The sequence below is a fragment of the Oryctolagus cuniculus genome, chromosome 2 (assembly GCF_964237555.1).
Source record: "Oryctolagus cuniculus chromosome 2, mOryCun1.1, whole genome shotgun sequence".
Lineage (NCBI taxonomy): Eukaryota > Metazoa > Chordata > Mammalia > Lagomorpha > Leporidae > Oryctolagus > Oryctolagus cuniculus.
Window position 1 is genome coordinate 65419665 of NC_091433.1, and position 484834 is coordinate 65904498.

At 45.5% G+C, this 484834-nt stretch overlaps 3 protein-coding genes, 1 long non-coding RNA gene and 3 pseudogenes across 18 annotated transcripts in view; 5 read left to right on the forward strand and 2 right to left on the reverse strand.

Moving 5' to 3' along the window:
- Window positions 1–4441, forward strand: part of LOC138848478 (uncharacterized) — a 22939-nt gene extending 18498 nt beyond the window's left edge. The window contains exon 2 of the long non-coding RNA XR_011386304.1: window positions 1–4441. This exon is cut by the window's left edge and continues 5232 nt beyond it. This is a non-coding gene — a long non-coding RNA (uncharacterized lncRNA).
- Window positions 4442–26002: 21561 nt separating this feature from the next.
- On the reverse strand, window positions 26003–47096 carry RWDD4 (RWD domain containing 4). Of its 4 annotated transcripts, XM_002709490.5 has the most exons (8): window positions 46743–47096; window positions 43262–43342; window positions 36526–36635; window positions 36289–36436; window positions 35294–35411; window positions 33057–33106; window positions 32924–32926; window positions 26003–27808 (listed from the first exon to the last, which is right to left on the reverse strand). In XM_002709490.5, the coding sequence occupies exons 1-8, from the start codon at window positions 46764–46766 to the stop codon at window positions 27776–27778; spliced, it is 567 nt and encodes a 188-aa protein (XP_002709536.3). In that variant the 5' UTR covers window positions 46767–47096; the 3' UTR covers window positions 26003–27775. The 4 variants fall into 4 exon arrangements, 3 of the variants coding, with proteins under 3 accessions (XP_002709536.3, XP_051688676.1, XP_069924431.1); XR_007914189.2 differs by having other exon boundaries at window positions 32924–33106; XM_051832716.2 differs by lacking the exon at window positions 32924–32926.
- Window positions 47097–47252: 156 nt separating this feature from the next.
- Window positions 47253–103576, forward strand: TRAPPC11 (trafficking protein particle complex subunit 11). Its single transcript, XM_002709491.5, has 30 exons — window positions 47253–47392; window positions 49390–49614; window positions 54120–54289; window positions 55280–55350; window positions 57566–57680; window positions 63945–64044; window positions 64835–64908; window positions 66522–66618; window positions 69236–69369; window positions 70011–70158; window positions 74021–74114; window positions 77779–77858; window positions 77962–78040; window positions 78122–78176; window positions 78480–78625; window positions 78867–78928; window positions 79038–79170; window positions 81359–81489; window positions 84701–84856; window positions 86245–86432; window positions 86551–86699; window positions 86879–87000; window positions 87787–87906; window positions 89792–89857; window positions 89973–90129; window positions 94034–94145; window positions 97014–97105; window positions 98877–99010; window positions 100685–100852; window positions 102802–103576. The coding sequence occupies exons 2-30, from the start codon at window positions 49411–49413 to the stop codon at window positions 102844–102846; spliced, it is 3402 nt and encodes a 1133-aa protein (XP_002709537.1). The 5' UTR covers window positions 47253–47392; window positions 49390–49410; the 3' UTR covers window positions 102847–103576.
- Window positions 85171–85289, reverse strand: LOC127490378 (U2 spliceosomal RNA; annotated as a pseudogene).
- On the forward strand, window positions 94486–97007 carry LOC108176390 (small ribosomal subunit protein uS14-like; annotated as a pseudogene).
- Window positions 98351–98443, forward strand: LOC127490416 (U6 spliceosomal RNA; annotated as a pseudogene).
- A 10246-nt stretch (window positions 103577–113822) lies between the features above and the next one.
- STOX2 (storkhead box 2) lies at window positions 113823–423959 on the forward strand. 12 transcript variants are annotated; one of them, XM_051832732.2, is made up of 5 exons: window positions 172215–173066; window positions 401149–401301; window positions 410208–412473; window positions 412617–412665; window positions 417570–423959. In XM_051832732.2, the coding sequence occupies exons 1-4, from the start codon at window positions 172715–172717 to the stop codon at window positions 412621–412623; spliced, it is 2778 nt and encodes a 925-aa protein (XP_051688692.1). In that variant the 5' UTR covers window positions 172215–172714; the 3' UTR covers window positions 412624–412665; window positions 417570–423959. The 12 variants fall into 12 exon arrangements, with proteins under 12 accessions (XP_051688710.1, XP_051688692.1, XP_051688686.1 ...); XM_070068329.1 differs by lacking the exon at window positions 172215–173066 and adding an exon at window positions 235490–239217; XM_070068327.1 differs by lacking the exon at window positions 172215–173066 and adding an exon at window positions 308258–309235.
- Window positions 423960–484834: the final 60875 nt, after the last annotated feature.

Consider the following 484834-nt stretch of genomic DNA (forward strand, 5'->3'; position numbering starts at 1 on the left):
AAACGAGGCAAAACAGAACATGGTTTTCTAAAATATCTGATTTTCTTTCACTACTTCCTTTTCATCTCTATTTAAAAATGTTTGAATGTAATTGAGAGGCAGAGAGAGAGAGAGAGAGAGAAAGAGAGAGAGAGAGAGAGAGGATCCTGTTTTCTCGTTTACTTCTCAACTGCCTGCAACAGCTAGCCAGGAGCCAGGAACTCAATCCAGGTCTCTCATGTGGGTGGCAGGAACCAGTTACGTGAGCCGTCAGCACTGCCTCCCAGGGTGTGCATGAGCAGGAAGCTGGAGTAGGAGTCAGAGCTGGGTTTGAACCCAAGTACTCTGATATGGGACCAGGTGTCTCACCTGCTCAGCTAAATGCCTACTCCCTTTTTATCATTATTAAAAGTTATGTAGGCATTATTAATGTTATCAATCTAGTCCTAATTATTCATGCTTTAAGTGACTTACGTTTTCTTCAACAGACATTTATGGAAATGCCATGGCACATCGTGCTGGCTGCTGAGATACAGAAGTGAGGAAGAAACTTAATGCTAATAATGCTTTTTAATCTTATAAATCTGTATGAATTTCTTCCTAACTCCTTCACTGTCTTCTCCAGTCCCTGGATGATAGGTTAAATCATTCGTGATTAATGCAATTTACTTTGTACGTAAATTTTTTGAATTATTCATTTTCATTTTATTTGAAAGGCAGAGAGACAGAGAAACAGATGGAGAGAGATCTTTCACCACTGGTTCACTCCCAAAGGCCCCTAACAGCCAGGGCTGGGCTGGGCTGAAGCCAGAAGGAGCCAGGAACTCTATCTGGATCTCCCTTGTGGGTGGCAGGTACCAAGCACTTGAGCCATCACCTGTTGCCTCCGAGGGTGCACATTAGCAGGAAGCTGGATTGGAAGCAGAGGAGCTGGGACTCAGACCAAGCACTCTAATAAGGGATGTGGATGTCCAAACAGCGACCTAACAGCTATGCCAAACATACACCCCTGTATTTAAATTTTAAAATAAAAACCTCTAAATATCTTATCTCTGAGCTTCAAACCTATCATTACGGGCAAGAGTGTGAAGCTTAAAAGCAGACTTGGGCACGTGACGTAAACTTTTTGGACTCAGTTTCCTTATACATACAAATAAGATGATGAGAATAGTAAGAACACTTCATGTAGGATTGTTGGAAATAATAAATGAGCTGACATTCATAAAGTGCTTACACTAGTACTTGAAATAGAAAGTATAAAATAAAGCTTAGACATTATTTTAACTTACTTATGAATTTACTGAGCATCTATTGTGTATCTTCTATCCCTATAAGCAAACACACAAAGATTTTATAATTTGCTAAGGCTTACATACCCCTTTCTCATTTTTTTCAATAGAAATTTCTGAAAGGTCAATCTTTTTGTAGTTGTCACCTCTGCTTCCTCCTCACTGGTCTGCACCTAACCCCTGTACGCTGGGGTGCAGTGCTGAAGCCACCACTTGGGGCAACTGCATTCCATCTCGAAGTGCCTGGGTTCAAGCCCCGCCTCTGCTCCTGATTCTAGCTTCCTGCTAATCCACAGCCTGGGAAGCAGCAAGTGTCAACTCAAGTACTTGATGTGGAGGTCACTGGGCCCCAGGACAATGAGAAAGCCCCCAGCAATAAGGAAGTCACTGAGGAAAAATCCCTAGCAATAAGTGATGGAAAAGTCCCTAGCCAGTGGCAATCTGCATCAGATATGTATCTCCCAGGTTCTGACCCACGTGGGGCAGTTAGCTAATACCCGGCCTTCTCTCCCACTACTCCCCCGCAGTGTATTTTAAAAATCTGACTCTGCTTATTCTCCGTGTTTCTGTGGCTGGTTGACTTCTTCTCACAGTCTGCAACAGCGGCCTCTGTTGGTTGCTTCCTGGGTACTTGGGTTCCTTCCACTCTCATGGGAGTGCTGGACTGAGTTCCAAGTACCCCGGTTTCAGCCTGGCCCAGCCATGGCTGTTGCAGGCATTTGGGAGGTGTACTAGGGAATGGAACCTCTCTCTCTCTCTCCTTCTTTCAAACAGATTTTATATATATAAATCTTCTGAGGATCCTGACCTGTCCCCTCAAGGATCTACATTCCTGAAAATCACTAAATATCTCCAAAGTCTGAGAAGACATTTCTGTGGCTGTCCTTCTTGAAGTCTTGAAGGTGTTTGACCACTGGCATGTACTGTTCTTGGGTTTCTTTTCCAGTATGGTGGTGGCAAAGTTTTTCTACCTCTTTTTTCCCATCCTTTGTCCTTTCTTTTGTCCCAAGAATAAGCATTCCCCAAAGTTCTGTATTCAATAGCTTCTCTTACTTCTGTATCTGCTTCCTTGGAGGAAATCATCCACTTATTTTCTCTTTCTTTCTTTCTTTCTCTCTCTCTCTTTCTTTCTTTCTTCCTTTCATTTATTTATTTATTTGAAAGACAGTTACAGAGAGAAAGGGACATACAGAGAGATCTTCCATCTGCTGGTTCACTCCCCAATTGGCTGCATCAGCCAGGGCTGGGCCTCACTGAAGCCAGGAAACAGGCTATTCATTTAGGTCTCCCACATGGGTGCAAGGGTCCAAGGACTTGGGCCATCTTCCTCTGCTTTCCCAGGTGCATTAGCAGGGAGCTGCATCAGAGGTGGAGCAGCCGGGACCGAAACCAGTGTCCATATGGGATACCGGAACTGCAGGCAGCAACTTTACCCACCATGTCATGGCACTAGCCCAAGATCATTCATTTTCTTTCTTTCTTTTTTTTTTTTTTTTTTTTTTGACAGGCAGAGTGGACAGTGAGAGAGAGACAGACAGAGAGAAAGGTCTTCCTTTTTGCCATTGGTTCACCCTCCTATGGCCACCGCGGCTGGTGCGCTGCGGCCGGTGCACCGTGCTGATCTGATGGCAGGAGCCAGGTACTTATCTTGGTCTCCCATGGGGTGCAGGACCCAAGTACTCGGGCCATCCTCCACTGCACTCCCGGGCCACAGCAGAGAGCTGGCCTGGAAGAGGGGCAACCGGGACAGAATCCGGCGCCCCGACCGGGACTAGAACCCGGTGTGCCGGCACCACAAGGCAGAGGATTAGCCTAGTGAGCCGTGGCGCCGGCCTCGAACCACAGCAATTCTAAACTATGGCTTTCAATGAGAAATACACACACACATTTCCAATTCAGAAATTGATGAGTAATTTTGGCAAACATACTGAACTAAATTATGCTCCTCATTGCTGGCAAAATGTCAGTACTTAATTACAGAATTGTGACTCAAGTCCAAATGCTTCAGGGCAGAGTTCACTGGGTTTCATTAAAGCCCTTGAGTTCAAGGGCACATGTGCCTTGCTTCCTCCCAGGTCATTACTCAGCTGTCACTGACTCTGGGGTAAAATAGGCTGACTCATGAAACTGACAGTGACACACAGGTAAGCAGTAAATTCAGACACGCCCACACAGGAGAATCAGGTTGCAGGAAGGCTCATCCCGACACACCCACCAGTCTCCCCTTTGCAGCCATTGCACATGGCAGTCTTGTTGGCGAGGACTCACCGTTTCCCTTCCCTGGAAGCACACATTTTTATTCAGAAGAAATGTAAAGTTTAGAGGTTGCTGAAAAAAAAAATCAATCTTCGCTTTCTCCCAGGAAAGAGAAAAATTAGGGAGCTTTGATATTTTCTTCTTACAATAAAAACAACAAAAAATAAACAAGCCTCCTTTGTTCTTGGGGACTCTGAAGGCTGAGGCCTGGGGTCGGGGCTCCAGCGGTGATGGGGATGTGTCAGCGTCAGGACACGGAGGCACGTACAGGGATGTGTCATCGTCAGGACACGGAGGCATGCACACGCCGCATGGCATCCGGCCGTTCCCACATGATAGCTCCCAGGCAATAACCACAGACGCCCCACAGCATGTCCTCCCCACCTGCCGGACTGCAGGACTCCCAGCCTCATTCCAGACCTGCGGAACAATGGAGGAAGGGCCGGGAGGAAGGGTGGGCCTCGCCGTCAGTTTTGTGTCACCGAGGCTTGGAATTTGGTTAAACAGCAGTCTAGATGCTGCTGTAAAGGTAGTTGTAGATGGAATTAGCACCGAGATGGGTCAGACTGAGGAGCGCAGATCACCCTCCCTGATGTGAGCGGGGACTCCAAGACAAGCGCTGTCCTGGGACGGAGGGGGAGTCCTGCCGCCACCTGTCTTTGCACTCAGCCTACAGCATCAGCCCTTGCCTGGGTCTCCGCCTGCTGGCCCACTCTGCGGCCTGTGCACTCGCCAGCCCCCACTGTGGTGTGGGCCAACGTCTTCACGTTGAGTGCTTAACACATGTCCAGACGCGTCTGATTGGTCCTGGGTCTCCGGGAAGCCTAACACACGGAGGGCCATCAGGGCTGATGCCCTGCTTCCTGTCTCAGTGGCCTGCACACACTCTTTGGGCTACACCATGACACCTGCTTTCCCCCAGCCCAGATGCTCACACGGCTGCCTTTATTTCCTGCACCCACCCTTGATGCGGGGAGTCTGCAGTGTCTTCTCCCTTCTGCTGGGCCCTGTGCCATGTGAGGATGTGGGTGGTTCTCACAGGCGCTGCCATACACCCGTTGCCCCTTTGACCCCTTTGGGACGCTGTGCCGCGCAGTCACCATCCTCACGCTGAAGAGGTAGAGTAACAGAGAGAGGTCTTCTATCCGTTGGTTCACTCCCCAAATGGCCCCAGTGGCTGGAGCTGAGCCAGTCCGAAGCCAGGAGCCGGGAGCTTCTTCTGGGTCTCCCACGTGGGAGTAGGGGCCCAAGCACTTGGGCCATCTTTCAGTGCTTCCCAATCATAATAGAGAGCTGGGTGGGAAGAAAAGCAGCCAGAACTAGAACCCACATGGGATGCTGGAGCCTCAGGGGGAGGCTTAGCCCACTAGGCCTGTGATGGCCCCCAGTAAATAAATCTTAAAAACAAAAGAGATGAGTTTATTTTGGTTCCCGGATAGAGCTCCTGGCTTCGGTCTGGCCCAGCCCTGGCCATTGTGGCCATATGGAGAGTGAACCGGTAGAGAGAAGATTACTCTCTCTCTCTCTGTTTCTTCCTCTCTGTAACTTTGCCTTTCAAATAAATAAATATTTTTTTTAAAAAGTATTTATTTTTACTTGAATTTCAGAGTTATAGAGAGAGAGATAGAGGGAGAGAAAGAAATGACAAGGGCCCAAGCACTTGGGCTGTCTTCAGCTGCTCTCCCAGGCACATTAGCAGGGAGCTGGACTAGAAATGGAGCAGCTGGGATTTGAAACAGCACTCATATGGGATGCCAGTGTTGCAGGTGGCAGCATAAATCACTGTGCCACAACACTCAGCCCCTAAACTTATCTTTTCTTTCCATTTCCCACGAATGTTTTGAAGTGCCCTTGTATTCAGATAGATTATTTTTCTGAGACACAGCTGTTAAGACTATGGTGTGAATTCTGAGCATCAAGTTATTTCCTGAACTCTCATACAGACTTTCTGTGGCATGTTTTAGTTCTAATCTTTGATATTCTAATCCTGATGTTAAGTTCACCATCATTTGGAAACTTAAACATCGGATTCTTTATCAGCATCCTAGGGAGGCACACATTTAATTAAAAAACATTGGGGAAGACATTTCTTTAATAATAGATTAGTTTGTTATTAATGGCTTGTGCGTACTGTGGCTCTAACCTTCAGGAATGAATGCTTTCCCCTCTTTTCTGTAGAATCCTCACATTTCCATTAGCTCCTCTTGGTATTCGAGCAACTTTTCTTTGGAAGGTGACAATCCATGCCGTTACCTCACTACCTGAAAGCTTGCCCTTGAAAATGCATACAGTGTGCTCTGTGGATGATGCAGTGTTGCTTGTACCTCCTCTTTCTAGATCCCCAAATCCAGTGAGAGTGATAGACAGTGCACTTCTTCAAAGAACAAATCTGGGCTGTCACTGTGGTGTAGTAGGCTTAGTCTCCTCTGTGGTATGGTTTGTCTCCTGGCTGCTCCTCTTCTGATCCAGCTCTCTGCTGTGGCCTGGGAAAGCAGTAGAAGATGGCCCAAGTGCTTGGGCCCCTGCACCATGTGGGAGACCCAGAAGAAGCTCCTGGCTCCTGGCTTCAGATCGGCACAGCTCTGGCCGTTGCGGCCAACTGGGGAGTGAAACAGCAGATGGAAGATCTCCCTGTTCCTCCCTCTGTAACTCTACCTCAAATTAATGAATAAAAATCTTAAAAAAAAATTCACAATAGAGCTGGAAAAGATGAAAGGTGCCATTAGTGACTCAGAATTTGGCTGGGGAGGAGATTCTTGCTCTATGGATAGCAGATGGCACCAGAATGATAAAGAAACCAAGGCAGAGTTATCCCACCCAATGTGGGCAGGTGAGAAGTGGCCTGACATGCAATAGGCTGTCCTCTCAAAAGCAGCCCCAGAGCAAGTCCTGGCTTAGGATCAACAGTAACCAGCTAGGGCCGACACTGTGGTGCAGCGGGTAAAGTCGCTGTCTGTGGTGCTGGCATCCTATATGGGCGCCGGTTCGAGTCCCAGCTGCTAAACTTCCAATCCAGCTCTCTGCTATGGCCTGGAAAAGCAGTGGAAGATGGCCCAAGTCCTTGGGCCCCTGCACCTGTGTGGGAGACCTGGAAGAAGCTCCTGGCTCCTGCCTTCAGACTTGCGTAGCTCCGGCCATTACAGCCATCTGGGGAGTGAACCAGTGGATGGAAGACCTCTCTTTCACTCTTTGTCTCTGTCTCTGCCTCTGCCTCTCAAATAAATTAATTAAAAAAACAAACAAACAGTAACCAGCTTGGACAGATTTTGTGGAGCAGGTCTTGAGTCTAAAATTTGCAGGTAGGTCAGGCGGGCTGGAGTGTCAGGGAGGGCTTCTGTGCTGCAGTCTGGAGGCAGAAATCCTCCTCCTTCAGATTTCAACTGACCGGGCGAAGCCTGCCCACCTGTGGAGCGCAAATCCACCTAAGTCCACTGATTGTAAATGTGAATCACCTCTAGAAAACACTCCATAGTGACGTCTGCATTAGAGTGTGACTAAACGACCGTGCGCCATAAACTCGACAACTCGCCGCATGAAAGGAACCATCACAAAAACCATCTCGATTTTTGTTTTAAAGATTTATTTTATTTATTTGAAAGGGAGAGTGACAGAGCCAGAGCCAGAGAGAATCCACTGGTAACTTCCCAAATGGTCATAATAGCCAGTGGTTGGGCCAGGCGGAAGCCAGGAGCCAGGAACCCCATCTGGGTCTCCCACGTGGGTGGCAAGGGTTCCAAGCACTTGGACCCTCTTCAGCTGCCTTTCCAGGCACATTAGCCTGGAGCTGGGTGGGAGGCAGAACAGCTGGCAATGTGGTATGGGATCTGGTGTCAGATGGCAGCTTAACCTGCTGTGCCACAATGCAGGCCTGTGATCTCTATTTTGAAAGGAACATTGATTTTCTTTGGCGATTGTTTCCAGAAACTTTTCTTAATTTTTCCTTAACAGTGGCTAACTAGCAACTAATGAACTCTTAGCAGATTATAAAAGTTTGCATACAAATCTTATTAGAGAATTGATTTGCATGTGTTAGAAAACATTTATCAGATTATTTTGGATCAATTTGAATTTTCTGCATTCCTTTCTCTGTGATTGTATATTGGATTTCCATTGATGATTTCTCTGGATGTCAGCATTTGGGAGAAAATCTAGATTACTTCTTTTTTTATTTATTTTTTTTATTTTTATTTCTTGACAGGCAGAGTAGACAGTGTGAGAGAGAGAGACAGAGAGAAAGGTCTTCCTTTGCCGTTGGTTCACCCTCCAATGGCCGCTGTGGCCGGCGCACCGCGCTGATCTGATGGCAGGAGCCAGGTACTTCTGGTCTCCCATGTGGGTGCAGGGCCCAAGCACTTGGGCCATCCTCCACTGCACTCCCTGGCCACAGCAGAGAGCTGGCCTGGAAGAGGGGCAACCGGGACAGAATCCGGCACCCCGACCGGGACTAGAACCTGGTGTGCCAGCGCCGCAAGGCGGAGGATTAGCCTAGTGAGCCGCAGCGCCAGCCTAGATTACTTCTTATTAAAAATGTGCCTTTGAAAGGGCTTGGGCAAACAGCTGTGAGTCTCTGGGGATGGGCTGGAGCTCCTGAGCAGAGCTGTCTCGGATGCAGCTTCCACGGCTCGGCACTCTGTGGAGGACACTGGGGTTGGGTAAGTTGGACTGAACAGAATCTGAACTCCAAGAAGACTCAGGTCTCCCACCCCACCCACGCTTGCTTCCCTTTATACAGAACAAGCATGAACGTGGCCTTGCCAGCCCAGACAGAACGTCTTCCTGGGCATCACAAAGCCCAAGGGCCGGGACAGCTGTTCAAGGAGTTCGCCTGGTGCAGGGCCTGTTGCCAGCACCTGCTGACCTTGTGGGAGGCTGCACTTGGGCACAGCCCCTCCCTCTGGGGGAAAGGAAGGCCCTGGCCCCATTTAGGTCGTTGCCAGGCAACCCCAGTCTCCAAGATCAGAGAGACCTATTAGTTTTTCCGCAAAGTATACAATTTATCCATGAAGTGTGTCTTCTGTACAATTTACATTGTTGAAGGAGTATAAATTAGGACACTTCTTTTTCCTGTTTTGTTTGTTTGTTTGTTTGTTTGCTTGTTTCCCTCTTTCTCACTACTGCCTACAGATACCACTTTCTTGAAAAATTTTTAAATGATCTGTCCATACAGTTCCTGTAAGAAAGAACACAGGAATATAAATATCCCATAAGTGGATACTGTGAAGATATGGGCAAAAATTTGGTGTAGCCTCAATGGTGCACTGGTGATTTGGAATCACCAGTTTAAGTGATGCAATAAATATTCTACATTCAAGTAAATATGTTTACATCATCTGAGTTCAATAATTCCACAAAACTTTTAATTGCTTAATTGCTTAGGGCTACAGTTCATTATTTTTCCCCTAGTAAATTTTATTTTATAAATCTTTATTTATTTTCACTTTTTATTTGAAAGGCAGGGAGACAGAGGTTTTCCACTGGTTCATTCCCCAAATGTCTGCAACAGCCAGGATTGGACCAGGCTAAAACCAGAAGCCCAAAACTCCATGCAGATCCCCACATAGGTTGCAAAGACCCAGGTACTTGGGCCATCATTTCTGCTGCCCAGAGGGTTTAACACAGTGCTGGATCAGAAGTGAAGGAGCCAAGACTCGAACCAGGAACTCCAAAATGGATGTCTCTGACTCAAGCAGTGACTTGACCACTGCACTGAACGCCCAGCCTGCCTCTCCTGTATTTTAATCCATCCTCTGTCAATGTCACAGAAAACTTTCTTGCTAGATCTGTGTGTCCAGCAAGGTAGCCACTAGTCACATGTGGTCACATAAATTAAAATTAAAATGAACTAGTGTAAATTAAGTTCTCAGTCATACTAGCCATATTTTAAGTGTTCAACAGCCACATGTGGTTAGTGGTTACCTTACTAGATAACCGACCATACAACACTTCCATCATCACAGGAAATTATATTGGACAGTGTGGCTACATTTTGGCAGGAAACAAAGTCTTGAATTGTCTGATGTCCAAGTCCCATCAAAAGACTGTGTAAGAAAAGCCGTGTTCATAGGAGAGTGGGGGAAGGGTGCCCGTGGCTGAGATTTCTTTGAGTTTTAGCCTCGAACAGCAAGACCATTATCAGTATTTCTGGATTACAGATTGATGGCTCTCTACAGAACTGCTTTCACTGACTCACATCTTAATTATAAATAACTTAATAGTGGGGACTGCTGCTGTGGTGCAGCAGGTTAAGCTACACCAGTTCCAGTCCTGGCTGCTCCTCTTCTGATCCAGCTCCCTGCTAATGTGCCTTGGAGAGCAGTGGAAGATGGCCCAAGTGTGTGGGCTCCTGCCCAATGTGGGAGACCCGGAGGAAGCTCCCTAGCTTCTGGCTTCGTCCTGGCCGTTGAGGTCATTTGGGGAGTGAACCAGCAGATGGAAGATCTCTCTCTCTGCAACTCTGACTTTGAAATAAATAAATAAATGAATCTTAAAAAAAAAAGAAAAAGAAATCTGCCTAGAAATAAATTTGTGAATATTGTTTTGCCAGAACACAGTGAATTACTCAAGTATAATAGGGATCTGTCAAAGTGATATATGTGTCCCTTTGATGAGATATTCCCTGGTCACATCTAGGAGGAACTGGGCAGAAAAGCAATAATGATTAAACGGATTGTAGAATTAATCCACCATTTGGGGCTGGTGCTATGGCACAGCGGGTTAAAGCCCTGGCCTGAAGTGCCGGCATCCCACATGGGCACCAGTTCAAGTCCCAGCTGCTCCACTTCCGATCCAGCTCTCTGCTATGGCCTGGGAAAGCAGTAGAAGATGGCCCAAGTCCTTGGGCCCCTGCACCTGTGTGGGAGACCTGGAAGAAGCTCCTGGCTTCTGGTTTTGGATCGGCTCAGCTCCGATCGTTGCAGAAAATTGGGGAGTGAACCATTTGATGGAAGACCTCTTTCTCACTCTCTGCCTCTCTCTCTCTGTGTAACTCTGACTTCCTAATAAATAAATAAATGTTTTTTTTTTTTTTTTTTAAAAAAGGCTTTGGATCGGCTGCTTGGGGAGTGAACCAGCGGATGGAAGACCTCTCTCTCTCACTTTGCCTCTCTGTAACTCTGCCTTTCAAATAAATAAATAGATCTTTAAAAAAAGGATCAGCAATATAAACTCGTGTATGAAAGTTAGAGATGAAATAAGACATTTACATGATATCAAAGATTTTCCTTATAAATATTTAGGTTACAAAAGTAACTTTATGGTGGAGAAACCTGGCAAATGCTACTTTAGCCTAGAGTTTGATGCTAACATCACCAGTAATGGGAAGACTTGCTGTCCTGTGCCTCAGATGGAACACGCTGATACCACAACACCACTTCTGAGATATCCCTGCCAAAAATACATAACCTGGTTCACACCATGAGGAAACATTGGACAAACTAAAATGGAGGGACTTTCTAAAACTGGCCCGTACTATCCAAAGATATCAAGGTCTCATAAGACAAAGAAAAACTCAGGAAGTATTCTAGATTAAACACGAAAGAGACAGGATAACAAAGTACAAGACCGATCCTAGATAAGATCCTTGAGCAGAAAACAATGTTTCTAAGCTGCTTCCTTTCAAACTTTTGCCTCTCATTGGTTGGAGAAAAATGGTAAAATCTGACAAGGTCTATACAGAAGGAAATAGTACAGTATTGATGTTAGTTTACTGATTTGGATCATTGTACTACTGTTGTATTAGGGAATGTTCTTTTTTTTAGAGGATACATACTGGAAATATTTAGCAGTAAGGGGGTATGTCTCCAATTGTGGTTCTGAAATATGTAAATATGTATGTACAAACGAGAGAGAGAGAAATGTGGTGGACAGACACAGAAACTTAGAGAGGGGAATGATAAATATGTAGTAAAATATAACAAATGAAACATGTGGGGAATCTGGATGAAGAATATGAAGGACTTCTTTGTCCTATGTTTCCAAATTTTCTCTAAGTCTGAAATTACTTCAAAATGAAAATTAATAAAAGAAATGACATTATAAAATCTATTACTCTCATTACTATATTTTTTGTGGAAATCTCATACATTCCTGTTGTGAAATTTAATATGAACAAATTCTCAGAGTTAAAAGATATACAAGCTATGATTTTCCCCAAACTTCTCTTTTTGCCTATTAGAAATGTGTAACTATTTCCCTTCCTTCAGAAAGTTCAAAGCTAAATTTCTGACTAGTTATAGTGACTACAGAGAACCCAGCCCTGGACGTTGTGACCGTTGTGGGGGGTGAACCAGTAGTCAGAAGATCTCTCTCTCTGTGTCACTCTGCCTTTCAAATAAATCTTTAAAAAATACAATCATAGCCGGCGCCGTGGCTCACTAGGCTAATCCTCCACCTTGCGGCGCCGGCACACCGGGTTCTAGTCCCGGTTGGGGCGCCGGATTCTGTCCCGGTTGCCCCTCTTCCAGGCCAGCTCTCTGCTATGGCCAGGGAGTGCAGTGGAGGATGGCCCAGGTGCTTGGGCCCTGCACCCCATGGGAGACCAGGAAAAGCACCTGGCTCCTGGCTCCTGCCATCGCCGGCTGCAGCGGCGGCCATTGGAGGGTGATTCAACGGCAAAGGAAGACCTTTCTCTCTCTGTCTCTCTCTCACTGTCCACTCTGCCTGTAAAAAAAAAAAAAAAAAAAAAAAAAAAAAATACAATCATAGTCTTTCTTTAAACCAAAATAAAATGTTGGGATAGTTATCCACCCTCCCTTAGGGAAGAAAGACTGATAAAGATGCACACACACTTACATGTAAGGGTACTTCCGTAAGAATTTCATGGAAATCCCTGCTACTGCCAAGAGAGTGGGCTCTTCCTGTCATTCTAGCTCATAAAACCCTTTGTTTCCTTCAGACAGTTTACCATAAGCTGTACTAATAAGCAAATGTATTCATACTTCACTTTCTTCATTTTAAATTTTTTATTCATTTATTTTCATCTTATTTGAAAGGCAGAGAAACAGAGGTCTTCCACTGGCAGGTTCATTCCCTCAATGCTTGCAACAGCCAGGGCTGGATCAAGCCAGAACCATGAGCATGGCAGAGAATCAAGCATCTGAGCCATCATCTGCTCTCTCTGAGTGTGCAGTAGCAGGAAGCGGGACTGAATGCGGAGGAGCTGGAACTCCAATCAGGCATCACAATACGGCCCGTGGGTGTCCCTGGTGGCAGCCTAACCACTTTGCCCCCTTTACCTAACTTTCAACTTTATAGAAACTTGTACAGATCAAAACAAAGGAGTCTGAGAAGCAAGGAAATTAACGTCATGAACAGAGGGGAGCATAGTCACAGTCACAGGGCGCAACTTGTGAATTTTCTTGTGTTATCAATCAAAGTCCTGCGTCCCGGAAGCCCCTTGTTAGCTTCACCACTACCTGGTTTAGCTTTGCTTTGGGGTCATTTCTGGTATCTTCAGACACCTTTGTGCAAATCAGGAAAAGAGGACACCCTCCTTTTCTGGCAGGCCAGTGAGGAAAACATCTTTCCCTCTTGTGTGCCAGGCGTCTCAGGCCTGGGCACATGGCTCTGTGGTTTGTGCATGCCATGGACTTTAGCTCCTACATGAGGCCCTTGTGCAGTTACAAACCCACATGGGGACCCTGCTTTGCTGGGCTCACAAACTCATGGCCAGGGGCTGAATCTAGCTTGTGGCCATCAAAATACAGATTTGTGTGTATGTGTGTGTGGGGGGGCTATAATAGTCTACCTTCCAGCCTCCGTGGCAAACAAACACAGGCTGGAGCAAAACAGTGGCCACGCACTTTGAACTTCACTATGCGCCCCCCATCCCCCACCCCCATGGCTCCCAACTGTCGCTGACTGGGAAGCGGAAGCTGAGTACAAGTTGCCATTTTTTAGTACTTTGTGTTGCTCTTTTTCCTAAAGCCAGTCTGCTTTATTCCCTTTTGTGACTGCCCAGCCCCCTGTAGGATTTAGGCGTTCACTCTTTGCTACAATCCACCTCTTCTTTGATCACAAGGTGACAGCAGCAAGTTCAAACCTTATAGCTCCTAGGCTTGCAGCCAAAGAGCAGGAGCATCTTCTTCAGCACCCTGCCCATTTCGCTGCATACCATCGGCTGTGGCCTGGGCCAGACAGAATCTCACAACAGCACACAGATGTTGCATTCCTGCTCTTGCATCTGTTTGCAAGCTCACATTTGCTCATCTTTAGGGGTACGGTGGCCTGGGGAAAGATAATGCATTTACTGTGCTTGTGGTTGGATTCCAGGGAGAGCAAGGCTCCCGGGAAGGCACTGATCTTCAGGAAGGTGAGGAAACCAGAACCTGCATGACTATTTCAGGTTAGGGGAGGGGAGAGGCGAGATAAGGAAGAGCAAAACTGTGCATGGGTGAGGAAGAACGAGCTGCTTTGGTATTCCTGAAGACTTTGCTGGCTGTGTCTTTCCTCTTTTATACATAGGCTGATGCTTTTTGTGATGCATGTCTTCTATAAGCTGTCAGCCAGAAACATTTGCTGAAATAAAGGCCATCTGTTCTGACTGCCGAATGCCAAGTTGTAGGAATCATCCAAGGAATACAAAACAAAAAAAAAAAAAATGAATTTAATTCCAAAGAAGCCAGACTTGACTTGGGGCTCTCGGAGACTTTGCTAGCCGTTGACCTTCAGTGGATGTCCAGAAGCAAGGACAGCATTCCACTGTTCGCAGTATAGTACAGCCTTCTCTCGGGTACGGTCAGAAGCCAACATGTCTCTTTTGACTCAGGGAAGACACTTGTTAGCACTGCACAGGGAGCAGTGAGTGAAGTGAAATGGCAGGTGTTCGGAGGCCAAAAAACACCCTCAGACAGGCTAGGTAAAACAGAGAAGAGGAATTGCGTTTCCCACCTCTCCGCAGTGTGGCTCCTGCCCTGTGCCCCTTCTCTGCACATAGATACTTGAAAGCCCTTGCACGTAGGCCATTTCCCCGTGGGCCATGGGTGATGGTATGCCTCTGACCTGTCCAGGTGGACAGTGTCTTTCTGATGACACTTTTTTGGCCTCTGAACTGAGGATGGGTGAGAGGTCAAGCAAACATGAACCTGCTTGGAAGGGCTTTTGAGGAGATTGTAGAGGATGCTTGTGTGCTGAAGGGAACGAGCCAGTGGGTGGAAACTGCTGTGGGGGGAGAGACAAAGAGGGAACTGCACACATCCCTGAGAGCCTTCCAGGCAGAGGGCTTTAGAGTGCAGGTAAGGACGTGGGCGCCATGAGCAGAGGATTTTACACCACGCATCAGGGAATGGCAGTGACTGGGGCCAGGACGCTAACTATGGTGGTGGGAAAGGAAGCGACTTTAATCAATTAGCTTTCCTCCCAACACAGAGTGACATTTAATCCAGGGCATTGTGAGTTTTCATGGGCAGAGGGACGTGGAACTTAGGATGTGGTTGAGAGGGGTAGGTAAGACGATGGGGACAGAGTTGGAACTCTGCTGTTTCACAATGGCGTGTGGTCTCTGAATATCTGTTGTGCAGAGAAGGGGGACAGGGCAGAGGCCACATGAGGAGAGGTGGAAAATACAGTTCCTGTTGTCTGCTTTATTCAGCCTGTCTATGGCAGTGCTGCAAGTTCTGAGTTAAGGACCAGAATCTTTTACTTAGGTGACCACAGGTTGCCTATTCTTGATCTTAACTGTAAATGTTTGAATAAACCAATGAAGGTCAACAAAGAATAGTTCCCACCAGGCAGAGGAGTTAAGAAAATGTCCAGGGAAGCCGTGCTGGGCCAGTGGCCGAAGGGACTGGGATAAGAGTCCATGGAACCAGATTTAGAAGTAGCTTCAAAGTGTCTGCTTTGCAGTCAGACCTAGACCCATGGTCTAAGTGTGGGGACGCCTGGTAGGACCTTCCTGTCACTCTGGGTTTCTTTCAATAAGAAATAAAGCCAATGAACATGGAAAAGGAAAATGTGTCAAAGTGTGAAATTTAGGCAGAAGAGGAAATTGTAAACTATCAGCTGCTTCAGAATCATGTGTCTTTTTTGGCTTACTTTGAGCAATCATAGGTGGTGCAGAAATGGAGTGTGCTTTTGTTTGTAATCACTGACTCAACACTGTAGGAAAGCAGGCGTCCTGCCTTAGGGCATAACATGGTTAGAATGGCTCAGAGGTACAGCTCAAGCGGGAAAAGAGCATACAGCAAATTCATCAAACAAACAGGGGGCTTCAAAAAATGCATGGTTCTTCTCTATGCTGAAAAAATAAAAACTTAAAGTAAGATTCCATTTGTGGACAATGACGAGTAATAGGGTTTTGTTGTTTTCTCAGTCTCGGACTGACGCTCCAGGGCTCTCTCCCTGCTAGATGGACTTGTGGCAGGGGTAAAGCTCTCTGAAATCCTACAGCTGGCTGATCCGTTAGACTTCACCCAGGTTGACTTTCTGCCATCTTTGACACATTCTAAGCACTGTTCTGGTTAAATACAAAGCCTTTAATCTTAGCCCACTGAAACACCCACAAACATTGAAGTCCAATATCAATTTGGGATTTAGAAATCTCCCTCCCTTCCTTCCTTCCTTCCTTCCTTCCTTCCTTCCTTCCTTCCTTCCTTCCTTCCTTCCTCCCTCCCTCCCTCCCTCCCTCCCTTCTTCTAAATAGACTTCATAGGGGGCTAGCTTTGTGTCCTAGTGGGTAAAGTCACTGCGTGTGATGTTGGCATCCCATACGGGAGTCAGTTTGTGACCTGGCTGCTCCACTTCTGACCCAGCTCCTTGCTAATGGCCTGGGAAAGCAGTGGAAGATGGCCCAAGTGTTTGAGCCCCTGCATCTACATGGGAGACCCAAAAGAAGGTCCTGGCTCCTCGCTTTGGCCTGGACCAGTTCTGGCTGTTGTGGCCATATAAGGTGTGAGCCAGCAGATCAAAGATCCCTCTTTCTCTCTATATTTCTTTCAAATAAAAACAAATAAATCTTTAAAAAAATAGAACTCACAGATTTTGTATCAGAACCCAGCAGATAAGTAAGCAAGCATTCATTCTAAAACAAGCTGGAAATGTCTCACAACACAGCATCTACTCTAAGAACTCTATCGCACTCTTCACTTAAAAAGGATACTGCTGAACACCTACAAAATTGCATTTACCTTCACTAACGGATTGTGAACCGGACTGAAAAACACAGGTTTAGAAAATGCTTCCCTCTATTTTAGTTATCTGTGTAGCAGAATGATATCCAAGATTTTACAAGGTGGAACACATTTGATATTCATATTGCAGTACATCTGATCTGAAGCACAAAGGTGACAAATGTTATTTACATATTAAACAGGAAGTAGCACTCATTGCCTTCTCTGTAGCCATCAGCATACGAGGCCGTTGACGGACATTTTTCCAATCTTCTGAACAGCCTGGAATTTAGGGTCAAAAGAAGAGACCCAACCTCCGAGCGCAGGGCAGGAGGTAACAGGACTCCCAAGGAGATGACAAAGCAAGCGAGCAGACAGACTAGCTGTGCTGCTCACTGCTGACGCCCAGACTCAGGGAACCAGAGAGGGCAGCTGACCCTCCTCAGTGCAGTGACAGACAGCAGCTCAGGGCGGCACAGCCACTTGCCTTGACCCTGAGTCCCGTGGGATGGACCAGATGGCAGCTCTATGGACAATAAGGTCACAGCCAGGGAACCTTTTCTGGCAAGCAGTGACACGCCAGGCTCCCTCCCTGTGGGTGTGGGCCGTGTAGTCACGTGGTAGTGCTGTGACTGGCTGCACAAGGGCTTGGGTCAGAGGACAAGCAGGCTTTGCGGCTTGGTGTACTCAGCAGGGACCACAGGGGCTTCCCCAACTTACAGCTGAGGCCTCTAAGGCGAGAGCCATTGTTCTCCTAAATTCACACAAGTGATGTGGCAGGGCATAGGTTCAAAAACAACTGACGTAATCCGACCGCAATCCGACGCAAATGCTCTTTTCTCTCTACCACACATCATTGAACCTGGGGCCTTTCACCTGGGATATCTCTAAACATACTGATAATTACATGGTAAATAATGACATCCAACACTATCCTTGCACATGGATCACATCACATAGGCAAGCACAGAAGTGGGAACAATCCTGGAAGTGGAATTTCTGGGTAATGGCATTTGTTAATTTTGATAGATATTGTGGATCTGCCCTTCATAAAAGTTGCATTAACTTACACACAAAACAGTAAGAGAGGACCTGTTTCCTTACACCTTCTGAGATAATATTATTCAGTCTTCACCAATTTCATAGGAGAAAAAGGAAATCTCACCGCATTTTACTATCTCTCATTATGAGGGTGAACCTCTTTTACGATTAAAATTTTTCTGAAAAACTTGATTTATTTGAAAGGCAGAGAGAGAGAGAGAGAGAGAGAGAGATTTTCTCATCCACATGTTCACTCCTTAGATGTCTACAATAGCTAGGGCTGGGCCAGGCTGAAACCAGGAGCAAGGAACTTAATCCGAGTCTCATAGGGATGGCAGGAACCCAGCCACCTGAGCCATCATCTGCTGCCTCCCAGGGTGTGCATTAGCAGGAAGCTGGAATTGGGAGCAGAGCTGGGACATGAACCCAGGTACTCCTACATGGGATACAGTGTCCCAAGCAGTGTCTCAACTGCTAGGCCAAATGCTTGCCCCTCATTCAACATTTCCTTAACAACAGTTAAGATACCACTTGGGACACACATCCCATACCAGAGTGCCTGGGTTTTCATCCCAGCCTCGGGCTCCATTCCAGCTTCCTGCTGGTGTATATCCTGGGAGAGAACAGGAGATGGCTAAGTACTTGGGTCTCTGCCACCCATATGGGAGATTGAGGGCTGCTACTTGGCTTCATCTTGGCCCAGCCAGGGCTGTCTTAGGTATCTGGGGAAAGAGCCAGTGGATGGAAGAACTTTCTCACTCTTTCTCACATAAAATGAAAATAAATTAAAACAATTTTAAAAAGCAAAATTTTTTTGTATCCCCAGAAGTTACCATGATATCAAGTGTGAGATAAGAACAATTTTCTTTTACCTCTAGATTATCCAGGTGTCCAATACCATTTATGTAAGAAACTATATTTTCGGGGCCAGCACCATGGCTCACTTGGTTAATCCTCCACCTGCGGCGCTGGCATCCCATATGGGCGCTGGGTTCTAGTCCCGGTTGCTCCTCTTCCAGTCCAGCTCTCTGCTGTGGCCCGGGAAGGCAGTGGAGGATGGCCCAAGTGCTTGGGTCCCTGCACCTGCATAGGAGACCAGGAGGAAGCACCTGGCTCCTGGCTTCAGATCGGTACAGTGCTGGCTGTGGCGGCCATTTGGGGAGTGAACTAATGGAAGGAAGACCTTTCTCTCTGTCTCTCTCTCTCACTGTCTGTAACTCTGTCAAATAATAATAATAAAAAAAACTATATTTTCTCCAGAAATATCTGTTAAATTCCAATAGACATTTAGGTCTCTTTCTGGACTCTACCCTATATCACTGATCTGAGCAGGTGCCAACATCAAATCAGTTTATTTCCTGTTGCTTGAAATAAGCTTTACTGACAGAACTCATTTCATCGTCCTACTTTTTCAATATTTTTTTCTGCCTAATCTGGCACGCTTGTTTTTGCTTAGGAAGTTTGGAATCAGCTTTTCTTAAAAAAAAAAAAAAAATCTGGCTGCAGTTTCACTGGAATTATCTTAATGTTATAGGAGAATTTAAGGGAAATTAGTATCTCTATGAGTTTATGTTTTTAATGACTCAGGCCAAAAACACAGGAGTCATCTCTGATGCCCCTCTCCCTCACACCCTTCATGCAATCCATTAGCAAATCCGGTCACCAGGTCCCCAGATTTCTGTCCAGAAGCTGACCCTTGTACACCTCCTCCGCCTCCCCTCAAAGTTGGGCCTTCGTCACATTTTGGCCACTTCCTCAATGGCTTCCTACTGGCCTCCCTGCCTTGCCTCTTGCTCGAGTCTGTTCTCAACAAGAACTTACAAGAAGGAAGTGTGCAGAGGTGAGTCAGATAACATCACTCCGCTGCTCACACGCATGATTGGCGGCGAGAGTGTCCCATGCAGAGCAAACAGCCAGAGCGGAGGCCCCAAGGCAGGGACAAGGTCACAGACACAGCCTTAGACACAGGCCAGGGAGGAAAGTAGTCATGTATGTGGGATGGAAACTGACATAGGAGGGGGTGTGTGTGCCAGGGGAGGTGGTCTCAGTACAGAAAAGCCTGCAGTTACTTGGCTATTTTTTTTAAAGATTTATTTATTTATTTGAAAGTCAGAGTTACACTGAGAGAGGAGATGTGAGAGAGAGAGAGAGAGAGACAGAGAGAGAGAGAGAGGTCTTCCATCTGTTGGTTTACTTCCCAATTGGCCGCAACGGCTGGAGCTGTGCTGATCAGGAGCCAGGAGCCAGGAGTTTCTTCCAGGTCTCCCACGCAGGCACAGGAGCCCAAGTCCTTGGGCCATCTTCTACTGCTTTCCCAGGCCCTAGCAGAGCTGGATTGGAAGTGGAGCAGCTGGGTCTTAAACTGGCACCCATATGGGATGCCGGCGCTTCAGGCCAGGGCGTTAACCTGCTGCGCCACAGTGCGGGCTCCAGTTACTTGGCTTCTATCATGCATGACTTTGATAAATGTCTTAATAAGGAATTTAAAAATGCTGACACACAAAAGAAAAATATGGAAACACTGACCAGATGGTACTTGTCAGCCTTGTGTGGGAGTTATGCTTGTTAGCAGAAGGAGGGATGTTCTTATGACCCAAATCCCATGATCCCTTAACAACCAGGAAGGTTTTAAACGACGTAACTAATGTTCATCAATTTAAAATTTAATCTTTGAGCTGTTTCTGGAAGGTAAGGAATATTGCGTTAGTGTATCCAGCACTTATCCCTAACACTGCGGACTGAAAACCTGTACATGTAGTGATCTTCGGAAAAAGAACAGAACAAAAAAAAGGTTTCAAGTTTTCCACTTTCATTTTTTTTAGATAATATCCAGCATTTATCAAGTACTGGGTAGAAATGTGGTAAAAGTCTGGTTTCAAGAATACAAAACATGGGGCCAGCGCTGTGGTTAGTAGATTAAGCCTCCACCTGTGGTGCCAGCATCCTCTGTGGGCACCGGTACAAGTCCTGGCTGCACCATTCTAATCCAGCTCTCTGCTGATAACCTGGGAAAGCAGTGGAAGATGGCCCAAGTCCTTGGAACTTTGGACCCATGTGGGAGACCCAGAGGAAGCTCCTGGGTCCTGGCTTCAGATTGGCCCAGCTCCGGCTGCTGTGTCCATTTGGAGAGTGAACCAGCAGATAGAAGATCTCTCTCTCTCTGTAACTCTACCTCTCGAATAACTAAATCTTAGAAGAAGAAGAAGAAGAAAGAAGAAAGAAGAAAGAAGAAAGAAGAAAGAAGAAAGAAGAAAGAAGAAGAAGAAGAAGAAGAAGAAGAAAGAAAGAAAGAAAGAAAGAAAGAAAGAAAGAAAGAAAGAAAGAAAGAAAGAAAGAAAGAAAGAAAGAAAGAAAGAAAGAAAAATACAGACTGTAGAAAAGAGGTCAGCATTGAAGTGCTTGCTTCCATGGAAAAAGCCTGAGAGATGTGAAGACCTCCCCAGACTCTGGTGCCCAACCTTACTAGCTCCTTTAATAAGAGATCCCAGTGACTCAGCACCTTCTGTCTGCTGAAAAAACAACCACAAGGGGGCAGGTATTGTGGCACCGCCAGTATCTGCCCTATGATCAGGGGGGTTCGAGGCCCAGCCGCTCCACTTCCCATCCAGCTCCCTGCTAATGTGCCTGAGACAGCAGCAGCAGATGACCCAAGTGCTTGGGCCCCTGCCCCACCGTGGGAGAAGGTGATGGAGTTCCAGGCTCCTGGCATTGGCCTGGCCTAGCCCTTTCCATTGTGGCCATTTGGGGAGTGAACCAGCAGATGGAAGATCTGTCTTTTCAACTCTGCCTTTAAATATATAAAATAAATCTAACAAACAAAACAAAAACAAAAACCCAAAACAACAATTAAAAAACCCAAATACATGGTTTTCAGCTGTGCCTTGCAGCAGGGACAGGAAGACCCATCCCTGGGCAGGCATAAGGAGAATCTTTAGCCTCTCGGAATTCCTCCAAGGAGACTCCACATCCGCACTAAACAAAAGCCTTTTCTTACCTGTCAGTAGCCTACACATTGTCACATTAAAACTTGTAAGGCTCACTTCTAATCACCTATTTATGAAGTAAAACATCTCTGATTTGCATCCTCCCTTCCCATGAAGTTTCCTCCTTTTCCAAGCTACATTCTGTGCACTGAACATTGAAACTGTAGCTTAAAACATCAAGTTTCCCCAAAGGACAAGTCTCCCTGGCAGGCCCAGAAAAGGACACAGCATAGTTCCAGAAGGCCATAGAGAGACGTGTGAGATCACTGAAAATCTCCCAGATGCCAACAATAACAAACAGAAAATGGGCAGGGGCAGGAGTGCTTCCTGTCTGTTTTATCGCTGCCATCAGCCTATTGCAATTTATTTTGGAAACCAGATTTACACAGGAAACTCAGCAAGTGATTTTTCCTTTAGAAATGGTGGGAAAATTAACCTGTTTTTCTTATTTTTGTTTTTCATCAGCAAGAAATTAAAACTATAATGATTATTTGTCTCTATTCAGGCAAAACTTCTTAAAATGTTCTTTTTGGGGGCTGGCGCTGTGGCGTAGTGGGTAAAGCTGCCACCTGCAGTGCCAGCATCCCATGTGGGCGCCGGTTCAAGTCCTGGCTGATTCATTTCCAATCCAGCTCTCTGCTATGGCCTGGGATAGCAGCAGAAGATGGCCCAAGTCCTTGGCACCTGCATGGGAGACCCGGAAGAGGCTCCTGGCTCCTGGCTTCAGATAGACCCAGCTCTAGTCATTGAGGCCATCTGGGGAGTGAACCAGTGGATGGAAGACCTTTTTCTCTCTCTGCCTCTGCCTCTCTGTAACTCTGCCTTTCAAATAAATCAATAAATCTTAAAAAAAAAAATCATCAAGCAAGTGCTTTCATTATTCCAAATTCAGTCATTCAAGATCCCACTCTAATTAAACATTTGCTCCTCTTCTTAAAATGAGTGTGCGGATGTAGCTGTACTTAACTGGTCTTCAGATAATGCAGTATCAGTGATAAAAGTTCTTAACACTTTAAAGGTCTACTTTGTTTTTAAAAATTAAGTCTTCATATAAAAGTTGTTCCACCTTTTGTTTTTTTCTGATCAGTGGCTTTCAAACTTGTTCATCACTACTCAGTTCTTTTAAAGATTTATTTATCTGAAAGGCAGAGTGACAGAAAGGGAGAGAGATCTTCCACCCACTGGTTCACTCCCTAAATGGCCACAAAGGTCAGGGCTGGTCCAGGCTAAAGCTAAGAGTCAGGAACTCCCAGCTTGCTCTCCCACCTGGTTGGTAAGGGCCCGAGTACTGGAGCCATTATCTGCTGCCTTCCCAGGAACATTAGCAGGGTGCTGGAAGCGGAGTAGCTGGGGCTTGAACCCCGATGCTCCATATGGGTGCACAATTGTGGCTGTCACAAGTGACAGCTTAACAGGCCATAGCACAACAGTTCCATGACCCAGTACATATATATATATATATATACACACACACACACACACACACACACACACACATACACACTCACACACACACATATAAGCAAGTTTTTCACATGAAAAAAATTCCAATAGGTAGTGTGTGCTGGTATTTTTTGTTCAACTCTGTTCTCTTCTACTACATTAAAAATGCTAGTAAAGGGGCCGGCGCCGTGGCGCACTAGGTTAATGCTTTGCCTGTGGTGCCAGCATTCCATATGACTCCAGTTCTAGTCCCGGCTGCTCCCCTTCCAATCCAGCTCTCTGCTATGGCCTGGGAAAGTAGTAGATGGCCCAAGTGCTTCAATTCCTACACCCGAATGGGAGACCCAGAAGCTCCTGGCTCCTGGCTTTCGATCGGCACAACTCTGGTTGTTGCAGCCATTTGGCGAGTGAACCAGCGGATGGAAGACCTTTCTCTCTCTCTCTCTCCTTCTTACTGTCTGTAACTCTGCCTCTCAAATAAATAAATAAAATCTTAAAAAATGCTAGTAAAAATTTTCAATTTTCCAATGGATTGCAAAGTGTGGTTTGAAAAACACTTTAGGTCACATATTATTTTCTCCTGTCACATAACTGTTTGGAATCATACACTACTTAAATCCCTCTTGTTCTGTGTGGAATATTTAATGGTAAGAAACAAAACTAAATAAGCTTTACTGTTATTATATAGCGCTATTTTTAATTTATTATTTTAAAGTTTTATTTAAGGAGGATGAAAGGAAGAGGAAAGGGAGGGAACGAGCTAGGGAGGGAGCTCAGAGGAAGAAAGTATCTGCTCTTAGAACTACAAATCACATTGAATTTGTGAAAAATTAATTAAAAATTAAAATAAAAATTTAACTAACAAAAACTTTGTTATTTTCATTTTATTTGAAAGAGAGGAGGAAAGAAATATGAGCTCCACAGGGCCGGCTATGTGGCACAGTGGGTGAGGCCACTGTTTGCAATCCTGGTATCCCATATGGCACCAGTTCAAGTCCCGACTGCTCTACTTCCTATCCAGCTCCCTGGTAATGTGCCTGGGAAAGCAACAGAGGATGGCCCAAGTGCCTGGGCTCCTATACCCATGTGGAAGACCTGGAAGAAGCTCCTGGCTCCTGGCTTTGGTCCAGCCCAGCCCAAGCCATTACAGCCACCTGGGGAGTGAACCAGAGGATGGAAGGTCTGTCTCCCTTTCTCTCTGTAACTCTGCCTTTCAAATAAATCTAAAAAGAAAAAAGAAAGTAATATGAGTTTCTGTCAGTTGGTTCACCCCCCCCAAATGCCTCCAACAGATCCAGGGCTGTGCCAGGCTAACCCAGAGGCCTGGAACTCAATCTGGGTCTCACACGTGGGTGGCAGGGACCCAACTACTTGAGGGATCACCTGCTGTCTCCTAGGTCACACTTAAGCAGAGAAAGACGGAAGCATAGCTGGAACTCAGACACAGGCATTCTGATTTGGAACGTGGGCCTCGCAAGAAGTGTCTTAACCACTGCACCAGTAGCCTGCCCCTGAATTCATTCTTTCTGAAGTGACCACGTTCAGCGCTTGGGAAACACTGGCCGCAACCTCATCACTGCTCTCTTCTGAAGCAAGGTCTAAGATTTACATACTCGTGGTACCAAGAAGTGCCTGGCAAAGGTTTGAATCCCCCAACTAATCTACACTGTGGTGGCCTGTAATGAAATGAGATGGATGACTGAGGTGCTACTGCTGCATGAGGAAACCAAATGCAGGTGTAGTACCAATTTCATTCCATGGGATATTTATACACTTCAGACTTGCCAGAGAACTCTGCAAGCAAATACCTGTCACCTGTAACTTTAATTTCAATTATGCTTTTCATTGGAAAAGTGTTTCATTTACTTTTACTTGTTTGAAAGGCAAAGACACAGAAACAGACAAGCACAGGCACAGACTTCTCATTTCCTGGTTCACTCAGCAAATAGGAACAGCAGGCTTGGGCCAGGCTGAAGCCAGGCGCCCAGAGCTCCAATCAGGGTCTCCTATGTGGGTGGCAAGGGACTCACCTACTTGAGCCATCACCAAGCAAGCCATTGCACCAGCAAGAAGGTGCAATCCGGAGTGGAGCCACACGCAAATCCAGGCATTCCAACCTCTGTGCCGAATGCCAGCCCATTTTTTTTTCCCTTTTATAAATGTATTTTTAGGCCATTTTTCAGTTTGAGAGGCTCTCTTTTGTTCTTTTATAAATTTGGTGATTTTTAATAGGTCTGTTTTCCAATTTCCTCTTATTTAAAATACTTTAGTCAGTATATTACTCCCTATAGTTCTTTTTTTTCAGCAGGCTCTCATACTGCCTTACTCCCATGTGTTGTATGATTTTTTTTTTTTCTACATTCCAGGAACTGAATTGGCGCTTTCTTCCAGAGCAGATCTGTGTTAGTTTCTATCAGTTGCCTAGAGCCACTACACATTCGTAGCACTTAAATCTGGGTTACTTTTATTGGCCTTTTTTTTAAGATCATTCATACAGGCAGGAATTTGGGCTGAAATCTAACACTGAGGTTATTTAGGGACACACTTTTCAGGAGAGTTTATGGTATGTGTATATGTATACATAGGCTCATACTTCACCCCTCTATCCAGACAGGGCCCTCACTGGGGAATGGGTCTCAGCCTTGCATATGCTGTCTGTGTGGACTTCATCTCCCATCTCTGAGCCCCTGAAGCTGTAAAGCTGTCATTAACCTCCAGGTTGTACCTTTTATTTAGTTTGTTAGGCTCTGGGTACTCTTTTGTGTGAGCTGATATGAAGAACACTTTTTTAATCCAACATTTTGAATAGTTTCTAAGTAGGAGGGTGTATTGTGTACCAAATATGGCTATGCAGATTTATAAAATCAACATTTTTCTATGGTGATTTGAAATAAAACATGTAGAAAAATCACGGTAATGCAGACTTTATTGCTTATTATGTCATTCCACACAATTTTAAGTAAACAGACTTTGAGAAAATATACTGGGAATATCAGACAGATGATGGCAGTATTGATGAGAAGGCTCAAGTGTCTTACAGAAGGTAATAAGAGGCACCACTGCCACCACCACCCCAGAAATCTGTACATTTCATATAAAAAGTGTAAAAATAGTTCATTGGCATTTAACTAGCATTACTCTTTGTAATCTACGAACAACGATAAGCCTGATCAGTTTTGGGATCTTTAGAGCAAAACAAAGTATTTTCTTCCATGAGCAGATGTTTCTTCAAAATAGTAAACAAACAAATCAACACAACAAGAACTACATATGTACAACCCCAACAAAAATTGGCATATACCAGTGGTCCTGAATTTCAACATTTTGCTCTATATTAATCAAGAAAGAAAATGTGATTCAGCTTTTGAAAATGCGATTAAACTCCTTCACTATAATTCTTTATAATTCAAATGATTTGACTGAAGTGAAAACTAACCCAGTGAAAACCATGGGTACAACTCAAACCTGCTCTCACACTAAGGTAACTTCTTTTTGCACAGTTAGATGTTTATTAAAAAACTCTCACTCAAGTTGCACAAGTATAGTAACTTGAAGAACTAACATCTGTCCTTCCAGACAAAGCAGTAGGTCTAAGTGTTCTTAAAGCTGGGGAGTATAAACTAAATCACACGTCAACATCAGTAACTTTTTCTGGTGAAACAGTAATAGTTTCCTCTATTCAAGATTTAAAAACAAATCAAGTGTATATGATAGCTTAGCTTCTGAAAGGCTTCTTTGTATTAAAAAGATGCTCAGGTTGAAAAATGTATGTGGATACTTGGAAAGATCCTGAAAGGAAATAAGACTTGAAATGTGGTTCCATGTTGAACCATCTGGAAGGATTCAGTTATCCAAGGACTAAAAACACAAAACAGTAGATAAATATGAATTTACTGAGCTCATTGTCTCCAACAACACAAAAATTAAACATTAAGGCATTTTTTCACTCTCATCCTGATATATGCCGCAAAGAGAAATCTTTTAAATAAGAGCTAACACTTACTACACGAATGCTTTCAAATGTATTTGGCGGATTTGTTTTTATATTCTCCTAATCCATTTATCACTGAAAGCTCTCATGATCAAATATTGTGACACAAATCAAGATAAAAATATAAAGATACTAATTTATTAAAGGGTCACACTTGAGAAATAAAAACGAACTATGAAGAGTACCCATGTGTAAAATTCAAATACTGGTATTTAAACTTCTCTGAGGCAATGTGTGCTTCAGTAATTAAACAAAAGCAGAGATAAAGACTTTATTCTAGAACCCCAGCAACACGGGGCACACTATGGAATAACTGGACTCAGTACTCCGCTGTATGGGGGTGACAGTTTGAAAAAGGCTTTGTTCGCCTTTAAAAACTATCACATCTACTGGAATAAGATCATATAAATTAACAACGATTATTATTCCCTATTGACCAGTTATAAAGCTCAACACAGTTCATAAAGTATACTAACAATTAACATTTTCACCTTTTATTAAGGCAAGTTTGTGAAAACAATACAACCAGATCTCTTCATGAACTTTCCACTTAAAACATTTTTTATGTAAGAAACTTACAAAAAAACTGTGCTTTATAAAAAGCCACCTCAATACCAGAAAATAGTAATGAAAGATTTTCAACCCAGTTTACTGTCTAAACGATGTGTTTACTTCTCAAATCCCAAGTTGTTATTCATCATCTTTAGAGCCAGTTTTGCTTAACTATGAAAAAAGAGAAAACAAATATTCAACAAGTGATTGTGTTATTTCCACTCAATATCAAAATTAAGTAAACAACAGGCAGCAAGGTTTGAGTAACTTACACCATCTATAGCTTATTTTCAACTTCAAGCTTACCTACTTCAAGTAGGTTTTAGAAAATACAATGTCAATGAAAATATAACCTCAACAGAACAGAAAGGAAAAAAAAATCTCCTGAAATATTCCATGAAGTAAACTGGAGGGGCCAGGGTTGTGACACAGCAGGTTAAGTCACGACTTGGCAATGCTTAGTTCAAGTCCTAGCCTCTCTGCTTCCCATCCAGCTCCCTGTTAATGCACCAGAGAAGGCAGCGAGTGATGGCTGAACTGCTTGAGCCCTGCCACCCAGGTGGAGACCCGAATGGAGTCTTTAGCTCTGGCTGCGGCCAGGCCCAGACCTGTGACAATTTGGGAAGTGAACCAGCAGATGAAAAACCTGTTTTTCTTTCTGTTGCTCTGCCTTTCAAATAAATAAAATAAATCTTAAAAAAAAAAAATAGAAATATAAAAGCTTAAACAAAAGAAACTGGGAGAAAGAATATAAAAATAGAAGATGCCACTTATAAAATGAATGACATGGGGTGGCCATTGTGATGTAGCAGGTAAAGCTGTACCTGCAACACTGGCAACCCATCTGGGTACCAGTTCATGTCCCAGCTGCTCCATGTCTGATCCAGCTCCCTCCTAATGTACCTGGGAAAGCAGGGGAAGATGGCTCAAGTGCTTGGGTCCCTGCCACCCACATGGGAGACCCAGAAGAAGTTCCTGGCTCCTGGCTTTAGCTTGGCCTGTCCCTGGCCATTGCAGCCATCTGGGGAGTGAACCAGCAGATGGAGAATCTCTCTCTGTAACTCTTTCAAATAAATAAATAAACCTTAAAAAAAAAAAAAAAAAAGAATGACACTCTTCCATTTTTGTTTTGTATTGCAGATAATACATTTTAAAAAATTTCAAATTCTGATTAAAAACACAATATATGATTTACTATTTTAATCAAATAAACTCTTACAGTTTTGAAAACACAATAAAAAAAATCTTAAATTTATCTTTTGATGATAATCTTTGGCAGGAGCTAGCAAATGTGGGTGGAGGAAAAATAAGTATCCAATGGTACTAAAGCACTTCTGATCAGAATAACCACTTAGACAGATGTTTGGCCTAGTTGTCAAGATGCTGGTTAGGTGGCCGGTGTTGTGTAGTGGGTAAAGCCACTGCCTGTGGCTTTACACTTCATCCCATGGCTTTACACTGCATCCCATATGGGCACCAGTTCTAGTCCTGGTTGCTCCACTTCCAATCCATCTCCCTGCTAATGGCCTAGAAAGGCAGTGGAAGATGGCCCAAGTGTTTGGGTCCCTGCCACCCATGTGGGAGACCTGGAGGAAGAAGCTCCTGGCTCCTGGCTTCAGTTTGGCCCAGCCCTGGCCATTGCAGCCATCTGGACAACGAATCAGCAGATGGAAGACCTCTGTTTCTCCCTCTTTCTCTATAACTCTGACTTTCAAGTAAACAAATCTTAAAAAAAAAAAAAAAAAAAAAAAAAAAAGATGCTGCTTAAGACACCCATGTCCCACATCAGAGCACCTGGGTTCAGCATCTGGCTCTGCTCCCACCTCTAGCTTCTTGCTAACACAGACTCCTAGAAGTAGCAGTGACAACCTGAGCAGTGGAGGAGACCTGGATTGAGTTCTTAGCATTAGCTTTAGCCCAACCTAGTCCCAGCTACTGTGAGCATTCTGGGAGAGTGGACCAGCAGTTGGGTGGTCTCTGCCATTCAAATAAATAAACAAACTCCACTGTATCTAACAACCTCAAGAGTTCCAGGGAATGTGGGAAGCTACAAAAAGCAGAAACTACTAAGGGTAGTGACTTTTAAACTTTTTGTCCCGAGGACTTCTTTACACTCTCAAAATTTGAGGACCCTTAGATTTTTTTTTTTTTTTTTTTTTTTTTTTTTTTTGACAGGCAGAGTGGATAGTGAGAGAGAGAGACAGAGAGAAAGGTCTTCCTTTTGCCGTTGGTTCACCCTCCAATGGCCGCCACGGCTGGCGCGCTGCGGCTGGCGCACCGTGCTGATCCGATGGCAGGAGCCAGGTGCTTCTCCTGGTCTCCCATGCGGGTGCAGGGCCCAAGCACCTGGGCCATCCTCCACTGCCTTCCCGGGCCACAGTAGAGAGCTGGCCTGGAAGAGGGGAAACCGGGAAAGAATCCAGCGCCCCGACAGGGACTAGAACCCGGTGTGCCGGCGCCACTAGGTGGAGGATTAGCCTATTGAGCCGCAGCGCCGGCCCCTTAGAACTTTTTAAATGAGGTTATACCTATTGCACTTGAAATTAAAACTGAGAATTTAAATTTACATAAAAACAATAAACACATTATATGATAACCTAATAATATTTTTAAAGGAAAAATACTATATTTTCTAATAAGAACAAAAAAAGTGAAAAGTGGTGCTGCTTTTATATTTTTGTAAGACAGCTGGATTCTCACAAATTGCTTCAACGGTAAAGCCAGCATATTGGAAAGTGGCACAGAAGTGCTAGGAACCACCTGAGTTAATAATGCACACATTTAGTTCATAAACCTACTACCTTATACATTCTGGAGAACATAAGCACACACTCTACTGCATCACACACCCACAGCCTCTGGACACACCATGCACACTCAAGGCAAAGCCAATGGAAAAGGCAAACAGCATGATTATGATGTAAATGGTTGACTTTGCATAATCCCTGAGGGGGTACAGGAGCACACTTGAAAACCACTGGCTCAGGGTAATCAACTCAGGACAAACTGTCTATGCAGTGACCTCCTTCAAAATACCTTCTGCCATCTCCCAAGATTACTGGCTTATTTGAATTTCATTAAAAATTTTTTTATCTGAAACTCCATATTTATATTAACAAGGACTCTTAAAAATCACCAGAAAACTTCTCCAGATAGGGAAAGGAGTACTGTCACCGCTTCTAGATCTTACTTTCAGTTGAGATCCGCTGCACATACTCTGTCCCACAAAATGGCTCGTTCTAAACACAGAGCATTTTGAGGAGAGGATGGACTTCACTGGCGAGTTACACGCAGGTGTACCCAGCACAACGTGAAGTACCCATCGGGCATCAGTGGAGAGGGGCTCAGGTCAATGAGAAACTTCCTGTACAGGGTCAGCCAACTGCCCAGCACAGGGGAACAAATACTGTATTTCTGTACTCCAACTGCAGCTCATGGCTCCTTACTCCCACTTCCTGTTTTCAAATTGGATTCCAGATGTACAGAAATTATTTTAAACAATTTCTACAGAAATGCATCCCATGAACCAAATAGCTGACTTTAAAATACATCTTTTTTTAAAAAGATTTATTTATTTATTTGAAAGGAAAAGTTTATTTATTTATATTATATAATATAACATCATATATTGTTTATAATATATTGTTTATATATTATGTATTGTATAATATTATACATTATTTATAATATTTATTTATTTTTTATTTATTTGAAAGGAAAAGTTTCAGAGAGTGGAGGAAAGACAGAGAGATTTTCATCTGCTGGTTCACTTCTTAAATGGCCACTATAGCCAGACTGAAGCCAGGAGTCCAGAGCTTTTTCTGGGTCTCCTACATGGGTGCAGGGACCCAAGCACTTGGGCCATCTTCTGCTGCTTTCCCAGGTGCATTAGCAGGGAGCTAGACTGGAAGTGGAGCAGCTGGTTCTTGATCTGGCACCCATATGGGCTGCTGGCAGCTGCTATGCCACAATGCTGGCCCCTAAAATATATTTTATTTATTTACTGAAAGGCAACCTTTAAGAATACACTGCTAATAAATTACCCATTACTGTAGGTCCTCACTAGAATCCTAATTTTTAACTAGCTATAGATCACATTAAACACTTTCAGCAGATGTGGCACTAACTGGCTTACAAAAGTTTTTTTGTGAAGCACTATAAAGAGAATTAACTTATTGTGTTAAGTATCTCATTAATATATCTGAAACTACAGATAATGCAAGAAAAATATGAGAGAAGTTGGCAGAAAAATACAAAATGGAAAGTAAACAATTTCAAACAACAAAAGTGGTAAACTTTCTTTGCAATGACAAACAACAACATTAAGATCTAGCCTTAGGCCGGCGCCGTGGCTCACTAGGCTAATCCTCCGCCTTGCGGCACCAGCACACCGGGTTCTAGTCCCGGTCGGGGCGCCGGATTCTGTCCCGGTTGCCCCTCTTCCAGGCCAGCTCTCTGCTATGGCTCGGAAGTGCAGTGGAGGATGGACCAAGTGCTTAGGCCTTGTACCCCATGGGAGACCAGGAGAAGCACCTGGCTCCTGCCTTTGGATCAGCGTGATGCGCCGGCCGCAGCGTGCCGGCCACAGTGGCTATTGGAGAATGAACCAACAGCAAAAGGAAGACCTTTCTGTCTCTCTCTCTCTCACTGTCCACTCTGCCTGTCAAAAATAAATAAATAAATAAATAAGATCTATCCTTAAAGAAAAAGCTTATAGTTTCTCCTAAGAAATTAGAGCATTCTATTCCATGACTGGCTTTCTTCAGTTTCTATATTATTGGTAACTGAGAGTCATATTTGAGCATGTCCATTCTTTTTTTTTTTTTAAGATTTTATTTATTTATTTGAGAGAGAGAGCCACAGACAGTGAGAGGGAGAGACAGAGAAAGGTCCTCTGCCCGCTGGCCCACTCCCCAGGTGGCCACAATGGCCAAAGCCAGGAGCCAGGTGCCTCCTTCCGGTCTCCCATGTGGGTGCAGGGGCGCAAGGACTCAGGCCATCCTCCACCACTTTCTCAGGCCACAGCAGAGAGCTGGATTGGAAGAGCAGCAGCTGGGACCAGACCCGGTACCCATATGGGACGCTGGCGCTGCAGGTGGAGGATTAACCCACTGCACCACAGCGCTGGCCCCGAGCAAGTCCATTCTTAAGATGTATTTACATAAAGTCAGATTTTATTGTAGTTACAAGTGACTTCTTAAGATTTCCCATTATTTACAAAAAGCAAACCTAGAACTAGGAGGGTAGGAAAGAGAGGTCTGTGAAGGATATGGCACAACTACTTACATGCTGAGCGGGAAGGAGGAAGCAGACGTGCCGGTGAATCCCAAACGTGGCAGGGGAAACGGAAAACACAAATCTCATTATTTGACGGCAGTCACGTAACAATTTTGAAGACTCGAACACAGACTTTACATACCTTCACGACATCAACCCAGTTCCAGCCCCGAGGGAGTTCCCCTTTGTGGTCTACAGGATGAAAATTCAGAATGTGATTTCTAGTACCAGTTAGTTTAAAATTAATTTCCTAATAGACAGGATTTAATATGCTACTGCACACAATGAATAGGCTAAACATTTAAACATGTCACTCATTTGGAAAGAGAATTGATCATCACTGTGAACTGAACACATTGTTCTCATGAAAATACTTCCAAAGTAGGTGAGGTAAACCCCCTTTTATATTTATCCTTCTTCCATTTGAGAGAAAGCCTTTTATCCACCTGAAACTATGGAGGTTGGTGGGCAATGCCAGAAAAAAGAGCTAATCAATTTATCAGATCCATGCATGTGCACAATTCTACTGCTTTACATAAAGTGACTGCTTTTTCAAATAAAAAATTGTGTTGGCTCACTATTTTATGAGTTAGCATTTTATACCATGAGGCTAGGTTCAAGATAGGAGGCCTTATAAAAAAGTCTTTGGTGGCCGGTGCCACAGCTCACTAGGCTAATTCTCTGCCTGTGGCGCCGGCACCCCGGGTTCTAGTCCTGGTTGGGGCGCCGGATTCTGTCCTGGTTGCTCCTCTTCCAGTCCAGCTCTCTGCTGTGGCCCGGGAGTGCAGTGGAGGATGGCCCAAGTGCTTGGGCCCTGCACCCGCATGGGAGACCAGGAGGAAGCACCTGCCTCCTGGCTTCAGATTGGTGCAGCACGCTGGCTGTAGCGCGCTGGCCGTAGCAGCCATTTGGAGGGTGAACTAACAGAAGGAAGACCTTTCTCTCTGTCTCTCTCTCTCTCTCACTGTCTAACTCTGCCCATCACAAAGAAGGAAGACCTTTCTCTCTGTCTCTCTCTCTCTCTCTCACTAACTGCCCATCACAAAAAAAAAAAAAAAAAAAAAAAAAAAAAAGTCTTTGGCTTCAAGACTAAAGGGTGGTCCAGATAAATTAGATGTTCATTGCTGTGCTCTGATAAAATGCTCATTATCTGGGGGTAGCAGGTGAAGCCACTGCTTACACTGCCAGGATTTATCAGAGCTCTGGTTCAAGTCCCGGCTGCTCTGTTTCTGAATCAGCTCTCTACGAATGAACCTCAGTAAACAGCAGATGACGGCTCCCTGACACCCATGTGGGAGACTTGGATGGAGTTCCTGGCTCTTAGCTTCAGCCTGGCCCTGCCCTGGCCATTGTGGCCATTTGGAGAGTGAACCAGAGGACTGAGGATCTGTCTCTCCCTCTCTGACACTCTGCCATTCAAAGTTTAAAAAAAAATCATTATTTAAGCAAACATTCTTTTAAAAAGGCTTTAAATCCATTGAGGAATGCTTCAAACTAGCTCACAAGAATTTATCTAAAAGTTCAAAGTCTGCAAATGTTTTCACTCTTTATTAAGAATATTCTAAATTAGGGGCAAGCGCTATGGAACATCAGGCTAATGCCTGCAGTGCCAGCATCCCATATGGACAGCAATTCCAGTCCCAGCTGCTCCACTTCTGATCAAGCTCCCTGCTAATGTGCCTGGGAGAGCAGCGGAAGACGGCCTAAGTGCTTGGGCTTCTGCACCCACATGGGAGACCTGGATGAAGCTCCTGCTCCTGGTTTTGGTCTGGCCCAGCTCTGATTGTTGTAGCCATTTGGGGAGTGAACCAGCAAGAAGACTTCTCTCTCTGCTTCTGCCTCTGCCTCTCTGTAACTCTACCTTTCAAATAAATAAGTAATTCTTAAAGAGGAATATTCTAATAATAGCTTAATAAATATACACTTTTTTAAAATTCTTCAATTTAAAATGATTTACTTCCTTTGTATACTATATATGTCTCATTTTATGAAATCTTCAAAAAATCCGCATTCAAAATAAGCACATTATAATAATTTTACAGAAAGGGAAACTAAAACTAACCCTACGATTATTACAGGAGAGAAACAAGATTATTACATGTTAGTGGGTCCCAGCAGAATACACGTTTTTGTGTCCTACGCTAATGTTCTTCCGTATTAAAACTCACTGGAGTTACTGTGCCCCTTAGTTACCATTTTTTCAAATAGTTACTCCTTGTGATGAAGTAAATATTTTCAATATACATTTGTGACCCAAGAGATCCCTGTTCCAAATGTTTGAAGAATAAAGAGAATTAGTCTATATTTATAAAGTATACATAGCACACTAAAAAGCAATACATTTGTGTGTGTTATAAAAGAAAAAAAAATAACACAAACCTGTTTTATCTGCCAGCTTACGTTTCTGGGCTTTTGAAAGTTGTTCTTTTTTATCTTTTTTCTTACTTGATGGGGCTGTATTAGGAGTTTCAACTGAGATGATATTGCTTATGGATGTCTAGAAAAAAAGAAATAACACTTAGACTCATGCCTTAAAACCTATTAAGTTACACATACAAATATAGCTAAATTCTGAAATGGGTTGTTAATTTTTAGATTTGTGAATAAAAGAATATTATACTTTTATTGTTATTCATTAATTAAAAGTGCCCTTAACACTTTACTGGTTTCATTCTTCTAAAAGCTGACATCAAAGGAATTTAGTATAATAACTAGTATTATACTAGTGTGACTGTCATAACTAGAACCCTGAGAAAGAGGATGAGAGGTTCCAAGGTAGTTTTGTAACTTAACTTGCTATTATTTGGACATTTAAACACATCTCCAGAAAAACTGCCTGTATCTACCTATCTTGGTTTATCTTGGTTCCCTGAAGAAAACATTTAAAACATTTAGTTTTGTGTTTGCTTATGAGATGGCAAGTGCTGCTGCAAATGGTTCCAGGTCCTGTTCAATAAAGGCTTCCAAAGTCGTAACACCTTCAAACTGAACTTTGGCAGCACCACTTAAAACAAAGTAAGCCTCATGGAAAAGCAATCCCACACATATTTTAGCACTATTTAAGAAATCTTTTAGATAGCCAAGCTTTCTGAGGAGACTAAGTAAATTCAAACAATGTCTCTGTTTTGGTAGGTACCAAAAGTATCCCCCTCATTAATAAAAGGTAAAAGTCTAGAGAACATAATTTCATCTTCTGGTTAAATAAGAAATCTAAAATGCGTTGTTCTTATTTAACTCAGCAACTCTCATTTAAAATCTAACACCAAGTTTCTTCCCAATTTTCAAAAAAAAAAAAATTTAGTGATTAAAATTAATTACCAGCAGAGGAAGGCCCAACTGGCAGAAGAATCTGGCAAAAAATAACCCATACTCACTGCAGAATTAATGGGATGATGGTTCTCCATGAACTGCTCTTTATTGTCCTTGGCATATTCAAACAATGTATAAGTCATGGCGGTGCCAAGATTAACTTCTACTGCTTCCTGTAACTTGGCTAATATACTCTGCTTTACAGCTGATGATCTACAACACACAACAAACATTTTTTGCTAAGAAAAAGTAAAATACAGAGTAAAATGGAAAAAAAAAGGTGAAGAAGAAACACTACTTACATGGTGTTGTTAAAAAAAGCATTCATAGATATAATTGGAGGTGTCTGGGGATAGGTTTCTGTCCAGGAAATCTCTATTAAGAAGGCTTTGGGATCGCCATTTTCACCTATCTGAAGAAAAGGGAAATATTAGGCTTGTGGAGAGTGACAAAAAGACAGGGCAGTAACATATCTTTAAAAACATTCATGCTCAGGTCGAAACACAACACGTTGAGAAGTCAGTGGAGACTGAGCAGGGGGAAGGGAGTCCAATTTCTGATCTAGTCTGCCTCACAACTTTCCTATACCCACAGCCCCCTCTGCAACCAGCCCATCAGCTTTTCCTGCACCAAGGCTACATCTTATCTTTGTTTTCACCAAAGTTTTCTGAGGATGAAGACAAGACATCACCCATGGGGGACAGGAGGAGAATGTTCAATAATAATAACCTACACAAATGAAACATCTCATCTTTAAGTTTTCCAAGTGCTACATCACAAAAGGTATTAAGAACAATTAAACAGGCTGGCTTTGTGGTACAGTGGGTTAAGCTGACGGTTGGGACACTGCATCCGAACAGCTGGTTTGACACAGCTGCTGCACTCCTGACCCAGCTCACTGATAATGGACCTGGGACCCTGCCACCCATGTGGGAGTCTCAGATGGAGTTCTGTGCTCCTGGCTTTGGCTTGGCCCAGATCAGGCTGTGTGGGCATTTGGGGAGGTGAACCAGATGGAAGATCTCTCCCTCTCTGTTGCTCTGCTTTTCAAATAAATAAATAAATCTTAAAAATAACAACAACTATAAAACCAAGTAAACTGGTGTGCCTTCCAGAAAATGAAATGTGAAATTAAGAGATAAAGGAGCAGGCAGTGAGACACGCTACCTGCAGCCCAGGGCAGGTGTCTTTGCCATGTTCCAAGAAGTGTTTTTTGGGTCAATTGAACTAGACTCATACAAAACCATATTCACCATCTCTCTCTTTAAAAAAGATTTATTTATTTGAAAGGCAGTGTTACAGAGAGAGAGAGAGAGATAGACACAGAAAGAGAGCTCTTCCATCCACTGGCTCACTCCCCAAATGGCTGCAAAGGCTGGGGCTGGGTTAGGCTGAAGCCAGGAACCAGGAGCTTCATCTGGGTCTCCCATGTGGGTAGAGAGGCCCAAGGACCTGGGCCACTTTCCACTGCTTTCCAAGGCACATTAGCAGGGAGCTGGATTGGAAATAGAGCAACTGGTACTAGAACTGGCAGCCTTATGGGATGCTGGCATTGCAGGCAGCAGCTTCACCTACTATGCCAAGACTGCAGCCTCTTGTCATTTTTTGAATGAGGTTAGACAACTCCAGGATCAGGACGAACAGGGTTGAAATGTCTGGCTCAGCACTGGATTGTGGAAATCCTGGTGGTTATTTCTCCTTGGCCCTGTAGCTTCCATACTCTTACTACTTCTTTTTTTTTCTTTTTCTTTCTTTTTTTTTTTTTTTGGACAGGCAGAGGGACAGTGAGAGAGAGAGACAGAGAGAAAGGTCTTCCTTTGCCATTGGTTCACCCTCCAATGGCCGCCGTGGCCGGCGCGCTGCGGCTGGCGCACCGCGCTGCTCCAATGGCAGGAGCCAGGTACTTATCCTGGTCTCCCATGGGGTGCAGGGCCCAAGGACTTGGGCCATCCTCCACTGCACTCCCTGGCCACAGCAGAGCTGGCCTGGAAGAGGGGCAACCGGGACAGAATCTGGTGCCCCGACCGGGACTAGAACCCGGTGTGCCGGTGCCGCAAGGCGGAGGATTAGCCTAGTGAGCCGCGGCGCCGGCCTTACTATTTCTTTTTATACTATGCATTTTTAATGCTCCAGTTCATTTTGTCTAACAGAATAAAAGCCGTCCAGCTCTAGCTGGTCATGAGGCAGGGCTTCCAATATATCTTGTTGGATGATGTGACCAGCCCTCTGGACTGCACAAGACAATCCCCTTAATCAAGTGTTCAAACGAAGTATCACCAATGATGATTTTTTTTTAAAGATTTATTTATTTATTTGAAAGTCAGCGTTACAGAGAGAGAGGAGAGGCAAAGAGAGAGAGAGGTCTTCCATCCATTGGTTCACTCCCAATTGGCTGCAATGGTCAGAGCTGCGTGATCTGAAGCCAGGAGCCAGGAGCTTCCTCCAGGTCTCCCACACAGAGTTCAGGGGCCCAGGGACTTGGGCCATCTCCCTCTGCTTTCTCAGGCCATAGCAGAGAGCCAGATCAGAAGTGGAGCAGCCAGGACTCAAACCAGTACCCATATGAGATGCTGGCACTGCAGGTGGCGGCTTTACCCGCTACACCACAGCCTCAGCCCCCAGTGATGATTCTAGAAGATATTATGTACTCTCTGTATAAGTGTCCATTTCATGTAGGTGCTGTGGTAGTACATACATCACCTATGTGGTATTCTTTTTTTTTTTTTTTTTTTTTTTTTTTTGACAGGCAGAGTGGACAGTGAGAGAGAAAGACAGAGAAAAAGGTCTTCCTTTGCTGTTGGTTCACCCTCCAATGGCCACCGCGGCTGGTGCGCTGCGGCCGGCGCACCGCACTGATCCGATGGCAGGAGCCAGGTGCTTCTCCTGGTCTCCCATGGAGTGCAGGACCCAAGTACTTGGGCCATCCTCCTATGTGGTATTCTTATCAAAAATACTTAATTTTAATCTTTATTTTTAAAAGATTTATTTGAAGGGGAGAATGGCAGAGAGATGCGTCTTCATCTGCTCATTCATCCTCAAATGGCCACAATGGCCAGGAGTGGGCCAAGCTGAAGTAAGGAGGTCAGAGCTCCATTTGGGTATTACAAGTGGGCAGCAGGGGCCAGGTACTTGGGTCATCTGTTTTCCCAGGTGCATTAGCAGGGAGCTGGATCAAACTAGTGCTCCAATATGAAATGCTGGCATCACAGGGGCAGCTTAGCTCACTGTACCGCAACCCTGGCTCCTTAATTTGAATCTTTGTCTTTTTTTAAGATTTAATTTATTTTTTTGAGAGGTAAAGTTACGGACAGAGAGTGGGAAAGACACAGAGAAAGATCTTCCATCGCTAGTTCATTCCCCAAGTGGCAGCAACACTCCTCAGGAGAGGAGTAGCCAGGACATGACCTGGCACCCACATGCAATGCTGGTGCCGCAGTTGGAGGCTTAGCCTACTGTGCCACAGTGCTCCAGCCCCTTAATTAAATCTTAACAGAGGAAAACATCAGTCCATATCTGGGAACATTACATAACAAAACTGGCCTGTTTTCTTTTTGTCATAAATGCGTCAAGAGAAGAAGGCTGGGAGCTCTTTGGTGTTAGAGTAGAATAAACAATGACAACGAAATGTTGGGGCTGGCGCTGTGGCGCAGATTGTTAATGCCCTGGCCTGAAGTGCTGGCATCCCATATGGGCGCTGGTTTGAGACCTGGCTGCTCCACTTCTGATCCAGCTCTCTATTATGGCCTGGGAAAGCAGTAGAAGATGGCCCAAGTCCTTGGGCCCCTGCACCCACGTGGGAGACCCAGAAGAAGCTCCTGGCTCTTGGCTTTGGATCGGTGCAGATCTGGCCGTTGCAGCCAATTGGGGAGTAAACCATTGGATGGAAGACCTCTCTTTCTCTCTGCCTCTCCTCTCTCTGTGTAACTCTGACTTTCAAATAAATAAATAAATCTTAAAAAAAAACAAAAACAAGACAACAAAATGCAATGCGTGATCCTTAAATGGGTTGTGGATTTATGGGTTAGGGATAATGTCTATTAAAGGATACTTTAGAGGGGCTGGCATTGTGGTGCAACAGGATAAGCTGCCACCTGTGATGTCGGCATCCCATATGAGTGCTCTTTTGAGTTCCCTCTGTTCTACTTTTTCTACTTTTTTTTTAAGATTTTTATTTATTTAGTTGAAAATCAGAGTTACACAGAGAGAGGAGAGGCAGAGAGAGAGAGAGGTCTTCAATCTGTCTCTCCCTCTCTCTCTTTTACTTTCTTTTTTTTTTTTCTAAAAAAAGATTTATTTATTTATTTATTTGAAAGAGTTACAGAGAGGAGTGAGGCAGAGAAAGAGAAAGGTCTTCCATTGGCTGGTTCACTTCCCAAAAGGCCGCAATGGCTGGGGCTGTGCCAGGCCAGATTCAGGAGCTGGGAGCTTCTTCTGGATCTTCCATGTGGGTGTAGTGGCCCAAACACTTGGGCCATCCTCTACTGCTTTCCCAGGTGCACCAGCAGGGAGCTGGATAGTAAGTGGAGTAGCTGAGACTTGAACCAGCACCCATTTGAGATGCCAGCACTGACAGCAGTGGCTTTACCTGCTCCACCATAGCACTGGCCCCATGACTTTAAATAAACAAATTAAAAAAAAAACCTATAAATGGGGAATGGTTAATTCTACTTCAAAGTCAGGGCAGAGACAAGAGTCATGAGCCAAATATGCCACAGAAGAAGCTTGATTAGCCCTTAAAGGAAAAGCAGAATGAATAATGGCTGAGAGGTGAGGAAAAGAGCTAATGTATGTCCAAAGGGAGAATGCAGGGTACTTAAAAAAATAACAGGAATGCATTTATTTTTTATTTATTTTATTTTTAAATTTTTAAAAATTTTTTGACAGGCAGAGTGGACAGTGAGAGAGACAGAGACAGAGAGAAAGGTCTTCCTTTGCCGTTGGTTCACCCTCCAATGGCCGCCGCGACCGGTGTGCTGTGGCCAGCGCACCGCGCTGATCCAAAGGCAGGAGCCAGGTACTTCTCCTGGTCTCCCATGCGGGTGCAGGGCCCAAGCACCTGGGCCATCCTCCACTGCACTCCCTGGCCACAGCAGAGCTGGCCTGGAAGGGGGGCAACCGGGACAGAATCTGACGCCCCGACCGGGACTAGAACCCGGTGTGCTGGCGCTACAGGCGGAGGATTAGCCTATTGAGCCGCGGCGCTGGCCAGGAATGCATTTAATAACTCATTTGGTCTAATGGACGCCAGCAGCTGGGAAAGCTTGGATGGACAGTTCAAAACAGAGAAGGCCTTCAGGTGTCAGGATAAGCAATCCAGTCCTTCTTGGGGCAAGCAGAAACCACAGAGACACTTTATAAAACAAGACAACTGGATGACTCCTGTGGTGTCTCCGTGAGTGAGCTAGCAGTCTGTCAGAGCCTGAACGATGGAGTGTAATGGGGAAGCCAAAGAAAGAACAAAGAGCAGGAAGTCAGTCAGAAGCCTACTGCTCTATTCTGCAGCACGGGGACTAGGGCTGACTGGGGCACGGGCAGAGCGAGCTCTACTCCGTGTTCTTTGTCATCACACTGTCCCCTCATCTCATGTTTCTTTCCTCTGAAATTCACCCTATAGCTACATCAGAGTGTCCAGTGCACAGTGCACATACATGTCCTAGAGGACTCTGTAGAAGCGTGCTCAATTACACCACTGTTGTTAACAGAACCATTTAGAAAGTATATGAATACTCTCAACCTCATCTTTGCTAGGAGAAAGTGGCAGTGACGGGCAAAGTCTGGGGAGGCAGCTGGAGTCAATGAGAAGGGCCTTGGACTTAACTCCATTGTTAACTTTGACCATGAAAAGTCCCTTAGTTGTTCTACGTATGGAGATACTGTAAAGATATTGCTGAGCTTTTACGGGAATTTAGAAGAGTTGAACAGGGATAGAATCCAAAATAAGTTAACTGCAAACAGTTTATTTCCTGTGACAATTTCCACTAAGTCATATTTAAGGGTCATTCTCGGCTGGTGCCGCGGCTCACTAGGCCAATCCTCCACCTAGTGGCGCCGGTACACCGGGTTCTAGTCCCGGTCGGGGCGCCGGATTCTTTCCTGGTTGCCCCCCTTCCAGGCCAGCTCTCTGCTGTGGCCAGGGAGTGCAGTGGAGGATGGCCCAGGTGCTTGGGCCCTGCACCCCATGGGAGACCAGGAAAAGCACCTGGCTCCTGGCTCCTGCCATCGGATCAGCGCGGTGCGCCGGCCACAGCGCGCCAGCCGTGGCGGCCATTGGAGGGTGAACCAACGGCAAAAAGGAAGACCTTTCTCTCTGTCTCTCTCTCACTATCCACTCTGCCTGTCAAAAAAAAAAAAAAAAAAAAAAAAGGATCATTATCATTCTCATATAATTTAAATGATGACAATATTTATAACAATGAACCTTTCACAAAAATACTTTTTCATTACATCACTACTTATAATCATCTGGATACATCATTTGACATACGGTTTGTGTTATTTATTTACAAAGTAAAATATTGATACTGTTATGTTGAAGACAGAGTTAAAAGGAATTCTCTTTTTAAAGAAAATCTACATTTCACATAAGTAAAAAAAATTCACATGTGTTTAGTATATAGATTTAATAAAATATCAACTTTTTTTGATCATGTCACAGGGTGCTGAAAAGAACACTAGACTTGGAACCCAGACCTGGATTTTAATTCTGATAATTCTCAGTAACAGCTATGTAAGGTAAGGAAAACAGGACTAACTAGGAGGTAAAAATCATATAATTTCCAAAGTTTCTTCCATTTCTAACACTTTATGATTCTGTTACAATAAAAACAAGTATCTCTTGGTTTTTAAAACATTTCTGAATTAAGTTTTCAAATGTTAAAAATAGTAAGTCATGGTTGATGAGTTTCATTTAAATGCTTCAGAAAATATAAAGGTAGAATACAATTCAACCACTAAGCTTAAAAACCAAAATCAGCATTTTCAGTAACCTTTAGTTTTTTCTAGCGAACTGGTAAGGTTCCTACTCATGACATGTCTTACCCTGTATTGAAATGAAACTGGACTTAATTCCCGGAAACTTTCATCTCCTTCATAAATAGAACGTAAAGCTTCTAGTTCCATCTGAAAGAAATGAAACCATTAATTTTTTTTAGTAGTAGAAGCAGATTAGAAATAGAGGATCTTTAGTTACTGACTTAAGACCACTCAACTATGTGGAACTCGGCTAACTTATAGGGAATGATATTCTCAATTATGCATGTGTAACACCCACATTACAATTATGCTATAGATACTTGTTTTAAAACTATGTGTCAGGTCCTCCTAAGTGTTTTACGCTACATCATCTTATGTAATTCTAACATCCATCCTGGGAAGATCTTATTACCTTATTTTTTCCTTCCTACCAGGGAGGAAAACAAGATTCAATTTAAAGCCACTCCAGAGCATGGGTTTATTATCACTCTGCTGAAGAGTAATAGCCTGGGGTGGAAAGAGCACTAAACCTGGAGATAAGAAATACGAAGCACGGCCGGCGCCACGGCTCACTAGGCTAATCCTCCGCCTTGCGGCGCCGGCACACCGGGTTCTAGTCCCGGTTGGGGCGCCGGATTCTGTCCCGGTTGCCCCTCTTCCAGGCCAGCTCTCTGCTGTGGCCAGGGAGTGCAGTGGAGGATGGCCCAGGTGCTTGGGCCCTGCACCCCATGGGAGACCAGGAAAAGCACCTGGCTCTTGGCTCCTGCCATCGGATCAGCGCGGTGTGCCGGCCGCAGTGCACCGGCCGCGGCAGCCATTGGAGGGTGAACCAACGGCAAAGGAAGACCTTTCTCTCTGTCTCTCTCTCTCACTGTCCACTCTGCCTGTCAAAAAATTAAAAAAAAAAAATACGAAGCACAAGAACTTCCTATTACATAAATTACTATATTTGTAATCTCTCTAATGAGATGATTTAAAACTTAAAAAAAATTGTACAAAAAAACTAGGGGCCGGTGCGCTGTGGCATAATAGTTTAAGCATTTGCCTGTGGCACTGGCATCCCATATGGGCGCTGGTTCGAGTCCCTGCTATTCTACTTCTGCTCCAGCTCACTGCTAATGGCTTGAGAGAGCAGTGGAAGATGGCCCAATTACTTGGGCCCCTGCACCTGCATGGGAAACCCAGAAGAAGCTCCTGGCATCTGGCTTAGGATCCGTGCAGCTCCCTTTGGGGATGAACCTTCCATCCCTTTTGGGGATGGAAGACCTCTCTCTCTGTCTGTAACTATGCCTCTGAAGTGAATAAGTAAATCTTAAAAAAAAAAAAAAAGAAAACTTAAAGAGAAAGGTTGGTAAGGATCTACTCAAGATAGGAGAAAGGACTGCAACACAAAACGTATCTAGCAACTTTGCTGGGGAGTGTTTCTTAGAATACAGTGGTCTTACAAATGACTTGGTCTTGTGGAAGGGGGAAAAAAGCGAAATCACCTTCGAGAAGCTATGACATAGAATGGCCCTTGTCTATACTGTTGACGAACAGTTCTTTTAGTTTTTTAAATTTCATTCTTTCTTTTTCTTCTCGGACTTAAGAGGAGAGGGAGGAGGAAGCAGGGGAGAGTGGGTGGGAGGGCAGGTACAGTGGGAAAATTACTATGTTCCTAATGTTGTATTTATGATATACATACAAATAATAATAATATAAAGATTGAGTCTCAAGCACCATTTGACCACGGACAATTCTCTGAGAAGACTGCCCTCGTGTACATGTTCTGGTTTTCAAAAAGGTGTAACCATGAATTCTACAGAGTAAAGATGGCGACCTTGTGACATGGACACAAGTTTAGAATTGATTTTTTAAGAAATGGTGGGAGAACAAAGAGTAGTCCCTAAAACCTAGCCAATATATGAAATGAGGGCATATGTAAATAATCCTTCTCAGAGATGGTACTTCTGATTCAGAGACCAGCAGGAAACAGTCTACACAGATTTTAGCAAAGCTCCACAAGTTTCTCTTGTTACCTTTACAAAGAAAAATATAGAAATTCAAACTGGATTCAGGAACAACTAAGAAGATTAGACTGTTATAAACAACTGACTCAAAATACAGCTACTCCTTAATGACTGGAACAGGAATATAAACAAAAGGCAGGTTCAATGATGGGACAGTGCATCACGCTGGCGGCAGAATTAAGAACTCAAAATGTCCTTAAAAAACATGCTCGTGATGCAATTAAACAGCATTAAGTAGAAGAAATTATGTTTACATTCTTAGATACACAAATAGAGAAAGACAAATTATTTTATAAAAAGCACTTAAACGGTTTAGTTGACAGTGAACGTTACTGAATGTAACTGTAGAAAAGGCGTTTTGCAACAATTTGACAACAGGACATAAGCTTAGAACCTGCCGGCTGACAGGATTCCAGGATGGTAAAGGAACTGAAATAATGGGCTTAGGAATAAAAGCTAAGGGAACAATTTTGCCAAGAAAAGGACATTGGGCAGGAAACTGTCTTCAAAGATCTGAAAATCAGTCACATGGAAGAGTGGAAATGGAGATTCGGGGCCCCACCGCAGAAATTCTGACTCAAACGGAGTGGGGTGCAGTGCAGGTTGTTTATTTAACAATCACTCAAATGGTTCCAACTTGGAGAAACCTTCCCCTTCATGTATGCTCTGTGCATTGCTGGAAGACAAAGCTAGTAATGCCTTGGCTGAGAGACTCCCGTAGCAAAACTGCTTTGAAGGAATTCAGGTGTCAACTTGCTTGTTGAACTTTGGGTCTTAATTTAAAGCTAATTTCTGATCCACAGATGCTATCACTTCTATCGTGTGGAAGTGCTAATTAAAGCAATACCTGACAAGTGTATTAGCGAATGCACAGGAGGCTTGGGGTCTGGTTGCAATCCTAGCACAGCCTCACGGCGCGGTCCGGGGGCCACTCACTGCGCCTTACCCATCACAAAGGTAGAAGGTGCCCCCAGAGGTGACCTGGCGCGTCCCTCCAACGTGTCAAAACAGAATTTTAAAGAGAAAATACGTGCGCACGAAGCATACAATTCTGATGGCACGCCGTATACTCAAGATTCGGCATCCATCTGCCAACACGGAAAAATGATTTCATAAAACAATTTGGACAGAAACCAGAGACACGCGGGTCATTATTTTTCTCCACTAGGAGACTTAACTAAGTTAACTCTCTACCAGTCAAGAGTTTTTAGGACTTAGAGGTGACCAGATTCCAGGCCAGCTCAGGGCACAAGCTCTGAACACCACGCGGGAGTCAAGGAGACAACTGGGTCATGGACCAAGGACAGTCACCCTGGTCATCAAGGAAATCTGCGGAGACCCCCGGGTGAGCAAATATGAAAGACGGCAGGGAGTGGGCAGGCAGAGGCGGGCCCCCACCCTTTCACGCACGCCTGTCCTCTCTCGCACCGCACCGGCCAGGCTCGGAGGGCGCGCGGGGCGCAGGGCACGTGCGGGCCCCGGGCTGTGGCTGCGCGCCTGCGCGGGAACACGGGCGTCCAGCCTCGGGTGGGGCTCACCTCTTGGTCCTCGTTGGCACTCATCGCGCCAGTCGCGGGGCTCTCCCGGGCTGCTGGCGTTCACAACGAAGAGGGCACAAGTGCACTGGCCCCCGAGGCCGGGGCGTCCCCCTTCCGCGCCTCGGCTGCGGGGCCACGCACCCTTCGCAGCCGAAGACCAGAGTCACGCACGCCGCGAGGCTCTCGGCAGCGTCCAGGCGCCGACCACAGGGGCCCGGCTGTGCTCCGGGAGCCGGAGGCCGCCGTGGGTGAGGCGACCCGGAGTCTGAGGAGAGGCTGCGGGGCGGTACCGGCGGAGGCTCCGCCCCCCTCTTCCCCCTCGTTTTTCCCATTGGCTCCTTCCATCTCCGCCCCCGACTCTTTCTCTCGTTGGACTTGGAGAGCTTCCTTCGCGTTGTGGAGAGCGGCGTCCGACTCCAGGGCGGCGATTGGTGTAGGACGCTGTCACTCACGTCCAGAAAGTGCTTCCTGTGCCAGAGGAGGTGGGGACCGGGAGGTCCGGCCTGCTGGAGCCTGCGGCGGGGCCGCGGCCATAGGGACGGGTCCGGACGTTTTGTGGCCTCTCGGCCTGCTTCCTGTCATTCCTGTCATCTTCTCCCGCCTGGCGGCGATCGGCCACGGCTGCTGCGGGTCCGGGGCGTGCGGCCTGGGTGAGTCCGGGCCCAGAGACCCATGGGGCCAGGCGAGGCCGCCGAGGAAGAGCTAGCTCTTAACAGCACTGGTTTTGGGGCCTGCGTTTCCCTAAGTGTGAGGGTGCAGTCCTGGCATTTCTCTTCCAGCCCCTCCCAAAAGACGCACCCATTTCCAGGACGCCCCCCGCGCCTCCCACTTAACGGGGTGGGGTGATAGAAGAGGAAGATGCCTTTTGTGCAAGATTCTTTCTCCAGCTTCCTTCATTGGAGCTATCTGGGGCAGAATTCTGTGACCACGGGGATGGAATCTAAGCCTCAGTTGAGTTTGTGCTCCACATCCTCACCATCGACTTTTTTTTTTTTTTTTTAAATAACCATTTGGCCTCAAACTGAGTTCATTCCTCCTTTGCTCATTTTGTAGTTGCGATTGGTGTAGGACATCATCTCTGAATCTCGTTGTTAGTAGACGTTAGTCTTACCCCCTGAACTCCAGTTCGTTATAGTAAAGCCGCATTATTATAATTACTTGTCATGCTGCCTGACAGATTGCTTCCCTTGCACTCGGTGGTGTCCACCCAGAATGCTCACTTGTACCCCTGTACCTCCTTCCACGTCATGGTTTGATCTGTGGCTCCGTTGGCTTCCTTCAGGAAATCTGAAAATTTCTCTTCCTCAGCTTTCCTCGTGGAAGCATTCAGTGTATATCTCTCTTTACCTTCATGTTTCCAGCCTTTGCTGGAGAATAAGCATGCATATTTAACTGCCCAAATTTTTAAAGTTGAGTATGGCAAAGCTTTAGGTGCAGGTTTTTTTTTTTTTTTTTTTTTTTGAAAGGCAGAGTGGACAGTGAGAGGGAGAGACAGAGAGAAAGGTCTTCCTTTTGCCATTGGTTCACCCTCCAATGGCCGCCGCGGCCGGCGCACTGCGCTGATCCGATGGCAGGAGCCAGGTGCTTCTCCTGGTCTCCCATGGGGTGCAGGGCCCAAGCACCTGGGCCATCCTCCACTGCACTCCCTGGCCACAGCAGAGGGCTGGCCTGGAAGAGGGGCAACTGGGACAGAATCCGGCGCCCCGACCGGGACTAGAACCTGGTGTGCCGGCGCCGCAAGGCGGAGGATTAGCCTAGTGAGCCGCGGCGCCGGCCTAGGTGCAGTTTTTTGTTTTTTGTTTTTTGTTTTTTTTTTTTTTTTTTGACAGGCAGAGTGGACAGTGAGAGAGAGAGAGAGAGAGAAAGGTCTTCCTTTGCCGTTGGTTCACCCTCCAATGGCCGCCGCGGCCGGCACGCTGCGGCCGGCGCACCGCGCTGATCCGATGGCAGAAGCCAGGAGCCAGGTGCTTTTCCTGGTCTCCCATGGGGTGCAGGGCCCAAGCACCTGGGCCATCCTCCACTGCACTCCCTGGACACAGCAGAGGGCTGGCCTGGAAGAGGGGCAACCGGGACAGAATCCGGCGCCCCGACCAGGACTAGAACCCGGTGTGCCGGCGCCGCTAGGCGGAGGATTAGCCTAGTGAGCCGCGGCGCCGGCCCTAGGTGCAGTTTTTATACAGTACATTTGGGACAGATTTGCCAGTTGACAGCTGTCCATCTTGCACAGTAACCATGTGTGGCTGTTGAGCATCTGAAATAAGCTAGTCCAGATTGAAATATTGTGTGGATAAAATACACACCAAAATGTGAAGACTTAGTGTAGTACAAAGAAAGTAAAATATCTGATTGATAACTTTTATGTTGTTGATATGATAATATCTGGGACCTACTGAGAGTGTTATTGAAATGAATTCACCTGTTTCTTTTTAATATGACTGGTAGAAAATGTAAAATCATTTATGTGGTTTGTATGTTCTTGTTACGTAGCTACAGCACTGATTTAAAGTTCTGTAAGTGATTTCTAGTTCCCTTACTTCCAGCTTGCTCAAAGCTTTTTGCCTTTTTGTAATTTTTTCAGTGGCGGTCCATATATTAGAAATAGATCTGAAAGAATTGCTTATGAATGTGTTTTCATTTGTATTTTCAGCTTTTTCATGACAACCTGACCATGAGCCCCACACAGTGGGACTTCCCTGTGGAATTATGCTGCCGGCCTATGGCCTTTGTTACCCTTACGGGCCTGGATGTCGTGTATAATGCTGTACATAGAGCTGTCTGGGATGCCTTCTGTGCCAATCGGAGAGCTGACCGAGTACCAATTTCTTTCAAGGTGCTCCCAGGTGACCATGAGTATCCCAAATGTAGACCCAAGGTAATGACATTATGATTTCATGGGTTCACTCTTTCTCTGTGTATGTATGTCTTTTTGTGTTACTGTTGTCTGTGCTGGAAACCTGAGTTTATCAAGACAATGGTTGTACTTGTATAGAAAGAAAACTTTGGGGCCGCCATTGTGGTGTAGTGGATAAAGCTGATACCTGCAATGAAGGCATCCCAAATAGGCACTGGCTTATTGTCCCCACTACTCCACTTCCAATCCAGCGCCCTGGTAAAGAGCCTGGGAGGGCAGCTGAAGATTGCCCAAGTGCTTGGGCTTCTGCCACCCATGTGGGAGACTGGAAGGAAGCTCCTGGCTCTTGGCTTTGGCTTGGCCTAGCCCTGGCCATTGCAACCATCTGGACATCTCTCTCTGTCTTTCCTTCTGTCTCTGTAACTCTGACTTTCAAATAAATAAGTAAGTAAGTAAATAAATAAATAAATAAATCTTCAAAAAAGAAAAGAAAACCATAGACATGTTCATGTATGTTTAATAAAATGTTTAAAAAAGATTTGTTTATGGGGTTGGTGCTGTGGCTTAGTGGGTAAAGCCGCCGCTTGCAGTGCCGGCATCCCATATGGGTGCTGGTTCAAGTCCGGGCTGCCCCACTTCCAATTCAGCTCTCTGCTATGACCTGGGAAAGCAGTGGAAGATGGCCCAAGTCCTTGGGCCCCTGCACCCATGTGGGAGACCCAGAGGAAGCTCCTGGCTCCTGGCTTCGGATTAGCATAGCTCCGGCTGTTGTGACCGACTGAGGAGTGAACCAACAGATGGAAGACCTCTCTCTCTCTCTGCCTTTTCTTAAAAAGGTTTGTTTATTTATTTGAAAGGCAGAGTTACAGAGAGAGGAGAGAGAGAGAGATGTTCCATGTCGTTCGCTTCCCACATGGCTGCAATGGCCTGGGTTGGGCCATACCAAAACCAGGAGGCAGGAGCTTCATCTGGGTTTCTAACATGGATGACAAGAGTCCGAGCACTTACGCTATCTTCAGCTGCTTTCCCAGGTGCATTAGCAGGGGGCCTGATCGGAAGTAGAGCAGCCAGAATGTGAACTGGCACCCGCATGGGATGTGGCATTGCAGGGGCAGCCTAATCTGCTACATTACAACGCTGGCCCCAACAATTATCTTTTTAAAACCCAGCTGAATAATTACTTTATGTACCTTTCTATCCTATGAGTCTTGCTTTTCCCCACATCTCCATATATTGAGCAAAATCTTTAAAAGGAAGATCTCACATTTCCCTTTCTTTGTTATCAATATCAGTATAGAATCCATAGTCTTTACAGTTTGTTTCAATGTCATATTTTTTTAGAAAACTTTTATTTAATAAATATAAATTTTCAAAGTACAACTTTTGGGTTATAGCGTTTTTTTCCCCCCATAACCACTCTCCCACCCACAAACCATCCGATCTCATTCTTCATTAAGATTCATTTTTAATGATCTTTATATACAGAAGATCAACTTAGTATATACTAAGTAAAGATTTCAACAGATTGCACCCACACAGACATACAAAGTACAAAGTACTGTTTGCATACTAGTTTTACCATTAATTCGCATAGTACAACACATTAAGGACAGAGATCCTACATGGGGAGTAAGTGCACAGTGACTCCTGCTGTTGATTTAACAATTCAGTGTCATATGTTTTTGAGTGCTTTATTTGTATTAGGTGCCTGGAACCATGCAACAAGCTGGTGATAGGAGTACAAATTCAATCAGACATGCCTGATGTCCTTGGGAGTAGTACATAAACTAGAGCAGTTTACTCAAGAGGGAATGAGGAATGTCATTAAGTTCAAAACTGATTTGTTTGTCTTTTATGTTTGTTAAAATTTTACTTAAAAATTAAGAAAAGAAAATTTGGCTACTTATCTGCATAACAGAAACATTGCCAATGTTATACTAAAACATGTACTTTTGAATTAATTTCTCTTTTTTTTTTTGCCAGAAATCTTTAAGGTATACAAACTTCATGCATTTCATAAATACAACTTTAGGAACATGGTGATTCTTCCCACTGTACCTGCCTTCCCACTGGCACTCCCACTCTTCTTCCTCCTCCCGCTAGCCTATTTCCAGTCTTATTTTTTACTAAGATCTATTTTCAATTAACTTTATACACATAGGATTAACTCTATACTAAGTAAAGAGTTCAACAAATAATATGAAAAAAAAAAAAAACCAGACTGTTCCTCAACAGTTTCATGATTTCTCTTTTGATTTCTTCTATGATCCACTTCTCATTCAAAAGCAAGTTGTTCAGTCTCCATGTGTTTGCATATATTCTAGAGATTCTTGAATTGTTGATTTCCAGCTTCATTCCATTGTAGTCAGAGAAGATGTATGGTGTGATATAGATGTTTTTGAATTTTCTGAGACTTGCTTTGTGGCCTGGCATGTGGTCTATCCTAGACAAAGTTCCATGTACTGGTGAGAAGAATGCATTCTGCAACTGTAGGATGAAAAGTTCTGTAGATATCCATTGGGTCCATTTGGTCTGTAGTGTCAATTAGCTCTGTTGTTTGCTTGCTGATTTTCTGTCTGGTTGATCTGTCCATTGCTGAAAGTGGGATATCGAAGTCCCCCATTACTATCTCATGGGAGTCTATGTCTCCTTTTAGATCCAATAACATTTCTTTTAAATAGCCAGGTGTCCTGTAATTAGGTGCATGTATGTTTGTTATAGTCACATCTTCCTGTTGAATTGATTCTATAATCATTACATAGTGTGTTTCTTTGTCTCTTTTAACAGTTTCTGTGTTAAAATCTATTTTGTCTGATATTAGGATGGCTACGCCAGCTCTTTTTTTTTTTTTTTTTTTTTTTTTTTTTTTTTTTTTGACAGGCAGAGTTAGAGACAGAGAGAAAGGTCTTCCTTTTTCCGTTGGTTCACCCCCCAAATGGCTGCTATGGCCGGTGTGCTATGCCAATCCAAAGCCAGGAGCCAGGTGCTTCCTCCTGGTCTCCCATGCGGGTGCAGGGCCCAAGCACTTGGGCCATCCTCCACTGCCTTCCCAGGCCACAGCAGAGAGCTGGCCTGGAAGAGGAGCAACCGGGACAGAATCTGGCACCCCAGCCAGGACTAAACCTGGGGTGCCAGCGCCACAGGTGGAGGATTAGCGAAGTGAGCTGCGGTGCCGGCCTACTCCAGCTCTTTATTGGTTTACATTAGCATGGAAAATCTTTTTTCATCCTTTCACTTTCAGTCTACATGAACAACATAGTAGAGACTCAAGTCTACCTTAGAAAAAGAATAATTGGGGCCAGTGCTGTGGCGTAGCAGGTAAAGCCACCGCCTGCAGGGCTGGCATGCCGTATGGAGGCTGGTTTGAGTCCTGGCCACTCCGCTTTCCTTCCAGCTCTCTACTATGGCCTGGGAAAGCAGTGAAAGATAGCCCAAGTCCTTGGGCCCCTGTACCCACGTGGGAGACCCAGAAGAAGCTCCTGGTTCCTGACGTTGTGGCCATTTGGGGAGTGAACCAGTGGATGGAAGACCTCTCTCTCTCTCTTTGCCTCTGCCTCTGCCTCTCTGTAACTTTGTCTTTTAAATAAATAATTCTTTTTAAAAAAAGAAAAAGAATAATTGTATGATGATAGTACTAATAATAGCAACTAATACATATATGATGCGTGGAATTTACTACCTTAAACAGTTTGTGTGTATTGATACATGACCTTATGAAATTGGTTTGAAAGGTAACAAGATGCATTGACCAAGATTATAAGCCCTCCTCACTGTAAAATAACCATTTTGTTTTTTTTCTCGAGAGCAGTGTTTCTGATAGAGTTGTCTCTGAACCTTGAATATATAATCATCACCTGAACTGTTTTTTAACAATGTAGAAGTGGTCTCTTGAGGAAAGCACTGGGAAGTTAGGATACAAATAGGATTTGACTATTAGCTGATTATTTTCCTTATATGTTTGAGAGCCACACACACTGGAGACACCATCTCATTTAACCAGCCCTAGAAACTGTTAGCTCTTTGAAATCTCATAGTTGTTATGGAAGTAATAGCACCCCGGTCTGTCTTTTTTTTTTTTTTTTTTTTTTTAGATTTATTTATTTAAAGGCAGAGTTACAGAGAAAGAGGAAAATAGAGAGATCTTCTATCCACTGGTTCCTCCCCAAGTGGCTACAATAGCCAGAGCTGAGCCAGATTGAAATCAGGAGCCAGGAACTCCATCCTGATCTCCTACATGGGTGGCAGGGCTCTAAGTAGAAGTAGGATTTACCTGGAAACAGATGGATGCTTTTTTACTAGGTATTTGGGAACCTTGATTTGGTAATTTTTCTTTAAATGGGGAATGTAGTGGCTCTAGGATTAAGATCCTACTTCCAGCCCTTGAAATCCTACTTCCTTGTAAGCCTGAGTTTCCTCATTTTAAAAATGGGTGGTGTGTATGTTGAATAAAATGCATATCAAGTGGCTGGCACTCTATAACAGATGGTTTCTGCTACTTTAACTCTGACTCGTGCTGCTGCTTGCAGAGAACTTCATATGAATGGTACATTCCTAAAGGGATCTTGAAGACTGGCTGGATGAATAAGCATCTGAATCTGGTGCCCGCCCTGGTGGTTGTGTTCTATGAGCTGGACTGGGATGAACCACAGTGGAAAGAAAAGCAGTCCGAGTGTGCTACCAGAGTGGAGATCGTCAGGTACCGTCAGCGTTTCCTAGCTTGCCTGTGTTAGCTTGAGCATGTCTCGTATTTTGCAGCGTGTGTTGAAGGCAGCTGAGTGCTGTTTAGACTTACAGTGGTCACTTTGGGGATTGCTGCCCTCCAGTGAAACTTGCTCAATTCATAACAAGTAGCATAAATATTAACTGATTATAATGCCAGGATTTGTGCAGAAATTTAGAGGGCAAATATAGTTTGGATTTCCGGTTTTGTTTTTGCATTAATGATCCTTGTTAGAGTGCTACTAATTTAGTCATTAGTCCCATAAAACAATTTTGCATTATCACTATTTCAGTTTTAAAATTATGGGTGCTTTTGAAAGAGTACTCTGTAATGTATCACTGTAAAGAAGTAAAGTAGCATTATAATTCTTTTTTTTTTTTTTTTTAGTTTTTTGACAGAGTGGACAGTGAGAGAGAGAGACAGAGAGAAAGGTCTTCCTTTGCCATTGGTTCACCCTCCAATGACCGCTGCGGCCGGCGTGCTGCAGCCGGCGCACCGTGCTGATCCGATGGCAGGAGCCAGGTGCTTCTCCTGGTCTCCCATGGGGTGCAGGGCCCAAGCACTTGGGCCATCCTCCACTGCACTCCCTGGCCACAGCAGAGAGCTGGCCTGGAAGAGGGGCGACCGGGACTAGAACCCGGTATGCCGGCGCCACTAGGTGGAGGATTAGCCTAGTGAGCCGTGGCACCGGCCATTATAATTCTTACATGAAAGTGTATATTAAACTTTTACTTTAAGAGCAGATTTTTAAAATAAGGATTTAGAAATTTGATTCAAAAATATACTTTTAAGATTTAAAACATTGTGACATGTATATTCTTTATGTGCAGGAAGTGATTGTTTCTGGTTTGGTGTTTTTAGTTGAAGTTTATCTTCAACTGAATTATGAAGCTCGTATTTTATGTAAAACCTTGGATACATTTAGTTAACAAAAGTTTTTAAGTTAATTTTATTTTTCCATTGCAGGCAAAGTTTACAAGGCAGAAACACAAAAGTTGCAGTGGTTCTGATTCAGAAGAAAACCCCTTTGCCTCCAGGTATCAAAAGATGAGTTAATTAATTGCTTTGTACCTCTTTTATTACCATGAGGCAGCTTTTTTTCCTTAATGTTTAAAACTTTTATGCATTCAGTTATGGAGCGAATAATTTAGCTCTTTAAATTACCAATAATGCCTGAATACATGCTCATTATAAAAAATTTAAAATAGTCGTGGTTACAGATCTTCCCAAGTCCTATTCTTCCAGTCCACTTACCTCCCCATATAGACATATATCACCTGACAAAACAGTTCATTCACTTGATTTTTTTAAAGATTTATTTATTTATTTATTTGAAAATCAGAGTTACACAGAGAGAGGAGAGGCAGAGAGAGAGAGAGAGAGAGAGAGAGGTCTTCCATCTGATGGTTCACTCCCCAATTGGCCACAATGGCTGGAGCTGCGCCAATCTGAAGCCAGGAGCCAGTAGCTTCTTCCAGGTCTCCCACGTGGGTGCAGGGGCCCAGGGACTTGGGCCATCTTCTACTGCTTTCTCAGGCCATAGCAGAGAGCTGGATCAGAAGTGGAGTGGCCAGGCCTTGAACCGGCACCCATATGGGATGCCAGCGCTCAAGCCAGGGCGTTAACCTGCTGCGCTGCAGGGTCTTAGTAGACCCGAACGAGGATGGACTGGGTCCGAAGAAAGGTAAGTGCGCCGCTTGCCTGTTCCCCAGCTTCCCGATCCTGGAGACAGTCAGACGCAGCGGGGAATCAAGTCAAGCAAGCAAGAACTCGGTTTATTGCACGTGTAGCAAAGCCTTTTAAAGCACAAGACCGCAGGATTACTGGGGCAGGGCATAAGGACCAACCAATTACTTAAAAGGTCATTTTATGGGGTAACTTTTTACAGGACCAGCCATATGTCTGTACACTCATCATCAGTTGTCACCTCCCCTGATGCTGTACGGCCAGTCAGCTTTGGTGGTAAATGACTTTGGGTACTGCCCACCTTACTTCCTTTGGGCGCCATCTTTGAATTGCCACGCGTGCCTAATTTCCCTGCAGGCGCCATCTTTGAATTGCCTCTTGTGCCTAATTTCCCCACACTGCACCACAGCGCCGGCCCCCAATCACTTGATTTTTAAAAAGGAATGTTAGGTCCTTGCCTGATACCTATTTGAAATAACCTTCCTTATGCAGAGAAAAATGCTATAGGATTTGTAATTTTCTTTGGGGAAACATCTTTGTTTCAAATGTATTTTCCTTCTGCCTGTGTAGATTGTTGTAGGCCAAAATATCTTTTTTTTTTAGTTCTGTGTTGAAATTTGCAGCATCCTAAATGTTTTTGGGAAATTCTTTTGTGAATTACTACTCATGTTTAGTTATGTTAGTTTTTTTCTTTCTTTTTTTATTTGACAGGTAGAGTTATAGACAGTGAGAGAGACAGGGAGAAAGGTCTTCCTTGCATTGGTTCAATCCCCAAATGGCCACTATGGCTGGCGCTGAGCCAGTCCGAAGCCAAAGCCAGGAGCCAGGTGCTTCCTCCTGGTCTCCCATGCGGGTGCAGGGCCCAAGCACTTGGGCCATCCTCCACTGCACTCCTGGGCCACAGCAGAAAGCTGGACTGGAAGAGGAACAACCAGGACTAGAACCCAGTGCCCATATGGGATGCTAGTGCTGCAGGTGGAGAATTAACCAAGTGAGCCACGGCGCCAGCCCCTTTCTTTTCTTAAAGATTTATGTATTTATTTGCAAGTCAGACTTACAGAGAAAGAGACAGAGAGAGAAGGAGAGAGAGAAAGATCTTTCATCTACTGTTTCACTTCCCAGATGGCTGCAACAACTAGGCCTAGGTCCAGCTGAAGCCAGGAGCCAGGAGCTTCATCCTGGTCTTCCATGTGGCTGCAGGGGCCCAAGCACTTGGGCCATCATCTGCTGCTTTCCCAGGCGCATTAGCAGGGAGCTGGATCACAAGTGGAGTAGCTGGGGATTAAAACTGGCACCCGTATGGAATGGCAGCATCCCAGGCAGCAGCTTTACCTGCAATGCCACAATGCCAGCCCCTAGTTATGTTTTTGTGACATAATAGCATGGGGTAGCTGTTGGTGTTACTTGGCCCGCAATGTTTCCTAATACTGGTCCAAACAGCCCAGGAGTCATATCGGCATGATGAAAGGGGTTTGAGTTTTTATTCCTAGTTCCAGATTTGGGAACGTATTCATGTAGAAAAATCCATGACATTTCTCTCTTTGTCTTTCCTGTGCTCATCAACAGGGGAAGATGTCGTTGCTTCAGAAAGGGCTGCAGCTTTGTGCAACGCGTGTGAACTCTCAGGGAAGTCTCTGTTTGTCCTGCCCCACACTGACCACCTTGTGGGTTATATTATACGGTAAGTAAAGGTTCTCTGACGTGCTTCTTAGATTGTTCATTAACAAGTGAGAAATTGGTAACTTAGACTCCTTCAACTGAAAAACAAAACTTCTCTGTCTCTCCCTCTTTGTCTCTGTAGTTCTGCCTTTCAAATAAATAAAAAGACAAAACATGTTCAGGAGCAACATTCAGGTGTTACAGTGGATAAAGGGTAAAGATAAATGTCCCTTTTGGTAACTCTTTACCTGTCTTCAATTCTAGGTGGTAGCTGCCATCAACAACTTAAATTTCCTTCCAGAAATCCTCTTTTTGTGTGTGTGTATAGGAACATGTTTATAAAAATAAATAAACACAAAGACATAAATGTGTAACACAAAATGATCTTCCACTTGACCATGGGTGCAACAGCCAGAGCTGGGCCTATCCAAAGCCAGGAGCTAGGAGCTTCTTCTGGGTCTTCCACATGGGTGCAGGGAACCAAGAACTTGGGCCATCCTCCATTGCTTTCTCAGGCCATTAACAGGGAGCAGGATCAGAAATGGAACAGCCAGAACTCAAACTGGTGCCCATATGGGATGCTGGCACCGCAGGCAGGTGCTTAGCCTACAGAGGAGATACAGCTGCAACCGGAGACAAAGAAAAGCAGACCCCCTCCCCCAACACAAACCTTGAAGAGTGACTGCTCTAGTGAAACAGCTTCCCACTGTTATCTTGTCTCGGGGGGAAGATGTCCTCAGTTCTGCTTCTGTAAACTCCAGTCATAAATCTGTCCCTGGTATCTTTTTCAAACATACCAGACCCACCAACCATTGGAAGTGTGGTGCTAAGTCTCGTAGCTGCAATTTAAACCCACCAGCTAAGGTATGATGCTGATGAATTTATAAATATTGTAAAAAACTTGAGTTTGATGCTTAGTTCTCAGAAAATGATTCCAGCCTGGCCCGCTGGTATTAATAAACTACTTGGATCCTCCACTGTCTCTGATGCCTGTTTGAACGAAGCGAATTTTCCCACCCCAGGTTTCTGTAACAAGCCTACTGTGTCACAGTGCTGGCTGCCCCCCTCCCCATGAACTTTATGAAATGCCTTTAAGTCTGTACCTGTTGAGTCTGACACAGTTTTTTGTTTTGTTCCAAATATTTCCACCCAAGCTGGGCTGAATCCACAAACACAGAACTCACGGATAACTGTGGAGATGCCTGGTAGCACAGGCAGGCTGCTGTCTTTACCAGAGAGGCTCATCCCAGCCTCACACCTGGCCTTTGCCCCCCCCCCCCCCCCCGCCCAGGCTCTGATGATTCTTATTTATTTATTTATTTATTTATTTTGACAGGCAGAGTGGACAGTGAGAGAGAGAGACAGAGAGAAAGGTCTTCCTTTGCCATTGGTTCATCCTCCAATGGCCGCCGCGGCTGGTGCGCTGCGGCTGGTGCACCGCGCTGATCTGAAGGCAGGAGCCAGGTACTTATTCTGGTCTCCCATGGGGTGCAGGGCCCAAGCACTTGGGCCATCCTCCACTGCACTCCCTGGCCACAGCAGAGAGCTGGCCTGCAAGAGGGGCAACCGGGACAGAATCCGGCGCCCCGACCGGGACTAGAACCCAGTGTGCTGGTGCCGCAAGGCAGAGGATTAGCCTAGTGAGCCACGGTGCTGGCCGATGATTCATTCTTGCGCTTTTGCACTGCAGGACCTCCTGTTGATGCTGCTGCTTCTTGTCAGGGTGCTTTCACACTGGCTCCTGTCTGCCGGCTCCCCCTTTCGAGGCTGGCTGGCTGGCTGGCTTGCTTGCTTGCTTGCTTGCTTTCTTTCTTTCTTTCTTTCCTTCCTTCTTTCCTTCTTTCTTTCGATGTATTTATTTATTTGAAAGTCAGAGTTATACAGAGAGAGGAGAGGCAGAGAGGGAGAGGTCTTCCATCCGCTGGCTCACTCCCCGATTGGCCGCAATGGCTGGAGCTGCGCTGATCCGAAGTCAGGAGCCAGAAACCTCCTCCGGGTCTCCCACGCGGGCGCAGGGACCCAAGCACTTGGGCCATCCTCCACTGCTTTCCCAGGCCATAGCAGAGAACTGGATCGGAAATGGAGCAGCTGGGAGTAGAACCGGGCGCCCATATGTGATGCCGGTGCTTCAGGCCAGGGCGTTAACCCGCTGCGCCACAGCCCCGGCCCCGGGGGCTTTCTCTTACTCAGCTTTCAAGGCTCAGTTCCCAGGAAGCCTTCTTTAGAAGGCCATGACCTCCATCCTGTGCCTTAACTGACAAGCCTTAACCAGGGCAGTTTTACCCTCCAGGGAACATTTCATTATGCCTAAAGACATTTATGGTGGCATCAGAAGTGGAGCTGCTATGTTGGCATCTTGTGGGGATGGGCCAGAGATGTTGCTACACATTCTAAAGTGCACAGCACAGCTGTGCTCAACAAAGAGTTAGCTAGTCCAAAATGTGGGTGCTGTTAGGTTGAGATCCTTACCATAACAATTCGTGCTCCCGAACTCCTTGGCTTGCAAATTTAATGCTCCTGTAGATAGAAGAGAAACAGAAGTGGCTTCTGCCCTTCACTATTTATGGGGAATGGAAATAATGAAGCTAATAAAACATTTTGAGGCATACTGTGTCATAATGATTGATGGGAAAAGTAAGTGCTCTGGGTCTAGGGCCTCCACAATGTGGATATAAGCACAGGGAATGCATAAGACAGTTAATTAAAAATGAAGGGAGATATTAGGTCCTTTATTATTTTTTTAAAGATTTTTATTTATTTGAAAGAGTTACACAAAGAGAGAAGGAGACGCAGAAAGAGAGAGAGCGAGCGAGCAAGCGAGATGTCTTATATCTGCTGGTTCATTCCCTAATTGGTTGCAGTGGCTAGAGCTGTGCTGATCCGAAGCCAGGAGGCAGGAGCTTTTTCTGGGTCTCCCATGCGGGTGCAGGGGCCCAAGGACCTGGGCCATTTTCCACTGTTTTCCTAGGCCATAGCAGAGAGCTGGATCGGAAGTGGAGCAGCTGGGACTCGAACTGGCACCCATATGAGATGCCAGCACTGCAAAGCAGTGGCTTTTCCCGTTACACCACATCACCGACTCTGGGTCCTTTGTTCATAGTTACATTTTATCTAAGAGAAATAGCAAAGCTGAATGTCGGGAAGTCTTTGTATTCACTGATTGGGAGAAGAGTAGCAAAGTTGTTGGTGCCACCTCTCCATGTGCTTTCAGAGCATTTTGATGTGTTAAGTGTATATGTTATGGTAGATCAGAGATGCGATCACTTTCTTAAATGTGAAAGTGTTGGAATATTTGTAAGACTTCTATAATGTGTTGGGGGATGATTGTGAAAATCTTTATTGCAGAGGTTCACTAATCATTTCAAGACAAAATTCTTTTTATAAAAAAATATTTATTTACTTGAAAGGCAGAAAGAGAGAGACAGAGACAGACAGCAAGAGAGAGAGATCTTCAATGCACTGTTTCACTCCACAAATGGTTGCAACAACAAGGGCCAAAGCCAGGAGCTGGGAACTCCATCCAGGTCTCCCATGTGGGTGCAGGGGCCCTAATACTTGGGCTGTCTTCTGCTGCTTTTCCAGGCATATTAGCAAGGGGCTGGATTGGAAATGGAGCACTATGGGACACTGTTGTTGGCAGGCAGTGGCTTAAAATTGCACCACAGCACCAGCCCCTTAAGGCAAAATTCTTGAGAGTTCTCAAGCTTGATGAGTTCATCATTTTTCTTTTATGAAAAGATAAACATTGTACATTTTCAGACATTTCCTCTCTCATGTCATGTCTATCAACATCATGCTGACAAACATTTAAGAAAGAGCACTATGGGCTAGTCCTGTGGATTAGTAGGTTAAGCCTCCGCCCAGCACCCCATATGAGCACTGGTTTGAGTCTTGGCTGCTCCACTTCTGATCCAGCTCCCTGCTAATATGCCTGGGAAAGCAGTGGAAATGGCCCAGGTCCGTGGGCCCCTGCACCTGCGTGGGAGACCCAGAAGACATTCCTGGCTCCCTGCTTCAGGTCAGCTCAGCTCTGGCCATTGCAACTATTTGGGTAGTGAATCAGTTGACTGAGGATGTCTCTTTGCCTTTTCCTTTCTCTCTGTAACTCTGCTTCTCAAATAAATAAATAAATATTGCATACTTTGCCTTTCAAAACAAAGGTGACATTTTACTAATGAGTAAAACAGCACTTTTCAGAGGAATGTTGGGTTATTGAGAGAATGTGCTAAGAAATGACTGGTAATGTTTCATCATGTTTTTTTTTTTTTCTGAGATTTGTTTAAATATGTAGTCTATATAAGTATGTGTTGTTATCGTTGTTATGATCATCTGCACTCAAAAACATTAGAGACAGTTTTTAACTAATTTAAAACTAATTCAAAGAGTTTCAATGGGTCTGAACTTGTTTGTTGAAAATACAAAGAATAAGGAGTTCCTCCTTTTGTCCTTGAGGTTGTATTAATATTTTTGCCTGTTACGTAGCTTCCAAAATTCAAAGGAAAGTCTCTTTCCTTTTATTTATTTTTTATTTTAAAGATTTATTTTATTGAGGCGACTCTGTGGCTTAGCAGTTGGGTCCACTCCCTGCAGTACAGGCATCCCACATGGGCACCTGTTCGATTCCTGGCTACTGCACTTCAACCCAGCTCTCTGCTGTGATCTGGGAGAGCAGTAGAAGATGGCCCAAATGCTTGGGCTCCTGCATCCACGTGGGAGACTTAGAGGAGGCTCCAGGCTCCTGGCTTCTGATCGGCCAAGCTTCGGCCTTTGCAGCCGTTTGGGGAATGAACTGGCGGATGGAGGACCTCTCTTTCTCTCTCTGCCTCTGCCTCTCTGTAACTCTTTCAAATAAATAATTAAATATTTTTTAAAAGATTTTATTTATTTATTTGACAAGTAGAGTTATAGTGAGAGGGAGAGACAGAGAGAAAGGTCTTCCATTTGCTACCCAAATGGCCACAACGGCCGGAGCTGGGCCAATCCGAAGCCAGGAGCCAGGAGCTGCTTCCAGGTCTCCCAGTGTGGGTGCAATGGTGTAAGCACTTAGACCATTTTCCACTGCTTCTCCAGGCTGTCCTGGGGAGCTGGAGGAGCAGCTGGGACACGAATTGGCACCCATATTGGATGCCAGCACCATAGGCAGAGCTTTTAGCATACTACGTCACAGCAGTGGCCCTGTGGCCCTGTTTGTTTATTTATTTTTTAAGTATCTGATTTTTAAAAATTTTGACATGCATTCTGTTTTTTTTTTTTTTTTTGTCATGTTTTTCTTAAATGTGTCTAAACCCCTTGAATGTAGTCGCACACTCTTGTTTGAATCTGAGGAGGAGAAGCCTTATCTGACTATGAATCAGCTTTCTTTATGTCCTCGTAGGTCCTGCTGACGTGCGCTTCTACAGAAGACAGTCCGAGTTGTTTACACATTTCTCGTTAGGTTTTCTCTGTTCCTGTTAACTGCAAAGTTTGACTTCTGAATGAAACAGGATTTAATCATACATATGTTATTTTCATGCGACTTGTCAGCTTTCATTTTCAGTTCCTTCCACATTAGTTTTCTTATCCTGTTAAGCCCTAAATGTTAAAAGTCACAAAAGAATAGTGAAATCTAATTGAGTATTGGATATTTGTTTTTCAGACTTGATATAAAATGGTGAAGGTAAAAGTAGTTTTAGAGGTTACCTAATTCTTATGAATTAGAAAAAGTTGTTTTAATCAGTTGTTTTGTAAATAATTTTAAATGGCTTTTGGATAGACTTATTTTTAAACTTTCAACCTAGAATAGTTAAAACTTGCTCTACTTTTTGTGTTAATCATGCAGCAAAATAGCCATTATCTATCAGGATATTAATTTCAGGTCTCAAAAAATATGATTCTTAAAAAGCAACCTGGCAGGCCGGCGCCGCAGCTCACTAGGCTAATCCTCCACCTAGCGGCGCCGGCACACCGGGTACTAGTCTCGGTCAGGGTGCCGGATTCTTTCCCGGTTGCCCCTCTTCCAGTCCATCTCTCTGTTGTGGCCCGGGAAGGCAGTGGAGGATGGCCCAAGTCCTTGGGCCCTGCACCCCATGGGAGACCAGGAGAGGCACCTGGCTCCTGGCTTTGGATCAGCGCGGTGCACCGGCCGCAGCGTGCCAGCCATGGCGGCCATTGGAGGGTGAACCAATGGCAAAGGAAGACCTTTCTCTCTGTCTCTCTCTCTCTCTCACTATCCACTCTGCCTGTCCAAAAAAAAAAAGCAACCTGGCTTAAAATAACTTTACTATTTGAATGTTGTTTTTATTTACAGATTAGAAAATGCTTTTTATGAACATGCACAGACTTACTACTATACTGAGATCAGAAGAGTGAAATCTCATAAAGAATTTCTGAATAAAACAACCCATCAGGTACTTGTTTTCTTGTTTTATTTGTTTTTATTTAAAAGAGAAAAGAGACAAAGATCTTCCATTCACTGGTTCACTTTCCAAATGCCTGCAACAGCTAGGGCTGGCCAGGCTGAAGCCAGGAGCTGGGAACTCCATCTGGGCCTCTCAGAAGTACTTGAGGACCCAAGTATTCGAGTCATCACTGGACATTCCCAGGTTGCATATTAGCAGGAAGCTGGACTTGGAGGCAGAGCTGGGGCTTGAACCTATTCGCTCAGAAATGGGTTGTAATTGTCACAAGCAATGTCCTAACCACTAGGGTAAATGTCCAGTACACCCTCTTAAATTTCTTAAACATAGATTTTTATTGCTTTCTTAACTATATCCTTGTTTATTGGAATAATTATTTTTTTAAATAGTCATTTTATTTTTTATTTGAGAGAGGGAGAGAGGTAGAGAGGGAGATTTCCCATTAGCTGGTTCATTCCCCAAATGCCCGCAGTGGCCAGTTCAAAGCTGGGAGCCAAGAACTCAATCCAGGTCTCCCATGTAGGTGAAAGGGACGCAACTACTTGAGCTATCACCTGCTGCCTGCCAGGGTGTGCATTAGCAGAAAACTGGAATTGGGAGTGGAGCTGGAATTCAAAACCAGACACGCTGATAGGAGACATAGGCAATTGTTGGTATAATTCTTGAGCTCTAATTTTGAATATTTTCTGTCATGCTTTTAAAATGTCTCTCCTAGATACACATAATTTTCATTTCTCAAGAATATATGTATAATAATAGTGATTTTTTTCATTTTTTTCAGCTTTTATTTGTTAGACATCAGTTCAAAATAGCTTTCTTCAGTGAACTGAAGCAAGACACACAAAATGCTCTGAAGTAAGTTTCAGATGAAACTTCCTTTTCCTTATATTAGCAATAACATTAACGGAAATTTCTGAATTTTGGTCAGTCAAAATTTAATTAATTTAAGATGATTATGTTGGTAAGTTTCAGATATTTAAGATTTACTTTAGTTTGTCTAGAGATGAATGCAACATAATATTTTGGGATTTTTAAAAAATTACTATTTTATTTTTGAAAGTAAATTCCATGGTGTCATAAAGCTTTCTGTTCTTACTAAATGAACTTTCATGATCTAAACAAGTATAAAAATTTTCCTCATCTCGACTATTTCTTATTTGTGTATTTAATAAAAACCTTTGTGTTAGGAGACTGATTTCTAAAGTGTAATATACATTATACATTATCTGAGCCCTGTTATGAATTTTTTAAAGTTTATAGTGCATTCATTCAATGGAATTATGACTTCATTTTTAATTAAAAAATTTTTTTTCAGTTTATAATGCCTAATCAAGTAGCATCTTTTTCAATTTAAAAGCTTTACCAAGTTGTAGATGTGTTGGCAGTGGTTAAGCATTTTATTCCTTTATTTTAAGCCCAGTTAATAAGACATGATCTCTTTGTAGCTTTAACTCTAGTTTTGAAGACTAGCAGTGGTGGTGTGACAAGGGAATAAAAAAAAGAAAAACTCAATGATTTAACTTAAAGAGGAGGAGAAAAATAGAAGTAAATAAGAATAATTTTGTTATTTATAGGAAAATTCTAGAAATCTCTTGGTTATTGTTGAGGTGCTAAGCAACAAATTGTGTTCTCTGAATCTCAGTGACTTTACACAATTATAACTGGCTTCAGTGTAGTTCATTTTTATGGATGATGTTAGAAAACTTAAATATCATACTCTCTGTCTCTCTCACTGTCCACTCTGCCTGTCAAAAAATAAAAATTAAAAAATTAAAAAAAAAGAAAACTTAAATTTCAAATAAAAATAGAAATAATTCTGGGAAAAAAATTAACAGATTTTTTTCTGAAGGAGAAGCCTGTTTTGAGATTTTTTCTTTCTTAAGGTCCCGATTCCTAGCAGACCCTCCTTTCTCACTTCCCCCGTCCTCTCTTTCATCACCAGCCACCCGAAGGGCATGTCCTTCCTCTCCAGTCTCTGCCTTAGACTGGTCATAGCCACTTAAACTTGTGGAAGTCCTTGGAGTTAAAAAGTTGATCTATGTTCTGTTTTGATAGCATCTTTGCTAATATAATTTCTGTTTTGTTTTGTTTCTTGAGAAACTTGTAATGGTACTTCAAAAAAAACCCTTATTTTTTTAACCAAATGGCAATTTTTCAATATAATTGACAGTTATCTGATTTCTTTCAGTTTTCAACCACTTATTGACAGATGTGATGACAAAGAATCATGCACAATACCAGGGTTGTGTTCTTTGTTGAAAGTCTTTGATTGCTCCCACCTCTGTTACTCAACACTAGATTATTTTTCAGGAAACTGGAGATGGATATGTATATGTTATCATTGAGCTATTGAGTGCTAACCAATGTTAATATTGTCTTTGAAATTTTGTGTAACTTTTTATTGTTAGGAATCTTTTCCTAAAATTAATTTATATTATAAATAATCACTCTTCCCATGTTGATACTAGGAATTACAGGACTGCCTATAATCTTATACACGAATTAAGAGCCCATGAAACTAATATTCTGGAAATCAAGACCATGGCAGGATTTATAAACTACAAGGTAATCATTCTAGTTCCAAATAAATAGAATTTGTTTTTAAATATTTAATTTTCCTTTGAAAATTTGGAAACCAAAGTCAATTTCTTGCTCTGAAAAATTTGTATTTAACTCATTGCATCCTTATCCCGAGAGAGGCCTTGGTGCTTAGTAACCTAATTGTAATTGTTGGGTTTTGAGTTTGTGGGTTCTAGAGTTGGAGTAGGAAGAGTTTTTTGGGTTTTGTTAAGTGAAAACAGAGGGAATGAGAAGAAAGCTGCCTGTGTTGTTGAATTTTCAACGATGTAACATGTTAGAATTATGTAAAACTTCTTTCATTCAATAGCACAACCATAGAAAAGGTGTGTGTATTCATCTTAGAAGAAATGTTTATATCTGTTGTTTGAGCATTTTAGGATTGTATGTCATAGAATTAGAAGTCCCCAGAAAGTGAAGGCTGTTTGTTTAGCTTTTAATTTTTCACACTCATTTTTATTTTTTAAGATTTTATTTATTAGAAAGGTGAAATGACAGAGAGGGAGGGAGAAACAGAGAGAGAGATTTTCCATCTGCTGGATCATTCCCCAAATCCCACAACAGCCAGGGTAAAGCAAGGCCGAAACCATGAGCCAGAAACTCTATCTGGCTTTCTTTCATGGGTGACAGGAACGAAGCATTTGGTCCATTATCTTGCACGTTAGCAGTAAGATGGATTGGAAACGTGAAGTAGACCAGACTTGAACCAGGCACTCCAATGTGCCACACTTATCTTTTATTGTTTAAAGATGTCTTGCACTGGGTTGGTGATATGTGGACAGATAGATCCTTTATTTCACCATTGGTATGAGTATGAATTGTTACAGCTTTTGTAGAGAGAGTATTTTGCAATGACTGAACACATTTAAAATAAATTTTGCCTTTGACTTAGCAATTCAATTTTTGGTCATTTATCTGACATATATTCTAAAACTTGCAAAGCACATGTATATAGATATTTATCACAACTTCTCCGCACCCCCCCGCAAAGAAATATTTTATTTAAGGAATACAAACTTCATGCATTTCCTAAGTACAACTTTAGGAATATAGTGATTCTTCCCACCATACCCTCCTTCTCATCCATACTCCCACTGCTCATCCTCCTCCCTCTCCCATTCCCAGTCCTATTCTCCACTAAGATCCATTTTTGATTAACTTTATACACAGAAGACCAACTCTCTGCTAAGTAAAGAGTTCAAGATTTGCACAGAAAAACAAAACAAAACAAAAAGCAAAAAACTGTACTCCAGTTGAGACAATGGCTGTTCAAAGTATCACAACTTCTTTTTTCTTTTTCTTTCTTTTTTTTTTTTTTTTTTTTTTTTGACAGGCAGAGTTAGACAGTGAGAGAGAGAGAGAGAGAGAGAGAAAGGTCTTCCTTTTTCCGTTGGTTCACCCTCCAAGTGGCCGCTACAGCTGGTGCGTTGCAGCTGGTGTGCTGCGCCAATCCAAAGCTAGGAGCCTGGTGCTTCCTCCTGGTCTCCACTGCACTCCCAGGCCACAGCAGAGAGCTGGACTGAAAGAGGAGCAACCAGGGCAGAATCCAGCGCCCCGACCGGGACTAGAACCCAGGGTGCTGACAACTTCTAATAGGAAAAGATTGGAAACAGTCCAGCAATAAGTGATTGGTTGTATAAATTATAACTGAAAACAGTGGGATGTTATACAGTTAGAAATAATGAGACTGCTCTATATATTGTTATGGAATGATATCCAAGATAACATTGCTAGGTGAAAAAAGTAAGGCACAAGGCAGCATACTTAGTGTGATGATGTTTTTATAAAAATAGTACCAGCTTATCTATAAATGCACACACCTACTTGTTTATGTGTAAGATGTATCAAAAAGCACAAGCCAGAAACTCTGGAAAGAGAACTTAGATGACTGAGGTAGAGGGAGGGATGAGAGACTTATTTTCCACATATTCTTTTGTACCTGAAAAATAAACTTGAAAATGCTAACAATCATATGGAAATACATTTATACTTTGTTTCTGTTTTGCCTGTTAGCCCAAATACATGTAGGAGGTACTTGAAAAATTTATGCAAAGTGGATTTTAAAAATATTTCTTTTGGTGCAAAACAACTTTGAAATTCCTACATAGTTTTTTCACAATGTACATTTTCCATGAATTTTTTGAGGACCCCTGGTAAATTACTACTGTTTTGAAATAACATCCCTGATAAAAGATTTTTGAAAATTTCTAGAATCCTTGATTGGTATGGAGGAAACTGTATTTTAATTTTGCTACAAAAATCTTTAGCTTTCTAAAAATTCTAAAACTGAAAGTTAATCATTTTCTTCTCATTTACCTTTTGGAAACTTCAGCTATAATTTTAAAAATTCCATCCTATTTTATTTGAAGGGCTTTTTTGAGATATTGAATAAATTCAGTGCAAATACTAAATTATTTCATTTCTCAACGGGGCATAACTTGTGGTTTTAGTGTAAACCATTTGGGTGGAGAAAATCAATTCCGTTGAGAAGAACTTTGGAGAAGGAAATTGTGTAATCTTTTAAGTTATTCTCAGACTTTCCATATTTTTGAATGAATATGCATTTTGACTTTCTAAATTTTGTGATTGGTTTGACCTTTTGCAGATCTGTAGGCTGTGTTTTCAACACAACACCCCGCTAGATGCCATCGCGCAGTTCCGAAAGCATGTCGACCTGTGCAAGAAGAAGATTGGAAGTGCGGACTTGGCTTTCGAGCACGCTGCGTGGATGTCCAAGCAGTATGTTTTCATTTGTGCTTTTAGAATAGTTTTTAAAGTAATATGTGGGATTTGGAGGAGTGCAGTTAGCACGGACTTTGCTTCTGACTGGACTAAATATCATGCCAGTAGATGGGTTTTAATGATACACGGCATAAATATGTTCCCAGTAATAGTTCATGTTGATTCTTAGAGTTCATTAATGGAAATCAGTTAATTGATGGCACTTTGTCATTCAACATCTGTTTATTGAATTTCTACCTTGTGCCTAGATCCTGAAAATGTAGTAGTAAACAAAACAAAATTCCTGCTGTCAAGGAGTTTACAGTTGGAGATTGATGCTGAAAAGCTGCTGAAATGAACTTGTTCCTAGAAACTTGGATGTGTTTGAGTGATGAGAACTACATTGAGATCTAGTTTGATGGTATTTCTATGAAGACTTGTTAGCTCTGAAGAGATGGTTTGAATATGGATGTTACTTGGATCTATAACCTACAGTTAGCATGTATCAAAATTTACAAAGAAATTATGACAGTTATTAACTGTTAACAGCATTATTTTTATGCAGTCTGCTGAAGTTAACGGTTCTCAGGATGAATAATTACTTGAAATAAACATTTTCTTTTCATTCTTTTTTATTTCTTTTTTTTTTTTTCTTTAAGATTCCAGGCCTTTGGAGACTTATTTGATGAAGCTATTAAGTTAGGGCTAACAGCAATTCAAACTCAGAATCCTGGTTTCTATTACCAGCAGGCAGCATACTATGCTCAGGAGCGGAAGCAGCTGGCAAAAACCCTCTGTAACCATGAAGTAAGTCACGGATTTCCTGTTATGTAGCATTTAGGGAACATACTCGTCTTCTCTTCCAAGAAGCCAGGACCTATTGGTATTGATGATTTTTTCTCAGTCTTTGCCTATCATGTTTTTATCTCTTATAGTTTCAGGAATCCTATTTGAACACTAGATTTTCACTCGTAAGCAAAAGCTGAGGAAAGGTTTTTTTTTTGAAGAACTAACCTATGATTGGCCATAAGTTCATGATTTTTGATAGTCTTTATATGTTTGTTTATTTATTTGAAAGGCAGAGTGACAGAGACAGAGAGATATCGTCCATCTATTAGTTCTCTCCACAAATGGATGCAACAGGCCGGGCTGGGCCACGCTGAAGCCAGGAGCAAGAAACTCCATCCAGGTCTCCCTTGTGGATGACAGGAACACATCAGCCATCATCTGCTGCTTCCCAGGGCAGGGAGCTGGATCAGAAGCACAGTAGCTATGACTCCAGCTGGCTCCAGTATGGGATGTGAAGGGCCCAAATGGCAGCTTAACTCTCTGCATCACGCCTGCCCTGAATAAATGAAAGAGACAAAATTAATATGAAAATCACAGTCATTGTCACACTATAAACCCCTTGTTTTGTTTCTGTGATCACTGCTGTAGGATTTGGAGGAGACTAGGAGAATGTATTCTTGTTTGACTCATCTGAGAGGAGAACTTTTGACTTCATCTCTTCTTGAAAATGTCCTCTCTGGAATACCTGGGATTCTGTTTGAGTCTACTTTTTTTTTTTTTTTTTTTTTTTTGACAGGCAGAGTGGACAGTGAGAGAGAGAGACAGAGAGAAAGGTCTTCCTTTTCTGTTGGTTCACCCCCCCAATGGCTGCTGCGGCCGGCGCACCGCGCTGATCCGATGGCAGGAGCCAGGTACTTATCCTGGTCTCCCATGGGGTGCAGGGCCCAAGGACTTGGACCATCCTCCACTGTACTCCCTGGCCACAGCAGAGAGCTGGCCTGGAAGAGGGGCAACCGGGACAGAATCCGGCGCCCCGACTGGGACTAGAACCCGGTGTGCTGGCGCCGCAAGGCAGAGGATTAGCCTAGTGAGCCGTGGCGCCGGCCAAGTCTACTTTCTTAAACTTGATATTTCATGTTGCTTTTCTCTTAAAATCACGCATGTATTTTAAGGAAAAATTGTATTTTAGGGATTCTAAGGCAGAGAGTAGATCGTAAGAAATAGTGCCAAGATTTGTTTATAAAGTTATTCTCATAGATTTATTAGTTGTAATGTAAACTAGAAATAAAATGAACAACTATAGGGAATTTGTTAAAATATAGAAGATCAGGTAGTCTTAAAAATAATGTTTTGGAATAACATTTAATGATAGATGAAAGTGCAGAATATATTTAAATGAAAACAACAGGTTGAAAAATTACTTCAATCAGTAACAAATATTTTCGCACTAACTGTGAAAGAATAATAATGTATTCTCAGTAGTAGAAGTAGGTTTACAAGTAATTTTATTTTGTCCTTTACCTTTTGAGTATGTTCTACATGTTTCTGTAATGTAATTATATTACATTTTGGTTTCAGAGGGAAAAAGTCATAAAGAAGAAAAGTAAAGTAGTGTAAATCTGTCACTCATGGGACTGAAAGTATCCTCTGTTCTCTTACCAGGATTTAATATGGAAATTAAAAAAGGGAACCTATGGAATAAATATCAAACATATCAAACATAGTCTGTTTGCTATAGTTTACTATAGCAAAGATAAAAAGCTGTGTTAGTTATTATTTGTCAAAATCAGACTGATTTGGGTTTGTCTTGGCTTAGTGGTTGAGACACCTGTGTCCTGTATCCTAATACCGTGGTTGTAGTGTCCTTTCCTGATTCCAGCTTCCTGCTAATGCAGATCCTGGGAGACATGTGAAAGGCCAGGATTGAGTTCTTGGCTCCTGGCTTCAGCCTGGCCCAGCCTGGGGGGCTGTTACAGGCATTTGGGGGAATGAAGCAGCAGATGGGGGCTCTCTATGTCTTTATGTCTCTACTCTCAAATAAAGACAATTCTTTTAAAAGATATATTTATTGGGGCCAGCGCTGTGGTGCAGCGGGTTAATGCCCTGGCCTGAAGTGCCGGCATCCCATGTGGACACTGGTTCGAGACCCAGCTGCTCCACTTCCGATCCAGCTCTCTGCTATAGCCTGGGAAAGCGATGGAGGATGGCCCATGTCCTTGGGCCCCTGCACCCATGTGGGAGACCCGGAGCAAGTTCCTTGCTCCTGGCTTTAGATCGGCACAGCTCCTGCCGTTGCGGCCAATTGGGGAGTAAACCAATGGCTGGAAGACCTCTCCCTTTCTCTCTGCCTCTCCTTTCTCTGTGTAACTCTGCCTTTCAAGTAAATAAAAAAGCTTATTTATTTACTTGAAAGGCAGAGTTACAGAGTTACAGAGAGAGGGGGAGAAAGGGAGCGAGATCTTCCGTCTGCTTATTCACTCCCCAAATGGCTGTAATGGCCGGAGTCGGGCTCATCCGAAGCTAGGAGCCAGGTGGTTCTTCTGGGTCTACCAATGCTGGTGCAGGGGCCCAAGCACTTGGGCCGTCTTCCACTGCTTTCCCAGACCATTAGCACGGAGCTGGATCAGAAGTGGAGCAGCTGGAACTCGAACTGGCGCTCATATAGGATGCCTACGCCACAGATGGCAACTTAACCCACTACGCCATAGTGCCAGCCTCTCAAATGAAATTTTTTTAAAAAAATCAAACTGATCTATTCAGTTTTTATAAGATTAACCAAGCATTGGGGCCAGCACTGTGGTGTAGTATGTTAAACCTCTGCCTGTGGCACTGGCATCTCATATGGGTACCGGTTCAAGTTCCGGCTGCTTCACTTCCAATCCAGCTGCGTGCTACTGTGCCTCAGAAAGCAATAGAAGATGGTCTAAGCACTTGAGCCCCTGTACCCATGTGGGAGAAGCTCCTGGCTCCTGGCTTTGGGTTGGCCCAGCTCTGGCCATTGTGGCCATCTGTGGAATGAACCAGTAGATGGAAGACCTCTCTCTCTGTAATTCTGTATCTCAAATAAATAAATAAAATCTTTTTTAGAAAAGGATTAACTAAATATTAAACATTTTAGTTTATTTTTGCTAAAATATACTTTTGAAATATTCTGTGGCTGGTGCTGTGGCATAGCGGATAAAGCCAGTTCAAGTCGTGGCTGCTCCACTTCTGATACAGCTCTCTGCTATGGCCTGGGAAAGCAGTAGAAGATGCCCAGGTCACTGGGCCCCTGCGCTCATGTGGGAGACCGGGAAGAAACTCCTGGCTCCTGGCTTCAGATCGACACATCTCTGGCCATTGCCGCCTACTGGGGAATGAACCAGCAGATGGAAGACCTCTCTCTCTGTGTAACTCTGACTTTCAAATAAATAAATAAATAAATCTTTTTTTTTTTTTAAAGAAATACTCCAAAGTAGGTATTTTTTATTTATTTTCTTTGAGAGAGACAAATAGGCAAACAGCTGTCATTGTCTCATTCATTCCCCAGATATCCACAATAGCTAAGACTAGGCCTGGCCAAAGCTGGGAGCTGAGAACTCAGTCTAGGTCTCCCACATGGGTGGCAGGGACCCAGTTACTTGAGCCATCACCACTACCTCCCAGGGGTCTCCATTAGCAGAAAGCTGGAGTCAGAACTCGAGTCAAGTATCAGACCTAGGTATTCTGATGTGAGATGTGGGTGTCAACTGCTGGGCTAAACCCTGCTCCAAGACTTTGATATTTGAATGTATTTGGTGTTTGTATTTATGAAAGTTTTTTATTAAGCCAAATGTTGGGCAAGAGTTGGTTTGTGATGGGTTACATAAACTCTTACTTAGATTTGTGTTTTAATTTACAGGCTTCTGTAATGTATCCCAATCCTGATCCCTTAGAAACACAAACAGGCGTTCTTGATTTTTATGGACAAAGATCATGGCGACAAGGAATACTAAGTAAATAATTTTTCCTTCCCCACTTTTCTTTCAACTTTAAAAAGTGAAGATAGCTATCATGATTTCCTAGATTTCATGCAGCCAGTGAAAAAATGATGCTATATAAAAATGTGTGATCTTAAAATATTCTTATAGGATTTGTAGTTCTTAGTTTTTTTAATGTTTTATTTGTACTACCACATCTTAGAATAACTTATAATTTAAAATGTTGATATAATATGAATATTTATAAGTAAAAGCATTTGGACATCTTTTGTCTTAAGAGACACAATTAATAAGCCACTGTTTATTTAAATATTTTATGTCTAGTTAACTTTAATGGTTTATTTGATATTTAAAAACATTAACTTATATCACTTTGTTTTTAAAAATGTTTTTATTTATTTGAAAGAGTGATAGAGAGAAAGATATCTTCCATTCCTTGGTTCACACCCCAACTATGTGCAACAGCCAGGGCTGAGGCTGGCTGAAGCCAGGATCCAGGAACTCCATCTGGGTTTCACAGGGATTTAAGTGCTTAAGGCATCATCTCCTGCTATCCAGGCATATTAGCAGGGAACTGGACCTGAAGGGGAGTAGCGGTACCATAATGCCCACTCCAACTGGTATAACTTTAAAAACAATTTCTCTGCATCTTTATGTTTCTACTTTCATTCTTTTTTAAAAAAAACATGCATTTTTTTTATTTGAAAGAGTTACAGAGAGAGGTCGAGACAGAGAGAGAGGTCTTCCATCCTCTGGTTTACTCCCCAAATGGCCGCAATGGCCAGAGCTGCGCCGATCCAAAGCCAGGAGCCAGGAGCTTCCTCCGGGTTTCCATGTGGGAGCAGGGGCCCAGTGACTTGGGCCATCTTCTACTGCTTTCCCAGGCCATAGCAGAGAGCTGGATCGGAAGTGGAGAAGTCTGGACTTGAACGGCGCCCATATGGGATGCTGGCGCTTCAGGCCACGGCTTTAACCCACTGTGCCACAGCGCCAGCCCCCTCTACTTTCATTATTTTTAAAAATGTGATTAAAAAAATTTTAATGGACACGTAATTATACATTTTCATGGGAATCCATGTGATATTTCAGCACATGTATACACTGTGGAATATCCAGTCAGGATAAATTTTTTTTTGCTTCTTTATTTAAAGATTTATTTATTTATTTATTTATTTGAAAGAGTTAGAGAAGGAGAGGCACAGAGAGAGAGAGAGGGAGAGAGAGGTCTTCCATTCGATGGTTCACTCCCCAATTGGCTGCAACAGCTGGAGCTGCGCTGATCTGAAGCCAGGAACCAGGAGCTTCTTCCGGGTCTCCCATGCGGGTGCAGGGGCCCAAGGACTTGGGCCATCTTCTACTGCTTTCTCAGGCCATAGCAGAGAGCTGGATTGGAAGTGGAGCAGCCGGGACTGGAACCGGCGCCCATATGGGATGCCAGCACTGCAGGTGGCAGCTTAACCCACTATGTCACAGCACCGGCCCCAAGTCAGGATAAACTTATCTATGTCTCCTCAAACATTCATCATTTCTTTGTGATATAAACATTTAAAAATCTTTCTTCTAATTTTTTTCAAAAGAAATACGCAGTACATTATCACTCTCTATAGTCACCACACTGTGCATTAGAACACCAGGACTTCTTACTCCTGTCTTGCTGCTGTAACTTAACTTGATTAATAACCTTTCCCATTCCTCTGTCTCCCCTAGTCTCTCTAGCTTCTCCTAAACACCATTGTGTTCTCAACTTCTATGAGATTGACATTTTTTATATTCCATATGTGAATGAGATCATTCCTGTGCTTGGCTCATTTCACTTAACAAAGTGACCTCCCATCTTATCATGATAGTGAAATGACAAGTTTCTTTTTGTGGCTGTATAGTATTCCATCAGTTGTATATACCACATTTTCCTTATCCATTTATCAGTTGGTGGGCACTGAGGTTGTTTCCATTTCTGGGCTACTCTGAATAGTGCTTCAGTAAACATGGACATGCAGCTGTCCTTCTGATAGAGTGACTACTTCCCGTGGCTATGTACTCAGTAGTGGGAAGACTGGATCATATGGTAGTTCTATTTGTAGTTTTTTGAGGAACCTCTATACTATTTTCCACAGTGGTTGTACTAATTTACATTCCTACCAACAATGGGAAAGAGCTCCCTTTTCTCCACATCCTTATCAACACTTGTTCTCTTTTGTGTTTTTTATAATATTCAGTCTTAATGGAGTGAGGTGATGTCTCATTGTGGTTTTGATTTGAACTTCCATCATGATTAATGATGCTGAGCATTTTCTCATGTACCTGTTGGCCATCTGTATGTCTTCCTTTGAGAAGTGTCTGTTTAAATCTATTGCCAATTTTTAATGGAATCATTTGTGTTTTTTTTGTTTATTAGTGTGCTACTGTTGAGTTGTTTGAGTTCCTTATATATTCTGGTTATTGACCCACTGCCAGATATGTAGGTTGCAGATATTTTCTCCCATTTTGTAGGTTATCTCTTCAATCTGTCATTTCCTTTGCTATGTAGAAGATCTATAGTTTTATGAAATCTCATTTGTCTATTGTTGCTTTTATTTCCGGTGCTTTAGGGGTGTGATCTAGAAAAATCCTTGCCCATCCCATTGTCCTGAAGTAGTTCCTCCATGTTTTTGTCTAGCTTTACCATTTTTTTTCCCTGTTCTATAAATAATTTAATTTGAGAAATATCTGTGACAATTAAAATTTAAATGATAAGAAATTATATATAATCTTTAGAGAGTTTTTTCTGTATAGAGAATATTGATACTACTCTTTATCCAGATGTTGATACTATTAGTTAAAAATCATTGAGAGGGGCTGGCACTGTGGCGTAGCAGGTAAGGCCGCCACCTGCTGTGCTGGCATCCCATATGGGCATCGGTTCTAGTCCCAGCTGCTCTACTTCTGATCCAGCTCTCTGCTGTGGCCTGGGAAAGCAGTAGAAGATTGCCCAAGTCCTTAGGCCTCTGCACCCGTGTAGGAGACCCAGAAGAAGCTCCTGGCTCCTGACTTCAGATTGGTGCAGCTCCGGCCATTGTGGCCAGTTGGGGAGTGAACCAGCAGATAGAAGTCCTCTCTCTCTCTCTCTGCCTCTCCTTCTCTCTGTCTGTAACTCTGACTTTCAAATAAATAAGCAAGTCTTAAAAAAAAAAAAAATCATTGAGGAGCTGGCATTGTAGTGTATGTAGCTGGCTATACCACTTCTAATCCAACTCCTGCTAATTGCCTGGGAAAAGCAGTGGAAGATGCCCCATGTGTTTGGGCCCCTGCTGCCCATGTAGGAGACCTGGAAGAATTTCCTGGCTTCTGGCTGTTGTGGCCATGTGGGGAGTGAACCAGATGATTGGAAGATCTCTCTCTTTTTCCCTGTCTGTAACTCTAACTTTCAAATTAAATAAAAACAAGAAAAGAAACAACTCCTCATTTGTTAAAAAAAAAAAAAAAATCATTGAACTCAGTAGTGTTCTCTTCAGTCAGAGGTCACAGAGAAGTTTCCATGTTAATAAAGCTGTTTCTTAGAATCTTTAAGATTCTAGAATGTTAAGAATCTTAACTGCACCCTGTTAAAGTAAAGGATTCAAGAAGCATACGCATGCAGTATTCACATGAAGACTTTTGTTAGATGAACTGCCTAAAATGGGTTGTGTCTTGTCTTATACAGGTTTTGATCTTTCTGATCCTGAGAAAGAGAAGGCTGGAGTTCTTGCCATTCAGCTGAAGGAGAGAAGTGTTGTTCACTCTGTAAGTTGTTTTGTTCCTTCGATATAAGCCAGTTTTTATAGTATTTTAGGAAAATGCAAGATTTTTCCTACTGAAATGTTTCATACGTTGTCGTTTCTAATAGGAAATAATAATAAGCCTTCTGAGCAATGCTGTCGCACAATTCAAGAAGTATAAGTGCCCTAGAATGAAAAGTCATCTAAGTATGTATCCATAGAGTGTCACAATGTTATGCAACTTTGAGTAATTTTAAGTTCTCCTCATAAATCTTTTTTCCTTTATAGTGGTCCAAATGGGAGAAGAATATTATTATGCAAAGGATTATACCAAAGCTTTGAAGTGAGTCCTATTTACTGTTTTTTTTTCTTTTCAAGTATTCAGATTGCAGTGAAATTGGAATAGAAATTTATACTGAAGGATTTATTATTTCTATTTAGCTGTCTCTGTGCAGTTTTTCTCAGGTGCCATCTGTTGTCACCATATTTTTCAAAGTGTTAGGAAACTTCATTTTTAGCTAACTGTTAAAACTATCTCAATAAGATTTTCTTTATTGATAAATGAGGACATTTCATCTTGTCCAAGAATTCTTTGAACTCTTTTTTGTGCAGCTGTTTTAGTCTGGCTCACGTTTCGTCCTTTTAGGTTGCTGGATTATGTGATGTGTGATTATCGGAGTGAGGGCTGGTGGACTCTCCTCACATCGATATTGACCACAGCTCTGAAGTGCTCCTACCTCATGGCCCAACTGAAGGATTATATCACTTACTCCCTGGAACTTCTTGGAAGAGGTAACTATGATCGCTCAGAAAAACCTCAATCCATAAAATCATTCAGCATTCCTTAAGCGTTTAAAAATTTAAAGAATAATTTAGTTTCACATAATTAACAGTAGTTTTGCTGTGTGTGAATCACCAGGCTTGGTCATCTTAGAGGAGGTGTTTATGCTTAAATATTTTTAAAGCTTTACATGAAGGTGGTAGTCTTACTTGCTTTCTGGTTCTCACTCTTTTCCTTCCTTCTTCGTATTAGCTTCAACTCTGAAAGATGACCAGAAATCTAGGATAGAGAAGAACCTCATAAACGTTTTAATGGTAGGTTGGAATTCTTTATGTAAAATGTGTTGTAGAACTCCGTACATGCATATGTATGTAAATTCTTTGTTTCAACTTGTTGAATGGACGCTTTTCTCCGTTGGTGCAGAATGAAAGTCCCGATCCTGAACCCGACTGTGATGTCTTAGCTGTGAAAACTGCTCAGAAGTTGTGGGCGGACCGAGTTTCTCTTGTTGGCAGCAATGTTTTCACAATAGGAGTACAGGATTTTGTACCATTTGGTAGGTTACCAGCATCTGCAGTGTTATTTCAGAGAATTCATCCTTATTTCTATGAACTTAATAGATGCAGAATAATAATCTGAAATCCTAAGTACTCTAAAATTTGAACTTTTGACCTCTGACTTTATGCCATAAATGGAATAGTCTACAAAATTTTTAAAAATAATTTTGGACTGGCATTGTGGCATAGTAGGTTAAACCTCTACCTGCAGTGTCGGCATCCCATATGGGTGCCAGTTTAAGTCCTGGCTGCTCCACTTCCAATCCAGCTCCCTGCTAATGGCCTGGGAGAGCAGTGGAAGATGGCCCAAATGCTTGGGCCCCTGCATCTATGTGGGATACCTGGAAGAAGCTCCAGGCTCCTGGCTCCAGAGCAGCCAAACTTCAGCTGTTGCGGCCATCTGAGGAGTAAGCCAGTGGATGGAAGACCTCTGTCTCTTTCTCTCTCTCTCTGTAACTCTGTCTCTCAAATAAAAATAAATACAATTTTAAAAATACTATTTATTATATAAAATTACTCAGGCTGTATTTTTTTAAAGATTTATTTATTTATTATTTGAAAGGCAGCATTACAGAAAGGCAGAGGCAAAGAGAGAGATCTTCCATCCACTGGTTCACTCCCTAAATGGCCACAATGGCTGGATCTGGGCCAGTCCAAAGCCAGAAGCCAGGAGCTTCTTCTAGGTCTCCCATATGGATACAAGGGCCCAAGGACTTGAGCCGTCTTCTACTGCTTTCTCAGGCCATACCAGAGCTGAATCGGAAGTAGAGCAGCCAGGACTCGAACCAGCGCCCATATGGGATGCCGGCACTCCAGAGAGCAGCTTTACCCGCCATGCCACAGCCCTGGCCTTGAGGCTATATGTTTAAGGTGTATATGAAACATAAATAACTTTTGTGTTTAGACTTGGATTTCATCCTACAGGATTTCTCACTCATTTATATATGCATATATTCCAAAACCCAAAATATCCAGAATCTGAAACACCCCAGCCTATATAATCATTTTATAGATAAACTATGTTTTTTCCCCCTTAGTGAAATAAAGATAATCAAGAACTTAAAAACCTGATTTATGTCTTAAAACATATTTTGTACAGGTGTTTGAAACATACTTGAAAAGATTTTCATTTAAAAGATTTATGCTTTAATGTATAGGCTGGTATTTTCTTTTTTTCTTTTTTTTTTTTTTTTGTGACAGGCAGAGTGGATAGTGAGAGAGAGAGACAGAGAGAAAGGTCTTCCTTTGCCGTTGGTTCACCCTCCAATGGCCGCCGCGGCCGGCGCGCTGCAGCCGGCGCACCGCGCTGATCCGATGGCAGGAGCCAGGAGCCAGGTGCTTTTCCTGGTCTCCCATGGGGTGCAGGGCCCAAGCACCTGGGCCATCCTCCACTGCACTCCCTGGCCACAGCAGAGGGCTGGCCTGGAAGAGGGGCAACCGGGACAGAATCCGGCACCCCGACCGGGACTAGAACCCGGTGTGCCGGCGCCGCTAGGTGGAGGATTAGCCTAGTGAGCCGCGGCGCCGGCCTAGGCTGGTATTTTCAAATAAGTTAATAAAAATGTTTTTTTCCTTTGAAATCTTAACATTGGTATTTCAGAGGCAGCTATTTTCTTTAAATAAATATTTTACTTATTTATTTGAGAGGTAGAATTACAGAGAGTGAGAGGGAGAGACAGGGAGAAAGGTTTTCCATCACTCGTTCACTCCCCAAATGGCTACAACAGCCGGAACTGGGCCAGTTCGAAGCCAGAGCCAGGAGCTGATTCTGGGTCTCCCACTTGGGTACAAGGAGCCCACGCACTTGGACCATCTTTGGCTGCTTTCCCATGCCATAGCAGAGAGCTGGATTGGAAGAGGAGCTGCCGGGACACGAACCAGCACCTGTATGAGATGCTGGTACCACAAGTGGAGGCTTAGCCTACTACACCACAGAACCAGCTCCTAGTCAGGTATATTTTTAAAATTAAAGATGATTTTGAAACTTGAAAGCTATAATTTATTTGTTTTATTTATTTTTCTTAGTGAACCACATTTGTGTCTTTGAAATGCCTCAATACAGAAGTCAGTAAGAATGGCCAGAGTGGATGTGTCTTTTCTGAAGAGTAAATGTGGTTCACAGAATAGTGTGTGTGAATGTTGAGTATCTGGTAGTGTATAAATCAGCTCTTTTCTGTTTTGTTTCAGTACAATGCAAAGCCAAGTTCCATGCCCCAAGTTTTCATGTTGATGTACCTGTTCAGTTTGATATTTACCTGAAAGCTGATTGTCCACACCCCATTAGGTTCTCCAAGCTCTGTGTCAGCTTTAATAATCAGGTAATGATACCTTTTAATGTGTTTTTACTGTGTTTGTATTTTATTCTCTCTTGTGTTAAACTAGGTAAAATGAGTTTAGTGAATTTTACATCTTACTGGTTTCATAGTAACAAATTTGGGTGAGGTCTCTCTAAATGCATTTACAGTTCTAAATTTCTATACTAGCAATTTAAGTTTTATACTTTTCTTTTTGTTTCCATTGTATGCTTATGAAATCTAAGCATTCTGTGTATATATTTTTTATAGTCTATAACTAAGATATATTAAAAATGAGTGTCATCAAGTTTTCAATATCGTTTACTTTATATTCTAGTTTATCATTAGCTTTTGATTATAGAATGCTTTTATTTTTGAGAAATTGGAATATCAATTAATATAAATTCAAAAGTAAATATATAAATGTGTGAGCTTCCAATTCCATTTTCCTAGATGTCCTCTCTGTTAACTTTCTTGAATAGTCTAGACATGGCACATGTGTAAAAGAGCAACTTCTTTTCTGCCAAATGGAATTATACCATATTTTTTGAATTTGAACATTTCTAAAATATGATATAGCATGGTCAATTGCTTGTTTACATTCCAACTTTTTCAGTTATAATCTCATTTAATAGATAATCACCTTTTGATCACCCAGGAAGTATATTGAGCCTTTAACACACAATCATTTATTCCCAATTACAATATTCTTAGCATTCTGAGCCTGAGGGAGTTTGGCCTATCAGCCCATTGAAAATGTGAGTGTTTTGAGGGTAAGGGCCAGGATTGACTCACAGATCGCCCGAGTAGGTCGTGAAGACTAAATGGTGTAGGGTGGACTAGCAGTGTAGTGGCAGTAGGCATATCAAAGGAAAGAGGAGGTGAAGATACATTAAGGTAGGTATAAAAAGATGGGAGAGGGAGAAGATGTTTGGCAATGAGAAAACACTGTGTGGAAGCAGGAGTGCACTTTCTGTGTTTATGGGTCAGTGCAGACAAAGGCCTCACAGAAGCAGAGGGCTTGTTAATGATGGTTATTGGTACGTGAGATCGGATGACTTGAAGGAACCTTGAAAAATTAAGAGCAATGGGCCGATAAATAGAAATTTTAAAAGATTTACTTATTTATTTATCTTATCCATGTTGTATGTGTCACTTTATTGTATGGTCATAAAGACGCGGTGTTACCTGTTTTAATAGGATTTGATTCAGAGGAACTGAGAAATGTCCCTGCAGTAGAAATGCTGAGGTCAAACTGGATTGCCTGAAGGACTGGCACGTTTTACTTGATTTCAGACCCTTGCTCAAGGATCCTTTGTGAATTAGCTTAAAAACTTTAAAGCTAGAATATGAAATTTCTATTTCCCAAACTTTTCTCTAGTAGCAAAATAGAGGGAAGAATTGATGTCATGGAAACCAGTTAGAGACTTTTATATTAATCCAACTACAAAAAGTCAGGATTTGTGGGATACCTGGGCTGAGTTCTAAGTTCCTGGCTTGGCTATGTGGGGCATTTGGAGAGTGAACTTGTAGGAGATCTGTCAATCTCTCTGCCTTTCGAATAAAATAAAGATAAAAATCTTAAAAAATTGAAAAGATACAAGAGGCATTTTAAAATAGATAAATCTGGAGTGCTGAGTGTATAAAGAGGATAAAGAATGGGCATGCGGGCCGGTGCCGCAGCTCTGACACCCCAGGTTCTAGTCCCAGTTGGGGCGCCGGATTCTGTCCCGCTTGCTCCTCTTCCAGTCCAGCTCTCTGCTGTGGCCCAGGAGTGCAGTGGAGGATGGCCCAAGTGCTTGGGCCCTGCACCTGCATGGGAGACCAGGAGGAAGCACCTGCTCCTGGGTTGGGATCGGCACAGCGCTCCAGCTATGGCGGCCATTTGGGGGGTGAACCAACGGAAGACCTTTCTCTCTGTCTCTCTCTCTTATTATCTAACTCTGCCTGTCAAAAAAAAAAAAAAAAAAAAAAAAAAAAAAAAAGAATGGGCATCCGGTGAATAAAGGACAGGAGACGTGCACGTGCCGTGTCCTCTGCTTGGATTGTCTTGCTCTCCTTTCTCCACTTAATCAGTTCTTTCTCATGGACCTTCCCTGACCCACCAAGGCTGATTCGCCTGGCTCCCGGAGCCCTGTACAGCACAAGTCACAGCCGTGGTTCACCATTGTGTGTATTGTTTGGTAAATTGCATGTTGTTCTTAACTAGAATCTAAGTGTGGAATGGGAAGGTTAGTACAGGAACCCTTATTTTGCTTTCCCCTTAGTATCCTACCATTCCATTTCTTTTTCCAACAAACATAAATGACTTCTTCAATCAAAGCTCTAATATGCTAGCATAGACTATAAAGCAGGGTTTTTATTTTTAATAATTAGATTATTTTAAATTCATGGTACAAATCACAAGATAAATGTAGTTTCTTAAATTTTATAAGTATGGAATGGAAATGAAAATTAGAGGAAAAATATGAACTGTGAACTGTGTAAGAGTTTTCTGTGAAGCCATTGGGATAGAAAATGGCTCTTACAGAGATCTTGACACTTATTGAACAGGTGAGAATGGTGATTCCATAGACAAAAACCTGACGATGTCTCTGTTTATTTGTCTGTGTGGAATATGCTGTCCTGGGAGCATAGATGGACATTCATCTTGGGCATGCTGAGTTTAGGTGGTACTAGATTTATCTTTGGGACAGTTGTGATATAAACAAGTATTTAAGGCAATCAGACAGAATTGGATTGTTTTTATGAAAGACATATTAGCACAAATGTGCAGAATATATAGATACTAATAAACTTTCCAGTGAAGTGAACATAAAGGGAAAATAGAAGAATTAAAAGAAAGCCAAGGACTGAAACTTTTGGAACCTATGAGTTGAAGGAAAAAAGGGCCTTAGAGGGAAAAACAGGAAACAGTGAAGGAAGGTGAGAAACACATGTTTCAGTGTCACAGAGGCAAAGTTAAAGGAAACTCGCCAAGAAAAGGAGATGATGATAGCACCTTTCTTTCTCTCTCTACAAAAGGCTTTTCAGAAGTCGATTGTGTACAGTTAACTTGCTCTTTTCTTGGGGTAGAAATGAATAAATGTGTCTCCATTTGGCATAAAAATACTTCCTTTTACTAGTTACCCTACATAATGCTTTGGTGTTGGTGGAGTTAAAACTAAATGAGCTCCAAATCACTTGGCATTTAGTGTTAGCAAAACATCTCATCTGACGTTTGTATCTCTTTCAGGAGTACAACCAGTTCTGTGTGATAGAAGAAGCATCTAAGGCAAGTGAAGTTTTAGAAAATCTGACTCAAGGAAAGATGTGCTTAGTTCCTGGAAAAACAAGAAAATTGTTATTTAAGTTTGTTGCAAAAACTGAAGATGTGGGAAAGAAAATTGAGGTTAGTGGTGACATTTGTTTAAAAGCATTTTTAATATGTTTGTGTCAGAAAATTTCAAATAATGTAGAAATTTATTAAATGTAAAAATGAAGCATTTTCACCTGGATTTCCTAAGAGAAACCATTCATAATCGTTGGGTAGATTTCCTTCCACACATTTTTCTGTAACATATTTATGGTTAATTCTTTTCCAATTAAAAAATTACCAATGTACTCTATTTGGTATGCTACAACTGGCTTTTTTCACTTAGCATGTATATTAGACATTGTTTTCTGTTAGTACATAAGAACAATCTTATTTTTGCTTTCAGTTAAGGAGGTTTAAATATATATAACAGCAAATATATTTTGTATAATATATAACTTAGACTGAATATCTTTTTGATGTTTTAGCATTGTTACACTTGATCTTAGCCAAAAGGCCAAGAAGCGATTTTTAGCATTGCTAACTGCATTTTTTAAAAGAGAAAATGTAAAAGATTGATTTAATTGAAATATCTTTTGGAAATATATGATGAAAATAAGATATTTATTCAGCGTAAACTCTGGAGCTAAGCTGTGTGGGTTTAAATTCTGACTCTGCAGAGTTACTAGCTTGTGATGCTGAGCAGTCACTTACCCTCTTTGTGTCTCAGTGTATCCATCCGGAGATTGTGGATAACACAGCCTATTTGCTAGGGTCTCAGGAGGATTCAATCAGTTAATGTAAATTGCTTGGGATAGTGATGAGACCGTAGTCAACACTCATTACCTATTTTCCATGACTTGAATGGGAAGTTAGCTACTCAAAACTTGTATTGCTGAGAGTGCACAAGGTTGTACTACACATATTCCCGTAACAATTTCTATGAAACTGTTGGTTTTGTTATTAACCAGTATCCAGAGGTTTTTGCTTAGTCATTAAAAAAAACTTTCATGATTTTGATTAAACCCTTAAGTACATATTTTCTTTGTTCTGTGCTGAGTAAGCCTACAGACATGAATCATAATTAATAATCCTGTTGTGAAGGGTTTACTTGAATGAACATTTGTTTCTCAATAAACTGTTTCATTGCTGATAGTATAGGTGTTTGCAGGAAGAATATTTGTGGGGCTAGAGGTTAGGTGGTAAGCATATTAACGGTCATCAAAATATTTCATTCAGCACCTGTTATGTCTTATGCTGTGCCAGATAGTTACAGGCATGCTATACGGTCAGTCTCCTAGGAAGTCAGGTCACGATCTCTGTTTTAAAGATGAAACAGGTGAAACCCAGTGCAGAGTTCAAGGCTCCAGGCTGTGTTCTGCCCTCTGTTACCTGGTGGGTCTCCAAAGGGACCCCTTCACCTGCTGAGAGGGGATGGTGACAAGCAAGAATGAATGGTGATTCTGTCAGTCCTGTGTCTTTAGATTACCTCGGTGGATCTGGTTCTGGGCAACGAGACGGGAAGATGTGTGGTTTTAAACTGGCAGGGAGGAGGAGGAGACGCCGCCTCGTCCCAAGAAGCCCTGCAGGCGGCAAGATCTTTCAGAAGACGGCCCAAGCTCCCCGACCGCGAGGTGCCCTGGGACTGCATCGTGATTCAGGCAAGCACCATGTAAGTCCCCACGCTGCCAGCCTGTGAAAGGTCGCCCTCTCATTTCTTTTCCTCGTTCCTTTCACTTACTTGTATTTTTTTCTAGACTCAAGGACTCACTTAAGGTTTCTTTTTCAAGGATCATCTCCAGAGTTCCAAACATTTCTGTACGTCTCCGACACGAGCCTCCTGCCCTGGCCAATGAGATGTACTGTTTGGTTGTGACTGTTCAGTCCCATGAAAAGACCCAAATCAGAGATGTGAAGCTCACTGCTGGGTTAAAGCCAGGTGAGCACTTGTTTTTGTTTTTAATATTTGTATTAATCCAACATAAAATAAGCATCCGTGGTGTCCGCGACAGAACGTTTGTTTAAAAGATGCTATGACATGGTGCTCTGCACGTAGTGTTGATTATTAGGGTGTTTGAATCCCCTGTATTTTAAAAACACCAACATTGACACTTTTAGGACAGGATGCCAACTTAACTCAGAAAACTCACATGACTCTTCATGGAACTGAGCTATGCGACGAGTCCTACCCAGCCTTACTCACTGACGTTGCTGTCGGAGACTTGCATCCAGGCGAACAGGTGAAGTGGGCCTGCTAGGATTGGAGAGGAGGTGGATTAATTTGAAGTTTTAAATATACAGTCAGGGGCTGGTGCTATGGCTCAGCGGATTAAAGTCCTGGCCTGCAGTGCCGGTATCCCATGTGGACGCCAGTTCGAGTCCCAGGTGCTCCACTTATGATCCAGCTCCCTGCTTATGCACCAGAGGGTGGCCAAAACCTTTGGGCCCCTGCATCCATGTGGGAGACCTGGAAGAAGCTTCTGGCCCCTGGCTTCTATGGGCTCAGCTCTGGCCATTGTAGCCATTTGAGTGGTGAACCAGCAGGTGGAAGACCTCTCTCTTTCTACCTCTCTCTGTAACGCTCTTTTAAATAAATAAAATCTTTTTAAAAAATTTTAAAAAACATTAAAAAAATATATATAGTCAGTTTTAGGCAATTTCAGAGCATTTCTATAGCTAATCCTGGCACTAAAAAGGTGATTTAACTAACGAACATAGCATCTGCATTTTACCTCTTTAGATGTATAAAATGTCTTAAACAATTTTTATATAAGGAATTTTAGAGTGAATGACCCTAATTGGGAGAATTAGAGGTCTTTAAAATAACCATGATTTGTAACTTAGTGCAGTAATCTCTAAGTCAACTTTAATTTCCAAACCAAATATAAAAAATTCCTTGGAAGTTGAAAATGATTTAGAAAAAAAGTAGACACAGTACATTTTAAACAGTGGGACCATTATCCTGGAATATGTATCAGGAGGAGGTCTGTAATGTTAGGTAAATTCTAACACTTGTTTTGTTACAGCTGGAAAAAACGTTGTATGTTCGCTGTGGAACAGTGGGTTCAAGAATGTTTCTTGTCTATGTTTCTTATCTAATCAATACAACAGTTGAAGAAAAAGAAATTGTTTGCAAGTGTCACAAGGTACTGTTTTCCTAACTCCTTCACAAAGCATCACGTGTGGATCATTCCCCTATTTTGCGTTATTTAAGTTTACATGTGAAATAAGGAGTTTATAGTATGTGACAAATTTTAACTAAGCATCTGTTGATTTTTTTAATCATTTATATTGAGATTAGTTTACACTGGCATTCATTGTTCATATATTAAGATAGAAAATTGACTGTGATAGCTTTCCATATGGGAGTCATCATGTTCTAGATCTCAGGCAAATCACACATTCAACAAAATCTGTAAGTTGGCTTGTATGAGGAAGGTTTGAGAGGGAAAGAGATTCCCTTTTTGAAATATCTTTTCTGTTACTTGTGAAAATTGTTTTTTGAGAGGTGCATGTAGAAAGGGGGTGAAAATAGGAGCTATCCCAGCTGTAGGCCAGCAACTCAAAGGCAGCTGCCGTGAGTGCATTGCTGTAGTTCTGATTAGTCTCTTTTACATATAGAGGTGGGGGGGGATAATCTTGTTATATAGATTTAACCATATAGGATACAGTGCTTATATCCTCTTTCAGTAATGGAAAATGATGATATTTAATATCTTCTGGATTTCAGCGGTGTAATTGGGATTTGGGTCCTTAGCCCATAGAGTAAAAGGTTTATCAGTTTGGGAATTTGTAGTTTGATTATGGCATAGCATCTGGTCCATGGGCTATGGATAAGTTGCTGGGTGAGAAAATCATCCCAAATGAGTTAGCAGGATTTCCCAGTTGGGAGGGAAGAAGACATGTACTAGACTGTCAGAAATTATATCTAGCCCAGTGTAATCTCACAGAGCCATAGATGGTGTGTTAGAAGATAAATGTGCGAGTTTCAGCACTTAATGTGCATTATCTTATTTAATTCTTATAATTATCTATGAAGATAATAAAACCAAGATTTGAAGAGACCATATGACTTTCCCAGAGTCATACCTGTATGCCCAGGATCACACAGCTCATAGGGATGTGTCCAGCTAGGAGTAGAATCCAGATCAACCTAATTGTAACTAAAGGATTCCTACCAACAGAGTGGGTTCTTCTGAAAGATATAATATCCCATTGTCTTCCAAACAGACTCTTTTAGGAAGGAAGTGTATTGCGTTTGTTAAGAGTAGGGCTCCAGGGTCAGATTCTGCCTTTGTCACTTTCTGGCGATGTGACCTGCTTATCTTAAAGTGGCAGTCATTACATTATCTGTTTTTGTTGAGTGGTTATGGATCTTACCACGGGCATGGGGAAGGGGGGTGTTCAAAAAGTTCATGAAAAACAAAACAAACAAAAAAAAAGTTCATCAAAAAGCTGTATATGGATTTCAAAAATACTTTACAACAAACTTAATTTAGCTTTAATTCCATTTTCTACCAACTGTTTTGAAGTACTGTGATGCATACTACATGGATAGTGATTCTAACGACACCTGTGATCATACATTCTTCTTATTTTAGTTATCTTGAGTCAGGGTGTGGTGTAAAGTCCTTGGACAAAAGGAAGACCCAGATTCTAGGCATTACACCACTAGCTTTGTGGCCTTGGGCGAGGTCTTGCATTGCTCTTAGATCTCCTTACTCTTCTGTGAAGTGAGAAGGATGCTTGCCCTCCCACTTCACTAAATCCTGAGGTCATGTCTAAGAAAGTGCTTTGCTGCAGGGATTGTTATAAAACCATAAGACCATTTACTTGAAATAGTGGTCAGGTTTCTCTATAGAGATTGTTACAGATAGCATCTAAGAAAAAGCCTGCTCCTTCCTCACATATAGCTGTGACTATTTATTGATCAGTTATAGATTTGTGTTTTTTGGCCTTCTGTTTTTAAAACTTTATTTGTATGAGAAGATTTAGAAAAGCCATGAAATGCTCCTTTGAATTTCCTTGCAGGATGAAACGGTAACAATAGAAACTGTCTTTCCATTTGACGTCGCAGTGAAATTTGTTTCCACAAAGGTATGCTTCTGTGACATGTATATGTGCTGGAAATCATATGGGTTAAAGAAATTGACTGAAAAGAATAAAATGGGTGACTGATTCCTGACCCACCTTCTGTCTTCGTTTGTGCCAGTTTGAGCACCTGGAAAGGGTCTATGCTGACATCCCCTTTCTGCTGATGACCGACCTCTTAAGTGCCTCGCCCTGGGCCCTCACGATCGTATCCAGTGAGCTGCAGCTGGCTCCTGCCATGACGGCCGTGGATCAACTGGAGTCTCAGCTGGACAAAGGTGAGACCCCGAGTGTGTGCCAGCTTGGGAGCCAGTGCAGTGGCAGGCCTTTTGCTGAGGGAACTTGAGACTTTTACAGGTACTCACAGAAGCATATACATTTAAATTAAGATAGACTTAGTGGCATTTACCATTTGTTTTAGTATACCTTATTTTAAAAGATTAGATGTTTTTCTACTCTAAGGAAGTTATACTTTAAAAATGGACGTGAGGGGGGCCTTGTCCCATATTGGAGTGCCCAAGTTCAAGTCCCAGTTCTGCTTCTGGTTTCAGCTTCCTTCTAATGTGTGTCCTGGGAGGTCGTGGTGATAGCTCAACTGCGTGGGTCCCTTGCCACCCATGTGGGAGAACTGTGTTGAGTTCCAGGCGCTTGGACTTGGCCTGGCCCAGCCCTTGCTGCGAGGGATTTGGGAAGTGAACCAGTGAATGGAACAGCTCTCCCTGAGTCTTTCAAATGAAATGAAAATAAAATTTTTAAATGGAGAAAAAAGTACTTGAAAATAAAATAAGAATATTTTTATATGTGCATTTCTTAAAGGTTGCTGTTTCTTAAATTGATGTAATGTTTACTGTTTATAACTTAAAATGGGAGAACATGATTTTTAGGAAACTGAAAAATATAAAAGAGTACAAGATAAAATTTTCAGGTCACCTAACCAAAGCATCTTCAAAGATGGATTCAAACCCATGATGATGCCTTTCTGGCTCAGTGCACTTTGAGCTGATATGCTTCTTGAGTGTTAGAGTGAATAAAAATTAAATGTTAACTCAAGAAGTAGTATGCTCAGCTGTATTATAGGAATAAATTGTATGAGGGGTGAATTGATATATTCTTAAAACCAAAAATATACAAATTGCTTTATTTTCCTGATTTATTGTCTATCTGCTATTTTATTTCAGTGTTTAAGTATTCAGACTAGTTAATGTACAATACAGACTAAAATTAGATAGGCAGTTATCAGAATTATAGTGTATTTTGGCAATATCTGTCAATAAATAATTAGTAAATATTTATTGAATGCTTCTCTCCAGGGGAGCAGGTGAGATCCTCAAGAAGACATCAAAAAGATCAATTGGTCTCCGTACCCATGTTGATGGGTTTTAGAAAATTTATCTTTTATTTTATTTTATTTTAAAGATTTATTTATTTGAAACATAGAGTTAGAGAGAGGGAGACAGAGACAAAGAGATCTTGTATCTGTTGGTTCACTCTCCAAGTGGCCACAACATCCAGGGCTGTGCCAGGCTAAAGCCAGGAGCTTTGTCTGGGTCTCCCACTTGGGTGCAGGGGCCCAAGCACATGAGCCATCTTCTGCTTTTCCAGGTTATAGCTGGATCAGAAGAGAAGCAGCTGGGAATCGAACCGGCACCCATATGGGATGTCGGCACTGCAGACAGCAGCTTAACCTACTGCACCACAGCACCGGTCCCCATTCTTCATTTTCACAACCAACAGTGTAGCACTTCTATTCAGAAATTAATCCGCTTATTATTAAATATTGTGATCATTTTTAGTTAACTTCTTAGAATTAGGGAGGCAGTTAGTGGAATTTAATATGAGTATTTTAGGGGCCAGTGCTGTGGTGTAATGATAAAGTCGCCACCTGCAGTGCTGGCATCTCCTATGGGCGCCAGTTTGAGTCCTGGCTGCTCCACTTCCGATCCAGGCCTTGGAAAGCAGTGGAAGATGGCCCAAGTCCTTGGGCCCCTGCACCTGTGTGGGAGACCTGGAAGAAGCTCCTGGCTCATTGCACCTGGCTTTGGATCAGCTTAGTTCCAGCCGTTGCAGCCAACTGGGGAGTGAACCAGCAAGTAGAAGACCTCTCTCTCTCTTTCTCTCGCTCTCTCTCTCTGCTTCTGCCTCTCTATAACTCAGCCTTTCAAATAAAAAATAAATCTTTTAAAAAATATGAATAGTTTAGATTTTTTAAAAAAGCAACCTCAAGAAGTTTGAATTCATGCATTTTTTATTAATGGGCTACAATGTATCATTTCTTATTCCTTAAAATTACTTGAAAGTACTGAAATAAAAGTTGACCTTTTTTCCCTTTCACTGCCGATTTCTACTTACAATCAGAATTCCATTAGTCTATTGCAACCTTCACTGGAAAGTAATAACCTAACGTTTAGGGACTTTGTTGTTATTTCATAATTTCACTCAGAGATTTGTTAAACTTAGCATTAGTTAGACACTGTTGCTTGCATTTAAATGAGTGACATTGCAGTCTGTGAAGTGCTGAAAGGTAGAGAAGATTTGATTTAGATGAGTGCATATCTTGTCCTCAGGGAATTTACTGTAAAATTGGCAAGAGGAATGCATCCTGCACAAAGAGGTCAGGAGCTATGTTGGGCATTACTCAGGCAATATGCAATATATTTTCATTTGGATATCACTAATATGTGTGTGTGGGTTTTTTTTTAAGATTTATTTATATATTTGAGAGGCCAAGTTATAGACACAGAGAGGGAGGGAGAGAAAAAGAGAGAGAGAGAGAAGTCTTCCCTCCGCTGGTTCACTCTCCAAGTGACCACTATGGCTGGAGCTGAGCCAATTCAAAGCCAGGAGCCAGGAGCTTCTTCCAGGTCTCTCATGTGGGTGCAAGGGCCCAAGGACTTGGGCCATTTTCCACTGCTTTCCCAGGCCATAGCAGAGAGCTGGATCGGAAGTGGAGTAGCTGGGACTTGAACTGGCACCCATGTGGGATGCTGCTGCCACAGACAGAGGCTTAGCCTATAAGGCTACAGTGCCAGCCCCATTATGTGTGTATTTTTTCAGAGAGAACCAGAATTTTCTGGAAGAGCATTTTGAATACTTTAAGAGTGTCTAAAGTGGCCAGCGCCATGGCTTATTTGGCTAATCCTCTGCCTGCAGCGCCAGCACCCCAGGTTCTGGTACTGGTTGGGGTGCCAGGTACTGGTCCTGGTAGCTCCTCTTCCAGTCCAGCTCTCTGCTGTGGCCCAGGAGGGCAGTGGAGGATGGCCCAAGTGCTTGGGCCCTGCACCCGCATGGGAGACAGGGAGGAAGCACCCGGCTCCTGGCTTTGGATTGGTGCAGCGCCAGCTATGGTGGCCATTAGGGGAGTGAACCAACGGAAAGAAGACCTTTCTCTCTCTGTTTCTCTCTCACTGTCTATAACTCTCTGTCTCTCTCTCTCTCACTAACTCTGCCTATCAAAAAAAATTTAAAAAAAGTGTCTAAAGCTTGTTTTCTTTCTGTACTCTGAAATTCTTCCTTTGGAGACATGAAAAATAATCACCATCAGCTATTATTCTGTGTCCAAACTTCTTTCCTTATTGGTTCGAATAGGACTTTGTCACAGACCTCCAGGTGCCTCACTGGCTTTTTTTTTTTTTTTTTTTTTTTTTTTTTTTTTTTGACAGGCAGAGTGGACAGTGAGAGAGAGAGACAGAGAGAAAGGTCTTCCTTTGCTGTTGGTTCACCCTCCAATGGCCGCCGTGGCTGGTGTGCTGCGGCTGGCGCACCACGCTGATTCGATGGCAGGAGCCAGGTACTTCTCCTGGTCTCCCATGGGGTGCAGGGCCCAAGCACTTGGGCCATCCTCCACTGCACTCCCGGGCCACAGCAGAGAGCTGGCCTAGAAGGGGGGCAACTGGGACAGACTCCGGCGCCCCGACCGGGACTAGAACCCGGCGGAGGATTAGCCTATTGAGCCGCGGCGCTGGCCCTGGCTTTTATCATAATGTGTATTGATATATTAACAAAAGCACTGGATTTTGTGATTCTGAGAAAGTGATTTAATATTCCTAAGCCTTAGTTTCTAGATCTCCTTAAATATATAATATAGTTTGTAAGTACTCCTTCTTTGTTGTATTGCTTGGATGTGAAACTCCCCTTTCACAAAGGAAGCCATTGCATGAGGATTATAAAGATTCCTTCTTGTAGTTGTCTTACAGACTGGAGAGAGTGCTAGTGAATGCTTTTGTCTTCGGTGCCCATCTGTTGGACATGTTGAAGGTGGAGTAGCAACTGGACATTACATTGTCTCCTGGAAGAGGTAGAAGTTACATCAATTCTCTCTCTCCTTCAGTGTCTTTGCTATTCTAATTTCCTTATTCTTTGTCCTTGTCATTTAATATTTGATAACTTCTATCATTCTGAAGAGCAGAATAGAAGTCTCAAGGGTATATCTGACAATTTATCCAAAACATAAAGACTAAAAATGATAATTAAACTTTAATTTCACTTAGCACAATTGGTGACTTATATGCTAAATTTTAGCCAAATTATATCTGAAGATAAGACCATTGAAAAATAGCAGATAAAAAAATCCTCACTTGTAATTAATAAATTTGCCTACATAGAAAACACAAGGAAATTAACAAATTATTAGAAGTATGAAGTTTAGCAAGGTTACTAGATATAATATCAGTATACAAAAATCAGCTGCATTTTTGTATATCAGTTATGAGTTTCTAAACTATACTTTTAAAATGGATACTATTTATGTAGCAACAAGGTATCTAGGAATATATTTAATAAAAGGTGAACATTACCTTTATGGAGAAAATTATAAAGCTTAAAGACATTACAGGAAGACCTAAATTAATCTTGGATAAGATTAATATTTAAAAATGTTCTGCAGATTTAATGTAGTTCCTTTAATTTTGCAAAAGATTTGTTTTATTTTTATATAACCTAGTGGTGTTTTTAAAGATTTATTTATTTGTTTGAAAGTTAGAATTACAGAGGGAGAGAAGAAGAGTCAGAGGTTTTCCATCTGCTGGTTCACTCCCCAAATGGCCACAATGGTCAGAGCTGGGCCAGTCCAAAGCCAGAAGCCAGGCATTTCTTCCAGGTATCCTGTGTGGTGCAGGGACCCAAGCACTTGGGCCATCCTCTGCTGCTTTCCCAGGCATATTAGCAGGGAGCTGGATCAGAAGTGGAGCAGCTGGGACTTGAATGGGCACCTATATGGGATGCCAGGACTGTGGACAGCAATTTAACCACCACAGCACCAGCCCCAGTCTGGTAGTGTTGATTATAAAATTTACATAGAAAGCAAAAAGTCAGAAATGGTCAGGATACTCCAGAGGAAGAACTGAATAGTAATATTTGCACTTCTAGAGTCTTAAGACTGACTGTAAAGCTACAGTAGTTAATACTATAGTACTGGCTCAGCAATATATACCAGTGGAACAGAAGAGTGTCTAGAAATAGATCCATAGATGCACACAAATATGGAAATCATATTTTACAGAGGTAGCATTGCAGATCAGTGGAGCAAGGATGAATTTTAGTCATTGGTGGTAAACAGTTGACTATTCTTTGGGGACAGAATTGGATCATACACTACATATGAAAATTAACTCCAGGTACATTAAAGTTCTAATTGTAAGAAATAAAAATCTACTTCTAATATAATATATGGGAGAATTACTCTATGACACCAGAATAAGCAAGAGTTTATTTAGGCACAAAGATATAAGCCACAAAAATTGGTGAATTTGATTTCTTTTTTTTTTTTTTTAATTATTTTATTTATTTGAAAGAGTTACAGAGAGAGGTAGAGCCAGAAAGAGAGAGGTCTTCTATTCATTGGTTCACTCCCCAAATGACCACAACGGCCAGAGCTGAGCTGATCTGAAGCCAGGAGCCAGGAGCTTCTTCCAGGTCTCCCATGCGGGTGCAGGAACCCATGGACTTGGGCCATCTTCCACTGCGTTCCCAGGCCATAGCAGAGAGCTGGATTGGAAAAGAAGCAGTGGGGACAGGAACTGGTACCCATATGGGTTGCTGGCAATGCAGGCTGGGGCATTAACCCACTGAGCCACAGCGCCGGCCCCTGAATTTGATTTCTTAAAATTAAGTTTTCTGGGGCCGGTGCTGTGGCGCAGTGGGTTAAAGCCCTGGCCTGAAGCACTGGCATCCCATATGGGCGCTGATTCGAGACCTGGCTGCTCTACTTCCTGTCCAGCTCTCTGCTATGGCCCGGGAAAGAAGTAGAAGATGGCCCAAGTCCTTGGGCCCCTGTACCCGTGTGGGAGACCGGGAAGAAGCTCCTGGCTCCTGGCTTCGGATCGGCACAGCTCCAGCCATTGCAGCCATCTGGGGAGTGAACCATCAGAAGGAAGACCTCTCTCTCTCTCTCTGCCTCTCCTCTCTCTGTGTAACTCTGATTTTCAAATAAATAAATAAATAAATCTTTAAAAAAAATTAAGTTTTCGAATTCACTAAAAAGTACCATAAAGATAGTGAAATGACAAAATAGAATCTTGGAAGAGATATTTGCAAAACTGACAAAAGGATAGAGTCAGTTTCCGTGACATGAAAGTCTTGGCCTTTTGCCTCATTGCACTGAAAGCAAGGTGGGTCACCAGCAGCGCTGCTGGAGCCAATGCGGAAATTCAGCCAGGGTTCCCACTGTTGCCGCGTCTGCTCGAACCGGCACAGTCTGATCCAGAAATACGGCCTTAGCATGCACTGCCAGTAAGCAAAGGATATGGGCTTCTGTAAGTTGGACTAAGTCATTTTACTGGAATGAATGACTCCTCCAAGACACCAACGCTGTATAAAATCATGCTAGCTCTTTGTACATAAAATAAGGAACTTTTTTTTTTTTTTTTTAAAGAAAAGTCTTGTACCAAAACCCTGTATAGTCTGATACAACTTCTGAATTCATCACTCACTGGTAAAAATAGAAAGCAGCATGGGTTACACCATTTGTCAATCAGAAATACTTCTAACAAAAGTGAGGTTTTAAAGCTCTTCCTTCATGAAATACTTCTATTAATAAAGCTTTGGGAAAGGAATGAATAATTTATATTTCTTTTGAAACTAGTTTGTGAATGTACATGTTCCTGTTTTTGATTTATTAATTTCTTACATCAAATGTGAGTTTAAGAGATGACCTTTTCTGCCATAGGACCTCGGCCATGGAAAACATCCCCGTCATCAGCACTGTCATCACTCTACCCCATGTGATTGTAGAAAATATCCCTCTCCATGTGAACGCAGGTAGCAGGAATTCAAATTTTACTTGATAACAATGATCTAAAAATAATACTTTTTAGCTTCTTAAGATTTCAGTTTTCTAATTATTATGCAGAATTTCCAATGTTTATAAAATCATATTATGGCCAGTTTTGTTTCATCCGTACCCCTATAAACTCCCTTTTATTCCCATTATTTTGAAACAAGTCCTAGGGAGTATTCCATCCATTAATATTTTGGTTTCCCTTTTAAAATATCAACTATTGTTTAAACATAATTATAAGACCATTATCACAATTTAAAATATTAGCAATAGGTTTCTTAATATCAGATTCCAATACTGAAGTTGTTCTAGCTGACCATGAATGTTTTTCAGCTTACTTGAGGTCTAAATGCTGAATATACTGAGTTGCCAGATAACTCTCATACACTATCCCTCTGTAACCTGTAGATAGGCTGACTGACTCTCCCCACATCCTTTTCTCTCTATTCTTGACTCTCTCAGCCCCTCTTTCAATGCTGCTTCCTCCAGCACTCTACCCTCTGCCAGCATCTCTCTCTGCTCCTCTCTTCCTTGCTCTTTATTTGTTGAAGAGACCAAGTCGTTTGTTCTGTAGAGCTTCGCACAGCCTAAGTTTTGCTGATTGCATGGTGTCATTTTAAAAATCTTCATGTATCGCCGGCGCCGAAGCTCAACAGGCTAATCCTCCGCCTAGCGGCGCCAGCACACTGGGTTCTAGTTCCACTTGGGGTGCCAGATTCTGTCCCGGTTGCCCCTCTTCCAGGCCAGCTCTCTGCTGTGGCCCGGGAGTGCAGTGGAGGATGGCCCAAGTGCTTGGGCCCTGCACCCCATGGGAGACCAGGAGGAAGCACCTGGCTCCTGCCTTCAGATCAGCGTGGTGCGCCCGCCGCAGCGGCCATTGGAGGGTGAACCAACGGCAAAGGAAGACCTTTCTCTCTGTCTCTCTGTCTCTGTCTCTCTCTCTCTCACTCTCTCACTGTCCACTCTGTCTGTCAAAAAAAAAAAAAAAAGAAAAAGAAAAAGAAAAAAATCTTTATGTATCCATAGTTTGTAAACTTGGTCACATTCAGGTTCAGATTTTTGTCAAGAATACTTCATAGCTAATAATGGTATGTGTTCCCATCAGAAGGCATGACTATCCTTTGTTCCTTCTTTCTTTACTAAAATGCTTTCATCCAAAGAAGCTTCCCTTTATCAACTGTGTGATTACTCTCATGTCTATAATAATTCTGTAGAAATAATATGTAGTGCTTACTTAAGCAGCACGAATGATTCAGAGAAGATTAGCATGGCCCCTGCACAAGGATGAAACATAAATTCATGACACATTCATATTTTTGCATCTCAGGAAGAATATAATGGTAGTATTGCAGAAGACACACAAACCAAACAACGGTGTCTATCTAGTGAATGAATGACTGAATGAAAATTCTACTGACAATTTCACTGAAATACAACTTTTACTTATTCTAGCATAAGAAGCAGTATTGATATTTTGGGAAATCGTTTATAGACTTTCAATTATTCCTAAAATATAATTCAATTCCTGATAACCAAGACCTTAAGTCATTTTTAGAAGAAGATTTATTTTCTTTGTTTTATCATAATCCTGTACCTGTTACCCAATCAAAGAATTTCCTTATCTGGCAAGAATATAATAATATCATAAATCTAAATAATACTGTGTCTGTAGAGTGGGGCATATTTACAAAAGAAATCCATAAGTAGTGAGCTGTTTTTGTTAACCAAGAGGAATCTGATAACTTTCTCTAGATCTGCCATCATTTGGGCGTGTCAGAGAATCATTGCCTGTCAAGTATCACCTTCAGAATAAGACCAACCTGGTTCAAGATGTGGAAATTTCTGTGGAACCCAGTGATGCCTTCATGTTCTCAGGTCTCAAGCAGGTACCGGTCATGTGTCGGTGTGTTGCTGATACAGGGTCATCATAGGACCAGGAAAGGTTGTACACTGAATTTTTATAGATGATCAGTGCTGACTCTGTTCCCAGTTGTTTTGGTAATAGTAGATTTTTAAGCACCTTTAAAGGCACAATTGGAGGAGCAAGTGCATCTTAACACTCAGAAGTGTCTGTCCTGACTTAGCTGTGTTCTGAATGCTGTGTTTTTGTTGTTAAATGCAGAATAGAATTGTACATGAAATATACTTTATGTCCATCTACTGTTTTACGTTTATGTTATATTAAATACAGTGCCAGCTGTAATTGATTGGTATGTCTGGCATATATTACCCTTCACACATCATGAACATACATACACTCATTTCTCCCCTTTCTTGAGTGTCCTGATCCTTTCCAGATATGACTGATAAATAGGTAGGAAATATAAATATGCCAAAATAATATCAGTGTGTTCTTTTCCACAGTACTGTTGAAGACATTGCAGCATCTTCTTTCCCTTCAAAGTTACTTACCTTAACACAAAGACAAAATTCCTAAAATACCAGAAACAACTAGTTTGTCTTCTGTTCACATAAATTATCTACAAACAGACATTTTTCTTTAAATTGTCCTATAACATTGTGAACATAAAATCTGTCTAGGGCCGGCGCCGCGGCTCACTAGGCTAATCCTCCGCCTAGCGGCGCCGGCACACCGGGTTCTAGTCCCGGTCGGGGCGCCGGATTCTGTCCCGGTTGCCCCTCTTCCAGGCCAGCCCTCTGCTGTGGCCAGGGAGTGCAGTGGAGGATGGCCCAGGTGCTTGGGCCCTGCACCCCATGGGAGACCAGGAAAAGCACCTGGCTCCTGGCTCCTGCCATCGGATCAGCGCGGTGCGCCGGCCGCAGCGCGCCTACCGCGGCGGCCATTGGAGGGTGAACGAACGGCAAAGGAAGACCTTTCTCTCTGTCTCTCTCTCTCACTGTCCACTCTGCCTGTAAAAAAAAAAAAAAAAAAAAAAAAAAAAAAAAATCTGTCTGGACTAAGACACAAGAAATACTAACCTGAATAGTATTCTTCTTCTTCTTCTTTTTTTTTTTTTGACAGGCAGAGTGGACAGAGAGAAAGGTCTTCCTTTGCCATTGGTTCACCTTCCAATGGCCGCTGCGGCCGGCGCACCACGCAGATCCGATGGCAGGAGCCAGGTACTTATCCTGGTCTCCCATGGGGTGCAGGGCCCAAGCACTTGGGCCATCCTCCACTGCACTCCCTGGCCACAGCAGAGAGCTGGCCTGGAAGAGGGGCAACCGGGACAGAATCCGGCGCCCCGACTGGGACTAGAACCCAGTGTGCCAGCGCCGCAAGGCGGAGGATTAGCCTAGTGAGCCGCGGCGCCGGCCAGTAGTATTCTTCTTGAGCACATATAACTTGCCTTTTAGATGTTCATAGAAACAGAAATCTTGCATTATTTTAAATATGTTTCCTCTCTACCTCATCCTAATCTCATACTAATTCAGCCCTACATTTTGCAGTCTATCTGGGTGATGCAATAGGAGACCAAGTGAATATTCCACCAGAAGCATTTAAGAGTCCAATCTTTTGTAAATAATTGAGGAATAACAACATATAGATATTGTATATGTGTGTATTTGGTTGACTTTCTCTATAACTTTTTACGATTTAGATTCGATTACGTATCCTACCTGGCACCGAGCAGGAAATGTTATATAATTTCTATCCTTTGATGGCTGGATACCAGCAACTGCCATCTCTCAACATTAACCTACTTCGATTTCCTAACTTCACAAATCAGCTGCTGAGGCGTTTTATACCTACCAGTATTTTTGTAAAGGTAAGGCTTAGAAATCTTGGCCTTTTTAAATTCTCTGTCTTTAAACTTGTAAACTTTATTGAGCAGTGTTTTGAGACTAAGAGTTATAGTTTTTTCACTTTTACATGAATTTGGCAATATTGCTGTTCCTTTCCATAAGGTTACTATTATCTTACAGATTTTAACTTCAGAGATTTTTATTTAATATTTATATAGACATATAAATATTAACATATATAAAATATAAATGCATATAAACATGTAAATATTAAATATATGTTATATGTAAATATTAAATATATTGTATGTAATATTAAATGTTAATATATGTTTATATAATATATATTATATGATAATATATGAATATATAATATATTGATATTTTACATGATGATTGTATAAATAATAAATATATAATAATATAATAAAATATATAATAATAATCATTATATAATTAATGATTTATCCTTACAGTATCCTTGAACATGTTTCCCCTGGATTGGTAGGCAAGTGTGTTTTTAAATTGTAGTTTGTTTGTAACTAGTTTTCAGTCAAAATGGATTAACTTTCTAAGTATACTTAAACTTCCCCAATTCTCTCTGACTATGCAGTACTAGATTTGGCTTCCTTCTGAAAATAATCATTAAGACTATTAATATTTGAATTAGTTAAAGCCAAATTCAAAAATTACTTGATTATGCTAGCCACACATCAGGTACTCAGTCGCTATTGTGACTAGTGGTTACCACATTGGACAGCACTCTCTGGAGCAAGATTGGTTCAGTATTTTTTTTAATAAAATAATTCCATTTGCTGATTGCACAATGTACTCATTTTCTGCCCCTGCATGTGAAGTGCCATCTGGCAAGGATTTAGCCAGGCTCAGTGTTTATTTCTAAGACTGAGCAACCACTCTCAGCACTAAAAAATTAAGTGAAGAATAAAAGGCTGGGCACTTTTTATTTTGCTCATTGTGTTTCTGCCTTGAATGCCAGAGACCTTTACTTACATGAACGTATTTATGTATACACACATCTACATGCACCCACATACGTGTTCATATGATAGCAGCAGAACTGAAAGCAGGAATGAGCTCTTCACTGCCCCGGGAAGTCCCTCAGGAATCATTCTGCTTCAAGTGTCACAAGTGGCTTTGGTTGTGTAGTTGTATCACCATGCTGACATTTCTGGATCACCATCTCTCATGTTGTCCCCACAGAAATCTATTGGGTAGCAGTGTAATAAAATAGAATAATTGGCACAAATTGTATTCTTTGAGCTACTAGATAGCTCTCTGGAATATTGCTCACCTGTTGGAAATCTTACAGCTAAAAAGTTAGGACCCCTCTTTTTGACCTTACCTTTTCTGCTAGGATATTGTGAATGTTTTCAGGCAGCAACCTTAGGGAAAGGAAATTTCTATCTGCTGCTTCTCTCCTTGTAATTCACATTGTTAGACAATCTAGTTTATTGCACATCATCCTTTATCCAATGGGAAACTGGGAGACCTTAAATCCCCAAAAAGAGCTTGTCTGTGAGCCCAGGCTTTTTGGCTTGCTTCAGCTGGAGACATAGGGAGGACCCCGATCAGGAAAGAATAAAATTACCGGTAATGCGGGAATGGCCAGCAGGTTGTGTTTCATGCGCCATCCGTGATGGCTTGGCAGCATCTGCTAGCGCACAAGGTTAAGAGAGCATTGGCTGAAGTGCATTCAGTGGGCAGAGGTCCATGGTCAGCTGGTGATGCCCGCCATTGTGTTAGCAGGAGGAAGGGCTGTGCAGTGACTGGCTGGGGCCCAGGTTCCTGGGAAGAGAGAAGTGGGGTAAAGGAAGTGATGGTTTTCATTTTGATACTGGTGCCCATCTATGCATTCTTTTTGTTAGTTGTACCAATTTCAGAATCCTCAGAACAGTAGAGCTTTCGCTGTCATTACCACGGGTTGAACCTGTTTTGTTTTTCCTCCTTGAAGCCGCAGGGCCGCCTCGTGGATGACACTTCCATCGCTGCTGCGTGATGTTCCAGACAGGCTGTGGCCCTACTTCCCGACGGCTGGGCAGACCTCACGGCTGTGTCATTGTGAACTGTAGCTTTGATCATGGTAAAAAAATAACCTTTTCTATTTTTTAATGGATGTTACAGCATCTATTTGGAGGAATTCGTGCTAAACATATTAGGAAAACCTATCCTCTCTTATAGTTTCACTAATAAATATTTGAAATCTGTCAGTGCGACGTGAAAACGTGTCAGACCATTGTTGCTGTTGACTGTTGAACATTGATTTGTGAATTGTAAATTCTTTATAAGTGAGAGATTTGCATGTACAGTGTCCCTGGAAAAGGAGGCATCTTGAAAGTGTAAAATGGAAAAAAAATAAAAAAGAAAGAAAGTGCACAAAAGACTGTGCCCAGAAAAGTTCTCCATCTCCAGTGAGTCTCTGTGAGAGGCAGGGTTCATATTTCTGAAGGACATGAAAGGATTATGTGCATAATCTCCCATAAACTAACAGTTTTCAGAAAGATGCTGGATCTAAGTAGGAGCTTTTAGTTCAGTTGTGCTGTTTCAAAAGAACTATTTAAAACTTTTAAAAATTCATGTAAATAAAAATCAAAGGGTAAAATTTTTCTTTGTTAAAATATTTTAATAATTTAAAACTACCTGATCTCCTGGAAAATTCTACTATCTAAAAAGCAGCAATGTTGTAAAAACAGGAAGTGCTGATGTAAATAAATACATTCTCTTTCAAAGATGCTTGGGAATCTCTTTCATTTATCTTGAGGTCGTCTGATGTCAATGTCACGCACAAGCTTTTACTGAGAGCGCCGGTGTGAGAGTAGAGAGCACAGGGTTGGACACTGGGAAGTCTGTGTTGAAGTGGCTCGGCTAACGCTGGCTGAGCCTGGTGATGGAATAGGCTGTCTCGGGAATTCCCAGTTATGGCACAGCTTTTTAGGTCACAGCCATGAGAACATGCCTATGGAGTCTGACTGTCCAGGGTCAAGTCCAACCTCAGCCGCTTATTGGCTGGGTGACCTTGTTCAAGTTGCTTGCCCTCTGTGTATCTCATGTTTCTCATGTTTAAGATGTGATGATAATACCAACGCCATAGGCTTGTTATGAGGTAATACAGAGTAATACGACAAGAGCTTGGAACGCTGCCCAACCCGAAGATAGTGCTCCGCCAGTGCCAACTATGTTGCTCCTCTTACTATGTTATGTTATCATAATTTGTTGATAGCATTTACATAATACACTCCCTAAGTGAAGACATACATGTATAAACACAAGTGTGTGTATGTATATGTAAATACATAAAACTGTAAACAAAAGTTTTGTGAAATACATTCTCCACACTCTTATAAAAATATCCCTTGTTATAACCTGCTAAAGTGATTTCAGGACATTCTAATGGGATGTAATCTGCATTGAAAAAATTGCAAAGATCTTCAACTGACAAAAATCTTTCATGTCCTTTGCATTCTAAGATGTTTTGATGTAGCGCTTACATAATAGAGATCTCAGTGGTGCCAACACTGCCATTGTGAACATGAAGTATGTGTTTGAACAACTGGGTCGCTGACATACACTTTAATTAACATTGATGCCAGTGCCATCTGTGTAACTGTGTATGCTACTGTAAATATATCACATATATGGTTCCATATTTTGTTTCTTGATCTTTTGTAGAGTTGGCAGTAATATTTCCCAATCAAGAATTCTTTCAAATAGTACATTCTACTGTCAATACTGTGAATATATCCTACATACCAATTCTGAAACTGAAAATTTTCATTCAGTTCTAAATCATGACCTACCCTGGGTTCAAAAAACAAAAGCATTATGTTGTAGTTGGTTAAGCCTCTGCCTGTGGTGCCAGCATCCTATATGGATACCATTTCGGGTCCTGGCTGCTCCATGTGCTAATGGCCTGGGAAAGCAGTGGAAGACGGCCCAAGTGCTGGGGCCCTATATCCAAGCAGGCCCAGCTCCAGCCGTTGCAGCCATGTGAACCAGCAGATGGAAAACTCCTCCCTATCTCTCCCTATCTTTCTTTCCCTAACTCTGCCTCTCAAATAAATAAATCTTTAAAAAAAAATCCAGACCATCAGGAGGTACTGACTGGCAAAAGTTCTGAGTGCCAAGAAGGACCGAGGGTGTGTCTCTCACTGCCTGTGTGCCATTGGCTGGGACTTGTGTGTGTCCTGAGAGAATACTGACTGCTTGTCTTCATCCTATGTCACTGGTTCTCTGTGTTGCTCTCTACACACCATGCAGGACTACACACTTTCAGCTAAAGCGTAGGGGGAGGGATGAGTAAAAGTTTGAACGTACGCACCAGCGGGTAACCCCAGAGGACGGTGAGGAGCAAGATTGGGGAGTCGGGGGTGAGTTCTTGATTTCCTTAATTTTGTATTTTTGTGATCCTAAAAGATTAACTTGCAACTTTGATCTTTTCGATTCAGTTTTTGTCAGAAGGGCTTAGGTTCCTTGTCCTTGAGTTCTGCTAAGAGCAAAGGGATTTTATGGGGCAGGACTCTGAAGTTTTTAGAATGTCTTTCTTGTCACTTGAAGGAAGGTGCCTGTTTTTCTTTTAATGAAGTCATTTCTTTCATGGCTCATGTTATTTCTGCCCAGAATATAAAGAGCCTTCCAACTGATATTCTCCCTGATAATTGCTGTTAAGAATTCTGTGTTCTAATTTCCACATTGGCATGACAATGGGAAAAGGGAGTGCTTTTAAGGAAAAATCACAGCAAATGGAAAAACTAAGCCCACTTTTTTTTTTCTTTTTTAAAGACTTACTTATTTAGAAGTCAGAGTTACAGAAAGAGAGAGGGGAGAGACAGAGAGAGAGCTATCTTCCATCCACTGGCTCACTCCACAATGGCCAGTGCTGGGCCGAGCTGTAGGTAGGAGCCAGGAGTTTCATGCTGGTCTCCCACATGGGTGGCTGGGCCCCAAATACTTGCGCCATCTTCCACTGCTTTTCCCAGGACATTATCAGGGAGTTAGTTGGATTGGAAATGGAGCAGCCAGGGCATAAACCAGTTCCCACATGGGAGGCCAGCATTGCAGGGGGTGGCTTTACCTGCTGTGCCACAATGCTGGCCCTGAGCCCACCTTCATAATAGAGAGGATCTATGCAGTCCTAGCAGTTGCTTTTCTGAAACTCCCCCTCTTGACCTTAAAACCCAGGAAGGCCCCTCAGAGTGTCCCAACTCTTTGTTAAGAAATGGCTTAAAGATGAGTTGTATTTAAGGGTAGCATAAATAGATAGTAGTGACATGCATGAGCGGTATGTGCAGCATCAGTGATTGCAGAGGGTTTCAGTGGAAAAGTGAGACCAGGTACAATTACCTTGTCCCTTCCATGTTTTTCATGCCACATGAATTGAACCCACAGTATGAAAACCTCTGGCTATCACATTATGAATGAATGCTAAGTAGGGACCATTGACCTTGTGCATTAAGTTATATAAGAAAACAAATTCAGACTTTTACTCTCCCAATATTCTCGAACACCTTTTTCACACCTGTGGGTTTGCTTTGCGACATGTTTAGCCAATGTTTATGGACCATCCTTTACGAGCTCCATGGCTGGTCTGTACACTTCGTTTTACAAAGCGAACTATGCTATTCTCAGAAGCATCTGAACAACTCCGTAAAGTTCGCTAAATCATGTTTTCATGAAAAGCAAAAGAAATTCGTAGCTTAATTATATTCAGGTTCTCCTGAAACATCGAATTTGGGAGAAACTTTCCCTTCCACTCAATTTACTTATGCCTGAGAACAAAGGAGCGAAGACTCACGAGGCCTATTGTTTCTGCTTCCTGAAGCATGTTTTACAGAGAGGGAAGCAGAACCAGAGTTGAAACTGCCAAGTACCCTTGCACATCAGGGTGTATAAACCATGCACATTATACTCTCAAAAGTACAACTTTTTGATTATAGCGGTTCTTCCCCCTATAACTACCCTCCCACCTGCAAACCATCCCATCTCCTACTCCCTCTTCCATTCCATTCCATTCTTCATTAAGATTCATTTTTAATTAGCTTTATATAAAGAAGATCAACTCTATACTGAGTAAAGATTTCAACAGTTTGCATCCACAGACACACAAAGTATAAAGTACTGTTAGAAGATTGGTTTTACTGTTAATTCTCATAGTACAACACATTAAGGACAGAGGTTCTACGTGGGGAGCAAGTGCACAGCAACTTGTTGATTTAACAATTGACACTCTTATTTATGACGTCAGTAATCATCCGAGGCTCTTGTCATGAGCTGCCAAGGCTATGGAAGCCTCTTGAGTTCACAAACTCTGACCTTATTTAGACAAGGCCATAATCAAAGTGGAAGTTCTCTTCCCTTCAGAGAAAGGTACCTCTTTCTTTGATGGCCCAGGGCAATTTTTTAAGCTGTTTTCTTCCTAGTCATTGAAAGAATGCAAAAGTATTCATAGCAACCTTGAAGTTGATTTTTAATTTGTAGAATGCACTTTATCTAAAATGTGTCAGTGTGCATGGCAAATGGGAACTTATAAATAGTATCTTTGTTAGATTGGTTGAGATTTCTAAACCATGTTTTCTTTCCCGAATGCTGACATTCTTTGAGATGGATATGTTTTTATCTCATTTAATAGTTATAAAAGCCCAGTGTGGTATGGGTGTCCTTATTGTGCCTCTTCTAGAGCTGTGGAAACTGAGGCACAGAGAGATTAACTTCTCCAGTTCTGGTTATCTATTGCTACAGAGCAAATTATCCTATTGCTTAATGGTTTAAAACAACTGTTATTATCTTTTGTGGTTTCGTTGGGTCAGGAATTATTTGGAAAGGGCTTGGTTGGGCAGTTCTGGCTTGGGATCACTTGTGCAGCTGTGGTCAGACAGCTGGAGTTAGGGTAGTGGGATTGTGAGCTCTCCAGGGAAGGGAAGCAGCTGGGGGCCAACAGGCATCTTTCCATGTCAAGGGCTCCTTCACAGAGCGCCAATTCCAGTACAGTCTCATAGCTGCACTGCTTATGTGGCAGCACAGAGCTCCAGTGTGAATGGAACCAGCAAGCTGAGTGCTGCACTTCCTTTTCAGACCGTTCCTCGAACATCACGTCTTGCCACCTCCAGAGATTCAAAGGGAGCCAGTATATGAGGGTACTGCAGAAAGTTCCTGGAGAGGCCAGCACTGTGGTGTAGTGGGTTAAGGTGCCTCTTGCAACACCCGCATCCTGTATCAGAATGCTTATGCTAGGCCCAGCTGCTCCGCTTCTGATCCAGCTCCCTGCTTAAGTGCCTGGGAAGACAGTAGAAGATGGCCCAAGTACCTGGGCCCTGCACCCATGTGGGAGACCCAGATAAGGTTCCTAACTTCTGGTCCAGACCTGGCATTTGTGGGCATTTGTAGAGTGAACTACCAGAGGGAAATCAGTCCCTCAGTCACTCTGCCTTTCAAATAAATAATAAATAAATAATCTTGAAAAAAAAAAGTTCCTAGAAAAATGGAATCAACAGATACTTATTCTGGTATAAAAAAACTTGAAAATCCATGCATAATTTTGTTTAAAAGACTTTATTTATTTGAAAGAGTTACAGTGAGGGAAGGAGAGACAGAGAAAGAGAGGTCTTCGGTCTGCTGGTTCACTCCTCAAATAGCCAGAAGGGCCAGGACTGGGCCAGACTGAAGCCAGGAGCCAGGAGTTTCTTCTGGGTCTCCCATGTGGGTGCAGGGCCCAAGACCCTCGACCGTCCTCTGCTGCCATTCCCAGGCCGGGAGCAGAGAGCCGGATTGGAAGCTGAGCAGCCAGGACAGGAACTGGCACCCATCAAACTTTATGAAGTACTGTATAAAGTCCCTCATCCCAGGTGTGAGACAGGAGTTATTGTTTCATCTATCTCTGGAAAACAGCATGCCATTCCCAGTGACTCAGCATGAGGTGGTGGAGCTGGGCTCCAGGCACTCAGTGTGCAGAGTCTGCATGCCTAACAGCTACACTACACAGCCACCATTCTAGTGCCAGTGCTTACTCCCAAACAAATGAGTCTTTGGCTAAAGATCTGTCTGAGGCCCGAGGCACTCTGCCGTCTGTGAGTTGAGATCTGTACTTAAGTGTTTCTCAGGCAACCTATTGCCTTTAAATACACCTTGAATTGCAAGTATTTATTGTGGGCCTTCTGGGGGCTAGTTTCTGTGCTGATTCTGAAAGCCTTAAAGGAGCCTTAAAGGAGTTCCTATGCCTGAAGACCCGTAGGAGAAACTGCCATGTGAACAAATTCCAATACAATATGATAAATACAACTTCTGTAGTTAGAGGACAGGTGAGCTGATGGCATGTCTGCAGTTGCCTTTAAAACATTTCTAAAAACAAAATCAAACATCAGAAACTAGGTGGGGGAGAAGTGGATCAACCCAGCTGTGAAAAATTGACAATAGTTAAAGAGGGGTGATAGGTACCTGGGAGGACCTGTAGGTACCATTGTGCTCATTACTCTCCTGGATGGGTCTGAACTTTTCCATAAAAAACAAGGCCACAAGGCAGAGAGGAGGACGTGGGAGGTGACTAGCTCTGGAAGAGTGCCAGGTGAGGAAGCAGCGGGGCAGGAGGGCTTGCTGGAAGACTGATGGTGGAGTTGCCTTTTTTGTGTGTTCGTGTGCATGATAAAATTATTCTGTGTTTTGGTTGTATGGGGATGCATTTCAGTCATCCATGAACAGACGATGTGTGTGAGCTGAGCTGCTGAGCTGGGAGGACCTGTAACAGTCTGCAGAATAAGCAGCTCAAGGAAGAGCTCTCCAGGTGATGACAGAGGAGGCTGGCACCCACCCCTGCCAGCACCGTGGCTGCCAACTGCTCTGAACGTAGGCAGACTTGTCCACCGTGGAGTAAAGCTGACCTTGATTTTTCTGCCCTAGAGGTTCGTATTCAGTGATGAGAGAACTAGCGGGGGAGATGAAACTCACTTAAAGCTGCGAGAGTGCTTGCCGCTGACTCCGCTGCCGCCCCTGGAGAGCAGGGTGTTTTCTACCCAAAGTCTAGCATTTGGGGCTGAAGTTTGTCTTCTCTTTGGGTAATGTTCATTGTTTTAGTCAGGTTTTTTGTTACTACAGTGAAATGCCTGAGGCAACTACCTTTACACAGAGAAAAGGTGAGGTTTCTCTTGCTCACAGCTTTGGAAGTTCAAGGCCAAGATCAGGTGGTCCTATTGCATTGGCCTAGAGGAGGGCAGTGGTGAAGCAGGTGCAGAGGAAGGATCGCATGGTGAGCCAGGAAGCAGAGTTGGGGGCTGGGCCCAAACTCAGGCTTTTATAACAACCCTTCTTTTGTTTTTTTGTTTTTGTTTTGACAGGCAGAGTTAGACAGTGAGAAAGAGAGACAGAGAGAAAGGTCTTCCTTTTTCCGTTGGTTCACCCCCAAGTGGCACTACGGCCTGCGCGCTGCACAGATCTGAAGCCAGGAGCCAGGTGCTTCCTCCTGGTTTCCCATGCGGGTGCAGGGCCCAAGCACTTGGGCCACCTCCATTGCACTCCCCGGGCCACAGCAGAGAGCTGGCCTGGAAGAGGAGCAATCGGGACAGAATCCAGCGCCCCAACTGGGACTAGAACCTGGGGTGCCAGTGCCGCAGGCGGAGGATTAGCCTACTGACCTGTGTTGCCGGCCTGTAACAACCCTTCTTGTGAGAACTGATGACTGCACCCAGTGACCTCTGAGCTTTCACCCTCTGAGTACCATTAATTTATGTCTTTGAAGTTTAAAGTATGGCACAAGTTTGAGGGCCACATCAGCACTCATTGAGTTGAAGAATTATACTTTAAAAATATTTGATCTTGGATGATAATTCAGCAACCATTTTCTCAACAGAGGACAGAATTCTACATGCAAATTTACCAGGAAAAAATAAGAAGCTCTCTATTCAAGATGAAATATTGAATTATTTAAATACTGGATGAGAGGAATTCCATGATAGCTTTTGTAAAAAATCAGATAGTTGGGGCTGGCTTTGTGGTATAGAGGCATATGGGTGCCAGTCCAAGTCCCAGCTGCTCCACTTCCCATTCAGCACCCTGCTAATGTGCCTGAGAAACCAGTGGAAGATGGTCCAAGTGCTTGGGCCCCTGCACCCACATGAGAGATCTGGAAGAAGTTCCTGGCTCCTGACTTTGGCCTGGCCCAGCTCTGCCTGTTGTGGCCATCTGGGAGTGAAACAGCAGATGGAAGATCTCTCTGTGTCTCTCCTTTTCTCTCTGTAATTCTGCCTTTTTAAAAATAAATAGATCTTAAATAAAATCAGATAGCTGGTAACTTTTTTATCAGAAGTATTACTGACCATCAGGTAGACTACATCTACAGTGTTTTCTCTACTTCTGATTGCCATCCTTTATTTCTTTTTTTTTTTTTTTTTTTTTTTTTTTTTTTTTTTGACAAACAGAGTGGATAGTGAGAGAGAGAGAGACAGAGAGAAAGGTCTTCCTTTTGCCGTTGGTTCACCCTCCAATGGCCGCCACGGCTGGTGCGCTGCGGCCAGCGTACCACGCTGATCCGAAGGCAGGAGCCAAGTGCTTCTCCTGGTCTCCAATGGGGTGCAGGGCCCAAGCACTTGGGCCATCCTCCACTGCCTTCCCGGGCCACAGCAGAGAGCTGGCCTGGAAGAGGGGCAACTGGGACAGAATCCGGCGCCCCGACCGGGACTAGAACCCAGTGTGCTGGCGCCGCTAGGTGGAGGATTAGCCTATTGAGCTGCAGCACCGGCCGCCATCCTTTATTTCGTTTTTTTATTTTGAAAATATCCAAACATGCTCAAAAGTAGAGACCATAACAAACTTCCATGCTTATATGCTGTTTCATCCATGAATACTTTGCCATTTCCATCTCCCTCTTAAATTTTTTCACTTACTAAAAGGCCTTTTAAAGGCACAGTGCATTATTATATCTAATAATTCCTTAAAACTATCTAATAGACCGCATGTATCCAATGTCGCTGATTAGCTAAGCAGTCTTTTTACAGCTGACGTTTGGATCCAAACAAGGTCATCATTACAATTAATTTTGTCTCAAGTCTTTAAATTTCACTGAATGTAGCACAGTGCCTTTCCTCTTTTTATCCCTCATCACTGACTTGTTGAAGAAATGGACTCGGTTGCCTTGTAAAGTATCCCACATTCTGGCTTTGACTAATTGCTTCCCAGGGTGTTGATGTAACTCTTCTCTGTATCCTGTATTTCCAACGGACCTGGAGTTAACAGCTTGTGCAGATCCAATTCTTTCTCCCTCCCTCCCATCTGTCCTCCTTCTTTCTTCCCTCCCTCTGTGCTGTATTTTTTAGAATATCTCACTAGTGATATATATTATGCTTCTTATCAGCACACATAATAATCTGGTTGTCTCACTTTAAATGATGCTAAGGATGACAGCCTAATCCCTTCATTACAAGGTTCTGTTAAAACATTATCCAACAGTGGCAATTGTCTGAATCAGTTATTTAATTAGAAATTGCAAAATGTAATTTTTAAACTGCTATGCTGCATTTATTTTCTAGAATTCTGTATAGTAACCTTTTTTCATCATCTATTAACCATATTGGTAGGCAGGTGGCTAGTGAGCTAAGGGCTGCCAACACCCAATCCCCATCACCTTGCCTGCTGATTCAGCATGGCTGGAGGCACACCCTCTCCACCATGCAGCGAAGCCTCACTTTCCATCCTGCACCAGACACTGCGACACATAACTGGAGATCACCACTTTCCCGGCAGTCCCACCCCAAACACTGAGTGTCTACATTCAATCAGGGCCTGCCATGAGTACTCACTAGCCCTTATCCTATAAAAGACCCAGCCTGGGTGGGACCAGTTCCATCTCTGAGGGTGCCTGCATCCATGCCCGAGTGTGTACTATCCTTTTGCTTTTCAATAAATCCTGTTTTTCTGCTCATCTCTGTGTTGGGCTTCAGTTGTATTCCTACATGCAGGAAGACAAAAACCTGGACTATATATAGCCGGGGGGCTCTCAGAGCCCAGCTGGGGCTCCAACCACTGTCTATGCAATCACTTCAAAATATGTATTCCACAGGAAAGAAAAATCTTTGTTTTCTAATTTTCAGAGTAGAGTCAGTGCCTTTGCTATTCCTAATGTTGAGACCTTTAATTTTTAGTCTCTCCTCCCCCCCCCCGACTTTTTTTTTTTTTTAATTTGTTGGTTTGAAAAGCAGAGTTACAGAGATCTCCATCCAGTGATTCACTCCCCAAATGGCCACAGGTCTAAACTAGGAGTCAGGAACTTAATCTGGGGTCTCCCAAGTGGGTGGCGGAAGTCCAAGCTCTTGGGCCACCCTCCGCTGCTTTCCTAGGCCATTCGCAGGGAGCTGGATGGGAAGTGGAGCAGCTGGGACTGGAATCAGCGGCCAGATGGGATACCCGTATGGCAGGCAGCTGCTTAACCTGCTAAGCCACGATACCAGCCCTCTGCTATTCTTTAGGAACAGCAATATAAACGAAAAAGCTGGAGGCTTCCCATGATGGTGTGATGGATTTGTGGCATCTTTGCTAACTACTGTGTAAGACTTCCTCCAAATTTAGACCTATGCGCTCCTGTTTCAAAGCTCCTGCTTCGAAAACTAAAATTCACGAGGGCTCTTGTCTCATAAGACCAAAGCAGCGCCCGCAAACACAAACCTTTATCAACCGTGCACTTAGTATTAATGCATGGATATCCCAACTGACCACCTAGAGAAAGTGCCTAAGACCGACCGGGAAGGAAGACTGAATCCTGTTCAATCACTGTATTTTATGTCATTTATTTGACCACAGGCGATCACTGCACCAACAGCACACACCGACTCCGGCCATGTTTTACCATCCGTGTTAATTATTCACTGTCCTCCGAGGGGTCGTCAGCTCGGAGCGTGCCAGGGCGGGCGAGCAAGCGAGCCCCTCCCCAGCGTCTCGCTTTCCCGCGCTCGGGGCAAGCTCCGCCCGCGTCGCCTCCTGGGCGCCGTCCAGCCCCCCGCCGAGCCTGGTCGCGGGAGCGTAACGAAATTTCCAAAGCGGTCAGACTAGCTGGGCGACTTCGGGACAATGAGCCTTTATGTTTCAAGGTAGGAGCCCAACTGTGACGAACCAAAAGGTTTTCTGGTGCTGGGCTGGAAAAAAATAAAACCCGCCGCAAGCTGCCCTTGTTGAGGGCGCCCGCCGCGGGGGACGTGAGGCGAGGCCGGGACCCGCGGCCGCCCGTCCCTGGGACTCGGCCTGGGCGGCGGCTTCTCGCCACCACGCATAGCCACCGTCTGCCCCAGCCCCTCACGCCTAGAGCCCAGCGCAGACGGCGCACAGGTTGCTACCGGCGCACCGGAAGTGACGCGGCGCTCCAGCTGCCTGGCCTTTCGCGAGGAAGAGGGTTTGCGTGGCTCGCCGTGACCGGGCCACGCGGTGGTGCTTCTGTCTGCGCTGGTCCCTCGGCCCGCTTCCCTAACAGCCTCCACTCACTCCTCTGTGCGCCTCACCTCGAAGCCCACTTAAGGGCAGACCCCCGCCTTGCAGAGGAGAGCGCCAGGGCTGAGCCCCGCGAGTGCCTTGCGTGGCCTCCAGCAAACCCGGGTGCCTGCGACATGTCCCCACCAGGAGGCAGGGCGAGTGGCCCGTCCGTCGAGGTCAGGTGCTTCCCAGCCAGGCCTGCCTTCCTCCTGTTCTGTTTGGGTTGGCAGACAGCAGATCGCTGGGTCTGGCTAGGGAGATAAATCCCCTGTGTAAGCAGGACCCTTTCCCCTTGGGAGTCATTTTTTTGGGGGGCGATGCTGGCCCAGGCCTGGTCACAGATATTTAATAACCAGGGAAATGGCCACTGTGTATTGCTGAAGGAAAAGCAAGTGCGTAACAGAATTTATGATCGGGTCGCATTTTGTAAGACAAACCTCTAGGCGTCTTCATCTTTATTACAAGTTCCGGTCCCCCCCAGCTAAGAATTCGAAGTAGAGGCATCCATATGCAGTGAACAAGTGAAAGCAGAGTTTTTTATTTTCTTTTTCTTTAAAAAATGATTTATTTATTTATTTGAAAGTGAGTGTTACAGAGAGAGAGAAGTCCTCCATCCGCTGGATCACTCCCCAATTGGCCTAAATGGCTGGAACTGGGCGGAACCGAAGCCAGGAGCCAGGAGCTTCTTCCTGGTCTCCCACACGGGTGCAGGGGCCCAAAGACTTGGGCCAAATCTTCTACTGCTATCCCAGGCCATAGCTAAGAGCTGGATCAGAAGTGGAGCAGCTGGGACTCGAACCAGAACCCATATGGGATGCTGGCACTGCAGGCAGTGGCTTTACCTGCCACTGTGTCAGTCCCTCCCCCCTTGTTTTGAATAGACAGAGTGAATATATATTAACATGGAGAGATACCCAGTGTGGGAGCGCCAGAGTGGCCTATGAGAACGAGGCAGAGAAAGCCTGAGAAGGGTTGTCAAGGGCAAGAGAGGGCCCCTCCCTCATTATCAGTCTCTCTTATGAGGTGAGCGGTGGTGCCTTATGGAGCAAAGAGTGGTGTCAGCATGCCTGAAGCAAAGGGTTTTTTTGTTTTTATTTTTTTAGAATTATTTTATTTATTTGAAAGAGTTACAGAGAGAGGTAGAGCCAGAGAGGGGTCCTCCATTCTGCTGGTTCACCCCCCCCCCCCCAAATGACGGCAACAACCAGAGCTGAGCTGATCCGAAGCTAATGCCAGGAGCTTCTTCCAGGTCTCCCACATGGGTGCAGGGGCCCAAGGGCTTGGGCCATCTTTGCTTTCCCAGGCCATAGCAGAGAGCTGGATCGGAAGAGGAGCAGCTGGGACTTGAACCAGCGCCTATATGGGATGCTGGCACTGCAGGCTGGGGCTTTAACCCACTACGCTGGCCCCAAAGCAAAGGGTTTTTAATAGTGCCTCCTGTTGCTGTGGATTCGTTCTGAGAGGAGGAGTGTGGTGGGGGCAAGAGGCACGGAATCACCACACAGACCCCGTGAGTTGGGTGAAAGTGGGCCAGAGGCGAGCAGCCCGCAGATTCGTTTATTTCAGTTGGTACAGCGGCTTAAATAGCCAAGGCAGCCAATCCGGTCACGGGGCTGTTTATGCCCTAACCAATCACAGCCTGTTGCCAGGTGGTTTCCCAGGGGGTTTCTGAAGCCACTCCTGAGTAACTGACACTCGCTTGCCAGCGGCCATCTTGGCATGGCCTTCTCATTCCACCACATTTCTCGTTCCACCGCATTGCCTCCTTTTTGTTTATTTTTGAGCAACGAGAGGCATGATTCTTGGCCATACCATTGTTGACCCCATTTCCATGTGGTCTCCATACGTGGCTGTGCCTCTCTTAGGTTGTCCCCCAGGGGATCTTACCCGTCATTGACTAACCAGTGCTCAAAACGGGAGACCATAGGAGTGCTTACTCAGATGGGGGTAGGAATGAGGAACAGTGCTAATCAGGAATGGCATGACAGCACACAGGCTGTGGGCTCTTTGAGTGGCTGAGCAGAGCTAGTGGGGTATAAAGCAGTAGCGGATGTGGCTATGGACAGTTTCTCAGGGTAGGATGATAGGGCAGGTGTGGCTGCTAATAAGGCGGATTCTCAGTCTTGTTCAGCTGGTTCTGGTTGGCTGTCAGTTGCAGGCTTGATGTTTCTGGCTGGTACCCAAATGGGCTGTCCTGCATTCTCTGGAAAGACACCAGCATATCCTCAACTCTTGGTTAGCAGAAGCCTTTCTACGGATGTTGGAATCCAGGGCCTGAATTCTGCAGCCACTTTGACATTAAACGCAAACATGTGGGTGGGATGGGGGTCTAGCGGCTGCCCTGAGAGCCTGGGGTTCCTGAGGACAGCCACAAATGTGGGGATCCTCACTGGGTGCAAATGGGATGCCCTCGTGTGGGTTATTGCCTGGAGGTAATCTAAGTTCATCCCAAGGGTATTTGGGGGGTGGCTGACTAGGCATTGCTACATTGTTTGCTACATTGTCATTTTCACTGTCGGGAGCTCTCTTCCTGAGTCATCAACTGTTGTCTGTGAGGCAGACGCCTGGAGTGTCAGGCTCTTATCACTCACAGATTCACTATGTTTGGTAATCTACGTGAGATTCTGAGAGGGGGGTATCTTTCCCATGCTTGAGTGTTTAAGAGCGGTGCTCCGCACCAACTCTAGCCAAAGGAAAGACACGCACAGCACTGCTGCCATAACAAAGCAAATTCCTAGCACCTCAGCAGCTGATGGCATTCTGCAGGGGGTTCCCTACCTTAGGCGAACAGACAGTGGTGTATCAGAGCGTAAGTATGTCCTGTGCTTAGTGGGGGACTTCCTTGGTTCGTTAGGTCAAGGCCGTATGCCCACACGGTGTCTCCGGAGCGTCACCTCTCTCAGTGAGGGAAGATGACCTGGTTCCAAATTCTGGGATGATCAGTCCCTTATGTGAATTCGCCGTGTGAACTGAAAGTAAAAGGAGGAGCCGAGAAGGGACATAGGCTTCTGGGCGGTGTGTGCCTAACCTGGGGTCACTTAGACCAAGGACAAGGAAAGGGGCGTAGGAGGGGGTTCTGTGCTCACCCTCACAGAACCGAACAACACACAAAACACCAAGGAGCCTCCAAGCTTAACTTCTGTGTGGCTTTCACTGCTCTCATCCTCCCTGTCCCAAATGAGACACAAGTGCATCCTGGGAAGGTGGGCATATCAAATTGATAGGTGAGGGGCTAAAGTTACAATGCAGGGCTGGCAAAAATCCCAGCTCACCAATTTCTGTCTCACCTGGCTTCCCCATATCAAAGCCAAAACAGGCACCACACACGCAAATACCCTAGGGAAAACAACCATAAGTATATACAGCAAACTACTGATTTTGGATTATAGGTGACTTTAATTTTCTTTATTATACTTTCCTGTTCTGAAGTGTTTGCTACAGGAAGCATGTTTTATCTGACAGGAAAGCCTGACTTATTTTTCAAAAGAATATCAGATCACAGTGTTGAGGGCATGGGTATATCCTAATCTCTTTTTTAATAAAGATTTATTTATTTATTTGAAATTCAGGGTTACACACAGAGAAGGAGAGGTAGAGAGAGAGAGAGAGAGAGAGGTCTTCCATCTGCTGGTTCACTCCCCAATTGGCTGCAATGGCCAGAGCTGTGCTGATCCAAAGCCAGGAGCCAGGAGCCTCTTCCGGGTTTCCCATGCAGATGCAGGGGCCCAAGGACTTGGGCCATCCTCTACTGCTTTCCCAGGCCATAGCAGAGAGCTGAATTGGAAGTGGAGCAACCATGACACGAACCGGTGCCCATATGGGATGCCGGCACTGCAGGCAGTGGCCTTACCTGCTACACTACATCCTAATCTGTAATGTGGATTCTTGCCTTTCACAAAGAAGTCTAAGTGGAGAAATTTACATGGGTGGACCAATGGGAATAGGATTTATTTAACAGGGAGAGAGAAAACATACATTCATGCACCAGCATGGGCTGCCCCACACTGAGGAATACCTGTCACCAGTGGACTAGAGGATTTCCCCAGGGCAATGGGGGTGGGGCAGAGAGAAAACCTGTGCAGCACCTCTAACCATCATCCCTAGCCAAAGAAAAAACTCTCCCCATTCCCAGCCTCTTTTATGAGGTAGAGGGTAGTGCTGTTGCATGCATGAAGCCATCTGGGATGTTTATGATATATCCATCAATTTCATGTGGAGCTTAATATCCACATCTCCTCCTCCTTCTTGATCTCCCTGAAGTACAGGGAAGGGGGGCATCTTTGATTGCCAGATAAACAGGTAACATGCAAGGTTATAAGGGTTCCCACTCCTCAGACTTACCCAGATGCCTGCCTATCCACACCACATCAACAGCATTTAATAGGAAGGGAGCCAGTAAATGGGTCCCATGGGTGAACTTGCACTGTTGTGAGCCATGACAGCGACTCAGAATGAAGAATAAGTAAAAGTGGGCCGGCGCCACGGCTCACTAGGCTAATCCTCTGCCTTGCGGCGCCGGCACACCGGGTTCTAGTCCCGGTCGGGGCGCCGGATTCTGTCCCGGTTGCCCCTCTTCCAGGCCAGCTCTCTGCTGTGGCCAGGGAGTGCAGAGGAGGATGGCCCAGGTGCTTGGGCCCTGCACCCCATGGGAGACCAGGATAAGTACCTGGCTCCTGCCATCGGATCAGCGCAGCATGCCGGCTGCGGCGGCCATTGGAGGGTGAACCAACGGCAAAAAGGAAGACCTTTCTCTCTGTCTCTCTCTCTCTCACTGTCCACTCTGCCTGTCCAAAAAACAAAAAACAAACAAACAAAAAAAAAAACAACAAAAAAAGAATAAGTAGAAGCAACATCCCCAGAATGGGGATTGTGATGACTAGTTTATGTCTCTGGCACTGAACTCTGTTCCTGTTTGGAGTTTTCCAGTGAGAAGGTTCAAGAAAAGGTACAAGATCCTATGCATTGAAAAATGTAAGCCCAAAATTCCTTTTGGAAACTTGTGCAAAAACCCTTATAGCATTTTCATTGATGGCAAATGGGAGTTGAGTCACCTGCCAAAAGTCTAAATCACCAGGACAATTGTAGTAGGTATTGGGCCATGGTCCTGAGGGATGTAACTACTCTCCCTCCTCTCCTGTTGTTCTTTTGTTTGCGTCTTCGTGATCCTAATTGGTGAGAAAATGTTATTTCCTGCATCTTGACTCTGGTCTTCTGTGACTAGGTGAAGAGTGGGCAGGAGTGTGCATGGGTTTGTGTGTTGCACAGTTACCTCCACACTGAATCTGTTGCCAGGGGTAGGAAGCTGAGCATGGACAGGAACCATGTGGGTGGTTCTGACAGCATCCTTGCTCCCCAGATGTGAGCTCTCTGTGTCCCAGAAGGTACCTCTAAGAGTTTGTTCTCTTGTTTGTTTGCAGCAAACAATAGCACAAACTTTATTCCCCTATTGCAAACAAGTCACACTCCCGTAAGCGAGTGGGAATCAGCCCCAGGCAGGTGCATCATCGGACTTCTGACTCTACTTTATTTACTCCTTTGAAGCCCTGAAGAAGCATCATCACGGTCACACACCCAGAGTGGCTGCCCTAGGAGCTCTGTGTGAGGAGCTGGTCTGTCCATCACGCTCATGTCTAGGGAGGAATCTCCCATATTTGTTGGAAGGAGGTGCTATTGCGATGCCAGCAGGGCTATACCAGGCTCTACCCACTTGCTGGGCAACTCCTTGATCCTGCTGATCCTGGTCACAGTCACCACCTCCTACTGGCCCCTGCCATGGAGCCAGGGGACTCCCAGGAACTACTTGAGGCCAGCACTCACTCACTCACTATCACTCACTCCTTACTGCCTCTCCTGGCTAGGCTGGAGGCTGCGGGGCTGTGGAAAGCTGCCACTACTGTCTTGGAACAGTGGCTTCCTGGTTGGTACCTGGAGATCCCTCACCAAAAAAGGAGACAAGGGGGGCCGGTGCTGTGGTGCAGCGGATTAAAGCCCTGGCCTGAAGTGCTGGCATCCCATATGAGCACTGGTTTGAGTCCCAGCTGCTCCACTTCTGATCCAGCTCTCTGCTATATATGGCCTGGGAAAGCAGTGGAGGATGGCCCAAGTGCTTGGGCCCCTGGACCCACATGGGAGACCAGGGGGAAGCTCCTGGCTCCTGGCTCCTGGCTTTGGATCAGCACAGCTCCAGCTGTTGCAGCCAGTTGGAGAGTGAACCAGTGGATGGAAGACCTCTCTCCCTGTCTCTGCCTCTCTCTGTAATTCTTTCAAATAAATAAAATAAATCTTAAAAAATAAGAAAGAAAAAGGAGACAAGGAGCTGATTTCTTGTGGGACAGATTTTAGCTGATGGCAGACAAGAATCAGTGGAGGGGCTGGCGCTGTGGTGTAAGCAGGTAAAGCCGCCACCTGAAGTGCCAGCATTCCATATGGGCATTGGTTCAAGTCCTGGCTGCTCCACTTCCAATCCAGCTCTCTGCTATGGCCTGGGAAAGCAGTCGAAGATGGCTCAAGTCCTTGGGCCCCTGCACCCACATGGGAGACCCAGAAGAAGCTCCTGGCTCCTGGCTTCGGATCGGCACAGCTCTGGCCGCTGCAGCCAGTTGGGGAGCAGACAAGCAGATGGAAGACCTCTCTGTCTCTCTTTCTGCCTCTCCTTCTCTGTGTAACTCTGACTTTCAAATTAATAAATAAATAAATCTTAAAAAAAAGATTAAAATCTTTTGCCCCTACAAAGACTTTGTTAAGAGGAGAAAAAACAAGTTATAGGTTGAGTGAGAATGTTTGCAAACTGCAAGTCTGACAAGGACTGGTATGTAAAGTAGATTAAGAATTCTCGGGGCTGGCTCTGTGATGTAGTAGGCTACACTTCCTCCTGTGATGCCAGTATCCCATATGGGTGCTGTTCATGTCCTGGCTGCTCCACTTCTGATCCAGCTCTCTGGTTACAGACAGGGAAAAGCAATGGAAGATTGCCCAAGTGCCAAGTGGGCCTCTGCACCTACATTGGAGACCTGGAAAAAGCTCCTGGCTCCTGGCTTCGGAGCAGCTCAGCTCCAGCTGTTGTGGCCATTTGGGGAGTGAACCAGTGGATAGAAGATCTCTCTCTCTCTCTCTCTCTCTATCTCTCACTTTCCCAGAGCTCTCTGTCTGTAACTCTGCCTCTCAAATAAATAAATAAAATCTTAAAAAAATACTCAAAATTCAATAGTTTGGAGCTGGCGTTGTAGTGTAGCAGATTAAGCTGCTGATTGTGACACCGGCATCCCTTAAGGGCTCCACTTCTGATCCAGCTCCCTGCTAATGCACCTGGAAAAGCAGGGAAAGATGTCCCAAGTGCTTGGGCCCCTGCACCCATGTGGGAGACCTGGAAGAAGCTCCTGGCTCCTGTCTTCAGCCTGGCCCAGCCCATATCCAAATGTGGCCATTTGGATAGTGAACCAGATGATGGAAGCACTCTCTCTCTCTCTCTCTCTCTCTCTCTCTGTAACTCTGAGTTTCAAATAAACCTTTAGAAAAAAAAGTTAAGAAATTCCAATTAGAAAATGGAAAAAAGTTAGGAAGAGATATTTATTGGGCTGGCGCCATGGCTTACTAGGCTAATCCTCCGCCTGCAGCGCCCGCACACCGGGTTCTAGTCCCGGTCGGGGCGCCGGATTCTGTCCCGGTTGCCCCTCTTCCAGGCCAGCTCTCTGCTGTGGCCAGGGAGTGCAGTGGAGGATGGCCCAGGTGCTTGGGCCCTGCACCCCATGGGAGACCAGAAAAAGCACCTGGCTCCTGCCTTCGGATCAGTGTGGTGCCCTGGCCGCAGCGTGCCAGCCGCGGCGGCCATTGGAGGGTGAACCAACGGCAAAGGAAGACCTTTCTCTCTGTCTCTGTCTCTCACTGTCCACTCTGCCTGTCAAAAAAAAAAAAAGATATTTATTTCACTGAACAGGATACGTATATGGCAAGCAGAGCATGAGAAGAGGTTCAACACCATTAACTATCAAAGGAATGCAAATTCAAACTGCAATGTGCCATTGCTACATCCCTATCAGAACAGCTAAAATCAAAAATAGTGGCAACACCAAACATTAGCAAGGATGCAGAGAAACTGAATCCCTAGTACATTGCTGGTGGAAATGTAAATTGGCTCAGCCACCCTGGAAAACAGTTTGGCAATTTATTGTAAATCTAAGCATGTAACTACCATATGACCCAGTTACTGCACTCATGGGACTTTATGTCAGAGAAATGAAAACTATGTTTGAACCAAAATCTGTACACAGTGTTCTATTCATAATATTCAAACACTAACAGCAACCTGGAAGTCCCTCAATAAGTGAATGGTTAAACATATTGTATTGCATCCATCATGCAACAGTCTTCCACAGTAAGAAAGCACAACTTGGATAAAACTCTGGAGACTTACACTGAGGGAAAAATGTCAGCCCCCATAGTTACACATTGCATTAATCTATCTTTATATAGCATTCTTTTATTTATATAACAGTAATCTTTATATAATGTTCCTGAAATGACAAAATTGGAGAAATGAAGAACAGATTTGTTGTTGTCAAACACTGGGCAGTCGATACAGTTATAAAGGGACAATATGATGAGTCTCTGGGGGTGATGAATCTACTGTGTTTAACTGTAGTGGTGGACACACGAACCTACACGGGTGATAAAACTGCCTAGAACTAGGCACACACACACATACACACACGCCCCAGAGTAAAACTGGGAAAATCTGAGCAGATTGGTAGATTTTATCAGTGTTAGTATCCTGTTGTGATCTCCTAGTCTACATTGGTAAGACATTACCACTGGGGAGCACTTTGTAAAATGTTCAAGAGCTCTCTCTACAATGCATGTGAATTTTTAATTATTCTAAAATAAAATGTTTTAATTTAGAAAGTGCACTGCCTTGGGCTAATCAGTGCTCTTAAATCCATAGTCAACATGGGAGAAATTTTACTGACGACGATGGTTTTGGTGGTGGCGGTAGTAATGATGTTAATTACCATTCGCTGAGCTATCATTGTGAGCTCCAAGAGGGCTGAGATCTTGTCTGTATCACTCACTACTGTACCATAGAGACTACAGCTCATTGAACAAATATTTGTTGAATAGTTGGTACTGAGCAAACACCTATTGTAAATAACTGAACAATTCTGCAGGACGCCTATTATTAATCTCATGTCTTGTATGAGAAAACTGGAACTCAAAGAATTTAAGTAATATCCAAAAGCCAAACAATCTGTAACAGTGTCTGTGGTCTTAGTAATTACATCACAGTCTCCCAAATGCGAATGTAGCTTCTAATAAACTAATGTGAATGTCCTTTATTTTAGCAATAATCGCTTTAACTGCCTTGCATCCCTTGACAAACTTCAGGACTGTTCTTCCTTTGGTTTGTATTTATAGTACTGCATCAGCAGGTCTCCTCCCATGCCCCATTGTTCTCTGAGCAGCATCATGACAGATTATTATTAGTGCCACTGTCTATGAGAAAGAGAGAAACAACGTGGTTTTGTGGGTGTTTAGAAAAATTGACCGAAGAAAACATTCTTAAAGCAACACAGGCACTTTGGGAATTTCCATTAATTTCTGAGAATGCACTAGGAATCTTACCCTGAGAGTGTCTATTCTTCAAATTTAAATTGGCCACATAAAAGTCTGCAACTAGGTCTACTGTCAAGCATGAGAGATAGTTTGAATTTACTAAGTTTGGTGATTTGGTGGAAAAAAAAATCTCTTAGAAAATAAACTCCCTTGTTGTAAAAAATAAAACTGAAATGATAGCTTCCAAAAAACGTTCAAAGTCTTTATTATTTGATAAATAGGATTATGAATGATTTCCATTTTTCTCTTTATATTTGTCTACATGTTCTAATTTTTCTACCATGAGTATATATTACTTGTATATATCACATAGTAAGAATGAAAGAAAAGAAATTAAAAGAAGAATTTCAGCCCTTCTGAAATGAGAGAACCAAGGACTGAGTGTTTGTGTTGCCATTTTAGTGGGGGAGAGCAATCCAGAGCAGTGGCAGCGAGGGAAGGAGACGAGGAGCAGGGGGAATCGGAGAGCAGTGCTGAGCGGGGCATGAGCACAGCTGGTCTCTCAGTCGTACGGGAAGGCATCGGAGAAGCCAGGAAACCATGTATCTTGAAAGGGCCCACATGAGGGAAGAGAGAATTTATCCACTGACTCTTTTCTTTTTTTCCTTTTTTTTGGGCAAAGATTAGAATCTTGTGGTTTTTTTTGTTTTGTTTTGTTTTAGATTTATTTGTTTGGTTGAAAGAGTTACACAGTGAGAGAAGGAGAGGGAGAGAGAGAGAGAGGTCCTCCCATCAGCTGGTTCACTCCCCAGTTGGCCACAAAGGCCAGAGCTATGCCGATCCAAAGCCAGGAGCCAGGAGCTTCTTCTGAGTCTCCCACACGGGTGCAGGGGCCCAAGGTGTAAAGGCGTTGGCTTTACGAGCTATGCCACAGCGCTCACCCCAGATTTTAATCTTGATGAGGCACAGTTGATCAAAATTTCCTTTTATGAATTGTATTTTTTTTAGTTTAAAATGTTTATTTTATTTATTTATTTTTTGACAGGCAGAGTTAGACAGTGAGAGAGAGAGTGACAGAAAGAAAGGTCTTCCTTCCATTGGTTCACCCCCCCAAATGGCCGCCATGGCTGGCATGCTGCACCGATCCGAAGCCAGGAACCAGGTGCTTCCTCCTGGTCTCCCATGCAGGTGCAGGGCCCAAGCACTTGGGCCATCCTCCACTGCCGTCCCGGGCCACAGCAGAAAGCTAGACTGGAAGAGGAGCAACCGGGACAGAATCTGGCGCCCCAACCGGGACTAGAACCTGGGGTACGGGCGCCACATGCAGAGGATTAGCCTAGTGAGCTGTGGCGCCGGATTAAAATGTTTCTTTTCACTTTATTTGGAAGACAGAGAGATAGGCAGGCAGGCAGGCAGACACAGAGAGATCTTCCATCTGCTGCTTCACTCCTTAAATGCCCACAATTGCCAGGGCTGTGCCAGGCCAAAGCTAGGAGCCCAGAACTCAATTTCAAGTCTTCTAGGTAGATGGCAGGGACCCAAGTACTTGAGCCATCATCTGCTGCTTCCCAGGATGCACATGGACTTGAACCAGAGGGACTTGAACCAGAAACTGTGACTTGGGATGCAGGTGTCCTAAGCAGTGATCCAAGCCACTGTGACAAACACCCACCAGTGCGAGTCATGCTAAATCTAAGAATTCTTGTGTAGTCCTAAAGCCCAAATATTTTCTCCATTTTTTTGGTAAAATGTTATGATTTTTTGGTTTTGTTTTGTTCTATTGTTACATCTGTGATGCATTTTTATGTGAAACTGCAAAGTAGTTTGCAGGAATCCTTTTACATTTGTTTTAAAATCATAGTTCACACTGATATTTCCAGTTCAGATATAAGGTTATAGGATTTTTACTTAAAAAGAATTAAATTGATTCTCTTTTTAATTTTTTTTTTGATAAATTTATTTGAAAGACAGAGAGAAAGAGATAGATAGATTGATTTACCTTCAAATGCCTACAATGGACAGGGCCGGGCCAGACTGAAGACAGGAGCCTAGAACTCCATCTGGGCTTTCCACGTGGGTGGCAGGGACTTGAGCCATTGTTCTCTGATGTGGGATGTGGGTGTCTTAACTGCTAGTCTTTGCTCACCCCTGGCTGATTTTCTGTCTACCAGTACTCTCTGTTGCTGAGAGAGAGAGGTGTCAATTCTACAACTGTGGATTTGTTCAAGTCTCCCTTAAGTTCTCTCAGTTTTTGCTATTTTAGGAATTTTGAAGCACTCTTGTTATGTGCCTCCATGGCATGTGAACTATGACTTGAGAGATGAGATGCAATTGCAAACATTCCAAAACCAGAGAACATTTCAGGAGACAGTAATAACTACTTCAAAAATATAAAAACTATTTCATAGGCACCCACGAATGAGAGGTATGGCATGGTCCATGAAAGACAGCAAGCATCAGATTGCCAGAGTAGAAGGTAAAGTGGCAGAGAGTTATCAAGGAGTCATAACATTTCCTATATTTTGTTGTGCTAGCCTTTGGCCTGAATTATCCACAGGAATCTAGAAGAGGCAATTGAATTATCTGGATCATTTGCTTTGTGAAAACAACTAGCTTAGATGACTTGGGCTCCAAAGTGTGTCATATGGGCAGAATGGTCAGTAGAGCGTGATTCTGGGGCCAGCCTGCCTGCATCCAATTTCTTCTTCCAACACTCGCTGGCCCAGTGAACTCGAGCAAGTTCTTTCTTTCTCCCTCATTTTTTAAAAAGATGTATTCATTTATTTGAAAGGCAGAGATGCAGAGAGGCAGAGAGAGAGAGAGAGAGAGAGACAGAGAGAAAGAGAGAGAGACAGAGAGAGAGGTCTTTCATCTGCTGGTTCAGTCCCCAAATGGCCACAATAGCTGGAGCTGGGCCAATCTGAAGCCAGGAGCCAGGAGCTTCTTCTGGGTTTCCCATGCTGGTGCAGGGGCCCAGACTTAGGCCATCTTCTACTGCTTTGGAAGTGGAGCAGCAAGGACTGGAACTGGTGTCCATATGGGATGCTGGCGTGGCAAGTGGTGGCTTTACCAGCTAAGCCACAGCACCAGCCCCTCTCCTTCATTTTCTAAGCCAAAACAACAGAGCTTCAAAATGCATGAAGGCCGGTCTAGGCTAATCCTCTACCTGCGGTGCTGGCACCCCAGGTTCTAGTCCCGGTTGGGGCGCTGGTTCTGTCCCAGTTGCTCCTCTTCCAGTCTAGCTCTCTGCTGTGGCCCGGGAGTGCAGTGGAGGATGGCCCAGGTCCTTGAGCCCTGCACCCGCATGGGAGACCAGGAAAAGCACCTGGCTCCTGGCTTCGGATCGGTGCAGCGCGCCAGTCGCAACACGCCGGCCGTAGCGGCCACTTGAGGGGTGAACCAACAGAAAAAGGAAGACCTTTCTGTCTCTCTCTCTCACTGTCTAACTCTGCCTGTCAAAAAAAAAAAAAAAAAAAAAAGGCCTGAAAACTTTCTCATCTGACTGTAATATTTATTATCAGAGGATGGAGTGGGATAGTCCATGAGAAGTGCTTAAAATGGTCTTTGCAAAATGCTCATTACTCAACAAGCAAAATCTATGTACTCCCAAAGCAAATATCTGAGTGAATGAACCAGGCAGAGTAGGACCTTGTATTGCTCTCCTAGGGCTGCCAAGGTTAACTGGATTGCTTTCAACCCTGAAATTGCTTCTCTTACATTCCTGGAAGCTGGAAGTCTGAAGTCAAGGCATCCCAGGGGGGCTCCAGTGGAGCTCCTTCCTCATCTTCGTGGTTGCTGGCAATTCTCAGGGTGCCTTAGCTGTTGGTGACAAAACTGAACTCCCAGTCTCATCTCCACATGGCCCTGTTCCCTTCACCTCTGCTTGCAAATTTCCTCTTCCATAAGGACAGCCGTCACAGGATCAGGAAGGTCTCATCTTCACTTGAATCCATCTGCAATGACCTATTTCTAACTAAGTTTGTATTTACAGGTTCTGTGTCACACACGTCTTCATCCCAGTGCAGATCTCAACTGCTCACATCCCGATGGCAGCTTTTTCTGGAGAGCAAGTTTCTAGAAGTCGCAACATATTTTTCTTCAACCTCTTTAGAAAAAAAAATCCCCAGATTTCTTTTCTGACGTTTTAATTTAGTAAAATCACATATAAAGATTCTAATTGACACTTTTTTGATAGACTTGGGCCATCGGTTGTCCGTTGCAGGGATCTGCGGCTAGAAGTGTTGCTGTGCATGCTGGTCCTTGGTTTGGCACATGGAGCCTGTCGCTTTTCTCTCCTCGTATTGCTGTCTCTGGTGTCTCCTTGCTAGCACGAGTGTTTGTGTCAGTGTAGACATTTTCTCACTTCTGTGAGTTAGAAACCAGAATTCCAAGTTTGCTACAATGGCAATATTTAGACTTAGTCTTTATAACCATCCTAAGAGCTTCCCTGGAATAGAGTTAATGTTTATTCCAAATGTTGCATGTAGCGTCTACAAAAATAAACCAGAATCCTAAAGGCTTACTAACTTGGAAATTATTGAGGAGCCTCAGCTCAATGGAACAATGTTATAGCTCATTTAGGCAGGGATGTTAGTAATTCTCTCTATTGATATTGAGTTACTAGCCCTCATAATTAGGGATCAGTGGCTAACAGTGCAGTGAAGACCATTATCCCTACCCCAGAGTCCTGAGTGCCTCTCCTCATTGCATTGTCCCAGTGATGCTAATTCTTTTCTGTATTGAGTCCTTCCTTTCCCTTTAAGGCAGTAATCACAGCTCCATGCACTTATTCAAAACAAAGTCTTGAAATATATAAGGCTTCATTAATTGATTTCTTTAGAAGGCTTTGCTTCCCTCCAGTTTACGCCACAAAATGCAGACTGCCTGCTTTATAAGTTAGCAGGTGTGGCTAACTGCTTAATGCCGCATTTCTGTCCATCTCTCTAATTCTTTGTCTCTTTCTCTTGAACCCAAGTGCTGCTTTTTCTAATACTTATAATTTCTTCCCTATCGTGAGGCCCTTTTTCTGCTTTCCTGATCCTCACTTATGCATTTGCTGTGTGCTGTACAAGTTGTAGATGAGTGGGGTGTTACTGTATGGGCTTTGCCTGATAATGCCCAGAAGCTCAGTGGCAATGGAATGCGCAGTTCTAATATGTCTGATGCTCGATTCCCAGCTCCATCAACTACGGCCCCTTTTCTGCCAGGATTCAACAAAGGGGAAGTCAGGAGCTTAACCCTCAGGAGGAGAGTCGTCTGTGTCCATGCAGATTCCTCAGGCATTAAAATAAGCGCTCACATACCGGCCCCATTGTGTCCTGCAATCTTTTTCCAAGAGGGGGGGGGCAGTAAACTGTTTTCAGTAATTATATTTTTATTATTTATTTATTTCCTTTCTTTAAGGAATTTTTTTAAACTTTTATTTAATGAATATAAATTTCCAAAGTACAGCTTATAGATTACAATGGCTCCCCCCCATAACTTCCCTCCCACCCGCAACCCTCCCCTTTCCCACTCCCTCTCCCCTTCCATTCACATCAAGATTCATTTTCAATTCTCTTTATATACAGAAGATTGGTTTAGCTTACATTAAGTAAAGATTTCAACTGTTTGCACCCACATAGAAACAGAAAGTGAAAAATACTGTTTGAGTACTAGTTATAGCATTAAATCACAATGTACAGCATATTAAGGACAGAGATCCTACATGAGGAGTAAGTGCACAGTGACTCCTGTTGTTGACTTAACAAATTGACACTCTTGTTTATGGCATCAGTAATCACCCTAGGCTCTTGTCATGAGTGGCCAAAGCTATGGAAGCCTTTTGAGTTCACTGGCTCTTATCATATTTAGACAAGGTCATAGTCAAAGTGGAAGTTCTCTCCTCCCTTCAGAGAAACGTACCTCCTTCTTTGATGACCTGTTCTTTTCTTTAAGGAATTTATTAATACATTAGATTCTCAGGGTCACAGCAAAAGCATAATTACTTAAATACAATCCTCATCATTTCTCATGTTAATGTGATACTAATACAAAGAGAACAGATTCACTGTAGTTCATAAATACAGTTCTAAGTATATAGTGATACTTCCTCCCTCCCTCCTCCTTTGAGTATATTTTCAGACACTTTGATATCAGATCCAGTTTTGCAGGTATTGGCTTGGCTCTGGTAAAACTGTGCTTCTGGTCAAGCCTGACCTTGCAGCTTCCCTGGGATTCCTGCCACTCTTCGAGTCTCTTTCTGCCTAGAACCCCCACTCCAGCTCTCTCCCCCAGTAGTGTCTTATACTCCACAATATCCCATTTCTAAAGGCGTGTACCAAGGGCAGGCATTTAGTGTGGCAGTTAAAGTGCCACATGGATGCCTGCGTTCCAGTTCCAGTCTCAACTCAACTTCCTGTTCCAGCTCCCTGAGAGGAAGCCGTTGATGGCTCAAGTACTCGTGTCCCTGCCACCCGTATGGGAGACCTGATTGAGCTGTTGGCTTTGGGTTTTGACCTGACCTGGTCCTTGGTTGTTTTGGGCATCTGAGGAGTGAACCACTGGATGGAAGCTCTCTGTCTCTGTCTCTCTCTCTCCCACTCCCTTTGTCTTTCAAATAAAATGAAAGTAATGAATAAATAAATAAAGGCCTCTGCCCTGTCCTGTGTCCGGTTTCCCCAGAGTGAGCTAGACACTAACCAGCCAATTTAGAGTTCTGAAATTTTCAAGATGGAAGAACTCTACAAGAAATTAGATTGAGTTAGTTTTGATGAAGAGCAGGATACGAGATACACACACACACACACACACACACACAACATGCACATAGGGTGTACAGGTATACATGCACATACATTCATACACACATATATAAGGGTACTTCAAAAAGCTTATGAAAATGTAGATTATGAAAAAACTATGTATGGACTTCAAAACTGTTTTGCACCAAAATAAACTCACCTTTTAATTCCATTTTTTTCACGAACTGTCTGATGTAGCCTTCCTTGCACAGACACAGTATATGAATAATATAGAACAGAGGTATCTGGGAGATTCTCCCCAGTCACCCCATATCAAAGGCTTACTCCCTCATAAGAACTGCTCTGTAAATGATAAACAGCTGAAATTATCTTATCTCTTTGGTTCACTGAGCTGAAGCGAAGACAGCATATACCAGACGGAGGAGATTAGTGAGCTATTATCTGCCACTGGAATTTTTGCTATGAGAGTTTGCTGTTTATTTATGAGGCTACAAGTCTTTAAAATCTTGGAATTCATTATTTTTTCAATAAAAAATGTTTATTTTGAGATAATTTAGAATGATGCATTTGAAAGAAATGCAGGCAGTACTTTTAATTCAGATAATATTTTCATAATACCTTACATACACAGGTGTATTCAGTATATATTGATGGATGGATAGATTGGTAAAATTACTATTATTTGTGCCTTACAAGAGGCCTTTCGAAACAAATATGTTTAGTAATTATTGCGTAATTATATATATGAGTACCTAAGACAATTGTATGTTCAGAAATTCTAAGAGATGCATATTTTATATACACACATATATGAGGGTACTTTATAAAATTCAGGGAAAATGGAATTAAAAGATAAGTTTATTTTGGTGCAAAACACTTTCGAAATCTATGGATTGCCTTTTCATAACATGCGTTGATCTCTCACAGACAGTAAGTGTTCAGTGCCTCTGTGTTTTGTTTCTTATGCCGTTCTAATTTTTAAGGATTTCTGAAACTTTTACACATACACCATGCATTTAGTACCACTCTGTTTTGCAAATTCTGTTTTGTTAGCAAGTGAACATGATGACATCTAGCTTGTGAACTGCTGGTATATTATTCGTTCACCTGGTCGAGAATCTGAGAAGGAAGCTGAGCAGTGCGTGACTGGGGTGTGGGGTTCTCCTAGGGAACTATCCGCATTTGGAATTTGAAGCGCACTGGGCATTAAAAAGAAACCACCTTAAGGAACTAAAGTTTGGGAACAAGTTAGCCAAGCCCTGGCTCCCTGGAAATTTATTTGATAAGCATTGCATTCATTGACCTTTCTGCAAGAGTTTGTGGGGAAGATGGTTAGCAGTTTCCTTTTTTTCTTTTAATGTGATAAAAATTCCCTCTGCCCACTGAGCACGTACCTTGTGGTGAGAGCAAGTTACTTTTTTGGTGGGTGAGAGAAGTGTTGGAGTGAGGCCTCTGGGGGCATTCCTGATGCTGCCTGCAGCTGTGACAGCGGCGTAAGCGGAAAGCTACAGCAATTTGAATACATATTTTACAAGAGGAGGGCATGGGACAGTGTCCTGGATTCTGTCAGGCGTGCCCAGGGCTCCCTGTCACGCAAGGCACTCTCAGCTTTCTCAGGAGCAGTCACACAATTCCTGTCCACACAAAAAGTAAAGTTCTCCAATTCCGAGGAAGACAGCAGTAAAGTTACACAAAGGCAGAAAAGAAGGAAGGAGGAAGGGAGGAAGGGAGGGAAGGAAGGAAGGAAAGAAAGAAGTCATTCGGCTATGCTGTTTGCTAAGGGTTTAAAGTTTTCTCCTCCATGATCTAATAGAAAAATCTTGGAGCCATGGAAGCAGAGGTTTGTGGTACATGGACCATAGCTTCCAAGGCCATGAGCAGGTTGAACCACAAGGTCAAAGGCAGGACCATGGGTCTTAAATTGCATCTTTGAGAGCATCTGACGTTGGTAGGGAAAGGGCAGTGGGGAGTTTGGCCTGGGCCCTGGGGACCAAGTATGAGATAAAGCAAAGTTGGCAGGTACAAAACCAAGCTGAGATTGTGGAGGAATTCCGTTGTGTTGTTTATCCTTTCTTGTTCAGATCCTATGGAGGGAGAATCTGGTGATAACCAACATCAGGGACAGAAGACGCCCTGAATGCCCCCGAGAGGAACAGAAGGCAGGCGTCTCTTTTGTCTTCTGCATGTGCTGTACTGGGACAGGTCTTTCTCTGTCCTTTCTCTCTGCCTGCTGACAAGTTCTCCACTATGCGCTCCAGTCCTGTTACCTTGGGGTGTCTCTGATCAGGCCTCCGAGTCCACTGACAGTGAGAAGGAAGTGCGAAAGGAACTCCCCTATCAGTTTGGATCTGAGTCTGGTAGAAAAGAGAAGATCTAGGCAAAATGATTCTTTCCTATATTGCCTTATGGTGAGGGTTGATTAGCAAATAAAAATACAGGATAATCTGCTAGATGCTGCAACAGGGACAAGCCCTGGAAATTTGCTATGTGAAAGGACCTTGTCACAGAATACCACATAGTGTGTGATTTCATGCATGAGAAGTGTCCACAGTGGAAGTATTTACAAAGACATAAAATAAACTCGTGGTTGCCCAGCCAGGGTAACAGAACTGGGGACTGGGATGGGGAGTGACAGATTATTGTCACAAGGTTTCTTTTTAGGGGGTGATAAAAATGTTCTAAAATTAGATTGTGGTCATGGTTGAGCTACTCTTTCAATATATGAGCACGTCCCACTTCATGCAGGGACCCATTGTGAGAGCTGTGTGATTAGGTGATGTTGTTGCTATGCAAGCATCATAGAGTATACTTACACCCACTAAGAGGGCTATGGTGTCACTAGCTGGTATACTTTTATGGGACCACTGCCATCTCTATAAACAGTCGTTGACCAACACATTGTTAGATGCCATGCGACTGTGCTGAAACCTATGGAATTGTACACTTAAAGTGATACAGTCTCATGATCTGAATATCTTAATAGAGTTGTTGTTAAAAATACAGGACACCAAGTTAAATCTGAATTTTAGAACAGTCATGAAAAGAAATTTATAACCAATGCAATGCCTGCAACATATTTATACTAAAAACTATTTACTTGAAATTCACATTTGAGTCTATACTGAATAGTTTATTCATCAAACCTACTTAAGATTTTTACTAAATGTCTCAGAAGGCATCAATCCAAAGTGAAAGTCAGAAGAAGTAGTTTATGTGTTGACATTTAAATGAGATATGAGGACCCCTGTGTTCTTGTGTTCTTTCAGTATCAAAATGTTTAACAATTAACCAAGAAAAGAATGTCTTTTTTTTTTTTTAAGACCTGTTGATATATTTTTTGAAGGGCAGAATCACACACGCACACACACACACACAGAGCTCAATCTTCCATCTGCTGGTTTACTCCCCAATGTGAGCAATAGCCAAGCTGAAGCCAGGAGCCTAGAACTCTATGAATTCTCCCACATGGGTGGTAGGGACCCGAGTACTTGGGCCATCTTCACTGTCTTCTGCATTATCAGGAAGATGGATCATTAGCAGAGTAGCTGGGACTTAAACTGGCTCTCTAATGTGGGCATTCTAAACAGCAGATTAACCCGCTGAGCCACAAAGCCTGTCCCAGGAACTTTTTGAGTTAATACTAATCATTGAAACAAAAACAAAAACAGAAAATACCTCTTCTTGTAGTCAAAGCAGAGAAGAAAGAAAATAGTTTTTAAATTCTACTATTAGAATTTATAGAAAAATTATAGAAAATATTTAGAAGTGAGAAGAATTGGATTTTTTAAAATTATTTTTTATTTTATTTTATTTATTTATTTAATTTTTTGACAGGCAGAGTGGACAGTGAGAGAGAGAGACAGAGAGAAAGGTCTTCCTTTTTGCCATTGGTTTACCCTCCAATGGCTGCCATGGCCGGCGCTGATCCGAAGCCAGGAGCCAGGTGCTTCTCCTGGTCTCCCATGGGGTGCAGTGCCCAAGCACTTGGGCCATCCTCCAATGCACTCCCGGGCCATAGAAAATGGCTGGCCTGGAAGAGGGGCAACCGGGACAGAATCCAGCGCCCTGACTGGGACTAGAACCCGGTGTGCCGGCGCCGCAAGGCGGAGGATTAGCCTGTTGAGCCGCGGCGCCGGCCAAGAATTGGATGTTTTGTAAGATTCTTTTAGTCTTTACTTTTTATAAATCTTGCCATTGAATTATAAACATCTTGGGGCAGTTCAAGAGTATGAGTCTTTTAAACATTTTTGACTTGTTTGAGTAAATGAAAAGTTATTATAAGTAACAATGGTCCCACAATGGGATTTACTATAAAGTAAAGATTGTCACAGTTTATGGAGGAAAATGAAGATGTTTTTGAGTAAAGGTGAAATGTGTATATACACAATGGGTGCTTCATAGAAAATTAGAAAATATAGTTAAAACCGAGATCATTTGGATGCAAATAAAATTGAAATCCTTGAATAGTTTTTTCACAATGTACATTTTCTATATATTATGAAAATAATGTTTTTCTCCAAAATAAACTCATAGTTTTAATTCTATTTTTCCATGACCTTTTCAAAACACCTTCATATATACATCTCCCACCCCAACTTGATGTTTTGCGTTTGTTTTAAGGCGATGGCTCAGTTTGAAAATCCTGGTAAGCAGAATTTTATAAAGTTTACTTCTGTGTACAAAGTGATGACACCTCTTCTTTGATATTTAAAAATTTGGCATAAAAATATTACAATGGCATGAATCAATGAAAGATCATTAAGTAATTAACTAGTAGATTGTTCAAAACTACATTCTTAGTATAGTGATGAAAGCAGTTGATATATTTTTCTTATTTTACAAATGGGAATATACAAAATTTAAATTCTCTGAATTGAATAATTTGATCAACTGATTGGTGTTACATGGTTCAGGATTTAAACTTTATGTAAGAAATACCTGTGAGGAAAAAGTTGGTAATTTTTTTAAAAATAAGGAGAATTTAAGAGTCTGAAGAGGGCTGTAGGACCAAATCTGCTTTAAACTAAAAAATTTAGGCTTTTTCTGCAGGAACTCCTGAGGACAATAGTGTTTCTGGGGGCAGGGGCAGGGAGAAAGCTGACGCCCCCAAAGCTGGCGCTGAGTTCAGATGCCTCTGACTGGTCCTCTTTGTCTAGGGCTGACCCACGTGATCTATTGGATTCTGGCCCCAGCTGTGTTAATTGAGACCAAAGTGTAGATGTAGAAGTTCAAACTTTCCCAATGCACAAAGATAGGAAATCTGGGGTCATAGACTGCACTCAGAAACCAGGTGGACCCCATAGCGCTTAGAACGGGGGAGAATGATGCGCTCATTGTGCTCAAGCCAGGGGACCAGCTCCACACAAGCGAGAACAATTGGAGAAAGAGGGAGGTTATTGCGCTTGAATGGCTAAGTGATTTAATTAGACTCTCATTAAAATTCACTGCATTTCACAGCCTTCTGTGGGTAAAAATATTTGACAATTGCAAAAGGTGCACAAGGCTGGGAAAAAATGATCTAAGATGTTGGAATTAGTGTGAGGGTAACTTCATGAGGGCTGGGTCTCTTAGACATGGGTAAGAAAAGAACCAGTTCCTTTTCATTCATTCTTATTCTTATTCTTTATTTTTTTATTTTTTTATTTTTTTTTTGACAGGCAGAGTGGACAGCGAGAGAGAGAGAGAGAGAGACAGAGAGAAAGGTCTTCCTTTTTGCCGTTGGTTCACCCCCCAAGTGGCCGCTGCAGCCGGTGCACCGCGCTGATCTGAAGCCAGGAGCCAGGTGCTTCTCCTGGTCTCCCATGGGGTGCAGGACCCAAGCACTTGGGCCATCCTCCACTGCACTCCCGGGCCACAGCAGAGAGCTGGCCTGGAAGAGGGGCAACCGGGACAGAATCCAGCGCCCCGACCAGTACTAGAACCCGGTGTGCTGGCGCCGCAAGGTAGAGGATTAGCCTAGTGAGCCGTGGCGCCGGCTTCATTCATTCTTAAAGACTGAGTATGGCTGAAGCAGCTATTATTTTGCTGCGTCTTCTGTTCATTCAGCACCAGAAGCTTTGTCTTTGCTATTTCTTTCTCTTTTTAAAAAAATATTTATTTGACAAAGAGACAGTGAGTGAGCAAGAGAGAGCGAGCAAGCACACCGATCTATGCTGATTTACTCCCCAAATGTTTATAAACAGCAGTGTCTTGAGCCAGGTCAAAACCAAGGGCCAGGGAACCCAATCAGTCCCCTCATGTGGGTGGCAGGGACCCATCTACACGAGCCATCCCACATTTCAGGACTCTTGTTCCTTCCCAGTCATTGCTTTAACTTCTGGAAAAGAGATCTTGTAATATTGAGAATTCAACTGGATTGGACGTTGGGTTTTAGAAAACTTGACTCTGGGGACAGGTGCTGTGGTGCAGTGAGGTAATCCGCTGCTTGAAATGCCCACACCTCTTACTGGAGCACAGTTCAAGTCCTGGTTACTCCACTTCCGATCTAGCTCCCTACTCACCGGAGGATGGCTCAGATACTTGAGTTCTTGCCACCTATGTGGGAGTCCCGATAGAATTCCTGGCTTCTGACTTCAGCCTGGCCCAGTCCTAGCTGTTGCGGCCATTTGGGCAGTGAACCAACAGATGGAATCTTTCCCTCTCTCTCTATCGTTCAGCCTTTAGATAGATAGATATAGATAGATACATACGTGTCTAGATAAATAAGTACATAAATATTTGTTTAAAAAAGGAAGAAAACCTGGCTCTGTAGCTACAAACAAATAAGTTGGATCTTTGTTTTGTTTTGCTTTTGTCTTTTCTAGGGGGAGAGGGGTCATTCAGAGAACCAATTTCAGATATCCTAGAACTGGATCAGAGAACACCTTCTCTGGAGCCACTTCGGGGTCTGATTTCCATGCAAGCCAGGGCTATAGGACAGGGGATTTATTTGAGGGATTGGACAGCACACAGCTGTGGGAGATACTGGAGGCCTCTATCCAGACTTTTGCTGCTCCTTCTGGCAAGGAAGACTCTGTGGGTTGTGAAGAGTGTCGTGGGGAAGGAAAGCTGGGTGTGTCAAGGGAGTAGCAAGGACAGACTGACTTGGGAGAACACGCTGGAGCCTGCAGGGCTCTCTGGGACCCATGAGAACAAACAGGATCCTGCGTTTCTATGATACGCGCCGGGTGATGTGTAGGAACTGCAGGTGCACCTGAGCCTGGACTCAGAGACATAAAAGGAAGGGGGAAGCGTTCGCCCAGCCGCTGGCTCTCGCAGCAGGATGTGCCTGCGGGTCAGCGGCATATGTGTAGGCTGGCACTGCCTGCAGAGTCGAAAGGCAGGGCAGAGGCCTGGCTTTTGTCTTCCAGACCTTGTGTCATGTTCTCTTGCTATCCACCCCAACCCAGAAACAGGCAGGGACGAGAGTGCTGGAAATGTAATTCCACCTGAGCTAAGCTGATTCCGGACAAAGTCACCAAACAGCAAACAGTCACTAGTTCCTGTTGTCATGGAGCTCACATTCTAGTGAACATCGGACAATAAATAAATAGTGTGTGTGTGTGTGTTCCTTACAGCAACCTCCTGTGATAAGTACCTTGAACAATGATTTGGGTTTGGTTGTTCCCCACCAAAACTCACATAGAGATCTAATAGCCAGTGTATTGCCAGGTGGGGCACTGTCCTTGTGGAAATGGGTTAGCCATTGCTGGGGTTTGGCCCCCTTTTCTCTCTCTGCGTGCACCCGCTTGTCATTCCACTTTCTGCCATGAGACCCCACTGGAAGCTGAGCAGGTGCAAGCATCATGTCCCTGGACTTCCAGAACCATGAACAGGAATATACCTCTTTCCTTTATATATTTCCCGTCTCAGGCATTCTGCTACAGCAATGGAAAATGGACTAAGGCACTTGTATTATCCCCTTTTTACCAACGAGGAACTTAAGGCAGAAACTGGTCAAGTATTCTGCTCTAGATCCCCTAGCTAAGAACGTGCCAGAGCCTAGCTCAGGGTCAAGGCCGTTTTCAATTAAAGCTCATGGCACTGACTGCTACTCTGCTTATTCTGCCTATGGCATTCCCCCCACACTCAACTTCAAGCTGAACCTTCTGTTCAGTAAAGTCACATGTCTTTCATAGTTTTTTGCATGCATACTCTTGTCCTTTATGTGCTTAACTTACTGATAATTCCCTTGCTAACAAGACATAAAGCTCTTTAAGAGATGATATGAAATATGTATGTGTTTTTCATGTTGGCTGCACTTGCTAAGGGTCTTGTGTATTCAGTTGGCACCTTGTAGCTTCTTGTGTTGCCTCAAGCCTTTGACGGCCAGAGCAAAAAAAAAAAAAAAAAAAAAAAAAAGTACCCACAAGGTATGTGGACCTGTGGCCCAAGTAGTTAGCCTGCACAACATTTTTCTAGCATGCTTCTTGTTACCTTTTTGCAATACGCAGAAGAAAGGGGAGGCAGCCAGAGTTCCTTCAGGGATTCATCTCTGGGCCATTGTCAGGATGATCACATAATCCAGACAAGTCGGGACAAGGGAACAGTTGGGGAAGAGCCAGGGGTCACCGTGCGCTACGGCTGGCCAGACGGCGCTCCTGTTCAGACTTCTCTGAAGGAGGATCGTGCCGAAGGATTACAAGTGAATTCCTGTAGTTTATTCAGCCGGTGGAAGGTAGAAGAGACTCAGAACTTGAGGCCTAGCTCGTGTGTTTTTGTATGACTTTGGAATGAAAAGGCCCTTTGTTGGCTTCCACGCAGGTTTATTTAGCATTGAGCCCACTGAAGGCGGAAGGTGGTGTGTGACACTGACAAGGGGTCCCCACCTGTCTCTCATCTCGTGGGCGTTGGCTGCTGTTGGCGCCCATGGGACAAGAGCAGGGCTTTGTTTTGCGGCTGGGTTTCCTTTTTTGTCTTAACATCATTACAGTTAGATTTGCAGTATTTCCTCAAATATGTAAGGGAAGGGAGTGGCGACTTCCTAAAGGAAAGTATTTGTATTTTTAGACTGAAATACTCTTTCACAAAGCTTTTTTTTTGAAAACACGTACAAAAAGAGCATTCTGAACAGCAGAAAATCTGAAATAATAATTAAGGTAGTTTTGCTTCTTAAATGTATTTTAATCAGAAAGAGATGAGCAATTTTGTTTATTTTAAAAGAAGACCAAAAACAACAACAACAAACAGTGCTTCTGGATTTTAGAGTATCTGCCTGGACTCCATTTTCATCTGAACTCTTTGGCTCATGTGTCAGCAGCTTCCTGGAGAGCTGTGCCCCTCGAAATGATCGGGTCCAGGTCAAAATGCATGGATAATGAACTTGGGAAGAGGGAAGGAGGTGCTTTGTTGTGACAATGCAGATCTCACCATTTGTCATAAGCTTCCTGTGTGGCACAGCTCCAGGGAGCCCCATGGGTCACCTAGTCCCTTGTTTCTTGTGTTGCTGACCGTGTGCCCAGGAATCTGCCTGCTTGTAATGTGGTCAGGTGGGCTGGTCCAGTAACCACCTGGGACGATGGCCTCATTTAACACACGACCAGTCAATGGTCCAAAGAGGCCATGGGTCTCAGACCAGCAGCCAATTTAAAGCAGAACCACTTGGGACTTGATTTAGACAGCATGCTGTCCAAATGTTGGGTATCAACAGGATAGATGAGGCCTCCGTGTGATGCTTTAGGGGTCTCTGGGAAGACAACTCCCACCCCAGTCTCTCTCCACTCCTTTCTTTTTTTTTTTTTTTTTTTTTTTTTTTTTTTTTTTTTGACAGGCAGAGTTAGACAGAGAGAGAGAGAAAAGTCTTCCTTCCTTCCATTGGTTCACCTCCCAAATGACCCCCATGGTCGGTGCACTGCGCCAATCCAAAGCCAGGAGCCAGGTGCTTCCTCCTGGTCTCCCATGCGGATGCAGCTTGGGCCATCCTCCACTGCCCTCCCGGGCCACAGTAGAGAGCTGGACTGGAGGAGGAGCAACTGGGACAGAATCCAGCGCCCCAACCAGGACTAGAACCTGGGGTGCCGGCGCCGCAGGTGGAGGATTAGCCTAGTGAGCCGTAGTGCCGGCCTTATTTATTTATCTTGAAACCCATTTAAGAGGACACACAGCACCTTTACCTCACGGTTGGAGATAAAATGTGAATCCTTCTTAGGAAAGATGTTGTCATAAAAATACCCAAAGCTGGGGCCGGCGCTGTGGTGCAGTGGGTTAGCGCCTGGCCTGAAGCACTGGCATCCCACATGGGCACTGGTTCGAGTCCTGGCTGCTCCACTTCTGATCCAGCTCTCTGCTATGGCCTGGGAAGCAGTAGAAGATGGCCCAAGTTCTTGGGTCCCTGCTCCCACGTGGGAGACCTGGAGGAAGCTCCTGGCTCCTGACTCCTAGCTCCTGGCTTCAGATTGGTGCAGCTCCCGCTGTTGTAGCCAACTAGGGAGTAAACCAACGGATGGAAGACCCCCCCCCCCCCGCTTCTCTTCTCTCTGTGTAACTCTTTAAATAAATAAGTAAATATTTAAAAAAATACCCAAAGGTAAAAAATAAATAAATGAGATTAAAAAAAAATTTTTTTTAAATACCCAAAGCTTTGGCAATGTGACAGAATCTGAGAAGCTTGTCACTGGAGGAAGAGAGAGTGTGAAATTGGGCAGGGCCTGAAGTGTGCCCCTGGATGGAGGGATTGGAAAACCATCCAGAGGATGGGAGTTTTTTTGTCGAATAGTTTTGTTAAGAAAAAAAATCAGACATCTATAAAAATTCAAAGCTCAGTGTCGTAATCATCCGGATCCCTACCATTGGCAGTGGGAAGTTCTGACTTTCCCAGCTGACTAACGCAGCCTGTCCATGGGCACATTGTGTGTGCACGTGTGCAAGTGTGTGCGCGTGTGTGTAGATGAGTGAGCGTGTGTCAGCAGCGGTCTGCGCTCTCCAAAGGCAGGAATGACAGGGTGTGCTGCATGGGGGTTAGAATTTCTCCAGGCCACAGAGGCAGTGCAAGCTGGTAGTCCTCTGACTTCTGGCGTCTCCAGTCCTGCCCTGTCTGTTGTACTACAGAGCTTACTAGTAAATGTAACAATCCATGCCCATCATTTTTCTCATACTGTGAGTGTTCAAGTTGCTTTCATACACTGCCTGCTCTTCACAGTCATTGCTCCCGGAGTTAAGGAAGAGACGTAACTAGGGAGGGGAGGCTGACAGAGGGCGTGGAATGGCCCGAAGGCAGAGGGTTTCCAGGGAGCTGAAGTGCAAAACCGGAGGAGCTGTTTTCAGAGACAAGGCACTTCTAGGAAACAAACAAAGCTGCTACCAGTGAGCCCTCATATCCTATTCTCTCACCCCCAGGCGGGGAACTTCTATTTTTTCTGAGAAAGAGAGAGATCTACCTTCATCTTGTTTACTCTTCAAATGCCCTGAATGACTGGTCTGGGCCGGAGTTCGGACCCAAGGAACTCATCCAGATTTCTCTTGTGAATGGTAGGAACCCAGTTACTCAGCCATCACTGCTGCCTGTCTGCATCTGCTTTGCCAGGAAACTGGAATCAGGAGCCGGGGCTGGGACTTGACCGTAGGCATTCTGATGTGAGACACTGGTGTCTCAACCAGTGTCTTTTTTTTTTTTTTTAAAGATTACTTATTTATTTGAAAAGCAGAGTTTCAGAGGGTAAGGGAGAGCGAGAGCGAGAGAGAGAGAGAGAGAGAAAGAAAGAATCTTCCATCCACTGGTTTACTCCCCAAATCGCCACAATGGCTGGGACTGGGCCAGGTCAAAGCCAGGAGCCTACCGCCTCCCTCTGCTCATGGCTTGTGCACTGCTGCCCTCTTGTTGGAGTGCTCCTCTTCCCCATTTTCAGCTGGTAAGGGGTGGCCTCCAGCCCTATCTGCAGCCCCTGCACCCCTACCCCACCCAGGGTTGCACTTCCTGCTCTGTGTTGTCACTTCCTATTGACTTCCTGGCTTCCCACTGGACCACAGACTTCTCAGGGACTGAAGTTGTCTCTCTTCCGTACTCAGTGCAAAATTTGAAATACATAGTGTGTGTTGAATGAGTGACCAGAGCACTAAACTCACAGAGAGCTGAGCTTTCACTCGGAGTTGTTAAGGTTCAAATGCACACGGAACAACGTGAGGCAGAGTTTGCTTTATTTTGTTTTGGTGTTCGTTTCCCAAGAGTGAGAGCAGGAATTGAGGAAGAGAGGAAGCAGACCTCAATGCACTTAAGACAGAGGCTTAGAAGGGAGCTGGGGGGGACATCTGTAGAGGTAATGACCCAGTGGTAGGGACAGAGTAGGGAATTTTTCTGTGCTGTAGTCAGCATGGGAAGAGGGTGCAAGAGAGCAAGTGGAGGAAAGCACAGGGACCCAGGAAGCAGCCAGTAAGCGGGAACTCCCCGCCCCGCCTGCACAGGCTCTTCTGTATCCAAAGGAGGGGTTTATGTTTCTAGAAGTTGTTTTTTTTTGTTTTTTTGTTTTTTTTTTTTTTTTGACAGGCAGAGTGGACAGTGAGAGAGAGAGACAGAGAGAAAGGTCTTCCTTATGCCATTGGTTCACCCTCCAATGGCTGCTGTGGCCGGCGCACCGCGCTGATCCGATGCTGATCCAGGTGCTTCTCCTGGTCTCCCATGGGGTGCAGGGCCCAAGCACTTGGGCCATCCTCCACTGCACTCCCGGGCCACAGCAGAGAGCTGGCCTGGAAGAGGGGCAACCGGGACAGAATCCGGCGCCCCAACCGGGACTAGAACCAGGTGTACCGGCGCCGCAAGGCGGAGGATTAGCCTAGTGAGCCGCGGCGCCGGCCTCTAGAAGTTTTTAACTGGTGTCTTCCCAATGTCAGCCAAGGATTACCCATCTTGGGCAGGTACGTTCGTTTCTCCTTTCTGCCGCGGGAACAAGTCCAGACTTATCAGTGTCACAACACCTGACCCTGCATGTCCCTTGCACACTGCAGGCACAGAGCTCCTCATAGGTTCGTGAATACACCAGGATTTTTCCTTCCCTTGAGACCATGAGGGCAACCGTGGATCTCCTCTGCCCAGTCTTGTCCAACCTGCAGTGTCTCACTTGCTTTTTGGGACCTGCTCCCCACCCCCCACCAAGGCACGTCTGCCCTAATTTCCATTCATTATGAAGCATTTCTTTTAGTTTCTGGAGTAGGTGATCTTCAAACATTCTAGCCAGATAACTATTTAAATATTTGGAAAACTGTTTAACTCTGTGCAGGTGATCAGAATCCCATTTTAAAAACCATCAGTTTGGGGCCGGCGCTGTGGTGTAGCCTGCGGAGGCAGGCATCCCATATGAGCTCCAGTTCCGGTTCTGGTCCCAGATGCTCCACTTCCCATCCAGCTCTCTGCTATGGCCTGAGAAATCAGTAGAAGATGGCCCAAGTCCTTGGACCCCTGCGTTCGATGGGAGACCCGGAGGAAGCTCCTGGTTCCTGGCTTCAGATTGGCCCAGGTCCAGCCATTGTGGCCATTTGGGGAGTGAACCAGCAGATGGAAGACCTCTCTCTCTCTCTCTCTCTTTTTCTCTCTCTGACTCTGCCTCTCTGTACCTCTGCCTTTCAAATAAATAAACACGTCTTCTTAAAAAATGAAAACCATCAGTTTAATGTAGGCTTACATTTTGATTTCCAGAGGGTTGTGAAATTAATTGCTTAAAATACAGCAATTGGCAGGCCTCTGCCAGGGAAGTCATGTCTTCATGCTTTGTAGCATCTTCATTCTTTCTCACTGAGACCCAACTGTGAGCGGGCATTTGGGAGCAAGGTGGAAATCTAGAAAAGAGGAAAGGACCAAGAGTCTTTGCAACTGGTTGGAGCTTTGTTGGCCCTGGAGAGCAGTGAGGAACAACCTCAACAAGGAAGCGCCGTCTGCAGTGGTGATACTCAAGTACTTAGGAGACTGACAGTAAGGAAGCAATGGAAGTTCAGGCACCAGATGTGGAGTCTGGTGGAGAGGCAGCGGCTCTGTCGAAGGCAGCGGATGAGCCTGGAGATGGCACTGCTGACCAGGAGGAGAATATGCCCAGTCCACGGCCATTAGAATGCTTGAAGCAGCCAAAGGGCAACAACCACGGGCTTAAAAGAGGACAAGGAAGACGGAAGGCAAGCACGCCGTGTGGATGCTGGAAACCGACCTGCTAACACCCCCTCGATAAAGTGGTATAGTGTTCTGAAAAACAAAGCAATGTGTTTTTTAAAAAAATGTATTAACGGAACCCTAAATAGCATTACAATTTGATCTGAATCTTCAGTTCCTTTTAAAAAAGATCATAAGAACAGCTGGTGTCTTGGCACAGTGGGTTAAGCCTCAGTCTGCGATGCTATTCTTTATGGGTGCCGGTTTGAGAGTCCTGGCTGCCCCACTTCCAATCTGGCTGATAATGTGCTGGGAAAGCAGCAGAAGATAGCTCAAGTGCTTGGGCCCCTGCACCCACGTGGGAGACTGGAAGAAGCTCCTGGCTTCTGATTAGGCTATTGCAGCCATTTAGGGAATGAATCAACAGATGGAAGACCTTTCTCTCTGTCTGACTCTCTGTCTGTCTGTAACTCTACCTCTCAAATAAATAAATAAAATATTTTTTAAAAAAAGTAAAATAAATGAGTTAAAGAAAAATAATTAATGTTTCTTGCATATTCCAGTGTAAAAATCTAAACTGAGGTAGAGACCTGCTACAAATGTAGCAAAAATGTAAAAAGTGTTCTTGCTCCCCTAATTAGACCACTTGCTCCTAGAATGGACATAACTGCTTTACATTAAGTGGTTTGTATACTAGTGTTTGTGGAACAAGTGTGTGTGTGTATTTATGTGTGTGGTGATTAGTGTGGCTCTAGCATATGAAGGGCTATCTTGATTTGGGATAACTCAATCAATGTGTCTGATGTTCAACATTATTAATGTATACCTTTTTGGGTCTAATTTTGGAATCACACTTAAAACTCCCTTGTAAATGTTGCTGAACTCAGCAAAATTTAAAGAAAAAAATTGGAAACTGGAGAAGGCAGGAAAATATGAGTGAGAAAGAAGGAACTTGTGGGATGGATTTCTACCAGCTGGGAAATCAAAGGACACGACCAGTTCAATTCCCTTTCATTGGGCCAACAGAGAGCAGGCCTGACTGCCCACCAGCTAGCACAGGGCAGGGCTTAAAGTTCTCAGAATTAAATACATTTTATAAATGGGCCTTCAAGGCCAATTAAGTGGGGCCAGACTTATAACAGCTTCAACCTAAGTGTTTAGCTGAAATCTGAGGTCTGAAATTTGTCTTGTTCTTGGGCTTTTGATAAAGCATGAATAGTTGCCTAGGCAAAGCAAAGCAGCAATAAAGCAATTTTATGTCTCTGGAATTCTTGAGCAGGTGAGTTTGTTCTGCCTGAGGTGAAACTGTTTACAATACACCAGCCTCTATCACTTGTTCTCTTGAGATGCGGGTTTGGAAGGAGCACTGTGCAGAACTGCCACGTCCCAGATTTGTAATAAAGCCTCTCGATGATACAATGCCTGTGTGTGGAAAGTGCCTGGGAAATGTAAATAAAGTGAGAAGGAGCACATACAGGCTTCATGGTCAGATCTCATGCAGGAAAGAGATGCTGGCAAGAGCTTCCTCCTCCTAGAGAAGTGGGGGTGCCGCCAGGTATCTAAAGCACAGAAATCTTGTGCTGTCTTAGATTACCTCAAAGTAGACACCGAGGCTTTGCAAATGTGTCAAGTGGGAAATGTGTCCTAAAGAGAGGTTGTCTAGGTGCACATTTTCTCTACCATAAATGATATAAAACTAGGATGCTAAAGTAAAAAGCAGAATGCACTGATAAATAATTATATGTAAGGTTGTCATTGTAGCAGTCATATTGAGGGCAGATGAGTTGGTGTACAATGAGATTGTGGTCAGTAATCCTAGCACAGAACTGATTTGAAAAAAATGTAGAGTATTTCTGTAATAGGTGAGAATTTTTTTAAAGATTTATTTTATTTATTTGAAAAACAGAGTTACAGAGAGAGGTAGAGACAGAGAGAGAGAGGTCTTCCACCTGCTGGTTCACTCCCCAGTTGGCTGCAACGGCCGGAGCTGCACTGATCCAAAGCCAGGAGCTTCTTCTGGGTCTCCCACGCAGGTGCAGGAGCCCAGGGACTTGGGCCATCTTCCACCGCCATCCCGGGCCATAGCAGATCGGAAGAGGAACAGCCGGGACTAGAACTGGCGCCCATGTGGGATGCCAGTGCTTCAGGCCAGGGCTTTAACCCGCTATGCCACAGTGCCAGCCCCTATAGGTGAGCATTTTAAAAATTAACACCCATCAGCTTTTCCCTGCAAGGGAAGACTCATATTAGGTGAATGTGCTGGGGATCCTGTGGACATACTTCTGCTCAGTCCAGTAAGAGAACACTGGCATGGGGCTTTTACGGCACCAGTGTGAAGGTGCGCAATAATTCTTGGATGATGTGGCTGTTGTCTAGAGTGGATTTCCTGCCCCATTCCGCTTGTGTGTAATCCAGTGGAGGTCTTTTCACAGCCAGTTCCCGTTCTGTTGTCACGTGCCTGAGACCCTCTTGTCCCTGTCCATCTCGGGGACATGTTGTACATCCACTTTCTGTAAAGGCCATTTTGTGGTCACAGAACACTATGTATCTCCAGTTGACAAGATACCCGGTCATCTCCTTCAAGAACGAATTTCTCTAGCTGGCTCCCAAGACCTTTTGTAGGATGGCATCAAAGGTACCTTCTGGACTTGAGTTACACTGAGAACTCGTTAGCTAAGACCTATAAAGTGCCAAGTGCTATGGGTGGATGGGCGAGCAGCTATATAGATCATTAAGACACAGTGCTGGGTGCTTACTGCCCAGTACTACTATGACCTCATCTTCCCTCTGACCCAGCTACATGCTGTGTTCCTGCTTACTTGCCTTCATGTGAAATACCTTGCTCTTTCTGAACTATTGTCTGCACCCCTGAAGACCCAATGTCTGAATCCATTTGGGCTGCTGTATCGAAACACCACAGGCTACTATGATACTTAGTGAAATAAGCCAGTCCTCAAAAGATAGATATGATCCGAGGTAACTAACAATGTACCTAAAATGTAATGTGTTGGAGTGAAATGGACATTTTGAGATTCCATGATTGTTTACAGTCCTTGTCTCTTCTGTTGAGGAACATTGTTTTTTCTTCATACTATTTGTTGAACTCTTTTACTTAGTGTAGGGTTAACTTTACAACCATGAAGTAAACTGAAAATAGATCTTTGTAAAAATTAAGAGTGGGAATAGTAGAGGAAGGAAGACTAAGGGTTGGAGCTTGGGTGGGAAGTATCACTGTGTTCCTAAATCTGTATATATAAAATGCGTGAAACTTGTGTAACTTAAGTAAAATTTTAAAAAATTAAAAAACACACCACAGGATGGGTGCTGATAAATAGCAGATATTGATCTCTCAATGGAGAGATCTGGAGGCTGGGAAGTCCAAGTTTAAAGCATCGGCAGACAGGGTGTCTGCTCATAGACAGAGACTTTCTGTCTGTGTCTCCATGTGATGGACAGGTTGAGGAGTGTCTTGTGGTGCCTTTTTGTAATTTGTAGGGCACTGATCCCATTCATGAGGCTTGTGTGCTCCTGACCTTAGCACCTCCCAAAGGCCCCATCCCCTGATACCGTCACCTTGCGGGCTTGGATTTCAGCCTGTGAATTTTGGGAGGATGTGAACCTTTAGACCACAGCACCAGCACGGCTTTTCTATGTCATACTTCCTCAGGCCACTTTAGTTCTCACTGCTCTTTTGTTCTGAAATTTCCAAGTAACCTCTTCTGCACACAGTTACGGAAGGCCATGTAATCAGCTTTAATTTTTGTTTTGGTTTCACGTAGGTTGGTCTCCCATCCACTCCATAAGCTCTTCTTTCCAGCCAAACCAGTCACTCATTAAACATTTGTTCAGCAGGTGATCATGAAAGACTCCTGTTTAAAATGAAAAAATCAATAACAGTAATGAAAACTTGCTCCTGTATTCATCTTCTTCTCTACTGTAAATTTAGCAGAATCTGGGGAAGGTGAGTTCAGCTCATCAGCTGGTCCCCAAGTCTCTGTAACTTTTCCAGCATTACAAGCTTTAAGTGGTGGGACCAGGATGCAGCCTTGGATTCCTGAGTCCAAGTTCCGGGTTCTTGCCAGCAAGTCTGCACAGTGGTCCCTTGGTATTGGTAGGGGGTTGGTTCCAAATCCCCTGCAGATACCAAAATCTGAGGATGTTCAAGTCCCTTACATAAAATGGCATAATATTCGTGAATAACCTATGCACATCATTTTGTACGCTTTAAATCATCTCTAGATGGCCTAGACTACCTACCACAATGTAAGTGCTATGTAGACAGTTTTATACTGCATTATTCAGAGAATAATGACAAGAAAACAGTCTGTCCCTATTGCACAGACTCATTTTGGGGGAACAAGTTTTTGGTCTGCAGTTGGTTGAATTTGCAGATACAGAGGACTGGCTATAGATCCCTTCAACAGAGATCTGAATTCTTAGTGCCCACCACATTCAGCAGTTGTTAACCACCTACATGGACGTCTACAGTTGATAACATGTTTTATTCCAGCATGTAGGGGTTTGCCAACTTCCCTACTGCTTTTTTCAAATGGGAGAAGACATCAAGTATTTATCCCAGATCTATGATCAAAGAAAGGCTTGCGAGTGGAAGTCCAGAGACAGAGAGGAGAGCTGGGACCTAACCAGGGTGGCATTTTCTTAGGCATTTCCTAAGTCCTGGAGCCAACACCCAGCATTTCCAGAGCCACAAGAGGCACTGCAGTTAGGAGCAGAGACCACGGAGTCTGTCTACCTTGTCTTGGATGCAATTGCCTCCTTCTACAGGCTGTGTGGCCTTGGGCAAGTCACTTACCTTCCTGAGTTTCAGCTTACTCACCTGAGGAAATCTGTCACATTGGAGACCCCCTGCTCAGAAAATTATATTAAGTACTGACAGTAGTACCCGGCTCATGATGAATACTGTCTAGTGTTTGCTAAAACAAAAAGCTTATTAGGGGTTGGGCATTTGGTGCAGTTGTTAAGATACCACTCGGGGGGGCCGGCGCAGTGGCGCACTAAGTTAATCCTCTGCCTGCGGCAGTGGCATCCCATATGGATAGTCCCAGTTGCTCTTCTTCCAGTCCAGCTCTCTGCTATGGCCTGGGATAGCAGTAGAAGATGGCGCAAGTGCTTGGGCCCCTGCACCCGCATAGGAGACCAGGAAGAAGCACCTGGCTCCTAGCTTCAGATCGGTGCAGCTCCGGCCTTTGTGGCCATTTGGGGAGTGAACCAATGGAAGGAAGACCTTTCTCTCTGTCTCTCTCTCTCACTGTCTGTAACTCTACCTTTCAAATAAATAAATAATAAAAATCTTTTAAAAAAAAAAGATGCCACTCAGGATGCCTGCACCTTGTATCAGAGTGCCTGCATGCAAGGCCCAGCTCCACTCCTGATTCCACTGTCCTGCTAATGTGCATCCCAGGGGCAGCAGTGATGCCTCAAGTACTTGTGTCCCTGCCACCTACATGGGAGAGTTACGTTGAGTTCTGGGCTCCAGGCTTTGGCCTGGCCCAGCCCCTGCTATTATGAGTGTGTGGGGGAGTGAACCAGTGGATGGAGTGTTATCTCCATTGGTGTGCACATTTCTCTCTCTCTGCCTTTCAAATAAAAAAATCATTAAAAAATTCCCCAAACTTACTATTTGTGACCTTCATTTTTCATAAGTGGTATACTATGGTATTACAGAATTTGCTATCTTTGAGATATACTCACTGTGATACAAGTAGATCCAGTTTTTTCCTTTTAATTGCTATTTAGCATTCCATGGTTGGATGTGTTTTATTTGGTCATTTAACTACTAATGGATATTTAGATTGTTTATAATTTTTTGACAGACTGAGGATTAACAATCTCAGTATTAAGCCAACTATTTTTATTGCAAATATGCATTCCTAAGCTTTATTTTTTTGCTGTGTAAAGTCACAGATTTAATATTATGTTTGTCATAACTATGTGTTTTAAAATTAAGTGAGAAAAGAATATAAACTTGAGGAACATTGCCACGACACTTTCTTTTTTTTTTTTTTTTTTTGATGGAGTAGAGAGAGACAGAGAGGGAGTTTAGAGAGTGAGAGAGAGACAGAGAGAAAGGTTTTCCTTCTATTGGTTCACTCCCCTAATGGCCACCACAGCCAGCACTGCGCCGATCCGAAGCCAGGAGCAGGGTGCTTCCTCTTGGTCTCCCATGCGGGTGCAGGGACCCAAGCACTTGGGCCATCCTCCACTGCCCTCCCGGGCCACAGCAGAGAGCTGGAAGAGGAGCAACTGGGACTAGAACCTGGGGTGCTGATGCCGCAGGCGGAGGATTAGCCAAGTGAGCCATGGCGCCAGCCAAACTTGAAGAAACATTGCCACAACACTTTTAAAATAGACCTGTATTTTAAACAGACAAGAGATTTTGGAGCTATTTCATTTAGTCACCTCTTGACTGTTCATGCTTTACTGAATCCCTAGCAAAAATATCTTTTTGGAATAGCTTTTTCAGAGTAAATGTACAGCATAATGTCAGGTACAATGTCAAATTCTTTGTTCCCTAGCTTCTATTTTTAAAGTTTTCTTTTTGCTCATATGTTTGTATTTGGTGGTAAATTCCATTTTAGGGACTTAAAACAGATTTTTATAGATATAACACGAGTGCACCTGCACACAAATCTTCACATCACATGGAACAATCCACTGTGTATTTATCTGAACTTCTTTGCATAGGGACAAAAAATGCATCCCATCATGTGTAGTATTACTTATTTACTTTTAAGTTACTTTTCCTAGTGTGGGTACATGGGTTGAGTTTTATTACTAAAGTAACATCTACTCATTTTGAAATAATTCTTAAAATACAGAGCAGGATAATATAAAACGCTAAGCTGAATCTGAGCAGTGCTTCCTAATTGTCGCTCACAATGGCCACTCCTGGTTTTCTTTTTCTTTTTTTTTTTTTTTTTTTTTTGACAGGCAGAGTGGACAGTGAGAGAGAGAGACGGAGAGAAAGGTCTTCCTTTGCCGTTGGTTCACCCTCCAATGGCCGCCACGGCTGGCGCACTGTGGCCGGCGCACCACGCTGATCCGATGGCAGGAGCCAGGTACTTCTCCTGGTCTCCCATAGGGTGCAGGGCCCAAGCACTTGGGCCATCCTCCACTGCACTCCCTGGCCACAGCAGAGAGCTGGCCTGGAAGAGGGGCAACCGGGACAGAATCCGGTGCCCCGACTGGGACTAGAACCGGTGTGCCGGCGCCGCAAGGCGGAGGATTAGCCTAGTGAGCCGCGGCGCGGGCTGGCCACTCCTGTTAACCAATGGATCCTGGCAGCAAACAGATGGTGCCCACAAAGGATGTGATAGAAGAAAGCTTTATGAAGGGAAGCTCTACACAGGAGTGGGCGGGGTGAGAGCACTACCCAGGGACAGTGAAGCGCCTGGGGCAGCAGCTGAGCCTTTGCTCTCTTCCTGGGCCTGGAGGAGCAAAGGGAAGAGGGGTATGGACCCAACAAGGCCAGCGGTTGTAGAAAAGGGCCCTGGACAGGATGGCCTTGGGGCGAGGAACACGGCAACTGCCAGCCCTGGGGCCTGGACAGAAAGAGTTGGAGGAATAAATACCCCATTCTCTCTCCTCCTGGCCTCCCATCTCTTGCCAGCTTCCCTCATCAATCAGCTGGGGTTTTCACCAGTCACAGCCTCAGTGACCAGTTCCCGGTGAGCTCCTGCCTCCCCCCAGTCACATGCGTTTGTGGGGTTTCCTGGCTGCTCTCCTAGGGAAGAGCCAGCCTCCAGGCATTGTGTAGGATGATCCCTTAGGAGAGGAGGGCTGGCAGGGTCATAGGCCCTATCCAGGATGGCACAAAAGAGCCGCGTTGAGCAATAGATGTGGCCTGCAGGGATGTGTTAATAGTTAAGGACTGACTCATCAAATCCAGGTGGTAATCACTTAGATTCCTGGGCCACCACACAGAGGTTTATGAACAGGCGTTCAGCTCATAATTAATGTATGATAAACCGCTGCAGCCTCATTCCTTTCTGGGAATCCGGTGCTGGCACTGGTCTGACCATCTTCTCCTGTGCTCCCCTCCCCCAACTCATACCATGTGGTAATACTAGTATAGACATTAGGAACCTCTGCTTAGCACAGTGGATATGCCAAAAAATTTGGCCACAAGATGCTGGTCTATGCCAAAATTATGAGCAAGTTTGCTTTTATTTTCAATGTACTATTCCTTAATTTTATAAATAGAATTGATTGTGATAGGCTTAAGAGAGTCAGTGGTTTATAAAACGGACCCCACATCACTACAACTGAGTTCTAGGAGTTTGGAGGAGAGCAGAGCATCAGCTGCATTGTAGTAGAAAGTAACATTCTGGTCTCCAGTCTTCTTAGAAAGCTAAATTGAAGCCTGAGCGTGCTAGTCCATTTTTGTGCTGCCGTAACAAAATATCATGGACTGTGTAAATGACCAAAACCAGGAATTTATTAATCCTAGTTTGGGAGGCTGGGAAGTTCAGGATCAAGGCACCAGCAGGTTTTATGTCTGATGGGGCTCCAGTATCCTCGCATGGCAGAAGGGACAGAGGGGAGGGGGGTGAATTCTCTCCATTCAGTGCCTTTACAAGGCCATCTACTATTCACAAGGAGAGGAGCCCTCATGGCCCACTCATCTCTTAAAGGGACCCAAAATAAACAGGAGCTACAAGGCACATATCTAGGTATTCAGCAGATTGAAATCAAACCAACAGGTCATGAAAATACGTCCTGTGAACATACTTTACTTATTGTCTTAATTTTGGTTTGTCTTTATCAGTTTATTGAATATCATTTACACACAACTTAAAGAATTTTGGTAATTGGGGCTGGCACTGTGGCACAGTGGGTTAATGCCCTGGCCTGACGTGCTGGCATCCTGTATGGGAACCGGTTCGAGACCCAGCTACTCCACTTCTGATCCAGCTCTCTGCTGTGGCCTGGGAAAGCAGTAGAAGATGGCCCAAATCCTTGGGCCCCTGCACCCGTGTGGGAGACCAGGAGGAGGCTCCTGGCTCCTGTCTTCGGATTGGTCCAGCTCCTGCCATTGTGGCCATCTGGGGAGTGCACTAGCAGATGGAAGACCTCCCTCTCTCTCTCTGCCTCTCCTCTCTCTGTGTAACTCTGACTTTCAAATAAATAAGTAACTCTTTTTTTTATTTACTTGACAGATAGAGTTATCAGTGAGAGAGAGAGAGACAGAGAGAAAGGTCTTCCTTCCGTTGATTCACCCCCCAATTGGCCACTACGGCCAGAGCTATGCTGATCCGAAGCCAGGAGCCAGGTGCTTCGTCCTGGTCTCCCATGCGGGTGCAGGGCCCAAGTACTTGGACCATCCTCCACTGCCCTCCCGGGCCACAGCAGAGAGCTGGACTGGAAGAGGAGCAACTGGGACTAGAACCCAGCGCCCATATGGGATGCCGGCGCTGCAAGGTGGAGGATTAACCAAGTGAGCCACAGCGCCGGCCCCATAAATAACTCTTACAATAAAAAAAGAATTTTGGTAATTAACAGAGTAGTGCCATCATTCCACAATATAAATAGGACATTCCCATCTCTTACCCACTGGCAGCCATTCCCACTTCACCTCCAGCTGGGGCATGCACTCCTCTATTCTCTGTCTTGGTAAGTTTGCCTTCTCTGAACATTTCATATAAACAGAGCTATAAAATATGTGCCCTTTTGTGCTTGGTTTACTTCACCAGGCATCATGCTTTTGAGATTCTTTCAAAATCTCTTTTTAGCATGTATTAATACCTCATTGCTTTTTGTTGCCAAATAGCATTCCATTTTACACACACACATTTTGTGTTTCATTCATCAGATCACGGACATTGAGGTTGTTTCCTCTTTTTGGCTACTGTGGATAATGCTGCTTTTGACATTGTTTATGAATCTTTACATAGACATGTTTTCTTTTTTCTGTATTATTTATATGAGCTTTATTCACAATCATCCACAACTGGAATCAAGCAAGATGTCTCTCAACAGATAAATGGATAAATGTTGTTCACTATCAAGCTGTAAAAAGACATGGATGAACCCTGAATTTAGGAGGTATGTTTCCGTTTCATCTGTCCTGGATAGACAGATAGAAGCAGCATTGCGGGGCTGTGTGATGCTTTTGTGTTTAACCTTCTGAGAACTTGCTGTTTTCCAATGTGACTGCAACATTTTACATTCCCACTAGCAGTGTAGGAGGGTTCCAATTTCTACATAGCCTTGTCAGCACTTGTTATTGTCTGCCTTTTAAGATTTTAACCATCCAGGTAAGTAAGAAATGGTATCTCATTGTGGTTTTGCCATTTTGTCAATGCATTTCTCTAGTGACTGATGATGTTAAACATCTTTCTATGTGCTTATTGGTCATGTGAATAATTGGGGGGGGATGTCTATTTAAATCATTTGCCTTTTTTTAGGGGCTGGCGCCGTGGCTCACTTGGTTAATCCTCCACCTGTGGCACCGGCATCCCTTATGGGCGCCGGGTTCTATCCCTGTTACTCCTCTTCCAGTCCAGCTCTCTGCTGTGGCCCGGGAGGGCAGTGGAGGATGGCCCAAGTGCTTGGGCCCCTGCACCTGCATGGGAGACCAGGAAGAGGCACCTGGTGCAGCACCGGCTGTAGTGGCCATTCGAGGAGTGAACCAGCGAAAGGAAGACCTTTCTCTCTGTCTGTCTCTCTCACTGTCTATAACTCTACCTGTCAAATAAAAAATAAATAAATAATTTGCCTTTTTTAAAATAAAATTTTTTAAAATTAAATTTTTTTATTTACTTGACAGATAGAGGGTAATTATAAATTCACCCACAAGTATAATAAATTATTCAGAGAGGTCCCTTATATACTTGCTCAATTTCTTCCTATAATAACATATGGATTCTGACATTGATACAATCTATCAATATCATAAAGATTTTCCTCCTTTACTTCTCCTCACTTTGTGTGTATGTGTGTGTCCATGTGGATATTCAGTTCTATGCATATTTATCACCTATATAGGTTTGTGTGCCACAAGATTCAGAACAGCATCATCCCTACACGGATGCTTCTTGTTGACCTTTTGTAACTACAGCACCTACCTTCCCCAGTTCCCTCCACCTCCACCCCACCCCAGCCCAGCCCTATTGTTCTTAACCTCTGGCAACCATGAATCTATTTTCCATGTCTAGGAATTTATCACTTTAGAAATATCATATGAATGGAATCATAGAGTAGGTAACCTTTGGAGATTTGCTTTGTTCACTTAGCATGATTCTCTGGAAATTTATCTAAGCCGTTACAGAAATCATTGCCTAACTCAAGATTTATCTTAGGGTATGGGCATTTGGTGCAACAGTTAAGTTGCCACTTGGAGTGTTTTCATGTCATATTGGAGTATGTGGTTCAAATCTCAGCAATTCTGCTTCTGATTCAGCTTCCTGCTAATGCACAACCTGGAAAGCAGCAGTGATGACTCAGGTACTTGGGACCCTGCCACCCACCTGGGATACCTGGAGAGAGTTCCTGGCTCCTGATCTTAGTCTGGCCCAGTCCTGGCTGTTGTGGGCATTTGGGAAGTGAACCAGTGGATGGAAGATCTCTCTCTCTCTCTCTCTACCTGTCCCTGTCTCTGTGCCTTTCAAATAAAATGAAAATAAATATATATATGTTGCATTCTTGTTTTCCTTTGTGCTTTAAATTCTATGTATTTCCTGTTGACTTGTTTTTCAGTTCACCAGTTGTTTCTTGTATATTTTCTAGACTTTTAAAAAGGTTCATTTTTACCTACTTGAAGGCAGAATGGCAGTGGGGAGGGTGAAGAGAGAGAGAGAGAGAGAGAGATCTTCTATCTGCTGATTCAGATGCCCACAACAACCAGGTTTGGCCAGACTGAAGCCAGGATCCCAGAACTCCATGCAGGTCTCCCACATGGGTGGCAGGGGCCACTTGAGCCATCATCTGCTACCTCTCAGGATGCATTAGCAGAAAGCTGGAATCAATATATTCCTTTTCTTTGGAATACATTGTATTTTTTAACTGAATACTGGACTTTGTCTATAAAATATTAGAAAGCTCGAGGTAATGTTACCTTCTTTTGGAGAAAGTTAACCTTTCTCTTGCCAAGCTGCTGGTGGGGGCTGATCACTGGTGTTCAAAGAGGGACTGAATAGATTCTAGTCTAGGTTGGCGTTTTGGCATAGCTAGTTTACTTTGTTTTATTCCTCTTCTTATGCTGATGAGCTTTAGAAATTTCTACTGAGGACATAGTGTGTACGCTGGGCCTCTGCCTGGCAGCCCATGAAACTAATCTTTGTCCCGTCATTACTACCGGACGGTCAGAGACTGTGCCCTGGGTTTCAGCTGAGCTTTTAATCCTGCTGATCATTCTTAGCTGTCTTGAAGGGAAAACTGTCCACGTTTGAGATCTTTCAATTGTGTCTTTCTAGTTGCCCAAAACTGCCAAAAGTCTACTCATTTCTCTGTCCATCAGAGGCAGCCCTCTGCTTAAGTAAAGATCAGCTTTCTAGCCCCCTTGTTCACATCCAGGATTACCCAGTTTCCTTCTAGAAAAGTGGTTGCAGAAGGTTCCATCGCTGCTTCATGGGTCTCCCCTCTGAAGCTTTATTACCTTTTTCCTTGTTGCCCTAGCAACTATGATGTCTTTTTTTTTTTTTTTTGACAGGCAGAGTTAGACAGTGAGAGAGAGACAGAGAGAGAAAGGTCTTCCTTCCATTGGTTCACCTCCTCCAAATGTCTGCTATGGCTGGCCCGCAGCACCGATCTGAAGCCAGGAGACAGGTGCTTCCTCCTGGTCTCCCATGTGGGTGCAGGACCCAAGCACTTGGGCCATCCTCCACTGCCTCCCCGGGCCACAGCAGAGAGCTGGACTGGAAGAGGAGCAACCGGGACAGAATCCGGCACCCCAACTGGACTAGAACTCAGAGTGCTGGCGCCGCAGGCAGAGGATTAGCCTAGTGAGCCACAGCGCCGGCTGCAACTATGATGTCTTTAACCAATGTTCATATTTTATCTAGTTTTTCTATTTGTTCCTGAGAGAATCATTCATGTGAATTAAGCCACTGCAGCCTACCTGGAAGCATAAGGCAAGCGCTAGAGATGTGGGTATTTTTTAGATTTATTTATTTATTTGAAGGTGAGAATTAAAAAGAAAGAGAGGGAGAGACAGAGCTAGAAATAGAGAGACAGAGAGTGAGACAGAGTGAGAAAGTGAGAGAGAGAGAGAGAATCTTTTATCCACTGGTTCACTTCCCAAATGGCCACAATGGCCAGGACTAGACCAGGCTAAAGCCAGGAACCAGAAACCAGGAGCTTCATCTGGGTACTTCACATGGATGCAGGGGCACAAGTACTTGAGTAATCTTCTGATGCTTTCCCAGGTGCACTAGCAGGAGCTGGATTGGAAATGGAGCAACTGGGACTGAGCTGATGCCCATATGGGATGCTGGTGCTGCAGAGGGTGGCTTAACCTACTGTGCCACAATGCTGGCCACTAGATGTATGTTTTTGATACATATCACTTTAAAGTGCTTTCAGTGAGAATTTTTTTTAAATTTATGTAACTGATCAATTTCATATAATTCAAATGAAAAATTTATGAGCATAATGATACTTCATACCCTACCCTCTCTCCTGCCCATGCCATTCCAGTGGGTAGGAGAAAACATTATCATATATGTCCAACTACTTACCCATCCTCCTTCAAGAAAGTTTTTGATATTTAATATTTAGTATTGTTAAAATAGAAGATCTACATGCAATATTTTCTTGACAATACATGTTTTCCGTTAAAATATGTTGTCTTTATTGTATATACATAATTCTGATATGAAATAGTTTTTAGACATGGAGCACTTATCTGATTAACTTTTCAAATGATATTTATACTTTTTTTAAAATTTATTTGACAGGTAGAGTTATAGACAGTGAGAGAGACAGACAGAGAGAAAGGTCTTCCTTCTGGTGGTTCACCCCCCAAATGGCCGCCACGGCCAATGCTGCGCTGATCCGAAGCCAGGAGCCAGGTGCCTCTTCCTGGTCTCCCATGCGGGTGCAGGGGCCCAAGCACCTGGGCCATCCTCCGCTGCACTCCTGGGCCACAACAGAGAGCTGGACTGGAAGAAGAGCAACCGGGACTAGAATCCAGTACCCATATGGGATGCCAGTGCCACAGGTGGATGATTAACCAAGTGAACCACGGCACCAGCCCCAATAATGATATTTATACTTTTCAAAATATTTAAGCAGTATAAATAGAAAGCATAAAAGTGATGAGCTGAAAAGACATGAAGATTCGCAATAATTATTACAAGTAGTAAACAAGACTTACTGATGTTCCACTTACTGTGCACTTCTCAATTCTCAAGATATTGTCATTAATAGCATACAGGAATGTAAACAAATTAGAAATAAAATTACTTCATTTTTTAAAAAAAGTGGATGTTATATTTTCCATCTAGAATAAATGAGATAAATGTATAGAAGTTAAGGACTTTTTCTTGGATCTCCAGGAAGAACTAACTACATATAATATTTTTCTAAACTCTTTGGTCGGCCACATCTGAAGTCATTCAACATAAAACAGCATAAGAGGCTGGAGCCGCAGCTCAATAGGCTAATCCTCTGCCTTGCAGTGCTGGCACACCGGGTTCTAGTCCTGGTCGGGGCGCCAGATTCTGTCCTGGTTGCTCCTCTTCCAGGCCAGCTCTCTGCTGTGGCCAGGGAGTGCAGTGGAGGATGGCCCAAGTCCTTGGGCCCTGCACCTGCATGGGAGACCAGGAGAAGCACCTGGCTCCTGCCATTGGATCAGCGCGATGCGCCAGCCGCAGCGGCCATTGGAGAGTGAACCAACGGCAAAAGGAAGACCTTTCTTTCTGTCTCTCTCTCACTGTCCACTCTGCCTGTCCAAAAAAAAAAAAAAAAAAATTAAAAAAAAACCAGCATAAGAATCTAATTCTAATTAAATGCCAGATCAAGCTGATTTTGAAATTCTACTTTTCATAAATACAACATGAATTAGACCATTATGCTTTCTCTTCTGAATGACTGTGTTTCTTCCTTTTAAATATTTTGATACTGGCATGTATCAGATAGCAGTTATCTAATTAACATAGAATTTTCCTGAAACTGTCCCTTTTTTAGCTGGATCTTTTATTCCCTTTGGAAACCTGCCATTGCAGTGATCTCATAGGAGGGCGGGCTGCTCACTGGAGAGTGAACACTGTGGGTAGGATGGCAGGGCGCTGGCACATTATAATTCCCACTGCAGGAGACCTCAGGCTGGGAGTTGTAACTTCCTTTTCTGAGGGAGACACAATCAGGGGTAGAACTTGGCAATGACTTCATAAAAAAAAAAAAAAAAAAATCCAGATACTGAGCTGCTGCTGTTCCAGAGAGAAGGAGAAAACATACACAAATTGGGTGGGTTTTACTATGTAGCTTTATTACTAATACCAACTACTGGTGGTTCCACATGCAGAAGCCATGCATTATTGTTTGTGTCCATCTGCACACCTATGGAAATCATGACAACATATGTATTCTAGCAGCAGCTTGCAGGCTCTTTTCCCAAGGCCGCTCTCATGGTGAGCATTCCAGGGAACTGCCCAAATCCTGGCAAGGTACTTGTAAGTCCACCCCTTTCTTTCCCAACTAAGAAAGCTTACCAGTAGCAAAGGCATGAGAGTCAAATGTGTATTGCAGGAACTCTGAATCTATCTTAATTTAAAAGTGATAAAAAGCAATATACCCTAAATTAACACTCTAGTATTAATGACCATTTTCTCATGACATGCTTCTTAGGGCTAGCGCCCCAGCCCTGGTGGATTGGAAGGAGCTGTATGTATTGCATTAACATCAGACGAGAAAGACTGGCCTTTCAAGTGTTAGCCCAATATTACCTGCTGATTGAAGTCGTCTCTCATTCTCGATGTCATCCATTTATAATGAATGCCTCCTTCCTTTTATTCCTCTCCATCCCTTCTGCTCCTCTGTAATGTATAACTGCTTCCACTATTGTGTCAATTAGGCATAATTTTGGTGGTGGTGGGTGGATGGGAATTACTTGTGTATGCCCTCTTACAAACTCTAAGCATTCCTTCCTCATGTCATATTTATCTCTCAATGTTTAGCTCTCAGCACACTGCCTAGAATCCAAAAGTTGTTTGATTTGTGATTGTTGATGAAAGGAAACAAGATTTAGTGACTTCTCTTCGCTCAGAGTTAAAGCCTGAGGCATGCAGGCTAATGATGTGGACATTAGTGTTAGAACACATTTCCATAATTTGGTTTGGCTGGTGGAAACTTTGTTGAAATAAAAATGAGTTTAGAGTGAAATGTGGGTTGGGTTTACAATAATAGACAGGAAAAGAGTAAAACATTTTAATGGAGAAAAGTATTATTCTGGGCTGATTTTGACTTTTAATTGCTGCCATGCATAAGAATTGAATGTGAAAAACTCACTAATGAAAGCATAAGATGAAGAAAAATATATTTTGCACACTGCTCTTTGAAAATCGATTCTGGACCAGGATGAGGTTCTGCCATGCTGACTGAGGCCCCAGGGCAGGTGCAACGTGAAGAATGAAGTGGAGAGGGTTCAGGGCTGGGTGAATGCCAGTGGAGACGTTCGTCAGCAGCATCTCAATGACCATCCAGGGTGAACTGTTACACCAGATGAAACTTTCACTTAGAGTGGAAATAGTAAATTTTGTCCTAAAAATGATGAGTTCTTGAAAAAAAAAAAATGAGGAATCAGAACAGACAGAGCAGCATCTAGGATTACTTTCAGCCATTTTGACAAACTGTCTCAACCAGTCGAAAGTCTTCACTCTAAGGAAGATTAATATAGGATCTTGACTTGGGTAAGAGTCTGTGGTAGGTTGTGGGAAGAAGTGAGGTGCGGGATGTACTTTTAAGTTTTTTCAATATCAAATTTATTGTCAATTACAAGATAGAGTTAATGTCCCCACAGTAACTCATGGATGTGAGGTTACAGTTCACAAGAGGGAAAAAGAGCGGAGGTAGCCTTATACTGTGGTTGTTAAGAGTCCAAACTCTGAAGCCAGAATGCCTGGACTTGAATTCTGGCTTGGTCACTTGGCTGAGGTTCTACACAATTTGTTTCTCTGTGATTCAGTTTCTCATCTGCCAAATTAGGACAACAGTATCTACTCCAGAGGGTTGCCATGTGGGCTAAATGAATGATTACATATAAAGTGCTTAGCATGACACAAAAGAAGCACCTTATAAATGTTACCTATTTTTGTTATTAGTTACCTGGAATAAGCAGTAATAGACATGTAATTCAGGGTGTTAATAATTGATGCTATTCTTTTTAGTTGGTAGGTAAGCATGTTGTCATCCTCATCAAACAAAATCACTAATACCATTTAAGTGATACAACACAAATAAAGGTGGATTATCCTTGAAAGAATCCTTTTAAAGGCTTGTAATTTAAGCAAATGCTCACCCCATGATTGTAGAAGCTCCTTGGAAATTCTGAAGAATTCTCATAGAAAAGTTTTATTGAGTGGCTCAGGCAGATGCCACTGTTTCTGACATATAATTGGTACCCAGAATTATGGACTTATGAGTTGAGATTCATCTACGATACTTGTCTTTTAAAAATAATATAGCAGGGTGTCCTTTGTTCTTTGTAAATATTGACTTTCCCTAGATGCCACAGTGAGCAAGTCATCGAAATATTATTTCCTGCCTGGGTACTTACAAATTATAGTTCCACACGTAGCAAGCACATAGGACAGGAGCAACAGTGTTCCAGTGATCTACCTCTGTGTAACCAATCATGCCAAAACTTGGTGATGGAAAATGACCACTGTTTTATAACACTTATGATTCTGCAGGAATTCGGGCAGGGCACTGTGGGGATGGCTCACTCTTGTAACACTAAGGTGGAGGCTTCAGCTGGGATGGCTTGGATGGCTGGAGACTCTTGAGACAGCTCCACTGATGTTGTCAGTTCTTCTCATGGTGTCTGCTGGGGCTGGAATGTCTCCTTCACTCATGTGTCTGGGGCTGGGCTGGAGTGGCGAGAACAGTGTGGGGCTGGCCAGTGTTGCTCTCTGTCTACACACCCTCTCCTTGTGGCTAGCTGGGCTTCCTCACAACATGATGATCTCAGGGTAGTGGCACTTGTTATAGGCTGGCTAGTTTCCAAGAGGCAGGGGTGGGAGATTCAAGGCTAATAAGATCTGTGCCCAGAATGGTACAGCCCTTAGCTCTAGTCTACTGGCCAAAGAAAGTATAGCACCTGACCAGAATCAAGGACAGGGAGAGTCAGACTCTACATCTTGATGGGGAGTGACAAAAACATGTCATGTAAATAAATGCAAGCTGGAGCTATCACAGCTGCCATCTTGAGAAATTTCTATATGCCACAAACAGAAATTCCAGACTTTGGGCACTTAGGCTGGGATGCCTCTTCCTGAATGAAGATTGTCTGGGCTTCTGCTATAATACTGTGGACAATCAGCAATTGATAAATTTGGATAACAGCAAATTTGGCAAAGCCCACTGTCCCCAGCCACAATGGCAGGCGGTCGACTGTGGGCAAAAGGGAGAACCACTGACAAAGAATTTCCTGCACGATGCTCTTTCATCCTGCACAAAATCCCACTCCTCTTGAACATCCATCTTGATGACACGTTGAGACAACTGAAGCAAATGTTTTTTTTCCCCCAGGGTGTTTGATATGGCTTTGAGAATTTCTTATGTGATTAAATATTCAAGCAGTTCTTCATCGTTGTTGCCACAATTTCTTGTGAATACTGTACCACTGATTTATCATAGTTTTGTAATTCTTTTGGAAGCTGCAGTGGATGGTGAGGATGCATGGGCCTGGGGTCTTAGATAGATGTGGTTCAAATCTTGGCTTTATCAAGTATTAACTGTGACCTTGAGCAAATTACTTAACATCCGAGAACCTCGGTTTTCTTGTTGTACTTGGAATAATTATTCCTCCTTACCGAGTTTTGTAAGAATGAGGCATTTGATAAATGTTGATATTTTCCTTGGAAAATGACCAGGAAATATTAGCGTTACTTAGGTCAATATGCAAGTCTTGGATACTGAACTTAAGGAAGGAAATAATTTCTTGCCAAGCAATGTTTGCCCATTCCTTTATGATGATATATACAAAAGCCTCTCTGAAGGGGATATAATGACAGTATAGTATTTCCAACAACTTTAACAATGTGATCATTGTGGTCTTGGCAGGGTGGGTTCCTTCTCCTCCTTTGGGCTGGAGTAAATGCCTACCTTTCCCCTCAACATCCTATCTACTGCAGATCCTCCCCACATTTCCTCTTGTTACTTAACCTGTTTGACATGTTATAATTACACTTAAGGTTGTTTCTCTACTTGATTATTACTTCCCCTAAACCCATTTACTTTTCCTTAATTGGTCTCTGGTTTGTCCTCATAACAGCAGATTTGAAGAAATGTTCCATTCCTCTCTGTCCTGGCTCTGTGTGACTTCCGCGGTTGGAGACTGGGAGCTGGGAGAGCGTAGCCTGTGGGTGGTGGAGTGGGGAGGGGAAAGGAAAGACCAAGGAAGAATAGAAAGCTGTATATATGGGCAAATGTTGGTCATCTGACAGGCAGTAGAAACAACTGCATGCATGTATGGAGGATATCGTGAGACAACTGAGAACTGAGAACTGAGGATTATTGAAAACAAAAACATGTGGACTTATTTATCCCCAAATATTATTGCCATTCTGCCTACTTTTTGAAAAAAAAAATCCAAAACATGCTTACATACAAAACGTTCTTCGCAATAGATGGCTAAGAGAAGGACCCTGCTCTCACCTCTGCCACAGAGAAGAACCAGAATGATGAAGGAAGGACTGCTTTTCCAGGAGACCAACTGAAGGAAAACTTCAACAAAGAAGTGACAGGAGCTATATCCAGTGGCCGTGGCCCTGCCCTTCTTCTCTGACTGGGGGGACTCCGCCTTGCCAGGAAAAGATAAGAATACTATAGCCAATGAAGATATCCATTGGAAGTAAAGGGCCAATAAAATATTTCCCAGACAAGCAAAGGAATTCTTCACAACAAGAGAATTCGTACCAGAAATCCTGAAGGGAGTCCTACATTAGAAAGAAAAGGTTTCATAACAATAACCATGAAAACACATGACAATACACAATTCACTAACAGAAGACACATGAAAAGAAAGAGGATAGAATCCAGCTTTATTAAGACTTTTTATGACAGGAAGCTACCAAACTATAAATATAAATATAAGAGAAAAAATATAAGACAATCAGTAAGCAATTAAAAAATGATAGTTGATTTTCATGTATCAATATTAACCTTGAATGTGAATGGATTAAATTCCCCAATCTAAAGTTCTAGGTTGACCAAATGGATGAAAATCTAACTGTATGCATACAAGAATGAGTTTCATTTGCCTCAAGATGGATGGAACTGGAGGACATCACGTTGAATGAAATGAGCCCGACATAGAGACACAAATACTGCATGTTCTCCCTCATATGTAGAAACTAACTCAAAACAAAGCAAAACAAAATGAAGCCAACTCAATCTGAACACAGAATGATGATTACCAGAGGCTGGGAGGAGTGTGGGGGGCTACATGGAGTTTGAATAATGGGTACCACCTAAGAGTTTTATTTAAGGGGTAAGTTCCTAACATTACACAGCAGGGTGGAGAGACCACAGGTCACAAAAACCTATATTGTATGGACAAATAGAAGAAAGAGGCTCTAAGCCTCCAGACATAAAGTAATGTCAAAGAAAGGGAAATGTTGATTTTCCTGTTTGATAAGTACACATTGTATACATGTTTTCAGTCTTCACATTGCAGTCCAAAAAATGCACAATTATTGTAATAAAAAGTGTTAAAAGTTTTTAGCACACTGGCACATAGTGAGTAAATCAATAGGTGTCAATGATGTTGAGGTTGATAATAGCAAAGATTATTACAGTAATAAAAACCAAAGAAGTATCTCCTCATCATAATTCCATTGAATTCAACGATGGCCTTTCCTGTTCAGATCAATAGTTTTTCTGATATCTGTGTGCATGTGTGGATGAGGCAAGAACTTGTTACCTATACATGAGAGAGAGCATTTATCTTAGAAGTTACTTTTTTAATTTGTGGCTTTACTGTAACTGTCTTAGGGAAGGGGACATTTTCATGGTTTCCCATAAATGTTACAAGCAGCTTCTTGGACATGCCCTGCCTTCTGATGTTCATACCTTTGTCCAGTCCCCTCCCTTAGAGTGTGGACTTGGCTTTAGTGCCTCACTTCTAGCAAATAAGATGCAGCAGATGTGATGGGATGTCACTTGGAAGATTAGACTCTGATTTCTGTCTTAGGTGATCTGAGTGGAGCCATCTGGCATGTTGTGAGCTACGCTATGGAGAATTTCATGTTGCAAGCAAGAATGGACCTTCAAAGAGTGAGGGGGTGTGGTGTTCAGTACAACAACCCTCAAGGAACTGAATCCTGCCAACAACAATGTGAGTTTAGAGGTGGGTGCACACCCAGTTGAACCTTCAGGTGAGCCTGCAACCCTGGATTGAGCGAAACTTCATGAGAAACCTTGAGCCAGAGACATGCAGTTAGGCTGTGCTTGGATTCCTACCCAATAGGAATGTTGTTTTAAGCTGTTAAGTTTTGTGATAACTTGTTATGTAGCAATAGATGACCTATGTAAATATCAGATGTCATTTATTAAAGAAACACTGTTAAAAAGACCTTTTAGGAAAACTCCAGGAGCTGGTTTGCTAAGTGGAACAGACGGGACAGCATGGAGGTTGAACTATGGAGACCAAATGTCTTGGCTTAGATTCTAATTCTGCCACTTCATTACTGGGAACTCTGGACAGATCATTTATATTCTTTGTGCCTCAGTGTCATTTTCTGCAAAATAATGGAGCTGGTCGTTATATCTGCCTTCAAGGGCTGATGGGAGAATTGAAGACCTGTCTAAACCGTAATCATTGAAGTAAATTATGCTCTGTTATTATCAGGAGGGACTGCTGCCTCATACATGACCACTGGGTCTAGAGAAAGGTAGGACTTGCCCAGACATTTTAGGGCTGACGCCTTACGCTGTGTGTTTGGGAAGGGAGGCTCTCTTCTCTTTGCAGATCCAGGGAGAGGAGAGGGAAAGTTTGAGTCTTTTTTTTTCTTTTTTTTTTTTTTACTTAAAGTCTTCCTTTCTGTTGGTTCACCCCCCAAATGGCCGCTATGGCTGGCGCACTGTGCTGATCCGAAGCCAGGAGCCAGGTGCTTCCTCCTGGTCTCCCATGCAGGTGCAGGGCCCAAGCACTTGGGCCATCCTCCACTGCCTTCCCGGGCCACAGCAGAGAGCAACCGGGACAGAATCCGGCGCCCCAGCCGGGACTAGAACCTGGGGTGCCGGTGCCGCAGGTGGAGGATTAGCCAAGTGAGCCGCAGTACCGGCCAGAAAGTTTGAGTCTTAATTTTGACTAAAGACTTGACTGTGAGACTTTGAGTCTAGATAGAAGTAGCACAACATGGAAAGCCTTGAGCACTCTTTCAAGAAGTAGCTGTTTGTGAACACTGTTCCTTTGAGAATTTTAGAAAATATTTTTTGTTCTGGGAAAACCATACAAATATATCATTTAGCTGTCCAAAGCAAGTGCATCATTAAGATAGGAGATGTTTGAAATGTGGTTCAAAGTGGGGGCAGTAGCATGTTGAGAATGCCCAAAGTGGCCTCTGAGAAAGGCAGTTTCGCATTTATTTTCCTGGGGAACAGGATGTCGCATACTCGCAGATGGTTGCTTGTTCTTGTTGGCATTTTTTTTTTTTTTATTTTTTTGACAGGCTGAGTGGACAGTGAGAGAGAGAGACAGAGAGAAAGGTCTTCCTTTGCCGTTGGTTCACCCTCCAATGGCCGCCGCGGCCGGCGCGCTGCGGCCGGCGCACCGCGCTGATCCGATGGCAGGAGCCAGGAGCCAGGTGCTTTTCCTGGTCTCCCATGGGGTGCAGGGCCCAAGCACCTGGGCCATCCTCCACTGCACTCCCGGGCCACAGCAGAGGGCTGGCCTGGAAGAGGGGCAACCGGGACAGAATCCGGTGCCCCGACCGGGACTAGAACCCGGTGTGCCGGCGCCGCTAGGCGGAGGATTAGCCTAGTGAGCCGCGGCGCCGGCTTTGTTGGCATTTTTGAGTGTCTTTGCTGACGGGAAATGAAGGAATTATTTTTGGTGATATTCTGGCCACAAACAGATCTTCTTTAGGACTGGCTGACCAAGAGGGCACTCAATTTGTGAAGGCTCACATCCTGGAACGAGCTTTGCCCTGGCATCTGGATGCACCCCGGTTTGGAAAAAATTGAGAGATAATTCTGGACAGGATGATGACTTAAGTGCCTTTGAGAGGCTTCAGTCCCTTTAATACCTTTTGAGGGATCAGGGCGAAAAGGAGGCAGTGCACGAGAGCACAAGCGTGGCAGATCGTGCCTTGTTTCTGTGGTTAGCACATTGGTTTGGAAGCACACATGTGGAAGGGGCTGGATCATGAGATGGTCTTTCATAAAGAGTGGTCCTTCGGGAGAGAAAGGCAAGGTCTTCAGTATCCAGAGTGGGGGCGGGGGAGCTTGCCTAGGGGAACCTTGAGGTCCCTTTGCTCTCAGGATTATATACTCTCTAAAAAGTAAGACATGATTGATGCAGCAAAATCTCCACCTAAGATCAGAGCAGCATTAAAAAAATGTGATTCGATGAAGAGAAAAGTGTGGGCATTACAGTGTAGTTGTATTTTGGGTTCTGGAGAATTACAACCTGGGGCAGGGGAGAGCTACATTAAAAATGTATATCCAGGGACCAGCATACTGGCACAGTGGATTAAGTTGCTACCTGTGATCCCATATCAGAGTTCTGAGGCTCGGCTGCTCTACTTCTGATCCTACTCCCTGCTGATGGGCCTGGGAAAGCAGTGGAAGATGCCTTAAGTATTTGGGCCCCTGACACCCGTATGGAAGACCTAGATGGAGTTCCAGGCTCCTGGTTTTAGTCTGGTCCAGCCCTGGCTCTTGCATATATGTGGGAAGTGAACCAATAGATGGAAGATCTCTTTCTCTACCTTTATCTCTCCTTCTGTCACTCTGCCTTTCAAATACATAAAATAAATCTTTTTTATAAAGTCTATCCATGAGTGAATGAGAGGGAAGAAACTAATGTTTTAGTGAGTGCCTGTCAGGTACCAGATACTTTATATATGTTATCTTGTTTTTCAAAACAACTCTTCATTTTATTTTTTTTAAGGATTTATTTATTTATTAGAAAGAGTTACACAGAGAGCAGAAAGGCACAGAGAGAGAGAGAGAGAGAGAGAGAGAGGTCTTCAGTTCCCATGGTTCACTCCCCATTTGGCCGTAACAGCTGGAGCTGTGCTGATCTGAAGCCAAGAGCCAGGAGCTTCTTTCGGGTCTCCCATGTGGGTGCAGGGGCCCAAGGACTTGGCCATCTTCTACTGCTTTCCTAGGCCATAGCGGAGAGCTGGATGGGAAGTGGAGCAGCCAGGTCTCGAACCGACGTCCATATGGGATGCCAGCACTTCAGGCCAGGGCGTTAACCAACTGTGCCATAGGGCCAGCCCCTCTTCACTTTACACATGAGAAATCTGAGGGTCACAGAGGTGACTTCCCTGAAATCATCTATCTGGTAAGTGTATTGAATATCCCTGTCGTTCCCCACACCACCATGCGCTAAGCCACACTGCCCACTGTTGACATCAGGAACAATTCAGGGCATCTATGTTTTTTTTTTTTAATAAATAAATAATTATTTATTTGAAGGGCAGAGTTACAGAGAGGCAGAGAGAGAGAGAGAGATATCTTCTATCTGCTGGTTCACTCTCCAAATGGCTGCTATGGCCGGAACTGAGCCAATCTGAAACCAGGATTGAGAAGCTTCTTCCAGGTTTCCTACAAGGGTGTAGGGGCCCAAGGACCTGGACTATCTACTACTGCTTTCCCAGGCCATGGCAGAGAGCTGGATTAGAAGTGGAGCAGCCGGGACTCGAACCAGAGCCCATATGGGATGCTGGCACTGCAGGCAGCAGCCTTACCTGCTATGCCGCAGCACTGGCCCCAAGGACAGCTATGTTGTAAATGGGAGAAGTTCAGTTTCTTGGGGGCGGGGAGTAGGAATATTCACTGAGTGTACTAAACACAGTGCCTCAGTGGCTTTGAGCAACCGTGTGGCTGAAGGGTCATTGCTAAGTACTGCTCTCTGCTAAGGATCCAAAGCTCCTTGGGAAGATGGCAGTTTCCAGGACTGGAGCAAAATGATCCTGGAACATCTTAATGCGCCAAAAAGTGAGGAAGTGTTCAGAGAACGATGTGGTCACTTCAAAAGGAGACAGCAGCAAGCTTTTAGATGCCCCCATGGGCCAAAATAAATATTGGTAGTTAAGAATTTTAACTTATTGAGTCAACTAAGAATGCATAGTCCATACTGATACAGATAATAAATAGCAGAGAAGGGAAAGCTAATTGTTATGGTGGAACATCAACACATAAATGGAGGATAATGGAATTAGAAGTTAGCAAGAATTATAATAATAGAGTCCAGCTAGAATCAATGGCCAAATTTATAGTTTACTAAAAACTTGAGGGGTAGCAGGATGATTCTTTTTAAAGATTTGCTTTATTTATTCAAAAAGCAGAGATACAGGGCAGTGGAGAAGAGACTGAGGGATTTTCCATCCACTGGTTCACTCCCCAAATGGCTGCAACAGCCAGGGTTGGGCCAGGCCAAAGCCAGAAGCCAGGAGCTTCTCTTGGGTCTCCCATGTGGATGTAGAGGCCCAAGGATTTGGGTCATCCACCTGCTGCTTTCTCAGGCCATTAGCACAGAGCTGGATTGGAAGAGGAGCATCAGGGACATGAACCGGTACCCATATGGGATGCTGGCGCTGCAGGTGGAGGCTTAGCCTACTGTGCGACAACACTGGCCCCTATTTATTTATTTGAAAGTCAGAGTTACAGAGAGAAAGGGAGAGACACAGAGAGACACGTGTCCACAATGGCTAAGGCCAGGCTGGCATTAGGAACTCAGTGCAGGTCTCCCACATGGATGACAGAACTTGATTACTTGAGTTGTCACCACTGCCTCCCACAGTCTGCATTATTAGGGAAATGAAGTCAGGGGGCAGAGCCAGGCATCTACAGGATGTGGCATCTTAACTGGCATATTAACCACTAGGTCAAATGCCCATCCCAGAGAGATATTTAAATAGTTTAGAAAAAAATGTGTGTGTGTGAATGGAGAGAAAAATGTTAACAATTGGGGAACCTGGGTGAAGACATGTTGGGTATTCTTTGTACAATTCTTGCAATTTTTCTGTAAGTGTGAAATTATGCCAAAATGAAAAATTTAAAGAAATAAATGCAAACTGAAAATGTCACAAAGGCAGCACCTTCTCTTCTTCCATTTCTCCAGGCACCACCACTTATCCTTTCCCCAAGGTGTAGGCACTGAGGAAAGAGGGCAAAGAATGGGGCCTGTTAACTGTGCCAGACTGAGGCTCAGTGCTACAGTGCTCAACGCCAAGCGAGAAAATAACAGCTCTCCCCATCTGGTGGGTGCCTGAGAAATCCCGAGGGTGGGATGCGCCGCGCCAGCAGCCTTCCTCATGCAGAACCCGTCCTTGACTTTTTGATGTCTGAAGAGTGCCTGGTGACTGTAATTAATGGTGACACCACCATGTTGATTCCAAATTTTATAATTCAGATTTACCTGTTACCCATTTCCTTGCTTCTTTCCCCGGCCCAGTGGCATGGGCTTAGCAGGATTGAACGCCTCATTTTTCAGATGGAGAAACTCAGGTTCACAGACAGGTTGAAGGTCTCCACCACTTAACACCAGGTCTTAAGACTCAGGCTTGATGACTGTTTCAAAACACTAAAACGCAGGATGCCTGCAGCACCTCCTTCAGTTACTCCTTCCACCCCTAAAGCCTAGACTGGACAATGTTTTTCTAATTCAGTGATTTTCAAAGTGTGGCTTGGGACCATCAGGCAGTAGCAGCGGCAACTGGAATTTATTAGAAAAGCCACCAACCGCAGCACAGTCCCCCGAGACCGGCTGCATCTGAAACTTTGGGGGCGGGACCCTGACACCTGTGCTTTAACAAGTGTTGCGGGTGGTCCCGAGGTTGAGCACTAGGGCTCTGTGTAGGCTCTATGCATTGACTCCTGCTTCTCGCCACAAATCACCTCTCCACCTGTGCGACTGCTATTATCTCGCCATCAAAAAAACAAAACAAAACAAACAAACAAACAAACAAAAAACAAAAAAAACCCGGCAAAACAGAATTCCACACAAACTTCACGAAGTTCGTTCGTTTAATGTCTTCATAAACTGTGGGTGGTGTGGGTAACTCTGGGAATCATTGGATTTCCTTTAGGTAAGGCCCACGACAACGCTGGAGGATGGCGTGTGTGTGTGTGTGTCAGACCATGTTTTTTAAAAAGCCACTTTCAAGTGTGCATTCACCAGGCGGCGAATCCACTTGCTTCGGCGGGAGGTGGGGGCGGGGTGGACCGTGGGGAGGAGCGAGGTTGCAGCTCCGGAATCGGTCGGTCCCCGGCCCCGCTCGCCTCCAGGCCTCCCCAAGACCAGCCACCTGAACGCACACCCCCAGACTCTCCACGCCACCTCGGCTCCCGCCCAGCACCGGACCCTTCGGAATTCCTGGGGCCGAGAGCAGCTAAGGGGATTCCCCGGGCTCCCTACGAACTGCCCGCCCCTCGGCCGCTTCCTCCCGCGTCTCCGCCCCGCGCCGGGGCTGCCGGGCGGCGACGGTGCCGCCGCTGGAAAATGAGCGGTGCCCGGAGGGTGGCCCCGAGCCGCAGGTAACGCGCTCCGGAGCTCGCGGACTCCGCACAGCCCCCGTTCCCTGCGCTGCGTTCCGGGGCTGCACGGGGCTGGTTGGGGCGCAGAAGGGCTGGCCGAGACACGGTCAGCCCGGCTCCGACAAGGAGAGGGGTCCTGACGCTCCCCTCGTGTGGTTCAGCCACGTTCCGGCGGCTCATCCCCGGAGCGGCCGCCTCGGAAGATGGAGAAGTTTCTGCAGATCGCGCCGCACTCTCTGGCCATCGTCCTGGGCCCGGCTGAGGGGCCGGCGCGGGAGAGACCCGGAGCAGCTCAGCCCGCGCCCCCGGCGCAGCCCCGGCAGCTCGCCCGACACCACATCGGCTACGAGATCTTCGCCGACTTCAAAGCCGAGAACATGCAACACTTCTGGAACAAGAAGGTCACGGCCGCCGTGGCCGAGACCTTCTTCCTGGGCTGGATCGACGAGCAGGTCCTGCTGATCCAGGGCAAGGAGGAACACCTGGAGGTGCTGCGCGAAGGCTGGACGCGCCGGGCGCTGAGGCCGCCCGCGGGCTTCCACATCCGCTGCCTGGGTGAGTGCGGCCGCCGCCCGCCCCGTCCAGCCGCGGGACCTGGCCCAGGTGCCGGCTGCCCGCGAGCCGGCGCGCAGGCCCTGCGCCCCTGGGTGCCCGGGCCGGGGGAGGGGCCGGCGGCGTTCCGGGAGCGCGGGCTTGGCAACTTCCTGGCACCTCGGCGCGGGATCTGTACCTCTGCCCACACGCCTCCCGGCTGGCCCGCGGGAACCTCCCCGGCGGCGCGCCCCGGCGGGGCGGTGCCTGGGGCTGGCCAGGTAGGCGGCGCGGGAGGCTCGGCGGCGGGCGCGCAGCTGTGCGGGTCCGTAAGTCTCCAGCTTGTGCGCGGTGTGCGGGGCGCGCGAGGCGGAGGGAGGTGGAGAGGGCGGGGTCCGTGGCACCGCGTGGCCACCTGACCCCTGAGGCGAGACGCGGCCGCGAGCGGCTCAGGTGCGCCGGGGCTCCCCGTGCCAGGGCTGGCGACCCCGGCGCGCGTCCTGGGCGCCCGCGTTGCTGTAGGAGGCAAAGCTGTGGATTTCGTTTTCGGCGCCTTGAGTCTTGTTGGAAGGAAGGAAGGAACCCAGAGAGAGAACAGAGGGAAAAGTGTGATCTCTTCTGTTGACAAAAAGGGAAAATATGTCCAGAGACGGGGGTGGGGGAGGAGCCCAGAGGTGATTCTCGCAGCCGCAGGTCCCCTGTTGCCTGGCTTCGCTGTTTTTTGATTGCACTGCTTAAACGTTTGTCTTAGTCCGGTTTGCATCGCTTTTATGATGTACTTTATAGAGTTTGTGCTTCGGGCCTGGTGACTGAAAGCGGGTATAGTGCATAGTGGTACTTCATGGGACGATTTTAAGGAAGAAGGCGCTCTTTCTGGTCCCCCGCTTGGAAATTCATTGCTGACATTTTGTGAGGAGGTCAAAAGTTCAGGCTCCCAGCGACTGTAAAGCCGCCTGCTTGGCTCCCCTCGGAGGCTGCCTATCTCCGAAGGATCCGCTGCTACCTGCCGATGTGCTTCTATGCATGTGGCAAAATTATAGCAGTTTTATTCTGTTGTGTTTTGTCTGTTTTTGCATAGCAGGGATTTTTTTTTCTTTTTTGCAAAGCTTCCCTTGAATTGCGCAAACAGCTAGTAATAACCTTGTCTGTTGTGGGTTTTGTAAAAACCTGTGCTGCATTTCAAAAGGTGCTTTAATTTCCTCTTTTTCTAACTTTAGCAGAAGCCTCAATTGAGTCCCTGTAATTACGCTGCCGTCCTAAAGGGACCAAGATTATTGCCTCTGGAGACTTGATCTGCTTTTGTACTGTAACATTAGGAAGTAGAAATACGTGTAGTCGTGTTTAGGCATTGTATAGATTGTGCTTCAGAATTTTAATAGCTCTCTTTGGAAACCTGATTTCATGCTTATTTTTTACTTTAGTTTGGAAAATTTCAAACATATACAAAAGTGGTATCATATTAAAATATCTTGAAGCCTCGTGTGCCATTATCCAGCTTCAAAATTAATCAGCCACATGGTCATTCTTATTTCATTAGTACTCCCATCCATCCCTTCCACCACCATTTTGAAATCTCAGGTATAGTTGGAACATAATTTTTTCTTTTTAAAAAATATTAGTTTTTTGTGGGGGGGACTGTGAGAATGAATGAATCTCACCTGCTGATTCACTCCTCAAACTCCCACAACAGTTGGGGATGGGTTGGCTTGAAGCCAGGAACCCATAACTCAATCCAGGTCTCCCACATGGGTGACAGGGACCCAAGTACTTGAGCCATTATCTGCTGACTCCCAGGGTGTGCATTAGCAAGAAGCTGGAATGCAGAGCACAGGCAGGACTTGTATCCAGGCCCTACTATGTGGGATGGTAGCATCCCAAGTGGTATCTTAACCGCAAGACCAAATGCTGGCCCTGGAACATAATTTCATTTCTAAATATCTCAGTGTGTTCAGGTTTTTTTTCTTTTTCTTTTTAAAGATTTATTTTTATTTATTTGAAAGAGTTACAGAGAGAGGAGCCAGAGAGAGTGAGATATCTTCCATCCACTGGTTTACTCCCCAGATGGCTGCAACAGCTAGCACTAGGCCAGGCTGAAGCCAGGAGCCAGGAGCTTCTACCAAGTCTCCCACATGGGTATCAGGGGCCTAAGCACTTGGGCCATCCTCTGCTGTTTTTCCAGGCACATTAGCAGGGAGCTAGATTGGAAGTGGAGCAGCCAGGACATGAACTGACATCCATATGGGATGCTGGTGACACAGGCAGTAGCTTTACCCACTATGTCACAACATTGGCCTGTATTCATTTTAGCAGAATTTATAAGCTCATAAGAGGAAATGATCCATCATATCAAGCAATAAGGAGTATTTTGGCAATTTTCAAAACTTCCAAATTGTGCTGTTGGTTGTTGTCCTGATGTGGGTGGTGGCCTGAGCTGTCTCAAGCTGACTAGCTGCTGCAGGGACCTGCTACTGCTGCTGCGGTCCTCAGCTCAGCACCATCACGGGAAGCAAAGCGACTTCTTAAGGCTGAGGCATCGGGTAAAGGAGCAGGGGTGGCGCTTGCTGGGATCCGGTGGCGGGTTTCTCCTCAGTTGCCCCGGGGTTCACATTCCCTGCTGGAATTCCCACTGTGCTTCAGCAGCGATGGTCCAGTGTAGGACTGTTTGAAAGATCTCATCCGCTGCGGCATTCCTCTGATGGAACCTGTGTCTGCTGCAGCCTTCCTCCTCGTTTTGTTGCCAGGTCTTTTACTGGGCTTTGATCCGAAGTCAGGCAGCCATTGATGACTGGCTCACAGCCTTTTATTCTGAGCCTCAGTACTTGTGATGACAAGTACAAATGCTCAAGAAAAAAAAAATCACAAGGCGATCCCCAGGGGAACTCTACTCTGAAAAGAGGGAGTGACATTATCATAGGAAAATCCTTGAATCTGTCCAGTTTCTATGTGAAAACAGGAATCAATCATTATCTTTGATGCTTTATTACCAGTAGTAAATTTCTTATAGCATCTCTTTGAATTGATATTATCAGGTACTTAATATATATATTTCATCCGTTACATGTGTGCAGTGGCCTGGCTGAGACCAGGAGCCAGGCACTCAATCCAGGTCTCTTATGGGTGTCAGGAGCCCAGTTACCTGAACCGTCACCTGTTGCCTCCTGGAATTCACATTAGCAAGAAGAATCAGGAACCAGAGGTGCATATGAAACCCAGGCACTCCAGGGTGACATGCAGTGTCTCAACTACTACACCAAACACGCACCCCTCTACGACATTCGTGTTTTGTGGTTTTAGCTAATTATTTCATGGGTGTGAAACAGCCGTGGAACCAGACAGGTAGATGAGCACGCAGAAGGCATTATATTCGCACTTGAATTAAATGCATCCATCACCAATAGGCTTCTGAAATAACTGGCAGACAAAGGCCAGTGCTGGTTTTATTATGCTTGTGATGGGTAATGATTACTCAGAAAATCTGGTTGTTTTCCAGGTAGTCTCTTAGATCCCCGTAGAGAGTGGTAATAAAATTGTTCCGTGAGAGTCTCCCAGCGAAGAACGAGGAGGACTGGCTTTGCTCATCTTTCGACTTCCGTTCTCCTGGATGTGTGCTGTTGCCCAGCCAGACGGGGGAGGCTGGCCCAAGAGGAGCAGGGGCGAGGTCTCCAGGCACCCTGTACTGCTGTCTGATTGAGGCAAATCTATGCTCTCACAGCACGATTTGTCAAGAGTTAATATTTCCTTTTGGAACTTGACACGTCATTTTGGTTCCTGAAAATTCCAGAAGTATGTGAGCACACTCGAGAACCTTGGTGGGAGCGCATCATTTTCATACTAGTGATTCTCCACGAACTTTTTGGAGATCTTTCATATGTGTGGATTTCATTTTTTTGTGTGTGTGTCAAAATAAACTTCTCTTAATTCAACTTGTCCATGAACATTCTGAAGTACTCTCGAATGGTTCTAACCAATTGTATAATTTCAGGTGAGGGCTCAACAATAGGGGAATGAGTACCACTGCAGGAAATGAAACAGTGCAAAGAGTCCTTTGATTTTGGAATATTCAAACCTACCATGTAGAAATAACCAACGAAACTATTCTAGTTTGTTCTGAGAAATACTCGATTCTGGACATACAGACTTGATGTCAAGGGCCCTCCCAGACAGTCCATTAGGGTGTGCAGGAAACTGTTTCAAGATTGTGCTGTGTGTTTTGAGTGGATCACATTAAACTCAATCCCATGCATGGTTATCAAGTACTTATGAGCGCCTGGCCCCGGGGTCACTTCCCGGCGGAGGAAGATGGACGAGGCAGGGGTGTTTTGTGGTGGTGGGATTGGGGTGGTGGTGGTGGTGGTTCTGGCAAAAGAAACGGAGAATGTGCTAAGTGCTTGGAAGACTGTTTTCTTTTTTTTATTTTTTATTTTTCTTTCTTTATTTAAATAAATTTTGACAGGCAGAGTTAGACAGTGAGAGAGAGAGAGACAGAGAAAGGTCTTCCTTTTCTGTTGGTTCACCCCGCAAGTGGCCGCCACAGCCAGTGCGTTGCGGCTGGCGCACTGCACTGATCTGAAGCCAGGAGCCAGGTGCTTCTCCTGGTCTCCCATGCGGGTGCAGGGCCCAAGGACTTGGGCCATCCTCCACTGCCCTCCTGGGCCACAGCAGAGAGCTGGCCTGGAAGATGAGCAACCGGGACAGAATCCGGCGCCCCGACCAGGACTAGAACCCAGGTGCCAGCGCCGCAGGCGGAGGATTAGCCTAGTGAGCCGTGGCGCCGGCCAACTGTTTTCTTTTTTGAACAAGCAGCAGTTACCTCTTTCTGGCTTGTGAGCTGGTAACAGAAGCTTGGGGAGGGGAGATGCTGGAGGGAGGCCTTGTGCAGGTGGGGGTGGGGAGCGGGGAGGAATGGGTGCAGAGCAGGGAGCAAGTGCACAGTCTTGCCCTGTTTGGAGACTGCCCGAAGTGTGTGGGAGAGAGTGATGCGATAAGATAATGCAAAGGTAGGCCAGGGGCCAGCCTGAAGCTTTGGGACCCATTGGGGACTTTTTAAGCAGAGAGGGGAGTAACATAATTCGATCTGTGTTTTCAGATTTCCAGGGCCAGTGAGGGTGAGGGATGGGCCTGGGAGGGGATTGGGAACGAACAGCAGTGAAAAGTTAGAGCAGCCGTGGGGAGAATGTTGGGCACTCCAGGAGGGTGCTTGCTGCCTCCCAGCACCCCGAGCCGCCCCAGATTCTGAGCCTCCGGGTTCTGATCCTGCGGAGACGGGGCAGCCTGGTTGAGTCTTAGGGACCTTCCTTGGGCCCTGGATGGGGCCACCTGCCCCTTCCTCCTGGGCTCCTGGCTCGTCCCCACCTGTCCGTTTCCATGGGTTCCCCCAACTCCAGCTTTCAGGAGCGCGGGTCAGTGTCTGCTCTCCAGTGACGTTTTACACTTTCTCACTTGCTAGGCTCAAACATACTGTTTTTAGACTTTACACCAGAACTTGTATTTTACATTACTAAATGGTTTAGAACATGCAAGCATCAAGATTTTCTTCTATTCCAAACTTTTTACCTGTTTTCTCGAAGCGAGTTACTTTCTTAAAGTGGTTTCTCCAAGTAGAAAATGTTCAAGACAGAATTGTTTTAAAAAATTGTATACTGCTGACATATTTGTCTAGGTAAAACCAGATATACCACAGAACTTACTTAAATTGTCTTAAAACTGAATAGTACTCCTAGGCTGATAACTTGAGTTGCTCAGTGATTATTTTAAATGAAATTCCGATGTTTTTGAATTGTGGGCGTTGATTCATTCAGCAGCTGGAGCACCTGGCATTGCCTGGGTTCTCCTGATGTGAAGGACAGTGAGGGACAGTCCCCTGCACCTTTGAGGGCTCTGGGGGGCAGCAGACATGTTAAGAATCCAATGAAGGGGCCGGCGCCGCGGCTCACTAGGCTAATCCTCCGCCTAGCGGCGCCGGCACACCGGGTTCTAGTCCCGGTCGGGGCGCCGGATTCTGTCCCGGTTGCCCCTCTTCCAGGCCAGCCCTCTGCTGTGGCCCGGGAGTGCAGTGGAGGATGGCCCAGGTGCTTGGGCCCTGCACCCCATGGGAGACCAGGAAAAGCACCTGGCTCCTGGCTCCTGCCATCGGATCAGCGCGGTGCGCCGGCCGCAGCACGCTGGCCGCGGCGGCCATTGGAGGGTGAACCAACGGCAAAAGGAAGACCTTTCTCTCTGTCTCTCTCTCTCACTGTCCACTCTGCCTGTCAAAAAAAAAAAAAAAAAAAAAAAAAAAGAATCCAATGAAGGAATAAGAACTTCAGTGTTTTAAGTTCTGTAAAAATTAAAAAGGTGAGAATTTAGGAAATTAGAACAGAGTGATGGGGAGAAATGAGCTAGCTGCTGACACTCATGCATCACTCACTCTTTTTAAGTGCTTTGTTTGTCCTGAAAAATCTTTAAATAGACCTGTTCTATTTTTATATCTTTATCCTACCCATTTTACAAATGCAGACACTGAGGAATAGAGAGATAAATGTATGGTTTGAATATAATTTTTCTCCTTTGAATTAAATTGAGATTTGATTTCCTTTGTGGTAATGGTGGAAATTGGGACTTTATGAAGTGATTTGGCTGTTAAGAAGGACTAATGCAGAGCTGGTGCTGTGGCATAGTAGATCAAGCCACCTAGGACACCAGCATCCTATATGAGCGTTGATTCAAGTCTTACTGCTCCGCTTTCAATCCAGCTCCCTGCTGGTGGCCTGGGAAAGCAGTGGAAAATGGCTCAAGCACTTGGGCCCCTGCACCCACGTGGGCATCCTGGAAGAAGCTCCTGGCTCCTGGCTCCTGGCTTCGAATTGGCTCAGCTCCAACCATTGCAGCCATTTGGAGAGTGAACCAGCAGATGGAAGACCTCTCTCTGTCTTTCTCTCTCTCTCTCTGTAACTCTGCCACTCAAATAAATAAATACATCTTTTAAAAAAAGATTAATGTCTTTCTAGAGGGACTGTGTTAGTTCTCAGACTTTTTTTTTTTAAGATTTATTTTTTATTTGAAAGGCAGAGATATAGAGAGGAGAGGGAGAGAGGGAGAGAGAGAGAGAGAACTTCCATCTGCTGGTTCACTCCCCAAATGGGCACAATGGCTGGGGCTGGGCCAGGCCAAAACCAGGAGCCAGGAGCTTCTTCTGGGTCTTCCACGTGGTTGCAGGGGCCCAAGGACTTGGGCCATCCTCCACTGCTTTCCAAGGCCATTAGCAGGGAGCTGGATCGGAAGTGGATCAGCCTGGACCTGAACTGGCATTTGCGATGCTGGTGTTGCAGGTGGGGACTTAACCTTGTAAGATGGCACCTGCCCCAGGTCTCTCCCTTGCAAGAATAGAATGGTTACCTTCAGAGTGGCTTGTTAAAGCCAAGCTGCCCCTTTTCTTCTGCCATTCACATTCATCTGCTTGTCCATTCCTTTTTATTTTCAAGTGATTTTTTTTTTGACAGAGTGGACAGTGAGAGAGAGAGAGAGAGAGACAGAGAGAAAGGTCTTCCTTTGCCGTTGGTTCACTCTCCAATGGCCGCCGCGGCCGGCGCACTGTGCTGATCCAAAGGCAGGAGCCAGGTGCTTCTCCTGGTCTCCAGTGGGGTGCAGGGCCCAAGCACTTGGGCCGTCCTCCACTGCACTCTCAGGCCACAGCAGAGAGCTAGCCTGGAAGAGGGGCAACTGGGACAGAATCCGGCGCCCTGACCGGGACTAGAACCCGGTGTGCTGGTGCCGCTAGGCAGAGGATTAGCCTGTTGAGCCGCGGCACCGGCCTCAAGTGATTTTTTTTTTTTAAAGATTTATTTATTTGAAAGAAGATATAGATACAGGAGAGGGAGGGAGAGAGATCTTTTATCTGCTGGTTCCAGGAAGCTGGAACTCCATCAGGACTCCCAGAAAGTTAGCAGGGCCCAAGTACTTGGACTATCTTCCGCTGCTTTCCTAGGTGCATTAGGAAGGAACTGTATTGGAAGTGAAGCAGCTGGGACTTGAGTCGGTACTTACACGGGAAGCCAGCTTCGTAGGCAGTGGCTTAGCCTGTTGCACCATGATTTGGACCCCTCTGCTTGCCCTTTGGCCTTCTGCCGTGTTATGAAATCCTCATCAGATGCCAAAATTGCTCTTGAACCTTCCTGTCTCCAGAACCGTGAGCCCTAATGAACTTATCAGTTACCCAGTCTCAGGTATTTTGTAATAGCAACAAAGACAGACTAAGGATAACAAGACTCTCTCCAAGGACAACTAATTGGACCCAGGCAGCTAGAGTTAGTGTTTTGGATGGCCGATGATGATGGAAGAGCAGATGGAATTTAGCTTGACGTGTTGGAGAAATAGACAAGAGAGCCCGAGGAGCTGACTAAAGCCAGGTCTGGTGGGGTCTGGAGGATGGTATTCTGCAGGGAGAAGGCGTGAGTGTCCAAGAGTGCCGAGCACTCAGCTGGGATTGGTAGAAATCCAGAAAAGCTGAAGACATGGGCCTCACTCCTAGAGATGCTCGGTTCTCATGTGAAAATGTCAGGATTATGTTTAGCCAGTGAACAGTGCTGCTTCTAAATAGGTTTTATGAACTTCTAGCGAGTCATAAAAAACATTTTTATGAATCACCTCACTGCCGCTCAAAGACATTTTCAGCAGAGGTGCTCCAGTTTCATTGTAATAAAGCATTTAGGGTGAACTTGTGAGCTTCTAGGTCTTGCTGGATAACTGAGATTTTGCAAAGATTTATACATTTCACAAGAAGAACTTGGCAATGTTGGTTGACTCCCCAAATGGCCACAACTTCAGCCAGGCTGAAGCCAGGAGTGAGGAACAAGGAGCTTCTTCCAGATCTCCCATGTGAATAGCAGGGGCCCAAGCATTTGGGTCATCTTCTGCTGCTTTCCCAGGCTCATTAGCAGCGAGCTGGATCAGAAGTGGAGCAAGTGGGACTTGAACTGGTACCTATATGGGATGCCAGCACTACAGGCTATGGTTTAACCTTCTATGCTGCAGCACCCCAAGTTCTTCTTTTAAAAGGATTTTAAATCTAGAAAAGGCATCTATCTGTACCTTGTACTGCAGCTTGTTCCTGAAAAAAAAATCACATATTTTGGGATAAAAAATCAGGAAGTTTGTTATAGGCACAATATTTGCCTCGTACAATTTTAAATGATTTTTACTGCTTAAAATTTCTCACATAGTGATGAGTTGATTGCCTGAAAACAGAATTTTCAGTGTGTGGGGTGGGATTTAACACATTTACTTTAAGTTTAGAAATTTTACTAGTATGATAGCTGTAGACTTGATATAATTGCAGACCATTCTTAATTTGAGGGAGCTACTTATTTGGTTTATAGTTAATTTCAATAAAGATTTAATAGAGGTATTGATAAGGTACAAGCTGTGGACCTATACTCTATTAACATGTAATATTCTATAATGATATCTGTATCTATAAGTCTGTTTTCTGTTGCTATAACAGAATACCTAAGATTGAGAAAGTTAGAAAGAAGAGAGGTTGGAGTGAGCATTTAGCCTAGTCATTAAGACACTGGTTAAGGTTCCTGTGTCCCACATTACAGTGCCTGGGGTTTGATACTCAGACCTGGCTCCTGGCTCCATCTTCCGGCTCATATAGACCTTGCAATCCAGCAGTGATGGGTCTCTGCCACCAACGTGGGAGACTTGGGTTGGGTTCCTGGCTCCTGGCTTTGGCCCTGGCCAACCCCTGGCATTTGTGGACATCCAGGGAGTGGGCCATTAGATAGGAACTCCCCTATCTCCCTCTGTTTCTCTGTCTTTTTGCCTCTGAAGTAAATAAATAAAAATTAAAGAAAAACAAAATAAGTTTATTTTGGGTCATGGTCTGGAGGTTGAGAAGTTCCAGATCAGGTGGCTGCCTCTGGTGAGGGCCACATGCTGCTTCCATTCATGGTGGAGGGTATGCTAATGCAGTCCCATGAGAATGAGAACTCACACTCATAAAGCAGCATTTATTTCATCATGAGGGTGGAGCCCCTGTGATCGATACTGCCTCTCAATACCATTACGCTGGCAATTAAATTTCAGTGTGAATTTTGGCATAGGCAAACCACGTGTCATAATTCACTCTCTCCCTCATCCTCCCTTTCTCCATATTTAAAAAGGTCTTATGCCAAGAATGTTAAATAAACCTGGATCTCATGACATTGGAGAAACTGATTTCAGTAGCTCTTGCTATCCTGATGTCAGTCAGTCTCTCCTGATAGAGACCAGTGAGGTTGGACACTGTCACCGTCTGGAGCTAGTATTCCCTCTTGGAAGAATCTGGTCAGTGACTTGAATAAAGAGGTAGAGGACTCAATGAGTATTTGGGTTGAAGACAAGGGTTAGACACTCCTGGAAGTGCAGACCCAGGCATTGAGAAGGCAGCCGCATGGTGGCAGACACCATGGTGAGGGGGGTCCAGGTGTCAAGATGTTCTCATGATGTTCACAACATGAAAGCATGCCTCTGCGCTGTAGACTTTATTCTTAAGATTCTCAATTTATTGTGAACACCTTATCATTTCCTAAAATGAGAAGATTGGTTGATATAAAAGAACTTGTTTCTGTGACCAGAATGCCACCTGCCCTTCTCAACACCACTGTGTGGGGAGCACACAGTGTCCCCTAGTCTGTATTCAGTGGATGCTGATGGTTGGTACTAAGTCCAAACTACCCTCCCTGTGGTGAATCCAGGGGTCCCTGCAGGTTGCTCAAAGCTTGCCAGGGGCCTTGGGGGAGTGGAATCCACTCTGTTGGGATTCTGTCTTCCTACCCCTAGAAGTTGCTGGGGTTTTCTGTCTTCAAGCAGACCCCTGGACGCTGAGTGCATGCTGGCTCCTGGAAGGAGCTATGAATGTAGCACTCTTCTGTTTCTCCTAAGCTTTATTTATTTATTTAAAAGAGAGACAGAGACAGAGAGATATTGTACACCTGCTGGTTCACTACCCAAATGGCTGCACCAACCAGGGCTGCACCAGGCCAAAGCCAGGATCCAGGAGTCCCATCCAGGCCTCCCGTGTGAATGCAGAGGCCCAGTACTTGAGCCATCACTGCTGCCTTCCTAGGTGTGCATTCGCAGGAATCTGGATCAGAAGTGGATCCAGGACTCAAACCCACGCAAACCCAGAACTCAAACCCACATGGAACATGGGTGTCCCAAGCATCATCTTAACTACTATGCTAGAAGCCTGCCCCATTGTTTTTTTTTTGTTTGTTTGTTTGTTTGTTTGTTTTTTTTTTTTGACAGGCAGAGTGGACAGTGAGAGAGAGAGACAGAGAGAAAGGTCTTCCTTTGCCGTTGGTTCACCCTCCAATGGCCGCCACGGCCGGCGCACCACGCTGATCCGAGAGCAGGAGTCAGGTGCTTCTCCTGGTCTCCCATGGGGTGCAGGGCCCAAGCACTTGGGCCATCCTCCACTGCACTCCCTGGCCACAGCAGAGAGCTGGGCTGGAAGAGAGGCAACCGGGACAGAATCCGGCACCCCGACCAGGACTAGAACCCAGTGTGCCGGCGCCGCAAGGCGGAGGATTAGCCTAGTGAGCCGCGGCGCCGGCCCCCATTGGCTTTTAATAAAAAACTCTGTCGTCTGCTCAAACAGTTCTGGATTCCTGCTGCCGAGGAAGTGAAAGGGTGATTCAGGTAAGGAACGCTGCCAACTTCTAGAAAGGAATGCCAGTCGCTCAGCCCGCTGGTCACAGTTCCAGCAGTCGTAAGGTCTTACGATATTACCAGTGCTCATGCAGATCCTTCCAGCTTTCTCCCCTGAGATAGCCGCCCCTGGGTGTGTTCTTGCTGTGGTCTTGATTGGCTGGGAAAGCCTCAGAAAGCCTGCTGAATTTGGAGTTAACACAGAACTGCAGGAGACAGGAGTGAGTGAGTGGTTTGATTTTAGTTACGGGGACTTTGTGACCAGCATCATTTGTGTAGGTTGATTACTTTCCTTTCATCAGAGCCTGAACATTCATTTGTTTAAAAAAATGAATTTGTTCAAGGAAAGTCTTTGATAGTTAGTAGACCGTGAAGTACTAATGTGGAAAAGCAAACCATACTCGTCTGTTCCCAGACAATGGTGGTTACTCTAATATAATTTCCTTTATTTTTACCTGTATCTTTAACATTTCCTCTTATATAAAAAAGGAACATTCTAGAAGTAAATCTTTACACCATATGCATTTTCATTTTATTAAATGTAGGCTGTCTCTACCTCGTTGTCTCAAGAGGGGTGAAGTAGGAAAAAAGGCAGAAGAATGAACTGTGGTGAAGGAGTATTGTCAGGGATTATTCTAAGCACATTGTGGACATTGTCTCATCCTTGCAGAGATGGTGCTAATATTTCTGTAGAAGAGGAGACTGCGATCCAGGGAGTAACTACATGAGCAAAGGGTTTCAGACTTCAGCCCGGGAATCTGATTGCAGAGTCTGAGCTGATAACCTGTCATTTCTATTGGACAAAGTTTGGTTTTATTCCTTCACATGAGTGTTTTTTTTATTCTTATACTGTGATTTCTTCTGAATGTTAAACATAGTAAACTCATTGGTATTGCAATTTAGGATGCTTGGCTAAGACATACAAAATTATTTTACCAAATAAATTAAGTAGCGTACTGAAGATAATATTGTGATCTCAGTCTTTTAAGCCATACAAACAGTCTGCTTAGAACATCCAAAGAGAGTGGCGTGAACATTTGGGTAATTTGTACACTCTGCTCTTGATATAAAAGCTTTTTAAAAATTAAAAAAAAATTTTTTTTGACAGGTAGAGTTAACAGATATACAGTGAGAGAGAGAGAGAGAGAGAGAGAGAGAGAAAGAGAGAGAGAGAGAGAGAGAGAGAGAGGTCTTCCTTCCATTGGTTAACCCCCCAAATGGCCGCTACGCTGAAGCCAGGAGCCAGGTGCTTCTTCCTGGTCTCCCATGCGGGTGCAGGGCCCAAGCACTTGGGCCATCCTCCACTGCCTTCTCGGGCCACAGCAGAGAGCTGGACTGGAAGAGGAACAACTGGAACTAGAACCAGGCTCATATGGGATGCCGGTGCCGCAGGCGGAGGATTAACCAAGTAAGCCACAGTGCTGGCCCCAAGAATTTTAATTTATTTTCAAATTTGAGAAACAGAGAGATGGCTAGATAGAGGTAAAGATGGAGATACTGAGATAACTCCCGTCTGCTGGCTCACTCCCCAAGTGCCAACATAGCTGGCCTGGGGCTGGGCCAACCTGAAGCTGGAACTCAGTTTAGGCCTCCTACATTGGTGGCTGGAACCCGATGACTTAAGCCATCACTGCTGCTTCCTTGGGTTGGCATTAGCAGGAAGCTGGAATCAGGAGCCAGAGTTGGGACTCAAACCCAGGTACCCCCATGTGGGACATAAGCGTCTTAACTGGTGTTTTAACTCCTAGACTACCTGCCCACCCTGATATAGAAGGTTTTAAAGCACGTGATCAGCAGATGACTGCAGGATGGGTAGTGTTTGTGCCAGATGCATAGCTGAGAGTTGCCAGGCCAAGTAACTTTAGAAAGTAATTGAACACATATGCATGTATAATATAACATGATATCTCAAAAAGTTGAAGTCCATATGTATGAGATGTCTTTTGCAAGTTTTTGAACACTGCATATTATGGAAACAAAACTGGGCATAGATCTCCAAAATTTTTTTTGCAACAAGTTTATCTTTTTTGTTTATTTATCTATATTTATTTGAGAGGTGGCAGGGACCCAAGTACTTGAGTGTTAATCTGGTTCCTTCCAGGGTGAACATTAGCAGTAATGACTTGACCCTCCCATTTTTTCCATAAATATTCCTACTGTTTGCTTTGGATTTGCTTTAAACTTTTACTGGGAGATTTTCGGCCTTCACCTTCTTTCATAGTAATGACCATGTTTCTGTGTTTCTGTGTGTAGCACTTCCTTAAGTGTCTTTTATATGGCTGGACAAGTAGTGACAAATTCTTTCAATTTCTGTTCGTTCTGGAAGGTCTTTATTTCACCTTCATTCGTAAACGAGAACTTTGCAGGGTACAGTATTCTGGGCTGGCACTGTTTTTTCTCTCAAGACTTGGAATATCTTGCCTTTCTCTACTAATCTGTGGGGTTCCTGAAGAGAAGTCAGCTGTGAGTCTGGTTGGAGATCCTCTGAAAGTAATCTATTGTTTCTCTCGTGTACATTTTAGAGTCTTTTCTTTTTTGTTTTACTGTGGAGAGTTTGACTACAGTGTGTCATCATAAAGATCTTTTCTGGTCGATAGGAGTTCTATGGGCTTCCTGTACTTGGCTGTCCCTTTCTTTCTCCAAATTAGGGAAGCTTTCTGTAGTTATTTCACTAAAAAGGCCTTCTAATCCATCTTCTCTTCAGGAACTGAGACCCATATGTTGGGTTGTTTGATAGTATCCTGTAGATTCCCAACAGTGTTTTTTAGTTTTCTAATTTCTTCTTCTTCTTTTTGGTCTGATGTAAAATTTCCAGAGATTTGTTGTCTTCTTCTTCTTCTTAAAGATTTATTTTATTTATTTGAAAGACAGAGTTATAGAGAGAGGCAGAGACCGAGAGAGAGGTCTTCCATCCACTGGTTCACTCCCCAGATGGCTGCAACAGCCGGAGCTGCGCTGATCCGAAGCCAGGAACCAGGAACTTCCTCCAGGTCTCCCATGTGGGTGCAGGGGTCCAAGGACCTGGGCCATCTTCTACTGCTTTCCCAGGCCATAGCAGAGAGCCAGATCGGAAAAGGAACAGCCAGGACTAGAACTGGCTCCCATTTGGGATGCCGGCGCCTTAGGCCAGGGCTTTAACCCGCTGCGCCACAGCACCAGCCCCAAGATTTGTCTTCTAACTTGGATATTCTTTGTTCTGCCTCACTGAGTCTATTGTTAAGGCTTTCCACCCCGAGTTTTTTATTTGATCTATTGAATTCTTTATTTCCTATATTTCACTTTGATTTCTCTTTAAAATCTTAATTTCATGGGAAAATTTCTCATTCATGTTATTTATGGATTTCTTTAGTTCATGGATTTGCTTCTGATTACTTCTAAGTAATCCAACAATCAATTTTTTGAATTCAGTTTCTGGCATTTCTTCAATATCTTCATTTTCACATTCTGGTCTTGAAGTGTTGTTTTGTTCCTTTAGGGGCATCGTGTTGTCTTCCTTATTCTTGTTTCTTGAATTGCTGCATTTATTTTTAGGCGTTTGTGGAGATACTTGTTGTGCCCCCCCCCCCCATTGGCTTTTATCTTGGACTATATCTCTGTGGCTTAGTAGAGTGTCCTCTCTTTTAGTGAATACCTAGAGGCATGTGCTGGATGTGGCCAGGGAGCTCTGTTCAGTGCTCCATGGTGAGGGGAGTGAGTATCCAAGGAGACATTGAAGTTGGGTGTGATAAATCTCTCTCTTTTTGTTTAATCAGAGGGGAGGTTTGATCAGCTATGCTGGCGTAGTATAGTCTCACACTCACTTCCTCTCCTCCAAGGAGACCAATGCCTTGGCGCAAGCCCCAAAGAATCCGTGCAGTCTTCATTGTGAGCACAGATCCTGAAGCAATGACCCTCACCAGGGGATCAGGGAGCCCCAAACATGTGGAGCCACCCACAGTGACTGCCCAAAGACCCAGCCACACCCTGCGCCCTCCAACGGAGCTACAGTGTTTTCACAGTCTTAGCACACAAGGCTCCCACGGTCATGAGCACCCAGCCCCCTGTCGATTCTCCCAGCTGGACTCAGGTGTCTCCTCTGTGCTGGTTGCTGGGTGGGTAGACATGAGCTGGTGCAGCTGTTATGTATGTCCAAAATGGCACCCACCCTCTCTGTGGTAGTTACAGTGTGCTAGTACCGGGTGGTCTGGGAGAGAAACATTCCCCCCCCTTTTATTCTAGATTGGCAGGTTCACTGTCCCCCATAGAACTCCAAGCTGGACTTATGCCAGGCTCTTCCCTGCAGCATTATCACCAGTGGCTTGGGCTTCTGCAGTCTGGTCTCACCTCATTCTCCAAGGCTGGTGCCGGTGCTCCTGGCTGCTGGGGTCCTGAGTTGTGCGCCTCCACACGTCCCACGTGGATCCTGTAATGTGTGTGGAGTTTCCTCTGCAGTGTTCTCCCTAACTCTTTCCTAAGGTTACACGCTCTCCAGCAATCCGGGTTTTTATCAACCACATCAGGGGATTCTGCTGGCACCCTTAGCCTTTGGATAGCCCTGCTCTGCAGGCTCTGTGGAAAGCAGGGTTGGTGCTGGACCGAGGAGCACTGTGGATCCCATCACTGCCCCCTCTCCCTGGCAACCCAGGGCTGCCCTGCTCCGTGTGCTCTAGGACCTGCTGGGACCTGGCTTCCACTCCTCCATGCATGGGAGCAGTTACTTGGTTTGGGCTGGAATTTTCTGTATTTGCATGTTATGCTGGACAATAAGTGGGTAATTCAATCACATTCAGATGCTACTTAAATATGTTTGGATTTATTTGTGCACATTGCTTCCATAAAAAGGTAGTTGTGTGGTTTGGGAAGTGTCCCTCTAGTAAGAAGTCCTGGAAAAAGAAAAGGTGAGGATGACTTTTTAGAATCAGTAAAATAAGTATTTTTTAAAAATGAAATGCTGTCATAGAAAAGGATGGCGTATTTTCTAATCTGGAATGAGAATTTTAAAAATTAGTTCAGTACATAGAAGTGACATTCTGAGACTGTCGTCATGATGACTTTGGCTTTGGTGGTGGTAGTGAATTAGCGATAAACTGGTCATCTGAACTTGCTGTAGGTAATACAACAAAATTTGATTTTGTGGAATTTAGATTATTTGAGCTTATTTTTACTTATTTTAAGCAAATCTCCACTTTTGGAGAAATGTGGAGCTTTATAATTTGTTTAAATATTTAGAAGATAAAATGAAAAGGTGCAGACTTTTTTTTTAAAAAAGATTTATTTATTTATTTGAAAGAGTTACACAGAGAGAGGGGAGGGAGGGGGAGAGAGAGAGAGAGAGAGAGAGAGAGAGAGAGAGAGAGAGGTCTTCCATTCACTGGTTCACTCCCCAATTGGCTGCAATGGCCAGAGCTGCTCTGATCCGAAGCCAGGAGCCAGGAGCTTCTTCCAGGTCTCCCATGTGGGTGCAGGGGCCCAAGGACTTGGGCCATCTTCTACTGCTTTCCCAGGTCATAGTAGAGAGCTGGATCGGAAGTGGAGCAGCTGTGTCTTGAACTGGCGCCCATATGGGATGCTGGTGCTTCAGGCCAGGGCATTAACCCACTGCACCACAATGCCGGCCCCAAGATAGAGACTTTTAACATTATTGCTCTATATTTTTCTTTAGCATGTGTACTTTGCATTGATTATTTTTGATAAATAACTTTTTTTCTTTTAAAATACTTAAAATCCTGCATTACAAGCATCTGTTATTGTCCAAAAAGTAGTAGATTTTTCTGTAGAAGATAGTAAAATGGCATCTCTCTGCAAAGCATTTACAGGGAACTGGAATACCATACTACAGTTCTCAAGTGGTCACTCCTATTTTCATCAATGAAGAATTAAGTATCTCCTTTGTTATCTAGAGCACTGGTTTGCAAGCCAGAGTCTCCCACTGACCCTGAGGAAGTGAAGTGGAGAGAGGGGGAACCATGGCTGCTCCCTTGCCCTTGCAGTGAGGGAGCTGCCATGCATGTGAGTAGTTGGTGAAACCTTTACTTCCTGACCCAGAAACCCCCTTCGGATGTTGTTGCCCTGGACTAGAGGCTGTTGAGGGTCTTCCTGCATGATGTTAAAGGAGATTATTCGATGATGAAAATTGGGTAAGGAAGACTTTATTCAGAGCCATGACAGTAGGCATAGGGACCATTGCAATGGGGTCTTGCAGTAGGGAGATAGAATAGATAGAATGTTCTGAATAGAGTGTGGACAAGTGGCATTGGGAGCCACAGCTGGCTGGGCACCAGGGGACGGGTGCCATAGAGGGGATTTTGTTTAAAACAACCTAACAGAGTTCTTGCTGGGGACAGCCCAGGGTGGCCAGAAGTCACCTGGAGGGTAGGAGGGGCAGATGAGGAACCTGATCAGATACTGGGAGCGGAGTTGTTTTTTGTTAGTTTGCAGGATTTACAAGCAGCAAGGTGAGGGAGTTGGCGTTGTGACTGAGTCAAGTTGGCTCACCCAGCAAACGGCACCCTCAGGCGATTCCAGAAAGATATTTTCAGGTGTTACAGGCCCCAGGGACCTGGCCCAGAACTGAAGTCTGGGTGTCACGCCAGTCCTTTGGGAGACCAGTGTTGGTGCTTGTCACTCTCTTGTGTAAATCTCTCATCTCACTCATGTGGAAGAGGTGATTTATGTGTGAAACGCCACCTAAAGAAGTCAATGCAGACAGGAAAGGGAACAGAAGCTCCTGGTAACAGGCACATCTTTCAGTTTGAAGTTCATGAAGACACAACCACGTGGGACTGTGGATGGTGCCGACTCGGTGCTCTGTGACTAATCAGAGGGTGTTTCCTGCGTAGGAATGATTGATTCATGATTTCCCCTCTCTTCTCTGTCCTCTTTATAAAGTGAACACTGTACATAGCTCCTTGACATTGTGGAAAAAATAAGGTTCAGAAAAACTAAAATTTCTTTGTTTTTCTTAAAAAGAACACCAGATTCTTTTGTTCTCAAGTTTGTAATTAGATCTTTTAAAGTGGTCAAAAATAAGAAGTCTGGATTGCTTAAAGTCCAGCAGTATGTAGTTGTATTTGTGTTAAAATGTAAGGGCAGATTTAGCCAGGAAACTTACCTGTAATTTGAATAGATTGTGCTTTTATGTGCTCAAACTGGTGATTAGTTGACAAAGCCATTTTGTGTACAGTGCCTTTTTCACTTTTTAAATCTGAATGGCAGAGAGACAGAGACAGAAACAGAGACAGAGATAGTCCACGTGTTGGTTACTCACCAAATGCCTGCAACACCCAGGACTGGGCAGGCCCAAGTCAAGAGCCCAAAACTCTATTGGAGTCTCCCGTTTGGGTGGCAGGGACACAGGAACAGCCATCACCTATCACCTCCCAGGGTGTGCATGAGCAAGAAGCTGGTGGATGGGCAGTAGGCAGGACTAGAACCAGGCACTTTGATAGGGCTGCGGGCATTCTGAGCAGTGACTTAGCCATTGCATCAAATGCCTGCCTCCTGTGCTTTAGAAAAATGTACTTCAGCTATGTAAGCGCTTTTAGATGTGTTCACAAAAAGGACTACAAGAACAGTTGCATTTTTAAGTGATTTTTTTTTCCTTTCCTCCTCCTTTCTTATGATTTCTGAGTATTTGTCAGTAGGACACAGTTGCAGGCCGGTGGAACTGTTGGATGCGGCAGGGGCGGCACAGAGCTTGTGTGGCTCTGTGTGCCATGGCCTCCTTTGTTAAGGATGTGAATCGTGCTGACCACTTGGGGGGCCCACGGTGTGACTTATTCACCAAAGCTTTACTTGTAAGGAGGCTGCTGTAGTGTGTGGAGAGAGAGAGAATGTGCGTCATTTTCCCGAGACCCTGACTCTGGGCAGGCTTAAATATGTGACCTCTGTTGAGTGCACGAGATCCTTCGTAATTTTGTGAGTATAGTTAGTTTCTCAATAGGCATGTCTTTGTGCCCATGTTGCACTCCTGCCAAAAAGAGCGTCCAGGCATTTCAGATAAAGTGCTGCCTTCTCAAGACATAAAAGTTGAACACAATGACCATTTATACGATCCATTATTTAAAAAGTTATTGGCATTTATATTCTACTTGCTTGTATTGGCAAGTTACTTTCGATGTATCTTTTCTATTGGATTGTAATTTTTTCCAGGTGGAGTTGATATACTTCAGTTTACATATACGTATACATGCATTTTAAGATTCATTTATTTATTTTGAAAGAGTTACACAGAAAGAGAGAGAGAATCTTCCATCTGCTGGTTCATTCCCCAGATGGCTGCAATGGCCAGGGCTGAGCCAGGCTGAAGCTAGGAGCCAGGAGCTTCATCTGGGTCTCCTGTGTGGGTTGCAGGGACCCAGGGACTTTGGCCATCTTCTGCTGCTTTCTCAGGTGCATTAGCAGGGAGCTGGATCTGAAGTGGAACAGCTGGGACATGAACCAGCACCCACATGGGATGCTGGCATCATAGGTGGCAGCTTTACTTGCTATGCTACAACACCGGCCCCAGTTTATATTTTCCACTTCAATTCTCTATGTAATGTGAATATGTAAGTATAACATAAATACTGTGTAGTCATTAAAAATGCCTAAAGTTTGTGAAGCAACATGGAACAGTGCTTATGCTATGTAATGTTACATAAGACATTTAATATTTTATAGCCATACAAATTAGAGGGAAATTTAATACAGATGCAGGGGAGAAAATGTGAAAGAATAGTAATAATTACTATGTTTTGGTCATCACCATGCCAAGCACATTCTTTCACTTGATTTTTAAAATTTATTTGAGAGAGAGGGGCTGGGGAGAGGGGAAGGCACACACAGAGAGCTCCTGTGTGCTGCTGCGGTCCCCAGATGCCTGCAAGCCCAATTCAGGTCTCGACAAGGGCAGCAGGAAACTCCTACTGGAGCCATCACTACACCTTCCGTGGTTTGCAGTGGGAAGCTGGAGCCAGGAACCAGAGCTGAGGATCAGTCCAGGCACTCTGATGAGGGATGCAGATGTCTTAACTGCCGAGGTGAACACCCACTGCCTTCTTACCTCATTTTTATAAATGGCTCATAGTGTGCCCGTTACGCAGAGGAAGACACTGAGCTTAAAGAGGTTGGGTACATTTTCTCAGACAAGTTAAGTGATGGGGCTGGGGCTGGAGCCAGGCCTGTCTGTGGGACCCGAAGTCTGAAACTGGCAATTTGCAAACTTCCCCGTGCACTGAAATGATCCGAGAACTTAGAACAAGCAAATGGATGAAAGAATGAAAGTATGTCCTAAGGATCACTGCCTGGGTTGCAGTCACCAGATGGACTGTGTTTTTAACACACACGCGAGTTCTATTCTCAGCCTGGGAGCAGCACTTAGAACCCTCTGCACATTCCACTTGCTGTGTATTCAAATAAAATACAAGGGCCAGTGTTGGGGCATAGCAGGTTAAGTTGTTGCTGCTTGCAAAGCCAACATCCCTTGTTGGAATGTTAGTTCGACTCCTGGCTGCTGCATTTCTGATCCAGCCTCTTGCCAATGTGCTTGGGAAAGCAGAGGAAGAAACGTGGGCCCTTTCCCCCACACGGGAAACCCAGATGAAGTTTCAGGCTCCTGGCTCCAGCCTGGCCCAGCCCTGGCTATTGTGGCCTTTTGGGGAGTGAACCAGCAGATGAAAGATCTCTCTTTCTCTGTCTCTCTCTCTCTCAGCCTTTCAAATAAAATAAATAAATAAATAAGAATGTTAATGTGGTTGAGTTTTGGACTATGGCTGACTTTTTTTCTATTTTTGAAGTTTTCTCTGGTGAGAAATGATATTACCCTAGCAAAAATTTAATGAAGCAAATAAAAGACTTTATTTTAAAAATCCTTCTTTCAGATCGGCATTGTGGTATAATGGGTTAAGCTGTGGCCTGCAGTGCCAGCATCCCACGTGGACACTAGTTTGAGTCCTGGCTGCTCTACTTCTGATCCAGCTCCCTGCTCATGCATCTGGGAAAGCAACAGAGGATGGTCCAAGTGCTTGGGCCTCTGCACCCACGTAGGAGACCTGGAAGAAGCTTCAGGCTCCTGGCTTCTGCCTGGCCCAGGCCTGGTCACTGCAGCCTTTTGGAGAGTGAACCAGCATATAGAAGATCTCTCTCTCTCTCTGTCTCTTTTCTCTCCATAATGCTTCAATTAACACAAATAAATCTTTAAAAAAATGCAAGTCCTTTTTTGGGGGGAACTATGTATTGACTGCTTCTTTAAAATGCACTATGAGGCTGGGGCTGGTACTGTGGCACAGTGGGTTAAAGCCCTGGCCTGAAGCGCTGGCATTCCATATGGGCGCCAATTCTGGTCCTGGCTGCTGCTCTTCTGATTCAGCTCTCTGCTATGGCCTGGGAAAGCAGTGGAAGATGGCCCAAGTCCTTGGGCTTCTGCACCCACATGGGAGACCTGGAAGAAGCTCCTGGCTCCTGGCTTTGGATTGGCGCAGCTCCAGCCATTGCGGCCATCTGGGGAGTGAACCAATGCATGGAAGACCTGTATCTCTCTATCTCTACCTCTCTCTGTAACTCTTTCAAATAAATAAAATAAATATTTAAAAAAAATAAAATGCACTATGAGGTACATATGGAGAAAATGTAATTTTATGCAAAAGAGGCTTAATTGTAGCAAAATATTACAAAATATATCAAGCTAATGCTGATTATGGTTAACATCATATATCAAATTTATTTGAGTTATAACACTGCCTCAGAAATTAAGACTTGGGACTGTATATTTTCAATAAGTTAAGTAGTGTTTTAATTATATTGCAATTAAAAAAGTAAATAAACCGGATAATTAGGAAAATCCAGAGAGACTAGTCTGTTTAGCTCCTTGGCAAGCAAGAGAGGAAACCGATTGCATTCTTGTTGTGACAGAAAGGGAGGAGTTCGTCTTTCATGGCTGAGAGGAAAGGGTGCGAAATGAGATCATAACCGAAGGACATAATGGACTTTATTGCTCATGTGTTTCTTCCTGGTTCCTAGCACCAGAGGGAAACGTGGACACTTTTTTTATTTAATTTTTTTTTTTTTTTTTTTTTTTTTTTTACAGGCAGAGTGGACAGTGAGAGAGAGAGAGAGAGACAGAGAGAAAGGTCTTCCTTTGCCGTTGGTTCACCCTCCAATGGCTGCTGCAGCCAGCGTGCTGCGGCCGGCACACCGCGCTGATCCGAAGGCAGGAGCCAGGTGCTGCTCCTGGTCTCCCATGGGGTGCAGGGCCCAAGCACTTGGGCCATCCTCCACTGCACTCCCTGGCCACAGCAGAGAGCTGGCCTGGAAGAGGGACAACCGGGACAGAATCCGGCACCCCGACCGGGACTAGAACCTGGTGTGCTGGCGCCGCTAGGTGGAGGATTAGCCTATTGAGCTGCGGCGCTGGCCTTTATTTTAAAAATTTAACTTATTTATTTGAAAGGTAGAGTGAGAGGGAAAGAGAGAGAGAGACAGAGAGATCTTCCATTCACTGTTCACTCCTCGAATGGCCACAACAGCCAGGCCTGAGCCAGACCGAAGCCAGGAGCCAGGAGCTTCTTCCAGGTCTCCCATGTGGGTGGCAGGGGCCCAAGGACTTGGACCATCTTGCGAAGCTTTCCCAGGCACATTAGCACGGAATTGGGCTGGAAGCAGAGCAGCAGGGACACAAACCTGCACTCTACACGCTGGCCCCGCATGGACCCTTTTTATTGAGGTCCCTATAACACTGCAGGTGGCCTTGTTGGGTCATCCTGAGACAGGAATAGCAATATGATACCTTAAATGAAAAGGATACAAAAAATTTCTCCTTTTCAAGAAAATAGAGGAATATGTCACAATTACAAGTTGTATGTGTACATTCTAAAATTAAAACGATCAATTAGGGTATCACAAAAACTTTGTAGAAAATGAAAGAATGCCTGCATATGCAGAATCTCAAAAAGCTCATGAGACATGTGTATTATCAGAAAACTACACATGGATCTCACAAATTTTTTGCATAGATTTCAAAGGTTTCTTTGTTTTCTTTGGGAGGGGTGAAGAAAACTTACTGAATTCTGTTTCCTGTGAGCTTTCTGAAGTACCTGCACGTATTACGATGCATGAAATGATAACAAGCTCTGCTGATGCGCTCGGCGGCCTGGAGTAGCTTTAGCTTCCAGGGCTCAGATCGGCAGCTTCTTCACTCCGTGGGTGTGGCCATACCGTCTTTAAGAATTCCTGGGTCAATTCAGTAATTCTATGAGGCTCTGTAACATATGGATTCATGAGTGGATATGGTAAAGAAAAATGAATATTGTGTATCTGTTTTAAAAACTGAGTGATGATTCTGTGTAACTGTGGTCAGAAAAATCTTGTTGAAAATTGGTGAGGACAGTGTCGTCATTGTGGTGCAGTGGGCTAAACTGTGGCTTGGGATTCCCACATCCCACACCGGAGTGCCTGCTTCTAGTCCTGGCTACTCTGCTGCTGATTCTACTTCCTGCTAATGTGCCCGGGAGGCGGCAGGTGATGGCTCAAGTATTTGGGTTTCTGCCACCCACATGGGAGACCCAGTTGAAATTCTGGGCTCCTGGCTTTTGTCTGGCTCAAGCCGGGGAAGTGAACCAGAAATTGGAAGACTGTTGCTTTACCTTCTGAATGAATGAATGAGTAAATAAATAAATTAGTAAATCTTTAAAAATTGGTCAAGTAATGTTTGAGGAGGTAGATGTGTTTTCCGTGTTTGGACATTATGTAGTATATACATATGTGAAAATATCACATGATGCTCCCAAAATATGTACAGTTGCTTTGTGTGTCAGTTAAAGAGACAGAGATAAAATGTTAAAGGTTTTTTTTTTTTTCTTTTTGGAAAATCCTCTTTTCTTCCATACACAGGATCGAATGGAATTGTATCACATTATCAGAAATCCACAAAACTTGTGAGAGTTTTATATTAAATATTATATTAAATAATCCTTTAATTGAACAGATAAGATCATCATTAAAGATGTTCTTATGAAAGTGGCATTTTTACATCTGCCAGAACTTCCTTGGAGAGGAAATGGACAAGAAGTTCCAGACGACTTCCTTGTTCAGCTCTGCAGGCAAGTGCTGGTTGACTCAGCCGGTCACTTAGCTGAAGCTGGTGAATTTCTAGTGGAGCCACGGATCAAGTCGTCACTCCTGCAGGTAGTTGTGATAACTGACATTGTGTCCAGCTTTGATCTGGGTTCAGTACCTATACAAAGTCGTGCTTGAAGAGAAAGGAGATCAGTGCCAAAGCTGTGAAGTGGGGTGGACACCCTGGGGAGTTAATGAGCTGCCCCACTATTTAGGGGCTGAACTGTCTCATCAGCAAACATTGCTTCCAGAAGCCCGTGGTGATCTAGGCCAGACCTCCGTCCTTACTAACAGTGTGGTTCATGGCGTCCAAAAGAGTGAGCCTGACACTGGATGACGCGCCTTGCTTGCTTTGTAAACCTTTGCAGGATCCATGCTGTGATGGGCTGTCAGAAGGAAATCCGTCTGCCAGATTTATGAGCCGAAAGACATGACAGCCTGTTTTTGGAACTCCAGGGAAAAGTCCAATTTCTTTGCACTTAGCAGAAGTTTTCAGTAGAGCATTGTGTATGTGGTAGGAAAATCTGATAGACCTACACTACTGTTCCTATACTGCAGGTAAATATTTTTTAAATTAAAACCCACCAATCTGATGATACTCTTAAGGCTTCCTTTTTAAGAACTTTAATCTTAGGGCAGGTGTAATGGCGCGGCCATCGCTTGGCACACCTGCCTAGGAGTGCCTGGGATCAAGTCCTCCCTGTTCTTCTGATCCAGCTTCCTGCTCATGTGCCTGGTAGGCAGCAGATGAGGGAGACCTGGCTGGACATCCTGGCACCTGGTTTCGGCTTGGCCCAGCCCTGGCTGTTGTGGGTATTTGGGAAGTGAACTAGCGGATGGAAAAATCTGTCTTTCCTTGTCTCTGTCACTCTGCCTTTCAGATAAATTAATTATTTAATTAATTTAAATAAATAAGTTCATTTTGGTACAAAATAAAATCAACATCCATGTATATAAGGGATCTTGAAGAAGTTCATGAAAAATATGTATTTTTAAACTATGCATGGAATTTAAAAACTTTTGCATGAAAATAAATTTATTTTATCTCTTTTAAAAAAGATTTATTTATTTATCCAGAAGGCAGAGTTACAGAGAGATCTTCCGTCTGTGGTTGACTGTTGAGATGGGCTGGGCCAAGCTGAAGTCAGGAGTCAGGAGCTTCATCTGGGTCTCCCCCATGGGTGCAAGGGCTCAAGCACTTGGGCCATCTTCCACTGCTTTCCCAGGAGCATTAGCAGGGAGCTCGATCAGAAGTGGAGCAGCTGGGACTGAAATCAGAGCCTATATGGGATGCCAGCATTGCAGGCAGCAGCTCTACCTGTTAAGCCACCCTGCTGACCTTCGTTCTTTACAGGTCACTGTGGTGATCTCCTTATTTACATTTCAGTAGGCAAACATGGGGTGAGGGCTTGGCCTAGCAGTGAGATGCTACTTGAATGCTCCAGTCCCCTATCCCAGTGACTGGGTCTTTTTTTTTTTTTTTTTTTTTGACAGGCAGAGTGGACAGTGAGAGAGAGAGAGACAGAGAGAAAGGTCTTCCTTTGCCGTTGGTTCACCCTCCAATGGCCGCCGCGGCCAGCGCGCTGTGGCTGGCGTACCACGCTGATCCGATGGCAGGAGCCAGGTACTTATCCTGGTCTCCCATGGGGTGCAGGGCCCAAGCACTTGGGCCATCCTCCACTTCACTCCCTGGCCACAGCAGAGAGCTGGCCTGGAAGAGGGGCAACCGGGACAGAATCCGGCGCCCTGACCTGGACTAGAACCAGGTGTGCCGGCGCCGCAAGGCAGAGGATTAGCCTAGTGAGCCGCAGCACCGGCCAGTGACTGGGTCTTGATTCCAGGTTCCTGCTAATGAGCACACGGGGAAGCGACAGCTGATGGCTCAAGCAGTTGCAGTCCTGCCACCCATGTAGGCGACCTGCATTGAGCTCCTGACTCCTGGATTTGACCTAGCCCTGGCTCTTGAGGATATTTGGGCAATAACTCAGTGCATGAGATCTCTTTGTCAGTCTCTCTGTCTGTCCTTTTGCATCTCAAATAGATAAAATAATAATAAATAAGGAAACATTTTTTCAGGTACTTTCCGATTATTTTCTCTCGTGTACCTGTATTTGCTATGCTGTTTGTTTTTGCTTGCCTGTTTTTCTTTCACTCCTGACTTACAAGCAAGCAGCAGAATGTGTGAATACCAAGTTACTGGCATTATACTTTTGGTGAACACGCATCCTCTGCATTTTGCAACTCCAGGTGAAATTAAAGGAGGGCATGATTTTTTTATGCTTCCTGAAAAGAGGAACTGGTTGAGAAAGCTGGAAAAATACTGGCATGTACATCACAAACAGGAAGACAGAGTTCTTCCTCCATTTGACTTGCCGCCCTTCAGGCTACGCTTTTTCCATGCAAACTGCCCCTGGGAAAGAAGGTGGCAGGATCATGCTGAAAGGCAGAGAGACGGAGACAGATGGGAGCTAGAGCTAGAGCGAGAGCTAGAGCTAGAGCGAGAGCGAGAGCGAGAGCGAGAGCTAGAGCGATCTTCTATTTGCTGGTTCACTTGCCAAATAGTTGTAACAGCTGGGGCTGGGCCAGAGTCAGGAGCCTGGAACTCCATCCAGAATCCAAAAAACTCAGCTTATTTTTCTGTCTTGATGAAAATGTGTCTAAGGGACTGATAACCTGCTTGTCGTGTGTCTGTCCCTTTGTTATTTGAGGCTTCTTTCTCTGACTGGGGTCTTGTCTCCTGAGGAGGAGGGTCACCATCCCACCCCGTCGTACCTTCCGTGGGAGGCTTTCGGTGCCATGGGCACCATGTCTTTGTCAGGTGCTAAGCCTGGCGCCCTATCCCGAGCTGTGGGTGTGGATGTGGGTGCTCCTTCTGTCCTGCCCTGTATTAGCTGTGAGGACATGGATGAGCCCTTGTCCTATTGGAGGATTAAATGAAATAAGAAATGCATATGTAGCCGTTTGTCCCTTATCCTGTTAAAGCTAGGTTTTGAATAAACGAAGCAGGATTCTTTGTTTTGTGGTTTCCATCCGTTTGCCTATTTATACATGAAAGCATGTGGTTGTTGTGTAGTGTTAGGCTACGCATCTTGCAGGAGGCATTCTCACATTGGTTTCGCAGTGTGCTGACTGATTGACATAGGCTGTAGACAGAGGGAAATCTCACTGATTGTAACAGTGAGATGCTCCAGGTAGCCCTGAAACCAGAAGATCAAAGACTGAAGCTGCAGCTTGTTCTGGGCGTCCCAGTGGACTCCCCCACCCCTTTCCCCTTTCCTGATGCTAATCCGACAGAGTGTAACGACTGGCTTTTGCTTTTGCATTCATTGTGCACAGAGGCTTGGTCAGAACCCTCCCTTGGCTGGCTGCCCGCCTGTAACCATATGATACTTCACGGAATGCAGATAATGGCTTCATTGCCCCCCTCTGCTTTAATAGCTGGGAACCTGTGCTAGCAGGTCCATCTTTTTATAAAGTACAAAGGAAACGTATTATTCATGCCGCAGCATGGCACACTGGTAATCTCTGCGGAGAATTGTTAATTCCCTGTTGATTGCCCCGTGGGTATTTTCCCCCCATGACTGGGAAGAGAGTGTGGGCGCCCAGACCCCTGCTTTAAGGTCATGGCTCACATCTTCCCCTCTTTCTGTGTTCTTGGCTTTGATGTCGCAGGTGTTGGGCCTGGGGCCTCTGGGAGGCGGGAAGGCAGGTGGGTCACCATGGCAGGGAGGGGGTTGGCTGTGACTTGTCCTCTGCAGCCGCAAGGCCCCGGTGACCTGGGGTGTGGGCTCCTCTCCTGCCCCCAGTCAGCCTCCACCCCGACAGCCCCACCAAGCTGTACTCTGACCCTTGCCTTGAGGTCTGCTGGGAACTGACATGGGCCTTAGGCCCCAGAGCTGGAGCTTCCAGTGTTAGATTCAGACAGGACCCTCTGTCACAGCCATGCCCCTCTCCCCAGTCACCCCACCCCAGCCCGCCCTTCTCTAAACAGGAAGCAGAAGTGAAGGGGTCCCACAGGCAGGCTGCCCCCGCCCTGGGCCGCCTGGGCCTCTGGACTTTGCTCTCTGCAGCGGATGTCACTCAGACTTCCTGACCCCTCCTGCTCAGCCACTGAGGCTCTGGACTGTGATGTCTTCGCCATTCACGCTCAGGTAGGGCAGCGGTGTCTGGAAGCTGGCCAGGGAGGCTGAGAGTCCCTGAACCATGACACCAGAAAACATCTGGGGCCCATCCAGAGCTGACAGACCCCGCTGTTGCTGAAGAAGGGGTTTAGGGACAGGCGATTGACGCAGTGGTTAAAGATACCGCTTGGATGCCTGCATCCTATATCTGAGAGCCTGGGTTCAGGTCCCCCACTCCAGCTTCCTGCTAATGTGCATTGTGGGAGGCAGCAGGTGACAGTTCAAGTACCTGGGTCCTCGTCACCCACTTGGGAGACCTGGATTGAGTTTCAGGTTCTTGGCTTTGGCCTGGCTCAATACCAGCTGTTGTAGACATTTGAGGAATGAACCAGCAGGTGGAAGGTCTCTTTCTCTTTCTCTCTCTCTCTCTCTCTCTCTCTCTGCCTTTCAAGTAAAAAGAAAAGAAATAAAATATTTCAAAAAAGAATGAGCTTGGGGCTAGCGCTGTAGTGTAGCTGGTAAAGCTGCCACCTGTGGTGCCAGCATCCCATATGGACACCAGTTCCAGTCCTGGCTGCTCCACTTCCAAACCAGCTCTCTGCTATGGCCTGGGAAAGCAGTGGAAGATGACCCAAATCCATGGGTCCCTGGAAGAAGCTCCTGGCTTCTGGCTTTGGATCAGTGCAAGTCCCGTTAACAGCCATCTTGGGAGTGAACCAGCAGATGGAAGACTTCTCTCTCTTTCTCTTTGCCTCTGCCTTTCTGTAACTCTGACTTTCAAATAAATAAAATAAATCTTAAAAAAATAATTTAAAGAAGAATGAGCTTAACAGACTACTATTTAATGACTATTTGCTATATGTTAGATTCTGAGATAGCCCATTAACATGCATTATTGCATTTAATTTTCACAGAAACCTCTTGTCTCCATGCTGGGAGGGCTTGGATTCAGTGAGGTCCCGTGTGTTCTCTGAGGTCCAAGACTTCAGCCCAGGTGCCCTGTTCCACAGCCTGGCCCTCCTGTGGGGGGGTAGGGGGGGTTGTGTCTCACCCGGTAGTCCACCTGGACCTCCTGGGAACCCTCATGTGCTTGTCAAAGCGAATTTAAATCAACTGTTTTTCCATCACAAATTTAACCAATGAACATCTCACCATGGTCACCTTTCTTCGTGAAGGCCTGTGATGGGGCCGGTGCTATGGCCTAGTAGATTAAGTCTACACCTCAGCACTGGCATCCCATATGGACACCAGTTCGAGCCCCGGCTGCTCCACTTCCAATCCAGCTCTCTGCTATGGCCTGGGAAAGCAGTGGAGAATGGCCCAAGTGCTTGGGCCCCTGCACCTGGAAGAAACTCCTGGATCCTGGGTTCAGATCAGCCCAGGTAACCATTTGGGCTACCAGCAGATGGAAGACTTCTCTCTGTCTTTCTTTCTCTCTCTGTGTGTGTATTTCTGCCTTTCAAATAAATAAATCTTAAAAAAAAAAAAAAAAAAAAAAGTCGTGACTGTGCAGCAGTAGACTGTCAGAGGCACCCTGTACAATGAGAGAGGCTTTCCTCCCCACCCTCCTAGCAAGTCCCTTCATCCCGGAGGCCTGGAAAATGGGGGAATGTGGGACTTAGCTGTTCTGCCCTTTCCTCTCTCATCATGGAGGTTGTGGTGAGTCATCAGAACCTGGGACCATGAGAGGTTCCAGACCCCAAATCAGAGACAGCAGCGCCTGAAGGCATGCCACACCCGCCACGCCCCCCTGGTCCCCCTGGTCCCCCTGGTCCCCCTGGTCCCCCTGGCCCCCCTGGGCGTGGGTGAGGGTGGAACTTTCCCTTATGAGCTGGCTTTCAATGCCCTGGGGTTCTCCCCGGCTCCTGCCGGATGTACCGCGAGACTGTAAATGCTCCAGGGAAAGGAGTTGGTGCTGTGGCACCGCACAGGGTGGCGTTCAACGTACATTAAAGAAAAGACGGAACAACAGTGCGACCTTGTCTTTCCGACGCAGCCTCGGGACCTGATCTTTTCCCCAGATAGGCAGACATGTCGAGCCATGCATTGGGTGAGATGAACCGCCCAACTTTGTGCGAGAAGTGATTTTGACAAGATACCCTGGGCTGTGTTGCTGCAGTAGGGAAGGCGTCGAGTCTTGCAGGAAATCAGCAGTTTGGGGTAACGGTATTGTTGGACTTCAGCTCGTCAGCTGTCACCTACTTGAAAATAATTTTGTGATGAAAACTGATAGTAAACTCCAGCTGGCTTGGAATAGCAGAGTTGAAACAGCGAAGCTCTCCTTCAAGCTTTGCTTTTCTCTCTCCTGAATTATAAAGCTAATAAAATATTCTTACCACCTCTCAGTACTCCCTGCTTTTAATAGACGTTATTTCTCACCTTCATTCAGGTTGAAGCCCATTTTATTTCCCGAGGCCATGGGCCTTGGCTAATTTCCTTGGGTAAATTTCAGTTACATCTTATAAGAAAAAGCATCCTAGACAGAATTAAACAGAATGGCCAGCCCTCTTGATCAACAACTCCTCAAATAACCACAAAAGTGTCATTGTGTGGTTGTAGGAAAAAAGCGTCCTCTTTTTTGACAAAATAGGAAGGCAGAATTATATTTATTTGACTGGTGGGATATACTTCTGAGGGAAGCCAAAAGAGGGAAATATGCATGTTTGTGGAAATAATGCATTTGAGTACTTGTTGAGTACATATGATGTGATATGCAAAAGGGAGGCACCCAAAGAAGCTGTGCTTTTGGTGCCAGCTCCTCGGGCTCCTGGAGCCACTGCGTGTGTGACATTACGGAAGCAGAAGGGGCAGGAGGTGGGTGGATGGTTCAGGCCCCAAACGCGAGTTCTTGGGAATGGCCCAACAGGATAGCTGGGCTGTGGCTCCTGCTCTGGACCACTCAGCGTGGGGTCACCAGTTGGCTTTCTTCTTGGCCAGCACCTCCAGTCCACCCTTCGTGCCCCTGCCTCTTCACTTGGCCATGGACCTGGGGACAGCGGGAGGAACCTGGTGGGTCCTTGGCTGTTAGGGACCAAGGAGGCTGCACGTCAAAGACACTTGCTAGGAAGAAGCAGAGGTAGGAGTGAGGGCTAAGAGTCATTGTACGGTGTCGGTGTTGGTGTTGGGAGAGTGGTGCACGGTCCCAGGGAGCTGGGGCATCCTTTGCAGTTGATTGTGCTTGAAGACCTTGAGCTACTTATCCACGGAGGAGGTGGCGAGGAAGGAAGGAAGGAGGCGTCCTAACGAGGCAGCAGCAGCACGAGGAAGTCCACCAAAGCAGTGTGGAGCAAGGCAGGCCCCGGGCCACTGCCTTGGCTCATGGTGGGGATGGCAGAGATCAGAGATCCCATCTCCTCGCATCCCCGCAGCTGTGAATGAAATACACTTGCACTGGGTACCAGGCGGCCTTCAGCAGCCTGGACAGAGGCCTCAGCCTGGGTGCACGCAGGGTTGAAGCTAGCAGCTGTCTGCACGTGTCACTGTGAGTATCAGACGCCTCTGCCTTGCGGGCAGGGGTAGACGGGGCTGCCTCTCGCCCTCCATCCCCCTCTTTCCCAGGGCTGCTGAGATGTCCTTATCACTTCCACGAGCATGGGTTGAGGAGGAAGGGGCATCCCACGTGGATGCAGGGGTCCAAACACTTGGGTCATCTGCTGCTGCTTTCCCAGGTCCATTAGCAGGGAGCTGGATCAGAGGCAGAGTGACTGGGACTTAAACCTGTGCTCTGATATGGGATCTGGTGTTGCAAGCAAGCCACCATGCCACAGCACGAGCCCTGGACCCTTCTTTCTGTTCTACGGGCACTCGTGGCCCTGACTCTCCATGGCTTCCCCTCCCATTGCTCCCATCAGAATGGTTGTTCATTTACCCCAGGGCATACCTAGCAGTCTATCCAAGCCCCCTGCCTCAAAGGACTCCTTGCCCCTGCCGCTGGTCTCCAAGGCCCAGCTCAGATCATCCTCCCTGTCAGACCTGCTGCCCCAACCTCCCCCACCCCCCTCCCGTAAGAGGTGACCTTTCCCCGTTCTGTGTGGCTTTTCTCACCTGCATACCTGATTGCTCCAAGTGTAAGCTACAGCCTGCCTGCAGCCCAGCACTTGGCATCAGACAGCCCTGGGGTGGGGTGGGCTCACTTCATTGCCCTCCTCTGAACTTCTCCCCAGCGGCCAAGTCCATCCTGCAGGGTTCAGTGAGGCCTGAGCAAGAGAAAGGGACATAGGCCGTGCTCTGAACACAGAATGTTGTCATGCAAACGTTTCTGGTATGTCCTAATCCGCAGCTGCCCCAAAGACCTCCAAAGAGGAAGTTGGTGTTTTATGCTCCTCTCTTTTCAGCATTGAGCTTACTGCTCAACAGGTAATATGAGTGATCTTTAAAAGATTGTAGAAAAATCCATATTATGAGAAAGCTATGCAAGGTTTTCAGATTTTTTTTCACACCAAAATAAACTTTCTTAAATTAAAAAAAAATAAAACATTTTAAATGGAATTTATTTATTTTTTTTGACAGGCAGAGTGGACAGTGAGAGAGAGAGACAGAGAGAAAGGTCTTCCTTCCATTGGTTCACCCCACAATGGCCACTTCGGCCAGCGTGCTTTGGCTGGCACACCACGCTAATCCGAAGCCAGGAGCCAGGTGCATCTCCTGGTCTCCCATGCAGGTGCAGGGCCCAAGCACTTGGGCCATCCTCCACCAAACTCCCGAGCCACAGCAGAGAGCTGGCCTGGAAGAGGAGCAACCGGGACAGAATCCGGTGCCCCGACTGGGACTAGAACCCGGTGTGCCGGCGCCACAGGCAGAGGATTAGCCAAGTGAGCCACAGCGCCAGCCTTAAATGGAATTTAAAAATTCTATTTTCTATGAATGCTTTGAAATATCTAATACAAGAAGCAGTGATCATAATGGTAGCAATATCAAATATATAAGTATTTATGGTGTGCCAGACATGACTCATTTAATCTTTTTTTTTTAAAGATTTATTTATTTATTTGAAAGTCAGAGTTACACACAGAGAGAAGGAGAGGCAGAGAAAGAGAGAGGTCTTTATCCGTTGGTTCACTCCCTAGATGGCCACAATGGCCGGAGCTGTGCCAATCTGAAGCCCGGAGATTCCTCCGGGTTTCCCACCTGGGTGCAGGGGTCCAAGGATTTGGGCCATCTTCTTCTGCTTTCCCAGGCCAAGACAGAGAGCTGGATCAGAAGTGGAGCAGCCGGGATTCAAACTGGCACCCATATGGGATGCTGGCACTGCAGGCAGAGGCTTAACCCGCTACACCACATTGCTAACCCCGACTCACTTAGTCTTTAAAGAAATTGTATTTATTATTTAATGTATTTCAAAGTTAGAGAGACAGAGTCTGACAAACACAGATATCTCCTACCTGCTGGATCCCTTGTCAAATGCCCACCACAAACAGGGCTGGGCCAGGCAGAAGCCACGAGCCTTTAACTCAATCCAGGACTCCCAGGTGGGTGGCAGGGACCTATGTCCTTAAGCCATCACCTGCTGCCTCCCAGGTGCCCATTACAGGAAGTTGGAATCTGAAGCAGAGCGGGGACTCAAACCCAGGCACTTCAGAATGGGATGCAGGCGTCTCAGTTGCAACACCAAGTTCCTGCTCTGACTTCATCTTCTTGATGGAGCTTTGGGGCAGGTGCTGTGGCCACACCAGGTAGAGAAACTGAGGCACAGAGTGGTTCCTGCGGTTGTGCAAGGTCTCCCACCTGCTGTGCAGTGCAGCCGAGATTTAAACTTAAGGAGTCTGTTTGCACCCTCCATGCTCTCATGGCAACTGATTAAGAAAAAGCCCATTTTGTTATGAAAAATGTCAGCCTTGTACAGAAGCAGACGGAGTGATGGAATGAATTCCTGTTGACTCAGCCTCAGTGACAACCAACACATGGCCCATTTTGCTTTACATATACTACCACCGACTCCTCTGTCCTCATCCTGGGTCATGTTGAAGCAGAGCTCAAGCATCATATCATTTCATTGTCAATATCTTGTGTCACTAAACGATGGCTTTTTTTTTTTTAGTACAACTTCAAGGCCATTATCATTAAACATATTATCAGTATTTCCTTAATAGCAACTCTTCAGTTTGTGGGATTTTTTTTTTTTTGTAATTTTATTTATTTATGTGAAAGGCAGATTCACAGAGTGGCAGAGGAAGAGAGAGAGAGCGAGGACTTCCATCCACTGGTTCATTCCCCAGATGGTTGCAATGGCTGGAGCTGCGCCAGGAGCCAGAAGCTTCTTCTCAGTCTCCCACATGAGTGCAGGGGCCCAAGGACTTGGGCCATCTTCTACTACTTTCCCAGGCCATAGCAGAGTTCTGGATTGAAGTGGAGCAGCCAGGACTTGAACCGGCGCCCATATAGGATGCCGGCACTGCAAGGCGGCAGCTTTACCCACTACGCCACAGTGCTGGCCCCTAATTTTTGTTTAAATTTCTCTGATGTGTGAAGAAAATGTTTTATTTTGCCATTTATTTGTTTAAATCAGGATCCAAACAAGAAGTAACCTATTGTTAAGTGATGATTTTTAAAAGCAGAAGACCTGAAAATTTTATGCACTTATTGCATTTTATCTGGCAAATATATTTCTTATGCATACATTTTCAAGATTGAAGATTTGAAGGTGGTGAAAGATACGTCCAAGGAGCTGTCAGCTGACCTGTGTAAAGGGTATTGGCTCCTTTTGCCTCCAAAGTTACAAGCTTGTGTGAGTGACACAGGAGTAGAGTTCTTTTTTTTTTTTTAAGGTTTATTTTATTTATTTGAAAGGCGGAGCTACAGAGAGAGAGAGAGAGAGACAGAGAGAGAGAGGGAGATATCAATCTTTTATCTGCTGGTTCACTCCACAAATGGCTGCAACAACAAGGGCTAGACCAGGCTGAAGCCAGGAGCCTAGAGCTTCTTCCAGGTCTCCCACACTGGTGCAGAGGCCCAAGCACTTAGGCCATCTTCTGTTGTTTTCCCAAGCACATTAGCAGGGAGCTGGATCAGAAGAGGAGCAGCCTGGACTCCAACCGGCACCCATATGGGATGCTGGTGTTGCAGGCGGTGGCTTTACCCACTCCGCCGGCCCAGGAGTAGAGTTCTTAACAGAGGTAGGGAAGGAGGAAGAAAGAGTCCTGGATAATAAGCTGGCGGTGTGCTGTGGGGGATGTATTTAGACTCTTCAATCCTATGAGGGTACTCCAAAAGGTTTGCAGAAATGTGAGATTAAAAGCTAAATTTAGGGGCCAGCACTGTGGCACGCTAGGTTTATCCTCTGCCTGTGGCGCCAGCATCCCATAGGGGTGCCGATTCTAGTCCCAGTTGCTCTTCTTCCAGTCCAGCTCTCTGCTGTGGCCTGGGAAAGCAGTTGAAGATGGCCCAAGTGCTTGGCCCCTGCACCCGTGTGGGACACCAGGAGGAAACACCGGGCTCCTGGCTTCAGATCAGTGCAGCTCCGACTGTTGTGGCCATTTGGGGATTGAACCAATGGAAGGAAGACCTTTCTCTCTGTCTCTCTCTCTCTTTCACTGTCTTTAATTCTACCTGTCAAATAAATAAATAAAATCTTTAAAAAATTTATTTCGGTGAAAAAGTTTTGAAATCCATGCAGTTTTTTCATGAGCTACACTTCCATGAACATTTTGGAGACCCCTGTATTCTGCCCCTTGTGTCAGTTTTCTGCATTTTATCTTTCAGTTCCATCTTCTACTTGATTCTTCATTCAGTGCCAACTGGAAAGTCGTTATGTTGGCTTTTTTTTTTTTAAACTTGATGGAAACTTGGGGAAAGTACTGAATGATGACAGCGTCTTTGAATAAAGTAAATAAATGGGCTTGGGTAAATCCATGCATTTAGGACTTAACCCCAGTGGTGACAGATGGAAGATTTTGGATACATACTTGTGTCATTCATTCTGGCTCTGTGCACTGAAAATGTCTCGTCAGATGAGCACGCCCTCAGAGAAATGGAGAAAGACAATTTTGTTCGATAGTTCTGCTCACTTTGAAATTTTTCCTCTCTTTGTCTGGGGACCTTGCCGACTTCAAAGTGAAGAACGATAATTTGCCTTGAACCTGATAGAGCTTTTTTCTCTATTTAACTAAGATCACACTTTAAAGCTAGACGGAGCATCGTGGGTATGTTATAAAAATCTGTCGTTAAAACCAAACCCACTGCTGTAGACATATGAGTTTCATTGAGTAGATTTAAGTTGTAACAGGCACAAGAAAGTAAGTGGTTCAAGCTTTGCTGCCAACCAGGAGATTAGAAGAACAATTTGCTTATTTCAGCTGTTTTATAGCAGCATTTATAACGTTGACTAATTTTCTCCACAGATAATCGTGCCAGCTAGCATTAAGAAACAAGAAATTTAAGGAGTAAACTTATACTCTCTTCCTATCCAAAGAAATGGTATCCCATTTAAAAAAAAGTATCATTTTTTCTTTGGTTCGAGAAATTATATTTGATTTATGTCTGAATAATTGTTCGTGCTCATAAGTTATTTTCAAAACTGAATCATAAAGCCACTGGATTCTATTTTTTTGTGAGACATTTGGTTAATCTGCTCCTCTCTGAAACTGAGTTTCAGACCTAGAAGTTCTTATTTCAGAAACGTTAAACACATTAGTCTCTATATTGGATATTCTTTAAGATTGCAGCAGGATTGTTAGCTGCAGTAGAAGCAGAGAGAAAAGAAGAGACTGTGCAAAAAGACTCTGTTTTTGTTAAACCTTTCAGTCCATTGCATTTTATTGCCTTTCTCAGCTTTGCAGGCGTGTCAGAGGGAAACGGCCGTGGCTGCCGTTCTGTGTATCTAAGAATGCCTGGAAACAAGACACGTGCACCTCACTCTCCTTGATTGGCTCCATACGGGTCCTAAGCTGTGAGTCCCTGGTGTAGGACGGACACTCAGCACGTTCTAACTTGCATGTAGAGATCTGTCCCCTGTAGGCCACTGGACCAAGCCCCTCCTGGTTCTGGTCCTACCTCAGTTTTATGAGCCAATGAATTCCCTATCATTTTAAGCCAGCTTGACTTGGGGTTTGTTGTTACTTGCTACCCAAAATATCTATCTAATGCTGGTGGTAGTGACTTTAATAAACAGATCTTCTGTTTTTTGTTGGAAAGGAAACAAAACAAGCCAGGGAATTCATACTCTCAAAGAGATCTGAAGAAATGTGAACTGAAGAAAAGTGAACAATTATTGAGCACCTGCTGTGTGTCAGGCACAGTGGTGGGGGAGCAGGCATTTAGCCCTAAAGTTAAGATGCTCACGTTCCACATCAGAGTACCAGAGTTCAATTCCTAGCTCTGACTCCCGACCCCAACTTCCTGCTAACGTAGACTGTGAGAGGCAGCTGTGATGGCTCAAGTAATCCACGCGGGAGACCAGGATTGAAGCCCGGCACTGGTCTGGCTTGGCCGTAAGTCTCCCCCACGCAGGGGTTAGGTGCAGTGGTTGAAGGTCACGCAGGGTCTATCTGTTGGTTGAGATCAGCTGGAAGGGAAACCTCTTTTTTTTTTTTTTTTTTTTTTTTTAAGATTTTAAGGCAGAGTTACAGAGAAAGCAAGAGGAAAAGACAGAGAGATCTTCCATCTGCTTGTTCACTCCCCAAATTACTGCAACTGCCAGAGCTGGGCCAGGCTGAAGTCAGGGGCCAGGAACTCCATCTGGGTCTCCCACATGGGTGCCAGGGGCTCAAGTACGTGGGCCATCTTCCACTACCTTCCCAGCCATGTTAGCAGGGAGCTGGATCAGAAGTGGAGCAGCTAGGACATGGGATTCTGGCATTGCGGGTGGCAGCCTAACTCACTGCATCACAGCGCCGGCCCCGGAAAGCGTATCTTTCATCATTGGCCATGGCTGCTTGAAAAGAAATTAGTCATGTACTTCACTCTCAAGTAGAAAACAGTAATTAGGGGCCCTCCTCCAAGAATGGGAAATTTGCTATGGTTTCAGTGTCACTTGATCTGCTGTCAAGTCAGTAGAAGGGGACAACTGAGAGTGGTGTGCAGTGCATTTTAAGAGGCTGTTGTAACAGGCGGGTCTGCATGTTTAGAAGAAGCCACATATATTTGTTGAACTGCATGTGCTTGACCAGTTCTCAGTTGGAAGGCTGTACCTATGGTGTTTGTGTCTCTCTGGGGCAGCCTTAGGAGCATCAGGGGGCAGTACGGGAGACCTCAGTGGGGATGCCCAGGGACTGAAGCTGGGTTACAAGGAGTTGCCTTTGTTTTTGCTTTCCTGGTGGAGAGATGGAGATCTGAGTGGGGATTGTTGACTGTCACAGGTGTGCAGGTGAGAAGGCGAGAAAGGTCGCGCTGTAGCAGGTACACCCACAGAAAGTGTACGAACGTAAGCTAAGGCTTGGCAGGAGAGAAGCCTAGCTTTTGCCCTTCCTCATTTCTGTCCTGAATCCACCATGAACTTGGAATCTGTCTTTACTGGTGTTGCCAAATTGCAGCCTCTGTCAGGAAGCAGGTGATCAGAGTTTCCGAACACACAGATGCTGGTGTGGGTCACGGAGGCTAGTTTTTGAGAACTGTGGTGGGAAGTTTAGAAAAATGTAAGCGTTCTGTGCCTACCAGACTCTTAGAAACATTTTGTTAGATGTTGGAATTTTGTATGTCAGTGATGAATTATTTCTCTACTACTAATTTATTAAAAAATATACTGTGCTTTGAAATTTTTAAAAATGCATTAATGCATTCTCTCTATGTCCCCACATGCCCTGGCCTCACTTCTGTGGCTCCTTCCATCGCATTTTCTTTGTTGGGACTGCTCTGCCCAGTCCTCCTGGTTTCCAGGGTTCAGTCTCCTCCTTTCTCTTCCCTGAGGCTTCCCACACTGATTTCTGCCAGTTTCTGAAAGCAGTGGGTCGAAAATGTCGCCACCCCCTATTCTGGCACGTCATCACACGCATCACTTTTTAGAGAAGATACTGTTAGAATTATAAAGAATATAAGAATTTATCCAGTTTTTTGAAACTCCAGAAAGTGGGGGCCAGCACTATGGTATAGTGGGCTGGACCTCAGTCTGTGGTGCTGGCATTCCATGAGGGTGCCAGATCATGTCCCGGCTGCTCCTCTTTCTATCCAGCTCTCTGCCTGTGCCCTGGGAAAGCAGTGGAGGATGGCCTGGGTACTTGGGTCCCTGCACCAATGTGGAAAACCTGGAGGAGGCTCCTGGCTCCTGGCTTCGGATTGGCCCAGCTCTGGCCATTATGCCCATTTGGGGAGTGAATTAGTGGATGAAAGACCTTTCTCTCTGTCTCTCCCTCTCTCTCTTTAACTCTACCTCTCAAATAAATAAATAAAAACTTAAAAAAAACTTCAGAAAATGAGATTCAGAAACTGTTTAATAGTTTACTACTTTTTTGCCCTCTTTGTCCATTATGCTTTTTTTTCTGAATTCTTCCTCTATTAAAATGAAGTTGAGTAACCATATAGCTAATATCCTTATCGGTACTCATATTTAAGGGACAGAGATAGCATATCTCCGCTGACCAAACACTACAGGTTGATTTTTCTTTAAAACTTTGTGCAATGGCCCGCTGCCCTTTTTTTTTTTTAAAGATTTATTTATTTATTTGAAATGCAGAGTTTCAGAGAGGCAGAGGCAGAAAGAGAGAGAGAGAGAGAGAGAGAAAGAAAGAAAGGTCTTCCATCCACTTGTTCACTCCTCAGATGGCCACAACTGCCAGAGCTGTGCTGATCTGAAGCCAGAAGCCAGGAGCTTCTTCCGGGTCTCCCACACAGGTGCAGGGGCCAAGGGACTTGGGCCATCTTCTACTGCTTTCCCAGGCCATAGCAGAGAGCTGGATTGGAAGTGGAGCAGCCAAGTCTCAAACTGGTACCCATATGGGATGCTGACGCTGCAGGTGGTGGCTTTACCTGCTAAGCCACAGCGCCTCCCACCGCGCTGTCTTTTTTTGTAATATTAAGTGACTTTAGAAAGTTAGTCTGATATTAAGAATACTTTGCTAATTTATTACCATATTTGGATCCCCCAGGGTGAAAGCATACCTAAAATTTCTCCCTTAGATGGAAAAAGATCAGTAGGTTTTAATATTGGTAAGTTTAGTTCTTAACAATATTTCTAAGTTTAGCTATAATTCTTTTTTTTTTTTTGACAGGCAGAGTTAGACAGTGTGAGAGAGAGGCAGAGAGAAAGGTCTTCCTTCCGTTGGTTCACCCCCCGAAATGGCTGTGATGGCCAGTGCACCACGCCGATCCGAAGCCAGGAGCCAGGTGCTTCCTCCTGGTCTCCCATGGGGTGTAGGGACCCAAGCACTGGGCCATCCTCCACTGCACTCCCGGGCCACAGCAGAGAGCTGGAATGGAAGAGGAGCAACTGGGACAGAACCAGTGCCCCAACTGGGACTAGAACCCGGGATGCCGGCGCTGCAGGCTGAGGATTAGCTTAGTGAGCTGTGGTGCCAACCAGCTATAATTCTTTTTCTCCGCGTTTAATAACTGCCTTCAAGAAGTCAAGTCCAGATTGAAGGGCTGGAATCTCTTCCTGATTTTTTTTTTTTTTTTTGACAGGCAGAGTGGACAGTGAGAGAGAGAGACAGAGAGAAAGGTTTTCCTTTGCCATTGGTTCATCCTCCAATGGCCGCCGCGGCTGGCGCGCTGCGGCCGGCGCACTGCGGCAGTCGCACCGCGCTGATCTGATGGCAGGAGCCAGGTGCTTATCCTGGTCTCCCATGGGGTGCAGGGCCCAAGCACTTGGGCCATCCTCCACTGCACTCCTGGCCACAGCAGAGAGCTGGCCTGGAAGAGGGGCAACCGGGACAGAATCCAGCACCCCGACAGGGATTAGAACCTGGTGTGCCAGCGCTGCAAGGCGGAGGATTAGCCTAGTGAGCCGCGGCGCCGGCCTCCTGATTGTTTTTTAATAAAAGATTTATGTATTTATTTGAAAAGCAGAGTGACATAGAGAAAGAGAGGGAAAGGGGTATCTTCCCTCTGCTAGTTCACTCCCCAAATGTCTGCAATGGCTTGGGCTGGTCCAGGCGGAGGGCAGGAGTCAGGAACTCCACCCGGGTCTCCCACGTGGTTGATAGGGGACCAAGTACTTGAGCCATCATCTGCTGCCTTCCCAGACGTGACTGGGGAGCTGGCTCTGAAGCAGAGAGGCTGGGACTTTGATGTGGGATGCTGGCGATGCAGGCGGCGGCTTGGCCTGCTGTTGCCAGCACCGTCTCCTCTTCCTGATTTCACGGGAGCTGCTGTGCTTTGTGCGTGGATCCTGCTCCATCACGTGCTATTCAGATTCTCCTCACGGGGACCTGGCAGTGCACTCAGGCCCAGGATCATCAGTGTCAAACGCTGCTGCCGCTGAAGCTGCTGGCATTTGTTGAGTTGCTTGGCTACACACCCAGGAGTGCAATTGCTGGGTTGTATCATACACTGCATTTAGCTTTTAAAAATGTTTATTTATTTATTTTAAAAGTCAGAGTTACAGAGAGAGGGGAGAGAGAGAGAGAGGGACAGAGAGAGAGAGAGAAGGAGATCTCTTTCATCCACTGGTTCACTCCCCAGATGACTGCAACAGCCAATTCTGGGCCAGACCGAAGCCAGGAGCCAGGAGCTTCTTCTGGGTCTCTCACGTGGGTACAGGGACCCAGACACTTGGGCCATCTTCTGCTGCTTTCCCCAGACCATCAACAGGGAGCTGGGTAGGAAATAGGGCAGCCGGAACATGAACCCGTGCCTGTATGGGATGCCAGCATTGCAGAAGGTGGCTTTACTTGGTATGGCACAATGTGGCCTCTGCATTTAACTTTTTGGAGAACTGCTGGGCTGTTTTCCACAGCTGCTGTACCGTTTTGCCATCTCACCAGCAGTGCACAAGGGTTCCCATTCCTCTGCATCCTTGCTAACACTTGTTATTGCCCATCTCTTTGTCTTCAGCGATCAGCATGGGCATGAAGTGGTCCCTCACTCTGGCTTGATTGGCATTCCCTGATGAGGGATGATCCCGAGCATCTTTTCATGTGCTTGTTGGCAGTGTATATATACAGTCTTTGGAGAAATATCTGTGCGTATCCTCTGCCCAGGTCAGGGTCGGCGCCTTCTGCAGTTTTTATCTGGACTCCGTGGCTCAGCTTGTTGGGATTGGGTTTTCTGCTCTGAGTCCACATGACAGATCCTGTTCTTCAAGCTGATGGAGATGCTGGTGGCAGAGACACTGCCCGTGGTAACTGGCAGTGGCCTGAGCTCCACAGAAATCAGTACAGGCCCCCGTCACCAGCAGTCAGGGGAGACTGTTGTACGCAGAGGTAACAAGCAGTCCAGCGTCTCAGTAGCTTCACAGATTGCATTTTAACGTATTCACATATTTCTTTCTCTTGCAAACTCTGTGATCCTGGCCACCTCAGTCTTATAACTCTACTCTGCTTTCCTTTAGAAGCAAACGATTATAAAGTTGTTCAGGGGCTTTTATTACCTTAGCATTGGCAAGACCCCATCCCGTGGCCCCATGCAATGGAAAAGGAGCTAGGAAGTGTGGTCTTCCATGCCTCAGGAAGGGGACACCTAACATTGGTGAGCACCACTCATGTCCGTCGCAGTCGCCAGCTGTCATTCTGGGTGGGAGTCTGTGGTCTCTTGTGACAGCTCAGGAATGCTGAAAAGGGACCAATATTAGACTTGGCACGCAGTGCCTTCTGGAAGTATCCTGGTTGTCCGTCTTTTGTGTCTTTCATATATTGACTTCTGGAAAACGTCTTTCTGAGGACCCGCTGTGTGCCAGGTGTTGTATGGTGTGCTAGGGAAGTGAGATTAATCAGATTTCTGCCTGTCTGCTGGGACTCTGTGCAACAGTGGGGACAACCATGGAGCAGTCATCACACTGCCGAGTGATGGTGTGTGGACTGTAGCAGTGGGAGGGAAGCCCTGCAAATGCTCCAGGGACGGGGAAAAATATCACAGGTACCTGGTTTTTAAAAATGATGGTAAGGCCTGCACCGCGGCTCACTAGGCTAATCCTCCGCCTTGCGGCGCCGGCACACCGGGTTCTAGTCCCGGTCGGGGCGCCGGATTCTGTCCCGGTTGCCCCTCTTCCAGGCCAGCTCTCTGCTGTGGCCAGGGAGTGCAGTGGAAGATGGCCCAAGTGCTTGGGCCCTGCACCCCATGGGAGACCAGGAGAAGCACCTGGCTCCTGGCTTCGGATCAGCACGGTGCGCCGGCAGCAGTGTGCCGGCCACGGCGGCCATTGGAGGGTGAACCAACAGCAAAAGGAAGACCTTTCTCTCTGTCTCTTTCTCTCACTGTCCACTCTGCCTGTCAAAAAAAAAAAAAAAAAAAAAAAAAAAAAAAAAAAAAAGAAGAAGAAAAAAAGATGGTAAGATATGGGGCTGGTATTGTGGTGTAGTGGGTAAAGCCACTGCCTGCAACACTGGCATCCCATGTGGGTGCCAGTTTGAGTCCCAGTTGCTCCACTTCTGATCCAGCTCCCTGCTAATGTGCCTGGGAAAGTAGTGGAAGATGGCCTCTGCACCCACGTGGGAGACCCAGAAGAAGCTCTGGCTCCTGGCTTTTTGACTGGCCCAGCTCTGGCTGTCATGACCATTTGGGGAGTGAATCATTAGATGGAAAATCTCTTTCTCTATCTCTCAGTCTCCCCCACCCCGTCTCTGTAACTCTGCCTCTCAAATAAGTAAAATCTTTAAATTTTTTTTTAATTTTAAATTATGAGATAACAGCTATTCAGTTGGGCCATTTAGAAAATGTAGGAAATTGAAATAGGAAGTAACCATTTTTTAACTTAGTGAAGATTTTTACAACTACAGAACTACGGGGTGGATGTTTTACATAGCAATTAAGATGCCACTTGGGACTCCTTCATCCCATGTGGGAGTGCCTGGGTTCGAGTCTTGGCTCTGTTCCCAGTTCCAGGAGGCAGCAGAAGATGGCTCAAGTATTTGGTCCCTGCCTAAGATTGAGTTCCAGCTCCTGGCTTCTGCCGGTCCAGGCTCCATGCCATTGTGGACATTTGGGGAGTGAACCAGTGGATGGGCAGTCACTCTCTGTCTCTCCCTCTCTCTGCCTTTCTAATAAATTAAGCATAAATAAACTTTTTAGAATAAAATAGATAATAATGAAAGCAAAACTATATATTAGGTGTTATAACTTTTTTCTCTTGACACTATTTTGTGATCATTTGAATTATTTAACGTATTTTAAATGACCATAAAAGGTAGATTTGTGGATGTGTTACAGTTTACTATTTCATTTTGCCTTTAGGTCATTTTGAGATGTATTATCATTGCTTTGGGATGAATATATCTATACAAATCTGTGTTAGCAAGTTTATTATTTGCTTAGAAATGAAGTGACTGCATCAACGAGATGAACAAGTATGGTGCTGGTCACGGGTGGCCGGGTTACTTTGTGGGAGTTTTGCCACAGCCTCGGTGATGTTAAAGCCACGGTGGTCTGTTAAAGCAGCTGGCATCTCTGGGCTTCCCGACTTGGGACAGCCTACTGTGGCTGGGTGGAGACTGACAGCGGGGTGGGGGGTGAGGACCTGTTTTACTGCTGGGCAAGGGTGGCTCTCCGTCCTTTGTCCTCCTCCACCTCCTTCTCCTGCACCATGAGCAGGGCTCAGTACATGCAGGCATGCTCACTGTGGAGAGAGGGACACACTGGCGTGTCAGGGAAGCACTTGGCATTGCTGATAGTATTAGGTTCTCCAGAGAAACAGAAGCAATAAAATGTGTACCCCCACACGCACACGCACACGCACACGTGCACGCGCGCCTTCACACACAGCAGGCCACACTGTGGCAGTTGCAGCTCAGCGGTCTGCTAGCGACATTCTTTCCTCTTTGGAGGAGGTCAGGCCTTTTCTTTTAAGGCCTTCAAGTAACTGGATGAGGCCCACCTGTATACAAAAGGTAGTTTGCTTTATTCAGAGTCTACTGACTGTTAATCTCATCTAAAATTACCATCACAATGACATCTAGAGTGGTGTTGGACCTGATATGTGGATAGTGTCAGCCCAGTTGATAATTAAAATTAAATATCACAGTGATCTAAAAACCTTGGGCAAACATTCTCCGCTATATAGTCAAGAATTAAAAAGCAGCATGAAACAATTTCTCCTGGAGCCACTTGAGGGCGCCATGAGCAAAGGAAACAGAAGCTTTAGCCCCACCAGCATGGGCTCCTCTGCAAAGTCCCTACTTCTGCAGTTACAGTTGACAAAGTTACAGTCATTCAGTGCCAGCTGACACTGCAGGGTGACAGAGCAAACTAAGAATAGGAGGTGGGACTCAAATGGTGGCCTTGCACTTTGCATTTCATATGCTTTCCATCTGAGGGCATCCTAATAACTTGTATTAATTAATAATTCACTGGAAAGAATTTGAAATATTCATGAGTGATTTTGGTTCGCACAAGTTAATATGGAGAAATGGCACCTACATATTATGCAGCCTGGCTGAGTAAAGAATCCGTATAACTTTGAAGCATGAATTATGAAATGACAAACTTCCAGGATGCCTGCATTTTGTGGGTATTAAGCTCATGGCTGGTTCTGGTGAACATGTTTTTCTGTTTGTAAAATATTGCCCTCAAGTACCACACATGGAAATGCCATATGAAGACAGCGTGCAAGGGTTCTTTGTGTATGTGTGTGTGTGTGTGTGTGTTGCTCTGCTCCTCTGTAAAACAAAACAAAACAAAACAAAACAAAACAAAAAAACAAAAAAACAAACCTGATTATTTTGATTATTCAAATCCTTTGCACCTGTATTGGGCTGTTCCAACACGACAGCACTACCAATAGGCAATGTGTATGAAAGGCTGACTTCTGAGAATGGATGGATGATTTGTAGCCTAACTGGGAAATGCTGCCTTTTGCCTCCCGTCTCCTTTCTCTGTCCCTGTACGTTCACGGCCAGTCCTTGTGTGGGGGATGAATTTTCCAGGCTGCAGGGGGTTGGCTCAGGGTTCGTCCCGCCGCCAGGGGGCGAGCGAGGACAAGCAGAGCCGGTCGGACCGCCTTCCCGGCGCGCTGCGGAGCGCACGCAGGGCCGCGCGTTGGCCTGCCGCGTGTTCAGCAGCCGGAGTTTCTGTGTATGTCTGGGTGAGTGTGTGTAGGGGTGGTTCTCTGCCATATGCTGACGCATCAGACTGCCACGTTTTCCCCTTGACCTCTTCGGAATCCTTTTAAGATGATTATAGCACAAGGAGCAGGCTCCATAGAAACTCGGGTACGGTGCCGTTGACCTAGGGTGCACGTTTTGCACCTGCCAGGGCCTTGCTTCAGCACGCTGGGATTTGATGTTAATGAGTGTTGCTGATGAGCCCAGCTGCGTAGGAGTGCGCTGGCACGTTCGCAGGTATGTGGGAGAGAGTTTTCAGCATAATACAGGTGGAGAATCCTTTCTCTGAAAGCCGCGCTTCTAATTTGGGTATTCGGATTGGGAGATAACTTGCAGAGACACAATGAGATATCTTGGCGATGCGACCCAAGTCTAAACACAGAACTCATTGATATTTCATACACACTTAAAACGCATGGCCTGAGGTGATTTTATGCAGTATTTTCAGTGCACCTGCGTTTTGACTGTGACCTGTTGCATGTGGTCAGATGTGGGATTTGCCACCTGTGAAGTCACGTTGGTGCTTAAAAATTTAAGGTTTCTGGCAGCATTTCCAATTTCAGATATTTGGATTCAAGACACTTGATCCATTTTGTTAAATAATCATGCAGTAGCACGTGCGTTCTTGTTTTATTTTAAAACATATTTTATTACTTATTTGAAAGACAGAGAGAGATAGAGAAAGATCTTCACTCACTGGTTCTCTTTCCAAATGCCTGCAACAGCTGGAGCTGGGCCAAGTTGAAGCCAGGAGCTTTGAACTCAGGGTCTCCCATGTGGGTGGCAGGGACCCAAGTACTTGAGCCATGACTTGCTGCCTCCTGGGGTGAACATTAGCAGGAGGCTGAAGTTGGCAGGGGGACCAGGACTTGACCGTACGGGTGTTCCAAAGACATCCTAACCACTGCACCAAACGCCTATTCCTGTATCTTCTTTTAAAGCAAGGCTCATTTGCAAGTTGCATTGGTCATGATTTTTCAAGAATTGGAACAGCTTTTTAGAATAGGTAAAAAAAAGTTCAGAGAAGAAGGGCAGGAAAAATAAGCAAGTAGTGAAGGCATTCCAGAATATCTCCTAGATGATCGTAGGGAACAGCTCTGTCTGAGGAATTTATTATTGGGATGAACAATGAAAACAAGTACAGAATTGGCCTTACACCGTAGTGGGAATTTAATTTTCCCATGGAGTCATATAATTTCAAAGAATCATTTATATGGAAAAAAAATGCCGGTGGAATTATGAACACTGGCATTGCTTTTGGCAAGTGCTGCGTTCTTGCCAGTGTGTGGCTGATGTAATTAATTTCCTCACATAATCCTGGTAAGAAGAGTTAGATGGATAATGAGGCCACTTGATCCTTTCGCGCTCATTACAACATATATTCATTAAAACAGAGCACACGGGGGCTCCGCGTCTCCGTGGCAGCTCCCAGCCTTGGCTGATGGGAGTATTTGACGAGCCAGGCTCGTCGGGCTGCCCCAGGCGCTCCGCGACACGCAGTCTTTGTAGGAACGTATTAGACCTGCTTTCTCAGACGGAGCCCCGCCCGGATCCGTGGACCAGTTCCATATGACACGACCAAACCAATTCTTTAGAGGCAAACACCGAGAACTCAAGGCAGCTTCTGTCTGTTTCCCTTTAATTACCTCCCGAAGTACCTGTTAATGAGTCACTGGTTCTCAAAGTAAATGCTGGGGACTCCCGGCAGCCCTCCAGGAACTCGTGTGCGCGCAAAGGCTGCAGGAACGTGAGTCCAAGGGTCTGTCATTTTGTCCCTTTAATGAAATGTTACCACGGGGCTGTGCGCGAATGGGGTTAGGTCAGGAAGATGGCTCTTCACCGCAAGGCTGGTGTCTTATAGCGCGCCGCCCGGGGGCAGCTGCGCGGGGGTCCCGGAGACCGAGCCTCAGGGCCAACCTAGGCGCAGCTTCCGAGTGATCCAGTGATCGCTCCACCCAAAGAGGCGCCTCTGAAGCCCCGCTTCCCGCGAACTCCGTGAAGTTCCCGCGGTGTCTGTAGGCAGGGCTGGCTGGTTGTCAGCCTGGGTTCTGCGTGGGTGTTGGAGATGCCTGGGAGCGCTTTTTCCTGCAAGGCGTCGGAGTCTGCAGTCTTCTCTCCCAGAGAAAACAGGTCACAGAGTGTTCCCGACTTGCTTTTTTTTTTTAAAGATTCATTTATTTATTTGAAAGGCAGAGTTATAGAGAGGCAGAGGCAACGAGAGGAAGAGAGGTCTTCCATCTGCTGGTTCACTCCCCAGATGGCTGCACTGACCTGAAGCCAGGAGCCAGGAGCTTCTCCCAGGTCTCCCATGGGGGTGCCAGGGCCAAAGCACTTGGGCCATCTTTTACTGCTTTCCCAGGCCATAGCAGAGAGCTGGATCGGAAGTAGAGCAGCCGGAACTTGAACCCGAGCCCGTATGGGATTCCGACACTGCAGGCGGCAGTTTTGCCCACTATGCCAAAGCGCCGGCCCCTCCATGTGCTTTTTTTTTTTTTTAAGATTTATTTTATTTTACTTGAAAGAGATACACAGAGAGCGAAGGAGAGGCAGAGAGTGAGAGAAAGGTCTTCTGTCCGCTGGTTTACTCCCCAGATGGCTGCAACAGCCAGAGCTGAGCTGATCCAAAGCCAGGAGCCAGGAGCTTCTTCCGCGTCTCCCACACGGGTGCAGGGGCTCAAGGACTTGGGCCAGCTTCTACTGCTTTCCCAGGCCTCAGCAAAGAGCTGGATCAGAAATGGAGCAGCTGGGACGTGAACTGGCACCCATATGGGATGCTGGCACAGCAGGCGGCAGCTTTACCCGCTGTGCCACAGCCCTGCCTTCCCCATTTGCTTTTAATGTGTATTACCATCAGTGTTTATTTATTATTTATTTGAGAAGTGGAGAGAAAGATATCCTTTGGTTCATTCCTCAGATACCTTTAGCCAGGTTGTGTGTGTGTGTGTGTGTGTGTGTGTGAGAGAGAGAGAGGGGTGGGGGGGATCTCATCCTCTGATTCACTCCCCAGATACCCACAATAGCAGGCTGTGCTGATGATGCTGAAGCTGGCAGCTGGGAACCCAGTCCGGGCTTCTCGCGTGGGGGCAGGGACTCCGCTGCGGCTTCCAGGGTGTGCACTGGCAGAAGCTGGAGTTAGAGCCGGGCCTCAGACCCCAGCACTCGGATGTGGGATGCAGTTGTCCCAAGCAGCCTGGTAACTGCTAGGCCAGACGCCTGGCCCTCCCCTCCTGCTCAGCCACATAGACCTACAGGACATCTGTGTGCCTTCTCGGCGTCTGGGCTTCAGGGCCATCCTTTTCTGCGAAGGGCCGGGAGCCAGTAGTTTAGCCTGTGGGCCACGCGGTCTCTGCTGTTCTCTGCGGGTCCCGGCTCAGCTCTGCTGCTGTGAGTTGAGAGCAGCCACTGACTGCGGGAGGGAACGGCATGGCCGTGTTTCCATGGCGCCCTGGTTATGGACGTGGACATGTGAATTTCCTTGTGTCTGATGAGACATGGCTTTGCACTTCCCCCAGCCACTTACAAATGGACAGACAATTCTTAGCTCATTGGCTGGGTTTGGTCTGTGGGCCATCGTCTGCTGCCTTCAGTTTCAGGCTATTCTACGGGTATTACTTTTGTAAAAACAAAACAAAACAAGAACCACCCGAACCAGAAAACCAAAGAGGGAGATGTTGAGGTGAAGTTCAAATTCAGGCATTTGTATTTCGTGTCAGCTTCCCTGACAGCCTCTTTCCTGTGCTGAGCCTTTCCTGAGACTGTGGTGTGCATCTGTGTTGTGTCTCGGAGGCCGCTCGTTCCTGTACAGTTGTCTCCTGAGTGCACTGTGCTCCAGGGCAGCTAAGTCAAGGCTAGGAGGAGAAGCCCTTGACTGACGTTCCACGCCGGTTAAACTCTAGCGTGTACGCTTAAGAAGTATTTTTTGTTTTTTTTTTTTAGATTTCATATTTGATGTCTTCCCAGTGTCCCCCACTTCCTTCCAAGTAGACGCTTTCTAAGGAATAGAGGTCCCAGGACAGGTGAACCCACAGCAATAAATGCTGGAATCTTGTCCTGGCAAGAAGCTGTGTCGGGTCTCCATCCCTCACCTTCCTCTTGTCTCTTGCCATTCCTGGAGTTCCCTGCCTTTGTGTCAGAGTTGTTGGAAGCAGATGAGAGCAGGGGAGAAGATGCCCTGTGGGTCTTCTGGTACCCCTCCCTTTCCTCAACCTCCTTTCCTTCGAGGGGGAGGAGGGGGCTGGGTGCACAGTCCCCTCGGGGAACCCGAGCTGTGGTGAGAGCTCCCAGTTGCGGGGCAGGTGAGTGCACTGGGGGATGGCAGGTGGAGCTGTGGGCAGCCAGGGGGATGAGTCTGGAAGGAGGAGGGTGTTGTAAGTCTGAGACCTTAATGGGGAAGTGAGGGGCAGCCGGGAGCCCCGGTAGGCTCTTGAGCAGGGGAGGGGAGTGGCATGAGGAAATGGGCCATTCGGGAAGTGTGTTCTGATTGCATTTGAACCTGGAGCAGGACACCTAGGAGGCTGTGCCATGACCCAGCGCTGCATCAGGAAGGTAGATGTGGGTCTGAAGAGGGGGCAAAAGGATGATGGGATTTTGGAGAGGGTGATGTGGGTGAGGCGGCAGCTGGCAAGGAGCAGTTGAGGTCGTGAGCTCCTCCCTGCATCCTTGTCCACACTGCCCAAACCCTACCCACTTTCTGTGTATGTGCGAGTCTGCAGCTTAGAACCATTGCTAGCCCCAAATAACCAAGGACTTGGACCTCTTTCCTGCAATGACCTTTAGCTCATTCTAAGGTCATTACAATAAAGTTACCATGGCTGATGCATGACTCCCACCATGCACTTGATGCCCTGCCACTTCTGAGTTTTCCAAAAAAGGTAACGGGTGTACTCTGCCCTGACCCAAGCCCCACCCCTTATGCATATTCAATTACCCCTGCTCCAGAACCACCCACCGTGTGACCAGATCCAAGGATAGCCTGGACCTCTTCGAGGTCAACTCTGTCGTCCATGCCCGCAGTCCTTGAGGGTGTGCTTTCCCTTTGCATGCAAATAAATGTTGCTTCTCTGCTGGCCTCTGCCTATGTCTTGTTTGGAATTGCTTCCCACACTGGAGACAAGAACCTGCACCCAGCCATCCCACAAGAAGAGAATGAGGATCTGGCGAGAGGTTGCATGTGAAGAGGGAGAGGGGAACCAGCCTAGAGCCATGAATGGGGTTCTCTTTTGCAGGTAAAGGAAATGTGATTTTCTGGGAAAAGCCTTGACCTTGAAGTCAGGGGCTCTGAGGGCACCTCTGGCTCTCCTGCGTACTGTTAGGCCTTACTCATTTCTTCATCTGAGCCGCAAGTGTTTGTAGGGCATTTAGTGTTACGAGGTGAGCCCATGGGAACTACAAGAGAGCTTGGCCTGTCGTCTGAGAGCTCTTGTTTGGGAGGGACTCTGACATGTGGACAAGTAATGGCAGTGCAGCCTTGCCATGCCCTGGGGTAGGCTGTGGTGTGGTGGGGTGACAGGGGCAGGGCTGGGGAGTGTTCCTAGAAGGCTTTACTCCCATGGTGATTTTAAAGCCTGGGCATGAGACCTGGTATGAATGAACAGGGCAAGGGCAAGTGTAGAAGACCTTGACCCAGGACGCCTGTGAGGAGGTGAAATCAAAGACCCAGAGCAGGGCATTGGGGGGGTGGGGCAAGGAGAACGGGAGCTGCCCGTGTGTGCGGGGAGAGATGAGAGAGGAGGCTGCCAGGCCATCAGGAGCCATCTCAGGGAAGATTCAAACTCACCGTGGTCCAGGGAGAGAAAAACCTTGCCCATTGTGGATCAGGACCACCACAGCCAAGCTTTGTGACCTGGATTGCATGTGCATGAGGACACGCGTAACTCAAAGACAAAAACAACACTCTTAATGCATGCAGTGGGAGTGGGCATTTGGTGCGGGGTGGGATTAGTTTGTCACTCGGGATGCCTGCATCCCATGTTGGAGTACCTGGATTTGCATCCTGGCTCTGCTTGCTTTTCCAGCTTCTTGCTAGTGTGCACCCTGGGAGGCAGCAGGTGATGGCTCAAGTAGTTGGTCTCCTGTCACGCGTGGGCTGCTGGCCTAGGCCTGGCCCAGTCCTGGCTGTTATGATCATTTGAGGAGTAAGTCAGTAGATGGGAGCTCTCTCTGCCTTTCAAATAAAATAAATAAATCAACATTTAAAAATACTTGCAATGTATTCTTTTTTTTTTTTTTTTTTTTTTTGACAGGCAGAGTGGGCAGTGAGAGAGAGAGACAAAGAGAAAGGTCTTCCTTTGCCGTTGGTTCACCCCTCAGTGGCTGCTGCAGCCGGCGCACCGCGCTGATCTGAAGGCAGGAGCCAGGTGCTTCTCCTGGTCTCCCATGTGGGTGCAGGGCCCAAGGACTTGGGCCATCCTCCACTGCACTCCCAGGCCACAGCAGAGAGCTGGCCTGGAAGAGGAGCAACTGGGACAGAATCTGGTGCCCTGACCGGGACTAGAACCCGGTGTGCCGGCGCCGCAGGTGGAGGATTAGCTTATTGAGCCGTGGTGCTGGCACAACGTATTCTGACATTTGTGTTCTATTCACTTTCTTTTTCCTCTGTTCATGTTAATTGCCAACCAACTAAATTCATTTCATGACTCTTAAAGGATCACAGTTTGATAAACACTGTCTTGTTCGTCACATTATAAAGAATTTGAATATTTTTTTCCTGGCTTTGGGGAGCCATTAGGACTTGTAAGCTGGGGTGGGCACCTCCGTGTGCCCATTTTAAGATCCCTCAGGTTGGATGGTTTGAGAATGAGATGGGGAGAGACCAGGTTGAAAGAGAGGCCAGCAGGGAAGTGGCTGCTGTGGGAATTGTTTGGCTGTGGAGATGGAGTGGCATGGACATGGCTGATGAGAGGAAGGAGACAGCAGGACCAGGAATGTGGGAGGTGCAAGCTCTGAGTCTTCGTGTCTTTATAGACAGTGGTGACAGCACAGATCCCCAGCTCCTGAGTGTTCATGAAGTCCCAAAGATGCCTTCATAGGGTAGGCCATTCACCCTCCCCTCCTCCAGAGAGAGGTGGGCCAGTGACCCTGAACTTAACACTGGTGTGACTTGGGCCACTCCACTGAACCAGCTCCTCTGGTCTCTTCAACTGCACAGTGCAGAGAACAGCAACACCACCTAGAATAGTTGCAAGCGCTACATAAGATGGTGTTTGCAATACCCTTGGCTAAGTACTTAACTAGCAGTTTCAATCGGCAGGAAAAGCACATGGCGTGCTGGTAATGGCCAAACTCTTTCCCTCTTAATTTTCCCTCTTTACAGCAGCATTTTATAACTGTAAAAATCACTTGTGTTACTATTTTATGCATCATCTCTGTTTCAGTCTGCTTGGGCTGGCATAACTATATATGGGAGACTGGGTGGCTTCAACAGCAGAAATTTGTTTCTCGCTGTCCCAAAGGCTGGAAGGCCATGCACGGTGCTGGCCAATGTGATTCATGCGGAGGGCTCCCTTCCTGGCTTGCAGGTGGCCACCTTCTCCCGGTGGGAGGGCAAGAGCTTTGTTCTCTGTTCCTCTTCTTAGGAGGCCTGACCCTCCTGTTTATCTCAACCTAATTGCTTCTCAAAGGCCAGCCTCCAACTGCCATCACATTGGGGGTTTGAGATTCAGCACAGGCACTTAGGGGGACATGAACATTCACCCATAATAGTCTCTAATTTATGACCATTTTCATAAGGAGGGCAAAATTGAAATTAATATGCTCAGAGGATTGTTGGGTTGTTGGTGTTTGCTCTACATCATGTGTCAACACCCAGTCTCTCTCTCTGGGCTGAGCAGTAGGTTTGAAACCCTGGAAGTGGGGGTGAAGAGAAGATAGAGAAGGAGGGGCCAGAGCTCTCCAGACCCATCTGTGGTTGAAATGTGTTTGCCCATCAGTGAGTATTCACGGGCATTTTGTGTCTTATGATTTTGCGTCTTACGGCTTGTCATTGATTCCTGTCACCCAGACAGCCCGAGCATAGTGGTAGTAACTGTTGGCAGTTCTGTGGCATGCGTGTGTGTGTGTGTGTTGCACAGTGGCTGTCTCGTTTATTCTTCTCCATAGCCCTGTTGAGTTAGTACCCAGTGTTGCTGGGGTGTGACCCCACTTTGGAGATCAAGGCCAGAGGGTGGGAGCTAGGGGGTGTTGGGCGAGAGCACTTCACAAGTTAGTGACGGCCGAGATTGAACCCAGGCCTGGGACTGCAGGTCTGCGTAACCCTCCTGCCCTGTGACTTCCGGCAGCCTCCTCGGGAGTGGAAAGCATTTGGGGCCTTATCTCAGAGCCTGGATATCAGTCTCCCGGCTCAGCTTCCCACATCCTGCCGGTCCTGCCGCATTTCACCTTCCTGCTGCTTTGTGTCTCAGTTTAAGTGTTTCGGAAATTTGGGGGTCATGGTGGTAAATCTTTTTTCCACTTCTAGGGAAGTGTCACCTCTTTGTTGCAGTCACTTAAGGGACAACCTTCTGCTGCTTAGGAAATTAAAACTGACTTTTTGGTGTATTGTTCAGATATATCTGAAACGTAATTTTTTGCTTTCTTGAAATGCCGTTTGAGGCAGAAACTTGTGCAGGAGAGTGAATGACAGAATGGCCAATAGAAAAACAGTTTGGAAAAATGCCAGCGAGGAATAAGTCATTTTTAATGGTAGTAAATATGCAGTGTAACTAGTCAATTCTGTCTCTCTCTCTCTCTCTCTCTCTCTTTTTAAAGTTCATGTCTTTCTTTTTAAGAAGGGAGTATTCTGGGCAGGTGCTATGATGCCAGCATCCTGTATGGGTGCCGGTTGGAATCCCAGCTGCTCCACTTCCAATTCAGGTCCCTGCTAATGCACCTGGGAAAGCAGTAGAAGATGGCCTAAGTCCTTGGGCCCCTGTACCCACTTGGGAGACCTGGAAGAAGCTCCTGGCTCTTGGCTTCAGCCTGCCCCAGCCCCTGTTTAAAAGGCAGAGTGACAGAGAGAGGGAGATAGAGAGATAGATAGAGATATCTTCCATCTGCTGGTTCACTCCCACAAATGGCCGCAATGTCTGGCACTGGGCCACGACGAAGCCCAGAGCCTGGAACTCCACTGGGGTCTCCCACATGGGTGGCAGGGATTCAGGTACTTGAGTCATCCTTTGCTGCCTTCCAGGCACAGTAGCAGGGAGCTGAACCAAAGCTGGTCAGCCAGGACTCGAGCCAGCGCTCCAGCATGGCAAAAGGAAGTTCTGAATATCTGCACAGCTATGAAATACAATTATTTTTCTAGGCTGTAGCCTTCTTCCCATGTCTGGAGTTTGGGGATTGTGTTTGCATGTTTGGTGTGCTTGTGTCTTCGAGGCTTGGCCTGCAGGCGTCTGAATGGTGGTGTGGCCGTCTGGCTCCTTCAGCTCTGTTTGTTATGGGGAAAGGTGAGGGGGCATGGGGAGGAAATGTGGGGCCTTTGGCTTTCCTGAGCTGAGAAGCTGGGGTGAATGCCGCTTTCCATCCTCCAAGAGCTTCTAGTTGCAAAGAGTAGGTGGTGGGGCCTCAGGAGCGCGGCAAACCCTTGTCCCGCCCCTGGGGCTACATGTCAATCTCAGCGCCCTGCTCCTGCTTCAGCCTCTGGAGCGATCTTCCTGTTCCTTGGGCAGGGGAGTGGGATGCTGGCATCTCACCGGGTTTGAGGCTTACCAAGAGCAGCGCACACAGATCCAGTGAAAGACGCTTCACCTTCTCCCTCCTCCTGTAGTTCCCCTCCGTGCTGGTTGGGCATTAGGTGGGCCTGCAGGACAGAGGCGGACAAAGGCAGCAGGGCTGGCCGGTGGGTCGGGAGTGAGCTGCCGCATCCTTACCCGTGCCATCCGAGTGGGGCTGGATCTGCCTCAGAGCCAGCGAGCAGGAACTGTCGTGGAAGGGACTGGCTGTGTCTCATGCGGCCTTCTCGCTTCTCTGTTGTGAGGACAGAGCATTGAAACCTCCAGCAGTCGGAAGCTGAGCTGCTTGGCTCAGTTCCAGGCTGCGGACGCGCTCGTGCTGTTGCCTGCAATGGCTTCCTCAGTGGTGTGTCCTCTGTGTGTGACTCTGGACTCCGCGAGGAGGAAGGCCTCGCTCATCTCACAGCTGCGCGCCCACTGTCCTCTAGAGCAGTAACAGAAATGACGCTGGAATGGGGGCGGATCGCAGTGTCTTACCCAGGGCGGGACTACGATATGGGGACCTCTACATTAATGCCTATTGAGTGAATACACTGTTCCTTACTTTTTAATTGTAAGCGCACATCTCAGTGAATTTTTGCACACACACACACACAGAGTTGTCCCTTGGTATCTCAAGGGGATCGTTCCAGAGATACTCAAGTCCCTGACATAGCATGGCATGGTATTTCTATGTAATCTACATGCATCTTCTTGTATACTGTATTTTTAAAAATTTATAAATAAAGATTGTTTATTTATTTTCAAAGAGATAGAGAGATGTTTTGGCTTACTGGTTCACTTCCCAGATGGTCAGAACGGCCTGGGCTGGGCCAGGCTGAAGCCAGGAGCTAGGAGCTTCTTCTGGGTCTCCCACATGGGTGTAGGGGGTCCAAGGACTTGGGCCATCTTCTGCTGCTTTCCCAATGCATTAGCAGGGAGTTGGATGGGAAGTGGAGTAGCCAGGACTTGAACCAGTGCTCACATGGATGCCGGCGTGACAGGTAGCAGCTTTACCCGCCATGCCACAACGCCCGCCCTCCTTTTGTATACTGTATCTCAGATTACTTACTGTACCTAATACCATGTTAGCACCATGTAAGTAATTGTCGTGCAGTGTTGTTTAGGGAATAATGACAAGAAGGAAAGTCTGCACATATTCCATACAGATGCGTTTTTCTTTCCCTAAACATTTTTCATCTGTGGTTGTTTGAGTCCATGGATGCGAGACCAGCACACACAGAAGACACACACGTGCACACACATGCACTCATTACAGCTGCCCCAATCCAGATACAGGGCCATGGAAAATTCCTGGCACCCCTGAGATTTGCGCTGGGAGCAGGTGTCTGTATTATGTGGTCTAATTTTGCCTCATAGTCCATTCATTCAGCTCTTTTCTAGAACACATACTCTTTCTCCATACCAAGCAGGATGCCTGCAAAATAGTAAGGGACTTTCTCCCCTCTGAGAGCCTCTGCGTCAGCATGAAATAACCCCGTAACTAATTATCTACCACAATTAGTGGGTTCTGTTTTAATTGTTTTAGTGGTAGCCTCTTTTTCTTTTTCCAATGAAAAGCCTGCTTGGAGCCTCGTATAGAACCAATGAGCAAGGGCGTGTTCCGGGTGAAAGATGCCTCCCTGCCTGTGCCTGGCACTGTGCAGCCCACTGGGAAAGGTGTTTTTTTGTTGTTGTTGTTGTTTTTTTTTAAAGAAGCCCTCAACAAGCAACACTATCTTTAATAAGAAATAAAAATACTGTTTTAAATATTTTACCTATTTGTGGTTAAAAGGCAGAGAGAGGTAGCAAGGGTGGGGGCTGGTCTCTCATCTACTGGTTCACTCCTCAGATGTCTGCAACAGCCACGGCTGGCCAGGCCAAAGCCAGGAGTGCACAGTTCCTACAGGTCTCCCCCCGTGGGTGGCAGAGAACCCAAGATGTGAATCACCACTGTGCTGTCTACCTGGGGATGGAGCTGGGAGTTGAACCCAGGCACTCCCACGTGGCGTCTTAACTATACTCTGCCAGACGCCTGTGTCTCAGGAAGCTGCATGGGAGCTCAGAGTGGGGGAGGGTTCTGTGGGTGGGGTAGCTGCGGAGGACATGAGCAGACTGTGCCCCAGGGATGGGTGATGTATGGGCAGCTACTGGGGGAGGCACGCGGCTTCCAGCCTGCAACAGCAGTGCGAGGGAGGGAGTGGACGGAATGAGGTCCGAATCTGGGATCCTGGTGCCCTGGAGGTCCTGTAGGAGGTGAGGAGCAGGGGCTAGAGAGAGTGGAGGAGCAGCACCTGGGAGAGCGGTGCCCACCGGGAGGGAAGGGTGTCCAGGGAGAGAGTTGTTCCCCACCCCACGGCAGCACATTTCCCAATGAAGTTTGCCTATGGCTTATTAATTATTATTTGTGTGTGTGTGTGTGTGTGTGCATGAGAGGAAAAGAGACACACTCAGAGACAGAGAAAGAGGGAAGGAGGGAGGGAGGGAGGGAGAGAGGGAGGAAGGAAGGAAGGAAGGAATGTAAGTTAGGTAGAGACTGGGGTTGGGCTAGGGCTGAGGCCAGGAGCTAGGAACACACACACACACACACACACACACACACACGGGGAGAGAGAGAGAGAGAGAGAGAGAGAGTAAGTAAGTAAGCTAGGAAGTTAGGAGGTTAGGTAGGTCGGGACTAGGGCTGGGCTAAGGCTGAGGCCAGGAGCTGGGAACTCAACCCAGGTCTGCATTTGGGATCCAGTCACTTGAGTCATCTTCACTGCCTCCCAGGGTCTGCACTGGCAGGGAGCTGGAGTCCAGAGCTGGGGCTCAAGCCCAGGCACTGTGATGAGGGATGTAGGCATCTTAGCTACCAGGCTAAATGCCTGCTCATAGCTTGTTTAAATCTTGCTCCAAACAAAGGGAGTTCAGTTCCTTTTATTTAGATGCCAGATCAACTCTGGAAAAGAACCGAAGGGAAAGGCAGGTGAGTTTGTTCCACCCATGGCCTTCTGGGGCAGGGGTGTGGCGTCTGTCATACCAGCTGATTCTATTCGCTAAGCCATCTGCTGGCTTTAAGACTGAACAAATGTCTTAGGAATGTTGAGAATGGAAGTTGCAAAGAATGAGTGCAAAGGCTAATAAGACAGGCATAGGAGATGCATTTATAGTTGTAGACCCTAGGGCACCAGGGACAGTGAGCATGCCGAGAGCGCCTGACTATAAATAGAAGGCTGCTAAGAGGCTTGCACGTCCTGAGCTGGTTTCTGCTGAGGCAGAGAGAGCTGCTGTTCACCTGTAGGAGAGACACCGACTCCCACAGGTGAACAGGTGGCCGTTAGGTGACAGTTTAATACATGGGTCCTGTTACCTAAAAGTGTATGCTTTGAACCGACCCCTTATGTCAGCGCCACAGTGCGCCACCCCACCCCACCCCCCGTGAGGACCTTGTTGCAGCGCTGCGTGGTGCAGGGGTCACGGGCGAGATGGAACACGTGACGCCATAATGCGTCCAGTGTGCCCTGCCCTCGTGATCCCTCCAATCCTAAGGTCTCCCAACAGGTGAGTTTGTGGATTAGCATTCCAACAGGTGAACTTTTAGGGGCTCCCTTCAAACCATACCGAGAGGGTTGTTAAAAACACAGCCAATCATCTTTTCTTCTACAAAAGCACTGATATTTTTTTAAAAAATGAATGACCCCACATTTTATTTGCAACTTTCCTTCCAACCCAAGAATTCTCAGTTGTTTCCAAACTCAGTGCTAATGCCTTTTTCTGTTTCAAATTAAAAATTACAGAACATGATTTGTCAGTTATTTTTGCACTTTTAAAATTTAAATTTTAGAGACAATTTAGAGAAAACAGTGAAAATAAACTGTAAGAACTAGTTATAATGTTCTCAGCAGAAGAAAAGAGATTTTCTTGAAGGTCTTTAACAAATATACTCATATTACTTGTGTTCACAGTTGGCAGAATAACTCGAGTGCCTCAGGTTTATTTTTTCTTTCTTTCTGGTTTTAGTAAAAATTTAAAAAAATCTAGATTTTCTTCCCTTCTTTGCATCTTAGTTATTTAAAACTAACTATGCAAGAGAAATTTCAAAAGGGAAGAGACATCATTGAAAATTCCATAGTCCTTTTTATTCCACATTCCTCCCTTCATTTGCCAGTGTGTTTTCCTGTAATTGTGGTTACGGTTGTCCCATGGTGTTCTGTACTTTCGCTTTTATACAGTGAACTTTTTAATGTACAAATCATAGAGTGTAGGTATGAATTCTAAGAAATCATGTTTACTTCTTTAGTCTCATCTGTACACAGTGTTCTTACACCCAGTCTCAATTTCTCATTTTTTTTTTTTTTTAAACCTGACATCATTATTCCATTTGTTGAATTTATATCTGTTGGTGCTGTGGAGTAGAAATCTCTGGGAAAAGTTGTTAGGATGGCAGCCCTCCCTCCCTCCCTCCCTCCCTCCCTCCTTTCCTTCCTTCCTTCCTTCCTTCCTTCCTTCCTTCCTTCCTTCCTTCCTTCCTTCCTTCTTTCCTTCCAAGTTTTACTTGAAAGGCAGTGACGGAGAAGGGGAGGGGGCAAGAGAGAGAGAGAGCGAGCAAGCTTATATCTATGGGTTCACTTCCAAAATGGCTGCAATAGCCAGGACTGGATCAGGCTGAAGCCAGGAGCCAAGGACTCCATCAAGTCTCCCATGTGGTTGGCAGGGCCCAAGCACTTGTGCTATCTTCCGCTGCTTTCCCAGGTGCATTAGCAGAGAGCTGGATCAGGAGTGGAGTAGCCAGGACGCAAACCAGCCCTCATATTCGATGCTGGCCACCACACCACAACACTGGCCCCTATTTTTCTCCTTCAACTCTTATCATTATCCACGACAGTCCTCATAGTCCAGGTGAGAACTTTGTCACTGAGAAAATGAATAAATTAAGGGCTTGTATTATAGCAGAATGGGTTAAGCCACTATCTGTGATTCTGGCATCCCATATCTCAGCACTGATTTGAGTCCCAGCTGCCCCACTTCCGATCCAGCTCCCTGTTAATGCACCTGAGAAAGCAGTGGAAGATGGCCCAAGTGCTTGGGCTCTGGCCACCCAGGAAGGAGAAACCCGGATGGAGTTTCTGGCTGTTGGTTTTGGCTTGGCCCACCCCTGGGCATTATGGCCATTTTGGGAGTGAACTAGTGGATGGAAGACCTCTCTCTCTCTCTCAAACTTTACCTTTCAAATAAATAGAATAAATCTTTTTTAAAAAATTACTGCATCCATATGTGTGAGCTAAGGGACAGATGCCATGTTGCTGCCTTCGATGTAAGGTAAATTGGACCAGAGAGAAATTGAGTAGGAAGGAGTAGGGGGTGTATGGACTGACTATCTTTGGGCTCCAAAACATAACAGTCTTTCTGTGAACTTGTGCAGTCCAGGCATCTGTGTGGAGGAAAAACACTTGGTTGCCTGTAACAGAAGGCTTGACTCATGCTGGTTCACACAAGGAGTCTGTTCCGTTCACAGAAAAGAAAACTGCAGGTGCATGGGAAAGGGGAAAGAAGTAGCCCAATGACATTGTCCCTGTCCTGCTCTTTCATTGTCATTAGAATATTGGCTGCCATATCCTCCATTGTCAGCTGATCTCAGAATGGCTTTGTAGTTCCAGATATCTTTTCTGCATTCAAGGCAAAAAATTTTCAAGAGGACTTTTCATAGTGATTGTTAAGTTGGTACAGACAACCTCCCTTAGAAGACTTTTGAAATGTTTTCCTTTATTTATTCGAAAGGCAGAGGGAGGGAGGGAAGGAGGGATAGGGAGAGAGAAAGAGAGAGATTGAATGAATGAATGAATGAATGAAAGGTGGGGGCTAATTGGGGCTGGACCAGGTTAAAGCCTGGAGCCCAGTACCCAATCTAGGTCTCTCACATGAGTGGCAGGGACCTAAGTACTTGAGCCATCACCTGTTGCTTCCTAGGGTACACGTTAGTAAGAAGCTGGTATTGCAAGCAGAGTTGGGATTTTAACCAGGCACTCTGATATGAGAGGTGGGCAGACCAAGGGGTGTGTTAACCGATGTGACATACGCCCACCCCAACTTCTTGGGTTTCGTCAGGCAGATGAGGTCACCTGCACACTCATCTCCTTCATTGGTCAAAGGAGATTGTTATGACAAGTTAGTGTCTCTTTATAGGGCTGGAAAAGGGGCTCCAAATCAAAGGATCAGGGTTCTGTACGCCAGGAAGAAGTAACAGGGACAGCTGTGAGGAAGGCCGTTGTCCATGATTGCTGTAGGCAGAACCCAGACGGGATGATGGATAAGGTTGGAGGTGGCTGATTAGAAGGACAGAAGCTGTGTGCTTTGTCCTGGCCACAGTGAAGTTGGGGCAAGCTGTCATCTTGACTGGGCTAGGGGGTGGGCTTAGAAATGAGGATCAGAAGTGCAAAAACGTCCAAACAGTCACATGACAGCGACAAAGCCAGAGGTGTCAGCTCAGAGCCAAAGTAAGCTACAGCCTGTGGCGTGTCTGATATTGCAGCGGGAGCCCGGAGCCCTTGTCAGGGTCCAGATGGAGCGAATAGAATTGTGCTGAGTGCCTGCTTTCTGGCTCTGCTTTTTGCCTGGCGGGAGTGTAGGTTACATTTAGAGCAGGCAAGTGGTCGCTGGAGGTATGTGGCAATCTCAAGAGCCTTCAACAGCTAGTTAAAACTCTGGGTGTGGGCACAGTGTTTCAGGGGCTAGCTGATTCTGAGCATTGAACTGGAGATGGGAGAAGAGAATTTCAGGGCCAAGTCGGGAAATTGGCAGGAGTCCCTGATCCAGGACAAGCTTGATTTACTGGGAAGTCACCAAAATAGGAGCTTGGGAACCAGCTTGGAAATGAAGCCTGTTATTTGAGGGCTGGAGGCAGGCTGGCATTAGCAACCTGGGAGCTCTGTGATTAAAAGTGGGAACTTGGGGAGGAACTGTAGCCAATGCTACCTGCTGCAAGACCACGGCGTGTGGACCTGGCTCGGGTTAAAGGTCCCCTGTCTTTGAGTTGGATTTGAAGGTCAGATTGAGCTTACCACAGAAGGAGAAGAAAGAATGTAGAGAGAGGAGGAGATAGAATACACAGGACTTGGAAAGAACCTGGAGCTTGAGCCTTGGTGGCTGGCCTTAGGAAACATGTGGAATCCAGAAGCAGCAGCTGTTTCTGAAGCTAAAATGCCGTGAGTGTGAGCTGAGCTGTGCACAGGGCATTTAGGTGGAGGTGTCGGGAATTGATTATATGCCACTGGGACTTGGCTGCAGTCATCCACCTGGGGTAACCACGGAGACAGCGCAGGGAGAGCACCTGGTGGGTTCTGTGTCCCCTGAAGGTGAAGGCGTTTCCTCCTTGCTCCTGCATCTGAGTGGGAGCGCTGTTTTGTTGTTCAAAATTAACGTCCTGGACATGCAGATGAGATGGTTTTAGTTGTTAGGCTTTTCCGGTTGCTAAGAGTCAAGGTGAGGGTGTGTGGAAACTGCACTGATGGATTCTAGACCCAGCCCCACAGGTCCTTAAAATGGTTGTATTTGTTTCCAGATAATTTTATTTCTCCAAGAGTTCTTTTTCCAGATCACTCAGATTTCTGGTTGATTCTTCCTTCCTAATGTCTTTTAAGTACACCCAATTTACCCCAAACATATGCATTTTCTTATATGTAAAAGTTTTAGGTTCTCCAAGGAGAGAAAAAAGTTCAGAGAACACACCCATCTCTCCAAGACCAGAATGTGTGTTTATCGTTCATTGTGATTTCCATTTATAGGGGTTGTTACTTGTGGAGAATCCACTAGTATTCTTCAGTGATTCTTTCATGAAATTTCCTTAAAAGGGAAAAGAGAAACGTGTCGCTTCTCTCTCCTTCTTTCTGAAACCATGCAGCAAGTGGGAGGAAGGAAGACACTGTCCCATGACATCCATGGTGAAATTATTCTCCGTTGAATAATCTGGCCACACCCTTTACCTTGGCAGGTGTGTGTCTTTAAGGCACAAGGCACCCTTTTTTTCTCTAGTTAAGTTGAAAGTGGCACTTTATATAAGATTTACATAATCGGGAAAAGGAGATTATTAATACCTATGTAATAAAACCTGGCTTCATAAGCTGGTGTAGGACCACCTAAGTATCAGTAGAAGATAGGAGAAAGCTGTTTTTGGTAGTGAAAATGGTTGAATTGTTATTTGAATCTACGATTATTTATTTATTTATTTGAAAGTCAGAGTTACACAGAGAGAGGAGAGTCAGAGAGAGAGAGAGAGAGAGAGAGAGAGAGGTCTTTCATCTGCTGGTTCACTCCCCAGTAGGCTGCAACGGCTGAAGCTGAGCTGATCTGAAGCCAGGAGCCAGGAACTTCCTCCAGGTCTCCTACACCGGTGCAGGGGCCCAAGGACTTGGGCCATCTTTCACTGCTTTCCCAGGCCACAGCCGAGAGCTGGATCTGAAGTGGAGCAGCCAGGTCTCAAACCAGCGCCCATATGGGATGTCGGCACTGCAGGCCAGAGTGTTAACCTGCTGCACCACAGTACCAGCCCCTGAATCTACGATTTTATTTATATGAGTTTCAAAACCTTTTCAAACACATTGGCAAATGTGAAGAACTTTCCAGAACTTAGATGAGTGCTACAGGCAAGCTAACCAAATCATTTATGGATGAAACCAGGACCTTTTGGAAACTGAAGGACAGTATTAGGAATAATTATGCACTAGACAGGTTTTGGGCAAAGTGGGACTTCCAAGCAACTTGGTCTGGATTTCGGTGGTGGCTAACAATTCTCATTGTTCAAGGTTGGGGCGAAACAAACAAAGGTATTTCCTCCTTGCTCCTGCATCCGAGTGGGAGCGCTGTTTTGTTGTTCAAAATTAAGGTGCTGGACATACCAGATGAGATGGTTTTCGTTGTTAGGCTTTTCCGGTTGCTAAGAGTCAAGGTGTGGAAACTGTGCTGTGTGGATTCTGGGCGCAGCCCCATAGGTCCTTAATGACTTCAGTGTGGGTTTTTAATCTCCTGCCCAAGTGTTATCTTACTTGCCCAGACAAGCCACTCACCACTACCGGAGAGTGTGGGAAAATTAACACTGCCGGAGCAACCAGGCAAGGGAAAAAAAAAAATAGTCTGAAGGTGGAAGTGAATTGCATTTGGGATTTATTTTAATGCAATCTGGAAAAGTACAACTTTAAATCTCAGGGCTGCTTAAGGAGAGCCCACACCTTTCCTTAGAGGGAAAAGGGGGAAAAAAAAGAGGATTGAAAACTATCCAGCACACAGCTATCTGTAATGTTTGCGCTAGCTATCAGGAAACCCGAAATGCTGAATGTAATAAAATGTTGACAGCAGTTTTACTTAACATGCGGTGACTCTGGAATCGAACGACATCCTTGGCACCAAAGGAAATCCAGAGAATAAAAGCAGCAGTCGTCAGGATTTGAAGGAAGCCACAGATTATTACCATCTGTACGTTTTACGGGACCCCTTGGAAAACCAGAAACCCAGGACCCAGCCTGCAGAGGCAGTGAGTATACTGAACTCTGGGGTGTGTTGTTAGATGGAAGGAACTTGGAAATCGGTCTGAATTTTTAACCCAAATGCTTCATAAAACCTGACAATTCAGTTTCTTCTAGCGATGGTGGCACTAATAGTCCATTTGTCTCAAATCTGGAGCATCCGGAGGAATTATTTGCATGCCTCGTGTGTGCTGTTGTTTCTATAAACCTTTACCAGGCCTTCATGCTTTTGTGGTTTCTTTGTAAATGTAGCATTATTTGTAAATTGCTCTACAGTTTCAGATTGTTCAGATTATACAATGTGTTTTTGTGTTCTTCATGAAAGCTCTTCATGAAACACATTTAAGTGTTTGGGTTCTGACTTGGTGCATCTCTGAGATCACTTGGTTTGGATTAGCAAAGAGAAGGTGCTTTCTCATGAATCTGTAGTAAATGTCATCAGATGAATTTTGCTTGCCCCATTTTTGATTATTTGACATTGTAACTCGGGCACATAGTGCCCCTGAAGTTCAGACTTGTAGATAGAGATTAAACATAAAACACAAAAGTTTCAGATTACATGAGGATCCTCACAGAGCTCACAGAAAACTGGAACTAAAAGATAAATTTATCATGGTGCAAAATGTTTTAAATCCAAGCATGGCTTTTTTTTTTTTTTTTTTAATGCACATTTTCTGCAAACTCTGTGAAGACTCCTCGTGTATGTGTGTGTGCGTGTTTTAATAAGGGCTTTTATTTGTTTAGAGATATTTGATTTGAACTTATAAAGTTGAGTCCTTGAAAAACTAAATTCACAGCACTGGAGGTTAGGGGAACAGGGAATGAGTTTATTACATTTTATAAAACTTGAATGTGTATTTTAAAATGAGTGGTGGATAAGAGAGACCCATTTATCTAAAATGTTTACATAAAAACAGAGCTGAATCCTATGTAATTGGGATCATTAGGTAAGTTGTTTGACATCTCATTGAGAAATAGAAACTTTCTTAGAAATGAGTTTGGTGTAGAGCCTGAAAATAAAATGTAATGGAATCACTTAAACTTGAAAATAGCAATAAATGGCAGATTGCAAAAGTCAGCCAATTAATTGTCACTCAGTGCTTTTCTACCCAACACATATGGAGGATTGTTTATAAACAGAGAATATTTTTTAATGTGCAGATGAATTTCATGTAATACTTGGCAATTCTTGGCTAGTTTGGCAACATTAAAATTTTAGATCTTTGATACGTACATTAGTTTCTAGATATAAAGTGTTCCATGGATAGATGTGTTTTTTTCTGTGCAAGGCTGTGGTTGTAATGTTTAAGCAAGACATTTTTTCACTGGGATAGTTTTCTTTGGCAATCTGAAATTCGCAAATGATGCAGTGTGGAGCATCTGGCCCGATTACAATGAGAGAGGATGGAAATAACAGAGTTAATTCCCACACCTGTTGACTGCTCAGTTAGCAAGTAAGTTGAGCCTTACACATGAGTTGGAGTGTTTAATTCTGAGAATTACTCTTCCCAACTGTTCACTTTGCGACTACACAGGGCACGCACGTGAGTCTCGCCTGCTGAAGGGCGCAGTAATGTTCGTGCAGTCCATTCCATTTCTCTAGTTAACGATGCAGATTTTTTCAGTTCAAAGGGCAGCCTTGGGGGAGTAACTTAGGCGTCTGTGAAAGGGACCATGAGGCTTGCTGGACGCTTGGGTCCTATTTGATGAATTATTACATCAATACACTAAATAGACCCCAGTGTCCTGAAACTGCTCATAGCATTTCCACATGTTCACTTTGTGTTGCTGGAAAGTATAACTTATTGCAAGAGTAGGCTTGGAAATCTGGGCCTGTGATTAAAGAAAGCTAATGGTCACATGTTTACTACACATTTTGAACGGATCTCAGTGTGGCAAAAAACTTTTGCCAAGTTTATGATGAAAATGTTTGTAATATGCTTCCAATATATGTGTAAGCATCTTAAAGCTTAAGAAAGAAAGTGCTCTGGAGGCAAAGTTGATCTCCCTTATTGCAAAACACACGTGACAAGGAAGCAGGTTTTATTCAGCGGAAGGTATGGTTGGAATTATGTGTTGGGGAATGTTAATCATTTGTCTGGAAATGTTCAAATAGAGGACAGACGTGGGCCCTTCACCTCCCTCCTGCCTTCTTTCTCAAGTGACGTTTGGCATCTTAGCTGCTTCCTGGTGCCACTTTGAGGGGACGCTTCAACCTGTCATGTCCAATGTTGGGAATGTGCTGGTCTCAGCTGCTCCAGCTTGGGTCAGGAGCCGGGCCTGCTCAGCCGAAGCCAGCGGCTCTTCTGCGTCCGTGTGCAGTCCAGGAGTCATTCCCAGCCTTGCTGGGGACTCATCGGCAGGATTAGGGGTAGTCTGGCTACCACGGTGCACCTCTCAGAAACATCCGGGCATTCATGGGACAGCAGTGTGCACCCAAACCACAGGTGGCTCAGGGACCTGCCTGCAAAAGGCTGTATGGTGGCTGGCAGGGAGGGTGACCCCTGGGAACCTCGCTCTGCAGTTAGCTGGCACGAATCCTGGGTGTTGATAACTCCCTTGCCCAAGAATAATAGGCTGTTTTGCTGTTTGGGAAAAAGCGAGGGGAGATGTCACAAAATAGTCTTCTTACAGTAGTGTCTGTTTCATAGTTACAGCTTATATATTAGTAATGCCAGCAGCTTGATTCTCTTTGGCACTTATCCAAAGGACTCGAGACAGTCAGCCACCAAATCACATCGAAAACTTACTGCGGGAAGTCCCACAGAGGGGGTCTGTGCCATGGAAACGAGGAGAGGCCACGTAAAGCGGCAGTGAGTGATTTGAGTGTATAATTAGAGCTAAATTGTGCGGTGTCGGCTGGGAGTGAGATCAAACAGGCTCCCCTCTCTTTCTCAGGGGTGCCCCTCCCACCTCCCCGGAGTGGATACCCCAGGGGAGCTGACCGCAGCTACGGCTCAGACCCTCCTGTGTGCGAGCATCTGTGGGTTCTCTCTGAACTGACTCAGTTTCTCCTTGAGCTACGTCACTGCAGCTCATCGCACGACTTAGAAGACTGCTCTGCTTTCATGCCTTTTAGTTTCCTAGTTCATCAGCGCTCCAGCTGGTGCCCTTCCCACGGTCCTGAAACTGTCCCCTCCCCCCGGCTCTGGGCAGCCTTGCACTTGAGCCTTTTCCCTGGCCTGTCCTCTGTAGCTCTCCGCCACGGTGGTCGCTGCTGGTGTGCTTTCCTCTTGTGCGGCCCCCAGCCTGGGGTCCTGGAAAGTGGCGCTGACCTCGTGTGCCTCTGTGCTGCTGGCAGGGCTGCCGCGTCCCACACTTCGGTATTTGTCAAGGTTCAAGCCCCCTTATCTGCAGATCCTGGCCCGTGGGGAAGGGTAGTTCATCCATTCACTCTGGCTACTTCACTTATCACCCTGGTGGATTCTGCAGCCCCAGTCTCAAACGCTTATGGAGTCGCTGCTGTGTGGGAGGCACTGATCCAAGGCAGACAGCTCCTGCTTCCCGGTCTGTAGGGAGGAAGAGACAAGTAACAGGCCGTCGCCGCGCAGCCTGAAGGGCGCCCCCTAGGGGAAATGCCGGCTCCGCCAGAACCCCTGGCAGACACTCCACCTAGCCTGGAAATGTGCGCCCCAACTCCTCTCCCCACTTCAGACAGAGCACGTCTGAGGGTAAACCGATGCTCCTTGCCTGCTCCCTGCGCAGCCTCCCCCTGGCTGTTTTAGCCTGACAAGCTGGGAGCCAGACCTGACTTCTGATTTCCCCTAAGTTCCTGGCCCAGGCAGGTGCCGGCTTCTGTCAGCTCTTCCTCCGTAATTGCTCTCCACTCTGCTTCCTCTTTTCTTGTCCCAGAGCCACCGCCTGCGGCCAAATTCTCACCACCTCGTTCCTGCACTGTTTAATATTTATAAATGGGTTATTCACTTATTCAGAGAATAGTTTTCAAAATTACCCAAAGTGGTTCAAGTTCATGGTAGGAAAAAATGAGAAAATGCAGATAAATAAGGAGAAAGAAAGAAGGAAGGAAGGAGGAAAACCATGTATTTCACCACTCTTAACATCCCCATCTCTGCTTTGGTATTTAACTTGTTAGACTTTTCTTAATGGTATCTATATATGTAAATATATACAAAATGTGGAAAATATTGTACAAATTGTGGTGATGTTACCTATATTGTTTTATAGCTTGTCCACATCTATAAATATGATTGTCCATGCTTGCATCATAATCTGAAATAATTTGCTCCCCAATCTCTGTACCATCTCAAGGTATTGTGTGCACCGCTGTGTCTTCTTTTTTTTTTTAATTAAAAAATTTTTTTTTAATTTATTTGAGAGACTGAGTTACAGACAGAGAGAGGGAGAGACAGAGAGAAAGGTCTTCCATCCACTGATTCACTCTGCAGATGGCTGCCACTGCCGGAGGTGGGCTGATCCAAAGCCACCTTCCTCTGGGTCTCCCAAGCAGGTGCAGGCGCCCAAGCACTTGGACCATCTTCTACTTCTTTTCCAGGCCATAGCAAAGAGCTGGACTGGAAGAGGAGCTGCCAGGACTTGAACCAGTGCTCATATGGGATTCCAGCACGGTTGGTGGAGGCTTAGCTCACTATGCCACAGCACCGGCCCCACCTGTGTCTTCTTACAGTTTGGTCATTTCTGCTACTCCTATGCTGAAAAAACTCGAGCAGCTTCCTTACTCCAGCGCCCTTTATTCTGGAAGGGTTCTCTGACTTTGTCCGTCATCAGCATTCCTTCCTTCGTTCAGGATAACAGGATAAGATCTGCTGTGTGAACCACTGTCTGTTGGTTACCATTGTTTAACAGCATACAGGGGCCATCCTTTAGGTAGCGGGGCCTCCGGGGTGTATGCAGGTGTGCAGGGCCAGTTCTCAGACCCCATGGTGCCTTGCTCCTCCCCTGGCTCTTTTCTCTCTTTCTCCCTGGTGTCCTTGGATGCCCTGTGGTTTGCCAGGTCCTGGAACTGCATATGAGACCAGAGCAGCCCTGAGCTCTGGGTCCTGATGCAACCATGGGAGCAAATAGATGCTGGCAGGCTCATGGCACTGCGAGGGTGAGGAGGGGCTGCTGTCCATACCGGCACTGGGGTCGGGCTTGCCGTGTGACAGGCACTGACTGGCTAGAGACGGTGATGGCCTAAGCAGGCAGGAGAGCAGGCAGTGCAGGTCTGAGTGGTTGGGATGCATATGGTGCGGCAGGCGGAGGCACCAGGTGAAGCCAGCCCTGGAATCTGCAGCCTGAGGAAGGCGGCAGCCAGTTGTGGGTGCTGGTAGTCCAGAGGACGCAGGGCCTTTGTGGGGCCAACTCAGTCCATCCCTCAGATGGCTGTGAATTGGCAAGTTAAGGGGGAGTAGTAAGGCCAGCACCACCCTTGCTCCCCAGGAACTCGCGATGGAAACCGGGGTGAATTTCTGCTTGCTTATGATTTGATGTTATAAATCAAATCAATCAAATCCTGAAACCCAGAGGTCACTGGGGCAATACAAATTATTTTTATTGAACTATCAGCACTGTTATTCTAATATACTTTTTGATATCTAGAATTTATTGTGCTTGTTACAATAGTCTTTATATTAGAATTGCTACATAATATTCCCTGATCTAAAGGTGGATTAGTGTGTGTTTACGTATTTGTAATGTGTCAGAGCAAGTAAATGTATAACTGTAGCTTTTGGAGGAAGCATTTTTGCTGTTTAAAGGTAAGATAGAATTCTGCAATTAAATATTAAAATATTAAAATCACGCTCCCCTGTTCTGATGTCTATCCCTATTTTGGACATAATTCACTGAATTTTTACATCAAAGAAATAACTCACTCCAGTTCCTGCGTAAGGAGACAAGGAATTATTCAAGCTTCACGAATGGAATCGAGTGTTTCAGACTGCGAGGGAGGGACTTTCTGTTTGGCCCAACCTTGTCATTATGCGGGAGATGAAGTAAGAGGCCCTCAAAGGTGAAGCAGCTTGCCTAAAGTGACACCGCTAATTAGTGGTTCAGCCAAAACCCAAGTCAGGACTTCTGGCTTTCGGTCTGGTGCCCTTTCCACTGTCGCTTGCTCCTGGCTGGGAAGAGAGGAGGAAGAAAGGAAGGGAGGGAGGTAAGGAGGGAGGGAGAGAAATGGAGGCAGAGGGAGGGAGTGGGGGAGAGAAATCAAGAAAAGGAAAAGGAAAAACGGGAGAACTGAGCCAACATGTTGCTTTAATTCTCCTACCTCTTTATAGAGTGGGAAAAATTCTGATGTGCTGTAAAAGAAACATTTAAAAATGTATCAGACCTTGTAAAAAAGATCTGGAATATTTGTGATATGCTAATTAGAAAGTATCTCATTATGCGAGAAACAGGGAACTTGGCAGAAGGAGATGCTATTCAGGGTAACTTAAGAAAACTTCAAAGGTAGGACAAAAGAGTGTGCTTTTTATTTATTTGATAATGTGCGGCTGCCATCGAACTTCTGATCGGGTCTGACACCTTTATAATAAACCCCATAGGAGCCGGGGGAATCTGTCAGACACATGGAAGGAAAAGCAAACAGTTTTGCTTCCATGTGCGCTTCCTTGAGTGGAAGCTGGGGCCTTCCCTAGCACTCGCCCGCCAGACTTCCTCCTGTAGAAACTTGTCCGTGCCACCGTGACTCTTGTGCCGGGAGATTGTGGGTCGGCAGCCACACTTGTCACTCCAAGGTGACAAGGCTCCTGCCGAGGGACAAACCCTTCGCCGCTGTTGTTGCCATACACTAATCCGATGATGCAAGTGGTTATTTGGGAAGAAAATCAAAGCATATTTGCTCTCCACCACTGCCCTCTCCCAGAGCTCTCCTAGCCAGAAGTGTTTTTTTCCAAAGAAGTCTAAATGACATGGAGAAAAACACCAGCACCTGGTTGGATTTCAAATTCAAGAGCAGATCAGATCCCCCAGGTCGTAGAAGGAGCTGCCCCCACCCCCGAGCCATCCAAAGCACCCAGGTACACCTCAGCTGTCCCATGATCTTGGCAGGAGCTCCTCTTTCCTGCTTTGGGGCAAGCATGCCCTGTCTAGTCACTGGCTTTTGCTAGAGACAATTCCTAGTGTGTTGGAGGCAAAGTGTGTCCTCCTGGGGCCTTCAGAGCTACCCAGGAAGTTGCTGAGTCTGGGGAATGTTTAGTCATTCCCCAACTGTGACAGCCTCTGGGCAGAGAAGGGTGTGAGGAGAGCTAAGGACACCTCAGAACACCAGCTCTGATGGTCGAAGAGTCTGCCTAGCAGGTGGACCCTGGAGTTAGAACCAGCTGGTTCGGGATCCCAGTTTTGCTTATTAGCTGTGTGACCAACAGCAAGTTACAGTGGTTCCTCCTAGCCTGTAGTTTCTCTCTCCTTGGCTTTATTGACTGATGGGTAGTCAAGGTCTGAAAATATTAAATGGACTGGCGCTGCAGTTCACTAGGCTAATCCTCTGCCTGCGGCGCCAGCACCCCGGGTTCTAGTCCCCGTCGGGGCGCTGCTTCTGTCCTGGCTACTCCTCTTCCAGTCCAGCTCTCTGCTGTGGCCCAGGAAGGCAGTGGAGGATGGCCCAAATGCTTGGGACATTTCTCTCTGTCTCTCTCTCTCTCACTGTCTAACTCTGCCTGTCCAAAAAAAAAAAAAAAAAAAAAACAAAAAACTATTAAATGGAAACTTCCAGCAAGAAACAAAAGCTTCCAACTGTGTGCCATTCTGAGCAGAGTGATGAAGTCTTATGCCATCCTGCGTTGTCCCACTGGGACACGAATCAACCCTTTGTCCACATATCCATGCTGTATGTGCTACCCACTCGTCCATTTAATAGTTGTTGCAATGACTAGGTCAATTGTGGCGGTATCGCCGTCCTTGTGTTCAGGTAACCCCATTCCGTGTCATAGTGGCCCCGCAAGCAAGAGCAGTGATGTAATGGAAGCACCAGGTATAAAGCATGGAGGACAGGTGAGCTGTGGTTCCGGGTGGCAACGCTGCAGGGAAAGGAGGGGGAGAACAGCAGGTGAGGGGGTGCGGTGCTATCTCTGGGTGCAGGCATCCACTGGGGATCCCGGGATGTGTCCCCTCTTGTATGGGAGGACTGTCGTGCTTACTCTCTGTGCAGCTGTTTGTCCGTGTGTACATGGGTCGCGGTGCTGCTTGTAGGAGTGTTTGGAAGGCACAATGTGACATGTGCGTGAAGTGCCCAGCAGAGTACAGGCCTCATCGTGGGACCTCGAGAATAGCAGCAGTTACCATGACTCCTACAGCCACGATTCTGTAAACATCAGTATACCAACAACCGCCTTCGTTTGCATCAGGATCCCAGAGAGAGCCCCAGTCGCAGGATGCACACCCCCGTGTCAGCGCCATCCTGGCAAAGACTGGGGCCCTCCCCATGTCAGAGAAGCCTCCTCGGCCCTCCTAGGCTGCAGCACGGTCTCCTTCCTTCTTGCTGAAGTTGGCCGCTTTCCTAACCTGCTGACATTGACTGGATACTCTTGAGTGAGGGCTTCTTAGATTTTAGGCACTAGACCACAGTGGACAAGGCAGCCTTGTTCTTGTCCCCATGGGGGCTTCCAATCTGGAGTCTGGAGTTAGACAACATCATTATAGAAATGAAAAAAATGAGCAGGATGATTTCAGACTGCGCTCAGTTATGAAGAACAGGCTAGTAAGCTGGAGAAGAACCTTCTGGAAGGGGCACATCTAAACCTTTGTGAATCAATGGCGTCCAGGATGACTTGGACCAGAGCAGCCTGCGCAGAGGGAGCCTTGGGTGGCCCTGAAGGGTGGGGGTGACTGGGGTGCTGCTGCAAGTGGGGAAGAAGAGCGGGTGATGAGAGGAAGTGACTGGAAGGGGCAGGTTTGTGTCAGGGCCCCCAAGGCTTTTGGGGAAGAAGTAGAGTTTTCAGATGAACCGTAATCAGCGTCATGAGAACCCGGGGAGGAGCTGGCGACGCCTTCCTCTCCCCTTCCTTCTCAGTGTCCCATGAGACACTCGGCGACACATTTTCCTTTGAAACACGGGGGCTCGGGGACTCCTCATGACTGGCCCATAAGGTCTCCAGCAAAGGCGCCGTGGTTTGCTGTCTCCGGCGAGGCGACGGCAGCTGGGAAAGTCTATGACCTGTGGCAGAACTCTGCCTGCCACAGTCTCTTCCTCTCCCTGGGGACATTTGGGTTATTACTGTCAGAATGGCTCGGGTCTTCCCACCTATGACCCCGATGACCTCCTGTAGGTGACCCGTTATTTGTGGAGCATCCGTGCTGTGGTGTGGATGTGGCTTGGACGTGTGCTCCCCAGGGGGTCCTGCATCCATCCACATGCATGTGTGTGTGTGTGTGTGCGTGTGTGCGTGTTCCCTGTCTTGCCGAGTGCTGCCCTGGGACTCTGCACGCGATGTGGGCTCTGGCACCTCTAGCACTCTGAGCTGCACAGATCTCTTTTCTGTACAGTTACCCCGCCTCTGGTCGTCTGTTGTAGTAGCACAGAGTGGACTCCTACAGGCAGTCCCATGAGCGAGAGCTCCTAGGTTGAGTCAACGTGGCCGGGGTACTCAGTGCCCCCCCCCCCCCCCCCGGCCTGCTGGAAAATGCTGCAAAGGCTCTGAGCAGCTCTGTGGTAAAGATCGGGACCCATCTGGCCGTTTCTCACCCCCGGCCGTAGCACCCTTCACAGGCAGCGTCCCTCGGCCTCTGCAGGAGGGCAGGTTCTGAGAAGACACCAGCCTGGAGAGCTGCTCTGTGTCTGCACTAAATGGTCTCCTGAAAGGGTTCAAGTATTTGCTGGGGCTGGAACTCCTCTCTGCGTGGAAGGCTTCGGAGCAACACTGGTAAAAGCGCTTCCCTAGGCTCAAAGGAGGAATCCGGCTGAGTGGAGATCCGGAGTGTTGAAAATCAGAAATCCACTTGTGCTGTGCGCACCAGTGTTAATTACTTTGTCCTTTGAACTCACAGCCTTTCCGTTAGCATTGTGCTGTGGTTGCTTGTACTTGGGGATCCTAGGATCTCAAAGCAGGAACCGGTCTTATCTGGTTTAAAAGATAAATATTCTAAACCCCACATGGCTTTGATTTGTGATTATTATCTACAGAGATAGATATTTACATAAAGAAGATAGATTGCTCACAGCCCGCTGTACCTGTTTCCACATAGATTGCGCTCCTTGTCATTGTTTTCTTGCTCTCACCTGGGGATTTATGCAACCATCTCTGAACTTGCACAAAATGTTTCTGCTAGGTACTCATAGAAACCCCACTGAACTCTGGGGCAGTTTGTGGGAAAGTGCCTGACTCGCTGCCAACTGCAGCTTTATAGTTCATTGTGGAGAAATTCTTTTTGTGTCTCCCATCACCTATATCTCTCACCATGTCCCAGCTCCAGCCCCATGTGTGGTATCGCCTTCATTTGGTGAACATTGAGGTCTATACTTTAGAATTACATAACTATTACCTGATTTGAATGTTCTGTATTCCCTGGAGTTCTGCATTTTTCAGAGTAGGCTCTTAGAATGTTTTGAACTATGAGGAAACATGGAAATAAGTGGACTTCCTTGTTGCAGGACTTCTCAGTGCCTTTAACATTCTAATATACATTGTTACTCTCCAGAAGTGAAATAGATTAGTTAGTATTTTCCATACTTATTTAATTAGTGAATGCCCACCTCACCCCCTTTCCTTTCTTTCTTCTTCTTCTTCTTCTTCTTTTTTTTTTTTTTTTTTTTTTTTGGACAGGCAGAGTGGACAGTGAGAGAGAGAGAGACAGAGAGAAAGATCTTCCTTTACCATTGGTTCACCCTCCAGTGGCCACTGCGGCTGGCACGCTGCGGCCCGCACACTGCGTTGATCCGAAGCCAGGAGCCAGGTGCTTCTCCTGGTCTCTCATGGGGTGCAGGGCCCAAGCATTGGGCCATCCTCCACTGCCTTCCCAGGCCACAGCAGAGAGCAGGCCTGGAAGAGGGGCAACCGGGACAGAATCTGGCACCCTGACCAGGACTAGGACCCGGTGTGCCAGCGCCGCAGGCGGAGGATTAGGCAAGTGAGCCGCGGCACTGGCCCACCTCACCCCCTTTCATAGCAACCGGCAAGAATGTTCCTCTGCAGATCTCATGTTGGGTAATACTGTTGGAGGATCACAGCCAAGACTCATTTTCCTTTTCATCCCCACAGCCAACTGTTAGGTCCTACTGCCTTGTAAGTTCTCTGTCCAGCAAAACTGATTGTTTGATACTCCTAAAATTTTCTGTATCTCCCCGCGTTTAATGTCTTCTCATGGCACTCTCTCTTCTCCCATTCCACACTAGCCAGTATGCAATGCTTTTCTGTCTACTGTACCACCACAGTTCTTCAAACACAAGTTCCTTTTTCTTTTAAAAGACTTGTTTATTTGAAAGGCAGAGTTATGGAGAGAGGAGGAGGAAGAGAAGGGGGAGAGAGAGACACAGAGAGAGAGAGAGAGAGATCTTTACTTGGGCCCTCCTCCACTGCATTCCCAGGCACGTTAGCAGGGAGCCGAATTAGAAGTGGAGCAGCCGGGGACTTGAACTGGTACCTCTATGGGATGCCGGTGCTGCAGATGACAACTTTACCCACCTCTACATCATGGCGCTGGCTCCTGTGAAGAAGGCTTTCAACCACAAAGGCATCAAGAGGCAGGTTAAGCAGAGTTCAGGTTAGTGAGTGAGGTGACAGTCTATGCTCTAGGATAAATTGGAGACTGAGGATGAGTAAAGCGGGGGTTCATTTGGGAGCACTGTGCGTCTTTGACCATGATCGTGGCCCACAGACCTGGGTCTATGGAGAAAGCTTGGAGCCTGGTTAGGAGAGAGGACGATGCGCATGCAGCTGTCTGCCTTTTGAGTGGATCTGAGGTCCATCTGGTGAAATGTGTGACGTCGGTGCCTGATGCTCTTGTCCACCTTCCAGTGGCTGCACTTGCGCGGGCTTTGTTCTAACAAGTGCTTAGCTTATTTCTAGAAGGTAAGCCAACCCAGAGCCCTGTCTTTTCCTTGCTTAAGAAAGCCGAGTGCTGGTTTCCCCAGTGCCCTTTCTCTCCAGGTTTCTCTACCTGGCAGCCTCAAGCGTCATAGCATAGTGAGTGAGGAAAGCCGGCCCTGACGCTCACAGGGGTCCTGCTCCTGCTGGCGTCAGAGGAGGGTGCTTCGGGGCATCTGATTCCAGAGCCATCTGCTTTCATCAGGCACTTGGCCTGGTTTGTGAAGAAGAGGAGGGAAGGGAGGGCTGGTGCATACTGTGCAATAGTCTCCTAATTAGATCAGAATTACTGTGCAAGTGCCAGAGGCCCCGGCAGTGATGCCTGTGTTATTTGATGTCATTATAGTTTTGCCGTTAATTGCACTTCAGCTGAAAGTTTCAGAGCTCCTTGTCAGTGCACCTAAAACTTCACCAATTTATATTTTTGGAACTTCCAAATGTATGTTTTATTGCATAAAAATAACTGGATCGGCCGGCGCCGTGGCTCACTAGGCTAATCCTCCACCTAGCGGCGCCGGCATACCGGGTTCTAGTCCCGGTTGGGGCGCCGGATTCTGTCCTGGTTGCTCCTCTTCCAGGCCAGCTCTCTGCTGTGGCCAGGGAGTGCAGTGGAGGATGGTCCAAGTGCTTGGGCCCTGCACCCCATGGGAGACCAGGAGAAGCACCTGACTCCTGACTTCGGATCAGTGCGGTGTGCTGGCAGCAGCGCGGCGGCCGCGGCGGCCATTGGAGGGTGAACCAACGGCAAAAAGGAGGACCACCGCCCCGTGTGATAAAATATGATGTGGTGAACAGCTTTGTAGCACTTCCTATGTTCCAGGAATGGCTCTACATGCCAAGTGTATCCAAATGCATTCAGTTCACCTAGTGACCTAGCTGGTCCTGTTATCATGAGCGCAATAGTGGAGATGTAGAAACTGAAGTAGAGAAGGTACAGATTGAGCGTCTATGACCCGAAATGCTTGGCAGCAGAGGTGTTGTTTTTTTTTTTTTCCAGATTTTACAACATTTGTATATTCATAGTGTGATATCTTGATGATGGGACCCAAATCTGAGTGTGTATATATGTGTTTCATGTATACCTTGTATTCAAAGCCTGAAGGTCATTGTGGACAGTAGTTTTACTGTGCCTGTATTTGATAGTGTTCTTTAATTTGGGAGGGGGAGAGGGAGAGGCAGTCAGAGAGTGAGACCCTCCATCCCCTGGTTTGCTCCCCAGAGACCACAGCAAGGCTGGGCAGTGCTGAGCCTGGCATCAGAAACACAATCCAAGTTCCCTGTGTAGGTGGTAGGAACACAATTACTTGGGTCTTCACTGCTGCCTCCCAGGGTCGGCCTTGGTAGGAAACTGGAGTCAGAAGTTGGCCAGGAATCAAACCCGGCTACTCCAGGCTGGGGTTGGGCATGTTAACCACTAGACTAAACTCCCACCTCTGTGTCGGTGTTCTCACTGTCACATGAGGTCAGGGGTGGAGTTTTCCACTTGTGGCATCACATCAACACTCAAAACATTTTGGATTCTGGAACATTTCAGTTTTGGGGTTTTTGGATGAGGGATGCTCAACCTGTAATTGGAATTGGAATGGGACACCTGAGATTTGAATCCTCGCAGCCTCGGTCTGCAGGCGAGGTCCACGGTCTGTGCACTTAAGCGTTCCATTATGTTGAATTCCCTCCATGGTAATTTTTACATTCACTGCGGCACAGAAAGATGTCGCTAGTGCCGTTACACTAGAGGAATGAATGAATGGATGAAACCTGTAGTATCCCAGGTAGGAATCATGTATTTCTTCTTTTTTTTTTAAAAAAAAATTATTTATTTGTGAGGTAGAGTTACAGCAGAGAGACAGAAAAGTCTTCCATCTGCTGGTTCACTCCTCAAATGGCCACAATGGCCAGAGCTGGGCAGATCCGAAGCCAGAAGCCAGGAGCTTCTGCTGGGTCTCCCATATAGGTGCCGGGGCCCAAGCACTTGGGCCATCTTCTGCTGCTTCCCCAGGCCATAGCAGAGAGCTGGATCGGAAGAGGAGCAGCTGGGACTAGAACCAGTGCCCATATGGGATGCTGCACAGCAGGCGGAGGCTTAGCCCACTCTGCCACAGCGCTGGCCCCATCATGCGTTTCATAAAAAAGTTTATTTCTCTTTTCTTTCCATGTATTCTTGTGGGAATACAAATGACATTTAAAAGTTGCAAGGTGGGCTGGCGCCGCGGCTCACTAGGCTAATCCTCCGCCTTGCGGCACTGGCACACCAGGTTCTAGTCCCAGTCGGGGCGCCAGATTCTGTCCCGGTTGCCCCTCTTCCAGTCCAGCTCTCTGCTGTGGCCTGGAAAGGCAGTGGAGGATGGCCCAAGTCCTTGGGCCCTGCACCCCATGGGAGACCAGGATAAGTACCTGGCTCCTGCCATCGGATCAGCGCGGTGCGCCGGCCACAGCGCACCGGCTGTGGAGGCCATTGGAGGGTGAACCAACAGCAAAGGAAGACCTTTCTCGCTGTCTCTCTCTCTCTCTCTCACTGTCCACTCCGTCTGTCAAAAAAAAAAAAAAAAAAAAAGTTGCAAGGTGGTTTTTAGGAGGAGGTAGTGAAAGTGGAGTGACTTGAAGTCAAAGCAAGTGGGTTGCAGATTTTGTATCGACTTGGATGACTTGTGTGACCTTGACCAACTGGCTTTCCCGAGCCTGCTCCCCACATGTGAAGTGATTTCAGCTTTAAAGTTCAGCGTTGCAGTTCCAGAAGTTGTAACACAAGAGGTGGGGAGAAAGGATTTGGGAGAGACTTGGAACCAAGCTGGTTCCTTTTCTGAACTCTGAAAGATGAGGAGCTGGGAACAGAAGGGCTCTTCCAAGGAAACAGCCCTCATATAGGATTCAGCTGGAGCTGTTATTTTTTTTCCTGGTTTTGCTTTGCATAATTTTCAAGGAATTATGGTTTTTCCCCCCCAGATAATAAACTACTACCGTTTGGAATTTTGTCACTGTTTCCTGTTAGTGCAAGCATAATTGTCACTAACAGAAGGAGCCAAGGTTAAAGGAGTTTGCTTTTCTTTAGTTTTGTTTATGAATCAGATTTGCCATAAGCACAATACCTTGTTAATACCTCAGTTTTAACCATGGTGCTTCATGACAATAATAATAGGGTAGCAGTGACTTTTTTTTAAAAGAGTTTTATTTATTTGAAACTCAGAGTTACACAGAGAGGGAGGGAGGGAGGGAGGAAAGAAGGGGGAGAGAGAGAGAGAGAGAGAGAGAGAGAGAATGAATCGATCTTCCGTCCACTGGTTCACCACCCAGATGTTCACAATGGCTGGGTCTGGACCAGGCCAAAGCCAGGAGCCAGGAGCTTCTTCTGATTCTCCCATGTGGGTGCAGGGGCCCAAACACTTTAGCATTAGCAGGGAACTAGATCAGAAGAAGAACAAGAACACCCAGAGCACTAAAGGGCACCCACACAGGATGCCAGCATTGCAGGCAGTGGCTTAACCTGCTATGCCACAGCGCTGGCCCCAGTACTGACTTTTGTCACTCTCATTCCAGATTTAATATTTGATCTCTAAGATTTGGTCTCTCGTTGTGTATTGCAACCCTCTACTGCACAGGAAGGTCCGAGGATCTGCTGCATCACATTCATGGGAAAAGGCTCGTTTTGTTGTTCGCCATCTCACACTTTGAGAACTCTCTTATTGCTCTTGCTGAGTTTCACATTCACTTTTTCTTTAATTTTTTTTGAAAACCTGGAAATGGAGTAAAATACAGGCATATGTAAAACATTTAATCACCTGGACCTTTGAATTGTCAGTGGTAAAAGTCTTTGAAGTTTGTTTCCTCATGCCTGGTTGCCCATTGCTGAATCGATAGGCTAACTGCACTCCCCCAGATGGTACGAAATCCTAGCTCCTGGGAAAGGCAGAGTGGGGAGTGTAGACTGGAATATGGTGTATGAAATGAGCACTCCTAATGAAGCAATCATCATACTTGATACTCTATGCTACACTTAGAGGAAGGGAAGGGGGCATCCTTTCTTTATAGTTCTTTTTTTTTTTTTTTAATGATCTACCTATTTATTTATTTGAAAGAGAGTTACAGAGAGGGAGAGACACACAGAGAGAGGTCTTCCATCTGCTAATTCACTTCCCAAATGGCCACAATGGCCAGGGCGGGGCCAGGCTGAAGCCAGGTGCCAGGAGCTTCATGCAGGTCACCCACATGGGTAGCAGGCTTGGGCCATCTTTTGCTGCTTTTCCAGACTCATTAGCAGGGAGCTGGATCAGAAGTGGAGCAGCTGGGACATGAGCCATGTTACAGGTAGGGGCTTAACCTGCTGTGCCATGACTCCGGCCCCTCGTGCTTCTTTCTTCCCCACCAGTGGGCACTGTTTTATGTGTCGTAGGATCGGTGACCAAATGTTCAATCACTTTGTTTCAGCCCTGAAGTTGCCTGTAAACTTTATAGATTGTGGGGTAGATGGAGGAGGGTGCGTTGTCACCACCTGTGCCTAACAGCCTGTGTGTGTGCCCTGAGAGGTTAAAAATAGCTTTTCTGCAAATTTCCACTTTCATTTGCTGGTGAGCACTTCAGCAAACTTCATGAAATTCTGACTTTGAAACTTCCAGGTTACACTGAAAACCTACTGGCACTGTTTATGGAGAGTCAGAGATTGCAAAAAAAGGGCTTGGGAAGGCGGGCCGACAGGATGGAGATGGGCCACTTCCCGACAGGGCTCCCAGGGGCGTGGCAAGTGAGCACCAGGGAATGCCACATCTCATGTTTTCTTGGTCTCTTCGTCATGAAGAGCACGGGAACGTGTCTGGTCTGTATGAGCTTTGACCCCCCCCCCAACTGTGGGGCCCGGGAACACAGACCCTCTGTGGTTCTGAGGAGGGCTTCCCTGTGCTAACTCTGCTCCCATCCCAGCCCGGCTTCGCTCCCACAGGCTTCCTTCCTAGCTTCTGCAGTCCCTCCCATCCATTCCTGTTCCTTTAGCCCTGTGCTGGTGCAGGTCTGTGCCAGGTGCACAGGAGTCAAGGTGCACGGCTCGAAGGAGTCTTGCAGCCCCCGGGGGGCTAACCCAAGGTGTGATTCTTCACCAAGGGTCAGGGGTTCCAAGAGAGGGAGAACTGATGGCTTGGAAGAGGCAGCCTCCTTCAGCTCCTAACTCCAGATGGGGACCATCCGGCCTGGGAAATCACTGGGCGTGGCCCTGCAAGGCAACTGCATGCCATAGCAGGCTAGTTTTTAAGTTGATAGTTTTGAATGGCCTGTGGATGACGTTATGTAAATATCCAAATGACCCTTGGCACAAAAAAGGTTCCTCAGCCCTGTAGTGTGCAATTTGCATGATTGGGAAGCCTAGCAGTGTGCTGTGTCAGCCCGTGCCTTCCACCTGCTGGAGTATTCTAAGAAGATCTGGGATTTGGGCACTCGCTCTTCAATGACCCCGAATGCTTTTCTTTGGCGTTTCCACCACTGCCGAAGCCTCTCAGTGCATGAGGTGTGTGCCAGGAAAACACGTAGACGTCCAGCAATGACCCAGAAACTGCTTTGCCAGTGCAGTTTAGGGGCATTTTTAGGGAAGACATCGTAGAGAGCCGTGGGCGATTGTTGCTTTCAGCTGTTTCTGCACCTGTGCGTTAGATCGTGAGTGTCGGGAGGACCTCAAGTCATCTCGGCGTGCAGATGAGCTGGCAGAACCTGCCCCCAAGACGAATGCCAGGACAGAGGCGAGGGGCCCTCAGTTGAACTTGAAAAGCCCTGGGGAAAGAAGGGTCTGCCCATTACAAGAGAAAGAGGCCCAGTGCAGTGGCACTGCTCGAGGAATGCTGAGACACATGGCTCCATTGCAGCAGTGCTGGTCTCTTTCGCACATTCAAGACCTCAAGGGAAGCAGCAAGTTGTGCACGGCAGATCCTGGCAGAACCTCAGATGTGTGGGAATAAGGTGCCTGGCTTCACTGAACTCTCGTTTATGAAGAGTAAACCCTTTTGTTAAAACAGTATGCTCTTGGGGCCAGTGCTGTGGCATAGCGAGAAACACAGTCGCCTGCAGTGCCGGCATCCCATATAGGCGCTGGTTCTAGTCCTGGCTGCTCCACTTCCATTCCAGCTCTCTGCTATGGCCTGGGAAAGCAGTAGAAGGTGGCCCTAGTCCTTGGGTCCCTGCACCGGCATGGGAACCTGGAAGAAGCTCCTGGCTCCTGGCTTCAGATCAGCGCAACTCCGGCCATTGCAGCCATCTGGGGAGTGACCCAGTGGATGGAAGACCTCTCTCTCTGCCTCTGCCTCTCTGTAATTCTGCCTTTCAAATAAATAAATAAATCTTTTTTTTTTTTTTTAAAGAGTATGCTCTTTAATTTGAAAATAACTGGAGTGAGCACCCTGCCCCCACGCTGCTGCTGCCTTCTTTGCTCTTGTTGATGAAAACTTGTCTTTAACGTAGTGCAGTGAGTGCCCTTGAACCTTTTTGGCTTACTTGCAGTTTTAAGGATTTTCCCAGATTCATTCAACCTTGATTTTAATTCTCATATCAGACCGGAGAATGTAGCTCTGGGAGATTCAGGTGATTTTCTTAACTTTTTAATTTTTTTAACTTTTATTTAATAAATATAAATTTCCAAAGTATAGCTTTTGGATTACTGTGGCTCCCCCCCCATAACTTCCCTCCCACTCGCAACCCTCCCCTCTCCCAGTCCCTCTCCCATTCCATTCACATCAAGATTCATTTTCAATTATCTTAATACACAGAAGATCAATTTAGTATATATGAAGTAAAGATTTCAACAGTTTGCACCCACACAGAAACACAAAGTGTAAAGTACTGTTTGAGTACTACTTATAGCATTAATTCACATTGTATAACACATTAAGGACAGAGATCCTCATGGGGAGTAAGTGTACAGTGACTCCTGTTGTTGACTTAACAAATTGCCAAGGCTATGGAAGCCTTTTGAGTTCACAGACTCCGATCTTATTTAGACAAGGTCATAGTCAAAGTGGAAGTTCTCTCCTCCCTTCAGAGAAAGGTACCTCCTTCTTTGATGGCCTGTTCTTTCCACTGGGATCTCACTCGCGGAGATCTTTCATTTAGGTGGTTGGTGTTTTTTTTTTTTTTTTTGCCAGAGTGTCTTGGCTTTCCATGCCTGAAATATTCTCATGGGCTCTTCTGCCAGATCTGAATGTGCCTTAAGGGCTGATTCTGGGACCAGAGTGCTATTTAGGACATTTGCCATTCTATGAGTCTGCTGTGTATCCCGCTTCCCATGTTGGATCGTTCTCTCCCTTTTTAATTCTATCAGTTAGTGTTAGCAGACACTAGTCTTGTTTATGTGATCCCTTTGACTCTTAGACCTATCAGCATGATCAATTGTGAACTGAAATTGATCACCTGGACTAGTGAGATGGCATTGGTACATGCCACCTTGATGGGATTGAATTGGAATCCCCTGGTATGTTTCTAACTCTACCATTTGAGGTAAGTCAGATTGAGCATGTCCCAAATTGTACATCTCCTCCCTCTCTTATTACCACTCTTTTATTTAACAGAGATCACTTTTCAGTTAAATTTAAACACCTAAGAATAATTGTGTGTTAATTACAGAGTTCAACCAATGGTATTAAGTAGAACAAAAAAATACAAAAGGGATAAAGTATTAAGTTGTTCATCAACGGTTAGGACAAGGGCTGATCAAACTCCTCAGAACAATCCAAAAAGAGGGAATCCTCCCAAATTCTTTCTATGAAGCCAGCATCACCTTAATCCCTAAGCCGGAAAAAGATGCAGCATTAACTTTTTTTTAAAGATTTATTTGTTTATTTGAAAGGCAGAGCGAGAGAGAGAGATTGAGATCTTCCATATGCTGGTTCACTCCACAAATGATTTCAAAAGCCTGGTCTGGGCCAGAACGAAGCAGGAACCAGGAATTTCATCCAGTTCTCCCTCATGAGTGACAGGGGCACGAGTACTCTGACCATCTTCTGCTGTTTTCCCAGACTCAGTAGCAGGATTGGAAGCAGGGCAGCCGGGACTTGAACTGATGCTCGTATAGGGTGCCGTCTTAACCAGCTGTGCCACATCCCCTACCCCCTACCCTGATTTTCTTTAACTTTTTTTTTTTTTTTTTTTTTTTGACAGGCAGAGTGGACAGTGAGAGAGAGAGACAGAGAGAAAGGTCTTCCTTTGCCGTTGGTTCACCCTCCAATGGCCGGCGCGGCCGGCATGCTGCGGCCGGCGCACCGCGCTGATCCGATGGCAGGAGCCAGGAGCCAGGTGCTTTTCCTGGTCTCCCATGCGAGTGCAGGGCCCAAGCACCTGGGCCATCCTCCACTGCACTCCCTGGCCACAGCAGAGGGCTGGCCTGGAAGAGGGGCAACCGGGACAGAATCCGGCGCCCCGACCGGGACTAGAACCCGGTGTGCCGGCGCCGCTAGGCGGAGGATTAGCCTAGTGAGCCGCGGCGCCGGCCATGATTTTCTTTAACTTTCAACAACCAAATCAACCCCGGCAATGTCTTTGTTTGCTATGTGAAGTTTCTGGTTATTGACGCTGAAGTGCCCCAGGATGGAATGAGAGAAGCTTTTGGAAGGTTTTTAGCATGCATGATAAACACAAGAAGGCAAGCTGTGCACTCGTACAACACAGAAAATAGACGATGAACTATAAACCACCTCTTCGCAATGCTGTCAGAGTTGGTGGCCGGGACCCGCAGCCGGCTCTCACTGAGAGCTATCTGGCATCCCCATCTCTGTGCCCGATGCACTTAAACTGATGGCTAGAAGGAGCTGTTTTTGTCTTCTTTTTCTAAGCTTGTTTTTAGTGTAGCCATAGGAATCCTGTAAAAGGCTAAAAGCTGTAATGCGTCAACTTTTCAACTTGCAAAGTTATATTTTCACAATTGGAGGTAATTTGTTATAATATGTCTGCATACTTCGTGATTTCCCAGCTTTGGAAATTGGGAATGTCTCCATTCCTTAGATTAAATCAGTAAAGATGAAATTAGGCCTACCTATCACGTTACGTAGCATAGCTGTTCATCATACTCTTAGCTTGTCAACTCAGTGTCTACCTTTGCCTTTATGAATTTTGGCTTTCCTACTTCTAAATGCTGTAGTTATTTGGATAAAAGTTGGCCTAGACTCATTTTCGTGAGATTTATAAAAAGGCTTGTTAGGTTGCATAAATAGAAATGCTCAGGGACTATTTAAAGCAGCTAAAAGTTCCTATGTATGGCCGGCGCCGCTGCTCACTAGGCTAATCCTCCACCTAGCGGTGCCGGCACACTGGATTCTAGTCCCGGTCGGGGCGCCGGATTCTGTCCCGGTTGCCCCTCTTCCAGGCCAGCTCTCTGCTGTGGCCAGGGAGTGCAGTGGAGGATGACCCAGGTGCTTGGGCCCTGCACCCGCATGGGAGACCAGGAGAAGCACCTGGCTCCTGTCTTCGGATCAGCGCGGTGTGCCGGCTGCAGCGCGCTGGCTGTGGTGGCCATTGGAGGGTGAACCAATGGCAAAGGAAGACCTTTCTCTCTGTCTCTCTCTCACTATCCACTCTGCCTGTCAAAAAAAAAAAAAAAAAAAAAAAGTTCCTGTGTACTTGAACACATTGATCAGCTATTTAGAAAATTGTCCTTCTGGATCATCAATGCAAGCCTGGAGATGGTTTGCTCCTCTTTATTTTTGTGATGTCTTAATTCCAGGCTTTATGGCAGAATCAAGGATGGGCTTTTGACTGACAGGCAGTCTGTAGTGCAACATGGGGGCCTTTCCCAGCACTTGTTCATGAGCTAGTTTGGAGAATTTCAAGTTCATGTTTTTGTGGGGAAGAAATCATTGTAAATAGGGAATAGCTAGTAGACTAGCCCACCGAAGCCCATTGTGTTCCTTACACAGTTCTGGATTCTCATACTGATATATACAACGTATAATGCGATTATTTAGTCTACCAGGACAGAATGAAGTACTAGAGCCCTAGAATGCTGACAGTCCTGGTGGGTTGGCTCCGGACCTGTGTGACACCTCTAACGCTGCATGTGTGAATTTGTTCTGTGTAAAAATGGATTGTGAGTAAGTAACCATAGTAACCAAAAAGAATTGTTCAACTCTAATAACACCTCTTTCTAGGTCATTAAATAGGGTTTACACAACTGTTGTTTTGAAGGATTTTAACGACCAGCAGTACTCGTTTATTAATACTCTTTGTACTTTAGTAATTTCACCTGAATTAGGTATTACGTTGATTTTTGTACTTTCCAGTACAATGTGAATTATCATTTATAATATTGTTTCTTGGGACAGTGCATTATGCAAATGATTATAGTTTATAAATTTTAAGTTAAAGAGCATCTGTGTACATATTTGAAGTATAAGAATGAGAGTGCAATGTATTTAGTACTAAAATCTTCAGATTTAAAACTCTCTGGATAGTTCTCATAGCATTTTTATCTTTATATGGTCTTTCAAAATCATAGTTAAGAATTTCAGTTGTCACACTGAATAGGTCGTAAGCATTTCAGTTGCTACTGTGTTGAGCATGGACTTGCTGGGCAATAGAACCCTGTTTGTTGCTAAAACTATATTCTTTTTTTTTTTAAGATTTATTTATTTATTTGAAAGGCAGAGTTACACAGAGAGAGGAAAGGCAGAGAGAGAAAGGTCTTCCATCCGCTGGTTCACTCCCCAGATGGCAACAGCTGGAGCTGCGCCGATCCGAAGCCAGGAGCCAGGAGCTTCTTCCAGGTTTCCCACGCAGATGCAGGGGCCCAAGGACTTGGGCCATTGTCGCTCCCCGTCTTCGTGGAGGAACGACACAGGACCCTGCGCTGTTCTTTTGTCTGCTCGGCCCTCTCTGGGTTTGCTGCTGGTTCTTCCCGGGTTGGCTGCCGACCCTTCCACCTCCGTGGAAGGGCGGTTCCCCCGGCCACTTTCCCCACTTCCGCGGGGGAGCGGCACACCGCCGGCCGGCTCTCTCGGGGGCTGCACAGGTGTTCCCCTTAGATGTTCCTCTTAGATGTTCCTGGTGCATGTTGTCTCTCTCCTCCTTTATAGTCCTCCTCTGCCAATCCCAACTCGGCTGCCCACACGCCGAGTACGCTGCTCTCCTCCAATCAGGAGCAAGTCCTACAGTTTATTGGCTGAACTGGAGGCAGCTGTGTAGAAGCTGTTTTCTTCTCTCCCAGCGCCATATTGTGGGAGAGCAGATGCATAGAATAAGTCTTAATTCCAGTAACTTAGTCTAGTCCGAGTTGCTCCCCACAGGCCATCTTCTACTGCTTTCCCAAACCATAGCAGAGAGCTGGATCAGAAAAGGAGCAGCTGGGACTAGAACCGGCGCCCATATGGGATGCTGGTGCTTCAGGCCAGGGCGTTAACCCACTGCGCCACAGCACCAGGCCCTAGAACTATATTCTTAAACATAGAAAAGTGTACTTTCTAAAGGAATTCCTTTCTTCTTAGTTTGGCAAGTCTACATTCATGAAGTTTGCTGAATGTAAAATGTTCTTGTGAGAAAATTTACACGATTCTGTCCTGAAAGTTAAACTTAAGAAACCTGGAAATCATGTAGATACTGTGATATGTAGCTTACCAGATGGTGGTCAAAAATTGTTTTCTGAACTTTTATTTGGTTCCTTTATTTACTTATTTTAAAGATTTACTTATTTGTTTGAAAGGCAGTTACAGGGAGAGAGAGAGAGAGAGAGAGAGACAGAGAGAGAGATTGATTCCATCTGCTAATTCTTCTCCGAATGCCTGCAATGGCAGTGCTGGGCCAGACCGAAGCCAGGAGCCAGGAATTTTATCCAGGTCTCTCACGTGGGTGCAGGGACCAAGTAATTAGGCCACCTTCTGCTGCTTTCCCAGGCACATTAGCAGGGAGCTGGATTGGAAGTGGAGCAGCTGGGAATCGATCCAGCGCTCATATGGTATGCTGACATCACAGATGGTGGCTTAACCTGCTACACCACAATTCTGGCCCCGATTCCTTTGTTTTATAAAAATATATGTATTTATTCATAAGGCAGAGAGAGAGAAATTTCCCAACTACTGGTTCACTTCCCAAAAGCCTGCAATGGCTGGATCTGGGCCAGGCTGAAGCCAGGAGCCCAGAACTCTGTCCACCTGGGTGGCAGGAACCCGGGTGCTTGAGCTATCGCCTGCTGCCTCCCACGATGCTCATTAGCCAGAAGCTGGGTTGGAAGCAGAGGGGTGGGGCCCCAACTCAGATTCTCCGGTATGGGAGGTAGGTGTCCCAAGTGGTGTCTGAACTGCTGTGCTACGTGTCCACCCCCTCCTCTGTTTTAATGAATATAGGCCTGCAGTGAGGATTATTCTGGTGGGTGAGCACCATTCCTGTGTGCATTTAACAGGTTGATGTCATCCTTATGTGGGAACCCCAGTCTATATCCCTGGAAGTCACATCTGCTGCTCCAGGTAGACCCCCTCTCCCCACCGCCGCCACCCCAACCATCTTTCCCTCTGCGGAACCTCTTTAGGGAACAAGAATTCTCTGTCCTCTTCTTGGCTACCCTTCAAGAAGCCGTGTCCTTTTTTAGTGCCTGTGATAGGCATTTCCTGCTCTGTTTTCAAATCTTTCTGAACTTGAAAAAGTGTTTTGAACTTGAAAAGCGTGTATCCTGATCTGCTTTCACTCCTAATGCCAGTGAGTAAAATTACACTAATTGCTTTTAATCTCCTAGTCACTTTAGTTTTGGTATGAGAACATTGTGGTATTTGTGAACAGGCTTTTGTGCCAGAAAAATAATCTAAAACCATTGCTCAGAAAAAGAGTGCCATTAGGAGCCATCAGCAGCACACAATAATGGCAATTAATGACACTCAGGGGCCAGCTCCCTGCCTGCTGTGGTGAGCATTTTTTTAAAGGAGCCAAACATATGAAGCTTATTTTATTATTATTTTTTTTTTTGCTGTGTGTAAGTATTTTTACATCTGCTTGTGATTATTATGCCTTGTAACTACCACCTCAAGCCCAGTTCTTTTTAGGGGGAAAAAATGAATTCCTTATGTAATAAGTTATCGTTTGGAAAATTTCTCTGACAGACCGTCAGTTCCTCCTAATGCAACATTCAATACCCTCCCCCACCTCAAAAAAAAGGTGCAGCCATAATTCACTGCAGAAATATGGGTTGATAATAGAGAGATAGTGGATCGCAAGTATCCAAGTTCATTACTTTTGTAGGGATGAAAACTTGTGCCTTATATATTAATGTAATAATTTAATATGAAGTATTATAGGATCTAAAGATTAAAAACTCCATCATCTGGATACACGACAGCTTGCACCAAGACTGCATGGTTGCAAGCAGAGCCCCTTGTACCTGTTTCAAGATGACCGATTAGAGATACCTTCAGTTTGGAATTGTACTGCAGGACACAGTCTAGGGAAGAGTTGGAGCCAGATTCCAGAGTCTATACAGATTTCATATGTACTTAATCACAAGTGTGTTTGAAAAGTTTAAATGCAAGGGAGAAATACAGTGGCCTTGTGTCAGAGACTTGAAATAGCATATCTCACATTGATGACAAAAGGGGCCTTTTGTAGATGGTGAAGTGGTGGTATTTAAATTTAGCAGCTGGGTGTGTTGCAACCTGAAAAACACGTGACAGAGCTGTTGCCAGGGCAAGTGTACTGCTTGGTGCCAATAGCCGAGTAAACAAACAAGATCAACTCACAGAAATTGATGGCTCTGGTTCTTGTAATTCATTGACCATCTGCTTATTTTTGTTATTTTTTACCCTGTGTTTTCTCGCCCTGCAATATCTAGTATCTGACACTCTGGAATTCAGGTCTGCTATCATGAGATTAGTCAACCCTCTTTGTGGTTCTGTTGTTTGCTTTTCAGTGAAAGTTTGAAAAACCATGAAAACCATGGAATCGATGATCAGACAGAGCGTTCTTACAAAGTCAAGTTCTCAGACTTGTATCTAAGCTGTGGAGGTTACTTCTCAGATTTTTCAAAATGTTACTAATTTTTCAAAAAGCCGTCTCTTGATTTTTAATGGAGTCTTCAGTCTTTCCCCTGCGTGCTACGTCCTGTTGGCACGTTTGGATCTGTCCAGAGCCGTCTTTTTTTGCGTTGTGCACATATAAAAATTTGGAGGCCTAGTTGATTTCTTTGGGGGTTCCGTTCTAGGTTTCTAGATGGCTGTTGAAGGATGCCTCGGCAACAGCCACACAGCAGCTGTGCTAGCACGGCCCGCAACGTGCAGCCTTTCTCCTGGAACACTGATCTGGGGATAGTTACCATAGACCCTGCGTGGGAATAACAGTGTGCTCCTTCACTGTCTTGCATGTGTGGTGAAAGGATAAATGAGACGGTGTCTGTGCATGGCCTTTGAGTTCCCTGGAAGATAACTATTGAAATCGGGCATCTAATTAGTTTCACCGCCATTGTTAGTTGTGCTTCTCTTGAACCGCGTCCAGGGAAGCTGCACAGCAAGGCAGGGCTCTGCTTGTGCACACACTCAGCCACCAGGCTGCCCCACGTGGAAGCCCAGGATTGTAACTCCAGTGCCCTGCACTGCACTTTTAAATTTTTTTTCTTTTCTTTTTTTAAAAAATTTATTTAATGAGTGCATTTTTACATAGATACAACTTTAGGAATACAGTGGTTCTTTCCCTCATGCCCCCCACCTTGCTCCCTTCCCACCTCCCATTCCCTCTCCCATCTCCTTCTTCATTATGGATCATTTTTAGTATGACTTTATATATAGAGGACCATCTCTACGCTGATCATGGAGTTCAACAATTTGCCCCCATGCCCACACCCAGTCTATAGAGTACAATCTGGGGAGAGAATTTGCAGTCGATTCTCATCGACTGGACCTGGGGAGCAAGTGCATAGTGACTACTGTTGTTCCTTTAACAAGTAACACTCTTTTTTTATGACGTCAGTGATCACCCAAGGCTCTTGCCATGGGATGCCAAGGCTATGGAGGCCTCTTGTGACCATAGATTCCGTTGTTATTTGGACACGGCCATAAGCAAAGAGTATGTGTGGGGAGCAACCCGGACTAGACTGAGTTACTGGAATTGAGACTTATTCTATGCATCTGCTCTCCCACAATATGGCGCTGGGAGAGGAGGAAACAGCTTCTACACAGCTGCCTCCAGTTCAACCAATAAACTGTAGGACCTACTCCTGATTGGAGGAGAGCAGCGTACTCGGCGTGTGGGCAGCCGAGTTAGGATTGGCGGAGGAGGACTATAAAGGAGGAGAGAGACGGCATTCACCAGGAACATCTAAGGGGAACACCTGTGCAGCCCCCGAGAGAGCCGGCCGGCGGTGTGCCTCTCCCCCGCGGAAGTGGGGAATGTGGCCAGGGGGAACCATCCTTCCACGGAGGTGGAAGGGACAGTAGCCAACCCGGGAAGAACCAGCAGCAAACCCGGAGAGGGCCGAGCAGACAGAAGAACAGCGCAGGGTTCAGTGTTGCTCCTCCACGAAGAGGGGGAGCGACATAATGGTGCCGTGACTCGGATATGAAGCCTAGGCAGGGTTTAGTGTCGTTCCTCCACGAAGAGGGGGAGTGACAAGTATGTTCTCCTCTCCTTTCGGAGAAGAGTGTCTCCTTCTTTGATGACCCTTCCTTTCCTCTGAGGTCTCACAGAGATCCTCCGTGTAGGGTTCCCCCCCACCCCGCAAAGTCTTGGCTTTCCATGCCTGAGATGCTCTAGCAGGCCTTTCAGCCCGACCAGGAAGCCTTATGGGTTGATTCTGAGGTCAGAGTGTTATTTACCCAGCAGTGCATTTGAAATGACATCTTCCCAAGTTGAAGACTGTGGATGGACTTTTCTCCAGCCCTGCTGGCCCCGCCCAAGTCCAGGTACCTGCTGAGCTCATCTTTCCCCCACCTGGGCAGGGGTATCTGAGCAGGGTTTGCTTGTGACTCCCATCAAGTAACTGGGGAGATGAGAGGCCCTCCTTTCTGCCACAGGGGGTATTCTGTCTACATGTGGCTGTACCAGTGTCCTAGCAGGTGGTAAGAAACGGATGGCAGAGACTGGAAGGAGAAAGGATGTCACGGATTGTCGCTCCCCCTCTTCGTGGAGGAACGACACAAGACCCTGCGCTGTTCTTTCGTCTGCTCGGCCCTCCCCGGGTTTGCTACTGTCCCTTCCACCTCCGTGGAAGGGCGGTTCCCCCTGGCCACTTTCCCCACTTCCGCAGGGGAGCGGCACACCGCCGGCCGGCTCTCTCGGGGGCTGCACAGGTGTTCCCCTTAGATGTTCCCCTTAGATGTTCCTGGTGCATGCCGTCTCTCTCCTCCTTTATAGTCCTCCTCCGCCAATCCCAACTCGGCTGCCCACACGCCGAGTACGCTGCTCTCCTCCAATCAGGAGCAAGTCCTACAGTTTATTGGCTGAACTGGAGGCAGCTGTGTAGAAACTGTTTTCTCCTCTCCCAGCGCCATATTGTGGGAGAGCAGATGCATAGAATAAGTCTTAATTCCAGTAACAGTCTAGTCCGGGTTGCTCCCCACAACGGATGTCTGCTGTGTCCCTCCTGACTCATGTTGTCCCTGTGGTACTTTCAGAGATGGAGCCATTGAGAGGTGATGAGGCTCGGAGGGCTCTGCCTTCATGAATAGGTTGGTGTTGTTATCTCAAGACCGAGTTTCGCCACCTCTGTGTCCCTGGTTCTTGCTGTCTCTGGCCCTTCTGTCTTCTGCCGTGGGATGATGCAGCACAAAGGTGTTCACCAGATGCCAGCTCCATGGTCTTGGGCCTCCCAGCCTCCAGAGACGAGAGCCAAACACATCTCTGTTCTTTATAATGTGATTACCCAGTCTCAGGTACAGCAGGCCCCCCTTAGCAACAGGGACTATGTTCCAAGGCTCCCAGTGGGTGCCTAAGACCTCACGTGGCACCAAAGCCTAGTTATACTCTGTCCTTTCCTCTGGCATGTATCTGTGATGAAGTTTAATTTGTGAGTTAGGCACGGTTAAGAGATTAACAACAGGATTGGGCGATTGGTTAGTGGTTAAGGTGCCAATCAAGATGCCATATTGGAGTACGTGGGTGCGACACCTGCCCCAGCTCCTGGCTCCAGCTTCCTGCTGATGCAGACCATAGGAAGCAGTGGTGATGGCTCAAGTAATTGGATTCCTGTCACCCATGTGAGAGACCTAGCCCTGGTCATTGCAAGCATTTGGGGAGTAAACCAGCTGCAGATGGGAGAGTGCGCACTCTCTCTCTCTCTCTCTTCCTCTCAAAAAAAAAAAAAAAAAACAAATTAATAAAAAGGTAAACAATAGCATTTAATAATAAAAGGGGATAATTACGACAGTGTATTGTAATAAGAGTTACGTCAGTATGGTGCCTCTCTTCCCAAAATACCATATTGTGTTGTACTCTCCCTTCTTTGTTGATGACGTGTAATGAAATAGTGCCTGCATGATGAGTTGAAATGAGCTGAGAGACATAAGCAGTAGTCTACAGCCTGAGGGCTGCCTGAACACAAGTGCTGCAATACTTCGACAGTCCATCAGATAACTGAGATGGCCACTACTCACTATCGGGTGGGTAGCATATACATTATGGATACACTGGACAAAAGAATGACTCAGGTTCTGGGTGGGACAGAATGTCACGAAATTTAAAAATTACAATTTTTTATTTCTGGAATTTTTCCAGTGAATACTCTGAGATCACAAAGCTAAAGAAAGCAAAACTTTGGATTAGGGGGGGATTTATTGTTTTCTGTTATAGCAGCAGAAAAAGGACTGAATGAGTGTGTCCAACCTATATTTGGAGCTGCTACTGTTGTTAGGATATTTTCTTACCAGCAGCGCTGTGGAAGATTTCTCATCCCCTAGTGAAAGTTCTTTCCTTTTGGGTGTGCCGGGGCCCTCTACTACTCTCCTCAGTCCAGCCCCTGTGCTCACGAATGAGTAAGGGAGCCTTTGTGGGTTTACCATCTCCTAGACAAAGAGGACAGTCGGGTGGCCCCACTGAGGTTTCCAGAATTCTCTTGAATCTTTGCTATCTTTGGTTGGATCCTGAAAAGCTCAGAGTCTCAGGAGGACCGAGGATAATTAATGAGCGTTTATCACTTTGTTGTTTTAAAATGTACTTCTTATTCCGGCTGGCGCCACGGCTCACTAGGCTAATCCTCCGCCTAGCGGTGCCGGCACACCGGGTTCTAGTCCCGGTTGGGGCGCCAGATTCTGTCCCGGTTGCCCCTCTTCCAGGCCAGCCCTCTGCTGTGGCCAGGGAGTGCAGTGGAGGATGGCCCAAGTGCTTGGGCCCTGCACCCCATGGGAGACCAGGAGAAGCACCTGGCTCCTGGCTCCTGCCATCGGATCAGCGCGGTGCGCTGGCCACAGCGCACCAGCCGCGGCGGCCATTGGAGGGTGAACCAACGGCAAAGGAAGACCTTTCTCTCTGTCTCTCTCTCTCACTGTCCACTCTGCCTGTCAAAAAAAAAAAATAATAAATAAATAAAATAAAATGTACTTCTTATTCCAAGCAGTTGTACAGAACTCTTGCTAATAGCATGTTCTCTTGGTCTGTAGACCATGCACAGATACCTACAGAAACAATATCTCCACATACCCTGCAATTTTATGGTGTAAATTAAATTTGTGTGTGGAGGGATCACTTTGGTTTCTTTGCTCTCCCAGAAACCGAGCCACGGGCATTGCGGGAGCTCTGATCCCTCTCCCCGTCCCTGGATTCAGTGTCCTCGGTCGCCTCTTCCATGGGCTGACAGTCCGTCCCAACTGGGTGCCAGCAAAGCCTGTCGCGAGCGCCTGGGAGTGTGGAAAAACGGAGCTCACTGACTTCCGGGTCTTTCTCTCTCTCTCTTTTTAAAAAGATTTATTTATTTACTTGAATGAGTTACACAGAGAGAGGAGAGGCTGGGGGTAGGAGGGATCTTCCATCCGCTGGTTCACACCCCAACTGGCCGAAATGGCCGGAGCTGCGCTGATCTGATGGGCAGAGCTGGGCCGATCTGAAGCCAGGAGCCAGGAGCTTCTCTCAGGTCTCTCATGTGGGTGCAGGGGCCCAAGGACTTGGGCCATCTTCTACTGCTTTCTCAGGCCACAGCAGAGAGCTGGATTGGAAGAGGAGTAACGGGACTAGAACCTGTGCCCATATGGGATGCCGGCGCTTCAGGCCAGGGCATTAACCCACTGTGCCACAGCGCCGGCCCCAAGGTCTTTCTCTCTTGAAACCATGGCAATGCCTTTTCTGTCTCTGCCTCTCCTCTGCTTCCTCCGGGGTGAACACCGTGGCCAGGGCGCCCAAGGATGGGGAAGAAGGAAAGATGCAGCCGTGGTCCCCACCTTCTGGACAGCACCTCCCTAGGGGCCGAGTGAGTTTTGGGGGAGGCTCTTGAGAAGAGCCTGTGGTGGCCCACAGCTGTGACTCTGGGGGCTCTCCGTCAGCTGCAGTGCCCCCCCGACTCCCACCCCTTCCCTTTCCCGTTCTAGCAGTGGGTGCCTCGTTTGCAGAGCCTTCTGAGAAAATTTAGTGCCAGCCTGTGTTTCATCAAAAGAGGGGTGAAGGGGGAGGGCGAACTTAAAACGTGGCTCTCGAGACGGAGGCGTTTTGCTTATTTTAGTTTTACATGGATGCTGTTGGCCTACAGGCCCTCTACCAGCTGGAGTTTTTTCCAGGAACATTCTGCCAGCACTCACTTTGAACCCCCCAAATTCCTTAGGAACCACGGATCTCTTGCTGGCCTACGTTCCATTTGTTGGGGACACCTCAGCTCCATCTGTGGCGCACACAGCTCTTTGCGGAGACTGGTGCCTGCTTGCTGGGGAGGCTCCCAAGTGGCCTGATGAATTACCCCCAACTTGGCCAGGCCCCAAGCTCTTGGCAGCCTCCCAAAGTGCTTGCGAAGGCTGTGCGTGACGGCCTGCCTGGGTTGCACCGCCGGCGTGCAGAGTCTGGGCTCCGTCTCCTCTGGGGACGATGCCAGCTGTGACCCAGCGTCCTGGTTGGTTCTGACCAGGAAGTGGATGACTAATGGGCTCCTTGGTATTCCTTGTTTGTAGTATTAATAACCAGGAACAGCGCTCCAGCAGAGAGGAGAGTTGAAACAATGACAGCAGTTTGTCCTGTTAAGCGGGGGTGAGAGGAGACGGGGCCAACTCCCAGTGAATTGAAAGGTGATAAGAATAGGCCCCACCTGTCCAAAGATGCCCCGTCAGGTGGACTGCAAGCTGTGGGCAGGTCTGATTCTCTCAGCTGGCCAGCTGCCTGCAGGGCGAGGAGGAGGATCAGAGGTAGCCAGCCAGGCCAAGGAAGCAATGAAGTAGGCCAAGCACGTTCCTTCCCAGGGTGTCTTGCAACACATCGCTCTCCGAGGACCATTTCGACATGGGACTTGAGAAGCATACCTAAAGTGTGAGAAGGATTTGCAGTAGCATGCATGCCATCATACGTGGCCCCTACCACTGGGCCTTGTACTGGGGAAGACCATGGAATGAGTGCAGGAGAGGCCTGGGAGGACGTGTGGCCCATCGCAAGGCCACTAAGGCTTCAGTGCTGCTCACTGCCAGTTGGGGGAAAAAGGTCCATGCTGTGATGTGGTTACCAAACAAGGCGGGCTCGCCACCTGGTGCACACGGAGACCTACCTGTGACAGTGGTCTTGTGGGAAAAAACCAGCAAGGTGGGGGATATATGTGTGTGTGTGTGTGTGTGTGTGTTGGGGGGGGGCGGTGAGTCTATGAGTTCTACAAGACAGGCTGGCACGTGGAAGCTCTGGCAAGGCAAGCTTGCATTAGAGAGCCTTGGAACCAGGCCGTTTATAGGGTAGGCTAAGGAAGAAGGCTCCGGCACCAGATCCCCCTGGTTGTGGGCCACTCCCTTCCAAAGGTGTTCTGAGGGCTAAGTTCCAGTCCGGCCTCCAGTGTTCTTGCTTCAGCAAGGAGGGCATTGTGAACAGGTTTTTCTCCTCTGTGCATGCCCCCGATGTGTGACTTGCAGTTTTTGGCCCTGTGTTCCCCGTGCACCTGTGTGACCAAGTGTTAAGCAGTTCTGTGAAAACAGGAACTTTAAAGTATGATCGGCTGCGCCATCTGTCGCGGTGGTTGAGATGCCCATGTTCCATCTTGGAGCGCATGGGTGGCAGACCTGCTCCACTTCCATTCGGGCTTCCTGCGGATGCACACCCTGGCAGGCAGCAGGTGATGGCTCAAGCACTTGGGTTCTGCCACCCACGTGGGAGGCCCAGATGGAGTTCCCGGCTCCTGGCCCAGCCCTGGTGGTTGTGGAAGTTTGGGGAGTAGACCCGTGGATGGGCAACAGCTGTCTCTGTCTCTCTGCCTTTAACATGAAGATACATCAAAAATATGACCACCCTTATTGTGGAAGCAGAATTTGGAGAATTTCAGAGAGGAGTGGGGAATTGTAACAGAGGATTTTGAATTTGGGGACTAGAGGAAACGCGGTAGAGGGAGCGGTCGGATATCAGAATCTTGGGCTATGTTTTGATGCTGTAAACTATAAAAATTGCCCAATTTCTAAAAAACACTAGGAGGACCAACAATGGAAAGCTTACCTGTGGACAGAGTTTGACCAGTTTTCCATCTTTGGGATGAAAATCCCAAAGTTTTCTTAGTGTAGCTTGGAGTTATGGCATGAAGCAGAACCCTGCTGCTCCACGTGCTGTCCGTGGCCCAGGCACATCCTCCTCTCCTTGGTGCTCTGGAGACGCGAATGATCGCAGGTCTCCTGCAATTTGAAAAGATCCCAAGCATTTCATGACAGATCCTGCTAGAATGTTTCGGAGCACAGGAAAAGATGGGCACCACTGAATGAATGAGTCAGGACATATGAAGATTAATTCTGATAAAGGGAGAAAAGAAGAGGCCGCCGCTGTGGCGCAGGGGGTTAACGCCCTGGCCTGAAGCACCGGCATCCCATATGGGTGCCGGTTCTAGTCCCGGCTGCTCCTCTTCCAATCCAGCTCTCTGCTGTGGCCTGGGATAGCAATAGAAGATGGCCCAAGTCCTTGGGCCCCTGCACCCACGTGGGAGACCCAGAAGAAGCTCCTGGCTCCTGGCTTTGGATCGGCGCAGGTCCGGCCATTGCGGCCATCTGGGGAGTGAACCAGCAGATGGAAGACCTCTCTCTCTGTCTCTACCTCTCTCTGTAACTCTGCCTTTCAAATAAATAAAATAAATCTTAAAAAAAAGGGAGAAAATAAGGTCTGTGACTTTGTTTTTTTGAAGTTGATTTTATTTATTTGAAAGGCAGAGTAATAGACAGAAAGAGAGAGACAGAGATCTTCCATCTGCTGGTTTACTCCCCAAATGCCTTCAATAGCCAGGACTGGGCCAGGTTGAATTCAAGAGCCAGGAACTCCCTCAGGGTCTCCCACATGGGTGGCAGGCACCCAAGCACTTGGGCCATCATCACCTGCTTTCCCAGGTGAATTAACTGGGAGCTGGTTAGAGGTGGAGCAGCTGGGACTCCAACCTGCCCTCCAATATGCGATGCCTCTGTTGCAAGTGGCAGCTTAACCCACCGTGCCACAACGCGGGTCCCAGGCCTGTTACAGTATTGTGTTCAGTTCTGCCCATATGGGGTGGGAGGCATGGAGACTGAGCTTCTGCTTGACCATAAAGGGTTAACGCCATAATGCCATTAGGAGTTTTATGCACCTACCCAATGCTATACTTGCACATACTTGAAGTCCTGACAGCAGTCTTCTGAGGGGCAGGGCTCACTTGAGCGTTCTAGAGGGGGCAGCGGTTTTGCAGAAAGCTTATGTAGCCATCCAAGACCCTTGGGAGAAGGGGAAAAAAGAGCTGATTTGCAGCCAGGGGAGGTGGACCTGGGAGGTTCAGATTTTGTTATGAAACTTTACGGTGACCTGGACTTCCTGGGGACATTCTTGAACCTGCCTGTTTAAGGTACCAAGAAAAAGAAAGACTAAAAATGCAGGCATTATAGTGCTCCTCCAAATGTATTAGTTTTGATCTTTCCTTTTTTGGGGGGAACAGATCTTTCTTAAATCTTTCGTAGTGGGTTTGCCCCATGAAAAGCGAGAGCAGCTACTAAATAAGAAATATTTGCCACCTCATAAGGACCAATTATTCTGTTTTAACAGTTGTTTTGTGCATTTAATCCAGGAAGTTGGTTCCTGATTTTGATTTTAAATTAGAATTGCAGACAATAGCAAATTGGGAACATACAGGCAGGCTTGGCATTGAAAGAAAACTGAATGAGTGTGAATTTAAAAAGCATGTTCATTGTGCACCTTTTATGAAAAATTCTTCTCTATAACGACCTCTGTTCGTTTACTAGTTAGCATTTCAAAGGACTTTGAAGGACTCTGCCTTCTCAAAAGTTGCCAAAGATTTTTAGCTATTGTCATCATTAGACTTCAAAGCAGAAGCTGCAGGCTATTTTACTGCCAATGCTTTTAATCCCAACCTTTGTATTGAGATTAGGAGCACAAAGGATGGCCCGCAAAGGGTAAGCCCAGTTTTTCTGTTTTGTTTTGTTTTTCTTTTCCCCCAAAGAATTACAATGAAAGCTCCACTCTTTGGAATTGTTCTTTATTCATTGATAGGGTTCTCCACCTGCCCCCCACCCCTCATGTCTGAACTGTGATGAAATCTGTACAATGGTGTCTGTCATTAAAAAATAATAACAACAGTAATGAAAGGACGACCTAGCACTGCCAGATCAACCTCGCGAGCCCATAGCTTGTTTACGTGAAAGGCGAAGAGCCAGGAGTCGCCCCCAAACTATCTTCTGTGTGTGTTATTTTCATGTTTAAATTGCATGCGTGTGCGTTGGTGGGGGGAGGCAGCCTCAGGCCCTCCATGCTTTGCCTAAGGCAGAGCTTGGCCTGGACCCTCTCACTCCCTCTCACTGTCTCACCCTCCCCTCTGGGGACCCTCCACACAGCTGCCAGTACAGCAACCAGTAAGGCAGGCGTGGCTAGATTGGTACAGTATTGCCATAGAACAAAAGCTCCCCAGAAGTGCCCAGTCACTCTATGGAGGAAACCACAGAACTCCCTCCATGGTGGCTTCCCAAATCCTCGCATTCCTTGGTGGCTGGACAGTGGCAGATAGTCAGTACCATCGTCCCTCAGCATCCACCAAGGATTGGTTCCGGGAGCCGTGTGGGTCCCCAAACCCACGGTGCCCAAGTGCCTGGTATCAAATGGTGCAGTATCTGCACATAACCTGAGCACCCTCTCTAGAAACCATCTCTAGGTTACATGTAATGCTTCATACAGGTGCACACTCTGCAAATATTTGTTACACTGCATTGTTTAAAAATAATGACAGAAGTCAACACATGTTTAGTACAGATGTGATTTTTTCCCCCAATTTTTTCCATTACAATTGGATGAAATCTGTGGCTCCGGGACCTGTGGATTCAGGGGGCCAATTGTAGTTTTCTCTTGGGGTGTTAGTGATTTTCTTTTCACCTCTATATAGAGTCTTGGGGTGATATTTTCTAAAAATTTTAATTTATTATTTGGAAAGGAGAGAGGGAGAGAGAGAGAGAGAGGGAGAGGGAGGAAGAGAGAGAGAGAGAGAGAGATATCCCATGTACTAATTCATGCCTCTAATGCCCACATTGGCTGGGGTTGAAGCTGGGAGCAAGGAATGCAATCCAGGTCTCCCACCTGGATGGCAGGAACCCCATTACTTGAGCCGTTGTTGCTGCATTAGGAGGAAGCTGAAGTCAGGAGCCAGAGCCAGGAATTGAACCCAGCTACTGTGATGTGGGACGAGTTAGACAGTGAGAGAGAGAGAGACAGAGAGAAAAATCTTCCTTTTCCATTGGTTCACCCCCCAAATGGCCGCTACGGCTGGTGTGCTGCGGCCAGCGCGCTGCGCCGATCCGAAGCCAGGAGCCAGGTGCTTCCTCCTGGTCTCCCACGCGGGTGCAGGGCCCAAGCACTTGGGCCATCCTCCACTGCACTCCCGGGCCACAGCAGAGAGCTGGACTGGAAGAGGAGCAACCAGGACTAGTACCCGGCGCCCCAACCGGGACTGGAACCCGGTGTGCCAGCGCCGCAGGTGGAGGATTAGCCAAGTAAGCTGCAGCGCCAGCCCAGACGCTGAACTCTTAACTATCACCTTTGCCATTAAACTGAATAGCCACCCCCATAATTTATATGTCCATCTGATTTAATTCTCTGAAGGACAAGCCATCATCCATGGAGCTGCCTGGCATTGACAGATAATGAACAGAATTATTATAGATGAAGACATCCGTTCTAGGGGTGGAACTCTTTTGAACCAACAACTTTAAAAATAAGTTATTTTGACTGGTTTGAACTTGAAATGACCTAGAACTGAATTAATTACATATAATGAGGGCCCCAGTGAAAGTGCTGTTCTGTAATATGCTGGCTGACCCATAGGGCTCTGTGAGACATAGGGGGCGACGTGACAGATATTAGGACCTCACATCAAATGTACATAAATACCCAACTCACTGTTCTGAAAAACCACGTGAAGGCAGATGCCGGCCTGTTCCCTGGGTTGAAATGCCATTCCTTTCATCTCGGTTAGACTCTTCTGTGCTTCTGTGAGGGGGACGTGCTGTGCTAACTGACCCCCCACTCTGAACATGCATCGCCCTTTGTGGTCCTGAGTGCTGGGTCCCGTGTGTCCAAGCACTTACCTAAGAGAAAACAGACCTAAAATTCTTTCTCACGTCCCAGTGGGTCAGTTAATTATGGAACATCCCAAGAGATCCACGAAACCTCATTCAGTTAAGTTCTGTCACTTCTTTGTATCCTCATTCTGGAGTGCAGTTCTGGCTGCATTGAGAGGAACAAAGCCAAGCCCTTGGTCCATGCCAGATAAATCTCTTCTTCCCAGAGTGCAGGTTGAATGCTGAGTTGTTGAAGTTGAACAAATGAGCTGTAGAGTTGCGGCAGCTGTTAGGATTTAGTGTGCCTGCGTTGTGCTTCATACTGATTGTCTGACATATTTTGCTGCTGACTTCTAAGTGGGCTCCACGTGTCATTGACTCTTCCAGCTGGAAGAGACTTTGGGAGACTTCTGGTCTGATGCACTCCTTTTCTGTCAGTGAGGCAGGGGGGCCCACAGAGGCTAAGAGACACAAACTGAGTCCGTGGCAAGGCCAGGGCTAGAAGGTTCAGGCTCCTGATTCCTGCTCCAGCTTCTTAGGTAACTTAATTCTCAGTAGGATTTAGGGCTGCTCTTCACCTTTGTCCAGACTCTTAATGGAAAAAATGTGCGAGAAATGAATGTTATTGTTGGAGATTTAAAATTTAGACCTACCAGTAACTTTTACCTTTTTTTTTTTTTTTTTTTTTTTGCTGTGCAGTTTCTTTACATAAAACTAGAGAATAGGAACACCAAAAAGCCAACTTCAACAATTTGCCCTTCAGTTTGTATTATTTCACCTGTATCCCCCATTGACCTTCTTCTTCCCCAAATTATATTTGGGGGGAAGCAAACCCAGGTGTCCTATTATTTCATCCATAAATATTTCAGATAACACTTAAAGATAACCACAATGCTATTATTATGCTAAATAAATTAGCAGTAATTCCATAAGGTTTATAATAGTTAAATATCCTAAAGTTGTTCTTTTTGAGCTGTTATAAATATTAGATCGTCATTTTACTTTCAAGGATATTTTCTCTTTCAAAGGAGTAGGGTCTGTTAACAGTGTTGACTATTTTGTATCAATGGAAAGAGGGAGATGCTAGAGGGCTCTGCCTTTAAGGAGACTTACGTGCCTTTACAACCACTAAGGAACTTGCCTTTCTCTTAAATTTGGCGTGTTTGAATGCTCCTGTCTCCCTCTCCCTAAACTAGTATATTTTAATATGATGCCAACCAAAGACCTTGCAGCCATTCCTTTCCTATTCCTTTAGGCTGTGTAGGCCTCAGTACAGGAGAGAACTTTGCCTTCCAGAAAAGGAAAGAGCCAGAGTTGCTTTTGCTACCCAGGCCTTGACTGCTCTTTGCTTAGTGTGAGCAGAGGTGGCACCCTGAGCTCCTGGAGTACAATTCACCAGCATGGAAGGCCACGTGTTTTACGGTTAGAGACACGCCCTCTTCACTGCTCACTTTCCCTGAACTTATTCAAGGTTTGACCCCTGCATGGGCGGACGGTAGATGATGCCTTTATCACTTTTTGTCAAAGTGGCTAAAATCAGAAGTAATCACTGGGGCTGGTGCTGTGGCCTGACAGGTAAAGCCACCGCCTGCAGTGCTGGCACCCCATATGGGTGTTGGTTCAAGTCCCAGCAGCTTCACTTCCGATCCAGCTCTCTGCTATGGCCTGGGAAATCAGTAGAAGCTGGCCCAAGTCCTTGGACTCCTGCACCCATGTAGGAAGACCTGGAGGAAGCTCCTGGCTCCTGGCTTTGGATTGGCCCAGCTCCGGCCGTTGTGGCCATCTAGGGAGTGAACCAGCAGATGGAAGACCTCTCTCTCTCTGCCTCTCCTTCTCTCTGTGTAACTCTAACTTTCAAATAAAAATAAATAAATCTTTCAAAAGAAAGAAAGAGAGAGAGATAGAGAGAGAGAGAGAAGGAAGGAAGGAAGGAAGGAAGGAAGGAAGGAAGGAAGGAAGGAAGGAAGGAAACTATCATAGTGGCATCTTCTTCCTGGAGAAAGAAGTTTGGGGGAGTTGGGTCCTGGGAGTGAGAATCAGAAAGCATTGGTCATTAAAGTAGACATGCAGGTGACTTTTCCGGCTGGGAGAAAAGGGAAAGCTCATGGCCAAGTGCTTTGGAGCACCTGGGTGCTGTGTTCCCTTCTGCAGGCACCGGATCGGGCAGTGGGGCAAGTGTGGTTGGCTGCTGGTTTGAGACTTGCTCTATCTAGGTCAGACTGACTGCCAGGACATAATAAGCACGAGTGTCATGTGGTATTTGGGGCTACAAACACACCTTGTGATCTGCTTAGGGTTTTTTTCTCCCACTTCACCACATTCATTACTACCCACCACCTCCCACCCATCTTTCTGAATCAGGTGGGGAAAAAAAGGGCTTCTCCTCATGTTTCCTAGGGTTCCTTGCTGTGTGTTTGCCGTACATTTCCTCTCTGCTATTGGCTTTGGCTGGTCCAAGAAAGAAAAGTATTTCAGGAAAAAACAACAACAACACACACACGGGGGATGGTGTTGTGCAATGGGTTAAGCGCTGCCAGTATCCCAGGTGGGTTTGAGTCCCAGCTGCTCCACTTCCAATTCAGCTTCCTGCTAATGCACCTGGAGAGGCAGCAGAAGATGGCCCAAGCCATCTTGGGCCTCTGCCACCCATGTGGGAGACCTGGATGGATTTCTGGGCTCCTGGCTTCAGTCTGGCCCAGCCCTGGCTGTTGCAGGCGTTTGGGGAGTGAATCAGCAGATGGAAGATCTTGGCTGTTTCCCTCCCACTTTTCTGTCACTCTGCCTTTCAGATAGATAAATAAATATATATTTTTTTAAAGACACACAGAAGGAGAGCGAGTGACAGAGAGTGAGCGGGAGCGAGCTCTGATAAAGCCCGCGGTAGTGGAAACGGCTGTTTTGTGGCTAGGGATGAGCACTTAGTGTCCACAGGCTGCATTTTGAGATCGCCGTCTCCTGTCTGTGGCCTCCTTGCCAAGTCGGAGTTATGGGGACTCTAGTGCTTGCGCAGGAGCTGTGCTGGGCCCGCTGCCTGCCCTTTGCTTTGGGAGAGGGGCTGAGGAAGGCAGAGGGAACCCTCTGTGGCTGGATGCTGGGCAGTGTGGGCGGCCAGCTCCAGGGCTGGGTAGCATTTCTGTCTCTCCTCACTGCTGTGTGCTGCCCGCTGTCCTCTTTAAGGGTATTGATGCTAAATTCTCTGTCGCATTCCTAGGAACTCCTTTAAACTGCGTGTGTGTATGTTCAAAAATTCCTTTATTACAGCTGGCCGGTTGCCACAACTGATAGAGAAGCTTTTGCATGGAGAAGTGGCTTAAGCACTCTCTTGTCCACATGTGTCTCTTCTGACACTGCCAGCCAGGGAAGGGAACTCATTTGACAGGATGGACAAGGAGGGGTTCTGGCAGGAAATTTGGATCAGAGGGAGGGAACACTGGAGGGCACGTGATGGGGTTTTAGATGGTCTCTGGGTGGTGTGCACAGTGTCCTTCGGATTGGTTGGTGCAAAATAATAAGGATGGGAAGGAGGGAGGGCATCCGTGGAGCTGGGCCTGGTGCCCAAGACACACTTCGTAAGTCAGACATCTCTAACCAGGGGGCCACCTGGATTTTTCAGTTTTATACCAACTTGGAGAATAAATCCCACGTGCCTGTCTGTGCCTGCATTGAGGGGCCTCAGGGCCACAAGAGAAGGAGAAAAGAGCGAACATTGAGACAGTTGTGTCTGCAGCTCTTGGCATCGTCACAGCACTTTGCCGGTGCAGAAGGAGGAGAGCAGCAACTGGCATCCAGCACGAATTAGAAGGGTGGAACACAGAGGAAAGGCCAGGCAGCAACTCCGTGTTGTTCCTGAACCCATCTTGCTCTCAAACACCCTTCTGCCATGTGAACAGCACTTCCTAGCACAGGCGTCTCATCAGCGGGAGACGGAACAAGCGATCCCCAAGACACCTGCACCGCCTGCCGCTACAAGCGTTAGACCTTCTCTGTGCAGAGAAAGGCGCTGGGCTCTTGCAGGTGGTGTTCCTGTGCCTGCCGAGTGCCTCCCCATGGCCGACCAACTCGGGGCCCTGCACAAAGGGAGGCAGTGTGCCTCGCACGAAGGGTCCTCATCAAGAGGACCCCGTGCCCACGAGACTCACAATTTATGCAGCAGTTTCACCAGCTACTGGGAGTGTGGCCTCAGAAAGAAAACACCTTTTCCCCTCATTGTCAAATGGCACTGTGTAAACTGTCCTCTTTTTTTTTTTTTTTTTTTTTTTTTTTGACAGAATTAGACAGTGAGAGAGAGAGAGAGAGAGAAAGGTCTTCCTTTTTGCCGTTGGTTTACCCTCCAATGGCCGCTATGGCTGGAGCTGTGCCGATCCAAAGCCAGGAGCCAGGTGCTTCCTCCTGGTCTCCATGCGGGTGCAGGGCCCAAGCACTTGGGCCATCCTCCACTGCCTTCCTGGGCCACAACAGAGAGCTGGCCTGGAAGAGGGGCAACCGGGACAGAATCCAGTGCCCCAACCGGGACTAGAACCTGGAGTGCCGGTGCCGCAGATGGAGGATTAGCCTAGTGAGCCACGGTGCTGGCAAGCTGCCCTCTTGTTAACCAGGTGATGCATCCCTACAAGGACTGAACACCAAAGTCGTTGTTGGCAGGCGCCTGCTGAGCACCTTACATGTGTGTTCACAAGACGCTGGGAGAGAGCTGCTTTTCCCACTTGACCTTGGAGGGGACACTGGGTGAGCAGTGACTTTGGACTTTGCTCATGGTCAGGCATCTAATAATCGGGGGCTTATATCCTTGTTTCAAAGCCCATGCTGTTTTCGATATGGTAGAACAGCAGGCAAATGTCTTGGGCTCAACTTCAGTCTTCCTACCCCCATGGTGTTGGGGTTCTCTAGTTTTCTTTCTTTTATTTTTAGTTATTTTATTTTTAAATATTTATTTGAAAGAGTTACACAAAGAGAGAAGGAGAGGCAGAGAGAGAAGGGGGCGGGGATCTTCCATCCGCTGGTTCACTCCCCAATTGGCTGCAATGGCCTGAGCTGCGCTGATCCTAAGCCAGGAGCCAGGAGCTTCTTCTGGGTCTCCCATGTGGGTGCAGGGGCCCAAAGACTTGGCTATCTTCTACTGCTTTCCCAGGCCACAGCAGAGAGCTGGAGCAGAAGTGGAGTGGCCAGGACACGAACCAACATGCATATGGGATGCCGGCACTGCAGGCAGCAGCTTTACCCTCTATGCCACAGCCCTGGCCCTGGTTATTTTATTTTTTTAATTTCATTTTTTTGTTTTAATTTTAATTAGTAGCTAATAGATTCAAATTGATTTGTACATACACATCTAAGAACATAATGACATTCCCCTCCTTCCTCCCTCTCTCCTTCCTTCTGCCTTTCTTTCTTTTATTCCCTTGAGATGGCTTCATTTTTCAAAGGATGGAGGTTGGAGGTCCCAGGTTCCAAGTGAGAACTACCTGAGACCGTCTCCCAAGTAGTGCTTCCGATGCCTGGAGTTGACGGTGCTTCTGCATTACCAGGAGTTGTGCTAAGCCGTTCACATGGAGTAACTTGCTTGATCTGTACGGCAACCCTGAGAGTTCTGTGGTTAACCCCACTTCCCAGCTGAGGAAGCTGGGGCCTGGAGATGATCACTCAGGAACTCAGGGACTCCGTGCACTTGACCTGCACAGGCCGGTTCGCGATCTGACACTCACTACCTCTCTGCAGGTTCACTGGCGTCCGGTATTCTCCCAGCCTGCAAGGAGCCTGGAAGAAGAGGAGGCCTGGGTGGGTTCTCCCTGCTGGCATGGAGACAGTGCAGCCTAAGTGGGATCCGGATGCACTGTGTTGCCTGCACCTTGCCAGTTCCATGGTTCCTTCCAATTCCAGCTTTTCTCTGGGCCCTGGGGCTTGGTAAGCAAGAAGCTTCGGTTCATGCAGACTGCACAGGAGTGAGACAGGCTCCTGCTCCTCTTAATGAGCCTTAAACATCTCAAGTGCTGCTTTCCCCCTCCCCTCTCCCCTACTTCATGCTTTTTGGATAGTGCTCAAACCACACACTTATATGGACATGGCCATGAGGCAGCGCTGAGTGGCCACTTGCTGCTTGGGCTAATTTGGCTTTGTGCGAGGGAAGGGGGAAAATGCTACTTTCCTCTGGAGCCCAGAAAACAAGCTGAATTCTTCCTGTGTCAGGGAAGCACAGGCGCACCCCAAAGGGAAGTTTCGCTTTTATGGGCTGCCAAAGAAGCACGTGATGTACTGTTGGGCCATCTCTTGCTGGGTTGGTTTATTTAGCTTTTCCCTTAATGAATCCACCTGTGGTTTTTGCGTCCGAAGGAGTGAAAGAATGGTCTTCAGTAGCACTGTCATGGAACTGCTTTGTGTCCCCCACAGATTCATAATGTTCAAGCCCTGAACCCCCGTAGCTGCACATATGGCCTTATTTGGAGTCAAGGGCTCCTGCAGCTGTAATTAGTTAAGATGAGGTCACCCTGGAGCAGGGTGGGCCCCAGATCCCAGATGATTGCACTGCACGCAGAGACGTAAGCAGGGAGAGCAGCACAGGGAGGCTGGGCGGGAGTGAGGCAGAGGCCGGCGCCGAAGGTTGCAGCAACCACCGGAAGCCAGGAGCAGATTCTTCCTTCAGCCCGCACCGGAACCAGCCCTCGCTTCACCTTGATCTTGGATTTCCAGTCTTCAGAGAGAGCCCTGAGATAATTTAGTTGGTTAAGCCACCCAGTCCGTGTTGGTTTTTTTTTGTTTGTTTTTTTGTTTTTGTTATTGTTACAACAGCCTTCGCAAACAAAACAAAACAATGTGAACAATAGCAGTGGCTCGGAATCGCAGGCCCTGGCTTGGGTACCTGTAGACTCCAGTACGCATCTAGCAGGCCCTGGCTCTTCTCCGTGCCTCCTCCCCACGCCTTCTTGACTGACGAGCTCCCGTCCCAGGGACTGTCCTCTCTCCCCAGCCTGCTCATTTTGCTCTTTTCCTGCTTCTTCCTTTATATCTCTTGTTTAGTAAAAATATGCCGTTTCTTTTCAGCTTTCCCGGGCTGCAGGTAGAGGCAGAAACTCCACCCTCATTTTAGAGTTCTCCCCAACCTTAGCCCCTGAAGTGCCTTCTCCCTCTGCCTCCACCATTTGCATGCTTGTATTTTATCCTATGTCTCACTGTCTGGTGCCTGTCCTACTTTTGCCGTGTTTGAGACCAGGCAGGAGCGGAGGTGCTCCAGGGAGGCCATTGGCTGGAATCGGCTGGGGTTCAGGTGACGAAGAGCTGCAGCAGGACGCCCACACCAGGAGGGGAGGCAGACCGTGGTGAGAATCGTGCATAGGAGTCCTCGGGGAGGGGGGACACCCGGTCAAGCAGCAGAGACCGAGGACAAGAGAAAACCACGCAGCACTGACAGTGTAGGCTTGGAAACCAGGAGGAATGCACGCAGTGTTGACAGTCTCTGGCCTCGGGTGTATGTGTGTGCCTGTGTATGTGAGTGTGTGCCTGCGTGTGTGTGAGGGTGTGCCAGTGCATGCCTATGTGTGTGTGCCTGTGTGTGAGTGTGTGTGAGCATGTGCCTGTGTGTGTGGTGTGTGTGTGAGCGCATGCCTGTATGTGTGGTGTGTGTGTGAATATGTGCCTGTGTATGTGGGAGTGTATGTGGTGTGTCTGGGGGAGGGTGTGGTGTGTGTGTGTGTGTATGTGAGCATGTGCCTGTGTGAGCTTGTGCCTGTGTGTGTGTAGTGTGTGTATGTGTGTGAGAGTATGTGCCTGTGTGTAGTGTGTGTGTGAGTTTGTGTGCCTTTGTGGGTTGTGTGTGTGTGTGAGAATGTGCCTGTGTGTTGTATATGTTTGTGTGCCTATGTGTGTGTAGTGTGTGTGGTGTGTGTGAGTGTGTGCCTGTGTGTGTGGTGGGTGTGTGTGAGTGTGTGCCTGTGAGTGGTGTGTGTGTGTTTGTGTGCCTGTGTGTGGGATGTGTGTATATGTGAGCGTGTGCCTGTGAGTATAGTGTGTGGTGTGTGTGAGCACATGCCTATGTGTGTGGTGTGTGAGTGAGTATGTGCCTGTGTATGTGGGAGTGTATGTGGTGTGTCTGGGGGAGGGTGTGTGTGTGTGTATGTGTGTGCGTATGTGAGCATGTGCCTGTGTGTGGTGTGTGTGTGTGTGTTTGTGTGTGCCTGTGTGTGTGTCTTGGGGGTTGGGGAGGACTCAGAGGGCCTGTCTCGTAGTAGTTCAGGGACTTGTGAGCCTGTGCCACTGTGCTGTGTTAGATTAAAATCCCTCCATTTGAAGGCCCCAGTCAGTGGAGTCTTAATTATTGGCACGTTTTTCTCTTTGGAGCTCTGGTGTTTGCAAGCGCGTTCAGTGCTGGCAGGTGGCAGGGAGCTGAGCTGAGGTGTGCAGTAGCCCAAGCCAGTCCCCGGGGGCTGGAGCTGCAGCCAGGGCAGTGTGGAGTGGCTGCAGCTGTAAAAGGTGACTTTTTCCTTTGCACTGTGCACCTGCTGGAGATCCATGCATCAGTCGAGGGAGGCAGGAATACCTGGTTAATTTGTTTGCTGGGTGTGTCCTATCCAGAATACTATTATTATTATTATTATTATTATTATTTTAGCAGACAACAAAGTAGAGCCAGGTTCCTACTTCCATTTTCCTTTCCTCTTTGGCAAACCAAACAAATTTCTCTCCCAATATAAGACTTTTTAAATATTTTCAAGTGTACAGCAAAAGAGTCCATGATCTTACAAAATTTGACCCCATTTATGCATGTTCTGTAACAGGGACAACAAAGGCATTGTATCTGACATTTACTGATAGCATTCTCTGGGCCAGCTGAGCCAAGAGCTTCACATATGATGTCTTATTAAAACTTCCCACGTCTGTGTATATTATTGTTGATACCATTTAACTTGCTGTGCCAACAATGCCAACTCCTATTGTTTCCATTTTAAAGATGAGAACACAGAGGCTTGTAGAAGTGGAATAACTTGTCCAGGGACACAGAGGTTGATAAGCAACAGAGCCAGGACTTAGCTGGCATCTGACTTCAGAGTCTATGTTTAGCATTGAGCTGGCATAGAAACAGTCAAACGTAACAGTTCTGAGTTTCCAAGCATTTCTTTTTCACTATTCCTGTTGTTCTAAAGTAGGATTTTATTGTGACTCACTGCACTATTGTTTCAAAATCACAAAAATAGGCAAAAAGTTATTTATTATTACCCTCACCCAAATCAATTCTTGTCTAAAAATGAAATACAAGTTGAATATCTCAGATCTAAAAATCTGGCATCAGAAGTGCTGCAAAATCTGAAGCATAGTGAATGCCAACATTAAGCCACAGGTGGAAAGTTCAACCCCTGGCCTCATGTGACGGGCCCCAGTCAACATGCAGGTTCACCAAACATGCTGTATAAAATCACCTTTAGGCTGTATATGGGTGTAGATGAAATACCTTTGAACTGCATGTTTAGACTTGGGCCACGTTGCCAAGATAGCTCATTATACATATGACAATACTCCAAAATCATACGAAATCCGAAACACTTCTGGTGCCAACCATTTCACATCAGGGGTGATGCGCCGGTCTGGACTTCAAAGTCTGTTCATGTGGTTATCTTATAATTACACTGTCATGGAGTTCGGGCACGGGAAGGGGCCTGGAGGGCATCTTTGCTTGTTCGGTTTGTGCCCTTCGCATCCCCACCTTCACTGTTCCACACCAGAGCCCTCTCAACCTCAACCCTCTAGAACCTCGGAGAGGGCGATGGGTGAAGAAGCTCAGGTGCAGAGAAGTTCTCCTCGAAATGGCGCAGGAAGTCGGCTGCAGAAGGAGAGTGGGAGCCCAAGAATCCTGCTGACTGACCAGCTGTGGCCTGCACTTGGTGCCTCGGTGCCCAGCCTGTGCCTGCTGGAGACTGTGTACTCTCTAGGTCGCCCAGCTGGGAAGCAGAGGTGCTGATTCCAGATGTGGCAGAGACATCGCAGTGGGTTCACTTCTTAACCTGAGCCGTGCTGCCTCTGCCAAATCCTGCAGGGCCATTGTGTGTGTGTGTGTGTGTGTGTTTAATTTATTTATTTACTTGAAAGGCATAGTTATAGTCAGAGTGAGGGAGAGACAGGTCCTCCATCTCTAGTTCACTCCCCAGATGGCCGCAACGGCCGGAGCTGAGCTGATCCGAAGCCAGAAGCCAGGAGTCTCTTCTGGGTCTCCCATGTGGGTGCAGGAGCCTAAGCACTTGAGCCATCCTCTGCTACTTTCCCAGGCACATTTGCAGGGAGCTGGATCAGAAGTGGAGCAGCCGGGACTCAAACCGGTGCCCATATGGGATGCCAGTGCCGCAGAGGGAGGCTTAACCTACTATGCCACAGCGCCGGCCCGGACATAGTTGCCTTAACAAAATTCTAAAGGGAGAGTCAAGAGAACTGTGTCCCTCTGAAACCCCTCAAAGGAGTCCTAGTGCCATGAGCCACCTCTGGGCACCCTGCAGCTATACACAGCATAGTACAGAAGCCTGAGCCCCCTGATTTCACAGGTGCACCCCCCACTGCAGTTCCTGACCATGTGTAACTCTGACAGTGCCCAAGACCACTTTCAAGGGTGTTGGTGTCATGGTGCAGTAAGTTAAGCCATAACTTGCAACACCGACATGCCATATTGGAGCACTGGGTTGAGTCCCGGCTGCTCCACGCAGAGCAGAAGATGGCCCAAGTACTTGGGCCCCTGCTACCTATGTGGGAGACCTGGATGGAGTTCCTGGCTCCTGGCTTTGGGCTGACTTGGCCCTGGCTGTTGAGGTCATTTCGGGAGAGTGAACCAGCAGATGGAAAATCTCTCTTTCCCTCTATCTCTTCTGCTCTGCTTTTCACATAAATAAATCTAAAAAATCACTTTCTGTTAAGCTTTCGTATTTTAGTTGCTGAGGTTGGGAGGGGGTGGGCAATGGTCTGTGGCAGCATGGAAAAGCGAACTGGGTGTTCCTGTGATCCACCTGTGCTTAGGACGACCCAGGCCTCACATGAAGGCATGGATTTTCCTGTTATAGGCTCTCAGTTAACGATACCACCCATGGGGCCGGCACTGTGGCATAGTAGGTTACACTTCCACCTGCAGTGCTGGCATCCCATATGGGCACCGGTTCAAATCCCGGCTGATCCTCTTCTGATCCAGCTCTCTGCTTGTGGCTTGGGAAAGTAGTAGCAGATGGCCCAAGTTGTTGGGCTCCTGCACCCACATAGGAGACCTAGAAGAAGCTCCTGGCTCCTGGCTTTGGATCATCCCAGCTGTGGCTGTTGTCACCTCGTCATTAGCACATGCAGGGTGACTCTATGAATACATTGATTTGTCAACTTCAAATATGGGATAGATTCCTTTAGACCCCAAGCTTAAATAACTGAAATTGAAAAATGTGTGGCGACCCTGGGAAAGTCTGCAGGAGACTTGCCTCCAGGGACCTGGAGATGTTTGAACACACAGTGCCCAGGGCCAGGAGGCCAGATCAGCTGTCTTTGAGATCAGTCTTGGGTATTTTGGAACACAGCTGTGCCCCACCAAAACTCTGGTTCCACATTCTCTCTCCTTTCTTGCCTTCTATCTTTTCCTTGTCACTTCCAACTCGGGTTAGGCCCTGTTCCATTCCTGGGAGGTTTTCCTTTCTTTCTACCGAGAAGCCACAGATAGGCCAGGAGTGCTGTCCTCACTGGCAAGGAAGTGTCGCCGCGTGAAACCGCTTGGTAGCCTGGGACCAGGTGTGGCTGTTGAGTGTTGTGTTCTGAAGCGAGTTCCCCAAGTAAGGTGTCAGGGTTCGTCCTTCCTGCTGCTGTCCGTGTCCTCAGTTCGGAGGACGGGGGTAGCCATTGGCCTCCACAGACCCACCCTCCCTCAACTTCAGGGCAGACTGGGAAATGCGAGTTATGCTGGATTTTCTGCTTTATTACAGAAAGCACTTGCCATCATATGCAATTATCAGGGCTTCTACTCCTTTTTTTTTTTCTTTTGTAAATAGGATCATAACAGAACCAATTCAATATATGTCTTACCAGACATTAGACTTCTGCAACAGATCTTTTTTAAGACAGAGAAAGAGGGAGAGAGAGAGAAGAGAGAGAGAGAGAAATTCCCATCAGCAGGTTCACTCCATCACAGCCCACTACAGACTGGGCTGGGCCAGACTGAAGCCAGAAATCAGGAATTTAGTCTGGGTCTCCCACGTGGGTGGCAGGGACCCAAGTCCATGAGCCATCATCTGCTGCCTCCTGGGCTACGCATTAGCAGGAAGCAGGAATCAGAAGTGGAGCCAGGTGCTCTGATGTGGAATGTGGCATCCCAAGCTGTGCTTTAACCACTGTGCCAAATGCCCAGCCCTGCCTCTGATCTTTAAGTCTCAGCCTTCAGCTCACTCAGCGGTGAGACAAGAGCAGCGTTGCCCTCACACACCACTATTTTACATGAAGAAATTCTGATCCTGCTGGTAAACTAAACAAAGTTAAAAAAAAATCCTTTAAATGGACTTAGCAGAGATTATTAAATAGTAGCATTTCTGTTTTCATTCTAATAGCGTTAGAAATTCAGTTAGTCATTGCTAAATGCTGTCACACAAAAGTCCTAGTTGGACTGGAATTAGATTTTATTTATTTATTTGAGAGGTACAGTTACAGACAGAGAGAGGGAGAGACAGAGAGAGAAGTTTTCTATCCACTGGTTCACTCCCCAGATGGCCGCAATGGCCAGAGCTGAGCTGATCTGAAGTCAGGAGCCAGGAGCTTCCTCTGGGTCTCTCATGAGGGTCCAGGGGCCCAAGGACTTGGGCCATCTTCGGCTGCTTTCCCAGGTCACAGCAGAGAGCTGAATTGGAAGTGGAGCAGCCAGGACTCGAACCGGCACCCACGTGGGATGCAGTGCCGCAGGTAGAGGCTTAGCTTACCACACCACAGCGCTGGCCCTAGATGTTCTTGAAAAGAATCTGGAATTTAAATATCTGGACGGTTTAAAAATATTTTTGTAGTTTGTTAAAACAGGAAATGAGCCAAGTGGTGCTGTTTTCTGAGATATGGTTTTAATTGTTGATGTGTAACATTTCCTTAGATTACAGGAAGCCAGATTTTGGAAAATGGATCCATCTTTTCCAATGTATCTGGGTGCCAGTGTGGTTTTTCATTGGCTTGGGAAACAGCTCTGTGGTAACCTGCAAACAGAACTGGAAAAAGAAAACTTTCAAGATTGATTAGCCTGGAGCAGGCGTGCGGATTGGACTCTATAAATCTCATGCGCCATCTGTAGAAATGAGCTGGGGAAGTCATTGGAGCCATCTGAATGAATTTGTCTTCTCTTTTACATGCACACAACATTCATAAAACTTATTAATAAAACAGCCTAAAACTTGGGTGATAGTCTAGCAAAGTGAAGATTTATATGAACTCCATTGAGGCTACACAAACAATAATAAACAAGAAAAACTCTGTGTTGAGTAACCACCTGCACCAGGCATCACAGAGGTGGTGGAGTGAGGGGGCCAAACATCCTGGACCAGGAGTCTCTGAGTGGAATTCTAGCTGTCCAACCTCTGTGTGACTTTGAGGGGATTTCTCAGTCTCTGAGCCTTAGTTTTTCATCTTTAGTTGTGGTAATAGCCCTCAATAAACTGTAATGGTCCATGCAAACATAATGCCCTGTTTATTTTTCATTGGATATAAGAATCCTTACTTGTGTGCGTATGTGAGGGAAAAGGAAGTAGATATCATGTTTGTTCCTTTATGAGCCTGTCTGCTTTATAAATCCACGGGCATCTGATGCTCCACTGCTCGGAACACGGCTCTGCAGAGGGCCTAACGTTAGCACATCGTGGCATCCACTTACTAAGAGCCTATGTTTTGAAAGGCACTGGGCATAAAATGCAATCTTCCTGGCCACCCATTATAAATGGAAAACCTCAGTTGGTCAGATGGCATGATTTTCTGTCTCAGACAGCAGTGTTATTTTCTTCTATAACAATGCTCACTATTTCATATTTTATACAATTTATTAATTTATATGCTTACTGTTGACTCTGGCCATGAGGATGCTGATTGCTTGAGGCCAGAAGATTCCGTTCTTCTTCTTATGTGGTTTTGTTTTTAAATGGTTGCATCTCAGTGCCAGTGACTGATACTAGCACGTAGCAAATGCTCAGTGAACATTTGTTCAGTGCACAGCACAGCCGTTGCTGTCAAGGAGCACAGAGTGAAGGAGGCAGGCTGATACTGTCGGATGAGACACAGGGTACTCCAGGGAGGTCAGCACCTCTTGTTATACACACGGAAAGGGGGTTTCTAAGTCTGGAGGGAAATGGGAGGACAAAGCATGAGAGGATGGAGTCATTCAGAGGACCGAGCCCGTCTGAGTCTTTTTATTTTTTAATTTATTTTTAAAGATTTATTTATTTGAGAGGCCAAGTTACAGACAAAGACAGGAAGAGACAGAGAGAGAGGGCTTCCATCCACTCCCCAAATGGCTGCAACAGCTGGAGCTGGGTCCATCCGAAGCCAGGAGTCAGGAGCTTCTTCTGGGTCTCCCACATGGGTGCAGGGGCTCAGGTACTTAGGTCATCTTCTACTGCTTTCCCAGGCCATTAGCAGGGACCTGGATTGGAAGTGGAGCAGCCACGACTAGAACCCGCACCCATATGGAATGCCAGCACTGCAGGCAGTGGCTTTACCCGCTATGCCCTATGCCACAGTGCCAGCCCCCCGTCTGAGTCTTGAACAATGGGTGAGAGCTTTCCATGAGGCCCTGGAGGCAACAGGCATGCTATCCAAACAGGGCAGCTTCTAAGAAAGACTGGGATGGGAGGTAACGTTGAGGCACGAGCGTAGTTTGGTGTGTTGCGTTCACTACATGGGTGCCCATTGTGCATCAGGAGAAAAAGTTGGGAACTTGTACTTCTAGTGATCTTTAAGTTAAAAGTATAAAAGAGGGGCCCGTGCTGTGGCGCGGTGGGTTAATCCTCTGCCTGTGGTACCGCCATCCCATATGGGTGTCGATTCTAGTCCCGACTGCCCCTGCTCCGATCTAGCTCTCTGCTGTGGCCTGAGAAAGCAGTAGAAGATGGCCCAAGTGCTTGGGCCCCTGTACCTGTTTGGGAGACCTGGCTCCTGGCTCCTGGCTTCCGATTGGCTCAGGTCTGGCCATTGTGGCCATCTGGGGAGTAAACCAGTGGAATGAAGATTTCTCTCTGTTTCTCACTGTCTGTAACTCTACCTCTCAAAATAAATAAAATCTTTTTTTAAAAAAAGTACAAAAGAAATGGAGTCATAAAAATTAATACCAGGGGTGGGCATTTGGTCTAGCAGTTAGGATGTTCATAACCTGTGTCAGAGTGTCTGAGTTTGAATCCTAGCTTTTGTTCCTGGCTCCAGGTTCCTGCTAATGCAGACCCTGGGAGGCAGTAGGATGGCTGAAGTAATTGGGTTCCTGCCACTCACATGCGAGCCCTGTACTGAATTCTTGGCTCCTAGCTTCGGCCCTTGGCCCTGGCTGTTAGAGATATTTGGTGTGTGAACCAGGAGGTGAGAGCCCTGTCTGTGTTTCTGCTTTGTAAATACATAAAAATTTGGCACCAGGCTAGGCCCAGGGTGTGCATGGAGGCTCTGTTGCATTGAGTGTGTGGTTGGATTATCAGTGGAGGCTGTTTCTGTGTGGCCCTGAGCTGTCTTTTACTATTAGTATATTGTTCCCTACTGCAGCTTCTCTGCGCTCATCAAGTGTTTTTATATAGCTCACATAATCTTCATGATTTTGTTATGAGATAGGAAGGAGCCCTGAAAATATTTTCTACCACATATAAGTCCACTCGTTATCCTGTGGCAAAATACTTCCTGGAGTTGTTCAGCACAAAGATAAGGTATGCATTTTTCCTGTAGAAAATTGTGGGTCATCGTTTGTGCCAGACTCTTCTGAAGCCAGCATGTTAGGTACCTGTCTCCGTGATCTTAGGAACCCACCAATATTGTGGCTTCCGCCAGTCTTCTGGGGTTAGTCAAGTATGAGTTGCATGAAAAGTCCCTGAAGACATTGTGGCAAAAGCCTTGGGTGGTCCAGGAGAGAACTTCTACCAATTGAAGCATCCCAGTAGAAGCAACAGTTAATCACTACTGTTTACACAGGGTAAACCTGAGACATACATGGAGAATTTCAAGATTTTCTTAATGAATTGTTCAAACTGTCAATCACATAAATCACTCAGCTACATTTCTACCCCACTTCCCCTTGTTGTGTGAGGAGGTCCAGTGACCGATCATTGAATTCAGAAGTTTGTTGGATTTTGTGTGAGAAAACCTGCTATTTGTCTAGTTGAGTTTCAGAGAAACATCAGGTCTTTGTACCACATGTAAATCCACTGGGATGCCTGTTCTCTGTGAGAGCGTGCCTGGCTGCTCCTGGCTTTGTAAATGATCGTATTTTGTTGCTGTCTTCGCTTACTTGAAGTCTTGTGAGTATAGCTTTAGGCTTTTCAAATGAACCAGTGTGGCTGCAGCACTTGCTAATTTGCAGACAATGTGTTGTAACGAGGAGGTTGAAAAAAGTGATTGCAAAGCTGGACTTAGGGGCAGGCCACCCCTCAAGGTCATGGTGAATAAGTTCTTTTTAATAGACGGACAACCTGATCATGAATTCTGATTTCACTGAAAATATGTGAACTATTTTGAGGAGATACTCCAAAGCTTGATAAAAGAGCCTCATGGATATTTCTCAAAGAAAAAGGCAAAAGATATTATAGATAGATAGCGTCTGCTGAATAAACACAGATCCTGGTGTTTACTTCTGGCAGCAGGTTTGCTGAGTGAAAGGTGGCTCCTTCCTTTGTGAGCGTCCAGTCTCGTCACTGGAGATGGCACAATCGTTTTCATGATTTCCAGTGCACTCACATGGGAGTTGGGGCTTCCCTATGCTAGTTAATATAAAAACAGAAACATATAATCATATCATTTGATCAGCGCATTTAACTATTGAATCAAATCACTGATGATCAAGTTCCATTTTTAAACGGAAAAGCTTATTTTGAACATTTTAGCAAATCGATCAGCATATGATTATGGATGTTTGGTCATATATTTTAACATTTGAATTTTGTTACATTGTTGCATTTCATTGACATTTTTATATACTTTCTGCAGGGGACACTGGTTTTCTGTTTATGGCCTCTCTCTTTTTTCCCAAAGCCTTGACTCAGGCCTTCTGAATATAGGAAAGCAGTAGAAACCAAGATAAGTGTGATGGGTGAATGTACAGGTGAGCATGGGCTGGGAGGAAGATGAAGCAGCTGGTCCTTGCCTTGGGAGTGCCACCACCATTTCAGAAATGTATGCCAGGACCTCAGAGGTCAGGAGAGTGAGGATAAAGAGGATTAATTATATGCGATGAGTAAGTTGAATTTGAGTGTTCATGGAAAATTCAGGGCAAATATTCAACTGAAACAGGAAATAAGGATTTGACAGTTCAGGAGACAGGTCTAGGGCAGTGAGAGATGGATAGAAGTCATTGACTCATAGGGCTTGAAACAAAGCAGTGAGTGTTGTTGGACTCGGCTGGTGAGGCTGTACATGCAATGAAAGGGTGATTGACACTGGAATCCAGAGGACACCCATTACAGGAGGGGCAGAGGTGCAACTGAGAGCTGTGAGAGCCAGTGGAGGGTGGTGATGAAAAAGGCAAGGAGGGAGATTTTTTAAGAGCAGAGATTGGCAAGAGTGCCAGACAAAAAAAAAAATGAGACTAAAATCTTGAATGGATTTGGTAATGCAGAGATAGTCAATTACATTAACAAGAAGAAAGGTGTATATATGTAATTAGGAATTATTTAGCCCTGAAAAGGAGCATGAGAATAAGGGCCAAAATAAATAGCGTAAATAATAAGTACTACAAAGTTCAGGAAAGGGGAGGATCCAAAATAAAAATGATTTCCCAGTTTCTGTGTGTGGCCGCCAGTCCATGGACATCGAAGATGTCCTTGACCCTGAGTCCTTTGTCTACTGTGCACTCCCTCTGCCTTAGGACAGTCAGCTGTCCAGGTCTGCAGGCTCTGACTTGGCAGCACTTCCAATCCGCTCTTCTCCACTTTTCATTCCAGATTTCAGATTCAGACTTATATCATTTTACTTGCTCCACTCTGTTCCTACACAGTATGGCTGGATAACATTTTTTTAAACTTTTATTTAATAAGTATAAATTTCCAAAGTACAGTTTATGGATTACAATGGCTTCCCCCCCATAACTTCCCTCCCACCCACAACCCTCCCCTTTCCTGCTCCCTCTCCCCTTCCATTCACATCAAGATTCATTTTCAATTATCGTTATATACAGAAGATCAGTTTAGTATATATGAAGTAAAGATTTCAACAGTTTGCACCCACACAGAAATATAAAGTGTAAAAAACTGTTTGAGCACTAGTTATAGCATTAATTCACATTGAACAACACATTAAGGATAGAGATCCTACATGAGGAGTAAGTGCACACTGACTCCTGTTGTTGACTTAACAAATTGACACTCTTGTTTATGGCATCAGTAATCTCCCTAGGCTCTTGTCTGAGCTGCCAAGGCTATGGAAACCTTTTGAGTTCGCCAACTCTGATCTTATTTAGACAAGGTCATAGTCAAAGTGGAAGTTCTCTCCTTCCTTCAGAGAAAGGTACCTCCTTCTTTGATGGCCCCTTCTTTACACTGGGATCTCACTTGCAGAGATCTTTCATTTAGGTGGTGTTTTTTTTTTTTTTTTTTTTTTGCCAGAGTGTCTTGGCTTTCCATGCCTGAAATATTCTCATGGGCTCTTCTGCCAGATCTGAATGCCTTAAGGGCTGATTCTGGGGCCAGAGTGCTATTTAGGACATTTGCCATTCTATGAGTCTGCTATGTATCCCGCTTCCCATGTTGGATCGTTCTCTCCCTTTTTAATTCTATCAGTTACTATTAGCAGACACTAGTCTTGTTTATGTGATCCCTTTGACTCTTAGACCTATCAGCATGATCAATTGTGAACTGAAATTGATCACCTGGACTAGTGAGATGGCATTGGTACATGCCACCTTGATGGGATTGAGTTGGAATCCCCTGGTATGTTTCTAACTCTACCATTTGAGGTAAGTCAGCTTGAGCATGTCCCAAATTGTACATCTCTTATTCCCACTCTTTTATTTAACAAAGATCACTTTTCAGTTAAATTTAAACACCTAAGAATAATTGTGTGTTAATTACAGAGTTCAACCAATAGTATTAAGTAGAACAAAAAAATACTAAAAGGGATAAAGTATTAAGTTGTACATCAACAGTCAGGACAAGGGCCAATCAAGTCACTGTTTCTCATAGTGTCCATTTCACTTCAACAGGTTTCCTTTTTGGTGCTCAGTTAGTTGTCACCGATCAGGGAGAACATATGATATTTGTCCCTTTGGGACTGGCTTATTTTACTCAGCATGATGTTTTCCAGATTCCTCCATTTTGTTGCAAATGAACGGATTTCATTTTTTTTTACTGCTATATAGTATTCTATAGAGTACATGTCCCATAACTTCTTTATCCAGTCTAATGTTGATGGGCATTTAGGTTGATTCCAGGTCTTAGATACTGTGATAACTTTTTAAAAATAGCTCTATTGAGGTATTGTTTGTGCACCATAGCAGTTGACCCATATTCAGTGTAGAGTTTAATGTGTTTTAATAAATTTATACCATTGTGCATCCCTCATAACCATTCAGTTTTGCAACATTTTCATCGTCCACAAAGTTCCCTCATGCCTTTCACAGCCAACTCTTACTGGATTAAGTTTCAAAGTACATGCAGCTGTATCTCTCCTTTGCTTAGGTTTCCGTGTTCCTCCTTTCTTCTTGAATTATGCCTGGACTAATTGGCCTCACATGCCAACTATTCCTGATGTATTTTTCCAGCTGAATTGCTCATGGTTCCTGTACATTTCCTTACTCTTCAGCCCAACAGGACTACTCAGCACTTCCTCCATAGTTCTGACCACTTGTCTTTGCTCAGACTGCTTGCTCCAATTAGCAGGTGCACACTGTCTGTCATCTCCACCAGCTAAGGTACTGCCCATTCTCAGAGCTATTCTCAGATGCCTCCTCTACCAAGAAGCCTTCCTAAAACCCATTTCCATGGTGAGTGCTTCTTCCTTTGAACCCTGCCAACCCCTACTTCATCTCTCATTGGCATTCCTATTGTTCTCATTGTGCTTGTCCTAACCCTCTCCTACTTTTTAAGACAGGAATGGAGGTTTACTTATCTGGGCTTTGAAAAGTGGAGCAGGAAAGCTGTTCCACGTCAGAAGATCAGTAAGGACTGGTGTTGGATGCTAGCTTGGGGTGGAAGCCCAGTGGGGGATGAGTTTTGATAGGACGGTGCAAGGCAGGAGGGGAAGAGAGGAATACTCCATGGAGTTGGCCTTTCTTCCCTGGAGACCACTTGTGATGTATCAAAGAAAGAAGACCCTTTTTCTTCAGTCTGTACCCCATTTGCTGGGAAAGACCCTTCCCACTCACTTGAGGTGCTCCTGGTGCCAGGAGTCAAGATGACAAAGGTGTTTGGGAAGACAGTGCAAATCCTTCTCATTCTCCCCATCCACCTAGAAAATGTGCAATAGCACTGTCACAGGAATCGGTTAAATGTGGAAAGAATTCAGGGAACAGGTAAGGCAGATTGGGTAATAGATTTCACTGTGCGAAAGAAAATACAGTATCTTCTGCTGTTCTAGAAGTCACTAAAGTTGAGGGACTAGTTTTGCTGTCCCCAAACAACAGACAACACTCCCTCCTTTCTCGCCATAGTGAGCTGTAGGTCAGGGTAATGGGGGAGGGGTTGGGTTTGGTGCAGCAGGAAAAATGCTGCTCAGGACACCCACAGCCCACATTGGAGTGCTTGGGTTTGAGTCCTGGTTGTGTAGCTGATTCCAGCTTCCTGCTACTCTGCACCCTGGGTGTGAGCACTTGAGTCCCTGCCACCCATGTGGGAGACCAGGATGGAGTTCCCGCTCATGGCTTCAGCCTGGCCCAGCCCCAACTACTGTGGGCATTTGGAGAGTGAGCCAGCAGATGGAAGATCTATCTCTTTTTTTATCATTTTTTTTTATTTAGTAAATATAAATTTCCAAAGTACAGTTTATGGATTACAATGGCTCCCCCCCCATAATTTCCCTCCCACTCGCACCCCTCCTATCTCCCATTCCCTCTCCTATTCCATTCACATCAAGATTCATTTTTCAATTATCTTTATATACAGAAGATCGATTTAGTATATATTAAGGAAAGATTTCATCAGTTTGCACCCACACAGAAACACAAAGTGTAAAATACTGTTTCAGTACGAGTTACAGCATTACTTCACATTGGACAACACACTAAGGACAGATCCCACATGAGGAGTAAGTGCACAGTGACTCCTGTTGTTGACTTAACAATTTGACACTCTTGTTTATGGCATCAGTAATCTCTCTAGGCTCTTGTCATGGCTATGGAAGCCTTTTGAGTTCGCCCACTCCGATCTTATTTAGACAAGGCCATAGTCAAAGTGGAAGTTCTCTCCTCCCTTCAGAGAAAGGTACCTCCTTCTTTGATGGCCCCGGTTGGAAGCTCTATCTCTGTCCGTCCGTCCGTCTGACTCTCAAACAATACCAAGTAGATGAGCATGGCTTGCTCAGCGTGCTGGGCCCTAAAACAGTCAGTGCTTAGAAGGAAAGTGGAAGCCAGCCTCAGGCTGTAGCGTGCAGGTGGCACCCCACTGGCCTCCATTCCCTCCTTCCTTATTCCTCAAGAGTTTTTTTTATTTGCTGTTTTGGTTTTTAATTAAAAAAATTGCATTGTATTTTCTGAGAGAGAAAATTGTGCATCTTCAGTTCCTCAGAGGGTGCTTGGAGGATTCCAGGCTGGCAGAGAGCCACTACCTCCCCCTCGGGTCACAGGTCATAGGGCACAACACATACACATTACCTTCATCCATCTGGAAATGGTCTAAGGGCCAGACCGGCCCAGCAAAGAGGTACAGAATGTTAATGGGCCAATGCAGAGTCAAGTTTGATTCAGTCTTTAAAATAAATAAAATTTAATGATAAAAATTTGGATTTAATCCAGCTTTAAAAACCCCACAAATATATACGTAAATATAATAATATAAAAATGCAGTGTTTGGGGTTGACACTGTGATGCAGCGGGTTGATGCCCTGGCCTGGGGCGCCAGCATCCCATGTGGGTGCTGGTTCTGGTTCCAGCTGCTCCTCTTCCGGTCCGGCTCTCTGCTATGGCCTGGGAAAGCAGTAGAAGATGGCCCAAGTCCTTGGGCCCCTGCACCCATGTGGGAGACCTGGAAGAAGCTCCTGGCTCCTGGCTTCAGATTGGTGCGGCTCCGGCTGTTGCGGACATCTGGGGAGTGGACCAGCGGATGAAGGATCTCTCTCTGCCTCTCCTTCTCTCTCTGTGTAGCTCTGACTTGCAAATAGATAAAGTAGATCTTTAAAAAAAATGCAGTGTTTTATAGTTAAAGCACTCATTAGTGTTTTAACTCATATAGTTGTTAATATAAATTTTAAAAAGCAAAAATATCTGTATCTGTAAACTTAAAAAAGCTTGAGGGGGCCGGTGCCATGGCTCACTTGGTTAATCCTCTGCCTGTGTCGCCGGCATCCCATATGAGCACCGGTTCTAGTCCTGGTTGTTCCTCTTGCAGTCCAGCTCTCTGCTGTGGCCCGGGGAGGCAGTGGAGGATGGCCCAAGTGCTTGGGCTCTGCACTCGCATGGGAGACCAGGAGGAAGCACCTGGCTCCTAGCTTTGGATTGGCATAACTCCGGCTGTAGCACCCATTTGGGGGGTGAACTAATGGAAGGAGGACCTTTCTCTCTGTCTCTCTCTCTCTCACTGTCTCTGATTCTACTTGTCAAATAAATAAGTAAATCTTAAAAAAAAAAAAAAAAAAAGCTTGAAAAGTTTTGCCCCAGATCTTTTGCGAACTCAGCTGTATCCTTGCAGGACCCGTTTTCCAGTCTTACTTGCTGGACCCTGACCCTGCAGGTTTGCTTTCGAGTGGCTTTTCTAGTCACGATGCACCCGGTTCTAAGATCATGAATGAGAGGACGTGGGCACATGGGAGTCTCACAGGCATGGAAAGCCATGACACGGTGGCAAAAACAACCTAAATGAAAGATCCTGGTGAACAAGACCCCAGCAGAAGGAACAGGCCATCAAGGAGGGAGGTGCCTTTCTCTGAAGGGAGGAAGGAACCTCCACTGTGATACGGCCTTGACTAAACAAGTTCAGAGTCGGTGAACTCAAGGGGCTTCCATAGCCTAGACAGCTCATAGCAAGAGTCTTGGGTGATTGCTGACGTCATAAATAAGAGTGCCAATTGTTAAATCAACAACGGGAGTCACTGGGTACATGCTCCCCACGTAGGATCTCTGTCCTTAATGTGTTTTACTTTGAAACTTAAAGACAACACTACTAGCCAAACAATACCCTATACCTTGTGTGGTTGTTTGAGGGCAGCCTGTTGAAATCCTTGCTTAGTATATACTAAGTTGATCTTCTGTATATGAAGATAATTGAAAATGAAACTCAATGAAGGGCGGGATGGGAGAGGGAGTGGGAGAGGGGAGGGCCGCGGGAGGGAGGTAGGTTGGGGGGGAGCCACAACAATACTAAAGTTGCACTTTGTAAATTAACATTTATTAAATAAAAAAAATAAAAAAAGAGAGGACGTGGGCAGCCAGTGTGTGTGGGTGAGACTGCCAAGGTCAGCTCCCAGCCCCTCACCTTCCAACAGTGCATGTGCACAGCCACTTCGTGACTGCGGCTTTGTTCCCTGGGCTCTGTTCTATTTTCCCAATTCTGTAAAATATGCATAAAATTTACATTGTAATTATTCCACATGTGCAGTTCAGGGCATTAAGCCCACTCCTGTGGTGCAGCCCGTGCAGCTCCAAAAGTTTTTTCTCTTCCCAAACTAAAACTCGGCATCCATCAAACACCACCCCCATACTCTCCCCTCCCTCGGCCCCTAGCCACCTCGATTCCAACTGAATTTGACTGTCTTGGATGCCTCCCATATGTGGAATCACTTAAAATGTTTCTCCCCCTTCTTGATCAACAACAACAATAGCAATAACAGTAATCAGATTGGCTATTTTTTATTGAAGCTATCTATTTGCCAGCTCTGAACTGGGACATTTATATATCTATATATCATTTATATATCTATATATTCACCTTAAATCCTCACTACAGCCTTTAAGAGAGAGGTAATTTTGGCCTGCGCCGCGGCTCACTAGGCTAATCCTCCGCCTTGCAGTGCCGGCACACCGGGTTCTAGTCCAAGTTGGGGCGCCGGATTCTGTCCCGGTTGCCCCTCTTCCAGGCCAGCTCTCTGCTGTGGCCAGGGAGTGCAGTGGAGGATGGCCCAAGTGCTTGGGCCCTGCACCCCAAGGGAGACCAGGAGAAGTACCTGGCTCCTGCCTTCGGATCAGCGCGGTGCACCGGCCGCAGCGCGCCAGTCGTGGCGGCCATTGTAGGGTGAACCAACGGCAAAGGAAGACTCTTTCTGTCTCTCTCACTGTCCACTCTGCCTGTAAAAAAAAAAAAAAAAAAAAAAAAGAGAGAGAGAGAGAGAGGTAATTTCAATTGCAATGGAAAAGCATGGCATTTACAGACCTGTTTTTCTGAGTCTCTCAAACAAGATATAAATTCGCCTCGGTGTCACCATAGCTCACTACCCTCGGCTGCTCTGATGGCGATTAGTCTGGCCTGGAGATGGGGGTCCCACCTGTGCCAGCCCACAGCATCAGCTGTCCTCCCAAAGACCTGGTTCCTCTTGGTCACTTCTCCTTGGTGAATCTTGTATCCCCAGACATTGGTTTCTTTGGGAGCAGAATTAGCTGACAGCCATCATTGTCGACACCCCCTGTGGGGACTGAGTGGTTGGCAATGATGTGCCCAATGGAGGGGTGAAGAGAAATTCATTGCAAATTTTGGCTAGATGGGAAAGAAATCATATATACACATTCTCAACATCTTAGCAGTTCTCTTGTATGTGTTTTGCCCTATGGATATAAGCAATTCATTTTTTAAAAAATTTACTTGAAACTCAGAGTTACACAGAAAAAGGCGAGGCAGAGACAGAGAGAGAGAGAGAGAGAGAAAGAGAAGAGAGAGAGAGGGAGGGAGGGAGGTCCTCCATCCACTGGTTCACTCCCCAGATGGCTGCAACGGCTGGAGCTGCGCCAATCCGAAGCCAGGAGCCAGGAGCCAGGAGCCTCCTCTAGGCCTCCCACATGGTGCAGGGGCCCAAAGACTTGAGCCATCTTCTACTGCTTTCCCAGGCCATAGCAGAGAGCTGGATAGGAAGTGGAACAGCTGGGACTTGAACCGGTACCCATATGGGATGCTGGCACCGCAGGCGGTGGCCTTACCTGCTACACCACAGCGCCAGGCCTAGCAATTCATTATTGATTTTATTTGTTGAAAGGTAGAATGAGAGAGCTGGGGCTGGACCAGTCTAGTACTTGATCCATCACCTGCTGCCTCCCAAGGTGTGCATTAGCAGGAAGCTGGAATAGAGATGGGAGGTAGAACTCAAACCCAGGCACTCTACGATACAGGTGTCTCAAGTGACATCTTAAGCACTACACCAAACACCTGCCCCGCCCCATGGATATCTCACCCTCCTCCTGCCACTGTGTTCCCACAGTGTGTTCCCGCATGTGGTTCTGGGACCAGAGCTCAGTTAGCATTTCTGGTAGGATTATAATGTGCACTGGCACATTAAGGGCTCTGAAAGGTCCAACATGTTCTCCAAGCTCACTTGACAGTAGAGTGACAGCTGAAAACGTGTCTTGGAACAAGTGTTCCCCAGAGCACAGGGCCCAACGACGCAGGTCTCAGTGCCAGCAGTGTGACCCCAGCTAAGCCCACACACTGGTGGTCCACACACGGGGAGGGCGTCTTGGAAGGACCACCAGTGCAGGAGCCTTCGGACACAGCAGTCACTGGCAGTTGAGAGCCGTCAGCACATCTTCCCAGTATGCCCTGAGCATAAAGTTTTGGTCAGCCACTTCAGTTAGCTGCTTTTGGAGGCCAGAATATCCTAGGCTGTCTCTGTGTGCCATGTACCCAAATGTGCATATGCACACAGAGTGCAGATGTGAATCTTCTGAGAAGTCCCTTCAAGTTCCCACCTCACAAGCCTCTGAAAGCCTTGGTCTCCCAGGGACATGCGCTCTTCCACATTCTGTTTGCTTCATAACCGGGTCACACAACTGCCCAACATCAAGAAGTGCGCACATGTGTGTATGATTTTTTTTGAATATTCAGTCCATTTGTCAAGTTAAAATCTAATTTTTTTTTTGCAAATCATGTATCAGAAGCAGAAAGATCAATTACTATCAGATTCAGAATTATAATTTTATTTAGCAAATGTTTTAATCATAGTGCTCCATACATGTATGTTATAAATGCATAAATACACACACACTTATTTCCTTTCTGGATATTTAGGTCATGGTATCACACCAAAGCCACACTTCAGCAGACAGAAAGAGGCAAGGGCCACGTTGGTTGCTATTTCATTGGCATATTCTGAAAATTCCAACGTGATCAGTCTAGCGGGGCACTGGCAGTTTGCGGTGCCCTGAAGGGGCTTCCTTGTATCCAGCACATGGAGTGCTTGGAAGACCTGGATTGAACTCATCTTCTCCAGGCTACAAGGAAAAGGCTCAGATCTCTTACCTTTTATGTTTATATACTTAGGTTTGTTTGTCAAACATCAGTCTTTCCTTTCCTTTTGTATCTACAAATTGAAAAATCAGACTGTCCTAAGCTCTTAGATTTCATTTATTATATTTGTAAATTCAGAATTTTTAAAAAGTGATAATACAATAAAAATTATAACTTTTGGGGCCTTTGGGAAAAATTGAGCAACTCAAATTGAAAACTAAATTCCCTTTATTCAACAATTAGCCCTGTTAAGAAACGTGGTTAAATGCACTCCCTTAAGCACTTAAATTGCATCTATAAATTTGCTATATTTAATTTAAAAATTTATTATTATTTTCTATTAAGGTAAAGTATGAACAGCTTAAAATATACCAGCTTAACCATTTTCAGTCTGCAGTTCAGTGAGATCAAATGTATTTATTGTTTTATGCATTCATTCCCATCATCTATCTCCATAAATGTCTTCATTTTGTAAATTGAAACTCTCTGCTCATTAAACAATAACTCCCCACTTCCCCTCTCCAAGCCCCTGGCAACCATCATTCTACTAGTGGAATCATCCAGTATTTGCCCCATGTCCTCTGCTGCATCCCTGTTGTAGCACATGTCAGCATTTCTTTCGTTTTCGAGGCTGAATAAGATTCCATTGTGTGTATTGACAGTGATTTGCATATCTATTCATCCAAGCCATGGGACAGCCTCAAGATTTTATTTGAATAATGTTGCTATTAATATGGGATACGGATACTCTTCAAGATGCTACTTTCAATTCTTTTGGGTGTTTTTCCAGCACTAGAATTGTTAAATCACAATTCTATTTTTAATAGAATAATTCTATTTTTAGTTTTTTGAGGAATCACCATATTGTTTTCCATAGTGGCTATACCTATCTTGCATTTCCTAGCAAGAGTGCACATGTGTTCCAAGTTCTCCACAACCTTGCTAACGCTTGTAATTTAAAAAAAAAAATAGAATCTACCCTAGTGGGTAGGATGTAATATCTTAGGATTGGGTTGATCCTCCTTTCTTTAGTGTTTGGTGATAATGAACATCTTTTCATGTGCTCACTGGCCACTTGCACATCTCCTTTGGCAGATGCCTATTCAAGTTTTTTGCCCATTTTGAATTGCTTGTTTTTTTTGTTGTTGACTTTTAGAGTTTGCTGTATAGTCTCAGGATCAGTCCCTTATCAGAGAGATGATTTGCATGAATTTTCTGCTATCCTGTGGGTTATCTTTTTCTCTGTTGATATGTCTGTTGATGCACAAATTTTAAAATTTCTCATTAAGTCCAGTTTGTTTTTTCTTCTGGTTTTTAATGTCATATTCATGGTGTATTTATTTTTTTAAAAATCAGTTAAATATCTGACTTGGGAGTTTTCAACTCAAAATTTCCCAAGTACTTAATCAGACATTCATTAGTCATTGATTATGTGCCAGGCATTGCTAGCCACTGTGAACACAGCTATCAACAAAATAGAACAATTACATATTCTTCTAAGTTTTAAATTCCTTGAACTGTTGTAAGTCCATTGTAGATTTGCAACTCTCTTCCTAAAGTTTTATTTACTTAAAATTTAAATTATAATTTTATTTGAAAGGCATAGAGGCAAAGGTATCCCTCATCCCCTGTTGACTCCTAATGCTTGTGACAGCCAGAAGTAGGCCAGGCGGAAGCCAGGAGCTGGGAACTCAGTTTGAGTCTCCCACACGGCTGGCCGGGACCCAAGTACTTGGGCCTTTACCTGCAGCCTCCCAGGGTGCACATTAGCAAGAAGCTGGAATTTGTAGTGGAGTGGGGATTTTGAATCTTACTCTGATGTGAGATGTGTGCATCACAAATGGTGTCTTAACCACTGCACCAAATATCTGTCTCTCTGCATAGTCTGAAATGAAGAGAATTTCTAAGTCAGAATTCTTTCAATTTAAGATTACAAATCTAAGAATTATACATTTGAATTAGAATCACAAAGCAAATTTAATTAGTGTCGCTAATCTGTCTGATATGTAAATATCAAATATACAGATTATCTTTAAACCAGATTAGAGAATACTAGTAGTGTTAAATCAATGTACTTTGTTTCTTCTTTAATTCTAAAAGTTTCCAATATTGTAGACTGGGCTTATACAACTGAGCTGTGTTGATGGACAGTTCATGGCCCTGACGCGTGGTTGTCTCAGGTTGGTTAAGAGATGTGAAGCTGGGACCAGGAATCTGGAGACTGCATCCGACCAAGGCGCATCTTTCTATAACACAGACAGGTACCTGGAGTCTGATGTCCACAGTGACTATAACAGGGTGGGGGGGGGGGCACATCCCTTTTCTTCGGATATGACAAGTTTTACAATATGCTGTTGGCTGGATTTAAGCTTTCCTATCATGATGTCATTCCACGCCGTCAGTTGATTTTGATGGAAATATTGCTTAACTGCCCATGCCTTTCCTACTCTACTACTTGATCTGATTCGGCTCTCATGAGCTACTCGCTGCCTGATTCTTCGATGTCTAGCCACGGATGTTGGGAAACCTCACTGCTCTACAAGGGCTGCATTCAGAGCTGGCTGGCTGAGGGCTTCCCTGTCCTCCCAAGTATCCATTACCCCTCCCACCCCACCCCACACACCGCTTTTCTTCCATAGGAACAATACTATTTGAGTTTCAAGCCAAGTACTACTCAAACTTACATCCAAGGAAATTCCTCACCCACGTTTCCCTGCAGACAGAGTCCCTCTGCTCACTAAGCCCTTCTATACAGAAATTCTAAAAGCGTTACTCTGCTGCTGCTTTGCTTTAAACTCTTCACGGGCTCGCTCTGCACCTGGAGTAGAATGCAAAGCCTCCACCGAGGCCTGCAAGTCCTCGCATGATCCGGCTCACCGCTCCCTCCATGACCTCATCACACACCCCTCTCTCATTATCCTCCAATTGCAGCCACACTGGCCTGCCTCTTACTGCTTCCAACAGAAGCCAAGATGTTTTCCTACCTCAGGGCCTTTGCATGGGTCCTTTCCACAGTCTGAAACACCATTTTCCCAGCCTTTGCTTGGGTGGCTCCCCATGCTGTAGGCCTGAGTCCAGTGTCATCTTCTGTAGAGGTTTCTTCAGGTAGCACGTAGCACAATTCATACAGCTGTTGGTTGACTGCTAGCCCATGAGCTGTGTGCGGCCAGTGCGTGCTGTCCTGTTTGTTCAGCACCCCCACCACAGTGCTAGCACACACCAGAGTCAGTAATGATCTCCGTGAATGAACACCGTCGTTGCCAAAGCAGTCACCATTACCCTTAAGCCACAGCTAGTATCATTCATAGAACCACTTTTGGCTCACGGGTGGTATTGAGTCATTGTTGCATTGAGACGTCTAAATGTCACCATCTCCTGCATTCATTCATACAATTATTTTCACCACCTTTATGGCCCTCGCGCGTATTGCCTTCTGCAGCTGTAGTTTCTCTACTCTAACCAGTTCTCTGACCACGAAGAAGGCATGTTACCCAACGTGCCTTTCGGGGACTATTTTTTCTAACTTAAAAAAAAAAATGCCAGTGAGCATTAGCTAATGGGTTTAGGGTTGTCAACACATTTTGATTAGCGTCCATATGATTTCAGATGACACTTAGTGATCGTTTATCTATTTACCCTGGTATCCCCAGAGACACGGAGGTTGCAGCGAGCAATGGCTGGAGATCCTGAGCGAAGGGAGCTCTCCTCCTGGCCTGGGCGCTGCGGTAGCTCGGCCCCGCCCCCAGCCTGGTGCTCCCACGGCCCGAATGGCCCAAGGACTCACGCTTCCCCAGAGCGCCGGACCATGCTGGAGCTTCCGGCTGCGTAACCGGTGGGAGCCCACCAGCCTTTCTCTGCAGTCTCGCCGGATACGGGCATAGTCTCATAGCTAATGTCCCCGTATGCAGCTTGGCACCGGCGACCGCGACACCGCGGCTTGAACGTTGGGTTGTCAAGCACGGAACGACGCTCCAACCCGTGCGCTCCCAGGCACGGTGGAGAAAGGACGCTGGGCTCGCGGCTGGGGTCGCCGACGGCACCGAAGCGCTTCGCTTCTGGAGTCCCCAGATGGGGAGACCGGCGTCTCGCCAGCACCGCAGCGGCGCCGCGACCCGGCGCCTTTAACTCGGCGTGGCCTCCGCGGCCGCGGCCCCGCATCGCGCCCGCCTCCCCTCGCGCGCGGCGCGCGGGGCTGGCCTTCGGCGATTGGCTGCTGGAGCAGAAACAGCTGTGCGGAGCCGGGAACCTGCCTGCAGTGTAGCCGGCTGGTAGTGACTCGCACCGGGGGTCCGGGGGGAGAGAGAGGGAGAGGAGGAGCCGCAGGCCGCTGGCACTGCGTCTGCGGGCGGCGCGGCGGTCCCTCCCTCCGGCTGCAGCTTCCGTCGGGGTCGGCGCAGGTGGGCCAGGCGGGGCATCGCCGAGCCTTGTGTTCCCACGAGCGCCAGCCCTGCCCTCTCGCTCGCTCGCGCTCTCCCTCGGCGAGGGGGAGGGACCAGCCCGAAAATATGTAAATACCCCAGCGCCGACTCCAGGCCGCCGCCGCCTCCGCCGCCGCCGCCGCAGGGGGCTTTGCCCCGGGAACCCGGAGCCTGCCAGCATCGGAGCTCTAACTCTCGGCAGCCTGCTGATTAGCATGAGACTGGGCGGTCGTGCCGCTTGCTGCCCTAGGCTAGCCGTCCCGCGCGCCCGCCGCCTCGCCGCGGGGCCGCCGTTGCGGGTGTCGGCCGGCAGGCGCGGCGTCCTCGGCGGCCATGGCTCCCGTCGCCGCCCGGGCCCGTAAGTAGGAGCATGCCTGCGTAGGGGGCACACGCGTGTCGGCGCGCCCCGCCGCCCCCGACGCGCGCGCCCCGCGCCCCGCCGCGGGAAGACGGACGAGGCGCCGCGGCCGCGCCGGCCGCTCGGGCTCTGCCTGGACCCTGCGGGAAGCCCGCTCGCCGCGCACACGCGCCCCCGCAGCCGAGCCTCGGGAATGAAGACTGCCTCCCGCGGACTGCAGCCGAGGCAGAGCCCGCCTGCGCCGCCGACTGCGGGCCGCGCGGCCGGCAGGCCCTGGGGGACCCGACCTGGACGCTGTCATCCCCCGGCCTCGCGCTGAGCGCCGCCCCTGCGGCTTCCCGGGCGCCCGGGCGCGGGTCCGCCGCGGAGGCCTGGGCGTCCTCGTTTGTTTGGGTCTTTTGTGCCGCGGCTCACAGTTGGCTAAGCACTGCTGCGCTGAATCGGGCCATTGTCTGCGCCCCCATTGCTTCCACGCTGCAAGTGCCGGCGCCCCCACCCCGGCGCCCCCTCCCCCGCGCCCGCCCCGGGATCTGGAAGCTATAAGCCGGGGCGCGTTGCAAATGCAGTGTAATGCATTGTGGGACGTGTGTAAAACCCGAGCCTTCGCCGTGGGGGTGTGGGGGGGCGTGGGGAGGGCCGGACCCGCCGCGGGCGGTGTAGACGCCGACGAGGAGGGGCTGGGAACATGTGCGCAGCGTCCGCCCGGGTCGTGCCCGCCGTAGACGGATGAAGCAGCGCGCTGCGCCCCGGCGCTGAGGCCCCGAGCAGCGGGCCGGCGGCAGGGCGCCCTCCCCGCCATGAAGAAGACCCGGAGCACAACCTTGCGGCGAGCCTGGCCTAGCTCGGATTTCTCGGACCGGGCCTCGGACCGCATGAGGTCCCGCAGCGAGAAGGACTACCGTCTGCACAAGCGCTTCCCCGCGGCCTTCGCGCCCCAGGCTTCGCGGGGCTACCTGACATCAGGTGAGTGACCGCGGCCCTGCCCCCCTCTCCCTTCACCCCGCACCTCGGGGACGCCTCGGCGCGGTGACGGGTGCGAGAAGTTGCGGGCAAAAAGCAGGGGCAAACGTGAGCTCCCAGCCACCATTTTGTACCTCGGCACGATCCGCAGCAGGCCCTCGCAATATGGGGTTGGCGAGCTGGTAGTGAGGTGCAGCCGGGGAGGGGGCGAGCGGGGCCCGGGGGGCTGCAGCGAGATCAATGCCTGAGAGCCGAGCGCGCGCAGCCTCCGGAGCCGCCCCGCGGGAGCCCGCGGCCCCGGCTGCCCGCACCGCACGGCGGCCAGGTCCCCGCGTGGGCATTGAAGCAGCACCCCCCCCCCCCCCAAACACACACACACCCCTCGCCGCCTTAAAAGGGAACAGGTTCCTTGGCCAGCCGTGGCTGGCGAGCGTCCGGCTGGGCCGGGCTGGCCGCGTTGCGTGGGGTCGGGGTGTGTGCGCGCGGCTCGCAGGCTCTCGGGGTTCGGTGTGGCTTTCTCCCAGGTTGCCTCGGATTAGGCTGTACGGAAAGAATGGAGGCTGCGTCGTGTATTTGCATGTCAGACGGGAGAGGACGAAGAAAACGGTGATGCACGTGAAGGCTGCAGGGGCGGCTTCCTCTTGGCTGGGGTTTGGGCTTGGGGGAACCCGGGCTGGAACGCCGAGGAGGGAGGAGAATCCAGGACATTTTTTTCCCTTGCTTTCTGCTGACTTCTTGTTAGCCACTTGTACGTGGTGATGTGTAAGACTGTACATTTGTATGTGGGTTTATATTTTTCCATTCTGAAAAAGATTGCATTTTCTTCTGAAAACCGTGTAACGGAAGACCCGAGGTTTTATTTTAAACCGCACGCTGTACCAAACCTTGTAAGCCCTGCCTCAGCTGGGAAGCGTGTTTTAAGCCTGCGGTTGGTTCTGCGAGTCTGGCTGTACTGGCTTTCTCCTAAAACAGCAAATCTCTTTAAACTGGGGTCAGTCTCTCATGCTTTAAAAATGTCTGTGACCACATTTCCTTGAATATAAGACCTAAACAAAATAACCATCGTGCGTCTCTGCAAAATCAGGTGACACAAGGATGTTGTGCTATTTTGGCAATAAAGCTCCCTTGATTTTTTTTCCCCTTACATGAAAAGCCAAGTATGTAAAGCAAGTGACAACTACAGTTTGTACTTCAGGAATTTAAGCCACTGCTGTGGTTGCTGTATTCTTCAGACTTGGGGCAGTAAATTTTGGAATACACCTAAGTCCAAATCTCACCTCAGAACGCGTACATAAACAAACCTGGGTCTGCACAGAGTGTTCACAGAATCCCAGACTTCACATCCTTGGGGGTTCGAACGTCTGGCTTCCACACTGGACACCCACCTTCCCTTTTGGGTCCTGTCACCCAGAGGGAAGCTTGAGGAGGCAGGTGACTGGGATTTCAGCAAACGGGCAGGACTGTGGGGTAACCTCAGGCACATTCCCGTGAGCCTCTTTGTGTCTGCCTTGGCATTACTTCATTGTGAGCTGGTTTTCCGCCTTTGCAGAAGCTCTTCTGTGCTATGGTCAGGCCTGCAAGACATTTCTGAGTGCTTGAGGAAGAGACGTTGCCTTTCGTCTGATGCTCTTATTTCTTGACTGGCACACACTCAGATGCCTTTGGGAGACTGAAAGGTACCCAGTCTCAGGTTGGTGGTTTAGTGTCCAGCTGAGTGTGAGGTTCTTGCTGAGCAGAAGGGGAGGGGCCGAGAGCTGTGTCACTCATTCAGCATTTCCCAGGGTGCTCCCTGGGCACCGGAAGTACCTTGTGGGATCCTCGTGCAGTTTCTGCCCAGGAAGGGAGGCTGTTACTTATTCTTTGAGATGTTAGCTAATACTTGGGATGAAAAAGTGCAGGTGCTAATGGAAGGAAATAGTAAATACTAAGACAGATATACCTATAATGAGCTTACAGTAGGCAGCATCTTATATGCAACCTTTTTAAGGGGAGGGTGGGTTGTTGGGGGAGGAGAATCTTGTCTGTTTCCTTTCTGAAATATGGCTCCTTTGAAAATATGAGTGTTGAGAGAAATAGTCTATTGAAACATTTTGAGACCATTTACAAGTTCTCTTCCCCTTGGGAAATGTAAAGGAAATCCACTTGTATCAAGTTGGTCACTCTGGATATAAACAGAGTCTTTGTCACATAAAACCAAATAGAAAATGCAGCAGCTTAGAAACACGAGGCTTTTCACATTTCTTCTTGGTGTTTGCCTAGCCTTTGGTTTAACAACTGCTCATATTATTATACTTCGTTTTCAGTATGAAGGGCTTTTTGTGGTGGGCAAATTACTTGGGTCCAAAGGACAAGATAAACTTCTTCCGAGATGTACTGCATAAAATAACTTCAGTTAGGAAACTCTTCAGTTGAACCCTCCTCAACACATATTCTTGAAAATTATGGGAAAAATTAAAAAAAAAAAAAAGGTTAGGGAATGAGAGGCCCTTGGACTTTTCAGACAGACATCTGAATGGCTGTCCTTTGGTCTGGCGTGCCTCTCACACAGTAGGTGCAACAAGCAAAATTGCAGGCTTCTCTAATAGCTTTCTAATGAGACAGCACCATTTCAAACAGTCCTTTCCCCACTAATAAGTAATTACCAGTGTGAAATGTGATTTATAGCAACAGACTTGACATTTAGCCAGGGCTTTTCATATACCTTCAGGATAAACTCCACTTAAGCTCAAGAGGTTGGAACAGGCACATAGAACACTAACGAGGTCTTGGAAAAGGACAGTTAAGATGGAGAATTCTGAAACTTTAAATCTTGAAGACCATGCTTTGTTAGACTGTCTCAGCTCCCAGTCCGTGCTACCAAATCTAAAAGAACCCTACGAAGTCACGAGCCTCCTAGCAACCAGTCAGTTCTGAGGCTTTGAGATGCGTCCATTGTTATCTTGAATATTAATTTCCCAGTGGTAGTTTCCAGGCAAAATGGGGGAAATCTTGCCTTTTGTTCAAATCAAGATGAATAATAAAATGTGCATGGTATTATCTAAAGGAGAAAAGAGATTGGACCAAATGAATGTGGCATCATTCTTCTGTGTTTTCTCAAACTGGAAATGACGATATTATTAACTACAGATAAAAGTAAAACTCCCACAAAGAGGGATTCTTTATAATGCTTAGTACTTTCTTTATGAAAACAGGCTCATGTGCCTTCGTGAAATGATTTTCAAGTCCCCAGACCTTTTGATGAAGCTGTTAGAAAATTGTCTGTTAGAGCTGTATCAACTGTTTACCCAAGTGATGGTACTAACTTTTAACTTTTATGGATTTATTTTATGTTATTTTATTTGAAAGAGAGGGGGAGAGAGAGTGCTCCTGTCTTCTGGCTCACTCCCCACATGTCCACAACAGCTGGGGCTGGGCTGGGATGAATCAGGAGCTAGGAAGTCCATCAGGGTTTCCCACCTGAGAGCCAGGGATCAAATACTTGAGCCATCACCTGCTGTCTCCCAGGGTGCACACTAGCAAGAAGCTGGATTCAGGAGTAGAGTCAGGACTCAAACCCAGGCAGGTACTCCACCAGGGGATGTGGGAGTCTGAACTGCTGCAGCATACGTCCACCCCTGCTACTGACCTGTAATTTTCCTCACTTTCCTGCATCCCTGGTGATAGTGTTTGTCTGTATTCCGTAGACATGTGTAATGCCAATGAAGTTTTGGGAGCATTCTTTTTTGATAAAGATTGGAGAGTGATTTGCCCATTGCACAGGTTCTGCAGAGCACGCTCATCGAGGGCTGAGCTTATGAATGAGAGAGCTACGTCATGGCACATGCGAGTTTGATACTTGTCATTTTCAACGACTTCTTTAAGGAATGAAGCAGATGTTTTTAATACTGTGGTTTTACAGGATTTGAAAAGAAGGCTCAAAGCCCTAAACTGGTATCTTAAAAAATTTTTAAATCAGTTTTGTCTGCCAATTTAATGAATATAATCAGTAGGGAGGAGTAGACAGCATCCTACCTTGATTAATTTGTTGGCTTCATTTTATAGAACCTCATTCTGGGGTGTATTTGACAGTGTGTTCCAGTTCCTCCTGTCCTGTTATTTTCAGAGTTGTGAGTGGTTTCTGGGAGTGGAGGATGGACACTCAGGCTTCTAATCTGGGTCTGCCATGGACCAGCTGTGTCCCTGGCGAGTAACATGAGCTCCTTCCATCTGCAGTGAGTCCTCTGATTCCAGAGTGGGGGTCTGCTGTGGCTCTGTCTTGAGCGAGAGCAGGGCTTCTGAACACTCACACAGAAATCGTGAGAAAAAACCTTTGCCATTTTTTACTCACTGGAGTCCTATGCTTCCCTAAGTGGACATAGGACACATTTTGCAATGGAATCCCATTCCCCGTTGTCCTCAATCTGCATTCAATGTGTCTCTCTTAGGGCTTGCCCTGATGACCAGTGTGGTGGTGGTGGTGGGAGCTGCGGTGGGTAGGGGGCAGGATGATAGCCTAAAGCCTGGAAAATTCTGATCATATGCAAGTTTTAATAAAGCTCATCCTGTCACCGCCTCCCTGTTTGCACACATCTATTCTCAGCCCAACTGTGTGTTTTTTGTTTTGTTTTAAATATTTGTTTATTTGAAAGGCAGAGTTAAAGAAAGGCAGAGGCAGAGAGAGAGGAAAAGTCTTCCGTCTGCTGGTTCACTCCCCAAATGGCTGGGGACAGCCAGATCTGAACCATTCCAGAGCCAGGAGCTTCTTCCAGGTCTCCCATACCTGTGCAGGGGCCCAAGGACTTGGGCCATCTTTTACTGCTTTCCCAGGCCATAGCAGAGAGCTGGATTGGAAGTGGAGCAGCCGGGACTAGAGCCCGCACCCATATGGGATGCTGGCACTGCAGGCGGCGGCTTCACCTGCTATGCCACAGCACTGGCCCCTCCAACTGTGTTTTAATTTGAAACTACTGGTGTGGACGCATTTCATCAGGCGAGTGGAAGTGAGGAATATTACGCTCAGTGGTGAATGACTTTATTCTTTATTTCCCAGGAGAGCATGAGTGTGCTTACAAAAGGTCACCTCTCTTGGTATTTCAATATCTTTTACACTCTTGTGTTTTTATTTGGAAAAAAAAAAAAAGGATTGTGAGTATATCGTATAAAAGCCTTCCCAGTTTTGCACCTCCAGAGCAATTCTGGCCCTCAGTTCCCTGTGCCCCAGAGAGTAAGGACAATTCAGACAGTAGTACGCTCTTTGGTACAGGATTGCTTCTGCTGAGGGCAGCTCCAACCAAGGAGCACGGTTTTCTCCCATCCTTGCTAGTGGGATAATGCGCTAACTTCTGAATTTAGGACAAGCTTCTGTAGCTAAGCCATGGAAACCATGTGATGTTCAGTCTGTAAGGTATAAAGTAGAGGTCTAGTCAAGTCTAAATTAACCTTAGCCACAGTCACACAAGAAAGAAATGACATGGGTAATTTTTTTAAGTAGGTAATAAACTTTCCCTGAAGTAGTAAATCCCCAAACTATTTTTATTTGACACTGGAATGTGCAGCCAGCTGGTCAGAAAATCCTATTGATTTCTACCACCTAGATATTTCTAGAATCTGCCTCTTCCTCTTCCTCCCTACTGTTGAAAGCTTCTGCCCTAGTAAGGTATCTTCCAAATTGACCCCTCGTCCAGTCTGATCCGCTGGCCCTGTATCTGGCTTCTGTTTTTGTTAATTTAAAATCTCTCTTAAAGCGGAAGTGGTCCTGCCGCATCCCTTTTCTGTGTTCCTCAGATCCCTGGGTGAAGCTGTGGACCAAGGCTCTTCTGCTGTGAGTTCTCTGTTTCTGCCACCTGTTCTCCCTTCCTCCCTCCGACACCTTATGCTGCAGGCTCTAGGAGGTTCCTGCCAGCAGCCTGCCCTGTTGCCGTTGTGGACTTTCACAAGTGATATGACACTACTTGGAATGAGCTCTCCATCTTTCTAGGTCTGATGGAGCCTCCTTAGCTTCCACAGCCCACTCACAGGCTTTTCTTTTCTTTTTTTTTTTTAAGATTTTTATTTTATTTATTTGAAAGAGTTACAGAGAGAGGTAGAGACAGAGAGAGGAGTCTTCCATCTGCTGGTTCACTCCCCAGATGGCTTCAATGGCCGGAGCTGCACCGATCTGAAGCCAGGAGCTTCCTCCTGGTCTTCCCATGCAGGTTCAGGGGCCCAAGGACTTGGACCATCTTCCACTGCTTTCCCAGGCCATAGCAGAGAGCTGGATTGGAAGAGGAGCAGCCAGGATGCCAGCGCTAGAGGCCAGGGCTTTAACCCGCTGCGCCACAGCGCCAGCCCCACACAGCCTTTTCATTCTGACTTCCTCCAGGCCCTTTCTGTACTGAATCACTCCCGTTATAGCAATGCAGTCACGTGGTGCTGTGCCACGAGGTTACCTGTGCGTCTCCCATGCTGCCCAGGGAGCTCCTCAATGGGAGGACCTGTTTAATTCTCATCTCTGCCAGCAGCCGCTGAACTTGGCACGTTAGAGGCACTCTGTCAGTGTTTCTTGGGTGAATAACTAAAACAGGACTTCTCGTAAAAGGTTGGATGAAGACATATCTTGAAGTCTTAAAGGGAGTCACCTTTTTAAAACTGTGCAAATTTTAAATACAAGGGAACTTCAAAAAGTTGTAGAAGATGGAATTAGGAGATAAGTTTATGTTGGTAAAAACATTTGAAATTGAAATTGTTGCATATGAGAGGACTTCAAAAATGCTTGGAAAATGTATTATGCACAAACTATGTGGAGCCTAAGATTCTACCCTAGAAGGATCTCCTACTGTGATTAATGGACAGGACTAGCGGTCCATTTTAGGAACTGGGGACATGCTGGAACCAGTTGGGGTCAGGCAGGGTGGTTGATGGGTGGGTGTAACTGGAATGGGAGTCCAGAAAAGGGAAGGATGCTGCTTGCATTGGTTTCCCGGAGGGAGGACTTCTTGGGTCTTACAGGAGTGTGCAGGGTTTGAGATGGAGAAGAGGAAGATTAAGGGAAGGCTGTGGAATCAGTGCGAACCTGGGAGACATGCAGCTGGAAGTGAAAACATGTATGTGAAGTGTGATGTGATGTAACTTCTGCATATGTGATGGTTTGTCCCCTGGAGACTTTTTCCCCACGAAGCTTTCTCCCCAATTTATGAAACTGAGAGGTGGTGGAGTCTGTTGGAGTCGTGGGGGCACCTCCCCTCATGGATGCACTGATGTCTTTCCTGAAACACTGGGTTGGTTCTCACGAGAAGGGATTACTCTCGCTGCAGTGAGAGGTCTTGCAGGGCTGGCTTAGTTTCTAGGACAGTGGGGGAGCCCCTCTTCCATTCGTCTTTAGCATACATGCTCCCCTGCATGCACCTGCTTCCCCTTTCCACCTCTTGCATGAGTGCAGCGTCTTGTGGCCCTCACTAGAAGCCAAGCAGATGCTGGTGCCGTGCCTGTGGACCTCTAGAACTGTGAGCTAAAGAAACAGCCTTTTGCACTATTGTGACAGCAACAGAAATTGGACTTGGATAAGAGGTAGCTAGAGATAACATGCAGCTAGCAGTGGAACCTTAGAGTTTAGGAGCTAGTTAGTGAATCATGACTTTGGGAGGGAAACTATGAAAGGGACATTTTAGAAAGAGGCCTGTGGCAGTGCCTTGCAGCCCGGAGGAATGTCACCAACATGTAGAGCCTGAGGCCCAGCTGGGAGCTGGGTGGGGGCCAGTGTGGTGATTGAACTAGATGATGAGGGACCACCACAGAATGGTGTTTCTATACTGCTGGGCCTTAGGTTCTCACCTGCAAGATTTTTTTTTTAACCATGTTCATTCTGCCTGTTATTTACTTAATATTTTTTCCTTAAATTTGACCCATGTTAACATAAATGAGTTAAAAAGAAAATTTTATACTTTCTGTGAGATTATGAGTTTTACTTGATAGTGATATTTTTTCTAATCCTCGTTAAAGTGGAATTGTAGTTTTTAAGAAAAAAAAAGTGCATTGGGCACAGGGGTTAGATGCTGCGTGGGACACCCGCATCCCATATAGGAGTGCCTGGGTTTGAGTCCCTGCTCTGCTCTCCATTCCAGCTCCCTGCTAATTTGCACACTGAGAAGTAGCTGGTGATTACCAAAATACTTGGGTCTCTGCCTCCCACTTGGGAGATCCGTATTGTTTTCTGGGCTCCTGGCTTCAACCTGGTCCAGCCCTGGCTGTTGCAGGCTTTTGAGGAGTGAACCAGCAGATGTAAGATCTCTATGTTTGTATGTATGTTTATATGTATGTGTCTAACTGTCATCCATCCAGCCATGCCTCTTTCTCTGCCTTTTATGTAAAATGAAATTTTAAAAATTTAAAAAACCAGATGCCACTTAAAATGAATTCACACAGAGCGGTCTCGCAACACAGAGTGGAAACTTGTGGCAGCGGCAGTGAGGGAGAGAGGGAGGATCTGAGAGAATACAGGGACAGGCTGTGCTTTGTGACTGATCGGATTTGAGATGTGAAAGAAAATAAAAAGTTGATTCAGACTTTCTGTAGGAAGAAGGCAGTGCAGGACTCAGAACAGTGGGCCAAGCGGGGCGGGTGCTGAGTCCCCTTGCAGACCTGCAGATGGCTCGTCCGAGCGGGGCTGTGCATCCTTCAGGCACACCAGGGAGCAGTGCGGGTTACAAGGATGGGTTGAGGTGACCCGCGCAGCACTGTTAGGTGAGAACATGAGAACAGCTTAGCTTTTTGTACGGTATGTTCTGCTTCTGGGAGAGGAACAGATGATTTGGTTATTTCTGTTCCCAGCAGATGGAGGGTCAGTTGGATTCCATTGACTGCATCCTCCTTAGGTTTCAGAAAACCTGGGAAATGCAGCTTAGGTTTGCCTGGAGTCTGCTCTCCTCTTCCTAAGTGTAAAGTGCTTTTTAATTCTTGGATTTGTCTTACGAATGTTTGCCTTTACTCAGAAGCTGTTGTATTGTTGAGAACAGGATGTGTTTTTGATATCGATAGTTGGGTTTAAAAAGAGTTAGAACTATGCAAGTAGCAGCAGAAAAGACTAGGCCAGCTGTGTAAATCATGTGTATTTCAAACATCTGTCATATACTTATTCAGTTGAAAATTATGGCTTAGGTAACGCATATACAAAGTTAAAAACTCCATTTATCTTTCTACTTTAATCCTCGACGGCCCCTCCAGGCCACGTTTTCTCTTTTTGAAGATAAAAGAAAGATGCTTGGCAGGTGCCCGTGGGCGTCAGGAGTAGCAGGACTTAGGTCTGCCCCTCCCCTTGATGGCCGTGGTTTCAGAGGGAGGAACTTTCTAGCTTTGCAGTTAACACCCCCACCTTGCCCCTGCTGCAAATTCCTGTCTGGTTGGCTCCTCCAGGAGAGCTAATTTTGCTTTGGGCATATCCTCCTTTGACTTTGAAATTGTCTCATTATTAGATAAAGTGAAGGCCCCCATGGCGACTGAGGTGCACTGGATTGCTTGTCGTGTTTTGGCTGCCCAGCCTCTGAACCTCCTCCGTATGTCTGTGCAGTTCTCCACTGTTACGTGTGGAATGTTTCCCCCGAAAGATGCATTCAAACTCTCCTCTTTCATACCTGTGAATATGGTCCTACTTGGAGGAGGGTTTTCCTGTGAATACGATCCTACTTGGAAAGAGCGTCTGCAGATGAAATCAAGTTAACTTGCCATCGGGAGGAAGATGGGCTCTAAATCCAACATGACTGGTATCTTTACAAGCAGAAGAGAGACACAGGCAGAGGCGAGAGGGCCATGAGACAGAGGAAGGCCCAGCCGGGGGTGTTGTGTATAAGGCCAGGAAGGCTAAGGATTGCTGGCAACTTGCAGAAGCTAGGAGAGAGCCGTGGGATGGATTCTGCCTCCGAGCTCACGGAGAGAAACAGTCCTGCTGAGCTGGCTGGGGGTTGGGTTCCCAACTTGAGGCTTCGGGGACTGCCGGGGGATGCATTTCTGTCGTCAGCCAGCTGCTTGTGGTGCTTGTACACCTACCTTGGCAGCCATGGTGCGAAGCAGAACTTGTCTCTGTAGATGCTGATGTTGCCATGGAATTTCCTGACCTTCCTGACCTCAAGGGCAAGGGACAGGGGCCTGGCTTTTGCTGGTTACGTATTCCTTTGTGCATGCTGACTCTGGCCCCAGGAGGGCAAGCTGGTGGAGACTGGGAGACCTGGGTCCTGGAAGCAGAGGTTGCAGCAAGATGGCACTCCTGGGGGCCCGTGGTGGCAGCCAACCGGAGTTGACCCACATGGCAGTGCTGGCGATGCCAGCTGCAGGCGTGTGCTTGGTGGTGGCTGCCTGGGAGTTCTCACCGATGAGGCTCTGGCTGCAGAGTTCCAAGCCTGGGTCTCCAGCCCTCTCTGGAATCCCGTGAGTTCCCTGTATTTTACTTATTTTTAAAGGTTTATTTACTTATGCATTTGAAAGAGTGACAGAGAGTTGGGGGGGGAGGAATTCTTCCATCTACTGGTTCATTCTTCAAATGGCCATAACAGCCAGATCCAGGCCATCTGGGTTTCCCACATGGGTGGCAGGGGCCATCTTCCCCTCGCTTACCAAGCACATGAGCAGGGAAGTGGATCAGATACAGTGTAGCTGGTACTCAAACCGGCACTCTGGCAGGGCATGCTGGTAGCACAAGTGGTGGTTTAACCTGCTTCACCCCAGTGCTGGCCCTGCTCCATGTGTTGTAGGCCGTTCATTTTCTGAGGCTGTGTAGTATAGTGATTCGGAGCAAGGTGAGGGCCCGCTGGCCTGGCCTCGTCCTTCAGTCTTTCTGTTCCTGGCTAAGCAAACATGGATCCATTACTGCACTTTCTCAGGACCTCAGTGACCTTCCCTGTAAAATGGGAATAGCAATGATACTTAGCCATTAGGGTTTGGGTGAATTAGGTGAATTAATATGCATAAAGGACTTAGAACCAAAGTTGAGCTATTGGAAGCTTTGTCTTACTAGTACTGGTGATTATTATTGTTACTAGAAGAGCCAGTGTTAGTCTCTGTTGCATATGACTGAGACTTCCAGTGCACACGTACAGCATCTTAGCAGGATCCCTGCAGCACAGCTGATGTACAGTGTGGATAAGTACCGCTTGTATGTCCCGAAGAAGTGCCGCTGAGCTTTGCTCTGCAGGCCCGTTGCCTTCACTCTGTAACATGCTTCCAGAGCCCTTGCATTTTTCTCTCTCTAGTACTATTCCATTTCCCTCTCCTTTGTATCCAGCTGCTTCCTGCGTGTTTCACGCTGAATTCCCTAATTGCTGGCTGAGCTGCTGCTTCTCACCTTCTCCGTGTTCCCACGGTACCTCCGGCACGCCTCTGTCGTCATCTTCTTGGCCGACCCTCCTCCTAGAGTGTCTTTGATGACGTGGCTCATGACTCCTTTGGCTGTAAATCCCCAGGGTGTAGCTAGTGCCAGGTGTGTTGCAGCTACATGGTTGGAGTATGAATGTATGAGGTTACTTTAGAAAGTTCATGGGAAAATGGACATAAGAAGCAGTTTATTTTGGTACAAAAAGTTTTGAAATCCATGCACATGAACATGTAAAGTGTCCTCATAGGCACGGGTTTCATTTTTCTTTTGCACAAAAATGTGTTTGTATTTTACCCCCATTTTTTATCTGCTTTTTGTCCGGCGCAGATGCAGGGGACACAGGATCTCGCCGACACTCCCAGTAGTTCCGCTTCCTTCTTTCCTGAATGCAGCAAACATCTAAAACGAAAGATGCCATTAGATGACACGCTAGTGCTTGCAGTTAGAGTCAGGCTGCCTGTTAACCCCGTGACCTCATTTGAATTTTCTTTTCAGTTGGTGTTCAGATAATGGAGAGAAGTATTCAGACACATCTTCCCCAACTTGCTAGCTCAATGGACAATGGGCAGATATCGATAAACTTTTTAAAAGGCTGTGTGGCCCAGAGGGGCAGCGTGGTGAGGTTGTTGACGATGGCAGGTGGAGTTTTCCTCCTTGGGAAACAGTGCCTGCTGCTTTATTTTCATCAGATGCTTTTGTCTGGCAGTGGTGCATTGTGGCTTAGGGCTTGGAAATCAGATGGTTGTGTGTTGGTGATCTGGTACCCACTTGCTGGCTGTGTAATTTTGACGGTCTGTGTGATCCATATATCCTCTGTTTTCTTATCTGTAAGATGAGAATAGAATACTATCTAATGTGTAGTTGTTATGTGGGTTAAATGAGCACATGCATATGAAATAGTGTAATGCCTAGCACTCAGTAAAAACTTAATTCATCTTTGCTACTCCATTATTAATTCTTTTGGAACGTAACTGCAGAATTGACTCCTTACTAAATGTTTTATGTCTAAGAAAGCAGAAGAAGGGAGCCAGCGGGTCAAATAGAGTTCAAAGCTGCTGTAACTCAGATTCTTGGCCTAATACTTGGTACTCATTTAATCAGAAATCAAATATTCTATTTCTTATTGATTTTGGTGCGTGATCCAAGAAAATCCACAGAATTATTCATTTATCTAAGTGTGTTCTCTTGTCCTTGAATTTTCAACTTAGGAAAACTGGTAGAGAATCACTATGTATTCGATATTTCTGCGGAATATAAATCTAATGGAATTTGGCCTCACATAGAATAGGAGTAAAATTGACATTTTGAGATTTGATGATTATTTATAGCTCTTGTCTCTGCTGTTGAGGAACAGTGTTTTTTCCTTCCTGCTATTCATTGAACTCTTAGTACAGAGTTAAATTTATGCATATAATGTAAACTGAAAGTAGATCATTGTAAAAATTAAGAAAGGGAAGAGGGGAGAAAGGAGGAGGCAGGGTGAGCGCGTGGGCAGGAGGGAGGGTAGCGTGGGAAGTAGCACCATGTTCCTAAATCTATATATGTGAATTTGTATACAAATTGGGCCAAACCATACCCCACATCTTCGGGCACAATTTAATCTGAGATCCTTTTCAGTTGAAGGTAAAAAAAACCCAAAAAACAAAAACCGCCTCTTCTGAGCTGGGTGTTGCGCTATGTTGGCATGTGCAGTTAAAACAAGTCTTCCCCAAAACACAGTCCGGGAGAGGACAGTTGGGAAACAGGGGCCATCCTTCAAGGCCAGTTCTGACAGCTGAGTCCGGTATGCTCTGCCCCCCCCCCCCCCCCCCAGTGCATTTTTCTCCTTTGCGGAGCTTCAGGAAGTCAGGATGGTCCCCGTGGGATCTCAGGTCAGCGTGACCCCCGGGGCTGCATGGGAAATAAAGGGGCTCTGTAAATTGGGGTAGGAGTTTCCCATGTGTTAACATTTCAGCTGCTTGCTTTCTTCATTTTTTTTTTTTTTGAAGATTTATTTCTTTATTTGAAAGGTGAAGTTACAGAGAGAGGGGGGAGAGAAAGAGGGAGAGAGAGAGATCTTCCATCTGTTGGTTCACTTCTCAAAAGGCCGCAATGGCCAGGGCTGGCCCAGGTCAAAGCCAGGAGCTTCATTTGGGTCTCCCATTCGGGTGTCAGGGACCCAAACACCCCAGCCACCTTCTCTGATTTCCCAGGCCATTAACAGGGAGCTGGACAGCCAGCACTTGAACCAGCACCCATATGGGATATTGGTGTCACAGGCTGCTTAACCTACTATGCCACAACACTGGCCCCCTGAGCTGCTTTCTTAAGAGCAGATGATTTGCCGGCGCCGCGGCTCACTAGGCTAATCCTCCGCCTTGCAGCGCCGGCACTCCGGGTTCTAGTCTCGGTTGGGGCGCTGGATTCTGTCCCGGTTGCCCCTCTTGCAGGCCAGCTCTCTGCTGTGGCCAGGGAGTGCAGTGGAGGATGGCCCAAGTCCTTGGGTCCTGCATCTGTATGGGAGACCAAGAGAAGCACCTGGCTCCTGGCTGGATCAGCGTGATGTGCCGGCCGCGGTGGCCATTGGAGGGTGAACTGGGAAGACCTTTCTCTCTCTCTCTCTCTCTCTCTCTCTCTCTCTCTCTCTCACTGTCCACTCTGCTTGTCAAAAATTAAAAAAAAAAAAAAAAAGGCAGATGATTTGACAACCAGACCAGGGGCTGTGGCGGGCTGGGCTTGGGGAGGAGAAAGGACCCACGCCCTCCAGCCACCACCCTGTGCAGCCTTCAGAGCTGCCACCTCCTGTGAACCTCTGCTGGCCAGGATCCAGGAGTTCAGTGCTACCCACCTTTGCTGTGTCACCCCTGAAGTTTCCATTCTATCTGTTCATTGTCAGCACTTCACCCCTCCTGATTTTCCCTACTTTTGACTCAGGGTGGGAAAATAACTAAAGCAAAGCCTAAAAGCTGTTATGAAATCCACTTTCTGGCCCAGGAACTGAACTTCAAAAGCCTCCTCTGCTGCTAGCTCCACAAGTTTGTAGCTTTGGTTAGGAGCAGCATGGTTTGGGGAGAACGCAGCTCTTGATCGCCGGATGTTGTGCGCAGCTGGACATGGGGATGTAATCACGTGCAGAATTAACAAAGAAGGTTGGGGATACCAAAGGCAGGATCAGTCGCAGGCCGCCACCCTGACCTTCGGGGCCAGAAGTGGAGCTCTCTGTGGTCTGGTGCAGACGTAGAGAGGAAGTGGGTCCTGTCCAGGGACGCTTGGCCGATGGCTGTGTGGTGTGTGGGAGTACACCCCGCCCCTCTCGCCCCGCCAGGGTGTCTGTCAGACTTGGCAGTGAGGAGCCTGGGACCCAGCACAGCCTGACAGCACACTTCCTAACAAGGTGACAGTTGTGTCCTGCTCCTGAAATGCAGATTTCAAAAGTGAGCCTCACTTTGCCTCAGAGTAAGGCAGCCATCGTTTGTTGAGACGTTCCAGGGGACTTCAGAACGTCTGCGGGAAATGGAATAGAAGGATCAGTTTATTTTGGTGCAAAACGATTTTGCAATCTGTGCACATGAGGGGTCTGCAAAAAGTTATAAGTGCATGTTGTGAAGAAATGAGGCACGGATTTCTAAATGATTTGCACCACAGTAAAATTATCTTAATTCCATTTTTTCCACACGTATTTTGATGTCGCCTTGTCCTTGGTACCAGGCTCTGTATAAGCATTACGTCATGTTGTTCTCAGAGCACGCCTTTGAGCAGCCACTAACTCACATTTTATGCTGCACAAGTGACAAAACTGAGATTTTTATGCACACATTCACACACTCACACATACTTTTATTCTTTTAGATGTAGTGTGTATGTGTTAGACATCAATAAATTTCTTAATTTTAAATAAAATTATTTCTTATTTCCTTTCATGACCCAGTGGGTTCATCCTGTAATTGCCCTAAAGTTGGGAAAATCCCACTTGGAAGGCCTGTGTTGTAATGAGAGGAGTGATTTAAAAGTCCTGGGCATATTCTAATGAGCCTAACCTTAAATATTTGTAGATGTCATTTGAAAGTAATTTCTAATCAGTGAGCTGAGGCTGCTCTGAGAATTACTAGGGCACTTCAAAAAGTTTGTGGAAGATGCAGTGGAAAGATAGCTTTATTTTGGTGCAAAAAGAAATTTGAAAGCCATGCACATAAGGGCTCTTTACAAGGTTCATGGAAAATGCATAATGAAATTATGCGTGGGTTTTTTGCACCAAAATGAACTTTTCATTCTGTTTTTCCCTGAAGGCTGTGAAGGGTGCTCATTCTTTGCCTTTCCTGGAGAACAATAGAGACCCCTCACATCTGTGAAGGCACGGGCGGGGGGCTTTGCTGAAGCGTTCCTTCCTCTCAGCACCTTCCAGGGTTTCTGCATGCCCTGTGAGTACCGCCACAGACCTAACCGACTCAGTGTTCTCATGAGCTGTCTGTCACGTGATGAACATCCCCGACTCTTGGAGATGAAGTAGCTGGGGTTGCACAGCCCCTGGGCCTTCTCTCTCTCTCCCTTTCTCTCTCTCTCTCTTTTTAGCTTTTATTTCATGAACACAAATTTCACAGGTACAGCTTTAGGAATATAGTGGTTATTCCCCCCATACCGCCCCCCCCACTCCCGTCCCACCTCCTACTCCCTCTCCCATCCCATTCTTCGTTAAGATTCGTTTTTAATTATATACAGAAGCGCCTCTATACTAAGTAGAGATTTCGGCAGCTTGCATTGGGTGTTCTCTTGTGCAGCACAGGTAGGGGACGACACTGTTGGAAACTTTTCCCAAGCGCAAGCATTGTTTCATTCATTTCCCCGTCATTTCCTTCGGCTCTCTCGTTTTCTCTTCCACTCTCCTTAATTACGAGAAGTTGCTGTAGACACATAAGGGTTGATGCAGCCTAACCTTTGCCATCTGCCTTGGTAGCATTATTCTGAGGACAGCAGTTTTGGACAGAATGCAGATAATTGCATAGTTTGACAGTATGTGGCCTGATAATTTAAAATGAAAGCATCAGGGAGCAAAGGAGGAGGTGTTAATGTGGGTCTATAGGGTATAGGGCAAGATTAACTCCGAGGTAGTCAAGGCATTAATAAACTAGGAATTTTGGTCATTGGTGATTGAAAAGGGGATAAATGGCTAAAATTGGGTGAATTACTAGGTCTTTTGATTAGAATCAGTTAACTGGTTTAGAGCATATTAGATGTATATTATAAAATATTCAATTTGGAGGGAAAGGAAAAGGGCCCTCTGACTCCATAAAAGAGTCACTCCATTTGAGAAAAATCCTTTACAGAAACCCCCGGTTTTTCACTGGTCAGGGAGGATGAATTCAGTAACCCATGGCAACGTAGTGAATGTTAATAGTGGAGTCTTCATTTAGTTTCTCTGCTAGTAGGAGGACTTGCAAGATCTAGCACCTACAGAATCCTTGGAGTGTATAGTAGCATTTAAAGTAACCTGAAGAGAGCAAACTCCCGTTCTTTAGGACATTTAAGAAGAGTCACAAAGCTTTATGGTGCACAGTATGTATTTTTAAATTGCTTTTCGACAGTATGCAACAGTTAAAAATTATGTTTCTTATTAACCTTTCCCCTATTTCATGGTGAGCTAACTAGCTAACACTTAAATTCTGTCTATATACTAGACCCAACATGCTAAAGAAATATCAAAGAAAGCCACCAGCTTTTTTTTTTTTTTTGACAATTGACTTGAAATTTTTAAAAATTTGAGAGGCACAGAGAGTGAGAGATCCCTCCCACCCACTGGTTGACATCCCAGATGCCTATGGGGCCCTGGCTGGAGTGGAAGCTGGCAGCTAAGAGCTCAGTCCAGGTCTCCCATGTGGGTGACAGGAACCCGATTACCTGAGCTGTCACCACCACCTTCATTGGAGGATACGGGAGCCAGGAATTGAACCCAGGCACTCCTGTGTGTCACACAGTGTCTGGACCAGGAGCTTAACTGTTAGGCCAAAGGCCAGCGTTTAAGTAAACATGTGATCTATGATTTCTTTCCATTTTTCATGTTAGAATCGAGGTAACAAAATAGGTAAGTTCACAAAATGAAATAGGTCAAGAATTCACTTAGATTCAATTTTCAAAGATTAGAATTTCTTAGTTATTATGTATCTAGACTGTTTTACCCTCTCTTGGCCTTCCTCTGATTTGTGGGAAGAGATTTGATTAGTAAACTGCTTTTTAAGGTTAACATTATGAAGGCTCGTCCATGTGGGGCATGTGTCAGGTTTTCCTTCTTTCTGAGGGCCGAATCCTATTCCATTGTGTGTGTGTACCACATCTTGTTTGTCTCTATCTTCAGTGGACATGTGAGTGGCTTTCAGCTTCTGGTTCTTGGGGATTATGCTGTGAACACAGATGTTCAGATATCTTTCTCTTCTTTGGCTGTAGACCCAGAAGTGACATTGATGACACCTGATTTAGTTTTTTTTTTTTTCTTGAGGAGCCACAAAACCATTTTCCACATCAGTTGGACCATATTGCACTACCTGCACAGTGTACAGTTTCGCTGTTAACATTTCTCCACATCCCTGACAACAGTGGAGATTTTCTGTCTCCGTTTATTTATTTGAGAGGCAGAGAGAGAGAGAGACTGACAGCTTCCATCTGCTGGTTCACTCCCCCAATGCCCTCAACATGGGGGCCAGGATGAGGCTGGAACTCTGTCCAGTCTTTCAGTGTGGGTGGCGGGAACCCAGTTCCTTGCTGGAGCCAAGAACTGAACCCACCTACTACATGGGCACCTTAATCCTGAGGCTAAACATCTGCTCTTGATTTTTCTTTTTTAAAAAATTGGTAATAGCCGTTACGATGGCTATTTTAATTTATTCATCTTCATCGTATTTGAAAGGTTGGGGGAGGAGAGGAGATGGAAAGAGATCTTCCTTAAATGCCTGCAAATAGCCAGGGTTGGGCCAGGCCAAAGCCTGGGGCCTGGAAGTCAGTCTTGGTCTGCTACATGTCCGAGACCAAGTACTTGAGGCATCGTGGGCTGTCTTTCCAAGGTGCACATTAGCAGAAATCTGGATCAGAAGTGGAGTATCTGGGACTTGAACCAGGCACTCTTACATGGGATGTGGACATTTGGCAGGAGCATTAGCAGGGAGCTGGATCAGAAGCAGGGCAGCTGGGACTCGTGGCTTAAGCCTCTGTGCCACAGTGAGGGCCCCTCAAAACCATAATGAGGGGCAGAGAACATACTTAGGGGTAAGCTGCAGAAAGCGTATTGTTGGACTTGAGAAAAGTCATGCGTCCTCCCAGAGGGGTTAGGAGAAGTGCACCATGAAGTCGCCAAGCTGCGTTTGCAGGCTCAGCATTGAGTTGTCACTGTCCTTGCATTCTGGATACACCCACGAGGAGGTAGCCAAGATAGGAATGCTGTGTGTAGACACTGGTTCCTGGACACCATCTGTGGATCAGCGTGCACTGAGTTCCCTCTGCAGAATCATCCAGGGAGCTCGTTAAGCAGACGCACATCTTGGCCTCGTTCCCCAAGTCTTTGTAGGTTTGGGATGAGGCCCAGAACTTTCTGTTTTTAAAAACTCTAGGTGATTCTGATATACAGTTAGGTTTGGTAGCCACTGATTTTGAATTCCTTACACAGGACAGTGAGCTTCTCTCAGGTCATTCATGCATTCACCCACCCACCCACTCACTCACCCATGCTCAACGGGCCACTGTCAAGTGCTTGTGTGAGGGCCTTGACACCTCTGCTTGTTTTGGAGTGTCTAGATCTGCTCCTGCCTTCCAGACCCCCCAACTGCCTGGAGACCTCTGGGGAACACTTGCTGCACAGTGCCATGCGTGGTGGTGAAGCTGACTGAGCGGGCTGGGGCACTGCATAGCGGGAGCCCCCAGCAGAGAGCAGAAGCAGCAGGGGCCTGAGGCAGCCTTTCAGGGTACAGTGGGAGTCCGCCTGGCTGGGAAGAGAGCGGCGGAGGATGGAAGGCGTCACACAGGCAACTCTGTCCCTTTGGAGCCTAGATGCGGCGATGAACGATGGGGGCTAAAGAGAGGAGAGACCAGAATGTGAAAGGCCCTTGTATTTCAAGCGGAGGAGCTGTAATTTTACTCCGAGAGAAATGAATCACAGAAGAATTTTAAGTAGGGGTATGACATGCTGGGATTTGCATTAGAGAGCGATTACCCTAGCTCAGGGTGGAAAATGGATGGACTGGCCTTGGGGAAGAAATTGGTAGGTGGAGAGGGGCTATAAGTACATTGGTGGGTGTAGCAGGGGCCAGCGCCCCAGGGTGCTGGTCTCCTTGATGGAGGCAGTTGGCCATGTGCTGTAAGAGGTAGAGGAGGGTCTGGCACATGGCAGAGCTCGGGATTGCTGTGGTGGCGCCCCCGGAGAGGTGTATGGATGCACTGGTGAGTACTTTGGGGAGCCCTGCAGAGGCCGGGCACTGTGACGCCGTGGTGGCATCAGGTCGGTGTGATTAAGTGATTTCCATAAACAGTTCTTAATAATCTGAGTGCAGAAGTGGAAAAACCAGGCATTTGGATTGTTTTCTAAGATTGGTGCTTTGCCAAACAAAAGAACCGAGAGAATAAGGAAATTGAGATTTCTCCCTGTGCTGTAGCTGCCATGTGAAGCTGGAGCTGATGGGGTGTGTCTGTGGCTTTGTTCCTGGGGGAAAGAACACCTGCCGTCAAGGTGCTGTGTATAATGCTTTCCACTGATTCTGCATAAGCTTCTGGAAAGTTCTGTGAGGATGGTATTATGAATACTCAAATTAGAAAGAAATAATACTGGGTGAGAATTTGTGTTCCCAAACTGAGTCATCTAAAACTCATTTGTGTGTGTGTGTGTGTGTGTGTGTGTGTTAGAGACTTGGGGGGAGGGTCCCCATCTGCTGGTTCATTCCCTAAATGCTTACAATTCCTGGCACCAGGATCTGGGAACTCAATCCACGTCTCCCTCCCATGTGGGTGGCAGGAACCCAGTCCCTTTAGCCATCACTGTAGCCTCCTGGGGTCTGCATTGGCAGGAACCTGGAGTTAGGAGCTGGAACCAAGAATTGAATCCATGTACTCTGATGTGGGATCCAGAGTGCTGACTACCAGCCATTCTGAAAGCCCACTTTCAAAGTTACTATGAGAGTATAAAAATGCGATTCTGTTATTTAGAATTAGTAAGAACAATTGGTGCTCTTCTGTAGTTCAAGTTGAAAAAAAAAAAGATGATCTAATTAAGCCTTTGTCAGATGTAACTTGCTGTGTATGTAATGTTCCACTAGACAATGTGATAAATATAAGTAGGACTAGAGCTGCACTAATTTGGGCTAATTGGGGAAGGCCTGTCTGAATAAGTGAAAGATTTAAATTTTATAGAATGTTTAATGAAATGGAGTCTTATTACTTTCATGTCCTTAGGCTATCTAATGAATGGATAAATTATTTATAATTAGCATATCAATTGTTGCCCTATAAGAGATTGCTCCTTTAGTATTTGAAAACAGGTTATTTTTCCTTCTTCCACAATTGGTATCATCTCTTGAAATCTTATTTATGTCACTTATTAGTTGCTAACTAAAGGGAACTGTTAAACTGGCGCTGTCCTGTAATCCCCTACTCCCAACTAGCAGATTTCAAGTCAAAATGAAATTTTGGTGCATGGGAGGAAGAAGTAATTTTTCATTCTTAAAGACATGTTGGGTCTTTTCTTTCTTTTTGAAAATATATGTATTTCTACCTTCTGTCTGAGAATAGGTTTGTTTTATAAATCCAATAGAAATAATACTTAAACAAATAGGTAGCTTTGTGCCTCTCCCTTTTGCTGATGGGTGGCCTTGCAGAGTTGTGCTGGGACAGCGTGGCGGGCAGGGCTCTCTGTGGAGAGGGCAGAAACTGGAGATTAGTTTCCAGGTGAGTAGTGTTCTAAGGAGCCACAGTGTAGTGTTTTCAGGGGGTCTGTTCTGCAGTTTGTCCACTGGCTTTGTGGTAGCTTTTCCAAGCAGGTTGGTTTTCAGTTCAGGTCATCTGTCTTTGTTTTCTTTCTTTTTTTAAGATCTGTTTGTTTATTTGAGAGGCAGAGTTATGAACAGAGAGGAGAGATAGAAAGGTCTTTAGACTGCAGGTTCACTTCCCAAATGGCCAAGATGGCCAGAACTGGGCTGATTTGAAGCCAGGAGCCGGGAGATTCTTCTGAGTCTCCCACGTGGGTGCAGGGGCCCAAGTACTTGGGCCATCTTCCACTGCTTTCCCAGGCCATCAGCAGGGAACTGGATTGGAAGTGGCGGAGTTGAGACTTGAACTGGCACCCATATGGCATGCTGGCACTGCAGGGGGAGGCTTAAACCTACTATGCCACAGCACCAGTCCCATCTGTCTTTCTTTTGTTCCTTTTTTATGATTTATTTTGTTTACTTATTGGGAAAATTATATGGGTCGTGGAGATTTGATGAAGTCTTGGTATGAATCTGTGGCGGATGGCTGGTTATTGTGTGCAGTACATAGAGTGAGACCAGAAGAGCTCAGAACTGTTAGCCTCAAAATCAAGTACATCCTTACAATTAAGTCACGTATTCTGTAGTTTGTGAAAATTCTGTCTTAATGTTTGTCTTCCCTGGAATAATCCAGTGCAGATTTGGTAGACAGATGTTTTTAGGGTTCAAGGAAAAGTCTGGTCTTAGTCTGGTGGATGTGGAAGAACTGTGCATTCCCTGTTTGTACCACAGTGAAGTGTAAGAGGATGGGTCATCGCCATACCTGAGTGTCATACTGGGTATCATTGATATAGATAATCCGTTGATTCTTGGGCATCTTGCAGATCCCTTAAGCTGAGAAAGTGATTGCATCTCTGGCCCACCAGGTTCTCTGATCCTTTTGCAGACACTGCAGCCACATCAACAGAGAGGCTCTCGCCAAGGATTCCTACCTCTCATTTCTCCCCACCACGTAACCACAAAAAGGCGTGCTGCAGACTAGCGTGGCAAAGGCCTGTGGCTCTGGCGAGTCGGCGGCTCACTGTATCTTTGAGGTGGAACAGCTGTTCACTGCTCTGGGGTTGTTTTTGTACAGCCAAAAAAAAATATTATAACTACAGAACTTTAATTTTTTTTGGAAGAAAATTAGTCTTCAGTATTTTTATTATTTTATTTTATTTTTTATTTGACAGAGTTAGACAGTGAGAGAGAGACAAAGAGAAAGGTCTTCCATCCATTGGTTCACCCCCCAAATGGCTGCTACAGCCGGTGCGCTGCGCCGATCCGAAGCCAGGAGCCAGGTGCTTCCTCCTGGTCTCCCATGCGGGTGCAGGGCCCAAGCACTTGGACCAACCTCCACTGCCCTCCCGGGCCACAGCAGAGAGCTGGCCTGGAAGTCTTCAGTATTTTTAAGCCTAGTAAAATAATATGAAGTTACATTTCTTTCCATTTTTTGGTTTGGAGGAAGAAATTATATTTTTGGAGTGCTATAAGTCAGTATTTTTGAATAACTAGTTCTAGTAGTAATCCAAAGCTACAACTTTTGTTTTTTCTTGCCTGATATCGCCAGGATCCTGTGTGTCTTTAAAGCATCTGGCTTCAAATCTAGGAGCCTGAGCTAAGGCATATTGACTAGAAGAGATTCCCATTGGGGGCTGAATCTCTGTTAGTATCTGTGTAGCCCATTAAGGTCTTCATCCAGAAACTGAGAATTTACTGTTGCTGAAATGATTTATTAAACCCAAAGTCTAGCTCCTGTGTAAATTTTCCTTTTCATTTTCTCACGAGATCTTCAGTTATCCTCTACTGCAATATGCTGATTATTAAGCTACCATATTCCTGGTATGCTCTGCTACTGATCGATTCCATGGTATCTAGTGTTTGTAGACGGGCAGGACATGTATTTAGGGAGCCGGGTGTCTGGGGACAGTGGAAAGCACGTGTTGCCTGTCCTCGTGGAACGTCCTGAACCCTGGGCAGTAGAGGCGCTGGAGGGACTCCACTCATGTTGTCTGGGTGTAAGTGACACCGGAGCTGAGTCTGGAAAGCAAAGCAGATCAGGAGGGGGCACTGTAGGAAGGGCGGCCTTACATTGCTGGCACACCTAGGCCAGTAAACGGAGGCGCTGCTGACTAAGCCAGAGGCGCGGGCACGCACCACAGCCATCCCAGACAAACTGAGATACGTGCTTACTGTTCTTAGAGGGTCAAGAAGTTGGTGGGTTATTCATGAGGCAGTAAGCCAGAAACCGTGGAAGGGTTACAGTCTGGAGAGTGACGTAATAAACAGTCGCATGGTCAAAGGCAGAGCAGGATTGGAGAGGGCAAGAATGAGAAGCAAGGAGACCAAGGAAGCGCTTCTCCAGGGCTCCAGGCACGAAGTGATGACCTGGAGAAATGAGGACAGTGAGGGAGCAGGATGCGGGTTGGCGCTGAGACCCAGCTGAAGATGTTAGTGCTTGATCCCAGGAAGGGGGCATCACGGTGACACCCAGGTCTCTGGGTAGGAGATGCCACTCACTGAGGTGGAGATGCATGAGAAGGAGCAGGCTTGGCGTAGGAGATGTTGGCGCGTTGCAGACGTCCCATTGCAGATACACAAGCACAGATGTTTCATAGACGTTTCTTCCTTCACGGGTTAACCCGAACATCCGTCTGCACACACCCATATTGTTGCTATGGCTTTTAATCCCTGCAAAGATCTTGAGCACGTGGATTTGCTGTGATTCACTCAAGGGATCATGTCAGTCTTGACTCATTCGTTGCTGTTTGGAGTTCTGTGAAAAGGAGCGTGGCCTGTCTTGGAGCAGCTTGCGTTTTCCCAGCTCCCTGTCAGATCTGCTGAAGATGAGGGTGTGTCTGCAGCTTCCAAACTAAAGAAATGGCCTGCATGAGTGCCTCTCGTTTGCACGGTATTTATAGCTATAGCAGGCTACTTCAACGGTACCTAGGATTTCTAAAGCAGTTATTCTAAAGAGCTTGGCTATATTTCTCCACTCATCCTGAAGTTGGCAAGAGGCAGATTCCCATTCTAAACATCAAGGAAAAAAATGTATGAATATGACATTTCTTACTGAATGATTTATTGGCTAATGTTTATATTAGCTGAATATTTTAAGTTGCTGTGTCTATCAGTAGAAAGATACCTCTTTAAGCTCCTGGATAATTTCAAAAGCAGATTATCTGGTTCATGTCCAATGTTCACTTGAGTTTACTGACGTAAATATCATAGCCTTACTCAATGTATTTTGAGCAATATAAATTCACTTTAAATTTGATAGTGTGGATTAGCAAAAGGCATAATTAGGAATGGCTTTTCATGAGCATGTTTAATTCTTACTGAAATTAAAATATTTGCATAAAAACCAGTGCAAAAACAGCAACGCTTTATGGCATAGTACATTGTGCCTTACTTGGGTGTTACTAAGATTCTGGTTTTGGATGCAGTAGTTAAAATTGTAGTATTTCATGTTTGGAAGAGAGTTTATTACATATTTATATGCCAACTCATCCCTCTCCCAGGAGTTTTGAGATGTCTTAAGGAGATGCATGAATGTAATGATTTTAAAAAATGAAATAAATGGAAACGTGGGCAAAGAGAGAATAAAAGTGGGACAGTAAGCTGACTAGGGGGTGGGGATGTGCCGGGGTGGGTGTGTTTGGCTTCGTGGTCAGGGTGTCACTCCTGCCTGCGGTGCAGCCGCTGGCCTGCTCCCTGTTCCGGCTTCCCGATGAACACCCGGGGAGGCTCATGGAGTTGGGATCCTACTCCCCACGTGGGAGACCTAGACTGGGTCGCTCCCTCTAGACTTTGGCCTGAGTCAGCCCCAGCAGCTGTGGGAATTTGGGGAGTGAACCTGCCAAGTGGAGCGCTCTCTGCCTGCCTGCCTGCCTGCCTCTCTGCTTCTCAAACAAATAAATAACAGCTTATCAGAAAGAAAACATAATATGATTTAAAAATATTGCCGGGAGGTATAAGAAATGCAAACATGATCCCGACCTGTTTAGAGATTAAAATGTGAGTGTTCTTGGTAAGGGAACGCTCACTTCCCCTCTCCTGAACTGCCTGCCCCTCCCACATCTCTTAAATCAGTAGGAGGAGATTATTCAGGCACCTTTATCTAGGTGGATAGCACTTTTTTTAAAAAAAAGTTGTATCTTTATGGAGCCTGTCTTTTATCTCCCTTACTGGTTTACCTAATTACATAGTAAGCAATGGCAGTTACTTAAAACAAATACCCCAAGTCATTTCATTCAACTATTGCTTGGTTTGCAGCAGCAGTCCTAGGCTGTCTTTGCCGAACAGTCCAGATTTCCTATTTAAAAAATATTTCATTTACTTATTTGAGAGGCAGAGTTACAGACAGAGGGAGAGACAAAGAGAGAAGTCTTCCATGTGCTGGTTCACTTTCCAAATAGCCACAACAACCAGAGCTGAGCCAACCCTAAGCCAGGAACCAGAAGCTGCTTCGGGGTTTCCCAAGTGGTGCAAGGGCCCAAGCACTTGAGCCATCTCTTTTTTTATTTTTTAAAGCTTTTATTTAATGAATGCAAATTTCATAGGTACAACTTTTGGAATATAGCAGTTCTTCCCCCTAAACCCACCCTCCCACTCCTGTCCTTTCTCCTACTCTTTCTCCCATCCCATTCTTCATTAAGATTCATTTTTAATTAACTTTATACAGAAGACCAACTCTGTACTAAGTAAAGACTTCAACGTTTGCACCCACACACACACAACTTATAAAGTACTGTTTGAGAACAAGTTTTGCAGTTAATTCTCAGAGTACAACTCATTAAGGACAGGGGTCCTACATGGGGAGTAAGTGCACAGTGACTTCTCTTGTTAATTTAACAATTAACACTCTTATTTATGACATCAGTGATCACCCAAGGCTCTTGACATGAGCTGCTAAGGCTATGGAAGCCTTTTGTGACTACAAACTCCGTCAGTATTTAGACAAGGCCATAAGCAAAGTGGAAGTTCTCTCCTTTCAGAGAAAAGAACCTCCTTCTTTGATGTTGGGCCATCTTCTACTGCGTTTCCAGGCCATAGCAGAGAGCTGGATTGGAAGAGGAGCAGTTGGGACATAAACCGCACCCATGTGGGGTACCAGTGCTGTGGGCAGAAGCTTAGCCCACTATGCCGCAGAGCTGGTCCCTTTTTTTTTTTTTAAACAGCAAATATTTTAATAATGCTTCTTTGTCTATCCTGAAATATAATCTATGTACACACATAATTTCAAAAACATGATGTGTTCTCAAGTGGTCAAATACATGGAAAGAACAACACTGTAATTTATAACAAAATAAGGTGTGTGATCATCTGTGCATGCTTTAACAGGCTTCAGCAGGAGACGCCAGGAAGTCACCAGACACGTGCATCTGCTGGGCACTCACTGCCAGTGCACGTGGGGCCATCCAGGCTGAGTTGCAGGGTCCCTCAGGAGGACACCAGTGACACTGGCGACACAGCTTTCTGCACAGAAGTCATTCACGGCAACATTTCAAACACAACAGCGTTCAGTTCCCTGTTGAACTGTAATCCTGGAAAATTGTATTAAATCTAGGCAAGGCTTTTAAAAATTATTTTTATTTATTTGAAAGGGAGAGAGAGAAAGGAAGGGAGAGGGAAAAGGAGAGAAAGAGATGGATTGATTTTTCCATCTGCTGATTCAGTCTGCAAATGCCCATAATGGCCAGAACCAGGAGACCTGAACTCACTCTGGATCTCCCACGTCGGTAGCAGGGACCCAAATTCTTGAACCAGTATTGCTGTGTGTTAGCAGGAAGCTGTGTTGAAAGTGGAATAGCTGGGTCTTGAACCAGGCACCCTGGTACAGGAAATAAGCTTGGGAAATAGTGTCCTACTGCTGTGCCTGATGCATACCCACAGGTGTGACCCACGGGCATGAGGATTTTGTGTTCTTACATAAAACAGAGTTCTGCCGTAAGTGCAGATAACTGCCCTTTTGCCACGTGGACGTCCAGAAGACATGGGGAAGCCCACTCAGGAACACACGTTCTGGGGGCCTGCCCTGTGCACAGCAGAGCCCACAGCATGCCCGGAGCCCGGTCCCTGAACTCCAGGGGCACCAGTACCCCAGGCCCCTAGTGCTTTTCACCCTGGTGACCTGAGGACGAGGAGTGAAGAGGCTGTCTTCCCTGGGCCCTGCACTGGGGGTACTAAATCTATACACAAGATTGTGTTTCCAGGGAGACGGAGGTGAGCTGGGTGCATGCAGGGCGTGAGGCCCCACTGTTTGCTAGGAAGGCAAGGTAGGGCCACACTGGGTTCCAGCCTGCGTGAGCTGTAGCTCTGCACAGAGCTGTACGCTGTTGCAGAAATCCCTTTCAGCGCTGAGTGTTTCTCACCTGTAAACACAACCGCTTATGCTTAATTTATAGGGTTGTTAGGAAGTTTAATGGGATGGTAAAAGTATTAAAGTTCCTGATTGTGTGGCCCGGGCCTAAGGCTTTATTTAAAACTGCCCCTTTCCCCTGCTCTCCTCTTCTCCACAAGATTTGCATTTCGGAGATGGATGTAAGACTGGTAAGTGAGTGAAATTCTTGTTGTTAATTTTTAGGGTAGAAACCAGATACCCAGTACAGTATATGCCCCTGCGCATCCTGAATTTTTGTTGAAATGAACCTGTGTGGACTTTATTCTACTTCAAAATATTCCTTGGGCCATGGGTTTGGGTTTAAAAAAAATTACAGCAATACTTTTCTGTAAGAACCACAGATTATATATAATGTGAATAAATTTAAGCCCGATCTCCTCACCACCCCTAATCCAACTTTGTGAGAGTAACCAACTCCTACTAGAATTGACATTTAAGTCCTGCAGTTTTCCTTTGAGCCTTGGCAGACCTGGTGCCTTCCATCTGGATCCTTGTCTGAATGAAACCCTCTTTCTCATCTGCCCTGGTGAGGCCGTCCTGGTATAAAAACACCCCCCCCCCCCCAATTCTAGTCATTCCAGTTGCTTCAGCATGATTTGTTCCTGTGATTAATGTATCACTTCGTATTTCTCCTGTGAGGTTTTTGCATATTTTCTTTCTTTTTTCTCTCATAGTGTATCATGAGATTATTGACTAAAATGTCTTTCTTTTATTCAAAGGATTTATCATATCTTTTGGTATAACCAGGTTGCTCAAAAATGGAAAAATAGTGACCAGCACACTGAATTGTGATTATACATGAATTTTCTGTAGGCGGAGTTGTGTCTGGAGATGATACATGAGAAAATGAGATTAATGGAAACTAAGACCTTTTTGGGTACACTTTATCACAAATAAGCTTATTTAAATAAGCATATATTATATATATACACACACATGCTTGAAGTTCTTTAATATTTAGATTTGTCAGCCTGCCTGCATTCTTAGGGGCATAGCATGACGAATTGTGTTCTGCCTGACAGTTTATTTTATTTCATAACTTCATACGGTGACCGCTGATGTCTAGACAATGTTATATCACCTGTTTCCAGTCTGATGCTTTAAAAAGGGTTTTGTAAGGATGAACAGGGGCCAGCATTTTGTTGCAGTGAGTTAAGCTGCTGCTTGCTACACTGGCATCCCATATCTGAGTGCTGGTTCGAGTCCCAGCTGAATAAAAAAATAAAATAGGTTTTTAAAAAGTCTAATCCAGAGTTCTCTAAGTAAAATCGGTTCGCCTCAGACATAGCCTTCTTGAAGGGCTGTGCTGTGGTTCAGATATTGGACACGTGGTCCATAATATAGTGGTAATGGCCCCTTTAAGAGGTGAGGCTTAGTGCAAGGTGGTCAGTTTATTAGAGGCCTCCCCTTGAGAGCCTGTCCCTTGAATCTCTCGGCCTTTCCTTGCCTCACAGCTCTCCCCAGTGTCCTCTGCCCTCCTGTGGCCCAGCCCAGAGGCTCATGGGGCCACCTGATCCTGGACTGTCAGCCCCCAGCACTGTGAGCTAAATAAACCTCTTTTGTTCTTATAAAGTGCCCAGCCTCGGGTGTTTTGTTGTATCAGTGGAAGTCAGGCTGACACAGGCTGTAGTAAACTCTTCATCTGTCAGAAGGGGAGAGTTTCCATGGAGAGAAGACTGTGTCTTCTTCCCTTATGTCTAGCGCTCAGGAAGCTGTATGTCCCTTCCTTTGCTGGATCAGTGTTTGTTTCTGATCCACCCAGAGTGGGATGGGCAGACAGGTGTGCCAGGACACAGGTGGAAACACTGCTTGTACGCGGCTGGGAACCAGCAGCACTTGGAGATTCCAGCAGCTTCCAAGCACGCGGTTAGTAGACACCTTCCTCTGCGTTCAGGCGCTGTGAGCGCCGGCGCTCACAGCTCAGTGGGGCCTGGTTACAACACACAGATTGTGAGATCGGTTTCTGTAACCCAGAAGTCTGGGAACCATTGATTTCCTCAACAGATGATGTAGACCTAACTCTGCCTTTAAGGATAAATTGTTGGGACTCATTACTGAGGAAGGAGTAAAGGTGATTTTGAATACTCCATCTTTATTTTGCGTAAAGTTTTAAAAAGACTCCTGAGCTCACTATAATTGCTTTAATGTCTTCTTCCATTTTTGTTAACAAACCTTTTGTAAGACTGGTTTCTCTCCTATGAGTGGTTTTAAAACAAAATGTAAGTGCCTTTTAGAAACACATCACCCATTGGGTAGTTTTGTCGTCAGCCAACAATCATTCAGGTTCTGTTAGATTAGTGAGCAAGGAGCGAGCTCATTGTCACATTAAAAATTTTACTGATATACTTGGTTTATTCAGGGCACACGTGTAGGCATTTAACATGAGGAATATTATTTCTCTTATAAATTGCGTTTCACTACAGTTAAAAAAGATAACCAATCATGGGTATAATAGCATTTCTCTGAATTAATTATGTGTGAACCCATTTTCATTGAACAGAATGCAATATTTTTCAAGTCTTTATTTTTTCCTTCCCTTTATTTGGTCTGATTATATTTATTGAAATGTCATCCCTTGTCTATAATAACAAAACATTGGAAAATTTGGGCTTGCTTTTTTTTTTTTTGTTTTTCATTTCACTTTTCTCTAATACTTCATTTCTACTATATTTAACAACCGTGTCCTTTGCCATAGATAGTTTGAGAAGCGGTAGAAGAATGAAGCCATTTGGTTTGTAAGCATGTCCTGTCAGCACTCTTCTCTTGGGGCTTGTGGTAAATGCATGGATGGGCCTTGTGGATTTTTCATACAGGGTCATGCACAATCCCCACCACTTTTTTTTTTTTTTTTCCAGTGAGAATCTGTTTTATTCCCAGTTTTCTCTCTGGAATGCAGCAGCTTCTGTGCAGTAACTTTGGTCTTGAAATCTCACCATTATCTTGGAGAGATGTGAGGGTGACCGTGTTGACATTTAGATCTGGAAATCTGACGTCTTCTGATAAGCTTGTATTGTCAGTTGTTACATCAGCTCCAGTTACAAATACTCATCTTTTAACACATTGCCAATCTTAAATATTTTCCCTTTAGAAGAAGGACTTTGAATATGAGAGCCATGCATTAAAATTGGTCAGAAGAGCCAGCTCCTTGGTATATACTGAGTGGGGGGCGACTGTTGCCAGAGTCTGCACTTAAGCTACCGGTAGTTGACCAGGTAGTTTGGAGCTTTAAGCGATTTATAGCGAACGCCGTCGTGTGGTGCCATGGCTCTCAAAATGCTGTTACTTGCCCCGGGCTGCTCCAGCCAGGTGCCATCAGCCAGGTGACTCACGCCCACGGGCATGTGTTCTTCCATATTGCTGGAGGCCGGAAGACGGGAGCCAAGGCGGTAGCTCTCGGGAGAACCCTTCCTGGCGCTTCCACCTTTGTCCGGTTCCTCGGCTGCGTGTGTCCAGTCTCTGCCTCCCCCTTCACATGGAGCTTTCCTCTTCGCGGTGTCTCCTCCTCTGCCTCTTGTGGGAACCTCGTTCTCTTAGGCGCCCACTCGAGTAACCGTGACTGTCAGAACGAGCTGCTCCTCTCCTGATCCTTAATGCAGTCACATCACAAAGGCCATTTTTCTAAAGAAGGTCCTACTTACGGGTTCTGGGGGCCAAGACTTAGCTGTACTTTTTAGGGCACTCTGGGTGGTCCTGGCTTTTCTGTGGCTCCTGAGGGCTTGTGGTGAATAGGTTGCCATGGGGTACAGGCGGGGAAGGGCAGCGGCCAGCCATGGGTGATCGGCCCTGTGTGTTTAGCCTCTAGCTTTCTCCAGCTCTGTGACCTGGGGCCCATTTGTTGATTAAAATCTCTGCATCTCCATCTTTCATATTCAGACTTCTGAACTGTGTGATAGATACCACAGGAATGACCACCTTTTCCATATTCCCTGATTAAACATGAACTTTTTTTAAAAAATATTTTATTTTATTTATGTGAGAGGTAGAGTTACAGCAGAGAGCGGGAGAGACAGAGAAAGGTCTTCCATCTGCTGGTTCACCCCCCAGTTGGCCACAACGGGGCCTGTATAACTTCTCATATCTGGAATTAGATGTACACAGTCATCCTTGTTTCTGCTCCACACTGGTTTTTGCACAATACTGCTTTTTTATTACAGCGATCTCCAGGAAACCAGCTTTGCAAAGATACTGTCATCAGAAGGAATGTAGCACGATCTAATTTGAAACTGTAAGGCAACCCAAGTTGATTCTTTGCGTGATGTCCAACAGGGATCAGATATGGTCTTCTAACTTGGTTTTACCAAATTTACCTCTTGATCAGCAGTGTTTGAAAGCCTGACTTCCATTTTCTTTTAAAGATTTTTTTATTTATTTTCATTTTTATTTGGAAGGCTGAGAGATGGTGGGGGTGGGGTGATTGGAGAGAGTGATCCATCTTCTATCTGCTGGCTCACTCTCCAAATGCACACAACAGCCAGGGCTGGGCCAGGCCAAAGCCAAGAGCCTGGAACTCCATCCAGGTCTCACATGTTGGGGACAGGGCCCAGGTAGTTCATCACCTGCTGCCTCACAGGGTGCGCATTGGCAGGGAGCTGGAGCAGAAGTACAGTGACTGGGTCGAGAATCAGGCACTTTGGTAAAGATGTGGCTGTCCCACGTGACGACTTGACCTCTGTGCCGAACGTCCACCCCTGGACTTCCTCCCTCTGGAAGAATCCCTGAGTTCTCGTGGCACTAAATGTTTGATACATTTAATTCTAAACCTGCTTTGGTTTCTAAATTTCTACCTTCATTTATTTATTTATGTTTACAATTTTGTTTCATAGTTCTTGTGCATAATTGTCCAATAAATATTTGTCAGTGAACCTTGTGTCAGAGAAACCACTTGTTCATACTGATGCAGAGATGGAGCGTTTAGGAGACACAGGGCTTTTCTACATGGTTTTGGTTTTGGTTTTTGGTTTTTGGTTTTGGTTTTTGGTGTGCATATTTTGGATCTTTTGTGCCTAACCAGCCAGTTTTATGAAAGAAGTTTAGATGTTGGTTCATGTACATAGGTCGGAAATAAGGATGATGAGTTGGTAATAAAACATTAGGTTGTCTGTCCCTTTTCATGAACCCAGTTATTTAACTCTGTAAAGTGAGTATATTTGATTATGGCTGGGGTTTTTGAGTAACATGCATTCATCATCTTACTCATTCTTCAGGGTTCTTCCTACTTTTCAGTTCTTTCTTTCATTCAAAATTTATTTTTCAGCACCTCAATATTCACACAATACCTACCAGGCATCTTAGGCATGCTGTGATAAGCAAGAAAATACCATGTTATGTGCTTAAAGTACATAGTGTGGTATCTGGACACAGTAAATCCTAAGCAAATGGTAGATGGAATTAATGTTAATATTATTAAGTTTACATAGCATACATTAAACAGATCCATTGGAGGGAACACATTGGAGATAAAATATAAATCAATAGATTGAGAATTTTTTAACTGTACACTCTGGCTAGAAGAAGAATGTAAGATGTCTCTTTGACACGAGATGTAATGATTCTCTTATTGACATTTGTCACATCATTATGCCTGGCCACCTCCTCTTGGTCTTCAGTTATTAGACTGTACATGTGTTGAAAGGTCTGTCTTCAACCCATTAAAAATATGTATGGTCCTTAGGGGTATTTAGTGCACCAGAAGTGTTTAAACCCCTCAAGGATTGGTGAGTAATTAGCCTTCATGCCTAATGTGTAAACAGCAGAGAGATCTTTGATTTCAGCTCAATCAATGTAATTTTAATGTTAACAGCTCCAAAATCAGCAGCCAGCAGTTAAATAAACTTTGACACTCAGAGCAGGCACGTCAACAAAGGCACACAATCCAATTTACTTTTGATCGATCAGCCAGCTTATTTCTTTTTGGTTTGGACATTTGTGAGACAGTTGTCTTACACATTTGTATTGTGTATACGTGCAAAGTGTCTTGTTTTCGAAAACAACGAAGCAAAAACCAAGGAAACTTGGGTCCTTGTGGAACACTCATGACTCATCCCGTCGGGCCAGACTTCACTCCGTTGGGCCTGGCTCCTGCCGCTGTCCCTGATGCGCCCCAGGGGCTCGGATGCTGGAGCACAGGTCTCTGAGATGTTCGCGCTGCCTTCTTTCATTTTTATAACCTGTTGGCAAAAACCTCCAGTCCTCAGGCTCTCCTTCTGTTGTATTCTTCCTTTTCTTTAAAAAAAATTCCATATGGTATAATATACATGTGTAAACTGACTCATTACTCCTTCCCAAAGGAGATTGTTAAAATGCTCCTGTTTGTGGAGCCGGCATGGTGGTGCACTAGGTTAATCTGCTGCCTGTGGTGCTGGCATCTCATGTGAGCGCCGGGTTCTAGTCCCGGTTGCTCCTCTTCCAGTCCAGCTCTCTGCTGCAGCCTGGGAAAGCAGTGGAGGATGGCCCAAGTCCTTGGACCCCTGCACCTGCGTGAGAGACCAGGAGGAAGCACCTGGCTCCTGGCTTGGGATGGGCACAGCTCTGGCCGTTGCGGCCATTTTGGGGGATGAACCAATGCAAGGAAGACCTTTCTCTCTGTTTCTCTCACTGTCTTAAATAATTCTACCTGTCAAATAAAATTCTCCTGTTTGTAAAATACAGGCCTCAACTTGAGAAAATAGATGACCACCAGGACCTTTGCAGAAATGCAGGGCCAATGGAGGTTCCTAGGATGGAGACACCAAGGATGTTTATAAAGATTTTCCATATTATGTGGCTTTTTAAAAATCAGGTTTTGAGTTCTTAGGAACTTAGAGTGAAAGGTCTTTCTTGCTATCTTAGTCAGATGTTTTCATTTCATGAAGCAAAGGCTTAGAGGAGGGTGTTCTGTCTCATGACTAAGCTGCCGACTGGGAGGGCTGCTTCCCCCATGCTGCAGTACCTGGGTTTGATACCCAGCTCTGGCTCCTGAGGCCAGCTTCCTGCTGAAAGAGGCCCTGGCAGGCAGTGGTGATGGCTCAAGTCGCGGGGTTCCTGCACCCACGTAGGGGACCTGTACTGAGTTCCTAGCTCCTGGCTTTGATCTGACGCGGGCATTGGAAGAGTGAACCAGTGGATGGGAACTCTGACTCTCTTAGCTTCTCGGGTACATTTTTTTTTTTAAAGGCCTGTGTTTTATGTTGCTGTATAAACATTACTTGTTAGTTCATCTCATTGCTGAGGCCTTGAAGTCTGCTTCCGGTACTAGAGAGTTTAAACTTTTCTAGAAGACACACACAGTCAGCTTTCAGACAGTACAAAAGCAGCTGTGAGATTCAAGGCTTAATAAGCTTTATTAATCCAGGTGAGAGTTTAAGATTGAAGAGGACCCTGATCTTTCATTATTAAATATATTCACTCATTTAACTGGGTACTGAGGGACAGTGGCTCTGTGTTTGCAAAGCTGGAAGTCCAGGGACACTGCTTTCATGAGTAGGACCGGTAGCTAGCTGGTCACCTGATAAAGCAGGGAGTGTTTCAAATGTATTTTAATTGTTTTACTTATATAAAGGGAACAGATTTTGTGTGTTTCATATATACAGTTTTAAGAGCATAATGATACTGCCCACCCTCCTCCTTCCTTTCTTATTTCTTTTAATTTTTACAGGGACATAGTTTCAACTTACTTTACAACTACAAGGTTAACCTTCCACTAAATAAAGAATTCAACAAGTAGTGGGGAGAGAAATCACTGTTCCTCAAGAGTATAGACGAGGGCTATAAACAGTAAACAAATCTGAAAATGTCAATTTCACTTATATACAGAGTACAAAAAAAGTAATGTATATTAGTTTCCATAAATCAGGAAAAACATGATGTGCATTTTTTTTGTGACTGGCTTATTTCACTAAGCATAATTGTTTCCACTTGTGTCTACTTTGTTGCAAAAGACAGGATTTCATTTCCTTGTTATGGCTGAGTAGTATTCTGTCCTGTATATATGCCGTAATTTCTTTATCCAGTCATCAGTTGATAGGCTTCTAGGTTGATTCCATGTCTTAGTTACTGTGAGTTGAGCTGCGATAAACATGGGGTGTCGCTCCCCCTCTTCATGGAGGAGCAACACAGGACCCTGCGCTGTTCTTTCAACTGCTCGGCCCTCCCCGGGTTTGCTGCTGGTTCTTCCCGGGTTGGCTACTATCCCTTCCACCTCCGTGGAAGGGCAGTTCCCCCTGGCCACATTCCCCACTTCCGCAGGGGAGCGGCACACCGCCGGCCGGCTCTTCTCGGGGGCTGCACAGGTGTTCCTTCAGCTAGATGTTCCCCATAGATGTTCCCGGTGCATGCCGTTTCTCTCCTCCTTTATAGTCCTCCTCCGCCAATCCCAACTCGGCTGAGTACGCTGCTCTCCAATCAGGAGCAAGTCCTACAGTTAATTGGTTGAACTGGAGGCAGCTGTGCGGAAGCTGTTTACTTCTCTCCCAGCGCCATATTGTGGGAGAGCAGATGCATAGAATAAGTCCTAATTCGAGCAACCTAGTCTAGTCCGGATTGCTCCCCACAATGGGGGTGCAGATAACTTTTTTCTATGCTGATTTCATTTCCTTTGATTCCCAGGAGTGGAATGGCTGGGTCATATGGTTCATCTATTTTTGTGCTTCTGAGGAATTTCCATACCATCTTCCATAGTTATTGTACTAGTTTACATTCCTGCCAACAGTGTAAAATTACTTTTAAAAATTCTTTTTAAAAGCTGATTTCCAGTTAAAAATACTACACTTTTTGGATGTCTGGCTAGGGATTTTCCTTTGCATAAGAATTTACATAGTTTTCTTGAATAAATCATTTCTAGCTGTATCATCTATGATTTCCAGTTTTGGTTTCTGTAGAGAGGTATGTGGCAGCTTTTCGTCATAACGAAATTCTTGAGGCAGGCTAACTTTATGCAGAGGTTTATCTTGCCTCCCAGGTTTGGAGGCTCACAGTTCAGGGTCGGTGGGCCCCACTGGTTGGGCCTGTGGGGATGATGATCTTGCTGGCCCACTCTCAGGGTGGCACAGGGCATCACCCAGTGAGAATGGAGGCGTGCATGGGCCTTTGCCTGTCTCTTACAAAGCCACCAGGATGTAATCATGGGGCCTCCACCCTAATGACGCAGTCCAATCCCATCACCTCCCAAAGGCCTCACCTCCGCACACTATCATTAGACTAAGTTTCCTCCCTCTTAGTACCATTAACATAAGACTTTGGGGACCAAGCCCAAGTTCTTGGGGATAATATTCAAGACATAGGTAAAAGGATAAGAATGAGCTACTTACCAAAGCCAGATGTAGTCCTTGGGAGTTCAGGATACCAACTTTTCAATGTGCTTAAAATTTCCCATGTTAAAAATATGTTTAAAATAAAGAGATAAAGCATTCAAGAATTTCAAACATAAGAGGAGAAGTGGAAGTACAGGATCATTGTTGAGTTTTATGATGAAATAACCTGTCTGGGATGCTCCTCCAGGGTGACTACCACCAGTCTCGGAGCTAATTAGGTGCTGTGGATTCAGCTACGTCAGCAATCCGTCCTGCCCTGGAGAAGCTCATGGGTTGGCGTATGAAAGACACACCTTAAGTCTTTAAAAAAAATACTATCTGAACCATCCTGAGTGTATAGAGAGGAGAGAGCTGACCCACCTGGGAAGTTGGGGAATACCTCACAGAACAGCTGACGGCATCAAGTTGGAGTCATGAGGTGGTTATTTCTCAGTGCACCCCTGCTGCAGAGTGGGTGTCTTCCCCAGGGCGTGCAGAGGGAAGCCCGGCGCCGTCTGCCTCTGCCTGCCCTGACAGACCTGCCTTTCTTTGTGCAGTACTGCTCAGCTGGAAGTGTTCACGTGGGAAGGATCTGTGAGTCCTCCCAGCGCGAGTGCCAGTGCTAAGACGACACCACGTTCAGAGCTCATGATTGCGTGGCAGCTATGCACTGGGCAGGCGGTTGTATGGGGTGCTGTGGGCGTTTTGGCATAGCAGGTTAAGCTGCCCCACGGGACACCTGAATCCCTCATTAGAGTGCCTGGTTTGTGTTCTGTTTGCAGTCCAGCTTCTTGTTAATATGTCTGGGAGGCAGCAGATGATGGCCTGGGTGCTGGAGTCCCTGCCATCATGTGGGAGCCCTGAATGGAGTTCCAGCCTCCAGTCTTTGGCCTGGTCCAGCCTTGGTTGTTGTGGGCATTTGGGGAGTAACCCGGCAAGTGGAAGATATTCTCTGTCTCTGTTTCTGTGTTGTTATTCTGCCTTTCAAATAAATAAATAAACCTTAACATTAAAATATATGGTTAAAATTTTCTCTATTTGCATTTGAGTACCTTACAATATCACCTAGTAAAGAATGGAAGAATTGAGATATTTGGCAAATCATTGGTCTTCTCTACTATGATCCTAGTGCTTATTCATTCAGCAAACATTTATCTAATATGTACCAAGTCCAGATCTTGTGCTAGATACTTAGGCACATCAACAAAGAAGATACAGTTAGAGAATGATTCACAATATAATGCCACTTATGTATATCTTTTTTTTTTTTTAAGATTAGTTATTTGAAAGAGTTACAGAGAAAGGAAAGACAGAGAGAGAGACAGAGAGACCTTCCATCCTCTGCTGGGTCCTCTCCCCAAATATCTGCAATGGCTGGGGCTGGGCTAGGCCAATGCCAAGAGCCAGGAGATTCATCCAGGTCTCCCATATAGGTGGCAAGGACCCAAACACTTGGGCCACCTTCTACTGCTTTTCCAGGCCATTTACAGGGAGCTGGATTGGAAGTGGAGCAGTTGGGACTTGAACCAGTGCCCATATGGATGCTTATGTCGCAGGCAGTGGCTTAACCTGCTATGCCACAATGCTGGTCCCTATATAAGTCTTTCTCATTATGGACCTAAAAATACACAATATTATTTGTGCATACATTTATGTATTTAAAGAGCTTTAAAATGTCCTGGGAGGGCGACGCCAAGTTCATGCAGGTGATTGCCTCTGGGTATAGAGACTGTGAACGCATCACCTTTACCTGAAAAGTTTCACAATTTCAGCAGCTGTGTTTTGAATGGTGGCGAGTGAGGTGTTCATTATATAGATTTCTGAGCTCTTCAGTATTTAAAAAATCTCCTCCCAAAACAAAAGTTTAGAAGAATCCCAGTTGCAAAATTTGAGGGAATGAAAGTGGAGGAGACCCTTGAGGTCACAGTGCCAAGAGGACCATGATCCTCTATGGCATTGGTGAGGAAATAAAAGCAAAGTGAGTGTCTGGTGATTTGTTGGTTAGAATGACTTGTTTCATGGGCTTTATAACAATACAACATTTTGAACTTTAGATTTTGTTTTTAAAGTTATTTATTGGAAAGACAGAGCTCCCATCTGGTGGTTCACTCGCCAAGTGTGCAGAACGGCTAGACGTAGTCTGGGCTGAAGCTATTATCTGGGAAGCTAATGCAGGCCCCCCGTGGGTGGCAGGAACTCACTTGCCTGAGCCCTCGCCACTGTGTCCCACGGATCCGGACATCCTAACCAGCATCTCAACTGCCAGGCCGAACATCTGCCTCGCTCCTTGTTTTTTTTTTTTTTTTTTTTTTTTTTTTTTTTTTTTTTTTTTTTATCATCTCCAATTTGCATGTATATTTTCAGCACATGTTGGTAATGCTCAAGCAAGTTTTGATGGGTACAAGTTGCTGCGAGTGCCTGCAGGCCTGCGTTGACAGATGGAACCTAGAGCATTTTTCCCGAGAGTTTTGGGGGCTGGAGGGGGGAGGGTTCCAGTGTTTTGAGAGATTGCGAATGCTGTAAAGGGTTGAGGAGATCCATCCCACCGGGCACAGAGCGTCGACTGGCAGCCCTGAAATCAAAGCAGGCATGTTGGTGAAGACTGAAGGGCGCTCGTCATGCACTCTCCACCAAGGCTTTTGGAAAGGCCCTGCCGTCCTCACTCGGTGCGCCCTGTAATCTGCGGCTTGTTTTACCAGGCAGCGCCGTGTCGGCGCTCCTTCTGAGAACCGCAGTCATCTTATCCTCCCGTAGAATGTATTTCTGTAAGCTCTTTAAAAAACTTCAGTCATGAAATGCTTAATGTTCTAAGTCTGAATAAAGCCATTTTGCACGTAGCTGCATGGCTCCCTTAGGACTAGAGTTTTTTAAACGGAACAATTTAAAGTATTCTCTATGTAAATGAGCACTGAGGGTAAATGATTTGGGAAAAACTGCAGAAATATTTCCTAGGTATAACTGATCTTGTTCTAAAACAAATAAATAAAAGGCTTGGCCAGCACGCTTTTCCCCCTTGTTTCAGATGACGTGTCAGTGTTGGATGAAACAGCCAGATAGCCCCGTGGCGAAAGTCGTGGGCTCAGTCTTTTTTTTTTTTTTCCCTTTATCTTGATTTATTTATTTGAGAGGCACAATTGTAGACAGAAGCAGAGACCAGAGAGAAAGGTTTTCTGTCGGCTGGTTCACTCCCCAAATGGCCTCAAGGGCCGGAGCTGGGCAGATCCGAAGCTAGGAGCTTCTTCCAGGTCTCCCAGGTGGGTGCAGGAGTCCAAGACTTAGGCCATGTTCTGCTTTCCCAGGCCACAGCAGAGAGCTGGATTGGAAGAGGAGCAGCTGGGACTAGAACCGGCGCCCATATGGGTTGTCAGGACTGTGGTCGGCGGCTTTACCCGCTACACTGTAGCGTCAGCCCCAATGGGTTCAGTCTTGGTTCAGCACTTATTTGCTCTGTGACCTCAGGCAAATCCCATACATTTTCTTTCTTCCCTCCCTCCCTCCCTCCCTCCCTTCCAGATTTATTGATTTACTTGAAAGAGTTACACAGAGAGAGAAGGAGAGACAGAGAGAGGTGGTGGTGGTGGGGGTCTTCTGCGCTGGTTCGGTCCCCAGATGGCTGCAATAGCCAGAGCTATGCCAATCTGAAGCCAGGCGCTTCTTCCATGTCTCCCACATGGATGCAGGCGCCCAAAGACTTGGGCCGGCCATCTTCTGCTTTCCCAGGCCATAGCAGAGAGCTGGATCAGAAGTGGAGCAGCCAGGACTCGAACCGGCCCCCATATGGGATGCCAGCACTGCAGGTGGCAGCTTTATCCTCTACACCATAGCACCAGCCCTGCATATCTTTTCCTAGCTTCAGTTTCCTCATTTCTGAAATGGCTATTGTGATAATAACCACATCAGACTATTGTGGTGAGGGTTATGTGAAATTCTGTATGTGGCAAAAACTTAGCAAATAACACCCGTTGCCCTCCTTGTTTAAACCTGTTGACAGTGTAGTCAGTGGGGTGGTGGGGTGGTCTTGTTTTGCTTCTCCTACAGTTCACCTGCCAAAATATACCCTATTGTGTCAGTTCCTTGGCTGTACACGGAACTCTACTCTTGTACTAGCTGAATAGCTGTTTCTCTGTAAGAAATGAATAAAAATAATGCCACCTCATTGGGTTGTTAGGTGGATTAAATAAGTAGTTGCTGAATTGCTCAGAATGTGCATGCGTTTTTGCGTTTGCATTTTTGGTTTCTGCTTTCTCACTGTGTTCTTTGCTTCCACTGCCTTACCCCTAACTCTTTCCGGAGGACTTGTTGTCATCTGCTCTGCTGTGTTTCTCAGGCTTCTCCCACGCAGTATATAATGTTCCCTCCTCTGTGTCCCAATACAGTTCTGTACATAGTAATATGCTCACAGCTGGCATATTGAATTACAATTAGTTGGTGTTTTACTTGTTTCTGCACTAGCCTAAGTAGTTATAACAAGGCTCCACCGGAACGAACATACATTAAAGGATAATAGAGACAGATGTTCAACTAGTTTGAGGAGCTTTATTTCTTTTCCAAAAAGAAAAACTAGCAGGTCGAACGTTTTACGTTGCACATTTATGACTTGTCCTTAAACCGACACATAGTGTTTCAAAGTTGGCAGGTGGACTGATTTCCGGTTTAGCTTCACTTCACTGTCAGCTCAACACATAGTTTGGGGCGCAATCACCAGGCCAGGGTCCAGGGGCTCTGGTGACCATGTAGACTCCAGACATGCTATTTATTTATTACTGGCTTTATCCTTAAAATGGAATTAATGAGGCCTAACTTACTGTGCTGCTGTTACGATTAAATGAGGAAATGTGAAGTTCTGTCCATGGTCCTTAGGTGGTGCCCAATAATGGACTTTGATCTTTTCTTCTCCTTGCCCCTAAGACACTCCTTGCTGAAACAAGGATACTAATTCCTAGAGATGTGTTTGGTAAAGTTCCACGTAGCAGTAATGCTATGGTTCTGTAAGCTTTTGAACATTCCCATGGAGAAATTGAAGTTTTGGTACAGCTGAGCTGAAGGAATGTTCACAGCCACCAACTAGACCTAAAGATCAGACCCAAAAGGAAGAGAAAGAAGCATCAAGTGGGAGAGAAGAAGCATTGGAAATGACCTTAAGTCCCAAAAACTCGGGAGCCAGGTTACCAAATGAGTACTTATGTAGGCAAATTTTATGTTGATTTTTTTTAAAATGTATTTATTTTTGAAAGTCAGAGAGAGACAAAGTCTCCCATCTACTGGTTCATTTTCCAAATGCCCACAATAGCCAGAGCAGGGCCAGGCTGAAGCCAGACCTCCGTTCAGGTCTCCCATGTGGGTGGCAGGGATTCAACTACTTGAGCCATCACCGGCTGCCTCCTGGGGTGCACATTAGCAGGAAGCTGGATCCGGAGCAGAAGTAGGACTTGAACCCAGGCACCTCAATATGGGATCTGGATATCTCAAGCTTTACCACTGCCCTATAGCACTTGTCCCATATTTTCAACCAGTCACATTATTAATTCTTTAAACTTGGAAATTCAGAGGTATCATTTTCCTTTATCTTTAATTTCAAGAAACTGCCATTTCAATCATAATATTTTGGATTTGTGGTTTGCTGTGCTTTCTTAATTTTAGTACCACTACATTTCAGATTTTCATAAGATATTTTAATATTTTTAATCATATTTTTAAACTGAGTACTTGTTTTTTATAAATCTAGAAGTTGCATCAACTCATGCTTTGGTCTTTGTGCTTCTTCATGGAGATGCTTCGTTCTGTTCTGGACTTTTGTCCTGTGTCTAGCTGTGTCACCTGGCCCCACGTTTCCCACGAGGTGACTCTCTGAGGCCTATAATCCCCTACTGACAGTTAATGAATAACTTGAATTAAAAGTCATAGTTTTTCATTTTGGGCATGCTTGTCTCACCTGTAAAGCATTTTTATCCTATTTGATTAATTATACTCTTAGTAAAGTTACATTGCTGTTTCAGAGCATGGGTAGCTGCAGCTGAAATTCATTCAATTTTTATTCCTCTGGGTAGATTCATTCATTCACTCACTCATTTATTCCTATATTCAGCACATTCTGTGAAGACTTATAGTGTGCCTGGCCACAGCCCACGTGTTGGTGGTCACTTGAGGTTGCTTGCCGGTGAGCGGTGTTGGAATGACCCCTGCTGTCAGGCACCTAGAGTTGAGCAGGAGAGGCACAGAATCAAATATGAACAACAAGAAGCAGGTTATCGGGAAGACGGTGCCTGGGACTGCAAGTCCTTAAGCTGGGACTTGGCGGGAGCAGGCTGACTCGTGAAAGGTCCCTCTGCACCGAGGACGTGGGGTGGGGTGGAGCTGGATGGTTAGGGACAAGACACTTGGGTGAGCCCCAGGACAGGAGCATCCAGGGGCAGCCCTGCAAGGGTGAGGGTGCCAAGGGCCTTTTGGATATTTATAATCTCACTTGCAGGCCTATCAAAATTATCAGTTCAACAGTGTGGTTGCCTTGGTAGGGCCAGGCCAGGTGGTTTCACACGCCTTCCTTGGCCTGGCCGGTCTTTCCCCACCCCTGCAGCAAGAGTCGTGTGGGGAATCGGAGTGGACTGATTGCAGCAGCTCCGAGTCCCCTGGGAGCATTGCCCAGGAGGAATGAGCAGCTGCCAGGAGGGCAGTGTCAGCCCGGGGGCCCTGGAAAGCTCCTGCGGCCAGTTACAAGCTGTGAGTTTTCCTAAGAAGGGCGGGCGAGTGGGGTGCTTGAAGGACTTCACTGGGAGAGGCGTGAACCCTTTGAGGCACTTGAGAAGCTCCCCTTCCTACAGCTTGGGGAGAGGATTTAGGCAGATCAGGACAGCAAGAAGAGCAGGACTAGAGAGAGGAGTCTTTGCACAGCTTCTCTCCTCCATGATTTGGAGGAAGAGGCTCTCTTCCCCAGTCTTTGAAAAGCAGGTGATTGTCTTCAGCATCCAGTGCTCTCCCCAGAAGCCTTTTAGTCTTCACATATTAAAGCATTTGGGTTCTGTGAGATAAACAACCCTGGACCTCTGCAGACTCTCCTTCTCAGAAAACTTCAGTACAGAAAGAATGTATTTATGAGTTTTCTCAAAAGACGAGAGAAGCAAGTGAATGTGAAATAATCCAAGTCATGCATATTTCAAAACAGGGAAACTGCTCAGAATCTGCCTGCTTCTTTTTACTAAAAAAGTCTTCCAACAGAGGGCTTGTGATGTTGATTTGTTAGAGAGACTTTAAAACGTATATCCCATTTCACCGGGTACCTGTGATTCACAGTACTCTTCTTAACAAAAGAGTGAAGAATCTATTACTGATTAAAGCTTTTTTTGGAGTTTTTCCTTTCAGGTATATTATTTGAGTTATTTGAAACCAAGTATGTGGCCATGCCCATAAGTATACACAAATCTCATCTACTTATTAGATTCCCTTACACAAAGGTGATCTCCTTGAGGGAGTTTTCTGTTAAATGATATTTTCATTGTAAAAAGTTGGGGACTTTTTAAATGGTCCAAATGGCCAGAAGAGAGTTTAAAGATCTGTGATACAGCAGGAACCAAATAAAAGGTCTCCCCATCTTGAAGTCTTAAAATCTATGTCAGAGGTTCCCAGAATGTGTGTGTGGAGCACCAGCGCCAACTTTGTGACACTTGGGTCTTGTGAATATATAAAGAGGTCCCTGGGCAAGTTAGTTTGGGAAATGCTGGATTAACCAGCAAACAGCGTTTTCCTAGCTGTAGGACCCCTGAGAAATTTAACTCTGCTAATTTGAGCACGGGGTCTCCCCAGGGCGGTGTAACGTGTAGTTTCCCAGACTGATTTGACCTCCAAACTTTTTAAAAAAGAAATAGTTTCTGGAACTAGCGTTTTATAGAATTTACTTGGAAATAATTACGTTTCATGCATGGTGGGGGGTGAGTGGAAGTGGGAGACTGGGAAAATATCTCTGAGCCCCCAGCCCATTTCTTCTTTATGGCTTTGCGTCGTTGTTGCCTGTGTGTCCTGCTTCCTTTCACACCCCCCACTAGAGGCCCTTAATGGCAGGGCTGTCTCTTGTTCATGTTGTACTTCAGTGGCAAGCACAGGGATACACTCACAATAGCAGGAGTGACAGTTAAGGGGTGTGTGTGTGTGTGTGTGTGTGTGTGTGTTTTCTGTGCCATGTGCTGTGTATGGGGTATATATTATGCTCACATTACAGATGAGGAAATTCAGATACTATATTAACAACTTGCCCACAACTTGCCCAATGTCACACCGCTAGTATGTGAGGGAGCCAGAATAGGGATAGTTGACAAACACTTGCTAAATGAGTGACTCAGTTTGTTTTACTTTTGAATAATGAACATTCTAGACTATTGTTTTCATAAGAGGAATTTGAAGGTAGTTTCACATTTGAAAGCACATCCTTTGTAGACATTAAGGTAAATTTATCAGTGGTTCTTATGAAAAATTGATTTTTGTGGTTAATGTTTATTTTAAAAATAATATGAAAAAGGCAAAACTAAAAGAATATCCACCATAGCACCATGGCATGTTTCTTGTCACAGTGCAGGTCCCATGAGGGGTACTCATCAATAGTCTTAACTAGTGGACTGCTTTCTGCCATACCTGATCCTATGCTATTCATGATGTTTATTTTTTTATAATTAATTTTTACTTTCACAAAGGTCATAGGGCATATAGTTTAAGAAGTCCAAAAAATATAACTACTGTGATAAATACACACAAATAACTATTTAATATAATGAAAAACACCAGTCACTGCCACCTGCCACCTTCCTGCCTTTCTTTGCTGATTCCCACTCCCCAGAGGTAATCCTTTTAGCTTGTTTTACTTATTTCTTTGATATTGAATAATGTGCTTGATTTATTACTTTTAATTTATTTGACTTAATATGTTTAGATTTTATAATTTGTCTTTCCAGTAGGGTAAATGAAATTTAGCTTCCTTATATACTCACTTTCCTTGCACTTATCTTCCCAATGGAGTTAATAAGAATTTAAAGATAAATCAATAATGAATATTTGTACTGTGATGACTGAAAACCTCTTTTCTTTGAAGGACCAAGTATTCTGATTATGCGTAACTTTTAATACAACCATTTGTCTTGGCTGGAGTTAGTGATTGCCTTTCTTTTTAATTGCATGGACTTTTAGAAATGTCTTTCTTTTTGTTCCCCCAAATGATCCATCAGTTGTGCTGGACCCTGCCTCTTTGTTCCACACTAGTTAGTATCTCAAATAATTTACCCATTTCCCTCCTTTCTATGAGACCTTCTTTCCAGAGTACATTTTCCTTTTCTGATCTGGACTAATTTCTTTCTAGGCTGTTTAACACTTGTTTTTTGGGGGAGTTTTCTTTTTACTATGTTTGATCCACTGTTTCCTATCCTCCATGTCTTTCGATTCCTTGGTTTGCTTTCTTATTTTCTTGGACCATATCTCTAATAACTTCCTGACAGTATTAATTGTAGAGGTTTGCTCTGTGCTTCCTCTCCAGTTCTTTAAAGTTTTCTTTCTAGTTTTGTTTTGATCTCAAGAGGCACTGAAGTACTGTTGGAGCTCCTGTGAGGTTGGAGCTGGACCCCTGCTGTGCCTTCTTGCAGCATGATCTGAAGAGGCTGCCCTGGGGTCTTTTCTCTTGCACTAATCAGTTTCCCTGGAAGATTCTCCCAGCCTCCAGACTGGCTGCCGACATCCCAGAAGCCGAGGAAGGGAGATAGATTTTCACAGAATCCCATTTTATTCATTACCTGATTCCCCCCTCAGCCATGCTTGCTGTCCCTAAGTTAACAATTTGTGTGATTTAACCTCTGTTTTTGAATGTAAAATTTCCACTGTCTGCCTAGGTCGAGAGGTAGCTGTACCCAGCTGGGGAAGGGGGTTGGAGCTGAGTGTCTCGATGCTCCTAAGAAACATCCGAAGCACAAGTTCTATTTTCAGTCTCATTCCACGCCTCACCTTTAACAGCACCTAAATTCTTTTTTTATTTTTTATTTATTTATTTATTTATTTATTTATTTATTTATTTATTTTTTGACAGGCAGAGTGGACAGTGAGAGAGAGAGAGACAGAGAGAAAGGTCTTCCTTTGCCGTTGGTTCACCCTCCAATGGCCGGCGCGGCCGGCGCGCTGCGGCCGGCGCACCGCGCTGATCCTATGGCAGGAGCCAGGAGCCAGGTGCTTCTCCTGGTCTCCCATGGGGTACAGGGCCCAAGCACCTGGGCCATCCTCCACTGCACTCCCTGGCCACAGCAGAGAGCTGGCCTGGAAGAGGGGCAACCAGGACAGAATCCGGCGCCCCGACTGGGACTAGAACCTGGTGTGCCGGCGCCGCAAGGCGGAGGATTAGCCTAGTGAGCCGCGGCGCCGGCCCAACAGCACCTAAATTCTTGAGTGTTTCTGCATTCTTTCCTCCCTCCAGCTTTTAACTCATTTCTTATAACAGAAAAATTACAAAATAAATGAAATGAACTCTGATATTCTCTTCATCTAAACTGCCCATTGTTAATGTGCTGCCGCATTTGTCAGACCTACTTGTGGGTCTAATACCTATCTATCTTTACCATTTGTAAACCTCATGACACTGTACCTGGAAATGCTTTAGGGATACATTTCCCCTAACAAGAGCATTCTCTTAAATAATTATTTGAGATTAGAATTTCTAAGTTGAGAAAGTTGAACATTGATATAATACTATGATGTAGCATCCTGTTTAAATTTTTCTGTTGTCCCAATCATCTCCTCTGTTGTTTTCGTTCTTATTTTTTAATTCCAAGCTCTGAGGGTCATGTTGTATTTAGTTGCATGTCTTCATTTTCTTTCTTTCTTTTTTCTTTTTTTTAAGAATTGTTTAGTTTTCCAGCTCCCTTTATCTTTTATGATATTGACATTTTATAATATTTAGGGCCAGTTGTTTTGCAGAATGTCCCTCAATTTGAAGTTGTCTGATTAATTCTTTAGGATTAGATTCAGAATCAGAATTTTTGTTGTTGCAAGAATACTAATATAGGTTGTGCTGTGTTCTTCTTAGTGCATATATCAGGAGCCCTGGCTCTTGGTCTCATTGATGATACTAAATTGGATCATTTGATTCTAGCCATGTTCTGTTTCCCATGGTCTTTTCCCCTTCGTAATTATAAAGTAATCTGTTTGTTGAGATTTTGATTCTATATGAATAGCTTGTTCTCCAGCAGCCTTCTACCTTTTGGATAAATACGCCTCAGTAACTCTTGCTTGGTTCACTTACTACAGTGGTAGTTGTAAATGTGATATTCCAATTCCATTGCTTCTTCTAATCATATTAATTGGCGTCTTTTTTTTAAAATCACTGTTCTTTCTGCACTCCTTGTAATTTTTTGTTTGTTTCTGTATCACAGTGGATGCATGGATTCTTTGTTATTGTTACTTATGGATTCTTTGTTATTGTTACTCTTCTGCAGACATGTTGCTTTATGCTCAACTTATTCATGGTATGCCTGTGGAAACCTTCTCAGTCTGGTCCATGTATCTTTTGATGTGTTCCATTCAGATTTTGAGACTTTTTTCTTGCTTTAGGGTTCCCAAAAACTGTGTCAGATTCACTACTGCTTTTTCTGCATTGGACTTATCCATGAGCATCAGTTGTTTCTCTAAGAAACCCTGGTTACTGTTGGTGGGAAATCCTACTAAGACATCAAGATTGTGAATGCCCCATGAGCTCATTGTTATGGGGTGGCATCGCTTCTAGAGCTTTTCAGTGGGCAGAGTGAGAGGTGTATCTAAATTCCTAGGATGCATGTTTAAATCTCGATTTCATAGTGATATCCCAGGGATGCTCTTGCCTTACATCAGTCTGTGTTTATGTCTTCCTTCTCTGACAGGGTATTTACTAATTGTCTCAATCTCACCATACACATGAAACTGTCTCAGAATTGCTACACCCACACTGCCGTCCATGGCCGGCTTTTCCTTTTACATATTTAAATTTTCTTTACTCTCTTATTTCAATACCTCTCACCCATCTGTTTTTCCAGCTTCCAAAATTATTTGATGGCTTCATCTGCTTTCACTCTCCATCTTCGGTTTTCCTCCTTTTTGCTTCCTCCTACTGTCATTTTCGTGGGAGTTGAGAGGCACTGTTTACTGTCTACTGTGTTGTAACTGAGAGCCCCATCCTAGATGTTCCATCTGTTGATGACTTGAGGTGAGAAGACAGGGAAGATGTAAACATTATGGGCCTATTTCAAGGAAATTCATGGAAAATGGAATTAAAAGGCAAGATTATTTTTGGTACAAAAAATGTCAAAATCCATGCAGACAGGGGTCTTCAAAAAAGTTCATTTAAAATTCATATTGTGAAAAAACTATGCATGGATTGGAAAATTTAAATGTTTTAAGTTCGCGTTTGCAAGGCTGAGACAGAGACGGATGAAGAAAGATCCTTCACCTGCTGGCTCCTTTCTCAAGTGTCCACAACAGCCAGAGATGGGTCAGGGAGCTAGGAACTCAATCTGGCTCTCCCACCTGGTGTCAGGTACGCAAGCACTTGGGCCATCATTTGCTGCTTCCCAGGAGGTACATCAGCTGGAAGCTGGGGCAGAAGCCAAGTAGGCAGGTCTTGAACTTGGCATTTCAAAATGGGATATAAGCATCCCAAGCAGCGACTTAATGTGCTAAACACCAAGCACAATATATTTTTTTTGCACCAAAGTAAAGTTATCTTTTAATTCCATTTCCCACAGATGCTTTGAAGCACTATCATATTTACCTGTAATCCCCAAATAGCTCCGTCAGTTATCTTTTCTGCCTCAATCCCCCAGACCTGCCAAGCGTCCCTACCCCCACCCCCCGCCCATGCTGTGTCCCTGACAAGACAATTGAGAACTCTCGTCTGGCTTCCTTGGAGTTTCTGTGTCCAGCTGCCTGGGTGAGTGGGGCGGCTTTGCAGTGGTGTTTTGTGGGAGACCTGAAAATTCAGAGATGTAGGCAGTGCTGGAGAAAAATATGGCCAGGCTCTCTGAGTCTGCATTCACACTATGCTTGGGGGCTGAACGCTGCACCCCAGGCAGGCCTGGATTATTTCAGCCTGAGAAAGATTAGTGGACGAACCCTGGAAGGAGCCACCCCTCCAAGCTTGTTTTTGATGTCTTGATTTTCTCATTTAATTGAAATCAGCACAGACTTTGCCCATTAGCTCCCACACTTGCACTTCCAGGAACTCTTTGATGTCTGTTGTCTGTCCTTACTCACAATGGATATAGTTTCAGTTTTAATTTTCTTTCTACTCTATTAAATGTGTTAACTGGAAAGCTGAAACACCTGGAGAAATTTTAGCATCCTTAGAACTTAAGAATGCCTTGGTATCAACTTGTTATGAAGGCGTAACTGAAAGGCATAGGGGGAGTTTTCCAAAAGATGTGTGTGAGGCGGCCATCATCTTGGAAGCTGTTTGGGAGGTTTAATTTGTTTCACTGCTTTGGTAAACAAAAGCTGGTATGTTCTTTCCATGGGTTTTCAATTGTAGGCTGCTGTTGCTGACTTTCCCCAGAGGTGGTACATTTTGGTTGTCAAATCTGTAACGTCTGGCAGGTTCACAAGCGTGGGGACCTCTTTTAGCATTTGCCATATTGGCAGCTTTTGCAGGATCTTCTCTCTGTGCTTTATTTATTTATTTACTCTGCTGGCATTGTGGAATTGTGGGTAAAGCTGCTTTAAATCAGAATCATGTCAAATAAAAACACTTAAAGGACATTTTGGCCACGGATAATGGGGATATCTCAACACGAATAATCCATGCCGAATTGGCTGGTAGATTTCAGAACAGGAAGACCATCTTTCACGATGTTCATGGCTTGGTTTTGCTTTGCTGCAGATTAGGTTTAGCGACAAATTCCATCTGGCTAGAGCTACATGCAGTCTCTCTATTGATTGGTTATATTGGGACTTTATGGGAGTGTCCTTCGAATAGCTTTTCCCAGCATTTTTTAAAGCTCCATTAGAAAAACACAGAGAGCGAGGGAGAGAGAAGAGAAAAAGGACCCTGCGTTGTTTCAATTTGCGTCCAACATGCAAAACATAGTTCTAAATTTTTAATTAGCTAAGTGAGTGGTGAAAAGGAAAAGTAATATAACAAGCCTCGGTGAGCAGCTGGGATGTGTTGCCATGACGACAAGTTCAGCAGGCTGCCAGTGAGCATGTCAATGGGTAATATCAGGAGAGGGCTTTGAAACAGTGCCTGCTAGCCACAATGTGATTGGTCACGCCTCTGTTGTCTTTGTGTGAACCGGTGGATGCTGGGTAAGACCTAGAGTGAATGCTCAGCTTGTCTCAAGGCTGCAATGAGGTAATGCTTCTGAATCTTTGGGGATTATGAGCTCCTGCCTCCAAAAGACTGCAGTCTAGAGTGTTTTGCTTCCTAGTTGCGTTAATTACCGACTGTAACATGTTAGGAAGTTTTACAGCTGCCTTTATTCATTCTTTCATGTGTGCATGTGCATATTATGGATAACACATGTGTCTGTGGCATATAGAATCTCACGCGTATTCTAAAAAAAGAGATCACCCTCCATGTTAGTCATTCTGCAGAGAGTCAACATTTCATTTGATGGCTGGCATCAGTGGCAATAACTGTGGGTGGATAAATGATATATTAAAGTGCATTTGTGTTGGGTAGGCAGACTTGCTCGTTTCTATAGAATATTTTGGCATCAGTTGCTTTGAGAAATCTTTTTATCTATGCTGTCTTTATGGTAGGCAGAACGGAGGGGGGTTGAAAACAGCGTTGGATTGGCTTGGTCAGTGTGTTTGGTTCATTTTCGATTCCTTGCGACTGGCCAGTTTCTATCCTAATATTGATCTTCTGGAGGCTTGCATTAATTGAACCTAATATCTGAATGCTACACTTGTCTGCCGAATAATGCCTTGACAGTTTAAACTGCAGACTGAAAGTGGGAGTTATATTTATAGATACAGAGATCTAGAACTGTCTCTGGGTGGTTTGTGAAACAAAAGCATCAAGGGGTGTCAAAGGACACATGAGCCAAACCCCTCCGCCCTAAGCCCGGCTCTGTGTGACACAGTGACTTGGATCCTCTGCAGGGTTTCTCGGGCAGAGAGAGAGTGTTTTATCCGGTTCACGAACAGTAACCTAGTATCCTGGAAGGGGCAGGGCAGCATCTCCTGCTATGGTATGGAAAGCAGAGTTGGACGATCCAGTTCGTTCATCATGTCACAAATGAGAAGCATGTGAGCCAGCTCTGGACTGAGCTCGCCGAGCCGTCCTATTGCCTCCCTGTTGTATTTACCTCGCAAACAGTTCATAAAAATTTATAAGCCTTTAAATGGATAAACAAAGAATAAAAGCACCTTGAACGACAAGGAGTGGCTGTTGCTGCTGCTGCACAGGACAGTGAACGCTGCCAGCTACCTGGCTCTATTTGAGGTCAGGCCACGGGCATGCGTTGACGGGCTGATTATCCAGCCCAGCTGCCACCATTCACGAAAGGCAAGGCCACGGAACACAGTCGTGCCGTGTGCCACACTGTTCTTTGAAAGAACTTATAACTTGCCTTATTTTTACTCATCTATATGGTTTCTGTTTATGTGTTTTTTGTAATGATAAATAAATGTGATGGTGTATCTAGGTTTTCAATAGTCAGTTCGAGACACTTACAGCAAGAGTATGATCCTGGATGGTGACTTTTACCAACATATTGGTTCTATTTAGTGGCATAAATGCCAGTGCCAAACAGCTCTGTCCTTTGACCATGAACAGGGAGGCCCTGGAAGCAGGCTGAAGTCCTTAGTCTAAAACAAAGCAGGGTGCAGTGACCCCATGAAGAAAAATCCACCTGTTGATACGATAGGCACTTTTGCTCTGTACACATTTTAATATTCTGCTTCTTTCATTTCCCTGCAGAAGGTTTAATTGTGTAGTCTTAAATCTCAAGCATGCTCTGCTGATTTAAATGATTTTTAGGTTTATTAATGATTCAGGATATACATAAAATCAGATCCTTGGCAGTGCAGCCCAGTTGTTACAGGTGGTGTGTGTTACCTTTGTTACCTTGCAAGCTGTAAAGGTTTCATATGTGGAAATCTTGCCTACCAGTCCTCTTGGGAAGACGTCTTCATTTTGTGAAACTATATGCTAGCCTAATCAAGGAACAAAATTCTGGTCTTTTAGATTTAGATGACTTAACAATGTTTCAGTGGATCAGATTATTATACAGTAAAGTCTTCACTATTAAGTCATTTTAGAGCATTTAACACGTGTGGAATTAACATATCAGAGATTAAGTAAAAGGAAAGGGGAAAAAACATCATAAGTTGCTGTGTTTCATGAGCTTTGTACTGTTTAGAAAGTCCTGTGGAAGAGGAGCAATTGCAGGTTCCAACTAGCGAGAGTCCTTATGTCGTGTGACAGGTTCCACAGTGAATGACTTGTGAGGGACCGGAAGCCTGATGACTTAGAGATCAATGGCAGATACAGCGTTGTAGTGGTTCTCTCTCATCACTGATATTATCTAACAAAGCTGGTAGCTTAGCAAATGGCTTTGGCCAAAAATAATGCACAATTGATGATATTGATGGTCTGTGAGGTTTTCAAACCTGTGCGTCTTTGAGGAAGTCTGGATAAAAAGAAAGCATTTTGCAGATCATTGGAAGGGTTCAAGAAATTTAAAAATGCATTTCGTTAGGACTTCACCCTTTACAAACAAATCTCAAGCCCACTGTGTTCATTTACTGAGCAGTTGAAGCAAGAGGCTTTTGGTGGGAAAAGCAAAATGTTGGGAGAGGGTAGGTAAAAGCGCAGACTAGGGGCGGCCGTTTGGGATGCCTGCTTCCAATATTAGAGTGCCTGGGTTCACATCCCTGCTCTGCTCCTGATTCTGGCATCTAGCTAATGCGCACCCTGGAAATAGCACGTGACGGCTGAAGTCTTTGGGTCTCTGCCAGCCATGTGGGAGACTCAGACTGAGTTCCTGGCTCCTTGCCTTGACCTGGCCCAGCCCTCTCTGTTATGGGCTTTGGAGGAGTGAGCTAGTAGATGAGATGTCTCTCTCTGCCTTTAAGATAGATGAATGAATAAATAAATTTTTTTTAAACATCAGGTATTCTGAAAGATAGAATATGGAGAGTATTGAGACTTTGGAATTAGACAGAATTGTGGCTGGTGCCGTGGCTCACTAGGCTAATCCTCCGCCTTGCCGCACCGGCACACCGGGTTCTAGTCCCAGTCGGGGCGCCGGATTCTGTTCCGGTTGCCCCTCTTCCAGGCCAGCTCTCTGCTGTGGCCAGGAGTGCAGTGGAGGATGGCCCAAGTGCTTGGGCCCTGCACCCCATGGGAGACCAGGATAAGTACCTGGCTTCTGCCTTTGGATCAGTGCAGTGCGCCGCCTGCAGCGCGCCAGCCGCGGCGGCCATTGGAGGGTGAACCAACAGCAAAGGAAGACCTTTCTCTCTGTCTCTCTCTCTCACTGTCCACTCTGCCTGTCAAAAAAAAAAAAAAAATTGTTAATTCTTCAACACTCTTTCAGTGTAACTTTTGGTCAATTACTTTCTTTAAATTAATCTTTCTCCCACATTCACTAATCACAAAAATCATTGCCTTCACGTGCACACGCCTGGGTCTTCATTGCAAGGAGGTTCCTTCCTGTGGAAACACAGTAGGGAGTGCTTGTTATTCCCAGCTAAGAGAAACACAACCCATGCCTGTTCTAACGGACTTTGTTATATGCCATCAAAATGCCACATTTGTGTTAACACTTAAATTCATTCAGAAAGTGCCCTTAAAATAATTTTCCAACTTAAAGTATTGTAATAGTGAACTCAGTGCTAAATGATGATTTCATCAACTTAAAATATTTATTTTTACTATGATAAAATAAACCTTTACAGTCCACTAATTCTGAAATTTGATAATGAAAATGGGGCCTAGACAGAAAGGTCCTTCCATTCTACGTGTGAAGGGAAGGTTTTCTAGTAGAATGAGTGGTGCTACAGAGGACGACCTTGGCTAGTGTGGATTACTTGTTTTATTTAGAAAGAGCTAGATTTCAGATTTTTGTGACCTAGCATCTCCTTTAAAAATTATTTATTTACTTTAAAGGTAGAGTGTCAGAGAGAGGTAGACACACACACACATACACACACACACACAGATCTTCCTTCTGCTGGTTCACTCCCTAATGGCCACAACAGTCAAGTCTGGGCTATGCTACCAGAAAGCCAGGAGCTCCATCCTGGTTTCCCACATGGATGCCAGGAACTCCAGTACTCGGGCCATGTTCCGCTCCCCTCCCAGGTTCATAGAATCTCCTTTATAGGGGTATTTCACAGACCCGTGGTCATAATGTGCAGTCCTTTTATATTTGGGGCTCATATTGTCCACATTGAGTGTATGGTGAGGTTGTGTGTGATAAATAAAGCTGGGATAGCAAATACTGTCTTTATTAGTTACATATCTTGGTACCCCAAGTTGATGGTTCATTTCTTGAAGGTGGGTCCTGTTTCTTTGTTTTCCTTTTATTCAGATAATACCTACACTTGTGCCAAATATAAGTACTGGTAAATGTATATTATTTAGTTGTTTAAAGATGGATAATATGTAAAAGTTACTTCTGGCCGCAGAAACAGGAAGTTGGAAGAATTCTGTGAAGTCTTAGTCATGTTGTCTGTTGAATTTTCTTATCACCAAATAGTGCTTCTCATTTTTACCCATTTCTTCTTTTGGCCAACATAAATATATTATAGTCCTGAAATTTGAAATTTCAATTTAAAAAGAAACCATTATGGTTGAATTCAAGTCCAAGCCATTATACCGTGTGTGGGTCTTTTAACCACTCATTGCACCTGTATGTCCAGCATTTTCTTGGTGACAGGTGATGAGTACATAGGCTTGGGGTATTGGGCAGAATCGCATTTGAATCCTGGAGGTGACATTTACTTGCCAGGAGACAAACCAGACTAGTCTCAGCTCCTTAAATGAAGAGTACATCTATAACACAGGGTTATATTAATACAGGTAACCTACATAAAGTGCCTGACATATAGTATCTGCCATGCAAGTACATACTCCACTGTTGTTTATCTCCTATTTGCATTTAATTGCTAAAATAACCAAATTCTTTTAACCTTGGTGGAGTATCTTTCATGATGAATAAAAATGATTTGTTCTTCCATTCTGATAAGTTATTCCATCTAAGAAAATCTTACCACCTGTGCTTACATAATTCCCTTGGTTTTAGCTGCTCTAACAGTTGGGAGGCGATTAGTATCAGTGTGTTATGATCAGTAGGGTTTTTTTTTTTTTTTTTTTTTTTTTAAACAGGTAGAGTTACAGAGAGAGAGAGAGACAGAGAGAAAGGTCTTCCTTCCATTGGTTTACTCCCCAAATGGCTGCCACAGCTGGTGCTGTGCCCATCCAAAGTCCGGAGCCAGGTGCTTCCTCCTGGTCTTCCATGCGGGTGCAGGGGCCCAAGCACTTGGGCCATCCTCTACTGCCTTCCCGGGCTACAGCAGAGAGCTGGACTGAAAGAGGAGCAACTGAGACCAGAACCCGGTGCCCATATGGGATGCTGGTGCCACAGATAGAGGATTAGCCAAGTGAGCCAAGGCACTGGCCCCTGATCAGTAGGGCTTTTAAATGGATAGCCCCCAGGGAAGCCCATTCTGACAGGTAGGCTTAGGGTAGATGGGGGAACGCAGGTGAGAACCTCAGAGGCAGGGATCTGGTCGAGAGTGGAGTACGAGGAAAGGAAGAGATTTTGAGGAATCCAGGCAGGGAGTGGACAGCATCTGTTGACCATTTAGATTGCAAGGAGGTAGGTGGTGGATGGGCAAGACAGCCTCATGTATTCGTGGGCCATGTGGAGCTAGGTTTAGTCCAGACTAACAGACGAGAGGAAGCAGGGTCTATGAGAAGGATGACCCATGCAGACTTGAGTATGCTGAGTTTGAGCCACTGAGATGTTTAGGGTGGAATCATTTGGTGAGGAGAGGAAAGGCAGAGGGTGCCGTGGGGGGCAGGGGCTCCAGAAGTCACGGCAGAGCCTTAGGACCAGAGGAGGAGGCTGGGCCACACCAGCTCTGCACAGCTGACAGTGAGCACCAGGCTTTGGAGAGGGGAGAGCTCCAAGGGGTGGTGGCTGGAGGGGAGGAAGGCTGTCCTGGGTGCCCACGTGAGACTGCTTCCAGAGGCCGGCAGAGGAAAAAGTTACAGGAGCCCTCAGACTCTGCATGTGGATCTGGAATGCATGTTCCCTTTTATTAACATACACAGGACTGGTTTCCCCAAAGAAATCGGAAAGTGAAGTGTTTGGAACCGAAGAGCTAGGCAGAGGCACGGTCCCCAACCCAGGCCTGTGGTGTCCTGGCTGTCACCTCGCCCTCCCAGCCCTGTGCTCCTGCCACAAGCCAGTCCCTGGTTATGTGCTCAGGGCAGACCGCAGATCAGGGTACCACACGTGGCTGGCAGAAATCAAAGAGATCCTGAATACTCAAAGCAGAAACCAGGAATTAGATAGCTTTTAGGGGCCGGCTTTTGACACAGCAGTTCAGTCGCTGGGATGCTGGCATCCCCTGTGAGAGTTCCTGGGCTCGAGTCCTGGCTGCACCTCTGATTCTGCGCTTGCTGCCCTTGCGCTCCCTGGGAGGCAGCCATGATGGTTCTAGTAGTTGAGTCGCTGCCACCCTCACGGGAGATCCGGCTTGTGCTCTGGGCTCCCGGCTTCCTCCTGGCTCAGTTGCAGGCATTTGGGGTATGAGCTAGCTGATGGAAAATCCCGTTGTGTCTTTGTGCCTCTGCCTTTCAAATAAAGAAAAATAAACAAAAATCTTTTTTACCCATCTTTAACATGAGTTCTTAAAAATTTTATAATTAGAGTGAGTGGCCTAGGACATGGAGAAACTGTGATGTGATCTCAGTACTTTGGAGAACTATCAAAATAAGCAAATTGTTCTTTTTCTGTCAAATTTTTTATAAAGATTTACTATTTATTTGAGAGGTAGAGTTACAGAGAGAGGTAGAGTTACAGACAGAGAGCAGTAGATACAGAAAAAGAGGTCTTCCACCCACTGGTTCACTCCCCAAATGGCTGCAATGGTTGGAGATGGGCCAGTCCAAAGCCAGGATCCAGGAGCTTCCTCCAGGTCTCCCACATGGGTGCAGGGGCCCAAGGACTCAGGCAATCTTCCACTGCTTTCCCAGGCCATAGCAGAGAGCTGGATCAGAAGTAGAGCAGCTGGGACTTGAACTGGCGCCTATGTGGAATGCCGGTGCTGCCAATGGAGGCTTAGCCTGCTACACCACAGCACTGGCCCTTCTCTGCCAAATTTTGCGTCAAAACTCTTTTCCTTAATATAATCCTTTTTTTTTTTTTTTTTTTTTTTTGACAGGCAGAGTGGACAGTGAGAGAGAGAGAGACAGAGAGAAAGGTCTTTCTTTTGCCGGTGGTTCACCCTCCAATGGCCACCGCGGCCGGCGTGCTGCGGCCGGCGCACCGCGCTGATCCAATGGCAGGAGCCAGGTGCTTTTCCTGGTCTCCCATGGGGTGCAGGGCCCAAGCACTTGGGCCATCCTCCACTGCACTCCCTGGCCACAGCAGAGAGCTGGCCTGGAAGAGGGGCAACCGGGACAGAATCCGGTGCCCCAACAGGGACTAGAACCCGGTGTGCCGGCGCCGCTAGGTGGAGGATTAGCCTAGTGAGCTGCGGCGCCGGCCTCCTTAATATAATTCTATCAATGCCATAGCTGTTACAATTGATCTGACATTGAAATTATTTATTAATTGTGCCCTTGAGCAAGTTCCTTAACTTTTCTGGATTCTGTCCCTACCTTGGTGATAACAGTATTTATTTCATAACGCTCTTGTGAGAACACACGACATGGCCTACAAAGTCCCCATCAGCACTTGATAAAGTGCAGTTACTATTATTAGGCAGAGGTGAGAGGGAAGCACTTTGAGGCACTGGGTTGGCATTAGAAGTGGGAGAACAGTGGTTAAGATGATGTGAGATGAAAATAATTTTAACATTATTATTAGAATGTTTTTCTGATGGTAAACGCAACAGACAAATGGACGTATTCATTGTTGTGAAAGTGAACGATGCAGGAGAAGAAGGAAGGAGAGAGCAGAGTGGTGTTTGATGTCCTGCAGGAGGAATGGAGGGAGGCTGCGAGACACTGGGGCATTCTCACTCGGGTCCCCGAGGCGGAGTTCATACCGGGGGCTGGCTATTCAGGACTCCAGGTGCTCTGTGTTTGTTATTTCTATGATCTGAAGTCAGACATGGTTAAAAGGTAGGATGCAGTGACAGTGATGGTGCTAAGAAAAATTAAAAATCATCAATTTTGGATTATGAAAAGACAGTGCCAAAAAGATGTGGAAATAGTAAATAAACATTCTAGTGTCTTAGTAATGTTAATCTAGGAAAATGAATTAAAGAAGTTCCATTTTTTTTGACAGGCAGAGTGGACAGTGAGAGAGAAAGACAGAGAAAGGTCTTCCTTTGCCATTGGTTCACCTTCCAATGGCCGCTACGGCCGGCGCACCGCACTGATCCGATGGAAGGAGCCAGGTACTTATCCTGGTCTCCCATGGGGTGCAGGCTCAAGTACTTGGGCTATCCTCCACTGCACTCCCTGGCCACAGCAGAGAGCTGGCCTGGAAGAGGGGCAACCGGGACAGAACCCGGCGCCCTGACCGGGACTAGAACCGGGTGTGCCAGCACTGCAAGGCGGAGGATTAGCCAAGTGAGCCGCGGCGCTGGCAGAAATTCCTTTTTTTTTTTTTTTTTTTTAAAAAAAAAAAAAAAGGCAATAAAAGACAAAACGAGGAAGATGAAATGTAAGGAAAAACAATGAGTGGATCCTGTTAAAAAATGAATCGATTGGTCCACACCTAGGAAATGAGTAGAAGCCATTGTGAGTTGAGGATCCAGTGTTGTCGCTTTTCCATAATCAAAGACGTGTCCAGGTGGCTAATCCTTTACTTTCAACCCTCTGGATTCACAAATAAGGTAAGCAGAGGTTTCAGGGCGTGTGTTAGGACTGTGCCCTTGCTGCTCCCTCCCATCTGAAATCTAACCCCAGGTCCTCAGACTTCTGGACTTCACATACCAAAAACATTGCAATAAAGCCCGTGTGGACCAGCAGAAGATTGCCAACTTTTAGTTCTGGCAATTAAATGCCTTTGTAAAAGTAAGTGTCATGGTTTGGTCGGTGCCGCGGCTCAATAGGCTAATCCTCCACCTAGCGGCGCCGGCACACCGGGTTCTAGTCCTGGTCGGGGCACCGGATTCTGTCCCGGTTGCCCCTCTTCCAGGCCAGCTCTCTGCTGTGTCCAGGGAGTGCAGTGGAGGATGGCCCAAGTGCTTGGGCTCTGCACCCCATGGGAGACCAGGAGAAGCACCTGGCTCCTGCCTTTGGATCAGCGCAGTGCGCTGGCCACAGTGCGCCAGCCGTGGCGGCCATTGGAAGGTGAACCACCGGCAAAAGGAAGACCTTTCTCTCTGTCTCTCTCTCTCTCTCTCTCACTGTCCACTCTGCCTGTCAAAAAAAAGTGTCATCTGTTCTCACTGTACTGCACTAAAAGCAAGGGCATTTAACATTCTTGCACACCTGAACACACACACACACACACACACACAAAAGGGAAGACGGACACAATAAAAGCCAAGATTTAATCCAGTAAAGCTACTGTTATGAAAAAAAAAAGTGTTCCATGTCATCCTAATGTTCACTTCTGTTCATGCAGGCTGCGCAATAACTGTCCACACAAGCGCAGGTCTGCTGACCAGTTGGAAAGGACTGGCCCAGCTCTCGGGTGACCAGCCCAGGAGACAGAAATCCTGCCACTTCCACTGTACAAACCCAGTGCTGAAAAGATCGACCCTTTCCCCCAACCACTGTGTGGCCTCAAGCCAATTCATCAAAAGGATCTTTGTTGCCAGGGATGTGTGCGTGTGTGTGTGTGTGTGCGCGCGTGTGTGTATTTTGAGAGTAGTTTAGGTTGAGGAGGGGGAGCAGATAGAGAGGATAAATGGTAGAGAATATAACACAAGAAGGTGAAATTTTGAGTACTTGCAGTGATTAAGTACTTATGACTAAGCTATGTAGGCAGGACTGTGTTAGATTCTAGTGTAAAGTAATGGGATGTAGGATCTCATTGGGAATACTGTCTTTCTTCCTCAGTCATTTGTTTTTAAAACAAGCCTTTGACGAGGTGTGGCGCTCTGACGAGGTCAGTTTTGCTGCTCCTGTGAGCACTGCCTCCATTCTTACACAATCCGCATGTGGCAGACGTGCTGATCATTGAATTACTCATCTGTGCACATTGCCCAGAGTCCAGCCTGCTTCATCCCGTGTGTGTGCTACTTGAAAAGATGTTAAAAAACTTAGTGTGGCAATGACTTAGCAAGGGAAAAGGGATAAAAAGGGGTTGAGGAACAAAAATACACCGTGATCTTTTTATTATAAAAGAGCTTCCAGACAAGTTGTGTTGATAAATTTTGTGACTTTAGAATTCTTTTATATCCACAGCTGAATATTCAATGATATTTACTTTTAAAATTAATTTGTCCTTATTCCTACGTTCATTCTGGTACTGCAGTTGCAGAATTGCAGCTTCTAGGCGTTACATTTACACATCTGGTGTTGGGGAAGCTACTGATTCAGGACTGCCGATTTGAACAAAAAGGAGTCCAAGGGAGCTGAGCCCTCACCCCTTCCCTCTCAGTGTAGACTGCACACTGTTTGTGGCCCAGGCTTGAGAAGATATTTTATATCACTGGTCAGCCTTCTCCAGCTCAGTCGCTAATGGGGTGTGTGTGTGTGTGTGTGTGTGTGTAGACTTTCAGCCACATTTCTGTCCCGAGTTGGAGTTAGTGACCATCTTTGGCTCACTTTGTCATTTCTCATTGTTTTGATAAACCGTGGCGTTGAATGTGCTATTTCCGTTGTCTCCAGTGGACTCTGCCCTCTGAATTCCTCCCCGTGTCGTACACAGTGATAATCCAGCTCTGGGGACTTCGCCAGCCACTGGATAGACAGTGCACTCTGTGCTTCTCAGTTGGCTGGGGCCTCTGTAGGGACCCCCACCTTGCTGAGCAGACTGCGCACAGCTAGACACTCTCTGAGGAGGAGCCCCTGGGACCCCACTCCCTGTTCCCCTTTTCCTAAGCAAACCCCCAAGTGTCCTGAGGAACCCTACACAAGGAAGGGGTGCAAAATGTTTGGGTGATTCCGCCTGTGAGCTGAGGGGTCTTCGCTCTCTTATGCCACCAGTGTGCTGAAGCCAGTGGCCAGAAGGTAGAACCCTGGTTAGAGTGGAGTGAGAGATCTCATCTGGTAGAAGCCTTTCCTGCTTATCCATTCACGGTGTGTATACAACTTTCAGGTTTCCATCTCTGATGGGGTAGATTTTTTTTTCTTTCTTTTTTTTTTTTAACTTTTATTTAATGAATATAAATTTCCAAAGTACAGCTTATGGATTACAATGGCTTCCCCCCCATAACGTCCCTCCCACCCTCAACCCTCCCCTCTCCCACTCCCTCTCCCCTTCCATTCACATCAAGATTCATTTTCGATCTCTTTATATACAGAAGATCAGTTTAGCATACATTAAGTAAAGATTTCAACAGTTTGCTCCCACACAGAAACATAAAGTGAAAAATAATAGATGATTTTTTAAATGATGATGAAATCAGATCAGACCTATTGTCATGTTTAATCCCAGTGAGAGTCAAGTTGGGAATTGATAATTTCTTCTTCTTCTTCTTCTTCTTTTTTACAGAGGATCAGTTTAGTATACATTAAGTAAAGCTTTCAACAGTTTGCACCCCCATAGAAACACAAAGTGAAATATACTGTTTGAGTACTCGTTATAGCATTAAGTCTCAATGTACAGCATGCTAAGGACAGAGATCCTACATGAGGAGTAAGTGCACAGTGATTCCTGTTGTTGACTTTACAAATTGACACTCTTGTTTATGGCCTCAGTAATCTCCCCATGCTCCAGTCATGAGTTTCCAAGGCTATGGAAGCCTTTTGAGTTCACCGACTCTTATCTTGTTTAGACAAGGTCATAGTCAAAGTGGAGGTTCTCTCCTCCCTTCAGAGAAAGGTTCCTCCTTCTTTGAAGACCTGTTCTTTCCACTGGGATCTCACTCACAGAGATCTTTCATTTAGGTTTGGGTTTTTGGTTGGTTTTGGTTTTTTTTTTTGTTTGTTTGTTTTTTTTTTTTTTTTGCCTGAATGTTTTGGCTTTCCATGCCTGAAATACTCTCATGGGCTTTTCAGCCAGATCGGAATGCCTTTAGGGCTGATTCTGAGGCCAGAGTGCTATTTAGGGCATCCGCCATTCTATGAGTCTGCTGAGTATCTCGCTTCCCATGTTGGATCACTCTCCCCTTTATTTTTTCTATCTGTTAGTATTAGCAGGTACTAGACTTGTTTATGTGCTCCTTTCATTATGATCAATTGTGAACTGAAGTTGATCACTTGGACTAGTGAGATGGCATTGGTACATGCCACCTTGATGGGATTGAATTGGAGTCCCCTGGTATGTTTCTAACTCTACCATTTGGGGCAAGTCAGCCTGAGCATGTCCCAAATTGTACATGTCTTCCCTCTCTTATCCCCACTCTTATGTTCAACAGGGATCACATTTCAGTTAAATTTCAACACTTAAGAATAACTGTGTATTAATTACAGAATTAAACCAGTCATATTAAGTAGAGCAGACAAAAAAACTACTAAGAGGGATAATGTATTAAGTTGTTCATTAACAGGGCTATGCCGATCAAGTCACCGTTTCTCATAGTGTCCATTTCACTTCAACAGGTTTCCTTTTTGGTGTTCAGTCAGTTGTCACCAATCAGGGAGAACATATGGTATTTGTCCCTTTGGGACTGGCTTATTTCACTCAGCATGATGTGTTCCAGATTCCTCCATTTTGTTGCAAATGACTGGATTTCGTTGTTTCTTACTGCGGTATAGTATTCTAAAGAGTACATATCCCATAATTTCTTTATCCAGTCTACCGTTGATGGGCATTTAGGTTGGTTCCAGGTCTTAGCTATTGTGAATTGAGCTGCAATAAACATTAGGGTGCAGACCGCTTTTTTGTTTGCCAATTTAAATTCCTTTGGGTAAATCCCAAGGAGTGGGATGGCTGGGTTGAATGGTAGGGTTATATGCAGGTTTCTGAGGAATCTCCAGACTGACTTCCATAGTGGCTTGACCGGTTTGCATTCCCACCAACAGTGGGTTAGTGTTCCTTTTTCCCCACATCCTCGCCAGCATCTGTTGTTGGTAGATTTCTGAATGTGAGCCATTCTAACCGGGGTGAGGTGAAATGATGGGGTAGATTTATAAACATACCCTGGCCGTTCATCATTTACCCGCTAGAGATTGCTACTTAACTGACATGCTATTGTCCTATTGTGAATAAACTGCCTTAGCTACGGCATAATGACTAATATATGTGGTATGACCATGGCGTTCCTAGGCCTCTTTTTTAAATGGAAGCTTTGGGTCATATCCTCCCGTGATAAGGCCATTGGAACTTTGGGGTCAGGTTCTTTATGCATGGAAGTGCACCTGTTGAGATGTAATATTTGTGGGTTTTGTGTTTGAGTGGATAGGCATCTCGAAGCCCATCATGTTCCTAGATAGCATGGTTGAGTGATACTCCTCTAGGGACCAGACATAGCAAGAGCTTAAAGTGACGGTGGGAGGACTGAGCATTCTTGAGAGAAAGTCTTGGGCCATACTTGCTTTTCCTCTCAGTTGTGATGGCCTCAGCTAAGTGAGGAGGGGGCCTAGGAAGGCACCCGTCGCTCCTCTATGGATGCTGGAGATAAAAGCGAGAGGCTCAGAAAGGGATGCAGTGAGCCCAGTAATCACACTTGATGCTGATGCTCTGGGTAGTGGGTAGTGTGGGTGCCACCTTTCTCCTGGAACCATCTAACAATGACAAAGCTTGTTAGTCCTTGTCCAGAGGGTGGGCATGGGGACAGAGAGGATGGCACTCCTGTCAATCAATTTAGCCCTTCATTAGTAACTCGAAAGAAAATATTGTGCCTAAGAGACCAGAACCACAGAAATGGAGGTAACTTGAGGTTAACCAGTGTCTGTCCACCATTATCACAGAGCTGGAAAGAGGGGAGATGTTTGAAATGTGAGAAATGGAAGAATCGAATGGTGTCTTTTTGAGGCTAAAGTAAAACTTAAAAAAAAACCTCAATTACATCAATTGGAAAATAAGTCTTTATAAGAGGAAAACACAGGGAACTCAGTTGTTTCTGCTGTTGCCAGTGCTGTCCTAAATGTATTTATGGATTCTGCCTCTGAGCACTGTGGAGCGAGCGCACTGGATGCCCTGTCTCCCACTGAACAGAGCCGAGAGCCTGGACAGAGTGCACAGAGCAGCCGAGGGCTGTGGGACGTAAATGCAGCAGGCATCGGGGCAGGAGGTGACCAGCTGCAAGTGCCCTGTTCTCCTGGCATAGGCTCAGAGGTGACCCCAAATCCCGTAGGGCATGTGGGTGTGTGCAGAAAGATCTTCCAGACCAAACCTCACTTCCTGACCTGAGGAGCAGGAGAGGGGACTCCTAAGATCAGAGTGAGTGGGGGAAGCCACTATTTTTGTTTTCTTGTCTCTCTCTTTTTAAGAGATTTATTTTATTTATTTCAGCACAGGGTTTCAGAGACAGAGAGATCTTCGATTTGCTAGTTCACTACCCAGATGGCAGCAACAGCCAGGGTGAACCAGGCTGAAGCCAGGAGCCAGGAGCCAGGGGCTTCTTCTGGGTCTCCATGTGGGTGCAGGGACCCAGGGACTTGGGCCATCCTCCGCTGCTTTCCCAGGTGCAATATCAGGGAGCTGGATTGGAAGTGGAGCAGCCGGGGCTGGAACCGTCGTCCATATAGGATGCCAGTGTCGCGGGCAGCGGCTTTACCCACTGGCCCCAGAGCGGTTCCCTCCCACGATCCCTCCTCTTCATTCCGCGCCTCCCCCGTGCTTAGTGAGCCCTGCGGAGGCTGGGCAGGCAGCTAACGCTGGGGCCTGGGGATGCCTTCTCTCTGGGGATGGGGACTGTGGTCCCGGAGCAGGAGGCAGATTCCTGTTGCAGTTTGCTTACTTATTTATGTGTTGGCCTCCGCCGCCCCCACCATGCGGCACCAGACCAAGCCACAGTTGCTAAGAGTGCTGAGCCAGGCAGCCAAAGCCCGGTCTTCGGGCAGAAGGAGCGTGAAAGGGGCTCTGGGAAACTGGATGGTGCTGGGAGGTCACAGAGAGGATCGAGAGAGCTGCTGCCTAAAGTACTGGTGGACTCCTGGGCTCCCTTGTGGCTGCGTGTGTTTGGCAGAGAGGTGGATTGGAAGTGGAGCAGCCGGGACTCGATCCGGTGCCCATATGGGATGCTGGGACTGCAGGCAGTTACTTTACCGGTTAGGCCACAGCGCCAGCCCTAAAAGAAGTATATTTGTGTCATCAAAGTTCCACAAGAATGTAATATGAAAAAACATTGAAGAAATAATGACCCAAAATAGGTGAAAGACATAGATTCTAGAGGCTTGAACAAACCTTACACGCCATATCCAGAGATACCATAAACTGTTGAAAACCAGAGAGAAAACTCCTGAAAGCAACTAGAGAAAAATGAAACAACATGTGATAGAGCAAATTGAATGCAGATTTGTCATTAGAGACGGCAAACACTAGGATGAAGTGGGACAGCCCCTTTACAGATCCAGGAAGCGCGTCCTCCAGACTGACGGGGAAGTGCTGCCTTTCTCAGTGAAACAAACGCTGATGGACAAATGCTGTTTCAGGGGGAAACTCGGAACATCAAGAATAAAGGATTTGATAATGGTAAATATGTGGGTAAATACATGTAATTAGTCCTACATTGTTTAAAATATGCGTAAATACAGAAAATATTGTAACAGTAATAGGGTTTGTCAGTATGTGTAGGTGTAACACATATTGCAACTATAAAACAAAGGAGAGAGGAAAAAGGGACCAACATGACGGTAAAGTTTTACCACTTACAGAGGTAAAATATTAATTCTAAGTAGACTGTAAAAAGTTAAGTATCTGTAGTATACTGAAATGCCTAGAGTGAAAATTAAAAATGTGATATAAATATAGTGAAAACAGTAGAAAAAATAGAATATTTAAAATGTTTAAATAGCCCAAATGAAAGCAAGAAAGGAAAAACAGGAATGAAATGAGAAAATAAATAAAAAATGATAGATCTAAACCCCAGCATGTGACCATATTAAATATAAATGGTCTAAACATAACAATTAAATAACAAAGATTTTCAAAATGATTTTTAAAAATTGTTTATTTAAGAGCAAGAGAGAGAACTCCCATTCACTGTTTGATTCCCCAGATGCCCTCAACAGATGGGACTGGGTTGAGTCCAAACCAAGAACTAGAAACCTAACCTAGGTCTCCCACATGGGTGGCAGGAACCCAATTACTTAAGCTGATATTGCTGCCTCCTGGGCTCTGCATTGGAAGTAACCTGGAGCTTTTTTAAAATCTAAAACCAAAACACTCTGGATCCAGAGAGTTTCACTGGAGAATTCAAATAACAAATTCTACATATTCTCTCTCAAAAAACAGAGTAGGCAACATTTCTCAACTCATTTTATGAAACTGACATTATGTTGCGGCCCAAACCAGACAAAGATACTACAAAGAGGGGGCCAGTGCTGTGGTGTACCAGGTAAAGCTGCCGCCTGCGGTGCCATCATCCCGTATGTGCGGAGGTTCTAGTCCCTGCTGCTCCACTTCCAATCCAGCTCTCTGCTGTAGCCTGGAAAAGCAGCAGAAGATGACTCAAGTTCTTGGGCCCCTACACCCACGTGGGAGGCCCAGAGGAAGCTCCTGGCTCCTGGCTTCAGATCGGTGCAGCTCCGGCCATTGCTGCCATCTCTCTCTGTAACTCTGCCTTTCTTTTTCTTTTTTTGGTCAGGCAGAGTTAGAGAAAAAGGTCTTCCTTCCATTGTTTCACCCCCAAAATGGTCACTATGGCCGGCGCGCTGCGCCGATCCGAAGCCAGGAGCGAGGTACTTCCTCCTGGTCTCCCATGCGGGTACAGGGCCCAAGCACTTGGCCCATCCTCCACTGTCCTCCTGGGCCACAGCAGAGAGCTGGCCTGGAAGAGGAGCAACCGGGACAGAATCCGGCGTCCCAACCGGGACTAGAACCCACTGTGCCAGCGCCGCAAGCGGAGGATTAGCCTAGTGAGCTGTGGCGCCGGCCGTAACTCTGCCTTTCAAATAAATAAATAAAACTTTTTTAAAAAAGTACAAAGAGAGAAAACTACAAACCATTGTCCCTTGTGAACCAGATGTAAAAATCCTCCACAGAATATCAGAAAATCGAATCTAGTGGCATACAATAAAAGAATGATAAATCATCATGAAGTGGTGTAAGGCTTGGAATGTAAGATTGGTTTGGAATTTGAAAACCAGTCAATGTATTTTGCCATGTTAACACACTAAGGAAGGAAAACCAGATGATAATTCATTCAGAAAAAGAACTGACAACACTCACCATATTTTCACAGTAAAGGCCCTCAACAGTCTAGAAATAGAGGGCAACTCCCTTGGCCTGATGAAGAACATCTACAAAAATCTGCAGTCTGTATAATAATTAATGGTGAAAGACTGAACACTCCTTCTCTAAGACTGGGAGTAGGGCACAGAAGTTTGCTGTTACCGTTCCTGTTCAGCATCATGCTGAAATTCCTGTCTATTGGAATAAGGCAAGAAAAGTGTCCGTATTTGCAAACCCAACTGACCATTTAGAGAAAACTCAAGAAGCTTACAAAAAAGCTCCTGGAACCGCCTTGCTAGTTGGATTGCTAATTTGTATAGCCAGTTTGGAAATAGTTTAGTAGTTTCTTATGAAGTTAAATATATCCTTACCATATTACCCAGCAATCCAATTACTGACATGTATACCAACATGTGAATTTCAACATTATGTTCAGTGAACAAATCCAGTAACAAAAGTTAGATACTACATGACTCCTTTAATAAAACTTTCTGGAAAAGGACAGATAATAGGAACAAAGAACAGATCACTGGTTCCCAGGGATCAGGAGTGTGTAAGGTATGGTGTGAGGGAGTTTTTTGGTGTTGGAACTGTTCTATATCTGACCATATATTTATTTGAAAGTCAGAGTTACACAGAGAGAGGAGAGGCAGGGAGAGAGAGGTCTTCCATCCACTGGTTCACTCCTCAATTGGCTGCAATGACCGGAGCTGCACCAGTCCGAAGCCAGGAGCCAGAAGCCAGGAGCTTCCTCTGGGTCTTCCCATGCGAGTGCAGGGGCCCAAGGCTTGGGTCATCTTCTACTGCTTTCCCAGGCCATAGCAGAGAGCTGTATAGGAAGTGGAGCAGCCAAGACTAGAACCGGCACCCATATGGGATGCTGGCACTGCAGGCGGCAGCTTTACCCCGCTATGCTACAGCGCAGGCTCCCCATTTGTGCTAATTTTTATTGAAAAACATTTAATATGGGTTTTCATGTTAACCTGAGTAGTACATGGGTTTCTTATGATTGTTGATGAACCAGGCCACTGCTGTCCATTAGAACTCTTGGAGATAATGGAGATGTTCTTTATCTACTGTGTCTAGCATGGAAAATACTAGCTACATGTGCTGTGGAGTGCTTAAAATAGTGAAACCAACATTTTGACTTTGATTCATTTAAATTAACTTAAAATTGAATAGCTACATACAGCTGATAGCTACTCTCTGCAAAAACGTTCTATTATGTTTAGGCGTTCCTTATAGAGAGATGAAAGAGAATGTGACCAGTTTTTAGTCTTTTGTTACTCAGATTTTATGACTTTTTCTAGTTTTGTAAACACTTTATCAGTTATCTGACTTCTGTAAAGTGACACTGAGGATTGACCTCCCGTTAAATATGTTGGAGGATGTGTAGAAGCTTGTAATAATAAAGATGCAAAAGAGATCAGAACCCAAATAACTTTTTATTTATGTATTTGAGAGAGAGAGAGAAGCAGAGCTCCCTGTACTGGCTCACTCCTCAGATGCTCGCAATGGCTGAGACTGTACCAGGGCCAGCGCAAGCATCCAGAACTCCCAAGCCTCCAGGTCTCCTATGTGGGTGGGGCAGGGACCCAACTACTTCAACCATCCCACCTGCACGTTAGCAGGAAGCTGGAGCGTAAGGTAGCCCAGTGTAGGATATGAATATTCATCCACTGGACTAGGGCCCCACCTCTGACTTTTTTTTTTTAATCAACGAACCCAGCAGCCCTCCCTTAACCTCAGGGAATACATTCCAAGACCCCCTCTGTGCCTGAACATGACAGTAACCAAAACTCTACATAAACTGTTTTCCAAGTACACACACACTTATGATAAACGTTTAATTGATAAGTTAGGCCCAGAGAGGGAAACATCAGTACTGATAATAAAACAGGTGGTTATAACAACATGCTCCTGTGCTTCTCACCTTTTCACTTAAGGAAAGCACTTTATGGCTTTCCTTTGTCATCTCTGAGTTGCTGGCATCCCTGTTTATGCGCTGGGGGGTCATTGTGAAGTACAGTCAGGGTTCATTGAGCCAGAAGGCTGCACTACCACGGCAGCCGATCCAGTAACAGAGACTGCCGTCCAGTGAGTGACGGGCAAGCTGTGTGTAAGGCGTGGACACGCTGCACGAGGGGATGCGTTACATCCCAGGCAGGAGGGAGCAGGACAGCCTGAAGCTTCATTCTACCCAGAGTGGCGTGCAGTTCAGCACTTCGTCATTATTTCTGGAATTTCCTGTTGGGTATTTTTGGATCCTAGTTAACCATGGGTAACTGGAGCTGGGGAAAGTGAAACCAGGAGTAAAGCTAGGGGAGGTGGGGTGTGCTCCTGGATTTGACTGTTGTGGGTGCTAAAAATGTGGTGAGCACAGCAGTCTGAATCCATTGTCATCCTGGCCAGTGGAACTGCAGAGAGCGTTGGGAATTTGTTCCAGCATATACTGAGATGTCTGCGATGCGTCACTTTGAAGGTACCTCCAGACCTCCTAGGAGTGTGTGTTGAATCATGACTTTCTCCTTCTAACAGGTTATTTTGGGGCCTGTAAGAAGTACAAACTCAACCCATGCCAAGTTCAAGTTTGTGATGGAAATGTTGGCCAGTATTTCTTTGTGCTACGTCTGGTCTTCATTTGCAGTGGTTTTTCCCCTGTTATTCGTAGTTTCTTTTCATTTCTGGAGGTATTGTGATACCTTCTTTTCAAAAGTGTTTACATTTCGTTTCTCAGTTAATTGGAAGCACCTTGAGGTCAGAGGTTAGCTCTGTAGCTGTGTCCCCTTTTTAAAAATATGGAGCCTTTGCAAACTTCATATTTTTTATCTGATTCCATCTTAACAGAGGAGGAATGCAACCCACAGAGAGGTAACCTGGCCATAATTAAATAAGCCAGTGATAAGGTAATTCAGTTTCTCAGCTCTTTGACCTTATAACTAATTCCAGTTAAAAGAGCTCTAGGACTCAATAATGTTACATCTTTAAAACCGCAGAAATATGCATGATGGTTTTGAAAACTAATTGGGGAATGCCATTTTCAGGTGTATTTTCAGATGTGGTTGTTGCTTCTCAAAATTGGAGGCACATAGGCCCCCAGGGGCTGGGGTCACATCCTGGCAGGTTTATACAACCTCAAGATAAATGTGGACAGTCTCTCTAAAGGCGCAGTTCACTTGCAACTTGTAGAAATTCATGTTGGATGGTGTTACTACTAAGGCACTCAGGGATCTATCACAGAGTAGAATGCATTAGTTTCATGGATTTTAGGGAGTCTTCAAAATGGAACCCTATTCCTCTGCAGTTGAGATTACCAGCCAGAAACATCTGAGACACTCCCAGGTGTGTGTTAACCCAGTGCTTGGAAAGGACTGGTCCACAACCTAAATATTACTGTAATAAAATTACACTGGAGGCCGGCGCCGTAGCTCACTAGGCTAATCCTCCACCTAGCGGAGCCGGCACACCGGGTTCTAGTCCCGGTCGGGGCGCCGGATTCTGTCCCCGTTGCCCCTCTTCCAGTCCAGCTCTCTGCTGTGGCCCGAGAGTGCAGTAGAGGATGGCCCAAGTGTTTGGGCCCCCTCACCCACGTGGGAGACCAGGAAAAAGCACCTGGCTCCTGCCATCGGATCAGCGCGATGCGCCGGCTGCAGCGGCCATTGGAAGGTGAACCAACGGCAAAGGGAAGACCTTTCTCTCTCTCTCTATCTCTCTCTCTCTCTCTCTCTCTCTCTCTCTCTCACTGTCCACTCTGCCTGTCAAAAATAAAAAACAAAACAAAACAAAATTACACTGGAGAGAGAACATGTCTTTTCTCCACACCTGCCCATAGTTTTCCTAACAAAACAGCAAATGCAGAATCTGCCCTTCAACCTGAAGCTTCAGAGACTCTTAGTGTTTCTCACTCTGCTTTCATCTTTTACTTCTGTGTCTTTGGACAGAAGAACTGAGTGCACAAAAACAATCTATACCATTTGTAGTATGGGAAAATGGGTATCTGCATACTTAATTCGTAATTTCATATCCATTGTGCAGATGGAGAATCCTTGGAATTTAATTGTCTTTTAATATATTTTACAAGGTGCTGTGGACTACCAATAGTCAGAGGCCTTGGATGCCTGTTCTGGCTGGCTACTTATCTTAGCCACCTTGAGCAAGTCACTTTCCCCATTGGAGCTGTAGGATTATCTTTTGTCAAGCGGTAATTTTTGAGCTGACTTTCAGTGTCTCTTTCAGCTCTAAAATACCAGTGTTTGTTTCACATCCGAGGAGAGTTGATCTGATTGGAAGACTTTGGAAGACTTTCGTGACACAGTCGCTGTGTTCTTCACTTTGTCTGCATATTGCTGCTCTCTGATCATCACGGGTTTACCGAGTGTGTTTGTTCATCAGCTGCCTTGTCTCTTCTGTGCTGCACCTGATCCAGCTTGAATTGAAATTGTCTTTTCCACCCTTATAAAAACGCACTTAACTAAAAAAGGCCCAGATGACTTTGCAACTTTCTGTTTTGGAACCACCTTGGCTGAATTTTTCATTTGTGTCCTTTCATCGGTTTTTGTGTGACCAAGAAGGTTTGATCTGTTAAGTGTGCACATGGATTCCTGTGTAGAGGATTTTCTCCTCTTACCTAGGCGCTACTCCAAATATCAAGCTCCTAAATTGCAGATAGTCTTGTGGTTGGGTTCTGGGCAGGTTGTGTTAAGGGGTACTTCAAAAAAAAATGTGAGAAAAAAATGGAATTAAGAGAAATTTATCTTTGGCACAAAACATTTGAACCCATCCGTAATTTTTTTCATAAAATGCATTTTCCTGTGAACTTTTTTGAAGACCCTCTCCCATAGGCATCCTAATGTCTCATGCTGGATGTTTTGGGTAGCACTTCTGGGAAGTGGAAAACTATCTCGTATCTCTCTGCTTCTCTCTGTTCCCTGTTTAAATACCCTTTGCATCTTGTTTGTCTCGCAATAGACCTTTTATCTTACATCAATAATGATCTTCTCTCTTTGGATACATCTTCTACCCTGTTGCCCAAGTAACCTAAACATTTAGCACCTGTAATATCACTCTTTTGCAGAAGCCCTTGAATTCCTTGCTCCACCAATTTAATGTTCTTTGAAATCTTATCCCAGCCTGCCCGACCCTTTGGCTTTATCTTTGCCAGTCTCCTTCCTGTACATTCTGCCATCTTCCCCAAGCTTCTGCCTAGGCCACCAGCCACTCCCCAAAGCATCTTTTGCTTTCTGACCCCAATGTCTCTGTTGCTGCTGCTTTGCTGCCTAGAAAGATCCCCGTCTGTCTCTCCCTGCACCTTTGCCTACCCGTCCTGTGGGGGCCACCGAAGGGGCCTGTCCTCCCTCAGCGCTTCCCAGTTCCCGTCAGCCTTCAGTGATGTCTCTTCCCCATCTCAGAGATAACCATTTTTCTTTGTTCTTGTGATCTTCTTTTCCCTTCTGTCTTGAGTGATGGCAAGCTGTGAGGATAGGAGCTGCGACTCATTCATCTGTATTCTGACCTAACACCAAGCATGATGTCTTCTGTGTTACATTTAGTCAACGCTTGTTGACCTGAACTAGGATGGTGTAGTGTAATTGTGGTGTAGAGCAGGATCCACTTCTCCTCTGTTGGTGCAGTCCTGCAGAGGGAAGTCTCAGCATTACTGACTTCTGAGTGGTAATGGGAGACACAGAAGTCCCTGGGGAAGCATCTGACCATCCAGTACAGTATACCTCCCTTCCAGTGAGTTTCCATACAAGCTTGGGACTAATTGTTTTTTGGAGAATGTGAGCTTCATGTGGGTATAAGGAGTGCTTCTAAGGGAGGAGACTGACTAATGGCCATAGCAAATGCCGAAGGAGATTGGTTGCAGTTATAAGGTCATTTTCTTATCCATTCAGGACTGTTCTTCATCTGCTCGTGGGCCACACTTCTTGCTTCCTCTCCCTCCGTTTTCCAGTGTGAACCCTCAACACCAGGCAGGCCTGTGTTCTAATCCTCCACCTCCCTATCGTCAGTAAGTGCCCCACACCTGGGTTCATGCTTCCTCTTGCAGGTCATTCACATATTCATTCAGCACACATGTATTTAGTGCCTACTGTTGGCAAGGCACTTTCTCAGGAGTATGCCTGTAAACACAAACGTGTGCCCTGCTCATGGTGCTCCTGCTCTGACATACAGGACGCCCTTTCTCTGTTCTTTACCCGTCAACTCAGGTTCTGTGCTGCTGAATTCTAGGGAGCACCTGTGACTTTATTCTTTGCTTTGGCAGGCACTGCCTTGTGTTTTTTGCACTTCTACTCTACGGGCATATGATCTACTCAGATGCATTCTAAGTAGAGACCATGTCATCTGTTCATGAGAAGGTTTATGGACCAGTGTTCCTGCTGGGCCAGGACAACTTCTACTGCAAGGACTCAACTTTGTCAACTTAACCTCCTTGGCCCTGAAAGCCAGATAAGCAAATTAACTTCAGTTTAAAAATTGAGGCGTAAATTCCTAGACATGTTCTTGTTTCCAATGGTTATTTTATTATAATAATCAAGAGACTTGTTCTACATTATGTGCACTATCTTAAACATGTTTAAACTTGCAAATTGACTGTAGGATTTTGCAGTTGGGCACCCAATAAATATTGTTAATCGATTTAAGGGTGTTTATTCTCTGCTTTATCAAGTGCAACAGCTCTAAGGCTGTGCTAGACCATTAGTCACCAGCATGCGTATTAAGATCTTGCCTGGCTATGTCACTGTGTGGTGCTGCTATTTAATCCTCTGCCAAGGAACCTGTCAGGTGCCAAGCACAACCTCTGCCCACACCTCATCAAGGGAGCAAATCGCCTCCGTGATATTCTATATGATGTTTGTAAATCTTTACTGTTACACAGAAGCTGCTGTTAATAGGAGGAAGAGGTGGCAGGGGAGGGAGGAGGACTGCTAAACACAGCGGCAGCTGATTGCTAAGCTGATCTCACCATCAGACGCCAGGGTCTAACACTTCAGAGTGACTTGCTTCCCCTGATTTCTGAATTGAGGTGAACGGTGTCCATGATAAAACCCATCTTGCTGTTAGGAGGGCGGCAGGATGAGTTTGTGATTTGCCTGATCATTTATGTTCTGCTGCATGGTCACTTAGCAGAATTCTCCTGTGCTAATCAGGGTCACACAATTGGGCCAAGATGACTTTGGCTGCAGGGCCTCAGATTGTGAACTTGACTTCCTGGTCCCTGTGGGTCAAGTAAGCAAACTGGCTTTGCTTTAAGCCTTGAGGTTTAAGTTTCTAAAAATGTTTTGTTTCTGATAGTTATTTTATCATCATAATCAAGAAGCAGAATGTATGAGGATTGGAAGCACAGACTTTGGAACCAGGTGCCAAGGGTTCAGATTCTGCTTGTGCCTCCTACCAGCTGTGTGACTTTGGGGAAGGTAGTTAATCTCTCTTCAAATGGGGATAGTAACATTACATACCTTACAAGGATAAGCCAAGTCTCTGTAGCTGGATATATAGGCCCACATACAGGTAGAAACATACATGTTCAGATACTCAGGAAATCTGAATACATTTTTAAAAATTTATTACTGGTTTTATTAGAAAGGCAGAGAGACAGATTTTCCATCTACCAGCTCACTCCCCAAAATGCCAAGGACAGCAAGGCTGGGCTAGGGTGACGCCAGGAGCTGGGAGCTCATCCGGAGCCTCCTCCTTGGGTGGCAGGGACACAAGTACTTGAGCCATCACCTGGTGCCTCCCAGGGTCTGCATTAGCAGGAAGCTGGAACTGGAAGTGGAGCGAGAACTCGAATGCAGGCATTTCTGTGCAGGGGTGGGGAACCTTTTTCTGCTATTTGGGTATTTATAACATCATTTGTGGGCCGTACAAAACTGTCAACTTAAAAATTAGCCTGCTATAGATTTACTGCATTTTGAGTCCTCCGGGGTTGCCTTGGCAGGGCCAGACCAAATGACCCACAGACTGAATGTTCCCCTGCAGGTGCAAGCGTCCCAAAGCAGTGTCTTAATCACTCTGCGAAAATGCCTGCCCCTGCATTGTCGTTTGTGACTTTCATCCCTTCTCCTCACGATTTAGGATTTTTTTTAACCTGCTTGTTGTCATAGAAACATTTAAATGTGTAACTGTCAAGAGGTAGGTGGTACTGTGACCTGGAGCTTTCCTGCAGGCTCTTCAGTTGCCAAGGCTATCGATGTTTCTGTTTGGATCTCACTTTTTCATACATTTGTTAACAAGTTTCATCACTGCATTCTTTTTCCTATTTTTAAGATTTTGTTTACTTATTTGAGAGGTAGAGTTACAGATAGTGAGTGGGAGAGACAGAAAAGTCCTTCATCCGCTGGTTCATTCCCTAAATGGCCGCAATGGCCGGAGCTAGGCCGATCTGAAGCCAGGAGCTTCTTTCAGGTTTCCCATGTGTGTACAGGGGCCCAGGCTTGGGCAATCTTATCCTGTTTTCCCAGGCTATAGCAGAGAGCTGGATTGGAAGAGCAGCAGCCAGGATACAAACTGGCGCCTGTATGGGATGTTGGCGCCACAGGCGGAGACACAGCCCACTGTGCCGCAGCACCGGCCCATCATTGTGTTCTTAAGGGACTGATTGGGCAGACTTTCTGTTCTTCCACTAATCTGACTATGCCTAACAAGAATGGGCTGAATTAGGTGGATTTGGACAGTCTTATAACACTCAAAACTCAAAGAAACTTGATTAACCTTGAGCTGCTTGGGTAGGAAGCCCAAGTGCTGGGCTCCAAACTCAGGCTATGGTGTGGAGAGGAAATAATACATTAGAAGGGAGAATCAAGACCAAAGCATTTCTGATAGGGTGTAAAAGGTACAACAGACGAACTGTTTAAACAGTGCATGAGGGAGACCTGGCTTAATGCCAGTTAGTGCAGGGTTGAGTGTACTTTCTTAGACTACATGACTGTAGAGTCCAGAAGAGAAAGAGGAAGGGCCAGGGGAAGACCACACCTGGTACACAGCCTTGCAAGAGCGAGACGGAGTGGCCAGAGCAGGACTGAAGGAGGAGCCTGGAGGGCAGAGGACTTGAAAATCTTCAGACAGGGGAAGGGGCAGGAGAGGGCGTATTTAACAACATCCAAGGCAAAGTGTCCACCAGCCAACAAGACACGGTCTGCAAGCCTGCTAGTGGCTAACCTGTTGTCAGCTGGAGAAGACCCAGCTGAATCCTGGGGCCAGGTTACTGTTTGCAGCTATTGGATGAGTTAGCCAGCAAGGGCTCTAGGTTACCTCCGTTTCCCCCGGGCAGGTTGGGATCCCTGTGTGCACTGATGGCAGGGGTGCATGTGGACTCACTGGGGGCCGGAGGGCGCATCTTGCTGTGCCAGGGCCTGAGCTCTGGGAGGATGTGTTTGAGGCCTGGCTGAATCACAGGAGTTGGGCTATGGGGGGGATTTTAGCCTGGGACCCTTCCAACTCGGGTAGCCTGGGGACTTCGTTACGTCGCTCTGCTTCCCAGCCTGCTTTGTAGCCTACGCTTTTTGTGCTCTTGTGGCTTAGCTGCAGTGTTCCTGAGGATGTGGGGAAAGGGGTGGTACAGACACCTGCTGCTGGCCAAACCCACTTAGCTTCCGAGAGCGGGTTAATTGATCAGTGTCTGCATGCGGAGACAGTGAGAGGTGCCTGTTTTGCCGTGACTTAGGTTGGGAGCACTGGGCAGGATCATCACTAATGCATTAGAATTCGTTTCTTTCTTCGTTATTCCCTTCCTCTCTGACTCCATTTTCCTCTCTGGTTTTTACATGATTGCTGCTCGGTCCTCTCCTAATTCCCGCCCCCTTTTCCTCTGAGATGTTTACGTGTTGTTTCTTGTACTCTAAATAAACACTGAACATTGTCTCTATGGTTCTGTCTGATGAAGTGTGTGTGTGTGTTTGTGTGTGTGTCTGTGTAAATGCAGGACACATAGGCGAGAGTTATGCAGTGTGGGGTTGATGAGCATCGTACAAATAGTGCAGTGAAAAGGACATTTTTACGCAGATATATAATTGATTTCTCTGATCTTACACATAGAAATTAAACTAAAAAAAAAAAAAGGCAGCCGGAACAGCAGCCTTAAAAATCCCATGAATCCTACCACCCGGTGTGGTTTGAGTTGTGTTGCCCAGCCGGGGAGAACCTCATGCTGAGAGCGAGTTCCTGACATAGTGACCTCATTCCCAACGCTGCCTTTATCGGCAGCGGCAGAAGCTGCACTGGCTGGCGCGGGGCGAGCTGCGCTGGCTGCCCGGGCTGCGAGCCTGGCGGGGATGTGCCAGGAATGACGAGATTGGGGCTTGCAAAGACTTGCACGGCAGCTGGAATTCATGACGAATAGCTCACTGCAGCTAAACTTTGATCCAGTGTACAGTAGAACCGCCTGTTACACACAGGAAGGAGATTTCGTCCTTCATCACAATGAAAAGCCAGCCTTAAAAAAAAATAGGACAATGTGTCAGGTCTATAATTACGGACTGGTGAGTATATGACGCTAGATCAATTTTACTGTGTGTGCTTTCTTCAAGCATCTGGAGGTATGTGCCCTTTTTACTGTTTTAACAATGAAAAAAAATTGAATTGGTGCTGATGCATGCGCGGGGACCTGGGTCCCTTGGAGACGCGGATGTGCCCCCTTGCAGTCCCGTGCCTGGGTCTCGGCGCTGGACAGACAAAGGAGCCTGCCCAGACAGACAGAGGCTGTAGCTTTTCTTGGAGCGATGACTCATTCCAGCTCACAAAGGATTCTGGGCAGGCTGGTGAGAAGTCAGCTTGGCTGATCCGTCCCTATGACTTCACTTTGCAGAGAAGGAGCAGAAGAGGAGTGACACTGCAGATTCCCGAGGCACTGCAGTGGGATGTTGCTAAGTGCGAGTGGCTGTGATGCACGGGCTAGGCGAGGCACAGGGTCCCAGCTGTTCTGTGCAAATAGGATAAAAGAATGCTAAAGAGGATCCTTTTTTTTTTTTCTTCCTTAAAATAATGTTACCAGGAAAGCCCACTCAGAAAGCCTTTTAGAGGTGCTTTCTGCCAGCTCCTGAACTGAACTTGTACCAGTATCTCAAGCCCTGAATTGTAAGAAGAGCTGAGAGTTCTGGAACTCATTTTGTAAAGTAGATCTATGAAGGTAAAGTGCGAGATTGCTGTCCTGTCCCATGGGCCCTCTGGAGCCAATCGGAAATGCTCATCTAGGATAATTGTACTCGAAAGTTTACTCTTTCTTCTTATTACAGATTCTAGGACGTCCATTTCTGTTACTGGCTCCTTCTTGTGCTTGGATGCAACCCCCTAGCATGCACCAGGCTTTAGCGCCAAAGCTACCTGGGGGATGGAGCCAGTCCAGAAAGGGTCAGGTAGGTTTCCCCTGCTTTTATTTCAAGCGTTGTTGTGTGCAAGGAAATATGGGCAAATGTCTCCAGCACCTGTGATCAGGGTGTGTTGTATGCTGGACAGTGGTCTCCCTGTGGTGGTCCCCACCCCCATGGCCTCTGTCTGCAGCAGTCTGGAGCCTGCAGGTAGGCTGCCAAGCACAGGGGACCCCACCCACCCAACTCATCCCAGGTGTCACATCAACACTGGAGCATCAACAGCCATAGGACTTGCGAGTAGGAACCTCACTGCCGCAGACTTCTGTCAGCCATGTGTGTTTTTCACTCCTTGGACAGAGGCATTCAGTAAACATTATTTGAAATTTGTTTCTTCTTCATTAAAACCTAGTCTCTGAAATTCTGCGTGTGATTTGGCCTGTTAACCTCCATGCAACGCACTAAGATCCAAGGAAGGCTGATTGATTTGCGCAGAGACCATTTCCAAGACTAACATTGTATGGAGGCTGAGGTTAACTACTAAGGAAGTCAGCGAATTTCACCACGGTCTGCCTGACGACTCAGATTATGACAGAGCTGTTTTTCTTACCACATCCATGTGCTTTTCCCAACAAAAGCTTTTTTCTTCTTTAAAGATTATAATGAAATGATGTTGGTTCTGCACATTGAATCACATGCTACGTGTCCAAAGTGAAACTTGACCCATCTAGAAGCACAGTTTTACCACCTCGTTAAATGTATGGAGCTCTGGTTTATTAATGATATTCCCAAGAGTCTCGAACCCCTTATGTTATCTGCAAGATTAATTAGAACACTTTTATATAACACGAACTCTGTTTTAGGTAGGACCTTGAACATCTCTTTTCTCTTTACGGTCACATCCATCCCCATAGCTCACCCTTTCAAGGAGAAGAAAACACGTTTCCTTTCATCATCATCAAGGTGGCTCTTCTTTGTGTCCTCAAAGCAAAGCTGAGGATGTTAAGTTGGCTATAAAGGGCTTTGAGTTAGGAGAAGCACAAGCATGGGATGTTGTGAGTTTAATTATATGAAGTCCTTACACCCATCCCTTGTGCTCTGTTAGGATCTCCCACATAAGTCCCCCTCAGAAGGAGAGCATTTCTTAGTCCTTGAAATGCCTATGGGAGAATTAATTTGGTAGCCATTCATGTATTCTTGTTACAGTTCTAAGGGTGTTTGAACAGTAATGTGAATATTTTATAATTGCTTGCGTTTCCACGCGTCTGTGTCTTGTTTTCCCACCTCACTGGTAAGCTCAGTGAAGGCAGGGGTCAAGATCCATGCCTTTTTCTACAGTCTACAGCTTCTGACAGTTCCTTATGTGTGGCAGCCACTCAGTACGTGGTCAGGTAAGAAGGGCGGTGGCTGCAGTGATCTCAGTTGTGAATTTTAAGAATCCTCACGGGGTAGATGAAAGGGGAAGGTAGACCACAGGCCCATGCAGGACTTGCTGTAAAATCTGATTGTTCTGACCTGGAGGTGGGGTCACCACCTGCAAGGCTGCCTTGTGCAGCTGGTGGAGGCCTGTCATCAGTTAAGGACAGACGTGAATGTGGGGCTCTGAAATGTGGACATCGGTTGTGCTGGACTTGAGTTTCATTGAATGAGCCATCCTTAAGCGAGGAGACTGCTGAACTCTGGAAGTCCCTCTTGTGAATCCCACGGGACATTTTCCTTGGGAGAGAGAACCATAGTGGCTGTTCCTGTTTTACATCCCATCAGAAATTGTGTAACTCCCAGTGTCACTGATCTTTTTCTACATGTTGCGTATCCATTAACCAAGATGCTTGGGCCCAGACATGTTTCCGATTTCAGACTTTTTGGGATTGGGGAACATTTGCATAGACTTCACTGGTTGAACATCCCTTATCTGAAAATCCAAAGCCAGAAGTGCTCCAGTATCTGAAATGTTCCAGAGTTCGGGCATTTCTGATGTCAGGTTTCCAGGTTAGAGCGGCTCAGCCTCAGCTGTGGGTACTTAGTCACCTGCTGAGTTTCCTTTCTCTTCCTTGTAGAGAACTGGCCCAGGCCTAAATTGGAAATTGACCAACTCTGTCTCTGATACCCTTGTAAGTCAATCTGTGCTATTTCCGGACTGCTACTGCCCTTCTCCCCCAGCCCAGTGGTGACAACCCAAATGTTAGATGTTGATAGATCTTAACTTTTCTGCCTCCCAGCCAAAATATCCCATTCACTCAGTACGGACACTCACCGCTAAGAATCAAGAGGAAAGCAATCTGGTTGTACTAACTTGTTCTAGGTTAGGAAAGATTGCCGTTTTCTTTGCCCAAAGATGGTTCAGCTTTTAAAAAAGACTTCTTTGTACTACCAAATGAATTTCCTTTTGGTAGAAATTGAAATTCTATAAAAAAGTAAACTGGATAAATCTGTCATCTTAGGGAAGATACTATACTGTTAACTATTAATTACTTCTTAGCTATCAGGGATAGTATCCACATCAACATCTATTATCTCATTTAATCACCTCAGTGACTGCGAGGTAAACATCCCGGTGTGCATTTTACAAAAGGGGAAATTGACACTCAAAAATTAATTTTTTCCAAGTCACAACTGATGGGGATAAGAAAACTGGGCTGTCAACCTAATTTTTTAAATTTGTATTTATTTATTTTCATTTTTTATTTGAGACAGACAGGCACCTCTCCCATCCACTGCCTCACTCTTCAGTTGCCTGCAAAGGCTCAGGCTGGGCCAGGCCAAAGCTAGGAGCCACAAACTCAATCCCATGTGGATGGCAGGCACCCAAGGGCTTGAGCCATCACCGGCTACTTTCTAGGATGTACATTAGCAGGAAACTGGAATTTGAAGCAGAGCTGGGACTTGAGCCCAAACACCCTGATATGAGCTGTGGGTGTCCCAAGTTTTAACTGCTTCAACAAGTGTCCATCGCGTGAGCCTACTGTTTTGCCTTCAACTCCATGGTCTTTACCTCTGTCTTGTAATGCCAGCCTTGGAAAGAAAAGTTACTTCTGGGTATAGTGAGTTGGAAGCGTTCTCTGTGTGTCTGTTCTGACTGTTCTGATGCTGTGGACTTTCATTCAGTCCTCTGAATTCTTAGTGTGTGTTTGTTTTCAGAAAAACCTGTGTAGCAGTAGAAGGGGTGGTAGGATGTTCAGTTATTGGGGAGTCAGTAGCAGTCATTCAGTCTAGTTTTGTTAATTGGAACTATCTATTCATATTTGGGCTACATTTAATTAGGCCTTCTCACTTTATTAGAATTGCATATTGCCAAAATCAGTTCCAGTGCAGTTGTTACAGCTAAACTGATGAAGCAAAGGTTGAGAAACATCTGGGATGGTTTTAACTTACAATGAGGACAGAGGAATAATCCTGGGGATGTGAGATGGATTTATAGGACTGTAGCTGAGAAGTGCCCTCAGTGGCAGTGGGAGAATCCGGTGTGTCTCCAGTGATAGACTAGGCTCTGCCGTAGGCTGGAGATGGAAGGAAGGTGCCTCCTGGCTAAGCAGGCATTCAGGTTCTGTCCTGTGTGGAATATTCACTTATGGTAAAGAAAAGGAAGACACTGTTTGACACAGAAACTCCTGTTAGCCAGGTATCTTACAGAATTGCATGAAATCTGAGAGATCTTCATTGTTGGCTGCTAGGACTGGTATTTCATTGTGCTTTTATCCCTGGTGGTAAATGGCTTGAACTTACTTCTGGAAGAGGGACCATAGAACAAGGTAGCAGTGGGTGCTGGGAAACATCTTGCAGGTAGCAGGGCCTTGGGTGTAAGACCTGTAGATTGAACCAGCATTGGAGTCGCCGCCGTGTGAACAACACTCCGTTCGTTTCGATTCCCTGGTGCCTAACACACACCGTGCTTGTACTAGCAGCTGTTGGTCTGTCACGTGGAGCCTCAGTGAAGGTGTGAATCGCTGAAGCATGCACTTGGTCAGATGGCTCATGCTTCCACCCTAGCTTTACAACAGCAGATCTACTGCAGGTAGCAGGTGGCCCCAAAGTGTTAGCTGTGGTGGTCAGAGAAGATGCCTGGAGTCGAGTCTGGGCACGGTGAAGCTGGCATCCTGGCCGTGGACTTGCACGCATCACCGTCCTTTGGATGCACTTCTATGGCTGCTTCTCTCCTCTCTGGCAGTTGCCAAATCTCAGTCCCGAGAGCAATGGCTGATATGACTAATGAAAGCGTGTAACTGGGAAGTTGGTGGGTTTCTTCTGTGAACCAGTAAGGCGATTGATAGGTCAGTTCAAGTAGCTACGGTTCTGTGCGTGAGGCAGGTAACAGCAGAACGATTCAGCTGACACTGGGGAATGTCAGTGCATTTTGTGGGCATGGCTTAGCCACCATGATTACTCCTGTGGGACTTGGCTCTCCTTAGAAGTTTCTTGGTAACTCATTGCTAAAGAACAACCTCAATAGGAGCCTCCTGTTGACATTCTCTCTTTTTTTTTTTTTAATTAAAACAGTTTATTCAAATAATAGCTTAGGAATTAGACTTTCCTTAAGAGACCCATCAGATGTTGAAATAAAGCACTACAAAACTTTAGGAAAGTTGTTAATAGAATTTCTAAATATTCTAAGAATTCAGTTTTTTTAATGTCAAGTTTCTTTCCATTGAGGGTTGCAGTAAAAGCTCACCCATAAATTTCTGAAATCGATGGCATTTAAAACAAACCCACTGTAAACTGGTCAAAGTGCTTTTTTCAATGCCAGTTTTCTTTTAAATTTCAAATACAAACATTTGAAAGTCAAATACAGTAATCTAGTTTCAAAGGAAAGCTACTTAAAACGTAGCAGCATGGGAGTTAATGGGAGCCACATGCTCTGTCTCCCTGTCGGGGCTGTGGTCTTCAAGAGAGTGTGTGGGAAAGCAGTATGTGTTTTCTTAGAGCAACTTTTTAAAAAATATTGTAGCAGACCTTCTGTTAAAAGAAGCACACCGTATTTACACATAAAATAGGGCTTAATAAATTGAATTAAATAGTAAAACACAAGATTTGTCCAATGCTGTACATCAGAGAAGTTATTCACTTAACTGTAACTTCAGAGTAACTTCTGATTTCCCCAAACCCAAGGACATTTACTATAAAACTTGGCCAATTAGTAGCTCTGTGAATAGTTTGTTGAAAAGAGTAGAGTTGCATTGTCCCCGTGCCACTGTGTGCTTTCCAGACACGTGTGGCTGTTTTTATGAGGAGCCAGAGTATCTACTCCACGTGCTAATTTTACTGGCATCCATAATTTTAACTTTAGTGTTAATTTCGGAGAACAAAAAAGGCAGGCTTTGGTCCTGAGGAACACAGGACTTTGAATTAGGAAGAGTAAATTATGAAGGCTTTATTACAAGGGAAGAAATTAATAGCCAATATAGTTAGCCATTTCTTTTTAAATTAAAGCCTGCTTTTTTTCAGATCAGATGAGCGTTAAAGTAGTTTCGCAGCCCGGTGGAGATGGAGCTAGCCGGGAGTGCGTGTCGTGCTGTTATCCAGAGTCCTGCTGCCTCTGTAGGAACTTGGAAATTTGGAGCCTGAAAGACTCTGTGCATCTTTCCATTCAAACCCTCATTTTACAAGTGAGCACAGGCACAGGGTGCGTAGTTTTGTTTGAAGAGACTGGGTGCTTATCCAAAATACCTCCTTGAATTTTTACCTTGGAAATTCTCCAATTACAAACTAATACAGTTTCAGAACTGCATTTGTAAGTCGGTTGTTTTGACACATGAGCCTCAGTAAGGTCACTTCAACCAGAGTGTAGATTAAATTAACATTTTCATGAAAAATGGTGCTTTAAAATGGACAGGATAATTCATACTGAATGCTGGTCCAGGAAGAGAAAGGTGGATTATTTGAAGAAGGATGAAGTGGAAGATGGATGTTGGGGTACTTTCAAGGCCATCATTTACTGTGATACTGTGATGCAGTTCCTTTGGGGAGATCGTGGCTTTCCTCTTCTTACGTCGTCGTATGAGGATGGTTACTTTAACACGAAATGGAAAAGGGCACATTTGCTTTTCTAGGAGGCATCTTTAGGAAATCTGCAAATGTCATCCAGGGAAGGATGACTTGTCACAAGTCACAGCCTAATTGTGTTGCCCTCCCTCATATGCAAAGATTGGGTTGTTCAGAGGACCTGAGTTAGTGATTGAAAAATGAAAACTGCTCCTAAAGGCAGTACTTCGTATCATTCTTTGGCCCACACCTAGAACCAGGATGCAAAGAATTTTGGAACTGGGTTGCCTAAGGCACTTGATATATTTATAGGTATTTGAATATTTCTTGAAAGGATGAATTATGTGAGAGAATTATTTGAAGTCATTCCAACTAAAGAAACTGCCCAAAAGTTGGGAGACTAAAGAGAGTGTTTTTTTTTTTTTTAAATTTTAATAGAGTGTTTAAACAGTAAAAACGCACATGCTTGATACAGATCTTTCCTAGGGCGGAGAGGACAACTGTGGACAATACAGCAGGCATCTGCAGGATGGCCACCTGTGGCCCCAGGCCCTCCTTGTCACCCGCGGGAGTGGTGGTAGTCGGCACCAGTTCATTCTCCACAGTTGTCCAGGAGTGATTTTCTAACACAAATAAGTTATGTGATTCCTCTGTATGAAAACATGGGTGGTGCCCCAACAGCAGCAAGAATAAGATCTCAGCCTCCTGGTCTACCACGATCTGGCCCCTAGCCTGCTGCAGAGGCGCCCAGCGCATCCCAACTCCCCCCGGGCTCAGCGTGCTGCTTCCTGCTCTGCCCACACGCTTTCCTGCCTCTAGTGCAGGAGAGCCACCCCTCACGTCCCCGTCAGCCATGCCTTACACGGAAGCAGCATCCAGTTTAACCCACCTTCAAGGGGACTTCAGAAAGCTTGGGGAGCAATGGAATCAAAAGATGCATTTATTTTGGTGCAACAAGTTTTTTAATTCCATGCACTTTTTTTCATAATAAGCATTTCCATGAACTTTTTGAAGGCCCCTGGCATTTTGGATGTTAAATGCTTTTAAAACTGAAGTTTGCTTACCATTGTAATGTTTTCATGTTTTCTCACATTTTAAATTCACTTAACAGAAAGGTATTGGATCCTTGTTCTGTCCAAGGCCCTGTGTTCATTTTACCAGAATGATCCTAGATTTGATTGTAGAGATGACAAATATCCATTGAAACCTATATGTAAAAGGATGATTGTAAGAAAATAAACTTAAATGAAATCTCATTTACCCTTTCTTTTTTTTTATAACAATAGGATGGAAATATAACAGTTTAGACTTTATTAACCCATAAAATACTTTTGAGTTTTTAGATGAGTCATTCTTATGAAGGAATTCAGAACTAATTCTGAAGATAGAAAAATCCATCCATGTAAATTGTAGATTAAGTAATTTATAGCTCATGGTTTATGTAAAATGTGATGGCATTTGTAGATTATTGTGACTAATAATACTTTTACAGTACTTTCATTCTGTTGTGTTTGACAAGATAAATGTCCAGTTGGAAGAATTTTCTAGTAGCACACTTTGAGAATTAGTTGGCTCATTAAGTAGATAGATAGAGCATCCATAAAATAGTGGTAAACCTGAATAATATATCATGTTGTATTAAGAGATACCTGTGATTCCTTTAACACAGAGCTTAAATGCATATTCTAAACCTCACTTAACATATACTTATTTTTCTGTGTCAACTGCTATGTTTTAGGAGACTGATGTTCATGAAATTATTCAGGATAGTCTTAAAGACTGCATAGCTTAGTATATTTTATCTCTTTTAGTTTGTGTTTTTTTTTTTCAATTATTTAGCAAAAACATGAGTTAAATCATAATCCTTTAAAACATTGAGAAATTCCCTGGATTATGTTATAAATGGAGATTCATTCATTCAACAAACATTTATTAGGTGTTTGGGGTGAGCATTGCATCATTTTACATACTGGGAACGTGGTGTTCACAGTTCCTTTGGTCATGGATCCTACATCCTAGTGGGTGAGACACAGTAAATGAGTAAACACACACACACACACAGACACAGTGAAGACAGTCACTCAGTCAGTTGGAACAGCGTTAGATCTGGGAGTCACGACTGGGCTCCCTGAGGAGGCAGTGTTTAAATCGAGACCTAAAGGATGAGAACCAGTCAGATGCAAAAAGGTCCTATGGAGTTGAGAGAAAGCTTGGTGTGTTTAGAGAACAGAGGCGGCTGTGAGCGTGGCATGGGGAGGGAGGCTGGGACGGAGTAGACAGGGTGGTCCCAGAGGTAGGTGGGCACCCTCAGATCCTGTGGGCCCTTGTAGGACTAGTAGGGATTCCCGATGTCCCATAGGTGCTGTCTTCAGTCATTGTAGGATTCTGTTCAGGGAGGTGCTGTGCTGTGTGTATTCCCAAGGGGAACCTGGCTGCTGTGTGGACAGGGAAGAAGGCTGAGCATCATCGGGCCATGACGCTGGGCCAGGGGAAGACTGACAGTGGTGGTTTGGAGGTGGAGAGGTGAGAAGAAGGCACTGGGAATGGAGACGGTCGAGGGAACTGATCTTAGCAACATGGGTAGAATTGCTGCTGGGGTTGGGCATGGAAATGGCCATGCCTACCAATGGGGTAGGAAGTAGTTTCTCTTAGTGCAGTGTAAAAACAAGATGATGTGGAGATGGTTATTTAGAACATCCAAGTTCTGTCTTGTTGTACACCCTAAGTAGAAGCTTCTGGGCGTGTTCACTGTTGCGGTGGCATAACTCTTGTCTAACAAATGCAGTTCAGACACACGAAGTCCGCTGCTGTTACAGCTGACTGCAGTGCACGAAAGGAAATTCCGAAGTGGCAGAGAAACTAAGGTCATTTCAGCCAAAGGCAGAAGGGCACGATGTGAAGTAGTTAATTTTGCTAATGATCATTTCATTTTTGTAGACAGCTCAAGTTTCCTCTAGTAATCTGCACAAATCAGGAAATAGTCCAACCTACATTTTTAAAATAATAGTTAATAATTTTGTGTCTTTGGTCTTCTGAGAAGTTCTTACTTTTGATAGGCAAATTTTAGAAGGTGTTAGCTTTCCAAATGGTAACACAGATCAAAAGGTACTTGTATTAGTCTGTTTTCTATTGAGGTAATAAAATACTTGAGCCTAGGTACTTATAAAGAAATGGAGGTTTATTTATCTCACAGTTGTGCAGGGTTCACATCCACCAAGACCAATCACTTTGGCCTCTGGTGAGGGCATCCTGACAGTGGCATCACGGGAGAGACATGGTGAGACAGGACAACCGGGAGGGGCCGGACTTGCCCTTTTATAGCAGCTCTCACGAGAGAGGTAAGCTGGGTCCTGTGACCCAGAGCTGCATTGCTTCTTTCCAGGGGCGGGGCCCTCAATGACCTATTTAACACCCACTTGGGCTCCACCTCTTAAAGGTCCCCCACACCTCCCAGCGTCTCCCCCAGGGGGACCAAGCTTCCGGCAAGCACATGAACCCTTAGAGGACACATTCAAACCGTATGCAGACCAGAGCAGCCCTGGAGTCAGCTTTGAGCTCCCTGTTTGTCGGCGAATACCACCTTCCTTTTCATCTGACTTTTGCCTGGTGATTTTGAGGTCCATGTGGCTTGGCCAGCAACGTAGCAAGAAAGCTGGCCTCGATGGCTGTCTTCCTGTGCTGTAGGGGTGGAGTGAGAGAGAAGGAGCCACACACTGGAGTCTGAAAGTGTGGTGGAGTTACAGGGAGAGTACACAGAACAGGTGTGGCTCCAACGCCCCCGCCCACCTCTACTGCTGCCACCTCTGGGGCATTTATTACCAGTTACTTTAGAAGACTTTGTTTGTAGAGAGTACACAAGGTTTTTTCCTAAAGCTTAATACACTTTTCTAGGCAGTAGCAAACTTTCCCACTGAGCTGTCCCAGCCCACATTCTTCTGTCCCTTTGGAGTCACCATGTGCACTGAGCTTCACCTGCCAGTCAGGGAAACTCACAGCCCCAGTATCAGGCCAAAATTCCATGCACTGGCTTCTGCCAGAGGCTACCACACCAAATACTGAGAGAATTCCTCATTATGATACTTTTGTCCCTTGAGTTCCAGAAGTTTGTGGGCTGAGTTGGCCCAGTTCCTGGTTTCTGATGAGTTATTATTATTTTTAATCTCCTCTGGGCTCCTTCTCTGGATTTGGGCACTTCCCTGTCCCTCCAGCCATTGGGGCAGTGACCTGTTCTTTCCATGTCCATCGCAGAGAATGGAACCGCAACAGGGTTGATGGAACCACAACAGGGTTGATGGAACCACAACAGGGTTGGTGGTTCCAGAGAGAGGGGAGTATTGAACCGAGCTGGTTCAATGAGCCAGCATTGAACCCAACCTTGGACCCTGGTGTCCTGCTGCTCTGTGCAGTTGCTGAACTTACCCCCTGCAGGGCAGTCTTCATTCCCAGGCCCCGCTGCCTGCCTTCATCCACCAGTCCGTTTCCCATCTAGGCCATCAAAGCAGGATTCGGTTGTTTCCCGATGACCTGTGCTCTCCTGCAGAGAATGGCTGGGCACAGTCCTGAGTGCCCGGCGGTGAGGAGCCTGGTCCGCCAGAACACTCACACAGGCTCTGGGAAGGGTCTTGTTCAAGGCCTTACACAAAACAGAAATCCTGCATCAGAAACAAAGGGGAGATAATGTGAGCCCCTGCAGAAAGTAAGATTAGCTTTTGCCTTTTCTCTACGGCCTCTTTTTAAGTGAAGTCATACAGAACACCGAAGGGTGAAATAGGGATCACTCAGGGGCCGTGAGCAGACTTTCCTGACCTCTCAGCCCCTCCCTCTGCTGTGAAACCGCCACTCCAAAAATGTCTAGAAAATTCTAAGGATCCTTGAAACATACCAATCATTGCACTATGGTGTAAAAAATTTTTAAATGAAGACAGATATTTGCTCCACAGGTAAACAACTCCTCCAGAGTCTCCATTCTTCACCATTTCAAGGCCAGGTCCTCAGCCTCTCCTGCCTCCATTGGCCTTTTATAGGGTGCCAACCTGAGCCAGTGTCCTGGTGAATCATCATCTGTTTCCTCTATGGCTTCTGCTTCCGCCAGGCCTTTCCTGATGCCCCTAGAGTCATCCTTCCGAAATTCACATCTGCCTTTGCCATGCCTTAAGTTCCTTCCAAGGCTTACAGTGCCTCCTAGGATCAGAGCCTTGGGGCATTCAGCCCGTCCCTCAGGGTTATCCCAACATACTTGCCCCCCTGCCCCTTCCCATCTACAGCTGCTTGTAGGGGCTACCACTCCTGCTGCCTCCCCTGTCTCCTAACCGCCAGACACACTGCTGCTCACTCCTGCTACCTCCTCTATCTCCTAACCACCGGACACACTGCGGCTCACTCCTGCTATCTCCTCTATCTCCTAACCGCCTGACACACTGCGGCTCATTCCTGCTGCCTCCTCTACCTCCTACCGCTGGACACAGTGTTGCTGAGCACTGGATTCGGAATGTGTATCCTTGGGGAAACTTTACAACCTCCCCCCACCCACAGTGGGTGCTCCACTGCCCTCTCCTCTCTGCTAGGAGCTGATTGTTCAGGCTTCTCTTGTGCACCTGTCACACAACACTGTGAACTTGGACCTACTGTCTGTCTCCTCCACTGAGGAACTCTGTGAGGACAGAGATGTCTGGGGGGAGGGGAGCTATCTGCAGCTCCCAGCCCACCCGCAGACGCCTGACACGGAAAGGCACTCAATATTTGGATGAATGAATCATCAAGTTACCACAAATGCATCTGTTGAGATGTGAATGGCAGTTATTAAAGAAATCCGCTCCAAGTTAATAAAAACAGAAATCACTTTGCAAAGCTTTGTTGTTGCAAGAGCTTCAGGACTGTTTAAACGAGAGCTCAGTCGTGAAGGGAAGTTCTATTCGTCACAGCAGCAGGAGCTGCCACGGCACATGGAGGCCTTTTCACCTGAGTGGAATTGGCTGTGGCTGTCACGCACGTGGTGTTCAGAGTTGTACATAATACAAGGGGTGGATGCAAGCCTGGAGGGGTGTATATGTGTGAGGGCGTGTGTCCGACAATTGGCCGGGTCTTTTAATGAACCACGCACTTGAAAATTGTCTTTCTGCAGGTGATGTGTCACCAATCAGCATGTCGCCCATCAGTCAATCGCAGTTTATTCCACTCGGGGAAATCCTTTGCTTGGCCATCTCAGCAATGAACTCGGCAAGAAAACCTGTCACCCAAGAAGCACTGATGGAGCACCTGACGACCTGTTTCCCAGGTAATGAGAAAAGAACACAGCACGTGCCAGATGGATGTGCGTTCTGGTTGCCATAGGACGTTACATGGACTGTTCTTCCCGTGTTTAAATAAACTAGGAAAAATTGTTTGCCAAAATGGACCAGAAGCGTTTCTTCTGTAATTAACAATCAAGGCACCTGTGTTATGTAAAAAGTGATTTTATTTGTTTATTTATTCAAAAGGCAAAGTGACAGAGATTTTCCATCTGCTGGTTTATTCCCCAAATGGCCGCTGCAGCAGCCAGGCCTGGGCCAGGTGGAAGCCAGGAGCCTGAAACTCCATCTGGGTCTCCTGCGTGGGTAGTAGGGACCCAGGTGCCTGGGCCATCATCTGTTGCTTTCCCAGGTGCACTAGCGGGGAGCTGGACTATAGGCATTACAGCCGGGACTCGAGGCAGCGCTCTGAAGTGGGATGCTGCTGTTGTGGGCGGTGGCCTTACCCTGTGTACCACGATGGCAACCTGTGATACCTTCTTATTTGACACTGAGAGGAGGAAATTAAATTAGAATCCATGGAGAATCAGGTAGAAATGATAGGATTCCATTCAACATTTGCAAACCAACCTTCTTTAAATATGTGAACATGACAGTTTAAGGAGCAAAAGAAAAACACTGTTGGTGCGAAGGGGTTAAACCTCTGAAAAAGTGGTGTCAGAAATGGACACATCTTGCATGTTTCTTCCATGGTTTGATGAGCTTTTTTTTTTTAATTTGATAAATTAGATAAGATTTCATTTTAAAAGAAAAAAACCAAATGTTTGTCTTTGTTGTAAGCAGTATAAAAGGAAGGCCTCAGCCCAGCTGCGCCTGTGAGTGGCACTTGGTGTTCCCAGGACTAGGAGACGCTAAGATTCGGGATGAGCTAGAGCACACCAGCCCTGTTGCAAGAGGCCGCCCACGCTCAGTCCTGTCCAGTGTATTGTCGTTGCCCACCCCCCCAAGATGTAGGCTGCTGCCACCATTGCCACACCTAAGTTTTAAAGAGAATCTGGAAATTCAGTTTAATGTAAAATCTCTATTGGCTGTGTGTGTGTGTGTGTGTGTGTGTATACGTGTAACCTTTAACATACGTATGCCAGCAAGTTGCAGCGCAAATAAATTGCATTGCCAGGTCACTTAGTCACCAAGTTGGTGTGACAGCCCATTCCTGGAATCAAAGCGGACACATGATAAAGTTATCATTCCACTTAGAAGAGATCTTAGCAAATATAAGCTGTTTGTTGTATCAGCTGCTCCTGCTACAAAAAACGCTGGGTAACAAGCAACCAGAGAACATCAGGGACCAACCGTTTGCTTATTATTTAGTGTCTGGGTTCTGTGGGGGTTGGCTGGTCTGGGCAGGGCGGCTGTGCTCTGCCTGAAGCCCCGCTCCTCTTAGTAAAGGAGGCAGTGAGAACCCAGTCTGCTCATGGAGACGGCAGAGACGCACGAGTACAAGCTCATTGCGCACGGGCTCTTCAGTCCTTTGTCACGCCAGACCCCCTAACACAGCATTGGCCAAAGCGAGCTTGGTAACACCCAAAGTCGAAGGAGAGAGGTGCACCCCACACATGGGGAGAGGAGGGAAGGGAGTTCTAATCCTAAGCTCAGTAGTGATCCAATCTACCATACTGGATCTCCTTATTTTTCCTTTTCCTCCAAAGAAAATTTGTGGTTTTTTTTTTTCCCAGTTATTTTCCCTCCTTTTTCAGTTTTCTAATTAATAAGTTTTGATATTACCTGTCTATAAAAACTCGAACATGAACCCACCCTTGCAACATATAAATTAAGTTGTGTGACCTTTTATTATCTCTGAATTTTCTTCCCTGTGTGATTGTGGAAGTTAGCAAAACCCATTGCTTAGAGCAAGATGCCGGGTGAGAGCTAAGAGGTGTTGCCCACAAGCACAATGCTTTAGGGAGGGAAGCCCCTTCTTTCAGCCCTGTGCCTACATAGCCACTTGTAACAGCAAACAACTTGGCGGCTTTTAAGATTCTTACATTTTCATAGAGCCTCACAAGAGATCACATAGTTTTCCAAAATTGGTTCCACCCTTCCATTACTGGGATGCGAAGAATGCAAAGAACACAGATCTTGTTTGTAGGCCAAGCAGCTGATACTCAGATCTGTCAGTTGGGATTCCTCGTAGAGAAATCTGTGGGTCACTGGCACTTGGAAGAATAATGGCTCTGGGGCTGGCGGTGTGGTGCAGAGGGTAAAGCCTCCCATGTGTGTGCTGGTTCAAGTTCTGGCTGCTCCACTTCTGATCCAGCTCCCTGCTAATGCTCCTGGGAAAGCAGAGGAGGATGGCCCAAGTCCACGGGCCCCTGCACACCCATGTGGGAGACCTGGTTGAAGCTCCTGGCTCCAGACCAGCCCAACTCCCGCCACTGCGGCCATCTGGGGAGTGAACCAGCGGATGGAAGACCTCTTTCTATCTCTCCCTCTCTGTCCCTGTACCTCTGCCTTTCAAATAAATAAGTAAGTCTCTCTCTCTCTCTCTTTTTTTTAAAGAATAATGGCTTGGCTAGTTTTTATAGTAAGTGAGCTTAAATGCCAAGGCCTGGTTTTCAGATGAACTGAGAGGAGCAGACTCAACCTTTTTTTTAATCTGTGTGGCACCATTGATTTGTCACGCAGCCCCAGAAGTTTGCAAGTGCACTGTACAAACTTGAGTCTGGGCAGGGGTTTGTAAACTGTGGCTTCCACCTGTGTTGCGAATAAAGTTGTATTGAGCACTGTCTACATGTTGAACACAGTTGTTTACATGTTGTCTTTGGCTGCTTATGCCACAGCGGCAGAGCTGAAGAGTTGAGAGATCACTCACAAGCCTCAAAGACTTCCTATCTGGCCCTTTATGGAAAAAGCCTGCTGGTCTTGAATGTGATGGTAGTTACTTAAAGTTTAGGGGCAGGGCTCTGGCCTAGTGGGTAAGATGCCAGTTGGGCCACCTGCACCCGACAGCAGAGTGCCTGGTTCCAGTTCCAGCTCTGCTCCCAGCTCCAGCCTCCTGCCAGTGTGCATTCCAGGAGACAGTGGTGATGGGCCAAGTGATTTGGTCCATCCCGCTCCTGTGGGAGACCGAGATTGAATTTTGGCTCCCAGCTTCAGCCTCACCCAGCGCCCATCCGTTGCAGGCACTTGGGGAGTGATTCAGTGGATGGAGGCTCCCTGTCCTGTGTCTCTGTCACAGGGATGAATAAACAAGGAAACTTTGAGAACTACAATTTTGTTCAGCAGTAGCTCCAGATTTTAAACTATTATTTCGTAAAAAGGGAGATTTTGTTTCTTACCTGCCTTTTCTCCTGCTTTCTTATCTTTCTCATTTTTCTTTTCTTTCCTTCTTTTGATTTTTTTTGCTGTTTTCCATCACTTAAACTACAGCAGAATAAAACACTTTATAAAATTTAACACTGCCTAAATTCTATTTGCAAAATACATTTTCAATAACAGTGCTAAAACTCTGGAGAGACTTAAGAATTGTACTTCTTGTTTTCAAAAGCTTAGACTATTTACTTATTTTGTATCTTGCTAGTTAAAAATGAAGTTAAAGTATTGTTAAGATATTTGAATTATCCTGTTGATTGCATATTTTATAAATTGAAGATTTGTCTAGACTTTGAACTCTGTTTCTGTTTTGAACATTCATATTCTAAAGAAAGTTTTTAGTGAAAATTTTTTTCAGTGAAAACGGCAATGTGTTACCACCTTTCCCTATAGAATGAATTTTGGAGAACCACCACAACTTTTATATACCAGTGTCCATTACAGAATCAAGAAAAAAATGTAAGTTAAAAAGAATAAACGCTTTCTTCTTGGATTTCCAAATACCTAGGGATCCATTCATCCAACAAGCTCCTGCTTGTTAGACTGGGGGAAAGGCTGGGCCTCAGAGAAGCGGTGGGACCCCGAAGGCTGCGCGTGACACTGACGTTAGCCTCTGCTGGAGAATGCTAGTATTACAACCACTGCGTTCCTGTCCCCTTCACTGCCTCACATCTGTTCTTACTAAATTCTCCCTCAGCCAGGGTTCTTCACGAACGGGAAGCCTAAGGAAGCCCGGTAAATGCTTGGGTCTAAAATGCTGAACCTGAACCACCTGTGCACTGCTCTGTGCTCCAGCAGTTCAGCAGGGCCTCAGGATTAAAGCCCTGTGTGGGTCTGAGGAGCATCACGTTGGCCCGCGGTGTTTTTAAACATCTATTTCTACTTGGGAAGATGTCAAGGTGCGGGAAATGAGTGAGGTCAGGGTTCAGCCCTGGTAGGATGTGAAGTTGTCTTTGTTCTTTAAGCCCTCAGAACTGAATCCATGGTGAAATTTCAGAGCGGAATCTGGAAGTGGTGAATAAGCAAACACAACCATCACTCTCTCAGGTTAACACCACAGAGTTCTGGTGGATCCCGGGATCGCTGAGACCACTGAACACACCAGCCACTCCACCAGGGCTTCGTCATAACATAAGCATAAACCCCGCAACTGTCAGTTAAACCTTTGAAAGCTCGTGGGTACATGGTGGAAAATGGGAAAGACAGGGAGCAAAGAATCTTTCTAGTTTGTTTTTTTCAAACTAAACATTATTTGGTTGATAAGCCTGCAGATCCAAGACATCAAAAGCTTAGGTGCAATTTTCTCTGGAAACTCAGTCTTCTATCTCTTCATTTGAAAACAACTAGAGAGGCCGGCACCGCGACTCACTAGGCTGATCCTCCACCTGCGGCGCCAGCACCCCGGGTTCTAGTCCCGGTCGGGGCACCGGATTCTGTCCCAGTTGCTCCTCTTCCAGTCCAGCTCTCTGCTATAGCCTGGGAAGGCAGTGGAGGATGGCCCAGGTGCTTGGGCCCTGCACCCGCAAGGGAGACCAGGAGGAAGCACCTGGCTCCTGGCTTCGGATTGGTGCAGCACGCCGGCCATAGCGGCCATTTGGGGGGGTGAACCAATGGAGGGAAGACCTTTCTCTCTGTCTCTCTCTCACTGTCTAACTCTGCCTGTCAAAAAAGAAAAGAAAACAACTAAAGAGAGGGGTCGGCACCATGGTGCACTAGGTTAATCCTCCGCCTGCGGTGCCAGCATCCCATATGGGCGCCGGTTCTAGTCCTGGCTGCTCCTCTTCCAATCCAGCTCTCTACTGTGGCCTGGGAAAGCAGTAGAAGATGGCCCAAGACCTTGGGCCCCTGCACCCACATGGATCTGGAGGAAGCACCTGGCTGCTGTCTTCAGATCAGTGCAGCTCAGGCTGTTGCAGCCATTTGGGGAGTGAACCAACGGAAGGAAGGCTTATCTCTGTCTCTCCCTCTCGTCTGTAACTCTACCTCTCAAATAAATAAATAAAATCTTTATTAAAAAAAAAAAAGAAAACAACTAGAGAACTTGTTACCGATGGGTGCTCCATACACTAGTCCTGATTCTACATAGTTTCCTGAGCTCTCTCAGAACAGCACCTGGAAATCCACTGTCAGCAGGGTCTAGAATGTAGGTAGAGTTTTATTCTAGGAGTTCCACCTCAGCTTTCCTTTATTAGCAGCCATAATTAGTAACTCAGACATGAGTCCTTACAAATGAACTTTATGATTTTTAAAAAAATCTCTGTTACAACGTTGGCTGGAAGCATGCTACTCTTTAAGATATGAGGGTACTTCAAAAAAGTTGTGGAAAATGGAATTTAATGATGGTTATTTTAGCTGCAAAAAATGTTGAAATCCAGTTTTTCGTGTTCCATGAGCTGTTGGAACAACCCCTTCAGCTTTGCACGCGAGTGGATGATCTTGACTGCTGTGGCCCACGAGGGCAGCAGGGGTCTGTCTGAGACTGCAGGGTAGCCTGTGTGTCCTTATCTCAGGAGCTGTATTCTTTGTGAGTGGCGCCCCCTGAAGGATTCCAGCAGAAGGTCCTGCCTGTTAGTAGGGCTCGGAGTCTCAAGCTTCTCCCCTTATATGCAAGTTTTGTTTTATGATGGCCCTCAAGAATTGTATGTGTATAGTTTGAGTTCTGTCACTAAGGCACTTGAAATTCATTGCAATTTTGTACAGAAAGTATCCAAAAATTGAAAACCAGATTTTATTATTATGCCAGTCTTGGAAACATCTGTGTAAAAACTGATGTGTCTTTTATTAAGATTGAGTATTGGACCAAAACAAAGCCATGCTCCTCAGAAATTAAATAATTTTGTCAAACGATGCATGATTGAGGAACCATTCGCCTTTTTTACCATGGTCACTCAGGATGCCTTCTGAAGACAGCAGCACAGATGGGTGTTACAGGCGTGTGTGTTACAGCAAACGTGGGGACTCTCGCCTCTTGAGAATTCCAGGCCTTACCTTTTTCCTTTCTTTAAAGATTTATTTACTTATTTGAAAGGCAGAGAGAGAGAGAGAGAGCACGAGCGCGAGAGAGATCTTCCATCTGCTGTTTCACCCTGCAGATGGCCAAGGCTGGGCCAGGTCCAAGCCAGGAGCCTGGAACTCCATCTGGGCCCAAGCACTTGGATCATCCTCCTCTGCTTTCCCAGGTGCATTAGCAGGGAGCTGGATTGGAAGTGGAGCAGCCAGGACTCGAACTTGCACTTATATAGGATGCCGCTGTCAGGAACAATGGCTTAACCTGCTGTGCCATGACACCAGCCCCTTCAGCCCTTTTCTGATGCCTTCATGTCTCACTTTGATATTTTGCAATTTCTGGGGGAGCCTGAACTGCACCACTCACCCAGCTGTTGCAAGTTGCTAACAGTGCTCTTTGGAAGTAATGCTGGTTCCCATGGGTTCTGACTCTAAGGTGGAGATGACTAACAGCTGCTATTACCAAGCAGTCAGTGGGCATCAGACCTTGCTTTATATACACTAGGTTCATTTAAACTCCTAACAGTTCTTTAAGTGTAGGGATTAATAGTGTCCACATTTTAATGAAAGGGACAGGGACTTGGGCTAGGTTACCAAAGAGGATCCCAACTGTCTTAGTTTTCTAGAGCTGCTGGAATGAAATACAGTCGGCTTAAACACCAGAAATGTAGTCCCACAGTTCTGGGGGTCAGAAATTTCAGAATCAAGAGGTTGGCAGGGCTGCTTGGTCCCTTCTGAGGGCTGTGGGGAAGCATCTATTCCAGGTATCTCTCCTTAGCTGGTGGTGGCCTTCATCTCCCGTGTCTCTTCAAATGCTTTCTCTGTGTATATCTGTGTGTCCAGATTTCAGGTCTACAGGAGAGAGCACCACCCTAATAACTTCGTTTTAACCTTGCCAGTGCCTAAAAAGACCCTGTTTCCAATTAAAGCCATATTTGGGGAGGATCGGCATAATTTGATAAGTAACAACAGCTATCCGTGGTGGAGCTGGGATTTCAATCCAGCACTGTGGCCCCGGGAACCACACGTCCAGCCTCCACATCATCCTTCCTTAACTGTGCTCGGTTCAGCCACGTGAAATTACCATTTCAGTGGGTCAGACGTGGCTGAATATTGGCAATTTCATGTCATTTAACCTGCCCTGTTTCCAGATTAAATCACTCATGTCAGTTTGCAAGTATAATCGCCCTTTTATGTGCTAGGTCCTGAAAACTGGGGGATACCAAAGACATGGTGTAAATGGGCCATAACCTGGAAATTTTCCGTTCTCTTAAGAATTCATACTCTTGCCTCTGTCTCCTAGGTAGACAAAGCATAAACCTGCACATAAACCCTTTGAAAGCAGTATCAGTCACTGTACAAAGAAGCATCTGTTATTTTCCCCTGTGTTTCTATTCTGGCAGATATGGGAGTTTTAGACCTAGCGATCAGATGTAGAATGCCTGAGCTTTCACCAGTATGCTTGTTAGGCTCCCTGGTTAGAAATTAGAAAACCCACCTCCATCTCGCGCCGCACTGACCCATGCCGTAAAGGAGAACACTCCTAGCTCAATTTCATCCGTTTCGAAACTGGAGGCTGAAGGTGAACAGTGCAGAATCAGAGTACATCTTTAGCAGTGGTCAGGTCTAATTGCCCTTTAATATAATTTATACAATAAAGTTTATTAAGTATACTTTTATAAACTAAGCATTTGGAGTATCTCCAATGTGGTAGCCTTTGTATATGAGGGTACTTCAAAAAGTTTATGGAAAATATGTATTATAAAAAGACCATTTATGTCTTAACTTTTTTTTGCACCAAAATAAACATTTAATTCCATTTTTTATGAACTTTTTGAAGTATCCCTCTTTGTTAGAGTTGGTTTTCAAGACCAAGGTAGCTATTTTAACCCTGCTTCCCTAATTGAGTTTATTGAAAAAAAATTTTCTGCCAATTCATATCACAATTTTCTCTCACTTAAAACTGTTCTTTCATGACTTAGTTTGGTAAAGGCTATTTAACAACATTAGCGATCTAACTCATTTCTGCCTTCGCAGCTTTTTCAAAAGATTGATTAATTTGAGAGGTAGAGAAACCCAGAGACAGAAAGAAAGAACTCTCATCCTCTGGTTCACTCCCCAGATACCTACAAGGGCCCTGTGTCAGGGCTAAAGCTGGGAGCCTGGAACTGAATCCAGGTCTCCCATGGGGGTAGCAGGGACCCAGTTACTTGAGCCATCACCACCACTGCCTCCCAGGGTCTGCATTAGCAGGAAGTTGGAATCAGGAGCCATGGACTGGGTATTGCATCCCGGTGTAGGACGCAGGCATTGCGCCTGGTGGCTGGGCCACCACGCCATAGACCCGCCCCATCTGCCTGGCGTCTGTGCCCTCTCGTTCTCCAGGCGGCAGTATTCACTGGGGTTCTCAGAGACGACTAGGCTGCTCTCTCCACTTCCGGAATCCTGCGTACTTGCACTTGGCGACGCTTTAAAGCGTGGCAAGCTAACAGGACTGTGGAAAGCAGCAGTCTGCCGTGTGTTGCTGCATGCTCATGAGTGTGGTTCTTTCTTCTTTGTGTGTTGTTGGTCCCAGGTGTTCCGACCCCTAGCCAAGAAATCCTGCGGCACACGCTGAACACGCTGGTACGAGAGAGGAAGGTCTATCCCACCCCGGAGGGCTACTTCATCGTGACCCCACAGACTTATTTCATAACGCCTTCCCTCATAAGAACTAACAGCAAATGGTACCATTTGGATGAGAGGATACCTGACCGGTCTCAGTGTACCTCTCCACAGCCTGGAACCATCACGCCCTCTGCCTCCGGCTGCGTCAGGGAAAGGACAGTGCCCAGGAACCACTGCGACTCGTGCCACTGCTGCAGGGAAGATATGCACAGCCTGCACGCGTCCACTCTGCAGAGGAAGCCTGCCAAGGACTGCAAGGACCCCTACTGCCCCCCTTCGCTGTGCCAGGTGCCGCCCACTGAGAAGAGCAAAAGTACTGTAAATTTCTCCTATAAGACGGAAACTCTCTCGAAACCTAAAGACAGTGAAAAGCAGTCCAAGAAATTTGGGCTGAAGTTATTCCGGCTAAGTTTTAAGAAAGACAAGACCAAACAGCTGGCCAATTTTTCTGCCCAGTTTCCTCCCGAGGAGTGGCCCCTGCGCGACGAGGACACGCCCACCACCATCCCCCGGGAAGTGGAGATGGAAATCATCCGGCGCATTAACCCGGACCTGACGGTGGAAAACGTCATGAGGCACACGGCCCTCATGAAGAAGCTCGAGGAAGAGAAGGCGCACAGGAGCAAAGCCGGGTCTTCCGCCCACCACAGCGGCAGGAGTAAAAAGAGCAGGACTCACCGGAAGTCCCACGGGAAGTCTCGGTCGCACAGCAAGACCCGAGTGTCCAAAGGCGAGCCCTCGGACGGCTCGCATCTGGACATCCCCGGGGAGAGGGACTGCGACTTCTGTGACCCTCTCACCCGGGCGCCCAGGGAGGGCTGCTTCATCATCGAGCACAAAGGAGACAACTTCATCATGCACAGCAACACCAGCGTGATCGAGTCCCACTTCCCCATGACACCCGAGTGGGATGTGTCCGGCGAGCTGGCCAAGAGGAGGACTGAGATGCCTTTTCCCGAGCCTTCCAGGGGAAGCTCCCACTCCAAAGTGCACCGAAGCCACAGCCATACCCAGGACCGACGGTCCAGGAATGAGAGATCCAGCAAGGCCAAGGAGAGGTCCAGGTCGATGGATAACTCCAAGGGCCCTCTGGGTGCATCTTCGCTAGGGACGCCTGAAGACTTGGCCGAAGGCTGCAGCCAGGACGACCAGACCCCCAGCCAGTCCTACATTGACGACAGTACTTTAAGGCCTGTCCAGGCTGTGGGGCACCAAAGGGTTCACCTGGCGTCCACGAGTTACAAGGAGGTGTGTATTCCAGAAATAGTCGGTGGCAGCAAGGAGCTTCCCAGCGCGTGCAGCCTGTTGGAGCCAGGCAAACCGCCCGAGAGTCTGCCACCCTATGGGGACCTCAGTGCTTGTCCAAGCAAAACAGCTGCTGATGACTATTTCCAGTGCAACACCTCCAGTGAGACGGTGCTCACGGCCCCATCCCCCCTGGGAAAGAGCAAGGAGGACCACGACACTCTGACTCTGGCAGAAGGAGTGAAAAAGCTGTCTTCCTCCGACAGGCAGGCCCCCCATTCCTCCCGGGAGCCCATGGGGCACAAGGAGGAGTCCCCCAAAGGGCTGGGCGGGGGCCCGGCTGCTTCCGGGGGCGTGGCGGAGGCGGTGGCAAATGGACGCCTCGTGCAGCACCACAGCACGGAGCCGGGCAGCCTAGACAAGAGGAAAGAGATTTTCAGCAAAGACACGCTCTTCAAGCCTCTTCACAGCACCCTGTCTGTAAACAGCTATCACAAATCAAGCCTGTCCCTCCTCAAATCGCACCCGAAGACCCCGGCTGACACGCTGCCAGGCCGGTGCGAGAAACTGGAGCCCGCCCTGGGGACCTCGGCGGCACAGGCCATGCCCGCTTCCCAGCGCCAGCAGGAGTCTGGAGGGAACCAGGAGGCCTCCTTCGACTACTACAACGTCTCTGACGACGACGACTCGGAGGAAGGGGCCAACAAAAACGCGGAGGAGGAGAAGAACAGAGATGACGTCGGCACCATGCAGTGGCTCCTGGAGCGAGAGAAGGAAAGAGACTTGCAGAGGAAATTTGAGAAGAACCTCACGCTCCTCGCCCCGAAAGAGACGGACAGCAGCAGCCATCAGAGAGCCACGCATTCGGCCCGGCTGGACAGCATGGACAGCAGCAGCATCACCGTGGACAGTGGATTCAACTCCCCACGGTAGGGCGATGCGCAGACACCTGCCAGGGCCCGGGGCTTCACGCAGCTTAACTTGCAGTTTCTGATTTCACAGGCTCCGTTCTGTGAATGACGGCTGAGAGCTGTGCCAGTCATTAACAGCCTGTTTCTGACTTCTCTTTCAGGAATTGAAACAAAAGTTTCTGCAGCTGTAGAGATCACCAATCTGGACTGGTGGGTTGGCTCCTTCCCTCACACTCGCGTCAGTCCAGTCTAACTAAGACCAGCCTGCCCCAGAGTTTTTCCTTCTGTGTTCCTATTGCCACCACGCGGAGGGAAGAGGGTGCTCCTGTCCTTCAAAGACAGCAGCTTTTTGAATGGAATGAGTAGTCGGTGAGGGAGAGGGGTTGCGTGTCAGTTGATGGCTGCTGCGGGGAGGGTCCCTCTAGTGAGAATAGAAGAGCAACCTCCCAGATTTCCCAGTGGGTCTGAGGTCACTGTCACTGCCAGCTTCGTCTGTACTCTCACTGCAGCCTGCCCCTCTCGCTCGTACACCTCCCTCTCCCTCTCACTGGCCCCGTGTCTACGGAGAAATGGACTCCCCCCCCCCACACACACACACAGTTCAGGGACCTGTGCTGGATCAGCTCACAGCGTGGGACAGCCCTCTTACTTCTCCTGCTACAGAATGGATTCAGTCCCTTCAGGCATGCTTGAGGTTCCAGTTTAGTACTGAGTTGACAGTGGAGAGTATGTGATGCCCATAGTCACGTCCAGGGCACAGACATTCTTGGGGGTTCCAAAGCAAGCAAGGTCCTGTGCAACTTCCTGTTTTCTCCTCAACTCTTCCTTCTCCTCAAAAAGCAACATGGGACCTACTTCTCTTCCTAAATTCTACTCCAGATTGGTGACTCTGAGATGCAGAAATACTACTGAGAGATTGACATATCTCAGCAGCGGAGATTCCCAGCATGTCACGATACCCAGATAGGCTTACATAGGCTGTCATTTATTTTTATTATTGAGTATTAAAAGTCATTCTGTTGTGATCATTCCACTCTGTCTCTGGGTAATTTGGTGACAGAGCATCCAAAAACCAGAATTGGGAATCATTTATCTGTTTGTCCCATATGAGGGCTTTTGTTACTTAAAGGACTAGTTCTTGATGATGATGATGATGATTTTGGACGTGTGGTTTTTTTCCAAATTAACATGTGTGTCGAGGTCTAATGTCTAAACAGACATCAGAGATGACACTCTGGTTAAAGTGGCCGGGAGACCTCTGCCTGTCCCTTGAGAAGCCGTAGGTGGCACCCATTCTTAAAACCATTGGCCTTAGATGACTTTCCTAAGCAATTATTTTTGCTAAGTGATTTTTAATCCTAAACCAAATCTCGATTTATTTTCCAACTTATTTTGTCTGTCCTTTTCTTCTTTTTGTCCTATGCTACTCTTTTTTTCCTCTAGAATTCCTGGTAGTGGGTACCAGAGAAGCATAACTGAAGGTCTGTAACCACAGCAAAGTTCAGAGCTGTTACCTGTGGAAGGTGTTGTTGGTTGCCTGTATCTTTGTATTCTGTGGTTACTCCAGATAGTAGCTAAGGAGATGCTGGGAGTCATGGCAGTGGCTTCTAATTCAGAACTCTAACCCTGCATTATGCATATTGAAACTTTTTGCTTGTTTTCAGGGGTAAACAGAAATACTCATCAAACAATTGAACTGGTAACCTCCCCTCCCCAGAATATATTTTATTATCTCAAAACTTGGAATTCAGAATGTAGAATTTATGACTGGAATTATTTCTTGAAGTGTTCATTTTCATTTCCTTAAAAGTGTATTTAACATTAAATGCTTTTTCTTGGTAGATGATAAATAGGGAGACAGACTTCACACATTAGCCGCATGTCTGTCTACTAATACTGGGTAGAATTTTCTCTATAGGAACATATAGGTCACCCATAAATTTAATGCAGTTAGAGAATCATAGTTGTAACACCCTTTCATAGTTAGTATCCATTAGCTTCTAGGTGACAAGCATGTTTTCTGTGCACAGCAGTGAATCCTGTGCGCTGCCTCTCTAATACCTCAGGATGCTCCACAGGAGAGTAGAGTCTTCCTCTCCCTGCTCGCTACCTTTCCGTTGCTGTGAGACGTGGGCCTTTCATCCAGGCCGTTCTTTCGGATCTTTCTGTGAATAGTCCACTAAGCAACCAAGGCTCAGTCAGAAGAGATTTTATGACCACTCTGCAAGATTTCAAACTGGCCCAGAATTCACGTTCAGCCACATTTCCAAATTCTTTAGCCCCATTTGTTGGAAGCTAAAGGATATCGGAAAATAAAAAGGGTAGAAACTTGAACTGTGTGATGAAGTCTAATATTGAAAATGACAGTTCTTGACATGAAAAGCCTGCTGTACTAAATCTGAGGCTGGAGGTCAGAGCAACCCAAGGCTTCCAGGGATGTATTCGTGCTGTAGAAGCTTGGATCCAAGAGAAACACATGCGTGCAGGAGGATGAAAAGCAGAGCTGCTAGGTTCTTTTTCCTGACCACAAAATCCTGACTTCTTGTTTTGAAGGTTTAATTCCATTAACTGTCTTTAAAAAATACTTTTAAATTCGAGGAATATTTTCACTGGTAAAAAAAATAGTAAAAAATACTCTTGTTAACTTTTTCATCGTCATATCCAGAGCCCTCAATATGAATGTCACAGACTATACTCACTATTGTAACAACAGTGAGGTGTATTCTTTGGAGACACAGGAATACTGTTTGTATTTATAATTATTAGTGTGTTGGCTATAGTCAAAACATCTTACATCAGGGACAGCTCCCAGCTTAGGTGATCAAGTGTATTGGTAACTGTGTACAGTGCCTTGTATATGCTAGGTACTCAACAAACCTTAAACCTCTTCCTTAAAAGCTCATCTAAAAGTACATCCCTTGCATCTTAAAATTCCATAGAAGTGATGTTAATACTAATGCCTAGATTTCCAAGCTCATCCACAGTAGTTACTGAATTCGTTAGTATATGCTAGATGTATAACAGAGTGACTTACATTTTCCTGGGTTTTTAGTGTTTTGTTTTTTTGTTTTTTTGTGTTTTTTTTTGTTTGTTTTTTTTTTTTTTTTTTTTTTTTTTTTTTTGACAGGCAGAGTGGACAGTGAGAGAGAGAGACAGAGAGAAAGGTCTTCCTTTGCCGTTGGTTCACCTTCCAATGGCTGCCGCGGCCGGCACGCTGCGGCCGGCGCACCGCGCTGATCTGATGGCAGGAGCCAGGAGCCAGGTGCTTTTCCTGGTCTCCCATGGGGTGCAGGGCCCAAGCACTTGGGCCATCCTCCACTGCCCTCCCGGGCCACAGCAGAGAGCTGGCCTGGAAGAGGGGCAACCGGGACAGAATCCGGCGCCCCAACCGGGACTAGAACTCGGTGTGCCGGCGCCGCTAGGCGGAGGATTAGCCTAGTGAGCCGCGGTGCCGGCCGGGTTTTTAGTTTACAAGCCCTTTCTTGATGCTTGCTGCTTCTTCGTAGCCACCCTGTAAGTAGATAAGTCACAACATAACTCTTGTTGTCATAGAGATGAGGAAATCAAATACTGTAAAAAGCTACTGTCATGATTAAGAATGCAACTGAAGAAGTGTGTCCTGAAATCCTTGGGCTTCTGTGGGTTTATTGCCCTCCCTCCGTCCTCTCCCTGACTACATGCCTCCCTTATGGCTCTGGGAAGCCACTGATGAATGTTCTTGGGGAAGGTGTCAGGCAGGTAAGTAGGTAAGTCTAGCACTTTCAATGCTTTCAGTGATGAAATTTTGGAGCACTCGTTAGGTATGCTGTTAGCATAAAGAGAGAACTGGATTTGTCTCCACTAACATATTAAGCTTCTGGAAGTTTCCGTCTACCTTCCAGAAAGTAGGTCTAGTTGTCTTTTTGGTAGCCAGTGAACAAATTGCCTTTTAAATCATTAACTCTAAGGCTTGGCTTCTTGGTGAGAAGCAAACTCAGGGTCACAGAGGATTGGAATTAAGAACCGGATAGAAAGGACTGCCAAGGTAGAGGACTCAGACACAAATGCTCTCAGCTTGGGATGGGCATGAAAGAGAAGGGGAGAAGACGTCTCCATGTAGTAGTCTGGCCCATTGAGTGGCTTTAGCGGCTTGAGTCGGTCATAGGGACCAGCTCTCTTAGGATATTTTTTGAAGTTTGAGTCTCCTCAGTGAGGTAGATATTTTGAGGATGAGTGTGGCCTCCTCAATTTCTCTGTAAACTAGGAAGTTTCTTAAAGCCACTTTGAGGAAGACCTTGACCATGAAACCCTATTCAGTTCCCCCCAGTCAGGTTCAGTAATCTTACTTCTGCAGTTGTCTTACACACTTGAAATGTTAAATCTTCTAAATATCTTAAAGCAAAAAAAAAAAGCCTCAAGTATTTCTCATTTAGAAAAATTGGAAGAGAAATTGCAATAATAAGGCTTTTAAACTACTTCGGTTCTATAAAACTCCTTTTAAAAATGTTTCTACCAAGGGGACAGAAATGAATGAAAACTTCACAAATGAATGAGAAAAAGCTAAGATCTTTTATCTGAAAATAAAATGTATCTTAACTCAAATGTTAAAATTTGAAACAGAGCTAAAGTGTTTTAAAAGGATTTTATTCCCGTCAGTGCAGCAAATTAGCTAGTGACATTCAAAGTCCACCAAAGTCAAAATCTGCTAATCAAGAATGAAAATGGAATCATTAGGGTAAAATTACTGAGTTTATCTGGAGCAGTTTTGCCCATTAATTTTCCAGTCTGAAATGAAATCACTGTAAAGATATATCTATGAGTGTTCATTTTTAAAACTAATGTGATAACAATCTATCACATCACATTTTGAAGTAGCTTGAATGTGGAAAGGAGGGAAGACATTTCCAAGAGCACTGAGCTGTTTAAAAACCCTTTTGTCATTAGTGTGCCCCTGATTATGACCTGTCTCATGACCACACGTCGTGTGTGCATAGTCAGTTGAGATGTTTATGGATGGGACATTACAAACCAGCAGAGGAAATCCATTAACTCCCTCACTTGTTCTTCCTCTGGGGCTCAATATATAATTATTTATGTTCGAAGCAAAACAAAACCAAACCTTTTTACTCTTTTAGTACTCGGGAGAGCCTGGCTTCCAACACATCCAGCATTGTTGAAAGTAACCGTCGGCAGAACCCTGCTTTGAGTCCGGCCCACGGCGGAGCCGGGCCAGCCTTCAACTTCCGAGCCAGTACGGATCCCCCAGGCAACGAAGCTGAGAAACTACAGAAACCTTCCAACTGCTTGCAAGCTTCTGTTACTAGTGTGTGATAGTCACTCTGCCTCAGATCTTCTGTCTCGTTCGATACGGCCAAGTTTACGACACTGGGACTGACGTTTACATCTTCGGAAAGACAAGCATCTCAACCACAGTTTTTGTGCTTACTTAAACTGTGCTGCTAAGTAGGCTAGGGCAAAACAAAACAAAACACATCTTTATTTCAGAGTATTGCTTTTCACATTTTTGGCTCTGTAGCGACCGAATAGCAGTAGGGGTGATATGTATACTTTTGCTTCACTAACTGTATCTGAGCACACATAGGAAAGTCTAGACACTGTAAGTGTGATATGCATTTTCAATGTCATGCAGTTGCCGATTCCATATTAAAATGCCACAGATGAGTGTTGCTCCCGGTTTGTGGTTAAATGGCACCACAGAACTGATCCTTGACACTTCCAAAAACAAAAGCAAAAAAAAAAAATGCCCATGCCACCACGACATGTCAAATGCAAGGGTCTACTTAGGGAAATCCATGCCAAACTTCCCAGCAGGGACCACAGCCCTCTGTTTGTGAATTGTTTCTGCACCAGTCATTTTTCACTGTGAGTTCTGTGACGCTGTTTTGCAGGAGGCCGTGGAAGTGTGTCGGAAGGGGTCGCGAGGGAAACACTGGGAGTGCTGGCTTTCAGGATCTTGTTTTCAGGTGTGACGGATGCTTGTGTGATGTTGTAACCTTCCATGGTCACAGGCAGGAACATACAGGACCTTGAATCTGAAGTGGACAAAGGAAGGGAATCCCAGTTTGGATGGGGCACAGCACTAAGTGCTGGAAGAGGTCGTGTGGACTTGTCGAAGGTTTTCATCAAACCTTGAAGGAAGTTCGTTTCCTCCTTGTGATTCTTAGGATGATCCTATCTTACGATAATAGATACGATAATTAGTTTGTTTAAAAGCAAAATGTTTTTGTGATACAAATGAAGAGTATGGCCTGAGGATGCTATTCTTCCTAATGGAAGGACAGAAATCTATTTTATGTAGTTTTAAATAGAATGCCTAAATTAGGCGGTGGGAGATAATTTTTAGTGGTTATAGGAAAGAGCAAATTTAGGGAGAGTTGAACTTCAGGCCTTTTATTCCTGGGAAGATACCTATAAAGAAAATTTTAAAAGTAATTTTTGATCAGAAATACACATATGCCCATGTAATGAAAAACAGAATGTGCTCATTCTGCTAGTGTGGTATAACCATAATTTGTACTCCCCTGAAACTTATCAGAATAACAATTATGCATACATGAACTATGCCAGAGTAATGTTTACAGATACTTTGTGACAAAGTTCAGGAGGCTTGTATAGGTGGAAGTGTACCCAAGGAGTCCGAGTCATTTCAGATGGCTTTGTCAATGTTTTGCTTTCACTGACAGTTGTCTTGTTGGCTGCAGAGACCGGGCAGCAAAGGGGTTAGAAACAATTAAAACTTCAGTCTCCTAGGCAGGAGACATTCGAGAGTTCCATGTTTTATTTTCCAGGAACAATGGGCTAACTCTGTACGTAGTGGAAAACAGTTTGCAAAAGGGTTACTTATGATATGAGTAAGTGGTCTGACCTAAAGTTTTATTTAGTTTAGTGGCATGACCTGGTTTTGAAGCCATACACCATAAAGAATATATATATATATATATCCAAAAATAGATCTAAAATATTTTCACCTCAGATTTCAGTAATTGGCACAAACTTTGTGAGACACTTCTGTTTCCATCTTGGGTTTCCTCACTAGCAGTATGTTCAGAGGTGCAGACTGGCACTTAGCCAGACACATTCCTGACGCATTTGAATACTCACCATGCTTTGCAGGTATTTGGAAGTGCAGCGGATCAAACTGGACTCCTCAAGTTTGGCATAAATTCCTTTTTTGTGCTTATTGTGGTGAAACTTAAGCACTTTCTTAGTAAACTCCCACACCATCGAAATGCTGAAGCCAGTTGGTTTCCATACATGCCTTATTTCCTCCAAGGCATGCCTCGATTGCTCAGAATGCGTTCGTTCGTCTCACTGTTTAAATATGCCCGGAAGGAATGATATGTATCTAATAGACCTCATAGTCTGTTTCCTTGGGGAGTTGTATACCAGACGATTACTAAATTTTCCTGTCCAACTCCATTTTTTTCCAAAAACATGATCTCAAATTTTTATCATGCTATCAGTTCATAAATAACGCATCAGCCTTGAGTTGATCCTTGAAAGTGGCCACAAAATAATCACATGCTGTGCAAACAGGGAAGGAGACCATTACGTTCAGGAGAAGCTTTGAAATGGGAATTAATCAGTATTTCACAGGAAATAGTTTCACAGAAGACATTATTCAAATAAAATGTGTACACTATTTGCCTGATGCTATGGGGTACACGATTTCAAAAAACAAAAAGCCTCCCTTAGACCAGCAGCTCTTAGCCTAGAAAATGATGGCCTGTAAATATAGATGTACCACGTAGAAATGCCCCCACCTGCATCTAGTGGGAGCTTGCTGGGGAGGGGTGCTGGCAGGACACGCATGACAAACGTGATGTGTGAGGCTTTCGGGGCCCAAACCCTCAGGCCCTCTCCAAGCTTTGCCAATATCCTTTTCGTCCAGTGAAATCACAGCCTTGTGTTACCTGCCTGCTTAGCTAGTCCTCGAGCTTATCAACTGAAAGGTTTACAAAACTGAATCTGGTTGAATCTCTGTGTAGCATTCAACTTGAAAGGGTCAACACATCTGTCGGCATTTTGCACACTTATGTATTATTATGATACAGCACATTACTTTATGGTAATTTTTATTTTTACATATAACTACCTCCATAAATTTGATGAAATGGCAGCAGTGCGTTCAAGTGTATTGTTCAGAAAAGCAAAGTTTAAAACTTTCTTAAATGTTAGGCCATGGCATTGTGTGTGTGTGTGTGTGTGTGTGTTAGTGATTGTCTCTGTGGACTCATGGCTTTTTCATTGCCGTGGTTTTCCCTTACAACATTATTTGGCTTTCAGATGTAATCCTGTCCTCTCTCCCCCATGAAAGCTCACTTGATTTTGTTACGAGTGAACAGAAGTCTAAAAATTCTTGTCTTTCTCCTCCTCTCTATTCCTGCTAAAAGTTCTCTCTGGCACAGAGCCAGTTGGTAAACATAGTTTGACAAGCTATATGGAAATCTGATTTGAATTCTAGGTTTTCAGTAATGGAAGACACACAAGAAGTTTGGGTGGCCAATTTTGAAGCACTTTGGGTCTCTTCACCTTCACTCACATGCTACCACAGCAAGCCCAAACTTCACTTTAATGAAACGAGCTGGGCTGTATATTCCACACTTTGGTTAAATAATTTGTATTCCATTTTCTATCATTTGTGCATCTCAGGGGACCTTAATGACCATATGAAAAGGGCGGGGGTGCCATCAAATAGAGAAGTAGAAAAGCTGAGAGGGGAGTAGCTAGGTAAAAAAAAAAAAAAAAAAAAAGCAAAGTACTGCTTCTCTGCTGTTGGGAAGTTCAAGTTCAGGAAGCATACATTGAAAGTTAATCTGGAGTAGCAATGATCTGAACACCAGCTGTTCCCAAATCTCTCTCTCATAACCCAACCAGCATTTCTAAAATGTAAATTTAAATCCTGTTCAGTCCCCAGGGAGGGGAGAAACCTGTTCAGTGGAAACCGAAGCATTGCTCCCTTTTTAGGTTGGCACAGCTTTGTAAAATTCTACCCAGGATAAACCACTTATCACCACAAAGTGTACTTGAAAAAAAAGTTTTTAGCTTAAATTATAGGCATATTCCTCACAACACAACAGTAATCACTTTTTTAAAAAAAACAAATCTCTCCATGTATAACATGAGCAGTGTTCAGAACTTGGTTAAGAAACCAACAACAACTGATGATGACTTTGCACAGTTCATTTTGGGATCTCAAAGTGCTTCCAAAGCATTCAGATTCACAAACAACTAAACACAGTGGGTCATATTTATAATCCCCATACTTGAATAAACAAAAGGGGTGACCTCAGACCACCCAGAAACACAGTGGCAGCTATCAAGATCTATTTTCTATCTGTTTGATAGACCTTCATGGGAAATCACTAAATACAATGCTATTTTTCTGATGTGTGCTAATAAAGTCAAAGAAAACAAGTGCAACTTTACACCTTTGTCCATTTTCATTCAAGAGGTTCAGGGTGCTTGGAATTTTGCAACTCAGCACACCTTGCTGGCATCAGTTGATGAAGTGGGAGGTTACTAGATTCACCCAAACGTCACCCCACTCAAAGACAGATCTAGACACACACCCTTGTTTACAGATTCACATTGGGTCTAACTCCTGTGCTAAAATACCCACCTTTCAGGAACATGGCTGCTCCTGGCAGTGGAAGGTGCTGAAACAAAATTTTAATTAAAAACTTTATCAAATATTCTTCATAGTGCTCTGAGCACAATAGAAATTCAGTCCTAACTATGGAGCCCTACTTTGGAGGATCTCGATTTCTGAGGGAGCTGATGGGTTCTGAGTGTCTTCTCAGGTTAGGAGGTACACGATCCCTCACAGGGGTCTTCAACAAACCACGGGGCGGTCATGGAACCGACCAGCAGTGCCCTGTCAGGCCACCGTGGACCCAAACAGAGGTGATCTCTCCTTCCCTCCCCGCCTCCGCCTCATTCCCCCTACACAGTCGTGGCTGTTGTCAGTCATTTAGGGCTTGGGGGAAGTTAGGTCCCAGGAAAAATGAATGCAAAACCCGTGGTGAACAGTTTGCTTTGGGTTCATAAAATGCTGGTGAGGAAGAGACGACTATCAGTTTGAGCTTTGCCAAGTAAGATCAAAGAATCCGTTGTCATCCCATCCCTCTCGCAGAAGGGTTTTACAGCATTAAGACTAAATCCAACATTTTTCCATAGATTTTTCTTTAGGAGACATCTCGTAAATTATGTATGTGAAAAAAAAAAATCATGATCCATTTTCCTTGTGTGTTTGAAACAGACGTTGGCGTCTCCCTGCCTGAGTCAGTCGCTGCGTGTTTTGCAGCAGCCGCCCGAGAGGTTCCCAGTGATGGCTCCTCTACCGTGGAATCCTGTGTTGTTACAGTTGTTCTATGACTTACAGTTGAGGGTTTGCAAGCCTCCGAATTCTACAAGGCTCCAGGGGGACCAACCCTCTTCTGATTGCCTCTTTTGAGTTACAGGGCTTTAATCAGCGAGTGCTGGCTTCAAGTGTGAACAGACACACCTGATGCCAGTGAGGGAATGGGGTGTTTGCAAGTGGGGAAGCAATGACTCTGGAAGGTTAGAAGCTTCAGTGGGCCTTGTACAGCTTCCCACTCCCTGGGCAAAGGCTGACCCTGACACCCCCAGTTCCCGTACTCGCACCACAAAGAGGTACCCGACCTGAGACCTGAGGTCTCCGTATCAGGCCTCTGCCGTTCCAGGAAGTTGATCTTGCAGAACACACTCAGCAGCTCCTCCCCTTCCTGTCCTCTGAGCGCCCCCCTCCCTGCCTCCTTCCTAGACCCTGACACAACGCCACGGTTTCCACATTGGAAGGGCAGAATGCTGTGCAATGCTGTGCACACACGCTGAGTTAGGAACAGCTGCCCAGGGGTCACCTTCATGTAAGTATTGACAGCTGCAAATTAAAGTCCTTGGAGCAGCTAACATAGATACTACTTTCTAGAAGAGAATTAAATGTAAACGTCAAGTTTAAAGGGATCATAATTCTGCAGGTATCTTTCTCTGAGTGACTGTGACTATTGCATTAGGGTAAATGAATTAAGAAGTACAAGTGGGATTTACTGTATGTTAGAAAGGAGTTTTGCAGCCAAGACTGCCTTGAATACAATGTGTTTGCACTGAAAAAAAAAATTTTAAATTACTTGGTCTCTGGTTGCTGTAAGGTCATCCAAGATGGATGTTCTGTTTATATTGTATAGTATTTCATATGAAATAATTACGGTTCATGAAACGTCTTCCCTAATGTTACTGATTTATAACAGCACATTTGTAACATGGTTTTTATCGTGTCAGTGTACCATATTGTAAATGATGATTACTTGTCATGCTTAGTATAATAACTTAAAAGAAAAAAAAAGGACAGGGATTTTTGTAAGTCTATATTTGAAAGTCCCTCCATATGGTAATATTGTGTTCATGTTGTTTATGTAGTGTTGTGTGAAATATCCATTTTGGATTGTGTTACTTTTTAAGATATTAAATAACATTTGGTTATATGTCTAAGTGGAATTTTTTTTGGTATGTGAGAGAAAACATTTCAGGTGAGATAAATTTATTTCTCTTCAGTTGATATGATTTCAAAATAAATTTTTCATGCATGTTCGTTATTAGAGCTTTTGAGTTAAAACAACTAAGAATTGAAATTTCTGATCAAAATTCTTTTCTCCAAGAATGTTGAAAAAAAAATCATGGCTAATTTTTAACCATTTGAATTTAAAACAGAGTAAAGGTTAGAGTTAGAGATGCATATAGTTGTTTTCTGTAAAGTTATACAGTAATGTGTTGAGTTGTGGGGTTTCCCTTTTTTTTAGCACTTAACGTCACAATTTTAACTCTAGTCAACACTAGGAAGCTGTTCACATATTCCAAGGAGGCCCTTGCAGAAGCCCGGAGTCCTGCTATGTTTTATTGCCTTCAGAATATATTATGCAATCAGCCCTCCAATATGGGTGCCACATTGCAGATACATTCAGTGTCCTCAGGCTGAAACTATTCAGAAAAAGTAAATTACATCTGAGCTGAACAGTACAGGCTGGTTTTGGTCATTATTCCCTACATGGTAAAGTATAGCAGCTACTCACCTCTAACACACATTATTGTTATTTACATTGAATTAAGCACTACAAGTAATCCAGAGAGGGTTTAAAGAATAGAGGAGGAGGTGTGTAGGTTCTGTGCAAATACCACAGCGTTTCCTGAGGGAAGTCCTGGAACGAATCCCCAGCAGGTGCCAGGGGACAACTGTGTATTCTTTGATTCTCCTTGGTGGCACCAAATCTTTGAAGAATGGACTCCATTTCTTCAAGCCAAAAGTCGTTTGCTGTTAAGTGAACGATTCAGCTAGACAACACCATTTTTTGTCAAAATCACTAAGGAACCTGACTTTCTTGGTAAGACAACACCAAAAGACTTCCAAAAATAGTTTCAAATGGTAACGGTGTCTTTTGGGTAAGTGTAGAATCTCCAGGATGATGACCTTGAAGAACAAATCTTGTTTGCGTGGAATGCACTTGTTTTAAACTGTTTCATCACAGACACTTCCTTTTGCAGGCATGACACTGGAAAGAACAAGCATCCTGGGAGTGTGCTGGGCGTTCTTGCCCAGGACCCAGTGCTGCTCTGGTGGTGGGAAGCTTTGTTCCTTTCAGAACAATCGGTGGACGAGTGGAGGCGAGAGGAGGAAGCGCCGTGGCTGAGGAGATGGATGGCAGGATTCCGACTCCTTGGAGAGAAGGGTCACAGCTCATAAAGATCTTTTCTTTCCAAAGGAAATGGTATGGTTTTAACTTATTTTTAAGTATTTGGAGTTGTGGATTTGTTTTCCCCCCTTTCTGTAAAGAAAATCCAAGCCAGAGTACTCAGTACTTTCCTCCTAACCTTTTGGTTGGTGGCTGTGAAATTTAGAACCATTGAGTATTAAAAAAGAAGCCATTCACCTGACTTTAATAACAGATTTAACTGTAAAAATTTATCCCTACTGTGGGAATACTTGGATTTAGTGATAGTCCCCCTCTTCAGGCTCAGTGTCTGCAGACTTTTCCTGTCAAACAGATAGTTTATCATGGAGCAAATGAACAAGTGCATGATTAATATATTCATATAGCACACGGCTCCATCCACACAGGAATTTCAAGAAAGCTCAGGGCACCTGCCCTCAAGATAAGGTGGATATCGTGTGTTTTGGTGAATCTTAAGAGGAATTACACTAGGAGTATGATGTTAAGAGTGGGAGACACAATTTGTTAGATAAGCGAGGCCAAAGAAGTTCCTTTGGAATCCAGACGACCATGTGAAACCACAGTCAGTACTCTCTGTCCTTGGGATCAACTAACAGTGTAGGTTTTATCAAGTGTGGATCAAAAAAATTGTTTTTAGTTGAGTCTGTTTTGTACTTATACAGACTTTATTTCTTGTCATTGTTCCCTAAGCGACAGAGAATGACCCCTCATACAGCATTTATGTTGGTTGCATCAGGAATTGTGAGTAACCTGGAGCTGATTTAAAGTAGACAGGAGGATGTGCACAGGTTAAATGCAAATCCCACACTGTTTTACCAAAGGGCCTTGAGCCCTTTCACAGATCTTCTTACCTGTGGGATGTCCTGGAACCAGTTCCCCACAGACGCCAAGGGACAGTCATACTGGAGTTCAGTCACATGCCAGTTCTCACCCAGATCTAGGACTTTGGGGCTGTTCTGTGCTGATCAGATGGAATGAACATCCTCTCCCCTGAGCCGGCCTGTGCTGCTCTGGGTGACCGTTTCGATGCGTTATTTAACCAGCCCCAAATGCCAACAGATGAATTCCTCCCAGGTCAGCTTCTCACATTTCCTTTGTTATAAAGCTCCATGCAGTGTTTTTCTTTTGTATTACTTTGGGTTTATTTTACTTTATGACTCTCTCCTTCATTTAATATCAAGGATTTTGATTTGTCTGTTACTATCCTGTTAACATTGAACTCAGTTCTTGGTCTCAGGGACCACAGTTGACTACTAGCATTTTAAATTTATGGTTATGTGTCCTTACTGTCCTAAAGTTCGCAGACCACGATCGTCCCTCAATCTCATTTCCACTCATTTTTGCATAAAGAGCCTGTTTTTCTCCATCACTTCTATGGAAATCTTCTATCAGCTGGTTCATCAGAGCCCTGATAAATAATTGGCGCTTGCAGATATGCACAGATAGATAGATGATGGGTATAGTATATTAAAGATCTTTGCATTCTTGTCGTTTGCAAGTGACAGTGAAACCAAAGGAGGTGTCCTGTGAAGGGGCTGTTGTTTGACTTTCCTGCGACTCCCTTCTAATCATGTGTTGAGAATTTATCTTGAGAAATTCTTTTTGGACCTTTTTATACCTGTGCTTGAAACCAGCACATGCCATTCTTTGTGACTGTGGGCAAAAATTTTTCCCTGAAGGGCACTTTCTTAGCTTTTCCCAGCAAGATGGCATTCCCAGCTAGAAGCCAGACATGTAGATGCTGCAGCCGCTGGGGGCAGCATCCTGCTGTCCTCCCTCTCCACTGGCTCACAGCGTCTCTGTGCTGTTCCATCACTTCTGACCCAACATTCCCCTCCATCCTCTCTTGGTTGTTCTGGTGCTTTTCTGTGACTAAGCTGAGTGCCCCTGCTCTGTTCAGTGTTCTTGGATTCTCCTCTCCTTTGAAGTGAGTAACAGCTCAATGGTTCCAGTGTTTAGGGATTGTAGGTCTGGCCTGCACAGTGTGGCTTCACATGCCATTGTCAGTAAGACAAGTGTGACAGCTAGCTGACAAATCTCAAATGCATTGCACATAGGTCTTTTTGCTTTTTTTCCTCTGTAGGTTGTTTGAGGTCAGCTCATCAGAGGGCATCGGGGCTGAATGTCAAAGGATCCCTGTTCAGACTAGGAAGGTCTCGAGACAGCAATGACCTTACAAACAGAAGGTGCCATTTCTACAGTTATTCGCCAGCTGTGTCTCCTGTCTTTAAAAGGGAACCAATGAGGTAGATGGGTTCCAGGTGGCCCCATAAAAAGTTAAACGAATGAGTGTAATGAGAGAGCATCTTTTAAAATTATTTATGTATTTGTTAATTTGTGACTGAGAGAGGGAGATGGAGAGTTCCCATCCACTGGTCACTCCCCAGATGCCCACAGCAGCTGGCTCAGGGTCGGGTAGGCCTAAGGCAGGAGCCAGAAACTCAACCCAAGTCTCCTACTGGGTGGTAGGGATGCAAGTACTTGGGTCATCGACTGCTGCCTCCCAAGGTGTGCATTAGTAGAAAGCTGGAACTGGGAACAGACCCAGGACTCAAACCCAGGCACTCCCCATGTGGGGTGTGGGCCTCCCAACAACAGCTTAGCCATCTCAGCTGGATGCCTGTCCTGAGAGTATCTTTTCCAGTTGCCTCACTTTAGCCAGTTGGTAAAACTACCAGTGTGCCAGAAATGCCTACCTAAGGATTTTGGCAGTCACTATATTTTATAGTTTTGGGGAGCAAAGCTCTTCTACTGCATTTTCAAAATAAATAAGGTTTTAGATTTACAGAATGATGGCAGTGGTAGCACAGAGAATTCTAGTAGTCCCCATATCCAGTTTCCTCTATAGTAGCATCTTACATAAGTATGGCAACATAGCCACAATCAATGAACCAATATTGATATGTTATTGACTATAGCTTATACTTTATTGATATATCCTAGTTTGTCTCTACTGTCATTCTCCTGTTCCAGAGGCCCACCTGGGATCCCATGTTACATTTAGTGCCCATGTCTCTGTCACCATGATCTGAGACAGTTTCTGAAACAGTCTTCATTTTTGATGACCTTGATAGTCACGGGGAATTCTGGTCTAGTATTTTGTATATGGGAGTTATGTCTTACACTTTTCTCGTGAGAAGGCTGGGGCCCTGCGTTTTGGGGACAGGACCACCGAGACAGTGCCGCTCTGGGCATGTCGGGAGGACGTACTGTTTGTCCTGACGCACCGCTGTGGATGCTCTCCTTGACATGCGCATTGGCGCTTGCCCGCCAGGCCTCTTCACTGCGGAGTTACCCTTTATTCCTCTGTTTCCATCCTTTTCTCATTGGGAGAAAGCCACTGGGTGCCGCTTAAAGGGTGAGAAGTTGTGTTCTGCCTCCTCAAGGGTGGAGTGTCTAAAGTTATTTGGAATTAAAGGGCCTTTGTTGCTTTGTCTCCATTATTTATGAATTCAATCATTAATTCATATCAGTACAGATTTGTGGGTATTGGCTTTATACTTTGGGTTATAGCTCATGACTAGTTATTTCATTGTTCAAGTTTTTCCAGTTATTGTCCACTTGTTTTGAGCACTGCCTAACTCTAGCACTACCAGATGCTTTAGACTCATTTTATTTCTTTCCTACCCCAGTGCTGGAATCACTTCTTTCTTGAACAGCCCTGGTTCCTTTTGTTGAAGAACAGTGTTAGAAACAAAGACCTGGCTATTACATGTGTGCACTGCTACTGGGAGTCACTGCTTCTAGGTCCTCTTAGCTGATAGAGCGAGGAAATTATACCCACACACGTACACACATGGATGCTTTATGAAGTAGGAGAAAAGTTCATTTTGGTGCAAAAAGGTATAAAAATCTATGTATTGTATTTTCTCAAAACACATTTTCTATGAATTCTAAGACCTCTCAGGGGTGTGTGTGGGGGTGGGGGTGGGGTATATTAACCAGCACAGGTACGTATATGTATAGATCTCTGTATGTAACCATCTGTATCTCTGTTAGCCTAATGTGAGTCCATACTGATGTCTCTAACTGGAATCTCTTGCTACCTGGATCAGTCTTGCCTCCTCCTTGCTTATCTGTAACTCCCCACTCTAACAGTAAGAAGACTGGGCCCCACCACCTGCACCCTTTACTTTGCATTCAGATGAGAGTGCATGAACAGTATTGTGTCCACTGCATTCTAGAAAACTGATTTGATAAATGTGATAACAGCGAAGAAAAATGAAAAAGTTTCTCAGCTCATCCTAATGGGTGGCTTAGTGTGACAGTGAAGATCATGAGCTCATCAGTGGCATTACAGGATGTTCTAGAGAACTTTAAGATGTTGAAGAAAGGGTGGTATTAATATTATTTAATTTGGGGCCGGCACCGCGGCTCAATAGGCTAATCCTCCGTCTGCAGCACCAGCACACCGGGTTCTAGTTCCGGTTAGGGCGCCGGATTCTGTCCCAGTTGCCCCTCTTCCAGGCCAGCTCTCTGCTGTGGCCCGGGAGTGCAGTGGAGGATGGCCCAAGTCCTTGGGCCTTGCACCCGCATGGAAGACCAGGAGAAGCACCTGGCTCCTGGCTTCAGATCAGCACGGTGCGCTGGCTGTAGCAGCCATTTGGAAGGAAGACCTTTCTCTCTATCTCTCTCTCTCACTGTCTAACTCTGCCTGTCAAAAAAATATATATTATTTAGTTTGGATATTTCCTGGTGTCACACTATCAGTACTTAGAAAGAAGGCTGTCTGTTGACTTAATAGCAAAGATGTGCCATGTGTTAGTAACCCCCCCCCCCCCACTTCTCGTCTCTGCATATCTAATTTTTACCACATTTAAGGCTCAGACTAAATGCCATTTCATTCACAAGGACTCTTCGGAGCTCCACTCGCCACTCTCAGGCCCTGACAAAACTATAGCCTCCTTTCTTTTATGGTACAACATCGGTGATGTCCAAAAGAACTTACGACTCCTGCCCAAGGCCAGGCCCTCAGCTGAGGAATCTGTACTTGCCATTGTTTCCCGATGGCCCTTGTGAGCGTTGAGACCTTCAGTCGGCGCACTTGGACAACAGGTGGGCTCCATGTGAGGGTTTTCTAGCAGGACTGCAGACATGTGGAGGTGTTGATCAGGGCTGCTTCTGACCTTCTGAAAATGTGCTCAGAGCTGCTGCTTCCTTCCTCCCAGTGTCTTTAAGATCAGAGCAGAAGACCAGGAGCTAGGCTATGGCATTTGAAATGTCAAGAAGCTGTTCAAAGATTAGAAGTGCAAGGGGAAACTTCAGGCCCATCTTACTCTAAGTGCACAGATCCTGTGCTGCTTTTGGGCTGTGACTCTGTGGAGCAGCTGTGTTTCTGCACAGGTCTCCTGAACTTGTGTGCAAGAAGCACAGGATGGTAAGGAAGCTAAGAGAGCCATTGAGCGAGCAGGTCAGGAGAAGCCACTGACACGTGCAGAGGATAGATCTTGCCGGGCAGAAGGTGCCTGGGGGACTGGGTCTCTCTAGTATGGTACAAAATGGTTGGAATATCTAGGACCATGGTCACAATGTGTTTCCTTTTAACCATATCTTTAAAAAAAAAAAAAAAACATTTATTTATTTACTTGAAAGAGAGGAGAGAGAGAGAGAGAAAGGTCTTCCATCCGCTGGTTCACTCCCCAGTTGGCTGCAACCGCCAGAGCTGTGCCGATCTGAAGCCAGGAGCCAGGAGCTTCTTCTGGTCTCCCATGCAGGTACAGGGGCCCAAGGACTTGGGCCATCGTCTGCTGCTTTCCCAGGCCATAGCAGAGAGCTGGATCGCAAGTGGAGCAGTCAGGACTCGAACCAGTGCCCATATGGGATGCCGGTTCTTCAGGCAGCGGCCCCACTTGCTGTGCCAGAGCGCCGGCCCTTAACCATATCTCAAATCTATGGCTTATGCAAACTTCCCGTAAAAGTGTAACCAAAAAATAAAAACTTTCTCCTGGTCTAAGTCACTCCCCCCGTCTTAGCTGCAAGTTCTCTGTTTCTCGCCATTGCTTCCCCCAGCCTCCTGCTCTTTCTATTTCACATCTGTAGGATTTTGCCTACAGCTGAGTCTTCATTTTAGTATTCTCATTTCTTCCACCCCAACAACTGCACACTTTTAAACCAAGTCTTTAAATTTCATTTGTTGGTAAGCTTTTCGTATCTTCCTAAGGCAGCTTCCCCAGCAATTCCAGGCCATTTTGTAGTTGTTATGCATTTATTTTAAAGCTTAGCTAGGGAGTTTGAGTACTAGCAAACTACTTGCTGTTACTCCCAAATACTCAGAGTAGCTGGTTTGCTTTCCTTTTTTTTTTTTTTTTTTAAGATTTTTAAATTTCATTTGAAAGAGTTACAGAGACAGAAGTCTTCCATGTGCTGGCTCACTCCCAAAATGGCCGCAACGGCCAGATCTGGGCCCATCCAAAGCCAGGAGCCAGAAGCTTCATCTGGGTCTCCCACGTGGGTTTAGGGGCCCAAGCACTTGGGCCATCCTCTGCGGCTTTTCCAGGACGTAAGCAGGGAGCTGGATCAGAAGTGGAGCAGCGGGGACTCCGCTCTGCCCCGAGGTTGGTGGAAGGTGAAGGGGGACTTAATGCTTCCTGCTTGAACAGGAGCCCCCAGATCCACAGTTCTTAGAGGCCGTCCCCCTCCTAATTTACCTCCTAATTTGTGTATATGCTACAATTTTTCTAGAATAAACAATCTATTTGGAAATCACAAAAAAGTAGAAAAATGAAATGTTTCAGGACTCAGTAAACGGAAGAAGGGTCATAAGTTGTAGCTTCTACACCTGCCTCCCCTCTTTTCATGCTCTCCAGCTCAACTGTGTCCTGATTAGCCAAGTCTTTCCTTTCTCCACGGTGTCTTCTGGCCACGTCCCCTTTGACAGAGACAGAATCTCGAAGCAAACTGGTTTCTCTTGAGTATACAAAGTCTTGTTAACTTTGTCAAGTTGCAAATCAGTGTGTTTCCTGCCATGCAGAGCAAGCCATTCTGGTTTCAGGAAAGTGCAACCAGAATTTTAAAATAATGAGGTAAGGTTAAAATGAAAAAAAAAAAGAAAAAGAAAAAAGAAAAAAGAAAGGCAGGACGAAAGATAAGTATCATTTCTTCCTTTAGGCAGAGTAAAAGCGTCGATTTTTCAGGAGCGACAAATGAGTCACAGTCTGTGTGATTTGTTCTCCTCGTTCTTTATAGTAGTGCTTGAACATGCTTCCCAAAGGACTTGTCACAGCGGACTCCTCTGCCTGAAGAATCCAACTGAGACTCTTCAGACACTTCCTCTGGATACCCAGAAATCAAGTGCGGGTCAATTAATGTTATGCTCAGTTAATGCTAATTATAATCTGTAATAAGAATATCTAAATCAGTGACTTTAAAAATATCAGCCCCCCCCCAAAGTAGTCTGTTATAGAGGATGCATTATTGAAATTTCAGACCTTGTAGACTGGGTTTTCACAAAGCCAGATGAATGAGGTTCAAATTTGAATGCACCTTGAATACTGCTTTTCCAAGTTGAGAAACGAATAATTCATTATTTGAAGAAGGAACCCAAGTCAATGAAAAGATTACACACAATAGATCTGCATGTATCTTAATATCATTTAGGTATTAATTTTGATTCAATAGATATTTTTAGAGACAAATATTAAATGCTTTCCCTCTGGTTGTTGGAATCCTAATAGCTTCTAGGGACATAAGGGAAAAGACATAATCATTGCCTTTTAGGGAATTAGAAAGGAAAGTCACTCCTACACATGGAAAAGTGTGATGCAGTCAGGGTGCAAAATGCTCCAGAACACCATGGGAAACTGCACCTGTTTGGAGTCAATCCAGATTCCAGAACTATCCCAACTGTTCCCTAACTGTGAGATCTGGCAGCCAATATAACTCATCTAACCTCTGAGGCTCAGGTTTTGGGGTTGGAGTCTGCCTCCTCTACCTCCCAGTGACTTGTATGAGGTTTCAGTGAGAGCCATGAAATTGTATATATTAAGTAAGGTACAAAACCAATCTTGTGACATTTTGCAGGCTCAGGGGTGACGGAGTTGACTTTGTACTTTTGCAGCAGGGGTATTATTACAGACAATTGGGATTTAAGCCAGGCCTTTAAAGAAGGATGAGATCTTGGTAAGAACAGGGGTTTGGAGAACATTTCAGGCATGGATAACAAAAGACTTAAAAGCAGGAGCAGCAAAGATAACATTTGCAAGACTGAGAGTATGTGTAATTAATCTTCCTCTAAACTGGACGTTTAGTGTCATAAATGCCATTTGTGAATGTGGAGAGGAGGTTAATACTACAGAGCATTGAAGATGAGCACTGGAATGTGACACAGTGAAAGTTTGTCACATGTTACTGCTTCATGCCTTGTCTTCAGATGGAATCACTACCCCTCACCCCCATCTTCCCCTCCAATTAATGGCTCAAGTCTGACTTTCAAGAGGAAGTCTCTGTCTTGGCCCATTGCCCTGCAATCATTTGGCAGTCTTGTGTTCTTTGCTTTCCTTCCTTTTTCCAAGGGCATCATGTGTAGACCCAATTGGGTTATGAAGTCCTTGAAGCTGGAAACATTTGTCAGCCCTGTCTTCTCCCAGAGCCTGACAGTGGTGGAATCCAGGTTGTTATTGCTGCTCTGTGGCTGACAAACTCTTTCTTCCTGTTTGATATTCACATGGTCACTGATTCTGACAGATCCTCTTGCAGTTCTGTTGGTAGATTCAAAGGATCACTCACAAAGTAACTGTATTAGATAGCTTTCTGTTACCGAGGCCCCTACGTTATAAAGAGAAAGGCTTATTTGCCTCAAAGTTTTGTAGTCCAAGGTTGAACGGTCCCATTGGTTTGGCCTCTAGTGAGGGAATCAGATGACAGTGGTTGGCTATCTGTGGAGGACTGCGTGGTGAGCTAGAAAGCAGAGCCGGAAATTGAGTCCAAATGGACAGGCTTTGATAATAGCCCTGTCCCGAGAACTACCTTCTGAATACACACCCCTGATGACCTAAGGACCTCCCACTAGGCCACAGCTCCTAAAGTGTCTACCCCTTCCCAATAGCATCTCCCTGGGGACCAAACCTTTAATACATGGGCCGTTGGGAGATATTCACCATCCAAACTGATATTTATTTATTTATTTATTTATTTATTGACAGAGTGAACAGTGAGAGAGAGAGACAGAGAGAAAGGTCTTCCTTTTCCATTGGTTCACCCTCCAATGGCTGTCGTGGCCGGCGGCACTGTGGCCAGCGCATCGCGCTGATCCGAAGGCAGGAGCCAGGTGCTTCTCCTGGTCTCCCATGGGGTGCAGGGCCCAAGGACTTGGGCCATCCTCCACTGCACTCCCAGGACATAGCAGAGAGCTGGCCTGAAAGAGGAGCAACTGGGACAGAATCCAGTGCCCCAACTGGGACTAGAACCCGGTGTGCCGGCGGCGCAGGTAGAGGATTAGCCTAGTGAGCCACGGCGCTGGCCTCAAACTGATATTTAAACCATAATGAACAATAATGAACTCACACTTGTATAGACAAAAAACCAAATGTTATTTTTCATACTTATGAAATACCCATAATTTTGTGTGCAATTACCAAATGATATTCATGAATGTAAGGATGCTATAATCTTTCTATATGTTTGATTTGACATGGCTAAATAGAAAACCTGTATTTTGAATTCCAAAACAATCCTTTTCTGATTTATTTCCCTGCTATTGTGGTTCTTTCTATGATCCTCTGTTTGGTCTTTGAGGATCTTAGGACCTCTTTCCTTCTTATCCCCGAGCCTCAACTACTTCAATACCTTAACCTTTAGCCCAGACTCTCCCTGAATTTCAAATTGATTCTCTCCATTTCTTCAAAACCACTATTCCAAGCTCTACTTGCATCTTTCTCATCAGAACTTGGTCTTCCTGTGTGCCCGGTGTCATCTGAGTATCCAGTGAACCACCAACTTGGCCAAACTCACAAACCCAGGAGCCCCCTCGACGCCTTCTTCTCTCCTTCACACCCCACAGGGAATCTATCCCCATGCATCTCTTGAATCAGTCTACTTACATCCAACTGCCCCAGGAGCTGCTAGTCTAGGTTCCCATTAGATCTGCCTAAAATATTTCAGTAGCCTCTTCTTCGATGCCTGCCTTCTGTTTTTGCTACACTGGGGCTGGAGGCATCTTTCTAAAATACAAGTCTAATTACGTTAGTCCTTTACTGAAATCCTTTCAGTGTTCAGGGTTGGGTTAGGTGGATTTATCTCTTTACCAGAGCCCATTAGGTCTTGATCTCTCTGTGCCACCTCTCATCCTTCGTAGTGCTCCATCCAGAACCATTGCTTGGGCTCTTCCTGCCTCCAGATTGTTCCAAAGACTAATGTATAGCTGGAGCAATCTTTCCTGCTTCCTTTGCACCCATCTTGTCTCCCATTCACTCTTCAGTCTTGACATTTCATGGGCCTGGCCTTCACGGTGTATCCTAGTTTGCAGTACCTGGAGAAGAAGCACCTGTATGGATCTTCTTCGCCCTCACACTTACTACTCAGAATAGGAGATTGCTTTGTCTCAGCCTAGGTTCCCTGGAGGCAGATTCTGAGATGAAGATGTGTGCAGGACTGAATGCTCTTGAGATCAGTCTCCCTGGGGAAACAGAAGGGCAGGGCGGGGAAGAGGGACTGGCTAAAGAGAAGTTGGGCTATGCCAACGCCCTTCCATTAAAGACCGCCAGAAGAGCACCTGTGGTTAGTCAAGTTGGGTTGATTATCAGTTGCAGATAGGGAGAACCCACACCCTGAGCAGCTGTGGGAGCATCGTGTTTGAAAGAACTTCTTATAGGATGGGGCTTCAGTTGGATGCTTTGAGAGAAGATCTTGGGTTCACTCCAGATCGGATACCGTCAGAAAGTGACATCTCAATAAATCATACCCATAGGTAATAGAGATAAAGCAAGGATAAAGTAGTAGTTGCTCAAAAAGTACCAGTTACCCGTTTCAGCCGAGAAGGAATAGGGGGAGAATTTGGTATCCTTTTGAGGGGCACAGTGACCTTGATTTTGTCTGTGTTTTGACAGTATGAGGAAGAGGCCTTGCTTTGTCTCATGTTTATCGAGGTCACAACAGAACTTTGAGGTTAGTATCTGTGTCTCACGGGAGAGCAACACGGCGCAGCCGTAAGGCTCAGGCCAGCTCTGCGGTGTCAGAGGATGCGCTGTCGTTTTCCCTTTCTCCATTGTGACACGCACTCGTCAAAGCCCTCTGCTGACCCCACAGGGAGCCCCCACCTGCGCGCACGTCTGTCGGTGATGGAGTCTGCTCTTGGGAGGAAGGCTCTCCTTGGACAGGGAGGCTTCTCTGAGTCTAACCCATTCCTGACAGCTGGCGGCTGTCTGGCAGTTAAATCCTTCCTTCCAGAGGGTAGTGGGGATGGCACCTAGGGGCAGCTCCTCCACCTGTTGACTTTTCTCTGTACTGTCTTTGATAGGAAACTCTGTGAAGTTAGCACTGAGATTCCTTGATCTTCATTGTACCCTCAAAGTCTTACAAAATGCTGGGCCCTTAGTGTGTTCTCTACTCATATTTGCTCAATGAATTAATGAGTGTCATGTCACGAGGTCTTGATATCCTGCTTGATTCGGTGTTGTACTGCTAGTGTCTGGAAAGGATCCACGTGACAGCTGATTTCCTGTGGATTCTCTGTACACCACCCAGAATGTCAGAACAGTGTTTTGTTTTGTTTTAGATTTATTTATTTATTTATTTGGAAGTCAGGGTTACACAGAGAGAGAAAGACAGAGAGAGAGGTCTTCCATCTGTTGGTTCACTCCCCAGTTGGCTGCAGTGGCCAGAGCTCTGCTGATCCTAAGCCAGGAGCCAGGAGCCAGGAGCCTCTTCCGCATCTTCCACATGGGTGCAGGGGCCCAAGAACCTGGGCCATCCTTCACTGCTTTCCCAGACCATAGCAGAGAGCTGGATCAGAAGTGGAGCAGCCAGGACTCAAACCAGTGCCCACTGCAGGCAGCGTCTTCACCTGCTGCGCCACAGCGCCAGCCCCAGAACAGTGTTTCTCACCAGGGACCAGTGTCGGCACAGCACGTTAAGCCCCAGCATCCCATCTCGGAGTGCTGGTTAGAGTCCCAGCTGCTCCCCTTCTCATCCAGCTTCCTGGAAAGGCACTTGGGAAGGCAGTGGGTGATGACCCATGTGGGAGACCTGGGTGGAGTTCCTATGTCAGATTGGAGACAGTTCTACAAGAGACATTCTACTCCTTGGCAAACATGGGAAGCAGGTGGATATCTCTGGAGTCACTCACTCTCTGCCCATCAGTTCTGTCCTGTAGCTCTGTCTGTTGTGGGTGGAGGGATGGCCAATAACTTGTAAAGTTATCTTTGCTGAAGGCATGCATGTTATACAAGAACCTTCAACGGTGAACATGACCTTCTGTGTAGCTTTGCAGTAGTCTATGTATCTTTGTGCCCCATTCGTGCACAACAAGCTTTTCTAGGGAAGGGGCTCCACCTTGGTCAGCTTTGTAGTTTCTGTTCTGACACAGACATAAGTGTTTATTGAATAACTAAACTAATGAGTGTGTTCATGTGTGCATCTCAATGGTAGAGGGGAGATGGGCATTTGGATTAGGTTGACCTTTATATAGTAGTCATCTATCCTGGTCCTCATTTTATTTTTAAGTTTGAATGGCTAAATGACGAGTTTTGAAATAGAGGTCCATTCTTTGAAAGCTTCTAGCCAGAATCTCATAGTTTTAGGACTAATACATTCTCATCAGTATTCCTGGATAGGCATTCTTTTCACTTATTTTTTTTTTTAAATTTCCAAATGTTTATGTTCCCAGATCCTGTACAGTTACACATAAACCCGTAACAAATTCAAATGCTGTAAAATGCTAGAAAAATGTTTTTAAGTACCAATTCACTTATTTTTTAAACAAAGTAACATTTAAAAACTATTTGAGATGAGTATATTTGAGATGAGTATATTGTGTATTTGAAAAATAACTGGAATAAAGCTAAAATTTTGATAGTTTTAGTCTTATAATTCAAATTTGTTCTGAAATATCTCTAACCTTGTCTTTGAACTGTTGACCCCCTGTTCTACCCTACCCTTAAATTCTTTATGGCCTGACAGATTCCAAAGCACCTGCATAAACTCACATTTACAGACAGTGCAAGTGCAGTATTAGACAAGTGGAGTGAGGAACCGGGGCGCTGCTCATCCATGGGGAACTGATCAGTATATGGAATGTCTGCTCCATTTGTTTTGTCTCACTGATACTTATTAAAAAATTAATATATTTATGCCAGCGCCGCGGTTCAGTAGGCTAATCCTCTGCCTGCAGCACCAGTACACCGGGTTCTAGTCCCGGTCGGGGCGCCAGATTCTGTCCCGGTTGCCCCTCTTCCAGGCCAGCTCTCTGCTGTGGCCCGGGAGGGCAGTGGAGGATGGCCCAAGTCCTTGGGCCCTGCACCCCATGGGAGACCACGATAAGCCCCTGGCTCCTGCCTTCGGATCAGCGTGATGCGCCGGCCGCAGCGCACTGGCCGCGGCAGCCATTGGAGGGTGAACCAACGGCAAAGGAAGACCTTTCTCTCTGTCTCTCTCTCTCTCTCACTGTCCACTCTGCCTGTCAAAAAAAATTAATATATTTATTATAGGAAACCTGAAAGTTATAGGCAAGGAGAAAAGAAGCAACCAAGAATTAACCATTATTATATCACCCAAAGATAATCACAAATAATATTTCCATATTCTGTATTTCCTTTGAACAGTTATTTAAAAAAAAATCAGGCCCATACAATCCAGATTGTTTTGTAATTGGCCTTTCTCCCACAGCTACCAGGAACATTTCTGTGACTTTAAGTGTTCTGTGTCCTGTTATTCTACATTATAGCGTAGTGGTGCCTTCTTGGAATCATTGTCCTTCTGTTTCTCATTGTTGGATATTTCTTTAAACATTTTCCTGATGTTGAATTTTTAGGCTGCAACAATATTCTTGAACAAATCTGAAAGTGTCCTGGAACTAGAATTGCTAAGTCAAAAAGTGATCTTTATGTTTATGGCCTTGAAATTCTATCAGCAAGTCACCCTTCAGAGTTTGTTGTGAGCAGTGACACCTGGCCAGCAGTTATAAAGCTTATTTTCTAAGACAGTTCAAGGCTGTTTTCATGTAGGTACGTTTACAGCTGTATCCATTCCTCTGCTGTGTGCTGTTGATTGCCAAATTATTCTGTCTTTATGAAGTAGAGCATCACATTTTCTAACTAAGTTTTAATCATTTACTCCTAGAAGTAACTTTTGCACCTCTAAAAGAATGCTGCTGGAAATTGAGTTATCCAGTTCTCATCATATGTATTTTGAGAGAAAGTGACTGTTTTACTTAGAACCCTTTTTTTGACCTGGGCAGCCAGGAACAGCATATACAAATTCAAAATAGTTTCTCCTTTCTTGTTTCCAAGTATTCAAGCGCAGTACAAGTATGATTTAGTCTCCAGTGCGGTAGGGAACCATTTACAATAGAACCCAGATATTTGCCTCCTGTTTGTGTGGGCTGAGTAACCGCGTTTCTCATTCTCAGGAAAACGCAGCCTCTGGTGTAAGATGTTTTCCACCGAGCGAGGACTGCACAGAAACTACTTGACAGTGTTCTTTGTCAGTAATGTGAGATTCCCAGGCTGCAACAGGTTTTCAGATTTATTATTTTCCCATAAAGAAGAAACTCAAGGATACTTAAACCCAGAAGCACTTTTTATTAGCTTTCTTCCAAGGTGATGATTGTGCTGTAGTTTGTTCAGTATGCACCAGCTTATTAGTGGTAGCTTTTTGTGAATATGTGGCTATCAAAAAAGGTGACGGATAGTGAGGACCAGCTGCTGCAAGTCACAAACTGTTCATAAATAGCTCCCCTCCGCCCCAAGAGTAAGACCCTCTGTTCTCCGGTTAAAACAATCAGCAGAAAATTAAAACCCTGTAGGATGATAAATAGTTTTAAAAATATTTCTCCCCAGTGTTTTGAATGTTGTCTTGTAATACATTACACTTTCACTGAACCAGAAATTGTCTGTAATAAAAGAATATTGGGGGGAAATGTTTAAACTCCCATTGAATTCTAGAACTTAGAAGGAATGCTCTGATTTTGCCGTTAAAGGTTAGTAGCTGAGTATATGTCATAAGCTGCAATAAAATGAGAGTTTTAGGGCTTTTGCCCCCCAGTCAATTTTTAACACGTAAAAGCTGCAGATCTTTTCGCCCCCTAATTTAAACTAAGAATCAAATTAATTTCTTGGCAATAAGCAAACAAGTCATTTTTAGGAATCCTACAAATATTTCACTTTTTAAGTCATCAATAAAAAAAGATCACTTCTCTCTCTATTGCCTTTTGACACAAAACTGTCTGTTCAGTATCCTCACAGGGAACGCATACAGTTATTCTTGGTGATTCTGCTGATGTCTTTTCTGGTCGCTAATCGCCTGTTTGTATATGCTATTGATCATTCCCTAGGCATTCTCAGCTTGCAGCTTCCCTGCATTATATAGGAATTCAAGGCATCTCAGAAATTAATTCAGAATTTTCGCAAGACCTGTTGAGACTGAAGAGAATTCTGAATGATCAGACCAGCTATTTGAAAGAACTTGTTTGCACCGCAGGCTCATGGAGTGTCCGTCTTCCCTGTAGGTGATGCTTTTCAGACTCTTAGCAGTCATCAGGACCTACAGGAAGAGATTCTCAGTAGTGAGGGGTTTGGCTTAGTCCGGAAAATGTAGGTCTCTTCTCACCCCAGCTGACGAGCATCTCCAGAGTCCTTGGGAATTTTTATCTAATTGTTCCAGTTCTGCACACAACAAAGAATGCGGGCTTGTGTTCCCCAGCCTGGCTCACCCCTGGGACAGCTGGGGCTGCACTTCTCTGAACAGGGGCGCCCTGAGGATGCCCACCGTGACGTTGCGATGAAAACTTTCCCTCGAAGCTCTACATTCTCTCATCTGGCACCATCCATCAGAAAGGCCTGCTGCTCCCTCTGGTAGTCTCACAGAGTGCCCCGTGTCAGATTAATGTCCAGAAATCATCTCTCCTCTGCTGGAGCAGAAGGCAGTGATAAGTCCCAGATGTTTCTACAGCACTGTCATTGCCAGACAGAACAGATTACACCAGCGAAATCAGCAATAAGGAATTGAGCGCGCGTGCTCGCTCACTCTCCTCCCCCACCCCAACCCCTACCATGCTGTCACGCTTTCCTGTCTTTTCCTCTCTTTTCTGAAGGATTCGGAGGGTTCAGAGGGAGACTAGGACCTTCATTTTGGGAACGAGCTTACCCACGTTTCAGTGACTGCAACGGATGCTGTGCTGAGGGCTGAAAGACCTTGGTTGGAAATACTGCAGGCGTCACAGACATAGCCATCACATACCAATGTGGAAGAGATGGTGGCGTGAGGGTCCCCCACTGGCCACCTCTGGCCTTCCCCATGGCTGAGCCTCCTGCAGTTCTATTTTGGAGGCAAGAGCTATGGTGGTTTCCAATGTGCTTTATCCGCCCCTGCCTTGAAGTCGTAGGGAAAGCTAACAAAGCTCCCTAGACAATTCCCAAATGTCACCAGCTGCCCCAGGGAAAGTGACATTGGTAATACCGGAGCTGCCTTCCTTTTTTCCAATTTTGTGGTGGGCACTTTTCATAGATTGGAGAGAATGGCCTTCAAGGGAAATTCACCACCCTGATTTCATAGACAAGGGGCCTCAGGTTCATGAGAGCACATAGTTCTCATTCATGGCACAAAGCTAGGAAGAGGGTGTGGCCAGGCTGCAAACGCAAATGTGTGTAACGTGTGTGTAGCATGTGTGTGTGTGTGCGTGTGCAGTGCCTTGTTGGTGGGGAGTATTCCCACCATGGCTGAGCCCAGGCTGTCACCGTGACATCACCTGGGACTGAGAAGAGCTGCACACCATCAGCTCTTGGGGGCCCTAGGACCAGCTGCCACACACACTCCCTGCACCCCTGTGACCAAAGATTCCCCAAGGCTCCAGAGAAGGCAGGGGCATGCACAGAGGGAGAGGGAAACAGGACTTCCTGTGACTGTGGGCTTAGAAAATGTTTTTCTGACTCCAAAGCTATGTCTCACTGCTGTCAGGCCTCAGTCCCCAGGGGACATGCTGGAGTTTATCTTTCTCAAATTAAAGGATTTCCAAGTAAAAATTGAGATGGCGAGGGGGAGCAGAAATCGTCCTGTGTGGCTTTTGCTGGAGCAGGCAAGCTGCCTGGTGGTGTTAGAACTCTGTAAACATGGCTTTCCGGTGCTGTTCTTCCCGCGGGACTGTCGGCGGGCTAGGGGAGACCAGAGATTCATTCTCACTTGCAATTGGGTGAAACACTCCTGGAGTCGGGGTGCTGGGAGGAAAGGCGGGGGATCCCAAGGACTCTCCCTCGTTCTCCTACAATGGACTGCCTTAGTCCATGCCCTGGTCCATTGTGGATGACTGAGGCAGAAAGTAAACTGAGACTTTAGACCCCCTTTCTTCAAGAAACAAGCCTTTCAGAGCTTGGAAAGAATTGAGCCAGCTCCTGGTTCCGCCCTCATCATCCACTCTTGCTTGCTGCTCATGGAGCATAGGTAGACCTCCTGCCATGAGTCAAGTGCCGGTGGCTAGGTAGCTCCCATAACTCACCACTTTTCTCATTTTGACCACACCGTAAGACGCCATTAGGCAGCTGCCAGCCTCCCCTTCACGAAAAGGAAATCTGCTTGAGGGTCTGTTGCGTTGTCCACAGAGTCACTGGGTTGTAAACCAAGAGTCTGGAATCAAGTCCCAGCCAGCCTCACCCCAAATATCCTCTCCCCAGTGACACCATGCCATCCCATATTCTTGAGAGCAAGGGAGCCCCTCGCTTTGCATTTTATTTCTGTGACTGAGTAAGTTAGCAAGGTCATGATTCTGTTGTCTTTGGTATGGAGCTTGCCATATCAAACTCGCAACAGGTCATAATGGGATGCATGTCCAGACTAACTGTGATGTTGCTTGTGGTGGACAAGAGCAACTCCACAGAGCGTGCTTTGCTTGTCTCCGTGTTGCAAGCAATGAGGATATTTCTTTTTAAAATACTGTGTATCTTTTTCATCCCCTGTTTTTAAAAATTATGCACCATCACTGAAGAAAAACTTAGGAAACTGTAAGAGAAAATAACCACCACCCATAATGCCAACTCTATGGCACGCAGTTTTAAATTCGTAATTGTGTATTTAGACATTTTAAAAATAAAAATAGGCAAATATTATATATTGATTTTTAAAAATTATGACATTGTCTTAGACTATATGGCCAACAGTTAGGCGCTCTGTGGATCAATACAAGGCCTTAGGCCAGGCCAGCTCTCCTTATAGGCAAAGTACTGCCTCATGGAAGATTCCTTTTACTATTGTTCAAGGCTGTCCTTAAGTGGGTCTGTAATAGTAGAATCAGTGGTCCATTGGGGCTGGTTCTGGCATATGGTCCAGAGCCAACTGTAGAACTGGCTTCAGCTGTTTTCCTCTCTGGTCAGTTGGTCATGGAGAACTTGCCATGATGCCATGAGTATAGGCGGACAGCATGTTACTAGTATGGCCCCACTGAGCATCCTGGGCTAGCTAGCATTCTGCTCGTGTGATTTGTTCATGCCTTGAGAGAATGTTAGGCATTCACTTTATATATATATATATATATATATATATATATATATATATATATATATATATAAAAATAAATGTGATGGTTAAGAACTTATTGGAATTTGCAACTTTATGGCCAAGTAGATCAAATAACACCCAGCTCATGAATGCTAAGCATTGGATAGTGGTCACCTGTTGTCCCATGGTCAGCTTTTCTGCCAGGACCCATTGGCAAGCCAGGACTTGTTACCCTCAAAAGGAAAAGAGTTATTTGTGTAGGCATAGTTTTAGTCATAAATTTTCACTTGATCTCAGCCAAAAAGCTGAGAAATGAAGTCATAAATCTTAAACATTTTCATTTTAAAATTTTTTGTGGTGAAATACATGTAACATAAATTTACCATCTTAACCATTTTTTAAAGTGTACGATTCAGTATTTTCATATTATTATGCAAACATCAGCACCATCCACCTCTGGAACTCTTTGTCTTGCAAAATTCAAACTCTGTACCTGCTGAGCGATGAATCTCTCTTTTTCTCTCCCCCAGCTCCTGGCAACCACCATTCAGCTCTCCGTCGCTGTGGATGTAACTGTTCTGTATAATTCATATGTGTGGAATCTGTGTAGTATTTGTCTTCTTGACACTAGCTTAGCTCACTTAGCGTAATGTCCTCACGTCTCATCTAGGCTGTAGCTTGTGTCTAAATGTGTTTCCTTCTGAAGGCTGAATAATATTCCATTGTGTGCATGTACCACATTTTGTTTACCTAATCATCCATGGATGAAAACTTAAGTTGCTTCCACACTTTAACTACTAAAAATAATATTGCTATGAACATGGGTATACAAATATCACTTCAAGACCCTGATTTCTTTTGAGCATATTCTCAGAAGTAGGATTGCTAGATTATACAGCAATAGTTCTCTGCATCTCTGATCCATTTGAATCTTATGTACAGTGGGAATAAATCTCTTTATTAACTTGTTTGAATCATACATTTAAGTGCATCTTTTTGTACGTCAAAGAACTGGATTTTGTTTATAAGTCAATTTGAAAATATATTTAATGGGTGAGTTAAGCTAGCTCACTTTATTTATTTAAGATTTATTTATTTATTTATTTAAAAGGCAGAGGCAGATAGAGAAAGTCTTTCATCCACTGGTTCACTCCCCAGATGGCTGAAATGGAGCCAGGAGCCAGGAGCCAGGAGCCAGGAGCTTCTTCCAGGTCTCCTTACCAGGCCATAACAGAGAGCTGGATCAGAAGTGAAGCAGCCGGGACTCAAACCAGCATCCATATGGGATGCCGGCACTACAGGCAGTGGCTTTACGTGCTACACCACAGCGCCGGCCCCAAGCTCACATTTATTAATATGCTTGCTATGCTCAATCTCAATTCTGTCACTTTATCTTACATTGTAATTACTTTTTGTATTACATTTACTGTATTTGGTTTTGATTCATTTGGAGACTTTTTAGAAAGGGTTGTGTTTTTATTCAAGTTGGTACTATTTGTTAATAATATTTATAGCATCCTACTACCTGACATAACAGTTTTAGATAGTATACTCAGACTCTCATTTATTACCTATACATTTTATTTTCCCATTATTCTCTCTCCCATTTCCTCATCAGAATATATAATGTAGGGGCCATTGCTGTGGTGCATCAGGTTAACGCCCTGGCCTGAAGCGCCAGCATCCTATATGGGTGCTGGTTTGAGTCCTGCTGCCCCACTTCCAAGCCAGCTCTCTGCTATGGCCTGGGAAAGCAGTAGAAGATGGCCCAAGTCCTTGGGCCCCTGCACCTGCATGGGAGACCCAGAAGAAGCTCCTGGCTCCTGGCTTCAGATCAGTGCAGCTCCAGCTGTTGCAGCCAACTGAGGAGTGAACCAGTGGATAGAAGACTCTGCCTCCCTCCCTCTGTGTAACTCTGACTTTCAAATAAATATATATATATTTAAAAAAAAGAATATATAATGTGAATTCCTTGTTCTTTTACCCATGATCCAACACTTATTTTAACCGTGGCTGTACAGTTAATTCTGAAATGCTCACATCAGTCTTATTTACCAAACTTTTCCCACTCATATTTTGGTTGGATAAAGCTTATCTTCTAGAGATTCATCAGAAAGGGCACCTAGATATAATATTTCCTGAATTCTAGCACATTAAAAATGCTTTTTCTGTTGCTGAAAGCAAACCTTGGTTTTCTTTTGGTCCTTTGTTCAACCTTCCTCCTTAACTTCCTTCAATGTCTTAACTCTACTGGTGCCTTTTCTTAGGTGTTATGTCTTGGAAACCTGATACTAATTTAATTATCTCATGTTTTAAATTATTTCATAATTTTTGGAGTTCCTCAGAACATTTACCTTATTTTTTAGAAAAGATTTATTTATTTATCCGAAAGGCAGAGTTACAGAGAGGGAGAGGAGAGACACAGATCTTCTGTCTTCTGGTTCACTCTCCAAATGACTGCAACAGCCAGGGATGGGCCAGGAAAGTTTACTGCATGTTTTCTTGACCAGCCTGTAGCTTGATTGAACCCCTCTTCCCTCTCTGACCTTTTAGCCTAATTTTAGCATATCTCCAAGTAATTTCAGATCATTGTGTCTGAAATTGTCTATAATCCATCCTCAAAATTCATTTATTAATTTTCTAATTTCATTTGAAAATACTTTTTCCTCTGCTGTTTCCTAGACTGTATAGTGTTATGTCCTTTTTATTATATAATGTTACTTCTAATTTCTAATACTTTGTATGTTACTTGATATTAGTTCTTTATCGGATACATAGTTTGCAAATATTTTCTGATTCTGTCCCTTGCAATTTGTTAATTGCTTCATTTGCTGTGCAGAAGCTTCTTAGCTTGGTGTGCTCCCATTTGTCTGTTTTTGCTTTCATTGCCTGTGCCTCTGGGGTCTTATCCAAGAAGTCTTTGCCCATGCCAATGTTTCCCTCCAGTAATTTGATGGTTTCAAGTCTTAGGTTTAGATCCTTGATCCACTGTGAGTTGATTTTTGTATAGGGTGTAATGTTTGGGTCTTGTTTCATACTTCTGCATATAAAAAAAATCCAATTTTATCAACACCATTTGTTGAAGATACTGTCCTTAATCCAGTGATATTTTTTTTGCTCATTTGTCAGACATTAATTGTTTGTAGATGCATGGATTAATTCTGGGGTTTCTATTCTGTCCCATTGGTTCTCCTGTCTATTTTTGTGCCAACACCAGGCTCTTTTGATTATAACAGCCCTGTTAGTCTATCTTGAAATCTGGTATTGTATGTCTTTGGTTTTGCTTTTATTGTTAAAGATTGCTTTGACTACCTGTGGGATCTTCTGTGTTTCCATTTGAATTTTAAGATTTTTTTCTATATGGCTGTGAGAAATGTCCTTGAATCTTTATTGGGATCACATCAAACCTGTAAATTGCTTAAGGTACCATGGACATTTTGATGCTATTAATTCTTCCATTCCAGAAACAATGGAAAGTTGTTCCATTTGTGTGTGTGTGTGTCTTCTATTTCTTTCATTAATGTCTTGTAATTTTCATCATAGACATTTCAGATCCTTGGTTAAATTTATCCTAAGGTATTTAAAAATTTTTGTAGCTGCTGTGAATGGGACTGATCTTATAAGTTCTTTCCCAGCCGCAGCATTGTTGGTGTATAAGATTGCTATTGATTTTTGTGTGTTGATTTTATATCCTGCTACTTTGCCAAATTCGCTTATGAATTCTAATAGTCTCTCAGTGGAGTCTTTCGGTTCCCCTATTTAAAGGATCATGTCATCTGCAAACAATGATAATAATTTGACTTCCTCCTTTGACTTTTTTTCTTGCCCTTTTGGCTCTGGCCAAAACTTCCAGATGATTATTCAATAATATTGAATAGTAGTTATAAGAGTGGTCATCCTGGTCTGGTTCCAGATCTTAGCAGAAACGCTTCTAGCTTTTCCCCATTTAATATGATGCTCGCTATGGGTTTGTCATTTATTGCCTTTTTTAAAAGGTTTAATGTTTTATCATGAAAGGATATTAAATGCTTTCTCTGCATCTAATGAGACAATCATGTGGTTTTTATCCTTAATTTTGTTGATATGATGCATCACATATATTGATTGGCATATGTTGAATCATCCATGTATCCCTGTGATGAATTTCACTTGTTCTGGGTGGATGACCTTTCGATGTGTTGTTGGGTTTGACTTGCTAGTATTTTATTGAAGATGTTGCATCTACACTCATACTGGTTTATAGTTCTTTGTCGTGTCCTTCTCTAGTTTTGGAATTAAGGTGATGCTGGCTTCATAGATTGAGTTTGGAAAGGTTCCCTCCTTTTCAATTGTTTGAACACTTTAGGGGGAATTGGAATTAGTTGTTCCTTTGAAGTTTGGTAAAATTCAGCAATAAAGCCATGCAGTCCTGGACTTTTCTTCGTCTAGAGGCCCTTTATTACTAATTCAATCAGGATTATTGGTCTATTCAGATTTTCTATTTCCTCATGTCTCAGTTTAGTCCAGAAATTTGTCTCTTCTAGATTTTCCAAATTTGTTTGCATATAGCTATTTATAATAATTCCTGATGCTTCTTTATGTTTCTGTAAAATCAGTTTTAACAATTCCTTTTTCACCTGATTTTATTGATTTTGGTCTCTCTGCCCCCCCCCCCCCACTTGCCTGGTTAGCTGGGCAAATGGTTTATTGATTTTGTTTTTTTTTTTTTTTTAAAAAGATCAGCTCTTCATTTCACTGATATTTTGTATAGTTTAATTTTAATATCTTCTCTGATTTTTATTCTTTCCTCCTACTAATTTGGTGTTTGTCTGTTTTCCTAGGTCCTTAAGATGCATTGTTAGATCATTTATTTGAAATTTTTCCATTTTCAATGGCCCTATTATTATAAATTTTCCTCATACTACTGTTTTTGCTGTATCCCATATGTTTTGATATGCTGTGTTTTAATTTTCCTTCAAGGAATTTTTGGTTCCCTTGGATTTCTCTTGTGACCCACTGGTCATTCAGAGCATGGTGTTCAGTCTCCATGTGTTTGTGGATTCTCTTGAGTTTCTTTTGTTGTTAAGTTCCAGTTTTATTCCATTGTAGTCAGAACAAATATATGTTGTTATCTCAATTTTCAAAAAAATTGTTGAGACTTGTTTTATGGCTTAGCATATAATCTATCCTAGAGAATGTTCCTGCACTGATAGAAAGAATGTATTCTGCAACTGTGGGATGAAGTGTTCCATCGATATTTTTAGGTCCATTTGGTCAACAGTATAGATTAGCTCTGTTGGTTTTTTGTTGATTTTTTTTTCTGTATGATCTGTCCATTGATGAAAGTGGGGTGTTGAAGTCCCCAATTATTATTATATTGTATTACAGCAAAATTTGTTTTATAGATTAGCTGCCCTGGTATTGGGTACACATTTACTATTTTCACATCTTTTTGATTTGATCTCTTAATCATTACATAGTGACTTTGTCTCTTTTAACAGTTTTTGTCTTAAAGCCTATTTTGTCTAATATGAATATAACTAGTACTCCTTGTTTTTTATTTCCATTTGCAGGGAATATCTTTTTCCATCCTTTCTCTTTCAGTCCATGTGTATATTCATTGGTGAAGTGTGTTTCTTGTAGGCTGCATTTAGATGGGTCTTCTTTTTTTTTCTTTATATTCAGCCAGTCAGTATATTTTAATTAGAGAATTTAGTCCATTACACTCAAGGTTGTTATTGGTAAGTCATGATGTAGTCCTACCATTTATCCATAAACAGACTTTTGTTTGTTTTCAGTCTCCTTTATTCCTTTAGTAGGAGGTGTTCTTCCTTCTCATTCTTTTATGATACTGATTATCTTTGTTTCTGTGGAAGTACATCCTAAAGTGTCATTTGTAAGGCCAACTGGGTAGTGGCAAATTCTTATAATTTTGCTTGTCTTGGAGGGTCTCTATTTCACCTTCATATATGAATGAGAGCTTCACAAGGTGATATTGTCAAAGTTGGCAGTACTTTCCTTTTAGCACTCGCTATATACCCCCCCCCCCCCGTTCCCTCCTGGCCTGTAGGGTTTCTTTCTGGTGAGAAATCTGCTATCAGTCTGATGGGAGTTCAATTAAATGTGATCTGGTATTTCTCTCAAATTCTAGGATATTCTCTTTATGTTTTAGTTTTGGAAGTTTGACTGTAATGTGTTATGGTGAGAATCTCTTCTGTTCATGCCTATTCGGGGTTCTATGTGCTTCCTGTATTTGGGTGTTTGTATCTTTCTCCAGATTGAAGAAAATTTTGCTGTTCTTTCACTGAATAGATTTTCTAATCCGTTCTTTTTTCCCTTTCTTCTGCCTCACCAAGTCTGTGTTAGGGCTTTCTGCTGTATTTTTTTATTTGACTTGTTGAGTACTTCTTTTCTAATATTTCCATTTAGTTGTATCTACGCTCAATTTTTCATACATGCCATGTACAGACTTCCTAATTTCATTTAACTGTTTCTCTGTGTGTTTGAGTAACTTAAAATCATTCTTTTGGATTATTTTTTAGGCATTTTGTTTCTCCCCTTGTTCACAGTCCAGTATTAATGAATTGTTGTACTCTTTGTGGGGAGAGATATTGCCTTCCTTGTTAATGATCTTTGTGTTTCTATGTTTATTTCTGTGTGTCTGGGGGAATCTCTCGTTACTGTCTCCTCTGGAGGATGGATTTCTTTGTTGTTTAGTAAAGGCTTTGTTCCCTGGAAATATGCCTGGGGGCTTGATGGAGTGCCCAAAGCTTACACTTAAGTTCCAGGAGTGTGTGTCGGGTGGGGCCAGGGAGATCTGGCCATGTTTGTGGGGAGAGCCTGGGTCCAGAGTGAAACCCAAGTTCATTGTGGTAGAGTACCTCTGGCTACAGTCATTTTGGGGAGAGGATGTTGGAGCTGGCTAGTGCGTTCACAGTCTCAGCCATCATGGTGCCAGGGTGAACCAGCTGATTCACAGCCTCAGTGAGCTCATGGTGCCTGCACACCTCACCCGCTGGGGCACACACAGGGTACAGGGCACTGACCCACCCCACGGTGTGTCCCCTGACCCCTCTGCAAGACCCAACCCAATACAGGGAGCTCTGAGCCACTACATTCAGATTGGGCAGGTGCACAGGAACCCATTCACAACCCATGACCCTGCAGCTCCATGGCCCATGCCCAGAACGCCCACGATCCCACGTACAGGACGTCTGCTCTCAGCCCTGCAGCCTGTGCTGTCCCAGCCTCGGCAGCCTCCTGCAGTGGTGGCACCGCCCATTGATCCCTGGCTCAAGACACCGATCAGTGCAGCTTCCCCTCAGGCAGGTGGAGTCTGGGGCTTTGCTGGGGGCAGTGAAGGGAGACAGTGTGGCCTCACTTCATGGAGCAAAGTGGTCACCCAGCCCCCACCAGCTTCCCAGGCTGGGCGCAAAGCCAGCGGGGACAGAGGGGTTCTTCAGTCAGAGCCGCCCATGGTGCAGGCTGCAGCAGCTGCCGCCTTGCCCTGGGAACGTGGTGCTTCCAGCCCGCAGCCGGCTGTGTAGATGTGGGAGTGGCTGGCAGCGGCGTGTCTGTCCTCTCCCCTCACTGCTCCGTGGAGTCTCTGTTCTCTTCTGGTTCTCCACTGAAGCTGTCAGTCAGTACCCTGGGAACGTGGTCCTTCCTTTATTTTTCTGGAATCTTTCTGTAGCTGAGGTAAGTGTGGCTTCTCACTCCTCAGCCATCTTGGGTCTCCCGGTCACCCGTTTCTTGGAGAATACCAGAGGTTTTGCATTTCCGCTTCTCCCTGTTTTCTGCAATAATCCCTCCTTCTGGGGCCATGTTTCCTATCTGTTCTCATGAACTCTCTTTTTAATTTTTTGTTTTTCATTCTCATTTGTCAATTCATATGCAAGAGTAGTTTCTTAGATGAGGGCTGTTTATTTGGGTAGGCTTTTGTTTTAGGATGATCTGGTAGAGAAGTGGCTGTTAAGCTGGGAGTCCACCAAAACTGAGTGTGGTGGTCTTTTTTCGGGGAGAGGGATATAAAACTTACCAGAAAAGAAGTGTCTGGCTTACCAGCTTTGGAAGCAGAAATACATAGGTAACGGTATTGTCTGTAGTAGATCAGGGACATTGATTGCTTAATTTACTTATCTTTAAAGAATCAACTCGTGTTCAGCCTTAAGTTTTAACTTGCCCTTTTGCTGCAAAGATAGCTCCAACTTCTAAAGCTTCTGAGAAGTCCTGCAGGGCAAGTCACGGATCTCCTTGATTCAGATTCTCCCCAGTGAACACAGTGCCTTGCACATTTCAGCCATCGTTCTCCACTGCCGTCCTGTCTCAGAGCTTTGTTGGAATCAGTCTCTAGCAGGTAGCTACTCTCTCCTCTCTGACGTTGTAGATTAATACTTTTTTAAATCTTTCATTTCCTCCATTACAGTGGTATCTCAAGAAGATTTCTTTTTACTTTTGCTAAGATTTAACCTCTCAATTTATTAATTTTTCTTAACTTCAAAATGATCATTTGTAAAGTCACTTATAATTTCAAAACTGCTATAAATTTTCCCCCTTCTTAGGAGCTGATCTTATATCTTGAAAGACTGTCTCCTCACACTTCATCTGAGTAAATAATTCAGTTTTTTTCCCCCAAAGAGGTTTATTTATTTATTTTTAAGATATTATGTATTTACTTAACAGGTTAGAGTTACATACAGTGAGAGGGAGAGACAGAGAGAGAGAAGTCTTCCATCCGCTGGTTCACTCCCCAAATGCCACAACAGCCAGAGCTGGGCCAATCCAAAGCCAGGAGCCAGGAGCTTCTTCTGGGTCTCCCACGAGGGTGCTGGGGACCCAGGACTTGGGCCATCTCCTACTGCTTTCCCAGGCCCTAGCAGAGAGCTGGATCAGAAGTGGAGCAGAGGGTTGTGAACTGGCGCGCTTATGGGATGCTGGCACTGCAGCCAGTGGCTTTACCCACTACACCACAGCACCAGCTTCAGGGTTGATTTATTTTTACCTGCTGAAAGATCTTCCTAGAGTTTGCTTTGGATAAGCATCAGCTACTTTTAAGTAAACAACTCTTTCTCTGTCTTACCTATATCAAACTGTAGAGAATTGCTTAAAAGCAATTCAGTATCTTCAGTTGAGAATGCTGGCCAGGGACAGCCATTTGATTTAGTGGTTAAGATTCCCACATCCCACTTTGGAGTGCTTGGGTTTGATGCTTGGCTTAGCTCAGCTCCTGATTCTGACTTCCTACTGGTGCAGGTCCTGGATGGCAACGGGTAAGGGTTTAAGTCACTGGGCTCCTGACACCATGTGGGAGACCTCAACTGACTTCCTGTTCCCCATCAGCCCTGGTTAAGGGCCACTGCAGGCATTTGGGGAGTACACCACTGGATGTGAGTACTTGTGCTGTGTGTGTGTATGTGTCTGTCTGTGTCTGTGTCTGCCTCTTAAATAAATAAATAAAAGTAACAAGTAAAACAAGTGTTGGTCCTTGTGATTTGCAGTGTAGGGCTCATGTTCAGAATAACTGATTTTCTCTGACAATGGTATCTTAATATTTGTGGCACCTCTCTCTCCATTTTCAGTTCCATGTGTCTTTTATTGTGCTCATGTTTCTGCCGTTCTGGTCAATGACTGCCCATCATTTTGAAGTTCCCTTTGCCACTTTTCCAAAATAAATTTTGACCATGCCACTGATTCCGTATTTTAGTCCCGTCAGTCCTGATGTGATGAACATTTGTTCAGCGACTTTATGGGATGCAGATAGAATTTTTATTTTTGTTTTGCTTGATTTTGGATTATGTTGATACATACCATTTAAGGTCAAATTATAATAATTCAGTGTGTAGCTAAAGTAAACAAATTTCTTCATGATTTAGTAATATTGAGAATAAAAACAGCCAGCACTTAGGCAGTTCTTATCGTGCTCCAGCCGCTGTTCTGGGATATTTTCATTAATTCCTTTAGTCTGCACACAATCTGTGGGAAAGCTGTTACTGTATCTTTGTTATGCACATGACAACAGTGAAGTCTGGGAACCAATCAGACGGTCTGGCCCCAGGAGGAAGTTTTTGTGTAAAGCTGTTTTCTTTTAGAAATTGTCCAGAAGACACCTGGTCCCAGGGAAGAGAAAGAAACCTTGAAGTATTGAAGGTAGGGAAATAAAAAGAGTTGGGAGAGAACAAAACAGTTTATTAGGGCTTGTTAATAGTATTATCTATCTAACTATCCATCTATCTATCTGAAAGACAGAGTGGCAGAGAGGGAGGGCGATCTCCCATCTGCTGGTTCACTCTCCAGATGGCCACAATGGCCAGGGCTGGGTCAGGCTAAAGCCAGGACCCCAAAACTCCATCCAGATCTCCCACATGGGTGGCAGGGGACCAAGTACTTGGGCCATCTTCCACTGCTTTCCCCAGCACATTAGCCAGGAACTGGAGTGGAAGTAGAGCAGCCAGGATTGGAACAGGCATTCATATGCAAATGCCAGCGTTGAGCAGATAGCTTAACCTGCCACACTACAACACCAGTCCCCAGGACTGGTATATGTGTTATGGGGAGAACCATGCCTGAGAAACCACCAGAGCAGACTATTCAAGGAGACCAGGCCTTCCTCTTACAGGTGCCACCTTCCCTTAAAGTATTACAGTTCTTCCACTTCCTGCTTTAAATTGTACCGTTTGATGTACAGCATCTTGAGAAGCATTTTACATTTTATTCATTTACACATTCAGCAAATATTGATCGAGCGTCAGCTGTGCAGCGGACTTCAGCCTCTGCGCTATGCATGAACCGTCCCTGCCCTCATGGGGCGTTTACTCCAAGTAGGAAGTGGCAGGTGGCAGCGGGAGCCGTGAGCACAGGAAGTGCAAGGTGTGTAGAGGCGCTGGGAGCTCAGGAAGAAAGGAAAAGCTGAGCAGCAGGGTTGGGGGGATCAGGGACACACAGAGGGAGACTGGGACTAGGCACCATGGCAGTGACAGCAGGTTCTCCAGGTGAGCTTTGAAGGAGATCGGGGAGCTGACCTTGCCTCCTTCTTGGGGAGGGTGCTCCCAGCACGGGGAATCCCTGGACAGGAGCACGGGAAAAGGTCAGGAAGGCCTGCTTGCCTGGACGAGGGTGCAAGATGAGTCCGGGAGGAGGAAAGGAGCTGGAACCAGCAGGCTTTGTGGCTGGGCGTGGGGGCCTTGGCGTTTCCTGAGTGGAATGAGAAGCACAGGGCTTGCGTGATCTGACTTACATTCCTAAGGACCACTCTGGCTGTTGTGTGCAGAGTAGGTCGGGAGGGCGGAGGGTAGAACAGACACGTGGTCAGGAGACCCAGCGATAACCAGGGAAGAGGGAACCGTGACTTGTGCCCTAGCGAGGGAAGTGGTGAGCAGGGGTCAGATCTGATGTCGTTTGGAGGTGGAGTCAGCAGTATTTCCTTACCTAGAAGATTTGGGTTGTATGAAAACAAAGTTTCTAGACTCAGTTCCATGGCTTTTGACCAAGGCTGCTGCTGTCATCAGGAATGAAGCGGGACATTGCAGGGGGAGCAGGTGGGAGCAGTTTGGGCGTGCAGAAGTTAATAATTCAGTTGGACGCCTCGGTGTCCAACGGGCAGAGTGTACACACATACACATAGCGTTTGAAAGAGACATGTGAGCTCAACCTAGAAACTGCATCAGTGAATCTGTGCAAATCACGTATTGGGGATCATTTTTAGTAGTCATTGGGAACATCCAGGAATTCTTATAAAGGGAGACCCTTTAGTTTACAAACTGTTTTAAGTCATTAAAATATCTATGAATTCTAAACTTAGTAATCATGTTGACGCGGTGTGTTTTATAGATGTTAGGGGCTGAATTGGGTACCTTCCCCGACTCATATGTTGAACTCCTACCCTCTTCTTTTTTTTGGGGGGGGGGGAGGATAGAATCTTTAAAGGGGTAACTAAAATAATAAAGTGTGCTCATATGATTGGGCCTTGGTCCAGTATGACCAGTGTTCTCATCAGAAGAGATGAGGACATGGCCCACACGGAGGGGAGAGCATCTGAGGACGTAGGGAGGTGACAGCCATCTGTGAAGCCGAGGAGAGAGCTCAGGACAAGCCCAGCCTGCCTGCACCTCACTCTCCAACTTCCAGCTCCAGAGCTGCAAGAAAATAAATTTGTCTTGTTTAAGCCACCCAGTATGCGCTACTTCACATGGTCGCCCCCGCAAATGAATAGCACTGAACTTGAATTGACTTTGAGGAGGTAGTTTTATTTCTGTATGCTGAAGGCATCTGGTTTTCCTTGTGATGTCCCAGCATGTTGTGAGCGCTGGAACACAGTCTGGGCACGGAGCCGAGGCTGGCAGGGCAGTGACGGCAGGAAAGGCAGCCTTCCCTCCCCTGGGGCCAGGTATCCTGTTTTGTGATGCGTATCTGCAGACACGATACCTCCGTGTTTGCTTTGTTTCCATCTTCCTCCTCTTCTCTCTCTTCCTGTCCTGGTGTAGCTTTCCAGAGGATGTGCTGGGACACAGGACCTTGCTAGCTCTGTGCCTCTCAGAATCAGCCTTTCTCAGAGTATGTGTCTCACCAAGGGCAGGAACGCCATTGTTGTTGAAGATCTTTTATTACCCTGAATCTAGTGTGTGCTCTGTGTCTATTTAAATTCATTAGTGGGCGAGATTAACTTTAAAGCAGTTGTTAGGAGACTTAGTTCCATGCAGTCAAGGGTCGGGCAGTTGGGATGCAGCAGGTTTCTGCCTGCATTGCTTGCAGGTGAACAGACTGAGTCACCTGGTAACGTGCTGCACACCCTCACTCAGTCGGTGTTGCAAAAGCTTGAGGTCAGCGGGGTTCCATGCGCCAAACTGAGCGTGCAGAGATCTGAGGGCCCCCAGCCACTAGTGAGTGCAGGTATTCCTTTAGCAGAGGATGAAATGTTTTCATCCACAGAGATAAGCTTGGCAGTGAATAACTGGACGACAAGCACTGGCGTACAACAGGACTTCAGCAAGTTCGGGGAAAACAAAATTGCAAGGCGAGTTTATTTTGGTACAAACATTTTTTTTTAAAAATCCATGCATAGATTTTTTTAAAAAGATTTATTTATTTGAAAGGCAGATTGAGAAAGAAAGGGGAAGGTAGAGAAAGAGGTCTTCCATCTGCTGGTTCAGCCTCTCCCAAATGGCTGTAACATTCCAGGCTGGGCCAGATTGAAGCCAGGCATCAAGAACTCCATCCGGGTCTCCCGAGTGAGTGACAGGTCAAAGTATGTGGGCCTTTGTCCACTGCTTTCCCAGGCACATTAGCAGGGAGCTGGATCAGAAATGGAGCAGTGGGGACTTGAACCTGTACTCTGATATAGGATGCTGGCGTCACAGATGGTAGCTTAACCCAGTGTGCCACAATGCTAGCCCCCATAGTTTTCTTATAACATGCATTTTCCATGAATTTTTGCAGACCCCGTTGTAGATTTTTCCCCCTTTAGGAGCAAGTTTTATAAAGAGGTAGAGGGAAAGAGCTTGGAATATAAGGATCCCACATTCCTAGTAAAACAAAGTACAGAACCAGGGGTGAGAATCTCAAATCCAGAGTCAAGGTTTAGAAGCAGAAGGAGAACCTCTGTCGAGGGGGTCCGCTGGGAGCAGAGCACCACACATCTGAGCACTGAGCTAAGCCTCCTTTCTTTTTGTGGTTTTATTTTAATTGACACATCATAATTGTAAACTGTGGAGTACAATGTGATGGTTCAAGACCTGTTTATTCTGTGTTGATCAAATCAGGGTCATTAGCATATCCACCACCTCAAACATTTATCATCTGTTTGCGGTAAAACCTTCAAAATCTTCTCTTCTAGCTATTTTGAAATCCACAATGCATTATTATCGACGATGGCCAGGCGACTGTGACTTTAGAACACCCGAATTTATCCCTCCTTTCCAACTGGAACTTTATACTGAAACAGCCCTACTTTCAAAGCCTGAGCTAATTACCTTCCAGCTCCAAAGACCTGACACAAATGAGGTCGCCCTGTCTGGGTCCGGAGTCCCAGCTCTCGGCTTGTCCTTACAGGGCATAGTCAGCTATCCAGGTCAAGGCCCAGAGACCCAGGTCCCTTCCTCTGTCCTGTTTGAAGTTCTGCCTCCAAATTCAAGGTTCAGATTCGAGAGGTGGACTCCTTCACGCCAAGGCTGACCTCCCCCAAATAGCTTCCCCCAGATGAGAGGGGCCCTGAGCCCAGCATGTACACCCAGGAAACTCACATGGTCCCCCTGCCGGGTCTGCTGCCGGTACGCTCTGCCTTCAGGATACTCGAGCTGCCTCGTGGGTTGCCGCGTCCTGAGTCGGGCTTCTCCTCCTAGAAAGGGAAGAGGCCGGCGCCGCGGCTCACTAGGCTAATCCTCTGCCTTGCGGCGCCGGCACACTGGGTTCTAGTCCCGGTCGGGGCACCGGATTCTGTCCCGGTTGCCCCTCTTCCAGGCCAGCTCTCTGCTGTGGCCCGGGAGTACAGTGGAGGATGGCCCAGGTGCTTGGGCCCTGCACCCCATGGGAGACCAGGAGAAGCACCTGGCTCCTGCCATCGGATCAGTGCGGTACGCCAACCGCAGCGCGCTGGCCGCGGCGGCCATTGGAGGGTGAACCAACGGCAAAGGAAGACCTTTCTCTCTCTCTCTCTCTCTCTCTCTCTCTCACTGTCCACTCTGCCTATCAAAAAAAAAAAAAAAAAAAAAAAAAAAAGTAATAGCCCTCTGCAGAAAGGAGAGGAGTCAGATCTTTCTCTCCTTGTTGGGTTGTTATGTGTGAAACTCTAAAATCAGGTTGACCCCGCATGCCTCCCTCCTCGCTCTGTTTTCCTAGGCCTTTGTGGAGCTGTCGCTGGTGCACAGGAGCCAAGAGGTTTCAAGTTCCAATCTCTCTCCCTAACTTTTCCTTCATGACCACACCCACCCTCGCATTGGGCCTGGACTTGCCAGTGTCCAAACATGAGCTACTGAACCGAAAACTCAAGTGTACGATTTAATGCATGGTGTTGTTTTTTTTTTTTTTTTTAAGAAAATTAGTCTGATTTTGGCGGGGTTTTCATTTGTCATTTTGCTAGCATGTAAGGTTCTTAGATTAATCTTCCATCTCACTTCCTTAGTTTAGGTTCACATTAGTCATTCCTTGTTCCAAAATATCTTAGTTATGCATATTCTACACACCAATATTTCACGTAGACAGTCTCTTTGAAATGCGTTAGGAATTTTCACTTGGCCAGATAAGGTATGGAAGAGAAAATATCTTCCTGTAATTTCTAAGATAAATAAAAGATTTCTCTGGGCTTTCCTTTCCTTTTTTAAATCCTTGAACTTCTTGAGAGTCTTGAGTGTTTCTGAGGCTAGAACTTGGTTTTCCTCCTGGCCTGGCCCTTTCACCTTTACCACTTCTTATTTCAGTTTTATTCTGAGTGGGGAATAAAGTCAAGTCAGGCACGAAGTTGCCTTTAACAGAACACAAGGAGAGGAATGAGATCAGGAACGGAAATGTCTCTCCTTTTCCATCATAGACGTAGCGGCTCTCCTCCGGAAATAGCTCGGCGCCGCACTCTTCTTAATCACAGGTATCTTTTCCAGATTTGTGACTTTCATGCTAAATAAAGCAAATGTCTTTGCCTTTCAGTTCACGTTCTAAATTGGGGAAGCCATCTTCTTGGTCCCTCTGCGGGCTTTGTGCCGTTTAAAACGTTCTTTCCTCCCCAATTAGGACTGTTCCTCAGTGAGTCTTGACAATAATTTCTAAATTAGCCCTGTCTGAACTTGTGTTTGGTAATCTGAGGTATTTAATTGTAAGTGTCATAGATTCCTCACATTTCCAGTCCAGGTGTCAGATTAAAAAAGACAGTCTGACATCCTCATTGTGCAGGTCAATTTAGTCATTTTCTAAGCCAGGAGCAAGGTAATTAATGGTGCTCCATCACTGCAGGGCCCGAGTAGGGACTTTCTAAACACTGCACTTCACAACATGGCTGGTGGTGCACATGCTGCTTAGGATTTGTCTCAGGTGGTGGCTCAAAGGATCCTGTAGTCAGAAAGGCAATGAAGCCACTTCATCAAGTGGCAGGGTAACAAAGCTATCGCGTGTTCACATCTGCTGAAATGTTTATTTTGCACAAGTTTTGAAAAGGGAACAGAAACCACGATTTTATTTTATTTTTTTTTTTATTTTTTTTTGACAGGCAGAGTGGACAGTGAGAGAGAGAGACAGAGAGAAAGGTCTTCCTTTGCCGTTGGTTCACCCTCCAATGGCCGCCGCGGCCGGCGCGCTGCGGCCGGCGCACCGCGCTGATCCGATGGCAGGAGCCAGGAGCCAGGTGCTTTTCCTGGTCTCCCATGGGGTGCAGGGCCCAAGCACCTGGGCCATCCTCCACTGCACTCCCTGGCCACAGCAGAGGGCTGGCCTGGAAGAGGGGCAACCGGGACAGAATCCGGCGCCCCGACCGGGACTAGAACCCGGTGTGCCAGCGCCGCTAGGCGGAGGATTAGCCTAGTGAGCCGCGGCGCCGGCCAGAAACCACGATTTTAAATTTCATCAAGAGAGATTATATTATGGGGGGAATCAGATGTGCAAAATGTCGAAAGGAGAAGAGTTGGCAGCTGGGAGTCGGATTTTGTTGCTGTAGTTCACCTTCCTGCAGATTGCTTACCAAGACTCAAAGTTGGTTTCGTGTCAACACAAGTTCTGGAGGGGACCTGAGAAGAAACAAGAATGGGAAGCAGGGATCCCTGGGTGCCGGTTCTGATGGTGATTAAGTTAACATTGTCAAGTGCTTTCCCGTTCTTTATTCTTTTCTAGGGATCAGCATGTTCATGGCCCAGCCCCTCTTCCGGTTGGAATTTCTTCTGGGGATTTAAATAAACAGCCAGTAAATGGGTTGGTGAGCAAAGAATCCAGAACACTGGGAAGTGAATTGCTGCAGGAGAGAGTGCATCCAGCGGAGGGAGTGAGACCTGCTCATCCCTACAGACAGCAGCCTGGGCTCCCCCCTGATGGGACTGGTGTCTGTTAGTTCTGTCTCTCTCTGTAGGTTGTGCCCTCATTATTTGGCCTTAGCACTTGGGTGCCATGGGTACCTAGATTGTGTTCTGGGCTCCTGGCTTCAGCCTGGTCCATCGCCACTACTGGAGGCATTTGGAGAGTAAACTAGTGGATGGGAGGTTTCTGTCTCTCTTTCAAATAAAATAAATAAATAAATTTGTAAGTGCACGCCTTGGCAGCACTTAATATATCCACAGTGTGGTGCAACATCCTTTTTACTAAGTTCCAAAACATTTTCATGGAACCAGAGCAAACCGTATGCTCATTACAAAGTCACTCCCCATTCCTGCCTTCTCAGCACGCGCCTCCCTCCAGCTGGGTTCTTGACTCCATCAGCTCCTCAGGCGGGGGCAGCCCAGGTTGGGTGGACCTCCCTCCTCTCTCTTGGCTGTCTCTCAGGGTTTCAGATACCACCTGTGAACTCCCACGTTTGGACTCCCTATGCTGACACCCTTTGTAATTATTCTGAGAATTTAACGTTGACCCGCACTTTCACTCTCCTGCTGTCACACTAATGCAGGTTTTATTACCAGAGTCCAAGACTGTCACGTCGCATGTCTAGCTCGTCTCCCTGACTCTAGCGCCTTCTCTTACCATCCATCCTTTATACTGGACCACTTGAAGTTTTCCGAAACGGTCCTTTTAACATCAGCTCCCTCCTTGCCTCTCTGTTGCCTATAGGAAAGTATGCTAACGCTTTAACTTGGAAATGAAATACTTTACACTCTTGCCCTAGTTTACCGTTTGATTTATCTTTCCCATTACAGTCCAGGTATGACTGAAATAATTAGCGCTTACTGAAAATCCATGGCTTCCCCTGCATTTCTTGTCTTCCCATTTTGGTAGACTGGTCCTGAATGCCTCTATCGGAACTGACTGGGTGTGGGTAGAAGCAAGATTGGTCGTGGGGCCGGCACCGTGGCGCACTAAGTTAATCCTCTACCTGCAGCTCCGGCATCCCATATGGGTGCCGGTTCTAGTCCCAGATGCTCCTCTTCCAGTCCAGCTCTCTGCTGTGGCCCAGGAGGGCAGTGGAGGATAGCCCAAGTGGTTTGGTCCCTGCACCTACGTGGGAAACCAGGAGGAAGCACCTGGCTCCTGGCTTCAGATTGGCGTAACTCCAGCCGTTGCAGGCATTTGGGGGGTGAACCAACGGAAAGAAGACCTATCTTTCTGTCTGTCTGTCTGTCTGTCTGTCTCTCTCTCTCTCTCTCTCTCTGTAACTCTGCCTGTCAAATAAATAAAAATACAATCTTTAAAAAAAAAAAAAAAAGAAAAAGATTGGTCACTTCTAGGCCTGCCCCGTGCCCCTTCCGTCTTGTTTTCACGTCCATGGTTTCTTTCAGAAAGTGCTGCTGAAGAACAGTGGCGCCTCCATCAGCCTGGGTCCCTGGCTGGGGAGCAGAGGCCTGCTGACCTAGGTTACGTGTTCCTCCTCGTCTCCCTTCAGTATTCCCTGGTTAACACACAGTCCCAGAAGGGTGCTGACCCGAAGACCAGAGTTTGCAGAAGACTTGGTTCCCAAAATGAAACTCAGAGACTTGGAAGGTTGCGGTCAGGTTTTCCACTGGGCTGCAGAATCCCTGGAAATCTGCTGTCTGAGTTGACTTTTGGCCTTTGGGATCTCTGTGTACTCTTGAAGCACCTTGATTCTAAGTGAAGCGGTGGGGGGCTCTTGAGCAATTACAGCACTGCGTGTGCATCTGGGAGGTGGAGCTACTAGGAAAGCTTGAAAACAATCATGGAAAAATGGAATGAAACTACTTTGATGCCAAAATTTTGAAAATCATGCAACGTTTTATCATAATACACATTTTCCATGAACTTTCTGAAGACCTCTTGGATGCATAGATTTCAAAATATTTTTGCACCAAAATAAACGTATCTCTTAATTCCATTTTCTCTTCAAGTTTGAAGTCCCCCTTATAAGTAGCAGGAATGCAATAGGCCCTAGGGCTGCCTCCCACCATCCAGTGCCACAGTGCTCATGAGCTTGAAGGCCCAAGTCTCCAGGGCAACCAGACAGAGCTACCTGAGGCTCCTGGGATGGCCCTGACAATGTCCTCATTTGGGGCCTGGGTGACCTGTTTTCAGGGCCTGGATGCTGCCTCAACCTACCCCAAGAGCCTGGTTAGGTCTTGCCAGGCTCAGCAGTGGAGTCTCTTCTCCTAGGAATGTCCTTAACTCTCAAGTGCAGGCTTGGTCCTCTCCCTTGTGAGCTCAGAGCCTCCTGAGTGGATGTCACATTTGGGTGCTGTCCAGTGTGCTCTCATGTCCACTTCCAGGGTGCCTTCTCTGAGCCTCTCATGGGCAGGTGCTGAAATGCTTATCTCTGTATGCCTGCTGTTTTGTTAACTTTGCACTCCCTAAGCCTTTGTCATGTGTTTGTTGACTGAATCGATGAGCAGAGGTCTCGATAGCTACATCTGTTATGCTCTTACATTGGAAGAAAAGTATATTCAGTGTTGGAGAGTTTTAAAAAATGATGGTTTCACAAAGGATTGACATTTTCCTATTTCCATGACATCTGATTATACTATATTATCATATTAGGTCTAAAATAGAGTCTTTCAGCTTTTCATTTGTGCCTGTGTTCAGGGCCTCCTGGTGGCACCCTTGAGAGTAAAGTATAGTTGGCCTCCATATCCAAGGGTTTTACATTCACAGAATCAATTACAGTGAATCAAGAATATTTTTTAAATATGTCTTTTTTAAAGATTTATTTACTTGACAGAGTTACAGACAGTGAGAGAGACAGAGAGAAAGGTCCTCCCTCCATTGATTCACTCCCCAAATGGCTGCAATGGCTGGAGCTGCACCGATCTGAAGCCAGGAACAAGGTGCTTCCTCCTGGTCTCCCTCACAGGTGGAGGGGCCCAAGCACCCGGGCCAGCCTCCACTGCCCTCCTGGGCCACAGCAGAGAGCTGGACTGGAAGAGGAGCAACCGGGACTAGAACCTGGCACCCATATGGGATGCCAGCACTGCAGGCGGAGGATTAACCAAGTGAGCCACGGCGCTGGCCCCTTAAATATGTCTTTACTGAACATATATAGACTTTCCCCCTTGTAATTATTCCCCATCAAATTCCTGTATGATTACATATTTATACAGCATTTTCATTGTGTTGGGTACTGTAAGTAATTGAGAGATGATTTCAAGTATACAGGGTATGGGTAGGTTATGTGTAAAAACTATGCTGTTTTATACGAGACTTGTCCAACTGCTGATTTTGGAGTCTGGGGGCCGGGGTGAGGGGAAGGGTTCCTGGAACCATTACCCTGGGACATCATGGGATGACTGTCTAAGTACCTCTTGCCGAGTCTCATCAATGGGTGCCAGACTCAGTTCCTGGCCTGGTTTGGCTTCTGTTGCCTTTCACTGCTGTGGAAAGAGCTAAAGATTTCAGATGTCAGCTTCTTGACCTGAATGCAAGAACGATAGCTCTCCTGTCCCCCTTCAGGTTCTGGTACCCACAGGACGGACAGAGGAGGGACTCAGGCAGGTGGTGGTGGCCGTTAGTGGGCATCCTTGCTTTGCTTTACACCTTCGTTATGGAGGAAGAGCAAGTCCGACTCGTGCCTTGAGTGGGAACGAGCAAGCCTCGGCATTAACCCCTTGTCCCCGACTGGGCTAGGGTGGAGGTGACCGCCTACCTGTGTGGAAACAGCCGGCTCTACCTGCCTGCCACAGGCTTCCCCGATCCCAGTATTCTGGCCTGAGGTCTGTTGGGAGTTCAGTCCCCTTCTGGTGGTAGCTATCCCATCTTCACTTAGCATCCCCCACTGAGAGAAGGGCTTCGAGGAGCAGAGGGAGGTGGGATAGGCATCTGTGGCACACCCGGGACCTTCACCCCAAGCCTTTCACATCTCGGAGTTCTTTGGTTGTCCGGCATGAGGCAGGGAAGACTGGGCCAGGCAAGAGCTGGACCTGAAGCAGGGCCTAGGCCCCAGTCTCGCCCTCAGTCCAGAGAGGCACAGGATTCAATTCCTCCCAGCTCATCCCTTAGAAAACTGCCATATCCCAGGACCTAAGGGTCTCAAGAAACCAAGCAGACAGGTCCACAGTGCACGGAAAACCTCGTGCATTGCACTGCATGTCTTCCCTGCGGGGCTCACATGAGAGCAACATGACTGGGCAGTTTGGTCCAGGAAATCGAGTTATCTATTACGAGGTTGCAAGTTCAAGGCCCATTCTGTCCTCTCTAATTCTGCTAACACTGAGACATGCAATGTCTTTTAGTTAGACATGCAATGGTCTAACTAAAATTTTGCTTAAAAACCCTTGGATTTTCTCCCTGACAAAATCTTTTCATGTTCACACTGACCCTTTCTTCTCAGTTTACAAAGAGCAATGACCATGAAGCTCAGGTTGTTGGTGGAAGTCCCCTGTGAATGACACAGGTCTGGGAGCTCTAGCCCAACCCTCTCCTGCCCCACCGACAGATGCCCAGCTCGAATATATTGTCCTGAGGTGCAGACTCTCTTGTTTTCACTGGTAACTGCCTTTTGACTTTTTTTTTTTCAATGAAAATTACTTTTATTTTATTTGGTCATTCATAACTTTGCAATAATGTCAAGTCAACAGTTCAGAATTCTGGAAAAGAAGAAAATAAATATACAAAAAATACAAATATACAAATAATACAAAATAATCACAGTATTGCTGTTGTGTGATTTTTTATTTTAATTATTATTTTACTTTAAAATTATTTAATAATGTTATATTGTTACTGTTTTTGTTTGCTTTTACTGAGGGAACATTTGCATAGCATAAAATTAACCATTTTAAAGTGCACAATTTGGGGATGGATGTTTAGCCTACTGATTAAGATTCAAGCTGGAGGGGCCAGCGCTGTGGCGCAGTGGGTTAACACCCTGGTCTGAAGTGCCGGCCTCCCATATGGGTGCTGGTTCTAGTCTCGGCTGCTCCTCTTCCAATCCAGCTCTCTGCTATGGCCTGGGAAAACAGTGGAAGATGACCCAAGTCCTTGGGCCCCTGCATACACGTGGGAGACCCAGAGGAAGCTCCTGGCTTTGGATCGGTGCAGCTTTGGCCGTTATGGCCATCTGGGGAGTGAACCAGTGGATGGAAGACCTCTCTCTCTGTCTCTACCTCTCTCTGTAACTCTGTCTTTCAAATAAAAAAAATAAATATTTAAAAAAAAGATTCAACTTGGGACACGTGCTTCCGATATTGCAACGTCCAGGTTCAAGTGCCAGCTCCACTCCTGGTTCCAGCTTCCTGCTAAGGCTCCTCGCTGGGAGGCAGGAGGTGATGGCTCAAGTACTTGGGTGCCATGGGTACCTAGATTGTGTTCTGGGCTCCTGGTTCAGCCTGGTCCATCCCCACTACTGGAGGCATTTGGAGAGTAAACTAGTGGATGGGAGGTCTCTATCTGTCCATCCCTCTCTCTTTCAAATAAAATCAGGAAATAAATTTGTAAGGGCACAACTTGGTGGCACTTAGTATATCCACAATGTGATGCAACATCATTTTTACAGAGTTCCAAAACATTTTCATTGAAATAAAGCAAACTGTGTACCCATTACAAAGTCACTCTCTATCCCTGCCCTCACACTCAGTGGCAGCCACAAACCCACGCCTGCTGCTATGGACTTCTCTATCTGCGATATTTCACAGGAGCGGAATCATTCGGCATGTTTCCTTTTGCCTGCCTTGTTAATTATTTTAGGGAACCATTTTATACAATAAGAAGTAGATAAAGTCCAATAAGATTATTAGCTCTTCCTTCCTTACTCCAGGTTCAAGGGTGTGATGACATTTTATTTACTCTTGACCTCTGCCCTTGCCTTGGTGAGCTAACATCACTGCTTTGTTTGTGCTCGATAATTAGTAAACCATACTCGAACATGCATGGAAATGAAGTCTCTAGTGCAGAGTCCAGGCTAGTCCCCTTTTGTCTTTCACATGATTTTCCTTCTAATTCGTATCTTACTTTAGTCTGGTACATTCATCCCAATCGATGAACCCGCACTGACACATTAACTAAAGCCATCATTTATTCCGATTTCCCGAGTTCTTCCCTTTCCAGAACCTATCCAGGATCCCAGATCCCACACTCCTGAGGTGCCTCCTGCCTGGGACAGGCCCTCAGCCTGTCCTTGTTTTTTTGATGACCTTGACTGTTTTGAGGAGGACTTGTCAGTGCCGTTGCAGGATGCCCCATTGTTGGAATCGCTCTGATGTTTTTCTCAGGGTTAGACTTGGGTTCTGAGTTTTTGGAAGAAAAGCCACAGACGTAAGGTGGCATTTTCATCACGTCCTGTCACAGGCATGTGTCAACACCATCTGTGACTGACACACTAAGCCTTGATCACTTGGTCAGGAGCATTGTCAGGTTTCTCCGCCGTAGACTTACTCTTCTCTGTTAGTTTTTTCCATGGTGAAGTTCCTATTTTTTTAATTGAGTGTGTTTATTCAATGAGCATATACTAAGCACTTATTAGCTACCAGGAACTGTATAAGAATCAATAAGATGCTCTGCTGACAAAAAATTCAAATTCCGAGCATAGCAAACAAGAAACTAAGAAGTTACGAAAGGCGTTGTAGTGGTAGGCAGAGGTGGACCAAAGTGCAGAAGAGGAGCACGAGGTGCAGTACAGAGCCACCTTCCTGACTTTTTTTTTTTTTTTTTTTTTTTGACAGGCAGAGTTAGAGAAAGGTCTTCCTTCCGTTGGTTCACCCCCTAAATGGCTGCAACAGCAGGCGCGCTGTGCCTTCCTCCTGGTCTCCCATACGGGTGCAGGGCCCAAGCACCTGGGCCATCCTCCACTGCACTCCCTGGCCACAGCAGAGAGCTGGCCTGGAAGAGGAGCAACCAAGACAGAATCTGGTGCCCCAACCGGGACTAGAACCCGGTGTGCCGGCGCCGCAGGCAGAGGATTAGCCTAGTGAGCCGCAGTGCTGCCCATCCTTCCTGGTCTTTTTAAACTTCAATAACTCTTGTTCCCATGGTGCTGCTCCTGTAACAGGTGATGCTTTGTGGAGACAGAGACACAGCCCACCCAGAGGGGTTGGAGGCCTTGCCTCAGCACCCCCAGTCCAAGCCAAGGCAGGAGCTTTCAGAAGCCTTGTGTCTGCAAAGGCTTTCTTTTCAAAAATTACGTTTGTTGTTGTTGTTGTTTTTTACAGGCAGAGTTAATAGAGAGACAGAGAGAGAGAGAGGTCTTCTATCTGCTGGCTCACACCCCCAGTGACTGCAACAGCCAGAGCTGCGCTGATCCGAAGCCAGGAGCCAGGAGCTTCTTTCAGGTCTCCCATGTGGGTGCAGGGGCCCAAGGACTGGGCCATCCTCTACTGCTTTCCCAGGCCACAGCAGGGAGCTGTATGGGAAGAGAAGCAGCCGGGACTAGAACTGCCACCCATATGGGATGCCGGCACTGAAGGTAGCCCCCCTCCTTTTTCCTTTTTTTTCCTTGAATTTTTATTATTATTTTTTTTCTTATTTATTTGAGAGGCAGAGGGAAGAAGAGACAGAGAGCTTCTGCTTGTTGGTTCACTCCCCTCAACTGCCCCATCTGGGGCTGAAGCCAGGAACTGGCACAGCGCTGCTTTAAAATGATTGGGCGCGAGTGTTTGGAGCAGTGGTTAAGACACTCCTTGGGTTTGAATTCCGACTTTGCTCCCAATGCCACGTTCCCACCCAGCGTTCACCCTGGGAGACAGCAGGTGATGGTTCCAGTACCTGAGTCCTCTCCACCCACGTGGGAGATCCGTGTGGAGCTCCACCTGCTGCCTTCAGCCTGGCCCAGCTCCAGCTGTTGCGGGCATTTGAAGAGTGAACTTGAGGATGGGAGACCTCTCTTTATTTCTGTCCACCTTTCAAATAAACAGATAAAAATGTATAGACATGGTTAATTATATGCTTTGTGAATGTTGCCTCAGTAAAAATTAATGACAACAAAGTAATTAAAAACTTAAAGTACAGGTCTTCCGCATTGCTGGCAGCAACCCAATTTCTTGAGCCATTACTTCCTCCTCGCATTGTCTTCACTAACAGGAAGCTGGAGTCAGGAACCAGAACCAGGTGTCACACCCAGGTACTCCAACATGGCACGTGGACTTTTTTTTTTTTTTTTTTTGACAGGCAGAGTGGACAGTGAGAGAGAGAGACAGAGAGAAAGGTCTTCCTTTTGCCGTTGGTTCACCCTCCAATGGCCGCCGCGGCTTGCGCGCTGCGGCCGGCGCACCGCGCTGATCCGATGGCAGGAGCCAGGAGCCAGGTGCTTCTCCTGGTCTCCCATGTGGTGCAGGGCCCAAGCACTTGGGCCATCCTCCACTGCACTCCCGGGCCACAGCAGAGGGCTGGCCTGGAAGAGGGGCAACCGGGACAGAATCCGGTGCCCCGACCGGGACTAGAACCCGGTGTGCCGGCGCCGCTAGGCGGAGGATTAGCCTAGTGAGCCGCGGCGCTGGCCCGGCACGTGGACATTTTAACGGCTAGGCCAAATGCTTGTCCCTCTCAGAATGTTTTGCAGGGTTGCACGTAGAGGACACACCACAGTTGACAGAACTGGTTCCACTGGAATGTCAAACACTTTGCCATGCGTGGCTAGTAGTTCCACTCTGTGTGAATTCTTCTTAAACACTCTTCTCAGTTGTGTCCATCATGAAACCACTAACGCTGTGAACCTGAGCGTGAATGTGGGAGAGGGTAGCAGCATCACTCTTATTATCTTCATACATCCATTCAGCAAACATTTCCTACGGCAGGCCTGGCAGGTGCAAGGCACGGCATCTGGACGGGGGGGCTCCCCATGAAGATGCAGATTGTTCCTGCACGGTGTCATCTACAGCCCCTAACAAGGGGAGAGAATCTGTCTGACACCTGGCAGACAAGGCAAGCCCTGAAAATCGTTTCCCTATCGTGTCCATGGAAGTTCAGGTAAGCAAGGCAAGGGACTAGCTCCGGGCCCTGGACACGTGGTTTAAGAATACACTTTTGCCTGGATGTTTCGTTAGAAATACAGGGTAACAAGCCACAACCCAGAATATAGACAGAATGGTCTCCTTCACAATACATTGTAATAATACACCCAGAGCTCGTCCAGGGAAAAGTGCTTGGATGTAGTACTGTGCCATCAGTGAACACTTCTGACAAGAAAATTGGCACAGCCCCTTCTGAAACACCATGGAAAAGGAACTGCAGCAAGTTAGCTGGGTGGCGGGAGCCATCACACCATCATCTCAAAAACAACTGCCTGGGATGGGAATTTCAGGCCAGAGCAGTCGGAGGAAGCCTTGCCAGTTGATCTTGGCTGTGGACTCCCTCCCTCCCTCCCTCCCTCCCTCCCTCCCTCTCTCTCTCTCTCTCTCTCTCCCCACCCACCTGTGGCAGCAGACCCTGAAGACGGGAAGCTGAGGGACAGCAGGGCACGCGGGGAAGCAGTGGGGCTGGCCGCTGGGCTGGGCAGTTTGGAGCTGGGGTTGCGGGGAGCATTCTGGGGCTCTTTGGAAAGCACCAGTGGCAGGCGCCGTGGCTCACTAGGCTAATCCTCTGCCTGCGGCGCCGGCACACCGGGTTCTGTCCCAGTTACTCCTCTTCCAGGCCAGCTCTCTGCTGTGGTCCAGGAGTGCAGTGGAGGATGGCCCAGGTCCTTGGGCCCTGCACCCCATGGGAGACCAGGAGAAGCAGCACCTGGCTCCTGGCTTCTGATCAGCACGGTGCACTGGCCTCAGCACGCTGACCATTGCGGGGTGAACCAATGGAAAAAGGAAGACCTTTCTCTCTGTCTCTCTCACTGTCCACTCTGCCTGTCAAAAAAAAAAAAATCACCAGTGATAAGTGACAAGCGGCAGACAAAAGATGTTGACTAATATTCACACTTAGGAAGACGAAGAGCGGAAATGGGCGTTTTCGGTAGAAGACAGAAAACCTCCTGATAACTGAACATCAACACTAGGATCATCGTAGTCAGAGCTTGCTGTACAGGGCCTTCTGGTCTACCAAGGGCCGCCTATCCATTCTCTCATTGGATCTCTTGGAATGGGGATTTAAAATTGGCCAGTTTCTTTTGACTGAATGACATTGCCTATGGTCAGAGAGAGATTTGGAGCAGATGGAGCCTTTGGGCTTAAGCTTCGTGCCTAGTTTTATTCTTGCCATTGAAAGCAAGGAAACAGACTTAAATCCAAACCGCCTGATGTTTGAATTCTTTGTAGTGACTCCTTAGCCATAGTTCAGTCTCTTAGCAAAGAGTGAAAAGAGCACTGCTCTGAATTTCACTCAAGGTCTCTGGTCACCATGGGGTGACCCACTTATCCAGCTTGGAACAGTTTTAGCCCTGAAGGGCCTACCTCCTGGAAACCCTGGACCCTGGACAAACTTGTATCTTACCTCCCAAGAATCTGCTTGGGGCGTCTTCAGCTAGTCAACTTGGTTTGTGAATAATCCGGATTCCCTGTGGTCTGAAGTGATTCCATGACGTTCGAGTGTCTCTTTCCCTGTAGAGCAGTCTAATAGAGAAGTGGGCTCCGGGGACCAGCTCCAGTAGTAAAGCTCTCACCAGGACAAGGATCGGATCCCTAAGTGACGCATCGAAAGCCATTGTGAACACACATTGATGCAGCAATGCCGCCTTCTAGAGAAATTGTGGTAGAAAACTTTGAAATCTGCCCAACTTGTGGCTGAGTTAGAAAATGCCCGGAGATGAGATTCTGGGAGAAACTGAGTCATGTAAGGGTCCCCAGCGCCGGGCGCTGATGCTGCTAAAAGGAAGGAACACTACCAGAGGTGGAGTGGGCGAGAGAGGCCTGTGCCAGCTTCTAGTCGTGTCTCATCTGGACCTGTCACTGCTTCCGTGACTCCTACACAGCTTTGATCTCCAGGACAGGCCGAGTAGCACCCTGCCTCCCCCGACCCTGATTTTCTCAAAATTGTAGCACGTATTTATGTGTATATCGTATCTGCAGACGTGTGTTACATGGGTTTCCTCTCCTGTGTTTCTTCAGCTGCAGTGTCATAATTTATCCTGCCAAGCCCGGCATGGCCTTGACATACCAAGTCATTAACTCGAAATCAGAATAATTCTGTGAGGTCTCCGAATTCTGTCCTTTGATTAACAGGCCCTTCACTAGCTGAACGTAAAGTCACTGGCTGAGGGAGAGAGGAAAAAAAATAATTGGCCTAAATGGTCATGGAAAAGTCTAAACAGAAGATTTTCTTTCTCTCTCCACTTGCAATGATTTATTTTCATGGTTTTATGAGACTTTAATGAGGAAACTTTATCTGTGTGCCTGGTAATTATCAACCAAATTCCCATTTCCTGTCAGAATCCATAATAAATAAAATAAAGATGGTGGAGTTGGGAGACTCTCTGACCTCTGACCTGTGTGGCTGAGGGATAGCTCGTAGCCACACACAGTATGTGACTGTGACGGATGCTGATGACTTTTCTTGTATACTTCTGCTTAAACTAGAGTGTCGTGTTCGATTTAGAGTAACTCAGGGCAAGTTGAGTGAGATGCTGTACACGCTATCCCCTGAGGTTGCTGATTTAGGCAAAGGGACGTACAGTTCCCCTCCTTATAATTTAGTACAAACTCTAGTCTGATTTAGTTCCTTCTGGTGGGTGAACAAGGTCACACGTGGAACAAGGGCCTGACAAGAAACTATGAACTTTGTGTTTTGAATTTATTTAAGCCATAAATCACAGCTCTTGTCCATGCATAAAGATTCGGAGTGGATGTCCACAGCAGCATAGGAGTCCAGCAGAGAGCTTGTCAGTGCCATGGCACTGTCACCCCATCCTCCAGGACAGAAGCCATGAGATGAGCTCAGGTGAGCACAGCTAGGAGATGGAGGCTGGGGGAGCCTTGGAGACGTTTTTGGATTCTAGGGCATCATAGCACCCAAAGCAGCCAAGAGGTCAAAACACATCTGAATTTTTATTTGCAGTTCTAGTTTAGTTAACAAGGTGAGAATCTTCCTTTCTGCACTTTTCTTTAGGTGTAAAATTTGTCATGCTCCCAAATAACCTATAAATTTGTCTCTGCTGATTCTGTCGTTTAAAAAGAATTTTATTAATGCTTTAATTGTATCATTCTTGGCATCTGGGCTAGTGATAAAAAAAACCTGAATAATAATATAATGACTTACTGTAAAGAAATAATTTTCATAAATATATTTCATTTTCTTAAAAAATATTTATTTATTTGAAAGAGTTAGAGAGAGAGTGAGAGGCAGAGAGATCTTGCATCTGCTGGCTCATTTCCCAAATGGCTTCAACGACCAGGGCTGGGACACGCAGGAGCCAGGAGCCAGGAGCCTAGAACTCTATTTAGGTCTCCCATGTGGGTGAGAGAGATCCAAGCACTCAGCCATCTTCCGCTGCGTTCCCTGGTGCATTAGCAGGAAGCTGGATCAGAAGTGGAGCAGCTGGGACTGAAACCGGCGCGCTCAGGGGGATGCTGGCAGCTTAACCTGCTGTGCTGTAATGCCAGCCCCCATAAGTATACTTCCAAGTTACTGCAGATGGGACTGGATCGGCTCACACTGGGGTACAATTTCTTCTCCGTGAGAAAATGAGATGGCCCAGACTGGTCCTCTTGCCCTCTCTAGAGCACCAGCTACCAACTCCTTCCCTCAGTCCCTGCATCCCTCCCCACTCTGCCCTTCCTATATGGAAAACAGGTAGATGCAGGACACCAGAGACAGAGGCTACAAGGGTACTGCAAAGCTTTCACAGAAAGGGGAATTAAAAAATAGGCTTATTTTCGTGCAAAAGAACTTGAAATCCATGCATAGTTTTTCCATAGTGTACGTTTTCATGAAAATTTTGAAGATCCCTCCTATGCACTGATCTCAAAACTTTTTGGCACCCAAACTGACTTATCTTTTAATTCATTCTCCATGAACTTTTTGAAGTACTCTTGTTTAGCACACCAGTGGTCACGAACGTTGGGCATTGCTGTGTTTTTATTGTCTTACCAGTTGTTGGTTAATTTCTACCCTTTCAACTTCTCTGTGTTGTAGGGGTGTTTATATTTGGTAGGCTTTCTGGGCTAATGAACAAGTGTCTACCATTACTCTCTCTTGAAGACCCCTTCCAGTGAAGTCTCCCTGCTGTGATGGCAGTGAAGAGAGACATTTGGCAGAGCAGCATCTTCCAGAATGAGCACACTCCAAGATGAAGGGATTCTGTGAATTAAGGCCCACTTGGAATCTTGATCTAGAGCAGTACTATCACATCAAAATGCAGTACAAGCCACCTAAGTAACTTTAAACTTTCCAAGTTTTCAATTAGAAAAGAAGAAACAAGTGACATTAATTTTAATACCTTATTTAACACAGTACGTCCAGAATTTTATTTCAACATGTAAACAATATAAAAACATTGGGGGCCGGTGCCATGGCTCACTTGGTTAATCCTCCGCCTGTGGTGCTGGCATCCCATATGGGCGCCGGATTCTGTCCCGGTTGTTCCTCTTCCAGTCCAGCTCTCTGTGTGACCTGGGAAGGCAGTGGAGGATGGCCCAGTGCTTGGGTCCTGCACCCACATGGGAGACCAGGAGGAAGCACCTGGCTCCTGGCTTCAGATTGGCACAGCGCGCTGGCCGTAGCGGCCATTTGGGGGGTGAACCAATGGAAGGAAGATGTTTCTCTCTGTCTCTCTCTCACTGTCTAACTCTACCTGTCAAATAATATATATAAATATAAACATTAATAAAATTGTATGTGTGTATGTGAATCCTTAAAATCAGATATTCATTTTACATTTATATTAAATCTTAATTCTGACCGTTTTTTTTTTTTTGAAATTATTTTTATTTATTTGAAAGGCAGAGTGATGGGGGGGAGTGGGAGATGGAGAGAGAGTCTCCCATCTTCTGGTTCCCTCCCCAAATGGCCACAACATCCAGGTCTGTGCCAGGCTGAAGCCAATAGCCAGGAGCTCCATCCTGGTCTCTCACAAAATGTCAGGGGCCCACTACTTGGCCCATCTTCCACTGCCTTCCCAGGCACATTAGCAGGAAGCTGGATCAGAAGCAGAGCAGCTAGGACTCACTAGTGCTCTGATATAGGATGCCAGCATTGCAAGGTGCAGCTCAACCACACTGGCTGCTGCCTAGCTACCTTTTAAATGCTCAGGAGCCACGTGTGATGAGTGGGTAACATATCGAGAAGCATGAATCTAGAATATTTATTTACTCCAACCAATTGTATAGCCTCACTAAGTTACCGTTCATTGCTTTGGGCACATTAGTGAGTATTCATGGTGATGGTGTGGTGTCTGAAACTGCTTTCCTTATCCTCTGTTGCTATTTCTCTCCACCATCCATTCTGGAGCAACATTTAGAACAAGGGTTAGCATTCAGCTGGCCCCATCTCCCCTCTGCCTTCAGAGAACCACGTGTGACTCAGTTCCCTGCCAACCCCCAGCCTGTAAAATGTAGGTCCCCGAGTCTCAAAGTTTGATCCCATTAAGCCTCAGCTTATTCAAATGCAGATTCCTGGGCAGAGCTCCAGACCAACTGATTTCTCATTTCTGGAGGTGAGGCCTGGAAATACACGCATGTTTTTGATCAGCCTTGCCAGGTGACCGAACACTCCCCAAAATCTGAGAGCACTACCGCACACCCGCAGATAACTCCCAGCAGCGTCACCAGAAGCTCCTGGGTTTGCCTCACTCAGACCTGTGCAGCTTCCTGCAACAGACAAGCCACTTCACACACGTGTGAGGCACGCGGGGCCTGCCCAGAAGCCTGGGGATCCGTCCCCAGTCGACCCTTGATCACCGCCTGGCTCAGTCAGTTGCATTTGGAGACCTACGTAACACGCACAGCAATGCAGACAGCAGCTCTCCTTCTGGTCATCTTCCCTCTCTTTCTGTGTAGGGCAGGATCCGGCTGCACGTGCGACTATCTGTTGTGATTATTAAATCTGATTTCCCATCGGGTCTACATCTCATTTCTGAAATTGTTTATCTTTTATTCCTTCTTGCCTTCACCAGTTTTTATGATTTGATTTGTTATTCTTTCACATCTTGAGTTGTCTCCTTAATGTATTTTCTCTCATCTTAAAACTATAAATTACAGTTGTGATCTGTTTTCTGAACAGTTCCTTCAGGCATACTTTCATTGTCTGTAGGAATTTAAATTCTGCTTATTTTCATTTTTATATCATATGCTACAGGATGATATTTGACTTCAATACTTTTCACATTTTTTGTTGAAATTCCTTTTCCTAAATTTTAGAAAAAGATGTCATTCAGAATAGTATTTCTACTTTTGTAGAGTATCTCCTACTGTTGTTTTTACGTAGTTTTAAAAAATGCCTGCATGGTAGCTTTCTGTGTTAGAATTCCCAGTTCCGCCACCGTGATCTGACCCTCTTTCCTTCAGCTCTGTTGTCACTCTTGCTGTATTTTGATTTAACTCCTGGTGAAATCTCCAAAATTGAGGATTTTGTCCTGGAGTTGAGCCATGCCTGATCAGTGTCAACAGCTCAAAGTAGACACGGCCTCAGCCTCTTCTGTGGGCCCTGTACCCGTCCCCATTGGCATGGTGGAAGCGCCCCAGTTTCAGCTGTTATCTTCACATTGACCCTCCCTGCTTCCCGGGGATCCCACGCTGGCATTTTGAGACTCCTTTGTTCTCAGGGCTCTCAAACGCCCCCTTGTTTTCGTCTGCTTCTTCCTTCACAGACTATGAACCGGCTTTCTGACTGTATCCCCATCCACTTGTACCTTGGGGTTCTTGAGGAAACCCTGTTACCCAATCTGGTCATAGATGTTGTCCACGGGCTGTTGATTTTACTGTCTGAAGTTTCTAACGTAGGACGTCAGGGAGATTGAAAGTGACAACAGCGCCTCTGCTGCCATCATCACCTTCCCAGAATCGTCCAGTGTGGTTTTGGGCTCCCTCCCAACCAGGCACAGCTGAGCTTTGCACAGCTCTTGGTTTATGCATGGTTGCTGTTCCATCTGTGTTCAGAACTCCACTTCCTCCTATATGGTCTCAGTGCCCATCCACAAACCATCACATATTTTCCATATCCTTCAAGCTCACTCCAGCCACAGCGAGCTACCTACCTGAATTATCCAGGTGACCGCTGATGATATCATGTATAGGTTTTGTCAGTGTTCTCATGCTAAATTGCAAAGGTTTGAGAGGTGTGCTTCAGCCTTGCTTTTTAAAATAAACTCTGTGACATTTAAAGTACAACTTTACAGGATACGAAAATTTTTAGTAAAACCCATCTCATGTTGTTACAGAAATAGCTGTGTGTATTCATGTATATGACACATAGGAAAGAGCAGTTGGAAATAATTAAGGACCAATATCAAGAAAACTATGTGAGTGAATGAAACAAGTGTTGACGCTGGAGAAACATGACTGTGGTGAGGAACATGTTGTGAGGAAATAATCACATCAACATAAATGGCCCTAATATAATCAATTTATTTGAAACCCTGATTATCACTCCAATTAAAACTTGTGAAATAATCACAGAGAAAAAGGTGCAGTAGCCTTAAGAAGCAAAAATATTGTCTAAAAATATAAGAAATTAGCATTTTGGCAATGAGCACAATATTCAGGTAAACATCAGAAAAAAAAAAAAAAAACTGATAGGTGATCAAGACCAAAAGACTGAAAGTAATTTTGTGACTTTTCATGGTAATCCCTTTGGTGCATTTGATTTTAAAAATATGTGTGTGCACTCTTTGTTAATAATTTTGGAAAAAACATTTTAAAAGTGATGCTGAGGCAGGCGCCGCGGCTCACTAGGCTAATCCTCCACCTTGCGGCGCCGGCACACCGGGTTCTAGTCCCGGTCGGGGCGCCGGATTCTGTCCCGGTTGCCCCTCTTCCAGGCCAGCTCTCTGCTGTGGCCAGGGAGTGCAGTGGAGGATGGCCCAGGTGCTTGGGCCCTGCACCCCATGGGAGACCAGGAGAAGCACCTGGCTCCTGCCATCGGATCAGCGCGGTACGCCGGCCGCAGCGCACCGGCCGCGGCGGCCACTGGAGGGTGAACCAACGGCAAAGGAAGACCTTTCTCTCTGTCTCTCTCTCTCACTGTCCACTCTGCCTGTCAAAATAAAAAAGTGATGCTGAATAAAAGATTATGGGTACTTTTCAAGGTTCTTCTGTAGAGTGCCAGTTTGTACTGAGATGAGTTATGCTCACTTAGCATGGTCAGGGTCATGTGTCCTTCCAAGGCTTTCCAGGGCGTCACACCTGACACTTCCCTGCTACAAATGAAAAAATAGACACTTTTGCCAATTTCATAGACAGAAGCAGCATCTTATTTATTTATAATGTAGATTACTTATGAAGTTCTATAATTTAAAAATCTTTTTTAAAATATTTGTATATAAAATGCATATCATTTAGTGGGGTCTTATTTTGTTTTTGCTTTATATGGGATTTGTAAAGACTAAGGAAATTCACACATATTGACTGTGATCTCTCACATCTTGTTCTTTTGTTGTTTGGGAATTGACTTAATTTTGCTTCATTATTGACACCCAGAAGTTCAGCACTTCTATGATTCCTCTTATTGTGGCTGTCATTGCTCTTAAGCTTTAAAAGTTCATCTTCTCTCTCCCACCACCCACACTGGAGTCTGTGGCATTGAATGACATTTCATTACTGCACTTGCTGTGGGTAGGAGCCTTTGCTGGGAGATGGACATTCCTTATTTACACAGAAAGAAATAGATGATGTGTGGGCCCCATCACAGTGGGCATGCAGATTATGGGGATGAGTTTCCAACCCCTTAAAAATGACTTGGAAAAGGGTCTCTTAGCCCTGACTAATATGAAGATTCTTCAAAATGTCAGTGGGAAAATGGAATGAAAAGATAAGTTTATTTTGGTGCAGAAAGGGTTTTGAAATCCATACACAGTTTGTTCCTTTTTTTTTTTTTTTTTTTTTTTTGACAGGCAGAGTGGACAGTGAGAGAGAGAGACAGAGAGAAAGGTCTTCCTTTGCCGTTGGTTCACCCTCCAATGGCCACCGAGGCCGGCGCACCGCGCTGATCCGAGGGCAGGAGCCAGGTACTTAACCTGGTCTCTTATGGGGTGCAGGGCCCAAGCACTTGGGCCATCCTCCACTGCACTCCCGGGCCACAGCAGAGGGCTGGCCTGGAAGAGGGGCAACCGGGACAGAATCTGGCGCCCCAACCGAGACTAGAACCCGGGGTGCCAGTGCCGCAAGGCGGAGGATCAGCCTAGTGAGCCGCGGCACCGGCCCACAGTTTGTTCCTGATATGTGTTTTGCATAAACCTTAGGAAGACCCCCTTCGATGGCCTCCCACTGGCCCCACCAGTGTCATGAGAATCCCTGCAGTGGCAGCTGTTAGGGTTGTTGGTGCTGAGAGCTGCTCACTGGATGACCTTTCCCTACCAAGTAATGAATGTGACCCTTCAAGGATAGAAAACTCCGTCCCTGAGTATTTGCTCAGGAAACTTTATGGACTCCAAATAGCTCTGTCAAGATCAAGTTGTCCAGTTCCTGCTGCTATTCTTGTAGTCAGTGTTAATGTAATTGCTAGGTTTAATTTTCTTACTTCAAACTGACAGCTTCTCCCAAAGACGAATAAAACTTCCTCCCCTATAAAAATTCACTCCTTGTGGCTTAGAGCAAGGCCTGTTGTCTTCCTAGCTACTTTCTCCCAAATGTTTTGTTCTGGCTCTACCAATGGAGCCATTTCCTATTGGACCAGTAGATAGTTCTGATTAAGATTAGCTGCAAAGAGCATGATAGCCTTAAGTAATTTGTGTTCGCTTTAGGGAGAATGTTTTCTGGCTAATTCTTGTTAGTTTCATATCATAAGGTACTAAAGAACGTGCAGTATACTGCATTAGGTGTAGTTTTTGCAACACACCAGAACACAATGGGCTTCCTCATCTACACAAATTCTGAGATTAAAATTATGTAAACCAGAAATATTCCTGTAGGAGTCTTAGAAGGGTCGCTTTTCTACTAATATTTTTCTTTTTCTATTAAAATTTTTTCTTCCTCCTGAATGTTTTTATTCCAAGTTGAACAGTAGAATGAACTGGGGAGAGTTTTGTTTTTTTAAATTTCCACACCTGGGTTCCCTCCAGACCATTTGAGTTAGAATCTCCAGGGTGAGACCTAGACACCAGTGGTTTTAGATAATTTTTCCCGGGTAATTTTGACAGCCAGTTTTGAGAATCAGTGACTTAAGTTCAGAACTTCTGATTTGTTATGATTACTACATAATGCTACAGAAATAGTATTCCTCTTTAGGAGCTTATAGAGGCCATCTGATGGGGGTTTTAGGGTCATCTAAAAAGAAGGTGGAAGACCAGGAGTGAGAGCTTGGGCTGTGTGTGCTAAGTATGTTTTTAAAAAATTTTGTTATTTATTTGACTGAGATAGAGATGATAGATAGGTGATCTTTTTATTAATAGATGAGGATAAATATAGATAGATGGATAGATAGGTAGGTAGATAGGTAGATAGATAATAGATAAAGAGAGAGAGAGCGCGCTTCTGTCTGTCTCTTTATTTCCCTAATGCCTGCAATAGTCCGGGCTGGGCTAGTCTGTAGCTGGGAACTAGAGCTCAGTCCATGCCTCCCGCGTGGTTACCGGGAACTCTCCTCCTTGGGCCATCACCTGCTGCCTCCCAGTGGCTGCGTTAGCAGGAAGCTGGAGCTAGGTTCTGTGAGCCCAGGTATGCTGATGTAAGGTTCAGGCATCCTAACTGCTGGGCTAAAACCCACTGCCTGGAGCTTCAAAGCAACCGGCTCCCTGCTTTTTTTTTTTTTTTTTTTTTTTGACAGGCAGAGTGGACAGTGAGAAAGACAGAGAGAAAGGTCTTCCTTTACCGTTGGTTCACCCCCCAATGGCCGCTGCGGCCGGCGCACTGCACTGATCCGAAGGCAGGAGCCAGGTGCTTCCTCCTGGTCTCCCATGTGGGTGCAGGGCCCAAGCACTTGGGCCATCCTCCACTGCACTCCCTGGCCACAGCAGAGAGCTGGCCTGGAAGAGGAGCAACTGGGACAGAATCTGGCGCCCCGACCAGGACTAGAACCCGGTGTGCCGGCGCTGCAGGTGGAGGATTAGCCTAGTGAGCCGCAGCGCCAGCTTTGACTTCTTTCTTAGTCTACCCATCCTACTAGAACAAAAGACTGGGCAATTTCTGAACTATTGGAATTTGTTGCTCACCATTCCGGGGGCTAAAAAGCTCAAGATCAAGGGGGCAGCGGACTCAGCATCTGATGATCATAAGGACTGAGCACCCTTATGGATGGCTCCTTTTGTGTCCTCATACGGTGCACGAGGGCACCACAGTGCCTTCCCTGCCCCTTTGATTGAAAGCAGAATGGCTTGCTTGTCCCCTTTTGCCTGGCCCAGCCCCCAGCCCTTGGTGCCCCTCCTCCCTGTGGGTTGGAGTGAGAAGGTGCTCTGAGCACAGTGGCTGGCAGTGTGGCTCCCTGCTGTTCCCCTTGACATCCCCCGAGGCCAGACTGGGCTAACCAGCAGAGAGGCAGGAGAGGGAGGAGAGGTGCAGACAGAGCTCCGCCCCCTTCCCAGTGCTGCTGGAAAGCATCAAAGCAGGTCCCACGGAGAAGACGTGGGAAGGAAGAAAATACTCAGGCTTGGCGGTGAGGACCCTGAGTGCCTTTCTCTTGTCTCTCCTAGCGCCCAGGGAAATGACCGTGCAAGCTGGTGCCCGAGTCTTGTTGAAAAGTTGAATGGACTTGGTGAAGACAGAGCTGATTTATCTTTTCTCCCTTCTCCTCAGTGCTCCACTTCCTTTTGGACTTGACTAATGAGGGAGCTGCTGAAAAGCTGCAGAGGAAACCCCTGCCCTCTGGCTGTACCCCACAGCTGGCCATTGCTCAAGTCCTGCTGCTCTCTGCCAAACGTTGTCTGCATCTGGCTTTTCCAACCCATTGCCACGTTGTGGAGCTCTGTCCAGAAGGATGTGATCTGACCAGAGCATCCTAATGTGCTTCATTCATTCATTCATTCATGGCTCAGGTATCCCATGGACAGCATCACGTGTCTGGTGGCAGGTGTTGTTTGGTGTTAGGGAAAACCACCAAATGAAAAGACTCCATCCCAGCATTCTTTTTAGCTTCCAGTGTCCTTGGAGAAACCTTGGAAACAAACTCTTGCAATGCAGAGTGGCTTATTTTTGCAATAAACAAAACAGTAAAAGGAATGCAAAGGCACAAAGCCTTCCCAGAGAATCTAGGACGTGAAGAATAAATCAAAGTTTGCCGGACAGAGTGGGAAGGAGCATCCTGGACACAGGGCAGTAGCAAGGGGGCTCAGAACGCCGCCCCCTCCCCCCCCAGGGGGTCTGTGGTGGAGCATGAAGAGATGTGAGGGAAATCAAAGCACAAAAATGGGCTGCAGGCAGAATTCAGAATCAATTCTATAGACATGAAAGAGACAAGTGGTTTTTTGTTTTGTCTTGCTTTGTTTTGTTTTTCAAGCACCTGAGTAACGTGCTCTGCTTTAGCCGAGAGCTAACTTTGCAGGGGAGGCAAAGAGCAGGTGGAGGGTCTATGTGATGGCCAAGAGCGAGACCCCAGGGAGGCGGTGGCGGAACGGAGCGTGCCACAGGAAAACAAGAGGCGGCACTTCCTGCCCCCAGATCCTCTGCTCTCTTTCATTGCGAGACTCTCATTTTCTCTGAAGTTCTTTCCTTCGTGCATTGCCCATAGCAACCAGAACATTTTGTTCTAAAAAAAATACAAATACAATTCTACTCAAAAGTGGAAGAATGTGGGCCAGGCGTTTCGGCTAGCGGTTAACAAGCAGGTTAGCATCCATCCCACGTCAGAGTTCCTGTGTTCAGGACTTGGCTCCATTGCTGCTCACGCAGAACCTGGTGATGGCTCAAGTAACTGGGTTCCTGACACCCATGGCAGGGGGTGGGGGGATAGGCCTGGACTAAGTTCCCAGCTCCTGGCCCAGCCATGGCTATTGTGCAGAGTGAATCAGCATATGGGAGCTCTCTCCCCACTCTTCCCCAAATAAATAAATAAATGTAATAAGAAAGGAAAAAAAAATGGAAGTGTTACGGGAAAACATCGGTAGAGAAATTATTATTACCTTGGTTCTTCATCTCACACGGAAGAATTTCCCAGCAGACAAGCAGAGAGATTTAAATGGCAAGACTGGTTATAATCAAAGGCCTCCAGCCAGAGTGGCATGATGAGGGGGTTCCCAGAGGAAAAAAACTGGGGGACCCCATGGCCCTGGGGTCTTTAAGTACAATTTTGAAGAAAAAAAAATCTTGACAATCAGAGTAACATTCCATTACTAGACAGGGACAAAACCCAGCAAAAGACCTGATTTGCAACCCTTTACCCCATCTGGCTTGATAAAACGCAAGAGCCATGGCAGGGTGGGCTGCCTAATCTGTTTTCACAGTTTGCTGGGAGCTCAGGAGGATGGAGTCACCACTCCCTGGCTGCTAGGACTGGAAGCTCCCAAGGAGTGGGCAGGTAGGCACTTAGACCTTGCTAAGGATGACTTTTAGGAGGAAATTTTCCACCCTTAACTTCCAGACTGCCTATTAACCCACGACTCCTCACAGAAGAACGCAGCAACCACAGTGTGAGCTCTGCAGTGGCGCGTTTCTGTCTTTTGTAACCACAGTTCTGTCCTCTGTGTGGTCCCAGAACATAGCACACTACCTGATGAGTTGGGCTGACCCCAGAAACAACTTGAAGGGTGCAGACCTCTGGCTGCTGAAACAAAGACCCACCAAGTCGGGGGTCTAAAACCACAGGAGTTCTCCTACAGTTCAGGGGCCAAGGTGCAGGCAGGGCCTTGATCCTGCTGAAGGTGATGTAGGCAGGCAGATAAGAGCTGGAAGGCCCTGCCTTCACCACACCCCTGTGTGCTCTCATCCCCCTTCCTGATCCCCCCTGCCAATCAGGCTACTCCCCTTTGGGAGTGAATAAAAGGCCTGGCACAGTGGGCCCCGCCCTTGTTGCCTCGCGCCTTGGGGGCATGTGGCTTTCAGGCCTGCTCTCTTTGCCTTCTCTTTGCTACCTGTGATAAGATGCTGTGGCTGCTCATAACCAAACGCTAGCTGCCCGTGGCTTCTGGCCTGTTCTCTGCTTGGTGTGGATCCCAACTTAATTTCTAGACTTTTCTCTCTCCCTTAGGTAGAGCCCTCACTCTCCTATGTTTCTCACACTGAATAAAATCCTTAAAACTTCGCATGCTGCCTGGTCCATTTGAGCCAGTATTCAGAATTCTTCTCTGAATATGTGGCAAGAGCCCACACAGCTTATTAATTTCGGAAATATTGATGAGCAAAACGGTTTCCAAGGCACTGCAGTTCATGACTCAGGGCAGGGGACTCCAAGTGGCCAAAACACATATTAAGCCACACGGCTGTAGAAGAATCACAATGTGTATAAAGTGCCCAAAGTCCTCTATGCGATGTTTTACTCTACTTCTCCCAAATCATGTGATGTGAGACGGGGAGATGTACAGTGAATATAGAAAGCGATGCTGAATTTCACCAGTCAGAGGCACAAAAATTCAAGTTTATAATTTTTTCTGTTTTTGTTCAACAGAATCATTTTAACATTTCTCTAAATATTAATATACATTGCAATAAGTCATACATGGACAACCAGATAGCCACATGGAAAAGAATGAAGTTGTGTCTCTTCCTCACACCATACATTAAAAAAAAAACTCGAAATGGATCATAAACCTAAATGTAAGTGTTAAGACAATCACAAGTTGAGAGGATATGCGAGGCGTAAGCCTTCATGATCTTGGATCAAGTAAAACCTTGGATATGATCCCTAAATTAAAGCTGACAGAGGATGAACAGGTAAGTCGGACTTCAACAAGTATTTAAAACTTCTGTGCCTTGAAGGATGCCATCAAGAAACTGAACACATGAACTCAGAATGGGAAAAAATATTTGCAAATTATCTATCTGATAAAGGACTTGTACCTACAAGGGTAAAAATGCTTACAACTCAAAAAG

Excerpts from the sequence above, each read along its gene's own strand:
- RWDD4 (XM_002709490.5), bottom strand. The coding sequence starts at position 46,766 with ATGAGTGCCAACGAGGACCAAGAG. Across the intron at positions 36,636-43,261 it reads CAGTTTCATTTCAATACAGG|ATAGGTGAAAATGGCGATCC; the intron begins GTAAGACATGTC and ends CCTTTTCTTCAG. Across the intron at positions 33,107-35,293 it reads TAAGCTGGCAGATAAAACAG|ACCACAAAGGGGAACTCCCT; the intron begins GTTTGTGTTATT and ends TTCATCCTGTAG.
- TRAPPC11 (XM_002709491.5), top strand. The coding sequence starts at position 49,411 with ATGAGCCCCACACAGTGGGACTTCCCTGTGGAATTATGCTGCCGGCCT. Across the intron at positions 64,909-66,521 it reads GACACACAAAATGCTCTGAA|GAATTACAGGACTGCCTATA; the intron begins GTAAGTTTCAGA and ends TGTTGATACTAG. Across the intron at positions 97,106-98,876 it reads CCCTCTCCATGTGAACGCAG|ATCTGCCATCATTTGGGCGT; the intron begins GTAGCAGGAATT and ends AACTTTCTCTAG.
- STOX2 (XM_051832726.2), top strand. The coding sequence starts at position 172,715 with ATGGAGAAGTTTCTGCAGATCGCGCCGCACTCTCTGGCCATCGTCCTG. Across the intron at positions 173,067-401,148 it reads CTTCCACATCCGCTGCCTGG|GTGATGTGTCACCAATCAGC; the intron begins GTGAGTGCGGCC and ends GTCTTTCTGCAG. Across the intron at positions 401,302-410,207 it reads CCTGACGACCTGTTTCCCAG|GTGTTCCGACCCCTAGCCAA; the intron begins GTAATGAGAAAA and ends TGTTGGTCCCAG.